This window comes from Apus apus, chromosome 2 (genome assembly GCF_020740795.1).
Source record: "Apus apus isolate bApuApu2 chromosome 2, bApuApu2.pri.cur, whole genome shotgun sequence".
NCBI lineage: Eukaryota > Metazoa > Chordata > Aves > Apodiformes > Apodidae > Apus > Apus apus.
This window is the reverse complement of record NC_067283.1, coordinates 25,595,951-26,172,666: the sequence shown is the minus strand read 5'-3', so window position 1 is coordinate 26,172,666 and position 576,716 is coordinate 25,595,951. Positions and strand designations below refer to the sequence as shown.

At 41.2% G+C, this 576,716-nt stretch overlaps 4 protein-coding genes across 12 annotated transcripts; 3 read left to right on the top strand and 1 right to left on the bottom strand.

Annotated features, from left to right (window-relative positions):
* Nucleotides 1–112,543: 112,543 nt before the first annotated feature.
* SEM1 (SEM1 26S proteasome subunit) lies at nucleotides 112,544–118,736 on the top strand. The gene is made up of 3 exons (XM_051611567.1): nucleotides 112,544–112,684; nucleotides 116,496–116,589; nucleotides 118,543–118,736. Exons 1-3 carry the CDS (start codon nucleotides 112,609–112,611, stop codon nucleotides 118,583–118,585), a joined length of 213 nt encoding a protein of 70 aa, XP_051467527.1. The 5' UTR covers nucleotides 112,544–112,608; the 3' UTR covers nucleotides 118,586–118,736.
* Nucleotides 118,737–226,279: 107,543 nt separating this feature from the next.
* SLC25A13 (solute carrier family 25 member 13) lies at nucleotides 226,280–326,997 on the top strand. Of its 3 annotated transcripts, XM_051609499.1 has the most exons (19): nucleotides 226,316–226,363; nucleotides 228,622–228,636; nucleotides 247,754–247,807; nucleotides 251,755–251,897; nucleotides 258,430–258,545; nucleotides 275,715–275,854; nucleotides 282,710–282,856; nucleotides 284,440–284,578; nucleotides 285,408–285,501; nucleotides 285,671–285,755; nucleotides 288,217–288,301; nucleotides 288,749–288,907; nucleotides 295,721–295,773; nucleotides 296,793–296,873; nucleotides 308,970–309,110; nucleotides 320,730–320,868; nucleotides 324,575–324,733; nucleotides 324,814–324,904; nucleotides 325,786–326,997. In XM_051609499.1, the coding sequence occupies exons 1-19, from the start codon at nucleotides 226,352–226,354 to the stop codon at nucleotides 325,973–325,975; spliced, it is 2,043 nt and encodes a 680-aa protein (XP_051465459.1). In that variant the 5' UTR covers nucleotides 226,316–226,351; the 3' UTR covers nucleotides 325,976–326,997. The 3 variants fall into 3 exon arrangements, with proteins under 3 accessions (XP_051465460.1, XP_051465459.1, XP_051465462.1); XM_051609500.1 differs by lacking the exon at nucleotides 228,622–228,636 and having other exon boundaries at nucleotides 226,280–226,363; XM_051609502.1 differs by lacking the exons at nucleotides 226,316–226,363; nucleotides 228,622–228,636 and adding an exon at nucleotides 230,349–230,365.
* Nucleotides 326,998–333,157: 6,160 nt separating this feature from the next.
* Nucleotides 333,158–522,372, bottom strand: DYNC1I1 (dynein cytoplasmic 1 intermediate chain 1). 7 transcript variants are annotated; one of them, XM_051610895.1, is made up of 17 exons: nucleotides 522,296–522,372; nucleotides 506,482–506,599; nucleotides 504,090–504,204; nucleotides 502,096–502,237; nucleotides 484,170–484,229; nucleotides 480,272–480,387; nucleotides 422,783–422,872; nucleotides 414,203–414,365; nucleotides 413,118–413,217; nucleotides 408,088–408,213; nucleotides 386,303–386,449; nucleotides 380,375–380,488; nucleotides 377,435–377,568; nucleotides 374,669–374,813; nucleotides 360,035–360,175; nucleotides 353,887–354,012; nucleotides 333,158–334,140 (listed from the first exon to the last, which is right to left on the bottom strand). In XM_051610895.1, exons 2-17 carry the CDS (start codon nucleotides 506,587–506,589, stop codon nucleotides 334,030–334,032), a joined length of 1,938 nt encoding a protein of 645 aa, XP_051466855.1. In that variant the 5' UTR covers nucleotides 506,590–506,599; nucleotides 522,296–522,372; the 3' UTR covers nucleotides 333,158–334,029. The 7 variants fall into 7 exon arrangements, with proteins under 7 accessions (XP_051466855.1, XP_051466856.1, XP_051466857.1 ...); XM_051610896.1 differs by having other exon boundaries at nucleotides 506,482–506,596; XM_051610897.1 differs by having other exon boundaries at nucleotides 502,096–502,186; nucleotides 522,296–522,371.
* A 29,827-nt stretch (nucleotides 522,373–552,199) lies between these two features.
* PDK4 (pyruvate dehydrogenase kinase 4) lies at nucleotides 552,200–563,230 on the top strand. The gene is made up of 11 exons (XM_051610419.1): nucleotides 552,200–552,473; nucleotides 553,275–553,416; nucleotides 554,448–554,519; nucleotides 555,620–555,804; nucleotides 556,170–556,259; nucleotides 556,782–556,859; nucleotides 557,496–557,572; nucleotides 558,300–558,398; nucleotides 558,748–558,858; nucleotides 559,560–559,673; nucleotides 560,681–563,230. Exons 1-11 carry the CDS (start codon nucleotides 552,317–552,319, stop codon nucleotides 560,822–560,824), a joined length of 1,269 nt encoding a protein of 422 aa, XP_051466379.1. The 5' UTR covers nucleotides 552,200–552,316; the 3' UTR covers nucleotides 560,825–563,230.
* Nucleotides 563,231–576,716: the final 13,486 nt, after the last annotated feature.

Below are 576,716 nucleotides of genomic sequence, written 5' to 3'. Positions count from 1 at the left end.
TGCTCCGTCCATCCAGCCTTTCCTCCGCCGTCCCGGCACCGCCGGTTTTCGGGGAGCCGGGGAACTCGTGCCCTCCGGGGTCCTGTCAGCCAGCGCTTCTGTTTTCTTCTCGAAACGGATGGCAAAATAACTTCCGAAGGCGCGGGGAAAAGTGAGGCGAAATAAACCGAAACCAAAGTTTTCCCCCAAAACAAAGAATCCCCTCGTCCATCCCGAGGCAAAATAAACCCGCAGCAAAACCACCTCCCTACCCCCGAGCCGGTCGCCCTGCCTCGCGTCGGGGCTGCTTCGCTTCAGAGGGGGCAAAATTTAGCGGCCAAATTAAATTAGAAAGGTTCTGGTTAGTTTCCTTGTAGCGGTAATTAAAACTATTAATTGGTTGTGTCGACAGCTTGAAAAGACAGGTGTTGCTAAAAAAGCCTCATTAATCTTCCAGTCATTACTTAGCGGCGGTGGGAACCGAGCTGGGAGAAGGAGCGGATTGTTTACAAGGGTCTTTCGAGGTTTAAGAATGGAGATTATAATAATACCACTACTAATCGGGCGACTTTCTCCCTTCCTTTGAAAAATGAAAATAAATCAAATGGTCTGCCTGCAGCTCTCGGCTAGAATAGGGCAACAAGTCTTTCATGGACTTTGCCGCCTTTAAAATAAACTTTAAAGGGTTTGCTTAATTTTATATGCATATATATGCATGAAAAATTAGAAAAAATATTCATGCTTTGTGTCCTTGGACTTTTTTTTTTTTTTTTCCCGTCGGGTGGCCTGTGGCCCGTGGATAAAAAAAGTTTTATACAAGTTGTCAGGACACTGATCTAAATTTCAAAGGTTCCCACTAAACCGGGTCGGGCGGGGTTGTGCTGCCTCGTCCGCAGTGTCAAGTCAGTGCTATGGCAGCCCATGTGTGTGAGGAACGGGAAAGGAGGGAAATCAGGCCCCTCAGCATGAGCCCCGATCCCGGGTTTTTAAACGGGTGCTTTGGGGATGTTTTGGTTTGTTTCGGAACGGTTGCTTGGCCGTGCCCCGTGAGCAGACCACCGGGAGCGTCCGGGAAGCCTCCCCGAGGGCAGCAGAGCTGCAGCGGCCCGAGCGAGCTGCCCGAATCACCGTACGTACGTCGGGGGCACGGGCAGTCGCACGGGAGGCCCCGGCAGCCCCGAGAGCCCACCGCCGCCCTCCGAAGGCGATGCCCCCCGGGAGGGGAAACCCAGCCCCCGCTACCACCGGGCTCCTTCGGGCCGGCTCCCCTCCCTCCGCTACAGACGGGCGCGGCCGGGCTGCAGGCCGGGACTTCCCGGGCGGCCCTGCCTCCTCCCGCTCCCGGTTCCCGCTGCTCTCCCCGCCGCTCCCGCCGTTCCCGCCGCCCGAGCGGCACGTGACAGCGGCGCGGGGCATGCGCGCGGGGAGCGGCGCCTCGGCCTTCCCCTCCGCCTACCGAAGAGCCCCGACGTGGCGAAGCACCCTGTGAAGTCATCCTGCCCGACGGGTTCTTTTTAGCCCTCCCAGTCGAGCGGTTCCCCACCGGCGCAGGTGCCGGGGTGCGGGCTCCTTGTGGCCACCATCCCTCCTCCCCTCCGCTCCCAGCCTGCCGGGTGAGCGGGGGGTGCGGGGCTGCCGCCCCGCCGCTCGGGCGGTGTCGGGCTCTGCCGTCCCCTGCCTCTTCCCGGCTTGTGTCACCTCACGGCGATCCGTCCCTACCGCCTTCTTGTCCTAGGTCCTTGGGCACGGCAGAGGAGGATTCTCGCTACAACTCCGTACACTGCAATACCCTCCTCCTGAAAAAAAAAAAAAAAATCTCTGAGCGTTGAAGATGCAGCCTCATTTATTTTGGAGGGTCCTTTCGTAGCCAGACGGCGGGGGCACCCAGCGAGAGTGCACCAGCGCTGGCAGGGCGTTTGCGGGGGTGCTGCGGGGCGAGGAGCGGGAGCTTTGACACGGGGTGCCCCGAGAGAGACCCGCCACCCCGGCGAGACGCCCCATGGCCACAGTAACACCCCCGACAGGCTTCTTGTGCGTCCTGGGGCTTAACCCCCTGCGGAACCGCAGAGACTCTTCCTACTGCATACCAGTAATGGCTTCAAACCCCCCCGCCCTTGCTCTAAAACAACAAAACACTGACTTACCTGAAGTGGTTTTTATTTTCACAATAAGGGATATTCCCTGTGTTACACACATATACACACAACGCATGTACACGCACACAAACACTCATATTAACCAATAGAACAGCAAGATACCAGGGTTTGCTGCTCTGCTGTGACATGAATAATTGTTGCATCGTGTAACTTCCTACATCTTGGTTTTAATTTGCACTGAACCAAACAAAGATATTTGCAGTTTTTAAATAAGCACTCTATCTAATAAATGGGAACATTGTGCATGAATGCTGTTTCTTCCCCTTTTCTTTAGAAGACATTATTAGCTCTGACAGCATGCAGCTCAGGTTTGGAGGAGAGGATTTTGTAAAGGGATGACAGACAGGAAGGGCAGCAATCATGGGCTTCTTGGGCTAAAGCTTTTTTTTCTTTTTTATCAGAATGTTCTGTTCGATGCCATTTATCCCTGATGATAGAAAATTGCTCTGTTGCCAGGACGCTGCTGCTGAAATAGAGGGCAGGAGCCACATTTCCATTTTGCAGCTTGAAAGCTATTCAAATGAATTTGCAGAAAGGGGAAAAAAATCTAGAGATAAACAAATGAGAATAAATCGAGTTCCCCTTTCCTCTCCTTTCTTTCTCTTTCGCTTGTTCTTCCTTTCGCTTTTGTGGGGGTGTGTATATGTGTATGCGTAAGGAAACTATTCATTTTCTACATAAGGATTTTGGTTCATCAGTGTTTGCAGTACCTGGGAAGTGCTCTAAATCAGAGAACACTTACTTTGCTGCTGTTCCAGCCACTGAACACATAAACATATTAGAGAAATGTACGTGTGCGTGCAGATATGCAGCCACCTACGATTTCCATACGTGTGTGTGTCTATTCAGACCCAGAAATGCAGTGCTGTGGGTTCCTCTCCTTGCGAGGGCAGAGGACACCAGAGACATGCGCCATCACCTTGCAGCAACTGTGATTTCTCCCAACGTTTACATGTTGATTTTCGTGAAATACCTCGTCGTCTCAGAACAATTGAAATCTGAAATACTTCAGCTCTAGCACCGTCCTTCCTTCATAACTAATTGAGTGGGAAAATCTTCATTTTCCCTCCCAGTCCATTTAGATATTTCCGAAGTCCCAAGGAGAAGTAATAACTCATCTAGCTATAATCCAGCATGTAGCCCAAGGGCTAATTTTTAATCATTATTTTTAAATTAAGCATTGAATAAAATAAAGTCAGAAACATTATTTATAAATCGGAATTAATATAATGACGAGTAATTATGCTCTTCCTTCGCTGGTGATTCCAGGCTCAGCTCAGCTCCTCAGTTCAAATCCAAATAAATGAGACGTGTGAAGCCTGTTAAACACTTCAGTTCATTTACTCGTTCTGTTTACAGGCTGCTGCTGTGTCAGGCTGGAAATATTGCACATACATCGGCTGGGGCTGTAAAAACTCTCAGAGGTCTGAGAGCCCGGTTACCACAAAATAACTTTAAATGAATTCTAACTTCACTTCTCTGCACATAAGCTGGTGCCCATGAGTCATAGTGTTTAGAAAGATTATGCAGCGTCCCCTTCAACATAGGATTTTAAGCCACCGTAATATATTTGATGACATTCTAAATTTGATCAGCTTGAGTTTCTTTCACTATGTCATTTCAACTGAGCTTTACCTCTTATTAATCTATAATTAACACGTTGGCTTCAAGCATGACGTGTCTCAAAGTGGCACCTTGTTAGATGTGGTTCCCTTCTGCAAGGAAGAAAGTTCTGGGGGCGGAAAAGAAACAAACAAGACAGAGAAAGAAAGAGGAGGATTGATTTATTGGCCTTGGCCAACAGCTTTTCCCTAAGTGCCCAAGCAGTCAGGCATGAGACTTTATTGTTGATTTTTAAATCCTCCTGCAGCCGAAAAGACCAGCGCGCAAATAATAACCAAGTCTAACCACTGCTGCTATGAGATGAGGCTAAACGCGGGGACCCGAGGCCCAGCTTCTCAGCGGCCCCGCCAGCTCCGCGCCCGCCTCGCCGCGGGGCGGCCCGAAGGCGCGGGCACCTGTCCCTGGCGGGGCGGCCGGAGCCCCGGGGGGGCGGCCGGGGGGCCCGCCCTTCAGCCCTGCGGCGGGGCCCCGATCCACGGCTGGCCGAAGCCCCGCTCTGGCGGAGGAAGCGAGCGGAGCCGCTTGGCTCCCGGGGGATCCACAGCCTCCCCTTCGCTGCTTCCCATGGCGCGGTCCGCAGGCAGCCTGGCCCCGGCGGGAGCGCGGCGGGCAGAGGCGGGCGGCGGCGCGGAGCCGGCCAGGCTGCCGGGAGCGACTGCAGGCCCTTCGGGAGCTGCGCACCTGGGGGGACTTCCCGGGCCCGGCGGGACTGGCGCCTGGCGGGCGGCGGAAACCCGCCCGGCCGGGGAAAGTGCCGCCTCCCCCGCCCGCGGCGGCGGCCGGGCTGCCCTGCTCCGCGCCTCCTGCGGACCGGCGGGCCCCGCACGGCCGGGCGCGGCTCTCCCGCCTGCCTTTGTGTGGAGTCTTCTCAGGTCTGGGCAGCCCGCCTGCTTGCCGCTGGCCCCCCGAGTTTTGTTGTGCCTGGGAAAGCGGCGGGGAATGACGCGTGTCCCGCTTTGATGCCTGATGGGCGATCCCAGCAGAAATCGGGTCGCCCGGCCGGGCTGGCCCAGCCTGAACGAGGAAGGTTTTGCCGGGGAGCCCGGACTTCGCTTGCCAGGTGCCTTGCTGGCAACCGTGAGGGATAAATTATGATTCGAGAGGCGAGATTAAAGCTTCTCCAGCCCAGTCTTCTGCTATTATCTGGGAGATGAGAGCCTCTGTCTCGGGTTCCCTCCCCCCACCATTCATGATGCGGTGACTCGGTTTGGGCTCAAGGAAGCCAGTGCCTGCACATTGAAGTGATTGTAGCAGTCACCCCAAATATCTGTAATACCCGCTGCAGTTCAGAGGGTGCTAGCATATTTTCAGGCAGATAATTAGAGTCATAACAATTATTTGCGGGTCTTTTGTTTAAGAATACTGAAGGCCTATATGAGTAGTCCAGGCTTTCTTAGAAGATAGTGACTGCTTTCTTTGGAGGGCTAGAAAAGCAAAGTTAACTAGAGCTGGGTATAAGGTTTCAAAGGCACAAGGCTGAACAAAGAAATATTTAGAGAAAAGGTGACAAAAGCCACAGAACTGCCAGCAAATGCCAGAACAACCGAAAAAAAACCCCCACCTCAACTTTGTCAGTACTGTACTTGTAATGGGAACCAGATTCCCACTGAAAACAAAACGGGTCATAGGCTAGGGAGCAACCTTGTTTGCAGTCTGCCCCCTTTTTGTCAGCAATTCTCTTGATGGTGTTTAGCATGCCACACTGCTGCAGTCCTAGCCTGCTACCTCCCTTTCTGCCTTTCTCCTCTCATGCCTGTGCAGGAGGTTACTGGCATGGTGAAAGGAAGGAACCTGTTGACACAGTAGCAGGGCACTTTGCAGCCTCCCACCTCCACCACCCAGGGCAGAGCTGGGTTGTTCAACCTGTGTCTTGCCATGCAGACCTGGTAATTCTGTCTTTCATCAGGACCATCCAGCACAGCAGATGATACTACGCTTTGCTCTTCTAATAGGTCAAGCTCACATTGTCTTTGTCCTGTGGAAATGTGAATGTGGCTGTGTAATTAAAGCATGTCTAATCATGAGCTCACATAAGGAACTGAATTTGGATTGCATATATAATCTCACGTCTGGCACTTTCTACCTTTTGAGTGACTAACTTCACAGTCTTACTGTTCTTTTAGCTTCGGGATATGTGTGTGTGAGAAAGATCTTTATGTAAACCAAAGCAAAACAAGCAAGCATGACTTTTTTATAAAGTTTTTTTTTTTAAAACAAGATTGTGTGTAGTGTGGGTCTATGCCATGAGAGCAGAAGTGTGTCTGCTGTTTGAATTCTGGCAAACACAGTACCTAAAAAATCTCTTCAATTTGAGTTCAAACACAGCCAAAGTCTCATGAGAATGGCTTGAGAGACAGCCTGGTTATCACTCGATCTCTGGCGCCTTCTTTTCCCTGCAAGAGAATTAGAATGCCTCTTTTCTGATTACGCTCATTTAAGAGATTAGGTGTTGGAAAATTAAAAAGATAAACATTTGAATATGCATCTGTCTCCTTATTACCACTTTCAAATGGCTCGGGTTTAATGGTACATTCCATCATGAAACCATCAACTTCAGTTTAAAACCATACGGTTTTTGCTTTATAACAATCTTTTTAACAGACTTATATTGCTCCTGTAAGATGTAAGAAATCCGTGAAACCTCCTTCCTATAGATGCCACAAATTATGAGAGGTGTCTGTCACTGAGAAAACTACAGACATATCTGGTTCTCCAAAGTAACGCTGGCTGGAACAAGCTAGATTTTAATATCTGAGCAGGTTCTTCTCCCTTTTCAAGTCCCAAGTGATTCTAGACTCAGTCTGGTCAGATCTAATACTAGTACAGTCCTTTGTTGCATCTCATCCTGCACTTGTTTGCTCTGGACATCTTCCCCAAGCAGCAGGAATGCTTGGGACAGCAGCTCTTAGCCTGGTATGGCATCAGGGTAAGGGCAGGGCATGTGCATTCAGCCTTGTGAGCTTGAAGGACGTTATGGATCCATCAAATGTACAGTTTTGATTTCTCCTTGAACCAGATTCATAAGGTTACTTTTGCAAGAGGCCTGTTGTATGAATTTGCCACTGTTACACCAATTATAAACTTTTGGTCTGTAAACGTATTTGTTTTATACTGGGTGACTTTCTAAAGTGCATTTATAGCCACCCATCACCTAACTTTCCAAAGAGCTCTGTGGTAATCAGCTGTATGTAAAGACAAATTTTTGAACAATCAAGTCATGTATGGCTCAGGTGGACCTTAAACAAGGTCCAGACAACAGAAGAAAATTCATAATAGTTTTATTTGAAAGCATTAATGGAAGAAAGTACTCAGATGGGCTGCCTCCAGACAGTTCAAGATCATACCTGTGTTTCCTGAGTATTTAAAAACTGTGGAGAAAATTAACCTAGAGTTTGTAATTAAAACTTTTTTTTTCTCTGTGACTTACTCAGTAACTCAGTAAACTAAGTAATCTTTCCTACTTTGTTAATGAAGAACTCCCCCCAGTCACCACACAAAAATGACTTGACCAATTAAATAATATTTTTTAGAAAAAAGCATGTGGTACCTTTTGCAAAGGTCAGTTGCAACATGGAACAGTTACTGTGCCAGCTACACAAAAATGAGAACTCCTCATACTTGAGGTTAAAAACCTGAAGATTTTTATCAGTTGACTTAAAGGGAAGATTCCTCTGCTGAAGACAGTAGGAAAACCTAAAGTTGCCTGTACAGGTATTTTCACATGCTTCCAGAAGACTGAGCAGTTCCTGCCCCACAGCTGAATGTTCCTACCCCTTGGCAAAGACACATTTCACTCACCATCCATGGTGTCCTTTTCTGTTGTAAATGTGAAGGGAAGTTTAAGGTGGCTTTGCTTAAGCCAGACACTGTTGACTATTGGAGGATAAATTACATCTTTCATTCTACAGATATTATAAATTAGATACAAATTGTAATAATTACGCTTAATTGCTACTTAATTACTGATTAAAAGAAACTTTTTTATTTTTCTTTACTACGCATGGTTTTTTAAGGATGTTTAATCAGGCAGATGTTCTGAAGAGCAGCCACAAATCATATTTTAGTGGAAGGATTATAAAGATAATATTCCAGGCACTATTTTGAATAAAAGGGTTTGCATATGGCCTAAGATTCAATACAGTTGGATCATTTTTGTCCAAGGGTTGTCCAAAAAGTATGCAGCTTTTCAGAACAAAGATGTTTTACATGTCCAGATCGTGCTAGTACGCTAAATTAGTGACAGATTTCTGCCCCCAGCCCACCCCTCCCAGTATCATAGCCTTTTGTTAAGCAGTCAAACTGGCAGGAAGTGATGAGGGAAAAGAAATAACTTCTTAAATACACCTGGGATTTTTACTCTACACAGTGAAGTCCTTACATCAATGCATCAAGAAGAGGTGGAGGAATCTTTTTGTTTTCTCTTGTAGTGGAGGAAAGATAGATGGAGATGTTATAGACACAGGATGATATTCTGCTTGAATTCAAAGAGCTAGGTGAGCCATTAATCAAGATCATGCCTAGATAATTGGCTGAAGGGCAACAGCAGGGTTGACCCTGCATTTGTGGCTTTGAGAGAACTGCTCATGGATATAAAAATAATGTTGGCTGTGCAGCAAGTGCTGGTTTAGGCCAGTTCTTTTATATGTGCAAATTGACTATCCTTTTTTAAGTCAGTGTGGATATGCTGGTACCAACTGCTGAGATCTGACCCTAGGTATTTACAATCTAAAAAAATCCTGTTTTGTAGATATGAAGTCTATATAAAATAATTTGCCAAGCATTAGAGAGACCAACTGCTGTTAGCTGTTCAGAGGGTTGGAGTAATTATGCCCATGCACTGCACAATATAAAGCACTTATGACTACTGTATGGATTGTTTTACTGAGGGGGGGCTTGTCATTTGGAAAGGAAAAATAATCACCTATTCTCTCTTTGCTTGTTATAAAGCCCATTGAAGTCAATGGGAGTGTTACTATTGATTTGTGTGGGCTTTCGTCAGGCCTTGTATAGGCTGCTGCAAACTGGAGGGAGAAAAGGAGGACGGTCAAAGGGAAGAGATGCAAGGGGGGAACGAGGGGGGGGAAGTTAAATGCAGGCGAAGAATAGAGCCCTTTGTCTATTAATTAGAGTTTACATGGCTTGTGGAAAGCAGTGTTTCTCCAGCAATGGATCCCTGTGCCCTCCTATTTCATTTTTACATCTCCCATGTTAGTTGCTTTTTGGATACTAACCGGAGCACTCTGCTGCTCAGATGCACGGGAAAGGAAAGCATGGAATTGAACAAGTTTCTCTAGGGTAAAAATGCTTTTTATTTCTGCAGCTGATGCCCACTGTCCCTGAAATGTGTTGTCTGGCAGCAAAACCTACATGTATCACAAACATTTTTCTCTGAGTGACTCAAGAATAGCTAATTGTTTTGTTGCCTTTGGAGAGACACGACCTAGTGGAACCATGGAGTTTTCCTGATGAAGACTTTCCAGCATGCCACAGCTGAAGCTGGAAGGGCCCACTGGACAATCCCAGTTCATCCCCATGTCCATTTTCTCCTGGTTACACCCACCAGAGGACAGTGACAATTGGTTGCAATTAGAGAGGAAAAGTGCCATTGTATTTGACACTAGGCTGGGCTCCGGAGATGTTCAGTCACTGGGTGTGTCTCAGACTGCTGGGTGACCTCGGGTAAGCCATTTGGGACTCAGACATGCTCAGTTTATGACAATTTAACAAGCTATTGTGTCTCATTTGAACAGCAGTGACTGTCCTTGTGTGCACTCTTACCCAGGGCAAACAAGCTGATGTGATTCAAAGTGTAGCTATATGAGCAATTTAGGCCAGTGTAGCCAACCCTGCTGCCATGAGATTGTGTCCCTGAGAAGGCAGCTCATCTGGTTTAAAATATGGGAGGGTTTTTTTTTGTTTGTTTGTTTTTTTGTTTTGTGTTTTTTTTTCCTGGGTTGTTTTTAATCTTCACCAGTTCCCCAGTGCAGGTCACCCTGCAGGAATAGGTTTTTATTAGCAATGGTGGGCATACAAGGGCAGTGCTGATTTAACCTGTAGTGAAACAGGTCTAGTTACTTCATCCTTACTGTGCAGGAAGAAGATGTGGATGGAGACAGCAGATAGGCTGGTACTTGAAGATATTTTAATGTGGTTATGAGTCTGACCTATTAGATCCAAACCAGCACTTAAATATCTCTGTGGATCAGAACATCTGTTGCATATATGAAAAGGGAGGAACCTTTACTTCCGTCTTCTCCCTTCTCTGTCCAGATTGTAAGCTGTATAGTGGAGAAACTCTCACTCCACATTGATACAAAGTCCAAGATAATGATGGACTCTTATCTGAGCTCTGCGTACAAGTAAAAATAAATCACAAGAGTAACAGAGGAAGATGTGAACTCATTTGTCAGTGGACAAAGCAGAAGGCAGTCATCAACTTCTAGGTTCATGAGCTTTGTTTGCCAATTAACTCTAAAGTCAGAATAGGAATAAAGTTATATCCTGAGCCCTCTTTTTCTAGTTAATATCTCTTGGTAGGATTTTTTAAAATTATTATTATCTGAAGTGCTATTTTTATGAAGACTTTAGTAGAGAAACAGTATCTTAACAGTACAGTAGCATGTGAGTTATTATTTCACACTACACACCCACACTTGCAGTTAAGGTGGTGTTTTAGTCCAGTTTTCTATCTCTGTTAGTTGACAGACAACATGTTTGTGTTTGTGTGAGCTAAGGATGACATAAGACCAACTTGAGAGCACTGGAGAAGGATTTAAAAAAGAGCTCATGGAGCAGAAGGCAGGTATCTGCTACCACAAAGAGGAGCCTGCCCCTCAGGGGCAGAGAATGAACGAGATAAGTCCCAGCCACCATTAGGTTGTGAGAATAAAGTGCTTCTTGTAGAATGGCCTGTACATCACTTTTACTACATAGATTTAGTTTAATGTTGGTAAGCCTGCTGAATTGATGTGCATTGGCTCCAGAGAAACTACTCTTTGCTCAGCTGCTTTGCACTCAAAAGCAGAGTATTTACAGTTGGTTCTTAGGTTCTTAGGTAATGACAATGATGTGTTGTTTCTTATGATCATATTTTACTGTGACCATAAATATTTGAGTTAAAAAGAATGTGCAAAGAGAGGGATCTGGACAGTCAGGCTGCCAACCAACTCTTCTAACAAGGGCTTCACACCAGCATGTTCCAGGTCTCTGAAATTATTTCTCTTCTAATGTAGTAGCTACTAGGTAGCAATTACTTTTGTGTCTATAGAAAATGAGTCCAGCTGGCTCTGCTTCCTCTCCCTTGAGAAACTCTTCAAGGTTCTAGGTTCCCACAGCCAGGCTTCCATGGCTTCAAAGGCATAATTTGGCACATGCCCACTAGGCATGCATTTGTCGAAGTACAAATGCAAAATTTCACTGTTGAAGATTTGCACCCCAGGGAAACTTCCACTCCTTGGTGAAATTACTTCTTTCCAAATGCCATACTTGAACTGTGTAAGCATACATCCTTTAACATAATAATGCAAAGACACTGCTTCTGATTTACAGCAAGCATACCCACCACAGATTACCTCTTAAGATATTTGAAGGCAAAGTATTATAGCAAGAGCTATTTACCCTAGATTCTGCCTCATAACAAATCTTCCTTGTATGTTAAGCTGGAGGAACAATAAAAGAACCTCCTATTACCCCTTACAGAGTGGCAGACAGATCAAAATGCTCTTATTTCTTACTGGTCCTCATTCAGACAACCCTAGTGCTGAAGTTTAACCTCCTAAACAAGCCACACCTTTTTGAGACAACGCAAAAAAAAATACTCTCTTTTTTTTTTTTCCCACCACACACAGCTTTTTAAGAGGGAGGAATACTGAATGACAAGTAGTGATCTTCCATGGAGAGGAGCCATGTGAGGTTTGTTCAGACACCTAAGCAGCCTGTCCAATGGCTGAGATCTCAGAGCTCTTCTCAGATCTAGTCTCATAAGCTCCTGCTCTATGACAGTGTCATTTTTGACACAAACAGGAAAGGTTACATGAGTAACCACAGATGCCCTTGAGAAAGACTTGACAAACAGGAACTAGTGTTTGTGTCACTTGATGTCTACTGTTCCAAAGTAGCATGTTTAAACTGACTAGTTATCTGGACTCCCACTTCAGTCAATGGAGAAAGACAAGCTATACTATTTTTCAGCGATATCTAACCTAGATTTCTTCCTTAGGGTACAGTGTCATGTTTCTGGAAGTGAACATCTACCTCCATAACTCTATAAGAGGCATGGATAACTGAGTTATCCTAAATACCCAACTCTCAAACAACTAAATATAAGGAGATAGATCTCATCTAAGTGGATGGAAGAAGGTGCCGACAGAACAGCTACATAGGGAAAGTAAAGATGTGTAAAAAAACCTAACTGTGATTGAATGCTGGACACCCTACAGATTTTCTTCTGTGCCTGGTTTATGAATGGTCAGAATAGATTCCAATCAGAACAATTTTACTTTTCAGTCACAGCTGTGGAAGTGCAATACAGTTTTAGCACTAGAGATCCAAAGTAACTGCTAAGCAGGAGGGTGGCATGTACTGCTTGATGCCATGGGAAGTGTAGAATGTGTACACTTCTGGTTACTGCACAGGTCATGTTAATGGCTTCAGCAGAAAGGCTTGTGCAGATAGAGTTGAAATCTGTAAAACAGGTGGACCCATCTACTGTTTTATGTACCATTTGGTACATAAAATCTGGTCTCATTGATTGTTTCAGGGGAATGAGGGGATGGGACCTAATTAGACTAGCTGTCTGAGCCAGCTTTGAGGATGAAGTCTATGTATACATATATGTATCTATGTATTGTGCCCGGGGATACTTTTTTCTCAGAGAAGGCTATTGCTGTAGAACTCACCTCCCACTTTGGTTTCACTGAACCTGGACTTCTTGTCTTGCAGAACACTTGTGTCTTCTCAGGCTCATTCCTGAAGGTTAGTTTAAACTTCGGGAGAGTTTCTTTCAGTGGAAAATGGCCAGTGTCAGTGTTGCTAATTGTTAAAGCATTTTGCATTTGCAGTAATTTCTATACATATAGCTTTTGATTCATTGCAGTGTAATTAGTTTAATTACTTACAGCAAGATTTAATGTATTACAAAATCCTTCGCTTTCTCAGGACAGTGTGGGTTTGTTTGTAGTCTTCCCTTTAGTCCATATCATACTCCTTCCTTTGACACAGATGGCCACAAATCAGGGCTAAACCATTCGTACTGCCTTTCTTGGGTGCACTTCTACCTATTTTCAAAGAACATACCACATCCCCTTTCTCTGACTGCAGATGCAATCAAACCACCGAAGACAGTATCTTTGCTTATAGCATCACAGCCCCTGATAAGCTCTCCCTTTAGGCAGTTATGCCTCGCTAGCTTCCTTTTAGCTGCTGTGTTTAGAACTTATTTCTCTCTCTTTTTCAGCTAGCTTGTTTTCTTGTACATGCACACACACAAATACACCCTTACCCAAAGCAATAACAAGTGGTACCATCTGCCCACATTATTCAAAATTTAAGGTGCACTTTTGCCTTGTCTTGGAAGCCTGTATTACCTCATCAAAGAGCTCTCTTGGCTCTGTTATCTCAAGTGAACAGTGGTGGTTACCTCCATCAGCTTCAATGACTCTTCTCCCAATCTTCAACAATAACACATCATGTTCACCCTGCTTTTGCCCTTACAGGGTTTTGTACTTGCTTATCTTTAATATATCTCTGCATTGCTTTATTTGGCATCAAAATATAGAATGAAGGTGCTGGGGCTAGATTCCCCTCTCACTGACGTTGTTCCTCTGTCTTCTATCTCCACAGATCTTAGATAGTGTAGATGCTCTTGATGCACTTCTAAAAATGAGAGATAGATCCTTGGTTTTTAAATACTTTTGTCAACTCCTGCTATTATTTTTGTTTGCTTGTTTTGGTTTTATTTTTTATTTCTATGATACCTCAACTTTTTTTTAAAAGGTTGACTTTTAAAGAGAGCTGGTAACTTTATGCAGCAGTAAGGGAGAAGACAGCCATCTGAGGACTGCAAGGAAATTACATCTAAATTAAGATAATACAAGATAAAGCCAGGTTTTTGTCTATCAAACAGTCATCTCTGGAATTAGGCAAATAATTCTCTCACAGTAAAGAAGATATCAACTGCTAAAGCTTTTAGCTGATTCTCCTGTCAAACAACATCCGATGTCCAACAGCCACACTGACAGGGATTCACTATGTCATAGGCTTTATTTGGGGAGAAATACAAAGAAACATATGGGTCAGCATGACCCACCCCTGCATTACAACTGTGGAAATGCAGGTTTTTTACAACAGTGTAACATCTCTGTGATACCTCGGTTGTCAAAAACCACAATTATAGTTGTTGTTTATGCATTAGGGAAACCTCATCCTAAATCTGGCACCATATGGGAGTGAAAAGAGCAGCTGCTGACATTTCAGGATAATCATTATGATCTAGCTGCAGATATGACTCAGCATGATGGGCCTGACAACAAGAAGGGGAAAAAAAAGTGAAGTGGCATGGGCAGGTTTCGAATGTCACTTCAAGGCACCAGCCCAAATGCCTTTCCAAGGAGAGAGACTTTCAATACACAAAGAGTGGGATGACTCCTTACGAGCTCCACACAAAAAACCTGGACTGGACACCAGACCAACATAACCAAAAGGGTTGTTGATGTTTGTGTATGTTGTAATCCAAGGGAGAAAAATAATTAAAGCTGCTCGGGAAGAGTTTTGGAATATTGTATTTTCATTTTTGCAAAAAAAAATGAAACCATGCCAAGCAAAACTATGTTAGCAGCCCCAGCTCCCAGTTTTCAGCCCCTTAATGAAGCACTAGCTCATCACTTTTCAGTGAGTTTGGAGTTCAACAGATTAATTTTGACCAGAAAATTACAGAGATTACAGGCTTCTTCCATGCAGCTCCACTGGTATTATTCAGCCTCCCTGGATTCTTTCACTAGGCCACTGCTTTCTCCAGTTTCAATCTTCCCATTGCCTTCCTATGATGTCTGCAGAAAATCTCACTGTTGATGACCTTCTGAATCTTTTACTCTCTTTGGCTTTCTTTCTCCCTCGATCCTTAGTGTGTTGATTTCCCAAGGCAGGGATGCTCTTTTGCTGCATATATCTGAAATACAGATATGCTTTCACTGTCACAGATGAATCACTGTGATAGAAAGACACTACTCAGAACTTCAGGAAAATTATAAACTGTTGCTTTGTGTCCAAAGCCAGGTTCTCTTGCATTAGAACTGGCAACAATAGTTGTGTTTCCTCCATAAATACATACTCCACTGTTAGGTTTAGGTGGCCCTGGCAGGGCGTTGGGCACCTAGAGGAACTAGAGAGAGGTTCTTTAGTACCCTGAAGGACCCAGGAAGGTTGAAACAGAGAGGGGTATTCCCTCCCACTTCCTGCCATACTCTATAGATAAAGCCAGAAGAACTGGAAGCTCAGCCCCTTTCTCCTCCTGTGCCTTCTTCCTTGCTGCTCCTGCTGCTCTTCGGAGCTTCTTCAATTCACCACATGCTCTTCAGAATCCAACTCCGTTGGGTGCTGTGAGGAGCTGTGAACCCCTCTCCTGAAGCCGCCTTGTGGCAAGAGACTTTCATCCACCTACTCCTGCTATCATCGAGATCAGTTTGTATATAAGTTTATATATGTGTTCTTTGCCCCACCTATTATTCCCTTTTCTGTGTTACAGTAAATTTGTTACAGTTTCAATTTCCTATCCTTGTCTCTCTTTCTTATTCCCCTTTTATCTTCACTTGTGAGGGTGGAAGGGGGTGTGTATGATAGGGAGCAATTCTGCCGTCCTGTTTGTGATTCACCCTGGCTGTTAAACCAGGACATCCAGGTATTGTGGGATGTACTCCACTCTGTGCATCTATCTCAGCCTTTTGATCTGGAAGATTGTGTCACTTCAAAGGAAGAATTCATATTCTCTAATCTCTGACTTGACAAGAGGCATATCCATTAGAAACCAAAATGCAAGTTTTCCCTTCACAAAATGCTCATTTGGATTAGGAGGCTCAAGCAGTGCCTGTCTCAAGGCCGAGATTCACTCATACTTTCATCACAGAACTGCTCACATCACCTATTCAGTATGAGATGGGGACATGCCTGAATTAGCATGAATGCAGTTCATAGTTTGCAGTTGTGTAGGGACTACAGGGTCTTGGGCAAAAATGATGCCAAGACCAAGCTTCTGGTCACTTTTTTGCTGATTTAGCAGCTTGGAATTCATTGCCTCCCCAGTGACCGAGGGCCTCAGTGAAGGGTGTGACAGCAAAGTGTGGCTATTTTTTGCCTAAGTTATTCTGACCTGCAGGCCATAGGTTGTGCATTTCTCCTTTATTCTTAAAAAAAGGTTAATATATAGAATCAGTAGAATAATAAACTGAGGCCCCCAGTTGGTTTGTAGGTAGATCCTAATTTTTTCAAAACACTGCAGGGAATTTAGATGCGTGTTACAACCTCTCCTGTCCCATTTTGAAAGAAAGACTCTGCTGTTTTAGCTATTTTTGTAGATTTGTCAACAGCTCCAACATTCTATTTGCTTCTAATATTATCTAAATTATCAGGTACACATTAGAAGCCTGACTTCCCAAGTTCCTGTCATGCTAATTTGAAAATACACTCTTTATCAGCTAATAAATATATTTCAATAATTTTCCTGCCTACTTTTGGCTGTGTAGGAGGGAAATGAAGCTAAAGAGTGTGTGACCTGTGCTCTTGTAGTAGACAATTGAATATTTATGTGTTTATAATGGATACATGTTCAAGGTTCAGCATTGCTATCTGTACCTATTATTACTGTTGTGTTATCATCATTATCATTGTGTGCTGTGGTAGAGATTCCCCTAAAGACCAAAGTCCCTTTGTATTGGAGTCTGCATGAAGAAAATGAGAGGCCCTGCTCCCATGCTAATTATCTCTGCTCATGCTTCAGCCACACAAGCATTTTACTTGCACAGTAGCCTCTGAATGTGCAGTGTTGAACATCAGGGATGGAAAATAGACATCAGATGAACTAGCCCTGTAACAATATTCACCCACTTCTTCTGAGAGTGGCTACATCTTTATGGATGTGTGGCTACAACTGTTTTTGTATAATTTGAATTGTTTCTATACTCTATTGATTGCTCTACTACTGACTCCTAAATAACTTGGTCCTTTTGTTTTATGTACTCTTGCACAACATTGAGATCTTGTCTCTGTAAAGCCTAAGTACCACCAGACTTAATTTTTTTGGAGAGACTTTGCTGCAGTTTAAGACAAGGGATGTGATGGTCTGATCAGTGCTGAAAGTTTAGAGCTGTATGGACAGAGAGACTTTTCATCCTGTGTGGTATGTTGCAATGGGCTGGTGCTTCACTCTTCTTTTGGAGAACCTGCTCTTCTGTGATGCTAACAGTCTTTGTGCATAACTACAACAAATATAGTATTTCTTGCAGAGAAGCAATATGTGATTCTAATTTAACATGGACCCTTTAGATGATTCCTCTCTTATTATTTGAAAGCCAATGTATTTCCTTCACAGTAAGATGACATCCATCATGCAGTCAAATGACCACTGCTTACTGGAAAGGTCATTTAGATAAAGCTGTGACATACATTGTGGCACTGTTAACTCAGGACAGCAAAACATTTATGACTGAGGTGTCAGGAATAACTGCTAAGTGCCGCATTGTCTGTTCATGAGTTTTATTGCTTCATATTTTTCTTGATCTTTAGTGTGATCTATTGAGTAAGAAAAATTACAGTGCACTGGTTAGAGCCCCCATATATTTGTAACACAGTCAAGATCTTGCCTTGTGGTTGGATAACAGACTCTGTCAGACCAGTGAAACTGATGTGAATAACACATAAGGTTTTTGCTCACCTTCAACAACACTGACAAAACTGTTGCAGTATCTTAAATGAACCTTCATTCTCAATGTGCTCTTGACCCAGCTCTTCACAGCCCACAGTGGAAGAACTGTGTTCATGGCAGCCATGGTTAGAAGAGACAGCTGCTTTTCCAGCTGAGATGTTGCAATCATCGTTTAGATGCCAAAGCAGAAAAAAGTTGTTTTTTTAAAACAACAATGGTAGCAAAAACTGTCCTCCTAACAAATGTATGGTAATATTCTTAAATTCGTTTTTAAGACATTTTGTTTCTCTTCCTACTTAACAGTATACAGAAGGAAACAATAAAACTTGCATCACAGATCTGAAGAGTAGTTTTTGGGCTGTGTCCTCACGATGGTCTAGAGGAAAATAAGGAGCAGGAGGCTAAGCCAAGAACATGTGTGGAAACTGGCACAATGAAAATGCTCCAAATTCCTGGTCCGATCCCCTTTGCTTTTTGTATGCCCATTCTAGGCAATGTGACAATGTGTTTGCTTACTGGTTATATCACCACTGGAGACAGAATGTCCTCTTGGGCTCCTCCAATATGAGGATGATTTGTTGGTTTAGCAATCATTAACTCATCCCTATTTTTTTTTTCAACACAAATTAATGTTGGCAGTAGAGTAGGCTCATGCTGCTCAGTGGCAGCTCCTTGGCAGCTCCTTGTGCTCTCTGGTTAGGTCCCCTATGCCAACCAACACATGGTCTTCAGCAATTGTTTGGAGTGCTTCAGCTGGCATGTAGTCAGACATATCTTCCCAGAGCTGTGCTGGCAGGTAACTGGAAGGCCTCTCAGAAAACATCTAGGGTTTTCACTCAAACCACGAATGTGTATGTGAGCAAAGCTATTTACAACTTAAAGTAAGAAGCTGGACACCATGTACGCATGTATCTAATCATCTAGGAAAACAAGAATTTTAGGTTGCCAAGCAGTTAGAACCAGAGGCAGTATCCCTACATCAGGATTTAACAGCAAATAGTGTCAGTTTAGGATGAGTTCAGTAGTCTCCACTGATTTCTGAGGCGTTGATGGGAAGGTATCTGTAACATTCAAAGGGTTGCTGACAACACCAATCAAAACCTAGTATGTGACATGTTATTTCCTTAGAGATCTGCTGTATTAAGATGCCATGTGGTTGGAATCAGATAATTTTAATTGTTATCATATGTAATTTTCGGCCACATAATCGTGTCTGACCAATCTTTAACAGTATTTGTTTTTCAGACCTCTTTCCTGAGGCCTGAGCTCTTTGTCGATTACTTCAGTGGCCTTTTTAATATCAAAAGAAAAACTGAAGTTTTCAGAGACCGGACATTGCAGTGATCTTACATCTAAACAATAGAGTGTCTGATGTTAAACCAACATTGTAATCTGACTTTCCCAAAAATTTCAGACCTCATTATAAAATGCTCTTTAGCTGTAAAAACAGCAATGGAACCTTTTGTTCTGACCATGTAAAAGCAAACAGACAGATTCTGCTTTTAGTCACATTGTTTTGAATGGATTTGCTCTCTGGTTTTGCTAATGTAACTTGCTCAGCAAGATCTCAGTAAATATAATATGGTACAAAATGGAAGAAAGGGGAGGATGCTAACAGTTATTAATTATTATTATTCAATAGAATCAGAAAGTACCTGAAGATATATTGTTGTTCTAATGATTTAAAAAATAACACTGAGGCACACTTTAATGCCACCATGTAGTTCAAAGTGTATGTGGTGGCAGTATTTTCCCAATGATTCTATTCATATTTGTTCAACTGAGTTCCATTTCTTCACTATATTTTGTATCTCAGAAGTAAGGGCTGTTTTCTGCAGCAACTTGTAGTACTGCAAGACAGGCTGTATTGTAGACTTTACGACACTTTCTAAATGTCTAATAAACTTTTTCTTTCATAATATCCCTTAAGGTAAGATTAAACAGTGATAATCTACCTCCTTAGAATACAGTTCTTAATAAGCAATTGCCTTAATGAGACATACCACAGGCAGATGAGGAAATGTTTGCACTGGTAAATTTACATACATTCATATTCATAGAATATGATCAATTTGTCTGCTTATATGTTTTCACACTATCTTCGGTTATTCCTATGTTAAACAAAAAGCTCTGGCTTTGGCTAAAACACGTCTTCCTCTTGGCCTTAAGAGATCAGAAAATGTATCTGGTATATCCCTGGAAAGCTTTTTTCCAAAAGATAAGCATCTTTATTGTTAAAAAGGCACCTTACTTTCAGTTTATCTGATAAGTTTCCAGCCCATGGTTCTCCTGCTAGGTGGAAGTAATTTCTTACTTGGTATTTCCCCCTCTCTGAATTACTTATGTGTGCAACTGTGTCCAACTCAACTCTTCCCTTCTTCTTTTGGATAAACAAAATTAACTCTTTCCCCCCCCCCCCACCCTTGCAAGGAATTCTCCTCTCAATAATTTTGTTCTTTCCTGTACCATTCCCAATTTCTATTTGATTGCCCAGTTTTCATCATTGTATACCATCCTGCCAAACTCATGTCATTTGCAGATCATATTTAGGGCTATGTTTACACGACTATTGGTGAAATTGCTAAAGAATATTAGGCATTTTACAGAATCCAAGGGAACACTGGGAGCATTCATTCAATCTGAAATCCCAGATAATGTGTAGTTTTTGAGATCTGTCAGCCAGTTTTTAATCCATTTAATATGTTTTTTTCTTTCTATTGCACAACTGTTTCTACTGCACAATCGTAATAGTATGTCACTTCCTGTGGACATTAATTTAACTTTTTCCTTTCTTGTTCCTTCAGTACTACTGCAGTGGCTGAGTGTCTTCCACATAGAACCAATACCATTAAAGAAGTCCCACTGAAGAGACTTCAGAGTCTATCTGGCACTTTCCCTACATCAGGATTTAACAGCAAATCATTTATTTGACTATTGTGCACATTTTGTCACTGGATAAATACCTACTTGACTAAGCTGACACCAGTAGACGATCCGGTGGTGTAAGTGCTTAACTGCATATATTAGCTGTGAGTTACCTTCCAGTCTTCACTTTGATTTGAACAAACTATTGTAGTATGCATCCAGAAAGTATAAAAAGAAAAGCCTTTAATGACACACACAAACAAATAGAATATTTCATTTGAAATTGTGGCTCTGACTTTCGAAATATGATGAGTTTAGTGTCTCATGCTAAAAGCTGATCCATTGTAAGTGCTAAAACCAGCATATGTACTACTGAAATCAGGAACCTATGTTGTTGGTATTCTTGAAGTTGCATAATTGGACGAAACGTGCGTAACCAATTTAACTTTAATGCAATGACAGGGAAATTAGATTCTACAAGCTTTGGCTATTCAGTATGTTTAATGTACCTAGAGCCCCAAAATACATGTATTTGTTACCAAACCTTGTGGATAAACAGAAGTAAATTAGCCCCAAGAAAACCTGCTGATAAGGATTCTGTAGTTGACATTCAAATCAGTTGTTTTCAATGCAACTAGATATTGTACCTAGAGTCTGAAAGACATTAAACAGATGACTAAGTTAGCAATGCTGAAAACTCACTTCTGTAGCTAATATATATTAATATAACCGCATGTATAACATAAATATGCCTAAATGCAGCATAACTAATATGCAATGAATATGACAGCATTAGGTAAGTGCAAAGGGAGCTGAGAGGAGTTAAATATTCACAAGATAAAGGTCCATGTATCTTAATGACCTTCCTGAAGCTATTGCAGATTTTCTAACATGCAGATTCTGTACAGAAAGTAAGGAATCATTATTATATCTCTGAGTGCAGGACTTCTTCATTTGCATCAGATTTTATTTGCTGGGCAAGGAGAGGGGCATTGTTTTGTTTCTGGGTTTTTTTAATGTGTATCTCTGGCAGCTCCTCTCTAGTTACTCACCTGAAGTACTCGCTTAGATATGTGGTTGCATAAAAATATAATGAGGTGAATTAGAACAAAGTCTAGGAAAAATGGTGGCTTAGCGTAGATGGAATTTTAGTTGTGGAAAAAACTTTAATTCTGTCCACTGACAAATCCTTTTTTTGATTGCAACCACCTGAAAGGTGGATATCAGGCAGATCAAATGACTCCTGAACTCTGGAGAGCATTGATGCTCTTCTGCTTTGAAAATAAGTAGGGATATTGTTGCAATAACTTGGGATATTGACTACAAATCAGATGACGGCTCTTGATAGTTTTTGTTCAGATCACTAATGTGAAAGGGGATTAATAAAATGGAAATGTCTCCATCTCCCTCAAATAATATTTAAAAAAAATCCAGGAGAACAAACAAGCAGTGGCTAAATTCAGCATTCACATACATGTGCCATTACCCATTTGTAATCAATGAGGAACTTCTGTATACACCCCAGGGGAAAATCTGGCTCATCATATGTAACACTTTAACATTAATTTAGGATGATTAATGATCAAGTCGGTAGCTATGTAATATTTGTGAATTCTGTTCTACCACTGCTTAACTTTATATTATTTTTAAATTTACAGCTGCCATGGAAAATGACCAGAACTCTACAGTCTGAGAAAACCCATCCATCATCTTCAGGCAATCTTCCAATCTGTTAACTTTAGCTGCTACTAATAAGTGTCTCAGTCCAGGAAAAGCAATTACCACGATGTTTCACAGAATAGCTTCCAGATAGCATATGATGTAAACTGCTCTTGGGCAACATTTCTTCTAAGGAAGCAGCCTTTTTCTTTTTTCTTCAGTAAGCAATGTTACCAATGCAAGAGTGATAAAAACCCAGGTAGAGAGGCCGAGCTGCTGGAAATGGGGATTGACGATAGCAACTATGCCCATTGACACCTTCTGAAGACTTGGATCACTATACTTTGTAAAGCCCTTGTGGGTTTTATCCGTGTGTGCACTGAGTAAGGATGAGAGTTTTACCACGTGGTCAAGATGTCACCAATGTGCTACGTCCCCCAGGGCCAAATCAGTCGTGTTTTGACTGCAGATGCACTTCCAGAAAGTAGTATTTCACCTACTAGCTAACATATGCACTGCAAAACAAGCCCAAACTCAGTTTATGAGCATCTCTGTTTAATTTCTTGCTATTCTGAGGCCCTTAATAAAAATGCAGCATCATTGCAGGCTGCTGCCTGAAGTCAGTGCCCCGACCAGTATGCTTGTATGTGGTAGTCAGTTGCATTCTTTTCAGCTTCAAGTCTCCACAGCACATGGAGGTGCTGCAGTGGCAAAGGGAGCTGCCACTGGTGAGTGTCACTGGGAAGGTGTTAACTGGCCTGGAGAGGTGGAAGCCTCCCCAGGGTAATAACAAAGTGTTGTTAGGTGACTCAGGTGGATATCCTAAGGATATCCTGCAGATGTAGACAGGCCAGTGGAGGAACTCAACTGAGCTGCAAATAAGAGACCTTCCTCTTAGAGAAGGTGAAAACAAAGGAGGAGGGGGTCAAAGGAGTATGGTATGGTTTATCTAGGACTACCTTCACTGTAGTCTGATTTCTATAACAAGGGACCCCAGGTGAGGGACTGAGAAGGAAAGCTTTACAGGTCTATTATGAAAACAAAATATACATTGGCAAAGCTCTACCATAGGACTTTAGAGCCAACACACTTAGGATCAGTCAGATAATCATACAGTGGCATCTCACTGAGCGTCTCTGATTAGTTCTGGGGACTGGTTAATACCACATCTCTTTATTGAAAGTTCCTCACTACTGGTTCCTGGCTGTTCTTCACATGTCCTTCTAAGCAGATGTTAGCTCACGAGTAACTTCAGAATCAATTCAGTCTGCCCCTGCTAGACTCCTTGATCTTGATGGCTGTTGTTAGCAGATGACATTCAGCATGCTTCCAGACACCCATCTGTCTCATCAGACTGAATGACTTGTCTTTTCAATCCACTTTTGTGGCATATTATAGATCATCTTGGCGTGTTTGGATTTCTGATTGCAGACTTGCTTTCTGAACCTTGAAGAATTTGACACTAAGAGGAACGCAAGGTCTGGATTTCTTCTGAAAACTTCAGGTTAATGTGCCAGATCTTTCTGTATAATACATAATCCAAACCTAGATACCCATATAATTTGCAAGCAATATTTTAGTCTTGAATACCATTATTAAGTTGTTTGCTAGGAGAAATGAGATCAATGAGGCCATGGTACGCTTATAGTCTTTGTTTGGCAATTGGTTCTTTTCATGATTAAATTAAGGAGATACATATACTGGAAGGTTAGAGACCATAATTTGTCTGGCTTAAAAGAAGCTGGTTAGTATATCAAGATACTTGCTTTAGATCATAATAGCTGTTTTGACCAGCAGATGTGCATACACACACACACTTAGATTCTTAAGATATGTGTAGACATTCATGCTAATATACATGCATTCCTCCTATATATTATTTAGGTATAATTTGTACATCATTCTTCCTTATAAATATGTAAATTCCTTCCTATATACACATCCACATACATATACATGTTCCTCCTCAATATATCCTCTTACCTTTAATTGTTGAAGACTGATGGATGCCAGCAAACAATCTGGATTTGACATATAATAAGAGGGTGAGATATATTGCTGAAAGGTAAACAGTTGTTGTCTGGGAGTTTTTGGCTCCCTGGCCACCCTGAAAATAGGTGCCTGGAAAGTCTGATCTTGCCATAAGACTTGTGAGCTGATCAAAGTTTGGATATGGAAAGTTCTATACTCTTAATGCAAGTCATAGGCAATTAAAAATATTCATCAACTTAGTTAGATGTTCTTAGTTCTCCTGGGCAGTCATTCTACTGTAGTGAGGTGGAAAGTGTTAAAATTAGTTATTTTCCCTGGGGAAGGGGGAATGAGAGCTTCTGTCTTACCAATTTTTTTTTTTTTTTCTTTATGTGAAGTGTTTCTGGGTATTAGTGATACAATGTATTAAAATGTGATAATGAAATTGTGAGCAGAAAGCATTACATGGTACCTCCTTGATTCCTGACAACCTTATGCTACCTGTGATGATGAAACAGATGAAAATTAAAATAACATTTCTGATTTGGCAGATGCTCTGTAGCAATAACAGAAAGTCTAACATTCAGACAATTTCAATGCTAGAAATTATTATAGGACTAGTGAACTGAAAAAGGGCTACTTCTTACTGTCTATTATAGCAGAACATTCTTTTAATTAAATATGTAAATTAAGATGTGTATGAGCAACAAATATTAAGTTTCAAGTTGTGCTTTGCCACTGGTTTGAAACCAGAAATCATCACAGCTTTTCTAGTGACATCCATTTGCAGTGAGAGTGACTGTGGCCTCTCTGGCATTACTGGGTTATGTTATTTTACAGCTATGTGCTCAGCCTGTGAAGCACATACCATTAATGTATGTTTTTTTCTCATCCAGATGTTAATTTTCTTGTATAAGACAATCTTGTTCCCTACATCTTTTCTGATCTATCACTCAATTTATGTGCACAAAAGGTCTTTGACAGTTGTGTATCTTTTCCTAAACCAAAAGGTCAGAGGGAAAAAAAAAAAAGGGAGTTCTTATGTCTAAGGATTTGAACATTTCTCTGGTCTTGATGCCACTAAAGCACAAATGTAACAGTACGTATTTAAAAAAAAAAATCACTTGATGTATAATACAACATTCCAGACACACCAGATTGTATTCAAATTCATATGAGCCTTTTGTCTGAGTCATTTACCCACCTGAGAGGGATGGGAAAATGGGTGGCATTTTTTCAGTTTTGTATTTTGCAACTTATGGAGGTCCTCAAGTTCATGTTTCTTTATATTGTTCCTTTGTATTCACTGGATTTTTCAGAAGAAATGTGTGAATGAAAATAGGTCTGAATTCTGTGTTGCTTTCAGGGATTTGTTCAAAGAGGATTGGCACCCATAGAAGGATCTCACCAAAGGCTTCCCTGGCTTCTAGTCTTGTCATTAATGAAGACCTTTTGACCATTTTGGTCTTTTACTTTCCAGATGAAGAGAAATAATGATCCTGCCTTTGAAAAAGGTTTTGAAATTGCCAGGGATGTAGATATTAATCACTGTTATACCTCCTCGCAAGCAGTAAGAAATGAATCAACATTTAACAGAAAGACAGTGTTTTATTATATTTACAACAATAGCACTGGAATAAAACATTTTTATTTAAAAATCAAGCTGCAGATTAAGTTTTGATTGCAGTATTTTTTACTGAAAATAAGAATAATGGGAGCAATTAAGTATTCATAGTCCTGCTCTCACACAAACACCTTCCATGGTGCGCCTGTTTATGCAACTGAGTGTGCCGCACAATTGTTTTTATTACCTTCTTATAAAACAGCCTGTATAAAACACTTCTTTTTATTTATTTATTTATTTATTGTTTCTTTGTGTATTGTTGAGTGTGTTTGCATTCTAAAGGGCTTTGCCTCATTAAAGCAATTACTGTAAACTTGCTGTAATTTGTTGCTTTTTTTTCCCCCTTCTCCTTCTGAGCACTAGAAATATCCATAAAGAGCTCTTGCCCAGCCAGGATGTTCTGTGTCTCCCAAGGCTAGCAGTGGGAAGCTTCATTCTGAGGACAAAAAAAAATCTGAGGAAATTTTCTTTAGCTGGAGCATCAAAATAGGAGTGAGCCTGAAGGGAGTGGAGGGCAGGGAATGTGGTTGAGCTCTGCCTGCTCTAGCATCCCCTGCCCTCCCTTTTCTTAGTGCAAGCACGAGAAGAGTGAAGACTTCCAAGTGCAAACTTTGCTATGTGAGGGGAGGAAATAAAATCAAAGGTGGATGGGTTTGTTATGGGGCACGATATTGATTGATTGTCAAATGGAGTTTGTGGTTTTCATGAGGGTAGGACCATTCTTCACTTCTGCCCATGATAGTCCTCACTCTCTGCCCACATCGAGGATTCACTTAATCAGATGAAAGTGACCTCCAGTTTCTCCACATAATACCTCAGGTATCAATGCTCAGCTGGTGAGATGTAGCACAGGCATGATGCCTGCCAAGGATTTCAAGGATTTCCTACCTGTGGTGTGGGATGAAGAGAGAGAACTTCTCTCTAGGGTTGCACTTGGGTGAGCATAGCTACAAGTTGACTGAAAGTATGGCCAAAAAAAAAAAAGGCAGAAGCCTACACTGTGGAAAGACTGATGAAGTAATCAACTTAGTGGAAACTTCTAGAAAAATGAAGACTCACAGGTGGAGGAAACTACTGAACATCTACAGGTAAAGGTTACAGGGAACAGAGATGGCTGGGAACTTCTGAAATAATGTCCTTAAAACAGCACATGCTCATTTGTCAAACTTGGAAGTTTAAATGATAAGATGTTCACTGGTTCAATGATTTTATGGTTGAAAGACGAGACCTTTGTGTACTGCCTCAGGGCAGCCAGAAGTGTCTGGGTAAGATATTCAGATCCAAAACAGGAGACCACATGTAGGGCTATAGTCTCTTTAAGTTGATCCAGAGACATGAAATTCAGCACCCCACAGCCCGGGTGTGCTCTGGGCTGCTGACTGCTTCAAAATAGGAATTCCTTCTGTTGGAGTTGCTCCAGTTTGCATAGATGATGAGACAGTCACTAGGCAAGAGAGAGAAAGAACCTGAGCTGATACTCCAGGAATTAGTTCACTGTGCTGGGAAGAGCAGATGGAACTCCAGGTCTCTTCCCAGATTGACATGTCATTACTTGTACAAAGCTAAACAGCTTCAGCCAGGGAAATGAGCAAAAGCACCCCATCCTCCTCCAGCATACTGGGCTGGAGCAGATTTTATTCTTATTTCTAAACAGTAATTATTTTTACTCAGTTCTCCAACAGCTCCAGGAAGAGTCTTAATCCCTGGCTGTTGAATGCTCTGAGCACACCCTATTTGAAAGGCCTTGGTAGCATCCTGGAGTAAAAACAGCAGCAAGGACCTTGAAACTGTATGACCTTTCACTCTACAGGGAAACTATGTTTCCTACCTAGGTCTAATAATGAACAAGTTGTTGAAAAAAAAAAAAATTAAGGTCAGGGAAGTATACAGCACTATAGCATTCAATAAAGGGGCTTTACTTTCAGTATTACACTGAACTAACTAATATGAGTTTCTTGATATCTATAGAAATCCTAAACAGAACTGCAGGGAGAAGAACGAGTCAGGGAGAAAGTTCTGCAGTGTTCTCAAGGGCAGTCTTGGGTGAGGAAAGCCATGATTATCACTGCTGTCATGCAGTACCCATAGAGGTTTCTCCTTTCAGATTGCAAACTCAGAGAGCTGGAGGTGCTTGGGTTTGTCCCTCACCATCCCATAGCCTTTCGGTCCTTCACTTCTGCACAGAGGAGCTTTAAAGGTGTTGTGAGCAGCTGCCTGACCCTGTTAGCTCTGCGACAAAACATGTGAGGGACAGTGTCACATAGAAACCTTGTGGGCTTCATTAAGAAACCAGTAGAGAACCTTCTGTGCCTGAATGTAGGAAACTGAACTTCATCTTGCTTTCTTCTTTCATGCAAACTCTTATTTAACTGGAATTCTACTGTATTACGTTGTCTAGTATCACCACAAACAGTAGGCTAACTCTGCTAGCAAGCCAGACAGGTATTCCAGTGGTGACTGCAAAGTTACTCCAGAAATTTTAAATCTCTCTCCTTTCCTGGTGAGTTGTTGCTCATGCTGTTGGCTCTAATCCCTGAGAGGTGTTGAACACCTATGTTTCAGCATCCAACTCGAAGTCTCTATTCTTTAAATAAATCCAAACCATAAATCCACAAACAATTCTTTTATTTATTATCATATACCCTCCAAATGCCCACACCAGCTCTTGAGTTTATCTTAATATTGTTTTTCTTGCACTTACATTACTTCAGTACAAGATTGTTCAAGACATCTGCATTGTTTTCAGTGCTGCTATGATTTACATGTCAGCAATTGCAAGCCTGTCCCACAGCTTTAAAAGTGCTCATGTCAGCATCACCTCTCCTTATCTTGACACCATCACACTGCTCCGCTGTATCTAACTCTGAAGAAGTGGTTTGTATTTATTTGTTGGTTGTCTCAATGATTTTGGACACTGCCAGTGATGTTCCTAATTCAATAATGCTGCTACTACAGCATTAATCATTCATCATATCCTGAAAGCAAAAGTGGAGTGATTTAAGAACAAAAGGATTTAAAGAAAAATAAACACATGACCCACTGCGGCTGCTTTGGGGAAGCAGCAATATATGCATGGCAAAGGCAGTAATGAATAGCATCTGCTTTATCTGTGGAAGAGCAAACAGTTGTAGACATTGATCATTTCTCAAAAAGAGCAGTGTTGACCAAAAACATGGAGGAAAGCCATCCAGAAGCTATTTTGTGCAAATGAAGTGCAGATTTGTGTATATGAGTCGATACCCCATTTGCTGTTTCCTTTCATTAAAACCACAACATTAGCACTGGAAAATTATTATAATGGTTACAGCCCAAGCCACTGTAATGCTCAATTCACAGAGAACTCAGTGAGGGCAGGGGAAGGAAAAAAAATAAGCTTCAGATCTCAAAAAAGTGTGCTTTCATGTAATGAAGCTCTAATGCAGTAAGCTCAGGTATCTTACCTTTTCATACTCTCACTAGCCTATTGTGCAAGTCATTCATTGCAGACTCAGGGCCATGCACTGGCACAATGTGATTTCTCAAAGTACCTTATTACTGCCTCTGTTTCCTTGTTTTATTTGGTCCAAATCTTGCTTCTCCCAAGAGGAGCGCCAGTGGGCCAAATTAATTGATGGTGTCTCTTGTCTGGCTTTATCTTGAGAGTTATTTCAGCCGCCTGCCTCCCAGAGCTCTGCAGATCTCTGCAAGCCCCCAGCAGCCACACATGCCTGGACTCTGCCTGGTGCTTCACAGTGGCCTTGTCCCATGCCCCGATCCATGTGCAAGCAGATGAGTGTCCAGGAGTTGCACCAACTAATACTAGGAGGAATGGCTTTGCTTTACATCCTGACATCTCCATATGTGAGGAAGGGTTTCTGTTTAGGTATTAATATCTGAAATTGCCATTCATTATTCCGTGCTTGTGAGGGCACCTCTACAGTAAGATGCTCACACGAGAAGGGTTGCAGATTTATGCCCTGTGACAGCAACGTTCAACCTTGGAGCAGATGACTGAGGAGCTCTTCTTTTTTCCTTATTTATTGATGTCTTGTTCCTCACTTTCCCTGTTACCAGGCAACTCTGCCCAAGGCTAGGCAAGCTTTCTGTGTTGGGCCTGAGCTTTTCTCTCAATCAAACCAGAAGCAAAACCTCCACTGCTCTTAGTGACAAGGGACAGGAGATCAGGCTCCACCACACATACAGCTCTCCAGTGAAACCCTCCTTCCAAATCACCCCTTTCCTCAGAGGTAGTAAGGACCAGATCCCACTTGGCTCTTAAAACCAAGCAAACCTTCTACCCAAGCCAAAAAAGTCTGTGTTGTTCTGAACAGCAACTGCAGCAAAGTATCTGTTCAGTAGTGAGGGACCCTGCAGACCCACAGACCATGAGGATGCTTTCAAAGCAGCAATGTAAAAGCTGTGCTAATCCATTTGTTACTCAAGTTGTCCACCTCTTCTGTCATAAGATAGGAAAAGGGCAAGTGAGATTCCTTGGCATCCCTTTTAGATGTGAGTTAAGTTCAGGGAATGGCTGGTCCAGAGAACAGACGCCCCTCTTGCCTCCTGTAAAGCTGCAGCCCCATGCTTGAGCATAGCTGGGGTTTGGCACAGTAATGCTCTACCTCTGCATTGCTGGGAGAGGCCACTGAAAATATACAATCCCCAGACGGGAGCGATTTAGTGAAATTAAAAACAGACGGGGGGCATTGAAACAAGGAGGTGTCAGATGTTCCCCCTGCCCCACCAAGATTTTGATGTGGCTGCTATGTATACCTGTCTGTCTCCTCTTCACTGCTGTCAACGTTTGAAAGTTAAAATGCACAGAAGGAGCAGAATTAGAGCAAAGGCACATACACCGGCACAGACACTCACATGCACTTTTAATTGTGTGTTATTACCAGTTACTTTCAGCTTGTCCAAAGGCAGGAAGAAAACAGCCTATAGTGGGGCTTGGGCCTCCAGAGGTATTGTAAAACATAACATCCAAAGACCTTCCTTTACTCCATCGCTTCCTCTAGCCCACAAAGAATGTATTAGTTCACATTGTTTGATTTTTCCAGATGCTGTTGCTTTCCCACTGTAGTCCTTCTGGGTTTTTTTGGTTAGAAAATAGACTCTAATGCACAAGTGAATGATAAAAGTGCTGCCTTTTAGCAGAGAACAGGCAAAAGGAAAATTAGGAAGTCAAGATAGCTTTTTACAGGCCCGAGAAGCTGAATGTCTCAAATAGAGTAAGAATATTTTATTTGAGTATATCAGAAGCTTGAAGGCTTCAAGGAAAGCACAGCATTATTAGGACTCACAGGAATTAAAAGGGGAGCTAAGAAAGATTCTTATCACATAAGGTTAGGGAAAGTTGTCTCTTCTATGCCTGCTCTTTTCTAGGAGTAGTAATGGTACAAAATGTGAAACAAAGGTGTCACTGAAGCAAACTGGTAAATTACCATATAGTATAAATCTATCACTGCCAAGTGATAGAATAATATTTGCATTTCCTCATTAATTATGGGACTACGAAAAGTTCTAGGAGATAGAAGATGTAATACGCAAATCATTAGGATTCTGCTTAGACTACCAGTGTTTAAACACACAGGGATAATGTGAGATATATGGACCAGTGGGAATCTTATCTGCACCCATTAACTTCATGAAATGGCAAGTAAAAATAAAATAATAACGGGAATACATGAGCAGATAAGGTTTGTAATGTATTTTGCAAATCTTACCTTCCCATTCTCTCTGCAGGCCCGTGCCTGCAGAGGGGTTGACAGAGGTGAACCAGCCAATCATCCTTCCAGGCTTCCAGTAAGCCTCTAACAAAATACACATATGAAGGTAAGCAAAAAACCCCAGTCATCATGCAAGTTAAACTGAGTATTTTCATCAATCAAAACCAGCTAGAACACAGGAAGCTAAGTACTCTGTACCTGGTGAATAAACAATTGCTCACATGAGGATTAAATGGCTTGCTTTTGTCAAGGTGAAAGGTTTACCATTGAGATGCTCCATTTTCTAGGATGAGTGTCAGTAACTCATTACTTACTATATTGCTATTACTATATTACTATTGCTGCTGTGCTTACTGTACAAGTGGGCGGTGTGTTGAAAAATAAATAGAGGACATAGCATTAGTATTTGCACTGTGTAAAAAGAACATTTTGAGGAGGTTCACATGATCACAAACAGACCAATAAGTAATAAAATAACAGCTGAAATTCAGTGTTGATAAAATATAGATACATATTGAGAGGAACTTCCCTTCGCCTCCCTTTTTTATTTTTTTTATTTTTTTTTCCTTTCCCCAAAGACTCCTACATTTAAATACTGATTTAGAGAGGAATCCTAGTTGTCAGTTCATAGAGGATACTCTATTAATGTAAGGCTATGGATTCAAACCCTGGGTAGGGTTTAATGGGATGGATAAGGAACATGGCAGCAGAATGCTGTTACGTAAATCATTACTACCACTTCACGTGGCACTGCAGAGGTGGGACTGGTTGTTCTTCCTGAAGAAGTAGAGAAGGTTTGGAAATGAGCTCAGAAATGTCTCTGACTCGTTGCTGGGAAAAATGGAAAGCTGGCATTTGTTTCTCTTTCAAATTGAGAGAAAAAGAAAGGAGCATGGTAAAAGCAGAGAAAATAATCGGTGTGCCCTCTCATACACAGCAAGAAGTGGACACTTGATGAAAATGAAAGGCAGTTAATTCCACAGCACTAGCAGACAAGTTTCCTGCTCCCTGGGGGCTCACACTGACTCTGGACAGCTTTGCCAGAGGATACCATGCAGAAATTCAATGAAGTCCAAAGAAGCACTGAGCTTTCTTTTGAACATTAAGTCTACCTGCAATTACAATAATTAATGCCAAGAAAAATAGAGACAAATAGGGATTCTTCTGCAATCTTCATTAGACCATGTTCGGGACAAGTAATAAATAAGGTTATTGGGAACTCTTATCAGAGACAGGACAGTGAGCAGATGGATCAGGGGGCAGGTCCTGAAAAGCAATTCTTCAATTACTATCCTACCTAAGTTATAAATATGCAGTTTTTTAAGGCCACCTGATAGCAAATGAGTGTCAGTTTTAACAGCCATGGCTTTCCTTCTGTATTTTGTAATTAATTTTTATTAAGAAGCAAATAACTAGGATTTTCCAGACTGACGTTTGAGCATGATTTCTATCTGGAGAGAATCTATGTGCTGGTAAATACACATATTTTTAAATCCCTATCCTCATTTTAAAATCAGATTGGTTCATTAAATGTTGAAAAATGGCTCAAGAAAGACAGGAGCTGCTTTAAGGCCTCTGCTTCTGGTCCCTAAGTTTTTACAACATACAGGATCCAGACAGATAGGACGCATGGTATCTTTTATTTTCTTCAGATACTCTGTATTTAAAATACTACTCCAGTGGTTTCTGACAACTGCTTAGGGCAATTTTGCTTAGCCTAGCGGAATGTCCTGGAAACTACTGGCAATGATTTAGCTCCCAAAATTGGAACACATTTAGCAGAGACAGAAAGCCTATGAACAAATAATGGACAAATGCCAGAGTAAATAAATGCGGTTCATGAGCTGTGGTCAGAAATGTCTCCCTTTCAGTATGCAGTGCAAATCTTTTGCCAACATTTACCATAAAGTTATTACACAAAGCAGTTTTTCCTCTCAGTAAGACAAACTCAATGAAAGACTGCTTCTCGTCTAGCAGCCTACCATTAAGGCTGCAACAGTCTGTCATGCCAGGAGAAAACCTGTGTGCAGTGAGCTCGTTTCAAGCTGCACTTTTCATTTTGTTAGTCCGGCTTCTGTGCAGAAAAAACAAAACAAAACAGAAGATCAGGCAAGAGAGAGACTCCTCACAGTTCGACACCCCCTCAGTTGATCATGAGGAACCACAGAGCTAATTCTGGGCCTCTGTCTTCCAAAACCCACTCTTGGCCTGGCTGCACAAGTCCTAGTAAAGGACTTCATGAGGCTCTTATTACAGAGAGAGGCATCGCTGGCTTTGCCACCTGGGACTCAGCAGCATCACCTTCCTCTTCAAGCGCCTTGTCAGCGGCTCGAAGAGACAGAAGAGCAGACGCAAATCAGTAGCAGGCTATCCTTGCTCTTTCTTTCCAAAACCAGCTCCTTCACCATGTTTTGCAGGATGATTTAATATATTTGCATTGTGAAGTCCCCATGTAGTTTTTTGGTTCTTCATTCAGCTTTTTGATTGTGTGTCTGAGTGGATGGCACTTCTGCTCTACCGTCCCGTAGTCTTTGCCATCTTTGGAGGAGGTGATTGCTTCACAGTTTTGCAGAAAAAACCCAAAACCAAATAATTTGCAGAGTCTCTCTGTACCATTAGGAATTCTGACTCCAAGGATAAACAGACAGAGGTGGCTGGTTTTGGCTGTTCTCCCACCAAAAAAAACCTTTCCAGCTACCAGCCTCCCAGGCAAGAATAGAAGGAAAAGAAGGTTGGAGGAAGGGCTCATTCAGTCTCAGGCAGTTTGGGGTTGAACAAACACCAGGGTAAGTTAGATGAGGGAACCAAAATGACATTGTTCTACTTTGCATAGTTTTCTTTGTATTAAAAACTGGAAATGCAGAAGCAGAGACTGAACTAACCTCTGTGTGTTGCCTGCCAGTGTTAAGCCTCAGAGTGTATCAGCCCAGGCATGGTGCCACAAGGAGTGGTTATCAGCCTCATCCCTTGGCACATGAATGAGAGAGTGTCTGGTTGAAGAAGTGAAATCTGAATTTTTGTTTCAAACCTACCTCTCCTCCCACACCTGCAGATATAAAACTACATGCTGTCCCCCAACAGTTGGAGAAGCATGTGAGTTAAAGCAGAAGACAAATCCTAACATAAATAGTTCATGGGAATCTTGTCATTTACAGCTTTCTGAAATCCTTAATAAAGGTTGTTCTGGCAGTTTTCTGGATTTTCATCACTGACAGGATCTATGTGAAATGGGTTCTGTAAATCATCAGCCGTCCAGAAGCTGAACCCAAGTTACAGGGTTAGCAACCTTCTTACTTTTAACATTTGGAATATTTCTGCATATGAAAAACTCTAAGCCCAGTCAAGTGTTCTCTAACAGGAATGGAACGAATTTGCTTCCCTCTAACCCCATTTCTTTAATGAACATGCATCATTCTTTGCTGTGCCCAGCAGATGTAATAATAGCAATGTCTGCTGAGCTTCTGCAAGGAGCCCTGCAATAAAAGCACCTTCCCCTCCCGCCAAGTTAAAAGAGAACAGGCTGACACATATTGGAAATGCACAGGCAATATAATGATAGCAAATTGCTTTGAAAAGAAAAAGGTTCTGCAGTGCACATGTCATTTCAATCCCTGGCTACGAGGCAGTGCTTCAGCTCCATCCTTTGTGTCTCCCTCCAGATCAACCCCCTCCCTCATCCCTGCCTTTGGGGAGAGCTCTTCCTTCGCTATATCTCAAAAGCAGCATCTTCCCTACAAAGGAGAAAAAAGCCCACGAATCTATGCTGTGTCCCCCCAGCCTCAAAAAGGGGCAGCCTTCTGCTCTCCTTCATCACTCTTTTAAAAGCATATTGGAAAAATTCATTCCTTTTGGTCCCTCCTGATGAATTCCTCTGACTGGGACATTCCTGCTGGTGCCTGTTTCCCTGCTCAGCCCCATCCGGGCTGTGCCATGAGGCTTTTGTCACAACAATGGCTCTTCTGAGATGGTGACAGAACATCTTCTAACACTCAGGAAAATGGGGCTTAGCCATTATTTCTAGAATATACTTAGGCCCTTTGGGAGGTTGCTATTGAAAAGGCCAGAGATGCTGATTATAATTTTTTTTTTTATTATTCTGATGTCTAACAAATATAACGATTGGCTGCTGTGCTGAGGAGGAGCTTAGTTTTCAATACACCAAAAGGGCTGCCACCGTGGGTCCAGAGCTATCAGGCACAGAGGGGGAGATCACGTTATCCCCTCATTTATCCCTCTGGACTCTTTCCTCATCCACCCTCTACTTCCTTGACCCCTGGGCTGTGTTTGTGCAATTCTGAATGCATTTTACAAAGCACTGCTTTTATTTTTGCTCAAAACTCTTTGGCTTTTTCAGCTGCAGAAAAAACCCTCAGTTGCGAAACGGTGTAAATCACACTCATCCACCTTTCTGATGTGTGGTGTGGTCAGAGTATCTGGACATTGTCAGGGCATTGTAGTGCATATCCCAGAGTGACTTTGTTATAAGAAAGGAGTTTAATTTTTTCCTCTTTTGTAACCTTGTGAAATTTCCACATTAAAAAGCAATCACATCTTTCAAACCAGCAATGATTGTGTTTGGCATAATGGCTGCAAACCCCCAGCGTGCAGGGCTGAGCTTGTTTTCACTAAAACGAAATCAGCTTTCAAAATAAATGATCTGCAACAACATTATATTCCCCAAATCTTATAATCCTATTAACAGATTTGATTTAAAAAAAAATTTCTCTCTCTCTCTTTTTTTTTTTCTCATTGCCACCAGATTGACAAGATTGGCCCTGTTTCAAGGGGGGAGAAACAGAAAGTCAGTTGAGGATGTAGCCAAGACATGCTCTGCAAGCTGAGGACCAGCCCTGCCAGGGCCTGTGGTTAGAAGCTCTTAACAACTATTGTAAGCCCTTAAATATAATCATCTGTATTTCACCTCCACCTAATGTACTTCATGTGTAGTATGTTTATCTGTTCGCACAGTCTTTCAAGAGACTCAACAAACAGCCCTGTTTGCAGGAGCGGGAGCCGAGCGGGTTGTCCCGACTCCCCCGATGAATGAGACTTCTATCAGAAGTGACACGGCGGTGCCGCTGTGGGGAAGGGAAATGTCTCCAAATTAGCCTGGGCAAAACTCTCTTTGCCAGAAGTGGAAATTACGTGGTAATATCAAAAGGCAACTTTACTTATATATAATTCCAGGTTTCTCTGCAAGTATTTTTTTTGGAAGAAAGTCAGGAAGGCTCAATCTGGCGCTGCTTTTGCTGGTCCTGCCCCCTGTGCCCTTCCTGTGGTGGGGACTGAGGCCTCCTCCTCTCATGGGCACTGCTTACCCTTGAGTCACTTTGCTGTCCTAAAACTTGACTAAAAAGGTGCAATAATTGGCCCAGGAGGGAGAAATTCTCATTATCACGGCAGAAGTTTTCTTTTCCTTTTGAGAACACCCAGAGAGCACTGAGCCCCAGCAGAAGGAGCGTGTGAAGGTGACAGTCCCCCTGCATTGGCCTCTGCTATCTTTCTGGGGGTTGCACCAGCTGTGAAATCATCCCCCCCAACAGAAACCCCAGGTTTCTGATGGGGTGAAAGCTCCCAGGGGCATGGCTGTTCAGCAGCTGAGGATTGAGGTGCAGCCCTTGCAATGAAAAGGTGTCCAGCTCCTCCAGTCACACTCAGGTTGCCCAGCTAAGCCTGGGGAGAAACCCCTGCTGCACGACCAAGCCTGCACAGGACCGCCCAGGCTCAGCCCCCCCGGCCCTCCCAGACACCTTCAGCGGCAACGAAATGCTGACTAGGGAATGTAAACATGGCCTTTATTTTTCAACATTTTCCTTTTATTAGTTCAGCAGGGCCATAGAGGTTTCCTCAGGCTGCAGCTCAGAAGCTGACAGGTCCCCGTGGCCGCAGCAGGGCAGGGCGCTGTGCTGGAGCCTGGTCAGGAGCTGCCCTGGCCACAGCAGCTGCCACCTGCCCGAGCACTGACCCTCCCTCCCTTACTTCCCGAATGGCTTTGTGAGAACTTTATGTGAGAATTAAAACGATAAAGTAAAAACATTTGATTATAAAGTAAACAGGCATATTCCTCTCTCTTAAAATGTAACACCTGCTTCTCATCTCCCTGCTTAACTCTGGAAGCTGAAATGTATTTTTTATTAACTCTGTGAGGAAGAAATCACTGACATCAGGCCAGACCTGCTACAACTGGAAGCCATGAGAGATGTGTTACTGATGGTGCAGGGAACCCCTCAGTTGGTATCGCAGTTCCAGTTATTTAAAAAGCAATGCTGAGATCCCTGGAATAATGAACTTGGCTTAAAAATCAGGACATTTTTAGATCTAGGAAATAAAGAGTTGATTTTTGTCTGATTTCTGATTTTTAAGCCTTGAGACGATTATATGCTCAAGTTTGCTCTTTAACCAGGAAGATTTGAGGTTTTAAAAAATAAACAAAGGAAAGCTGATGTTCTGCCAGACCACTTCTGCCAGGAGTTGGGATTTCAATGGGGCAAACTAACCCAAGACTTGTGACAAAATCTTCAGGGCCACAGCATAAGCAGAATCATAGAATGCCAGGTTGGAAGGGACCTCAAGGAAAATATGGTCCAACCTTTCTAGGTACCCACAGACTGGTCAAAATGTTCACACCCATCTGCAGTTTTGCAAATATATGAGCTTCTCAGAAATTGTGTGCAAGTTCCTGGCCTCGTGGATGTAAATGGGATATGGCATGTAAAATTGCTCTTTGGGTAGGTACTTTTGGGACCAGACTCAAAAATTATTACAGTCTCTTCCACTATTATGATTTTAATAGCTGCAGCTAGAGTTAAGAATTTTCCAGGTGAATCACTGTTGGGATATTATTAGCCTTCCAATAACAAATTAATGTACCTGTCGAGAGTAGAGTCAAACTGCATCTGTACCCTGTATACGTTAAATGCCCCTCAGGTGTAAGTCCAGATACTAACATTAACTACATGAATAAGACACAAATTTGCTTATGGATCCTCCAGCGCACTCTGCTTAGTTATGGGTTCTTTTCTGATCAAATCTTTTAGTATAATACATAGGCAAATTTGACAGACATCCATAGGGATCTCAAGAAATCTACTCTGGACTTGTCTGTATTCTGCTTACAGGCCTCCTGGTGAAATCACAGTGTGGATTTGTTTGGAAATTTCATCTAGATAGTGCCTGTTGCATAGTTTATTTTCTTTTTACAAAACAAATTATTTAAAAAGCTGTCTAGTTTTAAGTATTGGAAGAGTTATTAGTTCCAGTAATATAATTACAAACACCTGATGCTGTGTATAAAATAAAGCAGATCCCTCTTTTGGCTTCAGCCCTCCTTTTTAGGGGGTTCAGACCACTGGATATCCAGTTGTGTTAAACATTGCCCATTTACCCAACTGCCAGAGCAAACCCCCCTCATCGTAATGCTGGAGGGGGCAGAGTGAGTGCAGACTGCTGTGTGCAGAATTAAGCATTTGGATAAACACCTTGCTGAACTGGAATCTTTCTGGGAAGGGCTGGATGTGGGCACTGAAGTGCGATGCCGACAGTGGGGTTGTATAATCTTTTTTCTTTTCAGAGCTCTTCACCATCCAAGGGAAATGTTGTAATGACAACTGAAGGTAGGCAGGTGATAACTGGGGAAGAAATCTAGGTGAGATTTGCAGAGGAGAAATGGAGACTGAGGTGCACAAGTCTCACTTTTTATTTGGGATTGGGTAAGCTCAGATTCTTAGGCAGGTATGATAATGTCAGTTTATATGGAAGTTCCTAACTATTGAGATTTTACCATAAACAATGGTAGAAAAAGTACAGGAATAATTATGAAAAATATACTGACATTTTCCTTTTAAGAAATTTCAGCTTATTTTCTTGAAGAAACAGTTTTCTAAGGCAATTTACTCAGACAATAATAGAAGTGTATTTATGTAGCTGAAAAGATTAGTAACTCTCTTGAGAGAAAACAACAGATTCCATCTACCCATTGGGGAACTACCGCGGCTCGCAGCTGCAGAGCAAAAGAATAAGATCCGCAAAAGCTCGTGCCAAGAAGAGCTGCCTTGCACCCCAGCTCACTGGACCATCTTTTACTGGCAGCCTTTCTGCAAACCTGGACTGCCTTGCCTATAAGCAAGAAGTCTACTGGCTGGTGTTTGCTCTGCAGAAGTGTTCAGTCAGCATAGCATAAACTTATAAAGTGCTCTCCAAACAGGCGGAGGGCTCGATGAAGTTTCCTCTCCAGTTGTTCCAAAGCCCTGGCCAAAAATCTCAGTGGGATTTCCCAGAGGAATTGCAGATCAAGCGCAGCAGAGCTGCAGCCAGATGCCAAGGCTGAAGGTTTGTGTATTTGCTGCTCTCTTCCCGGGGCTCCTGGGACGGACCCTGCTCGCTGTGGGTCAGGTGAGGCTGTCACGAGTCCTGCCAGGCACTCTCACCTTAGCCTTCACACCCATCTCCTTGCCACACTTCCCTCTGCTGGCTCTCTCACTGCAGTGTTACCATCTTTCATCGTTTGAAAGGGATCCTCTCAAGGGTATTTTTTTTTAAGGCTCAGTGCCTAAAGCCACTTAATTACATGATAATCTCAGCTTTTGTTTGAAAAGAAATGTGCTAGGACCTCATGATGGCCGGGAGAAGATTGTACATTTGAACCTTTGGGGCTTGTAGAAGGCAAATAAAAATACCCAGTGCATATATATTTAATTTCATGGTTTGGAGGTGGAGGACTAGCATTTTACAGTATCAGAAGATTGGCAATAGTGTACTTGGTTTCAAACCAAGCTAAGGAGGCTTTTTAAACATAATTCCAACAGAACTGACTTTTCTTCTCTTGGCCCTTGTTTATTTCTGGAGCATGATGTGCTTGTGGCTTGGCAAATGAGTCTCTCTGGACCATTGTAATACTTTATTGGTGCACATACAAGTATTGGGACAACAGCTGTAAACCAGAAGTGAATTCTCATTTTCTTTTTTGTTTCACACTCTGGCATGGTAGACATTATAACCTTGGAATTTTCTGAAAAGGCAACAAGAAGTCTTACATTTCCTGGTATGAAAAATATGGGTAGAGGAAACAAAAACCTCCAATCAGCAGCCCTTTTTGCTAAATGGCCCTTTCCAGGGTTGATGCCTTAATACCTCTCTGTGCTTGCAAGGCCACATATTTCTTTCTGAATCTCACTCTAAATGTAGGGGTCATATTAGGCCAAACATGATTGTCCTCAGCTAGATTTTATCTGCTTTCTGCGGCAGGAGAATAGGCTTCCAAGAGCTCCGTCTGGAGGGCTCACTACCTTTCTGCAGCTTCCTCACCTTACAAGGTCATGCTTTTATTTTCTCCCTCTGTTTCCAACATATGATAGTGCTTTTAGCTGATGACAAAAGTCAATGTTTCATTACCAAGACAAGCAAAATACCAAAGAGCATGCAGAGGTGTGGAGGTGGGAAAAGCTAAGGTTGTTTACCTCACATGGGCTCCACACTCAGGAATGACACTGAGAATCCTTCAGAGGGTTTTACATGCCACTTTCCACACTACATCCTTAACGAGATGGTTACCCATAACTCTTTCCCCATTTGTCATTGTTTCTGTTTTTATAGACGTCAAGGTATTAGTACAGAGCAGCTTGTTGCCTGCAGTGTGTAAGTTCTCCGTGGTAGAGCTGTACCTGCCTGAGGTGGATCAGGAATTCCTTAGGGGAGGAATACAAGGTCTTTCTTACACTTCTGTCCCATACGTAAGTTGTTGCACTTCAGAGAAACCCTTAGCTACCCAGGCATGCTAGGATGGGATCATGAAGGGTTAAAATGATCTAAAGGTCATTGCTCCACAGTAGCCAAGACAGGTGAATGTTGTAATTTCCCATAGATACTTGAGGTGTGGCCAGCAGTGACCAAGCTTCATCAGCTACAGGCACATAAACATGAAAAAAATCCAAAACAATGAAAAGTTACTGTGTCCAAGCATCAACACTTCGTAAGACAGCAGTTAACTTCTGATGAAAAGGTGTACACCAATGCAACACACACAGCTGGAAAGAAGACAGCTTAACTGGAGATGATTGGGATTCCTTAGTAGTCCTTATGCTCGCATTATGTGCTGTCCACCAACTGTGGTCCTTTTCACAAAGGAGGTATGGTTTTCTGGTTTCACTCCCTCGCTAGCTTAGCAGTGTCTTGCCTCCCTGCATTTCTACTGCTTTTGACTTTCCTGAGTGCAAAGTATGGTAGAAGCACAGCTCTGGTGGTGCAGCAGCAGTCATGGAGGGAGCAGGATATCTGTGTGGGTGACACCAGCCTATAAGGGAAATGTGATTTATGGAGACACCCTTCTTTTCTATTGGACTGGCGGGAGAGCAGACCCCAGCACTGCTCAAAAACGTTCTGAGAAATCTCAGTAAGTGGTTTCTTGGCCTCAGAGTGGGCTTTTTCCACTTAAAGGTACAATTTAACACTTAAATTATGAATTGCTTGGTTCAGGAATTTCTGCCTTATGCTTAAACATTGATGGCACTTAATAAAGTGCTGCCGCTCTTCTCCTCTCTCCACTTTTTTTCTGTTCTTGTTGATTGTTTTTTCCCTCAGTACAGCTATAGAACTCATATACCCTCCTTCCAGGTAACCTGTGACCACCTCTCTGTCTTCCCCCATGATAACTTCTCCCTTTGAGTTCTTCGTTTTCAGTGCAAAACCCTGCTGTGCATGAATGTGACATAATGAATGCAGGACAACTGGAAGGAAGGTAAAGCTGAAAAGGGAGGGGATCAGCTGCCTTGGCTTTGTTTTTTATGCTTACCTTTTAAGACCTCCAAATTGAAAAAGCAGAAGAAGCTGCTGTGGAATGCATCATCTGCATCTAAGGCTGCTGAAACTGTAGCTGATAAAGCTGGTTTCAACTTTGTGCAGAGCATGCTCAATTTGGAGTATGTTCACCAATTTCAGATGGAACTTTATTTTGTTTAATGTTTAACTGCTTGGCATTTGTTGCTACCTCATTAAGAAATCAACTGAGATTAGGCTCTTTGTATCTGACACTGAGTATATCAGGAGTTCTCTGTCCCAAAGAGCTTAACCTCTAGATACGCAAGACAGCATGAGATGGGAAAGGAAGCAGAGGAATAAATAGATGCAGGAATTTGTCCTAGGACAAATGTCAGGACAGTAGCAGTGATGTGATGAGAAACTAAGTCTCTTGGCACCTCAGTCAACGCCCTTTCCACTGGGCTACCGTAATAACAGCAATGAGTCCTGCTAACAAGGAGGTAATTTTGGTATTCATAACAAGATAAACTAATACACCGTGTCCAGTAGAGATGACTCAGAATTCATATAGACAAAGGGCACATTTGTTACAAATTCACTGAATCCTTTTAACCTTTTTCCATTTATGTCTGAATATTAACACTTGGAAATACATATAACTAGGGCTTAACAAGCTAGAAGAGTTAGATTATGGATGTTGCTGTGCTCCTTCAATTTCTTTAAATGACATGCAAGGTAATTATCAGTCATTGAGTTTCCCCTCCTCAGAGACAAAAAAAGGGGCTCAATTATTGTTGCAAAATCCAAGAGGAAAAAGAAAAGAGAGACAGATTAAAAAAATCAAACCTGTTACTCCTCATCCTGTCACTGCAAACCCTTGTAAAAAGTCCCTCCCCATCTTTCCAGTAGGCCCCCTTTGCGTAGTGGAAGGCAGCTATAAGGTCTCCCAGTAACCTTCTATTGTCCAGGCTGAACAACCCCAACTTTCTGTCATGGTTTGAGACAACACAACAACAAAAGGAACAGCCACCTGGCTGCTCACTCAACTCCCCCCTGCTCCACACACTCTGGGATGAGGAGGACAAAGCTCATGGGTCAAGACAAAGGACAAGGAGGGTTCTTCACCGATTAAGGTCCCGGGCAAAACAGACTCAACTTGGGGAAAAAATAATAATTTAATTTCACACTAATCAAACACACACGGGACACAGACAACACACAGAGCAGGGCTTGCATATGTTACCCCACCCCTCCCTTCTTCCGGGGCCCAAATCACTTTGTTCCCTGTTTCTCTCCCTCCTTCCCCCCAGCAGCACAGGGGGATGCGGGATGGGGTTTAGAGTCAGTTCACAGCCTGGTGGTTCCTGCTGCTCGTTCCTTCTCAGGAAGAAAGATTCCTTACAGTCCTTCCCTGCTTCCCTATGGGGTCCCTCCCATGGGAGAGAGTCCTCCATGAACCTCTCCTTCATGAGTCCTTCCCACCACGCCTGGAGCTGCTCCAGCACAGGCTTCCCACAGAGTCACGGGCTGCTTTGGGAACAAACTCCCCTGGCACTGGGGTCTTCCAAAGCTGCGCAATCAGAGTCCACAGGCAGCAAATCCTCTGGCCACAAAATCCAAGTCCAGTGGCCAAGTTCACCCCTCCTGGTGCCTTCAGGGAATGTTCCACCATGTTCCTCCACGAGTGCAGGGGGACAGCTGCCATCTTGCCATGGGTTGCAGGGAAACTTCTGCTTGGGCACCTTCTTCCCCTTCTTCCTCACCAACCACCAGCACCACTCTCTTTCACCAGCACTGCTCTCCTCCTCCAGCACAGTTCTTCTCCACCTAGTCCTTCTCTGCTCAGGTGTCATAGCTGTTCTTTTGTATGTTAATTGCTGAGGTGCATCTATTGTCTCTCTGATGGCTCCTTGGCTGGGTTTGGAGCTGGGGGAGCTTCTCAGCTTCTTACCAGAGCCACTCCTGTGGCCCATCTCCTGCTACCAAAAAAACCACCAAACCAAACCAGAACACTTTCTCAGCCTGTCTTCTAAGAAGAGCTGCTCCAGCCCTCTGATCATCCTTGTGGCCCTCCTCTGGACTCACTTCAGGAGCTCCATGTCCTTCTTCTGTTGGTGACTCCGGATCTGGACACAGTACTCCAGGCTGGGTCTCACGAGAGTGCAGTAGATGGGGAAAATCACCTCCTTCAATCAGAGTGAGCAGAACTTAACTCTCAGATGAAGCAAAGGACAAAAAACTATTTCCTCACCTTCCTCACTCTTGCATGTGAGGAAGAGAAGGACTGCAGATTGGTTGGGCACAGAAGAGCTGGGATACATTTTAAGCTTGGAAAAGTCCCTTTGTGTCTCATTGTTTAGTACTGTAAAAGGGACTAACAGCTGTATCCTCTGTAAGGACTTAGTAGGCTTTACATGGGAGAGCTGTGTCATGTGTATAGACTCCTGTTTGTGTGATCTGGCCTCGTCCAGGAAAAACTCAGAGCAGAACTTTGCTTTTGAACAGCTACGATCTAACTAAATTGGTTTTCTTCTAGTGGTACTGGTTGCCTTCTTGATCAAAAGATGCATTTTAAAATAAAGCCTGGGTTATTTTTTTGGGCACGAGTAAAGCTTTAGACCATTTCCAGATGACCACTGTATAAACAACACTGTAAGGAAAAGAGCAGATTTTGAATGTGAAGTTTCAAAGAGCTTCTTCACACAGGAGAGCCATTGCAGTTTGCCTGTGAGGAAATGGGAGGGGCAGGGCATGGCCACCTCCCCCCGAATGAAGCTCCATTTTAGATGTCTTTTTCCTTTTCTTCTGGCAGGTCATTACTCATGATGACAAAAGTATTTACTAGATAACTTGAAACAGGCAATATTCACAGCAACAAGGAGGAATCTGGCAAGATTTCCGAATCAGTCATCTTTCATCTGACCCCCTTCATTCGCCCAGAATGCCTGATCAGAGCTGCCTACACTACAGGAATGATGTATTGGGGAAAACTTCTGTGTTGGCAGAGGGTGACCTAGATGACCTGTCAGCTCATCTTCCATGATGTGTGTGTTTGTTTGAAGCACACACCTGAGCACACTGTAGCAGTGCTAAAAGCTCATGTTTTCATGCTTAGGTGGAGCAGTGTGGAGATGTGGGATGAAGATGCATCCGAGGTATGGCGCCTTCTCCAGAAGGAGTTAAGCCTCTTGTGAGCCTTCTATGGCAAACTAAAGCATTTTGGCAGAACATCAGAGCATAAAATATCTCCCGACAAGGAGATGGACAGAAAGTTCCTATAGTCATCTGAGTAGTGAAACCAAACACAGGTAGGAGTGGAGTCTCCTTCTCTGGAGACATTCAAAACCCGCCTGGACGCCTTCCTGTGTGATGTACTCTAGGTGACCCTGCTCTGGTGGGGGGGTTAGACTAGATGATCTTTCAAGGTCCCTTCCAACCCCCATGATTCTATGATTCTATGATTCTATAGAAAATTATCCTTTTTTCATATCTGTCTTCATATCCATCTTTCATATCTCTTTCATATCCTCTGTGTTTCTTACAGATGCTTTCTCTGCCACCATTTGTTCAGCTGCCTGTATGAATTTCATCCTGGAGGAACCTGACTGCACCATTTGTACCACTTGAAACACATGCTCATGCTGCCCTTGTAGTTAGCATTAAAGCCCGCTTCCAAAAATGTGTCCCGCTGAAGTTAGGCATTGCACTTCTCAATATCTCAAAAAAAAAAGGTGTTTTTCATGTGGAATTGGCTGAACCCACTCTACCAGTGACCACTATATCTAACATATTTACCACAGAAAGATTACTAGACCACTAAGTAGAAGGGATGCAGTTCAAATGCTCAGCTGATACGTGTTTAGATTTTGTTGTGTAAGTATAAATAGCCCTGAAATAAATGCTTGAATCCAAATGGTGAAGCTAAGTGAGGGCAGCTTCAGGATCCAAACCTAGATCTGGCTGGTCACTCTTGTGGGTTGCCTTGCCCTTGTCCTTCCCACAGACAAAAATCCAGAGAGAAGGGCAAATTTCCAGCTTTGTTGCCTACAACAGCCCTTGACAGGAAGAGCAGGTATGTGGCTGTCAGCACACTGGAAATCCGAAGATCTCGGTTCCTTTCCTAACATTTGGACTTTGGAGAGCTTCTCTGTCCTTGACTCAAACTCTGTTTTTTCTCTGAAAATGGGAGATAATCCTTCCCTAAACAATAAGAGTAAAATCTGTGTGATACTCTGTTACTTTGATAACAACTGCTATTCTAATGCCAAATAGAGAAACAAAATCTCCAGTACAAACCAGTACAGTCTTCTCAGTTTAGACATAACTTTCTGTATGTATACTACTTGCTTGAAGCTAGAACTCTACAGAGGAGTCAGCCAGGGTGGTCCTAATGTGATAATTTTGGGTTTCTGGTGGCAAAAAGTTCCTTTTCTATTCCAAAAAAATAGTATTTTTCTTAATGCATTGAAAACCACATAAAGACCAACATTCCCTTGTGTTTGCATTAAAACAGGAGATGTACTCATAAAACACAGACGACGGGCAGCTTTCCTATAGTCACAAGTCAGCGTATTCAAAGCACTAAATTATATTATTTGCTAAAAGCAAATTCATCTCCGTTCTGGCTCAAGTAGTCATTGAAAACATGACACCTTGTTCATCACCTCTCAAATCTAATTTAAAATAGATTAAAAAATAATCAGAATGCTGTAAGATCTCTCAGTTTCTTTTGAGTTGATTTTTCTCCTGCATTCAGACTCTTCTCTAATTAAGATTCACTCTTATTATATACTCTATTTATGCCCATGTTCTGTGACTGTCAGTGACCAAGATGATTGTTGTTGTTTTTTTCTACCAAATCCTCAGTCCCATCATAATGATTTGGTTTATGTCAACAGTATTTGTGATCCCTCAAGGATCTTCCACCCCAGCACTGTTCAGGCACACAGTATATGAAAGCCTAACATCAGGCAAGGACGGAGCCATTATAGCCACTAATGCTAAGGCACAAATAGGATTAAGGTAATAAATATCAAATATCAAAGCAGCTCCAACACAGCATATATCAGAGTCAAGGAAAGAAAGAATATTTCTGATTCATCAGCAGCTTCAAATAATAAAAAGCCTTTCTGACCACTTAAAATATTCTGTTTGATCCCCAAATGAACTGTTTTGGGTTTTTTTAAATTGAGATTTTAAAAAATGCTTTCAATTTGGTTTCAAAGAAAGTTGAAAGGCATCTCAAAACAAAAAGTTGTTTTGTAAAGAAACACTGAATCCTGATTTTGGAAATGTTACAACAAAAGATTTTAATTTTCAGGGAATTTCTCCTTAGTTTTACTTGTGAAAATAAGTTGGTGAAATGGGACATTCCTGGAAAGTTTCAGTGTTGACAAATCTGCATTTTTCATCCAGCAGAGTTCTGATGAAAAAATTAGTCTAATTAGCTGATAATATCTTAAATCAGATGCCATTCCTTCACTTTCCCACTAACATTTATATTTTGAAGGTGAATGAACAGCTTTCCTTAGAAGACAGAGAGCCCTCAGCAGGGCAAGCTTCTAAATGTCAGTACTCTCAAAGCCAGGTTGGGACAGTCGTGCACCTTGAGCTTTCGACATTACTTTGACTCCATGAGAATTGTGCAACTCAAAGCAGAGTTTAAAATAACACAACAGTTTTTTATCAATGCTAGCTCATTTAAAATGTTTAATATTCTAAAATTAATCAGGTAAACCATTAGATGACATCACCAAGGTTCAGCTAAAGTCAGTCTGGTTTCCTGTTGCCCTTGAAGATCTCCTCATGTCACCAAACCTTGGCAGGACAGCAGTGCAGCCTTAGGCTTGTAACTCTTGTCCTCCTCATGCCTCAGCTCTGGGGAGCTTACAGGAGGATACAAACCTCAGTTTAATCAAGAAAAGTAAGAAGATGCAGCATACCTGCCTCATTGTAGGTAATTATGACAATCTCTTAACTAGGTCTAGTGTAAGTAATTAAAAAATAAATAAATTGTGGATTCATTTATTTGGCATTGCACTGATTACTTTCTTTGAAATGGACCTAATTTTGAGACAGGGTCAGTTGTGTATTTTTCATGGGTTTGGCAGCTGGAGGAACACTGTTTTCTTCCCGTGTCTTGAAGAAGATAAAGGCACTTCCTAAGGATGGTGTGCTAGATATTTCTTAACTTCGAAAGCCACGCTGAGGAAAATACTGAAATTTTTAAAAAGGGTATGTAAGTAGTAAAAATCACAGCTCTGTGTTTGGTATATAGTATTTTTCTTCTGAGACTCTCAAAGAATCACATCTACCCCTGCTTCTCCACAAAGGCAAGGTTTTTGCAGGGGTGCTTCATGCTATGCATATGTGGAGATGTGGATGTCCTACTGGAAGGTTTAGAGAAGAAATTCTGTACAGACAAATGCTTTTATCATCTTTCTGAGTGAAAGAAATGCACCCTATGGCATTGTATCCTTTGCCCCATTACAATTCTGTCTCTCATCTTCCCTCTTGAAGAGATTTGTTTTGGTGCTGGGCAGTTTGAGAACCACAGCTTTGATCTGTAATTTCTGAGCAGAAAGCATGCCCAAGCACTTGCAGGTTACAAACTTGAGGTTAAGGATAATATCTAAGTTAACACACTAGGCAGTCTTTTATGGAGCTTAATTAGTGTTCAGGTCATACTCCGCTGAGATGACTTAGATGGCCCAAAGAGTTTACATTGGGTCAGAGCTGTGAATCTGAATCTTCTCAGGTTGAGCAAGTTCTGGTGCCTAAGACTTTCTTTTCCTCAATGAACACTCAGCTGGTGCTGTCAGCATTTCCTCCTTTCTTGTCATCAAAAGGAGATGTGTGTACACTGGCCAAGTCTCTCTGCCTCATTCCTAAATCAGGCAGTGATACAGGAGGGTGAGCTGCCACCTGAGAGATGCACCTTCTGGCTTCCTGGGAGAAGGACACTGCTTTTCATGTGCCTCTGTCCTTGGCAGATGAGCTATGAATCTAATCATCAGAGTCTAACCAGGCACAGTGAATGTCATACCTGGAGCCAGCTGCTTGAATTTTCAGTAGAGCAAGACCAGGTTTCATGATGCCTTTGTTGCTCTTTGGATTAAGCCTCAAGAGACTATTTCCAGGACTGAAGTTGCAATCTGTCAGTCATGTCCAGCTTATAGGTGCATAAAAAGAGAGAAGGAAGAACACATTGAGCCTTCCCAAATCCTCGTGTCAACGTGAGCTTTTTCATCACGGAATATCAAAGTATTCAAAGTTAATCCTGCAACTCTTCCTGCAGGACAAACGAGTCTCTGAGTCAGTTGTGCACACAGAAAATAATCTCTTACCCTCCAAAATAGGGAGGTGTTTTATAGCAGGAACTCTGCTAGACGCACGCACACACATCCAGCAACCTACTGAAATCAGAGAATAAGGACAGGGGCTGTATAAGGGTTTTTTTTTCCCTCTTGCCTCTTTGGCAAAAGGAGAGTGGGTGGAGACAGACACTTCGGCTCCACATTCACCTAAAAGCTGTTTCAAACACCCGGCATGTTGAGCAACACGGAGGCAGCAGTTTCTGTCTTTGTTTCTGTGTGTTGACGAGGAGAGAGGAGAATTTTAACTGGATCAGCTCGTTTCCTGTGGCAAGGCACAGTTTGCATGGGTGTAGCAGAAGTGAGGTGAATGCTCAGCCACGAATGACAGCTGCCATGACATAGAGAAGCAGCAGCAAACTTGGCTGTGTCTTCGTGTGGATGAACTCCTAACTAATGCTCCAGATGCCAAAATGAATCCAAACCCAAGGCTGCCACATTAAAGTAGTAGGAGGCTCCAGGTCTGGCTCACACCAAGCTGTGATGAACAAGAGATTGCCTGCATGACTGCAAAGCCATCAGAGCTCCAAGCCACAAGAAAAGGGACTGTGTGGTGAGATTCTGGCCAAAACCACTTCCATACTGTCAACAAGGTCTGTATCACAATGTCCTGCCCATCTCTGATTTTTGTACCAGTTCTCTGCTAAAGGAAGATTTGTGTTATTTTTCTTGCTTGGACTGCTCCAGGTTGACCTCGTCAAGTGTCCTTCCTGTCTGAAGAAAATGGCCAAGTCCAGGAAGCTGATGTGGTCTAGGGGAAACAGAAGAAAAACCGGCCTCTGAGTGGAAAGCTGCAGCATGCTGCTTTCTTCTAAGGCAAAATTGCCAAGATGGAAATGTTCTGGAGGCAAAGAGATTACACCAGACATGAACCTGTCTTGCTGTGTTTTGTAAAATATTGGGTGTGTAGAGTACAGCTGCCTTCAGGCACGTTCAGCCTGCAAAACCTGTTCATCTCGGTAGAAAATAGGATTTACTGCCCTCAACTGCATCTTGAGAGCTCTGCTCTCATACAGGGTAGCATTTGTACTAAAAATTATTTCTAGCCTTACTTTAAAATGAATGCAAAAGGGAAAAACGGCTTTTCCTGCCTCAGAAAGCATTGAGGAAAATTCTGACCACAGAGCTCCGAAGCCAGAGTACAGTGAGACTTACTGTGCATTTTCAGTGGTGTAAGATGGATCTAGTTCCTTACATAAACTTCACACAAAATTCACTTATGTGGGAGGCCCAGTATGACTATTCCTTGAAAATGAAGCATCTGCTACTGCCAATTTGAATACATCTGCATACATGTCCATACATGGACAATGAAATATTGTTGGTATTTATGACTATTTATTTTCCCCTTAGTGACTGAATGTCCCTGTCCCTTTTAATGGTACACAAACAGCACCAACAGCACGAGCTCATGCTCCTGCTCTGTGATCATACTACACTTCTCTATTCCAGTCAATACCAGATACATGTGTAGATTAAAATAAACTTTTAACTGTAAATAACCTCTCCATCTGTCTTATGACAATGCAGTTATTTGCATTTTGTTTACTCAGATACATCACAGATGTAAATTTTTAGGTACCACTTAAAAATCTGAATGTCTGTCAGTGTCACACAGCAAGGAATTACTATAGCTTGGAAAACACTGTGAAAATTGGTAAAACCCTAGATGTGAGTGTCTGACCAGTTAGGCCTTAGCTGGCTTGCTCCCCAGCTCTCACCAGAGGCTGCTCTGTGATGCTTCGTGTTTGGTGCTGTGGCTCTGAGATCGTCAGGTGTGCTTCCCGTAGCCACTCACGGTTGCATTTGGACCTGAAGGGAGGAGGTGAAAGGGGAGAATGGATGAGCTGTGTATATGTGGGTACATACACAACGTAATCTGAGGCAGGCAGTGCAGGTGATGAGGCAAGGCAGGCAGGCTCTCCTGCACAGTCACTGGGGAAGGCAAGCTCCCTTAGAGGATGGCTGGCGCCAGTAGCCAACCATAGGTGCACTGGGGAGCCATTGCATATAACTGGTACTCTTAACATGGGCACTATGTTTTGCTTAGGGTTATGTGCTGCAAACACTGCCCCCCCCCGCCCCGAGCCCTTAAAAGTGAAATAACAGCAAAGCCAGGCACAGGCACAAGCAATTTCAGGTGGTTAGTTTGGGTTCTGTGCTTCTGGGGGCATTGGAGGCCTGTGTCTCCTGAGCCTCACAGCTTTCCTAGCAAACTGCCTCTCATTAACTGCTTTGCAAAAGTTGCTGCCTCTCAGCACTCTGAGGGGAACAGATGCATTTGATATGCAGGGTTGGAGGGTTACCACAGACCAACCTGAAGAACACAACTTGCTCCACCCTGGGTCATTGCACGGACTCTGTTCTGAGTGGGAGTAGTCCCTTCAAGGACAAGGAGCTGGAATCCTCATTGGGAGAGCTGGGCTGCTCAACAGAGCAGTGAGTGGTGCCAAAGATGAGGGCTTTTAGAAGAATTTAAAATTCCGCTTCTAAATCTGTTAATTCATAAAGAAATCCAGCTGTATCCTTGGCTTCAACCCCATCAGTAGTTTCAACCAAATGAGATTTCCTATAGCTGCAGCTAAATCTTGCTTCTGTACAGTTTAAAGTGAGGTTGTGCTTTTGGAATTATTTGAATAGACACACAAAAAAAATCAGTTCAGCTCATTCTAATATGCCAGTTGGCACACAGAACAGCAGGATTGGAAAGGTGCTTCCAGAGCCACAGAACCCACCAACTCTGCTTGGTTGTGGGCACTATCTCCAGCTCCTTCAACAAAGGGCAACATCGAAGTGGTACGCAGCATTTGAGATAAATTCTCACTGGGGACTTGTAACATTTCATCGATATGTCCTTATCTCCTTTAGCCACTAGTTCATATGGCTTCTGCAAACACAGGTAGAAAAAGAATCAGATCATTGATTTGGAATAAACTTTTAGCTGTGAAATTAAGTGTAAACTGTACACAGATACTTCGGGTAAATTTGTGGCATTTGAGAATAATTAGCTTTCTGTCAATATCTCTGCTTCAAAAATGTTCAGAAGATGGGTAGGTGAAATGTTGTTACTTAAATTACAATGCACTGAACAGTAACGTATCTCTGTCATCATAATGACATTAAAACTTGACCACATCTAGAGTTTAAAAGTATTAAATCACAATTATTCAGGTGCCACTGCATATAAAGCTTCTTGAATAATCTATAGTCAGCAAGTTGGTAACACCAGTAACAGCCTGAGAACCTAAGATAAAACTTGTGTGTCCATAAACTACCCATGATGAAACTTTGACTTTGCAAGCATTATAGTTGCATGGTAGCAGGACAGTTGATGGTGGGAAAAGATGGTAAGCTACTGTCGTACTGGCAGCCAGTGATGTGTTGAGGCATGGGCCCATGGGGAGAGATTCAGGTACCCACACATCAGAGATCCTCCCAGCAGCTCCTGTGTCCCACTGCCAAAAAGACTGGGCTACACTCTCCGTCCATGGGCTTGTGTGCAGATGACTCCACACCACATGTGCAGCGCATCCAGCCACCCAGCACACAGAGAGTCACTGGCTCATGCTCTGCAGCCCTGCCTGGGGGTTGTGAACACTACGCAAGGCTCTGCAAACAAGTGGCCAGAAGTGTTACCCCAACATAGCCTGGCAGTGCTGGTCATATTGGGAAACAAATTACTTGATTGTCTGCTCAACTGGATTGGTGGTAAGTGGATGGTAAGTGGTAAGTAAACATGGAGATCTTCAACACCTGTGTCTCAGGATACGAATCCACATCCCACATCATGCTTCAGAAATGAAGGTACACATAGCTGAGCAGTGGGAAGGAGGTGTGGTGACTATTGCAGCACAGCCTGTAGGCTGGGGCTTGCGTGCCTGTGATGCTATGAATGGCTCTCGCACATGACCAGGCACCCTCCTGAGCCAGTGTACATGGGTTCTGTGGCTGTGCATGAGAAGAAGGATCAGTATTTTTTGAGGTGAAAAGATTTCTGCAGATAGAGATAAACTCTGCCTGCATCTCCAGGTGGTACCAAACAGCTGTAGGTGCTGCAAAACATTTCCTGTGCTCTAGTGGCATTGTCTCCACTTACTTTCTCTTATACACACACACATACATTAGCATGCAGGAACAGAGAGTCCTTGGCTCATCCCGTCCAGCCCTTTGTGCTTTTAGCTGAAAACCTTTGTCTCAAGCACAGTGGCTGTATCAAAAGATTATTCCTTCCTGAAGCAGGTGACTGAGTGGAAAGGTGCTGTGGGACACTATTTGCATTGGGAAGTCGGAACGTTGGAGAGGGCAGGGGTAAAAGGAGGGGGACACAGCACAACTAATTTATTTTTTCTAACCTGCCTTCCCCTTTCAGTGCTGGAGGTCAGAGGTGTTTATCAGAGGGAAAACCAAGTGTTTTTCTTCCTAGACAGGTCCATTTTGCCATCAGTGATGTTTCCAAGCAAAACTACAGCTGAGTAGAAACCCCAAGAACCACTGCACTGACCCATCATCATTGCAGTTGAGAATCGTGGATTAAACTGATTGTGTTTCAAAGCTCAGAACTGATCATGTTTCACAATTCTGGCTTGTTTTTTGAGTGATTCCATCCATTTACTCTTCTGCTACAGAAAAATTATAGGCAGCCAGGCTGTTACAGGCCAAATGATGCAAAAGTATTTCAGCACCATTCCCAACATGCTCTGGAGAGCTGGAGAATCCCTTGAATAGCCCATGGGCAACACACAGGCCCATCCTCCCACAGGATCTGCCAGGCTCAGTGTGTCCCCTGCTACCCAGAAAGGAGATAATGGAGAGGTTTGACTCTGAAAGACTACATCAGTCTCTCTGAACTTGGGACTTTCTCCAGTCAGCAGGACATGGCTGCTCTGTCATGATTTCTCTGGCATTCTTGATGCGAGGACACAGTGTGGTGTGGAAACATGGGAGGTGTGGAAAAATAGCTTGGTCAGAGATTCACTCAGCTGGTCAGTGACTCACTCTCTCTTCCTCTGAGAGATGAGTGAACCTGCACCACCAGCTGGGCACTGCCAAAGTGCATGGGAACATGAAGCTGCACACTCTCACCACAACCCATCTCGCTGTCATGGGCTCCCCATGGTCAGATAGGACAGTGAGTTTTATAACTCCCTGTCACCTTACCTGTGACCATATTAATAAATAGCCATCTGTCTTGAAAGTGTCTGTGCCTTTCCTGTTGGGATCCTCAAAGAAGTGGCACCTCCTGGCACAAAACAATGTGAAGGGGATGAAAATAGTGGACTGAGAAGTAGCTGGGGAAAGTATGAGGCATCCTTTCCCTGGTGGGCTCCAGCCTACTCTTTGGAGAAGAGGCAGGGATAGGAACAGTAAAAAAAAGATGTTCAAAATTTCTGTGATGTTTGTCCTTCTTTGTGATAAAACTTAACAGGGTTTACACCAATTGTTCTTAGAAAGATTGACAGTTTCCACACATTTCTCTTCCATTTTGTGACTTCTGGTGGGTGTTGTCAGCGTCAAAAATTGTGCTAATAAATATTACATTCATAGGTCTCTGACAGTATCATAGTTCCATGTGTTTCCATTCCCTTGCATCTCCTGGCAGCATGTGACACTGCCTGGGTGTGCCAGCAGGGACTGCCTACAGCTCCTCTGACCTCAGTATCGGGGCAGATGAGAAACAGACCATCGAATATTGTGAAACCACTGTCTCATTCTGGGAAGGCATCTGTGGAAAGCGTCTGTAGAAACTACCTCAGGAGACTGCCCTCCAGGCTTCCCCCTTGAATTTTTCCATCATTACTAATGCCAGAATGATTACAGTGATAGTAGCAGGGGCTACTGCTGGCGGTAGGAGCCTGCACTGCTAAAGCATGTCCTGGTTCATACTAGGTGACACAAGGACAGGAAGGCTGAAGACCTGTTTACACAAGCCTCCTCCCACCACTGCAGAGGCACCTGCAGCCATGACCATGCCACATCACAGGGAAGGAAAAAATGTTGGGTGGAGGTTCCTGGAGGCTCTGCATATGCTGGGCTGGCCGGCTGTAGGAAGGTACGTCCATGTGTTGCAGGCATGACCTGAGGTGCATGCCCTGAAGCCCATGAGGCAAGGCTGTCCCTGAAGCACTTGGAAGAGGAGACCAAATGTCTGAGCATGGCCCCAAACTCCTGCCCGTGCAGTCCACACATGTGGGGTATAAAAATCTTCTTTAGCAGCAGGTGATCTGAGCTTGGCTGTCCTGAACTCCTGGGTCAGGAATTGTGAGGGCTGGAGCAGACACTCACCCTGTCGGGACCTCCATGGCAGCAACCTGCTTCCAGACCATAAACCTCTGAAAACTGTGGCCCCCCTTCTCCACCACTACCTAAACTCTCCTGTTGGTTTTACTGTCTCAGGCACTTCCTTGTGCATGGGGGTTGATCCTGCTTTTCTGTTTTGCTTCACTTTTTAGACAGGTATCTGTGTTCTCCCACAGCTCTTCCCAGTGACTGAACTGAATAGCGAGGCTTCTGTGTCTTCTCAGTGTATAGTGATCACATTTTGAGAATGATGTGTATCATGGCCCTGATTATTTACATTCATTGCCTAGTTACTTTTATTTGCATCTGAATTTGTGGGCTAATTACACAGGCAGACAGAAACCACTTTGGCCCATTCCCAGAGATAGAGTAATCTAAAAGCATGCATTACCAGCATGCTCAAAGGCTTGCCCTACCATTTGTCTGGCAGATCTTTAAAATAAAATAGTTTAATATGCCTTCAAATAAAAATACTGAACCACTATAACAAGGATTTCCATGCCAAAGGCAACCAAATCACAACACATCAAAGTCTTTCCTAGTGTAAGTCACAACACCTTTGGTGCCCATCTGAAGCTTCAGAAACCCCAGCCCTCTTCTGCATGGACAATGACACACCATGTGGCATTTCTCACCCCAAAACAGGTGTCAATCCTCCCACCTTGCCATGGTCCTGCCACTGTTGTCCACTGCTTGCATTTAAATGCTGATGCTTTTTTGATTGTATCCTTCACAGAGCACCAGGGCAGTCCCAGGAGGATGGTCCATCCATATAAGACACCCACTGGGAACGTCTGGGCCAGCTTGGATGTCCTTTTCCACCTTGTCCATCCTATACAGCTAAATTTCTTTTGAACCTTATGGAAGCCTGACCAGGGAATCTAAAAGGCTTCTCTAAAAATATTCTGGATCACACCCTTGGAGGAGATGCTGTGGTGTGGCTCTGGGCAAGCAGCGGTGCATCCAGCCAGAGGGGGGCTATTGCCTGGAAGCCAGTGGGGAGACACAGGTGAATAGGGTGTGTAGTTAACCTTGCTTTTCAAAGCAAATGCTTTTAGAACATTCAGCTGTCCACCTAGAAGTGCCGGGGCAGAGGCACTGTCATTGCTCCAGTATAACCGAAATGTTCCTGACGTGGTGGTCACTGCTGCAAGGAGAGCACAGCAGGAGGTAGAGGTTAGTGGGAGAACATAACCCAGGCTGCAATGGGTCCAGCAGTCAGTAATTGCTTGAGAAAAGTTTACAGGATCTAGTGATAAAACCACCTCTGTGATGTCTATGCTGTAACCCCAAAACTGCAAAGCCATAGTTGTCATGAATACAATTGCAGCGTCACCCTTGGAGGATTTGGGTGTAGAAATGCTGAGAACAACAAAGGAAAAAATCCTCCCAAAATTGAATTTTGTAGGACAAAATTTTAACCCATAAAACCTGAGTAAGTTCAATAATTCACATCAGGGCAAAAGGAATTTGCCTTATCCCAAATATTAGGAAATGTCAGGACAGCTCAATCTCCAGACAGCGCTGTCACCCTTTGAAAGCATTTTTGCGGTCAGGGTTTGCTTCTACGTCTAAAATTAACTTCAAAGCAATTTTCCCCCTTTTCTAAAGAACCGAGGCTTTGGGTTCATAACTAAAAAAGGCAAAGTAAAGAAGACCAGATCTTAGCACTTCCCAAAGCAAAGGAGAATAAGAAGTTTTTAAAAACTGCTTTATGAGCCCTGGACTCATGGTCTTCCCTTGATCTGTGTGTGCACAAGGATGAAAAATGGCATATCTAGCTGGAAAGATCCTTTTTAGATTTAGAGATTCTTTTAAGATTGTAAGCCCTCTTGAGAAGGCAAACCCCACCTTCCGCCTCCTGGACAGAATTAATGCACAGTGCCAGGGACTATGGAGCTATATTTTCATCTTTTATTGATGGCTCATTGCCATTTATCTGTATAAATTCTATACCTCCCAGTCATGAAACCTGAGATTTGTGTAAATAATAATGGAGACACTACAAATTATGCCCCCCGCTTTCCCTGGCATGCACTGAAATAAACAGGCACAACTGCTAGTACACAGTTTTGAGTCATGCTAAACATTTTCATCTGAAGATGGCATTGATATGTGCAATGTGATTTGGTCCTGTGGACTGTGGTACCAAGATGGATGAATTACAGTGTTCAGAAAAAAAAAAAAAAAAAAAAAAAAAAGGGAATGCAAAGGGTATTTATTCTCATTTGTGATACCTTTGAAGAATGAACCAAACCAGGAGCCTATCCAAAAGGCAAGACTCTTGCCCCTCAAAGGTGTTTTTTGTCCTTGTCAGACATATTTGGAATAATCCTGCTGCCTATTTGTTGGAGCTGCTTTCCCAAGAGAGCCTGAAAAACTGTCCTGCAAAGACTCTACATCGAATAAGACTCCATGGATGTGATACACATCCAAGCTAATAAAAGAGAAAGGCTGGAAGGGACTTGGAAGGCCAACTCACCATATCCATGCTGTCTTTGAGAGGTGTTTGTCCAATTGCTTCATAACATTCATAAGGATGGGTGCTTCACTGCTCTGCCAGCCAGGGAAACTCAACACTTCACTGTCCGTAGTGTTAATATGGTCTTTTCCTACAGTGCTTAGCCCAAGTCTCTCCAGGTACAATTGATGTTGCTGCTTCTTGACAATGTAGAAACAGAGGTCAGATGTTTCTCTTCTTGGCGGTGGTCTCTTCAATACTTGAAGGTGATACTCCTTCAGAGTCCCTAGCCTAATTCTTTTGATAGTTCCTCAGTCCCTCCTCAAAGAACATATTGGATTATTTCCTTCTGGGATGTCTCTGAGAGGTCCTTACTTTCTTTGATACTCAGTAATCAAACCTAAGTGCATCCTTGCGGCTGAGGCTGGACTAGCACTTTGTGGAGCAGAAGGACACTAGCAGATCCCCAGCAAGCTGTGTAGGAAAATACTCCAAACACCCAACACATCTCTGCAATGGCATGACATAGTTGACTCATTCAGCCTGTGATCTATTATAGTGCTTGTCTGCTTTTCTAAAGAACTGCTCCTTAACCAGTTTTTCTCAATCTTGTGCTTTTGCTTGACTCTTACTACCTAAATTTGGCACTTTGCACATATTTATTAAATTTCTCTCTTTCCCCCCCCAGCCTATGCTGCTTGTCCAGATCAGTTTGAATTTAAGCTTGTCCTCCAATCTGCTAGCAATCTCTGCAGTATTATATTATCTGTAGCTGTAGTGAGCAGACTTTCTCTTTAATCACCCAGCTCACTAAAGAGGATTAAAAAAATGCAGTGTGTTTAAGACAGAACCTGGCAGGAGAAGGTTTTGTATTTGAGTTACATTTTTATTTTAGTGTTGAAACACTAAACTCTTCCTTGGGCATAGTACCCAGTCATTTATGTGCCTGTCCTCTGGTACTTTATCCATAGGTTGCTTATGAGAAGATCATGCATGAAGGTGACAAAAGTCTTACTGAAGTCAAGCTAGACAACCCTGCAAGGACATGTGAACATACCAGGCTGCTGGCAGCTCCTTGTCCTTTTCTATACCTGTGTGGCTATGCTGGGGAACGCATTGCCCAGGCTGTCACAGAGGTCTGAGGTATTAATGATTCAGAAAAGGTTTAGAAAAACTCATGGAGGTTGTCAGTAGCTGTTAATTACAATGGCATGAAGCCATCTCCTGCAGAAAGACCTTAATTAAAGTCTGGTTTCATGAATCCATGCACTATGTTTACCTAAACCAGGTACTAAAACCCAAACAACCAGTGAATTCTAAAGGATCCTGAATTAATGCACTGGCATTTTGCTTTCCTCTCTTTAAAGGCTCCACACCACTGACATAATGCATTATGTTACATGAATGCTGGTAGGTCTCAGTATGCAAAAGTGAAATCTTGATTTCTATTATTTTGAAGTGGATTTTTTTTTTCTGCAAAACTGTAAGTCAGAAGCATGTGATTGAAAAGCCAGAGTAAGGTAACAAATGTTAATTTCATTGTATGGTATGTTATATGTTAGAAATGAAAGCCAGAAATCACAAGCTTTTCAATGTGACACATAATATGATTGCTCTTAGATACTGGCCTGCTTTATTTCCAAGATTTTAAAAATGACATTGTGAATACTTGTACTGATCATAATAAAACGATTGCTGAGAAGTGTGAATTCCATTTAGCCTTTTCAATGAAGCACTTAGTGGGCTTTGTACTGGGTGGGCATGGTCTTAGAAAAGGCCTATCATTTGACTATGAAAACATGGCTTAGTTCCAGTGCTAACAACATAGCTCTGCTAAAATAACTTTGGTGGGTGCAATGACCTGTAATTTTTGTAACATCATTGAAAAAAGTGTTTTTCTTACATCGGTGTTACTTGTGTATTGGATAATTTTTTGTAAACATTAATAATATTAATTTGATTAGATATTTTTAACAAAAAGAGTGAACAAGCATCTCTGGATGGTTGTTCTGTAAAGGATGAAAGCACTTGGGTACTACACTAATAGTGCTGGATACTCTGTTCTACTATCTCTTTATTTTGCTTTTTTCCTTTGAATCTCAATACAGCAATTCCAGTCACATCAGCTATATACTATCAGATGGTATAAAAATGTGATGCAGAGGAATACAGGACACTGTGTACTCTAAATTATAACCTGAAAGGAGCACTGGCAGAATACAAATTTCTTCTCTAACCCTGCTCTCACTTGGCCTGGTTATGAAACAGTATACCTCTGACTACTTTGGTACTAATTCCTGCTTGCTACCAGAGTGAAACCAGCCCAGGGAATAACATATATGCCATCAGTTCACATTGTATATTACCTTTTCTTCATTCCAGCTCACATGGATGGTGAGACTATCTTTTTAGGCTGCATCTCTAACTTCCATCATCACTGATGTCAATTAAAAGAAGAATGTAAAATGCAGCCATTTAAGCTGAATTGTGAGCTACTGCACAAGATGGAAATCTCATGACAAGTATGCATGCCTGCTGTGAAGGTACCAGGAGAGGTATTTTTGTATCAACTCCAAAAGCTTTGGATGAGGGCAAGGGCCCTTTTCACTTTTTGGTTCTGTTTGCCTCAATATAATCCTGCTATCCAAAGCCCAGGGGGAAATATTTCAACCCAGAGACAGTCTTTAGTGATTAAACTGTCATGAAACACAGACAAAGTTGGTAGGGTTGATTGGCTCTCACTGTGCCTTGACGCAGCTGTGGCTTGGATGAAGCAGAACTGGTTATAAGTCAATCAGACAAGGATGGGATCATGCCAGAGGTCAGGGGCACCAGGTAGTTAGAGTGGCACAGATGGCTATTTTCTCCTTTAGGTTTTGGTTGTTGGTTTTTTTTAATTTTTAAAATTTTTTTAGGTGTTGTTTGTTTGGTTTTGGTTGTTGTTTTTTTTAATGCTGGGGATTTGTGACACTTATTGAATGAGGAATGCATCCCCCCCCACAGTCCCCATCATCACAGGCCAGCGTTACTCAGTCTGGTACTGCCGAGGCCCAACACCTCCGGCCCTCACCCTCAGCAGGGCTAATGCAGGGCCCTGAAGGACCTTTTTGCAAGAAACTGTCAGGCCTCAGAGAAACCTGGGGAGCCACCCTGGTTTCTTGGTTACTTCTGCACACAGGAGCTCATTTTAAGGCATTCATAGAATCATAGAATAGTTTTAGTTGGAAGGAACCTTAAAGATCATCTAATTCCAGCCCCCCTGCATGGGTAGGGACGCCTCCCACTAGACCAGGTTGCTCAGAGCCCCATCCAACCTGCACTTGAACACTTCCAGGGATGGATCTTCCTTGGGCAACCTGTTCCAGTGCCTTACCACCCTCACAATGGTTCCTACTTGGCTTCATCATTGGAGCATCTACAAATCAGGGAAAATATTGGTAAAGGTGATGCCTGCCACTATACCTCTTGGCTCTGCCCCATTTTCTAATTTGCACTTTATTTTACTCATCCTAAGGAACTGCATCTCAAGTCACATCCGATAGTGTTCTTCCTTGTCTAAGAGCAAGGAGGATTCAACTGCTGACTTTGAGACAAGACAAGCTGTTGAAAAGTGATGGAACTGTACTGTGGAGCTAAATCTGTGTCTCAGTTCACCAAAACTCTTCATTTGTTGACCAGCAAATGATGTTGTGAAGTTTATTTATTGTCCACATGGGGCACAATGTGCAAGGAGGTACTGGTGACTTCTTCTTTTACAAGGGTTTAAAAGGATCTGGAAAGACTGTTGTGTTGGATACTGCTATGGAAAGACTACTTTAAACACAAACTTATGTATTGCACCAAAAGTTAAAGAAACTTAAAAATTCTGAACTACTAAAGTAAAACTGGAATAATGTGCATATCAATAAAGGCAAAGAAAGTATGCCCATGTGGCTTCACGTAGTGGTCCTTCTGTGCTGTGGGAGGATCCCTAAAGAGGGATTAATTCACTCTCTTGTTGGGTTTTGTTACGAGTGTAGAAGGAAACTGAACTAGCTGAGGTACAGCTGATACAGATTGATGCTGCTCATACTGAGTCTAAACTGTAACTTCCATAAATCCCCTTAGCAGATTAAACAATCACAATTCAAAGGTCTTGATCTGTAGTCACTAGGCTGTAAATTAGCTACTAAAGTAGAAGGCTGTAAGTTTAAGAACCTGTCTGGGAACACCCAACCCATAGTACAGGTATTTGCCAATAAGCCTCTATAAAGAGCTTAAAGGACGACATCACAGCTGTGACTGATCAAGTGGGAAAGAAGTAATACAAAACACCCAGTTTGGCTGCTTCTAGAATATTCTGGAGGGATTAAAATGCAAAAATTAGGCAAGGGAGTCTGAATCTTGGCCTTTCAGTAAACGGTCACCTGTCTGTTAGTGCATTTCTAAGGTTTTGCAGTGTTCCTGCAAAGGTGTTCTCACCTTGGGCTGTGTCAGGCTCATACACATCTTTTCCAGCATGTAGGCCAGCTCCCCTGTCTACTTTAGGGACCCTGTTTTTAAAGGTTAACTGTGGATGCCAGGTTGTAATCATCTGCACCTCTACCAATTAGCTTTCATGGTTGCCCATGCTTAAGACAAGGAGTTCATCTTTGCATTTAAGACACTCCTAAACTATCTGTAATTCCTCTTTAATCTTCCTCTCTTCCCTCCAGTTAGACCAGCGCCTTCATTATTTCTTGACCAGAATATTCCTTCTGTGCTCATTGTTTTTTATCACACAGTCCAATAGGCTTATTTGGTACACAGTCTGTTTTAGTAAAGCCTGTCTGTTTCTTGTGCTCAGAAAAGCTACAAATAGACAGCATATTCCTCATGCTGGAAGGAATGAACGCAGAATATCACATTAAACTCTAAATATAGAGCTTCTTAAGCTTTCTTATTCTCACTGGAAAGATATGTAGCATAAAAACTTGAGAGGCTGAAGATTTGGGATGGTTATCTAAGAGCACATAAATAACTAGGAGCAAATTATGTCATGACAACCTATCATGATGCACTTTGTGCAGAAGCGTCTGGCTATTAAGTGGCCACAATGCTGACTAAAGTTGTGGGGGACTTTATTCTGGAAAAAGAAGTTTCTAATAAAAATCTCCAAGGACTTTGAATAATTGCTAACAATAACCTGGACTATAGTGCTTCAGTTGTACAATTCAGGAACATTAAACCTCTTAACCTTTGAGTTGCCTCCTTGATTTTAAATGAATATGATAATCGAGATGATAACAACTGTGCTGCTTCGTTCTTTACTAAGGGACACACCTGATTTCTCCCTCACACATTAACACTCTCATTACAATAATAAAGAATGGCAAAAATACAGGTATCAAAAGATTATTAGTATCTTGTAGACACAGTCTTTTCACAGTTCCTGTTTCTAGAACTACACCAATCTAATTAGTGTAACAACTATTGCTACATTTCAGAGTATCAACAATAACATTTGATGACACAGAAACCTAGAAGAGACTAATTTCATCCATTGTTCTGTTTGGAGTTTGTTTGAAAAAATCTATTTCATGTCTGCTTTTCCCCTGTGTTTCTTCTACAGTGTGTAGAGAAAAGCAAAAACAACAGCACCCATTTTTGGGGTTACAGTGAGTCAATCTGTACATCATAGGGAAAATCTGCCTTCTTCCAGAACACCACTGTGCAAACATACTGCATCTAACAGGAGCCATTCTGTGGAGGTTAGATGCATTTGCATTCTAAAAGATCTTCTCCACATCAAAACGTGGATGCCACACAAAAGAAAAGACAGGTCAAGAAGACAAACATGTTTGCTAACAACAACAACAAAGGCAGCTCAGTTTTTAGTAATGGATAAGATAAAGAGTATTTTGCTCAGATTCAGCTAACTCTAAGTATAAAGTGTAACATTCCTACCACAGCACTTAAAACAGATGCTGGCTGCCTGAATCAAAACTCAAAGGACCTTTGAGAAGGGTGTCCAGCTTGACTGTCCTAAGCCTCCTCCACAAGGGGGATGGAGGGAAGGCAGGTGGCAGCCACACAACCTGGTCCAATGGCAGCCAGGCTGTAGCAGCCCATAAAGTATTAGCAGAGCAGCATCTACGATGCCATGGCAGATGAGATGGACAGGGCTGAGATCCCATGAAGTGTCATGACTGTGTATGTCCATCTGCACACCCTGTGCCACTGAGTGCAGGAGGCACTGCTTCTAGCCCTCAAATGGGCAGCCTGCTGCAGCAGCATGCCTTTTTCCTATCCAAAATTCTGTCAGATAACTCCAAACCTGAAACACAGGGTGATTTTCTCCCAAAGAAAATAATTTTCACTTAAAATGAATCAAAATGCTCTTACCACAAGAAAGATTTGATGAGCATGCATGGACCAGATTAATTAGCCAGCTTGCAGCTCAAAGCAACTCTATGCATCAAGGTTGGAGGGAGGCAAAGAAGCACTTTTGTTTTTACATAAACACAGTGTAAGATTTCAGCCCACCCTCAGGACGTGATCGATTCCACCAGTCACGTTCTCGCCACCCTTCTCTGTAACTCCAGGTAAGCTACAAGTGCAGAGGGTCTGATTTTTAACAGAGGATTAAATATTCCTACACAACCCGCACCGGATGAGCTCATTAAATGGAATTTTTCTCTTCCATTAGATCTCTCCTGGTTTTATTAGCCTTCTCCTTTTCAAGTCCGTGCTTCCTTCAGATCATCGTTCCAACATTTCAGATATTATCTGTATTTACATGCAGCGGGTTTGGATTAGATTCACAAAAGGGTTTACTCACCTAACACCACTTACCTGCCACTGTACTTCTCAGCACCACCATTTGCATTCTCATTGAGCTGTTGCATACGCCTGGAGGTGTCTATTTCCCTGCCAGAGAAATTCCTAAATATTGGCCCAGAACTTGCCAAGGTCTTAACAGTGTGCACCTCCAAGCACCTAAATCACATTTAGGCTCTACTGGGATTTGCAAAGCATTACCCCCCACTTGCCAGACCTGACCTGACATGTATTTTCAGAGCACACCTTCCCAAGCAGGCACCATGCAAAGCTCAGTAAGAAAAATGGTGCTGAATCTCCATGGTTCAGTGGTCAAAGCACCCACACAGCATGGATGAGATTGGGTTCATCCCCTTCAAGCAAAGGGAGCCTGTCTGTCTTCCGGGCTCTGGTCTCAAGTAATTTCTGTGGTGGAAGATACTCCTGCTCTTGAAGGTGCCCCTGTGTATGGGCCGGTCAGGAAGTAATCATTGGGCCAATTGGGGAGAAAAGTAGGAGAGAAGTCAACTACAATCAGCATGGATGAAAAGGCTAGCTGTGGATTTGCTGGAACAAAGCAAGGGTCATGCTCTTTCTCTGGCTGTGTCCTCTCTGAAAGGGTCAGCATAAGCACTAACTGAAAGACAGAGGACTTGCTGCGGTAGAGACATGAGATATGCTGTCTACCAACCTGGACAGGGCAGCAAACTCTCTTTGAAGGTCAAGGCTGAAGCTTTCCTGTGTCCTTATCTTTTCCTTCTGCCTGGTAAGCATGCTGGTTTTTGTTGGCCCTAAGCCTTAGTAAAAGGTTATATAAAGAGCTCCAGTTCCAGCAGGCAGCACCATCAGAGACCTTCTGACATGTCTCTGGAAATCACTCCCTGCCCTTAGCTAATGCATTAGCCAGGCTTGCACTGTCAAAGGATGGGATTGTATGTCCCCCTGACACTTCCTTTTTGGGACAGCATATGTAAGGCTTGTCAGGTCTCTGCAACCTGGCTGTTGAGCATCAGTGGACCTTCTGTAACATTATTCATAGGAACCCAGGGTATCCACTGTTACCAAATCCTTATCATTATTTTGCAGGTACCATCCTTCATCTTTCATTCAAACTCTGTCTTAAAAGCACTTAGGATTCTAACTACCCCTTCCCTATCATCATATCCTATGATTGTACTAAAAACCAAAAGAGACATTTTAGGTCTGCCAGTGGTGAGTGAAGCTGTACCAGCAATGGCTGTTTTGCTTGGAGGATAAAAGCAAGAGAGACAATGCTTAACAACTGCAGAAGTCTGGCAAAGGACAGAAGGAGACGGTTGGCCTCCAGTCTCTTGGGAGTGCTGAAAGGGGGAAAAAATGTTGCCTCTGTCACTGCAGGACAGCTGTGTAGGTTGCTGGGTACTGCCTGAAAGCATCCCCAGTGTCTGAAGGCTAACCCAAATTGTATTCTAAGTGGAATGCAGCAAGTTTCCAGGAGCTTAAAAAAAGTCTCAGGGCAGATGAAAGCACCCTGCATGCCTGTTTTGACTTCCCCACTACTTTGACTGGATAGCTGTCCCACAGCTTCTCTTGCTTTATTGGTTAGCTTTATTGTGCTTTGAAAGATGCAAAGATCAAGCTGTTCAAGAGTAGATCTCTGAAATTGAAGTATTAATTATTTTAATATTTCTTAAAAACCATTCCAGGTCATTTGAGATCAGTTATGGAGCAAGTCTTAGTGTAAAACAAATTTTCACAATCACTACGGGTTTCATAATACCTTATGGACACAATCAACAGGGAACAGAAATGTTTGGACAGTATTTCCAACCACATTAAAGACAGTGGCATTTGCAAAATCCTGATGGCTGTCTGATATGCTTGGGGAAGATGTCCACTGCTGTATCTCATTACAGGATATGGGGCCTGATCCACAGTGAGTGCTCCACAAGCCCTGATGGTGAAGAGCAAGAGAGCAGACTACAGCTGCACAAACTGTGAGGGCTGCTCACCCTGAGCACTGTAACAAACAGCTTTCTCAAACCCATCCTCTACTACCATCAGTAGCACCTCTACTGGTGTAAAGACCTACTCTGCTTCTGATTCTGCTTACACTGAAGTGAATAGAAACCCCCTTACTTCTCCTTAGAATGGCTAAAAATTATGTCTGGTAGGATCTCTAGAGATACCCCAACTCAAGGCAAGACAGGTTGTTACTGTCATCCAGTCTGACTGACCTCTTCTTAAAGACCTCCATAGCTTTCTCAGGCAATCTATCCTGCTGCTTTGCTACCTTTAGTCTTCAGGAATTCTTCCCACTGAAGCTCTAGCTTTGTTTTATCCTCCACAAATATGCAGGAGAAATCTTTGCCTTCGTCTTTGCAGCAGCCTTCAACATAGACTAATTTTGTGATCCCTCAGCATGTTTTTTTAAGAAACTCCAATGCTTTTGCCCTTCCTTCTGATGTCCTGTTTCCTCCAGCCCTTCTTATAGTTGCTCCATGCTCCTTCCTTGTTGTCCCATTCTATTCTGGGAATGCAGCACACAGGTCTGGAGACAGCATTTGCAGCACCATGAAGTCTAGCAGCCTAAAGGATGAGACCTTGACATATGCCAAGACAGCCAGTGGTGCCATTTCCTTAATTGTAGATTAGAGATAACTAAAAATGAAATTAAAAGAAGCTTCACATGTGGGTATGCCACTGTTCCAGAAACTGCTTTAGTAATCTCAAAGCCATGTCTCTGACCATGCAAGGCATGCTTTGCTGGATGTAAGGTAGAAGGGTTCAGATACTGTTGGCATACCATATCTCACCTGGTGAAACCTGATGTGGGTGAGGAGGGGGCAGGAGCTGGGTCCTGACCAGTGCAAGAAGCCAGGCACTTGCATGTTTGGCTGTTATGTGCTTGTCTCTGAGACAGCAAGTGGTGTGTCAGCAGCAGCCGGAGGCAGCTGGGAGGAGGCATTTTGGGTTGCTCCTAGGATGTCAGGTCCACAGACATCCTCTTAGTGCCCTTCTGTATTAAAATTTGAAATAAAGGAAGATAAGCAAAGGACCCAAATTCATCACCCAGCAGCTGGGATGAATCCTGAGCAGATTGAGTCAATCCACAGCAAGAAATCACCACTAACAAAATCTCACCAACTTCAACAAAGCTAAAATCTCCCTCTTTAATTTACTGCGGATACACCCCTGCAATGGGTGCTGTGAGAATTTATAATCATAGGTGCTGTGACTGAAATGACCTGCCAGGTAATTCAGTCTTTTCTCCCACATAATAAATAATTTGTTCCTTAGTGATACCAGAAGGGAATTACAGCTCATACTGAATTCAATTATCTGTCTAAAAAGGCAACAAGAATCTAAGGACTTGGAAGCAACCTTTATAATCATATTTATTTCCAGGTGATTTCCTGAAAGTAGTCATACCTTGATGCTTCTGTGAGCTCCCGTAACTCCCTTCTCAAAGAAGATGTATTTAAAGTAATCATCCATTTATGCCATTTATACCTGGCAGAAAAAGGAACACTAAGCACCATTGTAAATTTGTCTGATAAAAAAAAAAAAAAAAGAGAGAGAGATTTCTGTGAAAATTGGATTTCAATGATATTTTTGGGAAAACACTCTGCTTATACTTTTCCCTAATTTAGATGCTAAATTTCTACTACTAATGAACCATGGAAGAGAGTCACGTGTGAGGCTTTGGTGTGCCATGGGCTCCTTTACACACAGAAGAGGGGGTGTCAGTTCAAAAGAAATGCTTCTCTCCTTTTGCACTGAGGTTCCTGCAATGCCATGGAAATTAACGGAATTACAGTGGCACAACCGGTAGAGATGTAGTGGTGAATCAGACCCTGAGCTAACAGCCTATTTTAAATCATGTTCAAACTGTGTTAATTGGCAAAAGATAAAACATCCACACTGTTTGTTTTGCTGCTGTAAGGAGTTTGTGTTGAAAACCGTGACTAAATAATAATTAACAGGCTTCAAGTAATCAATCAATGGTATTTCATGAAAATAAGTTGTAAACTAGAATCTTGGACTCAGCTTTAAAGTTTGATGGTGGTGTTGGGATTTTCTGTTTGTTTGGGTGGTGTTGGGTTTTTTTTTGTTTTTTTAGGACAGCAATGATGCAAAGCTGAAACTAAATCCAGGCTTGCACTTGATTAGCAATTCCTTATTGTGGTTTTACAATGTTAAATTTGTACAAACAGATTAAGTGTGTTTTTAAGCTGTTCCTAAATAGCCTGGGAACTAAGAATTAAGTGCAGATTCTGCCCAGCCCCTTAAAAACTAACACACCCTTCTCCAAGCCCAACACCTGCTGTTAAAAACACATCACACAATGGCTCTGATCTTATATACCAGCAGATGTGAAGATGCCCAGAGGTCTCTCAGATGTTTGTGTTCCTGGGTCACGTGAGGGCACCAGGAAGGGGAGGAAAAATTATTCTGGAATTCCAGAGGTCACTGCTGACAAAAATAGTGAAAATTGCACACATGTTGAGAAAAACAAAAGGTTCAGAAATCTGGAAATTTGTCCAAGAAGCTTTACTGAGGGCAATGTTTCATTTCTGAATTCAAAAGAAAGGAGAATACAGAAAAGAAATTAAAAAAAAAAAAGTCACTGTGAGAAAGAAAGGCCTCTTAGGATGGTCTCTAGCCTCAAGCTGAAAATAATTAACAAGTTCTAGCCAAGAAAAGGGAAGGCGATCTCTTACAAGGCTTCCCTGGGTGAGCTCTTAAATATTCCTGCCTGCAGATGGCTGACAGATTTTCAGGTTACAATTAATAATTACCAATAATGATCTGCTGCACTTTTTTACATGCAGAAGAATCTTATTTCTAGCGCATCTGGCTGGTCTGCATTTGCTTTGCAGTTTTACCCAGGGAAAGAGCCTAGAATTTGGCCTTACAGTTTTACATGTGTACCCACATGATAAATCTGATTTTATGGTGATTATTCACACCAGCAAGTCATTATTTAAATCAGAAAAAGCTTTGCAGCTCACCCATGGTATTTGTCATTTCATTGGTATTAGCCATTTGTGGGTCTGCATCCTTTTCCTTGTTCTGGGAAGGGTCTCACGCAGTCCCTGCCTTAGGAAATGGTGTTTGAAAGGCTCTTGTACACATGTGGACGGGGATGAAAGCCCAGGCCATGCATGCACAACACATGGCAGCACTAAAAGTGCCCAGAGCTTCTCAAAATAATCAACTGAGCTGCAGTGACACAGCAAAATACATCATAATCACATCAATTATGCAATCACTATTTTGTGAAAACAAGCCTCTGGGATTTCTTTTTAAGTAATCAAAGAAATATCAGATAGGAAAACAATGAACCTTCCTATTACAAACAAGGAAGTCTCCACTGGGGAAGGGAAAAAAAAACCCAACCAAAAAACCCGAGAGAAACTATCCCCCAACAGGCCATAAAATTGTCTAATTCTGCCTGCAAGGACACTACCCTTGTCTTCAGCCCTGGGAGAGGGCAGAGCTGCTCAGCACTGGCTTGCCTGTGCCCCCTCCCCACCCATGGAGGTGCACAGCCCCTTCCCAAGGGATGCCACTAAGGTGATGCTTGCATTTGGCTTGGCATGGAGGAGGGAGCAGAGCTGGGCATGTACTGGTGCCCATCACTGTGCATTTCACACCCAGCTCTCCTTTGCCTGTCCCTTGACACTGCACAAGCATCAGTGGCTCATGGTTTCCATTGACTGGCTGGTAATTCCCATCCCGGGAAGCAAGGAGCCTGCAGCTGGGGAAGCCTGCAGTGCACTGAACATGGGGCACAGCCTGGTCCCCCCTGTCCCCAAAGCAGCCAGGCCACAGGGGCTCGGTGGCCTGATTTGGCCACCACCACACGTGTATTGGCAAAATACTTTTGTGAAAGCTGGCAAAAGCCTTTGAAAAAGCTCACAGAGCTGCATGCAGAGAGGCTTTAGAGGATACCGGAATCTCCCCACCAGACTGATGGAAGTGCTCCCAGCCCCTGCTGCTGAGCTGCTCCCAGAGCAAGGGTGTGCAGGCCTTGGGGGATGGGTTACAGCTGCTGCAGCAGCAGCCTGGATTTGGCAGCAGCACTTTGGAAGGAACTATAAAGAAACACTTTGCCCTGCAGCTAAAAAGCAGCCTGATAAAAATCTGTAGGCATATGAATGGTAAGGGGAAAAAAGGGTCAGTTCAGTCCTCTCCCTTCCCTCTTGCCTTTTGAATTTTCTGATCATCCTTCTTGTCCCTTGGTGGGGCCGTCGGGTGCCCCTCCATTTCCCCTGGTCCCAGGAGATTCCAGTAGGAGCAGCATGGCTGGCATCACTGATGAACTCATGGCTCCCAGGGCTCCCTCCCAGCTGACGGCTGTCACCCCGGGGAGCTTGCATCTCGTGGCAGAGCAAGGGACAGCCACCTCTCAAGAGCCACCGCTGTCCCTCAGAGGCTGGTGGAGAAATGTCTCCCTGGGACGTGGGATGGATGAAACAGGTGCCTGTGGGGCTGAGGGTACTGGCTCTGAGCCCCTGCCTGCCCAGGCGCCCCATGAACCGCACCCCGTATGGGCTGGTGCACGCCGGGGTAATCTGGCCCCTCAGGAAAGGGATCTGGGAGCAGCGGGAAGCAGGGCCCTGCCTTGCTGACATCAAGCGTGAATAATTGGGCTTTAATGTGGCTGAAAGGTGGGAGGGGTGAAGGCGGCAAATGCACCACCTTTCTGCCCCAGGCCAGGGCATGGACGGCTGCTGGTTCCCACCCCTTCCCTCCAGCCCTGCTTTCAAGCTGCGGCCGGGGAGTCACCCCTTTCTCCACCCCTTCCAAAATGCTTTGAGCTCAAAGGGGACTCGCTAACTCTCTCCCCTGGCACTCCTCGGGTTTCCCCACCTCGAAGTGGCCTCTGCCCCTTTGGCTCTGCAAGGCATCCAGGCTCCCACAGCCATGGCCAGCGCATCCCATGCCAGGGGGTTGCTCTCCTTGGGCTCCACCAAGGTGTCACCCCAAAGGCTTTGAAGAATACAGACCTTTCCTACCCATTACATTTCACTGGGGGTTGGTGCTTCAACCTCTTAGATGCTTTTGGATAGCCAGCCCCAAGAGTTGTCCCCTCTCTCTCCCTCCACTGAACAGAGGAAAATCTCAATGAAGCTGCTGAGGGTACTTAGAGCATGTGGTTGCTCTGGTGACATGGGGACATTTTCCTCTGGATGTCCCATATCACTGCCACCTGCAGCATCCTCAGCTGGCTATTCCTGCTGGGGTGCTTCAGTTCATGCTCAGCAGGACAAGTCCTTCATGGCAATGTTAAAAAACAGGCAAGTGAGATTATCCAAGATTTAAAAATATTAGGGGTTGAAAAAAACAGTTGTTCTCTTCTGTAACTCAAATAATTTGATTGAGGTGGTGGAAATGTGCTAACTCAGCTTTGCCACTGGAGGAAACCACTCCGTGCATCAACTCCTTTTGGTAAAACGCAAGGTTAGTAACACAAACAGACAAGCTAGCACTTTGCTTGGCTTCATATTAAATGTCCCACCTGAAGAGTCTTCCCAGTTCAAGCATGAAAAAAGATTTCATGCTGCATTCCCATAACTGCTTCCTCTCCCTCTGCTTCCAGTATCACTGTTTCTACTCCTTACTTACATTGCCATTTACTCACCTCATTTTCTTCCACCTGTGTGTTGACAAAGTGGCTTCTCTCTCTTTTCCAAAACAAGACTATACAGTTCTGACTCCATAGATTTGAGTGCATCAGCAAACTAGCCAAGGGCAGGCAAAACGATACACAGAAACCCACTCATCTCTAAGGAAGATCTTTTCTGTATACTTCTCTACAAATCTAATGAGAAGATTGTTCTGCTGTGAAGTCTTTTAAATCTACCTGCATTTCCCCAGCTCTGGCAGATGATGTTGAGTGGCACATGAAGAGATGGGTTACCACGTTGAGTTTTCTTGTGTTTGAGTTTCAGGACTTTTCAGCCTTGCTGTGGAGTGAGGGTACAAGAAATCTCCCAGTAATTTGCTCTTTGGATAGTGTTTGATTGGATAATGTTCTTTAGCTTGGAGAAGAGGAGACTGAGGGGCGACCTCATTAGTGTTTATAAATATGTTAAGGGCGAGTGTCTGGACGACGGAGCCAGGCTCTTCTCACTGATGTCCAATGATAGGACAAGGGTCAACGGGTGCAAGCTGGAGCATAGGAGGTTCCACGTAAACATGAGGAAAACCTTTTTCACTGTGATGGTGACAGAGCATTGGAACAGTCTGCCCAGAGAGGTTGTGGAGTCTCCTCTGGAGACATTCAAAACCCTCCTGGATGCGTTCCTGTGTAACCTACTCTAGGGGATCCTGCTCAGGCAGGGCAGTTGGACTAGATGATCTTTTGAGGTCCCTTCCAACCCCTAGGATTCTGTGATTCTGTGAAATATGTCCTGAGAACATATAGCTTGATTCTGCGTGGGAAGGGCACTTAGCTGGGTGCTGAGCATGGGCCCCTGCTACTGACCCCAGTGGAAAGCTTTGAACACTCAGCCCTGCACAGGACTGACCCATAGGAGGAACAAATGACAAATACAAACACTTCCTAATCATACAGAAAGTAAAAATTAAGATATGTAAAGTCCCTTCCTAAACATTTCCTGTAAAAAAATTTAAAATAGCAAATCAAATGCACCTTTGACTAATACGCAATAGCAATTCCAAGCTTTTTAGTTACTGTTTTGAGACAGAAAAAAGAAAGCTAATTTGACAGAGCAAAGGAGATCTGAGACATTGAATTGTACAAAGCACACTGAATGAAGGCCAGCTAATGAATTCAGATAGCTTGAAAGGAAAGGAAAATGAGTGCCTTATGTACAGATGCTTCTCATTGTCATTGAATTTACTGTAATTCTGTGTATATACAGTCATATTTCTTCAGCTTAAATTTATAGTAACTCTAAGGAAACCAACAATATGTTAAGATGCAGTTATTAAAAAGGACTGGATTTGCAGTCAGTATTTAGTGCTCTGAAATACCTAGATGTGCAATGGAGCAGGGTAGAAACTATATTGAGCTTTAGGGAATCAGTCCTTTATTGATCTGGCAGCTTTCTCTTAACTGAAAATTCTGGTTTTGTCTTCCACGATAATAGAAGAGAAACAAATATGGAAAAGTTTTAGACTCAGAAGACCTGGGGGAATTTCAACTCCATACCAAATTTCTTTGATGACAGTGAGGAAACCCTTCAACCCCTCTTCTCACTTCGAGATCAGTAACAGCCTGGACTGCAAAATTTCTACGTTGACCTCTTTTTTTGTAATCAAACCTCTTCATATCAAGTATGCATCAATCAATATCAACCAGAGCAGTGGGGCACTAGTGCAAGGATAACCCAGGTTATACACATGCTCATATTTTGCATAAATAAAATGCAAGAGCAGATGTAGAGCATGGGAGATGTAGGCACTGGGGCTTAGCTTCTATTGCACTCCCAGTATGGTATGTGCATGGTCACATTATAGGATACACTGCAGTCACCCCTTCCCTCTGATTCAGCCTGAAGAAGCAAGTTTTATGCTCACTGTTAAAACAGTGCTAATGCTCTCCTTTTAAATGTTTAAAGGCCCAGGTTAGAGTCTTAGCTGACACCTTGCCAACACAAAAGAAAAGAAAGAGAGGAAGGAGTGCACCAGATTCTTCTGGTTTTTTCTCTGGTCTTTTTAGAGAATAAAAGGGCATGGAAGGGAGGAAGGGAGAAAGGTCTGAGTTGAATAAATGTAAATGTATGAATGAGACACTTTTAAGCATACCCAGGTGTCTTGCCAGCTCAGTGCAGAAGGGTCACAGAGAAATAGAATGTCTAATCATTGGAATAAACACAGCTGTGCATACTTACATTTTCCATACCTATTTTCCTAGTACAGAAAAAAAATAACCACTCCTCAGACGATCTTTTCCAGCCAGTTCTAGTTGCTTTATTTCTTATCCCAATTTTTTGCTTACGAAGTGTGTGAGAGTTATTTTTTTAAATTTTTTTTTTTTTTTAATACTTAAGCTTCATACTCTGATTGGTTGTTCCCTTTCAGATGATTTCTAGCATTTGGAATGTTACTTTACCTTCCAAACATTTTTGGTTTCAAATTGTGTGGAAGTGTGTGAAGACAAATTTTTCAGTTTGGAGTTCAATACTTGTGAAATTTCAAGGTAGAGAAGAAGGAGACTAAAAGGATTTTTGGACAGGAAACAAAACTGGAAGATTTTGTTTGGATGAAGCCAACGGGGAAAAAGAACAAAACTAATTCTGCTCAACGTGAGGCACACAAAATTCAGCAGGAACCACCAAGAGTATAACTTTTAAGAATTCCTACAAGCTTGCAAAGAATATTTGAAAAAGAATTTTGAATTAATAATTAATCTTTAGAATAGATATATTGCTTTGAGATGTTATACAAATAAAATTGAAACCAACAAATCTGGCTGGAAAAAAGCAAACATACTTTTGGATAAATCCACGGATGAAATAATAGATATTAACTTTCCTTGGAAATCTTAACCCACTTGTACTTGCTTTTAAGGAATTAATTATCACAGTATTTTGCAAAAGTAATTTATGAGAGGGTAGGTAGGCTCCTTGCAAAATTCAAGTTAATAACTGAAACGAGTCTTGCCTTGTGGCCAGAAAGCTGCTTTCAGTAAGTCATTTGAAAACAAAGGGCTCAGCCATCAAGTACTGCTACAGTACATGTGAAGTATGTATAGGTAAAATTTGTAGATGCTGGTCTGCTACTGAGAATTACAGCAACTGCTATCTGTGTTTCCCTAAGAAAGCCACATTTTGTCTTTGTTTACTTTTATAACTTGACCAAAAATATTGCTCCAAGATGAAAATTTCTTTTAATGTATAGGATAGGGGCAAATAGGTCTGTTGTTTTATTTTAATAATGTTGAATCTCATACACTTAAAAAATAATTTTGTAAAATGAGATTTGACAGTTGTTTTAAAAATGCAATACGTTTGCTGCTTTGGAGATTGAGCAACAAGCAAATATATGTACAGGGCCTGATGGTTGTCTGAAGTCCATAATTTCCCCATAATTCCCTGCACAACTGTTTTGTCTGCAGCAGGCAAATGTCCTTTAGGAGACTGCTCCCACCCAGCTGAGAAATCATCATCCCTTTTCCCAATCCACGAGATCTCCATGCAAGCTGCTTTGCTGTAACAGAGAAGCCACCGAGTAACAGGGCAAACTGGCACCCTCAGATCCCCTTGAAGCTGGACCCGGCTGACAGAGTTCACCTCTTTTGAGGTAGCAGGCATTAATCAAGATGGTGGGGTTAGATGGGAATGATTTTGTTGACGCAGCTTTCCATCATTGCAAGTGCGCTTTTCCAGGGCGATCACAGATGCAGCACAGAGATGAGGTGCACATGGGAGATCTAAACAGAAACCTCAGCTGAACTTTGCTGATAAACCAGATTATTATATTATTTTTTTTTTTCTGGGAAAAAGTAGAAACAAAAGTAAAAGCAACAGAGCAAGATCATTATGGATAATTCTCTTTTAAATATCCAGGCCAATTCAGATAATGCTATAGCAAGTACCATATTGAAGCAATTTTAAAATAACCTTTCCTGTCTGCTTCTGCACAACCATATCACTGTTTTTCCTACACAGGGAAGCAAAACTCCCACCCAGCCTTCGAGCAGTGCACAGGGCTTGCCATGTGCTCCAACAGCAGCTCCCTTGAGCACACTCAGCAAGTGAGGGGCTCTGCTTCACCTTTTAAGGTACAGTTTCATAGTTGTGCACTACACAGTTTTTAAAAAGCATTTTTAAAAACCACACTGCTGGCAAAAAAAAAACACATGAAGTGAAATAATATCTTTAAAATGTATTTTTTAACAGTTTCCTCACACAGTGGAGTCCATTGAGTATACAAATAGCTAGTTGTAAATAACTGGGAGACTGTGGAGCAGATCAAACAGTGACAGGCAGGGGATATCCAAAGCCAAACTTTCATTAGGTGCATTTTAAAACCTTGTAAGTTTCCAGAACCAGAACAAGCTTTGTAATCTCAATGATCCAAAGCAGCTCTTGACTTTTGGAAGTCTAGTTCAAATCTGCTCTGTAGTGAGAACACTTACCCATTATAGCAAAGGGAGGATGACATGGGTGCTGAACTTCCTGAAGGACTGAGACAGCAGGGGAGCTCAGGAGAGCAGCAAGAATGAGACATCAAGCCTAAGGGATTGAGGAAGTTCAGTCTGACAAAGAACTGAGAGCAAGAAGAAGAGATCTCTAAATACAGAAAGGAAGGCAGGGATCAATTAATCTTATTAATCTACAAGGCCAGAAGTACAAGTAAAAGGGTTTGAACTACGCAAGTGATACCATAATAAAAATGCTGTGAAACACACTCTGTCACAAGGAATAAGAAAAGTGTTGTCAGGGCACTGGACAAAAAATGCAAAGGGCTGAATTTATTTTCTAGATCTGCTGTAGATTTCCAGCTTGTTTTCAGCTTTTCTATTGCTGAAGGATGGTCCAGGAGGATCAATGAGTTAATATTAATGTAGGGGCCTAGAATGCAACTTATAGTGGAAAGAGATTGAATTTATGTCACATCAATTTTACACTCAGATAACTACAACTGCATCTGTGTACATGAAAAGAAGATAATAAACAAAAAGCCTTTCTTTACAGTAAAAGCCATATAAGAAAATAAGTAATCAGATGAACCACTGCTTATGTACAGCCTATTCAGAAGTCATTCCTAGAAAGACAGCATCATCCAGGCTCTTAGTTAATTTTTTTGTTCTCTGATTTAGCATCCAAAAGAGCAACTGTCTAAGGAAGAGTTTAAATGACATTTTAAATTTTGTCAGTTCTTCTGTATGAATGAAAAAATATTTTGCTTTGCTCAGTATGAAGGTTTAATTTTGGTCACTTTTGAGTAAAGTGTATTAGACCAAAGTTGCAGGGAGGGAGAAGGAGCCAGTATTTCTCATCTGATGGCTCCTACTGCAGAGGAGAAGGAGATTCAATAACCATCTTTCCAGGAGCCATAGCTGGGGTGCTCTGTATCTGCCGGGCTCCAGCATCAAAGCTGCCATTTTTCTTCTTGTCACAGTTCCACTTTCTGTACTTAAATTGAAATGTTTCAGTTGAGTTGGATAGGATCATGGTAGAGCCTCCCTGACTCACAGCCTCCAAGGCATGTTTGCCTGTCTTTCTGAAATGCAGGCTATAATTCAAGCAGAAGTTAAGGGTCTGATGCCCAAATTATTAGTTAAGGTTTGACGACTTGGGCTGTGGAGGTCACACCATGTACCCATGGAGTTCTGCTAGGGCTTTAACATCCCCATCAGCAGATGACATGAAAGTCAAGAATAGGACTGTAACCATGACCTGCTTTACTCTTAGCTTTGCATTTGATGTGTCATGCTGAGGGCTACCTATGAAGAGGAACCCAATGGAAACGCAATTTCTGGTTGCATGTATATATTGAATTAATTTTAGCCAAATTTGTGATTATTAATTTTCCCTTCTTTCTCTGTGTTCTCACTTTTGATTTAACTTAAGTGACTTTGAAGGAGATTGAGCTCCATAGGTAAAGGAACATGCAGAGATAAGAACATCCACGCATTGGCTCACACTTAAATTGCAATGTGAATTAAAGCCTGGCTTGTTGTCCTGCTCCCAGGGTGGATGCAAAAAAAATTACTTGAGGAACCACAGAGCCCTGACCGGTGCACGATTTAATTGCTAATCACCACTGGCTGCCATTTGGCTCGGTAGGCAGGCGACACAATGTGTGAAATGCCAACAAGAAGTGAGTTGGCAATAAATAAAGATACACATTCTGGGACTTCAGCTGATTCCAGCCAGCCCATGGGGATGACAGAAAAGGGAATTTTGAAACCTCTGATCGCCTAAGAAGCCGGTTACAGCCAGGCCCAGTAGAAATGAAACATAGGCCAATTGCTCCATGTTGTGGCCCCAAACTGAGCTGGTTATTATGAAATGTCATTCTCTGCTGCTCAGCTGGTGTTTCAGAATATTTCTGATCTGGAGTTTACTGGTACTGTCTGGCTAAATTTGATTGTCCTGCAGTCACTTGATCCTATTTCATGGCCTATTTGCATTACGGGTCTGGTGAACAGCAAGGGCTGTCTTGGCTGCATCTCATGATAGCATCCAGTAGAGAATCTGGTTGCTGGCCTCAAATTAGAGTGACTCAGTACAGAAGCTGGCTTTGCACGTGTGAGCCTGATTCATCTTCCAATTACAGAAGAAATGGTTTTATCCAGGAAATAGCCTACACCATCAAGGCCTTTTCACAAACAATACTTTCCTTGGTGTCTTTCCTAGAAAACCATTAAAACACATGCTTAAAACCAAGATGAGTTAATCTCTTAGAAAGCGAGATTATGACATTGCTTGGAGAGCGTGAGGGGCCAGGAACACACATTTCTCATTGGAGATACCAGGGCTTAGTGGCAGATGAAGAACTGAATTGCCAAGTGGGGAGCTGCACCAGAGAACCTCCCTTAGTGAGGGCTCTGAAGCCCTGCTAGATGTCAGGGAAGGGTTAACCTAACACAGGCTAACCATCATCTCCAAATGACCAAGCAGAGAAAAACCTTATCACCCTTGACTGTCCTGTAGCCACAGTGGAGGGCAGCTTGCCCTCCAGTATCCCAGCATCTCTCAGTCTGTGCTTCTGCTCCCCACCCAGCAGGCACACAGCCCTGCTCGGTCCAGGGAACTGCATTTACTGCAAAGCAGAGGGAAAATGAAAGCATAAAAAAAGTTTCTCTGGGGGAAAGGATTGATCAATGAAACCATTGCTTCTATGGTGCAGCTGCTTGATCCTGTGGGATATTGATGAACAGCCCTTTGTGGATTAGTGGAAAGAATCAGCACCATCGTGTTACTAAGATAAGACTATTCAGGTGTGAATTTCCCATTCCTTTAAGACTTCAAAACCCCTGACAGCAACTTCTGAGCACATCCTATTCTTCTTTCCTCCTCAGAACTGTGGTAGAAAAACAGTTTATTGATCTCTGCTAAGAAATCAAATGTTGTTGTAACTCCAAAGGGTGTCCAGTTACAGAGAAAATTGGTGGTAATCGGAAGCTTCACGCAGACCTCGCATGACCCTGCTCATTCCGGCACAGAAAACTGTTTTTGTCTAACTTAGAAAGAAACCAGACAAGCCCTGTGAGGTTACTTATAATCCTGACACCACTCTCAAAAGTGCCATATGCTGGGAACATGCCTTCTCGCCTATTTACAGTATATATCTGAAGGACTTTGTTACAGCCCCAATATTTGGCATATCTTCAGCCAATTTAGAACACCAACACCATCAATCACTTGGTACAGGGCCGAGCAGCTGGATGAACCTTGGCTATCATGCAAAGGCTATTTGTCATCTGGGCAAGTCTGCTTGGTGTATAACACTCCAGTCCCAGAACAATTTTCCCTCTCCAAAAATATTCTCTTTGATTCAGGAAGCACGTGATTAATAACGAACAAGGGCTTAAAGATGGAGGTCAAGGCTGAAGTCTTAACCAAACAAGTGCACTGCTTACTAATGTTTGCCTCAGCCATCGGATAGTCCCTTGAAGAGCACCCTTGGTGGAGAAACACAAAAGTGTTCCTAAATAAGATGAGATTCAAGAGACCCATGTGGCTGTGGCCACAACAGAGGTTTTCCTCAAGTGCAACAATGCTGTTTTTACAATTGGTAGCCAGACAACAAATCTCTAATAGCAACCCACATTTAGGATGGACTGTGCTCACGTTATTCTCCCATTCTCTACAAGACAAGTGATATTGGGCACTTCTGACATTCAAGCAATTAGCCCTCTCTTTAAAATAAGATATATTAGCTGAAGGATCTGAACCATCTGTGTGAGCCAAAAATAAGAGCAAGGGAGTTTACATAAACAGTCTTACCATGCTTAACAAGCATGTAGCTAATGATTTATTTTTTTAAGCCTCAACAATAGAGACTACTGGATATAAGCAAGTACTTCATCATTTGTGTCTCTGGGCTGTTAATGAAAGACTAGTAATTAGTGGGTGACTAAACTTCAAAAGTACATGTTGCTTCAATACATGGTGTTGTAAAAGACAGATTCTCCCCAGCCATCTGCAGAGCCAGAAGGAAAAAGGGAGGAGAAAATGTTTTGAAAGTTTGCCTTATCGATTGAAGTATTTTGTTTGTATCTTCAGCCCCACTTCTTAACCTCTCTACCACTTCTGTCTTCCCACCTTCTCCGTATTTGTTAGTTGCCTAATCTTCTTTACAATGTAAATAAGCAGGGAAGCTGTTCGTTTATAAACAGATCCCAGCATAACACAGTGTAACCTAACATCTGCCTCGGTGTGAGGTTTCCTGGGTACAAGGCATAGGCAACGCTTGTGGTTACAGGGACGACCCTGTTAAGCAATGACAATGCATGCAACCCCAAATTTGTTAGCACTCATTGTTACTAAAGCAGGGTGAGTGACCTTCTCATATTCAACAGCTCTGAGCAGACACAGCAGTGGAGATCCTGAGGGCAAAAACAGAATTTCCACTAGTGATGTAATAATATACCAGGATAATTAACCCTTTTCCACTCCCAATGGCTTGAATAACTGCCTAGTCTAACTGGCAAGCTCCCGATGTTTGGGAGCTGTGCAGCCAGGATTTGTACAAACAAAAACCAAAACAAAAGCTGTAAGTGCTCTGTCTCATCTCTGAACAAGTGCAGCATTCAGAGGGGAGCGTGGCTCCAGCCCGGCAGTGGTCACGCTAGCATGGACGCCACTGCCTCCATCTCCCAGTGCTGCTGGAGCAGCAGCAGACACAACAGGCACAAGCAGTGGCAAGAGGTAATCCAAGGGTATGGTAAAAGATGCACATTTTAAAGTGCTTTTCAAATAGCTAAAAACCTTAGGGACTGAGAAATGAAATGTCTTGTTTGCAGTTAAATTCCTGATCCATGTAACTAAGCAACACAGCACTATGGCTCCATAAAATGGAAGCAAAGTTAATTTTTTAACAATGCCACATTACCTTTGTACATCTTGTTCCTACTCTCCCTCAGGGTCTTACATGAATGAATCAGAAAATTGCTCCCTTATGTTAGGCTTGTGTCTGCACCTGCATTAAATTCATGTCAGAGAGGGGTGGAGGAGGCAAACGTTGGGAGCACCAATAGGATGGTACCTCTGGATTTCAACTCCCAGTCTGTCCAACCTGACAGTTGCCTTTAATAGCTTTTTGAGGCACTACAAAAAATGAGCCTCACACCAGTGGTGGTCCCTTCAGATTTAAAAAAAGTGAAAAACAAAACAAACAATCAAACAAAAAATAACCAAGGAAAAAAAGAAAACGAATAAAACCAGTCTGGGTTCTTGTTTAATTTAATGCCTGTCTCCCATACGGGTGATCATCTCCCTGCAAAGACTCAGGGAAACAGAGCCCATGCAAATGGGATTTGATTATGCTTACAATATTTTTTGTAAATAAAAGCACTTTCTTTGCACCAGACTAATATTTTTGAAGGTAGAAAACTGGAGTTTCAAGCCACTGAATCTGGGGCCTGTGGGTGTCTCAGTGCTGGATTCCTGGACTGATGCCTGCAGCCCTGGTCTGGCTTTGGGCCAAATCCAGAGCTGAAAGGGCCTGCTCTCTGGTTCTGGTTTTGGATGTCGCTTCTGTGATTTCGGCACAGGCAGACAGGAACGCAAGCTCAGCCTTGAACTCCAGCATTAGACTAAACCTAATCCGAAATTTCAGCCTGCTTCCCATTATTCCTGCTGGTTAATTCCAGCTGTTAAACTTCTTCCCCCACTACCAAGCCAGAGAGTGTTTTGTTGACAAATTTGCCATGCATTTCAAGGAAAGCAGGATCTGGCCAAAGCTTTGGGGTTATATATTTTTTTCCACTGCAGGAAATGGAAGTGTTGGCAAAAATATTTGCCGTTGTTTAGGATAAGAGAGTGTTTGGACATATCCAGTTTTAAGCGGTCTGCTTAGTCTGATACTCTTGATATATGAGACAGCAAAGAAATATGTCTAGGAGTCTTGGAATGAGGCATCTTTTTTATAAGATGAGTGAAATACACACGAGGATGAAATATTACTTGCATATTACCACCAAAGCTGGTTAAAATTCACTCAATTGACTCCAGATGTGGGTTTCTTCAGCAATTTTAAAGTTAGCACTACTGTAACTAGGTGTGAGGCCAAGGCAAACTACTCTAGTGCTTTATAGCACTTGGAAGCTACAGTAGTCAAATCAAAATATGTTACAAGAGAATCAGTTACTTTAAGCTTAGCAGCAGGAAGGATTTAATATACTGAATACAGCCAACCCATCTTCATTTGAAAGAACATAAAATAAATCCTTACCACATTTGTGACTTATTATTTGTATAAGGGACCTGGTTCAAGAAGCAGATCCCTGGCATTACTCATGCAAGCAGGGCCATGCAACTCCACACTACTTTTAATTTATTTTATTTTATGTCCATGAGATGACAACTAGGCTTGAGGTGAGCATGTAACTTCAGGCTCTGCAGATGCAGGTCAGTCATCTGAATATTCAAAGCAACTTTTCAGCATTTATTAAGAGCTTAATAGAATATATGAATTAATTTTTACTCTTTTCCTCTGCCTGCTCATTCTCCTTGCAATTATGAACTCTGTGTAAAAAGTTTCACAGAGGAACCCACTGTGGTACTTCACCAGCAAGGAGTTTAACTCATCCTACACTGAAGTCACTGTGCATTTTAACAATGTCTTTTAGCATTTTATCTATGCACTAACCACTTCTATTTACACTGGCACAGAACATTTCAGTTACTGCCTTCACTCATTATTTCATTATTAACCTGTGAGAATGATCCTATAATGAAAGGTAAGCAGCCTACTTAGTGCTTCTTTAAGTTGATACCTTCCTGGGCTCCAGCCCAGCTCACCTTTGTGGGGCTTCCAACGTGCAATGCCCATCCTGTCATGCTCAAGGGAGAGAGGGTTTCTATGGTAATAGATATCCAGACTCATCCTTGACCCACTGACACCACTATGGAGATAAAATTACTTCATTTCCCCTGAAGCTCCAACCAGTTCTTCTTTTTCCTCTGCAGAGCTGGTAAGATCTTGCTCTTAAAGCCCCAAGTGCTGGAGCAATAATGATGCTGCCTCTCCCAGAGTTGATTTTCTCTGCTTTTTTATTCATGTTAAGGTACAGAAAGGCCCTTAGAAATATGACCCTGGGGCACCCTAAAAATAAGAAAATGGAAAATTATTTATTTTAAAATAAGAACCACGCTCTGTGTAAACCAGTTTCCTGACTTTTGAACATTTACTGCTGGCAATATTGCAGCCATGCTATTCTGGAATGACAGACATGCTTCACTTCCACCACGAAAAACTTTCCCTGGCTGCAAAAGAAGAAGTCAGATTTGCCACAAAATTGCACAGGAACCTCAGTGTTTAAGACTTTCTCAAAACCACTCAAAACCAGCTCCTTTCTGCCTGATATTTCCAGTGTGGGCATATTTCAAGAGGATAATTTTAACATATAACTTAAGGAGGTCAGGTAAATCTAATACATTTCATTCAGCAAAGGTTTAGAAATAAAACCTGAAATTATTTAGGGGTTTTGAAATAGTTTTGTCAGAAAACTGCCTTAGTATGTGCTGGTGATGTGAGTTCATATCCTTGGTTGGTAAAAATCAGTTTGTAGACCCATGCATGGCAGGGGAGCTTTGCCAAGTTACAATAATCTCATACAATTTTCCCCTGAATATTTTAGAACTCTTTAGTAAAGCATCGCTTTGCTAAAAGTTTACAAGAGATATGAGTAGGAGAGAAAAGAAAAAAGTGACAATAAAAAAGGAGAAAATATCTTACACTTAAGAACCCTTGGCATGCTACACAGCACCATTTGATTAAGTGAAGTTGTAATACAAAGACAAGGATTAATCACACAAAAGAGCAACATAATTAATTGCAAAAGCTAAGGGAGAATTTCAAGAAAGAATGCATCCTTTCATTTAGCTTAAAAAAATACAATTAGTAATTATTACTGATTTCCTGGAGAAAGTCCAGAGCAGAATTAAAAATATCTTGAGTCACAGGGAAGTTCATTGGTCCACAGGGACAGACATGCTGGGCTGCAGGAAGCTTATATTTGTTCAGTAAACTTCTCGTTTTTAAAATGATCTGTGCTGAGTTACACATCAGGACACCCATGACTGGGTCTGTGCCAGGATGGGGGAACTCTTATTTTTAAATGCCTGTTATTTATCTTAATAAAAAGTAAATTGGATTTCTGCCTAAAAATTTTGTAACAGCTGCTGTTACAAATAATATTTAAAGACCATTGTAATTCAGAAAAATCATTTATGAACAATCAGAAAAAACAGGAGCAGATCAATTTTATCTTAATTATTTTAGCTCATGTGAGGCAAGCTGATGCATTTTGGAGGAACAATATTCTTTAAAAATGTATCCGCCTGGGACCATCTCATCAGCCATTGCATTTGTTCCAGGCTGCACACACGTGAAGGCTGTTCAGCCACAAGCATCTGAGCAAAACTTGTAGCTGATGTTACCCATGCAGGGGGTTTGTTTCATTCATCCTTCCCCAGGACAGCAGCATTCCTCCTGCACAGGACCACTGCCTCCTCTGCAGGGATGTGGGAAGATGCCACAAACACAGAATCACCACACACCCAAAACACCCCTTTCTTCTGAAAAATTCACACAAAAGCATTTGTCTGTATATCTCTGCACTCACCCACAGCCTTTACTTCCACAGGGTCTGCTCAGCAGCCCCTGAATTTATTGGAAAAGTTCCAGTCGAAGTGGGTAGGAACTGAATCATCCCATAATAACGTGCATCCTGAGGGTGATCAGCAAAATGCCCAGCCTCGCATCTCAGATTCATGCAAAACACTTGGGATGAGAAATTACTGTCTATGGAAATTAGCAGGGGAAAATCAATTGATGTCAGCTGAGAATCTTGTCAGGCAGTTTTTGAGTGCATAGAATATGCCTACAGCATCACACTGGTGCAAAGAGCTACACATTCAGATAAATAAGTAGTTAGCCTTGAGATGCCTAGATTGCAGTGAAATGAACCTACTTGCCCCAATTTTCAAGGCAAGCTGCATATGCGAGTTCACTTCCAAGCTTGCTTCATACACTGTCTACCTTCAAAGGCATTCCCAGCCAATTCTGTTTCTAGTGGTACACCTCTATTATTAAAAGAAGGATAAGTGCCAAACTTGATCCTAAGTTCCCATTGAAGTTTGGTCCATTGGCTACAAAGAGCCAGGCTATGGTTTACATCCCTGATGTTTCTGATGATAACTGAGAGTTGCCTCCTGCCTTAGAGAGCCTTGGTGGGAGCAAAGTCAGTACAGGAACAAATTATTTTGGGGTTCATTCTAAGATGGGAGGAACCTGAGCAACCCAATGGTTGTTCTAGCTACCTTTGGGGCAAAGATGGCACAGAACAAGTCTCCAGACCATCTATATGCACCTTCCCCACTTAGCTGAGTCCAATTCGGTGTCACCCAAAATGCTTCTGGTACATTATTTGATTTCACTGTAACCAAGCATATCCCTTCGCTTGCTTTCTGTGCTGCCATTGAATACAGGAACAGTTTGTACATCTGTGGTGCATGAAAGCAAAGACAATCCATTGTATTTCAAGCTGTAAAGCAACAACATATATTTTAAGCTCCAGGTACTTACTTGCAAGACCAGAAGTCTCTCCAGAAGGACTTTGATCTGGAAGAGCAGAATTGATGTCATTCTATTTTCAGGTGAAGAATAGCTGTGGTAGTTGTTGCAGAGACTTGTTAGCAAGTGCCCATGTGAAGTGGCACTGATGAAAACACGAACTCTTGAGCAGTGAACTGTTTCATATAAAAATCATCAGGGAGATTCCTGTATTTACAGGGAGGTGGACTAGATGTTCTAACAGGTCTTTCCCATCTCAGATTCTTATCACTACGATTCATGCTAATTGTTAGTGGGAAATCACTTAGCATCAGTAATAGCAGTGGCACATTCATTTATTTTTAATCATTGCACATATATTGTATTTGAGGTGAAAGAAAAGGTTTATTTCTCCTCTCCTTTCCCGAGAAGCATCTTTGGATTTCATGCATAAATAGCATTTCTTCCCTTAATCTGATTCACATGACAGTACACATTTGCATAAAGCTTCTCTGTGGGAAAACCATTCAAACCTTTATCTAGAGACAGTAGACATGTTGTAGAATTATGTCCTGCTTTACAAGACAGCTTTTTTTTTTTTTCCTGATGCATTATTTGTATCATATGCTAATTCATTATAATAGTTATTAAGAGCACCAGACCTTGCCTTTCAGCTTCCCACATTTCTCCAGGCGTACCCTAGCATTCCTTTCTTTTCAGCTGTGCTCATCTTCTCCTGTCAGGAAGTAAAGAACAATTAATACGTACTGCAGATAAAAATGTTCGCACCAACCCACTCATTATTTGATGTGGCTACAGCTCCAACGTGCTTTGTGCTTTCTAGACATCCAAGCTGGATCTGCCCCAGCAAGAATGTTCATGGTAACATACCATGAAGCTGCTCATTTTTATCACACCACCTGTCGTTGGCCAGAGGGACAGTATCATAATTCAGACTGAAAAGCAAGTTCTGGTCAAATATAGCTCAGATTCAGACCTGTGACTTTAAATTCTTCCAGCTTCTGCCTCAGAGGTACTGACCAGTCAAAAGAGGATGAAGAGCATTTGCCCCCACTGGCTTTCTGCCACCTTTAGCTAAAATCTTACCCTTAGTAGCTCCACTCAGGAGAACCTGAGCCCTCTAGATCAGGAGTGAAGAACAGCCTCCCTTTTCACTTCAATCACATCTAGTTCCCTAACCAAGAAGGAAGGTTTCAAAATTCCATCGCATCTCCTTCATAAATTCCATGTGGAAAAGGTCTCACCTAAAATGGAGTTAATACCTAAAGCTTTGAGGTGTTATTCTTAAGTCAACAGAGTCACACTGGGATAAAGCTAAGCTCTGAGTCTCTCCCTGGCTCCCCCTTTGGCCCCTTGTTAGTTCTTGGATTCATGGGACTGTCATTTTGAACTCTGACAAAAGGTAGCATAAAGGATAACTCTTTTTTTTTTTGGCTGTGTAGCTGAAGAAAGAGAGATCCAGTCTATGTAATCCTAGTTTTAAAAAAGCCTGTGATTTATAATGTAACAGCAAATCTAGATACAATTTACCAATTTTAATAAACAATTAAATTGCTCTGGACACTTATGAAACTAAGTTTCTTTTGAACCAATCCTGAAATAACAGTTTGAACAGAGCCAGTATAAATATTTTTCCTCTTGATAAAATACTGTATGTTTTAGAAAGACAAAATCTATATCAACTTCACTAAAACATTACCTTTCCATGGAGTCATGATGTCTCAAGTTGATGCAATATTTACTATCATAATTTAATTATAAAGTGTCTTCTCAGGAAAGAGAAGGATAGGTAGATGTTATATCAACATTAAGTCAATAGTTAGAATAGAATAATAATAGATTAGCATCCATTCAACAGAGAGCTAGAATTGTGTCAGGGGGTTTGGTGACACCATAAACCACAAAAGCACAAGTCAATTAGCCTCTCCTATGGGAAGATTTTGGATTTGCAGCTCAGCTGAAGTGGCTCTCGGCAAACTAAAACAGTGATAAACATAGCAATGCATCACTATGTTACATGTCCAGGTGCCCACATAAAACAATTTCAAAGCAGTCAGAGTGATGCAGCTAAGTACCTTCCAATGAAATGAATGAAGGCAAAATTCCAAATCAAATCATCAATGTATTAAAATCCCAGCTATTTTTACATTAATTATTCCACTAAGATAAGGCGTAAGAGTAATGGTTTCCAGAATGGGGCCCCAAATTTTCAAAATGCAGCAACAGTCCTAATTATCAGGCTTCCTTAAACCAAAGAAGGTGAAGGTTAAATATTATGTTTAAAATAACTCAGTAATCAGAAAATTAATCCCTTAAAGAGATGAAAAATTATTCAGTGGGAGGCAAGCACTGTCTTTCTGCTGCTCAGTGCAATTTTTGGATTCCTAATTATTTCATGTTGAGTAATATATTACCAAAAGGAGAAAGTATTATGTATGTGCAGAACCAATTAATTTCTTAAGGAAAGGTGAAGTAAGGTAAATCAGATAATTAATTCATTATGAACAAAGAGCCAGTGGAGCTTTAGAATTCAGAATCGCTCGGTACCAAACATACTGAAGTCCTGAGATGTATCTTCTTACCTGATGGAGATAACCATCCACAGGAAGACTTAGTTTTGTTCTTTGGCTGTCATTACCACAAAAAACCACAATGCTATGATACTTCACAGATCTAACCCCCTCTCTGTAATTGGGTTATTCTGCTCCACAGAGAGAAACTCAAACGCACCTTCATGTTTGGAAGGAACAAGCACTCATAGCACTTGTGACACTGCCAGCTGCCTTATACCCCATGGGTCTCCCACTCTCTGGAGAAACTGAGGGTTCATTTGAAGCCCGCAGGGTATTCTGTCATGTACTAGCATAGACAGTGTCCACAGACTTGAGGGATTCTTCCTCAGTAAGAAGTTCTCTTTTTCCTCACAATCCTGTTTTAATCCACCTCAAGTCCCAAAGAGAAATTAAATGAAAGGAAGAAGAGGAGAGAAATTCACTGAAAAGGGGACAAGTCCCAGTAAGCACACCTCACTTATATTCCTCTGTATCCCCTGTAGTGAATCATGTACACAGCCCTTAGGTATAAAGAGCTCTCTTATAATGAGCAAGCAGCTTTCCTGGGAGACCAGGGGCTGCTCAAAGGCTCAGATTGCATTACACCCCACCCGCTCAAGTTTCTGTCTTGTCATCAGTACAGCCTGCCCAGCTGAAGAAGATGTGCAGGAGAAAGAGTGACAATGAAAGAAAGAGCTACTGCAGCTCATCCCTGTTTCTTTCAACAAGCTGGATGTGCAAAAGGTCTGCACAACACCTATTTGAAGGGCGTGTGTGTCTACATGTGGTTCCCAGTCTGTCTACAATGCATATTCCCCAGAGAGATGCTGGAGAATTTCCTGCGACTGGGGGACAGCTAGGACTTGGCAACAACACCAAGCTATCCCTAAGCTTGTGTTTTACCACTGTATATTCCTCTCAGTCCTTTGTCAATAATTTCTTGCCAAATACTGGGAAAAAAAAACAAACAACACAGCAAAAGACAAGATTCTCAGTTTAGGAGTTCAAACCAGCCCCTGAATGGGACTGCAAATATACTACATCCTACAAGGCATAGAGTGGGGTGCATGAAGGCAAAGGCATGGAGGAACCAGCTTTGCTCTCCACACTGGTCTGACTTCACCTCTCCAGCTTTCCATGCAAAATCCTTCCTGTAGAAACGCTCTTCTGCTTTTTAATGTGGTGTGGCTAACAGGAGAAAACTGCAACAATGACAGAGATGTGCATCTCCCACTGCCCAAGCTGCTTCCCCTTTCTGCCTTCAAATCAATAAAAATTACTTAAATTGTTTTTTTCTCCTGTCCAGCACGTGAAGTCAGTTTGAGACTCCTTTGCAGGATGGCTTGAGTAACCACTAGTCTACAGCATGGAGGGACCAAATGAACAGTGCTAGCTGTTGAGAGACTGGCCTCTTCCTTGCTAAAGAAATGCTGAGGAAGAGTGTCTTGAATAAGACAGCTGAAATGAGCAATGTGACAGGGAGCCCAAAAAGCCTGCTTCTGGATAACCCCAGGTAGTCATAGCTCTTGAATCATGGCAACGACCTAGCAAGTCCCTGTCCTGGTTTGAGCCAGGATTAAGCCAATTTTCTTTTTGCTGAACTTTCTTTTTTTCTTCAGTGAACTCTTTTTTAAGCAGCACACAAGTTTTCCAGCCACGGGACTGATATTGCTTAGTGTGTACAGATATTGCCGAGAGACCAAGGACACTTTGCTCTACTTGTTGAATCTACTGCTTCGGACACTAAGGGAGCAGAAGACTCACATCTACAACCCTCTCGTAGGGAGGAGCAGACTGGACAGATGGCAGAATTGGCAAACCAAAGTATTCCATTCCATATATCTATGTAAGACTTGGTATAAATCCAGGGATCACAGAAGTCAACTCCTCTTCCTTCTCTTCCACCCATGGCCAGTGTCCGGGGAGAACCCTGTCGATCCATCACCATTGATCCCTAGGCTTGTGCATTCCTGGCCCTCATAACTCTACACTCAGCTCCTGTCTCCAGGACATTACGGGACTGCTCACAGCTCAGGAGATGCTGTGGGAGTTGCTGCGGGTGGGGGGAGATAATAAGGGTTTTGCATGTTCCTGCACATACCTGTATATATTTGTACGTATTTTCTTTTATCATTAGTGTTTAATTAAAGCTGTCTAGTTCAGTTTTCAATCTGGAAGCCTCTCTCCTTATTCTCTCTCTCCTTTCCCTACCTGGGTGGGAGGGGGAGGGGATCGAGAGCATTGTTGCTGCTGGTTTAATTGCTGATCTGTGACAGCCCCAAAGATGGCTCTTCCCACAAACACAGATCTGCCAGGCCAGGAGAGTGTGACCTGTCAAGAGCGCTTGTTCTCTAAGAGGGCACTGAGGACACTCAACTTAGGTGTACCTGTCCACAGAGATCTCCGATATCTGTAGCTAACAAAAATTGTACAGACTTGTGTTAGTGGCCAAAGTTAGGTTTCTGAGGTGAGGAATAGCTGCTTTTTCTTACTACGATCAGCAACAGCTGAGGAAATCCAACAACCTTTTTTATGAGCCCCTTAGAGCTTGTAAAAGGGTATTAGCTGTTATCATAGTTAATATTGCTTGATGTGGAAATATAAACTTGGGAAAACAAGTACTAAAACATTTATGTAAATGTAACTCCTGACATTTATATTTATTAATTTGCTTTTGAGCAGTTTTCCATATTAAAAAAAGAGATTGATTACTCTGAATGTGGAAAATGCCACGTTGTCACTAATATATTTTATTTGATTACAAAAGCAATAGAAAAAGGTTTTTAATATAATTCTTATGCACAATTCAGTATGCAAGATTTTTTTCAAATTTAACACACACTTGACAAGAAACAGATATGTTGAAAGACATCAATAAATGTACTGATTAAGAGTTTGAGACACTTACTTTAAAAATCTGGAGCAACGGATGACTATTCTAATTACCTGAGACATGTGAAGTCAATTGTCCTTAATACTTTAAGAATGACAGATTACAAATGAATAGATATTAGGGCTTTCTGCTCTGTTGCTTGCTGAAGCATCTGTTGAAGGACAAGTACTTGGATATGTCACCTTGTGTCTGGGGAGGGGGAGAGTGAAGAAGAATGAAAGGATGATGATGGGAAAAGTGAGATTATCTCAGTGTTACATCTTTCCTAAATCCAAAGTGGGAACTGATTCTCCAAGGGAAAACAATGCTTTGTGGTTTTCAATTAGAAATACTTAAAGGTATATGCAGATAAGCTCCAAGTGGCTCTTTTCACTGTTTTGAGTAGCACTAAGAAACAGCACAGATTGTATTTTCCATATATAAAAAAAGGAATCAATTCTCTTCAGTACTGCTAAACTTCTAACATTGTTAATACAAACCTTCAGCTAAATAAAGATTTGATCTTTCTTCTAAGCAAGTCTGTGAGCAGATTTGCCTTCAAACAGAAAAGGCACACCTGGAACCCAGCCCTGCTCCTCTACAGGTCAGGAAGAGTATGGATTGAGGTTAGCAAGTGTGGCATTTCCTTTAAGTACTGATTTTTACATGGAAACAGACTGTGAGAACTACAGTAGGAAGCCAGAGTGAGCACAGTCATCCAGTTCACATCTCCTGCATAAAACAAGACATAATTTGCTGCTTCAAGCACATAAGCCCATTAGACCTTTTGCCATCATATTCCTACATAGCCACACGAGGCAAAGAAAACCTGGCAGAAGCCACAAAGCAAACACAGCAAGTGCTATGGGCCATGAGGTCCTCCTAGTTCAGCTACCACAAACTGCAGCAGCCAATGCCAGGGTACATTGGCAATGGCCCCTCCTGGCAGCGGGTCCCTTGGAGATGGGGCTGGTGTGGACTCAGGCGACAGCCTGTTCATCACCCCTTTGTGACAGACAGAAGCAGCATTCATTCTCCTGGTCACTGCTGCTCACACATCAATGTCTTCCTGCCACTCTTTACACACATCTCATTTAAACTGGTGACCTCGCCATGGAGGTATTTATGACACCTTCATTACCCACCATCTGAACACCTGGAAGAGAAAAGGCTCTGGATTCTATTACTAATCCTCTGAGTTGTGCTGTTTCACTAATTACTTTTAATTCTTATTTATTATACATAACTTGGCTGTCTCTCTGCCCATTTTTCTCTTTCTACAGAAAGCACAGTGTAGAAAAATTATTTATTCTTACCTAAGCCACCAAGTGAGAAAATGAAACTGTATTTATCTTCAAATCCAAAAGAAAGAAAAGAGCTTTAACAAAAAATACTCTATGTATAAAATAATTTTTATTTTTTGTAAATAAATATTGGCATCTGTTGTCCCCAACACAATTAACACTCCCATTTCCAGGGAATGATCCACAGGTAGTGAATTAACCCAAAATGCAGCTCTTGAGAAGGAGGATTTCAAGAAACATGTATAGAAATGCACCTAAGTACATCATAAAGGGTCAGGGACACAACAAAATCAGAAAATCACTGATAGCCATCATAAATTCAGCAGCAGAACTGCTAATATTTTGGTCCTCTAAACCCTGCCTGGGTTTTAGCAACACAACCTCCCTTGTAGATACAAAATGCCAGTTAATAGAGGGCTTGTTCTCCTGTGGTTTTCCCAGAATTTAACCCAAGATGAACTCTAGCTAATATATCTCTGCTGCTATCTGGTACAAATAACCCCACTGCACACAAGACTGTCAATAAAAGTTTTTATGGGGTTCCTTTCACAGAAAGACTGTTTCCTTTAGTGTGGACAAAGTAAAAATGCAGCAAGCAAAAGGCCGACATTTAAAAGTTGTATGACATGAACTCCTTATTTTTTACCCTGTGACAGAAAAAAATTGTGGGTAGCAGCAGAGCCCAAAAGTCATATTTTAAATAACAATATTTGCTCAGAAATACTTTTCTAAATACTTAAGAAAACAGGGCCCAGTTTAGTGATGTTCTCCTCAAAGCATTTGAGATAAAGAGGAAAGGGTGAAATTTAAAGGCAACAGAGCAGCACCCATCTACCAGGACCTGAGAATAAATTGAGAGCAGTCCTGTAGGACTACAGTGGTTTATGAACCACTTATTTTTAACACGAAATGAGTGAAGAGGTAGAAATTGAACTGGAGAATTGTCTTCTCATCCTCCCACTTTACTCCCCACTTGAGAACAATCATAAAAATTCAAAGTAATTTGGCACTAAAGCCCATTCTCCGGTTAGATTCCTTAATGCATTTCATTTCTTCTAGTTATTTTTAAGAGCTTCATTAAGCAAACAATTATATGATTCATGCACATCTTGGACAGAAAATATTTTAGTGAACTATTACAGTTCTTGACTCTACATTCTTATGGTCAAAACCAGAGGGAGACAAGACAAATTTACCAATATACCCACACAAATATTTTCATTTTCCCCAAGGTATAACAACCAGGTTTAATGATAATTAAACTTTTACTGAAATGAAAGCATTTCCATATTACTTATGTTCAGGTGTAACAAACTCATCTGTATTTCAAGGACTTCATGAAAAAAAGAGTCCTGACATAAATGAAAGACTTTAAGAGACTGAGCACACACAAAACAAGGTAATTTCCTCCAACAAAAAGTGTCAGAACATGGATTTTCAGAAAGAAGAATCTCAGTTTGAAGATGTTCCAAAGCACCTTTGCTCCCAAGAATGCTTGCTAAAAGAAGGAAAATACAAAAGGAAGAATATTGCAAGAGAGAAGAAAATCCACCTAACTCAAACCATAGCCCTTTTCTTGTCTGATAAGTCCAGAGCCAGGTGGCTAGAATAAAAGATTGGTGTTTATCTGTTGGAAGATCAGTGCTGATTCATTCTCATTATGCTGCAGCAAGCTCACCTGTGAGGCTTTAGAGATGCCTTGGGGGAAAGAGCTCAGCAGGGGTTAACTTCTTGTTGAGGGGGAAGAAAGGAGAGGTGAGATTTGGGTTTTAATTGGTGCAAGGGGAAATCCCCTCTCTTTTATATATGTGGTTCAGAGAAAAACACAGGTAATAACAATAATAATAAAAAGACTTAGGACAGGAGTTTTGTTAAGCACAATTCTCTAAGCCTTTCCAGGTCAGCTTGGAGGTGGGGGAAGGGAGTTATCATTATAAAAGCTTCCCCTGAGGTTTTCTAGGGAACTCGGCTGTGAGATTTATAGGAAGCTTTAGCTTGTGTGAAATCTGTGAGTTTATTGCTTGAATTAACTCTGAGCTGAGGAATAAAGTATCCTTAATGCACTTTTAAAGCACCGTGTCTTACTTCCCCATTTGTTTCTATAAAAAGGATGGTTCTCTAGCTGATCTGTGTGGTATATTTGTCCCTCTTGATTTTATCTTAATTTGCATGGTTGATCCAGAAATAAGATGTTTGAATATCTGGTCCCAGAAGTCATTCTTTCACTGTGAACCACTGTCATTTCTCTCTTGCTTTCTATTTAAAAGGCTTCAGCTTGCAAGATGGGAGTTTTCAGGTGCTGTAGCCTAAAATGCCAGTGCTTCTCTCTAGTGTAGTAACTACAAAGATAAAAGAAATCAGTTAAAAACCCCAAAATAGTTGCTTTAGCCCATCTTGCAGGTGATGTGGAATAAAACACTTGGCCGTTTAAAAGCATGAACAAAAAAACCCAACACCCCAACTTTTGCATATGGCTGCAAGGCAGTTTATTTTGAACAAAAACCCTCTAAAGCTATTCCAAAAGTACTTGCTTGTAGAGGCAAGGCCTTCCCGTAGCAGCAAGTGTGTTTATGTGTGTTGCCCTCAGCGGGTTTAGCAGATCTGCTCCAACCAGCCTCCTCAGCCATCGGCTGCCAAAGGTCACCTCAAATAGTGGAGCAGCAGGGGACAGTGCCAGCCTTCACTTTTCTATGTCCAGAAGACTTTTCCATGTCCACCCCTCCCATGGATTTCATAATTCTCTGATAAAATGCAAGAAGACTCATATCCAGCCAATGAGAATAGGAAACACTGCTGGCAAGTAATAATGTTTTACATTTGGGAATTTTCTTTCTTTTTTGCTGCATCTAGCTCCTTATTAGGGTAGGCAGCTGCCTGTTTTGCCTACCCTTAAAGCTGTCCCTGGCAAATACTGTGTTGTCTTCCCACTGAGACTATGAAGTTTACAGAACAACAGGGCTGCTTTAATGTGGCAAACGGAAAGGCCAGAGATAGCTCAAAATTACTTTGACATTTTAAAAAATCCAGCATCTTTTGCTTTACACTTTCACTCAGTGCTGGAGTTGAGAAACATTAAAAAAAAAAAAAAAAGCATTACAGTTTCCTGTTAAAACTCACTATTTCATACTGTGTAATTAATTGTGCCCTTGCTCTTTCAATCCTCTCCAACTGAAATTAATAACATTGTGGGAAGCTGTGATTTTTGCAAAGGTGTGTAGTTTAAAACCTGTGAAGAAATACTGATTCAAAGAACAAAGTGAGAAGAACAAAATAAACATTCTGTCTGGGGGAGAAATTAGACCATTCCTTTGCTTTTTGTCAGCTGGAGTTTCTGAACCCCCCCATGTTGTTGTATCTTGTAAAGTGAGTAATTTGAAGTAGATGACTATGGATGTACAGTATGGTAGCACAGAAATCTTCTGGCTCCACAGCACTCATGTACTTTCATCTGTGTTACAGTCTGTTAGCTGCACGTGACTGAAAAAAATGCCCAGTTTACCTTTCCATCCCATTTAGCAACCAGGATTGCTTGAGGATGAAAAGTTGAGGACCAGAGTTATTTGTCCTTAGTCCACCTATTTGTTTCTCAGAGCAGGACAAGTCGCTTCATGCTGTTGATTTTACTGTAACTCAAAAAGGAAACAATACTGTGTTTTTCATAGTATTTTTCTGGCCTGCCCCAAGCCACATGACTGGTGGGGAAAGCATGAGGGCAAGCAGCAGGACAAATTGTGTCTGGCAAATGTTCTTGCTTCCCACACAGGTCCTACTGGTGGCCTCTGCATCTCTCATCTGGGGGGTCTTTCCATCCCTGGAGGCATGTACCATCCTGCTGATAAAGGAAATTTTAAAAATGCATTACTGCAATGCCAGATCAAACCTACTGTGAACCCTGGTGGTCAGAAGGGCAATGACTCCCCAGAGCTCGCAGGAATTCCTTCATCACACCACAGGAATATTGAACAGTATCATCCCAATTTAAATGGCTGGCTTTCTTGTCCCCTAGTGAAGCAAACAAGAAAATAAAAATAAAGTAGCCTGAAGTTTCTGGGGAATGTTATTGACAAGTTAATAAAATACTCAAAAAAACAAACACAAATCTTCCTTGAAGAAGAAGTTTGGGAAAAAGTCAGGACTTTTTCTACTGACTCCAGTGGAAGCAGGCTGTGCCTGCATCAGGGCAGGACGAGATGTGGTTGTTTCTACCCTGGGACCAACAAAGCAATGATGTAAATCCTGCCAACTTCCTCTGAGAGGTCCTGAGGAACTGCACCTACTGCTTCCCACCAAGATGGCTGGGCCATGGCCACTGAGTTCCAGGAGGTGAGCACGGGGCCTTTCATCTCAGCAGGCTCCTGTGCCAGTGCCAGTGGATTACCAGGCTGACTGGAGATGAGATCTCTTGTCACTACCTTGAGCTCTGCAGCCAGTAAATGTGATTTTTCCTGGTGTCTACCTGTGCATCAAGTCAGACCTCACTGTTTAAAGTAGGAAAACATAGCTAATAATCAAACAAATCCTTTTTTAAGAGATTGGGGGGCAGAAGGAAGGAATAATTGGAATAAGAATAACAGAAAAGGGAAGAAAGGTTTGTCTGGGATCCCTATAAGAGACTTGGAAGGTGAGCATTTGCCATCCTTGGTGGTTAAGCATCCTGCTGCCTGCATGAGCTTATTACCCTGAGTTAGGTGCTGAGGGTCCATACAGAGGGTAAGGGCTTTGTTTCTCAGAAAAATTAAAGCAATTAAAATTAGCTCCTTGGCATCCAGGAATGAGAATCCTAAAAAACAGCACTTGGAGGAGGCTGCCTAACCTAACCTAACCTAACCTAACCTAACCTAACCTAACCTAACCTAACCTAACCTAACCTAACCTGAACTAGTAAGAAAGGCCAGTATTTCTAACTTGCAAAGAAAATATGTTATATCAGAGCAATTTTGCCTCCTTTCTTCATCTACAAATATACTGGACAACCACATATCGATTTGTACCTGCCTGTGGAGAAGGGTAACTGGGATTTAATGGAAGCTGTGCTCCAAGTGTAGGTAAAACAAAATGCAGAAAGAAATGTTGATCTGCCTCCTTCATTTGTTGTTCTTTAAATGAGGCAGTAAGCCTGCTCCTAATGAGTACCGGCAGAGACAAAAGAACCAGGAGGCAGGAAAACAGAAGGCACTTAGCTTAGGTGGGAATTTCCCAGGAATTCAGGAGCAAAATCCTGCTTTTCACTGAGGTGAAACCATTTTCTGAATTTTTACCCCAAGACAATGCAAGTCAGAAATTAAAAGTCCGTAGAGCTTAGGGAATCAAACTGCTTGCTAGAGCTCCTCCAGTCATTTATTCCTGAAACAAAAGATATTTTAGTCTTCTCACTTCTATTAAAAAAAAAAAAAGCAAGCTAAGATAGTCAACACGTGCTATGCTAAGGGAATTCTTGTTTCTAACAACGGTAAGAATATAGTGAGATCCAAAATACTCCAGGTGGTAACACAGAGGAACACTAAACGTCTGTCCCTCAGGTATTTCAATCTTTTGGACAAAAAAAGTAGCTGACACAAATCACTGCCCTTTAGCACTGATTAGCTTCACAGACACCTCCAACTGCTCCATGCACCAAGAGCCAATTTATACACTACACTCTTCTTTTTCCCTGCCTTTCAGAGTGATCCCTATTTACCTTCATTCCCACCCTTCTTTTCTAAAAGTCATTGTGTAGGAATATTCTGTGGCAGGATGTACTTCCTGCTTTGAACCAGGAATTGAACAGACAATGCCCCATTGCTGTTGTCTTGGCAATATTTCACTATCACTACAGAAAAAAATAGATATATTGGATGTCTCATAATTATTGCTGCGATTAATAATCCTACTGACATATTTTTGTCATCTATTTTTATCTATTTACCTGACCCCATTCAAATCTTAATATATGTAAATTAAGAAAATAAATATAAATTCATTAAATAAAAATGCATGCTGTGACACAGCACTCCTTTCCAGCTTTATTTCTCTTAGTTGCTCTTCACCTACTGGTGGGACACAGTCAAAGGACATAGCAGGGGCAAAAAAATATTTTACAGGTGGAAACTTCATCCCACTGGGAGAATTCTTTGCCACAGCTAGGATATTCATGGCATTCTTTCCAGCTTTTTCAGTGGTGTTATGGCTGCGTTAGTTTCTGACCTGGAGGACACTTGCTGGATCAAACCTGCACACTCCAGTTGTTTCAATCTCTGGAATATCATGTTAAGCAAGTGCAGAAACATTTCCACAGAGGAGTCACTTTATACACTGCCTTGCAACTGCCTTAATTTTCTGAACATGACTCAGTTGAGGGTAAACAACTTCCCATCTTGCTTTTCATGGAAAAAATATTCTAAGGCAGTAGTTCTCAAACTATTCTTTCTTCTTTTCTTTTCTTTTCTTTTCTTTTCTTTTCTTTTCTTTTCTTTTCTTTTCTTTTCTTTTCTTTTCTTTTCTTTTCTTTTCTTTTCTTTTCTTTTCTTTTCTTTTCTTTTCTTTTCTTTTCTTTTCTTTTCTTTTCTTTTCTTTTCTTCTTGTCTTGTCTTTTTTAATGTGAATACCTGAAAACCCTTCCCGGGGGAGAAGTGGATCAGGCTGAAACCTACTAACAATAAGATTGCTTTTCACAGGACTTTTTGGAGACTTCCCTGCAGTGGTTCCTCTCCCTTCTGCTTCCAGACTCAGACCAGGGGTTGAAAAACATTGCTCTGAAGTTATTTTCCAAATGACAATATAAGGCAATGAAATAGAAATCTCTCTGGTACTTGTATATTATATTAGAATATCTTAGAACTGCAGGGAAAAATGATGTTTCACCAAAGAAGAAAATGGTGAAGTTGTTTCATAGGGACATAATCTAATACTGACTTCAGAAAAATGTAATTGAGTTGTAATCAATTAGACAATTTAGAAGCCTTTAACAAGTTAAAGATGTGATTTCTTCGTGGTTGCATTATGGTTGGGCAATCGATTTGTTAGAGACAAGACATCAAACACTTAACCAGGGTTACTGTGCTATGGCCTCAAACAATCCTTAGATGAGACTGAGTTTTTGGAGCAATTTTACTTTTTGCTGTGTTGTTGTTTAGGTGTGAGCATCAAAGCTGTGCAGTCCTGAAGTTACAGGTGTGAGAATTAACTTTTGTCCTTCCTTACCCCAATAAGCATACCAGACTGAGATGGGTTGGTGACCAGTTCTTTACTATAGCTCTTTTATTGTGGTACTTTTGTCAACTGTCTCACAAGAAAAATGTTGGAGTTCATAAGTGCATTTTGAGGATTTAGACAGTTTCTTCCTTCTATGGCATTATACAAGTAGTTCTGTGGCGTCTCAGAGCATAAAAAGAATCATCTGTGGATTTGTAACAAACTGGCTATCTTTGTAAATCAAATTAAAGAAACAAACTAGGATATGTCCTTTTTGAAGGATGGGTGAGGTTTTTTCAGGGATAGCAAACAGGCAAAGTAGATAAAAGCTGGTATTAGCATTCCTACATTTAGTTCCTGTGACTATAGACATTACAGACATTAACCTGTTTAATATGAATACCATTTCTATAGCCCTCACAAAATGCCCATAGTAGGCTTTATGGTGGTAATAAGAGCTAAACTCTGCTGTATTTCATTTCATTCCTGCTGATAGCATTTATCAGCAAAATCTGGATTTAAAAACCTCCAAAATATGCAATTTAAGCCTCATCATAACTGGACTGGTGAGGAGGAAAGTGAAGGGATTATCTGGAGCCTGGAAGCACAAATATAAGAGTGTATTGTCAGCACGGGCTATAGGCTTTTTGGCAAACAGTAGTGTAAGCTTCAGCTGACAGGCCTTTTCATAACTGACAGACGAAAATATGAGCTTAAATTCTTCATGACAGATAGGTGTGCTGAATGAAGAGGCCAGTGGGACAGTGCTGGGCTGGGGGCGAGAACGACATATACAGGCCCTGTGTGTGCAGCGCCGGGCGGCTCTTTGTAACTTGCACACAATGAATTTCTCCTTAAGACTCTCCCACTTTGCCAAGTAAACTGTCATAGCAGGCTGGTGGGTTTTGTTGCTTTTCTTTCTTTCTTTTTTTTTTTTTTTTTTTTTTTTTTTTTCTTTCAGATCAACATCTTTTTTTCAGCAGATGAATGCTGAGTCTTAAAAGACAGGGGTGGTAGATTAAATTTAATATGCAGGCATGAAAGATGTTTCCTGGATGCTTTTCCATCGGAGTTTTCCACCCAATCTAACACACTGCTATTGCAGGAAGCTTATTCAATGGTTTATGAACTGTGCTTAATCCTCACTGATGGCAAGCTTTGTAAAAAAATTTTAAAACTGTATTTAGAAATGATTGCTCCTTTCTGTCAGCACTCCACTCCTCCAGCCCTGCCTGCTCACAAGGTCGCACCCCAACCAGGATGTCCCTCAGTGCAGGATGGGGCTCCTGGTGCAAGATGGAGCCCAGAGCCCAGCCCAGCCTCTTGCCTCCAGATGTTGTTTTGGGATAGCAGGGAATGCATAGCTTCCACATCTGTTGTTCTCTTCAGTCAGAGGCTGACGAGAGCTGTGGCCACTTTTGCTGCCTGAGTCACCTCCATTCCTGCCACGTAGCTCTCTCATCACTCCACCACCAGTGCTTGCAGCAGCTACTCACCTTGAGATCAGTCTTCTGCAGCTCCCAGGAGCCTCCTGAGGGTGCAGCTATCCCACATGGCCACACAGCTCCCACCTACCAGCACCAGTTTCTGACCAAGCCTCCCTCAAGCTGTGCTCTGGGTTGAAAGCTCCTGGTGTCCTGTTGGGCATCACACCACTTAATGGCAAAGGTCTCCTGGCCTTCGAGTCTATGAAAAACACACGGGGGTTTTGTTTGCTCGTTTGCTTCCCCTTTGCAGAGTGAAGGGCTCTGCTATGGAGTCTTTATGGTCAACCCTGTGCTTTCAGCCTCGTTACTGTGCTACAAAAAGGGGAGATGGGAGCCAGGAAAAACAGCACACAGTAGAGCCTCTGGCCCATCCGGGAGTCATTACCTCTGGACCCAACCCTTAATATTTGTCTTCTTTTATACAATTTATAATTATCAATAAAAAACAAAAAAAACAACCCCAAGGTAGTACGTTAATTCTTACCAGATGTACTCGACGTATCCTTACATGCTAGAAGCCTGGCAGGACTGCAATGTCACAACAGACATTTACTGAAGTACCTGGGGAAATGTAACAAAAAGTGTTAGTAGAAAATGGTCTTTCAGCTAAATTACCTAATATATTTGCTAATGGTATCTGATTTAAAAGCCATAAAAATACTAAGTTAAAAGCACATTAGAAGATGTGGTATATTTATGTGTTTGTCACCTTGGCAACAAAAGCGAAATTCCAAATCTAACACTAGCTTTGATGGGCCAAGACCTTTGAAAATTGATAAATACCTGCTCTTTATAGCAATGATCAGCTTTCAGTGAAGAAATACTGCACTGTAAAAGGAAGTTCTTCATTGCATAACAGGATTTCTGTTAGCTTTCAGCTAGGTTTTGCCCTGTACTGCGCACGGTAGTATCATTTTTTTAAGTATTAACAACGAAAATAGTACATTTTCCAATATGGTAAAGCACCGGTCTTTTGTTGTGCCCTTTTTTTGTAACTTCAAACCTTGATTTCCTGTATACAAACTTGGTTTATCAGCATTGCATGGAGTTTAAGCTGGCCCTGGTCAGTTTGCAGACCTATAGCTCAGATCTGATGGCTGCGATGGGGGCTCTTTTATTCCTGCCCATGAACAATTGTGCCACAAGCACTAAACTATGCACCCCCTGATTGATATACCAGCTTCAACTTTGCTTTCCTAAGCAATATATAGTCGCATAAAACTGTGCTTTAAGACTAAAAGGAAAGCTATTTACTCACTTGTAATGCAAATTCTTCCAGTGTATTATTTCTGCATACAACTGGGTATAGATCCTTACTATGTTAGTTCTTGTAGCTCCAGTGTTTGCCCACTGGTCATGGGTGGAGAACATAGGGCCTGATCTGCACAAAGAACCTACTGTAACCAAGAAGCTATTAATGTTGTCTAGTGAACCCCCTTCAACACTGCAAAGCTCTGTTCTGTGGGATGACAGCAAGCTACTCCCAAGGAACTAGAAGTCAAACTAACCATAAGAAAGAAAGTCTCCAAAACCGAGCAGAAGGGTGGGGAGTCATGTTTTCAGAGGTATGCAGACAATGCACCAATAACACCCTTTCTCTGTCAAGAATTGTTTCCACTAATTCCCCTTCTTGGGAGAACAACTACTAGCAACCCACCTTTGCCAGATAATGATTAAGATAATGTAAGATACTGATGCTGCTCTAGCGTAAGCCTCTCATTTGGCCCCTTCTGAGATGGAGAAGCATTACCCAGTATAATTGCCCTTCACCTTGTATCTTCACATATGATGGGATCGATTAAACAACCTGGCCCCAGGAATCTATTGCCTGTGGGTAATCTCTGAGGAGAGGCAAAACCCTATGGGTTCAAGGGTCCAAAATACCTTTAAGGATTAGAGAACCCTTTAGAGAGTTTTAGGCAGTACTAGATGAGACACTGTGGACCATCTCATATTCCTCTTCCTCTTCCTGTTTTGCAGACACTTTCATTTTCCTTCTGTTGTTGATTCATGAGTTTGACAGTTGGCCAAGAAAGGCAAAGTAGGCATTAAAATAAAGTCAAGAGAAAGGGTGTGTGAAGGGAAAGGAAAGAATTAGTAAGTAGAAAGACTGGAGAGTGGAAGGTGTTTCCGTCAGTAAAATTAAGTTACGACATGCTCAGAAACATGTTTTGAATGTTGGGCTTTTGAGATGGAAGTATTTGGGTTTTATTTAAGGCACAGTAAAGCACACTTGAATTGTCCATGATCTCAGGAGGCACTGAGCCAAGCTTCTCAGAAAATCTGTTTTTATTTTTCTTTCAAGTCAGGCACCTAGAGGGAAATGTGTCAATATCAATACTTTGGAGAAGTTGCTTTGGAAGAAAGAACTTTTCATTTAGAGTTGTTTAGGACATCTCCATACTGGTGCATAATTGTGCTATCCTGGCTCTAAACTAGATTTTAAAAAATGTATTATGGGAAATCGAAAACTACAGATTTCTATTATTTTTTAGATTTCCTAATGGAAAATGGTGGTATTTATCTAATTTTCATTGTGCTCATACTTTCTTTTGTTAAAATTGATGCAGACTCAGAGTGTCAATCAGATTGGACCTCCAACCTTGTACAGTGTTTCAGCAGATTGAAGACCAGGCCCAGAGCTCTATCCATCTCCAGTGATTCTTCCAGTCATGCCCCAACACCTCCTGAGTGAACATCTCCAGTGAACCATAGAACTGACCCTTATATTAGTGAAATTGCTTTCTAGCGAAATACGTGCAATTTATATGGAGCTGATAAAGCCTCTATTAAGACACTGGTTAATAGATGTGGTTGGAGCTATTTTTCAAGTATTGAAATAGGGTGGAAAAAAGGGTTTCAATTAACTGAGGTAGCAAGAATCATATGGATAGACATGCGCTTTTACACTCAAGTGCACAATTTTCACTGATTGATAAACCTAACACACCACTTCAGACTATATTCTAGCTACATCACTTCACCATTAAACTCTTCATTTACCCCCAAATGAATAGATTAACATTAAGCAAACTCTACTGAAAAATTGTCCAATTCAGTGATGCTTTAATATAAATTTGTAACAGCCATAAAAGAAAATTACAATTTATAATTTGAAAAACATTATTTATAATGTATGATTCAAGATTTCTTTGCAAGAATTGTTTCAAATGTGCTTGTTAAATAAGTTTACTCAAAACTCCAAAGGACCATCTGCAGCATGTATATAGCATAGAACATATGTATGTATCATACATAAATACCCATATGAATAAAAAAGAAAAATAATAAAGCCACATTGCTTTAACAAATTTGTACTCATAGTTTTTGTTTGTTCTTACTTCTGGCTCAAGTATATTGGATTTTCCTTTTGTGTAAAATAAATAAGGTAGGTTGTATCAATCTGTCAATCAAATCAGCATTTCATATGCTGAAGAAGAATATCTAGATTATAGGGGCATTTCTGAAAGTCACTGAAAATGCAGAGAAGGTGGAATCACCTTAAGAAAAGCTGTAAAACCAGTACTGTTAAAGGATTGTGAGTACTCCGGGCCAAATTTTGAGGAACCTGGATTTGTTCTGTAACATCAGCTAGCTGAAACCCACCTTGACGTATGTCAAAGAACTTGGTCTTCAGTACATAAGGTTTGGTTGCATGCAGAAACAAAGGCCCACTGCTACTTGCTTTGTGCTTTTATGAGAAAACAGTTTTCCATGATACCCAACAGGCAGCTGCCACCAGTCCTTGGTGAATATCTGGAGATCCTTAAGGTCATTAGCAGTCTAACAAAATCAGATGTTTCTAAATAGTCTTGTATATGTCATAAATTCTGAATATCTGACAGCATAGGTGAGATGTGCTGATCTCTCTTTCAGCATTAAAAAGTATATCCATTTTTTCCCTTTTTTTTTTTTTTTTTTTTTTTTTTTGTAGCTTTGGGCTTAAACTTATACAAATCAAGAGCTGGGCATCTGGATGTATTCAGTTACACTGTGCCAATAAACCAGACGTGTGATAACCAGCTGGGAAATAAAATTCTAAATTTAGTCATATTTATGGGAATTGAGGAGCCATTGCTTCAGTTGCATCTCTCAGATCTGCATGTGATTGTTTAAATTTATTTTTCCTTGTGGCTTACATACAGCCTGCATAAACACTGAACATACAATTTCAAACCTTTTTGTTTTGTTTTGGTTGTTCTTCAGACTGCAGTCACCTCAAACCCTTCTGAGGGAAGACACAATGGCAAATAAGGACTTTTCCCTGTAGATGACAAGGCAATGAAAGACAAAGAACAGAAATATTTTTTGGTTTTTTTGTTGTTGGTTTTTTGGGGTTTTCTTGAGGCGCTGACTTTTTATATGGTCTATAAATCATTTGCCATTAATGTGCAAGAACTTCTGTGAATATGGTGCCTTAGCCAGGCAGAATGATGCAATGGAGGGGATCTAAAAGTCCCAAAATTGCAGAGACTATGTTTTTAAAAAATAATTAATGTTGTCTTAACTTTAAATATATTATCAGTTTCCTGAAAGAAGGGAAATTGTTCTACTGACTAAAGTTATGTATCTTACCAGTCAGCACAAAAGTATTGCCTTAAAACACAGATATTTGTTCTGAATGGTTTTAATAAAATCTGTGCTACTACATGGGGAAAAAATGACTTTGTAGGTTTGCAAGAGCATGAAAACAAGATTATAAAACAATCTTTCAGACCTCAAAGATCTGATCTGCAGAAGTGCTTAGCAATGGCATCTCTGGGTGTTCGGGATCTTTCAAAATCAGGCCCAGAGCCTGAATGAGAATGTCACCACAAGACATTTTCATGCTATTTGCAGATTTTCTTTACAATACCTCCAGCTTCTGATTGCGCTAAAGCCTTAAAATCAAATCACAGAAAAAACTCCCCTATTGTGTATTACAAAAGATACAGCCAGAAACAGTAAAACTGAGAGAGCTGTTTCCTAATGCACTCCTTCACATGACAATCAGTTTAGATCTTTTTATTTTCTCTCAGTCAACCTCAGTAATGATGTACTCAAATCTAACTTTTTGCTGTAATATACTGCTGCAGGTAATTCTACCTACTTTTAATTTACTTTGCATGTTGGAATAATAATTAGCACTGCAGTAGTATAATATGTGCCTGCTTGATTGTATAGTTTACCTGTTGTAGTTTAATACGTACTATATACATAAATATATTAGTTTATTCATACATATACAACATAAACAAATTGATTTTATATATACACTCTGTAAAACCTTGGTTTTGTAGATTAGTCTGACTTATGCTCACCGTTTACTCTGATGCTATTTTTATAAGCATTCCAGCTGTCGCTGCTGCTATCGTATTAGCTATGGGGCTAAGAATTAAAGCTACAAAAGATTTATGTGTTTTGGAAAGCAAGTCAGGAACAGAGAGAGTCTGTTTTCTAGGGTTTTCCTTAAAATACCATTCAGAATAAAGTACTACCTAACAGATACAAAAAGGACTACCAGTTCTGCATGGCTGTATGTACCATGGCCCAGGGTCTGCCCTGGGCTGCTGCGCTTGTGTGGAAGGAGCTGGAGTAAGATCAGGACTCGAACCAATAGCTCCTCATGGTTCTGATTTGACATACAGCATCAACTTCACTTGGTAATCTAAGCTAAAGAGCTGACTTTGATTAAGCTCTCAAGAGTGGCCTCATTTAAAAAGAAATGAATTGATGCCTCTGCAAGTGGCATAGCATTTCTTCATTTGTTTCTGTGGAAAACCACTAGATGGTTCATCAAAATCTCTGTGCTTGCTGAAGGAGACATGACAGGTTAACAGGAGCTCTGAGGAAGAAGGTATCATCTGCTTTGTGGGACAGATAAGGAAGAGCTTTGGGGCTCTGTGGGTTTCTGAACAAAAAAAGTAATGCTTTGGGAGGTGCCAGAGGTGCCATGATCTGCTTCTCCAGCCCGGGTGGCCCTGCAGCCCCTCTGCCTGTGTGGCAGCTGGCAGTGCGGGAGCTGGGGTGGCCAGCGCAGTGGTCCAGCTCACGTGCCATGCTGGCCTTGAGGTATCCACAAATCCTTCAACTTGTCAGGACTGCTAATAAGGAGTAGGCCTGCTTACCTATCAAAACATCAGAAATAACGCTTGATAATTCTTCCTAAGCTGTAATATTTGATTTTATTTGGGCTGCATTTCATCTTGGCCACACCTTAGCCACTATCTAGATATGCGAAAGTAGAAGGATGATTGACATAGAAAAAAAGACCTACTCTGCTCACTTGATTCCTGATGATTCACGCTAATCTATCTAGTGAATATCTGATGTTGAGGTTACCACAGTGTAGTATTCTCAGGATAGACTTGGCAGGAATAAGTGAAGGCCGTTGTGCAATATCACGAAAAAGACACTTAGTCCCTATAGCAGTTATTCCAGCATATGGCAGGAGTGCACTTTAGTTGCTTAAACAAATGCAGCTGGTACCATTTTAGAAGGCCTGGGGTATTTTTCCTCATCTTCAACTGCCACTGGGAAGGGCCAGGGTCTCCCAGATGACATCAGGCAGTCCTGTGGTTTTAGGGCATCTCAACCGATGTTAGAAACATTTGTTTAGGCAACTGAATTGTACGCTGCCAGTCTCAGTATTTGCATGGAAATGCAAGTCATGGTGAACAGTGCCTAGTAATTAATCCTATTGTCATTACCCCTCATATGTTCAAAATATCAATACAATTTGCATTAAGGCTTGGTAATGAGCATTCTGCAGATATAGCCACATGGAATATATGAGCATCCCAGAATTACCCGACTTTTCAAAATCTGGTTCTGGATGCATCTGCTACTTTTCCAGGACATAGAGCTGGGAAGCCAGAGATTAAATGGCCAGAAAATGAAAGGGGAACAATATATAGGGAGCTTCCTGCACCCTGTATGGAAGAAGATGCAAAGGAAAATACTGGTGAAAATTTTCTGAGGAAAGAAAGATGATACCAAGAATGGTAAACAAAGACAGGAAATAGCCTGCTGGTGGTGTTAGTTCTTGATTAGGAGCCCGTTAAGTTTTGGCTAGAGGGCTAAACGCAAGGAGACGTTTTGTCAGCCCAAATGCGGAGAGAAAACAGAAAGACAATAGAACAATTAGGCAGAGGAAGAGAGCAGAAGTGAACAAACATATTGCCCCTATTACAATGACACACAGCTAGAGCTTTGTAGCAATACTGCCCAGCTGCCTTTAGACTAACTGAAAATGAGAAAATAAATCAAACTTTCTTTTGACTGTCAAGGGTAAAGAGAGAACTGTTTCTTTTTCAGCCACTGGTAACCCGATATCTTGCCACAGCGTATTTCACATAAGGAACTCTGTAAAGCAACATCTAAGTGTTCCTTGTGATTAATATTCCTTATGATCTCCAGCCACCTAATCGCATCCTGACCTCAGTGAGGGTCAACTGTGAGAAGTGATGGGCTGCGGGAGCAGGGTGGGCTTCCAGGACGTGCTGGCGGATGATGGAGCGGCTGGAGAGAAGAGGTCCTCTGCAGACATGAATAAATAAATAGTGGCAAACCAAAGGCACTGACCTCAGGAATAATGCCACAGGTCCAGAGCCACATAGAGCTATTGAAAGAAGTGGGCTGACCCATTCCTTACTTCCAGATGCACGGAACACAGGACATGCTTTTTTCCCTCCAATTTAACCAAAAACCTACAGCATGAGATGCAGTGCTATCCTGAGACACAGACCACAAACTCTGAAGGGATTCCCATGATGTCGACGAGCCCAGCTGAATCAAACACAGAGTCAATTTTCTTTGCAGCAAAGGGTTTCTCTGAATAGGCACTGTTTGGTGGGCTGGGACCACGCTGACCTCCAAATCAAACCAACAGTTTATCCAGGGTGTCTAAAATCCTTAACATGGCTCTGATATATTTTTTTTTTCCAGCACGACACCTTTAACTGCTCATAAGCAAATTAATTTCCAATCTGTTCCATTTTCTCTTCTTAATCTTTTCCTCAGAAGATGCTTTCAGCCATTAAAAAATCCAAGTTGAATAAAAGGGGCCTAGGCATCGAAATTACCAATAATTCCCCTAAAAAAGTCCATAAATCAGAACTAGTGTACTACACACATATTTGTTTCACTTTGAAGGAAAAAAAAGGGCTCTAATTCGGAAAAACTGCTCTATTTCCATTTTTCATTTATGCAAATCACACTCGGAATAAATAAATCTACATAATATCACCTCCCTGCCAGACAACTTGCAGTAACATTTGCCAGGAGAAAGACAGGCTTTTCTGATACTAATGCATAAAACATGCTGAATGAAAAAAAAAATTAAAACAAATCAAATTGAGTAAATAGCTGCTGTGCAGCTCTGGAAAGAATAATAGAGGGACTGATGAGTTACCCAGGATTGTCTTGTTCAATTATTTCAAACATGCTACCATTTAAGGGCATATTTAAGTTAAGGTTTGAATAGAGATGTTCATATCCCTAATCACTGAAATCTATAGGAATGTCTTCCTTTAATTTCCATGGAACAGGTGTATGGACCTCTCTGCTGAAGCACCCAATAGTATCAGGCTCTTGGTCCAGGAAGACCAATCTATTCAGGGAGTGTAAAGGACTGCTGTATCTTTTCTCCACAGCAAATCTGTAAGTAAAGTCACCAAGGCAAGTTCAAGCTGCTTCCTGCTCCAGGGCTACTTGAAGCTACTTGTCTGTAGGAGTTGCCCAGTCACATTTTTTTCTTAGATAATCTAGGTGCAGCTGAGCCTCTTGATACTCCCCAGTGTGCTGCAACCCCCTAGTTTGGTTCTAGGTAAGGCAAAAACTAGAAGGTTTGAATATGAGCCTTATTAACGGAATGATCATGGATCTTTGCAAGCTTCTGGTATGATAGACCCCTCTCCACTGTATGATTTTATCCTGTACTGTCTGGATAGAGCAGGGTATCTATAATTCCACAATGCATGGCTTGCTAAAAATCCCAGTCAAGTTATAACTAGATTTAATCACTGATTTATTAAACCCTAGTTTTCGTGATTTTTACAATCATCAGTTTCAGTCAGTCCTTCGAAAAGTAAAATGTCCACAAAAAGAAAATCTAACCACTTGATTAAATCTTTCATCTGGCAGAAGGGCTCATTTCCCACCTTCCTTTAACTGTGGCTGCATGCCAGAACATGCTTCTGCTGGGTTGAAACTGAGCTATATCAGAATCCCAACACCAGGTTTTTGTTCATTGTTTCCCTGACTTTAGAATCATAGAATCCTAGGGGTTGGAAGGGACCTCAAAAGATCATCTAGTCCAACAAATCTAGAACATGGTATAACCCAGCAGTCTCAGTAACTGCCTCGTGAATCAGCTTCTCACAGAGGAAGGGAAAAAACCAAGCCCTCCAACAAACTGGCAGGACTGCTGTAAGGTGATGGCCTAGAGAGAAGCCACTGGAGCTGCCACACGCACTGACTTGTTCACACCAGTGAGCCTTGAGCTTTGCCTTTGTTTAAATCTACGGAATCTAGAATTAAGTGAAATGAATGCCCTCTGAAATATTAAAAAATCCCAAGGGATTTCTGTTTTTCCTGTAACATCCTAACTCTTACTGAATAGTCACAATCTCTCCTTCAAGCTGCTCCATCTTTATCTGATGTGACGGACAAGGAATTAAACAGCGAATTAGGTGTAGGTTTTGAAACAGTATGTTCAAATGCCAGGAGGAAAAACACCCAACAAACCCAACCTATCCAAAACAACACAGCTTGTAGATGAGGAGGAGAGAAAGCTGACACTTAATAGTTTTTGCCTGAATGTAAATCAGCAACAGAAGAACACAAAGCGAGCAGACGCGTCCAGCAGCGGCAGCGCTTGCATGACTCGGCCGGACAGTGCCGTGGACAGACGGCTTCTGCCCGCAGCACTGCGAACGCATCCGACACTCCGCCCGCAGGACGCCCTTCCAGCAGGCAGCGGGGCGGCCGGGAGGCCGCGCTCCTCCGCAGCCACGGATCTCGCTGCCGCCAGACCAGGCCGCTGAGCCTCCGGCCGGGGCGGCAGCACGTCCCGGGGAGCGGCCTCCTCCCTGCGCAGCGCCCCGGCACCTGCTCCGTGCCGCGGCCCGGCGGCGCCGCAGGCTCCGGGGGCCGGCGGGGAGCCGAGGCCGGCGGGCGGGCGGGCGGCGCCAGCGAGGCCGCCCTGAGGGGAGCCCGGCGAGCGGCGGGCAGGCAGCGCGGGGCGCGGCAGCGGGCAGCCCCGGGGGGCGGGGCGGGGCGGGCGGGGAGCGGGGCGGGGCGCAGGCGCGGTGGCGGCCGGTCTCCCGTCAGTCTCCGCGGGCGGCGGAACGCGGCGCTGGGTTGGCAGGCCGGACATGTCGGAGAAGAAGCAGCCGGTGGATTTGGGGCTCCTGGAGGAGGACGACGAGTTTGAGGAGTTCCCGGCCGAAGGTGCCGGGCGGGGCGGGGACGGGGAGGGAGGCGGCTGGGGCGGCGGCGGCAGCGGTGGATCCGCGTGTAGGCCGCGGCCTGGGCCGGGCCGGGCCGGGCGGCCTCCGGCGGGGCTGGGTGCGGGTTGTCCGCGGCCCCGTGGCCGCAGGGCAGCCCTGGGGGTCTCCCCGGCGCTGCGTTGCTGCTCCGCGTGCGGCGCCTCAGCCCTGCGGCAGCCGCGCTCCGCGGCCCCGCGGGGTCCCGGCCCCCCGGCCTGGCCGGGTGCGGGGCGGCAGCCCCCTGCGTGTCGGGGCCCGGCGCTGGCCGCGCCCGGCTGTGCGGGGTGCGGGGCGCCGCGCTGAAGTGCTGCGTCACTGTGCGGGGGAGCCGGGACCGAGCGCCGGAGGAACCTGCTGCGTCTCGGCTCTGGAGATGGGACTGGCTGGGGAGAGGAGGGCGAGGGGTGGGAAAGGTGTGGAAAGGAGGTAATGTGCTCTGTGGTTAGTCGGCCTCTCCTTATCTTTTGGAGCACGAATATTTAGGTGTTGGTTTGCTTTTCGTAGGTACAGAGATGCTGACTGAGGAAATGAAATTTGGGTTTAAATAAAACAAGTGTCCTTTTACAGATACAATATTGGGAATAACCCCATTAGTGCATAGCTGTTTTATCCGTGTCCTTAACGTTGGCAGTTGTCTCAAGCTGTGGATAAAATTGTATAAAACAGCATGGTGTAATGTCATAATTATATGTGGGGTTTTTTTGTGGCCCTGCAAGCCTTAGGTGTTCTGAATCCTTCCGTACAGTAGAAATAGTATTTTTGCACTTACTGACGGAAAATGTTGGTTTGCACTTACTGACAGAAAAAGTTATTAACATGCTTGAGTTGATAGCTAAACTAAGCTGAGAAGACTAGCCCATCTTTCCTACGTGTGTTTCCTAAACAGGCAGAAATGTTTTTTAATGCAAATGAAGCGTTGGCGGTAGGGACGAGGGAAGGCTTTGGAGCTTCTGATTGGTCAGAGCACTGAACTGCTGTTGCAGAAGGTGAAATTAATTCCACTTAAATCTAGCTGTGTTGCTAAAAAAAATGCTGTGCAACTTTCTGGGTAGAGCAGAGGTTTCTTAAAAGAGTGGCCACAATCAGGCTCCTTGCTGATCTATCTTTCAAAAAATTACCAACCTCTAAAAAGACACATTGAAATCTTCAAGTGAGATTGTAGCGTTTAGAGATTATAAAGAATGTTCAGGCCTCGCTGTGTGTTATCTAGGAAAGAATCACAGTAAATATGTTCTCAAACCCATGCCAAATTTTCTCTTTCAAATTAAAACATCACTTTCTATGTGGCAGAAAAACTTTTATCGCCAGTTTTTATCCAAAGGAAATTAGATAATGTGAACTCACATTAAAGGGGTAGAAATACTGGCTCTCTGGGAATTTCTTTTATTCTGACTTAGAATTTTTCTTCAAACAATTTATCAAATCAAGTTTATGTTTTGAAAGCAGAGGTGTCCTATTTTCATAGGACCCTTCATCTGAAGTACAGTATGGTAAAGTCAAGTGTAGGTCAGCAGGTCACTTGCAAAGTTTTTGTACGGTGTTTTTCAGAATGTAAAATGTAACAGGTAAAATGATACGATTATAGGGTTTTTTTTATCCTCTACTCTGAAAACTGTTTCTTGTTTTCCTGTCCCCAGTGCAAAACACAGCAGTGATCAGTATATTAAAATATTTTTTAAGGAGTCCAGCTTTATCAACATTGATTTTGTAATTTTGGTATGTATTAGTAATACTTAATGGTAGCAGGCTATCAAATGCTCTTAATACTATGAATCCCAGGTAATTTTTAACTTTCGTTTGATCACAGGCATGTAACATAGCTGGGAATAATAACTTTAGTGTGCAATTCTGGGCTATAATGTCAACATACACATAATGTAGAATCTTGTAGTTACAGCCATGAGAATATAATTTAGGTTTGACTTTCACACACCACCTTCCCCCCCCAGCCCCTTGTGGAAGATGACATGGGCCTTTTTGACTCTTCTTAGTTCAGTGTGGAGCATTTTTTCACAGTCTGCTCAGCTGCCCTTTTATGATTGAGGCTGCTGTTGTTTACTGGGTACTAGTTACTGAGTTTTTAATTTATTATTTTTTTTCCATATGTGTAGATCTGTCTGAATTACTTGTATGGTAGTAGATAGAAAAGTTTGGCTTTGTGTTCTCTTTAAACTATTTTGAGCTTTGTTTTTTGTGTCTTTGAAATCCAGATAAATTATGAGTGATAAAGATACTTTTTATTATTACAAAAAAATACATTGCATATAAAAAGGCAAAGCTTATTGCAGATAGTTCTCCCTTTGAGCAGCTAGCAGTACAACTAAATTAAAATAATACTTTCTTTTTATGCTGCATGTTTTCTTCACCTTTTCATCCCATTTTATTCTGGGACCAGACGAGTAGGATCTCTGTGCTGCTTCAGCTTTTCCTGTTACATAATTTACTTGAGTAGGGAAGTCTAATTCTAACGTCTTCTACATGTGTGTGTCTCTAATCAGTTACAAATTGGTTTTCTTGTCCTGATGAATCTCAAATATTAATATTGTTGCCTGCCAGTATTACCAAGGGAGGAAAAAATGCAAGGACCCACCTTCATTCTTATGAAGTTAGTTGTTCACAGTGAATTTTTTTTTAGTCTTTTATCCTACTAGATTTTGTTTTTTTTTTCCCCTTATATCTCCATCAGTGTTTAGTGTAACTTTGGGCCTTAGTCTGGATGGGCAGCAGATGGCTACTGAGTTGTAAGGGGAAAGAACAGTGTTACCTCTTCAAATATCCTAGCAGGCTTTGAGAAACATGGCATCACAAGTGTCAGAATTTAGGTGCTTCTTATTTTGGTAAAGATAGAAAAAACTTGTTGTGTGTCAGGAAAAGAAAACTGAGAAACTGTTCCCCAGAGAAATAAACTTGACTTTTATTTACACAGCTACACTGACCCTTCCCTTTTCTTTCTTTTTTAAAAATTATTTTTCTGAGCTAACTAGTTTGGTCATAATTTTAGTTTTATTTATTTATTTCATAACAAAGCATTAAGTGGATGATCAGTAATTTGTCAAGGGTTCTGTTGCAGATTATAAGAAAAGTAGAAATTAAGTTAGCAAATGAACATTCAGTGTCTTGCCTCTGTAAGGAAACAGCTTCTGCTGTTTTGGGAACCCAGAAGTAGCTGGTTATGGATAGTAACTGCTGTTTGCAGATGTCTCTTTCAATTTGCCTTTGCTCCTGCATCCCAGATACATTTTTGGCCTTTATCCATAGACTGTCAGCATCGGATCTGGGTGAACTGAGGATCTGTGTGTATGTGTTTTGGCAAGAGCTTTTGATACATATTTACTTTTTTAATCAGGAAAAAAAGTATTAAAATCCAAACCTGGAAGTGTACACTTTTTTTTTTGAGCTTTAGGAGTTAAGTACTCAATATTGCTTTCTCTTTACAGTGGTGCTGCAGCTTGCCTGTTTGCATGCAAATGTCCTTCATGAATGTGTAATCCTGCAAGCCATCATCTGAAGTGTGTAATTTTTTTTACCAGATTGCATTTTTATTACAATTCAATAAGTTGTGGAGTTGTGTTTTTGGTTTTGTTTTTTTTTTTAGACCGTTCTGTGCTTTTCGGTCTCATAAACACTTACATATGCTACAGACTTTTCTGCTAAACAGAGAAATTTGTTAGCAGCTGAAGTCTGCCTTACCCTGAGGCTGAGCTAATCTGTCAGCAAGACATGCTACCAAAGCAGTGTGGCATAGGATATTTAGACCTCTTTTCCTGTCTTAGATTGGACTGGTTTAGATGAAGATGAAGATGCACACGTTTGGGAAGACAATTGGGATGATGACAATGTTGAAGATGATTTTTCCAATCAGTTAAGGTAATTTTTTTTTTTTAATCTTCTTATTCTAGAAGGTGGGTAAAGTGTTTACAAGGGTGTTAGTATCTGAAAGCTTGAAATCTGCTTACTTTAAACAATAGAGATCTGAAACTGAAATTAATGAAATTTCTGCTTTCTGCTTTTCTATCTAAAACTGTTCAGAACTGGATTTAAGGGGTTACAGCACAGTTTGAAGTACTGATCAGCATTTCATCTTCTGATAATTGCACTGAGAGCCCTGAAATATGCCTCATGTCACTGACATGTTCAGGCTTTTGTGATGTTATGCAATATAGTACAAAGACATCTGCAGATTGTGATACAGTTGGCACTATTTCAATTTAACAGGAATGTATAATTTTCTAATGACTTTTCTGTATGTGTGTGAAAATTGTGAGTTGTACTACAAAGATTAATGGCAAGGGATTCAAAACTCTGTCTCCTGTGCTATCTGGTATTCAAAATGTGTTGTTACCAGTGTTTTTTCTATACCTTCAAATAGCTTTGGTGTTCTTTGTACAAATGGACTAATTTTCCAGAGATGGTTATCTATATTAATGTTCAGGTTCGTTTCTTGAGTGTGATTGTGAGGAGCATGCTGGTTATGAGCAACAATAGCAAAGTAATTGTTCCTCACATGCTGTAAGAAAGTTACTGCAATTTGGATACCCCTAATCCAGTTGCTTAATCCTCTTGCTTTGTCACTTGTAGTTTTAGTTAATCCTTTACTGACGGATAATCATAATTTAAATTATTTCAAGCATCAATACAAAGTCACATTTTATAATCAATCCCTCAGTATGTTGCATGAGGAGCAAACTAGGTGTAATACAGCCTGATTAAACAGTTCCTGGGTTCATCTCCTTTGTGCTCTGGTGCTTATGTAGAAGATACAGAAATAGTCTTTGGTATAGTTGTTTTTTATAAAGTTGAAAGGATGCAGGACTGTAATATTGAGAAAACAAGTTGAAACATAGTAAAACAGACTTTTCAAGGGATAAAATAATCTTGATAAACACAGTTGGTCTCGACAAATGTTGAATAACTGTGCCTTAATTGTAGCCTGTAGTATTGGTAACTGTTTACTAGTGTTTAAATGATTGTTTGCAAAGTTGTTTGGTTGCAGCATGTTTTTATTTCATCTTTTTAAAGAAATTGGTGCAGTCCTCCACTTCTAAAATTCCACTACTAAATATCTAAACTAAACTGAAATATTTATAGAGATTTGGACTACTCTATCTGGGTACATGTATTCTAAGATTAGGAGATAAAACAGGATGCAGTTCTGGCTGGTGTGTTTGGAGGCAGGTGAGAAGCAAAGTGGGGACAGGGCAAGAGCAGTAACCTTTGTGGTTGCTGGCCACAACTGAGGCAAACAAAGCAATCCTTCTCCCTCAGAATTGTTCAGTGGAAGGTGTATTGCACCAAGATTTAGAAATAGTGCACTCTGTTTTTTTTAATTAAAAGAAAAAAAAAAAAAAGAAAAAGCTAAAATTAATTTGGAAGTGCATCCATTTAAATTGTGCAGATTAGTGAGTTCATTTGGATTAAGGAAATCTTGAGAATAACTGTATAAGGTAGTATTTTTTTTTCCCTAATGTGTTTGAAGTTGTTGCAGGCTCACAGGTGCTGCTTTGCACCACATAGTTGTAGTCCATCCATGGTGGGTCAGAGGGCAGTAGGTATGATTAAAGCAAGCATTTGGATTTTTCACTTTGAAGCCACCTCTAGTGATCTGAGATACTAAGCTGAAGTTGAAGAGCTGTGTAGTTCCCGGTTATTTGTTATGGTATGAACCAAAACCTTGATTAAGGAAGGTTATTGGTATGAACCAAAATCAGTATGACATGTTCGTATTCTAAAATGATTGTATATTGTGCAATGTATTTAATTAAAAAAAAATCAATACCTATTTTATTTGTGTTTTAATATACCTGTCTTTTTTCTGTACAGAGCTGAATTAGAAAAACATGGCTACAAGATGGAAACCTCATAGTTTTTGCTGAATATGGAGTGGTTTAAGATTGAACTGTGGATAGACTATATTGAGAAAAGAAGAAAAGGTGGAAAATGAGAAGATACACTTAGTTCATTATCTTCTTGGATTTATTATTGTTTTGTATAAAAAAATAAAGTTTTTAATCTTAGTCTAGTTTTATGTTCAGGCTCTGCTAACCTGGTAACTTGTATTTTTGTTCTAAAATGCCATATGTGACAGAATTCATGGACTTACCTAGAATGCTACTAATGCTGCATCAGTGGCTGATGGCATTGCACCAGCTCCCATTGTGGGGAACCAAAAAAAGCATTACCAGAATGAAGACTGGTGAATTTCTCTTTCATGGGGGATGTGGAGTTGTCAAAAAGAAGTAAAATACTCAAGTATTCCATTTAAATTCCAGCAGAGGTAGAAAGGAGTTTTGAGGAGCGATACAGCTTATTTTGTCTCAAATTTTATTTCATAATGACTTATTTTTATTAGTGATTTCATATGGGTGCCAGTTTGGTATCAAAAAATAAAATGTACTTTAAAGTGCATCTTACAACAGCAGAAACCCAAACTCTCCGATCTTGTGCTGTCATTTCTCAAGCTTGTTAAAGAAGAGATCTCTGGAGATGAGAGAAGTTCTGTTCTCATGCTTGTTTAAGCCTAAGAATCTCTGCTGAAATTGACTCCAATTTGCTGGTTGCAGCAGTTCATCTGTATCACACAAACAAGCCTGCTGAGAACGGAAATCAGACTTCCAGCTTGTTTCATGGAGGCCAACAAATAGTTGCCAGATAGATACACCAGTAGTGACTGGATTCGATTACTCTCTGAACTAGAAAACAGAAGGTGGAAATTACAAAAGCTGTTACCAATTCCATGAAACCTCCCCAAAGGAGCTGTTAAAGCTAGTGTACACAAAGATACAGGGGGGCATATGACCATCCTGGAATTGTTGCCCAAAACTGCAAATTAAAAAAAATAATGAAGGGGCAAATACAGCTATGTACTTAACGAATTTGAGTTAGCTGCTTCCTTTTTCAGCAGTTCGCTGTAGAGAAGCAGAAACAATTGTTTCTTAAAGTAAGCTTTCAGAATAAAGGTATTAGTTGATGGATGTGCAGTAATGGTATTAAATGCTTTAACCTTATTAACAGCATAACTGAGTATCTAATAATTGCCTTTATTAATGCAGAATGCTAGGAAGCTTCCCCCTCCACAAATTATTTAGATGGTGCTATGTTTATTGTGGAGGAAAGATTTGCTGTGACCCTTGCTGGTTTCTGAAGATGGCTCTGCAAAGACTGAGACCTTCCATTGCCAGCTGACTGTTTCTGCAAAACTAAATGTGTCAGCTGGTGCTGGATGCTTTCATTTTGTCCAGTTTTGTGCTGCTTGGGAAAAGAAAGGGAGGCCCTTTCACGTAGGCTTTGCTCAAGTAAGTGACGTATTCAGGTTGAAATGTGTGGTTCATGCAGCCTAATACAGTAGAATGCAAAGTCCTGGGGTTTGTATTTTGACAGGTAACAAGTAAAAAGTCTGTGTACTGAGCAGCAAAGAGCAATGCAAACATCTTCAAGTTAACAATGGGAGTTTAGTACATTCAGTGCAACTCTGGATTTGCTGGTGGTGTTAACACATCAATATTGGGAAGTTGAGTAATGAGACTGACCAAAAGAAGATGACAGAAAAATTATGGAACTCTCTGGTGCAATCTTTGGGTGTAGGGACAGCTGTTTTCCATTACAGGATTCTGGAAACCTTACTAGAGCAGCCCTGTTGCATTCAATTGCTAGCAGCAGGAGGAAGCCACTGAGGCGGAAAAGCATCTTTGCCTCAAGACATCTTCCTTGGTTTTTGCTGAGCCACAGTTGTCTCGTGTTAGTATCTTTTTTTGCTTTCTTCACAAAAGCAGAATTGGAAGAGAAGCCTGGGCTCAGGTAGTCTAATGGTCCTGCACTCTTCAGTAATAACCTTCAGCTGGTAGAAAGTGACCTGAAACACCTGGCTGAAAAATAAAGTAAGGAGGTATCAGAATGTAGCTTATTGCAAAATCAAGCACTTCATGGAGGCTGATGGCCTGTATAATTACCACTCTTATTAATTTTTTGCTCTCTATTGTGTGGTCATATAGTTCCTCTTATTTTAAGCTTTCTAGGATAAATAATACTTTAGAAGCTTTCTATTTAAGATTGGCTGTTTAATTTTGTAATAAAAATTGTAAAACCCAGCTGGTTTTGAGACTGAAGCTAAAGATTTTTTTTCTCCATTTTGTCTCATCTTTGACAAGTTTAGTGTTCTAGAGGGAAGTTGAGGTAGTTGTCCAGCATGCCACTGTAAATTCATGCTTAATTCATCTGCTATGCAACTTGAACTAATCTTTCTGTGTGTTTGGAGGCTTGAGTTTTTTACATTGACCATGCTTGTCTTCATTGAAGATGTTTCAGTGATCCCTCTTAGCAGAGGAACACGTGAAGCGTGGGATATAAGAATGTTTTGGGGGTGTGAGGGAGGACATGCTGAGGGAAGACAATGGGATATGTGAAGGAGATACGCAGCCTGTTGATGGTGGGAATGTGGTGGAGGGAGGAGGTTTGGCAAGGTTCTGAGTGCAGGAGAGATTGGGCTTCCTAGTTAAGAAAGTAGGACAATGTGGGGGTGTGCATGTGACAAATGCCTGAGTGTGGGCTGCAGGGAAGTCTTGGTTCTGTGTTGTGAGAGATTGAGGTCACAAAGAGGGTGGTGGTTACCCTGTGTTTGGGGACCAAATCTCCTCACCAGCCTGTCCCTCAGCTGAGCCTGGAGACTCTTGGACATGGTATCATTAGTGTGAGCCATTCTGGGGCGTGTGGCACCTGTCTGCAGCTCTCCAATGCTTGAAGACTGAGGTGGTGTTTTGCAGCCTGGGGAAGGCTGACTTTCTCCAGCCTAGATGCCAAGGGTGTCCCAGAGCAAAACACTGTTCAGCCAACTCAAGTGGAAAGCTCTAAAGAGTCCCTGATTGCTAATGAGTTTGTCCACTGAATTTACCTTGATCCTTAAGAAACTATATACAGGTAAGAAAAAATGCCAAGTCATAGATAAGCACACAAAATGGTGAGCAGGCAGAATGAAGGCTGTCTGGAAAGCCTTCAGTTCAGCTCTTTTGTCTCAGGAAAGCCCTTGCTGTTTTCCAGTCGGGTCCCTGCCTCCTCTGCTAGTTTGCACAAGAGCACGAACAGTTTCCCTAGACACTTTCCGCTCCTGGGTCACCTTGTGTCCAGTTCCCTGCTTATTGCACCATGTCCACACCATGCTGTACAGAATGAGTAAGTTTGGGTCTCCGTATCACAGCAGTTTGTGTGCTTTGCAAATGCTCTAACACATTTTCTACCACCCCTGAGAGACAGAGCAGTGTTTTCCCCTCTGAAGTGTAGGCTAATTTTAAGTGCTTGATATGAGACCCCAGGACCCATATTTCACTGGATTCAGTAGTTTGTAAAATGCTCTGCACGTCCGAATGTTTCTTTAGCTTCAGTTACTGCTGTGCATATTCAGCATTTCTGCCAATCAGGATTTATGGGGTATCAAGTCAGCCACCCAGAATAGGAGGAACACACATAACAACCTTTGCAGCTTTTGTAGGGAATGAGGCAAGGACTCCACAAGTCGCTAGCTTCCCCTGCTAGCTTTTTCTTGAACCTTATTTTTTCTTACCCATTTTTTTCTTGAACACTAACAAGGACTAACAAGTCCCCTAGGGGAGGGGGGTGCGTATAGGAAAATATACGATCATAAAATTAAAGACTGTGAGAATGCATATGTATGGAAAAAGGAATTTATATTGCACAGAGTTACAGTTCCAGCATTTCCTATCTTTTAAGTGTCTGACTTTACAGCCCCAATAATAATCTTTTAATGCAGGTATGATTTTGTGTTTGCATAATAATACAGCTAAATTTGATTTAATTCCAAGGCATGCAGGGAAGTAAGAAGATTGATGCCCAGAAAGTTTTTGTGACAGAATTTTACTAAAGAACGAATGTTATGTAACATTTCAAACACAGGGAGATCCTTCAAGATGAAGTGTGTGATATAAATGTAAAATATTTGCAAACTATAATTTAGCAACCGTTTAAAAATCACAGTAAGTATTCCAACCTCTTACATGCGGTGGGTGAGATCCTTTGTTAACTGAGAGCTAAGGGCAGTGAATGTGAGATTCATTAAGTAATTATATAGGAACATTAATTTCGAATTAATTTCAACAGTTGTCTTAGACATTAGCAACCAAATTAGGAGACCAAAGGCAAACAGTAATGCAGCATAATACTTTTAATAAATGAAGGCGTTTGAAGTGATTTACATAAATCGGATGATAAACCCTCATTTAATGGGCTTCCAAATGCCCCCCCCCCCCCCCCACCTCCCCTTCTAGTTCACCTTTGCACGTTTCCAGGGTGTAGCTGGGCTCTGCATCTTCCCAGCTCTCTCATCACATTGTGCTTTTCTCAAGTCCTTCCTATACTGGCTTCATAATACACGGTCAGAGTTTCTGGAATTTGTTAGCATGAACTGGAACCTTTTAATGCCTCTGAATCTGCAGCGCTGGGAGGCATGGGGAAGGAATGGAGCCACCATTGACAAGGCCCCCAGGAAAATAAATGGTGGAGAATAAAAAAAGCTGATTAGGGTATTGGGGGATGCTTGCCTACAGGCAGGGCAGGGAGATGAAAACCAGCCCATCAGCAAGTGAATGGGTCACATGTAATGGATAATGACCAGCCCTTTTCATCTTTTCTGCAGCCAGCTCAAGGCTTTTAATGAAAAGGAACAGGCACTGGTCTGGATTTACATTGCACCTGATGGAAGCAGGGCAGCTGGGTGACTCACCGAAAATGTGAAACCAGCCCTGCCAAAGCTTCAGCCACTGGCCTTCGGTTCCTCCTGCCTTGGGCAAAATTAAATGCCCTTCCTTCCCCAGAGAGCTGGTAGTCTGTGAGATGTAAAAGGCAAGATAGGGCAGCTGGAGAGGGTGGGTGATGGGCTGGTTTTTTTACCCTTTCTTGGTTTGCTGTTTCTGAATAGAATTTAATGGAACTATACAACACAAGCCTCCAGCATCCATAAAGATTTAAAAAAAGAGTAGTCCCTGTCACAAAGCTGTTCAGTGGTACTGCTAGGCTGGCAGTAATGTTTGGACCATGTTTTCAAGACTTGGGTAACAAACCGGTGCTGTACATCTGCTCCTCCCTCAGGAAAGCATTGGGGTAGCTGGGTGGTACAAGGAAATCCAGAAAACTTGGATGTAATGACTCTGTTTGAGCTCAGCACAGTACTGCTTTTTGACATCAAAGAGAACTGGTTCAGGTCAGAAATGCATGAAGAGGCATAAGCTCTAGCAGAAGAGTTTGATCAATATGACTCTGAGGTATTTAAGATGTCAGCTTTACTCCTCCCTTCCCAGGCTGCCTGTTGTGCACCCTGTGCAGGTGAGTGTGAGCTGGAGCTTAAACTGGCAGAGCTGAGACCCAAGCACATTCTCTTCTTGGCCAGCAGTTTGCTGTGGAGGAGGATCCCAGCAGGACATCAGGGCAAACAGGAAACTGTGACAGCAAGAGGCCGAATTAAAAAAACCACACCACCAAACCTTTCCACCTGAAGGTTAAAATGGGAAAGGATGAATCACTCTGAAGCAGAAAGCAGCATTGCAGAGGACACGTGAGCACATCCCACGGCACTACTGTTGAATCACTGTAAAGAGGGATTTGCTTCAAATGATACACGTGAAATTGCAAGACCTCCGATGTAACCACTAGTGTAGATGGATCTATTACAAGACTATTCCTTCAGTGGCTTTTTAGAGCACACTAATATTGTTTTTTCTGGTGCATATTAAAAGCACAGAGGGTGCAGTACAAAGCAGACCTGATGCCACAGCTATGAGCTCAGTTCTCGACCTGAAGCAACAGGGCCCATCTCCTGAGCACTCAGTGCTGCAAAAAGGTGTGTCTGTTCAGAGCCAGGTTCTGGCTGCAGCTGATCCTTGGTACTGCAGAAGAGAAACAGGCTATACAGATGTGGCAGCAAGATGGGTGCTACTGTGTGTTGCCTGCTGGGAGCCTCAGCTTCAGTCTAGGAACATAACTTTTTTCCAGCCTCTGACTTGACGTTTCACAGATGAAGCATTAAGTGCTAAGAAATGTCAGGAATTTAATAAAAATTTGCATTGGATTCTGTTCCTTGCTCAGCTACTGTATGATCAATGTCCATTAGAAGGGAGAGCAAAATACTCTCTCATTGCCTGTGAGCATGGGTAAGATGACATTGGTACTGTCTGTCTTTCCCAGAATGTCATTTCTAGGCATTACTAGGCTGAAGTTTGCCTCATTACAGACTGTCTGGTCCTCTTTGTAGGTGCTTGCTCTTTGTACCATCAAGAGGGTCTGGCATGGGGTAAGCCTTAGAGGTATTATGGCAGCTAAAAGAGTAAGTATAAAACCAATGGATAGAGATTTGATTGCAAATGATGGAGCTGCAGAAACTGTGTGACTCATCTTAAATCGAATATATTAGTTAAAAATAGGGTCCAATTTTTGCAGTTGCAATGACATATTTAGAAATTGGTGTTCTTTTAAAAAATAACTTTAATGTCACATAGATACTTGGAGCTTGCAGGTTACATTGTTTATTGAGAAAACACACACTTCAGCAGTAGATTTCTGTCACACCAGCCATGCATGTTACTTTTACAAGCAGAGCATCAGACATGGTCCCCCTGCCCTGAGACTCTCAGTGAGACAGAAACAACAGGATACATTGCCAGACAGGATGAGTGGGTTGTGATGGTCATTGGTAAAACAGCACAAATAATGGATGTTTGAGGGCAAGCAGAAGAAAGGGAAAAGGAGTCTCCTGAGTGAAGAGGTTAGGATGAAGCAAGTGACACCCTGTTTCAGCTTCAGGGGATAAAATGGACGGGGTGCAGGTTGCTTTTGGATTGAAAAGGCTGACGTGAAATGCATTATCTTCCTAGCTTGAAGAGCAGCATACCAGAACTGCACAGGGAACTTGGTCAGTTTGTTTCATCTAGGAGACAGCTGAGTGGTGATCTGATCGTAGTTCTCAAGTTCCTTTATGGAGAAGAAAATTGTCCCATAAGGAGATGGCTTTTTAACCTCACAATAAAGGCAGAGCAAGACTGAGAGATTGGAAGCTCAAGTCAGACAAATTTAGGCTGTACATTTTCACAGCAGATTTTGAATTGAGCCACTGGAAGATTTTTCTCCCTCAGAGGTAGTGATCTGTCCACCATGGAGCTGGTAATCAAGATTAGGCTTCTCCTTGATGTTTTGTGATGGCTGAGCAAGAGGGTGTAGGTGTGATGCATGAACGGTGGTATGGAACTATGAATAAGTGCAGACAAGCATTTCAGTCCTTTCTTGACATAGCTTTCCTGTTTGCCTTCTGCTCACCACTGCAGTGATTTTTGCTGTGCGTTAATGGTATGCAGCCTGAGTTCATATTGCACCATTTCTGCTTCCATGAAAGAAGGCACTAATCCAAGCAGTCTGCCTCCCAGGTTCTTCTTTCCTCCTGCTTTTGGCTTCATTGAGGTCAAAGGATGTTTAACAATTTCCCACTGGTGTGGGATCAGAACCTGGAGCCTGACAACATGAAGAAAAAAATGGTGTGCAGCCATGGAAGCACCACGGGGTTTTTTGTGGTGTGTATGGAGCTGCACCACTGGTCTGCTGGGTCCTTCTGTGTGTAAGGTCTCCTTTCTCCCCTCATTCAGAAAACTGGAGAGAAGGGGATTTAAATATGGTATCTTAACTACATTCAAACTCTTTACAAACTTTAAATATATTGAGTAAGGTGTCCAGGTTCCCAAATACTTCATGTTTTTTAAGGGGCACTGGTTGGTGTCCAGTGTCTGGAGTCCATCCTGCTGAAAACTGTGTTGTTATCTGCAGTTCTGTAAATTTGGAGCATAGAAGTGATTTTTTTCCCCTAGGAAGTCATATTAGCAAGAGCATGCAGGGAGCTTCCTTCTTGGTTTTCCTGAAGCCAGTCCAGTAGATGGAAGAGAGTCTCTTGCTGTGCCACTTCCACAAAGATTTTGAAAATGGGAGAAAGGGGCAGGGAAGAACCACATAACTGATTTAAGAGAATATTCCCTATAGCATGAAATGTCAATATTCTCTTGTTATGCACATTGACAAGGTAACTCATAGGTGTCACAGCACAAAACACCTCAATACAGTGAAAGTCCCACATGCTTGAAGAGCGGCTGTAAGAGTTCAGACCAGAGGCTCCGTGCCCAGAGAGGTCAACTGCTGGGAGAGCCTGGGTGGGTGGAGCATCCCTACAACCAAAGCTTCTGTTCAGGGATGTGTCACCAGCCCTGCTGGCAGGTACATACATGTGTATGGTTTTGAGCAGGGAAATGGTCACAGAGAAGCATTTTTGACTTCACAGGAGGATGTCTCCATGGTGCAAACTGGTAACTTTTACCACTACGGTGAGCAACAGTGATCATCTGAGGCACCTCAGCATCAGCTTGGGAGTGAGCGCAGCTAATCGTCATCACTGATTGCTCTTACTGAGGCTTCAAGTGATTGGAGAAACTGCCCGACATTCACAAAGTGAGTGGAACCTCTTCAACCTACTGCTGGAAAATCTTGAAAACAAATATATGGTAAGTTTGGGAAGGGATGGGTTAAGTCAAATATTGCATTAGTGTGTTTGGAAAAACACACAAGGAGAGAAAAAATGTGATTGTAGAGACAGGAAAAGAAATGTGGAAACGTAAAAGAGGTAAAAGCCACAACAGCCACTGAGCTGAAAAGGGTAAGAAATGTTGAATTCAGTCTGGGACCACCTCAATTGCAAAGGATCCGGCATTCCTCAGGGAGGTACGTGTTGCATCAGGAGGAATGCTTGTGCCTGATACCCATGCCTGAGAGCTGTGTTTCTGGTATGCAGAGTGGCACCAGGGCCTGGGCTGTGCCTCTGTCTATATGTCAACATATCTGTTTTACTAAGTGATGGCAAGATCCCAGGTGGATGTTCTTTAGGGAAAAACCTTCCTCTTTGTAGTTACTTGTTCTGCAGGAGGATGTTCTGGTTTTGCTTATTTTGACATGTTGGAAATAGTTGCTGGTTTTCCAAGGACACCTTGTTGTGCAAGCCATTGCATGTCCCCACCTGGGCACACCCTGTGGCATTAGCCAGATATTCTCTGGACAGAAATTTTTAATTTTCAGAAAATATTTAGCTCCTGAAACCAAGATTCTCTGTGGGAATGTACCATGTTGAGCTACACGTTTCAGATCCGAGATAAGGGTAAACACTAAAGGGAGTGTGAGACTGTACAAACGTTCTAGCAACTCCTTATGCCAGGGCAGGAAGTGGCTGGGTGGGCAGAGGTCCTCTTCTGCACCTCCCCCTGCTACCCACCAGCAGACGACCTGTGCCCTGGGTGTAGGGGTGGCAGCCAGGCTCATTGGTCATTTGCCATGCAGGGTCTTTCACTCACTCACTTGTTGCCCAGAGTTTCAGCAGCCCCTGGGTTCATGCTGAGGAAATGGTAATAAATTAAAATTCCACTTTTTTTGGAAACTCACACCACTTATTCAGGAATATTTCTACTACTATTTTGAGGAATCCACAGTCTGAGCTGTTGGTAATATTTAGGTGGTGAAGTTTGCTGCATTTATAGCAGTCTAGGTCTCATTATTTTCAATCACCCAACACTTAATGTATCTGAAATTTTTATCTTCTCATAAAATATATATATTTTTTTACTTTCCCCTACCGAAACAGTCTTGCTCAGGTTGCAAGAGCTGCCCTTCAACAGACTAAGAGACCACAGGAGAGCTTTGACCTCAGTACAACCCCTACTCTCCCTGGGACTTGACCCAGATGGTTCTGTATTTTGTTACACCTCCCATGGACTCTGGATCCTCCAGTCTGTCATCTGTCTGTCCACCTTCGTCAGGGGATTTAGTAGATGTAGTTGCCCACACATTTTTCATTTCTAGTGTGCAGGTTTAAAAATTATCCCCTGCTCAGAAATGGGACAAATTATGAGAAGGGGTGTTGGGCCAGAGGAAGGGGCACAGAGCTCTGAGACACCAAACAGCAGAGGGGAACCACGGGCTCCCCTCAGCTGCCACCTCAGCACAAGCACGGGTGATTGGGGGGGAGGAAGACACAGTCTGCTGTTTTCAGTATTCTACATAAATAGTACCTCTGGCAATTCTATAATTAGCAAATAAGTGAATTACATGCTATTAATGATCACTAGAAATTCCTGCAAGACTTTCTTATTAAAGTGGTCTTTCATGTTATCAGAGGCAAATGCTCTCTTTGATAGTCAACCAATGCTTCAATGGTTTTGAAGTTGCATTTCTGTTTCATTTGAAATAAAACTGAGTAAAGGCAACATTACAATGACAGATCTGTGTTTATTTTAATCAGGAATGCATTAGCATTTCAAGGAAAAAAAATCTGCCTAAAAATTATTGGATGATCACCAGAGTGATGTTCAAAATAGGTTGTGAAGTGACAAGGTGGAAATCCACGCTCCTGGTAATGAGATGGAAGTTGAGTAACAGCAAAGGAAACGTACATAAAACAGGAGGTGTGCAGAGCAGCATTACTATAAGGGCCATTGAATCACACACATGGTGTTGGGGAGTTGGCACTGCTGATTTTGCTGGAGATTCAGCAATTTAAGTAACCTAATCAAGTGTCATAATTGATTGGAGGTTCATTTCCTCTCTTGGAAATCATTAAGGGTGGTCATTGCTTGCTAAAAGCATTTAATACTCCCCGCAATGGAGCGAGGGTGTTTCTCCCCCTTGCTGACAGAAAGCCATTGCCAGCATGTGGCTGGGGAGCATGATGGCCAGCAGCTCTGTGCCACCCACCATTCAGCCCCTAAAAAGGGATGCAGTGTCTCCACAGGCAGAGGAAACCCTGTCAGGAGGATGATGGGTCTTCCACAGCAGCTTTGCCAGCCATTAACAAGCTGTAGTTGATGCCATGAGGAGCAGCGCTGTGTGGCATTGCTTCCGTTTTTGTGCCAAGAGCAGAGATGCTGGGACTTTGTTATTCAACTTGCTGAAATGCAGGATTTCTGATTAAATCCTCCCTGCTGAGGCCAACAAGCAGCACCGTCCAACCCCCACCCCTGCACAGGGGGGTACAAGGAAGACCTGACTTCTGTCCTCAGCCGCTGCTGGGACCCTTCAGCCCCCATGCCCACTGGGGACCCACTGCCCTGCTTGCAGGGGGAGGTGGAGCCTGCAAAGCCAGTCCAGCCCCACGCTGGGGGGACATTCAGCTGCATACAGGTGTTGCATTGATGTGTAAAATAAAAGATGTCCAAGGGCAGAGGTGCTCTTCACATGGATGGCAGGTGCTGTGGATGTGAGCTCAGTTGTTGTTCCTTCCTTGCAGTGAACCTTGCCTGAGTGCACACCTACAGCTGGGCACCAAAACCTCTCTCTGCAAAAGCACAGGTCTGGCAAAGGGGATCACCATTGCAATGTTCTATCCAGATCACAGCCAAATCCAGTGGTGTTAAATGCTTCCCATTTTACACATAGAGAGAAAAGTGTTGCTTCTTTAATGTGTTTTGAAATCACATTTCTTGGATTTAGCCCATAAGTGGGATAACACAGTCTCTTAAAATTTGGCAAGAGGACTATTTCAGTCCATATGAAAGGGATTTTAAATTTATCTTAAGGTGCACTTGGCAAATAATCAGCTTTATTTTGAAATTAAATGTAACCAATGTCAGAAAGCTGCCATCCTTGTAAATAAAAATGTCCAGCCTTCAAGCACACAATATGGTCTCCAGTGAGCAGATTTCTCCAGGCTCCACAGAAGTACTTTTACCAGGTAGCTATACTATTGTGCCAGCTTAGTCTAATTATTGTAATCAGACAAAGCAATTAAGAGTAACAACCTACTATACACGTAATAGTCTGGGTATATACCAAGGATGTTCTGTTTAAATTGGTAAAAGTCCTCTATTTCAGCAGCAGTAAGAAAAGCCTTCACACTATTTTTTTTTCATTTTTCCTTTTAGTGAAGACTTAAATATAGTTGCACTTATATTTTGCTCCTTGGAAAATATTTGTATTTTAAAATAACACATTAAAGCTTTGAGTCTGAAAACACAAATGCACAGGAGTAACCTTATTTACACATTAGGAATATATTAGTCAAATGGTCTAATGTTTGCAGAATCAGATTCTGAAAAATAAAGCACTATTTCATGTTGTACCACTATTGGTGCAAAAATTAATGGATGCATTATTTAAATCAGGCATTTAGAGAGGAGCTTTGCAGCTTGCCTGGTATTTGCTATCATATTGTTGGAAGAAACAAGTAAATAAAATGGGAATGGGAGGGAATGGGAATTGAAAATAGAGGGAATGAAGTGGAAACACGTGAAATGTTCAAGATGTGAGGCACACCTGCTGCAGTCTGAAGTGTCCCAGATTCAGGGCAAAGGCAATTTTCAACCTTCCCTCCAACCCAGGATTTAGTAAAACTCCTGATCGGTCTTTTCACATCTAAAAATCCTTTAATCATTTTGGTTTCTATCAATCCCAGAAGTTAAAGCTTCCCTTTCAGCTCTGATTATCACAGATGTGGCTTTGCACAAGTGGAGACCCTGGGTTTACCCAGGACTGGCCTTTGCATTCGAACTCAGGTGCCTTTCTTTCAAAGATCACACATACCAATTTGTTTAATGCTCTGCATAGCCCGTATAGTCTTCAGATAGAAAACAACTTTGCACCTTGCTGAAGAGAGATCACTTCTTAAGCAGAAAAGTGAATGATCTGTGGCTTCAGCCAGGACAGTGAGCTGTGCTTGCTCAGCTGCTGGAAGGAAGAATGTCTACAAGCAATGCTGCTAGAGGAAGTGCAGCAAACATTTCCTGTGGGGAAATGAAATTTTAATCCACACTGGCCAACAGAAAATTTGGGTTAATTAAGCAAGTGAATCTTGCCTATGCCTGATGATGTTCTACACACAGCTAATCATGTTTGCTTCTAGGACCAATCCTTACTAGACCTTTTTTTTTTAAAGACCTAAGTAGCTGGTAGTGGGAAAATATACCACTTGCCTCCATCTTGACTCCTTTAAGATCAGATTTTGACCCTAAAGTTGTGGTACTCTTCTCGTTGCTATTTCTGTCACCTCTGAGTATCTGCTGTGGTCTTGGTGCCATCATCGTCTCTATAGGAGGGGTCCTCACATGGAGGCTGGGTTTGTAGCACACTCCACTGTGTGCTGAGGTGTGTGAGCTATAGCTTGGAGTCAATGTGGAGATGCATTGCTCTTGGGTGGTTAAGAGGTTCCTGCCATCACTACTACCATTTAATTAAAAAAAAAATATCCTCCATTAAAAGTTTTATGCTGTCCTGTCACTTTACAGTCACAATCCACTTTTTGTTTTGTGCCTGAGCCACCAAGGTCTGGAGACCAGCACTTCTTGAACACTTCTTTGGCAATACTTGGACATTTTGCTCAGACGTGTACCAGGGAGTTCCCAAAAGCAGCAGAGCTTGTTGTGTGGGGAAGCTAGGGATAGAAATACCAGTGAGAATGAAATACTGGCAGTCACAATCCTCTGCCTAAAAGAGTGTCTCAGTTGCATGAATTGTAGTATCACTGCAACTCTAGCTCCTTCCCAGGCCTGAGATCTTTGCAGAGGTGGGGAAGGGACAGAAAGGGGACCCCTGGATGGACTAGCTTGTGCTCACTGAACTGGATTATTACCCTCCTGAGTAAATGCAACGTGGACTTGTTGAGAAACAGAGCTGAGCTACTTTGCTTTCTACAAGGTGGATGGTTTTCTACTACACATGAGCTAGGCATCCCCTTTGAAGACCTGACCATCTCTATTGTTTCTGTTTCGGCTCTCTGACCTGTCCAGCCCCTCTTCCTGCTAGAAATATTTCTGGGTAAAGCTTTATTATGCACTCCATGGTACATATATACTCTTTGACTAACGACTTTCAGAAATGGTATCTGCTTTTTTTCCTAAATATACCCCTTTTACACAGTAACTACCATGCATTTCTGACAGTGAATATGGAAATAGGTGAAACTGAAAATGCATATACTATCACACAGAATAACATTGCAGCCTTAAACTTCAGATCCATTCAGGATGATTTGCTAACATTTGGTACTCCAAGCTGAAGTGCTAAAATTGCCTGTCTTGTGCAATTTTCAAACATTCCACCCGCACAGAACGAAGAAAAAATAACTATCTCTAAGAGAGAGCAAACTTCATTTAACATGTTTTACAAAGTATTAAACAGCTTTCCTAGTTCAGATGAAGAGCAGAGAATATGTATGCCCTTTGTGCTGTACTTTCAATATCATATATTCTAGGTGGTTTCAAAGATACCATAACATACTGCATTGCTGTGATTATTTCTCAAAACCACAGTCATGTAACATGGGGCGATCCATGAGATCAGTGGCAAAAAAAATCAAATTTCTAGTGCTTTTTATTTCTTGAAGAACTGAAATAATTTCCATTGAAATAATTTTGAAAGACTAAAGCTTTCTTGTTTGCTTGCTAAGTACAATTGCAACTATAGGGTGGTTTGGGTATCATTCAACAAAAAAACGATTATCTCACTGTAGTCAGATATCCTTAATCCTGGGACCAGTAGACCATGCCTTCTGTCCTCCAGGTCTTCTGTCACATTAGAGATCTTTATAGACACAGGCAAATATTTTTCATCTGTAAGGACATTTACAGAGTGTACTTCATAAAAGAGAACTGCTGTTTAATCTGATGGATGAAAGGTGACTCCCTGTAAAGTCTATTTGTCTGTACAACAGCCATGTTTTCACAAAGAAAACCTGATTTACACAAATGTAAACCTGAATTACAGAGGAGGGTAAAGGAAAGGTCCAGGAAACCTCCTGCAATGGAGTCCAGGCTCAGGGATGGGGGTGGGGGTGGAATTGAAGCTCCACAGCAACAAAAGTGATATTATTCATCACTAATGATTGTTTTATCTGAATCAAAGACTGTCCTTCCAGTGTGTAGAAACCGAGTCAATGGACATGGACAATGGTAGAACACGGATGACATTTGATGTACTCTACTTTTCTTCAAGAATATTGTTGTTTTATCACTGATTTTTGTTAGTAATTGTACTTAGAAACTTTTGTGAGAAGGAACCATGATTTCTCAGCATGACTGACAATTCAGAAACCTTTGAGATAAATCTGTATTAGGTAATCTCCACGTTTCCTAAAAAAAATTCCCATGCCCTTCAAACTGCTTAAATCAAGCAAATTTTTCCTATAAAATAATTAAAGGTCCTGTGCCAAATTGTTTCTAATTTGCAATTGATTTGTATGTGATACAGAGCATCTTGGAACTGCATATAAAGAATTGTGCTTTTTTTTCCATAGACTTGATGTGTTAGATTCAGGTCAAAACTTGTAGTCAGGAAAACTAAGCCTGGAAAATACGGACTCTTCTATGGCAAAGGGAAAGTGGCCTTTTGAAAATGAGATGTTTAATTTGTGAAAATGACATAGTGCAGACTTTCTTGCCTTATTTCCAGCATTTTGTCATGCCCTCTGGGCTTAAACTACCAGGAGAACAATTTGTCTTGTGATGTTTGGCATTTCTGCTGCTAATACCGGAGTAAGCTAAGGAGAGAAAAAGCAGGTGGAAATTAAAAACATGTCCATGCAACTCAAAAATTAAGGTTAAATTTTGGATTTTTTTTTTTCATTTTAGTTCTCTAATATCAGCTGAAAAATATGCCAGCAAGTTCCAAGGGTAGGTCTCCATGGTATTTGCCAAAGCAGCTAAAAATCACTCAAACCCCCTGGAGTGAAGGCTCATCAGAGACAAAGTGAATCACCTTGCCCCCTGAGCTGGTGTGGTCGCAGACACAGTGTTTGTCACCAAGTCTGCACATCTGACTGCTCCACTGAGCTGTCCATGTCCTCACCTGCATGTCCCACCATCTCCCGTGAAGGTCGTGGTTTGCTGCTAAGCCAACCCTTTCTCTGAGGAGCTGCTGCGATGGGTTCTGCCCTTAGTGTGAGCCCAGGGTGACACTGCCAGTGTCCCCATGCAGGACAGGTATCACTCCCTAGGGGACACGGCTGTCACACCAGTAAGAAACGGGCCTGATGGAAAGCTGCCTCCTGCAGGTGAGGCAGCAGCAGTTTTCCCTGATGGGAAGGGAAATCAGGGAGGAATTTTGAGTCATCTGCTCAGCACTTGCCTGTGAGTCAGGAGAGGTGGCTGATGGCCTTGGCAGCTGCTTCAGCCCCAGCCTCTCTGGTTTTCCCGGCAGCAGCACCAGGTGTTGCTGCACAGTCACACAGTGGAAGAAAAAAATCTTCCATCCAGAGGAGATAGGTAGATTTGATAGTAGAGAACCGAATAAGGAAGATTACAGTGACCTTAAAAGACACCTGGAATGTTAAAAAAATGTACTGATCTACCAATACTAAGTGATGGCCAACAAATAAAGTGCCAGTGAGAAACTGAGACAATGTACCTTCCATAAACATGAAGCGTTCTTGTGGTGGTGCAGGAATCTCCAGCACAGTGGTTGGAAAGCCAATAGGACTTTTGCTTCCAGCATACTGGGCAGACACCTATGCAGGGTTTGTGCTGTACAGAAAACTTCTCCCTATCAGTTCCCAGCAGCTTAGGGAGGGTTCACGACTAACTGCTCAGAAATAGCAAATGTTTGGCTGCACTTATGGTAATTTCTCACTCTGCTCTCTCCACATCAAAACGATTATGTATATTCTTCAGAGTCGATAAAGTTACTCAGCTCTGAAGACAAAAGCATGTGTTGAAAAGCTGAGGAACATTAAAGGCTCTTTTTTGATTCTAGCCATTTCACACACATTTTCCCTAAGTTGTGGCAGGCTTCCAGCGTAGCTGAATCCAAATGTGGTTCCTCTTGCAGGCACACAGTGAGTTTGCATAGTAATCATGCATGATGCATCTCATCCAAGGCTCAGGTTATTTCTTCTCCTTGCCATCCAGTCCACCATGTAGACTGAACCTGGTGACACCAGCTTGGCTGTTGCATGTGAAAAAAAAATAATAATAAAAAATAAAGCCAGTCCCTCACTTTTAGGAGTTTTGACATTTTTTATTTGCATTTATTTGCACAGCTCTGAGCGTTATTGAATTGTCAAACCATCATTTGTTGGTGGTAAGGAAGGTAAGATATAAAAATGAATTGGCAAGATTCTTATTTGTAGAGAGCAATTGGTCTGCACTGTAACGCATATGTATTGTGTATATATATATATATATATATATATATATATATATATATATAGTTGGTTGGTAGAAAGGAGCCTCCTGGAGAAATGAGAATCAGATTTATCAGCTCAGTTTCAGAGTCGTGTTCACTTGTTTTATTTGCATAGCACAGCAAAGAAAATCCAGCTCTCCTGCTGTTTTCCATTTCCCAAGAGCTCCCTTCTCCCCTCTCGCCAGCCCTCCCTTTGCTAGTCCAGCATAAATACAAAATAGCACAGGCATATTTTTCTAGGCAGAAAAGGCAGAGAGTTTGTAACCTGTCCCCCTTGTCAGTCACCAGGTGCAGTCATGTAGTCCTGCTTCTGCTCAGAGCTGGGGTGTCTGTATAGCTCTCTCATTCTGAGAACTTAATTCTTTCTAAAGGGCATGTGATTGCTGTCTCCAGCTCTTGTCTTAGCCATAAACAACAGGGAAAAGGGTGCTTCTCTTCAGCTTTGCCTTCTCAAGGCCATGACTTTGGCAAGAGCTGCTGGCCAGGGTCTAGTGGCACATGGGATGAGTTTGCATGGACTCCTCTTGGGGCCCACCAGTCACAGGGTATTTGGCTTATGTAGGGGTCAGCGTGTGTCTGGGATATTCAATGGTTGTAACAAACTTATATTCCCAGACCATCTGCTTACTGCTGTGTTATTTTTCCTGATGCACCTGGAGGTTGCTTCTTGTTCTTTCTCAGATCATAACTCATAACAGGACTCCACAGCCATAGTATGGCTCTGCTAACTCTACTACTCAGCTGTAGTATGACTTTACCAAATAAGGCTTGTAAAACCAGACTTAGTTGGAAAGCTATCCCTCACTTTGTGACAGCAATGGGCTCACCACAGTATCTTAATTGTTGCAGAATCTTTCACATTAAAAATGAATCTGAAGTGATGAGGCTAGCAGTAGCCACATTGTGTGAGGTACAATGAAGTAGAGCAGAGAGCTGATCATGGCAAGAGAAAGTCTGGAGATGCTACTCCACAGCTCTTCACATCTCTTCAGGTATTTTTAGAATAATTTTTCTGGCTTTTATTTCTGGATTCCTGAAAAAAAAGCCAAGGGACATTGCCTTTTCCTTGTCTGGAACTTTTGCTTCTCAGCCCCTGGTGACTGCACTGCTCCTCCTGTTCCACGACATGTCAAGCAACAAGTGATATGTCACGATTACCCCACAGGTGGCAGTCCCTGGGGAGAGCTGACAACACAGTTCGGATCAGCAGAGACTCTGAGTTATTTTCAGGTAGCTTCAAAGATCATTTGGCAATTCCCTTATATATTCTACAGATTCTGATGAGGATTTTTCCTTTTGTAGTTTTCTAAGTGAAGAGCAAAAATCACTATGCTCAGGTGTGGTCTACCTGAAGTTGCAAAAAGTTGAAGAAGGTTCTTTACTGAGACTTAAGGAGGGAACTCTAAGAAGAAGAAAAATCCATGCCAGCTCCCCACAACAGGTAAGTGGTAAGTCTGTTGGCACAGAGTTTCTTCCTCTCCATGCTGGATCAGTCAGCTAATCCATAGCCTGCCGGTATGGTTTGAGCATATAGCACTGGCACATAGCTGAGGAAGACCCTCCTCTGGCTGTAAATGATCTCTCACCATACAGCACCACAGAAGAGCCAGAGCCCTTCTGGGGTTAATCACCACTGCTCTTGTTGGCTGGCATCTTTGTTCTAGCACATTCTTGCACAGCCACATTTTAGGCACCCCAGGCACCTGTGTGACATGATAGCAAGGAGTGACCACTTCAGGGCTCTGCATCTGATAGGTCAGGGTAAGCCCCTGTGTGCGTGTCCTAGTAGTGGCCAGAGGAACAATGCCCCAGGAGCTGTTTGTTGCCATACTGCATCACTAAATGTCCTGCAATGGTGCTGCCAAAGAATGGGCTTGAGCACACTTTAAGGGTCTCTCTGGCAATGCCAGCCAGCTTAGATAAAGGGTTGAAGATTCTGATCTAACCTTAATCAGTCAGCTTTGCAGGTCCAACTCAGGGCAATGCAGAAAAGTCCCTTCTACCTGCACTTAGCAGGGCTGGCACAGGGGACTTGAAAGGGTTCCTCAGAGTGGGATCATTTGGCTCACCTTTTAGGCTGAAGGGAAGTCCCTGGTAAAGCTCTCCCTCCAAGGGAGGCCTTGTCCTCCCTTCACAACAGGGGGCTAATATCTGTATTTTCCCTTCCCAGTTGCTGTAGCAACTTATTCTGGAGTGTTTCCTCTCTTGTGCCCAGCAGACCTTCTCAGCACCCTTGCTTATCAGTCTGCTGTAATTTTTCTGAGGAAGGAGGTGGCAATTTCTGCATCAGGGATGTTGGGCACAAAGCATGACACAGTTGCCAGGTCCAATAGAATGAAGGCATCAGAAGAACATCTTTGCAAAGCTTTAAAAATCAGTGGATATTCTCCTTCCACAAAATAAGGAGGTTTCTCAGTCCATACATATTGATCATTTGTGGTCACTGATCCCTCTCTGGGCAACGAGCCACGTGGATTGTGTGGGTACACAGCAGTGACAGCACTTAACACATGTTCCATGTGGGTAACCGGAGGCAGTTAAAGTGTGTGTCTGGGGGGGGGTGGCTGGACCAGATGACCTTTGAAGGCCCCTTCCAGCCCCATACGTTCTATGATTCTATGATGAAAGTGCCTGGTTAGCATCTCTTCCACTCACCCTCTGCCATGAAGAACCACTGCAAAGAAAGGAGAGGAGGGGAGAGGGAAGGGGGAAGGGGAGCTCTTGCAGGAGTTTTCACCTGGATACAGTTGCTATAGGAACCACTTATGGAGCATCTTGGCACCTCCGCTATACAAGGAAATTTGCTCGCCCTTAATAGCGGGTGAAGTTAAGTGGTTTACCCACAAGTGTAGACATGGCCCCTGCTCTCCTCTGGTGGGATGGGAGCTCCTTGGCCAGTGCAGTGGGGACTGCTGGCTCCTGCAGAGGAGCAAGGGGATCCCTCGCCCAGCAGGGCAGGATGTGGGGAGGGCAATGCCCTCTCTGCATCTGCAAACAGCAGCAGCAGTGGCCAGAGGGCTGCTGAAGTAAATGGCCAGTGGTGAAGGGCCTCTGGTGGAGACGGAGGAGAAGTCAAGAGATAGTGACAGAAATCAGGACTTCAGTTGTGAAGGAAGCAGGAATAAAGAAGTGTATGTAAGCTCTGGAAGAAATGGAGTAGTGGAGAAGGTGAGAAAATAAATTAAAGCTGTAGGAGTGGTGGGTGGCATTAAAGGTAGAGACCTTGGAGAGGGAAGCAGCATTAGTGGAAAGTGCCTGGCTCGGTGTTTTTAATGTGCACTGGGATCCTTGGATGAAAGGCCTAAGTAGAGAGAGCAATACTGCATTTTAAAATATACTTTTGATAGCTTTTGCTATAGCTATTAGTTTCAGTCCTTGAAACCTCATACGGATGGAAGCTCTGGTAGTGTCTCCATGTCATTATCCTGCTACTGGGTGTACATTTACACTTGATGGTGTGGGACAAGTGCAGAGATTGCAGCTCCTGGAGCAGGGGCTTATTAGCTGTACATTAGGCCTACTCTTGACCCTTGGTTTGTGCGGAACAGTTCATTGGCAACCAGGAACTGATGGTGGGCAACAAGTTAATGACCTCCTACCAATTCAACAAGAAAAGTAACTGCAAAATTGACATTGCTGAAAGAGCCTGTATCAGAGGAGAATGGTGCTAATCATTGTAAGGCAGTGAGGGCAGACTGCATGGCAGGGAAAAGATTAAACCAAATTACATGAAGAACACCCAAGTTCAGCAAAGCACTTCAGTAGCTACCTAATTTTAAACCAGAACTAGCTCAAAGCATGAGCCAATTTGAAATGATCAAAGAAGGAACAATTTGAGGATGGCTCAACAAAGCAGTGTCACTTATCAGGAGCTCAAACAAGGCGATAAAAGCAGAGGGAAACTTTAAAATGGCTCTGAGCAGACAACAAGTAGGTGAGCAGAGGTCAGGTGAAGAAGTCTAAGATGGCAGAGGAGGAAGGTGGCAGCAATAGGTGCAAATTATAAGCTATTATGATAAATGACAAATGGATTGCTGTAAATCTTCTTGATGGCCTATTTGTAAGCTGCAAATCAACAAGGGTTGGAACTCATTTTCTATGTGATGTGCTTTAACTTCACAAATTCATGGTATAACCTTAAACAACTTCTGCTAAATGCACCACTTCACAAAATTACACAATTTATGTAAGGAAATCCAGATTTCACATGTCAACTGACATAAATACAATATTGATATAATTGTATTTTTTTCAAATATATGCATTAAAATTAAAAAAAAAAAAACAACAGCAAAAACCCACAACACATAAACAGTAAAAGAAGAGCAGATAGACTATCATGTTGTGTTTGTGCACTGCCAACAGAATTTGGACTGAAAGTGTTTTTCCTACACTTAGTTCTGCAAAGGTTTGCCACTGCAGAGCTCCAGCCAAAGCACACACCTTCTCCTGAATCTCACTGGCATGGAAGGTGCTCTTTCAGTGAGACATGGGAGGTGGAGGTAGGAAGAGATGAAGGCAGCACAATTATTTCAGCATGGAAATGCTCCTGAGGGCCAGGAGGAAGGGGGTAGGATTTGGGAGCTGGAGGAGATGTTAGCAGCAAGAGAGGTGCTGCTGTCCCTTGGGCATGGACCCTGGGCACCATTCAGCCCACAGGCAGGAGCACAGCTCCTCTGCCAGTTTGGATTACCTTCCACTGGCTTCTGGAAAGAACTCTTTTGCCTTAAGCCTCCTCCTCTGCTCTGCTAGTTAATTGTTGACATGGATTCTCCTCCAAGAGATCTGTTCTCTATTTTTATCATCCTTTCTTCTGTTTATTCTGGATGTGTTTTATATCCCTACATATTGAAGTATCTTAACATCCCTGGGACCCGGCTATGGCGGGGAGCTGTGCAGACTGGCTGCACGTTGTGTAGAAGAAGCATTTCAGCATTCTCTAGTTCAATAGTCTTCCTTACTAACAAAATTGAAAGTTTTGTTTTTCTGGGTTATTATGAGATGAGGAAAACAGATCTAGCCACCATAATTTCTCTCATGCAGTCACTCTCCTATTACCTTCTTTTGTCATGGCTGCTCTTTCAATCTCTTATTGAAAACTCACCCCATTTTTCCATTGTCCTTTCAGAGGAGAGTTTGGCCAGCCCAGCTCAGCAGGTGTCTCTTGGCCAGCAGGATCCTCTTCTCCCCTGAGGTGGAAGGAAGCTGAGCTCTGCCCATCCTTGCAGATTGTACTGCTTTTTACACAGGCTCTGCAGCATCTCCACACAACTGAGTGTGCTGTTCCTTCCACAGCAAAGCTGTTCATTTGCTCCGGGGCTGCAGCTACACGTGAGGCTGAAGTCTTCCCCAGGCTGTCAGCTTTTGTGCCTGTCTCCCTTTCTCCAGTTGCTAGATTCAGTGCAAACACTGAAGGATGCAAGAGCCACTATTTCTGCCTTCCTCGCATTCCAGTGTGTGTTATTTTCCTTCTCTGTTATAAAACAATACTATTTATTAATAACATTTGCAATCCCACTAGCTGCCCCATGCATAACAATTGATATTATTACCAGGGTTGAGCAGCATAATAGTATCCAACATGTTGCTTCACAGGATTTTTATCCTCAAATGTGAATTCCTGGCTCCACTGAAATCCTAATAGATTTCAACATTTTTTTCAAGATTTCATGTTGACTAATCTTCCTAACAACACTTCAAAACTCAGAGCAGCTTAGAGAAAAAGATTCAGTGAGGGTCCCCTCAGTCAAATCGGTTTGTACTGGTATGAAATCAGTGCAAAATAGTAAGAGACTGGGTCAAAAATATTTAGCATTTCCAGTTGGTTTGCACTAGCTTCCATCACAGCTAGAACATTATCAGATGTTTTGCAGTGTTAGTAGGGTGGGTCATGATTTTCAGTTGTGGGTTTTTTCCTGAGAATAAAGCCACATAAATAACAATAGATTCAAGCCATTTATTCCCATAAAACAAAAACAAACCTGAAATCTTTTCTTCCCACGAAATCTAACAGAGAAAAATATGCTGATTGGCAAATGATTTTCAGTCCTTTCATCACACAAAACCTGGCTCTCATGGCTAAGATTTGAGACACTGACTCATTTTTTATTTTATTTTTTTTGAAGGAGCCTGTCCAATGAGAGATCTTTGACAGGCTTGAAACACTGCAGCAACCTTTAATTTAGAGAAATTATTTCCAGTAGGGAAAGCGGCTGGTCATGTGCAGGACTCAAATTAGGACCAACAACAACAAAAAACCCTAGAAATCAGGATGCATCATTCTATCCAGGCTTGGCTCAGCTCTGAAGCTGATTTGTGCATCCCCAGCAGCTGTTCAAATAAGGAGCTGCCCCGAGGAAAGACATGTACAAATGACTGGGCATGTTTGGGTTGTTTTCTGCTTTTTTTCCCAGTTATTTGCTTCTCACCTAAACCCCTGAAACAACTACTTGCCCTTGCACTGTATGATTATAATAATTATTGGAAAACAATTGAAGTGTGATCAGGCAGGGAGGGCAGTAATTGAAATATTGACAGGTGGCTCCTTTGTGCCAAACAGGAGTTTTTAAGATCAGCTGTGCTTTGAAAGACTCCCAGCTAGGATGCTTCTGATAAACTCTTTAATTAACTGTGTTACAGATTTCACTTCAGGATCTACAGAAAGACCACAGCAAGGCTTTCTAGATGAAGCTGTGAATCTCATACAAGTAATTTTCTGTTAAGGAATGCTTTAGTACATGTTTTTATATCAGTTTTGCCTGATTGTTCCACCTTTTTTGTTCCCATAGATGATGTGTATAAAACCAGAATGTTTGTCTGTCTTCCTTCATGAAGAAATATTATTGGCACACAGTATTATTGCAATATATCATTGACACATGATATCACAATATATCACTGACACATGATATTATCACAATTGGGTGATACTAAGGTAACCACATCATGAAGTCCCAAGTAAGAAGGGTAGAATTTAATACCCAGGCAATTATGCTAATGATAAGAGGGTGAATAATTTTTAAGGGTTCTGTGAGTTTATTGGTGAGTAGAATGAAGCTTATGGCCTGAACAGCAGCTATTGTGAATTACTGAGAAAGTATGAATATTTAAAAGTATATATTTCTCACAATAGAATAAAAAAATAAAAGAGTTTTCAGGAGACTAACCAATATATATTTCTCATAACCTCCTGATAGGCAAAAATACTTCCTGTATGGATGTTGAATTAGAACTGCTTCCTGAGGTTTTCACTTTTCATAAAAGGTAATTTAATCAATTATTGTCCAAGAATGTTAAAGAAGATTAAAAAACCCAGTCTTGCAGAAGTTTCCATAAATGTAACCTTTTTCCTTAAGCATGACATCTGACATAGACACTGCATCACTTTGAGCCTCACAAAAATCGTATGTGCTTTTCCATAAGCTGGTGAAATGGTATCCTTCCCTCTGCCAGCAGAGAACACATCCCTAGAAAATAGACAACCACCAGGCTTTCTAAATAAGCAAAATATAAAGGCTGAGGCGGGGAACTGTGGCTCAGTTTGCATAGGTATCTGGCTTTTGCATACACTCTGGATGCATCAACTCAGATTCTGCATCAACTGAACCACCTTTGTTGTTGCAATTGATATTTCTGAGTGACCTGATTATTTATATTTTAAGGCTACTGATCTTCAGTAAACTTTGCAAGTAACTGAGCTGTCTTTTTTAACTGTCTGTGTAACTTCTTCCAGCCCCACAATTCACTAGAAACATCTGCATGGTAGCATTTATTGGTTCATTTCTAACTTTTTCATATTAACTCTGTTAACAAATTGCAGTATCTTTGCTAAAACCTTGGTAACAGTACAAGAAGCTGGTTTTGCCATGGTTTCCCTGGAGAGAACATTACTTTCTCTGGCAAGCTAGAGGGGCATGGACAACAGGTCTTGCTCCAATTTCCTCCCATTTTTGCTTCACTTGTGCCCAAGTGAAGCTGTCTCCCTGGATTCATCAAACACTGTGTTTACCAGGGTGTACTCATGGTTGCTGGAACCTGGGACCTCAAGGCATATTTTGAGGGAAGGGCATTAGCTGTGGGTCTGAACCATGAATATAACAACAGAATCACAGAACTGCTGGAATTGGAAGGGACCTCTAGAGATCATCTAGTCCAACTCTCCCACTGAAGCAGGATCACCTAGAACATGTTACACAGGGTTGTATCCAGGCGGGTTTTTAATATTTCCAGAGATGGAGACTCCACGACCTCCCTGAGCAGCCTGTTCCAATGCTCTGCCACCCTCACTGTGAAGAAGTTTTTCCTCATATTTAAATGGAACTTCCTATGTTCAAATTCATACCCACTGTCCCTCGTTCTGACACTGGGAACTACTGGGAAGAGCCTGTCTACATCTTCCTTGCACCCACCCCTTAGATACTTAGGTTTGCTGGAGTTCAAACAGACCCTTGCCTTTGGTTTGTTCTTACCTGTTTTGGTGCCAGACTCTGTGAAGTACATCCTCAGGAAAATCAGCAATGTAGAGCATTAAAACAGGACAATGTTTTGAAGCTGGGCTGTGTTGAGAGGCACTTTTGGTCACATTTTTTCAACTTATATTTAGTTTTCAGCATTTCTGATTTAACAAGAGTTGCAGAAACATACAATATTTATTTGGGGTGCTATCTTCAGCCAAAACACAGCCAAAAATGTTTGCCTCAGTGCTTTGCTGACTGTCTTTTAGGTAGAGAAAATATGTTTTACACTACAGGGTAAGTGCTCAATATCTTCTCTAAACAGCTGTTGGGCCTTTGCTCCAATTTGAGGACACTCAGTGATTCATACCACTGCAGTGTCTTTGGCTCAAGTGTATAGTGCTAAGGAAGAAGACCAAATGAGATGAAGATTATAGTAGATGTGGACTTTTGAAGTCAAATTGTACAAATTGTATCACAGTGGAATTGAACCATCAGAGACAAAACAGCATTTTAGCTGTACTTACAAAAAATATGGTGAGCTCTAGCTTCCCATTTAATGTGCACAGGTAAGAATTGAGAATTATGGAAGGAAAATAAAAATTTCCAAATAATATAGAATGAGTAAGACAATAATTCTGAGATTCAGAAACATGATCTTGGATCTTATTACTGATGAGATTCTCTGAAGAAAGTGAAATGTATTAGAAAATGAATATAATACAGGCATCCAGAAAAAAAAAAAAAAAAATGCATTACTAAACTGAGCTCCCTGTGCACTCCCACTGAGCTGCAGTGTAAATTTAGAGGTGGGTGCAACCTGAAGTTTGGACATAGGTGTAAAGTTAGTCCTACTTTGTACTGATATAAGAGTAGGGAACTCATAACCACTTTGTAAACATTGACTCTTTAGGACCATGTAGATTTTCCTCTCCTCTCCCCTCCTCTCTTCTCCTCACCTTTCTCTCTACCTATCTATCTACATACCTACCTACCTACACACTTCATAAAAGATATGACAATGATGGAAATAATTTTTGTTAGTGGTTCTTTGAACAACACTAACAATGACGTTCCTTTTAAACGAATGGCTCACAGCCTGGCCAGAGAGGTACATGATCGTTGTAGCCCTGATCTAAACAGTTATAGGGAGGACAAATTTCCCCCCCAGGCTACAGCATGTGACCTGGGGTGCACCACACCAGCCTTGCTGCAGAGAAGAGGATGCACGGTGGTGAGGACAGAGGAAGGGAAGGCTCTTTTTATCATCTCCCCCCATGCCCAAATCCTGGAAACCAGCATCTGAATGTTTTTTGTTGTGGCTTGGTTTTAATCTTCCTATTCTTAAAAACTGAGCTAAAGCACATTGCCTGCTGCCACCTACCATTGCTTTCTGCAGTACCTCATTAATATAGCACAGATCAGAGCATCATGATCAGCACTTTAAAAAATGACCACAGAAAACCATTAGGCAAATGACCCTGGTGGTGTTTTGCACCTTCGAGCTCTGCTAGCCCAGACCTGGTGGCCAGTAGCCGGCTGGTTTTGTTCCTCTGGTTGTGAAACTGACTTTCTGGTCTTTGCCTAATCGCCCGATTCACCGGCGTCACGGGAGCTGCTGAAAAATGCATTCTCTGTACCTAGGAAGAACCTGTATAAATATTCTCAATAAATAAATAACAGTTGTCATTTTCAAAATATGACAATCTCCAGTTGCCTGTGCTTAAATTGAATGACATGTCATTTATCCTAATAGATGTGAATGCATGTATAGTACATATGAGTGAGTCACCTAATTCTTATTCACCTCAGCTTTGGCCTCGGTTGGGGGCAAGTGCCTCTAACAGGGTTTGGATGGATCAAATCACAAGCAGAAAAATCTTGGTCAATTATAGACGTCGAAGGCTAAAAGGGAGGTGTCTTTTTCTCTTTTTTTTTCCCCTTAATCTCACCAAACACAGAATGCCCCTCCTATCCAGAGGCTTACTGAAGGAGCAAGTCAATCTCCAATCTGTGGAATTTCTGGGAATATCTCTTCCCCCTGTAATTTAACATGCCTCAATTCTCCATCGTGATAATACAAGCAGTGAGAAAAGCTCCTAATCCTATTGGCATACCCTCTTGTCAGCACCTCTTTATTTCACTGCTTTAAAGGCTCAACATGTTTTGATTTACAATAAGCACTAAGATAACTGCAGGTGCCCTCTCTAAAAGCAAGGTTAACTCACCTGAGATGAATTCTTTTATTGCAAACAAAAGCAACACATGAGCAGGAAATACAATTAATACAGGTGCTTCCCTGAAACTTAGCAAGTGCCATTTGTCTTGAAACGACATAAATCCCCATTATATAAACAGGCCCCAGAGGCTTGATTTGTATTATTTCTGGAGAGGAAGGATTTAAGTAAAAGATAAATGGAGTGGTGATGGTGGGGGAAGAGAAATCTTTGTACTTACAAGGTATTGACTTGACAGTAAGACTACCAGTGTGCTATTCTGTGATTGTATTTAAAAATATGCAAATGCCTTAATAGACCAAAAAAAGTCCATCCTAGATAGGGTTTCCAAGTTAACTGATTTTTGCTGATTATGTGTATTTGCAATATAACACTCAAACATTCAGTCTGACACATGAATCTGTTAATGATTTGCTGTTTAGTGATACTAAGGTCAGATCCTTCTGGGCATGAAGCATTGCTGGGCCCTGAGTTCTTTGGGTCTCCATGGCAGCAGAAAGATGTCCTTCCCAGTGCTCTCTCAGAGAACCCTGTAGGGTGAAGCCTGAGCTCCTGCTCCCAGAGGGGCACTTTGCATCACCAGCAGTGCAGCTCCAGCCCTCCCAGAGGCAGGGAGTACAGGAAGTGTCCCTAGAACTGCCGCTGCATCCACTTCCTGCAAAGATACTGCTAGCTGGAATGTGCAGTGAACCCATGCTGCCACCACTGAGCTGTAGACCAGGACATCTCCTGGACAAAAGATAATACAAATGTTTGCTTCGTGGCTAGCACCAGGGTGCCATGTTCATAAGCATTCTAGAAGTATGTCAACAAGGAAGCAGGCAGGGTGAGGTACTACTGTCAAAATACTCTGGTTCTCTTTCCAGCTCTGCTACTGACTTATAACTAGCAAACTTAGAAAACCACCTCACCTCTCCAAGGCTCTTTGTGCCACTTTTCCTTGCTGATTTTGTCTAGCTAGTTGATCTCTGCAAGTAGACCACGGAGTCCCAGGTTTTAGCAACAGCTGAATAGCAATAGCAACAGCTATTTTGCTATGGACAACAGTCTCAATGACATGATTTTCTGAGAAATGCATGTTGTTTTCTTAAGATGTCTCTTCCTTTTGTCATTAACAGTATGAAACTTTGGTGTTTATAAACAAGTAGGAGGAATCATAACTGCTTACAGTCTAAAAAGCCAGTTCAAAATACTGTTTAGATTGTAATTTTTCTTACCTATTTCCTTCATAATGTACATATATCTGCTTAAAAACATGCTCCAAAATTACCCAAAACATTAAAAAAATGGGGAAAAAGAAATTGTAACACTTAATAGGCTCATCAGACAAACAACTGCAATTATGTTGACAAGAGCATTACACTGTTTTAGATATTCAGCTGTATCATCAGCAAATCATCTATCCTCTCTTTCTTCAGCAAAAGTTGTGCTTTGATGAGTGTTCCTGATTTTGCAGCCAGTCCTGCTTGGCTGGATTTCTGCAGCCCTGTGGAAGCTATTGCCTTCAGGTTAGCTATGACCCCTCTGACAGTCAACTGACAGAGAGCCAAGTGCATCATCTGTGTTGAAGCTCAAATACTGAGCTGGGCCGGTCTCCTTTCTCTTCCCTCTATTCTAATAAACCGATAACTTCCAGTACCAAGAAATCAAAGGAATAAAGCTTTACTATTCCCCTACTCACACTTCCCCAGGCTGGAATCCATTGCATGTACCGAATGTCCTCCATTGGATATTTAGGAGTCAGAAAAATGCTGGATTAGTCCCTTTCCCCTGAAAATTCAGGATTTATTCAGACAGCTACAGCAACATTTATCAAGCCCAGTCTGCAGACTCCTGCTCCAGGAGTGACAAGTTGACATGGTTGTATGCTCAATTAAACCTGTTCTTCCTTTTTAAACAAGTGCATTAATCTACTAAATTATGTGCAAGTTTTCTCGTACACTTTGACTACATTAAACTTAAGATGCCAAACTTTGGCTGCAAACTTGGTTATTTGGAGAAGAAAGGCTTAACACTCCTTTTTTTGACAGATAGTGAAGTAAAATAAACATTACTTTAGAGCTTATTCCATTTTAAAGAAAACACGCCGTTTCCCCGGGAATCCATTCTTATATGTGTGATGTGGGGGAAAAAAAAAAAAAAAAAAAAAAAGAGACAAAAGCCCTAAATTCCAGAAATCTCAAGAACAAGCAATTCCAGCTGACATTAAAGATGGAGAACCATTACCTGGAAATCTAGTCCTGATGTTCCACAAAACTTGCTTTGAAAACTTCACTAACTGTTCAACTCTACACCCAGGGGGCAGGTTCGGTATTTTAGCTTTAGGGCTCTTTTCAAACAATTAGCCTCCCATGAATGGGCCCTTTTCCTTCATGTAGAACCCTAGTGAGGTCAGCAAAGGATTTGCATCTAAAAATAGAGATAAATGTAATAATTTGCTGAAATTATATTCCAGGCTGGCTGAGTGGCCTGTTGATGTAAATGTTCTTTTGGGAAAATGGGACATTTTTATAAGAAAAGCTATTTCTACTGAAATAATTTAGAGGGAGGGGTGGATTTTTTGTTTGCTTGTTTGGTTTTTGTCAAATAAATGAATGAAAAACAGCAGAAGCAGCAAGCTTCTCCTGGTTCTACTGTCCCTTTCCGAGGTATTCATAAATCTTTCTTTAATTAAAAGAAGAGTCAAGCAAGCATCTCTGTCTCCAAAAATAATCTCTAATTTTCTCTTAGATGAGTGGGTGTAGCAGTTGTTTCCAAGGAATAAAAGGTGCCTGAGGATCTTTCAGAAGCTGAAGGTCATCATCAATTCCTTATTATACAGATTCACACTGAGCCTCCCAAAGAGAGCGAGAGATAAATAGCCTGTGTCCCTTTCTCACTGCCATGAGCAGCCTCAGAGGGACATGTCATGTCTATCACCCCCACCGTGGGTTGGGAGTGTAACCTTGCCACAGTTCAGCCTCCAAAGCTGGAGGCTTCAAACTCTTCTCTGCTTCATGCAGCTCTTTTATTTTCAAAAGGTCGGAGTTTGCTGTAATTCAGGAGGTCACTGAGAGGCCTTTGTGCCCAAGATACCAAATGCTGAATGGAGAGGCTGATGTAGAAGAAGCACCACTGAGCTCAAGTATTTCAGGTGCGTTGGTCTTTACTGTAGGAATCACTTACCTTCTCTGGTCTTCCCACCCCACTTGAGAAGGGAGGACGAGCCTTCTCTAAACTGAGAAGCAGCTGACAGTGCAACAAATGGCAGTGAGAGGAACTGAACTATTAAGTGTTTAAAATATTAAATCACAGGCTCTGACAGCAGATGAGTGGGAACCAATTCCTGTATTTGGACATAAAGACACTTCAGGAGCAGAGGAGAAACTAGACCTGTTTTGCTGCAAACTGCTCAGGGCAGTTTGCTTTAGCTGGGGGGCTGAGCTGCAGCTCCTTTGTGCTGGCTTGTGGACTAGAGCCTGGTGCTGCTGTGGCACAGCCTAGGGCTGGGCTGGCAGTGGCCACCACATGAAAAGTCTCATGCCATGAGACGAGTAAATGGCACAGGCAACGGGCAGCAGCAGCATTCATTACAAATGCAACAGGGATTCATGTCAGACCATGGTATCTGACACATCCTACTCACCTTTTTCTGGGGAGGTGGAAGTTGTCCTACCAGTGGCCTTGACGCCCTTGGCAACCTGAGCCAGCCCAAAGTGGGGAGCAGGGACTCATTGCTGGCATTAGGGGAAGGTATAATGTTCAATTATGTGTGACATATCCACCAACTTTGTGACAACTCAAGAAAAAACTCTTGCAGAGAGAGCAGTGGGGAGCCATCCCAGTCCATCCTAACCATTCTTCAGTAGTTGTTAGCATGGTTTTCAGCCACTGGCTTCAAACAGTGTAAACAGAATCAGAGATGAGGCTATGGCTGTCACATATTACATGTCAGTCTCTGAGTATTTCCTCCTAGGAAATACATTCAAAGCCTTTGTATTCATAAGGTATAGCAGCAGAGGAAGGTTTCCCTCCAGGAAGTGTAGCAACAGAAGAGGTCTCATGCTTTTCAGTACAGCAAGAGGGATGACCTTCAAGCCCGTGCAGCAGAAACACAAAACTTTTACCAACATTTACAAAAATCGATGGTGAGCCAGAAACAGAGCAACACTGTCTTCCTACCACAAATGATTAAAAGGAATCTGTCACCTAAAAGGAGGAGCACAGGAGAGCTAAGGGTTGGCTCCAAAGGAACCTCTTGACCCAAAGAATTATTCAAGGTAAGCCTGTGGAATCATAGAATCATCAAGGTTGGAAAAAACCTTCTAGATCATCAAGTCCAACCATCTGCCCTACAACCCCTAACCACTAAAACATTTCCTGAAACAACATGTCTACACATTTTTTTAACATCTCCAGGGACGGTGCCTCCACCACTTCCCTAGGCAGCCTGTTCCAATGCCTCACCACTCTTTCTGTGAAGAATTTTTTCCTATTATCCAATCTGAACCTCACCTTGTGCAACTTGACCCCATTTCCTGTTCTAATACTGGTCACTAGGGAGAAGAGGCCAACACCGACCTCACCACAACCTCCTCTCAGGTAGTTGTAGAGAGCAATGAGGTCTCTCCTTCTCCTCCTCTTCTCCAGGCTGAACAGCTCGAGCTCCCTCAGCCTCTCTTCATAAGACCTGTTCTTCAGGCCACTAATCAGCCCAGTTGCCCTTCTCTGCACCCTCTCCAGCACCTCAATGTCCTTCCTATACTGAGGTGCCTAAAACTGCAGTCAGTGCTCAAGGTGCAGCCTCACCAAGGCCATGTCTGTATGCAACTGATAACTTCTAGCTGCTAAAGATCAACCAAATATTAAATATAATCTTGCCCCCAACTTCAAAATTTCACGAGAAAAATGGAAAAATGAATCCTCTGTAAAAAATGTTCTTATAATAGACATGAAAATGTTTTTTATTTCCTCCAAAATGTAAAACACTCAAAGATATCTGGGCAAGGAATGGAAAAGACACAAGTCTTTGAGTCTTCCAGGCTTTCAGGAAGAAGTAGATGCCTTTGAACACAAGACCAAAATGATGTCAGTATTTTGTATATCAATGTTTTGATTTGAAATGTTTGCAACTGAGATAAGAAATGCAATTAATACCCTTTTGCCAAAATTTGCATGAGCTTTTGCTGATTTTAAGTTGGAGATTTACCTCCAGACACACAAACATTTAACAATGCTGTGTTCAGAGAACACTGCATTCATTGAAATAGACCTGGAGAATGAGAGCAACATTTCTATTTGGATCCTGCAAACTCTGCCGTTGGTAGGGAAACGAGCTGCGTGGTCTTAATGAAACCCTGGAAGAGCAACATGGCTGAAAAGATGGAGAACCAGAGGAAAACAGGGCTGTGAACAAGGCTTTCAGCAGATGGGTCTGGTGGTATCAAGACAAATTAAATTATCATTAAGGAGGGAGCAGAAGCTACAGATATTTGATGCAGGAGAGGTCATTGGCCAAAAGACGGGAACTGGTCAGATGGAATAAAGGCAAAGGAAAATGAGGAAAACAAAAACAAAGGAAAGCACATCTGGTTTTATCTGGATTACCATTCTGCAGTTTGAATATGCTAAATATGTACCTCTTAGGCAGGGTCTGAAATTTACCTACCAGATATTTATGAAGAACTTATAAAGAGAAGCACTATTATGCCAATAGAAAACAACTTTGTGTCTTCAAAAAGTTGCTGTTATTTCTGGATATGTTTTTCAGATGTGCTTAATGTCCAGCTACAATTGCTCTGAGTCAAGTCAACAGGAGTTTTACTATAAACATTCGATGTTTTTTTGAAAATCACATCTAATAATCTCTCAGAAGTTATAAGGGAAGTTACTTTAAATATAGGGGAATGCAGTATCTGCAGCACAAATTGACAGGATTAGATATAAGTGCTGTTCATGCAGAGGCACAAATGCTCATTTGCAAACAGGCCAAGAGAGCCATCACCAGGCACTGGTGTTGTTGAGCTGCTGTGGTAGATTTGACATTCTTATCTCATTCTTGCTGCTTCCAAGTCCAATTGTGCTTGCAATTATTGCTCTGATTATTTAGCAGGGCACAAAAGTAATATTGTTCTGCATGTTTCTATACTAAGCCATGTTTCTTATGCAGGAGATAAATATATTTTCTTCTTTTTAAACACTGTCTTCTCTCCTTCTTTTTGTCTCTGTCTATAAGCCAAAGCAGTATTAAAAAGGTGTTTGTCCCCTAATTCCTCTAGTTTAAAAAAACACATATGATGATAGACCTTCTACCCTGCTTTAATTCCTATGCCAATACCACATCATGCACCGTGTGAGCTGAAAATACACAGCAGTCTCCTGCAGGGGATTTTTCCAGCATGGTAGATTTCTTCAGCATGCAGAAGAAGCCTGGTGGGTGCCCATCTTGCTGCCCCTGCTGCCTCTAGAGCTGGAGCAGGATGTGGCTGGGGGCCCAGGACGTCCCAGCCACTGCTCCAGTGAGCTGCAACATGATGGAGCTAGGGGAAGCAGGAGGCCCGGTTTCTTCCCAGACATTCTGGTCTCACTGGATCTTTGAAACAAAGCCTCCTGACTGCCCTTAACTATATTGGGAATTTTGAAGCTGAATGCAATTTTCATTCCTGTAAGTTCTATTTAACGTGTGGGATGCACACAGGCCAGAGCCACTGCCTAATTCCCAGTGTCTTCTGTGAATGACACTGAGGGGACAGACGTCATATGAAAGAACAGAAAACTACAATGTGTCCTGAATTCAGAGTATGCAGAGAAAGAGTAGAGGGAGTTAGTAGCTAGCTGGCAGTATTTTCATAATTATAAGTAAATAGGCTTTTAGCATCAGCAAAGCCCCCATAATCTAATACTAGTAATCTAATCAAAGAGCTTGTGAAAAACAGATTCTATATCCATATGATGATGTGATGACCTATAAAATGATGATAGATGTTCTGAGCTGGAATCTGTAACTAGGAGAGAAAAACAGGTTTATTGTGTGCATTATCTGAAAATGTAAATAACATAGTTATGTGCTGATCTGTCTGCAGAAATCTGGAGTTCCAGTTGTTAAGTCTGCAGATGGGTTGGATGGAGATATATAAACTAGGGAATAAAAAGGCATTATAAAGCAGAGGATAGAATGGAATGGAGTGTAGTGAATGGAGTGGGACAGAATGGACCACACCAGACCAGAAAATTTCAGTTGGAAAGGACCTACAGTGATCTTCTAGTCCAACTAGCTGACTGAAAGTTAAAGCCTGTTATTAAGGACATTGTCCAAATGCCTCTAAAACATGGACAATTTCTTGGGGCATTAATCACCTAGGACCTAGGAAGCCTGTTCCAGTGTTTGATCCTCTTTTCAAACCTTTAAAAATATCATTGTTGAAAGCCTATGCTAACAGAAACAGCTCCTCTCCCATCTATTTTCTCAGCAACAGACAAAAAATTTACACCATAGCCAGCAGAAATCAACTCTACCTAGTACATGAGAAGCAAGCCAAAACTGGCCAAAATAAAGGACCTGCATCTCAGACTTTATCAGCTTCCACTGCAAATACAGGACACCTTCTGACCAAGTCTTCTGCAAAATAAGAATATTTTAATGTGAAACATTAAATCTAGACTTGGTATTACCAAGACAAGATAAACTTTGTATACACTTCTGTCTCATATAGGAAGTGCTTTTTATGCTACTACATGCATTATTCTAAGATGCCAGATACTGTGGTGATATGTAACTAGGAAACTATTAACGAATTACTTCCATAGAGATTTCAACCAATGAAATAACATATTGAAACAATAATGAAAAATAAATTACAGGATTAGCAGACTTACCTCAAAATCAGCTGGGGTTTGGATTAAGGAAGGATGGATTTCATCTATGTGAAATGTATAGGAAGAAACTACAGTTTTGCTTCTTTTAATTACAGAGTACATATTTAGAAGTACCAAACATTTCAGTGTTTGTGCTAAATCCTATTCACTTCTATATTTCATAGCCAGATTCTTTCTATTTTCCATTAGTTTAAAAAAAAAAAAAAAAAAAAAAAAAAAAGAACTTTAAGTTTTGGAAGAAGTTCCTGCTATCCAGCACCATGCAATTAGCATATATGAATAGGAAATGAGTTCCTGCTGCTCTAGACCATTGTTAATCCATATTGATGGGGTAGAAAACATGACATCAACTGTAAAAATCCAAGAACATTCCTTAAAATATTCAAATGATGTCCCTGGCCCTGTATTCACTCTGCATCTCAAATTCTCATTGACTTTGAGGGTGCCTGGAATGCAGGAAGAAGGCAGGATTAGGTAAATGGCTACATGTGGTGTGCTTACCTTGACAGCGAACACAGTTTTCGATTCTGTCTGAAATTCGCCAAGACAAATATTCCAGTCAAAGGAACTGTACCAAAAATACACAGAAATTTTGCACAGCTGCTATTTGTTCTGAGCCAGAGGCCACCAAGGGCTGGAGGAGGCTCTGTTTAGCTCCTGCTGAAGTGGTAGGAGCACACAGCACCATGCAGTGCTAGAAGATCATGGAGTCAACCACCTTTTGAACTCACTCACTAGACCCACACCTGCTTGTTCTTTTAATGTTTCTTATTTTGAACAGCTTTATGCAAGGAGGTAGCATTACAAACTTGTCATTATTTGCTGGCTTGGAAGGGTGGGAGAAAAATGTCATCAACTGGTGATGGTTGAGATGCAGAACAATTGTGTATTTTCTGAAAAGTTCTCAAGAATTAGTGCTAAGGAATTGCCCTGGGAATTGCTGAGTAAAACAGACTCAGGAGCCATCTCACATGGTGTATATTAGAGCAGTCCCAAAGCTGATCTTAAATGCAGCCAAAGCCAAAATTAGCCCCTATAGCACTAGGGACAGAAATAGTGTAAGAGGTTACAAACACTTTCACCATCTCTCATCTTTATTCATCCTCTTCTGTGCAGAGAGAATCATGCTCTTTCAAGAGAACAAATTGTATCTGTGTATCTTTGTCTCCATTAAAAAATGCACATAGAAGTACCATAATCCATAAAAAGATTTTGAGTTAAAATCTGTGAGAGCATATCTGAGAACCCCTGGAATCTCCCCAGAATGTATCTGTCTACCTAATGTCATCCTGCCATGGCACGGGCTGGCTCAAAAGTTTTCTCTCAAAGACCATTTACTTAAATCGTGGTTCACAAATTGTTGGCCTTCCCAACTTTAATGACATCTTCTGAACCATCATTACCAATAGGGGAAGTAGGTGAGCCATTTCTCACCCAACAAATAAAGGTTCTAAAGTTTCAAGCACAAGCTAGCCCTTTACTTTTCAGACCAATCTTTCTACCCCAAAAAGTCAAAGCCATTAGTCCATTTTAGGATTTGCAGGTTGTGAAATGTCATTCTAAAAAGAACATCCATTTTTGAGTTATTGGAGTACAAAAGCTGCCTTATAAAGGTATCGCAGTACCACTGATAATAGCTTTGGCAAAGACCTTTCAGGTCATCTAGTCCAAACCCCAGGAAGGTACAGTTATACTAACCTTTTGTATTAGCCTTGTTTTGAACACCTCAAAACCGATGCAACTCCACCACTGAAGGTTTTGTTCCAGCAGCGATTTCCTTCTCCTGTAATCTCCTAAACCTGACTTTTCCTTTCTTTAGAGTCAGGCTTCCAGTCTCTTTTTATTAACTTCAGCAGGGCAAAATGTTTCTTTTCTGAATTCTTGGCAATTTTTACCTTAGATGAGCCGAGGATCTAGTTTGGATGTGCTGGTGATGAACCAATAGGTTCCTCAACATTTATAGGGCTCTTTTCACTCTGTTATAATTTTGCCAGGCTTAAACTATTTGAGCTGACACTTTTATGCTTCTGGGTGATTTCTTTGAGGGTACAGAACTTAAGCTGAGGGATTCTGCATTTTGCCAAATCAACAATGGGAAAAACATGATATTGAGGTATTTGAGTGGCATTGTTTGGCAGAGGGATCCTAAAATATGGGAGGAAATGCCTTCTGTGGAAGCATATGCTTTTTAAAGTGAGACCAGAAACCTGTTCATCATAGTATTTGATTCTGGAAAACCTGCAAAGAGACAGGAGCAGGCTGGTGTGTGTAATCTGTCAAATCAATATGGACCACCTGAAAAAACTGGCAGTCTTTTGTCTATAAGACCTGATTGGGAAATGCAGGAGGGTGTTAAGTCACTTGGCTCCAGAAAAATACTGAGCTTTGAAGTTATCACTGACTTTCTTGGGATACCAGACTAAGTCTTAAATAACTCTGTTGCAGAACAGCAAAAAGAAAATGTCAAAGCATTGCAAAGACAAAAGTAAAATTTTTAATTAGGAATTTTCATTTCTAGTTGTTTTTTAGTGTAACCTGGTGAATAAAGCATAGTAATTGCAAATCCTCATTGGATTATACTTTTACAACAGTTATTCAGGTTGCTGCAATCATCACATTTACTGATAACATAATTAATACTGAATTCTAGCTGAAATATGAGAAGATTTTGTTTTCTCATGATATTTCAGTGTTTTTCCTTCTTATGCATCAGCCATGATCTGGAGAACACCAAGCTTAAGCCTACTGAAGAACAGAAAGCAGAAGTTGGAAAGCCTCTGAGCAATGGCATTCTGAGCTGTCCGCACACAGAGGACACACAGGTCTCCAGTGGTGGAGTCACCTTCCAGTCCTGGCCTGCCAGACCTTGTGCTCTGCTCCCCCTGCATCCCGCCCTGGGTGCTCTCTCCTGCAGCCCCCACAGGGGCAGGCTGGCTGAGGCAGGCATGTGCCCTTCATTTCCATCTCCCTAAATCCTTGTTGCTATGACAACCCACCAGAAAGTACATCAATACCTGTATCATCAAGCCTCACGGTGACAGGAGGTGTCTGCCACGCCAGCCTTCAGCTGGGGCCGTAGGTGCTAGCAGGGCTGCCCAGCTCCTGTGGCCCAGGGCAACGAGGTGCAGGCAGATCACCCTGCTCTGAGCCACAGCCTGGTAGCACCTGGCAGATGCAATGGCTGGCTCCTCTTGCTCCAACCTGCTAGCATTAAAATGCCTTCATGAGGTTTTCCTTTCTGCCCTTCATAACCAAACCTATGTCTATGTAAATTGAGTCATTATTTAATTTAATTCCTTGCTTCTTCTCTAGGCTAGCGTATCCTTTCATCCTCAATGTTACCATCAGTGTTTTCCTTTTTTCAAAACACATAAGAAACCAAATCATATTTTCAAACCTCTACCAAGTTTCTGTCTAAATGAGGTATCTTTATTAGATACTGCATTTCCTGCTTTGTGTGACTGGCTGTGTTTAGGAAGAGAAAGCAGCATAATAAAAGATCAAAGCACCACAGAAGCTGTGTCACATAGCATGTTTTCCTCTAGTATGTGTTATTAATTTTGTTCTTCTCAGCAAAGCTGTGTCATTTTGACTCATGAGAGGAAGGGATAGCTTCTCCCTCCATGCAAGTAGGTGGCAATGCTGCCATTGGTATATTAGATAAGGGGGAAATTTGTCCCACCCAGTCTTCAGCAAAAACTAGGGAAATTAAAACCTCTTTAGTCACTGCCAGGTATCACTTCCTAATTTTAGCTAGCAGTGTTTCTGAGGGTAGATGATTGCTTTGAAAGGCTCTTGTGATGTTTTCCCAGCCATTCAAAAGCAATGTATTATTTTTAACTTGGGGCATTTTACCACCTTCTTGCTCACCAACCTGCCTGGATTTCTCCCTTTTTACAACTCCTACACTGGAAAATTTTTCTTCTCTTAGTATTTGAGAAGTAGAAGTTACCAAAGCTATATAAATAATTCATGAGCTAGCATGCCTGCTGTGTGTGGGAATAAATTGTGTGTCAGAGGAAGAGTTCAGGGGGTACAAAAATTGGAACAAATGAGTGCGAAAGACACTAAAACTTGGCTGGATTTGTGGCTAATTTCTACCAGGCCAATAAAACACAAGGAAGAGAAAGCAGGGAAAATGTGCTCGAAGCGACGACCTAACCTGGAAGCAATTTGGGGCCAGGACAGCATGTTACATGTGTGTACACCATGTGAGAACTTGCTCTGTGTAGAGAGGGAGTGCAAACTGCTGTCTATACACGTACTGTAACACTGCTAACCACAGTCATATTCCCTGCTAATGTAAATCAGTAAGTAGCGTATTTTACCTCCCTCACAGTGAAGGGGATTAAGCAAGAGGGGAAGAAAGAAATTGATGATGGAAGATGTCATCTTTCAATGAAAATTATGAAAAAACAGAATTAGCTACTTTGATTTGGATCCCAGTTTTAAATTATCTATTGTGTGTTTGGGAAACTTTGCAGAGATGGTGGCCTTCGTGGGCAGCTTTGTCTCTTTCATTGTTCATCAATCTCTCTAGAAGAAGAAGAGTTGGGATCCTGACTGCCCAGCCACTTAAACAGTGAGGAGAAGGCTCAGTGCTTTGCAGATTTTGGTCCAGGATTTGAACTCAAGTTCAGGTGGTGCAGTTCTTTCCCACATAAATCATTTATGCATTCTTTTAAAGTATAATCTGGGTTCCATTTTATCTCCCACAATGTGGAAGTTGAGAGATGGATTGTACATATGTCTGCAGGGACTTTTTACAGTGAAGTACTGAAATCAGGTTGGGAGCTGCCAAGCGCTGCCTCTGAGTGACCACCCAGCAGCCAGGCTATACTGATGATGGCCTTGAGGTGTATTTGGGAGACGTGTGGGTAATCTCACCTTCCTCTCCTCCACCCGTCACTTCCACCCTTGGCTCAGGGAGAGCCTCTTTGAGTCCTTCAGATGGATCTGACCCCTATTTGGCTCCCTCATTTGAAGAACAAGCATTGAATCTATGATAACTCTGAATGGCATGGAGAGCCATCTCTGCATCTTCTGGACTGCCCTTGGCATGGGGCTTGTCCCACAACCATGTTGTGGCCAATTTCTGAGAGCATCAGCTGAATTAGACCTTCATGGCACTTGGTGGTGGGAAAATTGAATTATGGCTTCAGCAAGAGAGATGAGTCATGGGGCCCAAGCTGAGAAGGAAAGGCAAGATTAATGGGTTTAACTTCAGCCTGCCAGAGACAGGGGTTTTGGTTAGTATCTCTCCGAGATCCCACTATGGCAAGTGGAGATAAATAGGATAAAGCACCCCAGACAGACACCCATGTCTTTCCACTGGTTATTGGCATTGCCTAGACAACTTTCTTCAACTATATGTGACTTGGTTACTTCCAGACAGCTGAAATTAAACAAGCTGGATCCTGTTCTGGGTGCCTGAAAGCAGCAGTCAAGCAGAGAGGCACTGAGGGATCCCTCACCTGTTTTTGGAGTTAAGCAGCCCCTGGAAATGGGCTTTTCGGCTCACAGGCTTTTGCTTTAGGTAAGTCTGTTCTGGCTAACTCTTGTTTCAAGCAAGGCTGCTGGTGCATTCACTTCCTGATGAGAGGTCAGGAAGAACAATTAAGGCAAAGCAAATGCTCAAGTTTTGGCCCCTTGGATTTAAAATACAGATAGGTGTTAAACAGTATGTGACCTCCAGTGCAGAGGCACGTGCAATGCAGCACCGAGATAAGCTCAGCATTTTCCTGTTATCAGTACGTACATCACCTTTGACATAGCTTGGCAAAGCCATGTTTTATAAAACAGGCACATTCCTTCTCCACGACTCACAGAGATACAGAAACTGAAATCTTATTTTATGAATGGAAAATGAAATTAGCCTGAAATTACAGTGATAAATGTAGCTTTAGAAAATCTTAATTCACTTCAGTCAAGTGATTAACTTCTGCCACTCCACAGTGCTCAGTTATTGCAAAGTCATTTGGTGACATTAAACAATTAAAATTTAGACCTGGGAATAATTTTGCAAATCTTTCTAGAACCATAAAGTTCATTATTATTTTACATGCTTGTGATGAAATATGGTGCGTAACTCCAGCTGTTTACTCTAGCATAAAGCCAGCCTCTGGAAAGAAAATGAAAAGCTCTGGGCAAACTCCCAACTCTCCCAAATGGCTATTCTCTGCAGGGCAAAGAGTTTCTTTGTTTCTTATAGCAAAAAGTTCCTGGAAAATTGTTTCAACTCTAAGTCTGACCAGAATGATAACTGCGGGCAACGGTGGCCAGAAACAATCCCAGGGGTGAAGGGGCTCTGCTGGGGCCAGCTCAGTGCTGGTGAGCACCAGTGAGCCAGGCAGGGTTTCAGAGGCTGCAATTCACCTCACCTGGCACTCAAACCACTGGAAACGTAGGCGTTTCAACTTTGCTTTGCAATGTTCAGCCTGGTGCCTTTTTTCATGTCATTGTTCCACCACAACAGGAACATTTTCATTGTAAATAGCCCTATTTCTGAAGAAGAAAACTGGGGCCCTTTAGGAGGAAAATTGCTGGTTTACTGAAAACACATGTGAAATGTCATGATTTCTCATTTTTTCACCATCAAATTACCATTTTGTGTGACGTGCAACAAACCCAGAACATATGTATGGGTGTGAAAACGGGTAATAACACAGCAGAAAAAATGTAGTGAATGTTCTCAGTGATTTTTCAAGACCCTGCTTCCTTTAAAAGAGCAGCTCTAATGCAAAATAAACTAATAAGAAATATGTATTTGATTTCCACAACGTCCTTGTTGATAGCAAAGGCAGCTACATTAATGTAATTAATATTTGTATTTACTTCTTGGTTGTTTTCTTGTGCTGTTTTGGAGAGAGGCTGTTCGTGCTTGCTATCCAAGAGAAGGGTATAGCACAGTGGCACAAGGGTTTTTAGGGATGGGCATAGACCCTGGGAGGTTTCAGAGAGGCCTTGAAGCCCCACGGTAGTGACAGACAGAGGCTTGCCAAAACCTCCCAGGGTCCACCATCCCCACGTGGCCCTTCATCATTCCCAAGGCCACCGTACAGGGTTTACAGCTTGGAAACTAATTTTTGAAGCCTGGAAAAGCTATTTCCAAAGCCAAAGATTTAAAATTTTTTTTCCTTCATTTTTTTTTTCACATTCTGGCTACCAAGTTTTATTTATAACAGGCTGCAAGACTCCAGAGGTGATACCAGTGCAGCAACAAATCACTGCATGACAATGCTACTTACTGTAGTAAGAAACAGCTTTTCTCTGTGACCACATTTCTAATTGGGCTGTAAGAAACAGCATTAGAGCAGTGGTGTATAAGCAAGAATCGTATTTGTATGAGGCTCATGGCTCGCTGTGGCTCATCCAGATACCACTTTACAACTTCAGTCATCAAATCAGCAGAACCACAACAGGCTCTGGTACAAGCCAAAGGGGAAAGTGCCATTGTAAAACTGAATACAGCTGCTTCCATAATAGAACTAATTGCATATTGCATCGCAGAACTAAATTAGTAGTGAAAACAGTTATAAAACCAACAGACAGTGAAACATGACTCACCAAGGAATTGCTGCCAGTTCGGCGAATTCTCATTGGCCCCAGTTCAACAGCCCACACCTGCATTTTCTGAATAGTAAATATATAATAAGACATAATTACTAGAAAAATACGCAGCACTCCAAATGTGACAACACGTTACTTGTTTATTGGGATAGTGAATAGTATATAATAAGTTTGACCTGAAGTACTTCTGAGCCACCTGGGGTCACCATGCAGAGGGAAGACAGACAGCACAAACCCAAACCATGTAATCTGTGAGAGGTTATCTGTAACATAGGTGATGGCTGCTTCTTATTGACATGCTTAAGTGATACAAACCTCCCCATCCTACTAAATCAAAGGAGCGTAAATAAAATGAAAGAATAAACAAGAATCACTGATTTTAAAAAAAATAAATAAATCAGATATTTATAACCTGGCTTAAATATTCAAGCTGCAATGACTTGGGATGTCTCAGCTGACTTTACTCACAGTAATAGTTCCCTCAACAAAAAACAGATGTGGAAAGCAAGCTTCATCTGTTCCTTCTGCTTATAGTCCTTTTCTCCCCTCCCTTTTCAGAGGAGTTTTGTGATTGTGCTGCCCAGAGTTCCCCAGGAGAGGAGGAAATTGGACCCAAGATTCAAGGAGTGCAGGCATAGGGTTTGCTCTCTCTGCTACAAACTTCAGAGCTGGTGGTGACTGCTAGAGATAAACTGCTGCTGGGCCTGTGAGAGGCAGTACTTGGGCAATGCTCCAGGCCCAGCGACTATTCCCAGTTTGAACAGTGATTTTGAAGGACACTGATGTGCTTGGGTCCTGTCTTCACTTTCTTCCATAAGATTCCTTCCTTACTTATTTCTGCAGAGGTGATAAATCTTTGCTTTTCCTGGACCTTTATCAGCTCAAAATTGCTGCAATACTCAAACTGCTGCTTTCAAAATCTACTTTTATGCCTGTCTCTGGACGTTATTTGGGAACAGCTCTAGAACAGGCACATTAACATTTCTTGACTTATCTCTAGGGTAGCAACTTTATTTGACAAAGAAATTCAGACACAGACATGTACATTCACTTCACATTTCCACTAGTGCTTCTTCATGTAGTTCATGGTAATAATTTCTCTCCTACAGCTCAGCTCTCAGAGCTGCTGGGGTCTCCGTCCTGGGCCACTTTAAACTCATGAGTGGTCTGAATGAGCTCAGGTGTTTTGACAGCTCAGGTCAGAAAGCTGAGCAGCTGGCAGGGCGGAATTTGCAAGAGAGAAAAATTAAATTGGGTGCCTTCAAGAAACAGGTCTCCCTGCTTTCAGCAGTCTAATCTGGCAACACTGCCTCAAACAAACCTTCTCTTTTTCACTCCCATAAGCACAGTTTTCTGAAACTGTTCCTTGAGCAGTAAGAAAATCCTCATCATTTCAAGGTTACTCCCTTAAGAAGAAAGGAAGAGGAGTTTCACCTGTGCTTCTGGAGCAGCATGTGCAGCAGCTGAAACAGGTGACTGCTACTAGGGTCAGTAGGCAACACCATGCCACCATGTTTCCTTTCTCACTACTCTCAGTACAAGTTATTCTCTGCACAGCTTCTTCCTTTACATGTTCTGGTCTAGATTTTGAACCCTTGTAATGCCTCTTACTGCATTGCTTTTGGGGAGCAATAACCGAGGTGTAGAATACCCAGACGGGGTATCCCTCAAATCAGGCATGGCTGGCACTGCTTCATTTCACACTTCCACAGTCTTGAGGACCAACTGGGATCATGGAGGGTTCATTTACTTGAACGGACACATATGGACATTTTTCAGCACATCATATTTCTGCCTTGACTTAAAAAAGAGTAAGCTGTTAAATTGTGTACCAATCAGAAGCAAGCACAAGGTGAAAGGCTCTCCACATTCCGTAAGACAATGTGAAGCTATATAAAGGCACATCATTAAACATCAGGACTTTCCAAGCATCTCTTCCTTTTCTGTCCAGAAACTTAGTCTTGGCACGTTTTTAGAACTGCCTGTCTTTATCTGGGATTTCTAGACATCTGGGAGAGCTATCAAACTGGCAGCCACTCTACATCAGATTTACTGTACTGTATGCAGTCTGGAAATGCCATAGAGGGATAAGGTAGATGTTTACTTGCACAGAGCAAAGCAGCCAGTTGAAACAACAGGAGCTTTACTACCAGCACTACAGGACCAGGATTTCACTCCACATTTCAGTAAAATATTTTGAGAAGTAAGATTTTGCCCCTGAGAATACAGTTTTTTTTGGATTAGTGAGCACAGTAGCTTTTTATGTCCATAAGTCTGTTCAAACTCCTCTGACAGGACTACATATCTGGTTTTGGTCTCAACTCCATACATTACTTTTAATTTCCACAGACACAATTCTGAGGACCTTACTGCCTGCCCTGATGAGCTCAGACTAAACCAAGAGTAGATGCTCTAGGTCAAGACTGAAAGGCATCAGGAGCACTATGTAGAGAATTTCCTGCATTAAAATTTATGTTGGCAAGTAGCAGAAGCCTTACACAGAGTTACAAACAAAATAATGTCATAGATCTGAATTAAAACTATGCTACCAGGAAGGAAGGAAGGGAGGGAAGGAAAAGAGCATCATGCTCCGAGTTTTCTCTTAGTTTAAGACAGTGAGAAATAGCTAAAACATAAGCATACAGCAACCATGAGCCAGCTAAAGTGTTAAGACCATTTGTGTGCTACAGAGGAGAATTTAGAGGGCAAAACAGAAATATTTTTCCTATTGTTTGCACTCAGTCTGTACATGTTAAACATTAGTATTTTTTGTGTTCAATGTCAATTTTCCTCCTGCTATGCATGCAGATGTGTGTGAGGTTTTTGCACATAATTAAAGCCACTTCTCCCTGGTAAACTTTTAAGAGCTTAAGTGTAAAATATTAAGCAAGCAAGAATTTCTGTGAAGCTTTGAAAGATATTCAGAAAGTGTTGTTATCAGCTTCTCGCTGGCAGGCTCATGGAATTGCTTAAAACCCAGTGCCAGGCAGTGCTAACAACCAACCATTTATTCATCCACCACACCAGTTCCTCAGTGCTGAATATTCCTACTCATATGGCAATATTTTAGCAAGCTGTTGAGTTTGACTTCAGTGTAACTTCAGGGACCAAAGAGCTGCTCCTTTTCAAAGTTCCAGAGGAACGGAATGAATTTAGGTTAAGTAATTATGATTATTCTAGGCAAATATTTCCTTCATTTAATCTTCCCATAACCAAAAAATGCAAGAAACATTACCACTCATTTAAAACAACTAATGAATTTCCAAGGGAAATTAGAGAATCAGTCCTAAAGTATTTGGATTAGAGATTCTAATTCTGCAGACTTTTTGCATAAGAAGCAAAAAGCAGAGTGGATGAGAGCCACATGCTCTGCAGTTTCTCGGCCTGGCAGAACTATTTTTCATTCCCCCTCACTCTGGCCAGAATCTGTTTCGTTCTCAGCACCTTTTTTGCCCCAATATTTTTTTTCTTTAATTTCCCTAGAGCAACTGTAAATTCAGACCTGTATTTAAATTTTTACAAAGGTCTGACCTCCATTCTTATGTTTGACCTCCAGTTCCAGGACTTGGTCTCACCTTCAGAAATTATCTGAGTGTTGGGTCACCAGCAGGTGAGTCCTGGGTGCACCTGGAGTGAGAAGTGGTGGATGCTTTGTTGCCTAAACAGACGTTCACATCCCTAAAAAACACAAGGACTAGCATGGTGGACTCCATCTTCCAAAAATTACCCCATCTTCTTTTGATTTTGAAGCATTCCCAAGGTAAGTCAACAAACCAAGATAAGCTGTATATCCTCCAGCACTGCTGGGGGACAAGGGGGGAGTGCCCAAGTTCTAAATTTGCCATAGTTTTTAATTGCCTTACAATGGGGCAGCACCCAGGAATGTGGGGAGCACTGGCGGGCTCCAGACCCTCCTGGCAGGAACAGCAGTGCAGTGACTCGTTGGGAAGCTGTCTCAGGAGCTGTGGCACTAGAGGGTCCACCTTTGTTGCATGTTTATATCTTGGTTTTTAGTTTAAAATGTAAATCTTTTTTCTGTCTCTGATTTTCAGTTCTACAGACTTCAGCGTGCAGTAGGAAACAGGTGTACGATGTTTTGGCACATCTGTGTATCTACAGAACCATACAACTGCCTCCAGGTACCTCTTTGTTTTCATACAGCCCCTCTGCACCAAGTTGTCCCTGTTCTACTTGTACAGCCTCCAAGCAGAGCAGTTGTCTTCAGACAGGTAATATTTCAGTCCTGCTGCTGGGGCAGCCAGTGTTTCCTTAGCTAACTCAGTTTGTCTCTGGAAAGGTTTCAGGCAGTGAGGAACAGAAAAATAGGGGAGGGATTTCTCCCGTGCTGAGGAACCAACTATCCTTCCTCTCTCATAAAAATAAGCTCAGGATCAGATAACAACACACCCTGCAAAGAAAAAGGGCAAGGGAACGAGGAGGTTCTCATGGTCATTTTGCTGAACTAAGTCTCAGAGATCTGGGATTAATCTGTTGCTGGACCTTGGGATGCCTGGGTCTTGTTTAGGGTTTTATCCAGATCATAGTGACTAACCCTTTCCACCAATGTGGACGTACTGTGGCTCCCAAATTGCCAAGCAGTGCTACTCCCTCACTCCTGAGCCCCTGTGTCACCTTGTTGATTCAAATAATAGAATCACAGAACTATAGAATGGTGAGGGTTGGAAGGGAACTCAAAGATCACTAGGTTCCAACCTCCCTGCTATGAGCAGGGACACCTCACACTAGACCAGGCTGCACAAAGCTTCATCCAACCTGGCCTTAAACATCTCCAGGGAGGGGGCATCAGCAACCTCCCTGGGCAACCTATTCCAGCACCTTATTAACCCTCATGGAGAAGAGTTTTTTCCTGATGTCTAACCTAAATCTACCCTCTTTCAGATTAAAAACTTTACTCCTTGTCCTATCACTACCCTTTCTGGTGAAAAGTCCCACCCCAGCTACTACCACCCCCGAGTCCTTTTCCTCAGGGCTACTCTCTATCCATTGTCCCCCCAGCCTGTAATTGTGCCTGGGATTGTGCCGATCCAGGAGCAGGACCCTGTACTTGGCCTTGTTGAGCTTCATGAGGTTGGCACTGGCCCTCCTCTCCAGCCTCTCAAGGTCCCTCTGGATGGCATCCCTTCCCTGCAGGGTGTGAACCACACCACACAGCTTGGTATCATCAGCAAACTTGCTGAGGATACACTTAGTCCCACTGTCCATGTCTCCAATGAAGATGTTAAACAGCACTGGTTCCAGTTCTGACGCCTGGGGAACACCACTCATCAGTTGCCTCCACTGGGACACTGAACCATTGACCACAGCTCTCTGGGTGCAGCCATCCAGCCAACTTCTTATCCACCAAGTGGTCTATCTGTCAAATCCATGTCTTGTCAGTTCGAAGACCAGGATGTTGTGTGGGACAGTGTCAAATGCTTTGTTTGAGAGAAAATGCATTTCTGGCAGGAACAGTGTGGCAGATTTTGTGAAATGGGACCCATGGGTCTTTCTTCAATAGGTATTACGTGAATCTTTCTCCTGCACTTATGTTGGAGTCCAGGAGAGTGATGATGAAAGCGAAGATGGGGAGGCAGGGACCTCGGGGAGCTCTGTACCCACCTGCAAGGAAACTATACCCAGAAAATATTCAAAACGTCATTTCAAAGTGATGATCAGTTTCCCACATATTTGTGTCTCTTCATAGACGTTTGCCAGACAGGAGAACATGGCAGCATCCTTCTGATAAATTGCTGCTGTGAATGAGTTGCCTGGCTCCTGTGTGCGTGCGTGCACATTGGGCACTGCTACGAAGGTCTCTTTTAGGGACATCTCAGGCTACTCTCAAAGCCCTAAAATACGATGATGAAAGAAACTCTGGAAACCAGGGTAAAACCAGAAATGGACGCAAATACAATTAGAATGTATGGTGTGCCGTCTGCATCTTTAATAAATGTTTGTCTGCAATGAAATACAATTAACATGTAAGATAATGCAGTTTACCTCATTTAGCTCTTCACTGGGTTTCTAAACAAATTCTGCCAGTTAACTGTCCTTGTTAAGCAGATGCACTCGCCATGCACGAGCTAAAACACACCGCAGACCGCAAACTGGAACAGGTGCAGGGATTATAATGGGATGATGAATTTGTCAATTTACCAGCTCTACATGTTGACAACAATGAATGCATTTTATTTACAACACTCTACATTAAAAAGCACTTTTTTTTTTTTCTCAGTCTAGGGAGATCAAGTTGAAGGGAAATAAAATAGAACTTCATAATGTATTCTAACTTCTGGTTTTAAATGCTGGGACAGAAAAAGCCCCCAAAATATTTCAGATAAATTCTATGTAGCAATAAAGAAGGCCAGATATGCCATCCATTTTGAAATTGAGGGATTACTGGAGAAAAACATAAGAACTTTTGATTACTCTAAGGAGGTCCTGTGAGCAAGGAAGCTATGGGAGAAATGAAGCTGTGTAGGGAGAGGTGCTGAGGGGGAAGACTGTGCATAGCATGAGATTAACTCCACAGAGAACTGACTGCTTATGTTAATATTTTTTCACATCATAGATCATCCCAGTGCTGGTTTTGTGCTTATCAGAATCACAGCAGAGTCTGATTTCCATAGGCACCTTGTGGCTAAATAATACTCACAGGCACCTCTCCAATTCAGAGACACCAAGAAAGACAAGAGCTCTAAGCCAAGTACCAATCTGTGTCTTTGGGAATGTAAACACTTTGAAATCTGGGCTGTGGTGCCCAGGATCCCAACAAAGATCAATGCTTCATGATCAGCTTTGCTCAGAAGCATGCTGAGAAAGTAATCTCTTTCCAAGGATGTCTTCTTGAACTTACACTGAAGCATATTAATTGCTATTCATTGTTTCATCAGTTTCTATTATTTCACTTAGTTCTCCAAGAACAATTAAGTTTAGATGAAGTTTCTTTGTCTTTGCTTTTCAGCTGGGGCTGAGTCCTCATCCCGCATAAATCAAGGTACTTCCATTGTAGTCAAAGGAGCTAAGCCAACGTACATTACTAGGGAACATTGTACCTATAGTGTGAATAACAGTTGAAATGTTACTATTCTTAGCCACTTTTTCAAATAAATTATGCTTGGTTTAAGTGTAGATAATGAAAGCCTGGAATCAGTCTTGGTTTAAATGGGTATAACTCCTTTGACAGCAGGAACATTGCTCCTGGATACCCCACAGCTGAATTTAGCCCAGTCAGATCAGCTTGGCATTATCAGTGGGAAGATGTGGCTGTGAGTTCATGAAATGTCACAGTCTTTTAGCTATAAAGGTGACACTTTAAATTGTCTTGAAGAGTAAGTGTGCATTTAATTTACATTTAACAGGGTGGTTACTGTATATCATTTAAATACTAAATCAGTTTAAGGTTTAGTATGCGCACTAAGCTTTAAGAGTTGGCAATGGCAGAGAATGGAGCAAATTCACCCCTAATAAAAGGGTGTTGGCTCAGTGGAGGCCCAAAGAGAACATTTTGGCCCTTTTTTTGTTTTGTTTTTTTTCATCTGTTTTCAAGTCTTTCAGCAGAGAATACAGAAGGAGCTTGAGACAAACTAAATGCTTTCTTGCACGTGTTTTAATTCATCTAGTAAACCTAAATAAAAATTAGTGTTCCCAAAGGCTGACTTTTCTCCTGCTGACACAGTTGGTTGCCCAAAAAATTTGTCACTGTGTTCTTCAGCCACATTTAAACAGCTGATCCTAAGGCATAGGATAAGTAGCCAGAGGTACAGAGGGTTTTTTTTTGGGGAAAAAAAAAGCCAGATTTTTCATTTTTAGGAGAAATTGCAACATGTAGAAAACATGACCATTCCAAAACAGAACAAAACACAAAGCATTTCTCAGAAACAGAAATTTCAGACTACAAACTGATAGATGTGTTTGTTCCAGTATTTGGTTTTTTTTTTTATATCATGAAACATATTCTGTGAGAATATACATTGAAAACTTTGTAAGATAAAGTCTTCATTCTGGGAAATTGAAGTTACATGTTCTAAGAAGGTAGGAAGATTTCGTTTTCTCTCTTCTATTTCAAAGCAGATTCTCATCAAATGCTGGAAATTTCTGCAAAATATTTTTGCCTGACAGAAGAGCAGTTTTAGGCAGGGAAGCAACCTGTGTATGAGATTGCTGCCAGCTGTAACCAGCAGAACAGGATCAGGAGTGTACACAGCAATTGCCTGTGTACACACGGAGGATGAATGTTTGAATGTGATTGTGTCTGCAGGTACTTTAACTGAGTGCTGGAATTTCTATCCTTCTCAGAAATGCCCTTCAGTTTTCCTTTGTCTTCCTCTCTGCAAGTTTTCCAGTATTTCTGTATAATAAGGGAAAAAAAGAAAAAAAGAAAAAATAAGAGAGAGGGAGAGGAAAACATTCTTGCTTTCTGTGAAAGGCAAGCATCATCACTTTGTATCCAAATCTTGTTTTCTTCTAGGAATATAAGGCTGGGAAATACTGTTCCTGGCCAGACCAGCAGTCATTGCAACCCAACTATGTGATTGTAGCAACAAATGAGAAATGGATCTTTAAATTTTTAAAAGCATATGCCAAAATCTCCATCAGAAGAATGTGACAGCTGGTTTTTCCATCTACAGGAGGCAAATGTAAACTTCTCATTGCCTAAAGATGGGTGAAACAACCTAACTTTAGACTACCATATTTTTCTTTATTTTTGCATCTTGGCCATACTATTTTTTATTATTAAGCTTAGATTTCTGCACCATGAGCCCAACCAGCTGAATGTTATGCAGGCAATATTTGTTTGTAGTTTACTCTTGTAGGTATGGGTAATCCTCACTCCCTAAACTGCCCCAGGCTCCATGGAAGTTCCTTGGCCACAGAATGTCCAAAGTGTTCTATAAATCTGAAGTTTGCTTTTGTAACAGCATTAACAGCTTCATGTGAGAAAGAGTGTGTATCAGAGAACAAGCTCAAACTTTTGGCATTGAAGTGAAAACTGCCGTTAATTTGAAGTTTGTCAGAGGCAGTTTTTACTGATGAAGCATTACAGCTAGAACATGTTTGATTTAGGCTTCCTTTTTATACCTTTGGATTAACAGGAGGTAGTAATATCCCTATGAGCCACTGATATGAAGCTTATGTTTCAAGGCTCTGGGTTGAGGAAGACGTTGGAGGAGCAGGCACCACTAAAGCCACCGAGTAAACACACACGTGCTCACTTCACTGGGACCAAAGTTTCATCTGAGATTTGGTTCAGGCTGATCTCTAACATGACATCATCTACTGCAGCTTGACAAACAAGGCTGGGATTTTCCTATTTATAGGGTAAAGCCTAAAGTAAAAGCACTTAATGTACATAGCATTGGGAGGTCGTATGTTAAATTATTAGAATTTTGGTTTTAGCTCCTTTGGCCTTGAATTGTGATAGAAAGGTTTGGCAAGCAGTGCCTTCACATCCAAGATGACTTTTTTTGTACCCTCTGAGGATTTAAGATCCAAGGGTCATATTTGACTTGCCAACTGTTGTCAGAGAATGTAGGGAGGCAATTAGGAAAGCTAAGGCCTCCTTGGAACTTAACCTTGCAAGCCAGGTTAAGGATAATAGAAAGAGCTTTTTCAAATACATAGCTAACAAAACTAACACTAGAGGCAATATTGGCCCACTGTTGAATGAGGTGGGAGCCCTGGTGACAGAGGATATAAAGAAGGCAGAGGTGCTGAATGCCTTCTTTGCCTCTGTCTTTACTCCTGCAGGATTTCCCCATGAGTCCCAGATTCATATAGCCCCAGAAGAAGTCAAGATAGAGGAGGAGTTTGACATGGTAGATGAGGATTGGGTTAGGGATCAGTTGAGTAGTCTGGACATCCATAAATCGATGGGTCCGATGAAATGCATCCAAGGGTGCTGAGGGAGCTGGCGGAGGTCATTGCTAGTCCACTCTCCATCATCTTCGGTAAGTCATGGGTAACAGGAGAGGTGCCTGAGGACTGGAGGATAGCAAATGTCACTCCAGTCTACAAGAAGGGCAAGAAGGAGGACCCGGGTAACTATAGACCGGTCAGCCTCACCTCCATCCCTGGAAAGGTGATGGAACAACTTGTCCTTGGCACTATCTCTAGGCATATCAAGGACATGGGGGTCATCAGGAGCAGTCAGCATGGTTTTATCAAGGGTAAATCATGTTTGACTAACCTCATAGCCTTCTATGAGGAAATTACTAGGTGGATGGATGATGGTAGAGCGGTAGATGTGGTATATCTTGATTTCAGTAAAGCATTTGACACCGTCTCCCACAGCATCCTTGTAGATAAGTTGATCAAGAATGGGTTTGGTGATCAGGTAGTGAGGTGGATCAAGAACTGGTTGAAAGGAAGGAGGCAGAGAGTTGTAGTCAATGGGGCGGAATCTGGTTGCAGGTGTGTGACTAGTGGAGTCCCTCAGGGGTCGGTACTGGGACCAGTGTTGTTCAGCATCTTCATCAACAACCTGGATGAGGGTATAGAATGTACTCTCAGCAAGTTTTCTGATGACACAAAGCTGGGAGGAGTAGCTGACACACTGGAGGGCTGTGCTGCCATTCAGAGGGACTTGGACAGGCTGGAGAGTTGGGCGGGGAGAAATCTGATGAAGTTCAACAAGGGCAAGTGTAGAGTTTTGCATTTGGGGAAGAGAAACCCCATGTACCAGTACAGCTTGGGGGCTGACCTGCTGGAGAGCAGTGTAGGAGAAAGGGACCTGGGGGTCCTGGTAGACAGGAGGATGACCATGAGCCAGCAATGTACCCTTGTGGCTAAGAAGGCCAATGGCGTCCTGGGGTGCATTAGAAAGGGTGTGGTTAGTAGGTCAAGAGAGGTTCTCCTCCCCCTCTATTCTGCATTGGTGAGGCCGCATCTGGAGTGTTGTGTTCAGTTCTGGGCCCCTCAGTTCAAGAAGGACAGGGAACTGCTTGAAAGAGTCCAGCACAGAGCCACAAAGATGATTAAGGGAGTGGAACATCTCCCTTATGAGGAAAGGCTGAGGGAGCTGGGTCTCTTTAGCTTGGAGAAAAGGAGACTGAGGGGTGACCTCATCCATGTTTACAAATATGTAAGGGGTGAGTGTCAGGGAGAAAGAGTTAGGCTTTTCTCAGTGTTGACCAGTGATAGGACAAGGGGTAATGGGACCAAATTGGAGCATAGGAGGTTCAAGGTGAATATTCAAAAAAACTTCTTTACTGTGAGAGTGACAGAGCCCTGGAACAGGCTGCCCAGAGAGGTTATGGAGTCTCCTTCTCTGGAGACATTCAAAACCCACCTGGATGAGTTCCTGTGTGATGTGCTCTAGATGACCCTGCTCTGGCAGGGGGTTGGACTAGATGATCTTTTGAGGTCCCTTCCAACCCCTAGGATTCTATGATTCTATGATTCTAAGGGAAAAGAGCTGTCATTATTGCGAGTCACTTTAAGTCACCCTTGCTCTGCAGTGCATGCCATACTCATACTTTTACTTGACAGCATGTGTAAAAGATTTTAAAGTGGTTTGCCTCATCTAGATTGATTGGTTTTATGTGTGTACATATGAACACACATACATAAATATGAATATACATAAATAAATAAGATTTAAACTCTTTTCTGTTAACCAGCCCTGAGAAAGTGTGGTGTTGCCTGAGATAGAATCACCCAGGATTTTGTTGCATGTGGTAAACAGTCTTTCCTCAGCACACTCTGGAGATCATTGACCTTCAATGAACCTGTACATCGTTTGGCAACGTACTCCATGCCGGCTCTGTGAATCTCACAGTACTTCCCAAGCAGTAACCGCTCATTAGGCAGCACCTTACCACGCAAGGCAGATAGCTGCTACAGAAAGGACCTGGCAGGGGGTTTAGGGCCTTGTTCACAGTGGCAGATAGAGGCAATGTCTGGGTTGAAGCCCAGGGCTCTCCCATCTTATCCCTACCTTCAATCCTTAGAGTTCACAGTGCCAGGAAAGAGGGTAGATAATGTTGTAATCTTCTTCCTTAGTGGCTTATTTTGAATTTTTGAGCTTGTACATGTCAGTAAGTAGCTGTCAAATTAAACAAAATAGGAGTGGAGGAGGAAGCATTAGATGTCAGAGCCCAACTTAGTCCGCTTCCATTTAGTCTAGTTCATGCACTGACATTTTCAAACAATGCCTTCAATTTTTTTATACTAGAAATGAAAAAGCATATTTTCCCCTTTCAGCCTGTGACCTCATCTTTTACTGATGACTTCAGTCATTGTTTGTAATAGTCAAACCCCTGGGACAAAGAACAGAGTTACTCATTTGTACTTGGGGCACTTGGATTTATAGACCACTAAAAAGACTGAAATTATTCTTAGTTGAAGTTTGCATGAAGACAGTCTTCAAAACTAGAAACGGTGCCAAACCAAAGCCCTAGACCCAGACTCAGATTTGAGTGGGCAGTGCAACCTGTTTCCATAGCAGGCTGAGCATGTATACCAAACTTGTGGAAAGATCTCTGTTTTGATTATTCAAATTTATGAGCATTCACTTCATCAAGGAACCCACCGGTAAGTAAACACTAGTCAGTTTACTGACAATTAAGGTGAAGCATGGTGTGAATCTCTGCCAACATATCTGTGCTAGACTGAGCATAAATTATTATGTAAAACATGTTACTGGCTAAGATGCTGCAGTGTTCTCTGCCAGCAGCTGCTGACCTCTGTAAGTTTCCATGTTCCCTGGTGGCAGCTTGTCTGGGCACTTCCTCACCCGTTTCATAAACCATCAACCAATTCTGCTCATCTGGCTCCTGTAGCTGTATGCTGGGCACTAGAGAAGGCTGAAATGAAGGACAAAATTTGGTGACAGTGTGACTTCCCAGCAGCAGGGCAGGCTAAACAGGTCCATAACACCACATGGGTGCCAGGAGCATCACTTGGTCTTTGAAGTGCCATCTTCTGTGTGATACCAACTAATTTGTTAATGAGAGAAAGCTAAAGCCAGGATTATATACTCAGCTTCATCCAAATCTGAGCCAGCACTGGTTTTCATTTCACAAACCAGGACCTGACAGGTGAGGATTTGCAAAGCCAAATCCCCTTTGATTTTTGTCTGTAACAGAGACAGGTCAAATGCAAAACTCATTGCTAACTCTGAGGAATATTTTGAATTAAATTGGAATTGGCCTGACCTCCCGTCTGGATTTGACTTTGCAAAACCAAGCTCTGACAGACAAGCTCTTGCTAAACCCAAACAGTTCCCAGTTTGGTCATCTCTGTTTTGCATATTTCAATAGCTCCTTGCCAGCTACAATGCTTATGATAATACGAACATCAGAAACCAAAGTAAAACCACAAGTTAAGCTGCTTATTATATAATTTAATTAGACTCTACTGCACTTTCTCTTCCAATTCCCAACTTACAAGGATTGAATTGTTAGGTACATTTTTCACATTGGGATTCTGAAGAGTTTATTTTGACCTGGCAAATGATTTTAAGTCTGAGGAAAAGCAGGTCGAGCAGTGGTGAAATAAAATAGGAAGTATGCAGTTTCTTCTCACCAAGCCTGGTATCTGCGTGACTCCAGCACACAAAGAGCTGGTGTGAATTTCAAGTCCTGTGCCTGCCTTAAATCAAGGCATTTGCAGAAATTAATTGTGACATGGTTTACCCAGTGGTCTTTGCTAAAGGAGCATTTTTTCGGGGAACTTTTACATCAGATACTCATAACTTATTGGCTTCATGAGGTCACATGTGCCATTGAGTTAGGAAGGAAGGAAAAAGCATGTTGTTATTAGCAAGCCCCTCACCTCCCTCCCCCCTCCTCCCCGCCTTCCTCCCTCCCTTTTTTCCTCTCGCATGTGCTGTTTCCTCCGCAATATCTGCTAAACCTGCACAGGCACAATAAAATGGTCCCTCTTTCTTTTGCAATGCAAGACCCAGTGTTTCCTTTTTGCATGCACCTATGTTGATTTATACCCCTTCGAGCTGATTGACTGATTGTTCCATAACACACCATTTAACGTCTGTGTCGCCAGGACATTTGTTGTCTCCCCATCATTCTTCTTTCCCCCTCCTTGGCTTTAAAGGCCACATTTTCCAAGAGGGACACAATCATGAGAAATAATGTTTTTTTGAAAAGGGAGTGATTGTCACTGAAACCGATACGTCTGTGCGATAACAAAAACTGTCATTGCCTTGCATGGAACATGTGCCCCAGGGACTGGGAAGAACAAAGAGATCCTTAGAGAGGAGCAGTGAGCCATGTGCGTCCGCTCATCTCTGTGGCACCAGGCAGAGCCCACAAACCATTTTTCTCATACGCCACTGGGACAGATAAATGAAGGAAGCATTTGAACGGTTTCCATTTAAGGAAGGAGTTAAATAGTTGAGTCATTCTTTTCAGCTGTATTATTCCTTCTGCAGTTTTAGAGGCACCCAGTAGCTAGGGAAAGGACCAGGGAGAAGCTGCCTCTTCCAACTGTTGGGGCTCATTCTGCAGGTTCTTCATTTATCAACAGAAATATCAGCCAGGGAATCTAGCCTTTTCTCCTGTCCTCCTCCTACGCATCAGCTCCTCGGTTCTCTAGAGGGAAACTGGTCACCTTCTTATGTTTGCTTTTCTAGCAGACTGGAGCAATAAAAGCACTTTGATTTCCTAAAGCATTTCCTGGAGGCCAGAAGAGAGCAATATACCAAGTTTCTGGATGGCGATTGCAAATGCTGTGCTTTCTATCATCTGCTAAATCAACTGATCTGCTGTTATCTGCCAGCTATTAGCTGTTGCTAATTCACGTTATTGCATCAACTGCACATTGTCACCACTCATGTCCTTTGTGTCGCTTTATTATTACAAGATGCAAAATGAATATGTTGCAAAACAGTAACTGCAATCACATCTGAAAATAAGCTCTAAATCAAATTAAATAATGTTATCTGTGTTGATCGATGATGTCTATTAAGACTGTACAATAAAAGAAAACGCAGCTCAGCTCTACTTGGAGAGAATAGGACTCTGTGGGCCACTCAGAGGTCTGTAACTGAGGGATTTTGTAGGCCTACATTCAAACAGCCATATTTTCCCCTGGTTTACATGATAGTAACAAACAGTGCTTTTATTAATAGTATATGGTTGAGATCATGGACCAAGATGTGTAAGCTCTGTTTGCAGTGGCTTTGCATACCAACATGGGGATGCTGAGGGGACAGGGACACATGACTGGCTGGCTTGCCTGGGAAGAATCAAGGTGGAGCTCTGGTAGGTCACATGTTCCCATACCTTGGTACACATACCGTGGTACTGAGGTACAGATACCATCAGAGGCTTGCCAGCTGCTTTAAACAGAGAGTACTTGTTGTCACTGCTGCTGTTGGTTGCTGCAACTGATATTTTTGCTCCTTCTGAGGGTGCACCTGGCCCAATAAAAAACTGGAAACTACTGGAGACAATTTTTTAAAAATTTCCTCTTTTTTTTGGTGCTTTTTACAAGTGAGTCTTCTGAAATATAGAATACAAAACTAACTATTTTTCTTGACAATGGTCAGATTCTCAAAGTTTTAAAAGTATTTAAATATTCTTCATGAAATTCAATTACTTCAATTGGCTTCTACGTTTCTGACAACCATCTGGAAGCCAAATACCTTTGAGAATGGTAACTAAATAAGTATAATCAGGTGCAAAGCAGTTAGTCAATATGGACACATAAGGAAGGAGAATTCTTCACGCAAACTTGTTGTTTGTCTTATTTTCTCATTTTGCAAAATCTCCAAGAGGATATTATGGTCCTTTATATGACTGTATATAAAATGAAACGTAATCCTGCACTACTTCTTATTTCTTCATTCCAAACCTCAAAGCTAAATTATGGTAATATTCAGCAGCAGCAGTTGCTTGCTGCTGTCAAAAGGCATAAAGCAGTAAGGAATATGTTTTGCTGAGGACAATATAAGAAATTGTATCTAAGTAGGGGGTTAAACCAAGGGAGCTTAAACATATGCACCAGTAGAAAAGGACAGCATGAAAGGGCTTTGTGTCTTCTCTTGTGCAGAGAACTGGAAGGTGTTTATCTGGGACAATCTTCCAGGCTCACAGAAAATGTTCCCAAAGGGAAAACCACAATAAAAACCAATTAATGAAATCAAATAAATCTTGCTCATCTAGCTCTGTCCTGCTTCTCTGAGCTGCTGCTCTGGAGGTTGTAGGGATTCTGTAACTTCCAGTCATCCCACAGCACTCACACAGCCATACTGGGGCTGTACTAGGGCCACGCAGCACTGCTAGATGGGATCTCCTGACTCCTTCTGCAGAGACGAACAAAAGACCATTATTCTGAGAATTTCCATGTAACAAACAGAAAAACAACAACAACCACGCAAGCCGAATGGGCATCGAGAGCAATTACAACCGCAGCGCACATGATGGACTATTGATTTAATCTGTTTCTTTTTTAAAATTGCCTCAGACTGGGTTTGTTTACAAGCTGTTTTATCAGATTCAGGCAATACTAATTACAAAGCAGAGGCAGCAGAAGCGTGCTCTCCATGAGGGCTCTCAGGGCTTGGGAAAGCTCCCACCCTCTTCACCGAAGCCCCAGGGCCCCAGCAAGGTGCCTGAGCCAGGGTCGGTGTCAGGACATGGAGAGTGCTGAGGATATTATGTGGGTGGGAATCAGACATGTTTGATCTCTTTAAATCATGGACAAATCAGATACTACATTAATAGTCTCTGGTGAGTAATTTTGCAATACCATAAAATACACATCTGTTGCAAGGGTGAGGATTTAAGAGTAATCCAGCTTGCTGCACACAGGTAAACAAGGCAAACCACTTTGTTCTGTCTGCATACTTACAGAAAAGAGGGAGTTAATTCTGCTGTTAAGCACGGCTGTAGTACCCTCATCTTTCTCATGGCAGGGCTCACTGGTTAAGGAGTGCACAGTCTCAGGCAGGGAGCAGGCTGTGTGGCTGTAGCATCACCCAGCTCCCACCACCAAGCCTCTAGAAGATGCCACCAGCACCCCACCACAGTGCGCCAGTCACAGGCATGCGCTGGACAAAACAACGGTCCTCGCCCCAGTGGGCATATTGCATCAGATTCTGAAAGCAGACACAAGCCACACACACACACAAAAAAACCACATGAAAAAGAGCCCAAAGCCTCAGACTGCTGGAGGTGATCTCCTCTGTGAGGGCATGGTCCCCTTACCGCCCATCCCACTGAGCTGTTTCCCTGAGGAGTCCAAGGTGAGCCAGAGGAAGTCCAAGTGTACCAAAATCAGACTCTACCCTCCTACACAGACTTATTGATAATTTTTTTTTTTAATTGATAATTTTTTTTAAAAAAATGATAAATTAAAAAAGCCAACAAAACCCCACAGCAAAAATCACAAAGCCTCTGCCTGGCAGTTGCTGATCCCAAGTCGACTGATTTTCCTCATAGACACACTTCTGCTCACGTACCTCTCCTTTAAAATTCAGCACTAGATCTGACATTACACTTTATCCCATACACTTCATCTTTAGTGTTATCTTCAGATACTGGCTATCATGGCCTGTCAAAATGCTTCATGCTGAATTACTCACAGGAGAAAATGCCTGTATCAGCCTTCCTATGTTATGATTTCTGAATGACTCTGTGCACATACAAGAAACATCCCTCTGAACCACGCAGCTTGTGTATCTCATAAAAAATACTTCTAAATCTTGTATTTCCCTTGCAGTTCATCTATTATTTGCAGGGAAAGTAGAAAGTTTTTTATATTCCTGTCTGTCTTCCATTAAACTGAAGAACTCTATAAATCAATAATAACCTTTTAGAGATGAACCTCTTTGTAATTATGTCTCCAAAGCCAGGTAATTGTTTGCATATTTTTATAGAGAAATAAAGAAAGGAAACATGTGCTCGGTGTGACTGAAATGGGGGAAAAAATAAAAAAGAAAAAGAAAAAGAAAAAAAAGTTATCAGCATTCATAACATTCACACTTTTCATCAACATTCTATATTACTCATAGCCAATTAATTTCTTTTGCATCAGACTCAAATCACTCAATCAGACAACAGTACATGCACCAGAGAGGTGAAAGTACAGTCTCTCAATTGGGTTCTGATTTGTATTTTATTACAATATGGTCTTTATTAAGGATAATAATCTGCAACCTCTGAGTTAAGGGAATGGTTGATTTCAGTCAAATCAATCTTTGTGTATCTCTCTGATGCCTCAGTGACACTTCCCTACAGGAAGGGGCTAAGAGCCCAAACGGGAGTGATCTCAGATTAAGAAACAACACAGACATCTTGAAGGCACTTGGTTTGTAGAATAAAATGACAGCATCCAGAGCACCCCGGGGCACTTTTCCAGGATGCCTCCTCCCTCTGTGCCAGCCATCTGGGTTCATTTAAAGCCTCTGCATGTGTGTGTGTGTGTGTGTGCACACGCGTGTGCTAGTGAAAGGTGGGGAGCAGTGGTCTCAGGTTGCAGACTTCAGTGTGGGCTGTGCTGGGGGCTAAACCCTCCCGCCTGGACCTTCTCAAATCCAGCAACATCATCTGCTGGTCCCTCCAGAGGAGCAATTTCAGCAGAACCAGCTGCAGGGGGGATGTTTAGTGTATTCTTTATTCAAAGTGAAAGATGTTAAGCAGGAAATTTCAGGAGCCCTCCTGTTCAGAGAAAGAGAAAGGAGGATCAGGGGAAAAAAACAGAAACTGGAAAACATCCATGAAATTAGTCCCAAATCATTGCCTATCCCAAGCATTTCCTGACAAGCTGTCTGTCACATATTTCCAGCAGGTTATGCAAAAGTCTCCTTTGCTGGTAGCATATCCACATGACTAACACAGAAAATAGTCTACCAGTCTTTCAGAAACTACTTTTGCTGAAGTGTTTTATTTGGAATTAATTTTAAAAAGGAATGTAATATTTTTGGAGGGAGAACTCACATAGGCTATGGCCAGCAGACAGCTCCAAGACATACATCCCTCTCTTTACTATCCCCAGAGCTAAGATATTTTAAAAGACAAGTGTATCAGTCTGAACAGTCGTGCTGCCCCTGTCACCCCCTTAAAGGCAGTTAAGCCAGGGCAAATAAGGTTTGACATGGCTGGGGGAGTCCCTTGTGAGCTGCACAACTGGGAGAGAGGGAAGGACTTGAACTCTGCCGTCCCACAGGGATGGAAAACAGGAAAAAAAAGCAGTAACCCAATGTCAGTTCTGAAGATACAAAACCTGAAAAATTCCTCATGGAAAAAATAAAGTGGATTCATACCCTGCTGGACTGAATGGTGTGACATCAGAGATAAAGAAGGACCATGTGGATCCCATATACTGGACTTGCAGGACTGAATATAAACAGACAAACTGAGATTTTAATTTTCCTTTGTGCTTTTATGCATTAAACTGTAATGGAAATTGAGTAAATTATACAATTTTTATGAGAGATTTTTTAATTGTAAAGACCCCAAGTGATTTCTAAAACTGCTAGACTAGTTTCATCAAATTTAGGGGGTTTGTTCAGTGGTCTTCACCAATCACAGTCTGAGGTCCTAATTTGAGAAAAAATGATGCTGTGCAGACAGGAGGTAGAGCTGTGACAGTGACACCAGCCACAGGGCGTGGGGCACAAATGAACCACCCACCTTCACGCAAGAGTAGCTCACAGACAAAGATAGGAGGAAGCACCTACAGAGCAAGGATGGTGCTGTAGCTCTTCCTAGAATGGGTCAGTGTTTCTTGGTTAAAATTTTATTATGTCTCTGGTTGCACTGATTATGTCACCAGCTACCAGATTTTCCAGTTTGGGGTGAGATTTGCAGAAGATAGCAATTATTTCACTGGCAGTTCTGTGATTGTGGCTGGGTTGCTGGCATAACTCTTCGACATGTTCTGCAGGACAGGTGAACAAGAAAACCCATCCAATTCCTGCCACCCTTTACTGGTTTGACTGAAGAGGAGATCCACAGATCTCATTACATCTGCAGAGGTGCAGGGAGGCCTTTCCTCCCACAGCCTGAGTCTCAGTATCGATCTCCTAACAGATCCTCAGCACACCAAATTGCTCCTTGCTCATAAGCAGCTGTATTATCTACTGACTCCCAGCAGAGTATGATCAAAGAAAGTGGTGTCACATAAGTAAATGCTTTCCTGGGGCTTTACAGTAAGGTTATATTTGTGTATTCAGGTTTATATCTGTACATTTTCTATCTGAGCCAAAAGAAAAAATGAGGGAGGGAGGATTTAGCCAGATGGTTCTTTGTCGTGCCTGCTGAGATGTCTCCACATTTTTTAAGCAAGAAAGCAAAACTAGAATAAAATTGTGGAATTACCTATCAGCTTCATCTGTATCCTCAATGCCATGTGATGATAGATATGGAGAAGGACCAGCTACCTCAACCTCAGCAAAATCCAGTACAGGTTTGCAGATTGGACTAATTCTGCTGACCATTCCTCCTGTTATCTTGTCATGCCTTTGATGAACAGGCATTGTTAATGCCTTGCAAATTTTTGTATGACTAGTATTAAAATCTTCAATGAAGAAAAAACCTGTTTTCTTCTGAGGTATAAAACACACAACAGACTGTTCCTGCTCCCTAAAAGGTGTGTGGAGCAGAGAAATAGTAATTGCAAGAGACACAAAGGAAGGACCAGAAACAATATACAGGTCTTTGCAGTCCCATTTCTGTGCTGTATCAGCTGGACCACATTGAATAGTCCAAGAAAAAATAATTATGTTTGGAATGAAGTGACATTAAGAGACAAAATGCAGATTAATTCCCTGAGTAGCTCCTCTGAAGCTAGTGGAGTTGCCCAGCTGGTAGGGTGTATGTCAGCTAGCCATAAGACATAATTTGAACTTCTACTTTTGCCAAACGAGCAAATATACACACACCATTTATTGCTGGTTCTGTTGGTTTAAGAGGTGCTCTGTATTTCAAAGCTAACATTTGTACCACTTGTTGCTGTGGTTGTCTGTTGTTAACACAGCAAATAGCTAATGAAAATCTATGACCTTGGAAAAACCCAGCTCATGAGTTAGGACTTTAAATTAGTCTGCCTGTCATATATATGCAGCATGGTACCCCTCTACATTTTGTCTTATTCAGCCAGCCCATTTATAAGGACACAAAATCACCAGGTACAAAGGTTGCAAAGAAAATTTTTTCCAAGAGGAAGCAAGCCTGGCTCAACTGCAGACAGCTCATGTTCTATTTAAAATCAGGCAGCATTCATTTCTCATGCCAGAGAACCCAATTCATCGAGGACATAACTTCACAAACACCAGAAAAGTTCTATCAGTGGCTAATTTAGTCCAAAGTGCTTTAAAATTTTGCTTATTTTATACGTGTTTCAGTTTGGCTTTACAGCCATCAGGGCCTGCACTTCTGCCCCAGGACAGGGTGCTGCTGTGCTGATCCCCTCAGCCCGGGGCAGGGGTCAAGTCCTCACTGTCCCATGGCGGAGTGCAGAGGGAGATGCTTGAAAGCTATCTCCTTCCTCATCTGTTCTCCTTCCTCAAGTGTCCTCTTCTGCAGAAAATATGACACGACCCTGGCTATGATAGCAACATGACCTGTCTGGCAGGCGAGTCTATCTCCAGTTTTGGGCAGGAATTTTCTGGCATTACACTTCCTTCAAGGAAGCCAAGTTGTCTTTTTTATTGACAAGGTGATAGCTCTTACATATGTTCATTTAGCTCAGTTTTTCATTGCCACACTTGCAAGTTTGCATTTGTGTAAAGGAATAATAAACTGTGTCAAGTTCATCTTACCAGTAACTCCCTGGTCTGCACCAGAGACTACTTTAACCCGTAGCATTTAAACACCTTCAGAAACTTGGATTGTCTGAAGTCACCTTTAGTTTCCTTTAATCTTGACGACAACATGTCAATTTCTTAACAGGACATTTGACTTGTGAATATCCACCCTAAAGATACCACTAATACATGGCATGAAAGCATGGCCTGCTGATGAAGAGATTGAATCCAAGCAGTAATCATCAGACTTTCCCTAATGGAAACTATGTGCAGGTGGTGGATTTGCAGAAGCTCCTCCCAGAGTAATTAAAGCACTGAGCTGTTAGGATTTTTTAAACAAGGTTTCTGGCCCTTTGCAAAACATGTGTGCTATATATCCTTAAACATGACATGTTTTCCTCAAGGAATTCCTTGTCAAGAATCTTTGTATTTAATAGTGGGTGATGATGAGAATATGCCCTAAATGAAACGTAATTGAAAATGAGATTAGGTAACTTTACTTCCTCCATAAGTAGACTTTCCCTTGACAGATTGTAGTCAGGTTTTGCATTGAAGTCTTTAGTGTTAAGCAAACTGACAAATACAAGATTTCTTTGAGAAATGAAAAAAAACCCCACAGAGATCTGATTTACATCTGCTGGTCTTCTGCAGCAGAAGGAAGCAGAGCTGTGTTCCAGAGGAATATACTTGAAAGAATAAAATCCAGTGGGTGATGAATTATAAAAAAAGTTAGTGTGAAAAACCTGATGCCATTCAAAGAAATCAGACATCAAAACAAACAAGCTTTAATTTACTAATTACCCTATTGGTTGTCAAATAAAATTTTATTCACTCTTAGTACAGCTGCATATGCTCCTTTGCAACAGCTTTTGAAGAAAACAGCCTGAGTTTTTGTTTGATTATAGAGGGTTAAATTGAATTTTTTTTTTTCCACATCCAGGCTGGAGAACATGAGACAGTATTTCACCTGAAAGTTTTCACACTCTTTCAGCAGGCAAAACTCAGAATCTGATTAACTGAATCACAGTGAGACCTCAACCAGAGTTTGGCTGGCAATTCCCATTCAAACAAAAAAATAAGCATTACTTTACAATTTTTAATAACACAAGAGTGCTTACACTTTAAATGTCCATACTCTGTCAAAATGGAGTTAATTGCTTACAAAATACCAAGTTCCCAAAACCCTATAAAGAAAAAGAATGGTGTGCTACTCTTTTGCAAGGGACCTGATTTTTTATAAACTTGGTCTGTGATTCTGCAACTGATATTATTTTTGGAAAAAAACTATGTGGGGAGGTCATTTTTTAATTTATTATTATTTTTTTTAATCCTTAAGACTGGAAGTTTGCACTGCTGAGTGCCTATGGCAGCAAAAATTATTCTTTTCTCTTTGCAAAATGGATAGAAGTTATTAACGGGGTTCTATTCACCATGTTTATCATAAACATGCAGCAGGAAAATATGGCAAAATTCTGTAAGGGTTACTGTCTTGCTGGGTTTAGTTGAAACAGTCTAGATTTTCCTTGTACAGCTTGTTTCTGGAAATGATGCTGATACCTGCTGCACCTTTCCCATTTTTGGCAGGAGAACCGTGCTTCTGTCCTTGAGTGCTGACCACATGTGAATGAAATGATCAGTAAAAGTAATTACAGCATCAACAGGAGCCAAGCCTCTGCCAATACTGCTGTTCCCATCTCAATTTTCAGTTAAGCCAAAACACTTCATAAAGTGTCTGGGGATGAGGTTTAGGCATCTGATACTCAGATTAAAAGTATTTTTTTGCTGGGGGTGATCCCCCCTGACCATGTATTTAACGTATATCCAAGTGGAACGAGACGCAACTTTGAGTAGAATAATTGGTCTTGCTGTGCAACTTACGATAATGCACTTGTGGGAATTGCAGCCGTAGCAGCTCAGCAGTGCTTGAATGGCCAAGGAGAGGAAAGAAATAAAACGGCCGTTGATCTTTGAGCCAAACAAATAAGCAGCACTAAAATTATGCTGCTACAACTTGCTGACTCAAGTCCTCTGCCTGAGAAGTTGTGATACACCGGTCAAGCCTGTGCAAGAGGGAAGTGGGTCCTGAACTGAACACAGCTGCGCTGTGTTACATGCAAGGAGGGCACAACCCTGGCAGAGAGGGTCACCTTCTCACTGCCCTGTCTAGGGGACAGCAGACAAAAACTATTTCTGATAAGGTAGATTTGCATATCTGCATCTCTGAACACTGCATAAGCTGAGCAGAATGACTTTTATGTTCCGAGATGGTTTCTTATTTTTTCACCTGCTTAGGTAGTTTTGTTAGCCAGAGTTTTATTGTGATTTAGGACAGTCAACAAACCAGAATTTTACTTGTATGAGACCTAAAGAAGGTCTCTACCAAATATTCCTTCGCAAGCAGGTAATTCCACCAGTCTATGCCCTTTCCAACCTCTTACATGAGAAATTCTTCATTTTCTTTGTTTACTGCAGGTTCATTTCAGTTCCCTAAAACCTGTTGCCTGAGGCTTAGAGGTGGAGCAGAGCACAAGGAGCAGCAGCTGAAGGCAGCAGAGCAGAGCCAGGACAGCCACAGCTCCTTGCTCCTGGTTGGGTGAATGCCAAGAGCATCCCACTGAGACTCTCCACGAGCAAAACACGTGTTTCATGATTGTATGGTGGAAAATATGTGTGTGTTTGAATGGGACCACGAATACTCTCACATGTGAATAGAATGGGGAGCTGGTACCTATTACTGAGAAGCTAGTGACTCCCTGGGACCTCCTGGCACCAGTTTGGCCTCTTAATATCCCAATTGGGGTAAATAGGACACCATCGTGACAGTTCAAATAACTCCAAACACAGCAGGAGCTGAGCCTCAGAGGCACAGTTCAGCAGGAAGGGCTGAGACAACCCCTCTCCTTAGGTTCCACACCAGGACTATTACTATTTTGGCCTCAGCCTGTCCATGGGGCCAAGGGGCAATGGCTGGGGACCTCCAGTCAATGTGCCCAGGGCTGTTCTGGCCCTGAGTCTGACTGGCATGGGATGGCCTGTGTCCCTGCTATTAAACTGTCCATCTCCCCCCTCACAATTTAAAAGGATGAATGATTGATTTCTGGGGCCTGGAAACATTCTTCAGTACTATTTAATTTATTAGTATGGACAGAGTGAATGTGAACTGCCTAATAACCAAGTCCAGACAAGGAGCTGCAGCCCAGCTGCGGAGGAGGAGCATTGTCAGCCACCCACAGCCAGGAGGCAAGGACAGGGAGATCAGAAGTATTGCTCCAATTCACTACCATATTGCTGTGTTTCTCTGTTTGCTGTCCCCTATCCCAGGAAAATTTTGCTTTCTTCTCCTTGTGGACTCACTGGTTGTGAGTGGAGAAATATTGCCATCTGTGAACACTCAACCATGTCATCAGGTTTCTGGATTCCTTTCATGGAATACAGATTGAACCTATAATATTTAAGTAGATTATTACAGCCACCCACTCACACCTCCAAGCACTAGATCATTGTTGTATAGATTTTGGAATAAATCCATGTGATATCAGAGAGAGAGATTTTTCCATTTCAGTTGTGAAGTCAGTTGAACAATGTGGAAAACCCACTTATCTTGCACCATATATTAATTTTACAGTTTGCACTTCTGAGTGATAAGTGTTTTAACCAACAGAAGGAAGAATTTATGATGATGGAGTGCAGTTTACAAACTTTATGACAGTGCTGTAAAACCCTAGTATAAAGCTCTTTCCATAGGAAATACTTTTTCAGTAGCCCCAGTGGAGTCCTCCAATGTTCCCAGTGAAGCCAACAACCTAATTTTTCTTTTATTTGCACTGGTCTGTTTCTTGGACTCTTCTTATCATGCACATATGTCATTTTCCAGCCTGATTCTGCCTTGTAGTACTCAGCTGGAAGCTCTTCCATTCAGGTCATCACCTACAGGCATGGTGAAAGTGGGCCACAAAGCAGCCAGGGTCAGACAAAGCATAGGGAGCATTTGCAGAGAAAACACAAAGAGGAAGGAATAATTCTGGCTGAGTCTGGAGGGAAAGTTTTGCAGTTTCTTCCTTCTAGGATTTTCTTGCCTGGTGCTTGCTCTCTTTTTTATCTTATCCCTGACACTGCTTTGTCCTTGCATCCCCAGGATCCCTTTTTTTCTGTCAATACCTGAAAGTCCTGTTCCTCATGCACAGTATATTCTTTGCCTTTCTATTTCCTCTGTGCTTATCTATCCTCATGTAGCCCTATAACTCAGAGAAATGGATGTAAAACTCTTTTTCCACTACACATGGCTCATTTTCTTTCTGTGCTGCATTTTCTCCTCTTTATCTGTATTTGTATGTAAATATCATTTCAAATTCCCTTTATATAAAAGAGGGGCAGCTAGCACAAATGGCCAGCAGAGCTATTGAAAAGCCACCACAGGACATACATCTATATGAAAGAATACACTACTTTTCGATACCGGGAGTTGCAAGGTCATTAATGGCAGGAATAGGAGGCAAACAGTGTTAATAATAGGCTAGTGGGGAACTGAAGGGGCTTCATGCTTCCCATAAAAGCTTTTAGGATTTTATTCAAATCCTTCCCTGACAGGAAAAGGATGAGAGGACTGGGAGATTTCTTCCACCCTAGTAATTTCTTTGGTCCACCACAGCCAAAGCAGGATGCTGCAAAAAGCAGTGTCTCCTAAGCTGGCCAATATGTTATACATTGACCACAGAGGTGGTGGAGCCACCTTTATCCTCCCTCTTCCACCTGCATCCCCCTCTGATTTCATAGAGGATTTATTTATCTTTCAGGGTAATTGCAGAGATTCTCACTCGATGGGGAAAACAGATTAAGAGAGGTGGAAGAAGGCAACAGAGAAAGTTACAGTGTGTTTCCTTTGACACTTTGCATATTAAGTGTTCATACTTCCAAGACTCACACACCTAGATGGAGTTTCCAGGTGACTGTGAACCAGAATTTGGATCAATGACATAATTTCTTTTACAACTTGGGAATAGAGTTTTCTTCAACAATAGTTCAATTAAGAACATCAACTAGTTGGGACCTGGCTTTCATTTCTGCTGTTTACAAGTTTAATTTAGGTTGGGTTAGACCTCTACAAACTTCAAAATAAGGAATTGTGATCAGCTGGTCACTGACCAGCTGATCAAGAAAGGCTTGGTTAATTAGGGAAGAAGAGTAATTAGCTTGTCAACATTTAAGCCCTAGAAGTCTGTAGCAAAAGACCACATCGAAGGATTCCTATCACCGTATTTATTGACCTTTAAACCCTTCAGCTCCTCTGTCATTGATGTTTAATCGAGTCACTTAGGCTGTCAGGCTAATAACTAAGATAATTAAGTAGTCTAGGACCTTGGTTTACTACTTTGTTATTCCAACACTAATTTTAGAATCCTAAAAATAGGTTCACTAAAAATAAGACATTGTGGGTGGGTTTTTCTCCTAAAACAATTGAGCTTCTGTTGCTTCCCTTTCAAAACTATTAGGACATTTTTAGATTTCAAAGTGGTTCTTTTGTAGTAAAAATGAATTATAATATTTGTAGTGAAAGGCTTCAAAAACCTCCTTCAGATTGTGGTTATATTTGAGGAATAAAGAAAGAAGGGATTAATTACTTGTTTACAAATTTATATTTCTAAACATGAAGAGAAAATAACACTTATGGCAGAGTAAGGACATGAGGAAGGACAATACCTCTAAAAATCAAAGTCGTTGAAGTAATAATGATCACTCACTAAAATATTCGAATAATATGCTGGTTATTTGGGGTGTCTGTAAGAACAATTCAGGTTCTGTAGGTGTATACCTCAAGGGTTTTTTAACCTCGAGCTGCTCAAATTTATTTTCAAGTGTGATTTTATCTAATATATTCCTCTGTGCACAATACTTGGGCTTCAGGCAATGGTGATACAGCTGCAATTTCTTGATTTGCCATTAGGTTACTGGTATGTGTTCTTAACCTTACAGCTATACCGTTATATGTGTATATTTTGGGACAGTAGGTATAGATGAAACTAGTGTCTGCCTTCACAGGAAAAAACACGCTAGTAGAATCCAGTTTTGGCAAGAAACAGAAAGCATCCAAGTATGTTTTTTAAAATACTTGCTTGACACATATTTTCGCAAATCACTTTCTTAGAAAACCTTCCTCTGTTTTCATTTTATTTGCAGATTTTTTTCCACACAAAAGCCCCATCTCTTCTGATACTCTCTCATGCCCAGAATGTCTAATCCATTTATGACTATTGCTTTTCATTTAAAATAAAATGTATTTTCTTCTCCAACATGGACAATAACATACTTGTAATACCTGTAAAGATTTCTAGGAGATTTTAGGCAGTAGAGAACATTAAAGGATGAAGGGGTTTTGGAAAAAATATTGGAGGCTGTTTTGTGTATTCGGAAATTGTTTCAATGAGATTTTATTTAGTGGGAATAAAATAAAAATGTCCCTATATTTTGGATCTTTTTCTCCAGAGTGTTAGCTTCTTTTCTTCATTTTAGAATTCTCCATTCATGACACTATGGCAATGTGACCTGTCAGGTTTGTAGCCCTAAAGATTCATGGCTATTTAATTGGCTGGCAGGTCAGCAATTGCTAATTTTACGTTTTCCTCCTGTTGAGAAAAATAATTTCCAAGTTCCCATCTCTTCAGAAGGCATTCTCTGAAACAGAAATTATGAGGATAGCCTTAGATGGCCTATAGCCTGACAAATTTCTCAGATTATTATTTTGGAGCGCATGGCTGATTGTACTAAATAGGGGAAATAAAGCTACTGCTGCTCACAGAGTCTGCTGAAACCCGTATCTATCCCAGCCTCCCACTGGCTTGTGAGTTAATGCCTTGTGCTATGTCTAATAAAAAAAACTCTTTCAGGCTGAAACCATATCAGTTTTATTTATCTGGTAACCACTGTGCACACATCAAGACACAACACAAACAAGAGTCATGTCTTTGAGACCTCATCTATTATTTACTGAGCTTCCATACAGTGCTTAAACCTCGTGGCAGCTTCAGTGTTAAATAATTCAGAACACTGCTATGATCTTGCATGGTGGCAGCTTATACCATCTTCTGGGTCACATCTTTCTTCTTGTGGGTTCCTGGCTTTGAGTGAGAGGAGATTTTACTTTTAGTGAAAAAACTTTTCTGGAATTTCTTCACTATTACTCCAGCAAGACTCTAACCTGACCAAGCTAATGCACACTGACCTCCCCCCAAAGGACATTGTCCAAAGGTACAGTTCACTGCCACACTGACAGCTTCCAATACATTGATTCCCGTATTTCCCTTCAGCATCACTAGCTTTGGAAGCTGGTAGGCAGCATGGACCACCAACCCCGTGGGATACTTCTCTATTTTTAGTCCACAGGAATCATTTTGTTAACCATCCGTGAGCTTCTTGAATTGCAGCTTTAGGGAATGAAGGAGTTCTGGGTTAGAGATGAGGAGGTATCCGAGATACCTGCATTTCACAGGCATGCTGCCTGACTCTGCACTGGTCAGGAATCCTTTCTGAACTTCATGCTGTATAATGTGAGGGCATTTTGGTGCCCTGTTTTACAGCTGCTGATAGGAAGCACAAGGGAGGACACATGCCTGTGGAAGCAGTGTCTGCATATCAGTATGCCTTCCACCAATGGATATCTCAGTCAGGCATGGCTCTGGTGGAATATATAAACATAATATTATTGGCAGAATTCCCAAACAGATCTTATGTGCCATCAAGTGCACCACACATAGATCACAGCATTCTTGTAGACAGTGGACCTGGGGACTGCTACTTCAAAATAAGATATACTCCTATAGAAATACATAAGCATTGCTATGCCAAGAGAAAAAGTATTATTGCTATAATTTGAAAGAGTGTTCTGGTATTCCACAAATTATAAATTTTGCTTTTTAAAAAAAATCTTGCTTATGCAGAAATGTCTCATTAAGACCATATTTCATCTGCATCTCCAAGTTATTTCTCTGATGAGCATTCTCTCTGCTTACTAATTATATTTCTGAATTTGTCCTTGACAGATACCTGATAGCATCTCTGTTCTCATTGCTTTGGGAATAGCTTCTGCACTTAGCTTTTTTGGTTTTTTTTCTGGTCTTAGACGTTATTATCAGGGAATTCAGCAGTTCCATCCAAACTTGCAGGGTTTCCCAGCTTGCATGGGCTAATCAGAACCTCATTAGACTAAGCTTACACAGGAGCCTAGTCTCTGACCTCCATGCAGCTGAGAGCTGGTTGCACCACTGATTACAAGGGAAGGAGGCTTTTGTCCACAGCCCTGCTGTTCTGATCCCCAGAGCACAGTTAAGGACATACTCCTCAGCTACATATCACCTCAGCCTTAGCAGAGATGATAAAAGCAGCCCCACACTGACAGGTGGAAGAGATTATCCACACTGAGTAATGCTCCTTTGCATCCTTGCATGCACACCAAGCCTGCGGTGCCTCCAGATGCTCCCTGATCCTGGGGCTGCAGGGCTCCCTGCATGGAACCACCTCCACCCACCTGCACACACCTCCTGTGATAGCCCCTCTGAGCCTGCACCTCCATGCCCTTACACTAAGTCTTTGCTCCCAGACACAGCATATTTCTTCAGTTTCTGTGGTCCAGGCAGGGACACCAGCCCTCCTGTCTGCTGATTGATTACGCAGATGTCCCACCATCCCTGTCTCCAACAGGGAGATGGCTCTTTGCCACCACAGGGCATCAATCCCACACTGGATTCCTGATGTGCTAATAGTTTTTGTGTCTGAAAAAAAGTAAATATATATATTTTTGGCTCTCACTGATAGTTACCTGCTGTAAGATGACATACACTTGATATGAAGAAAGGCTCAGAAATGTCCTCCTTCCTCTTCCCAAATAGCTGATGACATGTGCTTGGGCAAGACTGGACTCCACTTGTTGCTGGCCAGTCCCCTTGGCTCCACCAGAAGAAGTGATGAAGGGCTTGGACTATGGGCCACAGAGGGGATGAGGAGCACTGAAGGACATGCCAGCATGTACTGTCTGCAGAGTCCTGCAGAGCAGAAGGGAATCAGATAGTGGCACTGCAACATATAGCAGCAAATGATCTGGAAGCTCTCTCCAAAATTAGACTTCTGCCCAAAGTTCAGCCTTCCCCTGTTGCAAAGAGCCACTCTGGCCCAGTAGAAACAAACATTACCAGCAGGAACCCACTGTAAATTTGCTACACGATTTTCCTAGTCCTAGGCAGATGTTTTGATTACCTAAGGCATCTCCGTGGCTCTGGGTTTGGCAACTGAATCCTGCCCTAGATGGCAGTAGTAGGACAATGAGAGATGTGGAGCATTTGTCCTCAGAGGGTGCCCTATCTTGGAAATGACACTGCAGCATTGCTTGAGCCTGTCTCTAACAATGCACAGGAAAAGGAAAACTCATTTAGGTTGCACTGCCAGCTGGAGCTTGCAGGCATGCCAAGACGAAAAAAACTCCGTATTTCTACTCATAGTCAGCCGGAGTCCATCTCTCAATGTCTATAAAGATTCTCTTGCTTGTTATCTTCTATAGAACGTAATGATAGGAGCTCCTCACTAATGGATAGACTTCAGCGTCTCATGCTGCTCCACTCTGGGCTTACTACAGCAGGCTTAAGATGCCTGCTCCCTCTGCTGCAAATAGCATCTGGGTTAGTGCTGGTTCAGCACTGCCCTGAGGAACACTGCAGCCACTCATCCACCCTCCTGTATTTACATTCCAGGATATTTCAGGAACGCATTTGAGTTGCATTCTTCACGCAGCCACATTGACTCTGAAAGAGAAATGGTGGCCTTAAAAAAACTCAACCTTTCTAACTCAGTGGAGGGATTTCCAGATTGTGAACTGAGCTTCTTTAATGTCAGAGACATTACAATTCTCTTCAGCTATTCAAAGTAATTGCATGAGTTGCCTGTTTGCTGTGGCTTTATGGGCTTCACAAAGCTATTTCCTTTGTTTAGAAAACACCTTTATTAAACCTTAGCTACCTGAAAAATATTTTGCCATGATAAAAAATTCAAGTGACTAGGAAATCTGAAGGAAGCCAGAGTCTGCCACAGATGCTCTTAATCTGAGAAACAGCTATGCTTTTATTTATACATTTACATAATATATGTAGAAGTATGTCTGTGTATACATACATGAAAGTATTTATTTTAGAAGGGTTTAAAATGTATTTATCAGTTTTCTTTCAATACAGATTCCTTTCTTGCAGTTGAACTCTTTGTACTTCAAAAGTTTATAAATAAAATGGTACCAAAAATTACAATGCAGAGTTTTTCATCTCACACATTTTAAAAATAGTTGCTTTTCCCTTTGTGGGAATGCAGTGACTTTCTGCCATCGCCCATGTGCACAAACTGTCTGACTGTGGGATTCGTTAAGCAGGCATAGCTGACACACACTTGAAATGACTACTATTTCATGGATTTGACTCAAATATATGATAATACAAAGACTGGGTATATGCTGCAGTTGTGTCATAGGAGAAGGTTTTGCAAGCTACCACAGTAGCATCGCTGCATTTTCCTGACAACAGTGTGATGACTACATTTTTGGATGTTTGAGTAAAGAAAGAGTTTATATGTGCAAGGGGAGATTGTTTTTCCCTGGAATAGCTCGAAGTCCTGTAGGTGCTGAACTAAGCTTACATAAGATTTTTCTCAGAAGGCAAGCTGGGAGTTGTCTTTATGTCCACAAGTCAGTATTTGTTCTCTTCTCTGTGCCAAATCCTTCCTGCTCCTGTGTACCAAATTGATCTCTGGTTTATTATTTTGAAAACAATAATTTGAGTCCGTATTTCAGCCTGCAGTTTCTTTTTTTCTTCTTATTTTTTTTTTTCCTCCTGCTCGTAGCTTGCCACTCTTTGCCTCTGTGCAGTGACTTACTGCATACACACAGCCCTCAACATGTCTCAAACTGGCTAATGATAGCCTTCCTACCTCAAATGATTCACCTTTTACTTCCAAAATGGGAAGTCATTTCTCTTTTCCTCTCCTAAGGACTCCCATATACCACTCTTAGAGAAAAACTCTTTGCTATATTTAAATGGTATGTGTGGCTGTACTTCGCTGACGTTTGAACAAGCCCCTCCGGGATTGTTCCAGATGAAAGCACGCAGTGTTAATTCCTATTGTTATTGCCAGAAAAGCAACAGAAAAACTTCATTTCAAAGTGGATACAGATGTTGCTTCCTAAGCTAGCTGCTGGAAGTGACATCCAAAGGATCTTGGTGCCACTTGTCTTCTTCAGCCTGCTACTGGAATATGAAGCTCAGCTGCAGTATCTTAGAACAGATTAACTTCCAGAGCAGCCTTGATTCTCCAACAGACACCTTTCAGCCCAGGGCCAGAACACTACCTTGTAGGGACTTAGAAAGTATTTTTGAGAAAGGAATTTTTGAAGTCCTATTGCCACATCGTAGTTCTCACCAACTGGACATATAAACAGAAGATAATGAGATTTTCTGACTTAAGCAGGATACTTTTAAAGTGATGTCTGCGGGTCATGAGATTTTTCAGAGGAAAATTTCTGGTAAGTAGATATTGTGGCAGCAAAGTTTTTAAAAATCTGCTAATCTTAACAATAGGCTCTCATGAATAAGAATAGGCAGTTTATAAAGCAGAACCATGGTGCCATGAATCCCAGCTGTGATTCAGCTAGAAATGTTTCAAAAGTGTTGGTCACTGTAATATCTAAACGCTGTGCAGGGGTTATAAAAATGCATAGAGAAGGGCAGTAGATTGATTCAGTGATGAGAAGTCATATCATATTTCATCAAACATAATTCTATTCAGTTGTGCTCCACTGCCAGCCATTCTAGGAAACAACAAATGTGGTATCCAAAAGTCTCCAGGCTTCTTCTAGAATAACTGAATAGCACCAGCTCGAACCCTACTCAAAACTTCTGGGCCTCCCCAAGGGGGCCTTAGAAGATGATGGTCCCACGTGTGCAAGTGCAGAGGTTACACACAGAAGGGGGGACCTTCATGGAGAAAATGGTGTTTGGCTTGGGAATGAATACCATGTCATGTCTGGGGCCACATGCCTGTATCCGTTAGAAGGATCATTCCTACAGGCAAGCGCCCCAGCATCGCACTCCTTCCCACAGGCTGAGCAGTTTACAAGCTTAGGGTGATTGCATTTGACCTGCTTTCAAGTTCTTGAAAAGTGCAACCTCCACCCGTCCTGCCCATTCCCTGCCTGAACCAGCCATGTTAACCTTTGGTGTATACAAAGAAGTCACTGAGCTCTGCCACTGTCCTCTTACCTCTTCCCTTCATGAGTCCTGACAGTGTTAGGAGCTTCTCAGTTGAGGATTCCTCATAGGAGCTCCCTATGTCCCTGAGCTGGGTTCTTGCTGGAGGCCTGTGTTATCCACGCCAACGTGTGATCTTTTCTGCTCTCTTTCATCTGTTCTTCTCAATCTCTCTTCCAGTTCTACATTGTGCAGTATGATTGTTTTGTCTCTATTCTGATGCTTCTCATTCTGGCTCTCCCCAAGAAGCTGGCCACTGCAGTGCTAGCAGGCTCCTACTCCTGAGTACTTCCAGCACAGGAACTCAGGATTCCTGTCTGACCTAGCTCATCTAATGATTGCCTGCGGGTTTTGAAAGAAAGCAAAGAGAATTCAGTCTCTGGGCAAGATCTTTTTGTGCTGTTACCATTGATTGAAAATCTTATTCATCAATAAGCTACAAACTCAAACAAGTGTTGAACCAAACCCATGTGGTCTGAAGTTCAGGAGCACTCAGAGGTGGAGGTGGAAGAGCAACAGGAGAACCACAGGCTAGGATGTCTCCCTGGAAAAGTGCAATCTCACCTTCTAAGTGGATACAGGATACCATAGGACAATAAAGAAAAAACACTCAGAAAGGTCTCACCCACTGCACTGAAGTGCTAGATCAAAGGAAGCATCTCATCAGATCTCATTGCAAGTCCTGAGAATGGCATGGCAGGTGAAGCAAGTACATGGGTTTGCTAAATGTCTCTTTTTTCAAATACCTGCAAGGTATCCTAGCACATATCCAAAATGCATTTACAGACCAAAAGTAATTTAACTCAAGCTTGGTGTAATCTATAACAAAAAGACAGGCTGTAAAATGTAGTAAATTTAAGCTCAAACTTAAAAATGTTCAGAAATGCAAAACTGGACAGTAGGAGAACTAAAAGCATAGATTCTACATAGTAGCTTAAGTTTTCAATATTTTTGCACAGAAATCTTCACATTAAAATCTACACTTTAATTTGACCCACCTTATAGCCTTCTATGAGGAAGTAACTAGGTGTATAGATAATGGTAGTGTGGTAGATGTGGTTTATCTTGATTTCAGGAGAGCATTTGACACTGTCTCCCACAGCATCCTTGTAGATAAACTGAGAAAGTGTGGTCTTGATGGTCAGGCAGTGAGATGGATCATGAACTGGTTGAAAGGAAGAAATCAGAGAGTTGTGGTCAATGGGACAGAGTCTAGTTGGAGGTCTGTGACTAGGGGAGTCCCTCAGGGGTTGGTACTGGGACCGGTGCTGGTCAATATTTTCATCAACGACCTGGATGAGGGAACAGAGTGTGCCCTCAGCAAGTTTGCTGATGACACTAATCTGAAAGGAGTGGCTGACACACCAGAAGGCTGTGCTGCCATTCAGAGAGACCTAGACAGGCTGGAGAGTTGGGAGGGGAGAAACTTGATGAAATTCAACAAGGGCAAGTGTAGAGTCTTGCACCTGGGGAAGAACAACCCCATGTACCAGCACAGGTTGGGGGCTGACCTGCTGGAGAGCAGTGTAGAAGAAAGGGACCTGGGGGTCCTGGTGGACAGGAGGACGACCATGAGCCAGCAATGTGCCCTTGTGGCCAAGAAGGCCAATGGCATCCTAGGGTGTATTAGAAAGGAGGTGGTTAGTAGGTCGAGGGAGGTTCTCCTCCTCCTTTATTCTGCCTTGGTGAGGCCGCATTTGGAATATTGTGTCCAGTTCTGGGCCTCTCAGTTCAGGAAGGACAGGGAACTGCTTGAAAGAGTCCAGCACAGAGCCACAGAGATGATTAAGGGAGTGGAACATCTCCCTTATGAGGAAAGGCTGAGGGATCTGAGTCTCTTTAGCTTGGAAAAGAGGAGACTGAGGGGTGACCTCATCAATGTTTACAAATATGTTAAGGGGGAGTGTCAGGAGGACAGAGCCGGGCTTTTTTCAGTGACATCCAGTGATAGGACAAGGGGCAATGGGTGTAAATTGAAACACAGGAGGTTCCACATAAACATCAGAAAAAACTTCTTTACTGTGAGAGAGGCAGAGCCCTGGAACAGGCTGGCCAGAGAGGTTGTGGAGTCTCCTTCACTGGAGACATTCAAAACCCGCCTGGACACGTTCCTGTGTGATATGCTCTAGGTGACCCTGCTCTGGCAGGGGGGCTGGACTAGGTGATCTTTCAAGGTCCCCTCCAACCCTTGAGATTCTTGTGTGATTCTGTGATTCTGTGAAAAGAGGGCTAATAATGTTGCTAGTCTTTTTAATTGTGTAACGAATTTTTAACTGCTTTTAAAAGCATCAGCTTCTGGAGGCAAATGACAACACAGGTCTTCCAGCTTCTTTTTTTGAAGATGATTCTAAACCTCAAAGCAAATAAAAGTCTCATTTTGTTTGAGGATCTAACTCAGTGACTCTTTCACTCTTGGCAATAGTGGGTTAAAACAGGACATAGCAGGCCTATACCTATCTGAGGTAGAGAAGTGCAGAAGTGGCTGCTTTTATTATGAAAGATGTTGGGTGTAAACTTGGACGTTAAAAATCACCCTCCATTCTGGAGATGAATCATCATGTAAGGAGTCTTAGATGTTGTTTATCACACTGATTTTTTTCTTATTTAATGAAACATTTAATGCACTCTAGGTGTTGCCTCTTGGCTTGAATGCAAAGAACACAGAAGGCTCCTTCACCCACCAACACTAATTAGGGTTGTCTTCCCACAAAAATCAGCCAGATGAGCAGGGGAAAATGATTAGGCAGTTCCATTAGAGGTATTTATGTCTCTTCACTACTATATAAACAACAGGGCATGGAGAATCAGCAGCTGGGATTTGCCAATGTTCTCACTCCTGGTTTAACAGTTCTCTCACGGAAGTAGAGTTCTTCTTGTTACAATGACAAATCTCACTGGCATCAGGGAGAACAGCATTAGCAAAAATTGAGTGTTTTTGAAAATCCAATCAACAGTATTTTCAAACTATACCCAGATTATTGGCAAGTTGGGTACTAGAATATAACATAATAGGCACAAATCTCTTTTGCTCAGACTAGAGGACAATAAACCAAAAGGGGGAGAGGATTTACTTTTTGGGATGCTGCAGGACATTTGCCATACAAGGTCCCTCTGCTAAAGTAACTTTACTATCTTGTCCTGCTTTTTTTTTTCCTGTTTCAGATTCACATCATTACCAAAGCAAAGTTTGGTTTTTGTCACCATAATATCTTTATCTGGGACAGAAATGTGCCTAAATAGCCTCCACAAGCCCACTGCTAAGGCCTCTCTGCAGATGAGCTGGCAGGGGACACTGCTGGAGGTGTGTGGCCAGGACCCACTCCTGGGGATGCTGCACCTTGTCCTCACACTCTGCCTATGTGCCCTTTGTCACCTCGGGCACGGCCTCCCACCTGCATGGTGGCTTTTGGCTTCCAGCAGAGCAGGACAGTGGTTAAGAAGCCCATTGCTTGCTTGACTCCATCCGCAGGCTGGATCCATCCAGACATCATCACCCACCAGAGACTGTTTATTTTTTTTCATGTCTTTTACTGGCTCCAAGGCAAAAGCTGTAAATACTACCTTTTATCCTTCTTAAAATTCAGAAGAAATGTGAATGTTGTCTTAGTACATTCGAGACTGACCTCTGAGAGAAAAACAAAACACGTTTTGCATCCAGTTATTGAGAGTTTTCTTCAGTATATGTGAAGGGGCTCTTTATTTTGCAGAAATATGAAGTGAAAAAGGTCCATGGCCCATAGTCCTACAGATGTGGGGTGCTCATACTCTCTGGTTGGCTCAGAGCAGCAGGAGGGATGTTTGTTAACCTCCTCAAGAACAGAAATTTCTTCATCTACAGTATATTTAAAGAACTTTTAAGGGGATGGCCAAAAAGTCAGGTAAAGGGTTTGGGTTTAGCTAATTACAGCACAAGAGACTGGGTAGGGATGCTGCTGAGAGCCTGGACCAGTGTGACAGCCCCATGCACAGCACACACACCTCCACTGCCCCTTCCTCTTCCACACCTCCCCTGCCGGAGCCACAGCTGCTCCTCTGCATTTTGGAGATGTTCCTTTTCTCCCAGCACTGATGTCCTACCATATAACATGAGGTAAATAAAATGTTGGCTTTGTGTTGACTTAGCCCCAGCTGCTCACCTTTCAGGGCCAGATGGTGGCTGAAAGTCCCCTTGAGTAAGCACTGGGCTAAAGAAAACATGTTTGGATAATGAAATTGTAAAATCTCACATGTAAATGTGAGTGATTGTACATGCTTACAATTACTAATCTGTGCTGGTAGGTAAACAGAAATGTCAGTGGTCAAGGAATAAACAGATTTATACACCCTGTGTGGAAACCCAGCCCTGTGCACTTCTTCCATTGTTTGCTATTTACATTATGAACATCAAATTGACAGTTAAGATGCCAGAGGTTAAAAATATTCTGCAAACTTAGCTGAAAAAAAACTGACTGTCAAGAGTTCATGTAGCTTCTGTTTTATTTTATGTGCTGTCAGTAATACATTCACACTTCAAGAGACTCCCATATAAATATTTGCTTGCAAATGCCAGGAGAACGGAAAACTACATAGTGACTCCCGATGCTTTGAATCAGGATCCAAGGCTAAACTGACCAACTGTTTTAAATGGACTGCCTTGGTGAATCTGCTGCTTCATTTCCAAACAATCTAATTTGCTTTTTAACGTCCAAATATTTTTGGAAAATGTGTTTACTTCTAATTTTGAATAAGCCCCTATATTTTCAAGTATCTTCTGCAATGTTGTATAGCTAGCTAGCTGCATCCTCAAATGCTATAAATCAAAATAACTACTGTGAATTTAAGGGAGAGACCTGAAAGAGCTGAAGATCTGGCCAGCCTAGCCTAAAAATTAACTGTTTCATTTATAAACTGTTGGCAAATTAAGTTAAACTGTGATGTAATAGTAGTAATACAATTGGTAATTGACTTCTAAGCTTTACCAGATTCTTATCATAATAGCTATTAGGAGGCAAATAAATGGCCTTCACTGATGACTTACAAATACACTCTGTAATATCCTCTTCCCTTTGCCATGCATGTTCTGAGTTTCAGGGTCTGAAAAATTAACTTTGTCTTCCCTGTGGACTCTTGTCTGAAACCTCAGCTGTCTCGAGATCAAAGAAGATCCCTTGTCTGTGTTGTCATTTTGAGTGACAGATCAGCAATGTGTAATTCAGTAGATCAACCCCTACTATGAAAATAATAATACCTCTTCCTTGGTTAGACCGGTAAAATCAAAGTGATGGTCTAACACAACTTAATTTCATCCTTCAGAAAGAACTCATTCTTGAGCTCTCTCTAACTTCAGAGATCTTTTTGGTAACTGTTTCCTAATTAACCATTTCACTGCTCAAGCCAGTGCTTCATTTACTTTTATCACTGTACTGCATTTTCTTTTTTCCCCTCTTTTTCCCCCTTCTTTTGATAGTTGGGATTTTTTTATTTTATTTTATTTTTTATTTCAGAGGGAAATATACATATAGAGGCCACCAAGAAGCAGCAAATATTTGTGGCAGCAGGACCAGGAACCTAACTTTTCTGTAAAATTTGTCAGCAATGTCAGTGAAATTCTCCTCCAACATCTGTGTGTATCACAAAGTTCTTCCTGCAGTAATAAAAATACATTTCTACATGCTGCAAGAGAAATCTTCTTTGTTAAATCTCAAGACTGGAGAAGATGAGAAACAACTGAGCTTTTGGGCTGTAAGTGGGAGTTGAGTTATCAAGGCATTTTTGCAGAGACCACATATCCACTTACAGGGAGAAAAAGGAGATACACAACCTCCCTTTTGACAGCGTGATCACCACTTTTTGGGGGGTTTTTTGCCATATTTGCAGTTAAATTTCTCCTAGGCACTCACTTTAAGACATACTTAATTCTGAGTGCACTGGAGATGTGAACATCTGAATACACACTTGGAAAATTTCCAGCATCTGGACACATGCTGCATAGCACTGGCAATCCCAACATCTATGGCAGCTGGGTTTGGTAGCTGGAAAATCCAGAATGGCCATAAGGGATTAACTAGTTTTCTCTGCAGTAGTGATGAGTATCAGCCACTTAAAAGGAAGATGCATCAACCTTTGCAGCAGCATTTACAGGATAGTTTGTCCCTTAAGGTCCTTTACCTCTTACTGTTGCTTGTTAAAGATGGCTTATGTGATGGTGCTAAAGGAGTCACAAATTCTGAAGTTTTCTCTACTTAAAAATATTGTTTTATAGTGGAAAAAAAAATTTAAAAATTATATATATAAAAGACCCCAGTTTGGCATCTGGCTAAGTTCAGTAACAGGCTCCTAGTTTCCCCTGCACTTTCAGCCTTTTTGCCTGTCTGGAGATGCAAATTCTTTTTCCAATGCTTGCCTTTGCAGGAAGGTCTGAGAATTACTTAAGTTGAACCCAGTGATTCAGAAGAGATGGCTGCTTCTAACCACACCAGTTCCATCACTCAGTTCATTGCTTTAAAAGCACTCTTGTAAACTCATGCAGGACAAGAAAGAAGCAGCCAGGATCAGAAGAAAGGAGGATTGAATTTTACAGAGTATCCTTTGTATCACCTTTCAGGAAGAAGAGAGAAACCCAGAGAAATGTTTACTGAACATCAGTCAATGGGTGACTCATTCCTTCCCTGTTTTTTGTTGTTGTGTTTTTTAATTTTAACTTTTTATTTACTTCCTTACTTCAGCCAGTTTTTCAATTTGTCTTGCCAAAGGCCTGTACAGTCCTTGACCCAAAATGGGAAAGGCTCATTTCTGTCACAGCTGAATGGTAGATTCCCTCTCTCTGATTGCTTCTGTAGTTACTCAAATCCAGAAGGACCCAATACATTGAGTGTGACATCCATTTTGTTACTACTACATATTTTTGTTATTGTGGTCTTAAATACCTGGCTTGTTGGGTGCTAAGTCCAGTACTTGGACAGTTCTATTTTATAGAATCTTAGAATCATAGAATGGTTAAGGTTGGAAAGGACCTTAAAGACCAGCAGGTTCCAACTCCCCTGCTATAAGCAGGGACATCTCACACTAGACCAGGCTGCACAAAGTCTCATCTTACCTGGCCTTGAACATCTCCAGGGAGGGGGCATCAACAACCTCCCTGGGCAACCTATTCCAGCACCTTAATACCCTCATGCTGAAGAATTTCTTCCTTATATCTAACCTAAATCTACACTCTTTCAGTTTAAAACCATTACCCCTTGTCCTATCCCTACCCACTCTGGTGAAAAGCCCCTCCCCAGCTTTCCTGTAGCTCCTTCAGGTGTTGGAAGGCTGCTATAAGGTCTCCCTGGAGCTTTCTCTTCTCCAGGCTGAACAGCCCCAACTCTCTCAGCCTGTCTTCATAGCAGAGGTGCTCCAGGCTTTTGATCATCTTTGTGACCCTTCTCTGGACCTTCTCCAACAGCTGCATGTCTTTCCTGTGATGAGGGCTCCAGAGCTCTACACAGTATTCCAGGTGGGGTCTCACCAGGGCAGAGTGGAGGTGGAGAAATCACTTCCCTGGCCCTGCTGGCCACACTTCTTTTGATGCAGCCCAGGATGTGGTTGGCCCTCATGTTGAGCTTCTCATCTACAATGAACCCCAAGTCCTTCTCCTCAGGGCTGCTCTCTATCCATTCTCCCCCCCAGTCTGTATTTGTGCCTGGGGTTGTGCCGAACCAGGTGCAGGACCTTCCATTCAGCTGTGTTGAGCTTCATGAAGTTGGCACTGACCCACCCCTCCAGCCTCTCAAGTTCCCTCTGGATGGCATCCTTTCCCTCCAGGGTGTCAACCACACCACACAGCTTGGTACTGTCAGCAAACTTCCTGAGGATACACTTAATCCCACTGTCCATGTCTCCAATGAAGATGTTAAACAGCACTGGTCCCAGTACTGACCCCTGGGGAACACCATTCATCACTTTTTGCACTAATGCACTGTATAGCAATAATACATTATTTTAAGTATGGGAAGATAAGGCTCACAGTATCTGGGAACTTTGGCATGAGCATTTGTTAACTTTTCCCCCTCAAACTAAAAGGCTAGCTAAGGCTAATGCAGAGGCACTTCTGCTGTCCTACTGCTAGTTCTAACAGTTTCACACTGTCCCTTTTCCACTGCAAGCTGTGCACACAAACCCATCAGCCTTCAAGCTTTCAGCTACCCACACCTGTAGTCACAGGGAAGAGGAGTGGAGAAGTGGAGGAAGATCCCTTCCTTGGTCTTTTGGGGAAGACTCTGCACATTTGCTCAGTCAGGTCATGTACATGTTGTGTCATAATGACATGTTGTGTCAGCTGGATAATAAAGCGCCAACACTGAACCCGAGGCAGTGAAATAAGATACTTCCCACCGTTTCTAGATGCCCTGTCTGACTTTGCAGGTAGAAGTGTGCATGGCCTGGGATACCAGCCTGCACAGCACACAAAATGCTGCATATCTGAAACCAAGGGATACGATAAACCCAAGTGTGTTAAGAATCTGATCATTTTGTCATCAGTTTATTGATATTTCCTCCTGATACATCTCCAGGGGCATAAACTGCTCTGACATTTTCAGACTCCTGCACCTAAAATACCATGATATTAATTTCCATCTGATGAGAACAAGAGATAGTTTCATGTCACAACATCAGATTTGCTCAATTTGCCCAACCGAATTAATGTCAGGATTTTGTTTATGTTAAAAGTTCAGAATACTCATTAACTTTGTGGAGAAAACACAAAAGCTCTATTATATACCTTTATTGTATAAAAAAAAAAAAAAAGAAAAGTATCTTTGATGTGTTCAGCATGTGTTTTTTTTAAGTTTCAAATAGTATACACCAGGTGAAGCGTGGAGTGCAGAGCCTTTACTTTAGTCCATGACTCTATTGACCCGTGATATCATGCAATAAGCAACTAATAAAGACAAAATTTAGATACTGGAACAGATTTACTTATAAAATTAGAAATTTTTTCCCCAGTAGTATCAGAAATCAGGGTATGTTTAGAATTGTTTTAGCTGTCTCAGAGTCTCAGCAGCCGCTACATGTTTATAGAAATTAAACTACTTTCAAAGGGAATTGGAAGCTGTACAGTTAGAGAGTCTTAAACCCTGCACATTCATTAAAATGTATACGAAGTCTGATAAAACTTCCCTGCATATCAGACAGTCATCTTTTCTGCTTTATTTGAAAGCTTCTTTTCAGAGAACTGAGAGCAAATAAGCATGAATAGACTTCTTTAACTTCATTTTTTACTTCCCCCCGCCTCTTCTAACAGGAGTGTTTACAGCTTCATACACAGGACTGGAAAGAAAAGGATATAAGAAAGACTAAGGGTATAAAATCCACAGGCTATATTTAAGAGTAACCTTAAGAAGCTTTATTGTATAAAGAATACAAAAATAAATTAATTCCCCTTTCTTTTTTAACCCAACTATTTCAACATCCTTTTTTTTTTTTAATTAATATAATGTTATTACTTGGCATCAGCTTTTATTTAAACCTATTGGAGGTTTGGCAAAACAGTAATGACATTTTCTGCATTCACTGAACATACAGCATCAAATAAGAAGTTTTAGAAACAGTTTCTTATTTAGCTAGAAAACTAGCCTACTTCATGCAGGTAAAGCATTGCAATGAGCTTATTCTAGTTGCTTGGTGTCAAGTGGGATTGCTAACTGTTCCTACTGGCAGATTTATGGTGCTCTCTGTTTTCATAACACAGATTTAGAAAGAGAAGAAAAATCTTTAAGCATTGAAAATGTCACCATTCATTGACTTCACTAAGGCAGTAACAATTTACATCAGTAGAGCGTCAGGGTTTTTGAGCTTGCTTACCCATAAAACTATAAAGTGCCGTTTCTATATTGTCTGCAGTGAAGGACTACATCATTTATGTATTCTTACCATATAGTATTAAGAATGGTACACTAATTTAGTTGAAAGGAGTCATAAACCACATTTAATATATTTTGTAATTATGGCAAGTGACTTTGTTCATTCTCTGTGTGCAGCCATGCCTCCTACTCAGGGCAACAGGAACAATGTTGCTCTATGCTCCCTTTGCGATGTGCACCATGGAAGCCATCATCCTTTTTAATATTGCTCTCCAGCTCCAGTTAGTCCTCTCACCTTCCCTTTCATTGCCAGTTGCCCCTGAGCTCTGTGACAGCCACAGGGAATATCCCATGCTCAGATATCCTAAATCCACTCCTGATGCCATCTGACTTTTTAACTATGGTTTTCATGCAAAGCAGATATAGAATAATTTTGGCTGGAAAAGACTTTTAAGATCACCAAGTTCAACCATTAACCTAGAGCACTGCCAAGTCCACCACTAAACCATGTCCCTAGGTGATTTGGAATTGTGCATTTTCCTGCCTTCCCTATGTATATATAAAGTCTTTGGATGTAAATATTTACCTCTTTTTGAAAGCTTGCATCTGCTGAAATCTGAAAACAATTAGCTTCCTAATGGTTTACCTATATATTTTAGGGCATCAAAAATCACCATTAGCATATTACAATACAAAACAGCTTTTTTTGGAGGATATTCAGAGAGAGGAAGCATTATCTGAGGACTTTACCTAATTTCAATTCCTTCTTTCATAGCTTTTCTCTGTGACCTCAGTACGTTCTCTTAGGATAAAATTTCCAAGAGGGATTTGTACATTAAGCCCAGATCTAGAAAAGGGCTTATGTGATTAAAATGGAACTTAGGGAGGTTTTAAGTACCCGTGACCAAAACTGCAATCCTGCCAATTCCTGCTTAACCCCAGAGGCACCTAAGGAACATATAGGCCTGAATTTCATTCTATCTTGTGGGAAACTGTTCTTTTCTTCCCCACATAAGCCTAAAATACTTTAGAGGCCTAAGGTACGGCAAAAGACATGAAGACACTAATTTCAAAGCACACAAATGTCCTTCAGCAGCACATATGGAAAATAAATGATGAATGAAAGGCCCAGTGGTTTGACTATATGAACTGGGGACTTGCTTTCTTGTCATTCTGGGGTTGTAAGTGACAGTCTTAGTGACTTTCAATTAAAAAGGTGATGATATTCAGGTATTAACAGGCCAAATTCCCAGTTATTTTAGTAAGAGCTGACAGCCCATACAATTCTGAGATTTGTTTTTTGGATGCCTAACCTACTTTGGAAGAGATGACTTACATATTTTTGGCAATGTTACTTGTGGTACCCCTGGATCACAGTTATTCAGCTGTGAAAGGGACTTGTTAGGAATGGAAGCTACACAGTGATAAGTCCTGGGTTTGCCAGGAAACAGCCACCTTAATACTCTGGTTCTTCTCTGAAATTCTAAAGGAATTTGGACACAGGTATTGCCTTTTGTCTTAAGCTATTAAATCAAATTTGTTTAAAAAGTAGAGCAAACAAGTACCACATATCAAAAAAGATAGGCTCCTCAAGAGTCTTTCAACATCTGACAGAGTAGTATATTTGTTGTGCTACTATGACAGTCATTGGTGCAAAGTTATGTGCTGGTCACAAGAAATTCTGTACACTGTTTTAGACATTGTAGAAATTTACTGTATTTTGCAAAATGTCTGATGCACTGGTATGGAGAATCTGCACAAAGAATGGAAATCTAAATGTTACTGATGTAAAGAGATACTGACCTCTGGCACAAACAAGATCTTAAAACTAAATGATTTTTAAATTCTGATGTAGTTTTTTATTTTGTTTTGTTTTCTAGGCAGTTGTTTTACTAGGTAAGAAGCTATTTCCCTATTTATTTATTCATTTATTTTATTATTTCTTCCCTGTTTATATGCGTCTTGTCCAAACTAGATTAAAGTAACTTTTAACAAGAGATCTTTGGGAACCATTTTGCTTTGGAAATTCCCAGTCTCATAGACTAATTAATCTAGGAACTTACCTTGTTTTTCTACTCAAAAACATCTTTTGTTAAAATAATCACATTAATTTTTAATCCTTGCAACAATTCCCTTCCAAGGCTTTTCAAGGTAACAAGCAGCACTTAATCCAGCTCTCTGCCCTCCTCCATTGCCCTCCTCTGCAGGCACTCACACACACTAGCCACCTCAGTCTTCATTTGCTCCCCAGGCTTTCTAGCCCCTGATGACCACCAGCATCAGAACACTCTGAGATGATCCTGGAGCTCAGCTTCAGGCCAAGTGCTTGAGGAAGATGGTAAACTTCACTACTGCTGTGAGTTGCTGGTGCTACAACCAAGAGAAGCAGGGCTCCTCCTGACCATGCTGGTGTATGACTGTGAGGACATCTCCACCTGAAACTTCTTGCTGTCCTCACACCAACCTCTCTGCACTCTGCAGAATTCCTGCTCCAAGACCACTGAGGGCAAAAGAAGAAGCATCTTAATAATGAGCAATATTTTGCAAAACAAGCTATTCAGACTGCATCACTGCTGTGCTAAGCCCTATTTTATCTGGAAGAGTTTTGTCTTCTTTTTGCTAGCTTAAGTAACTCCTGCTTCCATGCTCTCCTGTTTAGCAATAGCCACTGTCAGCTGGCTGTCCTGGCTCTGTATATGGGAGACTTTTCATCTTGCTGTGTATACTGAGTTGGTTGTTTGGTTTGCAGGGTTTTGCATATCTGAGCTTAGCTGTGTGGTTTGTTTAGCTCTTGGAGACATGGTTGGCCACTTGAATTCCTAGGTCTTGTGTGTTTGTAGTCAACCAGTTTGGTTTTGCAAAAATATTCTATGGTATGACAGGCTCTTGAATAGCAATCCATGTTCAGCACCAATGACAGGCAGCAGTATCCACAGGAACTGGATAAACAATGGAGACTCAACTGACACGCTAATGGTAAAAAAAATTAACTCATTCTGTGAGAATGAATGTCGTGGTCTCATGAATGGTACGTTTTTGAAAATGGTTGTGATGTCAGTATCAGTAATTGGTCCTTAGAATATTAGTATAATGGAAATATTAACTATGACCCTGACCCTCTGAGAGGAAAACACCCTGTCACAAGGAAACATAATGGTAAATTAGTTACTATATAACAAACCAGCATATACTTACAGCCTAAAGGCTTATTTGTATGTTACAATTACTACAAAACCTCTTTATGCATACTTCTGACGACTTAATCAAGTGTTTTAATTTCAAGCCCTCTCCATGACAATAAATTAAGGCCTCTTGAAACTGGAAGTTCTTTGGGGCAAACATCTATTTTTGAGAAGGGGCACGTGTACTGCCTTGTACTATCTCATCCAAACCTCTATACTCAGGTTATCTCAGTAACATGAAGAGTCATAAGACTAGACTTCTTACGCACTGAAGACGAAGCAGAAGGTCTTGTGTTCTGAGGAGCCATACAGCATGTAACAGCTTAATGTAACGTATATTGTAAGATATGACATTTATACCATCTCATTTTTCACTGGTCACAGCATTATTTTGCTTTTATGAAGTTATTAATCACGATACACATACAATTTTTAGGTGCCTGAAATGACCTAATTCTGAAACAACATAATCTTCCACACCTTGCCAGCAGGAAGATGTCAACAAAAACAAGCAGTTAGATTTAGTTTCATCTTGTTTTCTATGAGCTACCCCTGAAAAAAAGGCCTCTGCTAACTCCTATTTCTAGTTTTCCACAGGAGAGGGGATGCTGGTTTCTTCAGGAGCTCTGCTTCCTTTACTGTAAGAGTCCTCTGTTACACAAAAATTAGTTTGTGTAAATACGAACTGCACTTGAGAAAGTGACTCCAAAAATGCTGGTTTGCTGGTGTCTGACAGTCAAGCAGCCAGTGGGAGCAAAGATGTATAGTGCTGCCGTTTTGCACAGGGGGAACAAAGGGACATGCTAAGTTAGTATGTCTCTTCTTTGTTGATATTGGACACTTACTCCGGACAAAGTGATCCAGAGGAAGATAAATAAAAAGGCTTTGATTTTTCAAAATAGTGACTTTGAATTGGCCGGAAAAGAAAAATAAAGAAAGCCAGTACCATGTTACCACATGCCAGGAGACAGTGGTAAGTTTTTATTTTTATAGCACATTCTGGAAAACATCAGGGAAGGAAAAAAAACACCATAGAATCATGTAATTATAATCCTCTATATTAGGAATTAAAATACATTTTTATATCACTTTTCTTATGTCACATTTTAGAAGCTTTTGTGAATTACAGATAATTAACAATATTAACAACTGAAGAGATGAATGAGAAAAAGAAATATAAAATATGTCTGCATTTTGATGGAAGGAAAATATCAAAGTAAAATTGTCTCAGTTTCTGAGCTTATACCTTCAAAAGTGATCTTTGATGTTTCTGTTGGCTGTAGTGGGCCTCTGGACACATAGGAAGCTCTCCCTGTGTGTCTGATCGCAGGACTGGGACTTCATGTGGTAGGTCTTTGAATGTTCACCACTTTACACAGAAAAGGCTCTGGTTTACTGGTTACCACACTGTAACCAATGTGAGGCTAGAAAAAGGGAAAATGGAAGAACTGCATCATTTTCATCCTCGTGTCCAAAATAGCAAGCCCATTAAAATGTCAGCTATATAATATACTTTTTGTTAGTTTACAGTGAAAGTGGCTTCTGGGCTTTTGTGGAAACCTTAATTCTTTCTTCTGAAGTTTATAAAAAGCCCTGCCACTCCTATATAGAGATCCGATCCTGAATGACCTCCACAGACCCGAGTGGACTGCAAATGTGGGTTCTTCTGGCCATACTGGAGACCGTTTTGTCATTGCTTTCAAGAACTTATGAGTGAAAGGCTAGCTGGACTGTGCTGTAAAACCAGGCTGACATTTCATGGAGCTGAGCACCTTTGAAAAGCGAGTGTGTCCTGCAAGCAGAGAAAAGCAGAAGCTGAGGCTTCTTGAGGCCAGGGAGGCATCGAGCCAAACTGGGCAGCACACCCCATGGCTACAAGCATCTCATGTGATCTGATGATAGAAGGGCCAATGTCTGCCTACACTAGGCAAATCACAACAGCTCCTCATTACTGAACATGGCTAATAATTACCTGTTGATAATTCCATGGAATGAAATCCCTTTTATATTGGTATGAAGGTTAGTCTCACACAGTGTAATGTACTGTCAGGCAGAGAGATCCCTGCTTGGTCCAAGCAAGCCAACTCAGGCCTCAGAAGCAATGCAATCATATTTTTCCAATGCTGATGCTAGCAAAACAACACCCCTGTCTTATCAGCATGGCTCAAAACAACCTGGATGGAACAACAAGTGTGACCAAAGGACCAAACACACTCCACAGAAATTATTTCAGAGTGATTTTCAAAGACAAAGAAAACAACAAGATGTTTAATAGCTTTTAAAGAAGGCAAAATTTATAAGTCATAAAGTAAATTTAGAATTTTGTCTTATAAATGAATAAAAAAAAGAATCTAAAAAGTCATATTGATTGATTACATCTACCACACTGAAAACCTGATCTCTGCTAGAGTCTCTGCTGCTAATATAAAATGCATGAACGATAACTTCAATAACAAAAAACAGATGAAGACCTAGACTGGAGTATTGAAATGCTAGAAAGCTGTGGCCTTTTGGAAAAAGTGGAACTGAAGAGATCATAAAGTTAAAAGCTCTTTTGAAGTAATGCAAATGTTTGTAATGAAACCCAAATCTGAAGAGGTAAGTATCTGATGAACAAAGCATCCAAGAGGAGAGAAAGTGATGAAGTAATATAAAAAAAGAAAACCTTATTTCAGGATGTATGCAAAGCAATAGAGTCTTTCCATCTCAGGTAATACTGCACTCTTACCACTCAAAAGTAGTAATTCTTTCGAATCATGATAAAAATTACCCACAGAACACAGTTTAAAGAAAAAAAAAAAGGCTCAGAAAGAAAAAAATCACTGGAGAGAAGTTATCTTCAGTTGGCTTCCAACAGCACTGCCTAAGATTCAAACACAAATTGTGGGCTCAACACAGTTGTATTCTAGTAAATGTAACAGGATGGGATCCTTAGTATTCATAACAAAAAGTAATAATCTTTTTTGACTTTTACTCAGTGCCTTAATGCATTTGGTAGTAGTGTGTTCTAAAATGTAATTATATGCAGTGGAAAAGGGCATATCTTTTTGCAGTTTTAGATTTACTGCCTTTCAATTTATTTGAAGTCAGTCTGCTCTCGCATTTTTGAGATAATAGAGACTACCAAACTCATTTTCTTTTTCTGGGACAATTCTTTCCTTACAACATAACTACCATCTCTATCATGAAGCAAACACCTTAAGTTGTTTTCAGTGTTCCCTCAAACTCTTTTTTGTGCTCTAACACCTTCACTTTTGCTTGCTTTTGTTTGATCAGTGTTTCAATATTAACATGATGGAAATTAAATATGATATCCACAATTAGATACCCACAAATGCATCTGTATCAGAAATGTCACAGTTTCTGCTACCATTCCACTTATATTATAGGACTATTATCTGCTCTCATTGTTGTTTACTCCTGCTTTCTGTTTTCTCTCTGGTGGACTTTGATGTTTATAGTAGGATGCTGAAAGCAGTCTAAGAAATCCAGGTGAAATGGAATGGGCTAAAAGGAACAGCCCCCCTTTTGCAGCAATTTTCTGCTTTTCATCTCAGAAAGTGTTGTACACCAGCCTGTATGGAGAGAGGAAGCAGACAGACCAGCATTTCAAATACATCCCTCCTGATCACCATCACTCCTTTTTCCCGTAGACCCAAATGAGTCAAGTTCATAAACTTTGGAAGGGATTTCCTCACCATTCCCTCCATGCCCATGTCCTCTCCTCCCTTGTTCTACCTCAAAAAGGAATCCCTGTAGATGCTAAGCTTCAGCTAGCCAGAGCTGGAAACAGGTAAAAGAAATGTGGACATGATTAAAAAAAAAAAAAACAACAAAAACAAAAAGTAGGTGTAATATAATGAAAGTTCAGTTTCCAAGGAAAATGTTGAAATCTATATCACCTGTATGCATTTCAGCTGAATTAGACAAACCACTAAGAAATGGAACAGGATGGTCCTACTCTTGAGATGAAAATGGCTTAAATATTCTTCTTATCTCCAATCTCAAGGATTTACAAGAGTTTTTAGACAAGCAGACATGTTCCTATATATTAATGTGGATCTGTCTCCACAAAGCTCAGAGCAAATCTCATGATCATTCAGTTGAAGAGATACCACACTTCTGTACATTGGTCCATGAATCAGTTGTGACTATGGTATGACATGAATAAAGAAGGAAAGACATGAGTGAAGAAGAGGATAGTCCTGTGACTGCATTCCCATAGCCAGTGGGCAACTACCATAAAGAACAGAACATACATTGTGGGCAAACACCACCTTTACCTAAAGCTGTAGACTGTGTATAGGGTTTGGATCAATGGTCCATTTTTCAGTAGAGTCTTCTCAACTCCAGCAAACAATTCTGCTGACTTCAGAAGAATTTTAACTCCTGTGAATCAGGGCCACTAGACCTGCTTCTGGAGAATGTGATTAAATTCCTTAACAAAATCTTACTGTGGGTATCCTTAATTGTAATCTGAACTCCTGGCCATTGCTTATGCTGTCATAAACTCCTTGGCAGAAATTGCCTGCCTGGGACCTTAAGGAAAATACACATCACTAAACTGTCCCAGCAAGTAAACATGTTTGTGACCTGAATCTACTTTTGCTTTCTAAAGGCTAGTTTGAGAGAGTTGCAAAACGTCAGACTCCCCCAGTTCATTCACTGCAATTGTTGTTCATACTTGTGGTTGTTTTTCTTCCGATGCTCATTCTCCTTTTCCTGTTCTGTGGCCTGTTTTGCACAGTTCACTCACTTAGGCCATGGAAATAGCTTCCCTTGGAAAACAACATTGGAGATCTGGAGCTTAAAAATGTCACAGTGGTACAGAAAGGCTTGCAGAAAAAAACATTTAGAAGAAAAAGACAAGTTTTCAGGAATTTCCTCCAGTTCAAAAAGTGGTCTTTTACAAAATGGGACACACTGAAGATAAACTGAATTTCTCAGAACTACCAATAAATCTCTGTAATGGAAGAATTCTGTCTGATATGCTTCGCATTGATGACAACCAGGGTTTATAGTCAATGACAAAGACTTCAGGTTAAAATTAGAGCACCGTTTTATGTTGTTTCTTGAGGAGTTCTGAACATTACACAACTTATAATTAATTAATCTATAATCAAGCAATTAAATATTTCAGTTCAGTCTTTGGTTTATTCTTGGCTAAATGTGTTCTTTAACAGCAGTAGCCTTCAATCAGGTTTTGTCTGTGCATCTATCAAAAATCTTCTCCTTCAACTTTGAGCTAATCCAGCATGACTATTGCAGCCTGAACTCAGAATTTCCCCTGAGCACCAGATGAAAACAGTCACATATATGTTATTTTCACTCCAGAGAGTGTAAGAATAAACTGCAGCATGTACAGACTTCAGTTCCCACTGAAAATGAGTAGTGAATATTGGCAATGCAATCTCTTCTCCTCGACTTATTCAGCAAAAGGACTGTGCAAACCTAAAGGTGGGATCTGTGATCCTTATTAACCCCAACTTCAAAATTCAGGAGTGGCACCACTGTCTTGCATGAAAATAATTATGGTTTAAAGTACTGCTCATCATGAGGAATAAATTTCCTGAGAAAACCCTTAAGAAACAGTGCACCTCTGCAGAACACTGATAAACAATGAATGCTGAAACAATACTGGTAATCCATAAGATTTTGGTTTTATATGTGGGATCAATACTTTTACATCAAAAGTTGTATTCAAATAAATATTTTTATTTTCCCCAGTAGTGTAGAACTGATATTTCATTTGCACTTACTTACAAATTTATAATCCGTTTGCACCCTACAGCTACAATTAGTTCTAATTAAAGAATAGTTACAGCAATAAAATTGGATACCAACTGAAGTAAAAAGCAACAAAGAAATTAGTGATTTATACAAATCCCATTTCTAATCGGAATAATTTCTACATTCTACAACTGTGTCAAAAAACATTTTCCTTCAGAAACTTTGGTTCTGTCTTGCCGAAGTAAATATTCTTAATCTGTTCTAATTTTCTGTCATTTTCTAAGGACCAACACATCTCTGTTTGAGCCTTTGCAGTGTCTGATCAATGATTGTTTTGAGAGATACCAAGACTGTCTTGATGGCCCATTCTGTGCAGTCATTTACTTTCTAGAAGACTGAACATGCAAAGAATTTTGAGTCTAACAAAAAAATGCCTTTTTTTTCTCTGAGCTATTTTTTGTAACCTGTCCTTTTCTTCAAAGCAAGTAGAATCTCTCATCTAGCTTTTTGATACAACAAGCAATCACACTTATTTTTCTGCTGTTATACTGTTTCTAATTGTACCTACTTACACAGTATGTTTCAAAAAAGAAAAGAATGCAATAAAGAAAAAAATGGGAATACACAAATAATTTATTAATCACACAATTGGACATAAAAGAAAAAGGTTTTCAGTGTTTTCCATTATAAGATCTTAATTTAAATTGCTTACATATTAACTCATCACTCTGGGCCAGAATATTCCATGGTAGCTGGCTGTCTCACAGTGATATTTGTTTGAAAGTTTTAGCAAAACTGGTGCAGTAATTTTGAAGAACAAGATCAAAAGAATGTGTTTTTCAATGCTAGAAAAGTTTTCAGAAAGTTTGCTGTGGCATCCACTATATTTTGGAACAGTGGGATGAAAACTAATAGACAGTTAATACTTGGGATGTGCTTTTATATTACCTCATGTCAGTAATATTATTTCATTTGGACAAGAGGAAAACTCTGGAAAATGTGAAATCTGAAGATTCACAGTAATGGTTTGCTCAGGTTGGTACCTAAATTCTTCAAATATTAGTTCCACATTGAACTGAAGGATGTAGGCTCTCTGCATTTTCATGGAATGACTGACTCTGCTGTTGTTGGTTAATGGAGCACTTTGGATCCAAACTAAAATTAGGGAATTTCTTTTCTGTTTCCAATGTACAAAAGAGGACAAAATTACTTACTTAGGACACAAGAGAAAAAAGTTAGAACTCATGCAATAGGGAAAAGCAGTTGAGTTTGAGGTAAGAAAACTGGGACTGAGGAAGAGGAGCCATTGAAGAAACGGAAAGGGAATGGCAAAAGTCTTCAAGCATGGGGCTAAGGAGGAAACAAGATCAGCTGAAGAGGGATGAGGTTGAAAATACCAGGATTAGAAATTAGTCTGAGTAGGGAAGGCTGCTCAGTGGCAGAAAAAAATGAAATAAGGACCAAGGAGAGAAAGGGAACTGGTCAGATAACGAGTTTCATGAGGAGCAGCCAAGGACACTGAACAGCTCTTGGGGAAAGACAAAGATATTTTCTTCAGCAGAGCAAAATGTGACAGGAATCACTAAAATCAGCAGCCTCCAAGTAAATGAGGGGCATGGTCATTTCCTTCTGAATCTGTCACTGGCTGTCCTGTACTCACTGCAAGCCACACCATGTGAAAATCTGCTCAGTAGCTGAAGTCCCTGCTGGATCAGGCCCTCTAAGGCATTGCCAATTCCTGGCCTTTAAAACCTTGGCTGTGCTATGAACTGAGGTGCTCAGCCCTAACAGGAATGGGCCTGGTGAGGACCTGAGTGAAGACACCACCTGGGAGCCTGAAGAGCTGTACATGGAGGCTTCTGTGAGGCTCTGGTGCTGCCAGACTCTATTCAAGAAAAAGCACCACTTTGGGATCACATTTCCAACTATTTCACTATCCTTTCATGTATCTCACCCGGAGACTGTAGGTTATCTCTTTAGACAGCACTAGATGGGTTATGCAAGAGACCTGACTAGGCATTTCAGACCCTCTAACAGAAGTTGGATGTAGGTTAGTTATGCAAAAAACAGAGTTGCTGACCTCTGGAAAGCTGGCAGGAGTGCTTGGAATCACCTCCTGATATGCAGCAAGTAGCTGATGAGTAATGATTAACAGATTCCAAATATCAACTTTAGACCATGTAGCTGTGGTCAGAACAACTGGTTCATGTTAATGATTTACATAAGCATTTAAAACTCTGTGGCACTGCAGTGAGTATCTGCCATTTTAGCAGCAAGATATAGAAGATCTGCCTGATGGGAAACTGAAAGTTCAGCTGTTGTGATTCTTGATCTAAGCATATAAAGTTCCTCTCTGAAATAAAGAGTGGTATCTTAGATCCTCAGCTCAGCTTGTTGCAACATAACCACTCCTGGAATATTATATTTTATTTCCTCCAGAGATAATGCTCTGACTTCGACTAATAAGACTCTCAAGATCTGATTCATTAAGTTTCACTTAAAATGTGTCAATGCAAAGGGAGACAGACAATCCCACATAAGCTGATTAGAACTCATCTCCTAGGTTCTTGTCCAAAAAGCACTAACAGGCTCTGCAACAGGCACTGCAGGGCGGTGAACTCAGGCCTTTCAGAATAAAAAGCAAAGCATTTGCTGAAGTTAAAGGTTGCTTCTGCTCATGGCCAATCTTTGCAGGATACAGGTCTCCTACTTGATATCAAGTACAACAAGAGAAGAGACGGAAGGCTGTTAGTTTGGTTAGTTTTTAAGGGCAAATAAACCAAGACCAAAATCTCCACTATATACCTAGGAAGTCTTTGGGAACCAATACAAGCCTGACAAAGCGAGAGCTAGGTGTTGTGTTTTGCAGCCAGCCATCGTCAAGGAGTCTGACAGGCGTGTCTCATTCATTGTAAGAGATCAGGCTGCTAAGTGCTGTTCTATATGAGCTTGTGAACAATGTGACAATACTAGCAGGCTCCTTCAGGAGTCTCTTAGAGATAAAATTCCCCCAACAAGCCATACTATTATTTAGACAGCAATACTCGTCTGAAGTTCCAAATGTTATTCCGGTTTGGCTTCTATGTAGATCTCCTCAAGCTCAGCCTCAAAGAGGCAAAATGAAAGTGAGAGGATCCACACTCAAAGCAAATGCCAGCCGTTTATGGAAGAACAACCAACTTGCAGCTCTCCAGTGCTGGTTATCATCTTGGCATCTGAGTTGTGGCTGAGGATTCAAGGAAGGCATTGCTTTCAAAACTCAGTAGCAAAAGTTGGATGTACTGTCTCAATCAGTATATCCCACCTATTTGCATTATTTGGCTGAATCCAGTAATAAGCTTCATGGTGTCTGTACATGCTCTGCACTGATAGGGAAACACCAGAAGAGGAGTAAAGTACACAGGACTCAAGTGTATGTTATGACTACTTCTCTGATGCTCCTACAGAAGGCTAAGTTAATGGATTCCCTCACCAGGAAATGAACATTTCAACAATGTGCACTCTAAGTCACCCTATAGTATTATAAACAAGCAAAGCAGTACATGACAAAGTGGTTCTCTTCATCATGGAAGAGATTAGCATTTTTTTCTCTTTTGCAAGTTTTCCTCCCTGTCCCTGGAAAAGGACACTTTGCTGACTCACATCTGATTAGTAGCCCTGTTACCATAGTAGAAGCAGTGGAAAAGGAGAAAAGAGCTGGATGCTTTCCTGCCTCATACATCACTATCCACACACAAACTCTAACAGAAAATAAGTCAGATTCAGATGGGAATTTTCCTGTTGATTTCAGTGAGCATAGCAGGAGATTTTCTGTACTTACTGTTTAAGTCTTGTTACCAGCAGAAATAGTGGACTAAACAATCAAAACATCTGCAGCAGTTCAGCTTTCAGGAACTTAGCCGAAAGCCTCTAAAATCTCCTTTTGATATGTAGAGTGTGGACATCTGGCTGGAAAAGCTCTGAGACACTGAACAAAAGAGCTGCACAACACATTTTTACTGAGCCACTGCTGATCATACAACTCATTCTGAAATACCATGCCTGCTTCTGAAGCACGAAACCATAGATTCAGATGGTTTCTTCCTGCCTCTCCAAGGCTGGTTCCAACTGAAAGTGAAAACAACAACAAACAAAATGAAAAAAGAAAAGAGGAGAGAAACAACCTACCAAACAAGCAGCTCTTTGAGCAGAGCAACCTAGAAAGTCTGATTTCCTGTGGATTCTGTCAGAGTTTAAAGAGCAGTGCTGAAGTCTTCCCCTATGGTTAAGCTTTCCTAGTCCCTTTGGATATGGATTCTTTGGAGTCTATTAAGAAATGAACTTACAGTGTATTCTGTTTTTCTGTGGAAGCAATATGAAATACTTGCTCTTTATGAGACTGCTGTTTTTTACAAATTCTGGAGGAATGTAATACCTCTTGAGTCTGCTACTTTCCTCTCAGGCCTGGTCGAAATGGACTAACAGCTGACTTCTGACCAGATACATACAAAAGCAATGTGATCTGCTTTTCTTGATAATGAAATTAACAAGTGCTCCAAATAATTAGAAGTTATCATCTTCCCTAGGTAAACACACTAGAAATGCTTCCAGTCTTCTAAGTCTTTAAAAACCTTTTGAACTTTTGTCTTTATCCAGCTCCTTTTAACAAAACAAATACCAAAAGCTGGCATGCTGATAAGAGAGAGCTGTAAATACCTAGGTGGGTGATATTCTGAGAGTCTACGCAAAGCGCTGAAACTAATGGAGAAGCTCCAGCTGGCTTTAATGGACTTTGAGCTAGACCATCTTTCTTCAGCAATGGAAAAAAGACTAGCTCATAGTGGGTCCTCTGGAAATGTGTAGTAATAATTAATACATGTTGTACCTCCATGGAAAATAAAAAATGATGGGTTTTGGCTGGAATATGAAAGAAAGTATTGAGTTTCAAGATTACCAAATGTTTATAACTTCAAACATGTAAGTTTGCTGAAGCCCAGAGAAACTCAGTGCTCTGTACAAAACATTGCAGAGGTTCTACTACTTTCTGCAAAGTCTTGGCTAATTAAAATCCAGCTGTCCTCTTGCACAAAACTTATGTTCATAGAATCATAGAATCATAGAATCAGAATCCTAGGGGTTGGAAGGGACCTCGAAAGATCATCTAGTCCAACCCCCCTGCCAGAGCAGGGTCACCTAGAGTACATCACACAGGAAGGCATCCAGGCGGGTTTTGAATGTCTCCAGCGAAGGAGACTCCACAACCTCTCTGGGCAGCCTGTTCCAGTGCTCTGTCACTCTTACAGTAAAAAAATTTTTCCTGATATTCCTCTTAAACCTCCTATGCTCCAACTTGTATCCATTACTCCTTGTCCTATCACTGGTCTTCACTGAAAAAAGCTTAACTCCATCGTCTTGACACTCACCCTTTACATATTTGTAAACATTGATGAGGTCCCCCCTCAGTCTCCTTTTCTCCAAACTAAAGAGACCCAGCTCCCTCAGCCTTTCCTCATACACACACTTCCTAGATTACACATTCTATTAAATGATGCCTGGTTTCTTCTGGTTAAAGTATGGTGTCTATTCAAATATCAACAACATTTTGGCAAATGGTTTTATTAACAGATTTCAGTCTATCTTGTTATGGATAATGCTTTACATTCTGCGTATTTTGGTGACTAGGTTAGCTTTATAAATAGTAAATATACTGTGTTGAAAATCGGATCCACTTTTGCTCTTTATTTTGCAGTGATTGACAGATTTCTTGTAATTTTTTTCCTCATCATAAATGCTTCAGAATTGAGATCTAATCTGTCTCTTGGCATTTTAACTTGCTGTTGTATTTTTTCTTTTCTTAATAAAATTTCAAGAAAAAGAAGGTAATTTACCCCTTGATAAACCTCCATCTTTTAAGTTCCATCGGTGAGTAATGGTCAGTGAGTGTGCAATGTGACTGGTACAAATTGGATTTGGTGAAGGCAGAAACAATTCTGAAGGTATTGCTAAGAGCTGGCATTTGCACTTATGCAAATTTTTTTCCTGCTTCAGAATAACAGTTATTTAATCCAGCAGCACAGTTCATTACCTGACATGCAAACACAACTGCAACTGTGTTTTATTTTTTTTTTATCTGCCTTATTAAAAAACCCAAGAAAAATATAGCTACCTCCTACATCTGTGACATAATTTACATTCACTACTTAGCCTCAAAAATGTGACACTATTAGTACACAGTATGATAAATATTCTAAGCATACACAACTTGTGCTAGGTGATAAAATATTCTGAGCATGTCCTAAAATGATTCTCTCATCAGAGGTGGCTTGTTACCTCCACCATCAGCAGATACTGATAATTAATCAACTGAAAAGAATCTTTACAGAATAAACAAATCTGTTATACATGAAGGATGATTATGTTCTTTTGGCTGTGCGGATTTTTCATAACTTATTCATGCCAACGCTGTGCCTGAGTTATGAAGTATTTTTTACTTATGAAATAAATACAGCATCCTTTGTTTGTCATACATCCCCTCTCTTTTCTGGGCTTTACCAACTTAAATCAGCACACATCTACCACCTATGCTGATTTACACCAACATAAGAATTAACCCTCTATTCACAGTTAGCATCCATGTTTCCTCAGTTATTTCAGAGACATTTCCAAAACATAGCCCTGGTAAAGCACTTTAAATGGTTCCATTTTAACAGTAATGTCTGTGCAAATGCCATCATCAGCCATAAGACAGGATCACAGCTGTCTCCTTCCTATTTTGTGAATTCCACTATCTCCTGTAGATGCAATACACACAGTGAGGGATAGCGACATATTTTGAGATGGGAAACCCATGAAGATACACTACCATTTGTATGGATTTTTAAATCAATTCATACTTGTACATGCTCTTATGTTCACTTTTCCTTGAAGTATTTAAATGACTATTTTGAGTTTTCACTGGCAGAATCATTGATAGAAGATGAATTTTAAACATGTATGTGAAAGTATTTGAAAATCTCTTGTTCTAAGGAACAGAAAACAAGCTCATGTTTGGCTGACCTCAGCAATCACAGTTAAACAAGAGGGTTTATATTACAAATATGTATGCCATGCTAAAAAAAACCAAAACAACAAAAAACCCCCAACAATAACAGAAAAAAAAAAAAGGAAACATTGAAAATTGTCAGACAACATTATAAAATAACCAGAAAAGCAGCAAATATATTTGAGGAAATAATGATCTGCTGTGAATATTCTTCAAACAGAGAAAGAAGAACTGTGAACAATTCATTCAGCCTGAGTCATACTTTATTTTATTAGAGAAATTCTCAGGGTTAGGCCTACTGTGAGCACAAATTCTTGGCTAAGATTCAGTAAAACTGATGTGCTAACTCACATCAGCCAGACATCCTTTATTTAAAAAACCCAAAACACAAAAACACAGAAACAACAAAAAACCCAACCAAACCCTTGACCTAAGGAAGAGGATACTGCTTCATGCCTTTCCTTGAGGCTTCACTGAGGGAGAGGAGTCAAAAAAGAGCTTTAAGAACTATACTTCTAAAATACTCTTGAGGAAAACTTTGTGCTCATTTCTTTTGAACATTCAGTTCTTTCCCACTAGCAAGGACACCATTTGTTTATTTCTACTATAAGCTATACTTATATGATGATATACTTGGTGCAAGTTTTGTGGTAAGTTAACATACAGCATGCTATCCATGCTGCTGTATGTATAATTTAACACAAAAGGAGCCTCCTGGAAGACAATGACTATGTCATGGGGAAGACACGAGGTATACTGAGGAAAACAGCTCAATAACTTGGATAGGTCTTGCATGGGTCTTGAGGGTCTCTGCTTTACCTCAGTCTTTCACCAAGCTACTCAGTGCGCCCAGATCTCTCCAGATCTCACCTTTCCAGATCCAGTCCTTTCCAGATCTCTCCAGATGCACTCAGATCTTTCCAGATCCAAGAAGAGATTTTTTTTTTCCTTTAAGCCACATATTGCAATGCTTACATCTTATAAGAGACATCATAGAAACAGTAATGAAAGTCAGAATAAGATCCCAAATCAGCAGCATAATGAGCTTACACTAGTCACTAGGAAAATGTTGATCATTCATCAGTCCTTTCTTGAGACTAAAAAATCCTGTGAGCCCCAGGCTGTCTGTCTGGCCCAGGTAACCTTTCATAAGCTCAGCAAAGATAATTTGTGCCTATTGAGATATGGTTGCTCTGCTATACAATACCCTAATAATTAAAACGCCAAGTAGTGAATCAACTCTTATTCTCTCCTTTACATGAAAACAATCAAAGCCTCATTTTTCTCCTCAAGGACAGTGTCTGGATACTAGGTTGTGGCTTATGTTGGAAAAAAGCTACAGCTCTTCCTGCAAAACCTGTCCCCATATGTACAAAGTCAAGATGTCCTGTGTCAGAAGAGGGCACAAGAAGGAAATAACTCTAGGTCCTTTCTCATTGCAGAGGGGAGCCCCAGAATGATTGTGTGCTCTGTTTTGTGAGTGTTACATGTAAGACACAGAAAAAGTCACTGGTTGAAGAGACATAAGCTCCTAAGTTCTCCAATAAATGCTCATAGGTTTTTAAATGAAAACTGACTCACAATTTTACCCTCATCGCATCGCATTTTACCACACAGAAGACTCACACTTCTCTCCAGTCCAGCTAATCTTGGACTCTCCTCTGCACAATGACATAGCTTCACTAGAAAGAATGAAAAATGTTCCTCCTCTATTCCTCAGAGCAGTTTATGGCTCTGTGGTTAAAACATACTGAAAGGAGTATGACACATGGGCCTGAAGTAACCTCAGTCAAGAGCGGACTTTGAAAACTAGTTGCTAATGAAGCCAAGAAGAGTGCTGTAATCTACTAGTCATATTGCATGCCACTTTAAATCACAGAATCACAGAATGTTAGGGGTTGGAAGGGACCTCGAAAAATCATCCAGTCCAACCTCCCTGCCAAAGCAGGATCATCTAGAGCACATCACACAGGAACGCATCCAGGCAGGTTTTGAATGTCTCCAGAGAAGAAGACTCCACGGCTTCTCTGGGCAGCCTGTTCCAGTGCTTTGTCACTCTCACAGTCAAAAAGGTTTTCCTTACGTTTACATTGAAAATCCTATCGTCCAGCTTGCACCCATTGCCCCTGGTCCTATCACTGGACATCACTGAGAAGAGCCTGGCTCTGTCCTCCTGGCACTTGCCTTTTATAAATATCAATGAGGTTGCCCCTCAGTCTCCTCTTCTCCAAGCTAAAGAGACTCAGCTCCCTCAGCCCTCCCTCATAAGGGAGATGTTCCTTCACTGCCTTTTCAATGAAGATAAGGAACTTGGGCCTGTACATTCATACTGGACAGGGTCAGAGATGTGCCAAGCCAAACTGTTTATGCTGGATTACACTCAGGTTTTCACGCGAGCTTTGCAATGACCTTCCAGCCTTGTTGGGACCAGCACTGCTGAGGCACACTCAGGACTTGAGGCACCTGGGGCTCTTGATGGCTGGGACATGAAGTGCTAGAAGAGCTCAAGTGCTGTCGCACATACAGACCAGTTGAATGAGGCTTTTCAGAGTAATCTTTTTTTTATTTACCTCTCTGAATTTCCCTGCCAGTCTACTTGAAACATAGGCAGGTTTTTTGCTTGTGTTTTTCCTTAGCAATTGGCTCAAGACATGTGCCAGTGTAATGTGAGAACTGTAATAATTTCCTCAGGAGTCTTAATATGGGAAAAAAAATCCCATTGTAGCCTGTCTTCACAAAAATAAAGCTCAACAGGACAGACTTTCAGCCTCTTATCTAAATATCCTGTCTTCTGTATTTCCACAGAACGTTGTATTTGTATTACAAGACAATTATTATGCCACTTTCTGACTGCAATTTTTCTCTTCTTTGTGGTATTAAAATAATTTGAGATTATTTTTGTTGTTTATAAATGTACTACTACTATCTATTAATTTATGACAAGGTGACAGAATTTACTTATCTAGTTGCTTGCAGATAGGCACTACATAATGTGGTTTTTGTGTTCATTTGAAAAGGTGTGACTAGAGAAAGGCTGCTTTGCTCTAACTGCTGTTTTCTAGGTCAGGGAGATGCAGCAAGAATAGAAAGGCTGTGCTGCCTCACAGAAGAGCTGAGCACATGCAGCAGGCACACGGGTGCAGGACAGGTAGAAAAGGCAGAGAATGGATCAGGTGGGAGGATTTTAAAAGGGGCAGAGGCTGGAAGACTGATGAGAAGCAAAGGAGGTAGATACGCTGCCAGGCCTCGCAGGTGATGGAAGAAACTTCCAAGGGACACGGGGGAGACTCTGTAGAATTTGTTGAAAACCAGAAAGTCATTAACTCATTGGACTGAAAACAAACATAACAAGAGCTGTCCTGCAAAGATGTGTACTGGGAAAGGGCAGAGGCATTTATGAATCCTTTTAATTTCCCTACTGTCTCTGTCTAGGACAATGAAAGACAATCAATTAGTTAATTGTTCTGGTTTATATTGTAATAAATCTGGCTTTGAAAGTCTCTGCCCTTTTAGTATCTTTAGGAAACTCACTTTAGGGAAAGTGCTGGAAGATTGACCTCAAAGCTATGACTAACGATGCCCAATTATAAACAGAAAACCTCACCCCTGAGCTACTCAAATAAGCAACCTTTGGCTACATGGATGTGGCAAGTTCCCTGTCTGCTCTTCCAACCGCAAGCCAGCCGAAACCCCCCCGGGAGCCAGAAGCCCCGAGGCCAGGCAGAGAGGCATCAGCAGGGCTGCCCATCGCCGCGGCTGCCGCCGGGGCCGGCCCGCCAGAGGCTGCGCTGCCCGACAAGCCCGGCCGGGCTGGCTGCAGACACGCTGCCCGTCAGGCCACGCGTGCCCTACCTGCGGTCGCCCTGGGTACAGCCCGGGCGGTAGTGGGGCTGCTTCCTCGTCACGTTCCCGCACAGAACTAACGTGGCATGAAAAAAAAAAAAAAAATCTGGTTGCAAGCACGGCTCGTTCTCGAGACACCCAGGAGCGAAGCCTGGGGATCCGGCAACCGGGTGAACCCCCCTGCAGCAGCAGCAGCCTGGAAGCGGCGCTGGGCAGGAGGGCAGCGTGTGCCCAGAGGCGCAACATCAGCGCGGCCGCAGGGGAGGTGTTGGGCTTCCTCCCGCCGCCTGCCCCGTGTCCCCCGGACACGCTGGAGCCATTTCCTCGGGTGGTAACAGCACGACAGCTAAGCGGTGGCCAGGTCACTCGGGACAGTCTCCAGCGCCCAGAGGGGCTGCGGGGCCCCTCGCAGCCCGCAATGCCTCTCAGGAGACAAACGGCGGCACAGCGGGTCCCTGGCAGGGCTGACGCGGTGCCCGTCCCGCAGCGCCCGCAGCCCGTCGGTGCCCGAGGCCGCATCTCCCGCCGCCTCGCCCCGCTCGGCGCAGCGCGGGCCGGGCCGGGCCGGGCCGGGTGCAGCCAATGGGCTGGCGGCGCCGAGCGCCCCGTCCGCGCCTCGGCGAGCGGTGACGGCCGGCGCTGGCGGGCTGGTGCGCAGGCGGGGAAGCTGCCTGCCTGCCGCGGTCGGAAGGGAGGGGAGGGGAGGGGAGGAAGGGAAGGGACGGGAAGGGGTGGCCGCGCCGGGCACAGCATGGCTGCCAAGGTAAGTCACCGCCGGCGGGGCGGGAGGCGCGGGCGGCGGGCGCCAGGCGCGGCCGTTGGCGGCGGGAAGCGGCCGCGGGGGGGGAGCGGCCGCCGGTTTGACCTCGGGCCTGTCCTTGGCGACACGCGGCGCCTCCGCCGCCGCCCGGCCGGGGGGAGCAGGGGGTGGGCTGCGGGGCCGCCGGGAGCCGGGCTGCCCTCCCCGGCCGGCGGGGTTGGGTGTCGGCGGGGATCCCCACCTGCCGGCCCGGGGAGCCGGCCTGCTCGCTGCTTGAAATGCACCATCTGCCTGACACGGCGCGGCCGCCTCCCGCTGCCGGGGAGGCGGGAAGAAGCGGCTGGTCCCGGGGCGGCCCTCGGCGGGGCGGCCGGCCTGCCTGCCTGCCGGCCTGCCTGCCGGCCTGCCTGCCGGCCTGCCTGCCGGCCTGCCTGCCGGCCTGCCTGCCGGCCTGCCGGCCTGCCTGCCTGCCGGCCTGCCTGCCGGCCTGCCGGCCTCCGCGGCCCGCGCGTCGTCCCTCGGGCGCCCGCGCCCCGGCCCGGCCCGGCCGCGCCGCCGTGAGGCCCCGCAGCGGCTCGGTGAGCAGCACGCCGCACACACACGTTAGAGAGGTGCATACAGACGCAGGTACGTGTGTGCTGCACATACACGTATTTCTGGACGAGAGAAAGCGGCGGGTGGCTCCTTGGGCAGCAGCTGGGCAGGCCAGGACCGTGTCAGGCCGGCTGTGCCCAGAGCAGGCGCTGATGTTGGCCCAGCCCCGCTTGCAGGCCTTAGTGTGATTGCCCCTTTTCACTTTTCCTCCCATTTTTCCCCATATGTTTATTTCCAACCGATTTCACGTTTCTTTGCTCTCCTGTCAGATGCCCGTTAGTTAGGCTTTTCTTCTGTTTCAGAAGGATAAATGAATTGAAATAATGTTACCATTGATAGCACACTTCCATTTAAAAAATAAACTAACCGTTAGCTGGATCGAGGCCGTGTAAAAAGATGTATTCCCCACCTAATGCCAGATACATTTAGATGTAGTCTTGGTGTTTCAAGACTTACTACTAAGCTTTTGTTAAGTTTCTTTTTTAAATACTGAGAGTTTAAAAGAAAATTGGGCCACATCCTCCTTTTTTTGAAGTCAGTGATGAAAGCTGTGTCAAGAAAACATCAGCAAACAGAGCTTTCCCAAACAACACAAAGCAGCACATGTGCTCTGTCTGGCTGGAGGTGTACACGCCTTTATTTCCGTGAGTCCGTGACAGAGTTGCTCCTGTCAACACCTTATTCATTAAGAACTTGGGTTATCTGTTTTAATGGATTGAGCCATGTATGATTCTGCTGCTGGGATGTATGAAACTGTCATCCCCAAATCTTACATTTATTATTTATAAATCTTAGCTGTCCTCTCTAGCTTTTCTTTTTTGACAGCCAGGTGGTCTGTACACACAGCATATGAGTTACATCTTATCAAACTCTTGGTGTTAAAAATCTTAAAAGTTCATGAACCACCTACTTACCTTTCCTCTCCAAGTAGCAGTTCTTAATCCACACAGTGCATTTGAATCTGTACTACTCACATAGACTTAAAAAATGTTGCAGATGCAGTTAGTGTTTGTCTAATCCGGTATACATGTGTGCTCTGTGCTACTTGTTTGCATGGAGTCCTTTTTCTTTTGACTTGACTTATTACACGGTTCAGATCACCAAAATCTTTACAAGCATCTGTTGAGAATACTCAACACTTCAGGAGAAACTGAGTTGAGTATAGTATGTTTGTGATTACATGAAGCTTGGCAGAGAGATGCCTCATAAAAAGAGTAATGGCTTGTTACTAGTGTCTGAAGCATCCTTGGTGCATTGCAAGACAGAGATACAGCACTTTATACTGCAGGGTTTATAGCCCTCATGTAGCTTCTGCAGGCTTGAATGTGTTTTGAGACTTTCTTCTTTTAAGTAGAGCTAGGAACAGCTAGAATGCATTAATAATTAAGTTACCTTGTGAAACTTGAAGGTTTTTTATCTTCTTGAAGTGAAATAGTTGCAGTTAAACACAAATTAATTTCTGCTGAAGTTGGTGGCAAAGTGTAAGCATTTCATGCTCTTAATGGTAATGTCTGAGCTCTGGTTCTGCAAGCACACATATGAATAACTGCCAGCTAAAGAGCTTCTCGGCCTAAAGTTATTCACATGTGCTTGCAGGCATGGGCCTTGATTTGTGTTCTAACTTCCTCACTGATGCATCTCAATAATGTTTGCCTTTTTCACCTCAGCCAAACAATGGACTGGTGAGTCAAATGATTTTTCTAAAATCCCTGCATGACCGCTTCCTTTAATTTTTTAATTACACCCTTTAAGGCATCTGAGTCTTTGGGATTGAATGTAATTGTTCTTTGCTTCCAAGATTGCAAATATTGACATTTTAAGCAGACTGTAGGAATTCAGTCTGTTGAAAGGAAAAGCCAAATGGGATGCTGTTAAGGCTGCATAGTTAAGCACTCAGGTATCAAGAAATGAGCAGAGCTTTTATTCATGGAATCTTTAATGTCCATTACAGTGCCATTTAATTTTCTTTGTTGTATGTTACTCAGTGTTCTACAATCTATACAATGTTTTAAACAATGTATATTGCACATCAGTGCCTTTTCTGAATCTTTGCAAATGTTTTGTGAAACATTTTGTGAAAAGTGTTTTGTGAAAACTGTAATGTAAATTATATTTGAACAAATTTGTAGTAAAAGCTGCAGATGAGATGTTCCAGTAGATTTTTATCCCATCATAGGTGCTGGCTTCGTTTTCTGAATTGCACAGTAAACATACTATCTGGAAAGTCTTTATGGTAATGCATGTACCGAGCAATAATGATGTTTCATATAGTGTGCCATGCTTTATTTCTTAATGTTGAGTGTTTAACAATGCAATCACAATGTTTTTTCTGCCCTTTAGCCCAAATACTTCTAAAGAAAAATTACGTAGTCTAGCTAATGCCCCTTGCTGTTCATCCATTGTGTATTTTACAACAAAATTAACTGTGCCTGTTGAGTGAATGTGAACCCTTGGTCCAGAAACTGCTCCACAGTTCTGGGCATAGCTGTTGTGTATCGTGCATGTGCAAAGTGTGATTTGCTGGCATTGTAAAGTCCTACTGCTTGATAAAATATAAATTTATTTCCAGTGGGAAGTTCTAAGGTACTTTTCAATGAGACCTCTTTTCGTAGCCCATTCTGACTTTGCCACTGTGTTACTTTGTTCAACATAAAGTCAGAAACTGATGTTTATAATGGGAACTAGTACGTGTAATATTTTTAAACTTTGTATTTCATAACCACAAAGCTACACTCAAAACAGTTAAAAATTACACTAAAGAAAATTTCAAACTTGCATAAATTCAGTAGATAAATTAAAGCTTAGAAACTGTGTAAAAACCATGGACTTAGCATAGAAACTTTTGTACCCTATGAAACTTCACCTCTGCTATGCACAGCATGTAGATAAATTGTGATACTTTTATTGAACTGCACAGTACTGATATAGGAGATTATTTTTAAATACTATGGTATCTCTCTCTTTTTGTAATATAATTGTTCCATGGTGCATGTGTGAACTTGTATCCATTGGGCACATACTGGTTGCCTCCATTACCTAGAGTATGTACGTTATTTAAAAATTATTTTCTTATGAATAAAGTGAACACAAATATCACATACTAAAAACTGTTGAAGGGATGAACCATATGTCAGTACCTGGTGGGACTACTTGCATGCTTAATTTTAAGTGCATGCCTAAGTCTTTTGAAGAACAAGAGCCTGGCTGTCAGAAACATATCAGTAAGGTTGCACAAATACAGTTGTTGCTGGCTTTACTTCCAATGCAATATTTGGGATGTTTCTAATGCATGGTAAAAAAATTGTTATGCAGTTTTGGTTTACTTAACAATTTTTAATTCTCTTTCTGCTTATGTTTTTCTGGAACTGTTTACTATGGAAGCTGTATTGGTGGAGTTACATGTTCTTTCCAGTTACTGCCATATTTACCTTTAAAACCCTAGACCTTGTAATATCAAAAATAGTCCCCATCACAGGCTCCTTGTGTATCTTGATGCTAATAGTGAGAAATTTTCCAGTGAACACCCCAGATGCAAGATGCAGCACCTGGACCAAATGAATTGTAGTTCTACCACTGGCCCTGGCTCTGTGGGCTTTCTATGTGCAGAAATGATCCAGTGCCTGCACGGGGTGATGTGAATTAATGAGGTCTGGGTAAGCAGTGGCTGAAATATCAACACCACGGCAGTGGAATTCTAAATGAACTTGATTCCAAAGAATGTCAAAAATATTAGATGCTGGTGCAACCAGGCCACGTTGGTTATTTTGGTGTTGTGCCTACCCAGCATGTTTCTTTATGCATCATCGAGCTCCATCGTGCCTCTTCGTTCAGCTCCTTCTCGCGTGCTCCTCTCCCTTGTGCTAGCAGTAGGTTGGGGTGTGGGAACAACTCTACTAGTTTCTTTAGTGCTTGTTGATGCTACTGTTCCCTTCCTCCAGCAAAATGGTAGAGCAGAATTGCATTGCATTTCATGTGGATTCAGTGGGCCCTCAGAAAGGAACGGGTAAGGGATCCTAGCATTGTGATGGCTACTGTGCCCATGAAGGGAGTGGAGTCCCTACGGACAGTCTCCAGCCACTCACTGAGATCAAAATTTTTGGGGAAAGTGGTTGGTAAGTAAGGAGAGAGGAATCTGTTTCTCTGAAACATCACTGCGTTTATGTGCTGCAGACTTAGTCATGACACTCACTGGCACCGTGATAGTTTTTTTGGATGTGAGAGTGCCATGTAAGATCCATGTAGAAGAAGGTCCTGTTGCTAGTCTGTGCAGGTCCAGTGGTGCTTCCTGATGTGTAGTTACATTTTGGAGCTGCATAAGTATGTAATTCTTTAAATACCTTATGTATTGTGGGACTCTTCTTTCCACTTTCCCCCTCAGAAAAACCTGCTTATGATTTATTACTTCATCTTGACTTCTTAAGAGACCAGAATTTGCCTGATAATGGGACACTGCTTTTGTATGAATGCTGATAACTTCAAACATTTTCTAAGTACAAAGTGGCATGCATGACAACTGCAACTGAAGCAGAGGAAAAAGCACGTTATTTACTCCCCTTCGTTTTCCTCCCTGCCATTTACCATATATTTAGTTTCATTTGGTTTCTTTTACTGCTCATGACATTTACCTTTAAGGGACTGCTTGAGTCCTAATCCCACAAGGTGCAAAGTGAATTACGGGGCCCACTGGCGATAATAATCCCAGGGTTGAGAATCACGGAATGCCTCTGTTGTGGAAAAAGTCCACACAGCTCTCTTCTGTGCTGAATGCCAAGTTACCCTGAAAAGGAGCTTTATTACACAGGGGTTTTTGTCTTGCTTGAGTCTGTCTGTTTCTTTGTACTACTGTTTTGCTTCCCTTTCTTTATCAGAGCAAGCTGGAGGTGAGAAGAGGTGGTGAAAGAGATTGATCCATGTCTTTAATATGTCAGAGAGTTACTGATAAGCTTGCATGTTGTAACTGCCAGTGGTTTTAAAAAGTTTCTGAAACCTACCCGTTTCCATTATGGTGTCCCTATAAGGAATTGCAGGGTGACCTTGCATCTCTTTTTAAGGCAGGGATGCAGGGAGGACAGTGGAGTGGGCCAGAACCCACTGCAGTTCTAGTGATTAGGGTACCCAGCTGGGAGCAGGGAGATTGGGATTCTCTGTTGCCAGCATAGTTCGTGCATTTTTTGTGAATGATACCTCCATCTGCCATAGTTCTGGAGGGTTGCTGTGCTTGATGCTGTGTACAGTTCTGCCAGTGCACATTAGACATTGCATGCATGGTTGCTAGGCTGGAGCAGGGAGGCCTGGTCAATGTGTCTGAGATGTCTGTACGTGCTCAGCCAGGGCTGTGGCAGTTCTGGATGTACATGTTGGTGGAACTTGTGGAATTCTAAAAACCTTAAGTTGCCTCTTTGCTTGTACATGGATTGTTTTTTGCATCATGCTGTGACTGAGGTAGTGAAGCGTGCTAATGGATCTGATCGTCAGAGGCCAAGCACAGTAGAGTTTACAGGCACATAAACACACATTTTATTTGTAGGGAGAGCACTGACATTGGCAGACTTATGCCCAGCCAAACCTTTTACAAATAATTTTAAATCTTCTTAATATCATCACTGCTTCCATAGTTTTAGGATGCTTATAGTTCTTTTTTGAGTTCTCGACTAGGCTGGATCATGCCTCTGGGACTGGGTCATTGCTTTTTTTGCCTCCCTGATACTGGACTGCTTGTCTCTCTGCTCTGATGCCAGGGCTGAATGCACATAGCTGTCTTGTTGGTCAGGATGGCATGAAGAGGTACCTAGTTGTTTCCTGACCCACCAGGTCACTGGGTTTTTAATTCAGTGGTAACCCTGAAGCTGTGATTCAACTTGAACATCACTAAGCATTCAACTGCAGTTCTAGGATCATAGAATCATAGAATCATAGAATCCTAGGGGTTGGAAGAGACCTCGAAAGATCATCTAGTCCAACCCCCCCGCCAGAGCAGGGTCACCTAGAGTACATCACACAGGAAGGCGTCCAGGCGGGTTTTGAATGTCTCCAGCGAAGGAGACTCCACAACCTCTCTGGGCAGCCTGTTCCAGTGCTCTGTCACTCTTACAGTAAAAAAATTTTTCCTGATATTCCTCTTAAACCTCCTATGCTCCAACTTGTATCCATTACTCCTTGTCCTATCACTGGTCTTCACTGAAAAAAGCTTAACTCCATCGTCTTGACACTCACCCTTTACATATTTGTAAACATTGATGAGGTCCCCCCTCAGTCTCCTTTTCTCCAAACTAAAGAGACCCAGCTCCCTCAGCCTTTCCTCATAAGGGAGATGTTCAACTCCCTTAATCATCCTTGTGGCTCTGCGCTGGACTCTTTCAAGCAGTTCCCTGTCCTTCTTGAACTGAGGAGCCCAGAACTGGACACAATATTCCAGATGTGGCCTCACCAATGCAGAATAGAGGGGGAGGAGAACCTCTCTTGACCTACTAACCACACCCTTTCTAATACACCCCAGGATGCCATTGGCCTTCTTAGCCACAAGGGCACACTGCTGACTCATGGTCATCCTCCTGTCTACCATGACCCCCAGGTCCCTTTCACCTACACTGCTCTCCAGCAGGTCAGCCCCCAACCTGTACTGGTGCATGGTGTTTTTCTTCCCCAAATGCAAAACTCTACACTTGCTCTTGTTAAACTTCATCAGGTTTTTCCCCGCCCAAGTCTCCAGCCTGTCTAAGTCTCTCTGAATGGCAGCACAGCCTTCTGGTGTGTCAGCCACTCCTCCCAGCTTGGTGTCATCAGCAAACTTGCTGAGGGTACATTCTGTGCCCTCATCCAGGTCGTTGATGAAGATATTGAACAACACCGGTCCAAGTACCGACCCCTGAGGGACTCCACTAGTCACAGGCCTCCAACTAGATTCTGCCCCATTGACTACAACTCTCTGACTTCTTCCTTTCAACCAGTTCCTGATCCACCTCACTGCCTGATCATCAAACCCATACTTGATCAACTTATCTACAAGGATGCTGTGGGAGACGGTGTCAAATGCTTTACTGAAATCAAGATAGACCACATCTACCGCTCTACCATCATCTATCCACCTAGTAATTTCCTCATAGAAGGCTATGAGGTTAGTCAAACATGACTTACCCTTGGTAAAACCATGTTGACTGCTCTTGATGACCCCCATCTCCTTGATATGTCTAGAGATAGTGCCAAGGACAAGTTGTTCCATCACCTTTCCAGGGATGGAGGTGAGGCTGACCGGTCTATAGTTACCCGGGTCCTCCTTCTTGCCCTTCTTGTAGACTGGAGTGACGTTTGCTATCCTCCAGTCCTCAGGCACCTCTCCAGTTACCCATGACTTACCGAAGATGATGGAGAGTGGACTAGCAATGACCTCCGCCAGCTCCCTCAGCACCCTTGGATGCATTTCATCCGGACCCATCGATTTATGGATGTCCAGATTATGCAACTGATCCCTAACCCAATCCTCATCTACTATGTCCTCACCTATCTTAACTACTTCTGGGGTTATATGAATCTGGGGCTCATGAGAAAAGCCTGCAGGAGTAAAGACAGAGGCAAAGAAGGCATTCAGCACCTCTGCCTTCTTCATATCCTCTGTCACCAGGGCACCCACCTCATTCAGCAGTGGGCCTATATTGCCTCTGGTATTAGCTTTGTTGGCTATGTATCTGAAAAAGCCCTTTCTACTGTCCTTAACCCGACTTGCAAGGTTAAGTTCCAAGGAGGCCTTAGCTTTCCTAGTTGCCTCCCTACATTCCCTGACAACATTCCTATATTCCTCCCAAGTGACCAGTCCCTCCTTCCATGATCTATAGATTTTCCTCTTCCACTTGAGTTTCCCCAGCAGTTCCTTTTTTAACCACGCTGGTCTCCTAGCTCCCTTACTAGATTTTCTACCCATTGGGACACACTGATGCTGTGCTTGCAAGAAGTGGTCCTTGAATATTGTCCAGCTATCTTGAGCCCCTTTACCTTCTAGCACTCTGTCCCATGGGACTTCCCTTAACAATTGGTTGAGGAGGCCGAAGTTTGCTCTGTAGAAGTCCAGGGTTCTGGTCCTGCTGGAAATTCTGTTCCTCCCACACAGGATCCTGAACTCCACCATCTCATGGTCACTGCAGCCAAGGTTGCCATTGACCACCACTGCTTCAATAAGGCCCTCCTTGTTGGTGAGCACAAGATCCAGCAGCGCTCCTCTTCTAGTCGGCTCATGGTGCCAGAGTGAAATGGAGTAACTGACTCGGCAATACTAGCCCCACTTTTTTTTTTTTTTTCTTTTTTCTTTTTTTTTAATGTGTTTGTTAGCCTTTAAGTGAGAGCAGTTCCCTAGTACGTTTCACAGCAAAGCAGCCTAACGAGTTATCTGGATGGTATGCTTTTATGTAACACTAGGTATAGAAATACCTTACACTGTAACCCTGTGAAGGGTTGTCTTGTATTACAGCCATAGGACTATTTACTGCCTTGAGTTTTTTCCACTGCTCAGCAGAAAAAAAAGAGAAGGAATTTTTTTTTACTGAAACTAGGTCTGCGGTGTTTTCTGTGGATGAGGCGGTTCATTCGTTGACAGTTCTTCAGTCTTGACTCATGATGGCATAACCATAGAGGTGCTAGGGCTTTTTCCCTAAATGTCAGAGGCATAATGCAAGATCACAGCCATGGGGATGTAACTGTAAGTTTTGCATAGACAAAACTGTGAGGTTGTCATAGAACTAATTATTCAACTAATGTACCTGCTAGTTATTTAAATGCCAGTGGGCAACAATCAGTTTAAATGTTCAGAAGAGGGAAAGTAAAATATGGAACTGAAGTGCCAAGAAAACTTTGTCACTGTTTTTCTCTTAGATTAAATATTTATACTAAACTTTTTGAAAGTAATTTCATTTTCCTTATATAAAGCCCAGTAACTGGACTGATAGGAGGATTTTTAAAAGGAAAACCTTGATGTGCATTTTCTGTGGAAGCAGAAATAAAAAGTCAAGACTGCCCTTAGAAATGGTTTAATGTTGCGTTGTTTTCGTTTTTTAAAAGATGTATCTCTGATTGGCTTATTTATGTATTCAAATTTGAATTGACTTTGCTGTAGATGGGATAACTGCCTCTTGTTTTATGCAAGTTTATGGTTGTATTTGTCTTGATTAGCCTTGCTGGTCCCTACATATTTTTCTAAAAGTGCTGATGTGATGTCTGTAGGATAGAGCTGCCTTTCTTATGCCTGATGGTTTGTGTTCCTTCTCAAGCACCACTGCTTGAGTTCACTGAATTTAGGATGTAGGCTTTTCTGAGGATCTGGGGCTTACCGTGAGTCAGAGCTTCACTTAGTTTTATATAGGGCATAGTTACACCACAGTGTTTGCTGTGGAAACTGAGAAAGTCAGACAGTTTTCAGTCGATGTTGCAGATCTTCATGTAAGCCTGTCTTGTATCCTTAGGTCTTTCCACATTTTTGGCATTTTTACTGTTAATACTTTAGGCAGCTGTGGTTGCAGTCAATAGGACAGATAACAGCTCTTGAAACTGTTAGTTCTTGCTCCACAAACTGACAGGTGGAGACTTCCCAGTCATATTAGTGCTGTTTTAATTATTATTACTTTTCTTTGATTAAAAATAAGTCCAAATAGTGAAAATAAAAGATGTTAACGCCACATCTTATCATATGCTGCTAGCTTGATTAAATTTTATGTAATATGGACAGAAATGCACAGGCATGTGTCTTTCAAACATGTAGGATCACCTGTTTTGTGAAGTGCAGTGCTACACAGAAAGCAGGTAAAGAATGTACTGCTCCAGCACCTCTCTTGGGTATCAGGGGCAGGAATGTCTGACAGCAAAACTGTCAGACTGATCATGGAGGCAAGTGGTTAATGATGTGTTGTAAATTGAAGAATAGTCTTTCAGAAACCGTCCTTTTAAAATAACATTAAACGCTTTTTAACCAGCGTATCTTATTTCCTGAAAGCTGCCAGAATACAGAATTAAATTGACCTGCTAAGGTCTAAGTTTTGGTAAGCCAGGAATGATAATCGTAGAGTTGTAGTTACCTGTAGATTATCATTAGGTTATACTGAGGATTAGACACAAATTATATAGCTGGAATTTGATTATGTCTTCTGTTCAAAACAGAAACATTAAGAAAATAGTTTTACTTGAAGGTTATTAGAATGTAGTCTTTAATTTTTTTCCAATCTTCAGCTCCCACCATAAATCAATCCTATGTAAAGATAATATACCCTCAAACTCTTAAAGTCTAGTTTTTTAAGAAAATTCTCATCAGTGTAAAGTTTTTGAGGCTTTTAAAGGCTATTTTAGCAATTATGGGGTCCTATCAGTAATACATGTGCTTTTTACAATTATGATTTTCATGTCCTTGATGATTAGGGCAATTGAAGACTTGCAAAGAGCAGCCTTAATTCCAAAGCTAGAATATGGAAGAAGGTGTTGTATAGCTAGGTGACCATAGTTATTAGCCCACCTTATAAATAGGTAGAAGCTGACTTCTTTTTTTTTTTTTCCCCTACTCCTTCACATGCCTTTATGTAATTAGTGTTCTGGAGTATTAAAACCTTGGTTGTAGAGCTAAACAGCTGTTGAACAAATTTAAAACATAAAACATTTCTGAGCTCTTGTGTAACTACACAGAGAGGTAAGCGTAGGGGATCAAAGTCTGACTTTTTCTGATGTAGTTGAAGAAATTTTTCTTAAACTGAGAACTTTAGGAAAAGGACAAGAACAGTGATTTGATGTATTTGAATTCCATTTGTGATTTCCCCAATAGAGAATATTCTTTCTCTCTCCATTTGTGACACTGTAATCTTGTTGGTACTTCCTTCATAATTGAAGTTGATATATGGGTATTCAAGTTATTGTGTAAAATGCCATTGACCACAGATTTTTTCAGCTTCATGCACAATTTTGTATTTACTTTTTGACATTTCAGTTTCTGAAAACTTAAAAATATTCTGTCTTGGAGCAAATCTTTATTTCTATCAGGGTAAGTTTAAACTTATCAGGAAATGGAGGGTTCAAAAAAGGTTTCTTGGCAGATTGGAGTCTTTTTTTAGTGGTGGCTTTGCAAGGAGATGAGAAGAGAACAGAAACTGGCACTCTCTGTTCTTTATTTTTCTTTCTGATGTTAGGTACTGGAAAAAATGTGTGTAGATTTTAGAATATGGAGTTATAGGAGGGCACACATTTTTCAACCTTCTTCCTGATAGTATTTGCATACTGCCTAAAAGCGCACTTAGTTAACAGGGTGGATGCTTTCACAAGGATGATCCTGAGCCAAATGCCAATCATCCATCCCGTAGGAGGAAGAAATTCTAATTGTCTTTGGACTGAAGTTGTTGTTTCTTATCCCAACTTCTCTGAAATCTCTCAGCCAATAGAGCTATCATCTTCTCTGGATTTTGGGTTTTTGTCTCAGTCAATGGATATTTAATTCTGGCAAGTATGCCCAGCTCATATAAGTAAAGCAGTAAATTAGAATAGTATTTTAAGGATTAAATTAGAACAAATTACTCAGTGTTGGAGTAGCTTGAGCTGCATCTGACCACATATTTCAGCAAAGACTTATAAATGTTAATCAAAATGCAAGTATCACCTCCAAAACATAAAAGACCATCAGTGAAATTATAACACCCAGCTCTGTTTTGGAGGTCTGTGTTCAAACCTGTGCACACATCATTTCCCACACTGAGAAATGAGCTCTCCTGCCTTAATGCTTCTTCAAATTATTGCATGTCTGTGGTGTTGCTTTGCGTTTTTTCTGCAGTTCTTCTACACCAGGTGCACACTACATTTATGGCTTCTTAGTTGAATCTCTTGTCTGGTGTGGGATGTTACTGTGCAGCAGAGACTGGACTGTTACCCTGTATCTGTATCACGGAGGGAGGCTCCCTTCTTAAAGGATTTAATTGAAAGGTACTTTCTGTAGTAGCAGTTGAGCTTAAACGTCTGTCCTTTGTTACATGACTTTCCTGTCACATCTATCCATCACGTGACCTGATACAGAGGTCTGATTTTAGGATAGAAGAGATCTGAAAATTAGTATTACTGAACAAACAGCAGGCTGTTCGTTATTACTGTTGTATTTCTGTGCCTTGGAAATATGACCTGTTTCCAGTCTTCCCTGGATCCTTGGCTACTAAAACTTCTTGGTCACGTATTTTATTATTGTAGGTCTTTATCATGTTTGACAACTAGTGTTTGATGGAACATCACTGATTTAACAAATCTTTGGCAGAAGAAATCTTTAAGTGAGGCACTGAGTATGAAAAGCCATTAGAAAAAACATGGTATGTAAAAATACTGTGTCTGGCTGATTCCTTCTCTCAGCCCATTGTGCAGTCTGAATCTGACTAGAAGAAATCTTAACGTGTTTAGGGAAAGAAATTTTTGAATAATTTCACATTTCCATTAAAATAGTTTTGTCACTGACATCAAGTCAGCCTTCCTCCTTCCTGTCACTTCACCTGTCTAACGCTGCTTGCCATTGTGTGTCAGTCTAACTGGAAACTACTTTGTAAAGATCATGAATTAGTCCCATGTTGATGCTGTTCAGAGGGAAGAAAAACATGGCAACAACAAACTTTCTACAGTTGCTTTTACTCTTTTCAAATGCCCAAATCACTTACTTGGTCTGCATCTTTTCTTTCAAGATGAGCTGATGTGAAGCAGTGAATAGTGAACATTGTCTTAAGAATTTTAGGCCTCTTCTCACAGTGAAGAAAATTACAGTGGCTGTAGCACGTAACCTACAGATTCAGTATCTCAATTATGAGAATAGCCCTAACCAGAATACTTAATTCTCAGGTATTTAAGTGTTCAACCCAAATACTGTATAATCAAAATAGCACTTTATAGTTCCTTATTCTGTGTGCCAATGACAAGTTAAGGCTAGTAAGCTAGCTTTTCACCTTTTTCTTGTGGATGGCTGAGGGTGAAGAGGGAGGGCACTAAACTTCTGAAAATGATGGAAGAGGCTTACTTAGCAAGCTATGTACAAAAAGACTGTCAGATACACAATTTTCTTTCAGTGTTTTTAGAAAGTTTTATATGAGTATGTGTCTACAATTCCTTTTGAGACTTTGAAAGCCTAGGGGACACTTTGTATTGTGCATGACCCACAGTTTGATTAAATATAGGGATGTGTAATGAAAATTAGTGTGAGGTCTCCTGGCTTTTCTGTTCACTGAAGACTTCTGGGCTGGCACAGGTTGTGAAAGGTGTGAGGAATAACCACTGATTGATCACCCAGCATTTTCATGAGGCAAAGTGTTACTTTTTTGCATTTCAAAGGGCTTGGATCTACTGGTCAGAAATAAGTTTTTTGAATTTTACTACGTTATTAACAGTTGATGACAAAAAGTGAAGTACACTGTCAGCGATTCTGGTAGCATACTGGGGGATCACATACGTACTGCTCTGAACTAGTTCTGTGATGTCAGGGTGCTGACATCAACCCAAATGTTCAAGGGATGAAATGGAATAACTCCTGGTTAATGAGACATTGAAAGACTAGTGCTGGAATTTCTCTAGTATCTTAAACTCTGCTCTGTGTTTGGTTAATCTGGTGGTTTTAGATTTTAGTTTAACTGCAATACCCCCCCAAAAAAATGGAAATCTATTTATTGGCAAAATAAATTACTTAGTTTTGTTTTCCCTTCTACTAAAGATGCCTGCCTGAAAGTAATTTTAGGATTTATTTTTTTTTTAAATATTCCTATATTTAAATCAAAATGCTCAGTTTGACATCATCATAATTTCCACTGCAACCAAGTGATATAGCAAAAATATTCTGAGGGCAATGCAGCAGAAGTAAATTTAATGTTTTCATGAAACAGTCATTGCTTTATGCAGATATATATAATAAAATAGACTCACAGATGAGAAATCAAAATAATTTAAACTAAAATCAGGATAATTTCTAATTAAAATGTATTCAAATGCTGAAAATGTTTCTACAGTTTCTTAAGGAGATGAGTTTTAAATTATTGTTGTCAGGTATCTTACAACTTTTACAAATTATGGGAAGTTATTGTGGACTCTTTAACAGTTTTGACTGAGTTGTAGCAAGTCACTGGCAGATAAACCTTTAGTATTACATTCACTGCCTTACACAAATGATCTAAGTGTTGATTGGATCATTTTATATTCCCACATGAAACTGCAAATTATTTCCCAAGTACCCTGTTTGATAGCTTCAACTCTCTGTTCAGGTCCTTAGCTACAATGAAGGTCACATGTCCACAGTGGTCTTTGACAACAGAGTAATCTGCTCATATTTCAGAGCCAAGCATTTGTTTATTTTTAATACTGAATATAAGAATTGTAAAAGAAAATGTTAAACTGCCTTTACTTTGTAATTGCCCTGTCTTCAGGGAGGTGTTCCAGTAATTTTAAACTGGTAACTCTGTGAGAGGTTTGTTAGTTTGTATGTTGCATTCAGCAACTGATACTTTGTATAACTGTGAGATGATGCTTCTTAAAGGTGCCGCCTTGTGAGAACCATGGTGTTAAATGGCCTTCTGTCTTAGTTGTGTCTTATCCATTGCTTAAGCCTGGTCCAAATATATATTTTTATGCAGATAACATTGGGTACCAGATAAAATTCATGCTGTCCTAGTAGTTTGCCACTTCTCTCTGACAATTTTTGAGTGATAACAGGTATCTAGTCTTCTGCTTTCTCCAGGAACTGCTTTTGATCTTCATGTTACACTGGAGGATTTTCCTCTCTTTCATTTTTTTTGAGTGAGATTACTCTTTTGCTGCTAGATGGAGCCTGAAGTTTAGCTCTCAGACATGAAGTGCTAGCACTGAGATGACTGCTTTTGGAAGATGAATGTGAGGCAGAGGATGTCTTGAGCTTATGATCAGTGCAATGGTTGTACAATGTGCTCTATTGTAATGGAACAGGCCCTGGGCAAATCAAAAGGAAATGTCTATAAACCGGGCTGAAGTAGCCACCAAATATGTTTTAGCAGGTTGATGTTCATAATGCTTAGACATGCCTCCATTTCTGGAAGGTGTAAGGAAGCAAAAGGGAGAGCAAAGTAAAAGTGTTAGCATCTTTCATCCCATCATGGTCAGCAGAAGGGTGATCTTTTTGAAAAATACCCATGAGTTAATGGAGATATCATTTGACAGTTCTCATTAGTAGGTCATTTGGAAATAAAAACTTTTTTTTTTATTGAAGAACTCCTAATATATCTTATATATAGTTGCTGTATTTCTTCAAGTGAGTGGTGAGCCGAGATTTGTTTGCTGAGATTTGTTGGGGTATGTTAATATTACATAATGGCCCTTGCAAAGTAGCTTGTTTGTGTATCTTCAGATCTCAGTCCTGAAGATGATCTGGGTAAAAATGTGTTGTAGAGAAGCTATGAGACAATAGGGAATATTACTTTGAGGAAGATGAACTGATGCAGTCAGAGAACTGTAGCACCGTATGATAAATGAAAGCTGAGCTTTTACTGATAGCAACATGAAAAGTAATAGAAATTTCTGGTTTTAGCCAAGACTTAGTTTTCAGGTTCAGCTTCTCATAGTGTAGTGCATTTTGTTTTGTTGTAGAAATGACAGCGATTGCATCCTTTTCCTAGTCCAGAGGCTCACTAAAAACTAATAGTCCAGTTTGTTCCTAATTGCATCTTCTGGTATGTGCATAAAGTTTGGAATGAATAGTATTGATCACAGTATGATGCTTGTTCATTTTGTATAAAGATTTTGCTGAGCAATGGCAATGCCTCACTATTTTTACCTTATTATCAGGCTAGTTTTATGGTCCTGTTTTTCAGGTCTTTTAGTAGGGAGACTAGAAGTACACAGTCTAAATGTCTTTTTACACAGCATTTCTTAGCTATTCTTGTAAATTCTTTTAGCTGTTTGCAGTTTTCCTTAAGACATATACTACTCCTGCCCTGGTGTTTGTACCTGCTTTTGAAGCGTTGGACTAACTGGACAAGCATTTTCCTGCATGTATGTAATGACTGTGTGCTGGTCCCCAATCAATTTGTTTGCAAAAATACTGTGGTTTATTGGAAATCTCCTTATGTGTGAACCATCTTATGAACAAGCCAGCTGCAGTTGCTTTGGGACTTTGAAAGTAGGATCAAAGCTAGCAAGTAATTGACCAATAAACTAGGTCTGTTAGCTTTGATGCGCCTGGGGGAGGTGAGGCTTCCACTTATCATGGTGCAGAAGCTGGACTGGGAATTGCCCAGATTTATAATTGTGACAGAGTAAGATGGATGCAAATAGTTTTGCTTGAGATTTGCTGTCTCTGCCAGCTAGCAAATTTTGTTCTGCTTCACCGGGGTGGGGAGTAGGCTCAGTCTGTCTGTTTTCAGTAGTGTTTATTATGTAGCTCTGCATTGTCAACCAGCTTGTAGGATCCAAGAAGACTTTGTTGGTTAGTGTTAATAACATTTCTTTTTCTTAACTTAGCAAAGTGTTACTAGACAAAGGAATACAGTTACTGCTACTTAGTGTAGTGTTACACTTTTGCAAAATGTAATTGTAGTGTTCTACTCTGAAGATGAGGACTGGTTTTAGAAAATAAGTGTTTTTATCTCAAGGCCGACTGTGCTCAGAGTGATCAAACTAAATGTAATATGAGTACCTGCTTAGTAATTATTAGTTTTGCTTACAGTGATTCTTACCCTTAGTCCTTGGGTAGGTCTGCCAAATGCCATCTGATTGTATTTTCCTAGGATAAATTATCGGTTTACCGTGAGAAAGGTCTTGTGAGAAGGTCTTTTTGATCTGCAATTTGTGCCAGGTGTCATGGTTCCCTGCTTAGTGAGCTGCTCTACATCTTGCTTGCCAAGTTCACCATGATGCTGAATTCTACATAGTTTGCTTTACGTTGCGGATCAGTCAAGTTCTTTTACTTGGATTCTGTTGTGCAGAAGGAACAGCAGTTCATTTGCTGAGGTGAGAATATTCTGAAGCATGTTAGGCTGCTTATTGGGGCAGCTGAAACAGGAGATAATGTCATGGACAGATGATGCAGAATGCTGTTGTAACTTATGATGCTGTGTGTGATAATGGAGAGTGACCAAGGGGAGTTGCTAGGTTAGAAGAATGTGTATGTTTGTGGTAGTATAAGTGTAAATATGGAAGAAACAAGTAAGCAAGTTAGTTGCATTAAAACACAAACTAAAGTGTTATTTTAGCATAATACTTAACATTAATAGATATTTGGTTGAATTCAAACTAGGTGGGTAACTGCACCTTAACTACTTGCCAGTATTCCAGTCACTCATTTAAACAAGAATGTAAAGTTAATCCCTGGTTTGACATCCTCTAGAGTCACACATTTCGAGTGCATATGTATACTTTTAGCCAGAAGGAAACATTACGGTGATCTAATCTGACCTCTTATATAAATTGGACCACATGTGTTTGAATCTTACAGGTGGACTCAATAACTTGTAATGAAACTTAAAAAATAACTCTAGAAGACATGAGGTTTCAATCTTGTTTTGAGGTGTTTTAGTGGTACCAAATACATTGCATTCTTTAGTTGTGTTTAAGAATGGAAGAACTTTAAAACAATAATTTTAATTTAATCATGAAGATATTAGAGCTTCTGATCGCTTGTTGAGCCATTCCTCAAACATCATCTCTCTGCATGTGCCTGTAGACGGTGTCTTCCAGAATTAAATAGACTGAACTCACCAGAGCCTGTCAGCGAGGCAGCCCTGCCACAGCTCTGGTTTGCTGCTTGGAGAAGGGCTGCTCTCCAGCATCTTACCTGCTTGGTGTCAGGGGTTTTTAAGATAATGAAGAAGAAGGTGACATCTTTTCCTCCACCAACTTTCTCCTTTGCACCTGAGCTGTATTCAGGTTAATCTGTGTTGAAGAAACAGTATTAGAGAGGTTTATATTTGGCTAGGCATCATTGACATTATTGCATTAGGCATCATTAGCAATAGACATCATTCCTAATGGGAGGGGTTAGGTGTTTTAAAATGCAATTCTTATATTGCTTTTGCCTGTATAATTTACATATATACATAGCATGTTGCCTAGAGCTTTCAAGTATGTACTAATGAATAAAAAACCTTGATGACATTTTCTGTGTGTTATCCCAGTCTTTTCTGTAGCACGTCCTGACTTTCTTACAAGCCTGCACTTTAGTTTCTGTACTCCCTATTGTCTCATGTCTTTAAAAATAAATGTTTGTTGCAGAGCTTTCTTCTCTGAATATTACTTAATGAAAATTACTGGGGTTTTTTGTGTGTTAGTGTCTGTTGCAAAGCATCTCTGTAATGAGCAGTAACAAATATTTCCCTGAGATCTGCTTTATTAAATGCCTCCTCACACAGAAGAAAGATGTCATGCCTATCACCTCATAGCTGGTTTTATCTTGTGCTGGTTTTTGTCTTTATGGAGAGAAGATAAAGTGAAATGGAAGAGTCTTTACAGTAACAAAACGCATCACCTAAGCCTAATTATATGAAAATCAGTAAATTTAATCTGACTTGACTGAAGAGGAAGCAACTTGTGTCTGTGGGTCACTTTTCATCCTGCATGGTACCTGTTGGCTTGCAGTCCTGCTGGCATCAGGTTACTTAGCCCACCTTCAACTGCTGATATAACCAGGAACCATTTTCAGAATGGTATTGAAAGTGTTTTTTTACCTTTTCCAGAGGGGAATCTGCTAGTAATGCCTGTCATTGGGTTCAGTTCTTGTGTCTGTGTGTGCAGCTTCAGCTTTGCCCACAGCTAGGGGTGGATGAAAGGCTGAATGACATACTTCTGTTAGTACTGGTATGGCTGCATTAGCATTGATCCTTCTGAAGCTGTAACACAACGTAGTAGATGCTCTTTTCCTTGCTTTGCATCACATAGACCTTTCAAAATGGATATTGGTGGGTGACACGTGGACAAACCCATTTCACAGTGCTAACCAACCCTTTCCTCTCATGTTTGCCAGGAAACAGAAGAATGTGGAAGTAGATTGCAGGATATGGAGAGCAACTTAATCACTGGTTTCTTTAGGCTGAGTTTTCTGGGACTGTAAATTTTAAATTTCAAGGCAGACAAAGTGTAATACTGATTCATTTTTCATAATATGTTTGAAATGTCTTTTCTTTGCCTGGGTAGTGGCAAGATTCTGCATTGCAGCAGCAGAGAAATGTGGGGTTTTTCTTTCCACGAAGTTCCCAATTGCTCTATAGAGTACCAGATTTTTACTAATGACGTTAGAGTAAATCTCTGCTTACTATGCAGGGATTACATTTAGGACAGCTTGTACTTTAGACAATACCCATTTTTACATTCCTAGCTTCACAATTACACTTTTGATTTTTTGCAACTGCCTCCTTACGGATTTCTGTGCAAACACACAATTGGAACTCCAGCTGTGGACTCTTGTCAGTTGAGTTCTAGCATAACTTCAGGTGTAGTCTTTCCCTTTAAAAAAAGATAAGTGTAAAATTTTATTAGAAATATTACTAATGTACTTTTGTTAAAATACTCTGGGGTTGTTTTATGTGGGGTATTTTTTAAAATCTTTTTTAATGGCCTGTTTAAGGTGAGGAAAAACTTAATACAGATTGTTTATTAAATCTACATGTGAGGAAATAATGGTGTTGCACAGACTTACACAGGCTGCTGCCATTTTCTGCAGTAGTCCAGTGTTCTACTGGAAATGCACTTCCAGTTATATTTGCTGTTACAGTCTGCCATTGCTCTGGAGAGTCAATGAAGTGGGTAGTCATGTTTTATTGATAAGGTTTCTGGTATTTAATTCTTAAGCAAGTGTAAGGTGTTACATATTTCCCCTTGGCTCTTAGTTCCTCATTGCAAAGTTGTTTTCACAAGTTTTTTGGTTTTTTTTTTTAAATCCAGGTTTGCTTGCAAAGTAATTTTTTTTTTTAAATTAGAAATAGACTGATATGCTGAATTGACAGTTGTGATATTGGCAAAAAAGACTTTATCAAAATGTCCTGAAGAAAGAATGGGAAACTTTATAACAGGTGCAGACTGAGGAGATAAAACGACTTTCTGCCAGAAGCAGCAAATGTATGGCATGGGTATGTCAGCAAGGAAAATGCTGATGTGCTTACTCCATAGTGGATATAGAATATTTTTAGGTCAGTGTTTTAAAATAAAGATATTTCTAATTATTTTGGGTTTGTGGTGATAAACTTAACTTAAATTTTATTTGTAGTTGGCTGGTTGTTTGATCTGCAGAAAAATCTAGTTCCTGTGCTTTTTGAGTTTACCTCATCAAAAAGATGTACACTATAGGTTTAAATAGTTTAAAATGTTCTAAGTAGGAGCTGGAAGTACCAATACAGCAATAAATTACACTAGAATTCAGTCTCTTAGGGAGTTGCTTTCTTGGACATGTTTGTAAGTCTTAGTATTTTATTCTTGACATCTGTCAGTTGGAGGCTGCATCTGGTCCTGTGAAATCCTTAGATGAAAGATGCTGGAAGTGTAAAAAGCTGTATGGTAAAGATGGTATAATGGCAAATCCCAGCAGAGAGGTATGTTGAAAAGATTGGATACTTGAATATCGTTATGTAATGTGTGCTTGTTTAAGAATTGCAGGGTTGCATAAGGGAAGCATTTACAACAAAAATGATGAATAAATTAGTGTAAATGTTAAATGAGTAAAACAAGCATGGTCAGCTAAAGCAGCACATAATTTATCTAAGGTGAACATGTATTTTCATCACTTGTTCTATTGTTTGTATTCTTCCTTTTAAATGACACTTTGACATCTTTTGTATAAATTATGCATATTAATATAATTGTGTTTACTTGTAGGTCGCTCTAACCAAGAGAGCTGATCCAGCTGAGTTGAAAACAATATTTTTAAAGGTATGTGTTAAGTAAATATTTTACTCTTTCTGCTTAAATTTTTCCTATCTTTTGCTCCTTTATTGCAGCATACAACTCTTGATAGTTTTTCCAACCATTAATCATCTACTGTATTATTACCATGTTAGACTTAAATACCATTATCAGAATTGAACAATGCTCACCAAGAAGTCAGATACATTTCTGAGTGATTATTGTATTGACTCAGAAGAAGTGCTACTGTCTTAGGAGAAAAAATGCTTTGTTCAGAGAATGGGGTGGGAGTTTCAGTATTGTTCCTACACATGGTAAAATGTTACTGTAGAGACCTTGCTGTTAGACCATTGGTAAACTTCCTTTTCCCATCCTTGCTTCCTTCCTTCTTTCAGGGTTATCTGTTTCCTTAATTTGTAGAAGTGTTGGGAAGATCACCTTGTGAATTTGTCATATAATTGAAATTCTTTCTGTGTTGGCCTGCTATGGAAGTGTGCAAGTAATGAAATGACTGGTGTACTTGCTTGTATTCTTGAGAGAAGTGTGCTTTAGTGTTTTTCTGGGTAAGGGTTTCTTTGTCCCATTTCCTACATTTAAATAAATATTCCTAAGATTCCTAAGATTCATTAGTAAAATATCTATATTAGTTTGGTAGGCTAGTATTAAAAAGAGTACAGGAAATGGTTGGTCTGGAGAGTAGATGTGAGGTAGGTGCCACAGGGCTTCAGGGAGCTGTTGTAACTGAATTATTTTTATGAAGGAATTGAGTGCCTAAGAGAGCTCATACCTTTCCAAGTTCTTTCCTCCACCTTCCCTCTCTCCAGCATCATGCCCCACTCTCCGTGCACTTCTTGGCATGTTTTTCATTATCTCTGAGCTATTATTAACAATATGTGTAGGTGTCACTATGTATATTGCCAGTATTTATAGTTTTATCATATACTGACAGTATTTATAGCTATGAAATCAGATTTTCAGTTAAGAAATCCAAGATTTAACTTAGCAAGTCCTGGAACTTTATCTGCCAGGAAGGAAAAAAACTTGAAAAAGAATTGGATAATGGGATTTTCAGAGGCTAATGCTTGAAGAGAAGGAGCGAGGCAGCAGAAAAGACAGACAGGGAGTAGACTGCTGACCTAAGAAGGCAGTAGCATTGAGGAAGGGTGTAAACATGGTAGAGAGAAGCCTGGTCCCTTCTGCAGAATGAGGCAGTGCTGTGGTGGTGAGGAAGGTTTGGTTGGTTTGCTCAGAATAGTAGAAGTTGTTTCCGACCTGCCTGTGGGTATTCACCTCACTTGTGTTTCTGAAGAATGCAGCTCCCTCAGCTTGCCATTTTGATGGATTGAATGTGGCATGATTGACCACACTAAATACTACCTCCATCTCCTTTTTCATCCTTTTCTGTTTCCTCTTCCACTTAAAGAAGAGGTCTCAGTAAGCAGAGTAATGAAGTATGAGTTGAACAATTTGTGGAGTGTGATACAGAAATTGTCATGCCGCTTACTACTGAGAACAAAAAAGGACAAATGAATGTGGTATGTTGTTTTGTGCTTTACAAATAAGTGATGACCAGAGTGTTAATTAAGCTGCTTCAGACAATTTTAAGTGGTGAGGCCAGTACAGTTTCTTCTGCAGACTGTGGGATCTTAGCTTATAAAGTATCTTGACAGCCATTCTTTCTGCTTCAGTGAAGAATTAAAAAATATTATTCCCAGGCAGTGATGGTAGCCACTGTATAGAAATAAGTATGAAGTCATCAGCTTAAGTAGAGTTGATTACAGTCAACTTTCAGCGTTTTTAATACATTGACCCCTCAGTAAAATGTTTTCAAATCTTATTTAAAATGGGGTTTAACTGGTTAATACTTTACTATCAAAAATGTATGGAAATAAGTTACCGAAAAGCCATTAAGTACTATTGTATAATATCAAAATCTCTGTGGGTATAATTGCCAAAGTGAGAAAAAATACAATTGTAAAAACCATTTTTTTAATGTCTCTCCTCCAAAACCAGTAGAATTGATGTTTTTCTCTTTTTGTTATGATAATTTCCAAGAGTAGCTCTACTTTGTTTAAGTCTTCTACCATAACCCCTAAGAGATTAGATTTTAGTCAAAGTGATCAAACTGACATTTTCCAAGGTCATTTTCTATATGTAGTATAGAGTATGTGATTGGATTTCAAATACACTTGAATAAATCACAGTGACAAGAAACAGAGGGACACTGAAACCTTATGCTGTTTGCTCTTATTGAGTGCCCTAGTAGGGGGTTAGCCTGGAGGAAAAAAAATGAAATCTAGAAGCATAGGCTATCTGATTTATTAGATTTGTTTCTCGATAGCAGCTGTGTTAAAAGTTTTTGAGGCTGGGATGCTGAATGATTCTGTCTCCCTGCAAATGATTACATTGAAATCAATTGATCTGCTAGTTCTTATAAAAGTATACAATTGAAAATTCCTTGCAATGCATCAACCCGAAGCTTGTGTTATGAACAGTGTCTATTGAAACACCAATCCTTAAATGCTAACTGATAGAGATGCCAAGGCAAGTTACGTGTTGTATGGGCTTGCTTTTCTGAAGCCTTGTTTCATGAAGATATTGCTGTACCTGAAGACTGCATTTATATAGCACTAGAATAAAATAATCTGGTTACTGTTACACTTTGGCATCCCTCTGAGAGTTGGATGCCTACAGCAGGTATAACGCTACTCTGCAGATACCAGCGTGGCCCTGTGGAATGAAAACTGGCAGTTTCCTTCCCTGAACAGAAGCATAGCAATGTGAAACAAAACATGTGGCTTTGAAGTGTGCTACAAAATAGCAACAGGCATCTAATTTGTTTATTACTTTGTGTTTCTAATGCACTATGGAGAGCTGCAACAATGTTTATCTTTATACCTTAAAAAAAGAATATGATTAACAGTTGCTTTTCTCTTCTCAGTGCACCTTTCTTATCCGAGACTAACCTATTTCCCGTAAAGCTAACATGTTTCTGAACATATTGCCTAGTATTTCTTTTCCTCCTAATTATTGTCCTAATCCTTTTTCTTTCCTTGAAAAATGTTTTTAGGGTTGATTTAAAGTTTATCCTTCTACAGATAAGGGGAATTTAAACTTTGAGGGATGACTGAAGAATCAGAGTAAAGGTGGTAACAAAGGCAATTCTATCTATCTATTTATTTATGTAATATCTTCAGAATATATTAACATGTTAATAGAGGCTTCCCATGGGAGCAAATATGCTTGAGTCTGTCAGTTGCTGTTTCTGGAGTAATATGCCAGTAAGTGCTATAAAGCAGGAGTACTGTATGTCAGTGGTGTTTAGTAAGGTCTTGGATTCCTTTTCTTGTTTCTGCAGTATGTGGAAGTGTCCAAGTTCTTGCTTTCTCTTACATTTTTTTTTACAAATGCTTGTTTTCTGGCCTTCTTTCAGCAGTTCAACAAAGGAGGGTTATCTGTAGGTTTTCCTTTACTTATAGACCAGCTGTAGCTGAAAGTGATGTGGTGGAGTTCCTCCAGAACAGCACCCCCAGGTGGACACTCCTGTGGGATCATCTGCTCTACTAGCACTGTAAAGTCATTTCACAGATGTAAACTTACCTGCTCATCCCGAAGGAGTAATTTCAGATTAATAAAATACGCTGGAGTATCCTGTTGCTGTTCTGGTTTCAGTGGGTTGGAGGTGCCACATTCATGGTTGCACGTGTGCTTCTTGTTCAACTTAAAAAAAAAAAACAAAACAAAAAACACAAAAAAACCCACATTCTGTACTGGAATATTAACTCTTTCCACACTACCATGGAGAAATTGTTCACATGCTAAACAAATAATTTTGTATCTGCCATTCTTCTGGCTGGGGAGCCAGCCTTCAGCTGGTTGAGTAGCTCTTTACTTACTCTGCTATGTTTCAGTTTAGGAGCAAATACCTGGAGAAGGATGTATTTGGAGCACTAAACATTGTATTCATTTAACAGTATGCAAGTGTGGAGAAGAATGGCGAATTCTTCATGTCTCCAAATGACTTTGTCACACGGTACCTGAAGATAATTGGAGACGGTTTGCCGAATACAAACACTGTGCAGCTCCTTGCAGGTGTGGTGGATCAGACAAAAGATGGGTAAGTGGTTTTTGGTATTTGTTTTGTCTTTTTCTTTTTATGTTGTTCATTTAAAAAATATGGAACCATCCTTTCAAAGCACTCTGATCCCTGAAGGGTAGTGGAGTTTGGTTTTGGTTTTTGCTTTTTCTTCTGCAGATGCATATGGGAATACACCATCTTTTAAGTGGATAATGTAGAAACAGTGCCTTGGGCTGCATATACCCTTTATCTCAGCAAACCATTTTCTGTCTACTATGTATTTTTAATTCATTGAAAGTTTCATGTTAGTTGTCTGGCTCCCCTAACTTCCTCTTCCCTTTCGTTCCATGAGTCTTTCTGTCTGTTTACTCTATGTATTTGTCACAAACACATGCAAGTAGCAATCCAAAATAACTTTAGATCATGTAGGAAGAGATGGTAGAAAACAGTGCCCCTGGTTTGTTTTACCGTGGCACTGTTAAACGATTTTGCCACTGTTTTTTTCCCTTAAGTGGCAGTAGTAGCAGCTAGTGGTATTTAGGGAGCCACTCTGCAATCTTGGGAAGACAGCAGTGAAGTTCGTTGCACATGGTTTGTGTTTGAAAGGCTGTCTTTGCCAATAGGCAAGATTAGCTACCCCTCCATCTTCCTCCCCCATTCTTTAATGAAATCCTAGCATTTGCTTTTGGTACTTGCCCAGGCAAGCTGTTTTTTTATCCATATGCATGCATTTTTTGAACCCTGCCTTTAAAGTATCTTTGGAGAAACTTTAGAATAATTAGCTATGGACTTAAAGTCTGTAGTTGTGTCATTTTTAGAAACCAGAAAACTTCAGGCATGACTCATATCAGTGGTTGCAGAGCCTAGAATATGAGATAAATAAAGCTTGACTAGAGAATGCAGGCTTCCTAGGGAACAAATGCATGCAAAACTGAGAACTCCTGCAGTAGTTTCTGTGCTCTCTTTTCTGCTCAGCCAGCCTTGTCTGTCTGACAGCTGGACACCTTACATCTTGCAGCCAAGTTAATGTGATGACTATTATCCCTGCTAAAAGAATTCTATAAAAGGTTATATTGGTAATGTTGGCATGATGGCAGCAAGAAAATGGTGGCTTCAGATAGCATTTGACTTGAAACATTTAACGTTTCTCAGATTTCTTCCCTTGGTTTGCTGTCTGCAAAAGCGGCATTTTCCAGATTGCGTGGCTTCAAATCCATTTTGTAGTAAGAAGACTGAGAGTATAATCCATACCTTTGATTTGGATCTCCCTCACAAGCAGAATCTGGTGTTAGGGACAGCAAAATATAAAACTGTAGCCTATGTGAACCTGTTGACAAGTAGGGATTTAATAACTTGGCATGATCTTGCAGTTTTGCGGTGTAGTATTGAGGCCTCTAATTGCCACTTTCTGCTGTGGGTAGGGACTGTTTCTGCAGTTCAGACTGGGCAGTGACAGAGGACTGCGTGTTCCTAACATGTCTTTGGAGAGTCCCTTCTGGTATTCAGGCTATCTTCTTGTTTAGCTGTTATACTAATATGTGAAAGAATTAAGAAAATGAGTAGCATTCATCTCTCTCTAACCTGCCTTGTACCATTTCTGCCATGTGGCTGGGCATTAGTACCTTGTTCTACTGGTGTATAAACTAATTCACAGAGTGATCATCTGAAGCAAAGGTCACATGGTTTTTGGTTCCTGGAATGAAATCCCTTAGGGAGGGCAGTGAGACCTGTTGGTCTTCTATTTAATTCTTCCCAGCTTGGTAGTACACAGCTCTGAGTTTTAAAGTGAAGTACAAAATTTCTGTTGTTAGTGTTATTTTTTAATAGGCTGGCTGTCCGATAATTCATCGTTATTATAGTATAAGATAGAAGGTAGCTTGCAAGAGCAATGACACGTTGATTTTGTTACAGTATTAGGCTTTAAGTAGTGAGATTCTTAAAATACTGCTGTGTTGTTCCCAGAAACTTTTTATTGACTGTTTTGCATCCTGGTTTTGATCTGAAGAAGCATCTGTTCTACATGATTGCAGCGAAAGGGTCTGAGCTCAAAATCACCAAGCTTGTTCCTAGCTCTTTAAAAAATGTTTTTTAACTTTTTCTGATTTTAGTAAGAAGTTAGGTATAGGTAGTGAGTATAAACAATGGTAAAGTCTAAGATGGGTAAGTCACACGGGAAAGGCAGAAAGTAGAAGAGCTTCTGACTCGCAGGCTGAGTAAATAGACGGGCAAAGAGCTTATTACACCAGAACTGAAGAAGTCTTGCATGTGAAGTGTAAAGAACAGTAGCTCTTATGTAGAATCTCACTGGTTGCTGTGGACAAAATTTCTCATGTAGCTGTAGCACAATTCCTGAATTGCTAAAGATTAAGGATTTGAGGGTATCTACAGGAGTTCCTGGTGATGTGACAAAGGTATGAGGCTGCTTAAGGTAGTCTCTGGTGTTCAGTGAATATCTGTTGCCATGGGAGCAAGTTTTGCCTCCATCTTAACTCTGGGCGTAGGGTTATTTGGAGGCAGGTTTTCCTTCTGTTCTCTTATGAAGGCCTCTTTTTGAGGTTTCTTATAAGAAAAGGAAATACTTCTCTTGCCACTGCCCAGAGAAGCCTTTCAAAGTAGTTGATCAGTAATAACAAAGAATTTTTTTAAAAGTCTTATGTTGTGTGGCTGTAGTTTTATGAAATGGATTAAGAGACTCAGCCTAAGGTTCCTAGCCTTAAGGTACTCATTCCTAATTTTAGTTGAAAAAAAAAAGTTAATTTGGCTTCAGCTGGATAAGAAACTCGCCCAAAACACAGTGGCTTTCTCAAGGACTATCAGCAACAGGGTGGCATTTTCCATCCTGCCTGCTGTAACAAATTGTTTTTCAGTCTTTTGTTGTACTTTTAAATGCTTGTCTAGCAAAATAAGTATTTACTGCACATCTCTGTTTAGACTGCAGTAACTAACACTTTACTGAGAAATACTGTGTGCTTTATTTTTAGAAAGGACAAACTATTCAAAAATAATACTTGGAAATGCCAGCATTTTCTGTTATTATTGGATATAAATTTATCCTCTAATGCACCAATTTACACTATACTTAGTTTACCTAGGTTGCAGCATAAAATAATAGATGTAGCTTCAATTTGTGTCCCATTATGTTATCATGTTTAAATTGCTGATACAGTAAAAATATGTGCATTGATTTCTGAAGAAACCTCTTCATCCTTGCATTTGTATGTATTATTACAATGGGTAATGGCTTTTTTTTCTTTGCATGGCTATGTGTGGACTTGATCTGGTGTGAATGCATCATGTCAGTGCAGTATACCATGGGTGTTAGCACCAAAAAAATCAGCAAGAAATAGGTGAGAGAGTAGTAAATAGTGGTCTTGATGTCCCACACCCAGTTGTTGTGTTTGGACTGTAGTTCTTGTGTGTGGATTTTTTTTAAATGCCAGGTTTTTAATCTTCCTGGATAAATTGTGAAGTGTTGGCACTGTTAATGAGGACATGAAGGTGAAGGAAGACTTTGACCAGCTGGGTAGGATATCTCTAAGACCAAAGTAAAATTTTGTAGATGTTTCAGTTTCCTCTCTTGGCACTGTTAAAATCATTGGGTTTTTTCTGCTTTTGTAACATAAATGAGCACTGGTTTAGTGAGATGAAACAACTCTTAAGTGGTATATTGAAGTCCATGTTAATACGTGCTGTTTAATGACACCTAATGATGTTCAGTGAAGGGTTATTCTAAACCGAAAAGAGTGATGCTAAACCGGAGAGAAAATGTGTTACCCAGGCAACTACCCTTGTGCAGTATAGAGAAGTGAGCATATGGCTATGTAGTACAGATTATTTCAGCATCTTTAAGCATTAAGAATCACACGTGTAATTGACTGAAAAATTACAGCTCAGTTACTGTATTGTATGGTCATAATAGAAGTAAATGAATACGTCATTGTTGTTAGAATAGATCTGTTGGGAATCACTAGCAGGCTAGTCTACTTAGGGAGCAAAAATACAATAAGAAGAAAATAGCTGGTTTAATTAACATGTAAAAACTGGGTTAATTTGAATTCAGCTGGCACAGCAGATATTAATGTCTCTTCTTTAATAGTCTGGCTAGAACCACACAATTTGTACACTTTTAATCTTCCTAGTAGTGTGGGTAATTATTTTTAAAATTGATATGGGGTTACTTTAAGCATCTATCTCTGACTTATTAGGGGGGTTTTATTATTTGCAAGTACTGACAAAGAATGCTTCTACCAGTATAAAATCTTATAACAGTGTTAATACGTGAAGTTTTAATCAGATCCAGGCCTAATAACACAGAATATGTTCTTAGCATGCTGCTGGGGTTCTGCTGAGATAGGTGCTGTATTTCTTTCACTGTTTGTGCTGGGATCTGTTGGTAAGGACATATGCTGGCTGTTGTTTCACACAAGAAGTGGCTTTATCAAAAAGGTGTTGGCATATATATTACATTTTTCATTCTAAACAATCCTATTCTAGAGTCTGTTTGCCTGCTGTCTATCTTGTTCTGTGTGTGGGCTTTATAAGGTTTGAGACAGAAGAATTCAGTGCTTTTTATCTGTTTGCTGTTGTGGAAGTTGTCAGGTATGTAACCATAATAGTGGATAATAATGAGCTTTTATAAATAGTCACATAGTAACAATACATACGCATTAATGCAAAACTAAATAGCTTGTGATACATTAGCTTAAAATTTAAGAAATGTTGCTTTTAATTTATTTTTTTTTTCTTAAGTAGAACAGATGGAAGTTTTCTTCTGTTTAAAGACTGAGTGTCTGTGTTCTCTGCCCAGCAGTGGGGTGTACCGAGGGCTCCTGATAAGTTTAACATGAATGTCTCAATGGCCTGCCCATGTGCTAACGTGCATATGTGTAGCAAGTCACTGGCTTCTTTGCCAGTAAAGCTAAAGGCATGCTTAAATGTTGGCTGGCATCCTCAGTTGTGAGTTTAATATTAAGAATACCTGAGGAGTTTCTTTTTATTTATTTCTCACGCTACATAATAACCTGTCGTGGCAAGTTCCCAGAGCTAATTACTTGTTAGACTATTTCTGACTCTACATATGCTTTCTTTTACTTTTATTTAGTGCATATATATCAAGGAAGGTAAAGCAGAGCAGTTTTTTGGCATTCTCTGTGCCATGTTTTTTTTTTATATATCCTCTTTTGATCCTCTTTTCATGTTTTCATGTTCTTCGTGGAAATCAGCTTCCGTTACCCTGTGGAAGTTTGGCTGCTGAAGTGCAGCAAGCACACTTTGTGTGACTTGAAATTAACTCCCTTAAGATAGAGTGACTGGTAATTGCAGTAAAGTCTTAGATTGTCATAACTTGATGGAATGACTGTCTTTTCCAACCTATTTAAACACTTTGTTCTTCACTGTTACTGCATGCTGAATGGAAGTTTTTGTTGTACTGGCTGCAGTGTCATTTTGAGTCAAAGTCCTAAGGATACAGTTAGTTTCTAATAAAAAATTAAAATTAATAGTTTGGTTTTGCGTGTGTTTCTAGACATTTGTTGCACTGAATTTTGAGCTTCTTCTATAAAATAAATCTTGGTTTTCCAGCCACTACCATGTAAATCCATTAAAGCTACACACTCACTACACTGACACAAAGCAGCCTCCAGAGAGTGCAATCTTAAACTTCCCAGATTGCCAGGAGGCCCTGCAGCTACACATTTGAAGATGGTTTTAAACTGTACATCCTAGACATTAAAGAAGTAGCAAAACAAAATAATGGTTGGCCTTTGCCTCTTTGAGAATAGGAGTTTGATCTCCATTTGAACTCCTGGGTGTGACTCAGAGAAATTGGAACTGCTCAAGGTCCTTTCTGTATCAAGTCTACAGCAGGAAACAATGCCAAGTTGTCTAATTATGTATTTCTGCTTATTAACTAACTTAAGGAAGGGCACCTCTGCTTTTATCTGTGCTCTGTTACTATTGCTCACGAATTGGGAACCTGGCTGTAATGATGAATTTGAATAAACTGCTCTTGGGCTGAGGAAGAACGTGCAGACTACTGCTTGAAATTTGTGACTCAACACGCAGGACTGGAGGGCTGCAATGGATGACTAATAAGTTGCTAGCAAACAGATAATACATTCTGATCGGTTCCTTCTGAAGTGAGTGGCAGCATGTAGGTCTTGGATTTGCTTTCCAAAAGCCTTAAGTACTGAGTCTTGAGGGAAGTTACTCATGTATTTATGGGCTCTGTCTTGCCAGAGGGGGGAGGGGAGGCTCCCCCAGAGGACAGTTCAGCTATACATTAAATCTGAGGTGAGCAGCCATGGTGAGTGCTTTGCTTATTTTATGTTCTGTTGTGACTTGATGAGAGGAATAGCTTGTTGTTCAACAAAGTAATTTCCATCTAGTGATACGAAGGGCTCCTGACAGCATTTGTGATAGTGTGTGTTAGGATAAATTTGAATCCGTATTGATAACATTTTGTACATGTTTTGATTGTGATCTTATTTCTTGTATAATTTATGTTATATTGTGTTTCAGTTTTCTGCAAGCAGGTGGTTTAATAGCTCTTGCTTTTTCCTTCATCCCTTAGGTTGATATCCTTTCAAGAGTTTGTGGCATTTGAATCAGTCCTGTGTGCTCCCGATGCATTGTTCATAGTAGCCTTTCAGCTGTTTGACAAGACTGGCAAAGGAGAAGTTACTTTTGGTAAGACTGTTCTTGAACATACACTCTGAATTAAAAAATCCCTGCTTACGCTAAACTCAGTTACACCTTCTGTTATGATAGGATACACAGTGATCGCTAGTGGAATTACACTAGTGCCAAGCAACTTTAAGGCTGAGGTTTTTTCATCCATTACATGGGCACAATAGGTAATCAATGTTATGGTCTTCTTCCTGATTTTCTCTAGAGAACTGGTCACTTCTCTTTTTCTCTTCCCCAGCGTGCTTGTGCAGGTCTTCAGAACAGCAGGGAGAGGTGACTCTAGGAAATGATTGTAAAACCGCAAGAAAGTTGCCAGAAGACTTGGGTGAATGTTGAGTCTGAAATTACCCTGAATTATTTTTTGTTTATATTGGCTATATTTCAAGCTGGCTTCCTTTAAGGCTTAAAACTTTCTTATGTGAGATTTTATGGTAATAAAACCATTATTACCCACCCCTCAAACCCCCGAAAATTCAGCTGTGCATTGGAGGTGTGGTGTCTGCACTGACAACATGAGAAATACTCAGTTTAAAACTTGGTTATGGGGATGATCTATTTCTAGATACCATAGAGACAGCTTCTGGTATCTGCAGGACTATCTGCTACCTGCCTAATGATAAGGGCCATTGTGTCTGTAAGTAGGATTCAGAAATTAGTGGTTTTGAATAACTTAAGACATTGAGCTAGCACTTCAAAAATTGTGGGATATTTGTTGCTCTAAGTACCTGCACTAGATAAATGTGCTTTATCTAATCTGCTGTATTTGAACATGGTTAACCATATGTCTCTATTTTTATTAATTGGTTGTTAAACAGTTTTAAGTAAAAGTGAAGTTGGATGTCATTGAATCTTTGTCTTTCTGAAATGTATGGTTCTTGTCCTTTGTCTTCTGCTAGCATTCCCCACACATGTTTTATGCTCAGTTTAAAAAGCCCTTCCCTTTCCATTTGAACTGACAAGATCCTATTACCATTGCATGAAGCATCATTGTGTTCTTTCTACCATCTCCAAAAATCTGTATTTGAAGTTGCAGCTGGTGGGAAGACTTGTTGTCTCTTCTTCTGTCTATTTTGTTTTTTCATTATTTTGATTGTCTGTTGAGATTGTGAAAGATGTGCTTTTTGTGTGCAATATTACATGTTAGAAAAGCTTTTTAAAAATTATTGTGGATTTGAAAGAATTTCAGGAAAACGTTCTGCTGATCATAACCTTGATGAAGGAAGTATTTTGTGCCTAACAGTCTTGTGTGTGTATGGACAGAGAGGCAACGAGAGGCAGCATGCTTTTGAATCAGGAGGGCACGCATATTTTGCAGAGGTTTTGTTCCAGTGCTGAAAAAACAGGGTTCCTGGAATGCCTGTGATGTGCAGGTCTTGTCTTCATCAGAGCCCCTGGTTGCTTGGAGCGCTTGTTAATAATCTAGGAAGAACTGTAGTCGTTTGATCTGAATGCTGAATCAGTCCAACTTAACTTTTGAACTCTTGGCATTCTTGTCCGTATTTTTCCTGCTGGCAAAGACTTCCCTTAGGATTTGACACAGTGAGTCAAGGGATTTGTTTGGCATTTGAAGTCCACTCAAGTCCTTCTGGTGATGAGAGAAACTTCTATGCCAGGCTGTGTTTAAGGTATTTGAAAGAGAAGACATGCCAACATTGGCAGAACCTCAGATAGATTTTTTTTAAATTCCTTTTTCTCCCCCTTTGAAAGCGTAAGTGCATTTGTAACTTCTGTATAGTAAGTACCTTGTGGCTACCACCCCAGAAAACGCCTGTAGTGGGGAGGATATGAGAGCTGTCTCAGTACTGTGCATTCTCAGCAGAAGCAGTTGACCTTTAGACAAACCTAGTTTCTCTTTTCTCTCATAAAAATTAAAAGCTTTCCCCCCATTATGAAAAAAAAAAACAAAACCCTAATATTTTCCACAAATCAATTATTACAATACTATCCTGTAACTTTGCCATTCAATGCCTCAGTCATCCGTCTTTGAGGTTAATTATAAGATCTTTTTCCACTGGCTTGAATGAGAGTGGGATCAAGTCCTTATCAAGGTTAGGAGACTTAAATAGGGGTTTTGTATACAGTGGAATTACAGTGTGAAAGGAATGGGAGAAAAGGGAAAGGATCATTTTTCACTATGCTGCTGCTAAGTGTGGTATCTCAAGGATCCCATTATAAGTCTGTACCTCTTTTTATTGTTGTAAAGAAGCAGCGTGGCTTATCTGTGCTGTCATTGTTTTTCTGTATAGTGAGGTAGTGGTATAAATATTTTAGCATATATCAGGACTAATACAGAGCTTCCCAGTTGTGAACTTCACATTTTCTACTAAGCAAATAATCCAAATCTTATTCTTTTACAGATGCATTTAGCTTGGCATCTTTGCAAAACGAATGATGGGCTTTGTGTCAATGAGCTTTTACACTGAATGCCACATCCAGGCCATAGATATTTAGAGAAATTTTCTGGGTAAAGAAGTTCCAATATTTAATACTTCATGCTTACTTTTCTTGAAAAATGCTGCACTCTTTAGTTTCTGGCTTGGAAGTGCCTTTGCATTTAAGCCGTATGTTGGCATCTCCACAATTTAAAATGTTTCATTTCTTTCAAGTTAGAGGTTAACTGTACCTGGTTCTTTGACAGAGATAGCATCTATTTAAAAGACCTGATCCACAAGCAGTGTGTGTATGGGGTGGGGGTGTGGGAAGTATTTCTAGGTTATTGCTTTTTGGGGAGAATGAAATGACTGCTAATAAATTAGTGGGCAGTGGCTGCCTGAGACCAAACCTGGCTGTTGCATCATGGTGTAGATTTATCTGCTGCTGAAGTGTCAAAGCTTTGACAGTTTGCAAGGAGTTAAACCTCTCAGCAGGAAAGTGGGAGGAAGTTTAGCTGGCTTTTAAATTTGAGGCAAAGAGCAAACCATTGCTTCTTACTGTTGAGTGTTGACAGGCACATAAAAGCTGATAATGTAAGTCCAGGGGTTTAAGAGACTTAGTAGAGTTGCTTTTTTGTTGTATGACTGTATTTTAATACCTCATTAAAGAAGCAGAGCCCTTTGAAATTCTTTACTAGATGGCATTAAAGCAAAGGCGAGATGGTTGGGTAAAAATGTCAGTGTTTAAAAACTAAGTCATCTTAACCTCAATCTCTAATTTCAGGTGAATAAATGAAGTTATGGGACTTAAAAGTTCTGTGCTGTGAAGTACACAGTGGTGATATCAAAGGGCTGGAACTTTCCTTTTCTTATACCACCCTAGAGAAGGGCAAAATAAATGTCCATCTTGGTTTTTCTCTCAGAGAAAGGAAAGGCAGAAAAAAAGATGAGATTGCCCAAGTCTCTGCTGCCAACCGACATTGAACCTGGCTTTGAAGATTTTAGTTCTGATTTGTTTTAAAGTAGAAGTTCCCACCAGAGAGAAATTTTTGCTCTTATGCTTAATTAAATGTAGCTGTGGCATAGTGTGTGTTTTTCTGGTTTTGGCATTGTTTGGTTTTGGTTTTTTTTAGAGGTCCTCTGATTCAACCTGAAGCTGTTTCAAAATGGATGCTGTGCTGATCTGTTTTGAGAAATATGAGCGTGCAGTAAAACAAATCATTCCTTTAATTAAAAAAAGATGGAGAAGGAAAACAAGAATGTCCCAAACCCAGCAAAAATGCCAAGGGAATGGGGTACTCAAACCCCAAGTTTTTGCTTGTTTAGCATAACAGCTGCAGAATCAAGCAATGTATTTCGCTTTTGTCTCAAAACAAAACTTTATTTACATGTGGACATCATCTATTGTGGGTCTCTGATTCTGTTATTAATTACAGAATCATAGACTCGTTTTGGTTGGAAAAGGCCTTTAGATCATGAAGACCAAAATGACAGTACAGTTCTTATTTAGATAAACACATTAAGACTACATTTTACTAAGCACTCCTATTTTCTTAAATGATACATTTGTTGCCTGAATGCTGTTAGTAAACTTCCTAAAAGCACACAGCTCTTAATAAAGGTTTAAATAGCTATACAGCTATTGTGAGGAGCTTCAGAGTTTTTCCTCTTGTGATAATGCTCTGATACTTTTTCAGTAGCAAAGACTTATCACAGGAGTCTGACTATTGTTTTCCTGACCAAAGGATTAGATTCAGACTGTGTGATCTAGTTCTTGCTTTTGCTACAGATTATTTATTTGATGACTTGCCCTGTGTGAGTGGGTGATGCTTATGGGATCTGTAATTCTTTCTTTTCTCGCACAACAGCTTGCTCAGTGATGCCCAGCCTAGTACACTCAGTACCATGTAAGGCAGTGAAAACCTAAATCTGAACTACAAAATAAATTGTTGAAGTTATAAGCTTTGATCATGTTGCAGTTTGGGCCTAACAGGACAACAAAGAACCAGCCACGTGGCTGCTCACTCAACTGCCCCCCTCACACACATGCTAGGATGTGGAGGACAAAAACCAACTAGAAGTTTGGGGGTCAAGACAAGGACAAGGAGGGTCCTTCACCAGTTAGTCTTGGGCAAAACAGACTCAACTTGGGGAAAAATAATAATTTAATTTACCACTAATCTAATGCACACAGGACACAAACAACACAAAGAATGGGGCTTACATATGTTGCCCCCACCCTTCCCTTCTTCCTGGACTCGAATTACTTTGTTCCCGGTTTCTCTCCTTACTTCCCCCAAGTGGCACAAGAGGACAGGGGATGGGGTTTAGAGTCAGTTCACAGGCTGGTTGTTCTTGCCACTCCTTCCTCCTCAGGGAGAAAGATTCCTCCCAGTCTTCCCTTGTTCCCCATGAGGTCTCTCCCATGGGAGAGAGTCCTTCCTTGAGTTGCAATCAGAGGATGCTCCACCGTGTTTCTTTTCCATGAATGCAGTGGGACAGCCTGCTATCTCACCGTGAGGCTGTAGAGGAACTTCTGCTCAGGCACCTCATTCCCCCTTCTTCCTCGCCAACCTCGGGATCTCCACTGTGGCACTGCTGTCACCTCTCTAGTTGCTCTTTCTGCTCAGGTCTTATATCAGTTCTTTCATATATTAATTGTGGAGGTGCATCTGTTGTCTCTCTTAGGGCTTAGCCTTGGCCACCTTAGCTGGGGGGAGCTTTTAGTAGCTTCTTACACGAGCCACCCCTAGGGCCCCTCCCCTGCTACCAAAAAGCCCACCAAACCAAACCAGCACAGATCACTTGATAAATTCCAATATTCAGTATTTCTCAGTGAAATTTCCATTAGTAGTTCAAATTGGTTAGAACCGAGTGTAGCTAGTGATGTGTTATCTTACACCTACTCACTGAAACATTTGCTGGTTTATAAATGGCAGCTGCCTAGAAATGGTGATCGCAATGGCAACATTTCAAATGCAAATTTGCTTCGATTCTGACATTTTTTGTTGTTTGTACTGGATTTTGCACAAATAATGGCTGGATTTAATGGAGAGAGGATGTAAAGTAGACTTGGTAGTATATTTATTTTCTTCAAGGCAATTTTTGAAATCTTATTAAATTTTTTTAATACTATTTTCAGCGAATTTCTTTTCTAGACATATGTCAACTTGGCAAGTGTGGGGTTTTTTTTGTTTGTTTTGTTTTTTTCTTTTAACTCAAACGTTATGTAACCAAGCAGATTTTCATCAAGGCATCTTAAATAAAACAAAGACTGCTTAGGCACTAAGTAAACCAGTAGTTCTAAATACTAGAAGAAGCTCCATCCTTTTTCACATTTGAGTTTTCTGAATAATCCAGAAGTGAATTTTGGTGTTTTGGTTTGTCTTTGTTGCTGGTTTTGTTTTGTCTTTTTTTTTTCTTTTTAAATCAAAGTTGCCTACTGGCAAACATCAGGGTGAACACTGAGCATATCTCTTGTTAATTACCAAAACCCAAGGAATTATCATAGAATTTTCAAACAGTTCAGGTTGAAAGGAACTGTCTTTGAACTAGCCATCTGGTAAAGTTTTTAAATATTTCTGGGGATGGAGACTCTGAAGGCTCCCTGAGCAATGAGCTTCAAGTGTTCAACCACTGTTACAGTGAAAAATAATTTCCTCATGCCAGTTGGGATTGTCTATGTCCCACCTTGCATCCATTGCCTCTTTTCCTTGCATTGTGCATTTCTGTCTTCCTTCCACCCTCTGCTGGGTAGCTGTAGACAGCAATGAGATCCTCCTGTATCCCACCCTTCTCCAGGCTGAGAAAACTCCATACCATCAGCCTCTCCATGCATGCCATGTGCATCAACCCCTGACTACCTTTATATGGAGAAAATAGAAGTATTATTTTATTTTAGTTAGCCAGGTTATGCTGTTTACCTTGGTGGAAGTGATCGGGTATCTGGTTTTTTTTATATATTTTTCTTCTTCAGGGCAAAAGTGGTAAATTTAGTTTAATGCCCTCAAGGAGGCTTAGTGCTTTCCAAACCTGTGGTCTTTGGGCCCTGGCAGTTTGTTGCTTACTTCTAAAGGAGGCCAGGAAAGGTAATAAAGATATGTAAGACTCTTGCCAGTAAATTGAAATTATGGATATCCACAGCTCAAGTAAAAATACTTTTAAAGGGTTGCATATTGGAAAAATGTTGAAAACCTTTTCTGTAAGCCAATTATGTAATATTTCATGTATAAATACATATTATTTCCCCTAACATCCAAGGAGGACAGAAGAAGCAGACAAACGTCCAGAGTCGTAGCGGCTGAGAGTGATGGTGCTTTTGGAAAGAGCCAGTTTAGCAGAGGTAGCAGAAGCAATCACCTATCAAAAACTAGTGCGAAACTGAACTGGACAGTGTATGGATAAATCACGAGGAAGTGATCATAGTTTTAAGACTAGTTTTTAGCCTGTGACTGCCTCTGAGGGCGCTAGTGCTCAACTGGGGCTGTGGCAATACAATCTCTTTTCTGTCTGGAGATCTGCTATTCACTTTATGAGGGCAGCCCAACAGCCATTGAAAGCTTTTGCTTTCCATTGATGGGCTCCAGATATTAATATGTTAACTGGAGATGAAAAGCCATTGTGAAGGCACCCGTTTTTTTATGTATGTGGAGCTTTATGGCACTTCTTTAAATGATCAGTATGTATTGCAAAAAGATGCACCCTGATTTTTGGAATTTTTTTAATGTCTTATGAGTGGTATTTTCTAAGGAACTGAATGAGGAACCAATGTCAGATTGGCATGTGTGTATGGTATGGTATCCTGTCAGAGATCAGAAGAACTACTCAGAAGCTGTTCCAGTTCAGTGGGTCAAAATTCCACTTTTTATGAAAGGCTAACTGTAGATTTGCACAATTTACTATAATGGCTCCAATTTTAAAAGATAGAGGTAACAGAGAGCACTTCTAGTTGGTGGGATAATTCAAGAATGCTACATGCTCAGATGGCTAAAATATTTTGCGTTCTGCTACTTCATGCTACTTTAAAAAAATAGGTGTGAAATAGGTGGGAAAAAGCCAATTTGAGAGTAAATTTCAATTGTATGAGGTCACTCTTTGGTTAAATTTAAGCTGAAGATTTCCCATCTTTCATACAGCTGTATATTCTGTTGGGAAAAAAAAAAAGCTCAACAGGATTACTTGGCAGCATATGAGTAGAAACCAGAAGCTACCACACCAAAAAGATATTTAAACTATGGCAGCAGCAGGTTAAGCAATTTAAGCTTGATTTTTATTTTTTTTCCCCCCATCTCTTTTTGCCTTGGAATTACAGATTAGAAGGTAAAAACTTCGGCAGGCCCTGAGAGCTAGGGAAGTGGTTTGTTATTACAAATTTTAATATGGAATTTCAAGTAGCAAAATACACATACTTTTGCAGTCTCTGTAATTTAGTTTTCTAAATTGAAAAATCTGCTGTTACCTAGTAGTTAGTGACTATTTTTTCCAACATTTGAAATGCAGGACCTGATTTGATAAGCTGATAAAAGAAAACAAAACTGATAATATCTTGGAAGTGCTCAAAGTGAAAATTACAGTTTAGGTTTGGGGATAGATAGTTAGACATTTTAATTGAACTAAAATAGTTTTATACTAATACAGTACTGTTGTGGGAGTACATTTTGTGATGCATTCAAAATTGAAGTATTTAAGTGGAGGAAAATGTATGTTAATGCTTTGCAAGAAAGTGATTTTTTTTTGTATACCATCTATCTAAGCAAAATAGCTGTTAAAGAAATAGATCTTTCAAGTCTGTATTGGAGAGTAAAATTTAAAGTTTTGCATAATTTCTTTGAGCCAGGCATTTGCTTTTTATTGTTTTGGTTGGTATATTAAACTACTGTAAGAAACAATCATGTGAATTCTGAAGTAAGTAGTGTATTCCTGGACAACTACAGTGAAGTCAGCCCCTGCCAGTGTAAAGGAAGGTGTTGAGTCAATCTCAGTTCTGAAAGTGCTGTATTTTTAACATCTCCATGATAGGGGATAACTGAAATGAGTCCAGATGATTATTTTGGTTACTCACATGGAAGCGGGGGCATTGAATTTGATATGACAGCTTTGGTTACACAAAGCAACACTGGCTTATGTTAAGCAGCAGGACCCCCTAGTTGTCCATTGCAATTCAGCACTAGTCCACAGCTGGACTAGTTCAACATTGCTAAATTGAATAAAATTACCATTTTTATTATTTGAATTTAATGTTGTCTTTGGGGCTTTTCTCTGATTTTGGAGTAACTAGTCCTATTAAAAAATAAGCTGCCACTTACGCATGAGCACACACAATTATCAAAAGAAGTGACTTGAGGTGGTTTTAGGTGTTTATGTGCAGGTGTATATGTGCAGCCACATTTTTCAGGTGCATGTGAAACTGATCTTAGTTTAAATGTATCGGGTGCACTAATGGAGGGTTTTGCACTCTTTTGAGTGAACCTGTTTTAAAATACTGGCACTACCACATGATGGAGTGCAGATAAATTGCACTGACCTGAGCTGCTATCTTTTTTCAAATCAGACCCTCCCCTGGCTTCTTGAGTCATGTAATACAATCCTGTTATCTTCAAATTATGTGCTCTGTGTAATCTTCAGTTTGAGTGTTCTACCAGATACCTTCCTAGTAATACTTTAAGAAGGAATGAACCTTTCTTATTTTTGTATTTAGAACTGCAGAATAGGTTGCGGTCCATGTTTTGCAAGGAATTAAGAGGCAGTGAACATACAGCATTAGTGCATTACTTCAGGGCTTCTAACCTAGAGAAGGTGCTGTGACAGCCCTTTCTGCTCTACTGCTTTGTTGAGGGAAGTTCAAGGTATGAATACCTTTCCATTGCAATCCTTAGTAATCAAGTAATTAATGTGTTAGTTTACAGCATGGTCGCTATAATCTCCTTTGCTCCTCATATTTGAGAGGTCATGGGGGTCTGGTGAGGTTCCTGCTCATTGGAAAAAAGGTAACATAGCCCCTATTTTTAAAAAGGGGAGAAAGGAAGACCCAGGGAACTACAGGCCAGTCAATCTCACCTCTGTGCCTGGCAAGATCATGAAACAGATCCTCCTGGAAAATCTGCTAAGACACGTGGAAAATAAGGAGGTGACTGATGGCAGCGAACATGGCTTCGCTCAGAGCAAATCATGCCTGTCCAATTTGGTGGCCTTCTATGACAAGGCTACAGAGATGGTGGATAATGGAAGAGCAATTGATGTCATCTGCATGGATTTGTGCAAGGCATTTGACATGTGATATCCTGGTCTCCAAACTGACAAGACATGGATTTGGCAGATGGACCACTCAGTGGATAAGTAATTGGCTGGATGACCATGCCCAGAGAGTTGTGGTCAATGCTTCAGTGTCCAAATGGAGGCAGGTGATGAGTGGTGTTCCTCAGGGGTCAATATTGGGACCAGTGCTGTTCAACATCGTTGTTGGAGACATGGACAGTGAGACTGAGTGTATCCTCAGTAAGTTTGCTGATGATACCAAGCTCTGTGGCATGGTTGACACCCTAGAGGGAAGGGGTGCCATCCAGAGGGACCTTGAGAGGCTGGAGAGGTGGGCCAGTGCCAACCTCATGAAGTTCAACAAGGCCAAGTACAGGGTCGTGCACCTGAGTCGGCACAATCCCAGGCACAAATACGGGCTGGGGGAAGAATGGCTGGAGAGCAGTCCTGAGGAGAAGGACTTGGGGGTAGTAGTTGATGAGAAGCTCGACGTGAGCCACCAGTGTGTGCTGGAGCCCAGAGAGCAACTGCATCCTGGGCTGCATCAAAAGTAGTGTGGCCAGCAGGACCGGGGAGGTGATTCTGCCCTTCTGCTCTACTCTGCTCTGGTGAGACCCCAGCTGGAATACTGTGTAGAGCTCTGGAGCCATCATCACAGGAAAGACATGCAGCTGTTGGAGAGGGTCCAGAGAAGGGGCACAAAGATGATCAAAGGGCTGGAGCACCTCTGCTGTGAATACAGGCTGAAAGAGTTGGGGCTGTTCAGCCTGGAGAAGAGAAGGCTCCGGGGAGACCTTATAGCAGCCTTCCAGTACCTGAAGGGGCTACAGGAAAGCTGGGGAGGGACTTTTCACCAGAGTGGGCAGTGATAGGACAAGGGGTAACAGTTTTGAACTGAAAGAGTGTAGATTTAGGTTAGATATAAGGAAGAAATTCTTCAGCATGAGGGTAATAAGGCACTAGAATAGGTTGCCTAGGAAGGTTGTGGAAGGCTCCTCCCAGGAGGTGTTTAAGGCCAGGTTAGATGATGCTTTGTGCATTGTGGTCTAGTGTTGAGGTGTCCCTGCTTATAGCAGGGAGATTGGAACTTGATGGTCTCTAAGGTCTCTTCCAACTCAAACCATTCTATGATTGTATGATTGTAACCCTTTTCCTTGACAAAGCAGCAGAGACATCAAGAGGTGATTGTAGCACTTTTTTCTTCCAGAGTGCAGCACCTCATCTAGGTGCATAGGGATAAATGGACAACCAAGCCAAGTACTTGGACTACTCATCATTCCACACCTTACCTGATGAGATGTGATGTGAATGTATGTTTCCCAAATAAAAAGTTATCATTATAATCCTAGTGCCAGGCTGTAGAGGGATGGAAATAAACTCTTCAAGTTGCTGTGTATTTGAAATTCACAACAGCAAATAAATAAAACCAAACAAAAAAAACCCCAAAATCCAGACCAAATAAGCCAACCCAAACCTTGGATAAGCCTGAAGAATGCCAGTAGAACAAGATAATGCAAAATATTATTACTTGAACATTCTGAACATTAATACATGCATGTCTCTGTACACATGGGCTTTTGCATAAGTTTATTATACTTTTTCTGTGGTCAGAAGCAGCAAGGGGTGCAGTCCCACACTGCATGGGCAAGGACAGCAGAGCAGATCTGGTGGTGATGACTGGGATCAGCTGACAGTCAAATGAACACCAGACATGTCTGCAAGGGTGAGACAGGTCACCAAAGTGCACAGGCAGGTGCAGGCGTCCCTGCAGAATGGCTCAAAACAGTAAGGGCCAAGGACGTGAGATAATGCTTTTCCTACCTTTTTCTCCCACAGCTCTTTACATCTACCCTAATACACATGGTCATAGGTGGGACATTGTGAAGAGGTTATAGAACCTGTTGGTGCACTTAGGGTCATGAAGATATGGAAAAATGTAGAGTTGTGTCAAATCATCAATGAGTATCCATTGTAAAGCTTGTGGAAATCATTCTGGTCTCATCTCCACTGGGCTTTAGGTCAGGCCTTGCTTGGCAAGGTGGTAGGGGTTACTAGTCACTATAGTGAAACAGCTACTCTTACCAGTATTTGACCAGCTGGGCTTCTTTCTTTGCCTTTTCTTCTTTCTAGGATTTATTTTAAATGACTTTTAAAAAACCACATTTTTAATTACAGTAATTTAAAAGAGACTGTTTCCAAATGCACAGACGGAAGTGTTTAACCATTAACAAAACATAATTTTATTAAGGTATCACCTTTTGTCTGAACAGAATGACAAGGACTTGCTTACTCAGGCTTAAAAGTCCTTATCTCTCTATATTAAAATATCTATTCCACACTTTTTGAATTAATTTTGCTTTATTTAATACATGTTGTAGCTATAATGCTCATATGTTCCTCTTTGGGGCCTTAAATATGATGGATTTATTTTAATGTCTTTTCAAATTTGTCTTTTTCCTCTTTGCAGAAGGTAGCCTGTGTTCTCTACAGAAGTTGCTATTACCATTGTTATCAGGGTAAATCTTATTTTTTAAGATTAAGGCCCAAGGTTTTGGTACAGATTTTCTATGCCATGCACAAATTGCTTAAATGCGTAAAGATGTAATGTACATCGTGTATAAAATGCAGATAGCATATAACTTAGATAAAATGAAGCCAATTGTGGCACCTTTTCTACAGAAATGTTGCAGCTATTTTGTAAGGGGAGTGGGATTTTTGTAGATGATCACAGATTTTTTTCTAGCAGTGTGTTGAGATAGTATTAACTTCGTTGAACTGAACAAAGACTCTGCATGAAGCATTTAGGTACTTGTGCAAATAAACAGTTTGAAACAACTTTTAAATTTAATACATCAGCTATTTATGTGCTGTAGCCTGTAAAGATTTTAGTAGATTGTGCTGTCAAGTGATTAGATGTGCAATTTGTTCTCCCAATAAACTTGATTAATGCATAGAAGGAGCTGAGGATTTCTGAGTTCTTTTTTAAAATGTGAGATACAGTGGGAGAGTGACTTTCAGTTTGCTCCTTTTCACATTTCAAAATGGATAATTTTCAGTTGGGGAATTTGGCAGTCTCTCGTGTGTCATGAGGCTCTGTGTTTATTCCAAAGCACAATTAATTTATTTCTAGTTACAATTCTTTCCACAGTATGGAAATGTGAATGCAGTATACTTGTTTGTACAGTTAGCATTTCAGCATAGATAACAGTACACTGGAGAGAAGAAAGTCCCCAGGACCCAAAGGACCCTCCCATTATAAACCAGCAGGCAGTTCACCTGGAGGGAAAACAGAATGTCTTTTTTGTACAGTGATCAGAAACCAATGCCAAGGCATCTATTCTTTAATTAGAGGCAACATGGAGAAAAACAACTATTTATTATAGATCTTTGTAACTTATTTTGAAATTGAGTTTCAGAGTGTAGGTTTTTTTTAAGATTGACATAAATGACAGCATGGATGGTTAAACAGGAATACTTAAAATCTTTTCTTTCAAACCGTTACTTGTTTTGCTTTCCAACAGCTCTGGTTCAAACAGTGCAAATACAGAAATGGTTATATCTTGCTAGCTTTTGATCTTGTCCTTTTTTACAGTTCCAGATGGTGTAGCACTGACATCTTGTTTTTTTAAAAACTAAAACATAGTGTTTTAATATGGAATTAGAAGCTTCAGTTTATCAGTTATTTTGATTAAATACCAGTTTAAAATCAAGTCACAGTTACCCAGAGAGGTCATGAAACCTCCATCGTTAGAGATACTCGAACTTCAGGTGATCATGGACCTGAGCAACCTGATCTGGTTGGGCTTGCTTTGACAGGAGGTTGAACTAGATGACATCCAGATATCCTTTTAATCATAAATTGTTTTGTGACTTTCTGTGAAACAGGTTCCTTTAAAAAAAGTTCTAAAAAGCAAAACAACCTCTGGCTACTGAAGGACATTGCTGCTCTTCACTGTGTTTAGTTCAGCAACTTGTGTGTAGCCATGGAACTTCAGCTGCAGGTTTAAGGTGAAATTACATTTTAAAATTGTCCAATTTTTATTTTGATACGGGACCTAGATGATTAGGAGAAGATATTGTTAGAGCTGAACAAAACCTTGGAGTGGTTTCTGGTATGTAATTGGATACATTTTGATGATTAAATCATAGGCTACAAGATTTGTCCACGGAACACAAATGGTCTTCCATATCTGCATCAGGCAGTCTGACTACAGATAAGACTTGAGTCAGTGACAGCGTCATGGGTAAATGGGTGATGAGACTAGTAAGGAAAGAGGAAAAATGCTGCCCACTGAGCATATGTAGGAGGTTAAGAACCATAAATAGTTGTGAAAAAGAAGTACAGGGTATGTGTAAGCAGGCAGTGGTAAACAGGATACCATGTCTCATGCCATCGAGGAATCAGCAGAAGCAGAGTAGGTAATCTTCCGGTCATCTACCTGCACTGTTTAAACCAACGTGCACCCTGTCAGAAAAGTACCTGGTATTCTTTGCTAAGACATACTGACTTAAATATACAGTATGATTTTGAAAAGATCAACTAGGGTAGGGAGTTCTCTTGCTGTTGTGCTAAATACCTACACTAACGTGGTAGTCTTTGTGTTCCAAGTTATAGCAGAAATTAAGTGTACATCGTTTTGGACTGTTTGGAAGGATATTTGTACTTCTCTGAAATTCCAAGGTATGCATGTAGGCTTTAATCTCTATAATAGACAAGGGAATGCAAATACCCTGCATATATACTGTATTCTTAGCTGGCTTGCTGAGGTTCTAAATTCCATTGCTGTGAGTTCTTTTGCCATTTACAATGCCAATAATTAAACGTTATATTTAGTCTGAAATTACCATTGTTTTCACTTCTTGATTTTCTTGGGCTGGAATTTTTCTTTTGGGCCACAACTAAGGAAGGTTTACAAGGCACAGAGCTGGGGGAACAAAATTCATTGTTTCTTCAAGATACCTAATGTATGGTAACTAATTAAAATAAATCTACAGTAGCATAATCAGAGGACATTCTGTAACTTTCATATGTTAACAAGTTGAAGTTAAGACTGTAAGGAACCTGGCCCATCAAAAGGAATTTAAGACTGCTTTTATAGTAGCTAAGATTTTCCCATCTCTTACCTTGCATCAAATAAGAAAGTTCCTAATCAAGTTCCTAATTTCATCCAAATAATATCCATGTCTTGCTCTGGGGAAATTCAGAAGATGAGATGGGAGAGAAAGAGGAAGCAGATGAGCATCTGGTTTCTGTGCAAGAAATGGGTACTGTAGCTGTTGTGGGAGTATTTTCCTCTGGAAGAGCAGAGTGTTTGCTACCATGAAGAGACAGCCTTCATTTCCTCTTTTTTGCAGACAGTACAGTCTGTCTTCATGCTGGTTCCTTTCATAAGAGTGGTAGGGAAGGAGATCTTGCAGAAAGCAGGAACTTACATAGAGGTGATCTCCAATTGCATCTGGCAAGGTGCCTTAAGCTATGTCAGTAGGAAGCATCCTAAATAAAAGACATTCAGTAGAGGGGACAGGACCTCACCCCGAACCGATTGGCTTTCCTTCCTGTTGCCCTGAGAGCAGAATTTTGCTCCTTGAGAATGCTGGCAGGCAAGATCCAAGCTGGCTGTGGTGGAGCTTAAAGACAAGAATGAACAATACTGTCCTGGGGGCACTGTCTGACATTGCTTGGAGAAAATTCTCATAAGACATTAGGACTTGAAGTTCTGAATTTTAAGAATTCGAGGTTAACTGGGGCCAGTCTTTCTCTTCCTAAGATAAATTGAACTTGCTCTTTCACCGCTGATTCCCTGGGATTGGTGAGTGGGTGGTGTGTTTTTAAAGATGAAACTACTGACTGTTGAGGGATGGGAATATGAACAGCCCACATGCTTTAGAACAAGCTGTCCTTCTTTGTACCACCAGCTGCAGTGCTTTTGGTCTGTGCAGCAGGACACCTGTCCCTTTCACCTCCTTGGGACCATTTTTCCTGTGTCTTAATCCTACATTCACTGAACACTTTCTGACATCATCATGGCTTTCAGCCATCCCATGCCACTCTCACGTTTTTTCTGCTTCCTTACCTGAAAGTGGGAATTTCACCCTGGCTGGTTTTCCCCAGGTCAGCAGCACCACTGTGCCTGGCTGGCATGGGCTGAAGCAGAAGCCAGAACTCAACCTGCGCAGGAGACCTCACGGCTCCAAGGAGTCGGCTCCCACATTTGCTTGTGGCACTGGGGTGAGCTGGAAGGCAGCTCCCAGGCCTGCCTGATAGGTAGAGGCTGGCTCCAGTGAGGTGGCTCCCAGCTTGTTCTGCACACAAAGCTGTGCTGATTTCCTTTCCCTCAGGCACTAGCCACGCTTGGGAACTGGCTTCCAGCCCTGCTGCTTGCAGAGACAGACAGGAGCTCTGAGTTTGGGCTCCTGGTCTTTCTTCCACAAAGCGTGAACTGAGCAGGAGCCCAGCTTCTGGTCCTGCCTGTGGGTAGGGAGTGTCTCCTGGGAACCAGCTCTCCGTGCCTGCAGGAACTAGCAGGAGACAAGAACTGGCTCTTGGCTGACGTTGCTGGAAGAGTTGTACAGCAATTAGGAAGGTATATAGCAGTTGGGAACCTCTGGCCATGAGCTTATCTTTTGAAGATAGCTTTGCCCTGTTATTTTTTGGCTGAGACAGACTACCACACTGACCTGGGTGCTATCGTATCATACGAGTACTTCTTCAGATCTTGTTGCTGTTTCCATTAGTTAAAAAAGGCACAGTCCAGTTCCAGCAATGAATGGTCCTTATTACAGGTTATACAACTGGATGTGTTTCAAATAGTTGTTTCTTCATGAAAAATGCCATGTATTACCAAAAAGTCTGCCAAACACGTACAAAACCATTGCCCAGTTATGACTACTAAACTGCACTAAACTATGAAGCTTGCATTTCTTTGTGATCAAACAAACTTGTCATGCTGCCCCCCTCATTGTAGCAGAGATGCAGGGTTAAAGTCTGCTGGGTGCTGGAGGTGGTGTTGTGTTCCTGCCTGCCATATCCCCCCCATCCCATGCCCTGCATGTCACTGCTCTTGTAACTGCACAAAAGTGGATCTTGAAATGCTGGTATTTTTGTAGTTGATTTGTTTGAATATGGAGAACTCTGGGAACAATACAAAAGCCTGAATTATAGTGACACAAAACTTTCATTGTTAGCAGCTTGAAAAGATTATGCTGAAAATTGGTTAGCTTTAGTCATCTTCTTAAAAATTGTCTTTTAATCTTTTCTTGCTTCACTTTGCAACTTGAAATATCTAGTTGAGACTTTTCTAATCAAATGCTGTGAGTTTAAAACTTGACAAATAAAGAGATTATTCAGAGATTGTATTTGTGAATTTCTGATTTGTTATGATTTTGGTAAACAAAAATATCAGGTTTGCTTTGCAATATGTTACTAATTTGTATGAACAGTGTTGCTTTCCTATTAGAAAATACCATATTTGTTTTACTTGTATAAGTACATGCTTGTGTCTATTGTTATTTTATTATTAACATTTTTCTTTTCTTTTCTTAGAGGATGCTAAGCAAGTTTTTGGCCAGACCACAATTCATCAGCACATTCCTTTTAACTGGAACTCAGAATTTGTACAGCTGCATTTTGGAAAGGATAGAAAAAGACACCTAACATATGCGGAGTTCACCCAGTTTTTACTGGTGGGTATAATATAATAGAATTCGTCAATTTTAATATGAAAAATTCAAGAATCACAGAATTTGCAGACTTGCCAAATACCATGCTGGTAGGGAAGCTGCAAAATAGACTGAGTGTAAGCTTTTATAATCAGGGTGCTGGACTTTAATAGTGTGTTGTTAAATAGGATATGCTTGTGGTTAAATTACTGATTCAGGCTGGCTGGTTTATTTGCCTTTCATTTTGGGCACCTGTGCACAAAAGGTGATCTTTTCTACACCATTGTGTAGAGACACATGAAATCAAAAACCTAGACCTCAAAGTCTAAAAATCTCCTGTGTATTTAAATCACATGAGTCTAGGAATGTTAAGTAACAGTACTGAACATTTTGGATCCAGTTGCCAGGTTAGTATTAAGAAGTACTGTCTTTAAACAGCACTTTTACCAAATTTGTGTTTAACTCAGTGCTAATATCCAGTAAAGATATTGTTTTGCTGCAAGCCCCTTTGACCTTTTTTTAATTTAGAGTGTCTCAGGAAAATGTGGTATATGGAGAATAAAATGCAATCTTTCTTTTGCAAGGAGTTTTTGGTTTTTCACACTTTAGTATACTATATTACAGTAAACAAAATACTGTGCTAATAAAAAAATAAACAGATTATCTGTATTTCTGCACTGGTAAAAAATCTTAAACAGGAAAAGTGATCCTTGAAGTGGTAAAACACGTGAGTTTCTTATTTGTATTCCTTCTGAATACTTAATGCCTGTATTAGTATTTACACTAGAGAGTTTTAAAATGGGAACCTGCTTCAAGACTGCAAAGCTTCTTTTTTTCTTGTTTACACAAGTATGTTAGTTCACAGTAGGAGGTGGTATCATTTTGATGAGGAATAATTAAGATAATGCTATTGAGACAAATGTTTCAAATTGGCTTTGTAGGACAGAGCCTAATTAACTTTGTATGAAGAGGACATCAGATATCACATGATTAAATCATATTCCCTTAGGTTTTGTGTTGACTATTGTAACTCCTAAGTAACTGAGACACAGACCAGTTTTGTGACAGAATACTGAACTAGAACTTCTTTTGGAAAAAAAAAAAAAGTGTTACTTGATTAGGAAAGAAATCTCTCTGGCCACATGTTCTGGTGTTCACGTGTCCGGATTTTGGTAGATTAAAATCACAGTCTTAACAGACTACCAGTCCTGTTTGCTTCATGCATCTGTTTGTTTAGAGATCTGAGGAAAACCTGAAGAAAAATCCAGGCTGAAAAAAGGACACTTTTTTTTGCAAAAAAATAAAAAAGTGGGGGAGGGGAACGGGACACAGGAAGAGCAGTGTGGGAGGTGAGAGCCACAGGCCTAAAAGAGCCCATAACCTCCTAGCTTGGTATTTGGAAGACTGAAATTCTTTCTTTGTGTGTTTGGATTATTTTGTGGTTTTGAATTAAGAAAGCAAGAGCTGAGGCAGGAGTTTCCTAACTTTTGAGTCCTAACTACTAGGCTTTCTCATCCTGCTGAAGGATATTCCTCTTTCCTTGTCTAAAATGACTTGTCTTGGATGTGATTGTGTTCTGGGGAGATTTGTATTTGGTTTTGGTGTGTCTTGCCCCTGCCTCGTTTGTGTTTTTTTAGCCAGCTCTACTGCAGAAGTGAAGATTAACTAGTTGCAGTGCAGAGTAAAAGATGATATTGGAACACATCAGTGATCTTCATGAGCTAGACAGCCCTTTTCGTGATGAACCATATAGAACAGAAAGAGGGAGGAGGAGCATAAACATGAATTATAAGAATGATGATTTTGGATGTCCTCTAGAGAGGAGAGATGCATTCAGGAAAAGTTGAAAAGGCTTCTAATAAAGATGCTCTCAGCATCGATGCAGGCATCAAGCACTTTCAGATGAGTTGTGCTAAGACTGCTCAATTGTCTGCTTGGTTACGATGCTCCGTCAGTTGCAGTAATTGGGTTCATCTCTTTACCCAATTTCTAGAACTGTAAATCTTGGAAACACGTTTCTTTGCTGATACTTACCTTGTGCATTGTAGTATAGGTATGTAAGTCTGGGCACAGAAATACCTCTCGGCACAAATTGGAGAGTTAATGTTCACAGGCATAGAAATCTTCCTTTAAGCTCTGTTGCTCAGCCTTTTCTTCTGACATTCTGCCCATGCATGAGTCAATTTCCTTGATCTGATGTCTAGACCTTGGACCTTAGACAGCAGGAGACAACGACAGTGAATACCAAATTACCTTTCTGCATTCCTGAATGTGTGAATGCTCTTTACATTGCTCTTAACATGGACCGGATGGGTCTGTAAGGTGCTTCAGGTACTGCTTTGTAAGTACAATGCAAATTGTAACTTTTAATGAAATAATCCAACTAGATTCATGTTGGGTCCTATTATGCCCCATAAAGTTGTTACATTTTTATTATCTGTCACAGCATTTAGGCTAATCATTACTTCTGGCAAAGCTGAAGGGACGTGGAAAATAACATTAGTGTATTTTATCCATGCACAAGAGGGGGCCTGCAGGAAAGCTGGGGAGAGGGTTTTCATCAGAGAGGGTAGGGATGGGACAAAGGGTAATGGTTTTAAATGGAAAGAGGGTAGATTTAGGTTAGGCATCGGGGAGAAATTCTTTAGCATGAGGGTAATAAGGCACCGGAATAGGTTGCCTAGGAAGGCTGTGGAAGGCTTCTCCCAGGAGGTGTTTAAGGCCAGGTTGGATGAGGCTTTGTGCATCCTGGTCTAGTGTGAGGTGTCCCTGCTTATAGCAGGGAGATTGGAACCTGCTGGTCTTTAAGGTCCCTTCCAACCTTAACCATTCTGTGATTCTTCTGGCTTTAAATAAGAAGAGTTTATATGTGTTTCTGAATATTCATATCCTGCTAGCACTTTTTTTGTCTCCAGTAACAGAGATGCCCAAAAGTATAGCCTCCAAACGGCTTGGCTCTAATACAGTTAACAATATTTGCATCAACCCAGAACTCAAGGTGTGTTGTTTTACCTTGCTTCTCATTTTGCTAGCTTAAAATTATTAGCTCGTATGTCTTCTATTATGTATCTATCACATCTATGTCTATTTGCATATGGTCGTGTTCTATCATCACTGAAGTAGCAAGTCTGCCTCATGAAGACCAACACTGGCCCCATTCTCAGTATATAAAATCTATTCCACGGGATGAATTTTAGCATGTGCTTATATGTGGGCCTTGTAAATTCATTTCCACATTGTCTGGGAATTTTTTTGTACCCAACATATCAGTTGATGAATTAGTACTCTTTATAATTCTACTCCAGTGGAAAGGATTGTGCTGCATCTGATGACTTGTAGACACTGGGTCATTGGCATAGAACCCAAACACACATTTCCAAGTGGAAAGTAAAGAAGCTTCTTAATGAGCTGTAAGTGAAAGCTCAGGCAAAATCTCTATAGATTGGAAATAATTCCATTAAAATGCTGGTGCCAACATGCCTGCCATGATGTTCAAATTAATTCTTCTTAAAGTCATGCTGCCTGGGAGAATTCTGGACTTCCAGCATCAAGGAGGATTGTTTTCTAAGTATATCTAAGTTTACAGAAAGTCTAGTCAGAGAAGGTTCTTTAGGATGTACAATTTGTATTGCAAAGCAATGAAGATTGTATTTCTTTAAACCTTAATCTGTCTGGGTAAACAATATTGGACTGAAATAGGGGAAACAATAAATAATACTGCAAGTCAGTATCTCTATAAACACTCCAACTTTGCTTTATTGTTTTTAGTCTATTTTTAAGGTTTTTTTTTTTAATACTAGCTGCATATACACAGCACAAGTGATGTTACAAACATCTCAAAGATTTCCCTGATAAACTGCTAGTAGTTACTGAGCTGCTTTTTGAATCTTACTTAGTCATGCTGTGCGATGTCTCAACTTTCAGGCTTGAAGGCTGAGGGAATAGGTAGCCTGGCTTTTAGGTTAAACACTTCAAGGAGTTTATTACATTGTTATGCAATGTATAATGATTAGAGATGTGACATCTGTCTGGTTTTTTTGTGAGAAACTTTATAGGTGAAATTTAATTTTGAGACTCAGTGTCTTACTGTGTAATGGTTTGCATATTCTTGTCTGCCATGTTGCTCTCGTGGTTGTGGTTTGGGAATGTCACACGGCTGAAGGTCCCTGTGCTTTTTTTCTGCTTGGTGCAACTGGAGAATATGAAGCACAGCTCAAAATAACTGTGAGCCTAAAACCACCCTACCTATCTGAGAAGGTGGGCTGAGTCTTCTGTATCTATTTTCAGCATGCCTAAACCATTTCATTTCTGAACTAAGGAGGAAGTGCACACAGGGAGCTCCAGAAGACTGACATCATCCTACTCAGTGTTGTCTTGCTGTCTTATCTACAGCTAAATGGCTCTTCCCTAGCTGACAAGAATATGGGCAGAGCACTGAGTCCTTGACCATGTGTTTAATCAAGTGGGATGATTCTTCTCTCGAGTGGATTCCATACATACCAAGAAGATTGAAAGGAATCCTGTTAGCAAGGAGAGGATGGGGTGTTTTGGCCTGTTCTCAACTGTGTAGTATTAACATCCTTTTTGCTTTAGCTGGGTGATGACAAGAAACATGCACTTAACATATATCTCTGGAACATGGGCTCCACTTCTGTTCTGTGGCTAAGGCATCACTGTCAGCCACGGTCCCACCCATCATATTATATACCTCCAAACTCACTGATGAGTGTACCTAGATGGTAACAGATTTGACTTTCTGCAAGTGGTGTCCAGGTTTTTTACTGCCTTTCAGTGCTGAATTCTGCCAGCACAACACTGCCAGCAGTTTTAGTGGTTATTTGAATGCATGAAGGAGAAGCAAGCAACATTCACAGTTTCCCATGTAATTCTGCTAAATTCAGTTTCTTTTTTTCTTTGGTGATGCTGCCACTTAATGACAAACATTTCTGTTTATGTTTCCACCTGCCAGGTGGTGAGTATTTAGAGATACAGGAGTTATTATACCTAACTCCTCTCCAGAGCTCTCTACCTCCCAAGTAGCTGCCTGCCTCAAGCTGATAAAGTTTTTTGTGTTCTTGTGCCCCTCCTGCCATAAACCTCCCCAAATTGCTTGCTTCCAGATTTCTGTTGAAATTATAGTCACAATTGAAGTGAAGCAAGAGCTTACATGGCTGCATCCAGCCAGAGTGAATGGTATTACTGAATTGTAACACCTTCACATAGGGGGTTGTAGTGTAAAGGAAATGTGACAGAATTGAAATTGTAACACTTCAAATTACAACCCCCACAAGCATTTCCCATAAAAAGCAGAAATTTCTGAATAATTCTGTGGGTGAAGCAGAGTGCTGAAACATTTACCAGTCCTTTTCCCCCCACCTCTTTCCCCTTTCAGTTTAATGTATTTGGAGGTTTTCGTCGTAACTTTCAGGTCAGGGTACAGTATTTTAATTAGAAATTAGGACTGAAATTGGAGAGATCAGGAGGCTGAAGTGAAAAGATTTGAGTGGCAGCATCCATTGGTGGCCATGGCAAGCACAGAGGGAGGGATGGCCACTGCAGGCCTCTGGCAGGTCTGATCCTATGCTGCCTGAATTTGCCTTTCACCCTTCAATCGATATTCCCTTGAGTGGTGCTCTGAGATAAATACCAACTTACATGATCACTGTGAATACTTTGTGTCAGTGATTCTGACTAGCCTGAGTCTTGGCTTAATATGACCTTAAGGCATACATTTACAAAGATAATGGAAATAACAGGATAGTATCATGATCCACTGCAAGACTTGCTTAGTATAGTTGACATATTTTGCTCTGATTCTATTTTCTGAATAACTGATTATGCATATATATTCAGTCTAAGAACTGTATTTCCAGTGACAAAGTTTTTATAAGCCTTGAAATTATAAGGGAGGACATGGCAATGGTTTGTTTTCCTCCATTCAGCAAAGAAATGCAGATCGGGAAGTCTAACTTACATCACCAAAGGGTATTTCTGTTTTTGGTAAACCTGTAGAACTGAACCTAAAGTTTGTATGTATTATCTAAGTTACTATCTGTGCAGGATTGTTCCTTTTAAATGAAAAATTAAAAAAAAAAAAAAAAAAAAAAAGTAGTCTAATGGTAATTTATGAAGAAAGGGTGAAGGCCACAGTAGGAAAAGGTACAGTTCTGAGAGATCAAATGCCTTTTTTTCCCCTCTTCGCTCAGGGTTACATTTGAATCACAAAATGAGATTATCAGGTGGTTGCACCAGATAATGCTTGTGGCTGATCTCTGCCTGTTACTACTGCTGAAATACGGAGAACTGGTGTTTAATCAGTCATGATACAAGGAGTTCTAAATTAAACTGCTGCTGTCTTTTGTAGAAAAATAATTTATTTTTAAAATTGAGATGCTTTTTGAGGGAATGCTTTCAAGATTAGTGGATGTGTATGTGGAAATCTGATGATTGCGTTGTCCTTGTTCAAGGAATAGCAAATGCTTTTACAGAAAGTATTTTGACCTGCTAAGACGCATGCAACAAATGGGATAGATACACATAATGGAACACTTTTATGTATGATGAATGGGAGATTACCTGCACTGTTCTATTGATACGCACTGTCCAGTTCTCAGTTAAATGAATTGTGTGACTCTGATGTCCAGCCAGCAGAGGAATCATAGTGATTGTCCTAGATATTGAGCTCAATGATAGAGACCATGTATGCCACCAATAGAACAGGCTGAAAGTTATACATACCATATCCAATTAAAATTAGATTAGATGTAATTATGTTTTGTTAAGGATGAGATATCTTGTGGAATTGAATTACATAAAATACAGCTGTTGAGGTAATGATTATGAGCCTAACTACTGTTTTTTTTTCCCGTATGTTCTCAGGAGATACAGTTAGAACATGCAAAACAAGCTTTTGTCCAGAGAGACAATGCTCAGTCTGGAAGAGTCACAGCTATGGATTTCAGGGACATTATGGTCACTATCCGGCCACACATGCTGACGCCGTTTGTAGAAGAATGTCTAGTAGCTGTGAGTAGTTCTGGTGTCCCAACTGGGAAAGTCTGGGGAACAGGTGTGGGATCCCTTTTTGTGTACCTCGATGATTATATGTGGCACATAGTCCAACTTACGGATGTATGTTTTTAAGTTCAGCAGTTATGTACACAAATGAAAGTTAACTCTTATTGCAGAATATTGATCCTCAGTGTTTCTGATCTGCTGAGACAAAAGACAAAGCAGGTACATGGACCTTTGTAATGGCCTACAAATGTAGTGTTTGCATGACTGTTTCCAGTCATTCCATCATAATAGACTATGTCAAATACACCAGAATGCCATTGCATCCTACTTAGGAAGTCATCCTCAAAGGACTTGCTTTGTGAGTTCTAAGCTCCTGAGTGTAGTTTGCCAAACACCTGGGACAGTCTGTGAACTGGAACATCACCCAAGGACACTCACTCTCTGTTAATTCATAGTTGTTACGCTTGAGCGTATATTTTTTTTTCTATTTGAAGGGCATAAACCAAATTAAATATTACAATTTTGCAAATTCACTGTAGGAAAAAAAAAAAAGAAATAAGGTACATTTGGTTTTGACCACAGTTCCTAATCTTGGAAACTTGTAGCAGCACTTCCCAAGTAATCTGAAGTGTGGCCATATCCAGGTTTAAAGAAATCTGTTCTGCTTCGACTTGCAAGGGAGAATTCCAGGGAGGTATGTGATGAGAATAGTAAACTCTGTACAGAATATTGGAAGAAGCATATAGCAAAAAGGATAGCCAGTAGGCTTAGGGACTGACAACGAGTTCTGATACTTTCTTCCTTGATTCCCTTCACAGTCTTGTTATCAGCTTTCCTGGAGCACATACTCTCTTGTAAAACGTCAGATAAGATTTTTTTATTTTTCTTCAAGGGCAATTAAATTTTGGCAAGCTTATGCATTGTTTTCAGAAATTTGCCTCATCAGTGATTTTCTACTTCCAAGTAGAGAATTGATCCAATATTTTTTTCTGTGCACAGACCCACTACCACTTTAAAATAAAGGTTTAGGCTCAGTTCTCATTTGAGGATGAATAACTGAACCTCACTGTTCCCATTTTGACTGCCTGACATAAGCCTGAGAACTTATTGCTGATTTTCTATGACTTGAAATGCCTGTGAATTTAAATGTTTCAGTTGACCTTTTTCAGAATGTTTTTATTTTGTTGAAATTTTCTTTATAGTAATATACTTTACATGTAGAAGCAGATTTCCTCATTACTAGAAATAAGCCAACTTATGAAACATTTCCAACTGAAGCAGTACTGAAACATGAACTTTGTAAATTACTACTGGTTATGTTGTTATAATCCTGCATATGTATTTGTTTAGGTTTGGAGGGTGGGGAGGGTTTTACATTCTGGTCATGATTAGTTTCAGTAACATAAGAGTCTTTCATAGTTTGTTGTGGTTTTTTTTTATTTTGCAGTGTTGTTTGTTTTTTTTTCTAAAAGCAACCCTGTGCTACTGTTGCTCTTGTAAAACAATGTTGTTTGAAAACTTTAATTTCAATTTTTTTCTTAGTGTCGTAACAGTCTCCTTTCTCTTTTCTTCTTTAACTGTCTCTACTCTAGGCTGCTGGAGGTACCACTTCCCATCAGGTCAGCTTTTCCTATTTTAATGGATTTAATTCTCTCCTTAACAACATGGAGCTCATTAGGAAGATCTACAGTACTTTGGCTGGAAATAGAAAAGATGTGGAAGTCACTAAGGGTTGGTAGAAATTTTTGCGGTCTGGAAGTTTTCTTGGGCATTTGGTTGGGATGGGTGGAGAGAGAGACCTCATCTGTATGCTTTTAAATCAGTGCAAGGGGGAGAAAGCCTCCCTCGTTAGCATTCCTTGCTACCCCACGCAGTTTTGTGTACTCCTGTTGGAGTCCACCCTCCAGGTTTTCCGTTTTGTTTCAATCAGAAAAAGGTCCTAGTAAACTGGTGGCGGGGGCAGGGTGAGGAAAGTATGTAAAGATATTTAAAAGTTTAAAAAACTTCCTAGGACTCCTGCCAAATTGGCAGCCTATTAAAGTGACCTTCAAGGGTAGTTGAAGAATTCCATAAACTTGTATTGGCAGCACAGTAAGCTGATCTACAAGCTTGAAACAAGATGTTATCTGCTGTATCTAACCACTTTTATAGAGAATTCCCTGTGCAATGCCAGAGTTTCATTAATGTGGCCTACTGGGACTATGCATAAAAAGTTCCACATCTCTTGACTCCTGGGTTTTCTTTGTTTGCTTTTTATTTTATTTTTTTTCTCTCTGACCCACAACTGATTGATACCGTATGTCAAATATCCTAAATCCTGCTGATAGCACTAAGGTTTAAGACCAGAGAGTTGAACTTAGTTATATGGAGGGTAGACTGTTTAAAACATACATTTAGGTAGTGGCAGGAACACTTTTGTAGTGGGTCACTTTTATTTCCCTTCTCCCTCCCCCACCAGCATCTTCTACTTACACTAGAATATAAAGCAACTCTGGGGTGTTCTGGATTGTTTCTTCAGGTTTGATTCATTTTTCTTTTCTGTATTTTTATTCTGTTACAGAGGAATTTGTTCTGGCAGCTCAGAAATTTGGTCAGGTTACACCCATGGAAGTTGACATCTTGTTTCAGTTAGCAGATCTGTATGAGCCACGGGGGTAAGTGGAGAACTGTCTATCCTCCTCCCTTTCCTTTTCTCCTCTCTCCTTGGAAGGAGTGGGAGATGGTGTTGGGGAACAGGGGTGTGTGGTGTAGTTGTCATGTGCAGGTAACTTGTTATCTGAAAGCAGTCCTGAAGCAGTTGCTAAGCTGAATTCATTTCCTCAGGCGCATGACATTAGCTGATATTGAAAGAATTGCACCTCTGGAGGAAGGGACGTTGCCCTACAACCTGGCTGAGGCTCAGAGGCAGGTAAGAACAGAAGCCACTGTGGTGCTATTAACTGTTTCCAGTGCTAGGTTAATAAATAGCCAACATCATTCTGTGTTGTCAGCTAAGCTGCTTTTATTTTGCATCCTATAGTATCTGTGAGGAATACCTTCTTGTTAGAAAATGTTAACCTGTGCCATGTCCACACCATCTCTTCTCTGTGCCCCTTTCTCTTGGGCTGCATTTGGGCAGGTTAAATGTAGTTTAATTTGGAAATATAAATTATGTATGTGTATAATCCAGCCATTCAGTAAATGTTAGGTGTATACCTGATTAAGGTGGTTTTATTTCGTGATTCTTTTGCTTTCTGTTTTTTTTCAATGAGAAAAGAAGTCTTGCTACTTCAAACATGGATGATAAATTCAGCATCTACCCTGTTAAATGGCAGCCCTTGTTCTGAGCACATGTGCATGTTCCTGGCTTCAGAGTGTTCTCTGCCTTACACTCTGCTCTCTCTCAAAACAGGAGAGATTGTTTAATCTATCATCACAGTTTCAGTAAAGGCATTAATATTATCTTCATTTCTTAAAAAGAAAGGATATTGACTTTTAATGGTATAACAGAAAATTAACTTCAGTTGTGTTTGAGGCAAGAGGAAATAGGAGTGTTCTTTAAATGTCAAATCTGTTGATTTTTTAGCTTTCATATTATTTTAGCATATCTTATATTTTTATTGATAAAAGTTTCTATGCAGGTAGATTTAAAACTAACCCTTCTGTTGCTGTCTGTCTCTATTTTAAGTCAGTCTTAACTTTGTGTCTTGTGAGACTAAGGGGTTTTTTATTGTGTTTTTTTTTTCCTGCTCTGGGTCTGTGCAGAGACGCCAGTTTGACCACAATGAGTTGATGCAGGCTACATTTTTAGGACTACCAGGCCATAAGCCAGGCCCCTGTGTGTGTGTGTACACATGTGTCTCCTTTGCTTCTCTTTCTTCTTCTCCTTCCCCTACAAGTGAACACGCCCACCACCGCTCAAAGACAGAATCTAGAGTGGTGGTTTTCTGTTTGTTTGAGCAGTGACTAAATGCTGACTATGCTGAGGTGAACTCAAATGAGTTGGCTCCCAAAAGCTCACCATCTATTCCTAGAAGACTCCTAAAGGAGTTAAAAGCGTTTTCATTGGACTGAATATCAAGTAACATAAGTTACAATAGGTGGCAGTAAAATGTAGCCAAAAATGTGGTGCTGAAAGTAGCAGCTTCTTCAGTTTTTCTTTGGGGCCACTGTCTGTGCTTAAATTATTTATGCCATTTTAAGAGGCTAAGACATATGAACCTGTTTAAATCTTACCGTTTCTTCAGCACGTCTCCTACCTTTTTGTTTTTCCATCCAATTCCCTTTTAATGCCAGCTGCTTGATGCTGAGACTGAGATGATTTTCAGCAATATCAATACCTTCAATTTGTTTTTTGGCCAATTTCATCTACATTGGAATATTAGCTAAAATACATTTTCTGGAAAAGATCTATCCATATTTTTAATTTGTTCTTTTACTTGTAGTATCCTAAAAAAAAAAAGTATTACAAAAAGCATTAGTAAGTATGGAAGACTTAACTACCCTTTAACATCTTTATCAATGACCTTGATGATGAGACAGAGTGTCTTCTCAACAAGTTTGCTGAGAGGATTGGCTGATTCACCTGAAGGCTGTGGAGCCATTCAGCAAGATTTGGACAGGCTGGAGAGCTGGGCAAAGAGGAACCTAATGAGGTTTAAAACGAGCAAATGCAGGGTCCTGCACCTGGGAAGGAATAACAAAATGCACCAGGACAGGCTAGGAGGTGATCTGCTAGAGAGCAGCTAAATGGAGAAGGACCTTGGGAGTACTGGTAGACAACAAGTTATCCATGGGATAACAGTGTGCCCTTATGACCAAGAAGGCCAGTCGTGTCTTGAGGTCCATTAAGAGGAGTGTCTCCAGCAGATTGAGGGAGGTTCTTGCCCCATCTACTCAGCCCTGGTGAGACCTCGATGGTCTTTGGAGGTCCTTTCCAACCCCTAATATTCTGTGATTCCATGAACACCCATTCAGAGCTTCTGATTTGATAGACTCAGTTTTGATAGACTGCGAAGTTATAGGTATACCTGGTTTTGGCAACAGTAGAAAGAAATTTTGAACTGGAGTTGCTTTTAGGTGTAGAAAGTTAATTACTAAAGATGCAATACATGTGCCCTCGTGCACATTTGGACCATTGGTTTTGGAGTTGTATGATTTTGTTGTAGTTTCAGTCTTTCTTTTCTTTGCTATTCCAATCCGAAGAGGCTACATTATATGGCATTTAGAAATGAGTGGAAAGAAATAATAATTAAAAACAAAATCATCAGTGTATTGTGGGATTGTCTCCTGGTGTCTATACTTAATGTCTGTGAGATGTTCTCTCGTGAAATACAATGTTATGATTATTTTTCTTGTTTTTCCTTTTGTTTTAAATCCTGCCCTGACAGAAAGCTCCAGGCGATGTGTCTCGACCAGTTCTTATCCAGATTGCAGAATCAGCGTACAGGTTTGCCCTTGGTTCAGTTGCTGGAGGTTAGTCATGGCTGAGCAAAAGAATACTCATCTTCAGTGTTTGGGGTTTTTCTTCCCTTCTTTCCCTTCTGCCTTTCATTTAAGTGTGGAAGACTTCTCAGTCTCTCCCTTGAAGCTGTGTCTTAGGGATGAGATGACTATAAGGTGGAAGAGGAGAGGTCATCTGGTCTGTGAGAGTTTTGGAATTTACGAGTCATTGGAGTTTGCAGGTGATGTTGCTATCTGATTTATCACCAAACCAGTTTCAGAAGAACCACATTAATAATGAGCTAGGGCCAGGAATGGTTTTGGTTAAAGCTGTGGCAGATAGGTTAATATATCCAGAATATATTAGGGAGAAAAAAAGATACAGCTGGTATTTGAGACATAAATATGGAAGATGACAGTTGCACTCAAACATGGCAAATAGAAAATGCTGTTTTCTTATAGCTTGACTTGTATTTGCAGCTGTTGGAGCCACTGCAGTCTACCCAATTGATTTGGTAAAAACTCGAATGCAAAACCAGCGCTCTACAGGCTCTTTTGTGGGAGAACTTATGTATAAAAACAGCTTTGATTGCTTCAAGAAAGTGCTACGTTATGAAGGTTTCTTTGGGCTTTATAGAGGTAAGTTTAAGAGGTCGTATATATACTGATAAAGGTTCTTTTTGGTAAGACTTCAGTTTTGCCTGGTTTGTTATTTTGGTTCTTTTTTGCTATAGGTGAAAGATTTGCAAACTTACTGATAATTAAAGCCTCATTGTAATGAGAAGATTTCTGTAGGACCTTTCTGTCCATCTGTATCTGCAATGGGGCAACAATAGTAATTTCCTACAGCAAAAATACACTGTTAGTCAATTTTTCATTTCCTTAGCAGCCTTAGTACCAAGAATATTCTGTTTGCTAGAAGTTAGATGATCTGGTTTTGAGTTTTATATTGTGTTATTTCTTACCTGTTTTATTTCTATTTAAAAGCATAAAAACACAGAAAATATGGTACCATGTTAATAACCAGATCTCCTTTTGTGATACCTTTTGTGACAAAAATGTTTGTCTGAACCAGTTGAATGTGCTTCACTAATCGTTTGGAATAGTAATTTTTATCAAGTGTCATGTATACCTCTTCTCAGCTCGTCACTGTTGAGTCAGCCAGAGAGATTAGCTGAATTTCAACCCACTTAGATATGCATAACCAATGCACCCAAGTTCTGAAGTTAGCTGTTCCAAGCTCCCTTTGTAGTTAACAGAGAATGCTCCAAAAGCTTATTTACTCTGTTCAGGATGTAAATCATGCTCACTTTGGGTATCTTAGGTAAGTGCCTTTAGTGAGATGATGACTTGTTTTTTATTTTGTTCTTGTCCCAGTTATGGCATCGATGTTGTAAGCTGAGGTAATGCAGAGGTAGTCATAAAGAGTCATGAACTGCATGAGACTACAGTTCTCTGTCACAGAGATAAAGCAAATAATATTTCTGGTATCCCAGTTACTGATACCTCTTTTCCCCCTCTACCATATTCATTAGGGAGGACTTGAAACTTGAGTTACTTGCTTTGGTTTTAGCTAGCTTGCTTAGAAACTCTAACTTTTCAAAATAAGAATATTGTAATGACAGAAATTAATTGCTAGAAACAGTTGAGTCAGGAATGAAGAACAGAGGATTTCAGCAAAATATTTTTATGATCTGGCAAAACTATATGCACCTGAAAAAAAGCAACTTAACATTAAAAGCAAGTGTGTGATACCTGTGCACTGTTTAACGTATGACCTGAGTTACTGGAGATTGGCTTAGTAGCTCCTCTACAAAATCACACAGAATCACACAGAATCTTAGGGGTTGGAAGGGACCTCGAAAAATCATCCAGTCCAACCCCCTGCCAGAGCAGGATCACCTAAAGCACATCACACAGGAACGTGTCCAGGCGGGTTTTGAACGTCTCCAGTGAAGGAGACTCCACAACCTCTCTGGGCAGCCTGTTCCAGGGCTCTGCCACTCTCACAGTAAAGAATTTTTTTCTGATGTTTACGTGGAACCTCCTGTGTTCTAGTTTGCACCCATTGCCTCTTGTGCTATCACTGGACACCACCGAAAAAAGCCTGTCTCTGTCCTCCACACACTCGCCCTTTACATATTTGTGAGATTGATGATCTCCCCTCAGTCTCCTCCAAGCTAAAGAGACCCAGCTCCCTCAGCCTTTCCTCATAAGGGAGATGTTCCACTCCCTTAATCATCTTTGTGGCTCTGCGCTGGACTCTTTCAAGCAGTTCCCTGTCCTTCTTGAACTGAGGGGCCCAGAACTGGACACAATATTCCAGATGCGGCCTCACCAAGGCAGAATAAAGGAGGAGGAGAACCTCCCTTGACCTACTAACCACCCCCTTTCTAATACACCCCAGGATGCCATTGGCCTTCTTGGCTACAAGGGCACATTGCTGGCTCATGGTCGTCCTCCTGTCCACCAGGACCCCCAGGTCCCTTTCTCCTACACTGCCCTCCAGCAGGTCAGCCCTCAACCTGTGCTGGTACATGGGGTTGTTCTTCCCCAGATGCAAGACTCTACACTTGCCCTTGTTGAATTTCATCAAGTTTCTCCCCTCCCAACTCTCCAGCCTGTCTAGGTCTCCCTGAATGGCAGCACAGCCTTCTGGTGTGACAGCCTCTCCTTCCAGATTAGTGTCATCAGCAAACTTGCTGAGGGCACACTCTGTTCCCTCATCCAGGTCGTTGATGAAAATATTGAACAGCACTGGTCCCAGTGCCGACCCCTGAGGGACTCCACTATATAGACTTTGTAATTATTTCAGCACAATTGGAGATGGGATGGCTGTTATTATTGATTGAGTTTGAGGCAATTTTTTGAGTAGGTCTAGTAATTTAATAAAGAGTTTTTACATGCTTTCTATTTTATAAGGGTTTATAGCAGTCAGAATCATAAAAAATCCCAGTTATTGTCTAAAAAATAGAATATATTCCCTGCAATGTTTGTCTGCTTTCAGGTTCCCGAAAGAATAAATATGCAGAATTCCACTATTACCTGCTTCTGTCTTGTTGAAACTCTGAACCATGATGATTTTTCATCTGCAAGAACAAACCTCAGAAATTCTCCTAAATGCATATTCTTAACTCCATTTGCTTGTTGTGTTTTTAGAGTGATTTTTTGATTGCCAAATTTGGGGAACTTTAGGAACCTTCATCAGTATAGCTTGTCTTTCCATTCCCCATCCCCATTACTACTTTGCAGTCTTCCATGGAGTACTGAATAGCGAAATCTTAAGAACAGCTTGGTGGAGCTGAACTTCTAAACCCAGAGCAATAATCTCATTTCTGGATGAAAAAGTAAAAATTGTATTATGGCAAAGGACACCATCATTTCAGAGGCAAATTGAGACCTTCATTTCTACAGATCCTCTACTTTAAGGGCACCCTGACTTAACTTATCTTCTGAAACAGTCAAATGAAGAAAACTTAAAAATGTGGACCTTGCTCTGTGCACTTCTGTAAATTTGGACTGTTGCTGGATTTCTGAGGAAATAAGAGGAAGTTGAGCAACTGAGTGCAGAATGAAGGTTTCCAGTTCAGCTTGAGAGGACAAGTAAATTTTATAAATGAGTATATTCACTCAGTTTAATGCAGTAAAGTTATAGGAAGAATCACCTTGTTCTAGTCTTAATAGTACTCTAGGTAAGACAGCCTACCAAATACATTACTTTTTCCTGCTCATTGGTAACTGGTATTCTTTCTTACACTGTGGTAGGTTTAGATTTAGGTGAATGTGGGATTTTTTCCCCACTGGAGGAGGGAGTAGTCATTGATAGAGTGACTGACTGACTCCTTGGCTGAATATTGATGCAAAACCTTTTTTAAAAAAAGTATAGAAACACTTGGAGCAGTGGTCTCTTTGTTATTCTGCACTGCAAGAAATGCAAGCAAGAATATAAACCATATTCTGAATTCAGCCATTTCAGATGATATTTTTAATGCAAGGCACATATTTCCATCCAGTGAAGTGAACTGATTTTTCTTTTTTGTATCATTATTTTATTCCAAACTTGAAAAGGGCAAAAACCACCATGTTCTAAACCACCATCTCAGATAAGGATAAATTACACCATCTTGTGGATATAAAGAGCGCATTAAATTTTATTTAATGTGAATTTGGTTCTAAGGATAATTACTGTTTCCACTGAGAAGATACTTTGATTTTTAAAATCCCTGATCATGGTATAAACCTCTGTAGAATGTTTATAATATGCTTTATTTGAATGCTGTGTTGCTAGATTAATTTTTTCCAAGACCATACATCTGAGATAAATTTTTCATCAGTCTCTTTCTCAGCATGGCTGAAAAGAATACTCATGTCATATACCTATAATTTACTGTTGTGTCTACGTTTATAACTGAAATATATATTTAAAAACTTGAAGGTATTTATATCTATGCAAATACAAGAACATTTGGAAGCTGTGATTTGTTAACGTCTCTTCCAACTAATGAGGTCACCTACATATCTTAACATCATTTTAATCAGGAGTCCACCTTAGGAGTCACAGAATGCTTCATGGTCTTAAGGAATACATGTGATAGTGATTACTTTGCTTATACTTGATATAAATTCTATGGGAAATTTGGGTACCGCAGATAAAATGTAGGTCACGAAAATGTGCAGTAGCTGTGCTGTTAATGCCACTTTTTCTGGAGGATGAAAAAGACAGGAAATGCTGCTGAAGACTGTTATCTGTGATCATTAACTGTTAAGGAGCTACTTAGTTGTATGTCTTCCAGTGGTGTTTCTAGCACTGCAGTGACTACACATGCCTTCTAATCTTAGATTTTTATCATCCAAATTCCTTAGTATTAGTGGACTTCCATGCTAATAGTATAACACCATGAGAGAAGCTTTTCTCCAGAAGTATTCAATAAAGTACCATTTTGTACAATGGAAGTACAAGCCTACTTGTACCTCAGATTTCTGTCAAAGCACTAAATCTTTAGGACATACCCCATTTCCAGTCTGGGGGAGCTGTGCTTGAATGGTACTGGTCATTAATTGTCCAATTTATTGTGTGAAGTAATACCATGTAGTAGAAAAATTTAGCGGCACTCTGTTATGACTTTTGTTCAGATGTCCAGATGTTTTCGAATATTTTCCTTAGACTGAGCAACAACTCCTCCAGTCAGTTCATTTTTCTAACATGAAGGGGCAAGTATGTCAGTTACACAATGTGAAACTCAAGTTTCACTGTTAGATGTCTGAAAAATACTCGGGCCAAGTAAGATTTTTTTGCTTGTTGCCATCGCCATAGCTGGGCACGGTGAGCTACTGCATGTCTGTTCATAATAAATTTAGGCTGCTTTCAGAAGGTAACTTGTGTGATGGCGCAAACTCTGTATGCAGCTCTTGATGCTCTTTCTTGCATATACCTTCCCTTTCCCACAGAATCCTACTATGTCATGTGTGAAATTTGAAGTGGTACATGGTAATTGCTACTAAAGAGGCTTGAATGTGTAAAAACTGGGTTGAATAACGTTTGCTGCTGTGTACTATACTAGCACATCATGCAAAATGTTATTCTCTGATGTTATAAGAGGTGTACACTTTTAAAATGGTCGGAAATTTCTAAACCTGTTCTCCATCTGTGCGTGTGTCGTATTGTTGATCTGCTAATGCATGGTAACACTGAAAAATTCCTGGCATGTCAGGATAACCCCAACAGAGAAATGACATTTTCATATGTGTCCCTTGATGTGCTTTCTTTTTTCCAAAACTTATCATGTTTATCATGTTCAGAAATCTTTCAACAATCTTTCAGGGCTCCCATCAAAATGATAAGGAAAAGATAATGTAGTTTTGATAGTCATAATATAGAGAATGCACAGGTACGACTTAGACATAGCTTTATTACATAGGTGTGAGGGCAAACAAAGAGTCCTACCTTCCTAATCTGCTGGAGACAGGAGGCCTAGCTAGTATCTGGCAAGGCTATAGAATGTAATATTAAAATTCATTCTGCCTTTTTAAGAATATTGTATGCTGTCCTGTAGTAGACATACACAGCATTATCTATAACTGAACTTCCAACGCACTTTTATACTTAAAATAAGGTGTGCAGTACAGAGAGGTAAAGAGAAAAATTCTCTGGGCTTTTGATTGTTCAGCTGTTTTTTTTGTGGATTTTTGGTGGTGGGGTGTTTGTTCTCTTTTGTAACTTCTACCCATTCTATTTAGTCTTCTTCTTCTACACTGAAGTTTTATGGAAAGTTTTGAGTCATAGCAGTCCCATTCAGATTTGAGTACAAAAGGAGTGAACCAGATGGGAAAAAAAAACTTTTGTGCCAAGATAAACGTGTTTTTCGTGTGATTTTACAAGTGCCTTTACAAATGCAAAAAGAGCACCGGTAGTTACCAGTAAGTAGCAGGATGGAAGAAATCACTAACCTGGTGCACACACTTTTATCTTTGTTATGCTGACATTCAGCTCTTTGGGACAATGCTTCTTGGCAAGTTGTTAGCTCTTAGAGATGGAACCTTAATTATTGTATTTCTTCCCCAGAAATAAAACCTCGGGGAGGTGAAAGTGTCGGGCTTTGTAGAAAGTACCCGAAGGTGCTGCCTGAGCTACTAAAACAAAGGGGGTCTGCCCCAGGAACTCTAGCTGGGATGATTTTCTCACATTCTGAATGGTGTCCTAATTTCATTATGCTGATGAGTGCTTGCAACACCATTCTAGCCCCAGGCTTAGTTGGTAAGCTTTGGGTATTTTTAGGTTTTGTCATCCAAAAGTTAAGAAAATACTGACGGCTCACTTCAAGCAAGTGAAGCCACAGCCAGAGATTCCCACTTCTGTAGTGCATCATTTCTAACAAAATAAAATAGGAAATTCCATGCCTGGGAAGAAAGCAGCATAACTTCCTTTGTTTTAAGAATTGCTGAGTTAGCTGGGCGAAGAGCTCAAGAATGCAGTCATACATGTTTGGATGTTTTGCATTATTTTGATTTCTGTCCTATTGCCATCTAATGCCATTTTTCTTTTGCCAGATAAAGGCATTGCACTTGTGATTTTTTAAGTGGATCTGTTGTATGTCTCACAAAGTTAATTAGAAAATCTTAATTTTTATGTGAAGATGCAGAAAATAAATACTAGTTTAGGACAGAGTCCTGAAACGTATTTGACAAATCTGTAGTAGTGTTTAAGTGTGAAGTGAGCTAATATAATTAATTTTTTAAAGCTAAAGAAACTAATACTTACAGGCAGCAATAGAACTTGCAGTGGTACCACAAAGGTCGTTCTCAAAATGGAATGTATAAATACTCTCATTAGATATAATAACACAAAATTGCTGTAAAAATTGCCCGTTTCTAGGTGGTGATCTCCACGTGTAGTTGTTGATTTGTTAATACCAAGGTACTCGATGCATTCGATTCTCTGTTTTCCTGTTACAGGACTGTTACCACAACTATTAGGAGTAGCACCAGAGAAGGCCATAAAACTTACTGTAAGTTTGTAAATGGATTGTTTTCACATTTCTCCACATTGTAAAGTCCACCTAACTACAATTAATTTGTTAAGGATTTTTATCTTCCAATGTGTCAGCAACATGCTAGAGTGTATTCCATCATTTTAGCTTGATAGAAACTTAAAAGCAAAAGGCACAAAGCAACTGTTTGTATCTGACTTGTGAACATTACAGATATTTATGTCTGTTTTAAGAATCTTACTGAAAACTTATTTTTGGACTTGCTGCAAAATATAACAAGCTTATTTGACCTGTTCAGCTCATCTGCTTGTGAGTAAGTAGTGCAGGCCTTTGGTTTCACTTAGCAAAAATGAATAATTATTTGTTAGACTTTGAAGGCTTTTGGTTTTGTCTCTTCACGTAGTCCCTGTGTGTTTAATTCTAGTGCAACAGGAGATACTACGAGCATGTAGTGAAGTGTTAGCAAGAAAGGAACTTGTTTGCATGCATTTTTTTCCTGAATGTTTTACTTCTGTACTTTTGTTATTTCTTGAATGATTTTCAGGCACAGAAGAATTTCTTGCTATAACACAATCTTAAATGTATTGGTTAGTCACCAATAAGCTAGTATTCAGCAAAGCTAGTAACATGCATTTTAACAAAAGAGAGGTATTTAATGCTGTTAATTTAATTATTGTTGTGTTAAAACTTACTGTGAAACATTCCAATATTAATTTGAAAATATATTAAATTTTTTTAATGTAGCAAGCATTTATAAAGTCTGAATTACTTTATCATTGCTTTTCAGATTATGATTTTAATTAGTGATTGCCAGCCTTTTTCAATAATAAATAATTTAATTATGCTGCAGATCTCTGTTAGAAAGGAAAACATAGCCAGCTTTACAATATTTTATGTAAAATCTAAGATGTGTTTGATATCTGTTAGCTTGCAGCTTCATGGATGTATTTGCATTTTCAGTTGCACAGAATTTGCAGCTGATGAATGATTTCTCCAACCTTCTAATTTATCAGCTTTCATAACTGTTTGCTTTTAAGGTTAATGATTTTGTGAGAGACAAGTTTATGGCTAAAGATGGCTCTGTCCCACTGGCTGCAGAAATTCTTGCTGGTGGCTGTGTAAGTATCTTTAATTTCCTTCATGGGAGATTCATAAAAGTGCCATGTGTAAGAGTAACTATGTGGTCTAAGGCTTCTGTTTAACCACAGATCCGGTTCAAGAGCAGACTCGACTAGAGCATCTCAGTTCTTTCCTAGATAGGCCAGCCACTCTTGATGAAAGGGTAAATGTGTCTGTGCATCGTGCCTTTTAACTGTGCTGTATAATTCTCACAGCTTAGAGTTTGTTTCCTTAATAAAGAATGTGTCTTTATTCATGTTGGCTGTAGCTTGTGGCCTAAAGAGGATTCATGTTAACCTTTCCAGAAGTTAATCATTAGTTACTACTTTGTGGCACCCACTCTGCCACGTCACTTCTTTCCTGATGTGTTATTGCGCCCACTAATTTTTGCTTTCTGCAGTGATACTGGCTTTTTGAAATGGCAAAAACTACTCATGCTGCTTTGAGTTCGTAGCAGACGTAGGCTGTGTAATGTTAACTCAGTACATAATGCATTCCTGAATGTAGGCTGTATTTAAAACCCACTAAGTTTTTTAGAGTGTTTTGCTAGCACAAAGTTGTATCTTAATGAGCAACTGGCATATTACCGGGTAAATGATAATACCTCACGGTTTGGTCTAGCTCTGTCTGTTCATATTACAGCTTACTTTATCTGGTGTATTGATTTTGTTCAAGCAAAAGTAAATACTTCAGGTAAAATGAATAGTTGTTCAAAGACCAGTGCACTTTACAGATAAAGAACACTGTTTATTTAAACTGGCTTTGATCACTGGGGCGGAGCAATGTTGGTATATTTTCCATCTATCTTTGTTTCTGCTGTCATAAGACAGATGAGGTCACATTTTCAAGCAGCTTCTACCTGTGTCGAAAACTACAGTGAGCAGCAACTTAAAAACAAATGCTTGTGTCTTAACCTCAGTAGGTGCAGAGATTTGTGCTGTATGTGCTTGCAGAGAGCATACTGTGATTATCTGAGCCTCAGGGTGCAGTGGCTGGGTTGCCGTGCCGGCTGAGAAGCCCTGGCTTTTGGTAATTCTCAGGAGATGGGGCAGGATTTGGCTGCTGTCTCACTGCTCCTTCTGTTTGATCACTGACCTGTTGTAGACTGCCAGGTAGGATCCCCTTGTTCTGTAACTTTAGAAGCATTCAGAGGAGAAAAAAAGAAGGGGAGGGAAAGAAGAATGTGGGTCTCTAAAGTCCTAAATAAAAAGCATGCTGTAAATGAAGGAAAAATGCAATAAAGTGCCTGCAGAGTAAAAAGTATTTGCCCCTTACACTAATAAAACGTCTTATGAACATAGCAGCCATAGAGAATTCAGCAAAATTTTCATTTAAAATGTCATTTGATCTAGAGTTTTTATTTTTACAGACTGCTGTGAATTTTTTAATGCAGTACAAAAAGCACTCTTTAGAGAGATCTGTCATTCATGAGAATGCAGTAGCAAGCTTTTTGCCAATAGTTCATTGTAAACTAAGGATCTGCTTGAAGAGATAGGTGTTCGGGATGTATTTTAAATGTGCTGTAAATGTTGGCTTTTTCTATTTGGTATTTCAAATATATGTTAACAGTTAGATACTGCATAAAATTGTAGCAGTAGACGTGCAGTGGCAGAATGCCCTGAGTTTTCTTTTAACTGGAGTGCTCCACTTAAGGGCATAGTCTAGTGCCAGGTAGATAGGCTGCGACTTGTCTTTTCTGCAGGTGGTCTTTGGGTTTTTTTAATATTTTTAAACCCAATTCTGGCTAGCAACAACTTATTACAACTGGTGCCTAGTTTTTGGGTGCTAATTTTTCTCTCATTATGTAAATGTAGGCATAAAATACGAGATGCCAAAGACAAGCTTTTTCCTTTAGCTTTGAGTGTTGTATTGGCCTAACTTTTTGTTTCCGTTTAAGCCAATGTGAAAGCTGCGATTTCACTGTGGAAGCAGTTAGGACACTGTTGAATACTGCTGAAAATTTTCAGTCTTGAGTTTTTACCTCATTTCATGATGTGGTAATTGCTTATGTGGGAGGCAGAAAGGCAGAAAAGCATGATGAGTTAGAGTCTAAAGAGGGGCAGCCAACTAAGATTAATTTTATAAAAGACACCTGCCCTATCACCTTTCTACTCTCCACATCTAATTCTCAGCTGTGATGGTGTTACAAAGACAGGTGTTAAATTTTCCTTCTGTGCTGCAAGGGCTGTGTGCTGGGGTGCATGCTAGATTTTAATGTTTTAAATACCAGTCCCGTGAGTACAGTTGTAGCATTAGTACCTCAGAAAGGGAGAACGTAGCAGATATTTGGATGACTTGAGTTGTTCAGTAACACAGGGGGCTTTGAAGGGGTCAGTATCACCTGAGTAGTTCCACTCTGCTGTTTGCCCAACCATTGCCACACGTTGACTTTTAAGTCCCCAAGGAGTTCACTTTGCATCATAATTACTGAGAATTAGTACACATGGCTGACTTTTGCACTTGTAACTAAAGCTGATTGTTTCATTGAACAAGTCTTTTTTTGTTTTGTAAACTGTTTTCTCTCCTGAAAAAAAAAAAAAAAAGCTCAAGAAGAAAAGAAGAAAATAGATCTTTTACTTGGTGACCTCGTGGCACTTAGTTCTGTGAACAGCCTGTTCTGTAGCTTTTTATTATGTGAAGATGAAAGTGATAGGTTGGGTGAGATTTATTTTTTGTGACCTTCAAGAATATAATTAAATGTGTAACATTTGTATAGAAAATCTCAAGAAGTAAATTACAAACTCAAAATTTCCATGTGCTTTGTTAATAAGAAATTTTCCTGGTGACTATGGTATTTGTTACCCATAAAAGTGTATGTAACTTTCAGATTTGCACAGTGCCTGACACTCACCATGAACTCTGGTCTCTGCTGTGCATTTAGGACTCTCATCAGTCATGCGAATCCTATACAGCCCTTATCATTATTAGACTAGTGAAAAGCTTCAGTTTCAAGATATAGTGTAATGATACTGTAGAGCTAGGATCTGCTGAGCATCTAAACCACAAATCTGACTTAACCTTCTTGAATGAAAAAGTGTACAAATACACTAGATTTTCTTTCTGCTAATGCTGCAAGTTGCCTCCAGGGATTCTTTAATAAAAAGATGATCTTGGCTAAGCTTCAGTACAACTTGAAATGTTTTTGGGGTTTGTTTTTTTTACAGTGGCAGTAATTTTTCAGTTTCTTTAAGCTTTTTTATGGACTTCAATTTATTTTATGTTTTAAATAAAAAGTAATCACTAGTCACACCAAGTTTAGCTGCTTGCTTCTCTTCACATTAATTCGCTTAAAAGCTTCTGTTAAAAGTAACCTGATTTTTTTCATAACAGCACTGGTCATTATTCTTCTTTTTTGAGTTATATTAGCCAATTGAATACTCTGCAGAAGCGGCCTAAGTACTATTATTTAGGTTTTGTGGTGTGGCCGTTAACACTAAGCTTTTAGGTGAGACAGTCGTTTTGCTTAGTTCCTTAAATAAAGCATTTCCACATTTTATTAAAAAAATTACATCGTGTGTCTGGACGTAACTGGGAAGGAGATGCAAAGATGCAAAATAAAGAGTGATCATAAAACACGTACTAAATATTAAGAAAAACAGAGGAAGTATTATAGCATGAATTTAAAAACGATGCTGTGTAATATGTTACCTTGTCTGCTTATAGTAATGCAGTTATGTAGATAAATCGGAGGCTTAATTTTAATCCAAAAAAGATAAGAATGTTGTGCTTTATTAACCTTTTCTTCTGCTCTCCCTCCTCTTTCCAAGCACACACAGTCTTTTCCTTCCCAGCTGCTCAGTGCGTGCTCACTATTAGCCAGTTTAAATCATGTAGCACAGCACAATTACAGACCCCATACAGATCTGCTTTTATTTAACCTGTCAAGACAATTTTAGGCATATTTCTAGAGACTTAGTAGTAATCATAATAAAGTTAAAACATATTGGACCTGCTGGGACAACCTCAACTCTCCTATGGAACATAAAAATTACATACAGTTAAGATGGAGTTCATCTAGAAAGTGCAAAATCCTGTCCAGAATTATTTTTTATAAAGGAGTATCATGTGAAATTCCAGATGAATTGTGCCAAATAACCAATCCAGTGCAAATAGTTTTATTAAGCTACTTACAACATTTATTTTATGTTTCAGAGACTAATAAAGAAAAGTCCACATCTGAGCTGCATTTTCTCTGTGGCATTGCATTGGAGGTGGAGGGTGTACCGACTGCAATTCCCACACTTCTCAGATCTCTTACTTACAAAAATGCAGACAGTTCTAAGTCATAGGCTAAAGGAGACTGAAGGTGTCATTCTTGCTTTCATTATTCAGAAACCTAAATCTGATAAAATTATATTCTATTTGAGAAGGAAGGCTGAGCTGTGGGTAAAATGAAATTGAGCATTATATTTGTGAGGGGAAAAAAAATATATATCTCTGCATGTATATCTGAAGAAAAAAAAACTACTATGGCACAGAAAAGTTTTGTTATAGTTTATTGAGATAGTTCAGTAATGATGGTCTTCTTCATGATTGCTTATATGATCTTTGAAAGCAAAAAGTATACATTTCTTGAATTCTTCACAGATTTAGTCTCAGATCTATTCTTCCTGTTGTCAGGGAATCTAACCTCCATTACTTTCAAGGGGAGTTCTACCTGCATGTGTAAAAGCCCAACATTCACATTTCTTGTCTAAGGAAAAGTTCAGAAGCTCGTAATAATTTTTTTTCTTTATTAAATTTAAAGCTGTTTTCTTTTTATATAAAATTTATGTTGTTAAAGAAATTAATTCTATTTAATGTATATTTAATGTAATTAATACAATGCAACAATAGTAAATATTTTTGAAGTGTAATTTTCTCCTCTGATCCACTGTAATTGTAATTATTTTCAGCATACTGAAAATAATTTAAACTAATTGTAAACTTTTGGTACAAAAACCCCGAGCTAGATATGGACTTAAATTTAACTTCACAGTTACAAACCCATTGTATTTCAACACTGCTGTGTTTTAATTGTCTCTGATTAATTTTCAGCTAATCTTAGATTTAAGACTTAGAATGAATTTTGGGAAGGCAACATGCCGTAATAGGATAGCCCTTCTGAGAGGTACCAAAGGGTGGGGAAGTTCCTGGTGTAGAGTTCCTGTTTTTCTTTGGCCTCACCCCACATTTCCTTGCAGCTTTTCATGTTTTAAAAAATAGTTTGCTGAAATTTTCACCCAGTCATACCTATTTAAGCTGGCCTTTCCTAAAAGCAGTAAGGAGTTATGCAGAACATGATTTCACTCTGTTTCGAATCTTACTTTTGGATTAGTTATTTTATTTTTTTTCCAAAGGTACTTTCCCATAAGAAGTTAGAAGTGATTTCCCCTTTTGATTCCCGTTTCCTCATAATTTCTTTTTTTTTCCTTAAAAAAAGAGGATTTTTTTAAACTGTAAAACAAGGAGTGATGCATAGGTTTAGTTTGATATGTTTCTAATAGCAAAACTGAACAATTCTCGACTCTTAAAAAGCCCAACAAACTTAATTAATATTCTTTCTATTTGAAACATATCTCTTTCCCCCTATTATATTAGAAATAATAACTGCAAAATTTTATATGAGCATATATTGCAGTTTAAAACCTGTATTTGTTTTGACAATTATATTTTAATATACATCCCTTTCTCCTATTACTCCTTCTTTCACTGGCAGTAAAATATTTTAGTGTGTACCAGTGCAGGTTCAAAAAAACCAAAACCAAAAACAAACAAACAAACAAACAAAAAGCCTCAAACTCAAATCAGGAATTAAAATCTAGCTTTCTGTGAGAAAAAGGAAGATATGTGTGATGTCACAGTAATTTATGATGTGACCAAGAAATAATGGGTCACCGTTTTAATACAGCTACCATGCCTTAAAGCTTGAGAGGTCTGTAAATCATTAAATGATTCTACAACTAGTCAAAATAGACAAGTAGAGCAGACAGAGCCAAATGTTAACATATTTGACAGGTCTGTAACTTAATTGCTTTTATAATGCCAATCAAGGAGGCTCCACTTAGATTTTTTGGCTAGGCTTCTGAGAACAGAATTACCTATAACACGGAAAATAGAAAATCCACGATTTCAGTTTTTTTCCCACTGCAGACTTGGTCAGTGCTTATAAACAAACCATACTCCTGTTTGTTTCTGTTTAGCCAGGTCGTTAATACACTTTTGTAGGACAATTGCTGCAACTTGTATCCCAGTCTTGGAAATCTGTCTGAAGCAGAAGTAGGAATGTACTTCTGTTTAGACTAATTGCAATCCTATTTATGAGCACTTCAACATGAGCATTTGAAGGAGCTTGCTTTACATTTTATATACACATGGATGTTAGTAAGACTGCAATTCTAGCAGTGTTCTCTGTTTGAGCTGCCCAAAGTAAAACCTTAGCCAGACCAAGAGAAGGCTGTCCTCAGAAGACAAGAAGGATTAGCTGAAGAAACACAGTTCCGCCTGAGCAGCATGAAAGCTGTTTCTGTGCTAGCCTGGTCAGGGTAGTGAAAAGCAGATGATTGAAGGCTCAGGAAATCTCCTCATGATCTGAAGAAAAGGTATTTTCTCTATGAACTCCCATTGCTAAAGAGCCTTATCAGAATTCTGTATAGATAGGACCACAGATGAGAGGACACAAAATAGCATGAGATGGCTTGTCTGAATTTTTGCAGCTTGGCTTTATCAGGAAAAAAGGTATCATAGAACCAAGCTTTTAAGAACCCAGTATGCTTTGCCCTTGACATAGAGTGCCACATAATTCAGGTTGTCACCTTTGAAATCTGTAAGAAAAACAGTCACTTTGGACAGATGCCTGTTACTCAGTAGCTCTTCCGGTAACAGGCAAGTCCTTAGTGAAATCGGCTCTGCAGCAGCTCAGCATAATTCATCTGATGCTCTTGGGATCTTTTGCCATGCAAACGCCAAGACTTTTAGAAGTAGTTTAAAGCACTGCAGTGGCACTCTGTAAATCTGGCTTCTGAGCCTTGTTCTGTTAGTATGTGATTTTGTGGTAAATCGTTGAATAGTTCTGTTGTAGTTGCCATTTATTATACAATGAGGATGGTAATTCTTCCATTCTTGCATCCCTTGAGTGCGTTTTTAATTTAGGGTTTTTTTTTATGACAGGGAACAATTTTTGTTTTGTGTCTATACAATGCTCAGCACTTTAGGAACCTTGACTTTAATTAGGATTAATGGATGCTAGCAAATGCACACAAAAACAAGCTGCATCTGACATCTGGCAAGGAGTAAGGGCCTGGGACAGTGTATGGTATTCAGTGTGACTGAATGTGTTAAACCGTTGACTAAAAATTTTGGAACTTGCACCTGCTTGTCTTTTTGTAAATGGAAGGAATAACTGAGACGTTGTAGATTATTTCTTTTGCAGAGGTTGATTTTGGGTAATGATATAATTTGCTTATGTATTTTAATGGTTGCCATTAATTGCTATAATTGCTATCCCTGGGTGTTATTGTTTGGAAATTGTTGGGAAATATTAACACTCTAATAGTAGTAGTAGTACTACTTTCTTAATCCATGGAACTGCAAAAGGTGATATGTGACAAGTTGGATGGGATGCAGAAGAAGGATCTAGGCTGACCCTAAATGCTTTTGGCTGAGAACAGGAAAAAGGCTATGATTTTAAGTAGATAATAAGGTTAATTAAAGGCACAAGTACAGTTGATGGCCAGTAGTGATTAAAGGAATAAAAGGTAGTACTTTCTTCTGGCATAGAAAACACAGAATTTTCTTCCAAAATTGCAAGCTCTATTCACTTCTGAATGTACACCAAAGCTTTCAAATGGAGATGTGAAAACCCGCGAAGAATTTGGTCTGGTGTGCTTATTTCTTATCTAATCTCGTAAGGACACAAAATGCAGACACATTAAAAAGAACAGTAATTTCTTGTCTTAGCGCAATGAGGGGGGTGAAAATCTGTTTATTTTCTAGTAAAGTTTCATTTGAACACATGAAGAAGTAGAAAACATTCTGACTTCTTAAACTGAAGTGTTGTTAAGCAGTTGTTACACTAGTTTTTTTCACTACAGAGTAGATTTTATTTCCTCGTGGACAAAAAAATTACCTGTACTATTTCTGCTTCTCCCTTCTATTGAGTAAAGCAGGAAAGTAGAAGGAAGCATGTGATAGACAGTAGTGTATGACTGTACAAGGCTATACTGCCATCGAGAGGTGTTAGGTGATATCATACCAAATGCAGAGCTGAAGAACTGCAAAAATGAAAAAAAAAAAACCAACAAAACCCAAACCAGATTGTTTTTAAAAAGTCCTGTGTGGATACATAGCTAGCTGTCCATGTGTTAAAGCACATGGAACATTTTAGAGGGGTGCAGGTTTCTAGCCATATGTATGAGTTGTTCTTGGATGACAGAGGTATTTCCCCTTTATTTTCTTGCTTTACATCAAACAAGACCGTAAGTGCTTGTGATTAGGCCAAGTGTTAAATTCTTTCAGGATAATATGTGCCCTTTACGGGCTCTTACAAATAATTTTCTATGCAGTACCTCTAGGTATCTACTCCAAGAAATAACTCAAAATTGCAGGTTTTATTTTGATCACATGATAATAACTGAAAAATAGCATATTTTCTTTAACAGATATTTTTTTTCTTTAAAAAATGAATAGAAGGATGCTAAGGACTTCAGAGTTTAGGGTATTCAAGTTTGTAACTTCAGTATAGAAAACTGCATGTAACCCATCTATATTAAACATTTGCTGGAGTTGTTTTTTGTGACACTTAGTGGAGAAATCATTACGCTTGAGCAACCTGTGCTTAAACTGTGTTTATTCTGGCCAAAAATGTAGTTTTCAAATTCTGACCTTTGGGAGCATACTTTGAAATTTTGAAATGAGATACACTTTCAGTTGCAAAAGAAGGTGATGTTCTTCATCTTCAGCTTTTGGCCAAAGAGAATGGATGAGCAGGATGATATGATGTGCTAATGTCTGTTTCTTCTCTAACCTTGAATATGGGAAAAAAATAGATTGATGTGATTCTTTCATTTCATTCACTATGCAAAAACTCAGAAAAAGAAGACGGAAGCTCTGCTGTTGTGAAGCAAGCTACTGATTTCACAGAATCCCAGAATGTTAGGGGTTGGAGACCAGGTTATCCGGAGACCCTCACAAGTTGTGTGTGTTACAGCTGGCAGGGGGATGCTTACATGCTGGGCATACAATTAACATCCTTACCTCAAATCCCCTACTTGTAAAACTAGAATCCTTGTACTTTCCTCACAGGAGCACTGGGAGGAAATAGCATTAATATTTATGAGACACTTGCATACTACGATGATGAATAACACAATAGGAGTTACCAGTACTAGACAAGCAAGAAATCATTTCATTAGGGAGTATAGTAGCCATCTCTGGTTTGCTTCCCCCCCCCCGATTTTGAGAGTAAGAAGCTGCAGTTACCAGCATCGATGGTTAAATAACAGAGTGATAAAAGCTCCCCACCAGGCGACTGTACTTGTTACTGCTAGAACTGCCTCTGCATGGGCTGATAAACCAGCCTTCCCCTCCATCGCAAAGCAGGCAGGTGGTAGAAACCCTCCTACTGAGACTCTCTGTCAGGTATTGTCTGGCTCATTGCTTTCAGTTATTCACCATTTGATTATATCTTTGATCAAATACAGAGAATGACAAGGGTTATTCAGGGAGTTCTGGGCTAGTTGTGGAAGGTCTTCATTGGAAATTTCCAATGTCTTTTGTTAGACATACTTTGTGGGCAGCAAAACCAGTAGTCCTTTCAGGAGTGTCTGGTGCATGCAGGTCTCAGTGTTTTAAAGATTTGGATGCAGCAAGTGTGATTGTATGAGGTGGGCAAGTAACAACATTCTCAATTTTCAAGTAGCAAGTTGAAGCAGAGGAAGTCTTGTGTGATTTAACCAGAGCCACAGACATCCAGTGCTGTACTGTTGATGCAGGCAGTTTGGATGTGCAAACAAACTTTTATATGTGCTAGCACCTGAAGTACTTCCCATTTGTTTGAATGCATAAATTATTTGCCTTTATTCTCCTTTAAAATCAGATAAATGTTTGTGTTTCCTTTCTTTATATATGGCATTCACTTATAAACACTTTTATAGATTTTTAAATTGCTTAGTGTTTTTGTGCATTAATAATAATAATAATAATTAAAAAAAAATAATTGTGGTTTTCCCATAGTGAAAAATAAAGGAACACTTCTCATGGAGCTATAGCACAATGAAGTGCAAGAATATCATACTGATGGAAAGCAGTTTCTTTGTGCTAATATAGGTTAGTTGATATGAGTTTTAAGTACTGTGTATCAGAGAAGAGCTGTGGTATAGCAAACTTGCAAATGAACATTATCACCTGCAATTGGGATTTTATCCTTTTTAGAGGAAAATGTGTGATGGCATGTGGGAATGCTTAATATTGGTAATACATACACCAAAATGTTTATTATATAGGAACTTGTAATTCATCATAAGGACCTTTCCAGGATTTTTCTTTTTTTGAGACTTTGCAAGATGAGTAGACAAGTAAAAGAAACAATTTTTTGTTTTGAATGCTTACTTACTTAATATCTTTCAGTTGAAGTGCAAAACTGAAGTCAGCCTATGTGCAAAATAGTTTATCAGTCTAATTTCTGATGGCAGCAAGAATAGCAGTTTTATATGTACCAGGATTCTGGTTTGGTAAAAGCAGTTAAATTACATTATGCCAATTTGAAAGTCAAAACCAGTTGAGTTACACAAGAGCATGCTTTTTCTGGTCAAAATAGGAAACATTTGGGATATTTTGGGGGTTATGTAAAGACTTTAATTTGTAACCACACTGTGTAGACAAGAGTAGTTGTTTGTGTGATTTGCCATTTCTTCAGCACATTATTTAAACTGTATTACTGTGCATATTTTTTATTTTGAATGATAGTTCATCTGAGCTATGATTAATTTTTTTAACATTTGGATAATTCAAAAAAGATGTTCAAATAGCGTTTATATACTAGACATGGCTACATGCAAGTACTTTTAAATGCAGCTTATTATGTTTTAGTCATTACCTTCTAGGAAAAAAAGTGTTTTTTGTTGTGGGTAGGGTGAGGGTTGCCCTTTGCATAATTTGTGTGATTCAGAACCTAGAGAAGAGCATAGCTATTGGGCCACATAATTAAGAAATTAACAGAAGTTAGAATGACACACTGAATTTGGGCCAGGTGGAGTTTGAATTAGTACTTTTCTGAGTACACTTAGGTAACCTTCATGTTACGTGTTCTTTCTTGTTTCCAATCTAGCAGAAATGTTATGCCCTACATTGCATGTTGTGAATGAGATTAACTTTGCAGAGAACTAGCAGGGAGGCTGAAATACTTGCCACTGTTGTGTTTAACCAACAAATGGAGACTGACACTTCAAAAAACATTTAGTGGTTCTTGATTAATAGAGTCCCTCAGTCTGGAGACCTTCTTTTCTTTATGCACAAATAATGATGTGGATCTCAGACTCTTGAATCAAACAGCACTTAATGGCACTGAAACTGGTAGTTCAGCAGCGTTTTTAAAAAATCACAGTCTATCTGCAGCTCTGGTCTTTGGAGTCCATGTGTTCTTTGTTTTATGAACTCATGCCAAAATTGAAAAAGCTTCTGCCAGACTTTTAACTTTTCAATAATATGTTTTCACTTTCTATATAATGGCATGCACATCTCAGTTTCTTTATTTAGTTACTAATTCTTCCTTTGATTTTATTAGTTGCTTTACAATGTTCTTGGCTTGACAGTATTGCATACATTTGTGTTGGTGAATGTCTTCCTGCAGCAGTAATTGAGCTGGTGTCTGCTGGATGTACTGCAGTGTCCTGCAGTGGTTGTCCTACTTCCTCTCTGTTTTTCCTGACCACTCATCATGTGGTGGAGTAGGTTTCTTACCTTGTGAGCTGCAGTTTATTCACAAATACTAAAACCCTTGTCCACTAATACCTTAACCGACTGCAGCAGGATTGAAAGTGTCTTCTCTTGTATGTCACAGGACATACACTGCCAAAAATGTAGGGGTTTAACATATTGATTCCACTTCTAATTTTCAGGCTGGAGGTTCTCAAGTCATCTTTACCAATCCACTGGAAATTGTCAAGATTCGATTACAGGTTGCTGGAGAAATTACTACTGGTCCACGGGTTAGTGCCCTCACTGTATTACGGGACTTAGGCTTCTTTGGCCTCTATAAGGTACGTGGGGTTTATATATGCATGAATTAAAAGCCAATTATTAATATTTCACATCAAAATATATTTTCATTATTCTTATAGACTTTCATAGATGGACGTAATTGTATTTTAAAAAATAAAACCTTACTGTGTGATATCTTGATTTTATATTTTTAACTGAGGGAAGAAACCATCTCATGTTTTTGAGCATGTTGTTCTTGTGGATATTACTAAGATTTCTTTTCTCACTTCAGCAGGTGTAAGTATTGTTCACTGAGGATTAGTTTGATTCCTGGTGTTCTGTCTGGTGTAAAAATAAACTCATTTTAATCTGTTTTATGATATAGAGCTTTCGGTTTTGGAGCTGAGCTTTTGCTCTTATGTGTTTGATTCAGCAACTTCCCAGATACTGTTGATTTGGTGATGGGAATTGTAGCACAGTACTAGTGAAGAAATACAGACAGTAGTGATGCTGGGACAACAGTGGGAGCCCAGCATAAAAATATATTTCTAAGGCAAGCTTCTCCTAGCTTCTTTAGAAGAATATTGCCACAAATAATATCCAAAAAGCTGCTTTTGTGAGTGCACACCACAAACTCTATAATTACACTTTGTACATTACTGTCCTCAGATACGTAAATTTGTAGGTTAGATTTAATGTTAGACTGCAGCACAATTAGAAACATCTTCTGTTTAATAGGATGTATGCTGCAAATAATTTAAAGGATTAACATCCTACCTTCTACTTTTAGATGAGGACAACTAGATATAGAGGAATATGAAAGGTCTTGGAGTACTTCGAGATAGCAAACATACGCAGTATTGAAATAAAAACTGCAGTGAATGCCATATACTACAGGGCACCGTGTCTTCAGATTCTGCAGCCTATTCCTCTGGAGAAAGCTTCCACACTACCCATTTGTCCCAGTATTTCCAGTGCAGCAGGCAGTATTTCTCAGTTTCTTATTTACAGCAGTTCAGTTGTAAATTGAAATGCTTCAAAACATACCAAATGAGCCCCATTCCCCTCCTTCACAATATTTAAATTTCATCTCCATTTTTAAGCATGCAGTCCTTTTAAATTGTTCTGTTAACATTACAAAGAGGGAGTCTGCCAGCGAGTAGATGTATGTATGCTTTGGCCTGGAGAGAAGTTGCCAGTCTGAATAGGATTTCATGGGGAGTTGTTTTCCCTTTAAATTGACTTGCTAATTTTTAGGTGTTTTACTGAAGCTCATGCTATTGTGTAACCTCCTAGTAAATAGCATTATGGTATTGATCAGGTCAACATTTACAACTGAAAACACGGATATGGTAAACAGTCTTGCATCCCTGAGGCTGTGCATGAATGGAGAGCAATCTTTTACTTGGACTAGAGTGATGAGCTAGTTTACTAAAGTTAGCATTGTTTAGATGGTTTGTTTTCCTGAATACCTGCTTTTTGTAGCTAGGCAGAATTTGCTATAGTTTTCCATTATTAAATGATATTAATGTCTTGGGTCATATTATGAATTATTTCTGTTTTCTGGAACCGGTGAAAATTTGTAAGGAATACACCTGAACAGGAGCTGGTTACAGCATTGAAACTGGCAGTTATTTCATCACAAGCTACACAGTTTCATTGGTTCATTCATTAAGTCCATTTACCTCCACAAAAAAAAAGCCACAGAAGGGTTTCGTTTTGGAATTACTGTTGTTGTCTCTGTCTCTCTCCGTCCCACTCCTTGTGTTCATGTTCTTTTTGTGTCCAGTTTGGCTTCATTGCCTACGAAAACTTGACTTATGTGACAGAACTAGAGAATTTAACCTGGCAGTCACAGTCATCTGTCCAGATGAGCACAGGCCAGATCAGAAGGCTTGTGTCCAAGTGCACCCTTATTAGTCATGGCTGGTTCTGTCATTGGGCAGGTTTCTGCTGTTGTCCACCAGACACTTTGGCACTGTAGCAAAAAAAAAGCAGTTCTATCTGCCCCCTCTCCCATAAGCTCACAAGAGTGTTAGTGCAGCCACATAACTACCTGGAATAGGAGACTCATTAAAACTAAGGCCCCCTCCTCCTTACATATCAGTTTATTCTGAACCCAGAGCAGCTCACTCTGTAGCTCCCCAGGATGGTTGTAGACAGGTGAAGGGAGGAATGGCTTCATGGCACAGGGAACCCATCAGTTTGTATTAGAGGAGTTTTGTGCTGCCTCACGGTGTTTGTGGAGCAGTGGTGTTAGAGGCAAAAGCAGTCCTCTCCTGAATGCTGGTGCGGAAGCTGGGAGTGCTGGTGAGGCCATGGAGGGATTAATAACCATTGCATCAAAGCCACCAGCCCCATTAATTGCTACCCAGAAGCATCAATGCTGTAAAATTAATTTCTAGATGAGGCTAGATTTGGTAGATGCTGCCTTCTCTGGTGGTGCTTCTAGTAAATTAATTTAGGGAATACAATGACCAAGTGAACAAAAAATAAGAATAATAAATATTCTACTAATGAGAACCGGGGTATCTTGATACATTTGGAATGTCTGTACTCTAAGACTATAAAACAGGAATGAGGATTTTGAGTCTGCCTCAGTACTTTTCATCCTATTCACTCTAACAGGAACAACTCTCTCATTTGTATCTTGAGTCTTTGTTTTAGCTTCTTTATCTTTTGTGTCTCAAGACACAAGGCTTTTATTTCAAGCCCTGGCTGTACTTATTTTAGTACATCTAAGTAAGACTTCATACATACTGCTGCAGGAGAACAAGAATAGATACCTGTTTTAGAAAACGAGTTTTATTTGTGAATCTTGGAGTTTGTTTATAGGCCTGTTGGGCCTTCATGTAGGTATTCCTGTTTAAACACTGGTCTAGCTTAGCCATGATTTAGGACCAGCTGGTAAACTTTCTTTTGCAAGTATTGAAAGCAAAATTGTAGACTTTTCATTTGAAGAGTATTTATTGGAAAAAAATGAATTTTTTTCTTTAAGTTTTCTTTTAAAAAAAAGTGTTTTCACAATCCAAAATTGAAATGTGATTTGATTTTACAGTTTATAACAAGTGCTTTTGTTTTCATTTTTTTTCTGTTTGGTATGGCCTGAATTTATTTTCTGTTGTTATTTTTTCTTTTGTGGCCAAAAAAAAAAAAAAGGTAACTACTGCATCAGTTTTCGTTCAAGACCATAATGTTCCTCCTTTTCCAGTTTACTTGTTAGAAATTCTTTTAAAACTTTTCTAAGAAGGGTTGACTTCAGCTTTCTACAGCAGTTTCCACCACTGACCACCCAGATAATTAACTTCTGATATCTGAGTTATCAAGATATCAAGAGGCTGTAGTGCTGTGTCCCTGGAAAAGGTGAAGATGGCCACTGTCTAGATGAGGCCAAGTAGGGCAGGGTAGTATGAGAAGAAGAACAGAGGGTCAGGATCCTCTGTTGCTTACAGAACTTCCTTAAGGTCCTCCTTTAGATGGGGAGAAAAGGGATTCCCTCATCTAACAGTGGGCTGGTGAAATGCACAGAGAGCAAAGATCAGCTCTTTGTCGTACTGCCAGCACTGAAGAAAATGTGCTTTCTATAAAGATAGAATACATGGAGGGATATCACGTATTTAACAGGAAGATTGATCCCAAAAGACATGATGTTAACTTGAAACCAATATTACCATAATTACTATTTTTCAAAATAGGAGCACAGATATTTTTAAGCGGTTGTTCTTTTGTGATGAATGAGAACCTTACCAGTCAGCCTGCAAGCTCATAGTAGAGCTGAAGTGTTTCCATTGCTCGTTATTGTGAGTTTACTTCTGTGTCAATAAGTTACAAACCTCCTAAATCAAGAGTGGTCATTCAGTCTGCTGCACACTGGCTTTTATGTTTCTCTCGCTCCGCTTTGGTGCTGTTTTGCTTACCACATTGCAAGGCCTGCAGTGAAAATTCTCTTTTCCCAGTTCAAAAATAAATCATCTTGAAAGCTGTTCTTACCACCATAGATCAATCCAGCATGCTCTGCCTAGTTCCGGTGAATCTTTTGTGCTGAAATATGGGTGAAAATCTGTAAGAGTCCCATACAGTAGTCAGCAGGGAAGAATGTACTTTCATTAATTATAACTGCAGCCAGAAGATGCGAAGAATTACGTATGTTGGTCTTAGCTTCATGAGGCAAATTCCTGCATGTCTTAACAAGATCTGCTGCTTCTTGTTTGAATTCTTGTATTTTGTATTAATTTCTACCTATGAAGTGCTTTCTGTGGATTTTAAAACAAAATACCCACACACCCCTGATGTAGGTAATGCCAGTGTTCCTGTCTTGCATTAATGGAGAAAACGAAAGCACGGACAAATAAATCTTACGTCTCATTGTCAACAAATTAACAAAGGAAACACTATGTAAACCCTTTTTGCATCCAGCTGAGTGAATCTTGTATTGATTATGATTGTAATTATCCCAGCATTCTAGTCCAAATGAATAGCCGGTTGAGGATCATAGAGAAGCTGGGTTGATTAGTTTTGATGCCCCTCTATATTAGTGAGATTAATATTATTTTGGGTCATTCATGGGCATGTTAACGTGGTGCTCTGCTGTGCTTCTGACACCAAATAATTCATAGTAGTACTCTGCTGAGATCTGTGCTCTGTTCCACTCGCACACTTGATGTTAGACTCAGAATAATTTGTTCTGAAAGCCAGTCTGGAGGTTATCTTGGCAACCCAACCCAGTATTTGACCAGCTTCATGGTTTAAATCAAACAAACAAAACAAAAAAACCACTTTTTCTCCTGCCTAACTGGAATTGGCTGTGCTCCAGCTTCTCCATTGCCTCTAAACCTTCCACTGTGCACCTCCCAGAAGAGCTGTCTTCCCTGCACCCTTCCTTTAAGTAGCTGAAGAGAGCAGTAAGGCCTTTCCCTAGCCTTCTCTTCCTCAGAGTTGAGCACACTAAGTTCCCTCTTTATATGCCATGGGCTGCTTTCAAGGCCCTGCACTGGACTAACTCCAATGTGGCAATGTCTTTCTTGTACTGGAGAGACCAGAACTAGACACGAGACTCCAGATGTGGTCTCACCAGTGCTGAATGGAGGGGAATAATCACTTCCTTTGCACCCTTGCAACTGCAGCCCAAGGTGTGGCTAGCTGTCTTCACTGCAAAGAAGCATTGCTGACCCACATTCAGCTTGGCCACCAGTACCTTCCAGGCCTTTTCTCCAAAGCTGCTTTCTGGTCACTCATCCTCAGTGTATACCGTTGCACAGGGCTATTTCAGGCCAGATGCAAAATCCTTTGTGTTTGCTGATTCAGACTTCATTATGTTCCTGCCAGCATATTTCTCCATCCTTTGAGGTCTCTCTGAGTAGCAACCTTGTGCCATCAGACACTAGCTATTCTCCTGATTCAGTTCCATTCACTAATCTGCTGAGATTGCAGTTCATGCTCCACTGATCTAGCTATGAAGATACTATGCAGACCATCTCAAAAGCTAAGGTGCACAACATCCATTTCTGTGTCCTTATCCACAGGTCTGGCAAACAGGTTGGTCAGCAGTGATTTGGTAATCCATATGGGTTATTCCCAATCTCCCTCATGTCCTTTGTATGCTTGGAAGAGGCTTCCAGGAGCATTTGCTCCGTAAAACTCCCAGGGACAACAGCTTGTAGTTTCCCAGACTTTCCAGCTTGAAGTTTTTCTCCTTCTTGCTCTTCTTCAAGATGAGTGTGATGTTTGTCTTCTTCCAGTCATCAGAACTCCCTTGACTGACTTGACCTTTTGAGGGTAATAACAGCCTCACAGTGACATCAGCCAGCTGTCTTGACACCATTGGAGGTATCTCTTCTGGTCTCATGGATTGTGCGTGTGCAGATGGCTTAAGTGTTCTGTCTGTAGGAAATGCTGTGCTTCTGCAGACTTCTCTGGTGAGCTCGTGGAGCTGAGAGTCCTTAGGGCAGATTTTACTAGTAAAACACAAAGACAGAAGTAATTTCTCTGCATTTTCCATGTTCTTTTTCACTATGTTTCCTGCCCTCATTGAGCAACAGCCTCACTGTTTATTTAGTTGTCCTTTTGCTGCTGATGTGTTTACAGAAGCCCATTTTACTCCCCCTTCACATCTCCTACTAGATCCAACTCCAGCTGACCCTCGACTTTCCTGACTCAATTGCTCCATTCCCAAGCAGAGGTTCTGTATTTCTCTTGGGTAGCCCAGGTATGGGCCTCCTTCCGCCTCCTTTTTTCTTTCTGCATTTGAGCTCAATCATGAGTTCCCTTTGCATTCATTCTGGCCTTCTGACATGGTTGCTCAGCCTTCTGCACAGTGGAATGGACCATCCTAGTGCTTTGAGGAGAATGTCCTTGAAGATCAGTATTATCTTGGCTTGTACCTTTGTAACTCAAAAAGTTTTTATTTTGAGGAAAGTTGCTATCACAGTGCATAGAGGTCCAGGTCAGATAATTTAGATCTCCTCTCCTTCTCTTCTTTCCTCACTGAAGAACTAAAGACCAGTAGGTCTGGAAAAACAGATGGGATTTTTCATTTCAACTAAATGCCCATCATAGTAAGTGCATCAATTTAAAGTCAAAGCTTCCTCCCAGCCTCACTGCACCTTCATGGGGTGTTCAGATACTAGCAATTCTGTAATGATATGCAGCTCAGAAATAAAATGCCTGTTAATTGCAGCAATAAAAAGATTTGACACACACAGCTCGTTAGACTAACCACTGAGTTGAGCCCCTGTAGGCAAAAAAATTTTCTGCCTTTGCCTAGAATTCTGAACTCCTTGTGTAAATAAGTATTTTAAAACTTCTCAAAACCCAGATGCTCCTTTGGGGAGACAGATAACAGCACTTTTGCAGAAGGAATTTGTTTCCTCTGTCTGTTTCTGACAGTAGTTGTTGCTGTGAAAGCACCAGGGCATGGAAGCTTACAACCAGTAAATTCTTCTTTGGCTACAGATGTTTTGTAGATGACAGAAATATAGAGACAACATATCCCAGTCAGGGAAAATATAATCTAACCTAATACAAAATGCCATTTGTGTTGACAGGAACTGGAAAGGATATAGTTTGGGTTTCCAATATTTTTAATAATTTTTATTTAATTTTGGTCACAGTTGAATATTGAAGTGATTGTACAGGATTAGCTAATATAGTTTCTGTCTTCTGCCCATCTTGCACCATAATATACATCAAGTCCAGTTAAGAGTCAGTTGAATTTGTATTGGTTTCAAAAAACATCTTTAAAGTGCTAACATAAACACACATTTTAAGTACACCTACTTACTTTGTACATCATAGATATTCATATCCATATATCTACTGTAAAATGTCTAGTAAAATATTACTATTTTTATAAATAAACACTCTGAATAGTGCTTTACAGCATAACAGATAGTGCCACTCTATAATTTTGCACAACAAAGTTATTCTGTAATCCCAAGAAGACGGTAAATAATATGGAAGTAAAAGATCTTTGAGAAAGAATACCTTGGCCATGGTCATGTTCATGATACAATTACTAGAAGATATTTAGCTTAGATTTGTGCTTTGGCTGATATTGCTAACACAGTTTGCATTTCCAAAACTAGTCAGAAAAGCTTCCAAAAATCTCTTCATTTTTTTTTAACAACTTCATTAACGGGTTCCTGGTGTGTTGACCTGGAAAGTGTAATCTCAGGTGACAGGATGTGTGTACCAAGCTCCTGCCTGGTCGCTTTGGTAACAGCTGAGGTATTTCACCTCTTGCAGTTATGGGTTTACAGCAGCATGATAAACATAAGAAACAGAGTACCAGAAGTTTAGAGTTACACTGATTTCATCCACTATGACTTTTTGTGACTGTGTTCTCATATGTGCTCTTCAGAAATGTCTTTGAAAATCACAAAAAAAAGCCCTTCCAACTAAGAAGCACTACGATTTTTGTCTGCAAACTGAATCTTGAGTTGCTGGCATAGCATTTGAAATCAGCACTTTATTCCTCTAACTGAAAGTGTTTAATGAGTTTCATATTTTGGTTGATATAAATATACGTGAATAAAAACCTATACCAGCTTTTAAGGCAATGTCATTTTACAGTAGCAAAAACTACAGCCCTTGAAAGCAAATGCCAGTAATATTTGACTGACTGTTAAAAAACCTGTTAGGTACTGTTAGGGTTCCGATTCCAAAGGGTTAAATCTGTAAGTAAAACCCAAGAAGAATGCAAAATGATCAAGAAATGACATGCTGCCTATTGTTTGTAGCTATAGGATCAAAATAACAATTATACATGCCAAATAAATTCTAAACCTGTAAAGGAGAAAAAGAGGGGGTGGCTGTAAGTACAGGTGCCAGAAGCATTAAATAACCCTCTCAGACAAGGTGCACCACTGTTGTCTTGAATGCTGCTAGGTCCCCCCAGTCTGGCATTTTTCCCCCTGCACTAGACAATGTGCATTCACTGCAGGAGACTAGGTTAAGCCTGCGTCTCCCAGACCTGCCGGCTCCTTCTGCCCAACCCGACACAGAGGTGCCTTTGTCAGTATAATTACCCTCCCCTTGTAGTAGAAATAGTTTGTTTAGAGCCTTATTTGCAGGTAGAGCTGGTATAAGCAGGAATTAGCATGCTAAAGAACCTGCCCCAGCACTGACTTGGGTTTATTTATCCCAATCTTTGACAATCAGGGTTTTTTTTGCCTCCGTTGATTTATTCAGTGAGATACTACCCGAGATTAAGAGCTTTAAGGTTATTAAAGAGACTGAAGGTGGGAGCCAACTGACTGTTGTGTGAGGGAGGCGCATGTCATGGTGTGTAGGATCTCCCAACAATTTCATGCCTGGCAGGTCTGCGCCTTGGCTGTCAGAATAAACTAGGGCGGATGATCCTTACAGCTTTCTGGGGATTGATTAAAACTCCTTTTGGCTTTCAGCACGTTGTCCACATCAAAAAGGTGCGAGAAGTAAAATAAATGTTTCTTTTGCTTTTCAAGATACTGTGGCCAATCTCCCTAAGCCTTCCTAATTGGCCTGGGCTGGTTGCGGATGATTAACTTGAAGTTAAATGAGGCCTGCTTTTAAACATGCTTTCCCAGACTTTAAACAGAGCAATGGGGGAAAACTTTAGGCTGTTGCGATGTTGGACCAAAGCCAAGCTGGGTTATTATTAAAGTGGATCCAAGTTTTGATCCAGGTTTTGTTTACACTGAGCCAACTAAGTTGATGGACATCCCTCCCTCTCTGCCTACCCGAACATACATTATTAGGGATATTAACTATATGCCATTTCTGGCCCATGAAAAAGAGCCTTTTAATGAAGGGAGGAATATTAGCAGCTAAGAGTTAAGAGTTGCTCACATATTCAGAGTTTATTGATTTCCTTAAGTTATTTTAACTATGTCAAGATATTTCAAAGTATGAAAAAAATGCAGAGGAAAAAATGTGTGCAGTGTTTAATGACAACATGGCAAAGAAAATAAAACTAATGTGCCCTGAGGGCAAAGGCAGTGAGGAGATTTGCTCTGAGGAAAAGCATGCTCTAAAAATACATCTTTGAAGAAACCATGTTGGTCTGTGAATGTTTCGTTAGTGAGTTTCATCATTTTTCTGTGACTAAATACAGTGCAGATGTTTGATAATTAAAAAGTTGCTTTTTCATACAGAACGTGGTAAAATCTTAGTATTTTCTTTTATGTGAAGATTAAAGGTAAACTGAAAAAAGGGATTCTGTTGCACACGAGAAGCCAGAATTCTCATGTCTCTGGTGAATACAAAAGATTCCCCATCTCTGTGCCCTCAACATAAAGTGTATGGGCTTTGCAGGCAGTTTTGAGAGGAGAATCCAGCCCAGCATCACTTTATTCCATAGCTGATAGCCCCATTCAGTGTGGGTGAACAGTGGAGCGGCTTCCAGTGCTGCTTTGAGTTCCTTTATGGCATTCCTCAGTGTATCCAGAAAGCCATAATGAGAACCAGCAACTGGCAGCATAAATCAGACAAATGAAGCTGAGCAACAAGGCAAAGGGTCTTAACAGCAGGAGTCATTAACCTCCAAACTGACTGTCAGGGAAAGCGGTTGGTTCTCTGTCCGAAAACATCAAGAAATAAGCTGAGAAAATGTGGTGGCGGCAAGCAGCTGTGGTTGGAGCAGAGCATATTGTGCTCACCGTGCTTGGTAACTGAGCCTGTGACACATAAAGTCTAACTAGAGATCAAATGGCTGTTTTCAGAGAAATCTTTCTTTTCTCAGAGGCATTCTTTGCCTGCAAACTGCACTTGTTAGCCTGTCCTGCAAGCTGGCTGGCAGGACCTGGTTTTCCTGTCATGTGTCCTGCCTGCCCACCCATGCCTTGCCTCTCTGAAGGGTGACTTTCCAGTTTTTCTGACACCTTGTGGCTCTTGCATCTTTGCTCAAGAAACAGCATCTACCTTAGATAAGCACTATATTTTAACTGCTATCATGGTACAAGCTAAACTTGCAGATATGTCCAGTCATATAATTAGATTTAAATTCTGTGGATACTGTCATGTCCCCTCTGAAATGTCTAGCACTGAGCCATGCCCCGGTAGACCTGCACGCAAGAGAAGTACAGCAACAAGGGCACCCCAGAAGGGATTATGGATGAGCCTCAAGCAGTTTCAGCACAGCTCCACCCTCTTTTCAAAGAGAAGAGGCTTAGGCTTATCTGCAAACCATTTCTTTCTCAAGCTCTGAAGATTTTACGCATTTTCCAGAGCAACTTCCTGTCTGTGCCTTTCTGCCAGTCTCAGGACTGATGTGTTCAGGCTTTGGTGTCCTCTGATCTACATAATGAGGAAGGGCAGATTGCAAGTCCGTTTTGCTGTTGGAACATTGATATAATTTCATATTTTATTTTATTTTGGTTGCCTCCCCTAGTGGCTTTTTTGCTTTCCTCTTTGCTTGAAAAACAATTAATTATTTACTGCTATCCCAAAACTTTCCTGGCCTGTTTGCCACCCCATTAGGTTTGAAGCCAGCTATGTTGCTGGTAACTTTGTTGTCTGTTTGTACCCTTTACAAAACTGATAGCAAGGCAAATTTAAGAGTAAGAGCTGAAACTTACTTGAAACAACTTGTATCCCTGATCACCTGTACTTCAAAAATCACAAGTCATCATGTTACTGTTCTGCGAAAGAGTTGGTGTTAAGGCCCTAGTCTCTTTCTTTGCTTCTTTCTCTCAATTTATTTTGCATTATCAATTGCAATATCTGCATAGATGCTTGGACTGGGCACTCTTTTCCCTGAAGTATTTATTGTAAGAGGGAATGAGAGGGGACAGACCTTTCCTGTGGCTCAGCCTTCTTCACCACATCCTAAACTCCCACTACAGGTGCATGGCTACAATGTGAACTATTTAAAATTCTGCAAAGGTGCTAGCAAGGTTTACTCTAACACATGACGTTTTCTCTGTTACCAGCAAGTAGCTACAGTACTAGGGAGTGAGGAAGAACAAGTAGACAAGATAAATACTATGACAGAAATCACTGAATGTAGAAACAACACACAGACCCTCCTCGGCAGGGTAAAATACATAAATCTCTCAAAATTTGGAGAGAAGAAACTGCTTTTTCTATAAGCCCTTTGCAACAAAACAAAAAAAATTACAATGTTGCTCTCTTCTCTGGTGCTCATAGTTCAACATGTTAAATTTGCTTATTCTCCAAACTTCTTCTCTCTTTCAACACAGGGTGCTAAGGCGTGTTTTTTGCGTGACATCCCTTTCTCTGCCATTTACTTCCCCTGTTATGCTCATTTGAAAGCTTCATTTGCAAATGAAGATGGGAGGGTTAGCCCTGGAAATCTGCTCTTGGCTGGATCAATAGCTGGTAAGTGCCCAGATTTCATTTTTGCATGCCACTATATTGCATCTGCAGCACAGTACTGGCAGCAAGAACTTTGGAAAGCTCATAAAAACTGTATGTGTTTTGCAAGCTTGTGCCCAAGTAACAGAAAGCTACCATGCTGTGGAGTGAGTTGATGTTAAAAATAAAGATACTGTTAAATTCCTGGTAAAATCACAGTGGTCAGGAGGAAAAGCAAAGGGAAAGATTTAAATGATGATGTTTTGTCACCATAGATTATCTTTCTTTGTGAAGTTACTGTGCTGTTTTTGTTTTGGTTGGCTAACTGGTAAAGTTTTGTTGAAATGGTTTCTAAATAAAATCACAGCATTTGTTAAATTCTTTATGATCAAAGGCATCTTGAATTTTGGTATGTGGAGTCCAAAAGCCATATTAGCCATACAGCTCTCCAAACACAATGACATCACCTGTGACAAAATGATGACAATTACTTGCTACCCACAGTATCCCATGCATTTTTGTGGCTTTGTGATGAATATTACCATTATTTTTAATATAAATATAATAAACAAAACAGAAAAGCTTGAAAACATTTCTGCTAGTATATCCAGATATAACAGAGATGCTGAGTCTGATCTTGAGCACTTGCTCATTTCAGTCTGCTACATAATGGATAGGAGAGCCAAATCATGCTTAACTTGTCACAGATGTATTTATCTTAAGCGTCAGAGCCTAAGGGAAAAGACAGAGACACTCTTTGTAGCCTCAGCTTGCCTTTGTGTCTGCTGCATAGCTGGTCCCTGGTAGGGCACCCAACTTCTACACCCAAAGGGTCCCACCATTTGGTAACTGCCTGCTACGTTTAAGGTTTTCCCTTCAGGAAACAAATGAGATTGAACATTTTTGCAACAAGACCTCTAGGGGAGTGTGTAGCAAGCAGGAGGGCTCCCATCAGCTGGGATTTCCATCGTGTTCATTGGGGGCTGCTTGGTCTCTCTGAGCTGCAGCCAAGTTCTTCCTCCAGCACGGCCCCTGACAGGCTGCTGCAACTTGCCAGGTGATGGAGTGGCATGAATCCAGTACAGATAGGTGGTTGGTGGTTTAGCTGTGTTTTCTCATTTGATTTTAAGCTTTCTTCTCCCTGGGGAAAGTGTTCTTGGTCAGGACACAGGAGCTGTCTCTTGAAGAGCCAGGAATCTTGTATGGTCACTGTCTGGGCTTAGGACATAGCTAAAGCCTGATGGTGCAGATCAGTTAGTCTGTCTTGTTGAATCCTATAGCTCCAGCTCTGGGTTTGCTCAGTATTCAGTAGCTTGTAGTCCAGAGGCATTGACTTTGGACTCAGGAAACCAGCTGTGTTCAAATGATTGGTGCTTAAAAACCCTTTATCCTCTCCCCTCCTCCTCCCCAAATCAGAGCCAGCCTCCAAGCTCCCAGCAGGAGCTTACAGCCAGCTTATTTCTCACCCATTTTAATGGAACAAAACAATTTTTGAACTTTAGATCATATTTACAGACTTGAAATATAAGCTGGCATTTTTAAGCCAAGTAATTTCTTAGATTTTCCTATTTTTCTCTTTCTAGCCATTGTCAGGTGATTGCAGACTGAGATAACCATCCCTTTGAAGCTCAGGCACAGAAGCAGTCTTTATTGTTGCTGATATGGCTTACCAAAATAGCTGTAAAGTTAATTTTATCCAGTGCTTCCTGTGAATCCCATCCTAGGTTAACTCTCATGAGCAAATTAGAGTGTTAAAGAGACAACACTCAACATACTGTTTACAAAAACAAGGAATTTATTTTATTGGGTACAAGTAAATCTGGTGGGATGTGTCTGCTGTTTTGCCACCAGAAAGTCATAGGGAAGACAAAACAAAACCCAACCCCACCATCTCTGAAATGCTGGCTTGGTCTCTGGACTGAGGTCTCTGCTCTGGCCGGGGATCTCACCTGGTCACCTGACCTCAGGTGTCTGCATGAGCTCCATCTAGGTTTGAGAAATTCTGCCTTTCCACAGTCCCAGCGTGCTGGGATGTTCCAGCTGGCCATGCTCAGATGCACACCTGCATCCTTTGCTAGTGGGTGTTGCCTTCTGCTGGGTGTATGTCCTTCCATTTTGTTCTTGCTAGGGACACATGCAATGTGCCTGTCATCTCGCTTGATCTGCTTCTGGCTTTCACTGTTCACCAGATGTCCCAACCAGTTGTGTCACAGCATTTTCTGAGATGATTCTAATATCAGCTACAGGATCTCTCCTTAATTTGCTCCATCTGCTTATTGCCTCCATGAACTTCCTTCTCCTCCCCTCACTCTTTTTTATGGTCAGCTCCTGCTGTGCCATTTGTCTCATTCCGATTGTGAGCTCCTTACAGCAGCAACCTGTAAATTTTTATTTGTCTGTAGAAGTCTTTTGTCCTGTACACATAGCTCCTAAAAACAGGACTTAAAACATCTTTAACTGCAAAATATCCTCAATAATAAGGAATGAGGAATATGGAGATGGAAGTCAACATGTAGCAAGCAGAATTGTTTCTAAGTACATCCTTTGGTTTTCCTTGAAACACTGGTTGGCTTTTGAAGGACAAAAGTCCAGCTTTAAATTGAAGACTCGGCCAATATCCTGGTATGGGTAAGGCTAAGCAAAGAGGAATTTCAACATTTATGGAGTTCAGAAGCCCTTACCAGGTTTTAGCACTTGCCTGCCAGACTGACCACTGTGCAAGATCAGCTTGTGCTTTATTTTGAAGGGTCTGGGAGGGGAGGAGGACTTCTTATTTTGGTGATAATGCACATGCTTACATCTCTCAGAGCAGTCTGCAAGAAGGCTGCTCTGGTGCTTGAAGCCAGACCATGTTGGTTTGGACAAAAGTTGTTACAGAGTTATTAAGCCTACAAAAAAAAAAAAAAAAAAAAAGCAGAGGAGATTTATGCATCTACATCTGACCGAGTTGGTTTGGAACAGATGCAGAATGGAAAAGTAATAAAACCATAAGAGACAGTGTCTTCTGGGTACAGTCTCAGTGCTTTTTTTTTTTGGCTTTTTTCTTTTTTTTTCCCAATTCTAAACATGGGCAGTTTGGATAGGAATGATTTTAGAAATACCACCCACTGGTAATTTAGTATTTTTTGCTTTCAGCTGATTATCCGCCAGGGTAAATGTAAGTCTTCCTCCAAATGTTCTGCTGAGGATGTCAGCTGTGGCTTTGCAGCTGAGCAGTCTGCCATTCCTCATGAGAAGAATGACCTTTTTTTCAGACTTCAGCTCTCGTGCCTTGCTGAAGTTGCAGGGTGTAATCTGGTTCTTGGTGACATTGCTGCATCGGGGTGTGTGTGTGTGTGATTGTGTGTGCAGGCTGTTCCAGCACAGTGTGCAACCAGAATGCCAGGAACCACAGAGAGGCGTGAAAAGGAAAGGGGAAGATAAGACTTCACCTTCAAAAACTTCGTGCTTATTAACTGTGCAAGTTTTTGGTTAGCACTGAAAAATCCATCCCGTGCCTCCCAGCTTGGCAGGAAGTATGGGATACGGTTGTTGCTCTAGGAGAAGCTCTCTCTGAGTGAAGCCATGTCCACAATGGCTGCCTCTTGTTGCTTGGTCTCCTTCTCGCTTCTGCTTAAAGCCAGTGTGACTGGGTTCTTCTGACAAAGGCATGGTTATCCCTGGGTAAACGAGGTGTGTAGCATATGTCACAAGTTGGTGGCAGCCACCTGATGGGATTTGTGTTGTGTAGGTATGCCTGCAGCTTCTCTGGTGACCCCTGCGGATGTCATCAAAACAAGGCTACAGGTGGCAGCCCGGGCAGGACAGACCACCTACAGTGGTGTTGTAGACTGCTTTGCGAAGATCCTTCGAGAGGAAGGTCCCAAGGCTCTGTGGAAAGGAGCAGGAGGTGTGTAAAAGACCTTTAATTACAAAGTGGTTTCTAGTTGTCTTTTTTGTCACTTACTAATTCTTTTATTTTCTTTTCAGCTCGTGTATTTCGATCTTCTCCTCAGTTTGGTGTAACTCTGGTGACTTATGAGCTACTGCAGAGATGGTTTTATGTGGACTTTGGGGGAGTGTAAGTATATGGTGTTGCCTGGGACCCTGAAGCTGCACTGGGTTCATTGTGGATCTTGGTACTCCTTGCTGTGTCAGAGTCAGGATCTGGCTATCGCAGAGGGCACTTTGCAAAGGCTTTGTAAATATTATTTAAGCCACGCTGCACTGGTGGAGGTCAGGATGATATTCCAGTAGCTGTTTTGCAGCAAGACATTACCATGTGTTACATCACTGTTACAAGCTGGGGACCTGTGTTAGTATAAACAGAGACAGTGAGAGGTTAAATAATGGGCTGGGGATATAACTGCAGGGGAAATGTGACGCCTGCTGGGTCAGGATATGCTGCGCTGGGTTAGCACCCTCGTTAGTTTGGTGGAGGAGCTGTGCCCCTGATTAGGCAGGTCATTTGACATCCAAGAAAGAGTGTAGGTGTCACCAAGTCCAAAACCGATTTGTTGGAGCTTCATCTCTGCCTCCTGTCTTCATTGATGATACAGATGGATGTTTAACATGATCCCAGGAGCAGCTGCAGATCATTTCCAAAGCCTTGGGGACAGAAGTTTGAAAGCCACCACAGAAATTACTTAAACTGTCCTAGGTTCCTGGATTGGTTGTGCACTGTAGCAAAGACTTAGGAACCTTTGCTCCCCCACACTGCAGTTTGGATTAATGCACTACAAATGTTACCGGGATTTGGCCATCCTCACTGAACATGAAGGCTCCTAACTGTTCTGGGAGGTTTTAAACCAGGGTATTTCTCATTACATTGTAGCATTCAATTTAGTTACTTCCTGGGAAGTACACTCAGATGTCTCATTCAGCTGACTTGAGGGAGAAGATTTTTACAAATCCTGGTTTTACTTTATGGAAATTCATTTATTATTTTTATTTTTTTTGCAGAAAACCAGCTGGATCAGAGCCAGTTCCTAAATCTAGGATCACGCTCCCTGCTCCTAACCCTGACCATGTGGGTGGTTATAAATTGGCAGTTGCCACTTTTGCAGGGATTGAAAACAAGTTTGGACTTTACCTACCTCGGTTTAAGCCATCGCCACCTACCTCAAAAGCTGCTGCAGCAGTAGGACCCTAAGTTTATTGCTGTAGATTTTTCGTTATTAGTTGGGAAAGAGCCACTTTTCTAATTGGTTAATACTTGGTTCCTTTAGCTTCTCATCACATAAAAGTTTAGCTTCATTTGAGTTTTAAGGCCATTTTCATCTTCAGTTGTAATCATTTGTCTTTGTGCTTCCTTAACCAGATCACTGTGAAATTCTTACCAGTTGTTTTAAGTTTGGGACCATGAATGTATTTGTCCACATCTGACATGTGCTTGTGTTGGGAAGACACTAATTTTAGGTTCTGTTTCTTGGGGAGGGCTGGGTGAGAGCTGTGAACCCGACCATCTTACAGGCAGTGCTCAGCTGCAGATCAGCAGGGCGGACGTCACACATCGTCACTCAAACGGAAAGTCTCAGTGGATATCACGGTGCTCAGAGCGGAAAGATTCTGACTGTAAATTGGTTATAAACTTAGTGCTTGTCTGTAGAGGTCAGCAAATATGTACCCGGTACCTAAGTATGCTAGTCCAGCTTCAACTTTTTAAATATGTACACGCACAAGTTCTGTTTCTGGATTGTATTATGAAGCTTTTATGCGGAACATGTTTTTGTAATGGAAACCACATTTATAAATGTTTAGCGGTTGTATTATGTTACTGGTATCAAAATGCTCAAAAGAAAGTGTTATTGTCCATAGTCTTTGCACTTTATGGCAGAACTTTTGGCATTCTACTACATATACAAGGAAATTTCATAACTAGGTGCCTATCTTGGGTTGCTGGTGTTTGGAATTCAGTTTGTATATGCACTTCTATAGTGAAACGCTGCTTGTTTAAATAATTGCAATAGAAAATTCATGCACTGTATCAATGGTACCTGCCTTAACTGCTGGCTTGTAACTGGCAAATAGGTGGTTTCAGATTCTTATTTACTTCATCGACTCAAAAAAGATTAAAATACTCTAAACTAAAAGATTTTACTTAATTTTTTGGTGCCTTGCACAGTGTTTAGAAATTATGTATTTATGAAGATAGAAATAAACTTTTCAAACAGATGCACACATGGTATTCTGTTACAGAAACAGCACAGTACATAAAATGTCTTCTTCAGCCTCAGTTACAAAGTTGGGTTAAGATAAAGTTAATATTTGGACATGCAGGCTATAAAAAATATCTGCAGCTTGAGAACAAATTACCTGAATTTCCCTGGGTAGAAAGACATCTGTTGGTGTAGATGTCACACACACAAAAAAAACCCCAAAAAAACCCAACAGCAACAACAACAAAGTATTTTTTTTCTCAGTAAAAAAACAGGATTTGGTATTTTAACCTTTACTTTTGGGGGGAGATTAATGTGTCATGAACAGTCTTACTACCTAGTAGTCAGTTCAAGGTACTCTTGGGTGTCTTCTGTGCTACTTCTTAAGACAAGCAAGAATTTGGTCTTGCTTGTCTTCCTGGGGGGTCTTCCAGGTGCCTTCAACATTGACTGTAAACTGAGGGAGTGCAGAGGTGTTATCAGTGTTTTTGCAGAAGAATGAGCTAGGTATGCAGAATCATGTTGTACTGTAACTTGTGGGAATACTGAGGTGGAAGTCACTCTATTATTGTGTTTGTGTTTGAATCATCATGAGAATTATTCTCTTGGACTAATTTGCATTTTGAAATCACCGTGACATGGAGAGGTGGCAGGAGTAGCATCTGCAGCACTCATGCATATGAAGGTGAGGAGAGAAGATGACGTCTGTCTGCTGCTGCATCGTGGAGTCTGGCTGACACAGAGTCTCTGTGCTGGGCTCTGACAGCCACCGGCTGCTACCTCTGCACTCTGTATATTTGAGTCTCCCCAGATGACAGCTCCTTCGTTTCAAAATTGGGAAAAAAAGCAGCCCTTGTATTACTCCAGAATTAGCTGTCAGGATTTTTGGTTAAGGCTTGTCGTAAAAGTTAAATGTTCTCACTGGGAATTGCTTGTGCTTGACACTTGGGATTTTAGGCTGCTTAGGAGCTGGTTTTACTCTTTATCCCTCACTTTTTGCCTGATGTACCTTGTCAAGGGTGTGTGTGGAAAGTGAGCAGCTCAGGAAGATGCCTGAGTCCCCAGCTGCAGGTTTCCCCTGATCTGGGAGATGAAGCTCCTGGCCACCAGTGTGTGTTTAGCCGGCAGCTGCTCTCCTCCGCAGCCTGGAGAGGGACACCCAGGCTGCACCAGCCACACCACATCTCTGCCACCAACATTGAACCCCAACACAGCCAAGGCCTTGCAGCCAGGAATGGAAGAGGAGTTTGAGCTGGGTTATTTTAAGACTTGCACAACTTCTTGGCTTGTGATTAAACCTGTTGCTTGTATTTTATGAAGCAAATCATAAGTCTGACCCGTTCCCCTGCCCACTGCTGCCATTTCTTTCTCAGGCTTGGCAGTATATTTATGACTTACCCTTTATTGCAGGTACAAAGGGACAAAGCTCCCAGCCATGAGAAAAGATTGGACACAGCTCTCCTGTGGCAGGTCCACCTTAGAAGGCCACAGCCTTCATCTCCCTGGTAGGCAGATGAGTAAGGCTGGACTGACACCCACCCCACCACCCATGGTGGCCCTTCCTTTGCCCATTAGCTGGGGGGGGTGGGGTGGTGGTGGTGGAGGTTGTTCAGTCCTTCTGTCCTTTTCAGGGCCTTTTCAGGATGGAGGCAGGGGCAGAAGTGTTGAAGAGCCAGTGACTGCTTCATTAACATGCAACCCAGTTCAAAACCCAATTTCATAGCTACAGCTCTGCCAGGAGATCTTGGGGAAGATCTGTGCCCACAGTCAGCTTCCTCCAGACACAAAAGGATGCATTCCTGCTCTGAAAAGCTTACAGGCCAAGGAACTGTCAGATTGCCTTACAAACAAAGGGCCCTGAGGACAGTGTTTGTCCTCCTCGGGTGTCTGGGTGAGTTATGCAAAGTGTGGGAGGAACAGGATAAAATGTAACCTCGCTTGCTTCCTGCAGTCCAGCTAGGTGCCTGTGACAGCACTCTTCCAGAAAAAATGCATGATCAAATATTGGTGATGTTACCTATCAGGGTGAGAGTGGAGAGGGAGTGTCCCTGCAGCAGTTACCCCGTATTTGTGCTTCTCGGTCCAGCAGAAGCTGAGGGATGCTTTTCTGCCTGGTCCCCAGGGAATGGGTCGGGTTTAAGCTGACTTAATATTGACAGTTTGCGGGGACACTTTTGTGAACAAACATACCACAGGCTTCAAAAATAACTTGGGCAGGTCTTTCTAAGCCTGCTAAAAATATGAAACCCAACAAACCACTCTGCATCTTCCTTAGGAGGGGACAGCTTGCTCAGGAATGTCCCTGCCATGCACTCCACGATGTACATGCAGGGCACACTGCTCAGCTCCTCAGCTCTCCAGCACACATGTTGGCACAGGGATGAACAGGAACTGTCCAAGCTTGCTGGTCAAATACTGCTGTGAAATTCAGGCTGTTATCTGTTGAAATATTTGCCATGATTTCCAGAGACGGTGATAATTTGTAAGTTATTTAATGGTTGAGAATGTAGAAATCTCAAGACATTTGTATTTTAAATGTCTCCAGGAAGTTTTAAACACAGCAAAAACCACAGAAGCAGCCTGGGATGAACTGGTTTCTTTAACACCACATGCTGTACAGTGGTTCTGTTTTCTGCCCATTGGGCAGTGGAGAGTCTGGGCTGTGAGCATGGGCAGCCTCTCTCTGTGCTGAACCTGAGGATGTCACCAAGGTGCTTTTTGCCCTTCAGACAGAAACAGCATTTTAAGATGTGTATTCATCATTTTAACTGATTTTAACCTTGCACTATTCCTTGTCGCCCTGGGAAGCAGTACCACTGCTTGCTAGGTTTATTCCAGTTGCTCAGTGACGTTGCAAAGCCTCCCTCTGTGCTCGCTGACCCCCCAGGCTGTGCAGCCAGAGTGTCCCAGAAGTAGCTCTGCTTGCGACTTTGTAGCAGAACCAGTGCTACAAGCTTCCTGAGGACAGGCTGCTACTCCTGGAAGAGATGCCATTAGGCACAGAGTCCTTCATTAGGACTGATGCTGTCCTGGTGGTAACAGTCTCCTTTGTCTGTCACTGGTCAGTGGGGACCATCGCACTCTATGTAGGAGTTGTCTCACTCTGTGAGGGGTTTCCAGTCTTAGGCTGTGTTTGTTTGTGTCTAATGTTGCTAAAACTCTTGATAGTTTTTCCCATGTCATATGTGAAGGAACCTATTCCCAATTGTTTCCATAGCACTAGAGATGCAGGCTGTCATTTGCAGGAAGAGGTCATGATCTTCCAAGGACATGGTAGAGGTGCCTATGTTTTTGGAAGTAGCAAATTCTTGGGACATTGGTTTCGAGACCCAGGAGGAAGTACCTTTCATCTTGGAAGATTCACTGTGGAGCACTATTGAGTACCCTGTGGAAAATGCTGCACCTCCTCAGTCATTGTGACCCAGCACCATTTGTCCTTCATGCCTTTGTTCTTTGAAGTCACAAGCTTGAGGCAGCTCTGCTGAGCTTCATCTCAAGCAGCAAATACTTGCTCTTGACAGTCTTTCCGTGGAGGTGTCTGTGGTGCTCTCCTACTTGGGAGGTAGCCCATTTCATTTTCACCTTTCAGACAACCTCTTGGTTCAAGTTCTGCTATTTACATGATTGGCCTGGCAAGCCCCACACAGTTTTTGTGTGTCCTTGGCTGAATTCCACGTTGGCCAGTGCTGAGCATGTGTTCTTTCAGTGTGCCCTGGCCATCATCTTCCTTTGTTCCATGGGGTCTTTTGAACAGAGTATATGTCGCAAAGATGAAGTAACCAACCCTGCTTCTCCTTTCAGCTAATGCCTTCAGCTCCCACCTCCAGAGCCACCTGCCACGTCCCTTCACAGCTCCTTTCAGTACAAATCCCGAGTCCCTGGCGATGCCATTCCTCTGCTTCTCACTTGTGTTGGTGTGGCTTTGATCCTTAGCACAGAAATCAAGGGAGACTCAGGTCTTCCCTTCATCAAGCACAGGACGGTTGTCTCTTCCACCTCACAGTCATGGCTTCCATCCTAAACCTCAGTTCAGCCTTTCCCTCCTTAGACCACATTGCATATCTTCACAGCCACTTGCCTGCTTCTTCCCTGGTTGGGTTTGCTCTTTCTTACCCTTCTGCTTATGACGTGCCCTCCAGCTCACTCACTTGAGCACACAGCTTTTGTCCTTCACAGAAAGCTCACTTGCAGTGGCCCCAGAGTAGAGCCAGGCTGTTTTCTAACTCATTCCATGCCTGGAGCAGGCATGACAGAGCATCAAGTGTACTCTCCACACTCTTCCTTCTTTTCTCTGTATGTTTGTAGGCAAAAGATCCTGGAGAAGATGGCCTCTACTTTGCTGAAGATGAAGGGTAATTTTGTATTTATTTCCCTACTGGGCAGGTTCTGAGGAATGTCTTGTCATGCTGACTCTTTTGGAAAGCCAGTAAGGTGGAGCTGCTTGTTTAGCAGCAGGAAAATCGTCAAACAAAAACTGTTGGAGATTCCTGGAAGGGCAGCAACAAGGGTTGATCAGAAACCACCACATGGCAGGCAGGACCAGCAGAAGGGGAGTAAATGCCTTTTGTTCTCCTTGGGTGCTCATCCATCCACTTCAGCTGCATGTAACAGCCCTTTCATGTTGTTGATCTCGATACACAAACCTGGTCATTTCTGTGGAAATGTGGATGTTTGCCTTGTTTCTTCTGTGTACTGCTGACCTCCACTCAAAAAAGGAGGGAAATATTAAAAAAAAATTAAAAAATATTAATAATAATATTTTTTTAAAAGGAGCATTGGTTGTATTAATTTGCACACAGCAGCAAATGCTGAAGGTCTTATGAGGCTGTTCTTAAACCCATTTTACAAGCCATGAAGCAGGGAGAGCTTGGGAGGTGAACATGCAGGCCCCCCCCCCCCCCCCCCCCCGTCCTCCCCCCCTTAGGTTCCAAAAAATGAATGGTACTATGTAAAAAGCGGCAGCAGATTTGCCAGCCGGTTGCTCGGCAGTGGTTACAGGGATCAGGAGCCGCGCGGGCTGCAGCCCCTTCCCGCAGCGCAGGCCGCTCCAGCGCCGCGTTCCCGCTTCCAGGGGCGGTTTCCCAGCAGGGTCGCAGGGCAGGGAACTGCCTGCCTGGCTCCCACCGCTCGTTTCTGCCTGTGCGTGCCATCCTCATCTGGTGACCCCGTAATGGCCAACCCCTGCCTCCCCCCTCCCACTTTGCACCGCATCTGCTGTGCCCACATGCATAGGCAACACTTACAAATGCCTTTTGAAAGTAAAACAGGGAGAAACTAGGGGAAAAAAAAAACAACCCACAGACATTATGTCCATGCACTCTCACTGGGCGTTATTTCTAACTACCAAGAGGGGAAATCCAGCTTCTCCAAAGGATTCCCTTTCTTAGCCTACTCTGGGTTTTAGCAGTGCAGACTTCCCAGTTGTTCTGTGTTTGACCACAGCTCCAAAGAGCATTAAATGATACACTCCTCAACATGACTGCCCAAAGACAAGATGCAATTCCCTCCAAACATATGTACAAAATATTTTTTTCTATCTGACTTTAAATGTTTCCTTCTCTACTTTTTCAACTGCCTGCCCCAGTGACAGTGAACCACTGTAAAACCCAGGTGTCAGAGCTGTGCTCTGGGTCCATGTGCTGTTGTGATGCAAATGTAACCAGCATCACCCCCAAGGTCAGCATTCACCAACATCCCTCTGGACCACAGCACACATGACATCAGTCTGTGCCCTGCTTCTTCGCTCAAGCCTCAAGTTTGTTGTAAAGGAGACTATTCCTATGTCCCCTCTCCCAGCCTGTCTCTCATGATGGTTTGAGGAGGTCTTATCTTCCCTGTTGCTTTTCATGCATATGCCACCATGGTGCCACTCTGCGTGTGTGTGTGCAAATAAGTGTGCATTGCCAGGGATGGAGAGAAAAAAATAAAAATAAAACTAGCCTAGATACTGACATGGGTTATTGTTTGCTCATGTAAAATTCATAGCAGGATCTGATGCATGCAAGTGCATTTACTGGGCAGTCCCTGCAGCTGAAGACATCTACTGCCACAGCAGCTGCATGAGAGTTCTGCCAGCCAGGGCAGACACATATTTCCTGGGCCTCGCCAGCCACTGGCGATGAACAGGCCGAGCAGGCCTGGCAAGGGCAGATTAACCACACTGCGACACAGCGGGCTTGAGATACATTTTATTGGCAATACCAGTGTCATGCTCAGGAACCACAACCCTTTGTCAGACTATTAGCGTTAACTTGCATGACAAGTATCAGTGACCAACTGTATTTGAAATATAGTTACAGTGCCTAGAAATAATAGGCATCTTTAAAAAAAAAAAGGGAAAGGAAACTCACTCCGTCCACTCAAGCCAACCTTTATAGATCTTACATCTTAAGCACGACTGATGTACTGTAATTGTTATGTGGACTTGAAGGTAACCTCTACAGCAGCACACAGACAATGCAGTTCTCTCATTATGCACATGCTTTAGGATCATTTATTTTAATGCTTTCAAATAAATATGTTCCATGCAGCACACCGCAATAAATAAGGAGCAGCAACTTTCGTATAGTACATCCATTCATAATGTAAGTCACCATGTGAAACACCACATCTAAAGTCCTTGGCCCAGTCCCATACAGTGAAGCACACCACAGCTGCACATAATCATATCTGGCTTCATATGGATTTAATAGGAATATGCCAGAAGGGCAATGTGAGCACAAGTTTAACCAGGGGTTCCTAGCTATTAAATACAGCTACTAAGTAGTTAAAAGGCAACAACTAAACCCATAAAGGGTTGATTTGTCTTTTCTTTCTTACTTTTCAGACAGAAATACGAAGTATGAAAATGCTCTGGATATTTTCAGCCTTGTGTAAAGCAGCATGATTAACATGGAATGCTCTGAGCAATACTGGCAGGTACATGGGCATCAAAAGCCACAGCGCGACCGACTCTGACACTGAACACTGGCGTGCTCGGCGGGGGAAAGCTGCTGTTTGGGCGGCAGGCACTGCTCCTTGTCCTCCTCTTCCTCTTCCTCCTCCTCCTCTAGGCCGAGAGCTCCACCGCCCCTTCCTCTTCACTGTCGGCTCGGTTGGCGCGGATCTCCACCAGGGTCCGAGCGAAGCGGGTCCATTCATCGCTGTGTGGAACAGCCAGCTGGAGGAGAAACCAACAGGGAATTGGGAGACGGGTCATGTTTCTGGCCCAAAACAGAGGCACCTCCTTTGCGGGGGGCTCCTGTCACCACCAGTGCGGCTGCGCCTGGTGAAGGACCCATGGGCTCACCCCAGGAACCCGATGGGTTGGTTACTTCTAGAGCTGTAAAGTGCTGCCAAGTTGCCAGGACAACTCTGGCAGCCTCCTGTTCAGTACCAGCTGGCAGGAACTTTCACCACCAGTAGCAGAGAAAAAAAAAAAAAGCTTCATCTGCTGGATTTTAAGACAAAGCTTTTTACCAGAGTGCCGTGGCAAAATCTACCTCTTGGTTGAAATATTGCAGATTTTCCAAACTAAAGTGAGGCCTTGATCTCTACAAATACATACACGTATGTTTAACTTTACACATGTGAGCTGGCCATTTGAAGTCAGCCAGGCTGTGCCCAAGTGTAATTGTTTGCAGAACTGAGGTCAATGCACACACAGTAACAGAGCTTTTACAACACGGCGTTAGAACTATTTTCCTGAAGTTCATTAAAGCACTTAATAGTAAAACAAATATATTGTGTTATTTTAGCTACCCTCCTCTACGTTAAGGAGTTCACAATTACATTATAATGGAAATGTTATACCAACTGGATACTGAATTACTGGTCTGATTTTTTTATATCAACATACAAGATCCATTTCCATTAAATACCACTGATGTTTCTAATGAAGAGCTCTTGAACATAAGGCTTCAAGAGGGACGAATAATCTGAATAGCTAAGCTTCCAGAGAAAATGCTATAGTGCTATGGCAAAATAATACTGCAGTCATTTCCAGCTGGATCCAACACTGCACATTCTGCAAGCTAGGATTGAGATGTATTTTAATTTAATTTTTTTTTTTTAATTAAAAAAAACATTAAGCAGTTTGAGAAAACTTTGTTTTCATTAACACAAATTCCAGAAAACAGCAACAAGAATCCAGGTGAACCATGCATATTTTTACTGCCCTTTTGAAGTCCTGTGATCATGTCCTGAATATAGTATGAAAAAAAACCCCAAACCTGTTTCAGAATGTTATGCAGTGCTTGGTACTGAAGAAGGCAGTGCCTTCAGTGCCCTGAAGAATGGGTGCCTTCAGACTAAAGAATGAGCATGGTCTTAGCTAAGCCAGTTTGTGGTACCCAATATTCAATCTGTACTGACTTATTTCTTTTAAAACACCACCAAAAATGTTATGCAGGTGGTTGGCTAACTAAGTCCAATTGGCACTAGCAGATGATAGGTGCACACGAGGCTGCATGGTACACAGCACTGAAATACAGTCAAATTATTCCCCTCTTCTTACATCCCAACAGTGATACATGTAACTGGAGATCTGTGACATGAATTAGAAAGGACAGCTGAGGAAAGAGCTTGTGTATATGCCCAACATGAACCATGTGTGAAAGCCCCACATACACTGCTGCAAGTTCAGTGTTAATCGTATGGACAGGAATTTGCAGTACTGGATCTGAATACCTCCTCTCACCAAGGAGTTTTTCAAATACTTTGTATCTAGCTTTGCCTCTACAATATTTTTGGGAAAAACATATTGTGTGTTTTAAAGCTTGCCAAGCACAGTGCATGTATCAGTGACTTGGTTACACTAAGAAGGGCTGGTGTACAAGTTTGCCTCTTGCGACACTGAACATAGTACAGTTCAGCACTTACTGAAGCTGCAGACCAAGACATGCAGTCCCTGCTAAAGCCATCTCCACCCCCAAGAACAGGTGCTGCTGCACTCTCTCGGGTTTCCCTTCATTGTCTTCCACTTTCTGCATTTTTCTCCTTTTCCCAGGAACAGAGACCAGAGTTACAAGAGTAAATAATTTCAGACGGCTGTCTCTCACACTCAGAACGCACAGGTGTGGATCTGTTATGGTCTTTATTTGAAAGACAGCTCTGCTCTTTCAAAAACCTTCAGCAGAAGGAAATGTAACACCAGAATGGAGGTCAGTGCACCAACACTAAAGTACCCGTAGCATGGGTTTGGTCACAAGCACACACCTCTACAAGCTGCTGTGTACTAAGCTAAGGGACAATGCAGAAATCCTTCAGTCATAGAGGCAACCAAAACCAGCAGTTACCAGTTACTACTGCTTGTGTCCTAAAAGAGTTTATTTCTTGTGATGTGGATGGCACTATCATTTATCAAACTCTTGAATGAAAACATGAGATGAGCTGCACTTATTTCAAGCAGTAAAATAATTAAAGTGGAACAATTTCCTAGGCAAAAGACTGATTGAACTTAATAAAGCCTTCTTTCTCCTTGTTTTTTAAAGTCTTAAAAGCATTACACTGTATTAAACAGCTGAAGAAGACAATTTGTCATTCTAAAGAAAAAAATTTAAACGTATTTATGACATTGGATAATTTGATTTCCTTTACTCCACAGCATGGTCACAGACAAATAAAATCAAAGTCCAGCCTATTAAAACAACTTGGTATCTCAGACTTGAAGAGCCTCACCAGAAACGTATGCATGACATGCAGTACTGTCAGCTGGCACTGCTAGAAAGACCTGGGCCATTTTTAATGACTAAGTTCACAAAACAGTTAATGACTGAAGTGAATACCTTTAGCACAGAGATTAATACATTCTGTGTCCACACACAATCTAGTTACTTAAAACTTTGTCTTATTTTACCTTATTTAATCTCACACACTCCATCATGCTTTCAACAAGGGGCCAATCTTGCTAATAGACTGTTAGTAGGATAAACCTCTCTAATATAAACTCCTCAGGGATGTGAGGGAAAGCTTGGTAATAATAAAGTCAAAGGAAAAACTGACTTCTATTCCCCCCCCCTTCTTTCTGTGAAGGCCCAAATATCAAATCACAATAGTTATACAGCAAAAGACCACAAATAAAACCAAAAGTATTCACAAACTCCTGTTTGGAGTCAGGATACTCCTAATTGTCTGAATCAATGTTCCCCTTCCAGTCATTTTCCATTCAAGTTCCTTCAGCTGGGCACACTGACACCTGCAAGTGCTGGAGGCCTGGGTCTTTCTGTAAAATCTCCCTCTCAGCTTCTCTGCACAAGATTTTTTTACAAATACCAGAGGGGGAAGAAATGAGGAGACAGTTTGCAGAAGAGCTGAGGTTTAGAGCTATTTGCGTGTTCCTCACTCACCAAAACTTGGCATTTTTGCATTTTAATGTCCAGTTCCAGTTAACTACAAAGCAGCAGGTGTTGAATCCCAACAGTCGTGATGTCGACACAGGATAGAAACGTTCACCAAAGCATAATAACTTAATACAATAACTTATATTAACATTTGGGTCAGAAGTTTATTTGAGTGACACTATGGTATGGAGGACAACAAGAAAATAAATGCTATTAAGTGCTCTCCTTTGATACCTTCACAACAGAAGGTAAGTACTACCCGCACCTAATTAATTGACTGAATTACTCACACTGCTTTAACTTAATACCATGGTACATGTAGGTTCTGTCAGATAGTCATTCTAATGAGGAAAACCCGTATTATCAAAGCAAGGTGGTGACTTTAGCCAAACTTTGTCTGTTAAGCTGTTGGAAGAGGGGCATTTTTCACAGAATTATAGAATGGTTTGAGTTGGAAAGGACCTTAAATACCATCTAGTTTCAAACCCCCTGCATGGGCAGTGACATCTCCCACTAGACCCGGTTGCCCAGAGCTACATGCAACCTGCCCTTGAACACTTTCAGGGAGGTGGCATCAAAAACCTTCCTGGGCAACCTGTTCCAGTGTCTCACCACCCTCACACTAAAGAACTTCCTCCTAATGTCTAACCTAAATCTCCCCTCTCCTGGTTTTAATCCATTACCCCTTGTCCTCTCACTACATGACCTTGTAAAAAGTCCCTCCCCAGCTTTCCTGTAGGCCCCTTCATCCTACAGCCCATAGGCCACTGTAAGGTCTCCCTGGAGCCTTCTCTTCTCCAGCCTGAACAGCCCCAACTCTCTAAGCCTGTCTTCATAAGAGAGGTGCTCCAGCCCTCAGATCCCCTTCTTGGCCCTCCTCTGGACTTTCTCCAGGAGCTCCATGTCCTTCTTACACTGGGGGCTCCAGAACTGGACACAGTACTACAGGTGCAGTCTCACGAGAGCCAAGTAAAGGGGAAGAATCACCTCCCTTGACCTGCTGACCATGCTTACCTTCATGCAGGCCAAGTTGGCTTTCTGGGCTGCAAGTGCACTTTGATGGCTCATGTTGAGCTTCTTGTCCACCATCACCCCCAAGTCCTTCTCCTCCAGACTGTTTTCAACCCATTCTCCACCCAGCCTGTATTTGTGCTTGGGATTGCCCAGGCCCAGGACCTTTCACTTGGCCTGGTTGAATTTCATGCAGTTTGCACAAGCACACTTCTCAAGCCTGTCAAGGTCCCTCTGGATGGCACCCCTTCCATCCAGCATGTCAATCTCATCACACACCTTGGTATCATAAGCAAACCTGCTGAGGGTGCACTCGATCCTGCTCTCCATGTCACTGACAAAGATGCTAAATAGCAATGGTCCAAGTACCAACCCTTGGGGAACATCCCTCATCACAGGTCTCCATCTGAACATCAAGCTGTTGATCACCACTCTTTGAGCCACTCCTTTACCCAACGAGTGGTCCACCCATCAAATCCATTATTGTTCCAGTTTTGATATCAGGGAGTGTCAACTTTTGTCATCTGTCTGGCTTTTAAACTACCAAAAAGTTCAGCCTGCAAGGCTACTGACCTGCAAGTGTGACTGCAAGTTTATGCATTCCAATAAACCTGCTTCTGCTTGAGAAGTTGCATGTGCTCAGCTGGTTACAGGAGTGAAAATTTAGTACAGGAAAACATCTTCTCAAGACATTAGTATGGTGACCCATTTTTACTTGGATGAAGATATTTAACTCAGGACAAGCGGGGTCTCTCATTTAAAAAAAATAAATTAAAATATCAAAGTTTTCTTTATATGACTAGCAACTTTTTAGATCTCCTTCCCCAATTCACTTCCATAAAATATTCTTCCAAAAACACTCAGTATCTATGAGTATCTGTAACTTCTTACTGGATCAATAACACATGAAAAGTAACAGATATGTAACAAACTACATACCAGACACATTTAAGATTTTATCATTTAAACTAGTTCACAAACTAATTTTCTTGCTAATATTAAAAAACTGATTTACGGGATGAAAATGCTCAGAGTTCTTCCAGCAGCTCCCTTACTACGATTTTAGAGAAGTACATTTTAGATAATGAAAGAAAACCCTTCCGCATGCTCCTCCTGCCTGAACAGTGCAGCACAAGTAACGTGGCTGGAGAAGGAAAGCAGGTCCCTGGGCAGCAGCCCCCAGCCAGCAGCCTTCAGAGCCCCCCATGCACAGTGAGTTCAGCTGAGCCCTCCAGCTGGGACTGGCTGTGTGCTGCACCTGAGGGCCTCTATGCAGCAGTCACGATTAATATTAAGCACAAGGGAGGTGGATTGGTAATTTCAGCAAACCCAGGGATGGCCTCCAGATAGTAACACTAAATAGATTTCTGCCTATTCCTGTGAGGTGTTACAGTTACCAGATTATCTTTATATCCGTAAGTAACATTATCCCTATGTGAATCTTTCCTAGCCTGTGTTCCCCCAGTCCACCATACAGATATATACCAAAGGAAGTCAACTCTTGGTAGGACAAAATGAAAAACAGAAGGGAAAGTGAGATGATGGGATGCAATAGCAAAAGGATTATAAATAAGGAGCTGAGATCTCCCTGTCCTCTTGCTCTTCTCCTTTCCATCTATTACAGGTAGCTGGATCCTGGCCAACTAGAAGCCCCTTGTCTCTATTACCATTCTCACTCTCTTCTTTTTTGGGTGATAATGTCTTGAGCTGTGCTTTCAAGACCAGAGAGAATCTACAGAACACCTAGATTTGGACAGAAGGGATCTGACTACCTGTGCCAGACAGGTTAACCACAGTACATCCCTCCGTTCATTGTTCAGACTCATGGGGTTACAGCAGACTTTGACCTTAAAAGGCCTGTAAAGGTTCAAGGTAAGATTTTTCTAATTTGTCCCTACTGTCCACTGGAGGTAAAAGAAAAAATGAGCAGACTCAAAGGAAAGAACAGCCAGGCTCTTCCTACTGAGCACCTGGCTTTGCCTTCCCAGTGTGTCACAGCTGTATGTGGTTTATCCCACGCACAACAAAACCGTATCTCCCAGTGACACCACAGAGCCCTTGGATTTTTGAACTTTCTGAAGCTTCTGTTTCCTGGGTGATCACTCTAGCCAAGCCTTTCCCTTATCTGCTGGCTTTCCAGCCCTGAAGAACAAACACATGGTCCCCTCCATGCCAGTGATGATCAAAGGAGATGGTTTATGAGCATCTGCTAAGAAAGAAGCAGAGCCCTCTCCTGCCAAGGCTCACCAGGCCAGCTCACTACAGGGAGCTCCATGAATGTGCTTCCCCAGTAACAGCTTCCTCCATCTTCTCGTCAAGGCAGAGATTTCCTCTGTGTGCAGAGCATCCAATCCACACACCAGAGATCACACAAACTGTATTTGCCATGTTTTCCCAGAAACTAGGATATCAGCTACTTCACTGAACACTACTACTCTTAAAACTGCAGGAAAAGGAGCTGCTCTGGCCAGACAACTTCCAATGCTGCCATTTGTGACAGCTAATGGTGGGCTCCCCAAGCAAGCAGAAAAGCAACAAAAAAACCAAACAGTGCCTGAAGACATAAATCAAAATACATTTATTCTCATTTTCGGATAATTTAACACCTGCTAGTAACATTTGCTTATTTAAGTTAGGACTATTTAAAAAAAAAAAAAAAAGAAGAAAAAGGAATAATCTTGATTTTTAAAAAAACCTTTGAATTAGCCTTTTACAGGAACCTATCCAGAAGGTGGAAATAAGATATTACAATATACTTCAAGATTTTTCTATATTCCCCTCCTATCCATCTTTTTTATGGCTGAGAGTGTTTCAGCTCAATTTGTCCAAATCTCTGTATAGCTTCAGTTTCCCCAAAAAAACACTTTCCAACAACTGAATTATTCACTGAGGATATTTCACTTTATTCCTGGCTCCTTGCCTTCCCTGAAGCCTGTAAATCTTTGGGATGGGAGCAGACAAACTCTTCCTGCCTTTATCCCTCCACACTCTTGTCCAGCACAACTCTCCTCTGAAAGCTGGGGACTCTGCCGAGAAGGACAAAAAATGCAATTTCCGCAGCAGCCTCCACTTGGGAGGAACCAGTGTCCCACAGGCTGAAAGGGAGCACAGTTGTCCATGTTCAACCCACTCTGTTTCAACTTAATGACTATATCTCATGTGTCAATCCACCCATTGCTGAGATGGGGATTCAAAACCTTCAGCACTGATCACTGGTGAAAACGTCGATCAATTCCAATCACCAGGTTGATAATAATTTCTTTTTTCTTTTTTTTTTTTTCATCTTCACCAAGAGTTCATATGCCTCAAAGCAAAAATAGCCATGGAAAGAACTTCCTCAGCTTTGTCTCTAACTGAAGGGTTGTTCTGAAGGGGCGAATTTTTCCAACCAGAACGGTCTATAATCGGTTCTAACTCACACGTCTCGTGGAGGCAGGTGGAAAAGGAGAATCTGAAAATGAACCGTCACACCACAGCTTGGAACGATCTGCCAAAGTATGTGGTCTGCAGCTGGCCCATGCAACCATCCTGCCACACACTGTTTTCAATTACACGTTCACAGACCAGCCTGCACGGTGGTCCAAGATACACTCCAAGGGTGATAGTGGTTCCCCAGTCAAAAATCTGTGACCCATTCAAACACCTTTTGTAGAAGTACAATGCTTTCTTACTTTTGTATACAGAAAACCTTGATGGGTTTCTATAGCTGGTCACCATGCTCCTAGAAATCAGAAACTTTCTGATCTACATGCATCTTTTATTAGTTGCATTTCGGTTTTTTTGCTGTTTGGAGCGAAAGTCTGATCTTATTTTAGACAATCCTGTTTATTTACCTCCACTTCGACACAGCCATCTTTGCAGAAAAAAATCTCATGTGCAGCAGGGAAAATAAAAAAACATATGAAAATTAATGTTTCTCTCACCTCTAAAATACCCTGTTGCTATTATAACTTTTGAGAAGGGCAAGTTAAACGCTCCTTGAAGAGACACCTAATTAAAGATTAGAAAATATTCAGATTCATTTGACTTTGTGGAAAACAGCAAGTCTGGTAAAGTAACTTTAATGACTAAAATCTCACACTAAGTTATTTGAGTGTGTGGTTTATTACCATGATTATATTATTTCAATTTTAATAGCATCATCAAATAAACGTAGCTTCAGGCAAATATCATTTTAGTTATTTTCTTTAAGCAGAGTTTTTGTCAACTTATATTGTCCATATCACACTCTAAAATCAAGTGCTGCATTGAAAAGAAATCCGCTGCAAACACTTTGTGCAATGGATTAACATCTGAATGCAGTTATGACATGGTTGGTAAAAATATTTTTAAAGATTATAAAATGCAACTACTTCAGCTTGATGTTTTCTAAAAAGTAGAAGAGATGATGCCTCTAATTTTCCGGGGAAGAGAAGGCACTTGCAGAATGAGGATCGTAATACTTACAAATGAAAAACAAGAATCATAGTTCTGTTTTAAGCAACTGATCCTACCTTCCAGAGTTCAACAGCTGTTTTATCATTATCACTGAAGTAAAAACAGATATGTAAATGTAAATATTAAACATCTTGATACACACAAATGGAGAAGGCAGGCATGCACCTATTCTGGCCCTGTTCTTGCCCCCCAGAATCAATTACAGACTGCCTTTGATATTTTGCTCAACCTATATGGATTTTTTTTTTTCCTGAAAAACCCTATATTTTTCCAGGCAACACCCTGTGCCACACACATGGATGGAAACAAAGTGGGAGGTAATATGCAGCAAAATGGCCACCAAAGTAACCAAGAGCACCCTTTTTACATAACTGCAGTACCACTGTATTTAACTCTTGGGAGAGCCGAGCATCACTGTTAACAATGGATGAAACCACTGGCAGGAACTCAAACCCCACATACTGCATGCAGATGATTTTAATAAGATACAGTGTTTAGACCACAAAGGATACACTCCAGAGTAGCTCTATATATATTTGTTTACTTAATTGAAGGGGTGAAATACCATGGGCAGCCTAAATACTGCATTTACTCTATGCACAGCAGTCAGTCTAGTGTCACAGACACAGTATACACCACCCTTCTATGAAGTTAATTACTTAGCCCTCATCTAGATTAATGTCTGTTGTGATTTATTTCTTTGCAATTCACCAGCAGGGTCTGATTTAACTAGTGCTGCCATAGTAAAAAGAAGACAAAATATTAGCTTATATGACCAAAAAAAAACCAACTTAATCTCAAACAGAAACTGAATCTGTTTTCAGCAAACTTTGACTTTTTCTCCTAGGGAGAACAGTGGCTACTGAATTGTTGCATAGCTGATGGTAAATTATGTTTTGAATACCAAGCAAACAATGGTGTTATTTTAATAATTTATATGTAATGTGCAAAGGCACACAGTATAAAAGGGCCTACATAGGAACTCAAGGATTTGAATACCCATTAATCCTTTTCTAAACTTAGCCCTCTTTGTCTGCAGCAGTCATCTCAATGCCAGTCCAACAGGAGAACAGACTAAAATGTAGCCCATAAATTATACATGCATGACACACAAATGCATGTTAACAGAACATTAAGACTGCAGACTGTAACACTTCAAAGATAGGAAATGTCAGAGTTAAGGCTAACTCCCTCAATTTGAGCATGTTATTAATTTTGCGTTGTGATGCTGTCTTTAATCTTAAAAAAAAAAAGAAAACAGTAAGAAACAACAAAACCTGTGCTGGAAGCAAACACCAATTATGGAAAACTTCAGCCTGAAGGATTAAAACTTGACAGGGCATACGGAAAAGCAAACAAGGAAGTGGAAAGGATCCCAAATTGTAGACATTTGTACAGTTCCACCTACAATATCAGAGTTGGCTCAGGCTCTCCTGAATTAACCAGAAAGAAGGATGTCCAAGCTATCACATTATGCTTCCCTCAATTAATGTACCAAAATGCTGCACTTGACATTGATTACAAAAGATAAAATATTGAGTAATCACCAGTCATACTGAAAAGGATTACTGCAAGTTCAAATTTAGATTACTTTTGTTTCCTTAGATCTCCCATTCTTTTTCAAATACAAACCTTAAGCTATAAGCTTATAGCCTGTTCTAGAGCACATCAGAGAGCTTTCACCAATCACATTGTGGGGATCCTCTCCTATGGATCTCCTCAAGTGATAATTTCAATGGCAGAGACTATTGGCCTGTTTAAGTCCTTGGAAATAAAAGAGATTTAATATAATTAATCAGCTATGGGAGCAGAAAGAGCATCTGCCATGCTTCAGAAAAATTAACAATTTTCCTTCAAAAGCAGTGGTGCCCTGAAGAAGCAAAGTTCTTGCAGTTTGTACCTTTCCACCACTTTTGCGATGCCCTCAACTTACAGGTTGATTTAAAAAAAAAACAGAGAGGCATGCTGCCTGCCATTTCTCTCCCATGGGAATCTCAGTCCTGCTTTGTCTGCCACTTCTCAAAGTCATTGAAAATTCCTGTAATTTTTTGCATGGGTTTCAGGAAATGTAACGCTTGGAGCTAAGGGATCAGGAGAACTCCTCCGCTACTAAATTATGTTATCAGTTCTCATCATTGTATTAAAAAGCCTAAAAAGTACCAAATGGACCAAAACTAGAAGTTAAGGAGCTTTACTGATCTTTCCAAAATCTTATTTGTTTATTTATTTATTTATTGTCTACTGACAGCTACACTGATTGGAAGAACTGTCTCGTCATTTTAACTTGAAATACTACAGCTTCAGCCTGTGGGGTAGCTGCACTGGCAAAGGTGCTCCCCTGGAACTTCAGCTGAGTGAAGGACTATTGCCTCAGGGAAGACATAAATCATGGTGTCTTCAGCTCAGCTTGCTGCCTTTCCAAACCAAGTTGGCCACGTCCGTGCCATGATTCATGCCAGGAAATCTGGCAGAACAGGAACTGTAAAGGACTTCTGCCACAGCATTCTGCCTCTCAGCTGGCAAATGAACTCTCACCAAAAGCAGCTTATGAACTGCTCAAAGATTTTGGTTTGCAGGAGAGTTGCGGCCTTCCCTGAGATTTTGCATACATTCCATTATCTGCAGAAGCTCATCCATGAAAAATAGCAAGGGAGTTTGTTGTTTTTTGTTTTTTGTTTTTTTTTTCATTTCATACATAAACTTTTCCATCACTCTAGACACTGGAGGATACATTTTTGCATTTAAATTAAATGTGGAATATGCCATTTTAGCCACTGAAATGGATGTCTTAAGGCCCAGACTTTTCCTCAGTTGGTATTTTAGGTTTAACCATTACTTTCCAAGTCCCAAATTAAATATTTTTTCATGTTTAAAGTACTGACCATTTTGCAAACCATAACAAAGATTGAAAATGTAGTTAAGGATTCTCAAAACGAAAAGTGCTAGTGGATGTGACAGGCTGGAGCCACAGAAGCATAATGAGGATTAATTATACAAAGCAGCTCTTGTTTAAGAAGTGTTTTCACACCACAATGGTAACACATGAATTTCAATGAAATTTGCATATAGTTGCACAAAAACTGAACTTAAACTAAGTTTTGTGTTTGGTACTTTCCCTTTCCATACCCTCTATTACTCAAAGCCATTAACATTTTTCAGTAACCCTTCTTCTTACATCAGAAAAGAGGTCAACTTTCAGTGGAAATCTCACCCAACGAGCTAACTAGATATTTTAAATACATACCCTGTGACACTACTAACATATGCATTGACTTCCGCTGTGTCCCCAACCAGGGTTCCAGAAAACAGGGTCAGTGTGGGGCAGACCAGCCAAGGCACTGTCACATCTACAACTATCATGGAAAGCCAAGACTCAGATTATCTTTTTCATCAAGCTTCTTGAAAGGTTTTCAGGAGAAGCAGTTCCTGAGGAGCTAGCGGTGAAGCCACAGGTAGTGCTAACGTGCTAAACATACAGAGAACAGACTGGTATGTCCAGTCTGGAGCCTGCCTTTCTCCTTGCCCTTTAGAGTGTTACCCAGCTCACCAGGTAAATGCCAGCAGGAAGACTGTCACATGCAACTCTCCCTTCTCCCCCTCCTGCAGGCTATACTGTGCAGAAAGAGTGCAAAAATCTCTTACAGTTTCTCTTCTGCTGCTCTCATCACTTCATTATCTGAGTGCCTTCTAATGGTGCATTAAGCTACATGATTAACTCATGTCACATGTGGCTTGTTCTCTCTGATCCTCTCTGCAGGGGGAGGATCTGGGCTTTTCCAAGGGAAAAGGAAACGTACGTCAGCTTTAAAAGTAGTGTGCAAATTAAGAAAAGGGACTGGAGACAGATTTTTGTTGTTTGGTTGACTAGTTTTCTTAAGCTTTTTATTTCATATGACAAGGAGTTGAGGACTTCATATAGAAGATATTTGTATCACATTGGAAACTCACATAGCTCTCCAGGGAGCGAGCAAGCTTTCTCTGGAGAAATACTGAAATATTTCATCATAGGCAACTGGAAGGTAAGGGCAAAGAATCAAATGAGATTTTTGGATGACTATTTGCCCCTCCCACTCCCCCTTTTCTGACTGTTTCACTAATGCCCATTTAATTCCACTGTCTAATCCACAAATGAGAGAATGTGTATCTTCATTAAGAATCTGGTACTTCCTCCTCTAGTTTTAACAAGTAATATTATGGTAGTAAAACAGAAATGGAATTTCACGTTCATTTACATACAGAGTGAAACAGGAGAAACCCTGTCATTACCAAGAACAAGCCTACATATCACAGGCAGTAAAAAGGCCCTGTACACCAGGTGCAACTCACTGCTGTATCACACACAAGCTTGTCACAAAATCCTGTTGACAGGCTCCACTCAACAGGCTGTTTGCACCACTGTCCTTACCTGCTCTGGAACTTCATCCTTCTGGTAATTAAAAATATTCTTCTAATTTCTGACTTGAATACATGGCCAACTTGTAGCCACATGCTCTGGTAGCAGCACATCCTCAGCTTCACTAGTTCTCCCTTTCTGGCCCCAATCACTCCTATCTCTGTAAGTACATGAATCATCTATACTGCCACCTGGCTAAGACTTCCTTGACTAGTGACACCAAGTTCTTCAGTCTCTTTCCACAGACTACTAGCCTCTCCAAGTAGCCCAGACCTACATATCTCCCTGACACATTTCAAGTGTTTTTAAAAAATACACATTTTTAAAGAAGACAAGACAAGACATGATTTGATTTTCAAGTCATCTTTTAAATAGCATCAGTTTTATAAAGCTGCTTTCTAAGTCAGAAGGTTGTGATGAAGCTGACTGAGAAGGGCAGAGAGGCAGTGATGGTGCATGATGTGCAAGAGGCAGCAGGGAAAGGGAAGCACATGGCCCTAGACTGGCACTGGAGATAAACAGCTCCAACCCTCAGCAACCAGCCTTGGGTAAGCCAGATTAGTTTGATCATGGCTCAGTTTTCCCTCTTGAAAAGTACTTCCTAATAAAGACTGTTATTAGGAACACAAGGCTCCATTCCAGCTTATTTAAGTACCAAAACAGATTGAAAGAACAAGGTAACTCATATCCTTTTCCACTTCTTATCAGTCTAGTATGACTGCACCGAGAAGCACACAGCCATGAATAGGAGTGTATAGAGCTACTCAAAGGCAGAAACGTATGCATTCCTGTGTCTGGATGTAGCCAAGCCTCCCTTGAAACTGTAGAAGTATATAAATGCTTGGTTTGAACTGATCAACATAACAACATTGTTTTTCTACAGAAGAGTAAACCAGTGCTTACATAAAGACCTCAAAGCATTCACAGTAACCTAAAGTAATGAATATTGTAATGAGAAACACAAGTATTTAGGGTGATAATGACTGGACTTTGCTCTACTTAGATCGGCTCACCCCCTATGGAGGCTACCAAAGCTTAAAGATTTTATCACCCTAGTAATCAGCAATGGGTAATGGCCTTCATAAAACACAGTAATTAAAGTGACTGATTTCAAACTAGTGCCTTTTTTTCATTAGGGACCTCTTATTTAACCTACTTCAAAAATCCCTTTGTGAATACTGGCTGTATCAGTCAAAATTCAAACTACAAGGGACGAAGAGCTTGTTCTGTTCAATATTTCAGATATTTTTCAAGTAAAAAGCTTGTGTTCCTCGTGGTCTCATTCTATTTTTTGTTTTTTTGTCACCTGTAAGAACTTCCAGTTTAAAAAGTCTCCCAAGACTCAACATTATAAAACTGGGGGCGGAGGGAAAAGAAATCAAAACCACAGCTCCTTACATTTTCCAGCAACTTGTAAGAGATTTGCTTTGTTAAAACATGCTTTTAAAATTCTCCAAGGCCAGCGTTCCAACCTCCCTAGCAAAAATATCAATGGTGAGATTCAGGCACTGCCTCACAATCCATTTAATTATCCTTTACGCCCTGATTGTGTGCATTGTTGTAACTACTGTATCTTACTTGATCTTTGAACAATTTTGAAAAAAACTTGGTTGTAAGCACAACCCACTATTACTGCTCTAATTGGCCTTCGCAGTATGTGTGTGAGCCATTTATCTGTGTTCCAATACTTGTAACTCAACACAGATTTTAAAAGAAAATCTTTTATGGTGAGTCTCAACTCTGCTTTTGCAGCAAAAACATTTCCTAACTCCATATATGCTCTACAGGAGCTTTATGATGGCAAAAGTAAACCTACCGGAAAATCTACCTGGATAACTACATGAAACAAAACCTAGTTTCATATTTCTCTCTCTGGGCTACAGCAGTTTTTAACTGCATGAATGAGATGCTGGATATATTTTCTGTATGAAAACTACAGCGATTCACAGGGATCTCAAGACAGAAGAACAAAGTAGCAACCCCTCCCCATTCTACCCAGAAAAATGTGACTTAATAACCATGCTGAAATGTGAGAGTTGGTCACAATTATGCATTTCTGTCTGTCTAGAACCCTAAGAATCTCAGAGCTGCTGTTAAAGACTGCAGAAATCAAAGAAAATTATTTTATAGGCACCAGTGGGATACTCCTTACTGTATCACTTCAACAGTTGCCAGCTCCTCCCTCACTGGTCATGTACTTCAAAATTAGATAAGGGACTAACACCCCTCATGGAGCAAATGGGGAAGTACACAAACAACCTCACACAGCAGCCCTAAAAGAGCTTAGGGTGATATGAATGCTGAAACCTAAGTAAATTAATAAACATCAATATGATTCTGATTTCACTGCAAAGACATGAGGACAGAAGTAATAACTGACTGATGAATCCCAGGCAACTGCTTTCTTTGGCAGTGCCAGCTTTCTTTCACAGTCTAGGGAAAGACTTTTTCTTACTTTTCTCCAGTTCCATCTGTCATACTAGTCATCTTTTGAAAGTATTTCTAGAATCAACTGTCTGAAGGACCACCAAAAAGAAATGATAGTTTGTCCTGTAACTAGTTTAGCAAAATAGTGTAGATTGATTACAGTTTCAAATTCTTCAATCCCGTGCTTGAAACTTACTTTATATTTTATTAAAATCAAATAATAAGTAATTGATTTAGAGTTTCTATCTATTTATTCAAAATACAAGTAGAATATGACCTGGAAGAGATTAATGGTAAAACCAGAAAGAAATAATGGAAGGTGGATAAGAAGCTACTTCTTTCACAACTAAAGGTCCAAAGAACATTCTCAGTAAGCCAGGGAAGTAACTAACATGGTTGTTACAGAATATTTAGGACAGCAGCGGCCATGTCACATCACTGAAGCATGCACAATGGGACCAAGCTTTCTAGAAAATGTATCTGCAAAAGAGACATGCAGTTAGGTCTAACTATCAATCATCTGGACATGTGAATAAATCTATAGCCAGTGGTCCATGTTCTGTTAAAATAAACTTCTACCATACAGAAATCTTGTTGACCAGTAAATATACCATAAGACCACAGATGATAAAACACATTATACATACAATCGCAATAATAACTCAACTACTAGACCAGCAAAGTTTTGAATATTCACATATTACAGAGAGTAAAGTGTATTTACAATGACAGGTTATACTATCTGGTTAAGTTATATAGGTTTAAGATCCAATCACAGTGAAATAATCAAGATTTTTGCCTGTCTGGGTTTTTATTTCATTTTATAATTCACATTCTTTTAATCAGTGGTTACTGATCCACAAGAGAACATCTATATAGACTATTTAAGTCTCCTCTCCCCTGGAAGTGTGTGTGTAACTCCCATTAATGCTAATGGGCATAAAGCACATGCGTGGAGTAGAAAATAGACCCCACACTGTGAAAATAAATTTGTTCGGTTATTTTCAGACATGATGCTGAAATCAAACAACTAAAAGTACATACTCTAAGGAGATAACATTATATAGACTAACTGAAAATGCCACCATTATTTTAAACTCCCTGGTCATGGATCATGCCACATTCTTCATGTTTCTGCCACTTCCTGCATGATAAAGACTATGACTGGATAACATCAAAAAGGGCCAAATCCTAAAGTCTTACACAAGCAAAGCAGCCCTGATCTCATACCCCTTGCCTTCACAAAGGATGTAAGGTTAGGTCTTACATTTTCCCTTAGGCCATATAATGTTTTCTCTTTATACCGTATGGGTTAACAGCAACAGTAAAATTTACTGCTCTCTAGAATAGTACTTTAAAACTGTGATGAACCTACCAAAGTAAAAGTTCCTATCACTTAATTATTTTCCTTAATTATTTGATATCCTGATATTTTCTGCTCTGATCAAAATTAATGGATGTCCTGGCTTGAGCCAGGATGAAGCCAATGTTGTCTCTTCAAACAGGTAAGAAAAATTGCTTATACAATATTCAAAGACACTGTGCTTTACTATAATACAAATACAGTAACTTTTGCTGATGGAACCAATGTTTTATGTACTTACAGCTGATCTAAAGAGGTATTTGGAACAGTCATGAGAAAACAAAGGTTTTTAAATGGTGCATTATAAGTGGAGCATTAATGTTTTTTAGCGAGTGTATTTAGGGTCTCTGTAAAGTGGCCTGCTGACTTTCTAACGTGAGTAATCACCCCCATCTTCCCAAATCAGAGAGATGCACTTTCCAATAAGTGCATGCTACTGAGTTATCAGTCAGGCAGGGATGAGTTCTTGTAGTGATGAGGCCTTTTCAGAAGCTGATGCTGTAGCAGATGGGTAGAGTGCTATTGCTGAAAGGTCAACAGTTGCACCTTAGTGTTGGGCTTTGCAATATTGCTGGGTCAAATACCAAAGCAAGGTGCTGCCAGGTGCTGTACAGTCCAGCTCCCAGCTCCTTGACCCCAGCCTTGTGCTCATTCATCTGCTTTCATACCAAGTCAGTTCATGGAGTAAAAATACCCCCAGAAAAACAAAACCAACAAACAAGAATATGTCAATGCTCCTCTGCTTATCTATCCCTCTCCCCACAGTGCGGGTGGTGACAAGCACTGCTACTGGCACAGACAAGGGGCAGCGAGGGACATGGCTAGGGACAGCTGGCTGGCAGTGGGAGGGCTGACCCTTTTAAACTGTCAGACCAGCCCTGTCATATCCCAGAATCACACCCGTACAAAAATGACAAAGGAGGACTCCAGCTGAGCCAAGGAACTGGCTGGTGCCTGCACGCTGAAGTACAGAGCCTTGAAGGCTGCCATATTTTTTGAGACACCTTCCAAAAGCACGTGCAGGCTGTGAATCCCCTGTGTGTCATGCCTGAGGACAGCTAAGCACAAGGTAACTCATCAGAGAGCTCTTATGAACTGGCACAGAGGGTTAATGACCGAAGAGGCTGTTATTCACTGTACAAGCCCTCAGTTCCAGGCTCTTATGAGCACCCTTCTTTTTTAAAACAGAAAATTCCACTAACAACACAGAAGCTCTGGTAGCATCTGAAGCTGTTGCAGCCCAGACCACCTCTCCTAAATTTGGTACAGGAATTACTGCAGAGACTGATAACTGCCAAAATGAACCAGGCAATGAATCAATGAGCTTCTTCATTCATTATGGAAGAGGAGGAAGGGTGGCAATGGCCCATGACCTGTCAGCAGCCACGTGGATGGGCATCCATCTGTTTGTGCAACTGTATATGGATCTGTGCTGCAGACACTGGGGGTCTGCATGGGCAGGGCATGCAGCATCCTTGAAGGAGAACACTTGTATGTATCACTGATCTGGACTCACACAAATAAATACTGTAGAAAAACTCTCTTTTCTTTTTCCTTTTCCATTAACAGAAGCTTGTCTTTTGGCTCTGAGTGTTTCATGGTGACTCATTTTGCAAGTTGAAGTCTGATTACAGAGAGGAAAGGACAAAATCTTAAATAATACTTTTTCTGCATAGAACACTAAATCTGTTTTCTCCTGGGTGAGTTTGCAGGGATAAACAATCCTATGAAAGATTTGGTGTGTGATACGCAAAAAGAGACACTTCTACCACCTGTCTAGACTCCCACACAAGGTAAGACTGCACTGTCACCAAAGACATTTTCATAGTCTGTTATATCACTTGAAAGACAGAAAAACCACCTTTTCGGAACAGTCATGCAAAACTGAAAAATAAATAAACAGTCTGGCCTGCCAGTGTCACAGGGGAAATCTGAATGCAGTAACCTTAGACACTTTAGAAATTATGCTAACAATACAGCAAGAAGTTTCAGCAAATATTTGTGAGGAAAGGCAGCTCCTCCACAAGTGAATGCAATCCAAAAATGAGTCATGCACAAGCAATTTTGCTATGGGCCATAAAATCACTTTACGAGAGTTACAGATAATTCTGTATGTATTCTATAATGTTTTCCTACTGTGTAGAGATGGATATCTCAGTATCCTATCACAGATAATGACGGAAAACAAATTCTCTACATAAAAGCTGATTGCTCAGAGATTCACCCTCAGCTGTTCCAAAGGATTGTAATGCCGACAGAACACTTTATAGCATATTCATCAACAGAGATAAATTCCATCAGTGCCAAACACACTGCAGTTTAGATGTTTTTTCTAAGATGTAGCAGGATGGATTGAGAGTAGCCTGAAGACACAGAATACGCATCTTGCTATTTCTCAACACCTACATACTCTTTATCACACATGCACCTACCATCCTCCACAATAACACCTCTAATTTCCTCCTGATAGTTCTTTTGCACATACTCAGCATCATTCAGTACTAACTGTACACATCGTGCTGCAAAAAATCTACAGCATTAAGCCAGTCATGAAGTAAGACATACTGGAGTACAAAAGGTGAACCCTTCAGAACCAGCTTTAGAACAGGGCAGCTTCTTGTTGCACCCCTGTTTTCCTCCTTACATTCCTTTGTAACTTTTTTCAACTGTACCCGCAGAATCATTAAAAAAAAAGTTTTAAAAACACCAAAAACTTTCAAAAAAGACTTCTTTCATGAGACTTTAACTAGTTAACTCTTCTGGAAGGTAGCTTTAAGACTAAAACACTGCTGGCAACCCAAAGTCAACAGGGACTCTAATGAAAGAAATCTGGCTAATTCTGTGGAGGTGCCCTAACTCACATGTTATGATACATGACCTTTTCTCAGAGTTGAATGTGGCATTCTCCAGGACCCAAACTTTTTAAAAAAACACAACACAAACCAATAATAATACCTCTCCAACATCATAGATCCATATGCGGCCTTCTGAATCACCGACTGCTACCTCCTTCCCAGCCTGGGCCCAGCGGACACGGTTGAGGGCAGAAGCTCCTTCAATGGTGACGCTGGCTGTGGGAACCTGTAGAAACAATAGGAACAGGAAGGACAATAAAATCACACAGCCTGCGAACCAGGGGGTCAGTTCTGAATGTCCTGCTTAGTTGTGTGAGTCACAAGTTCCTCTGCATTGCCGGAAGTAACATACAATCCTTGTTGGGGGCAGAAAAAAAAGGGTTCATTGTTTCTTTGATCACGTGGGCTAGAAAGAGGAAAGAGTAGGAATGAGCAAGGAAGACTTTTCCACAGTAAAGGGCAGTAAATGAAACAGTTTTTTCCCCTAAACCTTGGAGACATGCAAACCCACATCTGCTTCTTTCTCAAAAGTCATCAGCTTATGACTAAGAACCAGCTGAGGGTAGGATTTGGCTTCAGTCCTGTCCTGGCTTCTTGCCTCTGATTTGGGCCCAGATAACCTGATGGTTGACAAACACATCCCTGTATTCATGTTGACACATCCTTTAATCCAGATGCACCTCTGCGACTAGATGCAGAGGTCAAAACTTAAGTATTTTATATCAGAAAAGTCCTGAGCTAATCACTTCAGAGCAAGGACACAGCAGATGTAAGAACAGCTGACCTGCCATTTAGGAACACCTACAATGTATTCCCAAAACTCTCTTCTACATCCCCAGGAGACTTCTACTTTAAATACATCTGGATGTTGTCTAATTTCCAACCCCTCTTCCTGCCCCAAGTCAACCAACTTAAGAGGTGATCCACAATAATACATAAAGATAATGGTTAATGCGTGACAGGAATTGAGCAATGAACACCATCTTGGGAGAAGTATTTGTAATCTACACTGGAATGAGGGCACCAAAAGATGCTGCAGGAGGAAGGAACTGTGTGGGTGTTTGTCCCAGATAGGTAGATCACTAAGTTGATTTAGGTCACTTCAGAAGACAAATGATGGTAACCTGCAGGTCTGCTAATGCTCCACCCAGCTGCCATTAATAGGAGAACCGGCCCGAGCAAGGAGCCTGTAGCATGGTGTGACAGTCTTCCAAACAAGGCTTGTCAGTTTTAATGCTCTTTAGCATTAATGCTTTTTAGGTCAGGGCAAATGGGACAGGGTAGCTCAAAAGAAGCTCCTGTGCCAGATACATCTGTGGGAACAAGCCTCGGTCACCCAGTGAGACTGGGACAAGGGAGCGTCCCTGGGATCTATAAATGGACATGGAATTGGAGAGCAGTCCAGGCAAGAAGATGTGGCTGGACAGGAACCAGAGTCTGGGCTACTTCTGGAGGAGTGACAGGCACTCCTGTCTTCATGGTCAGCACAATGCAGCTGAAGCAGGAAGAAAGCAGCTTGAAGGCTAGTCTGAACATTGATAAAGATAAACAAAACCACGATTTTGCTGACTTCATCTCAGTTCTCTGGCTGTAATTGTGATTACTCCCTTGTAATTGTCAGACAGGTCCAAAGACCAGGAGAAAAATAATTTTAAAACACTCTATAGCTTCCATGTCAACCTCCTACTCCTCAGCTCTAGGGCCTTCATTGTGTCACATGAGTGCTGGGAGGAAGCTGAACCTTTGCAGACTTCCCGAGACTCGTTACAGCTTCAGCGCATGCACAGTCACACCAGCAGTAGGACGAGGACTGGGAAGCAGGGCTGCTTGCCTTGCCCCTCTCCCTGCAAAGAATTCCCCACTTCTCACTGCCCCTGACACAAGGCTGCAAAACCAAGCTGGCACCTCAAGCACAATGAGCCTGCCAAGCTGAAGAGTCACCTCTGCAAAGGGCTTCACTGTAGCACTCCTGAGCCCCACATGTGACATGCATGAGGATTTTGTTTGCAGAATGAATGTAGAAATAATGGTGGATAGCAATCAGAAAGCAGATACCACCTCCCCACCCCCTTTAAGGACTCATTCAAATGCAAATAAGCTATTGGACTCATCTCCCCACTGTGCAAGGCCTAGGTCCTGTCCGAGGCAGCACTGTCCAAAAAAGCTGGCACGCTCAAACTCCTTGTCCCAAGTCTGTTATTGCTTCGTGGGTGAGAGTCAATGGCTGAAATCAATGACATGGAGTCACTGATCCACGATAAAGTCACAGTAGAAAACGAGCAAATTTTACTGCTGTGATCACCAATTTCTAAAAAATCCTGCTATTTTAATTCCAGCCAAAATTAATTTCCTAACATTTGGAAAATGGGTTTCTTCAAACAACAAGTAAATGCCACATTTTAGAGGACTAATCTACTAACCAGCTCTGTTCCTCAGAAAGCTTTAGATCAAAGATATTTGTTTCACACACAAATATATACACAGCATATATTTAAGGTACTGAATTTTTCACCAAATCTTTCTGAAGGCTGAAACACATAACTCTAGAGCTGGGTTTTTTGTTAATACAGCATTCTTCCAGTGTTCCACATAAAAAAAGGGAAAGCATGCATGCCACAGACACAAGACCCAACCCATGCTTTTTTCTTTTTTTTTTTTTTTAAACCGGATGGTTTTGTAAAATCCTGTAACTATTCCACAAAGCTATCTAACAAAATGAAAAGCAACAATGAAACTATCTTAAAAAATCTAAATAAAAAACCTTTTCTCCATTAATATGGGGAGAAATACAGTCAAACCAAAGTATCTTAAAATAGATTTGTCTGCTCTCAATAGCGATAGGTTAAATTACACATGCCTATTTTAGATTTCAAAGATTAGAGTTTATTTTATTATGATAGCATTATGTTTTTAAAATCACATTTGAAATACTTTACAAATTCTCTGAAGTTGGTGCTTGTCAGGTTTTTAACAATTTTGAAATGAGATTTTAATAGGTAACAGATTAAGAAAGATGTAGTCAGAAAAGCCTGCATGGTAAGAGTATACCTTTTTTTTTTTTTTTACTTTTAATGCTTATGTAGTGTCAAAACCTGCTTGCAAATATTATCTGTTCTCTGATTCTAGAAATAGATACCATCTTCACCATATCAAACCCACCCCAACAAATATTTTAATAAGATATAACCCAGCAGAGATAAGTGAATTTTTAAGTCAATTTAGTATCACTTCATAGATAAATAAAACTCATCAATAACCTAGAGACTTTCTCCAATCTTGATCAAAAAAGGAATGTAATGGACACTCACAGGTAAGAAATTGGCACTTGGTAACCTGAAAACTATCTGCAAACCTCACTAGACTAATCCATAAAAATAGCACTTGATTTGGAAAAGAATGAAGTAGTGGGTAAGGATTTTTTTGCTTTTTAAGGTTTTATAGTAATTTGTCAAACATAAAATAAGATGTGATGACCTTCATTGCTATTACAGAAACAATTTCTGGTATCCACAGATCAGCATGAACCACACAAATACCCTTGGTACTTTACACTGAGATTTTGAGAAGAACTGATTAAATCTGTGGTGCAGTTAAATGACTGTAGTTATTTTGATCGGAAAGCACATAGCTCTCGAGAGAAATGTTTTTAATATACAATAATGGAAAGTGTGTTCCAGTTAAAAAACATGAAGGTAGTATATTGTGACTAAAACTAGGTATTTTCTGAATTGGTTTACAAAATAATACCCAAATAACAATGTGGCTTATTTCCCAGATTAAACAAAACCAGTTCTCATAAATAACAATAATATCTAGTTCTTACACAGAGATTTTTATCAGTAGCTGGCAGTTAAACACATTAATACACCTGTCATTTTCTACTGTCTTCACAAATACTTTAACATCACATATCTGACAACTAGAAGTAACAGTAATCTATAAAATAGGTATTGCAAGATTTTTTATTACCAAGTGCTGATGTGGCCTTTTTCTTAGCAAACAGCAGTGGAGACTTAAATGGTGTAAACAATTACAGAAATCTTGAAAATTATAAACTAATTATGACCTACCAGAGAGAGGGCAACAACCACTTTCAGTTACGATGTTCTACAGAACTGCTTACAGTTCTCTCTTCCAGTGGTACTTTTGCTGCTTCTCCGGCATAACAAAACCTCACATCTATTCAGAGTTTACCAGATTACCATTTATAGCGATCTTAAAATTTATTTCATCAGTGCTCCTAAGCACTGGTATTTTTGCTTTCAGAGACTCAAGTTCAAAACTTATAAAAATACAAAGCTCGGACACCACGGAAATAATTCCAGTCTGATCCTTACATGAGGGTTGATTTTTACCTCTCAGAATGGAAATAATTTGTGAAATCAGGGGTGGCCTTGCATGCAGAAAAAAAGCAGGATTGAGCTTGAATATTTTTTTTTTATGTTCCTATGTACTTATATGTAAACACACTGAAAACATATCAGCACTTTTCTACATACAACTGTATTATCGATGGGAAGGGGATCAAGTGGTCCACATTAATCTTTTGGAAAGAAATTATGGTCCCATTGAGTTAAATGGCAAAACATCAGTTGATTTCAAGCAGAGCAGGATTGCAGCCCTGGTATTTGAGGGGAAAGGGTTATTTTTTTTTTTTTCCTTCTTCTTCTTCTTAAAATGCTGGGGTTTATGCTCTGTGTTTAGGCCTGCATTAATGAGAACACCTGAAGGATATGTCCCTCCCTTCCCAAAATAAATTCTGAGGAGACTCCTCTTGTATATCCTCCAGCTGTATATGCTCTAATTAAAAAGGCTGTGCTGCTTCCTGCTCAGAGCACTTCAAAAGGCCCCACTGCTCCCCTTGACAATGCAGCGGCCAGTGCTGGTTCCTCTTACCTGTCCATGCTTATTTATGGCAAGCACCACTCATTGGAAGCCATAAACTGTGCCTGTATTTTACCCTGTCTGAAATGTATAGCATGTTTTGGTGAAAGGTGTATTAACTACCAAACTGATCTTAAAAAAATTGTAAAAAATAGGGTGTATGGGGGAAATTCTGACGCTTGCTCTTTGGTCTTCTCAGTTTTGGAAACAAAAAACTCCCCACTTAATAAGTTACTTTTTTACCATCTGTTTGTTCTTAATTTTACATGGCATTAAGTAAAAATACAGAAGACTTCAGTGGAGGAAAAAAAATGCCGATTCTGGTGCTGAATACTGATTGCTGGGCATCAGAGTCCGACCTCCAGCGACACGACAGGTTTTCTCAAAACCAGTTTTGGGGAAAACTCAAATCCAGAAAAAAACAGCACCGACATAAGCCGGCAGCATTTTTAAAACCTGAAATATTAGGAAGAAAAATGGGTGTTTGGCACATTTGGAAAACGGCTTTTAAAAAATAAAAATTCAGTATCTACCATTCTCAATCTTTGCAAAAAACATCTGATTAACCCTGTCTCATCAGTGAAATTCAAAGGTGCAATGTTCCCTCCCCCGTGGTCCCTATTATGAGAAATTTGTTCTATTTCAGTCGCACTCGTGCCTTTACATTTCACAGCAAATTTTAAAGAGGAAAATAAGGTGAGGGTATAAGATGACTGAGATGGCCTGTGCTTGAGAAACTCAACTAAAGCTGCTGGCGACTCGGAAAGGCGAGGGGAAAAATGAAGGGGCACGCTGGCGGTACTGGTGTGGAGCTTGTGAGTTACAGCGTTCAAGGGACTAGAAGATAAACAGGAAGGGAAATTACAGCTTCCACGGGAAGCCGGGGCAGCCCGGCCCCAGCCAGGCCTGCGGGGGTTGCGGCCGCGCTGCGTGACCAGCCGGGCGCGGGGCCTGGGCCCGCCCGCCCGCAGCGCAGGGAGCCAGAAACCGGGGCGGGGAATAAAAACAAACTACAAAACGGGCGCGGTTTAAAAAGTGCACCTTAAGATAAGGCGGAGAAGAAGGAGGCTCCTTCCCCCGTTGACAGCGCGGCTGTTTCTTTGCGCTGCCCTTCTTCCCACCCCCGGCAGCTCCCCGGGAGCAGCGGCCGCGCCGCGGGGGAGGGGCAGGGGGCCGGCCGGGCAGCCCCGGCAGCGCGCCCTGCCCTGCCCTGCCCTGCCCTGCCCTGCCCGCCCGCCCGCCGCGCCCCGGGGCCCGGGCGGCGCCTGACGCCGGCTGCCCGCGCCCCCAGGAGCCCGGCGGAGCCCGCGCAGGGCGCAGGTCTCGGCCGGCGCCCGCTCCCGGCCGGCCCCGGGCCACCTCACCTCGGTGTCGTTGTTCAGGTTCCACAGATCCAGGCGCCCCATCCCGTCCACGCAGGCGAAGAGCGCGGGATGCACTGGCGACCACATGACATCGTAGACATAGTCGGCGTTGTCTTCAAAGGAGTAGAGCGGCTTGTTGTGCTGTAAAGCAGAGAGAAGCATGAAGACTTCGTGGCGCTAGTGCCGCCCGGGGCTGTCTGGCGAGTCTAATTAAAAACTTTGCACATTTACAAACTGTCATAAAACTTCCCCAGATGAAAGGTCCTCGCGAAGGGTGGGACTGCGCTTTAATGGGGCAACCGCTGTCCGGCGGGATGAATGAGATGCCCGGCGTGAGGGGTGCGGGACGGGCGGGCGGCGGGGCGGGGGGACCCTCTCCCGCTCCCGGCCGGCGCCCCGGGGGGTGGGGAGGCGCGCCGGGCGGGCACCGCGCAGGCACCGCGCAGGCACCGGGCGGGCACCGCGCAGGCAGCGCCGCTCCCGGCCGCGCCGGCCGCGCTCGCGCTGGCCCCGGTAGGGACCGTGAGCGCAGCAGGAGCCGCGCGGCGCCCTCCGCGCCCTCCCGCGCAGCGCGGCTGCCACCTCGCGGCGGGCGGGAGCAGCGCCCGCACCCCCGGCTGCGGGGCTCCTGCCGCCGCCCCCCGCCGCGCCCCGCGAGCGAAGGGTGCCGGCTCCAGCAGGCGGGAAGTCGGAGGGAAGTTAGGAAGTAGACCGGGAATAGACTGTAATTGCCCGTCATGAATTATTCATCGCATCGGGTTTGTCTTAATTTTTTTTTTTGCATAATGGCTTCGCTAATCCCCGATCAATTAATGGGAAATGAAATTTGAATGATAATAAAAACTCCAGAGATGAAAGGAATTAAGTATTCTCGTGGCTCGTGACAGAAGTCTAAACAATGGGACTTCTCCGAGGGTCCCCTCCCCTGCCAGCTGCCCGGCCGCCTCCCTGGCGAGCCGGGCACGGGGGCCCGCAGCCCCGCTCCCCGGGACTGCTGCGGGAAAGCGGGTGCCGCTCTGCATCCGCGGGGCGTGTTCCACGGGATATCCCGGCCAGGTCCCGCTAAAATGCACCTTCGGTCATTTCAGAGGAGACAATGTAGGTAACACTTCACTGCATCGCATAGCCCTGCATTCTTCTTCTGAAAAGGGGAGCGACCCACTGCAGTGACTGTGTTGCCTTTCTTTAGCGTATTACTAATTGAAAGCAATAAAGCAGTCGGTTTAATCTCTACAGCTGGGGCCTTGCCAGTTTTGGTTTTGGTCCTCCCACGCTACGTGAGGCTCCGCTGGATGCTGGGGCCGCACGCGCAGCAGCTGGGCACAGGGACAAGTGTGGGTGTGCAGATGTGTGCGTGTGCACATGTGTGTGTGTGCAGATGTCTGTGTGTGCACACGTGTGTGTGCAGATGTGTGTGTGTGCACGTGTGCCTCTGCACTGCCGTGCGCCTGAGAGCATTCACACGGCCTACTGAGCGACTTACAAGTCATCTGGAAATGTTCCTGTATTCAGAGATTTAACTAAAATACTGAAAACAGAGACAGCTTGATTCTATAGGCCAGTTTTTCCTCTACTTGAATGAATGAAAAGGCACTTGGAATGATTTCAGGATCTGGTACCAAATTTTCATAACTGGCCAAATGTTTTTTTGTACATTTCCCAAGAAGAGCAAACATTTTGATTTGTGTGACAGTAAAATGGAATTAGAGGTTGAGCTTACTACCTCAAATGTATGCAACATTTTTATTTCTCTTCCAAAGCTGGAGTTTTGTAAAAGAAAAGGTGAAAAATTTCAAGAGTATTTTCTTACCTAAACAAGGTCTTGTTCTTCAACCACATAATGTATCTGCTTAGTATATTATCAGTACCAGTGCAATTACTTACACGTGTTAATGGAATTGCCTACATGCGTGTGCTAAAGCATTTGCAGGGTTCAGGGCCACATGAAGACTAAGTTTTTTCATTGGTGATTTCAAAGTGAATCTTTACAGCTGTGAGCTGGGATATAGTAGAACGGGCCACGGATCCACAGTGTCTATCTGATGTAGTGTGTATTTTCACTGAAAACATCTAATTTAGGTTCAAATACATCGACTGTCTAAATGCTGGAAAAAACGGGCATTGAACACAACAGCATACTGAAGGGAAAGGAAATCTGGTCAACTGCTACATGGCTGGTGTATTTCTTATTAATGGGAAATGTGCTGCACCTATCACACTTCAATGTCATGGGAGAAGTAACAAAATTCCACAGAAGCAAGAGGACTATTAAGAGGGCAATCAGTCCAGGGCAGATTTCAATCAGCATTTCCTTTTGGTCCACATATCAAAACTTGTTCAGATCTTACTTAGAGTGTGACACTTCTTTTCAATTCTGCCAGTTTATTTTCCTATTTATGCCTAAAGACCAAAGCATTAGAAGAAAAGGTCAGGAGATGGGGTTCTAGTCTGTATCTTGCTGCTTAATGCTGTGCAATCTCTGGCAAATAGCTTGAGCTTGATGTGTCTCAGTTTCCCTGATAGCAAAATAAAAACACTTTTGGGTTGCTGGTATCTGAGGTGAAAAGCACAACAGATATGCACTGTGTATTGCCTTTATCCTAACAGTGGAAATAGTCAGATAGGAAATCAGATGGAAAATCTGGGCAACAGGAATCTTAAGAAAGATCTCAGACATGCAAGGCATGACACACAAATGAATGGAGATGAAAAGGGAGTGAGCACTGTAAGGAAATAAGAAATTGCAGCCATGTGAGCAGCCCAAGCAAAGGGCAGGATCAACTGCAGTGTTGTTGGGAAAACGGAGAAATCGTATGGCACCACCAGGCAGTGGTAGAGGAGCTGAGTTACAGTCTTCATAGTGCCCCCAGTATTTCTGCCATCCCAGCTTGAATAGTCTCCAGTAGAAAAAAGAAAAATAAAAAAATGTATTTCCCATACTGTGTCTTGCTGACTTGGATCATTTAACTAGAGAAGAACATAACAACTGCATGAGGTCAGGCTGGAGGTCCTCTTGCTTAGCATCCTGTCTTCAATAGCAACAGTGAGTGACCTTTCATAAAAGCTGACTCTTCATCCTGGTCTGATTTTGCCCATTGTGAGTAGTTATGTTGATGTCATTGTGAAGACTTGCTTTGTAAGGTTAAGTGTATATATAAACGTTTGCAGGACTTTCTTACTGTAAGCCTGTTAACTAAGGGCCCACACCTGCAGATTCTTTTAATGTAAGGATTTATAAGTAAGGACCAGTACCGACCACTTTTAATAAATGTTGAAATGTGGAACCATGTAAAGGTCACTTTAAAGCAGTTTTAAATTACCAAAACTTCAGACTTACAATCTATAACTAACATATGGCTATTATTATAAAACAGCTGAAATTTAAACTTGATGAGCTTTCATTCTTAAATTTATCAACCCACTCTGTTATTCAACAGAACAGAAGAAACAGTTTAAAGCAGTATCTTCAGACAAGCTTGGGCCAAATCTCCTTATTACTACAAAAGAGAGTTTGGGATGAAAATGTGGCCCTACTGAATCAATGGGCTTTTGCCATTGATTTCAACAGGACAGGATTTGAGCATTTAGTGGAAAAAGCCAATTCCAAGACATGTGGTTTTGTCTCATTTTTTTAAACACGTTGTCAAAATCTGTTATTCATCCTCAGTGTTTGTATACAGGCATTGTTTAAAAGAATAATGCAGAGTGAACATTTTAAATGCATGGGAGCTGTCTAGGAATTAGCACTTGTCTATGAAATAAGAAACTTGCCTAAATAAATACTACATATTTATATAAAAGAGGGTTTTTTTTTTTCCACATATAAATTTGACCGGTCTATTCCACTTCTTATTTGCATAGAAGAATTTTCTTTAATCCAGGAGGCGCCACACATAAAATAGCTAATTATTCATATAAAAGAATGTATACATATCCACAGGTTTTAACTAGCATTTGACTTCTGAAAAGCCATGGAAAAAGCTCTTGACTTTGCTTGTTTCATGAAAGGAAGTTTTACACATTGGCACAATTTCTGTGGGTGTCAGCTCCACCTAAAGGTACTTCCCTAGGCTGTACCTTCTGCAGTACAGAGGTATGGTGACACTACATACTCTGTTGTCTCCTCGTCTTTCTTTCCCACTCCATTGTCTCCTGTTTGAAAGACAATAACCCAAGCCTGTACTTCTGGTTCACACTGTATTAGCAATAGCCATGAGTGTTATGTGGTATTGTAAGCTGATCCAAACTAATTTGATTTTTCTAGGTGTGCAGCAAATAGGACAGATTCATTAGTCCTTGGCATAGGAACTTTCTAAACGAGCTGGGAATTAGTAGAAGCTAAAAGCTGCTGGGAATTTTGAGGCAAATACTTCTCAAATCATCTTTACCCTAGTTTTGACCTTTCTTCTTTCAACAGGCTCCTTCCTGAGTCACCAAATGTTAGCTGTTTGGGGTTACTTGTGCATACCTGTTGTGGGGAGTCCTCCACTGTGTACTACTCTTGTAAGCCTTCATGTTCTCCATTTGGATGGAGTAAAAAAGACTCTGTTTTTTATTCAGACTGATTGATCTCAATGGGAATTTTGCCACTTCTGGACTCCCAGATTTTTCCCAAACCTAATAGTTTTCTGACAGACAATTTTGGCTAATACAACAGCTCCTGCTTTAATATTATACTTGTGGGACTTGACTTTAGTTCAGATTGTGGTAGCTTTTAAAAGCTACAGCAATCCCAAGAACTGTTACACGATGCCATAAATCAGACGTGCTCGTTACAGGTACATCCCTGATGGCTCAGCAAAGCCTGTCTGCATTCTCCCTGAAGGGTATAATCACAGGGGATAATCACAGAGCCTGATACTGTACAACTCACAACTTGCAGTCTGCTCCACCTTTTCCAGAAGTAGCCAGATCTTCAAGGATGGCAATGGGAAAGCAAAAGGGAGATGTTTATGCCCTTCAACTTTAGCCACCAAATGTCACTGGCTAACTGAGGTGCCCTAAATTGAGTGACATGAGCTCCTTTACCTGTCTTTAAATTCCTTTTGGCAGTCAGATTTGGTGCTGACTCACAAATGAGCCTCTGGTGCTCCATGGACATTTCACTGGGCTATGACTTATGTCCATGTTGTGTCATCTCACTGTCAGATGATTATTAGGTCACTGAATCAAATCTAAACTGCATTTTTGGGCATGGGAACAGGCTTCATTTTTAGATTAAGCAGCAACCGCCGGGAAGAAATGAGTGTGGAAATGGTCCCTACATAATTCACAGCCCTGTTTTATTTAAGTACTGCAGTATTACTACACTAATTGTTTTTTGGCATCCTAAAAGTTGCAGACAGTCAAGGCAGAACACTGTTTGCTTTTCTAAATGAATGGTCTTGCAGAGATGCTGAAACTAGTGCCTCTCTTTATTGCCAATAATAAAAAAAAAGTCCAATATTTTGCATAACCTCTCTTAATTGGCAATAATAAAAGAAAGTCCAGTATTTTGCATAAACATGTGGGAGTTATTATAGATGGAGGAGGGGACGAGAGTGAGACTGAAAGGAAAGGAGATATGAGAGCAGACCAAGTCTGGAGATAACATTTTTGTGGTTTTCTTCAAAGTCAGAGTGTCACGGGTGAGCATACAAGAAGGAAGCAAAGGGAAAAAGGTCTGATGATTGGCACAAGCAGTTTAATGAGAACTGATCTTAATGTCTAATACCGTGTCATGGAGAAAAAAATAAAAGAACTTGGGAAGTCAGACATCACCTTGCTTCCAGGAGCATTGGGAAGTCAGACAGTAGAGCTTTCAGAGTCTGTGGAAATAGTCTGGAAGCTATACTGACAGGTAAACTGCTTATTTTGCTAATCCTCCTTAACTGTTTTAAGTCCCTGTTGTAAGTCCTCTGCAGAGATGCGACACCTTCAGGCTGTGTGGCTAGACTATAGCTGTTCACTTTGGTCTTCTCACTCTTTTCTACTCAGCCTCTCCACTTGCTCAATAGAAAAAGGCCTTTTTATTTTCTGAAGAAAAAAACCCCAGAAAGTATGGCAATCCTTTTCACCACTGCATATTAGCTGAATAACTATTTTCAGTGAGTTTTATGTGTATTGCTTCACATCTAATGTAAATTTAAATGAATGAATAATGAGATACCTGCTTGCCTCAGATGAATTTACAAACATCAGAAGTTCTGTAAGGCCTTAAGACTCCAAAAACCAGGTTTAAGAAAGACATTTTGAAGAAGCTAATATGCAGACTGACTTATAATGAGGCACCAGGGAGGACCGTGTTCCGCAGCTCACTTTTCTTCCTAGATCCTACTGCCATGGCTGGTGTATGCTTGTTTCTGTGCTTTAGATCATCCAGTTTCATTCCCAGTCTGGAGCCTGTCTTACTCCACACTTTTGAGAGTTGTGCCAACAGGTTTTCACTGCTTGAGGTTTACTACCTACTGCTCCACTCGCCCACGTCAAGCTGGATGCAGTGTGGCTGGAAACAGTGGAGAAGCCTCAACAGGTATTTGCCATTTGTTGTGTATTTCCTCAGACTGCTGACCTCATTGCTAAATGTTCAAGTTTTCCACCTTCTAAGCAAGCCAGCACTTCCTATCCTAACTATGCATTTCAGTAATGAGCTTTCTTTAGAAATACTATAATTTTCTTTTGGAATTTCTATCTATTTCTAAAGATGGCTCAGTTTCTTCTTTTTAGAAGCTCAAAACATTATAGAAGGTCTTATTGTCCCTGCCTAGCAAACTGATACACAGTTTCTGTAGCTTATACTCCTGCCTTTATGTTACTATATTTCTGGATTTTTTTCAGAAAATCACTTGGGGGACTTGCTGAGAAATACCAGCCAGGTATTGCTAGATTGATGGAAGAATCACCAAATCCTGGCCAGAGGAAACACTGAACAGACCGAAACACTGAAGAAGGGCCAACCTGGTCTTCTACCTCCAGTTGTCACTCTCTGTTTATATCCCACACAGGTGGGATCAGAAAGCAGAGTTGGAGGCTAAGCGAGATGCTTTGAAAGAAGCTGGTACACTGTGCTAGTGCTCTCTCATCATACAGGAGAGGAAGAGGATCACACTTATATCCTGAGCCTATGCCTGTTGGAGTCACTAGGACTCAGCTCCCTGCTTTGGGCCTCAAGTTGTTAAAGAGAGGTAGTTTAGCTCAAATTGTGAGGCTAGGAGGGGAGCAGGATAATGTAGCTGTGGTTTCAGGGGGTTGTCTTCTACTCCTGTGACACTGATGGGAACATTCCATATGAGGCCCCTGAAAATTCAACTTTTCTTCTAATGGAAAGTGCTGCTTCATCACAGGGTACCTGGCCCAGCATTGCATGTGGACTTGGCCAATTACCAGGCTTTGAAATGACTTTGCTGCTACAGTTCCAGCTACCAGGAAGTGCAAACAGGAGCATGGGTAATAGTGCAGGGTGGCCTGATGCTAGAGTACTGTCTGCCGAAGAATCAAGATTAGTATTTGTAGCTGCTGCCACCAGGATGCCTGCAAAGCTTTCATGGGTCAGCAAGCAATGATTTTGAGACTAATTATTATTGAAGAGAACTCCAGCTTACAGGATTTTTAAAACAGTTCATTTTTTTCTTTTAATGATAACAAAAGTCTCTCACATAGTAGAGAAAGGAGGACTGCATGAAGCAGGTGAGAGAAAATCTCCATTTGGGAGGAAGTCCTGGGCTTTGTATATTTATGATTTTCCTGAAATGTTTCCCAATTACATGCAAGCCTGATCCTCCTAGATCTGCAACAGAACAGTCAGTGGGAGGTTTGCATTTTTATTTCAGGGGAAAAAGGAATCATTACTTTGTTTTGTACAGATTACATGAGCTCCTGAAATTCAATTCTGCTTTCCATGTGCAAATAAAGCTTTCACTGGCTGCAGCTGGATTTATGTTAGGGTTTTCTGAAATAGGGTTCAGCCTCAGTATTTTAGATTACTGTTTTATTTTTATGGGTTTGTGTGCCATTCTTCATGAAGCATTTCACAAAGAAGAACCATGGTTCCCATGAGTAAATGAAGGATGTCGGCCAACTGAAGAATATTTTCCTATCACTTTTCAAATATGGCTACACTGAAAACCAAAATCATGAGAAATATTTCATGTGAAGAACTTGGGGCTGATTTCAAGCCACCTGACTTCACTTTGGTTTTGCTCTTTAAAATTACCTAGAAAATACCATAATCTTCTTTTTTGTACAGCTGGATGAGAGCCAGACCTCTGGCTCCAGAGGTAAAGGGCAAAAACTAAAAAAATCCTGTCTGAACAGGCAACTCCACCCTCTTCCCCAAGTCAGCTTGGCCTTATGACAGAAAAGTGAGCTCTGAAGCAAATTCATTCATTGCCTTGTTTTTGGACAAAACTCAAAATTCTGAACTCACACCACAGAGAGACCATTTCCATGAAATCCAGCACATTATTTTATCACCCTTTGTCTTCTCCTATAATCAGATTAAATTGGCCTTGGACAGTGATTAATTAGATTAATAATTTTAATTGCTTTTATCAAAGAGAAAAGCCTGCACTGAAAATGCAGTGTTGTCAAAGAAAGGTGATTGCCCTATGAGCAGAGTGAAGAAGGAGCTCTGTGTTGTGATGCAGCAGCGGGGGAGACCATTCTAGCCAGGTGTCCAGAATAAGAAGGTTTAAATCATCCTCTGAGCTAGACATTTGAGCCCCACCAAAATCCGTAGAAGGGAGGGATTAGTAAAGGATTCCACAAAGAGAAGAAAATGGGGAGAACTGTCTGCATTCAGTTCACCTACTCCCCACATAAAGTGTTGGTCTCCCTCACAGTACATTGTTTCTTTTCCTCTTTTTCTTATTGATGTAATTTCTTATGGTTCCCTAAACACTCCAGGCCCATTTGAGATTACCCACCATGGTGCTACAGACAGACACAGACTCCATCCGGATCCAGTGGGCTGGGAGATGCAAAAGCCAGGGGTCCCAAACCCCTATAGTTTGATTTACTGTCTGCTCAGAGCACATCCTGGTTTTCTTCTGCTTGGACCTTAGCTTTTATAGCTGTAGAAAGAAGGTGCAGCTCTGTGTGTGGTGTGGGATAAAGAGGCTGATTCCTTCCTGGTAGTGGTTTGGGAGAAGCCAGAATAAAAAGACAGACCCAGGAGCTCAGAAGTGCTGCCACTGCTGCCAATTTAGATACAACCTGAGGCTGTTCAGATGCAAGAAAGCCATCAAAAGCTACAACAACTGATTACCTGCCAGACATGGGCTCCTGTGTAGTCACTGGTGGAAAGTTATAGTGATACCTTCAAAAGTTGTCTAATGTACATATTGCAATTATTTCTTTCCAGTGGCTGCATAAGAAACCAAAGTATGGAAACCCTAAATTATAAAGCATCCAGCAGGATTCACCTTCATATGCAGCAAGAGTAATCTAAAACACATCAGGCACCAATGTTAAAAGACTGAACATGGCCCAAAGGTTTTAGGAAAGCTTAGAAAATAACATAAAAAATGAACATGTTCAAGACTGAAAGTAGTGAGACTTTCTTAATTTCACAAAGTCCAGCTCTCATCTATACTTAAGTGTATGCATGATAAGGTATGAGTAAACTCTGCATTTCAGCAGTCTGTTTCACTGTCAGAGACCAGTTACAAACTGGAGAAGTAGGGCTGGCCCCAAGTGGAGAAAACTGGTTTTCATCAGGAAGTATCAGCACATAAAGATCAAAGTTCTACTCTGAGAAGATCCTACTCTCAGCGAAACCAGAGTTGTTCATAGGCTGAAGGCACAGCTCAGAGCAAAATGGCAAGATCACCATAGCACTTCCTCCCCTTAGGCAAGACACGTTCCAGTCCTACTCAGGCAGACCTTTGCAGCATGGCTCAGTGCCCAAACCACTGGCTTACAGGATACTCTCCTGGAGCACCTACACTCTTAATAACTAACTGCATATTCACTGGAATAGGAAGGGAAGGCAGGGAAATGCAATATACCATTAACAACTAACATCAGTCTCTAATCTGTGATCCACTCTCATCACCTGCCATGGGACTTCACTAAATCGTGTAATTGACTCCAGCCTTTCCAATTACAGTTAAAACAATTTTCATGAGGGAGAATTCACCAGGCTGTTAAAATAGTTCACTAAATTTACTCTCCTATTATCTTGACATGTTTGACTACATTTCTATTTGGATCTTTAACTTCAGGCACCATCATCTATAACACAAGACGCTCTCACCTAATGTGATTGAAATTATACTAGAAAAACATCTGAGCGAGTAACCAGGTATCTTGATACATGGTATTTGTAATGTAAAAAATAGTAAGTTCTTAATCTTAAAAAAGTGATGTTATCTTAGTAAACTTAAAAAATTGCCCATTTGTGAGTTTTCTTAGTGACTAATCCAGACAATGATGTAATGCTCTGATTCATTCTCCTACGTCATTTTCCATCACAGTAAGTTTGGTCTACCACATTGATCCTTTCAGATCCTATCAGTCAGGCTTTTGGGTAAGGGGACTGGCAGGTGGAGGTACCTATCTTTAGCAACACCACCACATTCTTCTTTGCATTGTTGTTGCATCTTCTAATGACAGGCTTCAGCTTGACCTTTGAGAAGACAGTATTCAACCTCTAGATCAAATTTAAACCAGTGTAGTTTGAAGTTACATGCTCATAGGGAGGTATGAAAGTGCAAGAATTTATTCCAAGAGTCAGGGGGACTGAGTCATACCAAGACAATCAGCAAACAGATGGGCAGAAGATATTGAAGGTTCAGAAATGTACATGAAGGCACATAGCAAAGAAATGTGGATTTTTGCTGTTTAAAATGTGGTTTCTCAAAAAGCACAGCCGACTGCAGACAGGACACCATAAGAGAAGTGCAGTACGTGAAGAGCATAGGAGAAGATAAAGGAGAGGGACTAGGAGGGAGCTGCTATTGATGCACATGGTAGGAAGGCAGAACTGAGCATAGACACAAGAGTAGTCTACCATCAAAAGCATACATGTCCTCTGGCTTAATTAGTCCTTGCTAATGGTGATGTAGTGTTCCTACTATCAGTCTGCTCACCTCTGTCCCTCCTTCTGATTATGGCACTTACCAGCATTACTTAAACATTTGGCAAAGAGGGACATAAGCATGGATGGGAATGCAGCAATGCTGTTAGTTACTCCAGCCTCTTCTAGTCAACTGCCCACCTGAGCATGACTTAGGCACAGATGCAAGAGGAGGAAAACAATTACTAGCACCTCCCCTCAATGGAAGGATAAGAAATAAAGAAAATGTGAAAGATGAAAGAACTAACAAAATCCACGTCTCTATCCAGACCTTTATTAACTCGTTTGGCAGCAAACAAGCCATCTTCTTGGCTTTAGCTGAAACTACCTTATGTTTTGCTACACTTTAACAATCCCAAGCTAGCTCCTGTCCCTTGACACAATTTATAAAATTTGCACTCCAAACAGCAATTGCTGTAATAATAACACTACTTAAATTTCATTATGTAACCTCATGCTATTTGTTCATGAGGATTAGTGCTTAATTAATTAACAACACTTAGTATTTCCACTTAACACTTTACCTCTTATCATCATACAGTCAATACCTAATTAAGGGCAGAGCTCCACAGACAGTTCACATCAGGACTTCCCTTTCACAGCTCTGTATCCAAGACTTCCTCACATGGTGTTACATGAATTCAAGTTGAAAGCCCTATTGACTTCATCAGGAAGCAGGTAATGCCCTGGCTCTCAAGTTACTATCTTTGCAAGTTCCTTTTCTTTTCCTGTTGCTTTGGTTGCTTACTGTTCACCCAGGGATCTAATTATTGGCTAATGTGATGGGTGATAACGTGAACCATGTTATTAGTGTTAGCTACAAAACCTTCATTCTTCCGTTGTGAGAACCTGATGCTCAGTCACCTAGTTAACTGCCTTTAGATAGAAAATGTGTTAACCACAAGAAACACATTATAAAATATCAAGCCAGAGTTTTTAAGGGAGATGGTGCTTTCAATCCATCAGTCAAATGCCTGCTATGAAAGTGCCTTTCTTGTAAGCACCCCAGGGTGCTACACAACATCAATAGACAATATAAACACAGAGCTTTCATGGTTCACTTTACAATTGGACATTGACTCTGAACCTGTGAAACAGAAAGGAATTGAATTTCATGACCAAAGAGGATAATGTGCACGGGATTAAGCAGGCAACACTGGTAGAAGCAGGAAAGCAATACGGTGTTGGATGCTAACAGAGAGATTAAATTTACAAATAAGAAACCAAAGGAATAAAACAAGTCTGAGTAAACTCTCATAAACCAGGAGTAGCATTCGATGCTTCATATCAGTCCACTGTTTTTTTCAGAGAATCAAACACGCTCATGGGTTTATTCAAATCCCATTGATTGACTGAGCCCTGACTATGGAAACCGAGCAGAGAGAGCCCTAAATAGCTCCAGCCTAGAGGATTATCCAGACAGTATGGAAAGAAACTTCTGCCAGAGTCAAATTGGAAGAAAATAAAAACATTTGTCACAGTTTAAGAACTTGTCTAGTGTTTCAGAGGATGTCTTCACATGGAAGTGGCTGGCAGTGCAGGAGCCTGGGGCTGCTGCTGCTCAAACCTGCTCCAGAAGAAAGCAAGTGATCCTATACAGCAATGTGGCTTGCAGCTCTGAGTGGTGCTGTGGTGTCCCATGCACATCACAGTTTGTATCAATTAGGGCAAACAGACTTCTCAGGAAGACCCTCTTGCCACATGAGCCACAGCTTGATAGATACTAGAAATGTCAATTAATTGGTTCTTTGAGAACTGACTATATTGAATGTAATCTGGCCTAAACATTTTGACACTGAATTATTCCACAAAGATAACTCTGTACTGCTAACTGCAGCATCTTTGTGCCCAGAATATTCTGTGTTAGTGTTACTACTAACTTCTAAAATCCCAGGAGTTTAAAGTAAAAAACAGGCCTTATAATACATAACTATAATTTATTGCCATATTCAACCTCAATCTGAGGTATCAACCTCAGATACTCATCCTAGACTTTTCTGGACATATATGTTTGGAATTCAGTACTTGCCATTCATCTTCCCCCCAGTCCCCACATTTTTTTTTCCCCTTATTCAGCTTCAAGTTCAACCCTCCAATGTTCCCTTGCAACCAGTTACCACAGTCCAGGACTCCCTTATCTCAGACACAAAACAGCCTAGCCAGCCCCAACCCGCTAACAGCTAAGCTCTCCATCACTTGGTTATCCTGCAGCCCTCTCTAACGTTTACCACCTAGGACCCATCCCAGATGCATTCCAGCCTGTCCGTGACCCCTTCCCTGGACCACATCTGCACTGGTTAAGGCTGGGTCCACTGATCTATATGGTTACATGCAAATTAGGCAAATCATGCACTTTTCTTATAATGAGTTTCCTAAAAGGTAATGCTCAAGACAGAACTGTCAGCTGTGGTCACTCTTGATCAGGAAATGTGACCTGTTAACTAGCATGCACATTGGATCTGGCCATTAACACATTGTGAAACTACTGTGGAAGCTGATTCAAGTTATCTAGGTAACTGTGCTTCTGTTTCCAGCACGAGGCTGTCACATGAGACCTTCTGATAACTTCTGTATTTACATTTGCTGTGCATCTGTCCTTGCATTTCCAATCTCTGATGTCTTGGAGGAACTCATGCTGAGATAGTTCCTGACTGAGGTCAACTTCCAGTACTGGAACTCTGCCGGGTGCAGCCCAAGATGTGAACCAAACGCAGCCATAAAAACAGAGTTAAGACAAAAGCCTTGCATTTGGAAGGCAGTTCTCTACTTTGGCGTATGATAAAAATAACTATTTAAGTTACTTGTATAATTAGGATTTCACCTCTCATTCTTCTGTTTTACTCAGCCTGTGAAATGAAACAGGTTGATCTGTCTAGTCTGTCCTACAGTTTTCACTCATGCTGCCATTACCCTGTGTAGTGTTGGGGTTTCAAAGCTTCACAGAACTGTGTACTCATTTCTGCTGTTCATAAGGCTCTCCCTGTGAGAGGTCATGGGGACCCATCCCTAGAGGAGTCAGCAACAGATCCATGGTGGTCATGAATGTAAGTTTCAGCATGTATTTCCTCCCTGCTTCCAGCCATCAGTGCCTAATGTCATTGGAACAATTTATACTTCTTGGCTAGCACAACCTTCTCCAGCAATCAATTTCATGAGTGATATTGATTGCATTAAGTGGTACATGTGCTGCCCCTGTTGCTTCATCAGAAGAAAGTGTTCCTGCTGCTGCACCACCATGGTGCCTTGCAATTTAGCCTGCACAGGGAGTGCTGGATGAGTCGTTTGATGACTGGCGGTACAAGATATCCTTGCCTAGTGAAATTGTCCAGCACTAGAGTTAACACTGAAGTGCAGGCCAGCTGAAGCTACATTTAAAGGGCAGGGTATGCTTCAGGGCAAATGTGGTTGACACAGTTACACTCGGGATATATCTTACCATTTTATCACTATGCCTATTTGAAGCACAGCCTTTCCATCCATTGATTCTTAGCACTCAATATAGACAATATTGAAATATTTCTGAGAATGGCATTTTCACAGGTAGTATTACCCAGCCCAACCCAGTTCAGATTTCCTACCTTGGTGGTCCACAACTTGACTGTCCAGTCAAATGATGATGTGACAAAGAGATGGGAAAAATCAATTGGACCCACTGCCATGTGACAATTGATTCCTGTGACAGGTCCTTGGTGGCCTTCAAAAATTTCACCAATGCCAGCTTTACTGCAGGAAGAAGACATTTGGATTCAGAGAGTGATTTTACATCTGATGATTTAAAATATCTTTTCTTCACTCTTAGCATTCTGTTTCCTTTTAAAGTTCCATTTAATCTGTAAATCTCTCCTTTCAGTAAGGCCTTTGCCTGCAGAGGTTTACTGCTGTTGGCACAATGAATGCTTAGCATCCAGAACAGAGACACTTTCTCTTACTTTTGAGGACTTGCCTTAGTCACTTTTTCATACACTGTCTGCTATTGTAGCTTGAAATAACATTTATATATAATTATAAAATAATTATAAATTATAATTATACTGTAGCTTATGCCTCTGAGTAAGCCATTATCACATGGAATAACCATTATAATAAAAATGCAAATATGTTAATGACTTATCATGAGCAATTCTTTTTCTCTTAAATATCTAAAATAAGTTTCCACAGCAGTCAATCAAGTCACTAGGAAGCAAATCCTTTTTCACAAAAAGTAAAGGATCTGTTCCTGTGATCAGGTATCATACATTCATTACTTTGAACAAGGGGAGATGTGCATTTAATTGGCCTGAGGCTAGAACAGCTATTAGGAAGGGGAAATACAATGCTGTGTAAGAGACTGTGCAGTTTCCTTCTTCCTGGAAGCCAATGATGCCACATCAGTTGTCAGTGCTGTCTCACGGTATATGCAGAAAGGGGATTAATGAAATTATCCTTTTAGTTGCACTATAGAAAAATCACCAATGGAAGAAAATACACTAAAAATAGCCACAGCTCTGACAAGGCTGCCGGCCCTGTGCCAGTGTGAATACAGCGTACCCAAAGAGAGGAGGAGCTGCATTGGAGGAAACCGGTCCCTCGTAATGCCAGTGTGGTGTCCCTTCACCTCTCCTCTTGACTGTGACAGTGTGGCCTCCCCTGACAGACCTTGCAGCATGTTTTGCAGCAGAGGCTAAGTTCTGCAGTGCTGGGTACAAAGCACATCTCTTATTTTATCCCCATCTGTCTGCCACCTAGTCAGCAGGACAAGGGGAGTTCCGGAGCACTGAGAACACACTGTTTATCGACTGTGCTTTGACACACCTATTTCCAGAATAACATATGGCTCTCCATTGTGCTGAGCTGAAGGACACAGGAGCCTCTGGAAGTAAAATGGAGATGACAGCACAAAGCTCTAGGAAGGACAGGCGGGAGCAGAAAAGGAGAGTGTTTGTTGATGGTCAGCAGAAGGTTTGCTAAAAAGGTGGGCTAACAAGAGTATCTGGCACCTTTCTCCTCTTGAGAGGAACAAACCAGACATGTCTGAAAGATCAGAAGTGAGAAATGCCCTTGGGCATGCTTCATTTATACTAGCAGCCTAAGACTAATTCAAACCACCAGCCACCACACAGCCTGAGTAGAATGCCTATTTCACAATACTGTCAGCAGTCAGGCTAAAATAAAAATATTTCAAAAGAAAGATTATTTTGAACAAAACATGTAAAATAATATCTATACAACATTAGGAATATGCAATAGAAGCCTTACAATCTTAAACCAGTGTATCGATGTCTATTTGGTCGACAGAAAAACAGAATATGATGAAATATGAATTCAGATAATACTGCAAACTACTGAAGTGTGGGGATGAGCTTTAAATGGATCAGTGAAAAAGGTTTGTTCTTTCCAAAAGCCTTTTGAGCATCTCAGAGGATGAAACTACTACTCAGAAACTAATGGAGCACACTAGCATCCTGCAGATTTACAGGGTGGAAAATAAGGAACTTGGAGTATTAAACTACAGCCTGGGTTATGCAAGGAAGGGATATGACCACTGTGTGTGAGAGAGCAAAAGGTACCAGTTGTGGGAGCTTGCATACCCATGTGGCACACTGCACCTACATCTCTGTTAGCAAATAAACCAGGCAGCGGTCCAGATTAAAAGCAAATGGTGTGGCTCAGCTCCTGGCTGTACAACAAAGCCTCTTACTCTCTTGGAGAGGATGGGCATGTCCAAACTGCCCACCAGGAGCAGGGGCCAGCAGGGCTCGGTCTCTAGCCTGTGGTGCTGCAGGGGAACACCCAGCACTGGGTGGTCACACTCTGGGACATGCGTGTTGCATGCGTGTGTTCCTACAGTGGCTTTTCTCTGATGTACACCTGTGGAAACTGAAGATGGAGCTGAGGATGGTAAAAAATAAAGCAGATTACCATCTCTTATGAGTGGTTTAGGTCTGATTGCTCTGCAACAAAACTGTCTCCTAGGGCCTGATTTGACTTGCCTAGACATAGATAACTACATCTCAGCTAGCTGTCTAGACCTCTGTCTCACCTCATAGGTGAGAAAGAGTCATTTCTGAGGTCACAGTCATCTCTTCTTCCAGCAGATGTCTGAAAAAGGCAAAGGAAATAAAACCCTAAGAGCAGTCGTTGCTCCCCACTAACTACACTGGAACCCAAGGGGAGCTACCCCCATGTAAGAGGCTGTAGCACAGATGCTTAAAGTCAGGCAACTCCTGTCCTAGTTGTGCAAAGTAGAACAGTACAGACACCATTGATCCAAGAGAGAAAACATGAAACACTCTCCATACACACTTGGCTACCTCACACCAACACAGGTACAAAATGCTACTGAAGTACGAAATGCTGAACATCACCTTCCATGACGACAGGCTGTGTAGACTGTTCCCTCTTCACTGCCAACGACAAAGTTATTGACATCTCCAGTTGGGAAAGCCATTCCTGTAACCGCCACTGGTTTGGACTTATTGTACACCAGCTCCATGCTCTCCTACCAAAACAGGTCTTGGTTATTATTCTGTGATCCTCCTTCTGTTTGTCAGTTTAGTTTGTTTGTTTCCTAATTAATTTCCAGATGTTACACAGGGTGGAAGCAGGAGAAGAAGAAATCATTTCACCCAGCCACAGGACTTTGTTTTGTACACATGATGCTGCAAGAAGATGCAATGTCACAAACTAAGGCGCACCACTCCTGCCATTCCCACTGCTGTCTGTCACACATTTGGGAGCGGCTGGAAGGCACTGGGCTTTGCTACAGCATCTTAAATCAGGCAGACATGACCTGTGAGAATTTAAAATTTAATGGTGCAGAAACTAAAGATCATACTTTAACAGTTACATTTGCCAGCCCCAGGCTCGAATAAAACATGCAATAACCCTTGAATTTACAAACATTTTTAAAATAAACGGTTTGTCAGGAAATGTGCAATATTATGTGCAGCTGAGGCATTTATCAGACTGTGCCATTTGTCCCTTTGGAAAACACAATTAAAAAGTTGGGGTCCTGTCACTACCACCATTCTAAGTGTTACTTTTCAGGGATTTTCTGAAGTAACCTTAAACACTCACTCTAGACTCTACCATCAAGCTACAAACTAGCAAATATGGGTTGTTGGGTTTTTTTGGTTTTTTTTTTGTTGTTGTTGTTGTTTTTTCATTTGGTAGCTATATTTCAAAGTAAATCAGCATGCCCACTTTTGCAATCAGCATGCCCATTTTTGCTGTTGCAAGTCCAACCATCATGAACAGTTTGTGGCCGCTGGAAGATGCGTACGCTTTGAGAAGATTTTGCACAACATTTTGGTCTTTCAGCCTAAATGGTGCAACGCAAGAATCCACAAAGGGACTGGATGATTTAGCAATTTTCATTTTTAGCTATTTAAGTGGGTATGTTTTCTGCGTTGAAAATGTCTAAGTTGCTATTCTTATAGGGCCAAAACCTGTGGCGTTCTTCTCAGAAGGGCTTTTTGCTATAGCTAAAGAAAGTGGGCATCCCTGTGAGAGGAGATGGCTGCAAATCCATAGAGGAAAACTTTTGCTTGGTTTATACTTTTCTTTGCGATACATTTGGTTCTACTAAAAAGGCAAAGCAAGACCTGGAAAATGCATTGGCAGAGCACCTGTGGACCATGTATGTCTGAAAATCTTCTGGGGTGAGAGAATAATTTAGTGTCTCTGTGGAGACATGGCAAGATACTATGGTGGACTTTCTCATCCCAGCAACTACACCATGGATGTAAGCAAGTGCTCTGGATCTGTCTTCAGAAAGTTTCAGACTGACACACATCAGCAACACTCTGCTCCTCCCAGTTTAAAGCTATAGCATGTAGCTTGACATCAAGTCCTGTAGCTTTCTTTTCTAGATCACCATGATCCATGCGCCGAACTTCAGCGTAATGTGGGGTGTGTTCCCATCCTCGTTGAAAGTCCCTTTAGGAGCAGGGAAATTCCAGCTGAGTGATGAAATACTGGAACTGAGATGTTCACAATTCTCTGCTTCAGAATTCAGTATTCCAGTAAGTGAATACATAAGGCTGGGATTTGTGTTCTTGATGTTCAAGTGAGAAACTGGGGAAGGGATTCAGGTCCCTAAACATAAGTGTCTGGGTCATTTTAGATGTCTGAAGACACAACTACCAGACCCATACTGTTGCCTTAGATGAGCATCAGCAGTGTGATCTAACTTTGAAGTTGGCCTCACTTTGAGTATGGGAGTAGACGGGATGACTTCCAGAAGCCCCTTCCATGTTAAGATTTGACAGTTCTGTATCTCAGGGTGGGTGTTTGAAATGGTATTTCACACTGAGATGGGATGACTCATCCTCTAGAGCCCAGTCTCCCTCTACATTGACTGTAAAAGGAAATCAAATTACTAGCTTAGACTTGGCATAGACCTAACTTTTACATAGCTCAGGTTAGGACAGAGGAGTCCCACCTCTTCTATCAACTCTGGAAAGCAGATAATTCTATAGTAATTGCACATTAATGCATGATTAATGAAAGATTTATGCAATCATTCCCAGGAGTTTATATGCAGCATTTTGAAATGAGATCAGATCCCATGATGCTTAGTAAAAATATTTTTTTTTCCTAATAAATAATGCATAAAAAATGAGTGATGCGTTGAAATAGAGAATCTTCTACTCCAGAAGATACCACTTAAAAAATGCTGCCTGTAGATATTTTTCAGCATCAGATTCTTTGTTTAGTTTCCACAACTGTAATCACTAGTGGTTTGGACACTTCCTGAGTTTCCCTTCATTTCTGATACAAAGAAAGGGGGGCTGAAAGGAAGACAATAGTAGCAAACATTCCAGAGAGGGGGAAATTAGCTCTAAAACTTTTGATTTGCATTGTTTGTTCCTTTGCCTACTGAAGGCAGGCAGCAAAGTAAGCTTTCTGACTGTCTGCCGTGGAAACCCAGAGTGCCCAGGGTGTGTTCAGCAGCAGTGCAGTCCAGTCTGTATTTGTTCAACGATGCTGTAGAGTAAGTACAATTTATACCACAGGCGACTTTTGTAATTACCGTGCTTTAAAATGGATTATTTCATTTTCACTTGAAACTGACCTATGTATTAACGTATTACAATAATTACATGATTTGTGGTAAAGGAAATGGGTTTTGGCTCTTAGCAGAGACTGCTGGAAGCAAGCTATATTCTTTCAAGTGCATCCATTGGTTTTAGTTTATATAAGACGGGAGGTTTTAGCTTTTAGGAGCTATGTTCCATTAAGCAGGTATCCTGCTCTACCAACAGTGCTTTTTTTCCCCCCTGTATAGGTGAAAACAAACCCACCTGTGGAGTTGAGAGCATGTCCAGGCTCCAGGAGCACATTTTACCATCCGTAGAGACAGTAATGAGGTTGTGGGCATTCTGTGTTCCAACTACATTCACACAATACACAGGATGCTGAAAACACATTAATACTGGAAATCAGAGAGCCATTTTCACATCTTCACAAACATTTTGCTAATATCTCATATGTTATTTTAAATAATGATTAAGTAGTCACATAATGCCTGGAGAATACAGGATTCAGCTTATGCCAGATAGGAATTGTTTTGGGGTTTGTTTGTTTTTTTAATTTAAATTGTAAGAGGTATGTTATGGAGGTGGAAATGTTTTCTAAGTTTCATTGTCCTCATAATAAAACAACCCAGCTAAGTAATGCTTTGAAAATACTGAATTATGTGGATGAGATTTCACCCACAGGGACGTGTACCATTCTACTGATGGCTTTTGACACTGAAAATGTCTGGCAAAAAGAAGCAAACTGTCCAGATGGAATAAAAATGAAAACTTTATTCAAGAAAAGAGCTGCATAAAACTTGAACTTTTCTAGAATTTGGCTTGCAAGCTAAATGTTTGCAAATGTACTCCAGTTGAAAAACATGCACAAGTCCATCAGCATTCTCCAGCACTGGCCAATATACCTTTTAAAATCTGTCACTATAAATATAGAATGATTAAATTTAGGGTGTTACACTTGGTTCATGATAGCATAGTCATTCCATGGAGGCTGAATTCCATTTGGAATATGCAATAATGAAACTTGGCCTATTCCTTTTCCAAGGAACCTGGTAACATTTTGAGCCTAAAGCATCATCTGATATCAGATGATGACATATGAGGGATGGTTCAAGTTCAGCAATCTCCAGAGTAAAAAATCAGTAAGTCTGAACAATAAGATTTAAATTCCTTTGACCAGTACAAGTGACACTGCTGAATGGAGGGTAAGACATATACACAAGTCTAACAAAGAAAAACTGTGTTTCTCTGCCTCTATTGCTGATGAATAGAAGACCTGTGTCTCCAGGAAGAAAAAAAAATATGCTTTTCACTAATACTTCCCTTATTTAAAGAAAATTGGGACCAACTTACAAGAGATCCCTATAGAGCTTCTAAGCCAGCTTCAGGTAGGGTTAGAAACTTAGCATTTGCTCCTGCTGGAAGGAATGGCAGAACTACCCCTTACTTTAGACTACTTTAAGATCCAGCTGCAGGTCACCTGCCCAGGCAGTAGGGAAAGGCAGAAATACACCCACGAGTGCTGAGGGAACTGGTGGAGGTCATTGCTAGGCCACTCTCCATCATCTTTGGGAAGTCGCAGGATAGGTGCCTGAGGACTGGAGGACAGCAAATGTCACTCCAATCTACAAGAAGGGCAAGAAGGAGGACCCAGGTCAGCCTCACCTCCATCCCTGGAAAAGTGATGAAACAACTTATTCTTGGCACTATCTCTAGGCATATCAAGGATGAGGGGGTCATTAAGAGCAGTCAACATGGTTTTACCAAGGGGAAGTCATGTTTGACCAACCTTATAGCCTTCTATGAGGAAATAACTAGGTGTATAGATAATGGTAGTGTGGTAGATGTGGTTTATCTTGATTTCAGGAGAGCATTTGACACTGTTTCCCACAGCATCCTCGTAGATAAACTGAGGAAGTGTGGTCTGGATGATCAGGTAGTGAGGTGGATCATGAACTGGTTGAAAGGAAGAAGTCAGAGAGTTGTAGTCAATGGGACATTGGAGTTGGAGGTCTGTGACTAGGGGAGTCCCTCAGGGGTCGGTACTGGGACCGGTGCTGGTCAATATTTTCATCAAGTTTCTCCCCAGCCAACTCTTCAGCCTGTCTAGGTCTCACTGAATGGCAGCACAGCCTTCTGGTGTGTCAGCCTCTCCTCCCAGATTAGTGTCATCAGCAAACTTGCTGAGGGCACACTCTGTTCCCTCAATCCTGGGGTGTATTAGAAAAGGGGTGGTTAGTAGGTCAAGGGAGGTTCTCCTCCCCCTCTATTCTGCCTTGGTGAGGCCGCATCTGGAGTATTGTGTCCAGTTCTGGGCCCCTCAGTTCAAGAAGGACAGAGAACTGCTTGAAAGAGTCCAATGCAGAGCCACAAAGATGATTAAGGGAGTGGAACATCTCCCTTATGAGGAAAGGCTGAGGGAGCTGGGTCTCTTTAGCTTGGAGAAGAGGAGACTGAGGGGAGACAATATTTACATCATCAATATTTACAAATAAGTTAAGGGTGAGTGTCAGGAGGATGGAGCCAGGCTTTTTTCAGTGATGTCCAGTGATAGGACAAGGGGCAATGGGTGCAAACTGGAACATGGGAGGTTCCACGTAAACATCAGAAAAAACTTCTTTACTGTGAGAGTGACAGAGCACTGGAACAGGCTGCCCAGAGAGGTTGTGGAGTCTCCTTCACTGGAGACATTCAAAACCCGCCTGGACACGTTCCTGCTCCTGTAGGTGACCCTGCTCTGGCAGGGGGTTGGACTGGAAGATCTTTCAAGGTCCCCTCCAACCCCTAGGATTACGTGATTCTGTGAAATCTTCAGAGCACTGGCTAGCTCTCACGTTTGTAACCTCAGCGGGCCCAATAAATGCCCCCTCCCTAAGTGCAAAAAGGGCGGCATCTGAATGCACAGTGTGTGTGCATGTAGGGGACATGGCCTGAAGTTACACCAGGGGAAATTTGGACTAGATTAAGAAGAATGTCTTTACTGAAAGAGTCATCAGATGCTGGAACAGGCTGCCCAGGGAGATGGTGGAGTTACCATCCCTGGAGGTACTTAAAAAGTGTGTAGATGAGGCACTTCAGGACATGCTCTAGTGGGCATTTTTTTTTTTTTGGGGGGGGGTGGAATGGGTGTTGATGGTTGGACACACTGATCTTAGATGTCTCTTCCAACTGTGACAATTCTGTGATTCTGTGTGTGCACACACCGAAGGTGGACTCAGCAGTTACTGCCGACATGGTACCATGTGCTCAGACACCACCTGTACACACCAGGAAGTTGCAAGGCCCATTCTGATGCTGGTTTGTCTCTTTCTCTCAAGATTATGAGGCACCTGGTTTCCCCCAGATCATGAAATGAGCCCAAATCTGTCCCTCACGTGTCTCATGCTATTATCCTCGTACAATGGACCTTCTTGCTGCTTAGTGGTGAGCTAGTGACCCCAGTGCTAAACATGGTTAGCACACGCTGACCTGTGATATAGGCATACACCTATTTTTTTCATGAGTGTTTGACCTCCAGTAGTCCAAATGGCCAGGGACAGAGTGGGTGGGAGGAAGCTAAAGCAAGCAGCAGAGTATGTAGAATATTTAGAGGGGGAGGGAAAAAGCAAGCCACATCTTTCCAGCAGCACCTCCGTGTGCCAGGTCTGGCTTTAATCAGGGCTACCAGCCATCAATTTCATGCACAATAAAACTCATGGCAGAAATGAAAAGGCGTAAGGAAAATGGATGAAAAAGACAACCGACTGTATGTAACACAATGTCTAAACAGGGTCCTTCCTTTCAAAGGATTGCTGCCAGCTTGCTTTTATTTATTTTGGAAATTAAATCATCATGCAAAAGGGTTTTGTCTTAATTAAAATTTCCTGTTGTCCCAAGTGCAGATGTGTGGTGGGTGTGAAAGGAAATTAGTGAGTAAGCTGTGGGTAGAATTCTCTTTCCTGGTGAATCCAAGCAGCAATCAGTGATACTAAACTTCAGGAAGGTTCAAGTCAGTGACAATTCCTATCTGTGTCAAATAAGCAGAGTGAGAAAAAGAAAAAAGAAAAGTCCCTTTTTCACATACGGCATAAGTTCAAATTAAAAAATGACAATTCAATCATGTATCTAGCAGTACATGAAGTAATATTGCTCCAGTAGAGTTGTCTTCATTTAATCCTTTTTTTTTTCTTGGCATCCAGGATTCAAGTCAGCCTTTTGCAACCAATAATTCATTTACAGTTTATGTAAATTATTCCTATGTATGAATATAAACTAAGCACTCTTTTATTGTGAAATCTGATCACGCCTTAAAAACACCACTCTTCCTTATGTTAGATTGTGTAAACACTTATTTATACCAGTCCATGACAGCACATAAAGTGCCCATCCACAACTGGAAGTCACTTATTTGTATTTGTCAAAAGCAAAACATTACGTATTGTTCAATTGCAATAATATATAATTCCACAAAGCACAATTTTGTCTTAAATGTTTTTTGAGTGTAAACAAATTACTTCCCATTAATATTTTATTTTCCACTAGATTTCAATTCCCAGTTGTTCAATTTTCAGTGATAGTCAGCTTCTTACCACTAGTTTTCTGGCTTGCTACATCTCTAAATTGCACTTCCAGGAGAGATTGTTTCTTTTCATGCAGATTGAACAACATTACTGGTGACAAAATGAGCAAAAACATTAGGGAAATTAAAAGCAATGTTGAAGTTGCAACCCATGGCACTGATCATTATATTATCACATCAACATTCATGATAGTGGAAATTTAGGGAACAGTATTTGTACTGCCCGGCCCACTAAGTGTGTTTGTGCACACCTCTCATTTTTTAATACAAGATTTGCCATCCTAAGACTGCCCTCATGCTGAATCTTCTGCATTAATTCACATGGCATGGCTTCTAGACCTGTCTTTCAACTCCAGGGATTATGTTATCACAGTCAACTAAAAGCTGAACTGCAGATTCCAAAGATAAGAACTGGAGAATCTTAAAAGCTGGAGGTGCAAAAGATCTATCACTTTGTCTGATGCTTCACTCTGCTAGAACAAGATGATTATCTTATCTCTCAGAGTGTTTTGTGTAGTTTAGTTTCTTAAGCTTCAGGAAATCGGCCCTTTTTTTTGGTATTCTTATATCATACTATTACATTTTTCTCTTCCTTTCAGCCTGTATTTTCTTTTCTGCTTCCCACTCAGGAATGCTCCCAAGGTCACTCCCAAGATGAGATATGTTTGCCATCCGTAGAGTACACCTTCCAGCTCTTATGAAGAGGCTGCCTCAGTCCAGCTGCCTGAGTCCAAACACTGGAAGAGGAGAGCTCCAGAATGCACAATGTGTTAGTGCAGGATGGCCTGACTGGTCAGCCCCATAGCAGAACAATGACACTTTGGCAGGCAGTCCAGGCTTGTCTCCTCCTCCAGCACGATACGAGTGCTTTGCAATGTAAAAGTCTTCTACCACAGGCATCATATTTGTATTAAGGAGAAACTCTCTGCCATCTCAGGCATTTTGTGCTAATGTTCTGCCTGTGTATCTCCCAGATATCACTGGATCTGTATGCCACCATCTGCAGGTATCTCTGTGTGTCAGCAAAATGCTCTTCCATGTTATTCTATTGAAACAAACTCCCCCTCACTATGCAAGTTCTGCCCTATGGCCCTGTCTGGAGTGGGAGACCATGACAGGCATTAATGTATTGCTCTGTTGAAAAACAGAAGCAACCTGCCCCACTCTCTTCAAGGGCACCAGTGTCTACTTACAGGACTCCACTGATACCACCATAGGTGCCTCATCTGGTTCAAAAGAGAAACTCATATACAACAAGGCAGCAATAAATTATTCAAATCCATGCCAGACTGACAGACACGCTGTCCCTATAGTGACCTGATTCTATCTGCAGACAATGGAGAGCAAGGGTCACAAATCCACTGTGCTGGCACAAAGGTGCCTCACTCAAGTGTTGTAATTGATTCTGCCCTCTTCCTTGGAAAGGAGGATAATCTCCTGACTTGACCATACAACGTGTGATGGTTAAGTACTTACAGGAGGTGGCTGTACAGCTCTCTCATCTATTTCTTTCCCTTCAAGGGCCACACTTAGGTTTTCATCTGTGTGGCAACCAGCACTACAGACCCAACTATACAGCTCCACTTCCCTGCTGACCATTTTCTCTAAGGAAAGAAGAAGGTGATTTTTATCCTTACCGTGTGAGCAGCAGCAGATAAGGGAGTTCTCTGAACAGGAGTGCGCCTGTGACTGCGATTATCCCACAAGACAATTTGACCAGAGTATGTTCCACCAACAACCAGGTTTGGGTGAAAGCGGGCAAAACAGACAGACATCACGGAGGACTGGAGTAAAACAGGTAGAGAAGAGAGGGGTTATATGGTCAGTCATCTTCAATTCCCTCCTTAAGGAAATGTTGTAGTTAGTATTTTGTATTATAGAAATCAGTGTATGGTTCCATTCATATTCCTTGCACACTAGTAATTCTGCTAGAGCCAATAGGACATATGCAAAGAGCTAATTTTGACCTTGAAATGCATAGTTTAGTTGGTTCTGTGGAAATAATACACCACAGGATGATTCTTAGCATGATGCTAAAAATCTGAGATAACGTCTCCATAACAGTTATGGGAAAGTCCTTTATTTTATTTCCATAAGTGAGAGCTTCGAGTAACCAGATGCGAACCTTACAGAGGCTGACACCCTGGCCCATGGTTTGCCAACAAGGAGAGCTGTCCTGCTATTGCTCCTCTAACTTTTAACTCTCAATTTGAGGTGAGTTTGTCAGAGACCCTTCAAAGTTCACCTCAAGATGTGCTGCTCTGAGAGCATCAGCTGGCAAGCAGCATCTTGTTGGATCAATGACTGATTTCTCTGCTACAGAGAGGTCATTTTCTAATAGCAGAGGGAATCACACTGTCCATTACACTGCTTGAGCAGAAATTAGTTTTTCCTTATTTTAGTGACAGATGAGTTGCCTTTGTATATTTTCTTTAGCTGGGGATGCTGAAGAGCCAGACTGGTGTAATGGTTACTTGGCTGTCTGGTAGGAGTGGCCCACAAGCCAGTATGGAGACAAGTATCCATCCCAACTGCTGCCTTCCAGTCTCTTTAAAATAACATACAATTTGAAGTCCTCCAGGGAACAATCCCCAGAACATTTATGTGCCAACAAACTACAGTCAGGTGCAACAAGTTGCAACTCCTTCAAGTCCTTCATCCTCTTTCTAAGGAATTATTTCCCATTTTTAATATAAATTACCCTGGATGTTATGTCTTTGTTTTATGCAAATTGGAAAAGTTACAGCATTTTCCTGAGAATTCACATACTAATAAAGATTTTTCAAACAAAATGTCATTTTTTCATGGGCAGTTTTAGTGATGCTTACGAGCCACAGAGCAAGACTGGAACTGCTGTGGCAATTACAGTCAGAAAGTTAAATTCAGTGTCAGAGGTTGCATTCTTAAAATACAATTTTCTGGCTGTTTGCAATGAGTTTTGGTAACACAACTTTGTTATAGCTTAATGACTGGATATTTTGAAGTGGTGATGTTCCCATGTGTGAACCCATTTTACCCTACGACAAAAGGTTAACTAAATTACCATCTTTCCATTGCATAAAAAGCATTGGAGGCAGGTAGGTCAAGTTGGTGAACTGGAAACATAGGATCTGCCAAGCTGAACTAGACCCAGTGTCTACCTGGCTGACAACCCAGTCTCTAGCAGGAGTGGATGGAGTTGTATAAACTTTCACATGGGCAGATGTGTTGTCTTTCTTTACTGCTTCTCACCCTGATTTCTAGTGGCTAGAGACTGGTTTGAACTCTTACACAATAGATTTTAAACCCCTTTGGCTAGATTAAATTATGCTAACTCTTGATGTCTATAACTAGGTAAATACAAATAAAGCAAAATGTGAAGTTTAAATAGTCTTGGGTTTTTTTGTTTGTTTGTTTTGTTGTTTTTTTTTTTTTTTTTTTTAATTCAGGTGGTTGCTTGATATCTGTTGTTTAAAACCAGGTTAGATGCTAAATTAACTTAGTAGACATAGTGTACAGCAGTATATTCAATACTGGGGGTTTTTTACCTAATAAGATCACCAAGACAATGAAATAAATTGCCACTACCTTCTTTCTTCCACATGCTCTCTGGATTCTTGTGGCTGTTCACTTGACATCTTTGATCCCTTCCCTTCTTGAATAAAGCTTTTGCATAAGTTTCTCTGATGTTACCAAGTCTAATATCTAATTACTAGATGATTAGTATACATAATTGTCTGTTTCAGTCCTTATCTATCTAAATGCCTGAGCATAGTAATTACACTATGGTCAGTCCCAGCAACAAAAGGTAGCTTTCAAACATAATTTCCAAAAGATGTATTAGCTTTACAGATAAGAAAACCCACCTCTGAGTAACAGAACTTCGGTACTACTAAGAGGGGCTTAAAACTCAGCTACTCTGCAGCTGCCATCCAGTTTCCGCATTATACATTATAATTAAAACGACCCTACAGCACATGTTCTACATTTTATCTCTTTGTTTAATGGCTTCATGAGTTGTTTTAATCAACCCCTCTCATTCCTTATAACTTAGCTGACAGATATTCTTCCATGAAGTGAAATAGCCACATGATTTTAAAATAGTACAGCTTCACCACTGTGTACACCCCACAGCAGCTACAAGGCTCCACATGTATTTTAAGAAACCCCAATTCAAACAGCCATTCCACAACAAAGTTCTCGGTTTGTCCGAAACAAACTTGGGAGACTCTGAAGCAGGGCAAAGAAGCCAAGTGGACAGTGTATTTTTAAATGTTGTGTTTTCATGGTTAGCATGTTTTTGAATTCAGAATCCCAGAATACAGTCGAATGGTCAGGATATAAACTGCTAAAGTGTGTTTTTCATAAAGTTCAAAAATAACCTACAGACATGACAGAGACTTAAGCCCTCCATGCTGCTTCTAGTTTTACGTATCACTCCAAAGTAACTTGCATTCTTCCGGTGATGAAATGGTCATATCCTTTTAATTATGTCAGTATTACCAAGGAAAAACTTCTGTCAAATATTAGAATTTAACAATTTAAGGACTCTGCTTGATAGCACTTAATAAAGTGAGGATTTTCTTAAAGTTAATAGCAGTACTCAGATGAGCAAGGGCTGTAAGATCCAGCCCATTCATTTAACAACTTTAAAAGCATTCATTTCTTAGCCTTAATGGGAAAGAGCAGCAGACAGGTCTCCAGTCTGTCTGAACAGCTCTGTGCTCAACGAGCAAAGCAGAAATCATTCCCTGTAAGCCTCTTCTGCCTCCAGGCTGCCTCTTGTTTGCCAGTTCAAGCAGTCTTGCTCTTCTAAACAGAGTTTTGCCACTGACTTCAAAAGGAGGAGGAACCAGAGCATGGTCAGGTTTTAAAATAACAGCATATCCCTCTTTGCACTTCTACCACACCTTTCTAGGGAAATCTCATGGCACTTTCCAATAATGATGGTGAAGTTTCCCAGTTTTTCAATTAGGCATATTTTATATGCTGTAGGTGCTTAGTTACCTGTTAGTAGCTAGTTTCATGGTGTATGGCAACAGCACACAAAGAAACGTAAGAGAGATCATGTCAGAACACAATTCCATGGGGAGTTTAGTATCCACAGTACAACAGCAGCATTTATAACAGGAGGTTCAGCAGCATTTTCTTTTTTATGGGTGCCACAGAGCATCTGTGTCTGCAAGTTGTCCAGACTCACAAGACACAGGCAAATGGCAGAGTTTGGTCACTTTCATGTCTCTGAGTTGCTCTGTGCAGTGAATAATTTCATTATTCTCTTTAGCTTAAGTTTTCTCCCTCTATGGAAACACAGTCTACTAGATTTAACTTTCTCAGCCACCTTACTAAAATATTTCTGGTACTTCTGCCTCTGTGATTTTCCACTCTGATTTTCTGCTCCTGTGTCTTGGTGATGGCTTTCTGGCAGGTGCCACCATTGGGTGCTGCTGCCTCGTCCCCTGTGCACGCTCTGCCTGTCTGCCAAGGTAAGCGGCTCTCAAAGAGCCGGAGGACTGAGCCCAAATTAGGTCCAGGTGGGAGCCCTGCCCAGGCAAAAGGGAGAGCCAGGCCCAGGCTGGTCAGTCTGGGATCTTTGCCTGTCAAACAGGCAATCCTGCTTCCCAAATGCTAAAGCTTCTGCTCCCGGCAGTTACAAGAATTGCGCTGAAAATGTAATTAAGAAACAAAGCATGAAATGTCTGTGCTCTTGTCATGGAGAAGAGAGGGCTGGCCTCAGGAACAGAAGTTCTGCCCAGCCCCTGGGGAGGCCTGCAGTGGCAGGGATGAGGGCAGCACCTCCAGGCTTTGCTCCAGCCGCTGTCAGGTCGCTCGGCCCCCGTGGAGAGAAGGGCTGCGGGGTGAGGGGGCGGCTTCGCCTGGTGGCCCCGGCCTCCCTCCCACCCATGCACTCCATTCCAACAGGCCCCGAGCCCTCTTCAAGTGGCTGGCAGAGCTGGTTTTTATTTTGGAAGCTTAATCCAACCCAGATTTGGATTAATGATGGCATATCCCTTCAACCACAGATACACATGCTCAGGACAGACAGTCATTTAGATTCTCCTTTCTGAGATGCCTGACCTCAGTACCCACATCTGATGTGTGTAGGGCCCCAGAGACTCAGCTGTCTGTGCTCATGCCCGTAGATTTGGATGGCGCTCTGCCCAGCCACCAGTTGAACAAGTTCACAAAGACCTGGGTGTTAAACAATAATGACTTTCAATAGGCAATGACTACTGCATTCAGCAAGACCTCTTCTGCAGGAAACCACCCCCGTAGGCAGTGCTGCCATACTGGTGCCATATGCCTACACTTGACACCAGATGGATCTCAAAACAATACTTCATCAGTGGGAAGAAGCGATCTGAGGAGTTCACAGGCATTTCTAGACTCCAAAATACCAGGTTATATTGCAGCAGGCACTCAGGAAACTCCTGGGTAGATTTTCTAGCCAAACAAACACATGTGAAATAACACTACAGTCTGTGGCATCCTACTATAGGTCAGTCTAACACAGACAACAGCAGGCAATCAAATTAACTGCAATTGAGATGAAGAGGCAGATCCTTTTCCATGCTTGAGGAAACTGGCATAGAGGGACTGAGAGCAGAGGGACAAAGCTGTGGTGCTCTGGCTCAGCTAGAACCACAAAAAGGTACCAAACTCATAGACCTTTATCCATAAGAACTGAATTAAGTATACGGACTGGGACTCTGATCACTTATGCTTGCCCGCCTGATGAATAAATAAGACAAAAGCCTGAAGTACACATGTAATTTCCTTATAACCTTTTGCTCTCACTCCTCCTCATCGGGAACATTTAAAGAGTCTAAGCATTCCTAGTCCCCCTGAGAGCTGCCCTACCTTCTTCTGGCCAGGCAATCAGGAGACAATCTCCTCACGCTTTTATTGCTACACACACTTACATGTTGCCCCTGAACAGATACAGGTGATATGTCTCACTGCAAAGTTGGATTAAAATAATAATCTGGAAACAAAACAGCAAATGAGTTACTGAATAAAGCCCTTTTTTCCTGCCAGGAAAGTATCAGTATCAGATCTGAACACTGGTTTGTCTGGTCTAGTACCCTATTACATCCTTTTTGCACCACAAAAGAAGGTGTGAGATACCTTGAAAGAGGCAATTCTAGGGTGACTTTGCCCTGGTTACTTGGATACCTGGATTTGCACACTGAAATAGAAATTATGTTCCTTCCAAGAGTCTTGCTTATTTTCAGTATCAGCTATTATGAATCTAGGTATTTCTGTATTTGACATAAATGTCTAAGTATAACTGATAGTAATAAGAAAATGGCAGAGATGATATAAACAGAATTACAACTGTTTTTCTCAATTATATTGAAAAAGGTACCTAAACCAGGACTTATGTGTATGGAGACCTTTCCCAAAGAGGTAAGCTCTTAATTGTAAAAGCTTTAAATGCTAAGACTTCTGTATTGCTCCCCCAGCTCTCTTCCTATTCAACTACAAAATAGCATCTGAAATATTTTGTGCTAGAGATTATGTGTGGTACCACACAAAATTAATCTTCTACTAAAAATAAAATAAAAGCTGTTGACATCTTTCACATATTTAAAAAAAAATAATAAATAAAACCAAACAAACACTTCTTCAAACCAAATGTTAGAATCTCATTTAATTAAAAAAAGGAAGTTTATACTTGGTTATAGTGTGTGTCGACATCTATCCCTTTGATTTACAGGAGTACAGACTGGGAAGAACAGATTGCTTTATTCAAGAGAAAGAAAAGAGGGAGGGGGGCCCAGTGTGACAGGAAAGAGTGTAGGCTGTATTAACTTCAGTGCTTGTTAAAACATGAAGGATTAATGGTAGAAAGGGAGGGAAGAATTGTGAATGTCTCCAGTTTAGGATCTTCAAAAATGTTTGGGGATTCTAAGAATGTCTCACTCGACCACATGAAAGCTGCACAGAGAGACTCAGCCACACGACTGCTCTAAATCCAAAGCTGGTATTGCTCCACTTATACCATCAAACCAATGGAGCTGAAATGTAGCCACAAATTAAATTTATTTTTATTGAAAAAGTACTAAGTCCTTAAAAAGAAGGAAAAGAGTATGTCAGGAAACGCAGCTCTTTCTTAGCTGAGTTTAGGGGGTAGGTAACTCTGACATCTAACCTCAGCGCCGACATCTGAGCATTGCAGCAGAATTAGAGCACTCTGGCCAAGTCTGAAGAAAGGCAATACCCAGCCTTATGCCTTCCTTTCAAGCAGTGCAGAAAGTTGAAGCTTTCAGCTTTTTTCTTGATAACTGAAGGCTCAGCCCATGTAACTACAGGAACAAAAATACCAGAAGAAAATCCACACTCTGCCTTGCCAAAAGGGAATCTGCACTTCAGCCCTTTCAGAAAGTGCGTTTGCTAGTATTATTCATTCCATGATGTTGTGATGACTCAGAAAAGCAGCAAAACTTCTTGCTGTATTGCAAAAGCAGATAAACATGATACTTCTCTAATGCTATATGGGGAGATCCTGCCTGCCTTTATCCATGATGGCAACAACAAACGAATTTGGTACCCCTGAATTACTAACTCTGAATTACTACACATATGTGCAAGCCTAAGAATACAATCTTTGATGAAGATCCTGCTTTGTTTGTTAGACTGAGGATGAGAAAATTAAAGCTTGAAGAAATAAGGAGCAATTTCGTAACAAAAGCACATGAAAATCAAGTTTTCTTTTTACCCGTCTGCTTACATGCCAAGTACCAAAATTTGTCTGTTTTCTCTGATTAGCTCTGGGCTGCTTATCAAACTGCAGGGTCAAATCCTTCATGTCCATGTGTCTGCATGTTGGAGAAGCAAGCGCTTCCTTGGTTGGTCTGTTTTATTTAGGTCATGAGACTCCAACAGTTATATAAGAGCACCTTTCATTGTTTTGATGAAATTATTCACAAGTCTGAATTGATGGGCCTACACCATGCTTGCAGACCTGGAGCCTTAGGGCATGTGACTGAGGATGGAGCACAGAGGCTTTCTGCTGTCCCCGCTCATACTGCAGGCTGGCCAGAACTTGGAGCAGGTGGGAGGTGTCAGATTGAGCATGGTGCTCTGGCACTCCGCTTGGATGCAGCACGACTCACTATTTTCAGCAGAGTATTAGCCAAAGGTTTCTGGACCAGAACTTCTATACACGCAGCTGGCTAAGGGCATGGGTAACGGTGTCACTAACTGCCACCACCCATAACTACAGCTGCAAGTTCTTTGGGACTGCTGTGTTACAAGATTACTTTCAGAGGCATCTCAGCCTGGTTAAAGCCTCTAGGATGAAAAATTTACTTGGCACACAGGTCAGAAATGCCAGAAGGTAAGTACCAGTTCTTACACTGAGGAGTGTTCACTTGCTTTCTGAAAATACAGGATGGTGGCAGAATGTTCCTATCAACTACCAGAAATCCTTTAGAAGCAAGTAATCACCTATATGGGACATGACAAAACAGAATTTGTCTGGTGTGCTTCTACTGACACTTTTGATTCTGGTAGCTAGTGGTTGCTGTTTTCATGCAGAGGGAAATTTCAAGGCATTTTATAAGTTAAAATCTTTGATGAATTGCAGCCTGAATAATTTTCTAGTGATGAAACCTCCTTAAAGTTCTGCACACATTCACATTCAGTCACTTTGACTTCTGTTTTAAAAAGGATATCAAACTCAAAAGGTGTCCATCCACAGAATGACTAGCTGGTGAGACAAAGGTATTTAGGTCCTGAAAACTGCATTGGCAAATCCAGTTGCTTGCCTTTGTCTTAATCTCTAGGCATCTAACCACACTTATAACTCTAGCTCAATGTCATTGAAACATAAATTAATGCCTTAACAGTTTTGGTCTCACAACAGCCAAAATTCAGATTCAACAACAGTCAGTTCTCAACTGTATTTCATTGCTAATTCAGGGCAAGGTGTGAGTCCTCTATTTTCAGCTTGTGCACTGTTTGCTATGGAGAATGTATACAGTTTTCTAACATTAAAGGGCTGTTACAATGAACTGTCTACAGTAATTAATGAAGGGAGAATAACTGAAGAGAAACAAAAGATTTTACATTCAGTTTTTCAGCTCCATTGAAATGCTTAATTCTCCTTTCCCTACAGACTCTAAAGAAATACGCTTAAGGACATAGTCTTTGCAGAATTTTAGGGACACTTTAACTAAGACACCAACAGTTGCAAATACCCCTAGTGCTATGCACTAAGTCTTGAAAACTATACCCTACACACAATCTGCTGTGTGTATTGAATCTCCCGCAAGTTCACGTTGACAAGATAATAAAGAATAAAAAGTGATGCTTCCCTAAACCTTTTTCTTTCTCTTTAGTACTCATTTTGATGAGCAGGGCAAAGATTGCAGCACACAGTGCCAGAACCTCTTGAAAGAGGCAGAGTATTTAGTATATGACAAGTTTTCAAAAGCCTTATCTGTCTTCATAGCCTTAAAGCACTGTTTACATCTGCATGCATTATTATCCATGGATGTGTATGTCAGAATAGAGATAACAAGATTGGAGTCCACAGAAAAGTTGAGTTTAGTCTGTTTTGGTTGATGTATTCATCATCGTATCTCTTTTCATTCCTACAGGTTTTGGTTTTAGGTTTTTTGTTGTTGAGCTTTTTTATTTTGTTTTGGTATTGTTGGGTTTTGGTGTTTTGTTTTGTTTTTTTTGGTGAGGGGTGGAATATTTTAAACACTGCAAGATTAAATACAGATCATGAGAAACACATACTCAAAATATCACACAAACCAAAGCCCCCTCTAAGCATTGCAGTTAGGCAACTCCAGACAAAGGTGAAGCCACTTCTATCTAGCAAATGCTGAGGGAACCAGGCTGGGAAGGACAAATCCAGGAGTTCCCTTCACTTTTCCTGCTGCATATTCTCCGGTATTATCTAATATAAATCACAGATATAGCCTTGGTAGCTCAGCCCAGTGCTCACAAAGTGCCCCCACCATTGGTCTAAGGACTTAAGCTTCTTGTTGCTTTACACCTCTTCTCCAGGCAGTCTGCTTTCTGCTGGAACACTGACCTGGCCTCAAGAGTAAGACTCAAGAGTGCCTATCCAGGGTGGTCCTCATCTAGCACTATGCAAAAGCAGAAGTATGGGTTATGCTTGCCTGGCATCCTGGACTCTTCTCCTCACAGAGAAAGCAAACCAGATGATCACTTGATGGCAATTTCTGGAAATATCAGATTTGAGCTTTACAGAGCACACAGAGATAGCAAATTCCAGACTTGGAGAACAGGAATGGAAACATGAATTGTTCTTGAGCTGTGGTGGTAGCTCGGTGGTTTCTATGGCAGCAGTTGCCCAAACCACACATTTGATCAATCAAACTACATGAAAACACAGATGAATTAGAAGCCAGCACAGATGCTGCAAGAACAATTATCTACAGCTCAGCCTGTGAAATTTGGCATAGCAGTCACAGCTGCTTATAAGAGAGTTGCAGATAAATCTCAAGTGTAAGTCTCAGTCCAAACCCCATGAATAAATGCACAGGCCACGAGAACTCAGACATGGTCAGAAGATTGAACATATCAGACCAAGAACAGTTTAAAGCCCCAGCTGAGTAAAGAACTTATCTATATACTTAGGTCTATCTTTTCTCAGAAGTCCACGAACTTAACTGTAGGTAATTCTTCTAAGTTCCCCACTACTTCAATGACTCAAAAGTCTGCTCACAGCCAAGCAAATGGGTAAGTGCTTTTCTAAACAGTTTCTTGATTCAGGACTTCTGAGAGCCAGTGCCCTCCTTTCAGGGAGGAAAGAAGGATGCCCAGATGTTCAGCTGGTCCTGCAAAGACCCTGTAGAATTACAGACAGTCATGGCTCAGCTGACTTCTGCATAACCTCAGAGACAGGGAAGGGAAAATGAGTATGAGGTGTCAGAGACAGACTCATTGTATTGCCAAGGTTGGAAGGCACATCTGGAGACTGTCTAGTCCAACCCCTTGCTCAGAGCAGGGTCAGCTGGAGCAGATTGCTCATTACTGTGTGTAATTGAGTATCTCCATGGATGGAGACCGCATGACCTCTGGGAAACCTGTGCCATTAGTCAGTGGCTCTTACAGTAAAAGGTGTTTTTTTTTTCTTACATCTAAATATAATTTCCTGTATTTCAGTTTGTGCCCATCACCTCTTGAGTATACACATTGAGAAGATCACCCTGAGCCTTATCCTCTCCAGGCTAAGCAGTCCCACCTCTCAGCTTCTTCTCATATGAGGGATAATCTGATCCCTACATCATCCTAGGGGCCCTTCGTTGGACTCACTCCAGTATGTCCAAGTCTCTTTTGCACCAGGGAGCCCAGAAATTAATGAATCTTTACTTACTGGACCCCTCTTTACTTACCAAAAACCTTACAAGTCTTTGAATGGAGCTCTGCCTGGTCCTGGAGATAGGTCACTTGATTTTCCAGGTCAAGGCTAGGCAGTAAGGGACAACAGTAGATCGTATTTTACTGGTTTCTAAGCATTTGGCATTTTGTACTCTGTAGTCTGTGTCACTTGGGCAAACTTCTATCAGTTCACTGTCAAAATAATTACAGTAATCTTTTCTTATCTTTTTGATTTAATTGTACCTTCTAGTGAAGACTGACAGGCTATTATATTTGCCCAGATCTATCACTTTTACTTATGTATCATTTATAAGTGCTGTCACTACATAATTGGAAATAATTGAAAATTAATTAAATATTGCACATAGATATGAGAATTTAAGAGACTGAGAGGCACAGAGCTATCTAGTGGAAACACAGAAGATACCACAATCAAGTCTGTATTTGAGAATGAGGGTGGGAACATGAATTGTTCCCACATGACTCTTCATGTCTCCTACAGTAAATTACCATACAAATTCTGGTATGAGTATCCTGGCTCTGCACCCATAGAGCACTAGGGAGCAGCTAAGGCTATGCAGCAATAGATGACTACTTCACATTACAGACCAAATTTTTAATCCCCCTTTCTCCAGAAAACCTTAGTTTCCTGAACTTTCACATCCCACTTTCCTCACCTGCAAGGTTCTGCTGTTTAATTTCAGCTATTTTTTTCCATTAATTGTCTTGGAGAGGAGGAAGGAACAAGTTAAGTGTTTTTCCAGTCTCAGGACCAAAGCCTAAGTTACAAAAACAAACGCACAGTTATGCCAGCTTACATATGCTGACTCCTGGAGTAGTGGAGGACCACATCTTCCTCAAAAACAGCTCACCTGGGTCATCCTCTCTCACCCATGATGGGACATGTTCTCCGCATGAAATGACTGGTGATTCAATGTATGTTCATGAGCAGTAAGAAACTGAAGTGAAATTGGTATTTATCTTAGCTACAGAAATACTAAAGTTGCCATAAGAGCAATTAATCATACATCCTACCGTACCCTGGCACATTTGGTTGCAGACATAATGAAAACATTCTGATCTTTCCAGTATAAGAAGTTTTTAAAAGCATACTGCTTCTTGCATGTAAGACGCTTGTCATCTTATGCTGAAATAAATGCACTTTAACTTCTCTTCTCTGGCACTTTTCTTGATAAAGACAATCCTGTTTTAATAACATTTCATGAGAAGACCTGCTTTGTGAAAGTTAAATCTATGGTACTTGTCATCATTCATGTTCTGTTATTATGGTTACATAATGGATTCTGAAAGTTTTGCAAAACACTACAGATGACTTCATGTGTGCACTTATTACCAACAAAGGTTCGCCTTTAAAAATCATCATGATTGTGACAGCAAATATGATATCATGATGCAGAGTAGTGCTCGTGCAGTAAGAATTAGTGGGCAGTCCCTAAGTGGGCTGACAGAGACTCCCCTCTGCCGCTTCCAAAAGACTCTCAGTCCACATGGGAAACATCTTCCAAGGATAATACCAGTATCTTGATCAGTCAGCACGTGCTTCTGCTTTCCCTTTGTGGGAAGCAGGGAGTGTTCATCATCATTAAATCAATGTTGCCTGTATACAAAAGTTCTTTTCAGGGAAGTACTTGTCAGTCATCCAGCCATGGGGGCAGAGGGTGGAAAACTGTTGATTTTAGACCTATGGCAGAGGACAGTTATATCCCAGGCTGTAATGATGTATTCCTTGGTTTTGGGGGCCTTTTACAGCACTCTAGTAGAGTAACTGTTTTATATTCTGTGCCAGGTAACACGGAAAGAGGCTTCACTCCTCACATAGAGCTCCCACAGAGACAAAAATCATGAGGTGAAAATAATTTTCTCAAATTTGGACCAAATGTAGTCTCTGTTGCAAGTAGCTTGCACTGTGTACTGTTACATTACCCAAACAGAAAAGTCGTGCCTATGGCTATTTATCTGTCATTTGCAGTGCAGCTAGGGAACTGCAGAGCATTTTATATTCTCTATGGAAAAAAATTCTGTGGAAGGATCCCAATGACTTATTGATTCCACACCTGATCCTGCATTTCTTTTTCACTCCAAAAACTCTTAGATCCGGGAGTTTCAGATAGACAAGAAAAACTTTAAAATGTAATGTTCATATAAACAAAAGAAAGTTAGGCTCTTTTCTCCCTTCCTTCCTCCCTTTTTCTGAAAATATTTTGCACTAGGTCATGTTGAAACGTAACCAAACCAATGACTAGTAGCCCATAAAACACCCTCAGGAACAATCGCAGGATTTGGTGCTTTTTTTTCCTCTGCAAATTTGGGATAGTGTGACAAATTTGCCCCTTTTATCAACAGAGTTTTTCAAAATTCTGAGTTGAACAAATAATGTCATGTGTTTATAAGTATCAATAATGTAAGCCATCTGCAAAGGAATGGTTTTGCAAAGGCATCTCTTTCAGGACACTGTGCATTTTGTCACTGCTTGAGGTTTTGGCAAACCATCACTATCACTGTAATTTTCTCTTATGAAATATAGTTTTTGACTGAGATTTTTTTTTCCCTTAGCTAGCAAATGTTTAAAAATACTGCATGTCTAACTCTGCAAATTCAAAGGTTAGGTTTTCTCCAAACTGCAATATTTGCATATTGCATATTAGATGCCAGTAATTCAGAAAGGTACAATGCAAGTTATCAGTGAAACAAAAAAACTTCAAAAAAACCCACACCAAAAAACAAGAGTATCTGCTGTATTGTGGTCAACACGTTCCTTTAGATTTGGTATGAAAGGAAGAATATGTGAACTTTGAGAAGAGAAACAGCACCGTTAAGTACATATTAATTAAAAATCACTATTTTAGCACCTACAAAAAGCACAATGCTATTGCCAGTAGTGACAGCATATCATTTAAGTGTATGATGATCTACCCCTTCCAAAAAAGGCAGGAATCACCTAAGATCTTCTATCCAAGGCAAGCAAATTTGTCACTTCCTAGTTTTTTGACTCCTAATTGAAATCTCAGTTTCAAATGAGGAAGATAATCAATGTTAAGCATTGCCCTAAGCAAAGCAGCATTCTGGTAGTAGCAGACTTTTTGTATAAACACGGTCCTCAAGTAATTCAGAATGTTAACCACGATCGGGGAAACTGCACCCACCTTTTGAATTGGCAATCATTTTAGAGGTTGATGGGATATGGCATAATATTTTGCTCTTATAGCGTACACATTGGCTTTGGTGGGCGTTTGCTCTTCAGGATTTTGCACAAGATTGGCAACAGATCCGATTCATCACAAAAAACATGGCTTTGTAAAGTAGGAAAGATACAGGGGAACCCAAGGGAAGGCTTACAACTCTAAGGATGCAACTGACATCCCTTCAGGCTAAATAATGATGCCTAGTTTCTCTCCAACCTTACCAAAATAAGGTTTCCTTCTATCATTCCTGTGAGGAAGAATATTCTGATTTGATTTTGTGCAGAAATAAAGTAATTTTTAAGAGATTTTAGGCCTGAAAGGCTATGTGAAAACATTACATCCTTTTTCTTGAGCTGCAGATGCTAGCAGATGCCACATTAGCAGCTGTTGCTTTTCAGCATTAACAGGACTTGGGGCTCACCTGGGACATTTCATACTGGTGATTTCAGAACTGTGTAAGACACTATAGCACCCAAGACAGAATATACATTTCTACATTTTCAGTGCCTTTTCTGTCCTCCCTGACTGACACCTCTGACTTTAGTAGTATCTGGGAGACAGAAGACTCTGCCTCTTGTGTATTTGGTCCTCTTTGCCCTCCTCTAGAAATCTGTTGCAGCTCTCTCCCCTCACCTAAGACGCTGAAAACCATTTCCCATATACTACATCCACCCTTCAGATCAAAGGGTGTAACTTCTAATGACTCACAAACAATCTCTCCACAAATACTGCAGCACTAACCTTAGGCCAAACGATAGTTAATTTTTAATCAGCAAAGGCAGAAGTGGTGTAAACTCCAACAAGAAGGGCAAAAAAGACAGACATTATCAGCTGAGAACAGAAGACATGGGCTCTTGCTTACTGAAATAGTCACAGCACAAACTATTTTCTGCACTTCTATGTTCCAACCTGGCCAAGCACAACACAACAGAGGAAAAATGTTTTAAAATGAGAACAGAATGAGCATGTCCTTCTATCACAAGCCACAGCTGCAAGTGTTCTCCTCTCCCAGTAGCATAATTGGAAATCACCCCAGATTTTAATTCAAAATGGTGCACCTATACATCTGCAAGAATTCTTGCAGTGTGCAAATGATCATGTAGTCACAAATGTAATAGCATGAACACGCCCTGGAGAACAGGCATGGAAGAGTTCTATGCAGCTCCACAAAGATGATCCTGTCAACAACGCATAACAGGAAATTAAACAGGAATTTAAAAAAACCAACTTCTGTGTCTATGGCGAATTTCTATCTGATTAATTTTTCAGTATTTTGGTATGTGTTACAAAAATTCTGAAAGAATTTTGGGCCCCTGGGTACTGCAGCATTTCCAGTATGGGAACTCCCCCAGCATCTTCAAAGGCAGACATTCAGAGGTCCACTTACCAGAGAATGGCTACAAAACCAGGCAGAATCTGATTCACAGCCAGGATCATAGGATCACAGGTTGGAAAAGACCTCAGGAGATTTCCAGTCTAACCTCCTTTTCAAAGCAGGGCCAGCTGTGAGATTAGATGAAGTTGATCAGGGCTTCAAGCAGCCTGTCTTGAAAAGACAATGATGGAAAATGCACAATCTTGACTGTCCTCATAGGGAAAAGCCATTTCCTTTCCTCTAGCCTGAAATTCTCTTCTTCCATTATCTTTTTTTCTTCCACCATGCACCAAGCTTCAGTGGTTACCCATGAAAACCTACTTATCTTCTGTCAGCCAATTCTATTTTCAGATCTGGGCACTTATTGATGAAAAAACCTTTTCCAAAGCTGGGGGTTTTGTTGTTTTGTGTTTTGTTTGGTTTTTTGTTTCTTTCTTTGTTTTGTTTTAAATACGCAGTGAGCTCAGAGCCATATTTCTTCTCTAAGATTGCAGCACTTGAAAGAATGACCACAGATGCTCACTTTGACTAGAAACTGAGGAACTAGACAAGTCAGCTCTGGGACTGGATATGCTGCTAGTTCTTTGGATTGAATTTATTTAAGAAATTCTGGAAAGGGCAGAGTTTTAGTTTAGAGGCTGTCATTGCTTTAATGGGTCTGAAGAGTTGAAACATTCTTTGAAACATCGATAGCAGCAGCAAAATGAGGTAGCTTTTGTGGAAAAACACTAATATAACTATCAGAGAAAAATTTTCTTTATTTTTAAAGTATTCCAAGCATACTTTCTTGACAATTAAGCTTGTTGCAGTATTTCCTTTCTTTTAAAGTTCTGGGACTGAGCTCCGGTCTGGCTTCCACAGTGAAGGAAATGCAAGGACATGAGGAAAAGGAGAATATTAGTCATTCATGCTGTTACCTCAGCCTGCTTCACACACAAGTCTTGTGGATTTGGGAGCTCAGCACCTTTAAAAGGCTGGCTTCTGGAGCAGAAAGCACATCTGAAGGAATTTATGTTCATTTTGAAAGACCAGACAACAACAAAGGAACCAAATCAGGAAAAAAAAAGGCAACCCCAGCCAATATCAGCCAGTAAATATAGCTTTTCACTTACCTCAGTGCATCTAATTCTAAGATACACATTTCTGACTCCATGCATTCAGTTGAAAAAGGAAAGACCACACCAGGATAAGCAATGAAGAGTGGTCAAACACATAACTTAATGACAGTGTATAGAAGCCACTACAAAAAAAGCTAGGGGAGAATGAAACATTTTGTGGTGCAGCTGAGTGGCTGATTTCTGTACCCAATCCACCAATATTTTCCAAGCATGGACAGCTTTTCTTGAAATTAAAATAGAAAACACAAGTTCCATATCCCACAGAAAACTGACAGTTTAGTAAAGAGATGGAACCAACCAAGTAAATCTGACTGCATGGCATTTTAGGAAAAGGACAGAAATAGCTGCAGCTATTAAAAGTAATATACTGCTGAAATCTTTTTGCGATTATGCTAAAAGTCAAGCTGACTTATTGAAAGAACTCTTAAATGGTTATTGCTTCCTCAAATAAAGGCTACTTCACATGTGCTCTCCTTCCTTAAAAATATGCCGAATAGAGTTACTTCTGTGTCAGATTTGTACTTCTCACTGCCCGCTTGAGACATTTGGAAAAGACATAGCAGAGAAAGAGGACATTAATAGATCAGGAAATAATCTATAATAAATCAAAATGCAGTCAACTTAGTAATTTTTTTGGTTGCTGCTATCAGACCGGGTGTAGGAAAGCAGAATTCATCAAACTTTCCAAACACCATGCAGGGTCCTCCAAATCTGAAAGTAACATTGAATTTGGTTTATTTGCATGAAACTAATATCTTTAGCTGTCTTCCCCCCACCCTTCCGCTCTTGAAATGATCGATGTTTGAAGCTGAGGTCCAGATACCTCAACCAACTTTAATAACCCCTGTTTGGTTCCAGAAGAAAGGAAATGGTTTGCAATATCCTGAAGTCCACTAGACTCACTGATTATTTATTTCCCTTGTATCTTCCATCTCTGCAGATCAGCTCCAACTCCAAAGTTATGTGATCTGGTATAAGAGCAGTGTTGTACCCATGCTAACAGTCCCTGCTGAAAGGAAAGCTGTAATAGCTCAGACTTCAACTTGCCACTTTACAGCAAAGACAGCCTAAGTTCTCATTTGCCTCACTCAAACAGATAGTTTGGTGCAAACTTTCAGATACTTCTTCAGGTCGCTTAGGCTTAGAAAGCTTAGATCAGGCCACCAGGAAACAGAAGCACCACGGGCAGAGATGACCAGTAGTACATAAACAATGGGCATTGCATTACAAATAATCTCATAATTAAAGGGTAATGTAGATTTTGATCTGTTTGTTCAGTGAAAAAAACACATTATGGGTGTTTTAAAAACACATTATTAGCACTTTCTAAAGAAGATAGTAAGACTGAGATATATCATTAATGCTACCCTATCTATCAGTAGTACAGGAATGTTCACATAGAAGACCAGCCCCATGCATTGCACAAAACAATACAGGATTGAGCTCATGCTGAGTCCTATTATCAATAACCCCACCACAATATTTTTTATTTTGTCACCCCCCACCTAAACACAGATCAACAGTAGCTGAGAGAAGCAGTGTGAATCACTGCTTGAAATTCTCCCACCAAAACAAAGGCAAGTCAATTTGATTTCCATGTCTTTGCTGGAATTCATTCCCTCTCTGGATACTGCCAAACCAACCTAACCAGGGATGACTCATCTTCAGAGCCTCATAAAGTACTTCTGAAAGGCTTGGGTTTTACCTTTGGAATGCTCTGGATTACACCAAGGGTTTGTAATGCTTTAGCGTGGGGAAGAGGACATCCCTGACTCTTCCCAGCAAGGACATTCCCAGTCTGCACACTGCAGCATTAACTACATGCTCAATTTATTCCTGACTACCTAAGGAAAGTATAGAACATTCATTCCTTTGGCAAATGATATCATCCTTCCACTTTGATTTTGCTTCTGAGACAATATTTTCTTGCTCACATAGAAAAACAAATTAACAAATTGCTTGATCCCTCACTCTCCCTTGTTTTCCCATTTCTTACCCTGTGGTAAAGAGATGTATGATGAGCTATACAGGAAAAAATCTGTGGGAGTCCCAGCTAAAATACTGTCAGCACATAACTGAGTAAAGCACAAATCTAAAAAACCAAAGAAGGGCAAAAATAAAAGAAGCAGAAGAAAATAAATATTCCACAGGAGGAGACAGTAGAAGCCAGTGGGACTGTTTTGTTTAGAAAGGCTTTGATAGATCACATGGCAGTTCACGTGAGTTAACAATAAGTCCACTTGGCTTACAGTAATTTTTCCCCTAATGCATTTTAACAAAAATTGAAACCAATATTTGTAGCATAACACATTGAAGAGCTATGAAATTTACCACCACCTGCACTGTATTAATGAGCCAACAATCTAATATGACTTTTAATTGGGCAAGAATTTCATAGCGATAAGATCACTAGGGACAACAGCCAAGATAAACATTTACAGAATATATCATCCCTCATGTGTATGGACTGAAATAATTTTTTTTTCCTGATTTGCTTTAGGAAAAAGCATCACTACTGGCAGATTTTTGCATCATTGTCTGCCATGGCTGATGGACAACTTCAGTTGAAGCCCCTTGGTTCTGGCATCTTTCTGAAAGGCACTGGGGAGGCCTGTTCTGATTATGACAATTCCAATGATCCTGTGTAAGATTAGAAAAAGTCATAGAAGGAAGTAAAAAAAAAATTAAGAAAACCCTTGGTCATCATCTCACTTAAATCTGTATAGTATAATAGGAAAGCAAAAAACATTACAGTTCCTAGCTTCAAGAATTTACCAAATGTGCACAAGAAGTACCTAAAGTTCTACCTGCTGAAGTTCAGCCAGGTCTTTAGCTGTCCAGAGGTATTTCACCTATTATTTCTATGGATATTATCAGAACTCCTGATGTGGAATTTCTTAGAAGTTCCTCAGAAATGGCTTAATAAACCTATGTATTGACTTGGCTTCTCTGAAGTGGCTTGCATGAGTTCTTCGACAATTACATGTGACATGAGTTTCTATTTGATTGTATCTCACTCTGTGAGCCCAAAAATTGAAACGCAAAAGGATGATTATTCAGCACCGTAGAGTATTTATTAAGACCAAGGTTTTATATAAAGTCTTCAGAAAAGAAAAAAAAATAGAGATATATTGGGAAAATACACGCAAAGTTCTGTGTTTGTCATATCTGGGCAACCTAGCTGTAATGAGGTGCCTGTTCATCTCTAGCTGCTGAGATGGACTGTTCCAAGGTCATGCACTGCAGAAGGAAAAAGCCTGTCTCACAGAAGACCTAGAGAAATTACTAAATCAGGACTGAGTGAGGAAGTGTTTCTCTTGCAAAATGGTAATATAAGTGTTAGGGGTTGGCTAATAATACAGTTGGTTTCCACTAACTAACAGAATAACATGGTGATCTACAGAACTTATTTTCCATCTGAGTCAGTTTAAACAAAACCTGTGTTCAAGAGACCAAGTCTCATGATTTTTGCTTCTTCATTTAATCTCACATGAGTATCTCCATCCAATCTGAGATGCAAAAGATATTCCACATGTCAGAAGCCCTATAATGGTTGCTCAAATATGGGTCCAACTCATAACGTACTTATAATGCAAACTATCTGTGGACAGTACGGCCAAAAAAAAAGTATTTCTCATGGACAGAAGAACTGATTTCATCTAACTGAAAGACGATGGATCAAGGATGCACGTGAAAGCACAGTGCCATATGTCTCTTTCAGTTCACAGGTTTTAAAGTTCCAGTTCTAAAAAGAGGGACATGCAACTTAATGGAACAATTAGACAGAAGCTCAGCCAGGGCAAACCTCTGGCCACCACTTGGTTCTGTGTGTTTTTCTAATGAAGAATATAGCCTGTGTCAATGCTTTCAATTTAGTGAGTCATACCTGCCCTGTTTAAGTGTACCTACTTTTAAAACTAGATAGACTTTTCAATTAATGGAGCACATTGTTATAGCTGTAGTCAATCTCCCCCTTGTTCACTCAGAAGGGCTACTTTGAATCTGGTTATTATCTTGCAAAATCAATCTAGTTTAGGGATTATTCTTCCTGAAAATGCAATGGGCAATCTCTTCTCTTGAATATTTTGTTTAAAACATTGAGCTGCATGTACATCCTAGAAGAATATGAACATGGGACCTGAGCTAAGATTTTAAGCAGTCTGAAGGAACACGTCAATCTGCTGAATAAGATATCCAGAAAAATATAAGTTCTCATTACAAAGGTAATGCACACATACATACACACATATACATGTATATATAAAAATCTGCATGGCATATTTGCTGTGCAGGCCTTCCTTTTTAAGTTGTTTTTCAGTATAGCAAATTAGAAAAACATGGCCAGAATTAAAGGTTACTTAATCGGGTTGAAGCAGCAACTTCAATTCCACCAACTCCCTCCCACTATGTTACATCTGATAATGTACCCAAGTCCAAACATAAACTTAGTTCAAAAAGATGTTTGGTCCTTGAATGTAAAATGACACTTAGCTTACACAATTAGCCAGGTAATACATATCCTTCTAAGAGAAGCCATTTTTACCGCAGAATAATCTGCACTTTACTAATCTCTGATTGTTAAGTTTTGCTTGCTGAAACTTTTCCATATGGTTTTTTGAATACCAACTGTCCTGTATTTAATTACCACAGAAGGATATCAGTGAAGAGTTTGGAAATTTGGCCCAAGCCCTGTTCCACAGTTTGGACAGTTTGATGTAGTTAGAGCCAATGAGCAGAACATTTCACACACAACAGCAGTAGAAAAAGAGGAGTAAATAGACCTATAGAAATAAAACACCCAACTATTTTTTAATTGTCCATAAACTTCTGAAATAGTATGGTTGTAAAGGAGTATCGAGTGAAGTGAAACACTTTGGGTTTGCTAACCTAAAGGACAATCAAACAGGAATTAGTGGAATAGTCTTTGGAGTTGAGACCTTTTCTATCAAGCTGTAAGACGCAAGACCAGAAATGCAAAGTGTACTTCCCAGTTTTAAAGGCAAAACATGGTATTGAGCAGAACCAAGGCAAGGGTAGGCAGCTTGGAGTGCAGAGGATGCAAGGAAGCTAACGTGGGTGGGGAAGCATATGTTACTGCCTGGATGAGGAAGTGGTACACCACAGTTACTTTGTAAGTGCAAGGGCTTTATAAACTAAATCTCCTAGGGACTGTTTTAAATAGACAAAGAATGACATGCAGCCCTTAGAGGCTTTCGGTATTGTTTGACAAGGCTGGCTGCCTTCTAAAAACACTGGACTGCTGCTTGTACTTTTTCCAAAAATGCCTATTTTTAACCTCTTCATACAAACAGTAGGCAGATGCACCATGTAGTAAACTCTTGTTTTGTCTAGCGTGAAATTAAGGGCTTCCTCAGTCTCACCTGACAATGGAAAACATACTCTGGTGTGGTTTTCTTGAACTTCATGTTCCATACCAAGGCTACCCCATCAGGCTCATGTGGAGCATCTTCATTATTGTTATAAGAAGCAACCATTAACTCGGGATACTGGAAAGAAAAAGGGAAAGCAAATTAAATAAGATGGATGACGAAGAACCTATGCCAAATCAGATGAAAAAGAAATAATCTCACACTAAAATTGCAATATCTGGTTTTAATTATAATACATACAAGTCCAATCATAGTATTCTGCTCCATTTTGGTTTTATATTTTACTCGTCCCTGATACCCTTAAAGCTCCTGCTCCTTGGTCTCTATCAGTTAATCTCAAATATCAGAAAAGCAATGTTATTTTCTGCAGGCAATTCTCAGAAAAGACAACTAGCAGGATATTCATAAAGGAAATGAAAAGCAAGAAAGAGGAAAAACCTGAAAGCTCAAGTAATGCTAATGTATTTGCTTAACCATTTATTCAGGGACAAACCATTGTCTTAATTTATTTTAATAATAAAAACACTACAACCATAACATTGACATGCTTTTAATCTGAAATTCAGCTTTTTCAGCATGCTTGAAAACTATTCTTTCTCATTTCATTATGCTCTCTTTCTCTTCACTTATGCATAGAATGAACTTGAAAGCTCTTCTTAATGATTCAAATAGCAAACAAAACATCTTCACAGAAGCTCAATTTTGCAAGATGCTGAGGTCATCTTGTAAAGCACAGGGTGACCTCGAATTCCAGACTCAGTAAGACTGATGCAATGAGCACTCTAAAATCAGATCCATATTTTCTTGTACACACATTACCCACTGATGTATAGAAGTATACATGCAAAACACATATATGTATTTGTTCTGTTTATGGATATATATACACACACATAATATAATGTATGAAAAAACAGATTTTCACATTCTGTTGATGACCTCATATGATTTCAAAACACCCTAAGCAACAATTTGCTCACAAAATGTCAGTTACTTTCTGCCAATACAACAGCACACAGTTCTCCCCTGTCACATGTTTGACACTAGGCACTTTTGGTAGCCTCTGTCCTTCCCTCTAAATAGTCAAAGTAAGGCATTGGACCTAGTGGCATGACCAGAGAAAAGCACATGGCTTCTCCAGACCAACAAGCCACCAGCCCAAGCTCTGCAGGACTCATGCCCTTCTTTTGTAAACTAGGAGTGCTTTCCTTCAAAATTTCTCCAGGATCTCTGCAAAACATTGTTACTTTTTGTCTTCCCCAGGTAAAACCCTGCCAGATTGTTCACTACTTTGTAGGGGAACAGTGCAGCTGGTAGATGTAAAGGAAGTGGGCCAGAGAAACTGCCAATAGTACTACTGGGAGCTGTGAATTTGGTCCACACCAGTCATTTAAAAAATAAATTAAAAAACCCACCATCCTTTATATCATTATTATTGGGGTTTGAACCCCTCTGCTCTCAAAATCCATTTAGAAGAAATGTGCACAGCTATAACTTTTGCCATCAGCAGCTGTTCTCTCCCACTTTGTGTATACTTCCATGGATAAATACATCATGGAGCTGATACTTATTCTATTCAAGCTCATCATTCCAAATGAGACTGGACCCATGTGTGGGAGAACCAGCAATGACACATGGCCACCATAGACTTCCCTAATTTGAGGCAGCTCTGACTGGCTTGTACCTATATCCTGCAGACTCTGGCTCTTGGCCCAGCTTGTAAGGTCGATTTAGCACCAATGTCACTTGTATAGCATTTAAAGCATGCAGCAGACGAACCATCCCTTCAAGAACTGAGGGAGAACTGAGTGTGGTTTAGTCCCACCACCTGAGACACCACTTCTCTGGACATAGTTGTGCCAGCCTGACCTCCACTGCTCTCACCCTCCTCTTCTCTCTCTCTCCTCCAACAGAGATTACAACCACTTCTGAACAGCAATCTTAGCTTCTCCTTTGAACCTTTTCATTCCACACTGGCACAGGTCCAAGTGAACAGTGTGCACAGTAGGCTCTTGCCAGGGCATCTCATTTTGTCTGAACAGGTTAGGTACCACTCACACCAGCAGCTGAGCCTGCAGTTGTGAAGGGGCAGACCCCTTGGCAGGCAGAAGTGACAAGTCCTTCCAGCTTCATGACTGCAGCCAGATACGGTGTGTGACCAGGTCTGAAGCACTGGTTTAGAGGCACTTTCGGGTTGGTTCATGCTCACGGAAAGTCTAGCAAGCATGTTCTTGTTGGCAGCATGTCTGGCCATAAACAAACACTGACTCAAATCTTGCTGGTCTATACATAGGTTTTGCAATCACAGTTTATGCACCTGATTGGAAATACAGTTTCAAGTTTACATAAACGCTGGGGTCATACCTAGTCGGGCAACACCATTAGGAGGCTTTTTGTCTCCTCAAAAAACAGATCTAAGTGCAGCACCCTAAATCCATGGTAGGGTTGCAGACTTGCCGCTTCATTCAATCTACTTGCATTCACAGAATTTTGGTCCTCACCAGGTACCCAGATGTCCTGCGACTGAAAACAATGTGGAAATGGTGCTGTGGGAAACAGTGTTCAAGGCTGCTGCTTGAGAGTTAAGAGAGATGCAGCAGTATCCCTGAGACTGGCTTTCTTGTTTTAGATGAGCTAAGTTACCTCCTCATGGACAGAGCAAGGTGATCCCACTCTCTATGTTGTACATTGGGCCTTTTCCTTAGATCTTTGATGAAGCATCTAAGCTGTTTTCCCTTTGCTCTGCAAAAGAATCAAGGGGCTAGTGAGTTAGTTTTAATAGTATGAATGATCCCACATGTTTGGGACCATATTTTACATCTGACTGGGAACAGAGTAACTCGTTTAATCAATGCATCAAGGTCCTTTGTTTGATTATGCTTCTCTTTGCCTCCAGGCTGTTTTGCAGCAACAGTTTTATCGCAGAAAATTGAGCAATGTGTTCTGCAGTTCCCATCATTATTCAAGTTTTCCTTTGGCATACTGGCCACTGCCATATTCACTGTGAGTGAGAAGCAGAGCTAACGATTAGGTGAAATACCTCTGGCTCCAGCTCCTTCTGCATGAGACACCTCAACTCAGGCAAGGAGGAGGCAAGTCCCTCCTTCCAGGCCAGTACGGGGCACCCCCTCTCGCCCCCCCACATGGAGAAGCCGCCACTGGGGTGCCAGGGAGCTGAGCGGGAAGAGTTAACGGAGAGGAAGGCAGGAGGGGCCACCCTGGAACAAAGAGGTGGGAAGCAGAACATGCCTGGGAGCCTCAGGGGCTGAGCAATTACATTTGGCAGTGCTCTTCTGAGGCAGCTTTTTTTCTTGCTGCCCTGGGAATACAGTAAGAGCTGCCTGTTAGGAAAATATCAGATAAGAATTCCATGTAATTTCCAGCCCCTGAACAAGTGAACAACCTAAGATAAGTGTTTCCTCAGGCTTATATTTGATTTCTGTGGAAATCCATATGTGCTTAAAGGCCACCCACGTCACACCAGTGCATACCTGTTGTTAAGCTGATATTTTCTATGAAAGCAAAGGGATAAATCCTTCATTTCACACACTGGGTGCAAGCTGGATATTACAAGAAGCCTCCCTGCAGCTTGCTGCTGAGCATCACACCTGGTTGGACAGCCAGACCCACACTGGGAAGGCTCTGTGAGAACCTCCAGCTCCTCCCTGCTGCCTGCTCCATCCTCCATCCCCACCCCAGTCAGCTGCCACCTTGCCTGAGAAGTACCCAGAGGGGTGGAAGCAACCCTGCTGCCATTTCAAGGGGAAGGAGAGGATGGATGTGAGAGTCATGGTGCTCCGCACCCACTGCCTCTCCCTAGCCTGCACATGCCATTTACTTCCTTGGCCTTAAACACATGCTGTCTCTAACATGGTGCAGAGAGAGCAGCTCTTGTGAGATTGGGCTAAGCAAGGCTTGCTCTTAGCACTGTCTGAGCTACATGTAAAGCATCTTTGCTACCCACAGAAGGCTGCATCAGGGTTCTGGACACATCAGGACATGCCTGAGGCTGGCTTTGGGGCCAACTTCTTAGGCAGACTAGCCTGCATTTCCATTTTTCAAGCCTATGTCCTTCTGAAGTAGTTTTCTTACATCTGTATCACGGACCTTGCAACAGGCTCTCCCTGGTTTCCTCTTTTCTCCCCAGGGAAACCAGCTGCTTTGCTCCAGGCTGGAACCTAGGAACAGGCTAACATGGACAAAGCAGAGAGGATGTGGGGGGCTGGAGTGAAACTGGGACCAAATTAATTTGACAGGACCTGTGGTGATATGTGTGTGCTAATCCCAGCTCTCTAATGGAGTAGCTAATTAACCTGGTTTCTGTGCTTTGCTGATGTGGCTGTATTGGTTTTGGGAAGCTTAAGCAGCAATATCGTCAGTTTTATTTTGTAATATGACAATACTTTGCTGTGCACAGAAACTGGACAAGTTCCCAGCACGCTGCTTTAGCATGCCCCCTGGCCAGCTGCAGCCTCCTCTTCTGTGGCTTAGAGAGAAGACCCAGCATTTTTCAAAAGACTTCTTCTCAGTCTTTTCAACTTGTTCAGATACTTTCACACCTTAGGTTCTAGTATATTATAAAAATCAATTTCACTCCTCACTATTATTTTTTTAAATGTTATATTTTATTATGCATAACTGTTTATTGAAGAAATTGCTACATATTTAGTCAATTATTTTAAATTGGTTTAATATTAAACCACTTGTCCCAAAAAAATTTCTGTGTGCTGAAGGAGTGGAGCAGGGGGCAAAAGTAAAGATTCATCTTAGGTTTGTTAAACTGCAGCCTTACTGCAACATCCTGGTTTTGAAGACCAAGTAACATAGAAAAAAAAAAGACAGGTTCATTATTGCCCACTACTCTTGTTTATGGAGAAACATACATTCACTCATTCTGCTGTTAGCTAAGAAATGACATCATGCTCTGCAGAACAAAATCCAAAATTGCTGTAATTTGGCTGTAATTTTTAGGGAGAAGTTGGAAGGTATATAGAAAGGTATCTCCCAGCTTTACATCTTACCTGAAGAGACCAATCCATACAGGTGACAACACGATGCTTTGACCAGTGCTCATCATAAAATTGACGGTTAAAGGAAAGGTTGGCTCCTGCTTGAACATCTCTGTGTGAATTCAAACAAAGTGACACTTTTGAAGTACCAGGGTTCAAATGCTGTGAAAAGCAATGCAGAAGTTTCTGACTGCCTCTCAAATCTTTGCCCAAGACAGGGAAGTCTGCCACCTTGTTTTAATTGCTCTCATTGTCCTGCCGAGAGTAACAAATCTGCACCAAGGAACAAATTTTACACTTTTCACAAAACCACATTTCTTAATTTCCCACTGCCTTCCTGACTCTTTTCTAGCTCACTCTTCTGGGTCACATTCTAACACCTTTGTCTCTCAGGACTGAACCTGGGCCTGGCATTCCGCTCCCCCTTTTCTGAGTCTTCACCTCCAAGCTATAAGCAAATCTCTCTTATTTTTGACTCCTGAAATCTTAAAGATAGAACACTTCTTCTCAGCAATGGAGATGGTGGATGCCTTCTGGCACCATCAGGATGGGCTGAAGCTCAGTCCTCGTCCAACACTACCACACTGATGCATTTTGCCAGTCCACAGGGGCGATGCTCCAAAGTAACCTCCAGCAAGTAACTTCAGTGTGACACAGCTACTGATTTGCCATGAGGCTTCAACAGATACTCAGCTGCTGAAACTTAAATTTCCTCTCCTGCTCTCAGGTTTTGTTGCTTCTACTCCTCTATCAATTGCTGAATACAAAACCTGTCATGCACATCTGCATATACATGTGTGTACACACATGTATCTATTTCAATTGGCTCTTCAGAATTTGAAATTTCATCCCAAAATTGAAAAAAAAATTAAATCACCTGAATCATACATCAAAGAAAAAAAGCCAGTGCAATAAAGCATGAAGCTGTTTTACAAAATAATTTTGGCTAACGAAGTGACCCAGGCCTTCACAGAGAGATTTTAACCTTTTCTTAACTATAAATATGTTTAATCTAGTTTAAAAATTTAGGCTTTCTGGCTTTGAAATTCTTTTTATAAAGTTTTTTTGACAACAGCAAAAAAACCTCCCAGACTGACCCATCTTTTTCTTCTACATCTCTGCCACTGTAGTCAAAGAAGATGTCTGAATCTTCAGCCAAAGCTCGCTCAATTACACGTATTGTCCGGTCAAAAAATATCAGGAATTCTTCTGAATGGAGAACTTGCTGTTTTTCTTCTTCTGTCAGTTCCCTAGGAGGAGCTTGGAAAATGAAAAGATGTACTTAAGAGTATGACATTTCACCCCTTTCCCAATGAATCAACATCTTCAGCAGGTTTCTTTTGACATGAAAGCTTGCTGTAGCAATGTCAGGACAAAAATCAAAGCTTTACTCTTAAAATAATGACTAAGAATTTTTTAGTATAACTAAACATACTCCTGTATATTCCCAGAATGTAGCATTTACACAGAAGAGATCCTATATCTCATATATTTATTATTCTGAAATGGAAAATACTTAAACCTCCCAAATTAAATAAACGCTGTGTTCCTATTTCAGGAAATGGCTCTGACTGACGTTTAGGCAATACCCAGCTTGAAAAAGCAGAACACTTATGTAACAGGGGACCTGTCAGAGGAGCCAAAGATAAAATAATCTTCTTACCATATACTACAGTTCTTTGTGTTGAAAGGGCTCACATAATCTCTCCCTTCTCTTCTTCCCATTTCTCCTTGGTGTCACTGATAAATTCTGTCTCTGCTTTAGAGCTTTTGCAAAGCAATGAAGTAAATAACCAAAGATATTCTCTGAGGCAGCAAAATCAAAAGCAGCCGACCAAACACCAGTTTCTTTAAGACAGTTTTATTCCTTGCAGAGGAGACCTCTGGTTCTCAGTGCCACTGCGCCATGGCCAAAGCTGCCCTGGCAGGGGGCAGGAGCTGCCTCGGGCTCTGGGCTGGGAAGCTCGTAACTCCTGGCACCGACCAGGAGTGCCTGGCCCCTGCAAGCTGAAGTGGCTTCTTTACTTGCACGCAGAGATGCTAAACCTTTGCCTCCAAACCAGTGTTTCAAGTATGGCCCTTCATTTGAAAAATACTATCTTTGCAGGATGCACCAATGCTACATCTCCATCAGTTTAATGACTTGTTGGTAAATTCCAACTCACGTGAGCATCCAAGGGAAAGAAAATTGGGATACTGCTGCTAGTATAGTGCAAAATTCTGTTCTCAGTTACATTAGCAAGGTCATTGATATTGTGGCAATGTTGTATATCAATTATGCCTCTGCCCACAAATCCTTTTAAATAATCATTTTAGTTATATTTCAGAACTACTTGTGTTTCAAAAAATGTTGTTAGTATCTTCAGTTACACCAAATTAACCTTGCAACTAGCTTAAATTCCTGGCATGAAATGCTCCATTGACATCACAGGCATTATGCTAACTGAAAATTTTGTTCCAAACTTACAGTTAGATACACACACAACATACCATAAAAAGGTTTATTGCAAAATTACAGAGCCTTGGTCTCAGAGTTTAACTGTCAATCAAAGGTCTCCTGCATTTGGCTTTACACTACGGATTTGAGGTGTTTACTTGTGAGAATGACTTTGCAGTCTCCTTAGGCCATATTAGGTTCAAACACCAGCGGCTAAAAAAGATAGTTTCAGCAGGGTGCCTCAGAGAACACCCAGTATACATCAACATTTAACTCCAAGCCCTGTCATACCTATCTTAGTATTTAATTAAACAAGTGACACAGTTTGAAGTTGCAGTTCTAAATTATCTGCTAGTTGCTGTGCCACGCCACGGAGCTACTAAAAAGTTAGAAACTTTAGCCTTTGATGATCTCCTATGGCCTTGGCCTTATGCCTCCTACCACTAGGCTAGCTGTCCCTGTGGAGCTCCATGCATCCAGAGAATATCTACATCCCCCCGCACCATTCCCCTGAGTAGCAGAGCGACAGTTACCAAGACAGGAGCATAATTTGCCTCTAAGTGCTTTAGACAGAAGCAATGCATGTGAAAAAAAGAGAATGACTAGCAAAAAGTACAGGTTGACCTATTGCAGCATCCACTACTGAATAGTAATTGGCACTAAGGGAACTGATCTGGCAAGGAAGCCTGTAATGAGGCAATATCCCACTGTCACCACTAAAGCATCGCTTTCCGAGAATCAAAGACAACAAGCATGACAAAGCAGCAAAAAAAACATAAAAGGGGAGAAAATAACTGCAAAGGCAACTAGAAAACTCATTTCAAACTCCTCCAAATGGTAAGAACTATTTGCTAAATCAAATCCTCTCTACAGCTTGGAAATATAAATTTATTACTTGGCCATTTGCCAACTATAGCTGGCAAAGAAAATACAACCAAAAATCAATAGAAAGGGAAAAGGCAAAAAAAATAAACAGCTTGGGAGCTGTGGAGTGTTCACAAGCAATGGAGACACACATGATTGCAGTTCTACTTCAGCAAAATCTCCCTTGCAGTTAGCAATGATCTGTGGGAGGCCAGCAGTCTATTAAACCCTCTTCGGCATCAGAAACACCTTGGCTAAAGTTTTTAGGGCATAAATCAGCTTACCTCATTCATCTGACTGACACACCAGATGCCCCCTGGTGATATTGAGCTTCATATTTTAACCTTATTTTCTTCTTTCATTCGGCTGCCTCTGAAGTTTTATTTGAGGCAATATCTTCTTACAAGAATGTTAACATCATTATTTTTTCCAGTGTAAAACATTGCTGTAACTACTGCAAATACATGAAGTATAAGCAAAAAAAACCCAAAACAGACAGGCTTGTGCTTTCAAACATGAAGATTTTCAAACCATTTATCTTTCAGAGCCACTTCCATTTTCCCCTTGTTCCTTCTCCCTGTCTGTCCATTACCTTGAATAAAATAAAAAGAATCGATGTAATTTTCTGCAATTTTTCTTCCTGCCTGGGAGCTTACAGTTACTTTGATCTCAGCTTTCAAGAGACACAGACTCTCTTCAAGGAAAGCTATGAGAAATGCAAGTAGCTGATCAAAGTATTTTTTGTTTTGTTTTGTCACAGAGACCTATGAGATGTGACAATATCTTCAGAAATTCCCTGTAAGTATAAAGCATTTGCCTTCAAGGATCTGCTCTCCCTGGTGTAAAAATCAAACAAACCACATCTATCCTTCTCTCTCTAACAAAGCCTAGTGCAATGCTTAGCTCACCAGTGCTAGAAGTTATGTGCTTATTGCCTGGGGTGCAATGAAAGCTCCTGCAAAGGAAAACCCATACCTTGCTGTTTCTATACCACAGCTTCATAACGAACTATCGTGCCTGTGCTCTGCTTCCCATCCATGGCTCAGCACAGCTGACGGCAGGAGGACCCATGGTGCAGCAACCACACCCTGCCTAACACGGCCATTGGGCATCCCATCTCTCACAGACCCACTGAAATGTCAATGGGATCCCACACCCACAAGCACAGGGCTGTGCGGGTGCCTCTGAGGTTACAAGGTCACAACACGTATCAAAGAAGCCCTGTACTCCTGTTAATGTATAATACTGCATAAAATAAATTGGAATGTACATTTAAAGTAAAACATGGTGAAGTTATACATGCACAGAGGACACCGCCATGGAAGAAAATGTGAGGTATATCCATAATAAAAGACACTGTACTCTTGTGCATGAGCAAAAAGGTTTAGAATAGGTAACAAAAATTGAATGGGACATGAAAACAACAGAATTATCCAATACTTATGTCTGAAAAATAATAACTTTTCTCTTTATTTCACATGTGATTTAACATGACTCTCAGAAATACCATTATTTCACATGAGGTCTTCAGTAGCTAAAATAAAAAATGCTGCAGACTTGTTCTTATCTGGCAGAAACAAGTTTGTAGTAAATATGAGTTGTGATAGCAGTGCAGGATCAAATTCACAAATATTTAAATATCGGGATTTGACTCAAGGGAGCCCCAAAAGATATTTTGAGAAACCCCAACAAAGAACAAGAAAAAAAAAAAAAAGAAAACAGAAAAGAAACTCAAATGTAAATAAGTACCATAGAATATTTAAAAAAATTCTCCTGGAGCCTAAGCAATTGTAAAAATCTAACAAAAGAAATTAAATCAATTAAAGTAAAAAAAAACACACAACAAACAAACAAAAAAACCAACCCTGAAAGTAAGTGAAAGAAAGAATGGGTGAACTTATAAAAACAGTAAAGCAGGAAGCAGCCTTGTTATGAGCCCAGAGATATAACAAGAGACAGAAGGAGATTAGTAAAACCCTTTTAAGAGCTGTATTATTTCTTTTAGCGTGTATTTAAATCCACATAAACTTTAGATGTGCTGACGACCGAGGATGGTAGAAAGGTACAGTGTGAGAACTGCAAAGTGTTAAGGGGCTCTCAACAGCTTTTAGTCCTTGCCTGCCGATAGCCTGTGATCCTCTTGTTTTCCTTGTGCTTCTCACTTCCATGTCAGGCTTGATATGTGCCATATTCTGGTTTCATATGGGCCAAATCCTGGTTCTGCTGGGTTTAAAACCCAAATCCCTGCATGACGCCATGGCTGAATGTGTGAAGGGAGATTTCAAGGTGCATGTAGGGATATCTCATTTCTGGAGTAGCAGGGTCCAGAGACTTAAAATTTGAAACTGTGCCAGGCAGGGCTGTTCCCATCAATCGTGCTTCTCCAGGGGACATGCCGAGCACCATCCCTGAGCACCCCTGGGCTGGGGTGTCCCAGATGGGTGGGCACAGCCAAACTGACTGTGGTGTTGGCAGCAATGAAATCCTGGCGTTACAGGCTATTGAAAACCCCAGTGAGTTCACATGGGCAAAGCTGGCACCCTGTCCTGCTTCTCTGATATTCAAGCCTGAGCTGGCGAGAGCTAAACAGTCTCCCCCACCACAGCCTGCTATGTGGACACCAAGCCCCATGCAGAGGGGCCAGGGGCAGAGGGGGGCAGAGAAGGTCTTTGAAGCTGCAGATCTCAGCCTCCCCCACCACAGCCCTTCATGCAGGTTTCTGTGGATATATCCATGGCTTCAGATAAATGCAGATTGAGGCCCACTTTCAAGACTCAGCCCGTCCCACTGTTCATGTGGTTTCTACTGACACAAAAAGGTTCCTTAAGTGGAGCTCCAGAGCTCTCTGGCGGTGGAAAGCCCCAGCCTCCTTGACGCTGCATTTTGGGACCAGTCTCTTGTTTATGTGGTCAGGAGAGGCTGGGAACCGGCAGAGCCCAGCACACTTCAACAGCAGGTACCCCACACTCAGCTCTTCCAAGGATGGTGGGGAGACTATGCACCTGAGACGTGGGTGGCAACAGACAGCCCAGTGGAAGAAACACAAGCGGGTCCCAAGGCTTCATTTGCTTCAAAATGTCAACAAGCCAGGTTTTTCCTTCCAACTCCAGAAAGACTTGGGAGGACTTGAGATGCTCCACTGCCCTTAGCACCTTCATGACACTGAGGTGCTCCAAGAAGTGCTGTGCCAGGCAGGCTGCCTTACTGCAGGTGCAGTGTGTGCCTGCTGGATAATCCCACCAAACCCCACAGAGCAGCTCTGGAGTGTGCGGGAGAAGGCAAGGAAATGAAGCATGCAATAAATGTCTGTAGAATTAAATTGGACTACCTATAAACCACGGAGAAAAAAAGTATCACATTTCCACTTAAAATACCATTATAAAAATAGAACTCTCCTGTCCTGTTGGCTTGGGGAAAGGGAGTCTGAGCAACTGGATCCAATCTTTTTCATCCTGACCTATTTTTAAATTATATTAATGAAAAAATTGTCTGCCTTTCTCTCCCCACACTTTTCTAGACCATGGTATTTTTTTTCCTTATGCTCCTATAACTCAAAAAAGGCCATGCTGATTTTTTTTAATCTGTTAAAAAATGTGCTCCCTGAGCTGAAACCAAATTTCAGCCCAGAGCAAATTTTTACGGCTGGGTTATAAATCCCTGAAAAACAGGATTCATAATGGAAGTGCTGACACAGCCTTAACTACTATATAGCAGTGTGAATGGCGCCACTATAATATCTATTAGAGATTCTTTAAAAAGTTTGCAAAATATTGTCTTGCCTTGCAGAGAAAAAGAAGCCAGAGTACTTAATGCCAACATAAACATGCTTTTAACCCATTATGTGCTAATTTGCAGAAAAGCTATTAATTCTAAGTAGGCACACGGAGCGCAGCACCGACAGGAAATGTTCTTCTAAACTCCTTTTTGACTTGTAACATGGTTTTAATCACTTCCATGAAACACAAACGATGGCTTCAAACCCTGAATGCTGCTCAGAACATGAGAAGGGTGATTACAACAGCGAGGAAAATAGGATTTTCTTGGCGAATGTGCTAAAGCCAACAGGGAGAATGACACTAAACACTAAAAACAGGACTCATTCCCTGTCAGTTTAGGGACAACTGCTTCATTTGATATGCAGCACTTAATGCTGCACACCACTGTTTTATCCATCACAGCATGTACTGCAGGTCAAATTAACATTCTATCAGGCAACGAGCATGTTTTCTTCCTCCTTGAACCCAGTCAAGCGTTAGCACCTCACAAAGCCGGTTCTGCTAAAACAAGCTGTGCCTTGCTTATACAGCCTGTAGTTTGTGTGTGAGACTAGTGCTAAACTAGCCCAGTTGATCTACCACTCCTGGGGGGTCTGCTAGGCAGAGAAAGGGAGCACTGCCTTCAGACTGAAAAAAAAACAATAAAGAAATAAAAGATGGTGGTGGTGGTGGTGCTTGGTCAGCAAAGTACATAAAAGGCTAACTTGAAAGCCCACAAAAATGTGAAATAAATCAGTTCAAGGAATGTATTTAGATTTTGTTCTTCTCTTCATGCAGGAGTTTGTGCTTTCTCCCCAGATGTAAGTGCTAGTGTTACTTTTACATGGAAATAAATGTGGGTGAAATCAGCTGTAAGCTGAATACTAGAGAGCCAGTCAGCAACTCAGGACAGTGTGTAAGCACAGTGATACCTGGTTTTATGGCTTCCTGTTGTCATCAGTAGACTAGATACTGTGTTACGTCCAGTGACTGCTAGATCCCACATGTGAGCTGACCCCACAGTCTGGGGAGGAAAGACAATTTTCAGCAAAAAAAAAGTTTTCTATTCTGCCATGCTTCTTGCTTATGTCATCAGTTATGCCTTTGCAGACTCTTGCGTGACTCCTGTTGCTGCTGTCACCACTGCTCCTGCAGCTCCCCTCTGCCCACAGCAGCAGTGACTGAGGGTGGTGGAAGAAGCAGAAAGATGAGGAGTGGGAGGAGTGAGCTCCCCCCTCCGTGTTTCTGCAAGGACCTAATGAGCAACGGACACTGCAGGATTTATGGCATGGGTGATTTCTATGATGCTCTTAATTGGGAAGAAAGAACAATTTATAATCAAAACAGCAAGACTGGCACTGCAACGCACTTCAGTGTGTGGGGATAGAGAATGTAGGCAAAATACACCAGATGCAGGTTTTTGGACATTGATGGAAATTATGCCAGGCTTCCCTGGATGAGAAAGGAGCATCCACTGTTGTATTCACAGTTAACAGTTTTATGGGCTTCTCTGTAAAACGACTCCATATTTTTCCCATATTGAGATTACCTTGCAAAAAAACAAGCCAAGGTCACAGAATCATCCTGACACTGATCACTGTAGCATGAAGCAGCTTAGGCCCTACCTAAGGAAGTAAGTTACCTTTCAAGGGGGTAAAAAGAGGTGTGAGCAGTCCTGGCAACACAGAGCTAAGGAATTCTGGAGAAGAAACTCATTTCCTCTCACACTGGAGCTGCTGACATTTCAGCTCTTTTAGCCCACTCCACACACGTGTGAGCCCTGACTGCTCAAAGTGACACACCAGAATAGGCAATACTCTATTCAATTCCCAGATCTGGAAGACCAAATTTCACATCCCTCTTCTAATTACAAAAGCGAGAGTGGGCCCAAGAGAAGCTAACAGGAGACACCCAGCATATCTACTGTCTTGAGTGCTGACATGTGCCACTTCAACACGTGTCTTTTGTTTCCACCAGAAAGAAGTACTAAACTGAATTTTTGTCTCTTGTAACCCTGGAGAGTGTCTCAATCCAGAGAAACTAATAGAAGGGCTGGACCTGCCTGGCTGCAGCTTTGACCCTGAGTTCCTTGGTGGCAGCTTCTACACAAAAATTTTGATTTTGACAGTCAACATTTCCTGTGAAATGGTTTTATGCTGGCAGATTCCTGACCACCACTAGGTTTAATTTTGCCTCTCTCAGGCAGGCAGAGAGTTATGGGCTCCAAGTACCTCAAGACCAACCAACTTTATGAAGCCGCTGGAATGCCTGGCATTTGCACTTTAAATCTTTCATGTAAGCAGGCTATTTGAGCCAGAGGACAAGTAAGCACCAGTCCTGGAATCCAAGAATCTCTACTTTGTTCCCAAATTATGAGGACATGTTGCTTCTTCTAAACAGCAGAATTATTGTGCCTTTCACAAGCGTCTCAGACCTACCAGCTGGGTGGCTGGGATACAATTTTCTGCTTTTATGCCACTTATGTGGTTCTGAATCAATAAAACTGGTGACTGTTTCGATTTCACAGTGTTCTCAATAATGGGAACTACCTATGAGAGTAACTACTTGCAGGATTCAGTCCTTTAAAGCTGAAACAAGATCCTTTTCATTTTTTAAAGTACCTTCTTTCACTTCCTGCTTCTGGTCTTGATTTTCCTTCTCCAAGTCATCCTGTGCTTTTGGTTCCACCATCTCTTCATCATCTTCATCCTCTAAAAATAAAAGTAAGAAAAAGATTTGTGAGATTCACCTCTTTAAGGGAGAGGGAAATAGTGCTTCTTTACTGTTATAAACTCAGAGTAAACACAGGTAAAGCAAAGTGGACAATATATGGAAACATTACATTGATACACAAAGTGACACTCTCAGAATTTTTCCCCCAGACTGCAAGATAATCTGCTAACACAGGGCACCTGCCACTTGTGCTCCCTGTGGCAACTTCCCCTCTTAGATGTCAGCTGAGTATCTCCTTGACCTCAGAGATGACTTACAGGATGGCATAAGAACAGATGCAAACATGTTTCAGCCCAGCAGCAATTCCACATTTGGGACACCTGCTATCCAGACACCTCATTTCCAATTCAATTCTCAGCAGATTAATTTGTCTTTTGACCTACAGGAAAGGGTTAAATAGAAACCTGACCTTAGGTCAGATGCCACTAGCAAGCAAACAAGCATGGTACAGTTCTGAAAAGTCATCACCATCAACTAGGGGAACACAGCAACTGAAAATGGCATTTGGAGCTTAAGATCCATTCTTGCATTAATATGAATTTAATGAACACTAAAATTTGACACATGTCAGTTACTACTGCCAGATGTTTGAATGACCTTTCCTGACCTATGCAAATGTTTCTCTCCCTTCCTCTCTCTCCCCACACTCACATGTTCTCATTTTATTCAGAAGGGCAAACCATTCTTTCCTTGATATCTGTCTGAAGTTACACATGTTCCAATTGTCCAGATCAAAACATAATACCAGCAGAGCTGGAAAGACAGTGATACATCAAATTGGCTCAAAGCCTCCTTAACCCTCCTTACTTGTTCCCAGCTACAGCAACATGATTCATTCTCCAGTGCCCAGGGCCAGCACCCAACCCACTCATAAGAGGGCAGGGATGCTCAGCCTTGTGGATTCAGTGAACTACAAAGACTGAAAATAGACCTAGTCCTAAAAGAGTGAGTTACAGTAATTTGGATGAGCAAATCTGTGGGCTATGGAGGAATTATTCTGGAGTGATTCTGGAGCCTGATGCACCATCAAGGCATAGCAAGCACCACTGGTGCCCTGGGTCAGTTCACTGGATGAAAGAACACGTTGTCTCAGACCCGGGGCATTCAGCCACCAGTAAAACCCCTGCAGTTCCTTGGGGGCTTTCTGAGCAATCTGCCTGTCACCACATGGTTCCTTGCAACATGGTGCTTCTCCAGGTACACTCCCTGCTCTAACACTGTTTCATTAACATGGCCTGGAAGTGTGCAGGGGGCAACATGTCACACTTCTCCAAACTGCTCGGCTACTGGCACCTTCTCCTGCAAAGGCAGGCTGCAATCAGGCCTGGCTTCTTGGGGAGATATTGGTGCTGACAGGTTGCATCCAGCCAACAGTAACATGCAGCTGTATTTTGTTTTCAATAACATAACAGGCACCATAATATTCCCACCATGTTGCCTCCCCTAGGACTTCTTCCCCCAGAAGCCCACAGAGCACAAGTTGCTAGCTGACATCTTGGCTAGAGAGCTTGACTTAGCCACATACTGTAAGGAAGTGTCTCAGCATGGATAGTCAGTCTTCTCCCTCTTGGGAAAAAGAGGAAATCTTGGCATAAGATCTGCCATCACTCCCCCTACTTCTAGCAACTGCAGTGAGGAGAAGGAAAGCTTGGCTCCACAGCTGACAGGGAGGAGGGATAACCATACCCTCCCCAGGCTGGGAAGTAAGGAGGAATCCAGCATGGATGGGGAGGCATTTCCAGAATGAAAAACACTACTAACTAATGCCACCCCTTTATCAGGGATTTTATAGTCCATGAGAGGAAACAGCCACTCGAAGTGGGGTAAAGGTAGGATATTCATGATGCCTTCCTTTAATGCCTCACTTGGCAGTTAAAATTCCCTAGGTACCCTTTGCAGAAGGGCTACAGAGAAGAGTTTTTAGAGAGCAAGCCAGGGCATTTCAGTTAGGCAGGGTAAACACATTGCTCTGTCCACTGGTTCAAAGGTAGATAACATCACACACAGTCAGCAGAGAGTCAATGAGAAAAGTTCACCTGCTGTACACACATACGAGGGGTATAAAAAGGTCCTTCTGCCATCGGTGTGCGGCGCTAGCAGAGATGGGATGTGTGAAAGAGAGAGGCACTCCCAGTTTCAAAGAACAGATGAGAAGTGTGAGAAAAGAGAGGAGTGCCTGGTGCAGCAGGGAGTGAATACCCTGCTAACCTCAGGTACATATGCACACAGAGATAGCATCAGAATGGTGTACAGATATATGCACACAGACACACTTATGGTAGATACCTAAACGAAGCCAACTCCCACAAGAGTTCTGTGAGTCTTGCATTACAAGTTTTCATTCCCTAGAGCACCAGGTCTTGGAGCCAGCTGTTTACATATGGATTTCAGCTTCCATTTTTAACCTGTTTCCAACCTGTCTGCTTGTGCAGGAAAGTTTCAGAAGGGGAAGGACTGGAGAAAACTTGCAGGAAGGAAACAAAAAAACCCCAAATATTCAACTGAAAATCTTGGGACTTTTAAGGCAGCATGCTGTGCTCATAACTGGGTAATGGATAGGGACAATGTAGCAAATGTAGAACTTGAGATTTAGTAGTTTTCAGACAGAATTGAAGCAAATGTCCTGTCCCCTAGAAGTCCTTGATCCCCCTGATTTTGGGTGCCTATTGTCTGTCCCTGTTTCTAAAGCAGAGAAGGAATGAATAGCTGAGGCACAGCTGGAGCAGGGAGGTGTATTGATTCTTCAGCACCTATTAAGACAGAACTTCTTTACTATCCTTCCTTCCTCTCCCGGAGCAGTCAAAATAATTTTCCTGATTTCTCTAGATTTAATTGCAGCAAGAAAAATAAGTAAAAGTTATTACAACACATGCCTTTTTTTTTTTTCCCAAGGGCACACAGATCAATAAATTAGTTTTACTGGGAAGGCAGTGCAAGAGCTTCTAGCAGGTTAGATACAGTTCAGATGTTCTTATTCATTTACAGAGAAATGTATACACATGCACAGAGAAACTCAGCTAAAAGAATGATATGGTTGTGAGCCAAATGCTAAAATGTTAGCAAATGCCAGAATTTGGATTGCCTGGGCACGATTAGCTCCTTCCCCCTCCTCACGTGTAGGGAAGATGACATCATTCTGGAATTTCCTCCCTCTTGAGTGGTTGGCCTCATTTTCTGGGTGCTCAACAAGAGACACCTGGGGCCTGAAATGCAGAAGTGCTGGGAGCTGAAGTCAACTGGGCCTGTGCTTTGAGTGGGGAAAGTGCCAGGGAAATACTATGCATGCAAAAATTCCCACATCTCTCACTCAGCTTTCACTGAAAGTTGTAATTCAATGTTTTTGCCTTTTGTCTCCCTGTGCTTCAGTGCTTTTGCATGATGGCAGTCATCTTGTGAAGATAACTGTAGTCTCACCCTGTGTAGATTGGTTGCAGAAATACATTCATAAGGATTATTTAGGGCATATTAAGATGCTTTCATGGGAGAACCAGAGAAACAAAAGCTTGGAAGGGAATTAAGTGTTTTCTGTGTTCAGAGAAATACTTGGACCATGTGCATTAACGTGAGATCTGAAGCCAGAGCACCAAATGGAAGAATCTAAAAAACAGAGGGTTAAAAAACTGCCACACTACTGACTGGGTGAAACAAGGATCTGTTAAGGGGAAAAAAACCCTACACATTATCATGCAATTAAAGCTATATCATCATAAATATTCAAAAGGGCTAATTAAGGATGCCCAGGAAACCTGCATTCTGGAATATCCAGTGTTGCTTGGCTTTGCAACCTGAATGTTTACTTGCCATAGTTATTGTTTGGTTTTGTTTGTTTGTTTGTTTAATATATATATAATATTATAAATAGCCTTTATTTTAGAGCATATCTGACATTGGAAACTTTAGAGAAATAACTTTTTAACTGCTTACATAGCAGTAGAAGGAGTCTTAAAGTCACATTTGGAAAACACAGAGTTGCTACCAGCACCAGTAGCGTTACACCCTGTTCGGAAGATCTAAATCAGAACCCAAATGTCTATTAAAAGAACCACATTAAAAAGAGCCAGTAATGAAGAACGGTATAGCTGCTGTATAACACTTCTCCTTTGTAGATCTCAAAGGACTTTGTGAGGAGGTCAGTTTTATTATGCCCATTTACAATGCAGAAGCTGACAGATAGACCTACTCACTGTAGATCACTCAGTAGACCAGCAGCTGAGAGAAGAATAGAGGGTTGACTTCAGAGTTTCAGCCTAGAGTCCTGCCCACTAAGGCCACCATGCCTTTTACTGTAAATAAAAAATTCCTCAGTAGAAATTATGATTAAATGCTTTGGTTAAATATGTTTGTCTGATGAAGCTGGTGGAGCCATCTGTGGGATTAATATGGACCAATGTAGCTGGACCAAATACCATTTCTTCTTAACTCAGAGCTTGATGACTCTCCAGGCTCTAGGAGGTGGCTGATCAGTCCTAACAGTGCTCTGCTTAACATGGTGAAGTAAAAGCAAAGCAATTGTTCTCAGCTTGTACTTAGCTTTGAACACTCCTGGTTTTGTTCCTGTTTTTGTTTTTTTGGTCTTGTCTGTCTAAAAGCTCGCCCATTTTTTCCAGCTATAGAAGTTGCTCTCATAAAAAAGTATGACCCCTTCCTACAAACCTGGTTTTGTTTAATACGTGTGTCAAGTACTGATTTTCGAATGCTTCCCAACTACCATCTCCAGTGAGCCTTCTCTATGCCTGGCCATTGCATTGGTCTCCACAAGGATGGATCACCCCCTGGCAGTCACAGAAAATGGAGAGGGACGCCCTGTAAACATGTGGCCAACCCCCTGGCACCTGCAGAAAAAATGCCCAGATGTGCTGAACTGGACAAAATGTGCATGGAGAGCACAGATGATCTCAGCAAGTCAGACCTCACATTTCCACAGAGCTGGACTATTTACCACTGACTTTGACTTTCCAGGGTTTCAAATCACTGTATTTATTTTTACAGCATGGAAAAACATATTGGGCATATTCAGGACAAACTAGAATACAATAATTACATCTGAGAGGACCGCACATGACACTGGCTTAGGGTTTTAATTCTTGAGATGAATACTGTTTTGTTTGGCTCAACATTTTCTTTGTTGGGTGAGTTTTGGATTCCTACTTTTAAGCAGTTCACTCGAGTACAGCTCAAATAGTTTACTAAACAGCTAATTTATTTATTTATTATTTATGCAAATATAGGTCTCTGCTCTGCTAACATATGTGCCACCAGTTAAACAGCAGGCAGCACATTGTGCATATATCTTGGGTGGAGGATTTACACCTTCTTAGACCTGCACCTCTGGGACTAGCTAAGAAGCTGCAGCTTCTGTGTACTGTTTTAAGTGTCAACAGCTACAATGAATTAGACTGACAGTTCTGTTTCTAATTCTGCGTAGGTATAATCCCTTTATGAAATACATATATTTAAAATAGCAATTTAATTAGCATCACAATACATATTTTATTGCCTGAGTCGCTGATACATGAGAAGCCAGTGGGTTATTATATGGGGTTTTATATCAGCGTCAACACTCCTTCAGTGCATGAGCAGGATCAGCTGTGCACATGACACATTCTATAAAATCAAGTGTCTTCACAAGAAGCTGACTTGATTTTTGCAACTGTTAATTACCAGAAACTGCTACATCACTTTTATATTTACAACTCTTCAAATTAATTTTGTTGTTTCTGTTATGAAAGAATTAGAAACTGACCAGAGAAAATGCATCAAATTTCTATTGACATAGGCCTGGATCAAATAAGTTGAGTATTGTTAGCACTATCCTGAAAAAGGAGTTAAAACACTGTTTCTTTTGAATATTTTCTCTCCATTTCTAACAAAACATGCAACAAGCAACGAAACACATACTTTTTCAAATAGGACTGCTTGACATTTCACATTTTTGAAACTCTATGATTTGCAATCTGGCTGAATGAACTATTTTTCATATACTGTAATTTTTTGAAATATGTCCAGTTTTTCACTTTCATCTTTTGACTGCCCTTTGAAGCAAGAAGAGAATTAATTCATCAGTGGATTTTGTTTGCAGAGTGGGATGTGAGACTGGACGTACATCGGGCACATGTTAGTCATCCCAGATGGAAATATTCTTGCATGCAGGCTCTTCTTGGCAATAGGCAGCTGCCTCCTAAAATGTATTTCAGTTAGCCAAAGCAGGGAAGACTCCTCACTGCTGAATACTGAAAAAACAGAGGTGAACAAGTCTTGGCCTAAGCTCTGTGCAACAGGCAACAAATTTCAGATGAGAATTTCATGTGAGTCTGAGCTTGCAAGAATATTTGCATGCAAGAATCATATGCAGGTATCTCTGCCCTCTTCCCAAAAAGATACTTAAATGTGCATTCCAAACATTAAAAAGGTCCAGATCATCCTTCTAGAGTTTCCCATCCCTGATACAGCACATTCCCCAACATTTCATCTTGTCCTTATGTACAAGTACAGAGAAGCTGTGTTTTTTGATGGCTGTCACATGAAAAGAGAATATTAGGAAAAGAAAGGGTAAAACTGGATTAGTTAATCTGGAACTACCACACAGCCATAGAACCTAAAAGACTTGCATAGCAGCATGTGACAGTTTTCCTTCACTTTTCATCTATACATTTTTTAATTGTCTGAAAAAAATAATCTATCTGCATATTCTTTGCAGTTCTGCAAGGGCAAGAATAAATCACAGCACCACAAGAACAGAAGACATAACTGTCTAACATCATGAAACTCCTTTGATTTTTTTGTTATCTTGAAGTGCTATGGTAGTCTTTCGTTAAAGAGTGGCTTCACTTATTGATAAAATATAGACTGTATGAGTCATACTGCTTCTTCTAGACTGAAGTATATTGACTTAGTTTTTGTGAAGAAAATATTACTTTAAAATTTAATAATTAAATCATGTAATGTTTGACACATACATTACTTTAATCTAGAAGATTGCAAAACACTTTTCCCTGGAATTCACATACTTAGCCTAACATCTTCCACAGCGCATAGACTAGTAATAATACACTAGTTTAAGAAGTGCGGGACGAAGAGAAAAAACCCCAATATTTCTTCTTTCTTGCAAAATGAATTACTATTTGCATACCTCTGCCACATCCAAGAAAGGTTTTCTGATTCCATCCCTTGTTCTGCAATGCAAAACTCTGCAAAGCCCACCCCTCATCCCCTAAGGAGCAGGTGGTATGACTAGGCATCATGGCCAGGTCCCTAGAGTCCTCCTTGCAGGCTTCAGCCACCCTTGTACCAGCGCAATGAAGGAAATACGTATTTCACCCCAAAAACAAACACTGTGGCCTGACTGACTGAGAGGAGTCATTTAGTTCAGAAAATTTATTTTGCCAACAGCATAGGCCGTGCCTTTATTATTGCCACTTAAAAATTTGTCCTGAAATTTACAACACTTCCCTCTTAAAACAAGCACCCTGTAAGTAATTTTTACTCTACGTTTCTTGTTAAAACTCTCCTTAACAATTACTGCATTCAATTACTTCTGGTTGGGGGATTCTCAGGCCCCCTGCTATATGATTTCTCATAACCATCTCCTGATCTAGGGTTTCACCACTCTGCTCCAGTGCCTCTTCCTGAATTGTGTTTGAAGTTAGACTTCTTTTTGGTACATTACGAAGACAGATCTTGTTTTTCCATTTTGTGACAAATGCTAGACTATCACAGCCAAATGGCAAGAGAATGTCATAGGAAAAATCTGTTTTACTGTAGCACTTCACTAAGCTCCATATGAAACTGACCAAACCTCTTCACAGCCCTAATTGCAAACCTTCGCACTGGTTCAAGTGTTAGAATCAATGCTTCAGAATACAATCTCTTCCTTACCAATTACAATGGAAAGCTGCCTCTGATTCTTCAGGGAAGCATTTCTCTAACCCAAGAAACTGATTTTCCAGTTACTTGGCCTGAGCACAGTTTTCAGTTGTGGTGAGAGTCTCAGAATTCAAAGTGTCCCTTGTTTTTAGTTTCTGGTCGGTCTAGACCAGACATGGATTTTTCTCTCCTCTTTTGGACTGTTGCAACATCACACTGCTTGAAAGCATTTTTCAGTCCCCAGAGAACTAAACTGCAGAGTACCCCACTGTAGCCATAACCTCTTCTAGCTGATTCCTTTTCTCTTCTTCCTTCCTCCCCAAAGCCCATGTTCAGTTCTTTTGTGCTTGAAAATATTCCAATTGGGAGATCTAGCACAAAAAGAGAAGTACAGAAGTTTCCTTTTCTTGGCTATGATTTGGGCTTCAAATAAAAATGCCAACATGATTTAATGGTTGAACAGCAGAAGCGTTACAGCAGCATTTATGGACTTCTAGCTCTGAAACCTAAGAGCATTAATTTAAAATATCCTGCTACAGTACAACTGCAGTGGTGTTATCCTCGAGGAAGAAGGTGATGCAGACCCTTAATTTCTGTGGATGAAGAAGGGGTTGCTAAACCATGCAGGTTTTTAGAACTTCTGAAACTTGTAAAGATTTCTTCCTGATGTGCTGCTGGAAGAAATCACATTGTGCCAAGAGTGTGAAAAGACTCCTGCCCTGGGAAAGGGCACCGAGACACGTGGCAGACTTTGTGGATTGGGCCTGCTCAAGTCCTTTTCAAACACTCAGATCACGGCATAGTGTTAAATCACAAAGGCCTAAGTATGTTAATAAAAAACAGTCCCCACAACCTATGGCACTAGCAGCAATTGTAAAACAAAAGCTGCTTTCATATTAAACACACGCGCGCACACACACACAGATAGTGTATCTGGAATTTACACAGTGCCTGATTTGAAGTTTGGTCACAGAAGACCATTGCCTCAGCTGGGCACTACGTACCTAACATCTTAAGTACAATGTAGACCAAGTTAAGTCTGTGGGATTTTTACTGCTGGCATATAGAGCCTAGGACTTCACTCGCAGACTCAATTATTCTGAGTGCAGATGACTATACTCCACAGGGCACCTCTCCTATTTTCCACCATGCATTTACTTGAGCAAGATTAAAAATCTTGCTATTGTGGAAGAAATTAATTCTCTACTTCCATGTTGTGTCTCTGTCTATGAAGCCACACTAACAGGCTTTAAGTAAAATTCTCCAGTCCTGACTCTGGGCTTAACTTCTGCAGGCATTAGCATGAGTTCTCGCCTTTCAGACTTCCTCCTTTGCTTTTTGGATATGAAATAATATTTCAGTCCAAGGCCCTGAAAATAGCCATGTGGCCACACGGTTGCTTGAATGACCATGGTTTAACTTCAAAATCTATCTTTTCCTCAAATGTCTTTTCCTCTGTTCTATGGCATTTAATGAATAAAAATCAATGCTTAAGATGCAGTGTGTAATTTTCTAACTGAAAGGTCTGAAAGCATACATTTCTACACTAACACACAAACCTCAACAGACAGAAATGGAGACAAGACTGCTGATGTATTACAATGGGAAAGGATAATTGGAAAAAACAACTATATTCATAAACAATTACCCCAGCAAATACACAAAGACTCCCTCTCTTTGTCTCCCTGACACACACATGCATGCACTTCACTCAGAGCTTTAAAAATAATCATTAGTCATATGGCAAATGCATTTTACATGAGCAAAGGTTCATTTCAACATTTGTCTTTAAAAAGGCAGGCAAAAAATTGTTTTATTAAAAAATTAAACTACAGAAGAATAGCTGGGTCAGGGCTTGATGAGTGTGGGCTTATTACTTATATAGGCACTGAACAGACCCCACTTAATTCTGTTTCCCACTGACGCCAGTTAACCTTAGTCACTGGTGTTAGGCCTGATTTGCATCAGCCTATGTGAAAAAGGAATTCCCTCTGACAGTTTTGAACTTGCCATATTTTAATTTCAGTGTTTTTGTCCTACCACTGTGGGAGAGGAGAGGCTTCTGCTTCTAGCATCTCAGTTTCGGGGGCACCCAGGTGAGCAACACTTTTTGGTGGTGGGGAAACCGAGGCACAAGCACATCAGCTGCTTGCCCAACGTGACTCCTAGAATAGCTGCAGAAGACAGAATAAAATCCTGACCTCCCGATTCCTAGGCTGATATCTCAGCCACTGCTTCCCCTGGGGCATGTGATCAGGGCTGCTTTGGAGGCTGTTCAGCCTTCATTATGTCGAACCAGCTGTTAAGAACACTGCCGGTTTCCCCCAGCTGCTTGTTGCAACCTGCCCGCTGAGTGCCCAGCTCCCCACGCTGCTGCCCCCGCTGTGGGGAGCCTCCCTGCCCACACACCCTCCCCCGGGACCCCTGCCTTCCCCTCTGCCTCAGCAACCCCTTGCTGCCTCTCCCACCCTTCCCACCCTGGTTCTGCTCGGGGTCACACTTCAAAGCCTCCCGCCCCCCCTCCCTGGAAGGCCTCTTCCTTCCGCCTGGCCCCTCTCCAGCCTCCCCGGCATCAGGCTTCCTGAGGCAGATATCGAAAATCCCCGATGTACACTTGGGGGTTTGTGCACGCCGAGAGCCAGACCCACCTGCAGATACCTGCTTGACACAGAAATGCCCTCTGATTTGGATTCCCAGATGAACACTTCAAGGTTTTTCTGAGAACTTGGGTTGTAAGACGCTAATTAGAAAAACCTCAGAACCAGTCCCTGCCCCCCCAGGTTCCCAATTGCTATGGTTAAACCCCAGTTTATTCACTGCAGCTTGGCAGATCAGGTATGTTTTTCTGTGCTTCAGCTCAGCAGACTCCAGTAGCTTTGGATGATCTGTGTCTGCAGTTCAGGTACATGGGAAGATGAAACTGCACCACAACCACGCACTGAAATATGCTTCCCTTTTCCCACTTCACAGTTCAGACTCATCAGGAAAATAATTTCTATGGCTACATTATATTTGTCATACTTTGGAAAATGGATGCTTTGAAGTGCCATACAACAGGTTGCCTGCAAATCAAAATCCCCCCTTTTCTGCTAAAACACTGTAAAGACCCTCTCTTCAGCCAGCTTTCAGGAGCTCTCAGCTACAGACAGGGGCGTTAAGTCAGGAGAACCACATGAAAACAGAGAAAAAATGAACTGGGTTATGCTACCTCACAGTCCTTCACCTGAAAAGGCATCTCTGCCATGGGCTTGGTTTTGGAAAGAAGTTTGGGCTTGGAAGGAAAGAAGTTACCAGCTTCAGCCACTACGTCCTTTTGGTTGTAACACGGCTCACAGCTGTGAAGTTTACATGTGTTACATCAGGATGCCACAAGCCAGCCAGCAATGAGGCTGTCACCCTGATCTGAGGAAACACAATGTGCATACATGCCAATGTATATACCGCAAGTGAAGCTTTTTGCTGAGATAATTCAAAGCACATTATATTTCATCAGTTGACTGTTCCATCTATAGCTGATCACAAAAGCCAGCAACACTGGAGCCATAATCTTTCAAAAAGGTGCAGCTCCCTAAAATCTTAAGTCTTTTGCAAAATGCCATTTTCTTTGTGGAAGAGGGAGAGACTTAAAAAAGCAAGATGAAGAGACAGTTCTGGCAATATCAAAATGGCTTGTTTTCACATTTGATTTTTGGGGCTTTCCATTAACAAGTACTTCTCACATTTTTTACTTTCGACTATTATGAGATGAAGCAAATAAAAATGAAAACATTTTGATTTTGATAAAACATATATGTTTTGAGTGACTAAGCTGGAAAATAAGGCAAATTTTTACTTAAGGTGGAGTTTCAGTACATCAGAGTCTTCTTTCAACCTGGAATAAAATTATGCTTTGAAATTTGAAATTTCACAGCACTGCATGAAGAAGGGATTCTTTCTGGGCCTGACTAATGCTGTCACTGCTCAAGGGATGCAGTCTTAGTGGAGAGAAAATTTTAAAATGATAGTAAAGCAACACAGAGACACATGCTGCACTGGGGGTAAGGATGTCTTTCATCACAGGAATGACAAGATCTCTTTTCCTATGATCTGAGATTCCCCCTCCTCCAACTTCAGGTTAATAATTTCTTTTAGACAGGACAAACTTAAAGTCATACTTCCAGTACTGAGTGCCTGAAGGCAAATTTCACATCCATGTCCTGAGAACAAGATAACAGACACCAGTGACAAATTTACTCTGTGCACAACTGAAACACAACCCAGTACACCAGACAGTGCCAAACTTAAGAGGCAATATGCAAGTAGGCATTTATCAGTCTTGAGGCCTGATCCTGTCTTTTTATTTTTGCATGCAGAACTCCAAATGAACAGGAAAAAGACATTATGAAGCCAGCAAAGTACTACCAGTCTTGATGATAGTAGAGAAAGAACAAAGAGAAAGAACTGCTCAAGCAAATCTGATGAGCTTCTCAGAAACCATTGACTTAGTTGCCTGTACTGTTATATAGTTGGATAAAAAACAACAGAGGTGTTTGCTCTGGGGGCGAGCACTGGAGGTAGTGCTGAATTCAGCAGCCACAGCAGAACAATTAGAAACTGTGAGTTTTCCACCACATTAATGAAATTTCATTCAAAAGGTGGACTGTAATGTTCTTCAAGATGGATAATTCACATAAGCTGTGTGATTCAAACACTGTGTCTCCACACCGGCTCCACACCACCTTGGGATTTATGTTTTATTTCAGTTGTCATCAGACTGCTCATGAATGACCAACAACAAAAGAGCATGTGTGCGTTTTTCTTTTTCACAGGTCCCCGTTAATGAGGACTCTGTTGCATTAAGACAGTCAAGACTGTCTCTGGCAAAACGTGTTGAACCAAGGTGTTTGTGCCTGCATAAAATTAAGCCACAAGTAAAGCACTTATTTTTGACAGCAGATTTATAATAGGAAAATCCCAGCAGGAATGAAGAGTTTGAAACCCCTGTTGTAGCCTTTTTCATAAAATTCACCCTGATTTAGCATCTCAAACAAGTAGCAGGAAAGACTAACAGCAGAGGTAGTCCTACCATCTTTTCTCTGACAGCACCATTCCATCTTTCTGACTTCCCCATGATGCTAACACGAATTCAAATCATCTGTGTTTAAAGTCAAATGCAGTGATTGACAGATCTTTGTGGTCTCAGTCCATACTGAAGATTATTCTAGATACCTATCAGTTATTACTACGAGCCCTGTCTGACATTCAATACCTGCAGGGAAAATTGTTTTTAACAGTGTAATGTCTGATCTATTTTGAAAGCTATTTTAAAATAAGAAACTAACTATAACCAGGTGGCTAAAATCCAGATGGGTTGATTTTTTGGGGGAGAAGGTGGAAGATAATAGCAGAACTCTTGTTATACTGCATTAACAACCGTGATTCAGAGCAAAACAGTCAAAAGAAGCAACATTTTGTTTTGATTCCATGACATCAATTTTTCTAAAAACACCTATTCCAGTAACATAGGATACAGGAATGTTTAGAGGTTTGCTCCTGGCTCTTAGTACAGACTCATGACAGAATATGCTGCTATGAAGTAATTTCTTGCTTTCTTGAACACAAGTTACTTCAAAGCTCAGTTGCTATGCTAGAAAACTGGGATGCTGGAAGAGACCTCTGGTTATACTACATCTTTCCCTGTGGACATAAATGCCAAATTAAATAGTGAATGCAGTGGTCAGACCATCCACTGTGCTCAAGGGCCAGTAGTGCAGAAAGGCAGAAGGATGTCTTCTTTCACACCCCCGAGCTGAGCTCTGCTAACCCCACTGCTTTCATGCAGCTAAGGCCTGGCTAATCCTGATTACAGCATTACAGCATAGGCTGGCTTCAGGCACAAGAAGATCAGCCAGTTGGGTAGGAAAGCACTCCAGTCAATGTCCCTGCACTCAGGGGAAGGAAACTGAAAGCACTGCTTTCTCACGTATGTGGGCAGCCCAGCAAAGGTGGAAGATGGAGGAGTGATGGTCGGGCAATGCCAGATGGTGCCCATCTTTGATTCCCTGAGCTGATCACTCCACCCTGAGCCAGGCTCTTTCTGAGCCTGTCCCATTCTTCTCTACCACTTGCTTCTGATACAGAAAGGTTTTCAATCAGTTCTGGCTGATGGCTTCATGCTCTCAGTGCTTTGCCCTACAGCACTGAAATATAGTAGCAGGGAAAGAAGCTCAGCACAAACAGCAGGCAGGACATTGCCCACCAACTCTTCCACTTTTTAGAGCTCTTACTAACATGACTGAGCTCATATCCAGATCTTTGTGAAACTTGATCAATTTTGTGCTCATAGTTAAATGAATCTGAAATTGTCAGACGGGCTTAACAGGGCTGCTCAGCTCAAGAAAGTCTTTCCTGGTTTTGTGATTGGGATATGAGCAGCGAGTAAAACTAGTGTGTTTTGGCTGTAAATCATGGTAGGAAAAGAATAAACAAAACTGGGGAATGGAGCTTGTGTGTCTTTGGTTAGATGGGATGGTTCGGTCTGCTGAATTCCTGGTGGCTTTTTCAAGATTTCATTTTGTTGCTCTGTGTGCTTAGCAATGAAAAAAAGTACAAAAGAGATGAAAATACAGACTTTATAAAGCCAAACTCAGCCTCCTAAAAACAAAGGCAGTAAATGCATCAGTAAATGCATCAGTGGTTTGGCCAAATCGGAAAGTCATGGAGATGGGCAAATTCCACTAGCAGAATGACAGCTAAAAATATCCTTGCATGGAAATGTGCACGGAAGTTCATTTTTCACACACTAGGCAAATAAAATCCGATCGGTTTTTGCATTCTCAGTATTACTCCATTACATTACATAGGAGCCTGAAAGAAGACGGCAATTTAAACAGAAGGATCCTCCCCTGTTTGTCAAGTTGTCATTTTTCCATCTGCAAACAATGAAACATAAACTACTCTGAAAGGGAGAGAGATGGAAGGGAATGCTTTCCATGGATCTGTGGAGAACCACATAGAAACATATACAGAAAAAGAAGCTGCAGCACGGAGCACTTCCTGACCTCCTCTTGGCTACAAGTCTAAAAGAAGTCTCCAAGGCAAGAAGCATGAAAGAGCTTAAACAAGAAACCCTTCAGAAGTACAGCTCTTTGCTGCATGAATACCACAACACAGGCGAAATCTGCTGTGTAGGAGTACAGTCCTCCCACTTAAAAAGAGCTGGTAATGCCATCATGTCACGGAAAGATTTTCTTCATGGCTTTTGTGCATTGAAGGCATTAGCAAAGTGGGAAAAGTGCGAGCTGACAATTGTGCGAAAAGAAGGGTTCCTTAATTACATTGTAAAGCACGTCTCATTCAAACATGCAGCAGAATTAATGTTCAAAACACATGTCTTCCCATATAAATGGATGCACAATCAGAGCAGGTTAATCTAGCAGATAGACTGCTCCAGAGCTCTTTAAAATATTAAGTAGATACGCTTCATCAATGGCACATAAATATTACTAGCACCCCAGCTTCCTCTTGTAGTGTTTGCAGCAGCAGTACTCACAGGCCCCCTGTGCTGCCTTCTGCCTGGACCCTGATACATGTCAGCCCATGCCTCAGAATTCAACCTAATGCTTTGTCTGTCCTTTGTTAATTATTTCCCACTTCAGGATATGTTGACTCTTTCCTATTTAGTCACATCTGGATGTTTGCTCATGTTTCTGGCTTCATGTGGCTTCAACCAGTTACATCTATAATGCCTGGGGAGGAGAGATTTCAGCTTAAATCAGTGTATTGCTGTGTTTCCACCCAACTGAGTTTCTCCACCTGGAGATCACAGCTGGCTCACAGTTGTTCCAGACTGCAAGTCAACAGTCAGGTGATAGGGAGCATCAAGACATTCAGCCTTCAGCAGAAGCTCAAACCGTGAATCCTCATGACAATAGAAATATATAGCTAAATGTCAGAGATAAGAATTGAAACCAGGGCTCTTTATTTTGATCTGATGCCTTACACAAAAGGCTAAGTGACCAATCTCTCTTGGGTCTTTAGCACCAGGAATGGGAGCAAGATCTGCTGGGTTTTAAACCAGTACCACTGCCTGAAGACTACACCAGGATGATGGCAGCTTTGCTGTTAATGCCAGACTGGCCATGATGAATATAAGCATGCTTATTCACACTGTTTCCTTTTGCTACATGTTGGTGAATAGCAGCCTTCATCTATATGCATGTCATTTTTGTCATTTCAGCTGGTGTATCAGTCACCCTGCTGAGCCTGTCTCACACTGTAAGGACCAAGGACTATGCTACACAAATTAACAACACAGACCACTTGTACAGTACAAAACCTTTACATGAAAAAAATACCAGAGATACAGTTCACTCCCTGCTCTGGTCATGGAACTCAGAATTAAAGGCCAGACGTGCTTTTTTCCCCTGCCTTTGGAAAACTCTAAATAGCATTATTCTCGTTCTGCCCACTGATCATTCAAACAGCATTTTCTTCCACTAGCATGCTTTTTAATTCAGGAAACATTTTTTTTCTTTTCCTTTCTTTGCCTTGGAAGTCCACTGTGTCGTGCATAAAGCCTGGGCTCTGGCTCCTGTGATATGTTTGTACAATGCCTAATGAGGATGTGCAAGCACACACATGCACATTCAAGCAGACAGTGCTAACATGCACTGGTGCAGCTCAGCACTTCACCTTCCTCTGGGCTACTCTTTAATAGAACAGGCATCAGGGCCTTGGAGCATTGCAGTAACGAGCTGTTCCAAATATGCTTTGTGTTTTCTTTTCAGAGGAGGTGTGGTGGGAGTGGAAGGGATCCTTAATCATAAAAATGCTGAATATTTAAGCCCTTTCCCCCTTCCACCACCCCATTTAAATCAGCAATGCAGTTGGAATGAAATACAACTCAACTTTCAAACATTCTCATCTTTAATTCAATTTACTTCTAGATTGATAGCTAAACTCGAAACAGATTTTGCCCCATTTCTCCTGGATGGGGAAATAAAGATGACCAAGTTCCCTTTGAACTTGGTTTAGAATGTTTCTGTTTTTTCTTATTAACCAAAAGCAAACAAACAAAAGAAAGAAATTATGCAAGTGGTCTGAAACCTATTTCCAGTAAGAGGATTGCAATGAAATGGGGTGAAGAGCCCAGTTTCTCTCTCCAAGCCTAAGAGACAGGTGCTTCCAGTAGCTAACACACGGGTTGGCTGTCTCAGAAAACAGACCAGACCTTCAATTAGCCTTTTATTTTCAGAAACAAGCTTTCTGCAAAAATTACAGTGTATCTATGACTGTCTTGGGTGATTTTTGGGGTAGGTGGCTCTGAGAGCCACCTGTATATGTGAGAAGAAACCATGGGCATAGATAACAAGAGGTCAGACTAAGAGGTGAAACTACCCAGCCACCATGTGTATTGTACCAGTTGACTTCTGGGAGGAATGACACCAAAGTAATAGTTGGATCACATATTTTGGGAAAGACATGAGTAAGGGTGAATGGACATTGATAATAAAATCACAGTTTCCTTTGATATAAACTATAAAATTCACCAGCTAGACATTTCTAACACCCTAAAGAGTGACTTTTTTGGAGTGATCCTTCGGCAGAATGGAAGCATTACAAGTTGTGGACATGGGGCACACAGTTCACTTGAGGAAAAGCAGTACTTCAGCACAGCCCTGACTGAACCCATGCTGTCAACAGCTCTATTTTAAGCAGAAATGTTTGATCTCCACAGATGTCAATCTTGCCTCTTTCATAAACACTCATTGCATTTTAATACTAGTTTTTATTTTTTTAAGTCTGGTTTTGGTGACTATCCCAGAGTTCAGATGTTCCTCCAAAGTTTAGAGGACTTCATTCCAACATCTATTTATTTACTTTTTTTAAATTTTCTGAAAGTGCACTGGAAATGTCACAAGAAAATCTTTTTGCTCTGAAATTTCCACACCATTCAGGTTTCATCCAGGTCAGAGACACCATTTTGTGGCTTGCTCACATTTTTGTTTCACAGGTTCACTCAAGCCCAGAAAGTAAGAGAGGAAAAAGATGAGGAGATGTCCTCCAGAGGCCCCTTCCAGCCTTGACCATTCTGTGATTATATGAAAACTGACTAAAACCAAAGTTAACTAGGTCTTCAAAAATACGAGTTGCTTGAATTTTGGACAGAAGATAAATCTGTGGGATTTTTTTATTTGAACACTCCTATTGCAAGCACTTACTAATAAAATGGTAAATGCATTTCCAAACAAACAACTACCCTCACAGTGTCTGTAGTTGAGGTCTCTGTCTTGTCCATTTTGATAGCCTGAGACCAACTTTCTCTCACTAAAATTGCACTTATCTGCATCTAGTAGGAGGAGAGTGGAAAGGGCTTCTACCCTTTCCACTTCTTCTTCTAAAAGAACTTCTGTAGTTCTTTTAGAGCCTACAATGATGACACACATCTAGAACATCCTTCTACATTTCATTTCCACTCAGAGGCCTATTTTACACAGCACAAGCACAGCCTTATTTCACATCTCTCTCATAATTTCAGTGAGTGCAAGTTCAGGCACAAAACCAGCCCTACTTCTGAAGGACTTAGCCCTGCAAAGTCTGTTCACGCTCAGTTCTCTGATGTTTAAAAGGGCCCAGCCTCACTGTAGAAGTACTTCACAAGTCAAAAGTGAAGGTGAACTCTGCTTGGTTTGGAAAACTTTGCTCCAGCCCTGGTAGCAGACCCAGACTTTGCATGTGCACAGGAATGCAACGAACACATAGCGAGAAAAAGACCTGTGAGGAAAATAATTTAGAAATCAAAGGATTATAATGTACCACTTAAAAGTATTTTGTGGATCAAGTTACTGAATAATAATGAAAGATGAGAGATTAATGGCAACCTGGTCCAAAGTCCTCTATTTCTACACAGGCCAAATAAAATGGTAGGCAGGTGCACTGTATCCCTGCCTCTATAGAGGACTCCTGTCTGCCCCTCAGTTTTCAATCCCATTAAAGTTATTATACAGGCTTTTGTTAAAAGACAAAAAATATTTCTCAGAGTTAATGACAAATAAATTTTATCTTTTGTATTTACCTCCATGAATTACACTTCTTTGGCAGTACTACAAAACAATGCAGGGCAAAAAAATCTCAATCCATTCTAAGGAGAGTTCCCTCCAAAATTACTTTCATCTTTCTTCAGAGGAAATCCAGACAGACTTTGAAAATATCTTCTTTTGTTTTTTTTTTTTTTCTTCCTGGTGCAAAGAATCATCTGAGTTTTTTTAACTCTTTTAAGAATTTCAGGATTTTTTATTTTGTTCTCTGTTTTGCCACTGTATGCCATCACAAAACTGCCAGAACAGAAACCTCTAACACAACAGCAAATCACCTCTAGAGAAAATAAAACATTTATTTCCCACCTTCAAATAGTATTTTAAAAGTTAATCCATAAACAAGGCCATGTTAGTGCCTTCTGTTGCTCCTGTTCCAAAAGCTCTTCCGCAACTTTTTGTTGCACATTTGATATGCTACTTGTTCTGTGACAAATAGAAAAGCCTGAACAAACCAATTTTCTGGCATTGCTCATTTTTGAAGTCTTTTAAAAATGGGGAAAAAGGATGCTCTGTTAGAAAGTTATGGCATCAGATACTTATTTTATTTTCCCCTGGTTAAGGTTGTTTGTGATAAAGAATCACAACAAACAGCATCAACAAAGATCAGAAGATTGAACATAATGGTCTGTCTAAGCTAAATATTAAACAACAGAGGACGTATTGCAGTGTTCAGGTTCTAAGGAAGAGTAAGGACTAAGGAGATGAATGATACAAAGAAATGGTCTCAAGGAACTTTCACTTTTGTGGATCAAATTCTGTCTGATGGCAAGAAGGAATTGCTAACCGAAAGCTGTTCACCAGAGTATACAAAGCAAGAAGGTGACCTTAGTCTAATTCTCAAAAGAGAAATACCAAAAGCACACACCAACTACAAGCTATACATTGAAGCACAACAAGACCAGGATAAGCACAAAGAGTATTAGGGGTTTAGCTAAAAGTGGGGTTGTAAAATAATTTTGCTGAAATGAAGCTTTTGGTACAAAAAGGGCATCATGTTCTGGCAATTCCAGGATACCTGCAATTTCAAAGTTTACATGCAACATATTTTAGCAATTCCTTTCTCAAGTGATGTACAGGAAATGCAGGAGACATGACTGCAAAGTGAAGCTCTACAGAGAGGAACACAGTTTAAACCACTAAAAAGTGTGGGAGGAAAGGAAAGAATGGGAGTTCAGCTCTATAGGCTTTTTTTTCAGGCCAAACCCAAGAAAATCAACCGGAAAGGCTGAGTGCTCAGCACTTTGGGTAACCAGGATATTTGTTTAAATGCCTGTATACAGATTTATGAGCCAAAGTTCCAGCTCTTTATAAATCCTTAAGCACCAAGTCCAAGGTTAATATTTCAGAAGTGCTCTGTTCTTAATTAGATCAAAAAATATTAGGTGCAAACCTATGTTGTAGAGAAGATTTTCAGAAGTGCACAATTCCAAACAACTCCTAGTGTGGTCACTTGGATGCTTGCAGAGAGTCCACTTATCTTAGACCTAAATAAGGCCTAAATGCATTTACAGACATGACCCTAGGAGTCTATGCATAAATACACTAAAACAGTTAATTTCTGTGCCTGCTACAATTAGATGCACTGTGTAAGACTTGCCCCATCTCTGAGGCCTCACCTCTGCCCCTTCATCTCCTGTGCATTTCACTGAGACACAATGCTTCTACAATTCTTATTTAATTGCAAAACTGCCATCACCATGTGAATGCAGGAAAGGCTGCAGAAGACATGGGTGCATCAGAGGTGCCCTGGATGGGTTGCTGCTCCCCGAACCTGCTGCTTGTCCACCAGACCACCCTTTCTGTGTGAATCATTGATCTTCAGCACATTCCCACATCAGGGCCAAGTTCAAAATGTGTGGTGCTGCTTGCATAGCACAGCTGCAAGGAGACCATATCACCCTTTTTCTAAGGACCACTGCTTTCTAAACAAATATGTCGCTGAAAGAAATCCTGAGGAGAGGGGTGGAGAAATGAACTCGGGGGGGGAAAAAAGATGAAGGGGATAGACTAAAACCAACCTAAGGAATATTTTTCTTATTCCGGCATGAAATGTTGACAGAATTAAATGTGGGATTAAAAAAAACAACCATCTAACGCACAGTTTCATGTTACCTCCGCAAGAGTTTTGATTCCACTTATGAGACTTCCCGAATGAAAACGCTGGCTGTGTGCCTGCCTCAAAAATACATTTTTTTCTCAGCAGAGTGGGTTTGCCAGTTGTCAATGCCATTTCTCTGCTAGCCAGCAAAATATGTTCGTACTCACAGCAGGCAATTACCATTCTTTTCTCTGCTGGTAAGGGGCATGACTTCACTCCTAGGCCTGAGATCCCTGGATCCTTTCTGTATTGCATAGTCTAGTTAGCCAGCGTAATTAACCCTTAAAGTAAATGGAACAATTTTTTTTTTTTTTTTTTTTTTAGAGTGAGTTAAAATGGTTTCATCTGAGAATGGTTTTCTAAAAGGCAAATCTGTTTTACACATTTGCAGCCTGTTCCAAGGGGCATCAGTTGCTAGGAATGCCACTGGAGCTAAGCTGCCTCGCGCCACAGCTCGAAAGCCACGGTTACAGTCAGTGCTCTGAAAACAAAAAAACTGGGGATCGGATCCAAAGCTTCTTGAAGTTAATAGGAGACTTTTAATTAGTTTCAGTGTCTTTGGGGAAGGCCCTCAGGGCAAATATTCCTTTTTGAAACTTGTTCTCCAACTCGTGGGGCCGGGAGGTGGTATTTTTCATGAATACACAACAGTGCTGCAAATGCTCCCAAACATTCTTATTACAAACCATAATGGGGAAAAAATGGAAAAAAACCCATCAGGTCTCTGGAATATGAAGCTGATCTGCTTTGAATGAAAATATTCCAGCAAACACCAAATGCAATATGCCTAATGCCTCTGGACACCTCACTCAGAGCAAGCAGACAGGAGCAAAGTTACCAGCTGCTTAAAAATGCTGGGCACTGAGGTTTGCTGTGATCAGTTACATCTTCCATAACACAGTGGGGAAGTCTGGGGCTGAAATACTAGACATGTCTGTTTGTTACTTAAGTCCAAGGATTACATCTTTCCTTGTTGGACAGAAGGAGGATCTCTTCTTTCTGCCACTGCACAGCACTCATACTAAAGCCAGTATTGTGCTAGCAGCAGAAAGACAGACCTTGGTCACAATCCAATATTCATGTAACCCAGCACCCAGCTCAAAGGAGCCAAGTTAACAGCTTTACCCCACATTTACACTAGAAAAAACAGCATCAGAATCTGCACCACAGTACGTGAGGTGCAACTTTCCAGCCCAAATATGGTCCTGAACTGGAGTTATGTAGAACAACCTGTCCGTACCAGAAAATGCAGACAGCTTCTTAAGAGTTACATTTCCTTTTTACATACTTCTACATCAAAACCATATTGCAGCATAGCCCAGGATTCAAACACATCCTACAAAAACAGGCAGCATAACTCTGATACTGAACTCCAGCCCAGTTTTAATTGACTGCCAGCTCTCAGCCACTTCCTAAAGCTCCAGATAGCCAATACCAATGTTGTAATTTCTAAATGTGTGCTTCTCTCAGCTGGAGACCAAATCTAAGGGCTTTGCCTTCCCTTTTGAAATATAAACATGATATCATAACTCCCACAATGGATGCCCACCTTCTGAAGGAGGCAAAAAAAATGAAGGCAGGTGACGGGCAGACAGCCTCTTACTAAGATGGTATCCCTGAATTACAAACAACCCAATGATTTAATAATTAATTGACAAATAACTTACAGTGTTGCCAGTGAAATCCCTTAGAAACCTCTTCAGGCACTGGCAACAGAGTAACCTGATAAGTATTTTTAATTAATACCTCTGCAATAATGTGTTCCACATACTTAGGATGGTATTTTCATGCCAATAAATAATAGCAAAATGGCTTTTGGTGCATGCTACAGTTCCGAAAAGCATAAGTCTAAAATACTCAGAGCCAGCAGTCTTGGGCAAGAGAAATGATTAATCCCAGGAATTTCGGTGAACACTACACTCCAGTGGACTCTACATCACTATGGTCAGGACTGGCTGACACTGCATAGACATTTTGTCCTAGCAAGGTGTCTCAGAGCACCCTAAGACTGGCAAGCTTATCACCAGAGTGGTGGAATAAGTCAGCTGCTGAAATAAACTGGAGTCTTTCCCTTCTTCAGATGGTCACTCCCTGTTTTGAAAGTCTGTATTTTCCCACTTCTGCTGTACTCACTATTGCCTCCAAACATCTTAGAAAACACTTCCTCTGCAGAACCTTCTCAGAGGAACCGTCAGTGACATCCTGTCTCTTCCTTTCAAGTCAGAATAAATTTTAGGCAGATGCTCGGGATTAAACAGCTGAGCTGAGGTCTGGAGGGCCCTCAGCTTGATAGCAGCAGCCCATAGCTAGAAGAAACAGCACTTTTGTTTATTTATAGCAGCAGTTGAAAGGTTTCAAAAGTGTAGTGAAAAACATAATGTCACTTCCTGAAGCAGGCATAAAGATGTATGGAAACATGTTCTCCAGCCAGCCAGAGAATATGGCTTTGGTAGCAGCAAGGAAGCTGCCTCTGTCACTCAAGGAAACACTTAAAACAAAAGCTGAGTTCCAGTTGTGGCTTCCAATGTAAGGGGAGGGGTGATTTAGTAATAATTTCTCTTGTTCATGATAGCATCTCGTGCCTGCAAAGCTTGCAGAATATTGGCACTACCCCAAAATATCTACAGTGCTGATACAACATCACAAAGCAATGGAGTGCAATGAGGCATCACAACCTCCCCACACAGCAACATGACACAAACATCACTAAAGAACAAGACAGTGACTTTATCACTGAGTAATTTAATTGATGACTTGAGCTCTAAATAGCCACTTCCCTTCACCTCCTCAGCTGCATCCCTCCTTCTAAAGATGTCATCCACACTAAACTAGCACTTACTGTTGTGATACTGATTGATGTTTCATGGCAGCAAGTAACAGGAAAGAGCTCTAGTGGAAGCTCATTAATGTTAAGCTAATGTATTTCATGAGAAAAAAACAAACTTAATCACTAGGGGAGGGAGAACAGCTTTGATATTAACAGGAGATGATCTGTAAAACATCAGGAATGCCCAAAACCCAGATGCAGAAAAAAAAAGAAAAGGAAAGAAAAAGAAAAAGAAAAAGAAAAAGAAAAAGAAAAAGAAAAAGAAAAAGAAAAAGAAAAAGAAAAAGAAAAAGAAAAAGAAAAAGAAAAAGAAAAAGAAAAAGAAAAAGAAAAAGAAAAAGAAAAAGAAAAAGAAAAAGAAAAGAAAAAGATGCTGAACAGAGGAAGATTGATGAAGCTAGAAGAAGAATGGAAGAGAATAACTGTCTCTGAGCACAGCACCAGCAAGATAAAAGAACAAGATGCAGGTTCCCTAAGTGTCTATTAAACAAAATAGATTCTACATCCCAACAGATGCCTAGGATGTTAATTTATTTTATTCTTTTTCAGAAAAAAAAACAAACAAGCAAAATGTGTGGAGCTGAGGGTAGAACTGGATATGAAACTGTATCAGCTTATGACTATTCTACATACCATTATGCAATTGGTCTTTGTCAGTTTCAAGGTAACTAAAGCTACCAGGTTTCTACTCAAATTGCAGAAAAGCTGTGAACCCACCTCACAGTTACACCAAACTCCATGTCTCTACTGGAAGCAGGTCAGAGGTTGCTCTATGAGTGCATATACCCTGATACACACACACATCTCTGCCCAGCTCCTTCTCCTTTCTACTCCATAACTTGACTCTCTACTCATGCCTTAGGCCCACTTCCTCCCTTTGCAAGTATATTCTCTACATCCTGCACTCAAACACTTGATCAGAAGACTCAAGGGAGGTCAGGACAGAAACCAAACTCATGACCCTCTATATTTCTAGGTATAATTGCATAACAAGACTGAGGGCTCTTAAATCTGGAGTAGGAGGATGCAGGCAAACTCCCTCACTGGGCAACTCAGAAGTGCACAGGTTTCTGAAATCCATCCAAGTTTCTTCATTCAGTCTCTAAACAGAGTAGGGATGTGGAACATGTCAGTACTTGAAGCTTAGAATTACCCTTGGTTAATTATATAGCTGATTATGTAGGACTCCGTTGGCTGACTTACACACAAAAGCTTGGGCATTTCAGTAAAAAGAAAAAAGTAAAATAAATAGAAAGACCTACTGCCACAACGTGGCAGGAGCCAGGAATGATGAGAAACAAGGTCCTCTGGCTTCATGTGTGGCATTTACAATATGGAAAATTCAATGCCACACATGAAGTACAGTAAAAGTAACAGAAACAACAAAGTAGCTCTTGGTTTCCTTATTTAAACACTTCAACTACAGCTGGAAGCTCCCCTTCTGCAAAAGCAACTCAGTCAGCACAAGCCTTCTGAACTTTCTCACCCAAGTTGCCTTGTAGAAAAAAATAGTTTCTTGCTTATCAGTAACTGAATTTTTAAAGGCATGTGTGTACATTCAGCGAGGTTGTTGAATTACAGAAACCAGAGCTACACCCAGCAGATACTCCTTAAAAAAATAAAAGTCTTTTGTGCATTGATTGGGATGACTGCTAAAAATACTCCAATGCAGCTGTTTAATTTGCTGTAGCTCAAACGCTAGTTTTATCCTTTTAATTGCTACTATACAAAATTCTTTGATTGCATTTGTAATCATTAAACCTGGGGAAAAAAACCCAACATGTAACCACATGCTAGTTAAAATGTAAATTGTCTGTTCTGGGAAACCGAGGTAAATCTTTTAAGATAGTTGTCACATACTTACATCTAGCCTAATAAACTTCTCAAAACCTGCTCATTCTATAGTCTCCTAAGGGTCAAAAAAGGTGTTGTCTTATTAGAAATCCTAGATTCCAATGCAGTCACATAAGTTTTGGAGTTATTTCTGAGAATAAATTACGTTTCTGTAACAGCAAATGTCACATTTTCAAAGACCTAAGATAGTCTGGTTTACATACACATCATTTTGTGGGTGCAGTGCCCCTCAGGCCTGCAAACACTGGGATTCACATGGACAAACCTACACACTGGGAGTGTGCAAATACACGTGTATAAATATGAGAGATGTTTACAGGAGCACTCAGAGCTTAGTGGTTGAGGTGTTTTCCATGCATGTAGAGACACAGGTTCTGAGTTCTTCTGGACTGATGCCGAAAGCCACCCGCAATGAACCACATGCTCTTTTTGTGTTGTACCTTAACCATGTTGATGCAATGGTCTGCTGGTCTGCTGGGGAGTGAGCAGAGCCTCCACCTTAGAACATCAGAGCTCTCAACACATGAAGACTGTTCTACTGCTTTTTCTTTGTAAAATACGCATGCCACAGCCCTTCTCTCTCTAAATTTTGGAGTGTTCCAGATTGTTTAGTCTTACTGTAAAGCTGCTGTAAGGGCTGTGCCCTTTATCTGACACATTTCCTCTATCTGAGATAGGTGACAATTGTGTCAACATCTGGGATAATATGAGGCTCATGTTCAGATTATCTTCTGCAAACTCAAGCCTATCACCCCAGACAGTGTTACTCAAACATAGCTCTGGCAACAAACTAAATATGTATTTTTCTTTTAAGCAGAAGCAAGCCATATGAGAGGAAAAGCTGAAATGCTAAGGAGAAAAATCAGTGGGTGTTATTAGGAGCATGTACTGCAGGAGCATTTGTTTTCACAAACCCAAGATACAGCAACAACTACAGCATGGTGGTTCCTATTGCAGAATCTGAGTCTTTATATAACTGCATCGCAAGTACTGGACTTTGCTGCTAAAAAAATAATTGTGCACCTACTTCACAAACTGCACAGGGACACCAGGAATTTAACAGAAGCCTCTCCTATGCATGTATGCAGTAGGCTGTACTTAATTCAGATACACCATGTTTTTTTCTTAAAGGGTTACATTTTTACCTAGTAATTATATTACAAAGGCATGCAGACAAAGGACAAGCACACAAAGCACACTCTTTCAGTTTCCTTCCTCCTTGAAGAAAATGCCAGGATTTGAGATGATCTCTCTGACTGATTCTCACAGTACTAAATTCTACCTTCATTTAGCAATCTAGCATATTTTGCACATCATATTTGTTAATTAACTTAAATATTTTAAGTTAGGCACAGTTGATTATGGCTCTCAAACACTGTACATTTTGTTCCAGTTTAATGAACTTTTGTCATATGTACAGACAGTAATACTGCAGAAGCTTTATCTAGTCAATTCTAGTAGAGTACCCCAAATGAAAGCAGTTTGAAACTCCATCTTCATGTCAGTTGTGCACAGTAAAAGTGGCATGTTCATGTATGCCTCTGAATTTTTTTGTGTTCGGTGTTTTATCGGGGTTGGTTTTTTTAGGGGTTGTTTTGTTTGTGTTTTGGTTTGTTTTTTAGAATGGACAACAAAGGAGTATATGTTTAATTGATGATGTGAAGAAAAAAATAGGACTAGTTTCCTAGCCCAGAATTCTAAATGAGGTGCTGTTACAATGATTCAGAGCAAGATCGAGATCAAAACAGAAACATGGAACCTCCATCTCTGGCAAGGAGTTGACCGTGGCATGCCTATATGACATACTACTAAGGGTCGGCAGGGGATAAGCGTGGGAGAAGAGTTCCTGTGTCTGCTGCCGTTTTCTGTGCAGCCACATGACCACGCACGATCTGTGCTGCAACGTGTGCTTGTGTACAACCCAGAACATGGAAGAGGTGAAGCCTGAGCTCCTGAAACTCTGTAACATACCTGCCCTACAAACATCCCAGGGTGTACAATATGGCCAGTGGATGCACATGTGAGGGGCAGCGCTGTGCTAAAGAGCTCAGCCCTTGCCCCATGTGCTCACAAACAGAACAGTTGTAGCCAGCGCAGTTTCAAAGCAGTCTCAAGCTCTCTTTACATTGCTTTCCCTGCCATAGACAATATAGGAAAATCTTGACACGCCTAATTCCTGAGTGTGAAGCCACAGCTAGAGTATTTTTAGGAAATCACACCAGAAGTATTTCCCCTCTATGTTCACAGAATTAGCACCTGCATTAGGGAGTATGGACCCTCACATTGATTTTGCTACATCGTCTGGCACTGATGCATTTAGGATCTTTAAAAAAAAGCTCATCATGACTTAAGTTGGTCCACTCCTCTCATGCTAAATATATGGTTGCAAAAGTTAAACAAATGTCATTAAGAGATCTGTGATCTTCCCTCAGTCATCTTAGGCATTTGCTAAATCTGCCTTTTTCCATGGTGCTTTCTGTGATCATTATGATGCCTGCAGCTCCAAGAGAAGTAGTAACAACAGGAGCACTTGTTTATACAAGCCACAAAGAGCTGTCTACATTTGAGTACTGTTACCTTTTGATCTGACACACACTTACACTTTTACCTAGTGAGTCCATCTTTTTAACTATGGCTGCTTTTCCCATCGTTTCCAGAAATCTCAACTCACTAGCACTAAAATCACTTTTCTTCTGAGAAGACTGTTTTTTTGTGTGTGCGCCAGTGAATATAGAACATGCTTGTGTTTCTAGCTAAAAAATTATGATCGCATTAATGTCAAAGGCTCATTTTAATGACAGCATTTTTTGATACAAAGCCAAAATAATGATCTGGAGAGATCTTCTCTCGTGGTACAAATGTCTGAAAACAAGCTTACGTGTAAAATGGATACTGTGGAACCTAGGAAGACACGGGCCCTCTTTTTGTTTATTGATTTTTGCCAGAAATAAAGATTAAGAACTATTCCAATCTTTTCTCTTAGCCTTTGCATTAAAGATAGAAGCTTATTCAAATTATAGTGTACAGCAAAACCCATCCACTCTGAGGAATGACTCATGTTTGTTTCTTTTGAACTCTCAGCCCAAAAGCAGCATGCATGGTAGAAGGCATGGGTTCATTTGCCAACACATGACATTTTTCATGCTGTCACAATACACCTCGTGCCAGCTAATTAGCCAGCCAGGAGTGGCACCCACCAGCTGCAAAGGACGCTCATCACCTCCATTCGCAGTCGGTGGGAAAGTGCCATGTAGAGAAAAGTTTAGAAACATGGAGAAATGCTGTTTCTAATAAGTTGTTTGTAAAAAAGCAAAAAAAACCCCCAAAACCCTTATGACAACACCATAAAAGATAATATAACAGTGTCACGCTGTCTTTCAGAAACAATTCATTAAATTACTTTCAATATTCTTATGCAAGCTCTGGCACAAAAATACAGCAATGTCTGTATAACCAGAGCAAAAGGCGATGAAAGATGCTGCACAACCTTAACTCTCCCTGCTCACCCCTCCCCCCAATCCCGAAGTTGCCAGGGTTTTAGAGATGTTTTGAGATCGTAACACAGGGTCAGAGGATAACTGGTAAGGTCAGCTGGAAAAGTGGCAATGTAAACACTTTGTTTGGACCTTTATGAATGGGACTCTCAGAATAGGAACTTCAAGCTGTAAGAAAAATGAGATTATTTGACTGCATTGCTCTTCTATACTGTACTTCTGGCTTAGGGTTCACACTGTCTTTTACATGACTCAAAGTTGTTTCATCTGCTGATTTTGTGAGTGCCACTCCAGAAAGTGCAATAATAAAGGGATATAAATTCTAAGCTGGCAAGAATAATTTTACATTAAGGAATAATAAAATCTATTCAGGAGGTTTTAAGCAAGCCAACAACTAATGATTTTTTTTTTTTTTTTTTTTTGCTCCATCACAAGAGAGCAGCACACTCTACTGGCTGTTTCCTTGCAGTTTTCTACATGAACCCCCGTGCATTACTGTAAATCAGTAGCTTCTACTGTTCCACTGATGATATAGTCAGAGTCTAGTTGGGAAAAAAAAACAACTGAAGGCAAGTCCTGCTTCTGCCACCCGCTCTTATCACTGTAAACTACTTGACTTGCATCACTGCAGTTTCCATGTTAAAAGAATAAGGAGAATGACCATTGCAAAGCACACTGCCACTCACAGTTTAAAGGCACGGACGGAGAGTACTAGTACTGTTCTTCCTATATTAACAATGAAAATGCAGTGGTAGAGGTTTAAATTTCATCTTTCATACCAGCTCAGTCATTCAAGATTCTTCCACATTTTAGCACAGCACAGTTGCAGGAGAATGTATGTCTGTATACTTATCAAGATGTTTGTGGTTAAACTTGTTCTGTTCTGTAGTTTTGTGTCTCTGTGCAAATACACGATTTTGCCTGGAAAGTATATAGCTGATGAAACTGAAGACTGCTATTTTGCTGATTTTGCATGGGGTACATTACAAAGAGATGTCATTCACCCTGATGAAAAGTCCATCTCAAAGGCATATGCCTTACATGCCAAGTTGTGTGTTAGACCACAAGAAACAGTCAAACTGGTGCTCCAGTGTTGTGTGAGGTTTCTGCTGTTAGCACCCGGTACATGGAATCCAGTTTCATGTAACTGATTGGTTTAGCGTGTTTTTACTTTCAAAATATACTGATTCAGTGCATTTCAAAAATGTTACTGTTAAAAAAACCAACTTGCATACTTAAATATTTATCATACGTGTCTGAATGTTATATACAGGGATCTCTTCTTCTAGGTTAAAATAAGTTAATCTATTACAAAACAAACAAACAAAAACCCAGCTCCTAAAGCAAAAACATTGTTTTCATAAGCCTCTATGAGTAGGCATTACTGTACTGCAATAGTTAGAAACAAGTCTGTAACTTTCATTTTATGCAACTATTTGTAGCACTTTACTGCCAGATGTCTTTGTTTCCTTGTGACAGCTCTACACTAACTTCTCTAGAATTCAAAAAGAACATACCTTGATTCCCCAACTACAGTTTTGTATAGTTACACACTACGTATAACACTATTAAAAGAAACTTCCTTACTAGAGACATAGAATTGAGAAGACAAAAAAGTAACAAAAAAACAGATACTAAAAATACTTTTGTTCATAATTACACAGAAACATTTTTATTAATAACTTATTTCTTCAGGATAAACTCACTTAACATGATTTTGCCTTTTTTTTTTGCTTGCAGGTAGAGAAATAGAACCAAACTCTTACAGAGTCTACAAAGAGAAAACATGATTACAAGGCTTCCACGCTTTTATTCTGCAGAGAAAGTGACAATTCCCTGGGGTCACTGAAAGTCAAACTGGCTCTTACATGCAGCTGTAATTTTTAGTTTACATGAAAACAAATCCATACTGTCTCCACAAAACTCCAGCTCTTCATAATGGCACTAAACCGAACTCCTCTTTATCAAGTTCTCAACAGAATTTCAAGTTTATTTTTCTGTGTTTACACAAGATTACATTAAATCAATCACACCTATGAATCGAGTACCCAGCTCTTTTATCCAGAAGACAAGACAAGAGCTTGCTTCATGAAACTACTTCACTGTGTACAAAAGCACATGTGATCCTATATAGTATCACAGGAAAACAGGTAAGGTAGTTTTCAGAGAATGGCATCTCTGGGGCAGCTGGCATATTGTCCACACTTACTTCTGTCTCACTGCTAAGGAGGGATGAAATTTACCCCTGTCAGAGAAGCTAAATCCTTTTGGTATTATAACTCAACCAGTCAAGAATTCAATTCCCTCATCCCTAGGGCTTGATTCAAAACCTTTTGAAGTCAATAGAAAGACTTCCCCTGACTGCAGTAACTTTGGCTCACATCTTAAACCATGCTCTTGTACCTTTCACTCACCCATATACTTTCCCTCCTTCCCAAACCTTGGAACCAGTGTGCATGTTTCACAGTTTAAAGAAGCTTCAGGGCTGCTCTAAATTACTTTAGTCAATATTATCTCCCAAAGAACTAACTGGGGGGAATACAGCATCCATCTATTGTACCTTCTCCTCTGGTGTATCTCCATAATGAGCTCAGAAGAATGGCTGGCTCGAGACAGCAAAGATTTTTAGTGTGTCAAAGGAATTCATATCCAGAAACTAATTCAGCTGTTTTTATTTTACTGACAGAAAATAAGGCCAGGTTCTGGCTGGAAAAAACTACAATTCATCTCAGAATACAACTTTCTCCCAGCCCTCCATTCTTTCCCAGCAAAGGGGACCTACTCAGAGCTCGGCTCTTGGCTCTCTTCACTGCAAGGAAGTGTGCATGGCATAAGACTCTCCACATTCCAGTGGCACCAATTAACAGAAGAGACACTTTTATAACAGTAAGTATCAGATACACAAGGACTCTCTTTTTATATGGCAATTACAGTCTAAATTTACAAAGGTAGAATTCACAGGGCCCATTACATGTGTTTTAAGTGTCTCTAAATCTGACCGAGTCCTAGCAGGATGCCACCCAGAACCCCAGGCTCCTCTCAGAGAGGTGCTCCCTTCCTATTTTTCCTTCCATAATCTGCATCTCCATGGTACTCTGGCATCCATGCATTATTCAGGAGAGCATTGATTAGTGTGACTGATACAGAATCATAGAATGTACTGGGTTGGAAGGCACCTCTAAAAGTCATCTAGTCCAACCCCCTTACAATAAGCAGGGACACCTCACACTAGACTAGACTAGCTAAGAGGCCCAACAAGGCTGACCTTGAATGTCTCCAGGGATGGGGTCTTCACCACCTCTCTAGGCAACCTGTTCCAGTGATCCACCATCCTCATATTAAAGAACATTTTTCCTAATGTCCAACCTAAATCTACCCTTATCTAGCTTAAAACCATAACCCCTTGTCCTATTGTTACATGCCCTTGTCAACAGGTCAGCCTGTATCGGAAGGTCACTATAAGATCCCCCCGGAGCCTTCTCTTCTTCAAACTGAACAACCCCAAATCCCTCAGCCTGTCTTCATAAGAGAGGTGCTCCAGCCCTCTGGTCATTTTCGTGGCCCTCCTTTGGACATGCTCCAACAGGTCCAATGTTCATCTTGTGCTGGGGGCACCAGAGCTGTCTGCATGCTTATACTTTTTCCATTCTAATTAATGGGTTGCCAGAACCACACAAAAATGAGATGAGCTATGTGCACTTCGCATTGTTTGTACCTTTTACTGTTTCTTTACTGGATTTATTCAAATATTTTTTTGTGTAATCATTGGGTGAAATTCTGGATTATACACAGTCACAAAATTCCCCTCTATGACTTCAAAAAACACACCAATGTAGAGAAAATATCTAATTATCACATCGGCTCATCATCAAACACAGAGAAAAATATTCTTCTGAAATAGATTCAGAACTATGTGTTAACAACTGCCTAAAATGCCCAGAGTTATTTCTGTCTTATGGCTTAATATTTTTTGAAAGCATGGGAAACATTAGCACAGCAAAAAAGAAATGTTGCTACAACTTGCAATTGTATGAAATAAGAACTAATCAGGGAGCTGTCTAGCATTACTTGCATTGTCTAAGTTTGGAAGAAACTTTGGCCACTGGATGTTGATTACTAAGCAAATAGTCAGCTGCACTGAGATCTTCATTCTTTCTCCCAAATCATCTTTCAAACACTTTGCCTGCTGTGGAGTCTGCAAGACAACGTGTGATGGATGACTATGTTGGTGGGCCAAAGACCACTGCCACCTTATCTACAGTTGCTGCCTGATGATATCAGGTGCTTCTACTGAAATTTTGTCTAGTTTAAGCAAGCTATCAGGGCTCTTCATGTGGTCAACAGGCTGACAGAGGTGTCTGCAGAAGGCAGCTCATCTCATCTTAAAATCTTACATTGCTGCTCTCTAGAGATGTCCCTGCCTATGCAGGCAACCCCAGCAAGAAACAAAACCAAGGCATTTCATAGCGAGCTGGGTAAGACAGATGCTGTGTTCAGGCTGCAGCTGGGGCCTTCAGATGGGCTTGCTCAAAGAGCAGTGAACATGGTATCTCTTGAAGCCCTGAACAGGAGCACCCAGCAAGAAGTTAGGAGGGCACCTTCTCCTCACTAACTACTGATGTGGCGAACAGTCCGTGCTGGACACCATCGTTCTTCTCTTCTTACAAGTGGTGGGTTTTGTCTCTTGCTATTTTTATCTAAAGTGGATTTGATGCACTGGTTAATTTGATATTATAATATTTGGAGGGGCAGCTGACAACACGGGCACATTTCAAGTAGACACTGGTGTGTCTGCAACACAGAGCTGCTCTGCTGCAGTTTGAAATTTCTGTTGCACTGTACAAGAGCAAGAGTCTGTGCAAATGAACAGCAGCAAACCCAAACTTGAAAGGAGGAAATACTTTTTTCAAATAAGGTGTAATTGGACCTTGGAGCTCATTATGACAGGATGTTGCTGGGGTTATGGTCTTCCGAGAGCATAGGCATGTACTGAAACAGTAGTAATATCCAGGGTTGTAATAGTTAATGCTAAAAGGAAGAGTATGGGAACAAAAATGAAACCTTATGCTTCAGGATTTAATGCAATCTCAATTTACTAAGAGAGATCTTTTCTGAGTGTGATGAAAAGAGTGAGGAATTATCCACCTCTGCCTGCTCTGAGTTGCTGAAACCTTCCCCTGAAATACTTTGTTCTGGATGTTGTTGAAAATAAAAGTACTACACTGGATGGATCTCAGACTTGATACAGACTGGCATGTATGCTACCAACTTATCTTCTGTATATTTTATTGTTCTTTATTAATTATATAAATATACTTTATTGCATACAGTAAGATAGCACTGTATACAATGTGTGTTTCTTTAAGGACATAGCATTCAGATGGGTTAATTAACTATTTGTTTATCTATTTATTTTTGTGTCAGGGATATCTTTTCAAGCCACATATATATTAATTTCAGGTAAAGCGTATTCAGACTTTGGAGCACATTATCACCTGATCTCCCAGAGGTATATGTGCTTAAGAAAAGCTTTTGCATTTTCAGCTGCCTCCAGGGACCACAGAGATCACAGTTCAGACAGTTTTGGCACGGATATTCCTCTGGGAAAATGGTAGGATATGAACAAATCCCACTGGCACTGGCAGAGACAGCACATACAAAATGAAGGTACACACAGCCCAAAAGAAACTGCTAAGGACAACAAGGGAGGGTTTTCCACAGTGAAGCTTTCAGCCATGTTAAAATAAGATTGGTTATTGATAGTATGAGGTGAGAAATTTTTCCCTCATCAATTAATAGAAGGCCTGGAACACAGAACATGCTGACTTGGATATTTTTGCTGGGGAAATAATTGGAAATATTTTCTTATTGAAAGGAGACAAGTGGATTTAAAACATATCATGTTTTTAGATGACTTAGTTTCCTCTGCATGGAAGAAGAGGTATAAATATTGCATTAGAAAAATGTCATGTTGATAAAAAAGCTACAGTTTCACCAATATAAAACATGAATGTAAACAACATGTCTGTCAGGCATGGCCGTAACATACTGCTTAACACTGCTAACTTATAATATGCACCTATTATTGTTAGTTCTCTTAATGAAAGAAAGTAAAGACACTGCATAAATTCTTGAACACATGTTTCACTTTTCCAGCTGCCTTGTGCTGTAGAACATCATGCTAACAAGAAGTGATGCTAACAAGAAGCTAAAACCAGTGTAGCAAATGGGGCATTTAAATATATATAAACATAAGACATTCATATATAAATAGAAACTAACTATTTTGGGGAAATGAATGGATCCCTAGACAGACATATTTCAGTCTAATATTACCTGTATTTTCCTACATGGTAACCATTACAGTCCTGCTTAATCAGAACAAAAAAAAAAAGGTTATGCTCGCTGCTAAAATGAAAAGTTAATATCCAGCTCTCATCTCTTTTAGGTTCAATGTGAAATTTTGTTTGTCAAGCACAGGGAGAAAAAATAATATGAATTCTGACATTTTTCCTCAGTTACTTCAAATCAAGATGTGACACCTATACCTGCTAGCAAAAGGTGTGTGTTTATGTTCAGACCATTTCCATACAGACTGCCACCATGCAATGGCAGTGATCGTGTCGGAAAACCCAAATCTCTTTGCTCTAACATTATAAAAAAACATACTTTAATGCAATCTCCAAATGTGCTGCACTTGCACTGTCTCAAGATTAATTTTGTTCTTTCCTGCTTTGAAATCCACATTTTCTGCTGTGATTTTCAATCTCCACTCAAGCACAAATAATTTACATCATTATTCACTGAGAACTGCAGCTCAGTGTTGCAGCAGAGTGGCATACCTCTATCTAACCACCACACCATAAAAATGGCATTCCATTTGCTCTTCACACTAAATACTTACTTCAAAGTCATACACAAGCAGTAAGTTATATTCTTCCTTGTGAAACAGAAACAAATCCTTCAAATCAATCCAAGGGGACTGCATAAAACAGGTTAAGATGTTAAACACTTGATGATGATGATGATTACTAAGGTTGTAGACTTGAGCATCTGATTAAACAGAAAGGGGAAAATGACCCTCTGAACTTATAACCTATTGGGGGTGGTTTCTACTGCAATAACACCCTGTTTAAACCCTATGGCTACGCGGTTCACTGACTATAATTACAGCCTTAATACTGTAACTGTAGCAAACAAGTCCCATGGTGTATTAGACTAAACACATGAGGCATTTTGTCCTCTTGACTACAGCCTGTTTAATGGCATTTCAGGCTCCAGCACATAAGTCTGCTCTTGGCCACACACTTCTAAGCAGTTAAAGTTGGCCTGAGCTAGTTCCAGAGGAACACCGATCCAGCCCAACTGGGCATTGGACAATTACTTGAGAATATCATTTAGGGTTGAAACTGATATTTATCTAGTGATTGAAATCAGTTGGGAGCTCAGTTACTGTTGTGTCAGCATTATGTCTTTCTTGGAGCCTTCAGCACTGTTGGTTTGGCTTGTTCCTACACTGGGCATTTACAGCTGGGCTGACGTGGCAGCTGAAGAAGCAGCACACTGAGTGTATTTGTTTGTTTTTTTATTATACTTCACCCTTTATCCTGGCCCTCCTCCTGAAAAACAAAACAAAACCAACACAACCCACATCAGGAGGACTGAACTCACTTTGGCTATCCTTTCCCCTCCTTTTCAGAGGTTTGCCTGCACTCCCCCCTCACCATGCATGGCAGGCAGGAGTCCAGCCCAGAGCCAGAGACTCACTTTGAACCTCTTTTGTCAAACATACTGCAATGCGCAGCCTCATTTCTGCAGCTTCTCAGATAGAAAATGCTCTCTACTTAGGGTGAGTAAGTGAGTGAGCTATTGAAACTCTTTAAACGTGATGTTTCCTTCTGCCTCGACCACACGTCCTGGCTTTACCTCCTCCACTGAGGACCGGCCAGTGGAGAGCCTGCCGTTGTGTCTCATGGTGCATGGATGTGGACCTCTGTAATCCTTCCTTCAGTGAGAGGTTTCATCTATCCAGCTCTGCCCAAAACACCAACCCTTGAATAGCTTGAGTCTTCCTTAAATCCTGCACTGAGTCATTAGCAGTCATTAGGCTTGTCCTGACTCCCAGAGTAGGAGCCAATCTTTTTTTCCAAGTAGAATTTTACTTTTGCTTTCCTTCAGTAAAACACAAATTTTCCAGTTTTCTGACTGTATCGCTTGGTCAGTGAAACTTCACTGTTTCATGCTGTTAATGCTCCTGCCTCCCACAGTTGGACATTTCTCTTACTGACTTTGTACTTTTCTTTTTGACATCTTCTTTCATACTCATTATTCAGTATTTTCTCCTACATACCAAGTTCATCTAAACACAGAGTGACTCGGAATGCAAACGAGACCTGACACTTAATTAATATAGGGCAAGTGTATTCTTAGGACAATTATTTTTGAAAAAAGAAAAAACATATATACTGTATGAAAAATTATATATTTTACAAATACCCAACAGTAGCTTACACAACCAACTTGAGAGAGTTTAGTGGGAACTGTTTCCATTAGATGCAGGCAGAGTGCAAATCACATACAGAGAGTTATGATCTTGTATCAAGCCAAAACAGTCACGGTAATTGCCTTAAAATATTGGAAGAGTACATGGCACCCAGTTTAATGAAGGAAAGGAGACTGCACATGAATATTTAGACTCCCACTACATCCTCAAAATAATGTAGGTTAAATGTTAAAAATAATATATTGACCCTAATAATAATACTAATACTTTGCTGGGCTGTAAGTGCCTTTCAACCCAGGTTATCAAAACACTTTACAAAGGCAGTTAAGTGTCATTATATCTATTTTACTCTGAGGTGACAATGACTTTGTGTCAGTTCTAACTGCAGAACAATCCAATACTTGCCTATTATTCACCTTCCCAAAATAACCTGTAATTCTCTAAGCAACTCTAACAGGAAAATGAAGTTACCAACAGGGCAACAGAATTATTCATCCATCAGTGAATTTAATGGCAGATTCTCCTAAAGGGCAGAATTACCACCACATTGCACTCATGCTGCAAATAATAGCAACTTGCATCTCTACAGCATCTTTCACCCTGAATGATCCCAAAGAACTGGACAAACTCTGGAGTAACAGCTGAGGATTGCCACATGGCAGCATAACACAGCCACCTCTGGGAAGGAATGCAGACAGCATACTGAAGTAGAAAATGAAAGAAAAAAAACCCAGACAGACATTATCTTTTTTTAAAGGAAAGCTGGAAACGGGTGTAAATTCTCCTTAGTGTAGAAATATAGCAGAGCCCTTTTTGGTAGGCAACACAAAAGTTAAATTGAGACAATCAGTTGAAAAACTCTGTGGGGTTTCCTAAATAAACACAAAAGCCAGGGCCCCAGCAGGTGGCCAAGTTTGATATTCAAATCATTAACATTTTACATGTGGAGTTTTCATTAGGACAAGGTTACCACATGATGGACAATCTGTATATATTTGCAGATGTGGCACGCAGGGAAGTCAAACCTGGGCAAGGAGCATAATTCACAGCAATCTCTCTGCCCGAGAATAGCTGAAGGCAATGTCCAATCAAAGTACTGTCAGTGCACCGCTCAGCGAATAAATGAGTTGCTTTGACAGGAAATTCCAACAGCAATTTTAATTCTGATCAGGCTTCAGGAAGTGGAAAGAATAAAAACACATCAATTATAGTGACAGGAAGTTTTAAATCACATGGCAAGCAGCTGCTGCCAAAGGACACGTCTGCCAGCTTTGTTAAGAAGTATGGTATTTTGGTACGACCAAAATTTTACACCAAAATTTTACAGGCTGACATCAGTCCCTAATTGCACATTATCCCACTACAGGGGTAAAGAAAATGACACAGTGCATACAGCACACCATCATTACAACAAATCAGAAAGACCGCTTTTTTTTTTTCAAAATCCTGACCCAAAATGAGCATATTTATAAAAACTCCTGAACACACCACTGACTAATGATATGAAGCCCATGCATGTTTACCTCAATAAAGCAGCAGACCCCAGCAGCAAGGCAAAGAGACCATCGTTTTCTGAGTCAGCCTCAGGCTGCAGAATGATTGGCACTTTAATAATTTTAAATACACTGCTTTTTTCCATGAATCCATGCCATATATGGTGACCACTGAGATGAACCACTGGCACACGGGGAGGAAGCCTGAAGAGCTGGTTTGATACCAAGTTCTTACTGCATGGTGCAGATTCAGAGTGTACCAAACAGATTCCTCCAGTTACAGGGTGAGGTGCTTTTTTTCATGTGCATGAGGTGCACATGTTCTCTGTGCAGTACCACAGCTACCATGAATGAACTCTGGGCAGAACTTCATTAAGCTGGCCTAGGTGTAGGATGGTGGGGCTAGTGGGCAGCAGGAGGAGGTCTCAGGCTAAGTTGCTGATTTTCCTCCTATGGTATTATGGCTATCATTTCAGGGCAAATCATTCAAATTCAAATCAATGCAAATTGTTCTGGCCTCACTTTCAGGTACTGTGAAGCTGTTTTATACTGCACTGGGACCGAAGAAGGGCGTTAAAGCTAATGTAAATGTATAGTCTGACAACAATGCTGTGAACCAGCCCAGCTATACATGGGATTTAGAGCCCTAGGGTAAATCCTTGCTCTCACTTTTGTCAAAGGAGATCTTGTAACTGGCTTCAGCAAGTATTTGTGTCCTACAGTCCAAGGATAGAAGGGCTATCGCTGGCTACATGACACACACCTACAAAAGGTCAGGTGGTTGTGGCAAGTGCCATTCAATGAGGTGACCAAACAAATGTGTTGAACTGCCAAAACAGTGATTGACTCATATCCTACATGTATAATTGATTTATACTCTCCACAATTTAATTACATTGTTTGCCACACAGCTTCTTGGCCTGAGTAACTCCTGCTGTCCCTTCACTGAAATGACCTAGAGCATCAAAGAGCTTGGAGCTGAAAACTGTTTTTCAGGTGGATGAGTAAGTTTAGGAGAGAAAAAATTGCCCTCAGAAAATGAAGTGCTAATGAATTTTGCTAATCACATGGACACAGACACGATAGTATTTTCTAAACTGCAGAATAAAATACTCAGCTAAAAGTGACTGAAATATTTATGCAGATTTAGCAAAGGTCACCAAAAAGTGTGTCATTTTGACAATACTGGCAAGCTTTGTATAAAGTTTTGCTTTTCAAAGAGAATATTTTTCAATAAAAAGAATACTGGAGGAAAGAGTTTAACTAATTCTACATATAATTTTTCATAATGTCTTTGGAGACAGTGTGAATATTGGATTCCAAAACAAAGGAAAAAAAGCTGTCAAGATAAGACACAATACATCTTTTTATTTCATTTTAACTTCTACTTAGATAGTAAATGAAGTTAAAACATAAAAGTGCTTGTAGTTTCCTGCATAATTATCCACATTCAAATTTCTCCTCGGGAGAGAGTCTGTGGGCTTTGATCCAGGGATTTTAAAACATTTAAGGAAGATATAGGAGCCAAACCTCATATTTTTTCTGAAGAAAATATAGTATAATTTCCTTATGCTTTTAAGGACATTCCTGACATGGACAATCTCGCCTGAACCCAAAGACAAATACAGGCAGACTTCTTAAATGTCCATTATCTTTTGTGAGTCTGTTATTTCTATTATTTGTTATCTTTACAAAACCCTCTTTATATTCTGCAGACAGGTACCACCTAGTACTAAATCACTTTATGCTACAGTAAGTCCCCAAAATAGGCAAAAGAGTGGCACAGATTTCTTGTTTCTGTTTCCCAGTATTGTCCTGCCCACAGTTACTGCGAACACGTGTGCATGGATTTGCATCCAAAATCCAGCATTGGCCAAATTATCTAGAAGTTTCTCACTCAGGTCACCTAGAAGTATACCTTCAGGGACAAGTGCCTCCTACAGCACACCCCTGAATGTGTGCCTTGGCTGCACCTTGGCTACCTCCACAATGATCTTAGCAGCACCATTTATACCATGCCCTTGTTCTGCATAGGACTGCAGCAGACTGGGTTGCACTTTATCCTTCAGCTGGACTGAGAAAGCTCCCCTTTCTCAAGCTAAACTCATTCTTCAGTCCTCAGTGTTGCTGTGGCAGTTTCACGTGCCAATAAAACCTGCTATAAATCAGACTTTCATGCATCTTCCTCCCTTGTAAATTAGCCACTTGGTCCAAAGTACCTATAAACTACGGAAATAAATATTTGGTTTCAGTGGTTTTACTTCTTTCCTCCTTGATTTTTTTCTCCCTCTGCTTTTAACAGCAAGACTACTAACAACACCTGGACTCAAACACTTTCTTATGGCCCTGCCTTTCTGCTTATGCCCGCAAAGGACCCCACAGCCCACTGCCAAGACTTTCAGTGTTCATAGGCTGATGAAATTCTAGCAGCACACCATGGACATACGCAGCAGAAACTCAACCCTTGTAGTCCTAAACCTTAGTCTTTCTCAGTTTTATTTTACTTTTTTCCCTACACTGCTTGCCAAAAGTAACTCCAGGAACAAAGTGAGGGTACCACTTAAACATAATGTTGTTTTAGAGCTGGAGACCAGAGGAATACAGAGAGGAGCCTCAAAGTCTGACCACTTGACAACATTAAGCAAAGGCAAAGAGCAGCACTGATTTACCAGGAGATGAGTTACAGAGCCTTTGATGTCCAGGATACTGCTTAGTGAAGTACACATGCCCATGTTGCATAATGAAATTATGACCTTATAGATGTGTGATCTTCCCTCCACCTGGCTCTGTCCACCTCCAGAGACAAACTTCCCATGCTGGGTTGCACAGGGTGACAGCTCTGAGACTGCCACCTTCACTCCCAGCCTAAATCAGTTGAGTTCTGATTTACACCACACAATATCTGGTCTACCAGCTGACAACAGACCCCCAAGACAGAATATCACCAGACACTCAGCTCCTGGTATATTTAATCCAAGAACTCTCTGTGTGGACTGAAAGGAGCCTTACCTTCTCTGAGGGTTACTCTGCAGGTGATCCAACCAAGTTTATTTCTAATTTACTCTCAAGAGCAAAACTGCAGTGGAGACTGCAATCACAACATCTGGAATCAGAAGCATTGCAACAACATTGCTCTGCCACCTCGAGGAGCATCTTCTTAATTTCTTAGGAAAACACAAAGATACCTTTGTGGTCTTCAGGACTTTGTCCACTTCCTCTTCATTATTTCTTCATTCTTTACAATCTATTATTCATCTGCCAGCTTGTTCTGTTCGTCTTGATTTCTTCTCCATCCCTGTCACCAGGAGTTGCTATTTAACCTATGATGCTCCTGCATCTCTTCAGCTGTCTGTCATTCCAGCAAGTACCAAATGTAGTATTTTTCAGTATTTTTTCCAAACTTCTTCTCTGACTTATGATTGGTCCTCCCGTCTAATTTTGTTTCTTCATCAGTTGGGGTACAACACATATGGTGATTTATTGTTGTTATTACCATTAGATAATCCTTGGAAAATGGTATTAAAGATCACAGGTGGATTCAAAACCTGAAATTGCTACCCCTAAGAAAAACGTCTTATCTCCAGCTAACCACTGTTTATTGGCTTTCCAGCTGATACACTGAAGGTTCACTGCCTGGAAAATCTCTCCTCTTAGTCACCTTCCAGTGAGGCCATATAAAGGACTCTCCTCACCTCAATGAGTTAGTAAATTATATAAAAGGGTGATGTTGGCACATACTGTTTTTGTAAGCAGTTTCCTATCCAATTCATCTCAACCATCAGAACAAGAGGAATCATTTATGAAGATACCTTTCAACATTCATCTAAGTTTTTCCAGTCTCTGCAAAACCACTGAAAGTTTGTGGACCCCATTACTGAAGACGTCTCCAGGGATCATGCTGCTCCCTGTAAAGACTTGAGTTCTTCCCAAGTCCTGTTTCTTTGGTCCAAGACAACTTGCTTCGTTCATTCCTTCCCAGGGGAACTTGTTCAAGATTCTTACACAACTGAGGTCTCAGCATCCAAAGAACCACAAAAAGACAGCTCTGCATTTCAGCTTGGCTACACCCAGACTCAAGATTTTGAAAAGCAAGTGCTTAAAACAAATCAACAGCTTACCTCTTTTAGCAAGATCTTGTTTCTTGACAGAAGAAATATTGGCTTAGCACAGCTTGCAGAGAAGGCTGACAGGCCACTGCCCTTTTTAGAGACCCTGCATGAAAGCCTGACCAGCACGAGATATTCAGAAGACTACAGTTCCACCAGTAACTCTAACCAGCCATAGGAATGACCTGACTTGGAGCAGTGTCTCAATATGTCTCATAAAAAGCACTGAAACACTTGCTAACAGGACTTTTTGCATGTTATTGTTCATTTCTATTACAGCAGCACTGGGAGTGCCCATCAATATGAGGACCTTGTGCCTGGTATAGATGTCAGTTTTCAGTGGAGTCCAGATTATTCAACTTCCTACTTCCCATACAAGCAGTTAAATAACAAGACCCTTTCATGTCAATCTGCCATTTGTACAGACAAATGCTCAGCAGCACGAGTCATGAAAGCTAGCCCATAAGGACTGTTTCTGGGAAAAAAATAATTCTCAAACTTAATTTTAAGATCCATACCTATGCATTCAAGCATGTGCATTTAACCATGTACATAATTCTCTTAAGTCTAAGGGACTTGCTTTTAAATACTTCACCACTGTGTCATACCATGGAAACTACCTCAGGGCTACTAGGAAGGGGGTTCAAACATCCCTCATATAAAACACATCATTATGCATTAGAGGAAACTTCATTCACCAGAGAAGAATGGCACAGCAGCTGGAGGTGAACACCATAAACCACATAAAGTTTTAATTAAATTCATTAAAAATTCTTTGTCTCTCACTGTGTTTGGAGGCAGATAGAACCCTTTAACAATGGCCAGCACACAATCAGGTTTGTCAAAACTAATAATAATGCAAAAGCATTTGCTCACCCTGGGACATTTTGAAAAAGTTGGAATAAGTGTATTATTTTTAATATGGGCATTTATAAATTATTGCAAGATGTGACCGGTCTTGGAGCAGATTTGCTGTTTCTATTGTTCATTGGATTGATAAAAGGTGTTAATAATAAAAGGCACATTTTTAGCAGTTGACAAAGTGAACTGACCTGGAATATAGGAGAGAAGCATATTTTCCCCTGAAAACATATATACATATAAACATTTTTAATGATCGGTATTTCTTTACAGCATGTCTTCTGCATCCCATACTGATAAGTATGATACATAATTACATTTCCTGCCCTCCAGAGCATGCAGTCTATCAGTAAAGCAGGATACAACAACTGAATCTTAAGAGCACCAGACATCCTCCTGCAAACACATACATGCCTAATGTCAGAAAATCAAATATGCCAGGGGACTAATCATGAGCACAGAGCATGCATAAATATTTGCAGGATTAAGCCTACTAACTAGGGTAAAAGAGAATAGCTATGTGGTTGCTTAGCTCTTATGTAAATGACTTTGTTTTTGAAAGCTGGAAAGCCTTGTAAAATACTTTTATGTTTAATCAAATCCAAATAAAATGATTCTACAGTGTACTGAAGGCCTTCACATGATGAGCCAGTGACAATGACAGCTATTTAGACTCATGGCAAGCTCTTAGTTTTGGTTCCAGTCCAGGTCCCATCGAAGCTAGTGGGAGTCCTTTCCCTGATTGCAACATGACCCTTTGTTACTAAATTATCTCAAGCCGATGAACTGTGAAACAGAAAAGTTACTTTTACTAACCATTCCTAATCCGGACTTATTAAAGATAATTGTAAACTAGTACTAACTATTTCAGTAAGTAGGTCTGAAAACATACTCACTGCATAGCTGATACATAAGGGTTGGGTATTAATTTTTCATACTTTGTCAAGATGCTCTGATACAAGACGTATCAAAAGAACAGTCCCACAACCTATGTCATATTGTTGAAAGTAGGGAAAGAGCACACAAAAGAGAATACTCCCCATCCCCTACATCTCAGTGAACAGACTAGTGGGTTTGTCCATTACACAGTCACAGTGCTACAGATTTTAGATTTAGATCTGTATCGGCTTGATGGTCTCTTCTCTTTGAGGCAAGGAATTAGACAGGTTGTAGTTCTACCTTTACTGTAAGGCATCTGCCATGAGCAACATGTGACAGAAACATGCATTTGAGCAACAATACAATACAAAAATCAGCTTGGTGGATCCAAATCAATGTCAGCACACAAAGTGTAGTATTGAGTCTACACAATAAAGTATTTTGACTAGTATGAAAACACTATTAAGTTGAAGAAACAAAACAGCAAAGTCATTTTTCTACTTCTTCTCTGTCTTATTGCCTTTCAGTATCAACTGTAGAAGTGCTGTCCTCAATTACACAGGTTTCAGAGGAAAATAAGATGCCTGCTTTTTCACTTTGCTTTCACACAGGCACAACAAGAGACTTCAAAGGAGAATAGCTAAGAGATGAAGGAGCTGAAGAAAAGAAACTGCAATAATAATACTCCCAGAACTGTTTCAAGGGTTGATAGAAAAACTGCGTAACACATTTTCCCACATTCCTATCACAAAATGGTGGGAATTATCTCATCTAGCCTCAATCGTCTAAAAATGAAGCTTATAATTTAAATGTATCATCTCAGTGCTGTGGGCAATCAAGAAAGGCAGAGATAGAAGGTAACTCTTTCAGTGTCATGATACATACAATAGGTAGGGCAAATTGCCATCTAGAAGGGTCTGTCTCACTCTTTTGAATGCATACTGTGAGCCTGATGAGAAGCAGTATGGGTACAGCTGACTGCTCCAAGAGATTCCAAGGTTTTAGCACTGGAGATGAGATGAGCCAATCCATACCATTTGGCTCAGCCAGTGTCGACTGTTCTCTGGGGTCACCACCAGCAATATGCAGCCTGTGTGGTTGACATGAGCAGAAACAAGCTCCTACCTCTGGTCAAGGCAAGCATGGTCAGCATCCTCATCAACTGATCTCCAAAGCAAGGAATCTACTACAAAATTTTCTATGACCAAAAAACACCCAAAATAGCCCAGCTTTAAACTGTTGTCTCAGATCCATAAATAACAAGGTAAGACAAGATAGTTGTTCTAGATATCCAGAGACAGATTAGTCCTATGTCATGATGATAATGAACATTCACCTAGAATATCAAATGCTACACTTCTGGTGCCTGGTCCAGCAAATAACTTGTCCCAGATCACCCTACATGTTATTGTTTAAAACATACAGCTATTAGGCAAAGCAAATACTGGATCCTAGGCATATCATAGAAGAAACATCTGAATTTTGGCTACTAAGCTACCAATTTTTCTAAATACGTGTACATATTTGATGTAGGTGGCAAGGTTTTGGTAGGGGCTGTGTGCTGCAGGGGTGGCCTCTGTGAGAAGAGACATGGGGCTACCCCATGCCAAACACAGCCAGTTCCATAGCAGATCCACTGCACAACACAACTGAGCACATGAGCACATGCTGGTGCCCCCTGGTAAACATATTTAAGAAAGGCCAAAACACCATATGGTAGAGAGGAGTGACGAGAAGAAGCGTAAGAAACAGTCCTATGAGCAGCATAGGGGGAGGAGGTCCTCCAGGGGCCAGAGCAGAGATTCCTCTGTAGCCTGTGGACAGGCTATGGTAAAGCAGGCATCTCCCTGCATCCCACAGAGATGAGGATGCCAAAGCAGACATCCACACTGTAGCCCATGGAGAACTCCACTCCGAAGCATGTGGATATTTCCTGAAGGAACTGTGGCTTGTGGAGAGTCAATGCTGGGGCAGGTTTATCCCGAAGGGCTGCAGCTCATATTGAGGACCTACGGTGGAGCACGGAAAAGTGTGAGGAGGAAGGAGCAGCAGAGAGGAACTGGCCCTAACTCCCCAACTCTGCTGTCCTGCACTGCTTGGTGCAGAGGGGAAGTAGCAGAGCTGGGAATGTAGAACTGAAGTTAAGCCCAGGAAAAAGGAGAGGGGGAAAGGTGTTACTTCAATTTTGTCTTTGTTTTTCACCATCCAACTCTATTTTAACTGGCCATAAATTAATTTCCCCCAAGCTGCATCTGTTTTGCCCATGATAGTAACTGTGATTTCCCTGTCCTTATGTCAACCCATGAGCTTTATCATCTTATCTTCTCTCCCATCCTGTTCAGGAAGGGGGAGCGAGAAGGGGGCTGGCTGGGTGACCAAAGTCATCCCATCATAATGTATGTATCCTCCAGCTTTGATTTGTGAAAACAACAGGTCAAGGCAATTTTGAGACTCCACTCTGGAAGGCTGGTTTGAGCTGTGTTTTCAACCCGCACATTATCTGTGATGCACCATCAGTGCACAGAGAGTTCTTCACACAGTCACAGGCACAATCTTCAGTGTTTTCTGTGTTTCATAGCAGATGAGTGGTTGTTTTGAGCATGTCGTTGCTGAGTAACTGGTGCCTAGGAGAGGGAGAGTAAGACCTGAACATCTGGGTGGAGATGACATGAAATATGAAACAAGCATGATTAAGGGATAAAATTTCAAGAATTCTCCAGCTCCAGGGTTGGGGCCTTCAGAAAAGTTCAATTCCAAACAAAGTTGTGAGACCTGAAAAAGTCCTCAAAACCCAGCAGCTGCTGAGACCAGTAGGGCTATTTGTAAGTGCAGGGATCTGCTTGTGCCAAACATAGAGGAGTTGGACCCATTTTGAGCTCTCATGTGGCAAACTTTAGAAGGCAGTCAGGGTAAGGAGAGAGAGAAAAAAAAAAAAAAAAAAAGTATCCACAGCAACAACATGCAATTACAGACTTAAAATAAGTGTGAAGCTTCATGGCTTGAGTGTAACACATTTTGGAAAAATAATAATTATATTCTTACTTCCTGTGGGCCTAAAGTAAGGCATTAACTTGCAGGAAAAGCAAGCACTGTTGTAAAGGTTGATGGCTAGGACATACATCTAAATTAACTGTGGCTCAGACTGAATTTATACCAAGTTTATTTAAAATCAGATAGATGGGCAAGTGGCAGCCAGGATCTGCTTGAAAAGTGACATTATTTGTTGAGATAATCTATTGTATTGCAGCAAAAGTGAATTCCATCTTCTATTAATAGTGGCCAGTGGGAATTCATGCTGAGACTTTTACTTGACTGACATATTAATTCCATTAAAGGTTTCTTAATCCAGATCCTTTCTTCAGTTTTCATGGTAACTCTTGCAAATGTGTGCAAAAGGATTATCTGGAAAGGATCCAGCTACTACTGATTTGAAGGAGGGATTCTCAAGTACTTCAGATGAGATCTACAATTTGTCACCATAATAAGATACAGCATGGCTTTACACAACCTTGGGAGCTGCTCTTGGCAGGGAGAAGAGGGGCCCGAGTTGCCACTGGAGGGCTCTGCCCAGGTGCTGGGGTCAGGCTCTGAAGATACACTTGTTGAACAAAGACCCAGCTTGCAGTTCATCCCCATTCATCTTCAAGGCAGTAAATAGCGTGGCCTGTGGAAAACCCTCTCCATTCCACCCAACCCGGCCACTTGGCTCCCTCTCCAGTTAGTCTGAGGGCAAGCAGCTGACACTCTGTCCAAGGCAGGTGGCCTCTCCTATGGAAATGAGCCAATTAAAGGAGGCTGTAGAGGGGCACAATTGACCAGCTTCTTAAGCTGTGGCTCAGCTATAGAATGGCAAACAGAGAGGTGATGAACAGGAGAACTTTCAGCTGCATAATTTTTGACCCAGTGCATTAGTAGTGTGGGTTAAAACAAGAGGCGATTCTAGCATGTGAATCCTTTCCCTTTCTTTGAGTCTCAAGTGCCAAGCAACAAATGGAGAGGTGTAAAGTAACAGATAAGTGGGGGTTTTTTTCTGTACATCTTTTACCACTGCTAATGAAGGGCTTTCCACATTATGGCCTGTGTCTATTTCAGCACTGATTTTGTATCTACTTAGGGATTAGAAAGATTAAGTGCTAATTAGAGCATTGAGGATTAATAACTGCTACTTCTGTAATGCATGTTTTTCTTAACCTTGCCTTTAACTCCAATGGAGATTGGTCCATGTTACAAAGCCAGAGTTTGCCCAAGGTTACCAAACGTGCAAAAGAAGGTGCTGGGTATTAGTTTACTTGTACATACTGAATAGGCATCATCCATTAGGCTAATGAGGAATTACAGGGATGGGAGGAAAAAAGCATGCTTTGTTTCTGTAGGAAACAAACAGCTGTGTCTTGATTGTTCTGTCGGAAGCACTGTTAATCCAACTTTCCCCTTTTTTACATTTTCATATGTATAACTTCTAACTTTAGCATTGTAACATATAGAATACATTGTTAATTCAAAGTATATTAAAATACTACTGAAATCAGAACTAGGGCAACTAGCAATATGTGAAAATGGCAAATGGAGAAACATTGGCCATTGTCTTTTCACTGAGTGTTGACTGGGGAAATCATGGTGCTGTTCATTAGTGGGATAGTTTCCTTCTGTTCTCATGTTAAAGCTCAGTTGTAACGTACTGATGGTCACATATTTGCAAATAAATGCAAATTCAAAATTTGGTTGCTTGGGGGGAACACATCACAAACCAGCTCGATAAGGCAGTTGTTTGTGTGTGAAACCTGGCCAGGATCTTTTTCAGAGAGGAAAGACTTAGAGGAAGGTTTTATGTTCCAGCCAACAAAGGATTCAATTTGCATACAGGTGTTACAGGGCTTCTCTCTGAATTCATGGATCACTGCTAGTTTCAGGAGACAAAGATGGGTCAAAGCACTGTGAGAGGACTTGCATCTAGTTAAAGGAGTTTGAGGTCAAGGCTGCTAACATCAGAGCTCTTGTTTTCCACCAAGTGATGCCAGATGTACCAGGATTTCATTCAATTTTTTATTTCCTGCTGCACCTAAAGGAGCAGGTTGGTTCTGCACAAGGGAGCTGACTGCAACATTTTTTCTTTTATTCTAGAATAGTGTAGTATCCCATCTCTTGAGCGGAGGATGGGATCAACTTCCTCAAAAGCAGATCCATTACAATCAAGCAGGATTTGCAAGCAGGGAGCACAGTCCTTCTCCATGCTGCCTGCAGTAGCGTTCCTTTCATGCACTGAATGGCAGTTGCACAACAGTCCCCTCCGAGGCAGCCACAGCCTAAAATCTGGTTCATTGTTTCGCTGAGAAATGTAGTTAACCTTTCTGGTTTGTTCCTCATCTTTTGGAGCCTGAAGGGTTTACAGAAGGTGTAGGCACAGGTGCAACAAGTCTGATTTTTTTCTAGCCTTGATTATTAGATACTTTTCCTGGACTTGCATTTAATGCAGAGGTACCCTGTGCAAGAGAAACCAGGGTCTGCAGAAAGCCTGGTCCACTGTGGAGCGAGAAACTCCCATGTATGTCGTGCTTGGTTTTCAAGACCTTTCCAGGATTTTGTTAAGATTGTGGAAGAGCTGCAAAGAGTCAAATTACTCTGTGTAATAAAATCATTAGGGACAAAGTCTAAGATCCCTAAAGAGTTTTCCAGACCTCCTCCTGTGTGTGACCAGAACCAATCTGCTCACTGTTAAATCAGTTCTTAGTAGATTATTCCCAGAGAATGACTGATGCCTAATAGATTGTCAGGTCTGCCTGTTCAAAGAGTTTAGCATTAAGAGGACTCTGCTGAAAACTATCTGAAAACCATCTTGAGTATAAGAAAATCCCTTCTCCAGAAATCTTAAAGAGACGACCTGGGAGGAGAGACAGGGAATAGGAGCAGATACTGCAGCAATGACCTCTGAAAAATACACCAGTAGACTGTGGATGTTAACAGGCTACCTTTTAGAAATGGAATGGGACTGTCTTACAGAAATGCTATTTTAGCCCATGTGTGTTGCATATTTCAGGAGATGAGACATTTGTTGTGCCCTTCTGTCCTTAAACGCTAAACTGCATGACCACAGAATACAGCCTCTTCATTCTTCCTCCCAGAATAACCCTCAACAGTGTCCAATACATTATTCTGCACAACAAAACACACAGAAACACAGTTTTCCAAACTCAAGCCCTTACCCTAATTCTGTACTACATAAAATTACCAGAAGACAGTTGGTGAAGAAAGCCTTTAGAAGTATACACCTGATGTTTGCAGCTTGCTAGGGGTGGAACACAGATTCACCACACCTGGTACCTGCCTCATGTGGCTGTCCTGGAGAATATATATTTAAACAAACTGCTCTTTACTAATTGAAGTTCAAGAATGAGAGACATAATACCTGCAGCTGAATTCTTCAGGCTTCTTTTTTACACTTCTAAATAATGTATTTTTTCCCCCGACTTTTTATATAATAGGTTGGTCTTTTCTCACATTTCTTTCTTCAGCACTTATGCTCGTACCGCTTTTCAGTCACACAACTCATGCATCTTCTACTACTAAGTATAATTCTTGCCTCAGGCAAAGATGAGGCGAATGTTTTTCCGCAGGTCACACACAAGCATCCCTCCCTCACCTCCAGCATCCCTTGGGCATGACGCGTCGGTTCATCTCTTCACCACCGGAGGGAGCTGCCTGAATGCCTTTGAAAGCTTTTAATGCCCAATTTAAAATAAATAAATAAATAAATATTCAATTTTAGAAATCTTGTTGTTTGGAAAAGAGGATGCAGTTGTGACGGACACAGAGGGGCATTACTGAAAGCCTGTTTCAGAGTGCAATGCCTCAGATCTTTGCTCTGCTTTGTTCTAGTCTCATCCAATCTTGTACAGTCTGGTACAACAGTACAAAATAAGCTTTGTTGTTTTAACCAAACAAAGCAGTCTTGAATTAGGGTGTTTATGCCAGCTATTGAGATCCACAGTATGACACCGATGGACTGAGGTTTGAAAAGGCAAACTACATTTTTATAGCTAACTAAAAACACTCAGTGATACATGATACTGCCTGGGACAGACCATAATATTTCTTACAAAATCAGTGTCCATTAGCACTAATGCTAAGGCTCTATCTCTTTAAAACAGAACTTTTTAAACACTGATTAGTCTTTAGGTTGTCTCATCTTTTTAGTAGTGATCTCTACCCCAGTTCTGCTCTGCTTTCCAACACCACTTTTTTTTTTTTTTTCACAACAAAGGGTCTCTGCTTTCCCCCAATTATGTCCAACACCTTTCCATCACACATATTTTCATGTATCCTGACACATATGTCACATGCATGGCAATGCACAAATAAGCATCTGCATTTCCCATTAATGGGTTCAAAGCTATTCTTGAGTCCAGACTTGTCTTGTCCTCTTCAGACTGGAGCTGAGCTCTAAGGTTCTCTGGAAGGGAAAAGCCGAAGTAAGCTCTTTAAATTAACCCCCAGCTTCTGAACCATGAGCTCTAGACAGATTTGTTATGGGAAAGCTTAAGTGTATGATCTCAGTTAGTTCTGGGACTGGCTTTTCTTAAGCACAGCATGCATTCACCACACTAGAGCTGAGCTACACTCAGACACAGGAAGGCACAGCAGCCCTGGTGCAGAACTTGCTGTGCTAGAGGTCTGATACACATTCTCTTACAGGACAGACAGAGCCAGAGCTCCACACTGGTTAAACCTGGAAACCTCAGCCCCTAAAAATCAAAGTAAAAATCACTTAATCTATGGGTATTATTACGGAACTTCCTTTTCACAGCATCGGGGCTTGTCGATCCTAATCTGTTAACTCCTCATCCAATTACCAAAACTCAAAGTGGGCCACAGCCTTCACACAGTGTCAGTGTATCACACTTTTAGTCATAGGCAGTTTATCAAATAATGAGAGACCTACATTAACATGCCTACATGAAGCACTCTGCTACCAAGCTAGTTAGTAAAGAGTCAATGCAGTCAGTGGAGCCTAGAGAGAGTTTTGGTTCACCCTACAGTAGTCCCTTACATTTGGTATCACACACAGATACCTTAACGTGTGTGCCTTGGTCTCACCAGCAAGAATTCTTCATGAGAAGACTGTGAGCAGAATTCCCCTATCCTCCCTCTGTGCTTTAAAAAGGGAAACTTTCAGGAACATCAGTTCAGAGAACTACAGTGTCAGAGAGAAGCAGCACCTAACCCCACCCCTGAGTTTCACCTCCATTTTGCCATGTCATTCCAGTCTACTTCCAAATGGAGCAGAGAGCTTATTTTTCCTCTTTTCCTAAGAGCCAAAATAACCTCATTATTCGAATACAGCAAATAAACAGATGGAGCAGGGGCCTGCAATCCATTCTTTGCCAGAACTGGACAAACGTTTGTGAGGTAGGATGAGGTTATCCTGTTCAGGAGTGAGTATGCTAACACATTTGTTTTCCCCACATGAACAACCATCTGTTGAAGACGATAAAAAGGTGAAGTACATAGGACCTTCATTGTTCTAGAAAGTGAGATCTTCTTCCCCTGTATAGGGGATCTACTTTTTTGAAATGCATTTCAGAGCAACCTATTAGCAGTGAGTCTGGCAAGCCAGAAAAGTGTGAACATCTCATTTTACCAATTAAGAAGTAGTTTCTACTTCACACAAGAGGAGTAACAGTATTTCTGACACTGGCCAGCAAAGCCAGAGAGTTCACAGACTTCTGCCTTCCTTCTGCTCCCCTGGTTTTGAGGGCAGCCTTCAATGCAGGTACAGGGTGGTGTTTTCCTCACTGGGATTTTACCTTTAGAGAGCAGAAGGGTAAGCTGGAGCCAAAGTGGGCACCCAGCCAAGCTTGAATGTGCAAGCTGTTCTTTCTAAAAAGGCAGCTTGCAGGCAGACCTACAGACCTCTTTCCACTGCTATGTGTCAGTGAGGGACTCAAATTGGGCCAGAGGTCAGGCCATGGCTTTTCTGTTGCTGCTTTCTCCTAGGTGTGCCTTCAGCAAAGGGCAGTTCTGCAGTGCTTTGGAGGGTCCAACCATCGAAGTCTACATGGGACTGCCATTCTGGAGCAATGTGAGAGTCTCTGTACAGTGAAGGAACGTGTTCCAGAGATCTCTCAGAAAACATTTGGCATATTCTAAGTCTTAATCAACTCCAGAATGGAAAAATCAGCACAAGTGAAATGTCTCTCAATGCCTACAAATACCTACATTCAAGTCCAATTATAGAAGCAGGAGGGAAAAGTAAAGAGCATTTTTTTCCCCAGGCTCCAGAGCCAAGATCTGGGTGTTTTTGAAGTCACCCTACAAGGAAGAAAAGAAAAAGCTGAAGCTTACTGTGACCTAAATAAAGCAGAAGAATTAGCTACTTGTGATCAAAGGGTTGAGTGATGCATATACACATCTCCCTAAGTAATAGAGTGGGTGGGGGAAATGACATGTCATTATTTCTCTGAAGTAAAGTGAATTACCTGCTCCGAAAAGAGGAGTTAATCTATTCTTATACAGTGAAGAATAATGCCACATTACTTCTTCTAAAATTAGAAGCTGACAAGCTGAGACTTCAGGAGTCATAGCATCTGGCTCTCTGGCTCCACACTGTATTTACCACACTGAAGCCTTCCTTCACCGGTCTTACAAGGTTTGGTGGAGAACAGCCACTACTACAAAGGCCTAAACCCACTGAGCTCCAGAACAGCAGTAGGAAAGAGTTTCCTTCTTTCCTTCTAGAGAAGCAATATGCAGAAAACCTGATACTGACATTTTGAAAGAGGTGCAGAACTTTGAACAGACTCAAAGTCCTCTTTCAGTGGCTTTATCATAGAGGAAAGTTTTTTTCATTCAGTTGTACTCCTCATTAGTTATCTTCCAAATCAGAAGCACACCTATGACAATCTCATCCTAAAATGCCACATTTTGACATTTCCATTGTCCAACACAGGTAGCTAAAGAGTGAATTCTGAAAGCTGAAGTCAGACTCACTTAAGTAAATAAGGGGTTTCTTTTTTCCTTTTCTCAAACTCTAAGGTTTCCGATACTAAACAACAGAGCACATAACGATAGTAAAGGCTGAATAATTGCTCTTGCAAAGAAAATGTCTATATTTGAACACATGAATGCACAGGAACAGCGTAGAGACTTCTCCTCAAAACTGCTCTCCCAAGGAATTCCTCTCTGCTTGCTCTTCATGTTTAGAGTGACAGTATGAAGGGCTCAGCATTCACAAAGAGGCTTGGGAGACTGCAAACCTGAGAAGTGATTTCCACCAGACCTGGGAAACCAAAATCACAGCAGCTATTAACCCCCTAGAGAGTTTCCAATTAAATATCATTTCAATGGAAGAAGCAAACTTTCCTCACTCTCCTTTACAGATGCAGGGCCATATTCACATTCAAGTTATGTGCACAGAAATCCCTAGCAGCAGACTTGAAACAAAATATAAATTAAACTTTCTCTCCCCCATGCATCTGAGGGAAGCGATTGGGCAATATTTTCTCTGTGTTTAAATATTAAAACTTCACTTTTGTTGATATTTTTTCCTTTTCCTTATAAAGGATAAATCCAGTCACCAAAACTACTTATCAGCATTTCACCTTTCCCAACACAAGTTTGGCCTTGGCAGTTTAAAGTCCATCACTTTTCATGCTTGCACTTATCTTCTTCCATACAAGTCACTAACAAGAGCTTCCTTGTGTTGGGAGACCCAAGACAAGCCATACTGCCCTCTGTGCTTGCTCTCCTGACTGCCAGGCTTCACTGAAGCACACTCCTGGTTTGTTTGGTTTTATTCCCTTGAAGGGTAGGAGGATGTCTTCTTGTCTACCCAAGTAAAGGCTTCCATAATAGTTAAAGAGTTCCTTGGAAAAAAGCAAGAATAAATTATTGGAAGAAGTTGCTTCCTCAAGAGAGGTTGGCCTGTTCAGAAAGGCATGTCAGCTAATCAGTGCTGCAGTTGCAGGCACACCAAAGCCATGTCTTCAACTCCCACAGAGGCCCTGTGTCAGGGAGTAAGGGCATCTTCTCCATCTTATCTAACAATGGCTCCATGATCATGCCCCAGGGTTGAGCACATACTGACTTCAAGCCAGGAAAGCAAGGTCTCAGGAGCAAACTTCACCTTCTTGAGGCTTCAGCAGCCCTCACAGACATGATCAGAGATGAGCTGAATTGAACTAAGGAGGCCTCTGAGGCAGCCTCTCCCTCTAAGAAAGCAAAGCTGTCAGGACATGCTGCTCAAGAAGCAGCATCCAAGCAACAGGGTTGTCTATGCTTGAAGGTACTATTTCAGACAATAGATGACTATGGTCTGGGAAAGTAGACTCTGAGTATCTAGTCAGCAGTTTTCATTTCTGGTTTCTTAAAGGCAGACCTGGTAACCCACTTACAGAAAAAAAAACTGACTATGTTTATCACTGTATCTTCCCTAACAGTAACTTCTATTTAGACAGATTTACTCACACACCTTTAGCAACCTACTTAAATCTTCCTCTTCCCTATGGGCTCTGATGAAGTTCTATGCTATCTGCTGCACAGGAGTACCCAACTGTTGAACTTTTCTCGATCCTTTGCTGTTAAAAGCAAAAATTACAGCCTAGATGGTCTTCAATTCTTCTTCTAACTGCTTTCTAACAGTGCATAAATTACATCAGGCTAATGTACAGTTTTACATTCAGTTGAAATGGTTTCAATGACTTGCAATCAGTGTTTTGCAGTACGGCCCCAGGGCGTGTCTAAGAGCAGTTGTCTCTTACTAACTACTCCACGTATTTATTTATTTATCAGCAGGAAAGCCAAACAGCTATTAAACTGCTCCACTAATACAGATAATATATCTGTCAGCAGAGTGAAAGCAAGACTGTTTACATCGCTCCTTCTTTAGCACATGGAACTAAACTGTAACTTCACCTAAGAGTCACCTACCGGAGGGGGACACAACTACATGGAACAAATATCTAAGGGCAACTTCCTATCAATGCCTCCTCACAAATGCATAACATCTTTGAGAAAGAAAAATAAATTGAATAAAGCACTGTTTCAATTATATTAAAAAATGATTTATTTGAAAATAGGTTCTCATTATAATCTAATCACAAGCCATTGTAAGGCAGAAATAGTTTGGTTTCACCTGAATTTAAAGTCATTATAATTATTCTCACCAGAACAGCCATTAATCACATAAACAATACCTGGCTTGCAGAAAATATGTGATAAATAGCTATATTATGATTTAGTATTACTTTTGTTAGACTCTTAAACTCTTACTTGAGTACTTACTTTCTATGAAAATGTTTGTTTTGAAAAAAAAAGTTAAAATCTTACCTTCAGATTGATGCGTGGCAAGAGGTGTCTGTGTCTCCTTGGAGTATGATACCACCTCCCGAGGTAAGAAATCAACCTGGGTAATCTTTGACACCCCTAGTTTGTGCAGTCTGCGTCTATGATGGAATACATGACATCCAAAGGTTAGTCAGGTTAACTGTAAACCAGCAGAGGGAACAAGTGTTTTCTTTTATACAAAGGATTTTAAAATAACCTTCAGTGCTTGCTAAGATGAAACACAATACACTATGCATGAGAAGTACCTAATTGCAGTAAAGAAAATTGACCTGGGAACTGTTTGCCATAATACAGTTACTGAACCTCTAGATCATGCAGCTGAGAGAGTGTAAATGAAAGAGAGATGACCTGCTTGTGCCCCTGATAACATGCAACGAAACGCCCTTTCATACCATCCTTACTACACTGTTCTGCCTGCTCAAAAGAGTGAATCCTCAGCCTGACACACACAATAGTGGAAAAGGCACAGTGGGTGTAAACCAGGCTGGATTAGGGCTGTCAGATGTTCACCTGAGAGCAATAATAGAGCTTTTAATTGGCAAGGTGAGTCATTTCCTTAAAGGAGAGTCAAGGGTTGGAGTGGAGCTCTGAGACACAGCTGAACAGGACAGTTATAGCCTTCTTTTTCTACTACTTCCACTACTTTAAATAAACCACATGAAATAAATCAGTAAAGCCAACTAACTCTAAGTGGGTAAGGGAAAATGAAGAGAGACAGCTGAACATGAACACTTTTAGTCACACACAGTTCACTCAACAGTGTGTGTGTCTGGGGAAATAAATTTGTTTCCTGAGTAGTATTTCACTCTCTGTAGGGAGGGAAGAATAAACAAACAGTTACTTGTAAGTGTTTTACTGGAAAACACGCCAACTTTCAGCAGAGAAAGGAATATGCCCATAAATAAACAAATCAGCTAAATCAGTCCAGCTGCCTAGATTACAAGTGCAAGCATGCTTAGCTGATTATGTGAAATAAATTCATGGACATGATGGTTCTGAACTGCCATGTAGTCAGAGAGAGGAATTTGGAAGAGCAGAAAATTCGTACACATTATCCATACCCTCTCTGTTTTTCAGATTGTCAGAAGGACAGAGGTCAAAGGTTTTTGGTTTAGGTATTCAATTAAGATTGATCTGAAAGGAAATGGGAGTCTCAAAAGGAAATTGTCATCATTGTATGACACCTACTGAACTCTTCAGCTGGTTAATGCTACCTCAGCTATGTATTTTTCTAATCTATCTTACTGGCTGAATTATTAAGCTGAATGCAATTACATTCAGCAGGTAATCAGTATGAATCAGCCACGTCACGTAACAAACCACTAAAGCAGAAACAGTTTTTCCAGCTCTGAGTCTGTCTTCTTTTCAACAGGGAAAAATAACAGGCCTCCCTCCTTACAACCATCTGTGACTTTGTCAGTATGAACAACAGCTACGATTGTCTGAAAATCCTAAGTGGACTCAGAAAAACTTCTACAGAATATGACACACTGCAGCTAATGAAAGTTTGAGTAGTGTTACGTTTTCATAGCTGCTTTAACTGAAGCTTTGTGTGTATCCAAACTTTAATAAATATCCCATCCCAGCAAAATCTGATGTGTTTTTCTCTCCTTCAGCACCAGATATGAGATTTCTGTTGCCCTACTTGGTCAGTTAGACTTTCCTACGTAAGCAGTATTCTGCTGCTGCACTGGGGTACTGGTTCCATTTACTGAGATTCTTAAGCCTTCTGCATTGAAAGAGCTTCTTAACTGTCATCTTGGTTAATATCTAACTAATGATGTGTCAAATCTGGGCCTAATTAGAACGTCACCTAACTTCAACAACAGTTTCACGTGAGGTCACTCCATATCTCCTCAACTGCCTGAGCATGGGGAACACTGATCCTATTGAAGAGCTGGATTTAACTGCTGGCTGGGTTAGCATCTTTGTAGATTGCTAACCAAGAAGTGAGCTACATCCCAGAGCACTGTGCTGAGAGAATGAGTGGAATTTTTCACCTAAAACATTTCAAAGTCACAAATTGCTGATGCCTGTACAACTGTCTAGTGTAATCTATATCCTGGTAAGTACTGGTGAAGATAGGGTGGTCTTTCTTCATCTGAAGGAATGTGGTCTTAGTTCTTTTTTGTCCCTGTTAAGCAACCTGTAATGGTTCTTGTGTCACTAAAAGTCAATCTACCCCTTGGTCCCAAGCACTCAGGGGTAACTAGAGCACACTTTCAGCATCTAGACTCTACCAAATATGGGCTGTATGTTCCAGTCCCTAGTTTGTTTTAGGGCACCACTTAACTACCTATTGTTTTTCTATTCCCATTTTTCATCTGAGGTGCTCAGAACTATTATAATTTACAGTTTGCTGAATATTCATCATAGAGACTACGTACGTTTTGAAGGATTCCTTTCAAAACTGCCTATTGGATATCAGTAGGACATTAAAATTTATTCCACTGTAGGAGCCAGAAGAAAGATTTATCTGCACACATTATTTGCATGCTGACTGCAGGATTTCTTTTGCATTGGCATTTCTTTTTACCTAGCTTCATTACACCAGAGAAAAGTCTGGTTCTCTCTCTAAGTCTGTCTTGGTTTTGAAGACAGTTTACAGCGTTACTATTTGGTTTATTTTCTGTCTTTGCACTGACTGCTCATAAAATATTGAAGCCTTGTGGCTATACACAGGATTATCTTTACATAAGTCAAATAAACCTCCTTGCTCAGCACAGCCATTTGAGGAACCTTTCTCCTGGGAGTGCTCATTTTTAATCCAAATTTTTGTAAAAGAGCAGCTGAGATTTCCAAAAGGTTTCTGTATGTCAAACCAGCACAGGAAACTCTACCTTTCTGCTATGGTCCAGGTGAAGGTGTAGAAGCTGGAAGTGTTTTCAACCACACTCAAATGGGAATTACAAACATTCCTAATAGTTCTGGATGTGGAGAAACCCTGTAGAGAAAGCTCTCTGGATGCTTTCAACTCCTGATCATCTTTCCAGGTGAACAGCCCTAACTGCAGCTGGGAGTCCTGTCAATCAGTAGTTAAAGTGAAATTGTGTTTTTTGCTTTTAGAATGGTGAATGAATTTCATATGAACTAGTAAAAGCTTGCCAGTAGACTCTGATAGACAAGCCCAAAAGTTCATAGGTAGAGCAATTTCTTCAGCACAGAGATACAGTTTTGCCTGTGACTTGAGTTCTGAAGAACTTGAAGGACTGCTTCCTATCCTTTTCAGAGGAACAGTTAACCCTAAATATCTTTGCAGGCGGGCATTTCTGAATTATTTAACTAATTTTTTCAGATGTTTGAGGCACAGAAGTTCTATCCCAAACCAAAAAATATTAATTTTATCTCTAGTACAATTTAAAAAATGCTTGATTGGCCTGGACTCAACTAAGACGGCAATTACTCTTGGACTGCGATCATATTTAAGTGCACAATTCTAAGCACATATACAGCTTCTAAGGAAAAAAGGGTAATTGTTACTGCATGTGGAAACAGGATAACTATGGCAGACAGGAAGGAGGGGGGAAAGTAACCTTGCAAATGATTCAGAAAGAAAAGTCCAAATCAACAGGTACAAACAAGACCAATGTAACTGTACATGCCATAATAATAACATTTCATCTGTAATGAAATAGTTATTTGTATTGTGTTTCAGGCAACAGAAACAGCAGCTTATCTTTTGACAAGCTTCTTTAAGTAGTTGTGGTTTTTTGCTGAAGCTTCTTATTGATCAAACTAAAAAAAGGAAACGTAAATTATGGTCTTTTTCAGTCAACAAAGCAAATTTAAATTACACAAACCCCGATCAGCTGGGAAGCATTTTCAACATAATTCTTGCAAAGAAATGATAAACAAATAACAAAAAAGAGCTGACATATACCCAAGTTCAGAGTCAGACTGGAGCTGCAGCACTGAGGGGTCTGTGTCCCATTGCAAGGTCCTAGGGTGGTAATCAGCCGTGCAGCACAAAGGGGAGGGGAAAAAAAAGAACACACAGAATTAACTGAAAGGATGAACAAAACCCCATCTCATAAGTTACATGCATTACAGTAGTTACATTTATTGGATAAAAAGCTGGACATGAGCCACCAATATGCAGTTGCAGCCCAGAAGGCAAATGGCATCCTGGGCTGTATCAAGAGAAGTGTGGCCAGCAGATCTAGAGAGCTGATGCTGCCCCTCTACTCTGTCCTGAAGAGACCTCACCTGGAGTACTGCATCCAGCCCTGGAGCCTCCAACACAAGAAGGATGTGGACCTGTTGGAGTCTGTCCAGAGGAGGGACATGAAAATGATCTGAGGGCTGGAGCACCTCTCTTATGAAGACAGGCTGAGGAAGTTGGGTTTGTTCAGTTTGAAGAAGAGAAGGCTCTGGGGGGACCTTATAGTGACCTTCCAATACCTGAAAGGAGCCTATAAGAAGGCTGGGGAAGACCTGTTCGCAAGGGCATGTAACAATAGGACAAGGGTGATGGTTTTAAGCTAGAGAAGCGTAGATTTAGTTTGGACATTAGAAAAAAGTTCTTTAATATGAGGGTGGTGGATCACTGGAATAGGTGTGGAGGCCCATCCCTGGAGACATACAAGGTCAGGGTTGACAGGGCTCTGAGCAATCTATTCTAGTTAGAGAGTTAGAGATGTCCCTGCTTATTGTAGGGGGATTGGACTAAATGACCTTTAGAGGTCCTTTCCAACCCAAGAAATTCTACAACTCTATGATTCTGTGCTCCATGTCACGCTCAACCTCCAAGTGCAAAAGACAACCATAGTATATCAAACAAGGTCTGTATGTCAAACAAGGTTTGTATTGCCACACTGTGACAGGGCAGGCAACTTATTAAAATTAAACATTATTGGTAAACAAAGGAAAGAAGCTGGGTTTCCTTTCAGATATTGCATAATGCAACATTTTTTATTTATTTATTTTTCTGAAATATTTCTAAGTCTTTAACTATGGTTGAAGCATTCATAATAATCTGTCAAATCTGTAGGCACAACATATTGTAATTTTTTTTTTATTATAAGGTGGACTGAGCACTTGTCATGAACTCCAGTGAAGAGCAGAGCCCTTCACACACTCCTGAGTCTGACAGAAAGCCATCCCCCAACCAGTGCTCCAGGCACCATCACAGAGTGGATGCCAACAAATGGCACACTGACCCCAGCTCTGACAGATTCTGGGGGCATCTGGGACAAATAAACAAATTCTTCTTCTTTTCCTCCAGCTAAAATTCCTGAGGAACATGGGAATGACACATCTGGGAGAATGAGACCTATGATAGTCTCTTAATGGACTGCTGTCACATGGGACTGTCACCAAATGTATTAATGCTCCAGAGGTGTGGTCTAAAATACATTATTCCTTGCATTGCAGTGCAATTTGCCATGCTACTGTCTCTAAAATACTTTACAAACACTCACAGAGCCTTTCTTAAGTCCTGTGAAAGACTTATAATCCCTCAATTTAGAAATAAAGAAATCAATATACTGAGGCCAATACTCGTTCTCTGGCTTTTGAATTTACTTCAATTTTCCTCCCTTGGTAAGTCGTATCTTCTGTGCAAGAAAACTGGCCCACTCCATGATAGAAACAGGAATACAAGTTTGTCTCCCTAGCACCTTTCCTGTAGTATGAACACTCTATTATGTATTTCTCTCACTAGCAAAGGCTAAAGCAAAGCACTCCTTCAGTAAAGCGAGCAAGTCATGCAGACATGCTGGATAATGATAGTCTTCAAAACTAAAAACTCCCCTCATTTCTTCTGAATACACATTTTGAGGATACAGAGAAAATAATGTTACCAGGTTAAGCCATATAACCAGCCATGCCCAATTTACAGTATTTCTGCAGCAACAGCAGCCTCTGCCAATGAATCACTCTCATGAACTCACAAGTTACTGAATTAGGTTGGAAATAGATCTCTTAAAGTCATATAATTATACTACCTCCTGTACTTAGTAAACTCACCCAGTGTATTACTAATGTTAACTCACTCTCTGGAGAGACAGAGAAGAGCATGTGCTGCACTCTGTCATGTCAGAGTGAAAGAGAATCAATCTCAACACACTCTACACACAAAAAGAATGAAGAATCGCAATGCTAAGGTGCTTCCCCATGTAATATAAGGACTACTTATTATGATCCATAGTGATGTGTATTGGCATGGCAGACAGGAATACAGAAAGACTTCTCCAAAATGGAATTGTATTAGAAAAGGATCAGAGACAAAATTATAAAGGCTGAATGCCTAAATGAAACAAATTTTGATATCTGACACACTCAAGACAGCTCTTGAATGCCCAAAATATGAGAACAGCAACACCTATGGCTCTGGCCATTGTTTGTTACGTGCAGACCATACACATAGTGGTGACATGTTCTTCCCTTAAGTGCTTAATTATCTGGATTCTGACCTGAAGACTTCACCATTCTTGACATTGATAATGTACTTTTAATAGCAATTCTCCTTGCCTCCTGATTACACCTGTTTTCAGCAGTTTTAAGTGCATCTGCAATATGTTTCCTGGATTTGTGCTCCAAATGGTAATTGTTCTCTCTACATCACTGTGCTACCACTTGCAATAGATATCACTTGAAAAATACATAAGGAAGCAATTTGCTGTGTTCTCCTCTCAAGCTTGGCTGAGCAACGTTACCACAGAAAACAGGGCTGCAGGTAGCAAGATCTTCAGGTTTCAAGTCTCTTGCCCTAGAAGACACAGGATGCAAGTGGCCACACTCACATAGTGGAGGCTGGAGAGCACAGGGTATGACTAGGTATTTCAAGGAACAAACTGATGTGTCCTTTGCCTCTTCCTGGCACCTGAAGAATGTCTGTAGATCAAAATGAACGTGAGTGCACAGTAAAGATGTAATCTGGACCTGCAGTTTCCATGGCAATAGCACTGAAAAAGAAATAAATAGGTTCTTTGAGGATTAGCAACCGAAAGACGATGTTGAATAGCCTGTGTCCTCATCCAGACTGGGAAATTAAAGCTAGTCTGTTTGTGATGAGCAGACATAGCATATGTTATTGCTTGATCGTTTGGACAAGGATCACAATGATTGTTCTCCTGGGGACAGCTCTCAGCGGGGAGCACTGTGATATGCCACTGGATGTCGGTGAAAAAGCAGTGTCAAGCTTTGTCAAATCCAGTGCATGAGTTCTTCCTCCAGAGGTTTCTTCTTTTTCTTCTTCCTTCTTCATAAAAGAAAACTGCAATCAGCTTTTGGGCTTCCAGTCACCCAAAGACAGGGGCAGAGGCAGTAAAGTTCCAGAGCCCAAAAACAAGTGCTTGGCCCAGGAGAACTGCATTCAGGCACCAGTGCTGCCACTCTGAACTCTTACAGGTGGTGAGAGTTCCCCTAAAGGCAACCAGGGGATTTTGGCACAGGTCTAAGTTGAAGAGATATTAAATATTTTTCACCTTAACATTTTATTGGGAAAAAGAGACCTAAGCTTCAGACCTTGTAGTAGTGCTCCCTTGCACACTCCAGTCCTTCCACAAACCTTCTGCAAACCATCCAAGCTGAGCCTTCTCCTGCGAGTGCACACGGCGTGGAAAGGGTGCTGGGAAACTCACCCAGCAGGAGCAGCACAGCCAGGACTAATCCAGAGCAGGCCACTGCCACCTCCCTGACAGCACAGACGCTATTTTACCCAGAACTACCCAAAGAAGTTTCTTTCAAAGCTGGTTACTATGTAAGCCCCCCACAGAGGGACAAACAATAGCCCTGCTATCAATCTTCCTTCTACAGGTTTGGTGCTCGATGGCTGCCCTTGGCTGATCGTAGGACAAAAAGTGTAACTATTATCAAATAACAAATTGTTTTAAAGCAGCATGAAGGGAATAAGGGCTTTTAGATCTTGAACTAAGCAGACAAGGTACCAGTGTTATTACCTCTCTTTGATCTGCTTTCACTGTCTTCCTTTAGATAGGCATATTTTAGTGTCCTCTATTTGCTCTGTATTATGATCTCAAGAATCAATTTTTTTCTCTTGAATTTAGGACAGTATTAATGCTGGTGCTGCTTCAGCTCTTAGTACTGAAAAAGTACCAGACAATTTTAATACTATGGATCTTCTTTTTCCCCAGTGAGGGCAATCACCTGCAGAAAGAAACCAACACAAGGAGAAGACCTAGATATCATACATTTATTAAATGATTGGATGGTAAAGCAATTTGTTACATTTTTCTATTCTGAATCCATGTCCAAAGCATTAGGGAGATATTCAGAGCACAGTTTTAAGAGGACAGAGACCACTGTAAAATTTAAGGAGGGAGGTGATAAGGAATTTTAACAGAAGTATTCCCTTTTCCATATTATTATTATTATCATGGAAAACCAGGCACTCTGCCATCAGTTGCAATACCCTGTGGAACCTTCCTTCCAGAAGATTTTATTCTGATTGTGTAATGTCAATTATGGAGATTAAAAATGTGGAAAGGACTAAAATAAATACACCAAAAATAAAATATTTGAACTCTTTTGAAAAGTTCTCAGCCTCAGAATGCACTAATGAAGCAGTGAGTCTGTCATCCAAAACCATCTGGAATCCATGAGAACTTCTCAGCTGATTTAAGCAACTTTCTGGCCTCAGTGATAGCATATGAAAGACGTAAAGCATCAGTGCCTATACATATACTAATTAAATCACCATCATAACATTACGTTTAGTATCTGGACTCACAGTCAGATTGCAGTACAACTTGGCTCTGGTAAGTGCCCCAGTCCAACACTTTTCATTCAACCAATGTGCAACATGCTGGCAGCCTAGTTCTGACTGCTTCCCTGAAGCTAAAATCATATCCTCTTTCATCTGTTGCTGATGCTGCAGAACATGTGTTCTGCATGACTTACTATTTCTCCCTTCCCAGGTCAAGAGCAACCAGGCCTGAAAATCCACACTTTTGAAAGGCTGCTCACAGAAATAACAGCAAAGCCTGCTCTCCAAGGGCTTCTTGCAGGGCAGAAATCTCTTTGCAGCATTGCAAATCACACTCTCAAGTAGAACTGGAGGAAAGCAAACACTGTATTCTGGCATCTCCTATCACCAGGAGGTGTTATGCTTTCCAGACTAGGAGAAACCCATACTGACAGTGTACTAAGTCCTGAGGTATCTGCTGACTGAGATATCCATATATGTCCCTAATGAAACACCATTAGACCTGACAGGTCCCAAACCCAGCATCTTCCCTTGCAGCAACAGCAGCATCCTGAGATGACCCTTTGTTTGGGAAATAGCTATGTCCTCTTAACCCTAAAATAAAGAGAAGGAGTGTGCCATGACTCCTCAGATGAAGCTGCACTGAGGTTTCCAGAGATCAAAGGCCAATCCCATTAAGCAGATCATAGATTGTTACTGAAACAGAGAGACCAGAAATGAAGGATACCCACAGCGTATCAAGTCTCAAAGCACCTTTGCTTACCAGAGTAATGCTTCTAAAATGATACCAATCATACTAATCTCATTTTCACCACCTGGCTTAGTAGGAGGTCTTGACATCACAGTGGGTATTTATACTATCTTCAGGCACATAACAGAAGTGCTCCAGCAATTGAACATGACATCATGGGCTGTCTGCATTGAAACAGAAAGACAGGAGATTGCTCCATGTGGCAGTTCTGAGCACCCAACTTAGACTCCAACTGTAAGGAGGTTTTAGAGGTGGCTGTCCACAAAGCATGTGGGGGGAACAGCCCAATTAACTTGACTGGGTGACTTGGGAGTGTGAGTAAAGAAGATGGAGCAAGATTCGCCTTGGTAGTGCCCAGTGACAGGACAACAGGCAATGAACAAACTGAGAAAAGGAAATTCCACTTGAACATAAGAAAAATCTTCTTTATTGTGAGTGTAGTAAAACAATGGAACAGGTTTACCAGGGAGTTTGTGGAGTCTCCATCCTTTGGGAGACTCAAAACTCAACTGGACACAGATTGAGCAACCTGCTCTAGGTGACTCTGCTCTAAACAGGGGGGGGTGACTAGATGATCTCCAGAGATGTCTTCCAACCTCAGTCTCTCTTGGTTGTGTGATTCTGTGCTCCCCCTTTCATCTCCCTGCTAGCACTTAGTGAAGAGCCAAGGGGCTACCTGCCCTGACGGGACAGCTGAGAGCCTCAAGGTTCTGTCTGCTGCTCACTTTCTTTTATTCTAACTTCAAATGCAACCAGCAAATACGTGCATTAGAAAAAAAGAGTAAACAAAAAAAACCCCAGACTGCAAAAGAATAACAGGATTCTTGTTTTTCATTCTGATGCAAAGAGGAGCTTCGTGCTTAAAATGCAGGCCTGGATCACAGTTTCCAAAAGATTCAGAGTTGCTTATATTAAGAACTGTGCACCTGCACGTGAATGATATCCTGAAAAACAGGTTCCACCCAACTCACACAATCTTAAAAATAACAACTTACAAGATATGTGACCTATTTTAAATACAATACAGTGCTTGAGATGTGTTAAAATCACTTATTTCAATATGATACCAAATAGTCTTCAAATTGTTATCCAGTATTATCTGCAAGTTCTATATGTTATATATTGTGTATATAGATTTTTTTTGTCTGCTCTTTCAAGGTCTATATATTGCCAGAATTAATTTAAGGCTGCATAACTATTTAGCTACACAATTTTCAAGAGTTCTACCTACTCTGTTGTGTCACTTTTTCCAAAGCTCCTACTTGACTGCTGATTAATGAAAAAAATCTGAACTAGGAGACTGTTGGTGAGAAAATACTGCAGATATTTTAAAAGATATATGTGTATAGATAAGCTGTTTCACTTTATTACTTTAATCCTAGATTTTTAAAATCTTAATTTTCTCCACTATAATTTTCATTTTCTGGGTTTTTTTTGTACATAAAGTGTCCCTCCAAAACAAAACACATCAAGAAAAAGAAGATTAAAAGCTATTTGCCAGAGTTGGAAAAGTACCACTTGCCTCAATTGATACTTTGCATTGAAGCCACTATTCTGCTGCCATCTGTGCTCTGTTCTGCAGATCTGTTCCACACTGAAGGGGTTGGCAAAAGAAAAATACCTTCCTTGTGCTACTCGTTTTCTGAGGCACATTATAAGCAAGATGACTATCAGCAGTTAGGGAGGATTTGTGTCTCTCAACAAGACTCTCACTTGTGCTTGTAGAGAGCAGTGTGCTCTGACTTCACCATTGGTTTTTCTGTTTGAAGCTGGGCTGCGAATCATATAATGAAATGCCATAATATGTTCAGTGAGCAAGGAGTTTGACACCACTGATGGAGCACAGCCAGATATTGCATTTGCATTTACACTTCCAAGCAGACTGACACCTTTGACTTCCAGTCTTCCTCATTAAAAAGACCAACTATGACCTCCCTGAGAGCAGAGCACTATCTTTCAGCTGCCTGGCAACCGTAACAGCCCTTCTCAGAAGGGCAGGAGTTAAAATACTTTGGCTTTTTTTTAAAGGAATTTTTATAAAAAATCCTGGACAAATAACATTTGAAACACATGTATATTTCAAAATTCTTTTTAAGTCAAGGCTATGCTGCTGGATACATTTAATAATTTTCAAAATCCACTCGGCTTTTAAATCAGAATGAACAATTACGGCATGCCTTTAATTGTAAGGACATATCACAGGACCAGCACCTTGTTGATTCCCATTTCACAGAATTCCACTAATCAAACCAGCAGTTAAATTCACCCCATCAGCAGAACTTACTTGGTATATTACATTGTCCTTTATTTCAGGTCTACATTACAGAATATAGTCTCCTGTCAACATAATTAACCTTGTCATTCTCACAATTTATATGCTATAGCTACAGAAAACTTAGTCTGCAAATTTACACTGGTTTACCAGGAGGGTCACTGGGCGGCAGGCTGGATCTGAGAGGACAGAAGGTCAAATAGTCAGAAGCTTCTGCTGAGCCTACGAATTGACCCAGATTCACAGTAAGTGCTGGATAGCATGAACGTTCATTTTGGAAGTGGAATAATAAAAACATGTTCAGGAAGGGGAAGGCACAAGTTGTTTTCTTTTTGTAGCAAAGCCTGAAATTTTTATTTTAAAACAGTATTTTAATACTTTTTTTTTTTATGCCAAGAGTAAGTCTGCAAAACAAAGAAAGAACTTGGTGGGAGTTTTACATGTTATCTGCAGAATTTACATTAGGACTTTTTGATCCAGAGACCATGGATATGCATATAAGGGAAGTCTTCTCATAACCTTCAAGGGGTTTGGGATAGAGTCACATAAAAGGCGGTTATATTTTTTAGTTAAACCTAGGAAGGACAACCCACAGCTCTTCAAGTTGGAACATACAATTTTTAGGTCTGGTATTATTCAGCTGAAGAAGAAAGTGAAAGATTTAATAAAATTTTCTCTGTGCCTTTAGTGCTAAATCCAGTAACTACTAGCTGGAAGGAGAGTTGATGTTCTTCTTTCTTTATACTGATATTTAATATATATATAATTTTGTGCTAACACACTTATCTATGTGTATGAGTAGAAAGAGCAAAATTGTTCCAGAAGAGGATGAGTTTTTCGCTACATCTTAGTTGAAACAAGAGCTCATAGTATAAGAGTTATCAAAATGTCAAAATTTCTAACATGAGCAGACAAAATGTCAAGTTTTCATGACTCAATTATCTGACTTTTAACAGGCCAACTCAGAAATTGCATTCTGATTTTGAATTACTAAAGTAAATAATGCAACTAAGAAATTCTGAGTTAAAATCAGTTTTACATGGAAAACTAAAAGGTTTTGCTTATGAAAAATCTAATTAGGCATGTTTAGACTGTTTCAAAACTCCTCGAAAAAAATAAAACAGATAAAATGATCTGGGGATTTAGCAAGATCTTTCCAGTGGCAGCAAGTCCAACTCTACGGACTTGAAGAAAATTCCTAAAAAATCAGTTCCTGAAATAGCTATCCAGAGCCTCTTTTTATTTTTTTCAGATGAAGCATTAAATTCTGAATGGGGGTATTCTGAAGGGCTTTTCAATAAGCTAGCAAAGGACAAAACATCTACATGCGCAAACTATACCAGTTTAATAGGAAGTGATCTCAAACCATTTAATTAAATCAAGATGAAATTCTGCCCTACAGAAGTGTTTAAGCCAAGCTGGCCTTAGCAAGTTAAGTTGTTTTGTTTTAAGAGGACTAGTGTTTTAGTCCCCAGAATCATCTGACTGTCTGACTAAATATATTCATGATATGCCTGGAAATAACTACAGAGAAGTAACTACAGCTGGGCTGATAACCGAAATGGTTAAGCAGGGGCATTATACATTAATATTTTCTTCTGGATGCAGCTGAGGCTCAGGTTTCCAAGGCATTTTACAAAGCACCCTGGGAATGGCAATCTTTCTTTCTCCTTTAATTTACAGCATGGAGATGCTTGCTAATGAGAAAAATAATCAAAGATCTGGAGGACTGAACTGTATCCATCCTTCAGGAATGAAAGCATGAAAATCCTTAATGATGCCACAGGCTCACATGCTAAAAGGATTGCAGATGATTCTAATTAATACAGACCACTCTGACTTTGTAAATGGCGTGCACTGAAAAACACTCCCTACTTTCTAGGTCACACATACAGACACTTGAAAATGACTGCCAAATAGTCCCTAAGGTGTCTGCTGATGTTTACAGGGGGGGAAAAAATTGGCAGGGAGAGGCTTCAGATATCTAGGGATACATAAAATGAATATAAAGGAAAAAGATTGCGGCCCTTCTTGGGCAGGCACAGAGGAAGGAAAAGACTGCAAGAAACCTGCCTTCCTCCAGCCTCATACACTAAGGTATGCAGAGCAAGCCATGATGTGTGCAAGCAGCTCAACGCAGCCGCTCACGCTGCACAGCCCACTCCCTGTGGAAGGAGGACCTCCCAGCCCTCTTACTGTCCTGTGAAAGGGCTGGGAGTGGGAAGTAGGAGAGATCTGCAGCGTCCCTTTGAAAAGCAGGAGAGTTCCTAGAGCAAAGACAGCTGAGGGAGCCAGAGTCCCCCCAGGCAAGGGGAGGAGACCAGCAGTGACACTCCTTCACAGATGCCAGAAGGATTCAGGTCAAGAAGGCTGAAGGCACAATTTGGCCTCTAACACTGTTTGGATCTGTAAGATAAAACACGTGTGCCAAGAGATCCTGATGATGGTGTCATGGTAAATTATATGGGGTGTCTATGTCTGCCTCACCATGTAATGGCAAACATCCCAGACTAAGGCAAACCCCACCAAACCAAAGTGGCAATGCCAGCATCCCACAGGGTATCCCATCTGCCGCTAGTCACCAAGCAAACACTTATTTTTGACTGTCCACTGTGAAAGGCTCATGTCTGCACTACACAATGGCCCCTAAAGTTAAACCCCCTCTTTTTTCTGAATAAAACAACCATTCAAGGGAAGTTTGCCATGAAGTAATTATTTTCCCTTGGTCTTTCCTGTAGCTCCTTTTGAGTCTTTACATTGTTCCATGTTTCCCTTTGGCTCAACCCATTTATGAAACACATATGCCATTAAAACAGCCATTTAAAAGCCATTTTGTACATATAAACTCTTCATTAAAAAAACACCATAATTTTTTTAAAATCTGCTACTAATAACACTTATGGCTGTTGCTCCTGAGGCAATACAACACGGGCCCATTTGTGCTGGTTGCATCTGAAGAAGCGTCCCTGTCATTTGTGAACGCAGTAACACAACAAAATGCTGGCAATGCAAAGCTGGATGGCAGTGACCAAACAGCATAATGGCACAGAACCTGTGAAATGCATTCATTAATGATAAATTAGCTAGGCTCTAGGCAATACAGTTATGTTAGCAGTGGGTTTAGCAGATCTTAGAGAAACCTGGTTTTGGAAATGTCTACAAGAGATGTTTTCTGCAGCTAAAGAGAAGACAGGAAATATGCTTCATGGACTGTAAAAGAAAATCTACTATAATAATCTAACCTTCCCATATAAATTAAACAGAGACCTGGATCTACCTCCTTCCTTTTCCTTCTATATCTGCCTAATTGAACAGCAAAGCAGACATTTAAAAGGGAGAATGGCATTCTGATACCCTTTCTTCAGCTTGTCAATGTGTTTTATTACTGTACTAGGTAAGAAGCTGTTTAAAAATAAAAGTAAAAATAAAAGCTGAGCTTTTTCAGGCAAAAAGCCTGTAAGGCACAAAACCTAAAGACTAGTGACATTTAGATGCACTCATAAGAGACTGGCAAACAATATTTCTGATTTTAAATATTATGTGGTAAGTACACACTTCTTAACTAGAGATGCCTTTTTTTTTTTTTGACATGACTGTCAGCGAGCAAGATTAAATACAAAACTGTAAAAGGATAAATAAAATAATGACCTCCTCTGACCCACTTGGTGCCTAGATGCTCCAGGGCTACCTCCTTCCTTTTGATTGTATATCCGAGAAACAAGAAATATTTGTGTTTGAGGGTCAGGCAGGAAGCAATGCAGGATTAACAAAAGCCTTTGTGTTTGAGTATTGCATTATAAAGCAGAACACCTAATAACTACACAAAAATGACTAAATAATATGCTGCAGGGAAAAAGGATTGGAATTACGTCTTTCTCCCTTTACCAGCCCAATATAAACTGAGGGTGGACATCAACAAAGTGAAAAGAAACATATTCTAATGTATTTTTTTCTACTTTATATATGCTTTTATATAAATGGCTCAAAGTGGCCATTGGTAGATAGAAGCAACTCAGAATCACATCTGATGAAAGTCTACATGAATGCAGACTGATGTTGCCAGCAAGCTTCAAAAGAAAATGCTAGAGAAGAAAACATGCTCTTCACTCTCTACCACTAAGGACATCCAACCTAATGTGACAGCTGCTACTGTGTTCTCTGGAATACAACTGGGAACACAGAGTTCACAGTAACTGCAAGATGAACTGACACAGCGGACAAAAAATTATGCAGCCAAAGCCAGAGGTGGTTCTGCTTCTCAGAGAAAAGTCCTCCAGCATTGAGCACAGCTGTTCTACTTCTAGGATTGCTCATGTATTTTATTTTAAATTAAAACACTGTAGTGATTATGAGGCAATCAGGATTCCAGAGTGGTCTAACAGCACATTACTGCTACAAAACCTTTTTGAGAAATCTGATTTCCCCTTACTTTTTCTTTTATTTGTTATCTAATGCTATGTTCAAACTCATTCTCGCTGGAGCTGTCATTAAATATTTACAACTTCATCTAAATAAGGACTAACCCTGCATTACTGCAAGTAAACCTCACACACTGAAGGAAGCTAACCAATTTCAGTGCATCAAACACATCTCAAAACCAGCAATATCATGGAATGACAACATAATTCAGGCAAGAACCATTTAAGGTAAGTATTAGGTAGTGTCCTAATCCAAGTAAGAACAGTAATTACAGATGAATAGCTGTAGCCAGGCAAACCCACCAAAAACAATGGACTGTGAGAGAAACGGTATGAAACAATCCATGTTGCATTATTTTACAGCACATATAACACCGCTTTGAAGCAGTCGCCCTCTGAAAGAAGCTTCCACAAGATGAACGATGCTTCTTATCATCTTTGTGTTTAAGGGAGCCCATAAAATTATCAGGTAACTAAACATATTCAAAATAGCTAAGTTTAAAAGCAAAAGAGCACAGATGAAGCTGCTGCAGAAAGAACGGCAACCATTAACCTTTACACATCCAAGACAGCTGAGCCCGGTGCAGTTTTCCGAGCAGATGGCAGGTGGGAAACCTTATAGGCAGCCTAATGGGATTCTCATGTTCCAGTACAAAATGCACGCAAGGAAGTGCCACATGCCAACTACTGTAAGGTGAAAAAGCTGGGAACATACAGAAACACTGAAGGATACAAGCTAAAAATGGACTGCACATATAAATCATGCCTTGGTCCACAAATGCAACTCCTCCAAGCATGCAATACAGACACCCTGCGGATAATACAAGAATACATACACATGCAGGCTTTCCCTAGCACATAAAAGCTGCCCAGCCGTGGAGGAACATCCTTGCAGCACAGATACATTCCTGGTATCTTATGTTAACATGCAAACTTCAGTGCTCTGGCTCTACCTGTGACAGGAGACTGGGGCTCTTCCAGAGAGCTGGCTCAGCCCACAAGATCTGGTATTGCACTGCCTGGCTCTGGAGCCCTGCACAAGGTCTATCCTTGAGTACTCTCCCAGGTGACACCAACATGCAGTTTATGGCTGTGAGTGCTGAGAAGATGAGATTTATTAATGTCTAAGGTATGTTGAGTAGTAAAGCATGCCTCTCCATAGACATTGTTTCACAGCAGTTGTACTATAATAGCTAGCATCCTCTCTGGCACATTAAGGTAGCCAAAGTTCAGAGTATCTGCTAAGGAAGGCTGAGATGCAAACAGTTCTCACAAAGAAGCTTCATACTAATAGACCCAAAGAGGCCAGTTTGTGTTTCACACCACGCTACAGCAGAGGAGCTCTTGGCAAAAGCCTTTACCTCAGCCCCTTTTTCACAACATTTATCAAATTTGGTTAGCTGAAATCTACGCTTCAGTTGAGTCATGTCTCAATACATCATAGAATCACAGAATCATGGAATCATTAAGGTTGGAAAAGACCTTGAAGATCATCAAGTCCAACCATCAGCCCTATGCCCCTGTGAACACTAAACCATCTCACAAAACACCATGTCTAACCGTTTTTTGAACAATTTCAAGGAAAGTGCCTCCACCACCTCCCTAGGCAGCCTGTTCCAATGCCTCACCACTCTTTCAGTGAATAAATTTTTCCTTATATCCAGTCTGAACCTTCCCTGGCTCAACCTGACCCCATTTCCCATTGTCCTGTCACTAGTCACTAGGGAGAAAAGGCCAACACCTGCCTCACTACAACCTCCTTTCAGGTAGTTGTAGAGAGCAATGACACAATTTCCTAAAAGAAAAGCTCTGTGAACCCATCTATCCACAGACAAGTGTCTGTCCAGGGTGTGACGTAATTTTCCTGTCCTACCTGTGTAGCACAAGCAACACAGCCATCAGAAAAACATAGTGGGGTTTGCAAACAAAGTGGAGAAAGGCAAGTTGACCACTGTGCAACAACAGGTCTCTAATTAATTGTTCAGAGCAGCCTGATAACTAAGAGCAGCACATACCATACCTATTTCTTAACCCCACAGTTACGGTAAGATCTTTGAGAATCAAATAATAACATGTCTCTGCCCACCCAGAACTGATCCCCAAAATAACCTAAAAAAAAAGAAAAAGAAAAAGAAGTTGACTCTCCTGTCCAACTGAAAGCATTCAAATAAAACTGCCAGCAGTTTCCAGTAGTTCCAGTCATCTAACATCTGCTCATTCCTACAGTTCCTGTAATGGCTCAGGGGGAAGCTAGAACACTTCTGAAACCTAGTCCTATCCCTAGCGAAAAGGCTATGACAAATAGCAGTGTTGGTACTAAGGATCAAGCAGGCAAAAACCCCACAGAAACCCGAGCTGCAAAGGAGAGAACTAGTTCCATAATTTAGTGCTGTTACACAGTTTCCTCCACACCTTCTAATAAGCTTAATGGCATCAAGGAAAAGACAGCATTGCTTTAGCTATTGTGCTGGAGATAATGGACAATGGTCCAGAAGGGACCTTTGTGACCATGCAGCTCTTCTTCCCATGCAACAAAACAGCCACACAACTTGTCTGAATTAATTATTATTTGACCAATCATCTGCCTGTTGGGCAGGCACATTACCCTGAATGAACAATGCCCAGGGGCAGAAGGTCCAATAGATTCTTTTGGTAAATTGCTTCAATGACCAATTTGTCTCTCCATTAAAATTTTACAAAGATTTTCTGGTTTTACATTTGTCCAGCTTCAATGTCAAACAATTTGCTGCTCTTCCACATAGCCTGCTGGAGTCCTTTTGCTCCCCGTATAATTGTTGCACTTGGTGACCACGTTACCAGTTAGTTTTCATCTTGCAAAGTAAAACTGATTGAGGTCTGTGGTTCCAGGATAACAACTACTTAACGCTGTCCAAACTCTCCAGTTTACTAATTGCGCTTCCTGAAAAGCAGATGTCAGAAACCTGGATTTCTGGCTAAACTACGTTCACCATTCTGTAGGAAACCACAGGTGCCCGCCAATCAAAACATACCTCAGATACACTTGGTGATATTGCAACCAATTGATTAAGTCTGACAACTATGAGAAGTGCTAACAATTCCCAGAATTATTAACTCAATCTAGCTCTGCACCAGAAACTGTCGCCTTAATAGGAATGTATTAAGATCTCTTACCTTCTTCAAAGCTTTCAACAGGGCTTCTCTTCTCTAGTGAACCAAAATCTATGACTTCACAGCTTTTTTTTTTTTTTTTTTTTTTTTTTTAATATCCATATCTTCCTCTGGAGAAGACTTCAGCAATGATTAATCAGACTGCATGCAGGATTTCTGCCAGCCTGGGTAAGCTTGTTATCTCTGCAACAGTGTTTGCAGCAACAATGGCAGACCCTGATCCCCAAGACTGGGGCATTAGCAGCTTTGGAACTAATCTGCTCTTGTCTAATGCCTGTGCTCAGTCTACTGTGAAACACCAAATTTGCAGCAGAATGGGGAAAAGGGGAAGCTGTTATGAGAGGGGATTCAGGAAAAGTGCCCTTATCATAGTGTGAAATGGAAGGATACATTTAAATGAAGCAGAGTAAACTTGCATATGCAGATAAACAGGCATAAATATATGCAGTAGTCAAATTGAGCCAAAAATATAGTCTTCGCATCTCCCAGAGAGAAAGCAGTGGAGGTGATTTCCTGCTTTTTACCTGTTGTGACGACCGATCTACCAACATTTTGCTCTCCAGTCTTGACTGCTCTATTGAACATGCACGCTTGAGTGTACTTGTTCACACATCCACAAACTGAGCACATCTACCTGCACCCAGAGACAAACTAATTGCCTCCCAGTACAATCCACAGGTTACAGATTCCCCAGAGCCTGGACCAGACATCATCAAATTTCCACCATAAGAAACCCGTCGCTCCAGACAAACACCCTGTCCTGGTTTGAGCTAGTAAAGAGAGCTCTCTAAACAAAAAAAAATAAATCGGTACAAGGAAAATTGGCTTAATCCCAGCTTATAGCAGGACACACCTGCAAGTGGCCTCCCTAGCACACAACACAGCCCCTTCAACACCCGAGAGGATGGCAAGCAAACTGTCTTAGAACAAACATAGTCTTAGAATTCCCACTGTGTTCCTAGTATGGCCACAAAAAGCCAGAATATGGATCCAAAACAAAAGCCCACAATGCAGTGCATCAGGAGCTTTGAAGAGGAGAACAAACTGCATTCTACTCTGTTAGGACATGTGGTAACATGCTTGCTGCTGACAGATATTTGAAGTGCTAGCATAGGTCAGAGTAAATAAATTCTTCCAAGTGCATCTCACTATCTTAACATAAAAAATGTTACACTATTTAGGTTCAGATGAAAACCGAGAATTTAGATGTCTCCAGCCAACACTGTCATAGCTTCATGCAGGACTGAGGGAAATAACATTATCCTGAACAGCAGGTTATGCTTTGCTTCAAACCAATTTTTTTATTCTCAACGTACTTTGATTTGCTGAAGTCTACTGCATTTATCTGTGAATGCAGCATTACACTATATTCTGTGTTTTGAACAGGCATATCTTACAGGCTATGGCTTTCCTACCTAACAAACTCCATTTCTTCTAAAGGCTAGATGTGGGAGAAGGGCTGGGCAGATTGCAGCAGCAGCTGAGCAACCTCCATATCCTAATGGACAGGTGTCCGTATCCAGCTGAAGTGGGACACTATCATTTCAGCTAACAGAAACGTGGGTTTTCTAAGCAGAAGGCTGGTGTGGTGACCTGAAGCTCTGTAACATTTGTGTTGACATCTGTAGATGTCATCTGTATGGTGTCTACTCCTGACAGTTGTCAACTGCAGAGAAATCACTGTGTTCTTGAGCCATTAGCACAGTCCTGGCCCTGGGATTTGGATGAGTGGGAAGCTCAACTTTATGTTGAATTAATTTGATATGAAGAGACCTAGTAGGATGCATTGTTTCACATTTCTCAAAATACAGAGTATAGTTGCTGGGACCTCTTCTAACTTGAACATATGCTATTAGCATCCTCCTTCTTTCTTTTCTACTTCAGAACAGGAAGTACTTTGGGATTGCCACTTCCATTTCCTGTTTCAGCCATACTAACAAAGATAAGAAGGTTGCTCTTGTGCCCATCCCTGACACACACTCCATCACTCTCTTCCATCAAGAACAGAGCTGCTTCCCTCCCATTCTGCCCAAAACTCCGATTCCAAGGCAGAATTGCCTGTTTTTCTAGAAGTTCTTCCCTGCCACTGTCCATGGCATACACTGCAATGAGCAGCCACACAAGAACCCATGGCAGGCTGGAGTTATGCCTCGGAGGACTTCAAAGGGGACTGGTTATGTGAACAAAGGTAACTCACATGAGTGACAGGTTGTACCACTGAACACTGCCCTCTGTTTTTAGTGTATATCCACACAGAATTAACAGCTTTCTGTGGGCCATTTTAGAAGCATAAATTCAGCTCTTGCTTCCAGTATGAGGTGTGGGGCTCACAGCATAAGGTCTGCTTGCTGCATGCATTTATTTACCTCATATCTGAGACCCGTCTTACTGGATGGCAAAAGACAGTGGAAAATGCAGAAGCAAAAGTACACATTAGATACAGCACGTTCTCAGATACAGAAACAAAGGTAAAAATGGGAAAGTAAGAGCCAAGTGAAGAAAAAGAAAAAAGAACATATATTCAAAGCTATTGACTCTGTGTCTTACCTTCCTATGGGTCCCAGATCTCCCGAATCCTGGCTGCCTGCGTCACTGGGTGTGCTCACTGATTTCGAAGAGGGAGACATAGGGGTTGGGACTAAATAATGAAAATAACAGGTATCCCATGTTAACACATGCAGCGACTGCACTGATGAAGAGCAGTGTCAGATAAATCAAAACCAATGGAGCAAAATGATAGTCGATGAATGAGTAGGAGAGTTTGAAATGGTGAAAGCAAATAAGGAAGGAAAGAAAAAGAAAAGGAAGAGAGTCAAGTGAATTTTAAGTCTTTTGGAAGTGTTAAAACTGACATGAATTTAGACAGGACTGAAAGCCCAATGGGGATCTAATCAATGGAGGAGATATCTGTGGAAATAAAACAGCACTTGTTTTCTTGGGTGTAGTTTAAAGTTAACTTGCAAAAGATTTTAAAAGTTTGAAGAAGTATCACGGGCTTGTCTTGTCAAAAAACTAAGTGAACTCTTCTGGTAAAGTCATGTAGGCAATAGAACAAGCATACTTTTCAAATTTTGAATTTAAATCAAAAGCCAGTGTCCATTAGATACGGTCTAAGGCTGCAGTGTGGCTATGACATAAAAAATAAAAGCTCAGTAAGGAAATCCAGCTAAGTTAAAATCATTTCCCAAAGATGGTGAGAATACATATTAGTTTGTTCAGCGATCATATTTTCTTAAGTAATTTAAGTCATAGAAAGTTTCCATTTCAGGTGGGACATGATTTCAACACTCAAGGAAGATTTTTCCTTGGTTTAGATGATATTTGCCCCAAGTTCTAGAAATTACTTTCTCTTTGGTTTGCCAGGGCTTTTGAAGCATATTACATGCAAAGGCAGTTCTGTTTCCTGAAACAGGAAAGGAAGTTCATAGCTCAAGGTCAGCCTGAGTTAAAGCTCTTCAGCAAGGAAATAATAAAAAGTAAATAAAAAGTAAAATTATCCTGATTTCTTTTTAAATGGTTTCTCAAAAATATTTCAAATGCAGGGATGGCTCCAGTCAAGATTTAATGCAAGTTTTCTTCAAAGCAGTCACATTGAATAAACACAAAAAAGCATTTAATGCAGGAGCAAAGTTTTCCATTTGGCTTAAATCATGTGCATTTCCTTTTATAGATTTAATGGAGTAAAACTTCAAACTATTTTGTTATGCTCTATAATGTATAATGACAGACCTGTCAACAGATTTGAATTTTCCATGTGGTCAAACATTTAATGCAGATTCTCACTGGAGACTGTCACAGAATGCTGTCACTGCAGCATGAAAAGTGAATTCATTTTCATCACAGCCCTTTGGCAGGTTACAGGTATGTTGTGGCTCTTTATGCCACGCAATAAGTGAGACAGAACTTAATCAAGGTAACCAGTATTCAGATACTATAAACTTTGCCTCATGTATTTTTAAACTGAGGACTTCAGATTCTTGAACTGAAAAATCAAAAACAAAAAAGAGGTTGAGGACATGAAGCCAGATCTAAAATCTACAATAATGATCTGATGATAAGGTTTTTGCTAGTTGTGGTTTGTCTTTTTATTTCTCCTCTCCAGTTTCACTCGATTGCAAAATAAAATCAATGGGAGTTCTCACATGACTATACTCCTCCTTCCTGAGCAAATGCTTAATCTGAATTTTTGAAACAAAACTTGGGGTTAATGAAATACAGCATTTATATTATTCTGTGGGTCATCAGATAGATGTGAGAGACGACAAAACAGTCCATCAGAAAAGAAATCACTGCTGTTATGCAAAACCAACCTGCATTACATTCACAAAAATTTCTTGAAGAAATGAAACAGATGTTTTTGGCAATGACAAGTACTCAAAATGCCATGAGCTGGTATATGCAAATGGTATGGCAGGCATCCAAACAGAAGAGTTCACTTCACTAATACAGCCACAAATCAAAAAAGCCAAGCATGCTTTAATAGAAAGAATGCATTCATTGTGGCAGAGCTGAATGCTTTACAGTGTGCTTCTCTTAAATACCTAGAGGTGGTTCTGGGGAAATACCAATGCTCTGTAACAAAGCTTCTGTCTCTCTTCTTTTGCGGTCTAGGTCAGAATCTTCCTGAGTTGGCTCCTTCTTCTGCTGTAGATCAGCCTGAGTTAAAACAAAACAAAATAGAGAAGTTTCATCCACATATAATCGGCTGTAGCAATTCAGTGTTCGGAAAATATTTCTATGCACCACTGCTTAGGCAAACTTTGACATTCACTTAGATACATTTAGATAATTTATACCTGAGACCTTTTATACTCTAGTTACCAGTAAAAATATTTTTCCCTGAATGCCTGGGAAAACTGATCTTTGCAAGTATATTTGCAAGGATTTTTACAGTACACTGATGGACTTCTTGTCTCTCACTCATCAGATGCAATTATTCAACTAATGTAAAAGCTGACAACAGAATAACAGATATCATTACCCAGAATAAAAGTGGCCCTTCCTACGTATTCAAGGATCAAAAAATAAAAATTCCATTGGACTTCAGGGATGTAGCTTAAGGGCCTGCATTTGGCCCGAAGCAATTGTTGGCAATAAAAATACCTTCTCATAAACGTCAACATCAAACAGGAGCAAAGGGAAAGACTAATGTGTCTAAAATAGAATTTTGGCATCCCTAGGCACTGACACCCAAAACTAATGATCCACAAGACCCCTCCCAAGCAGACGAGGAAATTGAACCCATGTTCCACTTTATAGTCTAGTGCAATAACCAGTAATGCAAGTAGAACAAAATACACATGGTGGTGTCTATGATTTTATCACATCTTAAATACCCAGCATAGCTCTTACAGAGAATGGCACCATCTGCCTCTACACTTTGGATTGTAAGGTTGCTTCTAAATTGACTAAATTTAACCTCCACACAGGGAGGTTTTCCTTCTGCCTAAACCAGAGTGTGGGACACTGAGTGCCTCAGCCTGGGGTTTATATTAGTGCAGGCACAACAGAAAACCTTGAAGTTCAGAAGCATCCCCACATTCTCCAGTTTGGACATGGCCGGGATGCAGAAGAATATTGCTTTTACAGACAACAACAAAATACAGGCATACTCCTGTGCTCAGCTATTCCCATAAGCAAGCCTGAAGTATCTCATAGCATGCAGGGCTGTAGACAACTCTTCTGCACTGGTGTCCATGGCTAAGCACCTAAGCTAATGTTAGCCTTCACTCCTGGAGGCCACTGGGCACAACAGTATATCCTATTTATGGTACCACTGTCAGGCACCGTGGCATAATCTGTAGAGCTGGGTGTCCTGAGCTGGATCTGGCTATCAGGGCCAGTGGAAAGTTCCAACCACCACAAGATCTCCACAAGGCATAAAATCAGAGGCAGGGGACAAAGGAAAGGATTTAACAGCTTTCTCAAACAATTAGCTTGGCTCCCTTCCCTCTAAATTCATTAACAGGCTAGTAATGAACACTGAAAATGTTAACTTTTAAAGTTGTGCTTACAGACGACTTGGGGGGGAAAGGGGAGTGCTGCTAAGAGTGCACAAGACTGGCCAAAATGAAAAAAAGATGAAAAAGACAGCCAAAACAGGAATGCTGATTTCTTGGATCACATCACATTTCCACAGTAATTCCATGAAATTAATGTACAATATTAAAGTGTCAGTTTAAAAGGAAACCAGTTATTAGTAAAGGATAACAGGTGCTTTACACTACGGTAAGTGTTGACATTTGAAGGAAAGGAAACATAATCACTTAATGCTTCTCTGACTTTGCATGAAAATGAATATCCACTCCCTGTCAATTCTCACCTCTATTCCACTAAGTGACTGAATAAAAAGAAATACAAATCCCTTAATGAAAAACCTAATGCACATTGTCAAGGACAAATAAACTAATATGTCAATCAAACTTTAGCAGAAACTGAAAGATGCACCCATGCCAGAAGATGAAAATGCAATTGCAATTATGTTTTACTTTACTGGAGAATAATAATTGTAAATCTGTTACCTTAGCTAGTAATCAAACTAGTCTTCAGTGTACAAAAATACATATTTAGATTGTAATGGCTTGAAAAAAATGTAAGTCCCTTTCTGTCTTTCCCCACTCTCCACTCCCTTTCCATTGAAAGAGCCCAGGAAAAAGCATTGTGGCAAATCAATTTTTCTTTCTACACACACATACACATCATGTTGTCTAAATTGTTGTCATCTGACAGCGCATTGGTTTTAAAAGCAATTCCCTCACCTCAACTTTCTTGACTAAAAATATGCATTTTGATCTTAAGGTTAGATTTATGTGGGTTTGAGGATCCCATTCTATGTGACAGACACTTTTGGGTTTTAAAAAACTGAGATGTCAAAAGCTCAGCAAGCTCCTTCTTCAGGCATGAGCTATCTCACAGGTGCTTCTGCATATTTACCTCTTTCTTCTTCCTTTCTTCCTCCTTCCGTTTCTTTTCTTCTCTTATCTGAGCCAAACGCTGTTTTTTGCGCTCAAGTTCTGCTTTTAAATCACTTTTGTCAGACATTTTGACTCTGCTGGAAACAAAATTACGAAAACCAAGGTGAAAACAGAATTAAATGTTTTCCCTATTTAATGAAAAAAAGACTCAATTATATAAAAAATACTGTTTCTAAAATTGCTACAAATATATTTCTACAGAAACACTGGCTCTTGAACTACACCAGCATTGTAGAAAGCAGGATATTTGTTTCACCGTTTTAATTTCAGCAGCTCTGCCAGACCCTCCTGCCATTTAGTTTTAAATGTAATTCTCTGTAGAACAGTGATATGAAGCCACTTTTTGTGTTTTCAATCTCTCTCAACATACTGCTGTTGTTATGCAAGTCTTGAAAATGATGGGTAAAGAGATCTAAAGTCACATTATATAGAAACAGAGCCAGATCTCTAAAGAACACAGGATACCAATCTTTTTCTACAGTTTTTAAATCCCACCAGTGTTGCACTAATCAAAAACTTCAGTCACAGATAATACATTTATCCTCTATCATCATTATAGGCTGTCATCTCACTATATCAGTACTGATTTTCTTTACTTCAAAGACAGTCCTAACTAATATAGACATTCATGAAAAGAGTTAACTGTGCTTTTCCTATTAATTCACACATCACTGACCACACCCACCACTGCAACCCAGAATCAATCAGATCAATGGCAGTGCCATGTATACACAAAGGAAGTCTATTGTTTGCTTGATGCATGGGAAATTTAAACAGCAACTCTCCATTAACAGTAGCAAGAACTCCACCCATATTAATGCCTGGGTGGATGGATGGCTGGAGAGTAAATCTATATGCTAAAAATTATAAGGCACCTTCATCGATCACAACCTCCTCTGCTGTCATCAGCTTCCTCCTCAAAATGATAAAAGCAGAGTTAGCCCACGATATGGAAGATACTGCCAACAAAATGTTGCCTGCCCATTAAATGCAACCTTGTGCCCAAATGCTTTGTTGTCTTTGCAAGTATTTTGCATTAATGAAAGAAAATAATAAAATGTGGAATCATCAGAGGAAACCGTTTGATTAAAATGGCAGAGCAAAAGAAGGATGCCAAAGGGACCAGCACACCTGTATCTGTGCGTGTATCACACCATGGATGCACACACTTCCCAGTTAAACTCCCAGCTGGAGCCCACCAGCAAGAGTTACACCAGCCTAGCTCACACCATCACAGATTCTGCACTTACTTTAGAAGAGCTGCCCACCTCGGCGAGGTTCCCTGCAGCCCTTTCAAGGCCCAGGGACTCCCAGTTCAATCCACAACAACTGACAGTAAATGGTTTATCTAGGAAAGACATTAAACTCCTAAGAAACCAAACCACTGAGTACACTGGCTGTATGTGGAGGACCATAATTTCTTTGTTTCTCCATCACTCCAGTCCTATGCATGATAATATTGTTTTCAATTTGAGAAAGAGAAATCAAGACTGCCAGAAACACTGCATTTGATAGCAAGAAAACTAATCAGTATCACCTTAAACAAGATGAATCTGTGTGATCAGTTGATGTCAGTGAGCTACTGTTTGCATGAGAAATGCCCAGAGAACAAAATAAGCTTTTTAATGGCAGTGGAGGTAGTATTTTGCCTACCAATCTGCTCAGGATCTGTGGGTCACTGAAATCCCATTTGAAGTCATTTTCCTAATCTGTTGCACACATTTGAATTCTGATTATGAAGTCTCCCCTTAGAGCCCTTTAGACTAAATAGGTTTTGCATCCTTTTAGTTCTGCAGTTTGGCAACAGAGTGCGAGCCCCTGTTTCTATGCAAAAAATATGCAAATGTGTTTTAAGGCTCATGATAGAAACCCAGAGGGTTTGGCATCCCTTTCAAGCTGTTTGTCAGATATCAGTGAATGGCTTTCTAAAATACCTTCCTTAATTTCCTTAATACCAAGGAAGCCAACCAGCTTTCCCCCTGATTTCAGGACCAATGGTTTAGTGCCTGGCCCCTTCTTTACAATTCTCCAGTCAGGGTGATCAAATCCTATTACAACATTGCCCTACTTTTAACAAAACACACAATAAAGATGATGTGTTAAATTTCCTTCAAAGAATGTTGCTAGAGGCGAGTTACATAAATAAATTAATCTCAAGTTACTTTCATCCTGCATATGTTACAATCATGCCTTAGCCCCCCAAACACCTTACCCCAGCCTTCAAACTGGCTATTTAGAATTTTAGCACAAACTGAACACCAAGGGTATGTAACCAGCTTTCTCAGTTGTCAGCAAGTCAGCAGTAAGCAATAAGGCAAGGGTACTCGTCAATCCACTTGACATTAACTGTGGAGTTAACACTGTATTCATTACTGGGAACAAATTTGTAATACTTGCCCATCTGAGTGCCAAAAGGCATGTCACACCAAAAGAGATAATGGCAGACACTAAAAAAGATTTACTGTGAACATTCTCTGTGGTGCAGAATGACAGCCCAGAATGACAGAGTATGACCTGATCTTCTCCAGCCTCACAGCTCCCGACAACCACCTGAAAGGAGGCTGGAGAGACGTGGTGGCCGGTCTCTTCTCCCTGGTAACAAGTGGTAGGACAAGAGGAAAAAGCCTTAAATTGAGCTAGGAAAGGTTTAGATTGGATATTACAAGAAACTTCTTCACTGAAAGGGCTATCAAACACTGGAACAACCTGCCCAAGTAGGGGGTTGAATCACAATCCCTGGAGGTGTTTAAAGATGGTAGACATGCTGCTTAGGAACATGGTTTAGCACCAGACTCAAAAGAATTATGTCAATGGTCAGACTCCATGATCTTAATGATCTTTTCCAACCAAATGATTCTATGTTTCAATAAGAAAAAATAAGCATGAACTGCCCCGCATACAGTGAATAAAATATAAAGTATGACAGTGCACACTTTTTATAAGCAGGAAAATAAGATAAAACATCTCCTTTCTCTGAAAGTTTGTTCTTTCTGTCTCCTAGAATAGCATCTTGTCTACATGCCAACACCAAGCTTACTAAAAAGAAACCTAAGTTTTCAAAACTGGTAGGAGATAAGGCAGCCTACAGATTTAACTGCTTTTTGGTGTTCGAGGGATTTTTACATGCTGTTCATTCAGAAGACTGCACTAGAGTAGAATTATATTCACCACTTCATGATCCTCAAATTCCTCGTTTATGACTTACTATGTTGTCCTTTTCATTATAATCTCCATTGCAATTACCAAAGGGGTTCATTAAATACCACTACATATGGCACTAGTCATTCTATATAACTAATTATAAGTAATTGATTCATGAGTATGCTTTTCTAAAATAAATAGGCAGCATCTAGTACTTGTAGATGCTGTACATGTATTATTTATATGCCTTCATAATAAACCAGATACTCGAGTATAAAACTACAAGCTGTCTGTAGTTTGAAAGGAAAGGCAGTTGCACAACAAATTAAGTTACTCAGTGATTTTTGTTTTAAAGAATGGGTTTATAGAGTGGGAGTACTGCTACTACTGAAACCATTACATACGGAATTTTCTACTGGAAAAAAAGATCCTATTATGCACCATATTTGTCTCTATTTTGTACAAACTAACACATTTGATACAGTTAGGGATATTATATATTTTTACAACCAAAAAAATTCCCAGAGGCAATACCTATGGCTTTTACAAGTGAAAAGTGTGCATCCTAAGTGTGAAATTTTATGAAGCAGATAAACATCTTTGGTCTGCAAGAAAACAGAGGGTGCTCTTACCCTAGCACACATGGATTCTAATCTATGGTATTCACTTGAAAAGAATGTTTGAAACATAATTCAAGTGGGCAAGAGGGGCTAGACTCATCTTCTTGACAGCAATTTTCAAGTAAATGTATCAGTAGCTCTTTTCATTATGAATCAGAATTTGTACTTGACTTTGGTTGAATAAGATAAATACTCTTGCTAAGCAGGTGTATCAATGTTTACAAGATTACAAAGGACAAATATTTGCAGCTGCAGAAATTTAGCATTTGCAGTATTTTAAGGAATTTCCTGTGTGATGAATTCAAGGAAACACTAAGTAAAATTGGAGAGACTAAGTATTTTTTCTACATAACCTTGAGGCAAAACAGTCAGGCTTTTTACACTGCATCTGTGTATTTATCTATAAATAAATATGGTTGTTAAGTGTTAAGATTTCAGGCAACGTACCATTTTTATCCTTTAGCTTCTGAACATTTCTAGCAGATGGGCACGGGTCTTGTACTGTGTTCTGTAAAGGTTTACAGCACACAGAGATTTGGTTCTGTGCTTCCTCCTGGTTGCTATGCAACAGGTCAGTGCATCTCTAGCCTATTTATTCTGAGGCTGACAGGGTGTGAGATTTGTACCCACAACTGTTCAGTTATACATCCCTTACAATCTATTACCGTTTAATCTTTTCACTTTTGTTCTTCCATAATGGCCCTTCTACAAAATTAACTCAGTTACAGCAGAATTACAGAGTCCCTACAAAGCAGCATATGAGCAAAGCTCTACTGTTGCCCATTCTTCCAACACCAGGCATAGTGTCAATGGAGCATCACCTTCTTGTCATCCCATTCTCTCACACCCCCTTAGCCTCTTAAATTTACCACGACCTTTTCAATTCCAACATCACAGTTCCACGGAAGAGCCATCAAGGTTGAACAGAACAAGCTGCTAGCAACAACTCGCTGGAGGTACATAACACACAACACTCCAGCCAGGATTAGAATTAATTTAAATACTACATACTTATCAGGTCATTCTAGCACAGCTGCTGCTCATCTCCCACCAAAAAAAATCCTACCTTTATTTTGAGTTTTACAGAACTGACTGTGATCACTTCTAAGAAAAACCGAGTGAAAAATAGATCTTTTAAAGTGTCTTAGATTTTTCCTCAACAAGCATTAACAAGCACAGTTGGAACTGCACAGTGATATCAGGTGTGGTGCTGCAAGACGGTCCTAAATGATGCGAGTTATGATTTATATCTGCTCAGGATCTGACACAGCAATCATGCCCTAGTTACAAGAAGTGAAAGTTTTTACCAAAACATTATTAAACTGCATACCTGACAACATTTTGATCTTGTGGAATACAAGATCTCTAGGTATTCTTGGTCAGTTCCCTCTTTATCAGCTTCTGTTTCTGTTATCTTTTACTGGTTGGCTGCAGTAAAATGCAGGTTTCCACACGTGCCTCTGAATATGGCTGGGAATGGACTTGACATGACTTTGAATCTTTGGGACTCTGTGTTCCCCACACATCAACTGGTCTTATTAGTAGCATTATCTTCTGTGAATTTCCTGGCTTGCTTCAGAGAAAAACTTCAGGACCTCACAGGATAGTTTAAAAAAGTTTTCTGACATTCAAAGAGAACCAAATGCAAGCTAAAAATTTCTAAGATTTTAAGATAGATAATGTGAAAGAGAACTGAATGTAATCCTCAGGCTGCAGGTCACTTACCTAGACCAAAAAAACCCCACCCTGTATTTCATGTTTCTGATTTCAATTTATTTTGTATGTACTTCTTCTATAATGCTTGGATTTCAATGATATCTGATACAAATTTAATTACTTACTATGACCTAACATAGGATTTAATTTCAAGATGTCTGCTAGTCTCTCCATAAGTGGAACAACTAATTTTCTCCATCCTGCAAATATTTCGGACATTAAAACATGTACTTCCACTCCTCAAGGGGTTAAAAGTGACCCCTCTGATTTTCCTACCCTCCTCCCAAGATAACCTGAGTGGTATGTGGCCAGCAAACTGATACTTAAAGCCATTTACTCAAACATGAAAAATGCATGCTCTAGCGTCTGCTTCTTAACCCAGTTACGACAACTGCCAGGCAGACATCAAAGAACAAGCTATGCTGCTGGCACACAGGTGTGTCTAGAAGACTCATCCAGTTATCATTTCTTTCTTAAAACAAAAATATGTTTGCTTTGCAGGTGATGTTTGGAAAGAAGGATGTAATTAGGCTAAAAATATTACATACTGATTTCATCTCTAAAGTCAGTACACCTGAAGATTCAGAAAGCAGGAAAGAGACCTGGATATAAGAATTATGCAGAGTATGTCATGTGAGTTATCATATTTTTTAAGGAGGCAAAGTGGAAGAATCAACACTACAGTCCCTTACGTACTTCCCAGGGCTGCTTCGGCTGTGCTAACAAAGCAGTAAGAATGAGCTAGCCTTGGCCAGTCAGCCCTGCTGATCCACCTAAGTGGAAAAAGATATGCTAAGATAAAATGGCAAGATGATAAATGCAGATGTCTAGCAGCATAATTCAAGGGGCACAGAAAGAACTGCAAAGAATTTGAACATGGGAGAAGACTGAGAACCAAGAAGTGTGTGTCCTCCACTTATCTGTGGCTAAAAGTATTGCACTCAAATCAGAGAAACATATTTTTTGGGTTTGTTTGCATTTTGATTTGGTTTTGGATTTTTTTTGTCTTGAGGGACTGAAACCCACCTTCCTCGGGTACCTGTTGGCTAATGGGTGAGGAAGACTAGAAGAATGGAGATTGCATTCTTAACCATTGAAGGTATTTTCTGTTAATTTATTTTCTGCAAAGATTCACAGGACCAGAAGAAGCAGATGCAAGTGAGCAAATATAGTCCCTAACTGAGGCCCCTAGGTTCTAGTCTTTGTTACAGGGTTAGTTTATATTATATGCAATGACTGTTTAATTTAAAATACAATGCTGTATTTAGTATCTGGAGACGCCTCTTTCTTGCTGAATGCTTGAAGCAAGGTGCTGAAGAGTCCTTTCTCTTTTCCCACATGCTTTGTAGGGCTCAAAGCACCTTTAATGCTTTAGATTTCTGTGGAGTTGCATCAGTGGGAAAGACTGGGAGGGAGCCTACTGCAGAACAGCTTGCCGATTAGAGCACAGATGAAGGCAAAAATCCCTTTAAGCAAAGGTGAAAATTACTTTAGGTGCATCCCCATAAAACTGGGGTGTACCAGAAGAGGGAGAACATGCTGTTAGCTGTAGCTCTGCATCGAGCACAGTCTGATGGAGGGCTGGTGAAATAAACACAAACTAGATGAAGCAGCCGAAGAGAGACAGAGAGCGGCCATCCAGGCTGCCAAGTTTGGGAGTTCAAAGAGAAGCACAGATCCAGATGCAGAACTCCAAGACGAAAAAATAAATTTTCAGAGTCTTCATGAGCTTTGGGATCTAGGTGACAGCCAAGCAGAGATTTCTGAGGACCACAGTTTAGGTTTCTGTTTCTACACCCATTTTGTCAGTCTAGATTTATCTGAGCTTCCCAGGCACCATAAGAACTTCAAGTTTGGGAAATTCAAGTATGAATCCCAGGTTCAGGTTGTGGGCACACTCTGCACCTCAAGCACAGCCTTCTACTAAGGCAAGGCTGGCTGCACATGAACTCTTTCTTCCCTCACATACACATAGCTGTCAAGTTCCCTGCCTTTCACAGAGAAGAAACTTAGCAAAGGGGCTGGCTGAGAGCAGAAGCAAACAAGTCCCCAGCCTCAATGACGGGGCTACTGCATCTCTGCAATGCACTGCAGGACTCCTCCAGAAGTAAGCATTAGTGTGTGACTCACTGTGCCAGGACCTCAGCTCCAGAATTTGAGACCAGGACACCAGTTAGATGTCACCTGTTGTCTTCAAATGAGGAACCAAATACTACAGATATTTTTTGAAAATAAATCAACTTTTACTAGTTGTTCTCAAAATATGGGACCACTGGTGGTTCACAAGGCGATCAGAAATGGCTTCCAGTTACATCAAACTGTAAAATGTATGGGCTTATTGGTTCCAACAGAAAATCTTGAGAATTAAGAGGAAAACATAGTTTAAAAAGTCTACAAGTTATTGCAACATCACAAGAGAGAACTGAGGAGAACCCAGGACTAAGCGGGTAGTATAGTTAGGCCTTTATTAAAAATGGACATTGCGTGATAAGAGAAAGCACAGCAGTCTTACTGCTTTATAGATACATGCAGAATTTTAAGAAAAATAATACAAAAAATGGAAGGCCACTGATTTTAATTACACTTATGTAATCAGAACTTAGAGATCAGAAAATTTCTTGGGAAGAACTTGCAAATGAACTTTAAGAATTTGAATTAAAAGTCTACTGAATGAACACTGAGGAGGCATGATCTTCATTTAAAGACTTCAAAATCAATACTTGTATTGACTAACAGTAATATTGCATTATATTATAATTTTGTTTAAAAAGACTCATATGTCTTCATGTCAATGTGGCTGTCCATAACTTTTTTACTTCCCTGTGCTCTTATTCACAGAATCACAGAATCATTAGGGTTGGAAAAGACCTCTGAGATCACCAAGTCCAACTGTCCACCCAGGAGAAAAAAACCCACCAAACCACCAAACAAACAACAACACAACAACACCCACCACGCCCACTACAGCATGTCCTGAAGTGCCATATTTACACGTTTTTTTAATCCCTTCAGGGATGGTTTCTCCACCACTGACCTGGGCAGTGTGGAGAACTCACCTCCAAAAAAGTATGTCTCTCACTGAAATTAACAGTAATAAAAGAGACCTAACAGAAAAAAAATAAAATAAAAATAAAGGAGAAAACGTTGGCAATACTGTGGGATTGGGGCCGCGGCCGGGACTTCATCCCGAGCTGCAGGTAGGCCTGGAAGCTGCAGCCTAAGTCTGCACAGCAAGGAATGCGGGTAACGAGGATCACTGTGGGTCGTTGCCGCGCCCATTGCTGCTGCTGCTGGCACAGAAGAGAGAGAAGGAAAGAAGACAAAAGAGAGCGGAGAAGGAAAACCAAGTAAAAGGAGCAGAGCTGAAAGCAGCCCTGGCTGAGACCACCACAGGCCGTGACTTTGACACCAGACCCGGGTTCAGCGGGGAAACCAGCGTCAGACTCCTCACCTCTCCAGCGCTCCTGAGATCGCCGAAGAAAGCTCTGCAGGGCGATAGCAGTGAGTGGCCCTGCCACCCGTGCCATGCCCAGGCTTCAAAGCGAGCAGTCCCCTGTGTGCCCAGGCACACGGCAGCTCGGCTGCCAGAGGCACCAGAAGGACGAAGGCAGCAGCTGCTGCAGCCCCTGCTGTCCCTGCCGCTGGTGCCACCTGCGCTGGATCTGCCACCGCTGCCACAACTCGCCTCACCCCCGGCTCCAGGAGGACGTGAGCACAACATCACCATCCAAACCTTTCACCTCTAACACCTTCTCCCCCCGGGTGTGTCATTGGCCCCTTACATGCACCTCGTCAACCCTATACGGGAAAGGCCTCGGGCTCTCTCTACCCCGAACTATAATAGTCCTTTTTTTCTTTTTCTTTCCTTACCGACCAGGTACATTTACATATCCAGTTTTTGCCCACACACACACTTTGAAAACTTTTACAGTAAAGTGGTATTTTAAACACATAATCTGTGTGTGTGCTTATCAATCGATTCTATATCCGGCAGAAGCAAACAGGCTCCCAGCCAGGTATGCACCCACCGAAATAATTCAAAGGCTATCCTGAATATATATAACTGGTGTCAGAAAATCCTGATGAGGCCCTGAGATTGTGCCCTGAGATAAGGCAGCTTCGACCCAAAACCGGGTTCGGACCGCGACGGGCAGCCCATTCCGGTGCCTGGTAGCTAAGCAATAAAGCCCAGTAAGTGTTACATACATTAAGAAAGAGCTGATGAAAAAGGCATGGAGAACATTAATAGCAAGGCTGCAACATCTTTTTTTTTTTTTCCATCTTAGCTCCTTCCAGGGAATATAATGTATTGTCCCCTTCTAAGTTCTATATTTTAAACATAAAAGAAAAAAAACTAAAGTTCTATCATTTATCGTTATCAAAGATAGCACTGAATTCGCACAGGGTGCTTTTAATATATTTGAAGAGGCCCATACAGGCTAAGAAATTAGGCTTTCTTGTTCTTTCTGCTATAATCAACTTTTAGTGTAAAGGAAAATATTGTGGGAAATAATGGGACGGTTTTCCCACAGGCTCTTTCAGTACAGAGAATGGCATCACTGTTTTTTTTTTGTCTCCAGTACAATACCCTCCTGTCCCATCAGCACAATTTTTCTTGTATTATTATTACTAATATGGAGATAGTGAAAGGCAGGAATACAACATTCACAGGCTCTGCCAAGTGCAGCAGATTACATACATGAATAACTAACTGCACACTAGGGGATATGATTTAGGTCAAATTTCTTGTTTTGTTCCAAAAGTATATCGATTTTTATGCCATTCATTACTTAATGCACCACAGATCTTACACCCATATATATATAACACAAACTGCCTTTTCTCTGCTTTTTTCAGAAGTAATTTGTGTTCCTAGGCAATGAAGACTGGCAGAAGTTGACAGTCTGTAACAAAGTGCTGTGAGTGTGTAACAAAGCTCTATGATCAGCCAGAGCTAGAGAAGGACAAAAAAATAAGAATTCTTTTAGGGGCAAACTGAGATCTGAAATCCTTCAGGATTATAATACAAACCACCTTCTGGTTCAGCAACTGCTCAAAATGTAACCAGAAACAAACTGCTGAAAAAAAACTGATGTAATTTGACTTTGAATACTGTGAATAATGAAAACTGTGATTCTTTTATATTACTAAAGCGAAGACAAACGTGTATTATGAAGCAAGTCACGTGAGTTTATATAGTCCCTCAACCTTGTTTGTGTTGTGAGAATCAGACAAGAAATTATTTTAAATGCTCAGTCAGTGGAACAGTCCTTAAACCAGGACAGACAGGTTTAATTACAAGGCACCATATTAGTTGGAAGTCTGAGTTGTTGGGGTTTTTTCCATTGACCCTGTTTTGTTAAATATTTTAATTTCTGAAAAAATACAATAGCTATCACTTGAAATGTCTTTGCCCCAATTACCAAGTGACCTGGTAACCACTCTGATCCTAACAGTGATGGCCTACTGTGCAAAACACAAAACAACGGCATGCCTTGAAGAGCTGGGGTTTAATACTGCTGTCTATGCACTTTAAAAGCTAAGACCTGTGTTAACGGATACAGAATGGAAGGGCTGAACAGTTTAAAGCAAGAGAGATCCGTATTTTCCCTGCATGTGGTCTAGGATCTATAGTGATTAACTTTCAATATTAACACAGCATAGTTCGGGGGATAGCTTTTTCTCTGTCAAATTCAGCCTGAAACTATTAGAATCAAGCATTAGAAAAGGGTTGGAGATAATAACTCAAATAGATAAACAATATATCCTCTGTTATACCTATTTATATTTAATTATGCTAGGCAGTTTTATATCTTTGTATACCTCCCCATTCTTTGAACACAAAATACACCACATCTCAGATGGACTGAAGTGAAAAATTATTAACTGAGGAACAGAATTTGGAATTACTTGTATCACACCACAGATGGAGGGGAAAACAGAAAAAAAACCTAGAACTAGTTCTGTCTCAGGGAAAGAAGACAAAAGGAAAGAACAGTAAGGAGGGAACATGGCATTAATACTAGTATTGAGGAAGAGACAAAAGGGTTAAGTGTCAGAGAATGATAGCAAGAAGGAAGAGAAATGTGAAGAGGAGAAGGTATCACTGGAAACAAAAAGCTATGTCTGTAAAAGATTCCCTCTGTAATTGTTTTCTGCTAAGTGGCAGTAAACGAGCCCTCTTCCTCTGAAAGATTACTCATTAATTACTCTAGGGCCAAGCACGGACAGTTAGCGAGCACCTGGGAAATACACAGGGTAGAACTGCACTGGCCCAGAAGGGCTCCAGGGTGGTTTGTTCCTGAGATTGATGTAATCTGTCCCTCCAGGTCAGGCAAACTGATCCACACACATGGGAGCAGTGCTAAATATGAAAATAGGGTAACATGTACTTTTACCCTACGATTAACAGCCAAGAATCACAAGAGTCATCTGAGCAGCAATTATTCCTCAGGTAACACAAGTATCTGCACACACATCAAAGCAGAAGTAATTCATTACTTCATCAAAAGTCTATTAAGTCAATGCAAAGACTCCCATTTGCTTCAATGGAGTTTGGAGATGTCTCATGTCTTTCAAACAATGTACACGGCTGGCTCCTGACATCACTCTAGAGGGTAGATTCACAACCAGAGAAGTCAGTGAAGTTCACCTCTCAGTGAAGTTCCTATTACTGGCAGCAGTGATAGGGCTGAGTCCTCTGCCCTTAAAACTTCAGTGTGGAGTCATGGTGTGCTGCTCGCAGAGCACTTCCAGAACTGTCATTCTTGTTCCATGCTTCCTACTGCTGCAATGCACTCCTGAACGCTCATGAGAATGATTTGCCTCTAAAGGGAAAACAGAAAGTGCTGAAGAAGCACAGTAAAAAAAAAAGAAAAGAAAAAAGAAAAAAAAAAAAAAGAGGGGTTATAGTTTATAGTTTTAAGGTCAGAAGGAGTCTGGATGCCATAGCTTGCTCTGATGATCAGAAGTGTCTTGTTTCTATGAGGTCTAGCAGCTCCCACATCAGTCTGCTGCCCAGCATCCTGCAGCTCCCACCATCTGCCTGGAAGTAGCTATTTCCCAGAAAAGTTGGCAAGATGATGCCACCTAAAAGGAACAGTATTGGGGAAGCAAGCTTATGTATACTGTACACTGCCTTATTTTGAGTGCTTGCAGGTAGCCAAGTGAACAACAGCTCCCAATGTCATGCCTGACTAAAAAGAGCTAGCATGGTTTTAGATGGATAATTAGCAAGTAGCAAAAGGCATGCATTGTGTTTGAGATTTAGACTGAGCCAGGGTCTCAGGCTGCCACTGCAACTTTTCAGATACTTTTTTTCAGATTTTTCACATTTTCTGGTTTTGAGCCATATCACTCCTGCGTTACCATTTCTGCCTGCATACATCAGTCAGCTGAGTGGAAGGCCGTACCATCCCTCACCTGGAAAGTAAGCCCCCTTATGGACACATAAACACATATTCACCTGTGTAACTTGTGTTGCTCAGATGAGCTGCAATAAGCTGCACTGGCAAAAGCAAAGTTTTACTAATACAAGATGCATCTGTGCTAAGGGCAATTTGCCAGCACACTCCATCAGTATTCCTGCTGGGAAGTGTCCCTTTTACACTCGGACTGTAAACCTAGTTTGAAACTATCAGATGAGTATTACAGGGAGGTCATGATGTCTGGCTATGGCTGCAGAAAGCCTGAGACCATACCCCTGCAGATATGAACTTCCCTATGCACCTCAGTGAGGATTTCAGTGTTAGCTCCCTCTAATTTCCCTGAAAATTAAAGCCCATGGGTAGGACAGGAAGGATCTTTCTGTTAACATCCCACCATGACCTCCAAGTAGCAGCTCGTTTTGGCACTAGGCATCAGTGACTCTGAAAGAGTTGTTGATCAAACCATGCCAAAGGAGCTTAATGGGGCATCTGAGGTATAACACCAGTCAATTAAGCCTGAGCAGTCATAGAGGGAGACAATGAGCACATATTAAACTTCTGTAAAAAGTCAATTTTGAAGAGTGGAAATATACCACATGATTACCTGAATCATTAGCAGGAGTAGGTGAGGCTTTGAAAAACAGCAATCCCTTTCTATACCCTTATGTTATTCTATTTCAATCCCTTATCTTTTTCTCTTCAGGTCCCTTTCACCTCATTGTCCAGTATCCTGCAAGGGTGAGACCTCTACTGCAACCCATTGCATCCAGCTCTATTTAGTATTCCCCCTCTCTCTTCCTGCAGATTGAAAAACTGATGACAGCAAGAAATGATTCTTGAAACCTGTCTTACAAAAGAAAAAGAGACCAAGAAACTTGATCTGTAAATTTATTTGAAAATAAAGCATGTAAGTTCTTGCCACATCATTTAGAGCACCTACACGGAAGACAGCTGCTAAAGCAAGGCTTTCATCTATGAGATACATAACAGGAACCAGGAACTTGAAGCTGGAAAAACACAAACTGGAAAACAAATGCATCTCAATAATGAAAAAAATAGCCACAGAAAGGCATCACAAAGGAGGGCAGCTCACTGTCCTTCCTCCCATAGAAAGAGTTGCAAGGTCAGCTTCTTAATTAAGGTCTGCAGAGTACAAAAGAGTATTTGCCTGACTACTATTTGAGTAGCCAGGTTTTCAAATTCTCAGTAATCACTGCATGCATAGGGTGGTTTATTGCTGCTCATTTAAAGATTCCTCCCTTAAACTGTGGATAAAGCAGCACTGCACGTAATGCATTTTTTGGGTAGACTGAGGCAGAGGTGTTTAGAGCTAAGAGAAATCTGGCTAATCCAACTCTAAACAATCTCTTGGACCTCCACATACCTGGCCCTCAGAAGTCTTTCACGCATGAAGGAAAAGGATAGCAAGTGTCAGTCCTCAAGACAGTCTGTGTACAAATGAAGAAGGTACAGAAGGGGTAACACATTTTGTATTTTTGTGGGCTATAAATGGATGGTTTTGGGAAAACAAAATGAAGCAGAAGATGGTTATCAGAGTGTGCACTTCCAGGGAGAAAGACCAGGGTGCAGCCCCAAGGTTTGTGTTGGGCTGGCTAAGAAATCCTACACAGAAATCACAGAAGGAATTTTATCAACCTCCATTAAATGGGGACACTATCAGTAGAGAAGTCCTCTCAAATGGAAAGAAACTAAAAAGAGGAACTTAAAAGAATCAGAAAGGAAAATGTATAACTTCTTTCCATTAACTTAGCAAGAAAAAATTAAGCACTTCAACAAAGCATACCGGTAGTAACAGGAATCAAATTTGTCAGTGGCTATGATAATACCACCTATCAGGAGATAGCTCTAGATAGATTTGGATTTCCATTCTGAAACAGGTTTTGCAGCACTGTGCTTCACAATATTTAGAGCCGCTTCAAAGGTAATTTAATGTTCTCACTCCGAAGAACAGAGCTGACAAAAGCCCGTGTGTCAGGATAAACTACCAGGTGCAAGTGCCAAAGCCACGTGCCAACTTCATGTCAGGTCTTCCCATCGCATCCCCCCTGTAATAGCAGGTTAGATTGCTTAGTCTGCTGCAAATCCTCGTTTCATATGTATTTACAATGAATTTGTTATAGTTGAAATTTGTTCTTTCTGTCAATGCCGATATTTACAGAAAAAGATACTTTGTTCTGGTCAGTAAAAGAAGAGCTTTGATTAGGAAATACCGAGGGGCCTTATGCTCTCTGCTGACCCAGAGGGATTCCCAGAGCAATGTAACCAACATCCTTTTGAAAATGTATTTCAATGGACTATTAGTGGAAAAGGCCTCTCATTCATTCTATCCTTCTCTCACCCTTTTAGGGAATTACCTTAGGAAGGGAAAAAGATCTGTCTGCTGACGTCGCGGGCTGCAGCAAACCCGCCGTTCCTCACGCAGTGCAAAGAATTAAAGACGAGAAACTTTTTCCCACCCCGCTCTGCTTTAAGCTGCTGGTCGCCGAGACACCAGCCCGGGAGCCCGCGGCAGCCCCGGACGTGCCGCGGCCGGTGCCGGGGGAGCCCCAGGGACCGCCGCAGGTGCCGCGGCAGCCGGCGGGGCTCACCGCAGCCCTCCCGGCCCGCTCCCTCCCAGGAGAAGAGCCATCGGGGTGGAAAAGCTCACCCCTGGCGAAGGCCGACCGGCTCCTGCCGGGCCGCGGGGGGATGCCCGCTAACCCAGCCCGGCCCGGGTGCCCGGGCAGCGCCTCCGGCCGGCCCGCCGAGGCCCCGCGGCCGCTGCGCATCCCAGGAGCTGCCCCTCGCTCCGCCCGGCCCCCAGGGGAGCCCCGCTCGCCCGGCCGCTGCGGCACGGCGTCCCACTCACCTCGGCCGGCGCCCAGGAGATGCGGAGGGGCTGCGGGCGCCGCGCAGCGCTCACCGAGCCCCGCCGCTGGGGAAGCGGAGGGACGCTCCGCTGCCCGCGGCGCTGTGCCGTGCCGTGCCGTGCCGTGCCGCGCCGTGCCGTGCCGCGCTGTGCCGTGCCGTGCCGTGCCGTGCCGCGCTGTGCCGTGCCGTGCCGTGCCGCAGGACCGCCGCCGCCGGCTGAATGTGCTGTCTCACGCTGGCCAGGCTCCTCCCGAGAGCTGCCGCCGCCGCCGCCTTCCTCCTCCCGCCTCCTCCTCCTCCGCCTCCGCCCGCCCCCCCGGCAGCGCCCGGTGGGGCCAGGGAGGCGCGGGGGGAGCGGGGCAGGTGGCGGCGGCCGGGCCTCCCGGGGGGGTGGGGGTGGGGGTGACGCTTCGCCCGGGGCTCCTCAGGGCCTGGACCACCCGCCCCTGCACCCCACGGCAGCTCCGGCCTGAAGTGGGCTCCCCGGCTTCTCCCAGGTCCCCTCGCTGTCACCCCTGGATGTCACCCTCGCGTTGGCGCAGGCTTTCCCCCTGCAGCAGACTCGCTGGCAGCTGCACGGCAGCCTGGCTATCAGCCCGCCAGCGGCGTCACCATCAGCCCCGCGACAGCCGAGCTGTCACCCATCACCACCTCCACAGCATCCTTGCCACCATCCCCACGGCAGCGGTCACCAGACCCATAATGACTGAGCCATCACCCTCCAAGCTGCCTAGGTACACCCCCTATGCCAACCTCACCATCACCCCACAGCAGCCTCACCAACTGCATGGAGGACAGAGGATATAAAGAAGGCAGAGGTGCTGAATGCCTTCTTTGCCTCTGTCTTTACTCCTGCAGGCTTTCCCCATGAGCCCCAGTTTCATATAGCCCCAGAAGAAGTCAAGATAAAGGAGGAGTTTGCCAAGGTAGATGAGGATTGGGTTAGGGATCAGTTGAGTAATCTGGACATCCATAAATCGATGGGTCCGGATGAAATGCATCCAAGGGTGCTGAGGGAGCTGGCGGAGGTCATTGCTAGTCCACTCTCCATCATCTTCGGTAAGTCATGGGTAACAGGAGGGGTGCCTGAGGACTGGAGGATAGCAAATGTCACTCCAGTCTACAAGAAGGGCAAGAAGGAGGACCTGGGTAACTATAGACCGGTCAGCCTCACCTCCATCCCTGGAAAGGTGACGGAACAACTTGTTCTTGGCACTATCTCTAGGCATATCAAGGAGATGGGGGTCATCAAGAGCAGTCAACATGGTTTTACCCAGGGTAAGTCATGTTTGGCTAACCTCATAGCCTTCTATGAGGAAATTACTAGGTGGATAGATGATGGTAGAGCGGTAGATGTGGTTTATCTCGATTTCAGTAAAGCATTTGACACCGTCTCCCACAGCATCCTTGTAGATAAGTTGATCAAGTATGGGTTTGGTGATCAGGCAGTGATCAAGAGCTGGTTGAAAAGGAAGAAGTCAGAGAGTTGTAGTCAATGGGGCAGAATCTAGATGGAGGTCTGTGACTAGTGGTTGGGGGTTGGTACTGGAACTGGTGTTGTTCAACGTCTTCATCAACAACCTGGATGAGGGAACCGAATGTACCCTCAGCAAGTTTGCTGATGACACCAAGATGGGAGGAGTGGCTGACACTCCAGAAGGCTGTGCTGCCATTCAGAGAGACCTAGACAGGCTGGAGATTTGGGCGGGGAAAAACTTGATGAAGTTCAACAAGGGCAAGTGTGGAGTCTTGCACCTGGGGAAGAACAACCCCATGTATCAGTACAGGTTGGGAGCTGACCTACTGGAGAGCAGTGTAGGAGAAAGGGACCTGGGGGTCCTGGTAGGCAGGAGGATGACCATGAGCCAGCAATGTGCCCTTGTGGCCAAGAAGGCCAATGGCATCCTGGGGTGCACTAGAAAGGGTGTGGTCAGTAGGTCAAGAGAGGTTCTCCTCCCCCTCTATTCTGCATTGGTGAGGCCGCATCTGGAGTATTGTGTCCAGTTCTGGGCCCCTCAGTTCAGGAAGGACAGGGAACTGCTTGAAAGAGTCCAGCACAGAGTCACAAAGATGATTAAGGGAGTGGAACATCTCCCTTATGAGGAAAGGCTGAGGGAGCTGGGTCTCTTATTTTGGAGAAAAGGAGACTGAGTTGTGACCTCATCAGTGTTTACAAATACGTAAAGGGTGAGTGTTGAGAAGATGGAGTTAAGCTTTTTTCAGTGATGACCAGTGATAGGACAAGGGGTAATGGATGCAAATTTGAGCATAGGAGGTTTAAGGTGAATATCAGAAAAAAATTTTTTACTGTGAGAGTGACAGAGCACTGGAACAGGCTGCCCAGAGAGGTTGTGGAGTCTCCTTCACTGGAGACATTCAAAACCCGCCTGGATGCATTCCTGTGTGATGTACTCTAGGTGACCCTGCTCTGGCAGGGGGGTTGGACTAGATAATCTTTTGAGGTCCCTTCCAACCCCTAGGATTCTATGATTCTATGATTCTATGACACCAGGCTCCTGCTGAGTTCCCATCCGTTTGGAGAAGGACAGGGAGAGCTCCAGAGCAGGTGAACAATACCCAGCTTTCATGCTTAGTGGAGGGCAAGGCTGATGGAATGCAGAGGGATTTTTTGTCCCTGTTTCCTCACACAACTTCTGTGGGGACAGTTATGAAAGAGGAGGGCCAGACTTCTTTTGTCAGCACACCTGCTCCTCTCCCCACACCAATACATCCACCTCCTGAGGGAGAGCAGCAAAGCAGAGCTGTTGGAGGTAGTCCACATTCCTGCAGATGACATCCACCTCAGATACAGATAATTCAGCTCCCCCCTCTCTCTTATGGCACACAGGTATGTTGCCCCACATGAGAGGTAAACACACATCCTTTGGAACCATGGTTTGTTCTTTTAAAACCTGATGTCCTGGACAGAAGACTCACTGTTCTCTAGTCCTCTGGTCCAAAGGAGCAGAAAAGTTACCCTACTGAAAGCTGTCCCTGGAGCCATGTTTGTTTGTTTTGGTGGAAAACACTAACTAGCCACTGTCATTCCAGGTCCAGGGGCTGTCCTGGGAAGAGTAAGGTATACCCAGACCACTGAAAAGCCATCAAGGATTCACATCACCACCAGTTCCAGCCAGACTGCACCTGACCAGGAGACAAAAAACCCAGAAGGGAACAATGGCACACATTGCAGGTGAGGACACAGTGATAAAATAACAGTTTTGCAATTTAACTGAGGTTGAACCAGGAAAGAGTCATATTTTGCTCTCCATGAGAGTCTTTAAAGAGCAACATCTTATGCTTGTGCAGGCTGGAGCATGTGGAAAAGAGCCCTGTGGTTTTAAAAGCTCGATTTAGAGAGTTTTGAGTTTTGAGTACTCAGTTTTATTAAAATAAAGCCCTTTCAAAATCAGACACTCAAAATTTACTTTGGAAACTGCTGTTTGCTTTTGGAAGTGTTTGCCTTAGTCTCAGCTTTAGCATAAATCCCACAGGGTTTGTTTAGGTTTCACTGGATTGTGCATCATTTGCAAATTCCCTGTAAACTCAGCAGATTCCTTTAAATAGTTACTGACCTATGAGGGCCTTGGGGTTATTTAGTATTCCTGAATCGACAGATCAGGCTGGTTCTCCATGGTGCCTGATGAGGTTCTGATATTGGTAACACACTGTCACTCATATATAACAGTGATGTTGTGGGATCATGTACATGCAATGTGGTATTATAGACTACATCATGCCATCATGTTGTATGATGTTATCAGGCACGTGTGTCATAAATAAGTCTTCAAATCTTGTTAAGTCCTATGTTTTTTTTGTTACAAACCAATGGAATTTTATGTTCTACCAGTAACACACATAGAACATTTTTAAAGAAACACTGTAAACCCCAGTTCAGGGAGACACAATTTTGATATTTGCTATATTCACATTCACCAGAGGTGATCTGCTCTTTTTAAATATAAAAATAAAGCATGAAAATGGAAATGCCAAGGAAAAACTGTAAAAAATCCCTCATAAAACACAATGACAGCTCTGTTAAATACTATTATTGAATAATGGGGAATATTATACATAAGAGTTTAGAAAGGATTTCAGTGGCCAGTGTATTATAAAAAATACAAAATTTCTCATCAAAATCAACTATTGTAAGGAAATCTGGAGAGAAGTGAGCCTTGCTCTATATTCCTAGTAGGCAATCCTAGGATTTATGAACCTTGGAAACACCAGAGAAATACACAACCAGCCCAGCTATGGAGTTCTCTGAAGGAATAACTGATTTGCCTACAAGTGGTGCTCTGTTCTCTTTGGCATCATTCTCTGTTATCTTCTCTAATCTTCCACAGCAAAAGCTCTCACCATTTTGTGTGGATTTCTTGTTCTAGGGATGCAAATTGTGTTATCACTCATTTTACAAGATAGGGATAAAATATTTCTATTTCAAGAAGATATGGTTATATTCATTTAAAAACAAACAAACAAAACAAAAAAACCCACCACCAACAACAAAAAAAACATACCAAAACCAACCAACCAAAAACCCCACCTTTTAATTTTTCTCAATAATATTTCTTTAACAGCATTTCATTAAAAACAGCCAGTCATTTCAGTATACCCCAGGATGTGTATTAATTTTAAATTTTCCCATTAAACACAAATACATAATATTCTCCAACTCATTATATTATGCCAGTAGGCATTGTCTGATTATGCATCTGTCTTGTTTACCAGGTGAATGTGCAGTAGGGCACACTTAGATTATTTTCAAAACTTCTAAGTTTTCGCTGTGAATTCAGAAAGTATTTATTGTAGCCTCAGGAAGCTTTATTAGATCAAGAGAGGGCAAACCAGTCAGCAATTACACATATCTCACAAGCAGCCTGCTCTCCAACAGGGCTCAGTTCGACATGAGCACACAGCAACAATGCTGTCATTTAAAGAGAAATCAAAGGTTAAAGGGAAGTTGGGGGCTTATCACAGCTCGTGGATTATGCAGAAGGCTATTGATAAAATTACAAAAATTAAATGTTTGCCTGCCTCTCTCCTTCTGTCTTACAGACACACATGCAAAAGTTAGAGGTTTCTGTCGAAATTCCTAAGTGCAACATGTGGTTGATTACTGGATTTGAAAAGTTCATGGCAAAAAAAATTGACATAATTTCTTTTTGAAGTTACTTTATATAGAGTTGCTCACATGTAAGTTATTAATGAAGACTGGCATAAGTTACTCTGACAAACCAAAAACCATTTATGCTGCTTGAGACAAATAATTAGTAGTGCATTGCATTTCCCTGCCTTAGGCACCAGCAACTCCTACTTCACAAAGGACAGTAACAAATAAGCAAACTCTCTCCTAAGTGTGTACAACTTGAAGATTAAAAATTAATTTCAAAGCAGACATTTCTAAGGCTTACTGGAAATGGCAGCACTTTTTTAGACACTTCGCATGATAGGCTTCACCTGGGCTCTGCAAATAACAGAGGATGTTACAAAATGCCTTCCAGCTTTTCAAAGGCAATGATTTAAACAAAGGATCAGAAGGGAGAATGAAAAATAAAAGCAAGCTTTAGGGAAAGTGTGGAATATCTTCTAAACTCAGGTTTATTGTTATGGCAGTAAAGATACTATAGGGCACGATTCCACATGGCTTTAGAAATCTCTTCACAAATGAACTAGTTATTTATTCACTGAAGAAATACATGGGTGGTTACTTGGTTATAAAAATGTGAAGCAGAAAGTATTGGAGAGCTTCTCTTACTGGTTGCTAAAAACATTTAGCTCTCCAGGCAGATCATTGAGTTGAAACTTCTGCAAACTGAATATCCACAGTAGGTGCAAGAATATAAATGAAGAGTTGAAATGTATCTGGTACACAGTCACTACTAATTCCTTTGGCAATTGATTTGCTATTGGTAGAGCTCCAGATCCAAGATCATTGCACAAACACATAAAAAGCTAAAAAAGCACATATCTTGAAAAGGACAAACTATTTCTGAGGGGAAAAAAGCAAATATAAGAGATGCTGTACACAAGTAGGAAGTAAAGGGAGATCTGTGGTAGATGGGAGAGCTCCATGTTGTTCCGGATTTGGGTTACTCTACAAAGGTATTGCAACTCTGTGCTCTTAAAACCAATTATTTTTGCAACAGGCTCTTTTCTAAGCCTGTTCTCTTGCTTTGTTCCTCACTTTCCTACAACTTGGGACCCAAGGGATTAGTTAGAAGGCCAGGAAATAATAGTTTCAAAAAAGTTCTGTGGGACCATAGGTAGATACCTGACTTAGAAGATACAATGCACTGGTTTCAGGATTTGCTAATCAGCCCAATTGCAGTGTCCCCTACAATGCTTGGATGGTCCAGGGAGGGAGTGGCAAGGCTGCAGCAGTATGGGTTTTTTTTGTACTATTAAGGCAACAGAGAAGGAAATTAAGAGTAAGAACACAGTGGTACTTGCAAGAGGGGAAAACATGTCGATGCTCAAACAGAGCAGCATTTTACACAACCCTTTGGATCTAGTGTTTTTTTTTTTCTTTTCCAGAAAGCCTCATCTCCATCCCTGCTATTCATACAACTAGCTCTCTGTAGCCCTGAATTGTCTGACAGATTCACTTCACCTTGAAAGCTCTCTCAGCTTTTCTGGCTCGTGAAGATACAAAGCTGAAGGGAAGATAATCTATGGCCTGTCACCCTATAGAGGAACCCTATTCTGGGTCAAGAGACAGAGGAATAGCAGCATGCCCTCCTTTCCATCCTACTTTCAAAACATAAGAAAGCTTACTGCATTCACAATGTTAACAATATATTGTGATTGATGTACACTCTGTATTTGCTATTCATATGAGACTATAAATTCTTCAGTCAATCTACCTATACAGTAGTTAGTAAATTATTGTGTCAACTGTGATTGGAAAAGCTTCGTGGGTCGTAGTATAAATGTTAAGTGATAATAATGAGCACCAACTAAAATAGCAATTAGCTGGAAGTTAGAGCTACATTTCTACAAACAGATCAAACCTTAGCAGAGCAACACAAAGCAGGATGAATGTGGATTCAATTCTCAAGGAATCCTAGTCTTCCTATAAAAGAAAAATAACCCCTGTTCTCCAAGAAACTGTTTTTTTTCATGTTGTCTTAAAACTCAACAGTACTGTAGATCTGAAATAGGAATCATAAACATGACTTCACATTTGAGACTCTGCCCATTAAAGCACATAATTTCCCAGGCTTCTGGTTTTGCACTTGTAACTGAGGTATGAAAATGGCATGCAAGAAAGAAAGTCTTCAGAAGTTTTGTTACTGCCCTTGTAAATAGCAGGTGCTTGCCACCTAATGCAACAGATTCCTTTTGTTTGAAAAGGTTCATTGTACTGGTAAGGGCCTGGAAACATAGCAGCAAAGCAGCTACCTTGGGAAGGAAGTGAAATGTCCTGGGAGACACTTCTCCAAGTTTCCTGGCAATGGTTGTGTGAACTCAGCAGCCTGTAGAGGACTTGAGGCTTGAAGGATTTTACTGTGCTTTGCTACTTTGATCATGTTCTGAATTACCCAAGAAGCTGCAAAAGGAGAGCTCCACAGCTTGTATAGTAAGGCCTAGAAGAGAAATGGTCTTAGGACAGGACTGGATAAGTGGCTTAAGGAACACAGACTGAAATACTCTCTTAAAATAACCAAACTAAATAGGTGTCTACATTCAGCTCTGTTTTGAGCTCCTGATGACTCAAGAACTTTGTTGAAGGGAGCAAAAGAAATGTCTGAGTTTACAGAATTACTGGCAGCACTCAAAGATCTTTACAATTATTGAGTGTTTTTTACAAAATGCTATCTCATTTTCTCACACCACCCTTGGTTTGACATCCAGTTCTTCATGTTTGATTTAAAACAACAAAAAATTGTAATTTTAAAAACATCAAAGGATGTTACATTCCTCTGTAAGATTCCTGAGACCTCCCAAATATTGACTTGAAACTTAGCTTTACCAGTCAGAGTTAAAATCAGGAGTACATACAAGGTGATCCATTAATTTAATACATCACAAAGATGTAGAAAAATGTATTAAGCCAGCTAAGTGCTATTTTTGACAATAAATTGAATCTTATAGCAAATTATTAATTTGATTGAAAATAGAAATGCATTATGGAGAGAAGATCCTAAAATAAACTATTCTTCTAAAACATCTCTGAAAGGTCCCTTATTTTCATACTTAGTTCTGCCCAAGACAGTCATCTTTGCTGGCCTCTCCATTATGGCTTAACCATTAATTGATGGACTAATTGCTGAAAATAATTGAAAATTGTGGTGTTAATATCACATCTACAGAGACAACAATAATACATGCTAATTATAGTAATGATCTGGATCTCTTTAGAAGCAGCTATCAATGTGTTGATGCACAACAAATGTTTCCAGGCAGTGTCCTGGCACTGAGTTTATGCTGAAGTCTTAGAAAACCACTTACATAGGGCCTGAGATATCCAGCCTTGGCCATGGCTTCCAGTCTTTAATCAGGCTCTTCTCATACATACCCACTACTTATAGACAAATATTTATTGCTCTCTCCCCCTTATTTTTCCTGATTCAAAGTCTCCAGATGAGGACAAGCAGATCTGCTTGCCTGGAGGCCTGGATGATATTCACAGAGGGAAGATGTAAGCAGCAGCAGAGAAATATAACAGTTAAGTCTTCTTAAAATGGGATAGCTGATGACACATTTCTGGGCTGGGCTTGTTCCACTGTTTTGAATTGCTGTTTGGTTAAGGGAATTTAATGTTGCAGTGCATGAACATGATTATTTTGACATTGCTTCTGATCCCAAATAGCTGTCAGTGCCTAGAGTTGTAGATGGGTATTTTTTCTCATTAAATCTAAAAAAATAAACAGTGGAGGAGTTGAGGAAAATTGCTTCTGAATACGATGAGCTTTTAGACACAGCAGCCATTTTAGTAAGGAAGACTAAGTAAATAGATGTGGCAGCACTGTTCCACCAAGACAATGCAGATGAAAATTCAGCAGACCTTGGCCTTCATACCCAGGCTTGTGGCAAGTCAAATCACTTATGCATTTCAATCCAGCTAGGAGGCTGTGTTCATATAGCCAAAATAAATTGGACTGCTTAGCATGACTTGAACAGGACTATCTGTCCTCACTTCATACCTGAACAGAGAGTTGCATGTCAGTGCCATAAAGAAGATAACATGATTTGGGATCCCTCAGCTCACAGAACACTGAGATTATGGCTTGAGACTGAAAGTAGACAGGTGTCTAGTGCCATTTTATACGTTGTGGTGCATCATAACGATCCATCTTGACTCCTTCCCCACAATTTTTAACATATCTATCTCCTGCATTGAGATTTCTATACTTGGCAGGCAGCACAACCCTGACATTTTTGCTTTGAGAGATGCCTGTGTCACTGTCACGTATATATATCTGACACATCTCTTCTAATCCATCCCCTGTGGTGTAAGCATTTCATGCCACTCTCCAGATCTGCCCTCCTGCTCTCTCCAGACATGATAGAATTATGTCTGCACAAAAAAAAGCCATCTCTAGAATGAGGCGCCAGGGGCAAGAATGAATCTTGTTCACTGGTAACAAAAACTCTCTCCCCGCTCTGCTTAGCCTAGGGGTTACTGAAGACCACAGAAGAGATGGAGGCAGGTTTGCTGAGGAAATTATATGCTACATGGGTATAAAGCCAGTGTTAATTAGACTAAATAGGGATGAGAGAGAGTTAAGGCCTGGGATGATGCTAAGGTCTGGACAGGGTCAAAACAAGCAGCTCTGCAATGTACAAGGGTTCAAAAGCAATAATGCTAAGCAGTGAGAAGGGCCTGAAGTGGATTGTTGCATCTCCTTCATCTCCTAGGACTGTGCTGGAGGAACTCCAACTTTTGAGGAGGGATGATCTGGCAGAAGCTGCAGAGGCAGAGGTGGTGGTAGCTCCAGGGATAGTTCTCTGTGAATAAATTACAGCAGCCACAACATAATCTTTCCCTGAGCAGTGAAGAGAGAAGTAGTGACAGTCAAAGATGTTACTGCCGTGATGTCAAGTTTAGGTGTCCCTTTAGCACAGTCCAGAGGATGTTGAGACAGTGGCAAAAGGGGGAAAGATGCTATGTCAGTGTGTCCACCCAAGAAAAAGGATATATCTGCCTGAAATTCATGGCCCCAAGCAGTGGCAACTTGTCTTACTTCTGCATCTGTGATCATCAAGTACAGCAGGGGCTCACTTGTGTGGTGGCTTTCCTCCTGCACACCACTTGGATGGAGTTCATTATTGAGAAGGTCCTGGGATAGAAATTGACAGTGGGAAATACATCTGTGAGGGATCATAGTGTTGCAATGGTGCTCTGCAGTGTCAAAGTGCCTCAGCACATCTTCATGTGCAATAGTTGAACTCTGTTTTCTGGAGCACACTGGACAATCAGAAGACAGCCCAAAATCTGAGACACTGAGAAGATAAGACCAAGGTCATCTTTGAATAAGAGTTCTTTCTGCTGGAAAGCTGTGTACTGGGAGTGATGAGCCACCATGGAGAGCAGGGAGAAGAAGGAAGTATTAGGGAGGTTGAGGTCTGTGTATGTGAGTTTCTCTTACCTCTTTGGCTGTTAAAAGTGGCCATGGTCAAACCATGTAAGTGCCTATCCACAAACCATGTTCCCATGTAGCTTGTGAGACATCTGGCAATGGTCTGTATGGAGGAAGGAAAATAGTACATCTGCTCAAAAGAGAAGTACTGTGCACTGGCTTGGTGGTGTCTGAGTGACGAGCAGTAGTAAGGTGTCATTAGGAGACACCTTGTGTCTGCATTGGTACCTTACTGCTTGTCATGCTGGAAGCAACCAGTTGTATTAAATTATTTGTTTCTTGCCCTATGAACCTTAGTTCCTAACTGCTGCAAATAAGTAACATCCCAGACCCGTCTTTGTATGCAGGCAGAATCAGAGTAGAACATCAGTTAGGTATCACAGTAGGAAACCCATGGATCCATAATCCCTGTGGGACCATGTGAACATGGTGTAGGGGATGTCACAATCCCCAAGCTGTCTGCCTGTTCACGATGCCCAACGTAGAGAAGGAAAGGGAGTTCTTGCCAGAGTTATGTCATCTCAGAGTTCCCACACCACACTGTTGTCCTTCTGGAAAGCGCTTCCTTGTGGAGGAGGCAGAAGTCATGCTTTGGAGTGGGTAGGACAAGCCCTGATTTCATGTATGCACACAGTTAGACCTGCTTACAGCATGGCTAATTGACAGAATTTGCCAGGGCTGATGCAGAGCTGTCATGGATCTAACTGGCTGTATGGTGCCAGGAGTCTGAGGAAATCAGGGGAGGGAAGACCTCAACCCAAACTGAAGATCAGATTTTTTGCCCATGAAATCTTGCATGTCAGCTGAGAAATCTGTCAGTATTGTCTTGACTGCTGCAGTATTTGCCCAAGGTGCTGCTTTGAGCCCACCCTACCTCAGCCATTCCCAAGATAACTGTTTCTTCTTGCCACTTGTGTAATTGACAGAAGCCAGTGATGTGGCTGAGGTGCAGAAACACACGGGAGGCTGGAGATCTGCTGTCCCTGGTGCTGCTGCCCTCCTCCCTGTAGGGATGCTGGTGTTTCTGGGACCTCGTGTTATGTGGCCTCTCATCTGTCAGGGAAGAGCATGGGCTTCCAAAGCTTGCAGAGGGAGAGCCATGTATGGTACATGGGGGAGAGGGTGAAGGATCTCTCAGCCACTGCCTTGCAGTCACCTTGGCACACAGCTCAGGGATGCTGGAGCACTGCTGAGCTCCACCTGCAGCCTCCCATGCCTGAATGAACAGGGGATGAGGTACCTGCTACATGACTGAATGCAGGCCTCTGCTTCAGGAGATGCCTGTAGCCTAAATGCGGATGACAACTTTGAGTCAGATGAGCTGCACATCAGCTATAGACACTCATTGTAAAATATCATGCAAACGCACATTGTGAGAGATTGGCTTTTAGCCACCCGAGTTCTCACCCCTTCTCCTGCACAGTTGTAGCTGATGGCAAGGCAGAGGTTTTTCTGCAGCCCTGGGGCCATATATTTCATAGGGCAGCCATGATGCCATGAGCTCATCTCCCAGCAACCCTTCCCACAGTTCTATGTCAGCAGCTAGTGTTGCCTCTTCATCCTTGGGCTGCACCTGCTGTGCAGTGTTTTCTGTAATACCTTCTTTTACATAACAGCCTGTCAGCTGCCTGCAGGCCGATGGTGCTTCCTGCATCTCATGACTTCCCAGCAGCACAGCTGGCAGGTCTGGCACATATTGTCAGTGCTTCTCCAAAAGCATCCAGGAGTAGTAACTCATTAGCAGGAATTAGTTTTTGAAAAGTAACTGTCAAGATTTGCAGTACAGTGCAGATATAAAGCTCTCACTACCAGCAGCTTTTATTAATGTCCTAAAATTACAACTATACCAAGGCAAAACGATGGAAACAGAATTACATTGAAAGCATTGTAAGCAGTTTAGGAATAAAAAGTTTACAAAGTTGTGGTAATTGCCCCTCAGTCTACTACACATCCAAGAAATCCTGTTTCAGGATTACACAGGAAAAAAAGAACATGACAAATTATATAAAGAAATGCAAGAGTGCTGCTGATTTTTACAGTGTAGCTGTATTATGGTGAAGGAGTTGTGTGTTTCTAACCACTGATTACAGTAGATGGATTTATAAAGGCAGACTCCTTCCCCCCCCTCCCCTAAAAAAACCACTTGTGGTATTACTTTAAACAAGACGTAGAGTTAATAGAAAAGTAAATATCTGTGAAAAATGTCAAACTGTGCAAGAGGAACCATGACCTATGTGCCACACTTCACACTAGGAAGATGAATCTGTCGCTACCTCAGCATGGGTTCCTCACCATGACCATGATAAAAATAAAAATAGTTCTGTGAATGTGTTTAGACAATATATATATATAACTCTCTCCATTAAATATCTTTAGGAGGCACGACCACATACTCTGCTTTCCACTGGTTCATCCTATATGTGTACTTTTTGAATGACTATCCAAAAGAAAGACAGCTGATGTTCTACTTTTTAATAAAGGCTTTATTATAATATCTTCCCTGTTTACCTGAAGAATGTTTCTCTATATATAAACCAGAAACTTCATTTTAACATATTGTAATGAGAGATAGTTCTGAGATAGTTCTATTCTTTTATGCTACATATTTTGGTTTTTATGGGTTTCCTTCATATTTGAGAAGTATTCTATCCTTATCCAAAAACATCTGACATACAGGTAGGCTGTGAAACAGACTTTGCAAAAAGTTTCAGTGAGCTCCATGGGACATGTAAGTGTGCAACACTGCAGTGACAAGCCCAGGGCCTGTGTCTGTGTACAGGAGCCAGTGCTGATTACGGAAGTCAGTGCCAAAATCCTCCTTGCTCAGAGTGGATCTAATGTGCATTGTGAAAAACTTCACACCAAGGAGATACACAGCATCACCATATAGATGTCATGTTGAAGGAGAAGCTTTTGCATTACATAGCACTATCACACCTCAGCAATTTTTCAGACCACCACCCCCCTTCAAGATAAGCTGTGTTAAGTACAAAGAGATGCCCAGGCTGTGAGATCAGGCTAGCATTGGCATTCACATAGGAAGAGGGAGGGCTGTATTTGGGAACCCCATAAATGGATCATGAGGCTCATGCCAGTGATATCAGTGCTGTGTTCTGCTACCCAAAGCTGCAGCCTCTCTTATGTTTTGTGATCCCTGCCAATTGAGATGCCCCAAATGTAAGTCCTTCCACTGTAAGTGCTTTTGCTGCCTCTGTCTGAACAGTCCATTTTCATAATCATCTTCTGCAGATAAGTTAGGATCAATCAAGTTGATTGATGGGAAGCACTTGGATGTTCAGTCTCCAGGTGAAGTGGCTGGGATCTTTCAGAAGAGTGAGTGGCTCCACAATGCCAGCCACTGAAAAGCTAGCATCTCATCCAGTTGATGATCCTGCTCTTCATCATCCAAACCATGGATTCTATCCCTGTATACTTCTATTATGAATACTACTTTAGTCCATGAAGCTGTCCCTTTAATTCTTACAGGAGAAATTTTCACTACACATATCATTAACCAACACACTTTTCAGGAAGATATGATGGACGGATAAGAGGGTATGGGTATATTACATATAACAGAGTCATTTGAACAGCTGCCATTAATTTTCTTTTCTTTCTTTCTTTCTTTCTTTCTTTCTTTCTTTCTTTCTTTCTTTCTTTCTTTCTTTCTTTCTTTCTTTCTTTCTTTCTTTCTTTCTTTCTTTCTTTCTTTCTTTCTTTCTTTCTTTCTTTCTTTCTTTCTTTCTTTCTTTCTTTCTTTCTTTCTTTCTTTCTTTCTTTCTTTCCTTTTCCTTCCATTTAAATTCTTGTTTAAGCACAAAGGTTTATGTCTAATTTAGGAGATAAGAAAAACAATTCTAAGTGATTTATTACAAAAACACTACTTCTGTAACCTTACTCACCTCTGTATTTTGAGTTGGTTCACATATTAGTGTCTTTATGTGTTTGATACACTGCTTGTATTTTATTTTATTCAGTATTCTTGATCCTCCTATTTATTCAGACTTCTCATTAGATATAAGACCTTCCATTAAGACTCTTGACCCCCTCACTAAAAGGGGGTAAAAAACATAGAAAAGAAAACTTAAACACCTCATGAAAGAGTGAGATTCGTAATAAAGTTAATGCCATAAACAGACTTCAGTGCTGCTCTACAAGTGACAAGTTGCCACAAGGTGGCAGGGCAGCAACGCGCTCTGTCAGGGCACCAGAGCAGCAGGCATAATTCCTACTCCCGTCCTTCGAGGATTTAGTGCCAAGATGGTCTACTCTATTACCCTTCTCAGTTTAAAAACTTTAAAACTGCGTGGGCACTGATACTCCCTTTGACAAGGTCACTTTTTGGAAAACTGTATCCTGGTGCACTTAGCTCTGCCACTCTGGTCACCATAGCGAGGGAGCTCCAAAGAGATAGTGGAGGCAAAGTGCAAAGGAACAGAGTATCCTCTGTAACAACAGAGGAACAGCAGTCGGTACTTTCTGCCTGGACTTTGACACTGTCTCTCATAAGATCCTCATAGAGAACCTGATGAAGTCTGGCCTGGATGAGCAGACAGAGAGGTACAGTGAAAAGAACAGCAGGGCCCAGAGAGCAGAGGTCTGTGGCACAAAGTCTGGTCCAGAGACCAGGAACTATCAGAGTATCTCAGGGGTCATTGTTGATCCTAATCCTGTTCAACATCTTCATTAACAATCTGGATTATGGGGCAGAGTGAGCAGATTTGCAGATGACACAAATCTGGGAGGAGTGGCTGATACATCAGAAGGTTGTGCTGCCATCCAGAGGGATCTTGACAGAAATAGGTGGAAGGGAACTGTATGAACTTAAAAGAAGGGAAAGTGCTAAATCCTGAACATGGGAAGGAACAGCCTTGTGTATTAATGTATGCTGGGGGCCACCTAGCTGGAAAGCAGCTTTGTAAAGAGGATCTGTAGTCCTGGTGGATGCAAAATTGGAAATGAGCCAGCAATGCACCCTAATAGCAAGGAGGGCTAATGGTATCCTGGGCTGTGTTAGGAGTAAAGTTGCCAACAGGTCACGGGAGGTGCTCCTTCCCCTCTACTCAGCACCTACCAGGCCAACCTGGAGTACTGTGTCCAGTTATAGGCTCCCCAGTAGAAGAGAGACATGGACATACTGAAGAGAGTCCAGCAAAGACTTCATGTGACTTACCACCACCCTCTGGGCCTGGCCATTCAGCTATTTTTCAACCCACCTCACTGTCTACTTATCCAGGTCACATACCAGTAACTTGTCTATAAGGATCTTATGGGAAACACTTCCCAAGGCCTTACTGAAGTCCGGGTAAACAGTATTCACTGCTCTCCCCACATCTACCAGGCCAGTAGTTTAATCACAGAACTTTGTCAAGCATGATTTCCCTTAGTGAAGCCATGCTTCTACTCCACTTCTACACCCCTACCCCTGGTGATTTTTTCATTGTTCACATGCCTGGAAATGGTTTCTAGGATTAGCTGCTCCATCAGCTTCCCAGGGATCAAGGTGAGGCTGATTGACCTGTAATTGTCTGGGTCTTCCTTCTTGCACTTCTGGAAGATAGGAGTGACACTTGCTTTCCTCTAGGCTTCAGGCACTTCTCCCAGTCACCTTGCCTATCAAAGATTGAGAGTGGCCTCGCAATGGCATTTGACAGCTCCCTCGGCACTCATGGGTGTATCCCATCACAGCCCATAGATTTATAAATGTTGTTTGCTTAACTATTTCCTGATCTGATTCTCTTCCACCAAGGGTACGTATTACTTGCTCCACCCTTTCCTTTCAGTCTCTGAGACCTGGGATTCCTGAAGGCTGGTCTTGCTAGCAAAAATGGAAGCAAATCAGGCATTCAGTACTTCAGCCTTCTGTCTCCATTTCATCACCTATGTATTTACAGAAGGCCTTCTTGTCCTTGGCATCCCTGATCAGATTAAATTCCTATTGGGCTTTAACTTTCGCAACTTCATCCATAGATTCTTGTACAATGTTTCTGTACTCCTCCCAGGTTTCTTATCCTTGTTTCCACCCTCTATATGCTTCCTTTTCATATTTGAGCTTGGCCAGGAGATCCTTGTTATCCACATGGCCTTCCTGGCACTTTTGCATGACTTCTTACTCGTTGGGATGGAACTCTATTGAGCTTGCAGGAGGTAATCCTTGAACATTAACTAGCTTTCTTGCACCCCCTCAGCCAAGGCTGCTTTTGATCTTTACATCCCCAACAAGGCCCTCCTTGTTGGTGAGTATGAGGTCCAGCAGAGCACCTCTCCTTGTTGGCTCCTCTATCCCTTGCAAGAGAGCGTTACCATCAGTGCACTCCAGGAACTTCCTGGCTTGCTTATGCCCTACTGTGTTGTTATAATTTTTATTTTGCAGATATTGCTATCTAAATTTGTGCTGTACTGTCATGCAGTGTGTTTTATTCTGTTGACACCAACTGACTTTCATGGGTTTGGCAGTCCTTTGGGCAGGATCCACAGAACTACCCTCAGTTTCCTTTTCCCAAGTCACCTGAGGGTCATTTCTTTGTGCATGGGGACTGAACTTGGGACTTGGATTGGAAACTTTCTACTATATTTTTAATATTCCATGTGTCATAGTTAAGATTTCTGTTTCATTTTAAGACATCACTGCCACCATCAGAAACATGAGCTGGCCTGCAACTACTCAGGAAAACAGAGGACAAAATGTTCAGAGAAAAGATTACTTTTCTAGCATTTGCAAAAAAGTCACCTTCGGAGTAATTAAAGACTTTCCATACTCTGTAGAGCTGCCTGTCTGTTGGTCATATGCAATAATGCTATGATAGGTCGGGGTTTGTATATCTGGTCACAGTGCAGGAATGCAAAAAACCAAAAGTAACAGGCTATTAAAGCAGCCTGAAGACTTTTCTTGATTTTTTTTGTTTATTATTATTTCTGCTCAGAAACCTGCAATTATGATTCCAAGGAACCTAACAACAACAAAAAAAAGTTAATGATTCTTTAGTGAACACCAAAATACACTCAAATGGCCAACTATAAATACCGAAAACAAATACAAATAAAAACTGTAAATAGGAGTCCTAAGTATGACTGAAAGCAACCATGCAAAATAGGGGACCAGCATTACAAGAAGAAAACATTTTAGGGTCTCAGCAGGCAACAGTCTCGAGCTCAGACAGTTCTACACAGGCATATCTAACCTAGGATGGGTTAACTGTCATGACATCCTGCACTGCCACAGAAAACTGCTGAGGGGGGATGTCTGGAAGAACATAGCCAGAATTCAACCATTGTAATAATGTCTAATGTCCATTTCAAAATCTTTTGCTCTCCAGACAAAATAACACCATTTTTACAAATTTTTTCTTTTTCTTCATTTATTAGAAAACAATTAACCTAGATAGTTTTCTAAATTTCAAGTCTTCTCTCTTCAATTACATACCAAGGATGGCTATCACATACATTTCTTCTAACAGCTACATTAATCATGTTTTCACAGTGCACACCAAGTTTTTCCATGTTTCAGGAGTAAACTCCAGTTAAAAGCCCTTAGCAGTAGTTTTTTCTGGCCCTGGAAGAACAACTCTTTAGGTTTTGCAGCAGCTTCCCTGGCAGATATTTCCACTATGACAAAGACTGGGGATACAGTAGTGTCTGTTTTCTCAGTGTAAGTCTAGAAGTACACTTCCTGAAAGAAGGATTAGTTGTCCATTTAAGGCGTTTTGAGTTGCACTAGTAGAAACTTGAGCATATAAAAAGCATTTCTACAAACTTTTCCTTCAGCTTTTGCAAAAGGAGTGTACACAGAGATTTAGTGGCAATACTATCATTAATTTATTAGCTGGTACTGATTTAAACCAAGGGAGAGATTTCCAGTTAGAACAAACTGGCACAGCTTTGAAAATTTTTGATGGAAAACTTGAATGTATAGAATAATTTCAGAAGAATAATCTTGGATTCCTATGGAAGTTTTCATTTTCAACTCTGTAGCATTTCCCCTCCAAATATTACAGAATTTTTCTGTGTTAAAACAAGAGAAAACAAGTATAGAGACCAGAGGCCAGAGGCCTAGATTAGATCTGACAACTACGTGAATCCTAAATACCGACTCTATTTCTGTTCACCTATATCATGTTTTCCCTTACCATTTCTGCTCAGAGCTGAAAGACAAATCATGCTGCATGTGGATTCTTGGTCACGTGTAGGCATGCCAAGCTCTTGGACAAACACAGATGAATCAGGAACTGCCTCTTTCCAAGGCAGGAAAAGAGTTATATGTTGTGGAAATGCTGACACTTTCTGAATGAGAAAAACAATGTGCCTTCAGTGAACTCAGACACAAGCAGGGGAAGAGGTCCACGAGATAGTAAATTTTTCTCCTTTTTTTGTGTTCAATTGTGAAGGAGTATTTAAGAATTGTATTTAAGTAATGCCATGACATTTTGTTGCTGCACAGTTTTCATAAATGGGCTATTTCTAAAGAATCAACACCTACAACTGCTGCGCTTCTGACAGAAACAAATTTATCTGAGCTATGTTTATATCTCTTTCATACCTTCCTTAAACAAAAAATTCCACTTATGTCAGGTAGTAGCTTTGGGTTTATGTCATGCAGCAGATGTAATCCAGGCTCTTATTAAGTCTAGATTCATCTCAAATGCTCACAGCCTGTTTGCTTGTAAACTAGATGATAATACCTTGCTCACTGTCCTACCCACACGGTATCTTGAGTACAGAATTGCCCTGAAGTTCCTTGCAGAACTCAGGTCAGTTCTCCCCAGTATTCTGCCAAGAAAGAGAAGTTGAGTGTGTTTATACTTGCGGACAATTGATATCCTCAAAAATACTACTGTCTACAGAATGGACCATTGCACATCTTTACCTATTAGCAGAACAGAACCTGAACTGGAGAAACCTACTGTTACATCAAAGGTAGCTCAAACTCTATAGATTTGGTTTTGACATTATTTTTCTAGGTACTGCCTGTTAAGTTACGTGATACGATGTTCATATAATGGAGACTATTAATTTGTTTTGTAAAAATTATCGAAAATCTAATCTTTACCAAGGTAGTTAGATTCTGACATAATTTAAGAATGTAAGTCACTTCTAGCTAATCATCTTTCTTTCCTACCACAAAAACTTTTCATCATAGAGCTCTGCAGATCAGAAGGACAGAGTGTGTTTCCATGACCATCAGAAGAACATGATACACCAGAAAAACCAACCACAAGCAGCACATAAATGATGGAGAGCTTTTTGGGTTTATTTGCTGGTTTTAGGTTTTTGTAGAGATGAAGTATAATGAAAAATTAGTAAGTACTCAATAAAATAGATGATGTTTGTGAAAAAAGGGACTAAAATATTTACATCTGGAGAGGAACACAAACCTTTCTGTCAAAGTCTTGATCAAGCAGGCTGGTAGCCACAGGTATTAAATACTTGTCCTCCATGGGAACATCAGGTTGGTAAACCAGCCCCTCTGTTCGTGTTGCTAGCTGGACAAACAGGTTGCATACAGAGACTTTTCCTTCCAAAGCAGACCTTTTTTTCCATTTCACCAACTGTAACATTACTAGAAATTTTCTCTGAGTCAGGGGTTCAGAACAGCTCTGACACAACTGGGATGGCTTAATGAAGTTATCTTAACATATCACGCATGTCTAGCCTGGGAAGCTCACAAGATCTGTCTAACAGAATGCAGTGGCCATGGCCCCAGCAGCTGGAAGAAATAAGAAGGAGGCTCTCTTTGCTGAGATCTTGCATAAAGCCACACTCAATGTGTTACAGATTTCCATGTGGAGCTCCATTCTTCCTTTCTATTATTTTCTTACTACTTAGTACAGGACATCTGGAGAAGAGATGGAGGAGAGAGACAGGTAACACTGCTGTGTTCAGCAGTTCCAGGGTTAGGTGTCCCCTCTTATGTCAGAGCACACTTGGATGTTGGTGCTCACAGGAGGGAATCATCAGTTCTTCTTCCTATCCTGGCTCCTGGTTCCTGATCTCCTGGCACCAGATCTCCCTGCTGGTCTCTCTCAATTTAGACATCTTGTGCTTCTTTCCTCTGACAATCCATGACCAGTGATGGACATGACATCGTTACAGCATTTTTTAAACCAAAGTGTTGCTTATTTTAACCAGAAAAAACAAAGCACACACAGAAAATTATTTCAGAACAAGAATATGAATGCCTGGTTTATTTTTCCTTGCTGTAAAGCTGGTCTAGGTCACCGTCTTCCTCAAGTTAGACAGTTGTAAGAAAAAAATTCTCAACTCATTGAATTAATCTATGTGTAATGTAGGAAGGTCAACAAAGGGCAAATCAGTTTCCAAAATACTTTTTGGAAAGTTTTTAAAAAATACTGAAAAATTTAAAATGTAAAGCCTCAAAATGCCTTTCTTTCAGGGGGAATTTTGTCCCCTCCTATCTTACAGAGTTTCAATCCAGTTCCCACTGAAGACTACAGCTGAAATGACTGGAAACATTTAACTGAAGGCAGTGGACATTGGATTAGGACTTCATTCACAGTCATTCACACACTATCCAGTAACTGGAAATAACACATATACAGCTTTCCTCTTGCTGAGAAGTTAACCCACCATTTTAAGGATGTTCCAATGATCCTGTGTAATATCTCACATTGCAGTCGCTATACATAATACTATTTGCAAGGAGATTTCATACCATCCTGCTGAAAATTCTCCTCTTTTCTCATATGTGAAATCGTCAGTTGTTATCTGGACTCTGATGAGTACAGAACATTACAGCAAGCTCTTCAGCACACAGTCGTCAGCGAGCACACCAAGCCTGTCCTTTCCTGTAAACAGCCTCTCCTTAACCTATTTTCAGACACACAGCTGTCAGATCCCCAAATACTTTAAAAAGCATTTGAAAGTCTGGTTTGAACACTGCCAGTGACAGCTCAGTTTCCCAGTCCTAACACAAAATAAATCTGTTTCTCTTAGGCCAAAACAAGGCTACGTAGTTAATACATGCAGCAGCTGGGATCAGACAATCCATACTCTTCTGCTAGAACTGGGAAACACATCCTTTTGACCATGCTGTAAACAGTGTACCAGACATAAAACTTGTTTTTAAAAAACTAAAAAATGCAAAACTTTTATTAAAAAAGTTGGAAGAATAAGGCAATTGTATATTTCAAATACCAGACACTTCGCTCAGTGTACTTCTGGAAAACATGTTTATTAAAATGAAAAGACTGGGATAGGACAGAACCAGAGAGGGTCTTTTTCCAAAGGGAGCTGTGGAAAAAAAAAAATTCAGCTGATGGAGGAACAGCTAGAGGCTACTTACATTAAGGAAAGCAATGTTTTTCTGTCTCTGGCCTGGACACCCTTCAACATTTCTCAGCATCTAGCAGACACAAGCAATGTCTGTGTCATGGGACATACCCAGTGGCATGCTACTGCATTTTTGGTCCCTTATCAAGATGACGGGTGACACTTATAATGCCACCGTCAGAATGCTATGGTAATCAGCCTGCTGACTCCATACAACTGTGAGAGATGCCCCTAAGGAGAGTTAAAAGGTCACCTGCACAGCTAATATACTTGAAACATTACATGCCATGCAGTGATGCAATGTCAGGAACTATGATACTAAAGCATTAACCATAACCTGCAAGCTGATCAATACCAGTATAAATTTGATAATGCTGAAAGGAGTTTAGATTATGTTAATACAAACAGCAAACAAAGAGCAGCCAGAAGAATACTCAGAAGTAGGGAAGATACCAAGGCACACAGTCCTTACCACAGAGCTGAAGAAAGAATCAGAAGGAAAAGCTTTGGATGATCTCCATCCATGCCTTTATCTATTCCTTTGAAATGTTGGAATGTGTTTCTTTACCACAGAGGGGAAACTTGGTGGAAGAGGTAGTGAATGGATGGAAATTACTTCAAGTGATTTATGTTCAGATGAGGGTGGTGAGTCATGACTCCCTTGAGAAGGAGGGTTTAGTCTCTAAGGTATATAAATAACATACTTGGAAAACTGCAATTTGCAGGTTGAAGCCTTGTTTTATTTGGCTGGCCTGAGTTTAACTGGGGTTCAATAGATCCAATTTTTCAATTTCAGACAATTAGAGAGAAGAAGAAAAGGAGGCTGTAATTTTTTTGTCTTCACTACCTCATGATCTTTTCAGCACATAAAGGTCACCTATGTCAGATATCAATAATCACACTCTTTACACCTTCCTTAAAGTTCATCATTTTACTGAACCACTTCACAGGTTACTAAACCAAACCAAATTACTGCTCAGTGAGAGTGAATTGGTGCCTTTCCTATATAATTTTCTGTGTTCTCTCTGGGTCTTCTCCAAGGCATTCAAGCATTTGGCACAAGATTTGAAACATGAACTGACTGTAAAGGGCTAGAATTATCTGGATGTTTCAAAAGTACTATTTTAGATAGATTTCTTCAGGAATGGCTAAACAGGGTACACACATCCTTTTTATTTGAAAGAGAAAATTCTGGGAGTCAAAATGCTGTAACTGCTCTCTTTCAATGACTTTGGATGGAAGTTCATCCCACATTTTCAACAGTACAGTTAAATTCAGGATGTTGGTCAGACTTAGCACCCAATTTTTCAAGGTGATATGGGTTCACAACTCTGACTTAAGTCCCATGGAGCTGCAGGGTCTCATGGCCTTTATTAAGCAGCCAAAACTACTCACACAAAATTACAGACTGCTTTTCAAAATGCAGTCCACTACTCCTTTGAGTCTTTCTCATGGAAAGGGTAGATACCATGTCAACTTACAGGAAAAGTAAAAACGTAATGAAGGTTTTTTAAAAGTGAAATGTGATATAAATTTATTTTTAAGTTCACTTTTACAAAATCTCTGATTTTTCCCAAGGCTTTAAAGAAGGTCTTTTTCTATATCCCAACTAGAATTCTTGGCATTGATTTGATTTGACTTTTTAACTTAAATGCTTAACTTAAATGTAAAGACTCTACGTTTCAATATATGAGAGGAGATTAGCATAAACATCACTTGATGTGCATGCTGTAAGACAGCCCAAAATACCCATAAAAATAAAACCCAACATATTTGTTCAATTTAATGTGGCAACACCCATGTAGTATCAGTTTAAGTATCTTACTCAGATTATTATCTTGCTCTTGCTGGAACTACAGACACATTTCTGAATTCCAGGTTGCTTCTTTGATAACTCCCTATCACAATTTTTTAAGCTGCAGCATATAAGGAGTTGCAAATAAGTAACAGGTTTCAGGCCTCCACATAGCATGTCTGGAAAGCAGAAGGAAAACCGGTGCTCCAGCAGCTACCCTGGGGGAAAGCACTGCCCTCCCTCTCAGCACTGGCTAAAAGCTAGCAAGGCCTCTTGTGGTGGCTACCAAGTTTTCTCTTGGGTTTTTATGTCACTTTAGGTAGACTGAAATCTTGCAATTCAAGCACTGCTATAGCTCTTCTGATTTTATTTTTCAATTCTGTGACTATCAGATGAGCGCTACATTGAAAAATCAATTTGCAGATGACAATGTGAATAGAGTAATGAAGAATGTTAAAAGAATTACAGCAAAAAGAAAACATACTGATAAAAAAACATAGTAAAACTGTGTTTTTTGGTAGAGTCTAGTATATCATCAGATTAAAACAGTTCCACAATTAATGGAGAGCTTCCCTTGTTTAGGCTCTTCTTAATGTTCCAGCAACGTTGCATTAATGATTTATGCACAATTATCTACCTGTCAGTCATATGACACAGAAGTATTTTTGTACTTCTTCAGACCCAAGGGCAAACAATTTAAATTGTGCAGTACAACAATTGTGATTGTACACATTCTTTCTTGGGACTATTTTAATGCACAAGCTTCATTTTCACATTTAACTGCACCTATTATGGCTTAGCCGGTGGTTATAGATTTCTTCAAACAAGAAAACTTCCACAGGCTTGCTGCGTGGATATCTTCTGTAGAGTACAATATGGAAACCCAGGCATGATGAGATCAACTTACTGATATCTGTGAATTCACAGCACTGCAAACAGGAAATAAACTTCCATTGGGCAATGCAAAACACGACGGCGAAGCGGCATTCCAGCAATAGCACAAACTCCATATTGCTTTTGAAAGGGTGGCCAGATAACACTGTAGTGAGTTCAATTTTGGATTATGTCTCTTGTCTTGGCTTAGTATTTCCTAGGCTAAATTTCTCGTTCAAGTTCCTATAATGTCAGACACTAAAAGAAAATAAATTCTTCCAGATCTAATGAAAGAAATTCTGAAAGGGAATAAATGGGGAAACAGAGTGGTTTCTAAGATCAGCTTCAGACAAAATAACCTGGAGTAACTGTTCAAGTTTCTGAGCAGAAACTCAAGCTACCACATCCATTTTACTGAGGGTCCTGCTACAGTCAGCAGTATCAAACATAGCTGATATAAAGGACTTAGCAAAAGCATCTGATTTTCACCTAGAGCGGTCCACACTGATAATGAAAAGCAGTACATGTACCAGTTCAAATCCCATGACTCATGTAAGGGTTACAGGTAAAGCTAGAGCTCCTTCTTCTCAGTGTGAGGTGCCTCTCAAGATTCTAATTCAAAACGTTTATATTAATCCATCTTGCTCCACTAACTTGCTTTTCATATTCCTATAGAAAAACATTAGTTTTCTGATTCTGCTGAAACATACTTAGGGCTTGAAAACGGTATTCTTTTGGTAATATTAACTTTTTTCTGTCCACCTTTTCCCAGGTGCTCTTCTTCAAAGCAAGGCTGCTCACATAAAAGGCAGCCATAACTCACTGGCAGCCTTTCCTCTTTCTTTTCCTCTGCAACCGCAGCTCTCATAAAGAATGGCACCTGCCTTTCCACAAGAACTGCTGTGGTAGCCAGCTGAGGCTGGAGGACATTCTTTTGTGTAGATATGTGCTTTAGGACCATGCCAGCCCACCCTGACAGTCCATCTGTTTCCTCTGCAATGGTGGACTTGGCTGAAGATCAGTATTCTCCTACATAGCAAGCACCCTCCTGAAATCAACATGCTCTAGTGACAAGCTTTTCAAGATAAACACTTTTGAGTAATATTTCATTACAGTTTGAGTCCTATCTTTTTTCCTGAAGGGTACAAGCTATACTCCAAAACAAGTTTTCTCCCTCTGCTATTTGTATGCTGCCAGTCTGAAATACCCACAGTTAATCTCTTGTAAGCCTCTTGCTGTGTTTGGAAAAGCAATTTTGAAAACAGTAATTCGTTCTCCTTTCCCCTGATTTTAAAGCAGTTAACACACACTTCCAGACATGGACAACAAAGGCAGGGAATGAGGAAAAGGCTTGTCTCCTGTTCAGGGCTGCCGGGCTGCCATGAGATCCCGGTGTTTACAGCTCCGAGCAGGCTGCGGGCAGGTCCCAAGCTCCTGCGGTAAAATGATCCAGCTACTGTACTCTTGACTTTTGCAAACTAAGAGCAGACACGGGAGACTACGCAAGCGCCAGAGCAGCTGCAGGACCTTTCCCTCACTGAACTGGTGGCTGGGCTGGGCACGTCAGCCTGTTTGTGTGCTGCTCCGCAACCTTTCACCTACTTCGACTATTTTGGCCCCGCCAGGAGCTCTCGGCAGCTCAACAGCTCTTGCGGCTGCAGCGTCGGGTGACAGAAAGATGAGAACGGGAAGATATGACCCTTGTTTGTAATGCTATTTCTGTCTCCTTTCCTACACATAGCATCACATAAATATTTAGAAAACAAACATATCAGCAGATTAAAGTATCAATCCAATTACACAGATGAAGACCCATCTGCAGGCAGAGGGCAAGTGATTTGCCCATGATGCTGCTGGAAATTTCACAAAATGCTGCAATTACAGTTTAAGCCCTTCAGTCATCAGACCATCCCTTCTGCTTATGTTTATCCTTGCTACAGAAGCTGAATTAGAGATTATCTTTGCTCCTAGTAGAAAATGTTAGTGTGGCTTCCTAGGGGAGAAAAACTTGACTAATGTTGCCCGTTCACCTGTTTGCCAAACCATTCCTCCTAACCGTTTCAACCACATTTTAACAGATAATCAACTTCCTACAAACTTTACGCAAACTGGCAGATGGTTTAGAGAGGAGAGATTCAAATTTTGGTCCACATCAAGGAAAAGGCAAGGGAAACTCGGCCAAGACTCATTCTACTAGAGAGCAGCAACCCCACCAGTTGTTGTCTCACATATTCTGGCTTGTCAGGAGAGGGCACTGACCCCAGCACAGCGTATTGTATCTCCAGCTTCAGTTGGCAGGTGGGTTAGAAAGAAGAGCCTTAACTTTGTGTCATCACAGAGAAAAGGTAAGGCAAAATCAGCCAAAACATCTTCTATTAGACATCAGCAACACGTCCAGGTGTCAGGTATTCTGGCTAGCCAGGAACATGGCTCTGATCTAAGTACAGCATGTTGTGTCTCCGGCAGTGGGGAGGACATAAGGAACGTTGAGGAGGGAGACAGCTGATTGCAATGGACAGCAATTAGGAGACAAATGGACAGGAATCTGCGCTTCATTTGTTCCACTCTTCTGGACCCAGCTGTTGTGCAAAAAGGCAGAATGTTAACACAGCTCCATTTCCTTAGGTATAGCTAGCAAACATTACTGTGACTGAGCAACTGAAAGCCCTGTCACTGCCTTTTCAAAACTTGTCCCAGGGCAGTTCAGAAGGCAAAAGTTAAAATTTTAAAGCAGCAGAAATGAGACCCACTCTGATAAATGCTGCAGTTCAGAATCTGGCACTGTCCCTCACCATGAGAACACTGTTCTCCGACACCTGCACTTATGTCATGTGCCCTGGGCCTTCAGGAGGAGGGGGGAAATGGTGATTTGGAGGGGAAATAAATGAGAACAAACAGTACTGCAGTCAGGACAGATTGAGGTGTTCTTTGAAGTGGTTACAAGTTTTCACTGCCTGGTCTTCCCTGCAGGCAGCTTGGCTGACCATGAATCCTGATATACTGTTACCTTTGTGCCTAAATCTTCTTTGTCTTGCCCTACAGTCAGGACACCTTTAACAATTATTTTCCAGACACATCAATTATATTTACAGGAATGGAAAATTATACTGTTCAGAATCTACCATAACATATAAACCATACACAAAGGGTGAGAAACAAATTCGCATCATGGGCTTCTTCCAGAAGCTCACTGGAGTAACAAAGCTCTGTTAGTTGTTGCACTGCTGATTCATAAACTTCTTGTAGAAGTTTGTTTTGATTTGAAAAGCATCCAGGTTTTGAGTTATTGGAGCCTTGCCCTTTTAATAATTGGGGAAGGCAATGCTTCCTAGATTTCCTGCAACTACAATTGCCCTGTTTGTTCAGAGGTAAACTGACATGTAAGATTTTTGTCAGCCCTTACTGCATATAACTACCAGGAAAACTAGCTGCTGTAAAGAAAAGGAATGTAAATAACAAAAATTACTCCTAGTAAACTTTTTCCCTATTCAATAAAGAGAGTGAAATATGACTGCTCACAAAGGTTATTCAAGTTACTTGTATTAAGCAGGGTCAGCACACCAGCAGATTAAAGTATCTCAGTAGGAATAAAAATAGTGACCTTATAAACCCGAATAACTGCCTTGCATGGAGGACTTGCTTGGCTCAGACTTTGTTGTAAAGTGTTAATCTTGAGATTCTTATTTCCCATTGATTAGTGGCTTCAGGAATAACAGGAAACAAAAGCTATCCCAACACATGGTCCACAATTTAGACACATTTGTATTATATTTTTATTCCCATGAGTCATCTGCAACTTGCAAGCAAAGTTAAAAGACTCAAAAGCAAACCCTGGCATCTATTATCAAATTCTCAACTTCTGGCAAGTGCAGCAAAAATCAATATGGTTACATTTGTTATTATTAGATGTCTTAATTTGGCTTCATTTCACCGTTCATATGCCAACATTCAATAGCTGTGGTAAAACACAATCTATCCAATTGAATAATAACAGAGTAACTCTCCCTGTAAAATAATAAAACAGGGAACTATAAAATAATGAAAAAGACAGTACTCTGGAAGTAGAACAGTAAGCAGGGATAACAGACATAATGACCAGGAAGACAAAAATGAGATAAAGTTCAAGAAAATAATTATAAGATACAGTGTTGTCAGCCTATTAAACACTGAAATATAAATTTACTGTTAGGAATGTGTCTTCCTTCCCATTAAAAAAGCATACATATTTGTGTATGTGTGTAGAAACATGCATATAAAAACTGGATTGAGGAGTTATATTTAAGCATTAAGGCTATATTATTTTCTGTTATCCTTTGTTGCTATGTGGTCCTGCTGTTTTGGGACAAGATTTAAGATGCCAGAAAGTAATTTGCTGACATGAACTCCATTCTGCCATTGCTGACATGAACACCAACGCATTATGTAAACCCTGCCTTTAGAGAAGGGAACTTGGCACCCTGGGAAAACGCCAGGCAGCACTGGAGATCAAAGTTCCCTGTCCAGTGAAGACGAATGGTGTGCAGGCTTTTCCCAGCTCATCTGTGATGCTGGAAGATGAGCTGACCAACAGAGAGCTGTTCGGTCGGTCATCTCTTAGGTCAGCTCTAGAATAAATAAGGGTGACATGCCAATTTGGGAGCAGTGCGTCACCAAAGCTGCTGTCTCCAGATATTTGGCCACTATTAATCCAGGTCAGAGTGATGACCTACATGTCAAGAACACAGGTCCTGTGGCTAGGACCTACTTGTGCTCCTTTCACACCTTCATGAATTCTCCGTGCCAACCCTGGATTTGCAACGATTCCAGTGTTACCATCCCCTGCACCTTGTGCAAAGAGTTTCCCCTCTGGAAACACCACACCAGCCTCAGTGACAGACCAGCCAGGGCTGACGATACGCCTGCTGCTGCGGCTGCCAGCACCGAGCACCCGGGCCGGGCCGGGCAGCCCAGGACTGCTCCCACAGCCCAGGGGACACCGCTGGCTCCCGCCACCAGGCCAGATCCCCCCGAGCAGCCGGTGAGAAGCGGGAGGAGCGCGGCACCGTCAGTCTTGGCACGACCGCCCCGCCGCTGACATTGGCCGGTCCCTGCCCAGTAAACAAGGTCACCGGAGGCGGCGCAGCGCCCGGTCCCGAAGCTTCTCCGCGGCCTCCCCGGCCCGTTCCCGCCCCCGGCGCTTCCCCCGGCGGGGCTGGCAAGGCGCCCGCTGCCCGCGGCACCGGGGAAGGGCGGGAGCGGGGGGACTCCTGGAGCCCCGCCAAGCGCCGTCCCGAGCCGCCCGGCCGGGAACGTTCCGTGCGGGGCACGGGGCGTGGCCTGCGGGGCCCCGCCCGCCGGGGCTGTAAATAGAGGTGGCACGTGAAGCCACCGGGCAGAGGCGCGGGGACAGCGCCGGGGCTGCCGCACCCACCGGCGCACACACCACCCACCTGTACCTGCCACCCACCTGTACCTGCCACCCACCGACGCCCCGGGAGCGATGAAGGCCGCCCGGCTCGCCCTGCGCAGCGCCGCCCCCCTGGCCGGGGTCCGGGGCGGCAGCAGCAGCCGCGGCAGCTGCCAGGTGCCGCGGGAAGTGGATCAGTTTTCCCGCTTCTCGCCCTCCCCGCTCTCCATCAAACAGTTGTTGGACTTCGGTGAGAGGCGGGATGAACAGAGGAGGGAAGGGGCGGGGGCCCGGCTGGCGGGGTGGCTGAAGCCTGTCTCTCGGAGGCTGGTTTCCCCGCTGCGGGGCGAGGCGGGGGGGGGTGCGCTGCTCGGGCCGCGGGGGGCGGCGATCCCCCTCCTGGGGGGTCCCGGTCCGGCCCCGTCTGGAGCTCCCGGAGGGAGCGGCCCCGGGCTGGGCTGGGCTGGGGGGAGGTGGCCGCGGGCGACCAGCGCTGGCCTTAGGCACGCACCGGCCGGTTGCCGGGCACCGGCGGCGACCGAAGCTGAACAGACGCTACAGCTCGGTGTCGGTAGTGTTGATGGGATGGGGACGGGGAGGCGAAGAGTTGAATCAGCTGATGGGTGTTTTGGCGTTCTGCGGTACACGTTATCGGGGAGGAGTCATGAGTCTTGTCCTGATGGAGCGAGCAAGGTGTACCCAGATGCGATTGCCGCTTTGGCAGCTCTGAAGTCCGTGCTCACACGACATTTCCAGACGTCACCCTGGAGAAGCCAGTGTTTACAAAGGCTGGAGTGCTTCTTCTGGAGGATTACAAAGAAGTCCCTCGACTAAACGGGAGATGTACAAGTATTCCTCCCAGGAACATGCTGTGCCTTGGTGTCTTGTAAACAATATTCAGCACAAACATACATGCGCTCTTAGGAGAACTGGCCAATAATAGCATGATGATTGCAAAGGAATTTAGTGCAGAAGTCTGTGGCAAGACAGCAGTCTGTACTTGTATCTTGAAACTTTTAAAAGGAGATTTTTATTTTTTATTTATTCATAGGCTCAAGTAATGGATGTGAGAGAACTTCTTTTGCATTTTTGCGACAAGAACTTCCTGTGAGGTTTGCAAACATACTGAAAGAAATCGATCTTCTTCCTGATAAATTACTAAGCACTCCATCTGTACAATTAGTAAAAAGCTGGTAAGTAAAAAGCACTTGAATTCATCCTGTAAAATAACATAGGTTTGACAACTTGGTTGTCATAGACTTGTTTGAGTAGTAGGAAATAGTAACAATACAGTAGAAGTGCAGATTCTTCCTCAAAACTGAACTGCAAGCTGTTATACACTGTCCTTTTCTGGCATTCCTAAATTGAAAAACAACATAGTTACATTGTTATTTGTAAACAGTATTTTTTAAGCTAACAGTTTTTAAGTAGCCTGTAGAGCAAGTCTCACATCCTGCTCTTTAAGATGAGAGAGAAGAAAATTAGAAAGTTACTTTCATGTAGCACTACAGAGCCCCAGAGCTACACAGAAGTGGGAAGTCAGGCCATATAGTTGCTTGGGTTTCTCACTGATGGAATTACTAACAGAGCTTCCATTCCACAACATGTTGCCTCAGCCTTTGCAGCGAGTGCTTGAAATTCAGTTAACATAATCTCTGTGGCTGACACGGTGGCTGGATCTGATTTTACCCTGCTTTACTGGCACAGCTGCAGCATTTGCAAGGATGGCTGACGTAAAGGGCAAAAGTTTTAAAGTGAGATCCAGAAACTGTTCTTAATCTAGCGAACAGTTGTGCCTTTGCAACATGCGTCAGGGCTGTCACATGTTAAAAGAAGCTCAAGTACTTAGCTTGGGCCAAAGCTGATTGGATTTGGAAAAAAATTTCTTAGATGGCTTCCTGATCAGCATCATCATTTGGACGATCTTTTGAAACACCTCTCTTAAGGATTGTAAGGATGATCCTGCATACATAAAGTGAGGGTTCAGATTCCTTTCTGGGTTGCAAGTACAAGAAAACACTTAAAACTTCTAGGGTTCTGGCAGTACAGAAGTGTCCATCTGTGATTCCATGCTTGGATGGAACTTCGATATTTCAAAGATAACTTCAAACTTCTAGATGACTTGTTCAGAGTAATGATTTGGACAAGACAAAGTATCTTTCCTGTTTCTAGACTAATAAAAATATAATTAATAACATATAATTCTTGTGTTCTTTTTCATTAGGTACATCCAAAGCCTCATGGAGCTGGTTGAGTTCCATCGGAAAAGCCCAGATGACCAAAAAGTGTTATCTGAGTAAGCCTTTAATTTCTGTCATTAAACTTTTGATCTCATTCCACTTTTGCAATGTAGTCAGTTTAGAGTGGCAGCAGCCATAAGCTGAATTTTACAATCTCACATAAAGTGCTGTGCATAGAGGAAACTGGTTTACATCTCTGATGTTTAGCAATCTTGCATATCATAGAATTACAAAATCATAGAATAGTTAAGGTTAGAAGGAATCATCAGGTTTCGACCTCCCTGCTATGAGCAGGGACACCTCACACTAGACCAGGCTGCACGAGCCTCATCCAGCCTGGCCTTAAACACCTCCAGGGAGGGGGCTTCCACAGTCTCCTTTGGCAACCTATTCCAGCACCTTACTACCCTCATGCTGAAGCATTTCTTCCTGATGTCTAACCTAAATCTACCCTCTTTCAGTTTAAAACCATTACCCCTTGTCCTATCACTGCCCTCTCTGATGAAAAGCCCCTCCCCAGCTTTCCTGTAGCCCTTTCAGGTACTGGAAGGCTGCTATAAGGTCTCCCCAGAGCCTTGTCTTCTCCAGGCTGAACAGCCCCAACTCTCTCAGCCTGTCTTCACAGCAGAGGTGCTCCAGCCCTGTGATTATCTTTGTGGCCCTTCTCTGGACCCTCTCCAATAGCTCCATGTCTTTCCTGTGCTGAGGGCTCCAGAGCTGTACACAGTCAACAAGATACGTATCACCTGTTGTGTTGCAGCACAGTTTCAAGGTCATAGTATCCCTTGAACTGTCAACAGAGAGAAATAGCAATAAAAATTATCTATGATGTCACAGCCTTTCTTCTTTCTGAGATGTCAGCTATGGGTCTTTTTCCCTTCCTCACATTCTCCTCTGTTCAAACTGTGATGAGTGAGTAAACAGACAGGGAATTTGACATGGCTAATGATTACACCTGTTGTCTTAAAAATATCAACATCTTCTCATTTGGGTTAGTGAGGAATTACTTTTAAAAGAATGAAAAAATAAACTGTATTTTAATATTAAGGTTGTTATGTGCTTATCTGTGCTGCTGCTGGATTGGTTAATAACATTTTACAAAGCTTGCCTCCATGTAGTCTTAGAATAATATTTTTAAAATATCTTTTTCACCTAGTTTTATGGATACGTTAATCAGAGTCCGAAACAGACATCACGATGTAGTTCCTACAATGGCACAAGGAGTGATTGAATACAAAGACACTTTTAAAGTAGATCCTGTCACCAATCAAAACATTCAGTATTTTTTGGATCGTTTTTATATGAGCCGTATTTCTACCCGGATGCTAATGAACCAGCACAGTAAGTAGAAATTTTTACCTGAGGAAAAAGCTTCAGTCTAATGAGAAACATGTTAATGTAAACATGTCTTGAAACTGTTGGAGATCTGCCTCATGTGATTTTTTTCTGACACTGAAAAGTTAGAAATTGAAGCCTTGTGTGGAATATGTATGAGTCTCATTATTTCCATTTGAAAATCTTTAGGTGTTGAACTACAGAAAAGCCAACATGTTTGCTGGCAGTAGATAGCATTTTTAACTTGCAAAAGGCATAAACAACACTCAGTATTTTATGTGATTATATGATGTGATCACACTGTATTAGTCTAAGGCTTTTTTATAATACAGTATTTGAGATTAATATAGTACTGTTTCAATCTCAAACAGCCCTTCTTTTTGATGATAAATCCGGCTCAGGACACCCAAGGCACATTGGAAGTATTGATCCTTGCTGTGATGTTGTTGAAGTAGTGAATGGTAGGTATTCTCAGATCCTTAACGTTTCTCTTAAAAATCAGTATTTACATCTGATTGCAAACACTTTGAGTAGCCAACACGTGTTGCGTGGGATGCTAACTGTTTTTTATTGAAATAGCTGAAAGAAGTCTGTCAAAACATGAGCTTTTATAGGACAAAATTTAAAATATGAAGCAGTGATAAAAAACATGTTGGAATAAGGCCTAGGAAGTGACAGGTGATGTAGCAGTTAAAGCTATATGTGGTGTTGAGATTGGCCTTCCTGGTAGATAACAGACACATCTGCTTTATGGAATTACCAAATTGTACTGAAGATTTATGCATGCTGCTGTATTTGCCTATTTATTCTCAGTTTTTAATGCACACAGTGGAAGCAATATTACCATTCCTTTGAAACACAGGCCTACCGTCTGTAACACCTTATCAGCTAATGCAGCTAAAAATAATACTTTGCCCTGCTGTAAAAAAAGTTTCTACAGTGTTTGATGCTACATTTCACCTTTTATTAAATAAATATTTCAGATGCTTTTGAAAGTTCCAAGCTGTTGTGTGACCAGTATTATCTAACATCTCCAGAACTGAAACTTACTCAAGTGAATGGTAAGATGAGATCTTTCATGTCTGTCTTCTGATCAGTAGCCGAACTGCTTCTTTTACTGAATAAAAAGGCTCCCATTTCTATAGCCACAATGGGACATACCAGTTGATCTGTCTTGGGCTAGTTCTTCTTCATTCTGTTACAAGCACCTCATTTGATCTCTTGTATTAGAACTCAAATGTAATAGAATCTTAAACATGAGATTTCCTGAGGTAATAGTTTAAATTTGAGAGAAGTGAGACTAACCTGTACTTGAAGTAACATGATGCACAGCTCCCCTCTAACAACTTATCTGGAATGCTGAAGTGGGGCTGACTGAGAAACACTGGTTCTGCTCCAAGTTGCCTGCATGTGCTTAAAATCTTTTACAATCCTTTACTTATAAAATGGAATTAATGCTTGGTAGTTTTTGCTTTTTTGAAAATAAACTGTTATTAAGCAAGTGGCAATTACAATCTAAACACTGTTATGAGTGCATAAAGTTGTTCAATTTGGGGGGAAGGAAACAAAAGTGAGACCTGATCTATTTTCTTGTTTGCTCTGGCATACAACTTGCTTATTGTAAAATTTTGATACAATATTGAACAAAAAATCCATCACCCTTTTAAATTTTGCTTATCTTTTTTCCTTTCCTGTAGGTAAATTTCCAGGAGAGCCAATTAACATTGTATATGTTCCATCTCATCTTTATCACATGCTTTTTGAGCTCTTTAAGGTATGTCATTATAAGCTGTTTCTTCCCTTAGTAGTCCAAGCTGGAGCATCAACATTTAAAATTTCTAGCTAGATCTGAATTAAGTAAAGCTTTGCATAGGAAAGTGAGATTTCTAACATTTTCTTATTTGGGGAAATAGCTTTGGCACTTGGGGAAGGAGTGATTGCAATTTGTAGGAGAGTATTTGGACATATTCATGTGGTGATAAACGGGACAGGGCAAGGGAGAGAGAGTAAAAGTGGGGCATGGGGTTGTGACCACCACTAGCTTTCTGCTTTTAGGGATGAGATCTGTAGTTCAGGTTTGCCCTGATGCCTTTTCTATGGGGTGGGTGACACATCTTGAAGTAGTGAATAGTGCTGAACTAGTGTGCTGCCGACATGGGGTGCAGACTTCTGACAACTTTCAGCAACTGTTGAATTCTACTCTTCTCCAAAAACCTGGCAACACTGAAGGGAGTTGAGTTATTTACTTTACATTGACTGAGTTACATGTTGGGCAAGAAAAGTGTAATCTTTCAAGCATAGAAGAGTCTTGGCTATGGTTAGTTACTTTGAGGTGTGAGACTTCCTCTGCTTCTGTTACACTGAATTTCTAAGTGTGTTCCTTGGAAGCTAGGCACTGATAGGAATGGAGGGCTTCTGTGCTCAGCCCCTGCATAGCAGAGATATGATTTTAAGTGCATAGATCCAACACTTTCTGATAATGGCAACCTTTATTTCCATAGAATTCAATGAGGGCCACTGTGGAATTCCAAGAAAACAGTTCTTCCCTTTCTCCAATTGAAGTAACAGTTGTTCTAGGAAAAGAGGACCTGGCAATTAAGGTATTTTGTTGGCCTTTTGCAATATGAGCTTAATGTAAACTTTATCATAGAATCATAGAATATGCTGAGTTGGAAGGGACCCATCAGGATCATTGAGTCCAACTCCTGTCCCTGTGTAGGGCACCCCAAGAATCATACCAAAAGCCTGGGAGCATATGCTGCAGCAAGAAGAACATGCAGCATCTGACAACTGGTAGTCTCAATTTAGCACAAATATTTAACTGAAAAACAATATGCACCAAAACAAATGTTTGCATGTATTTCTGTTGCAAGTGATTGTTCAAATAACACAATTTAAAAAACATTCTTAGTACATGATTGTAGCTAACTTTATTCTCTCTTAAATCAGATCTCAGACAGAGGTGGTGGTGTTCCAGTAAGGAAAATTGAGCAGCTGTTTAGCTACATGTATTCCACAGCACCAAGGCCAAAGATGGATGATGGTCGAAATACCCCTCTTGTAAGATATTTTCAATACTCATGTTACTAATAAGGTTACTGTAGGTGTTGGCCAGATAGGTAGGTAGGTTAACCAATTACAAACTGCCATGTCCACTCTACTGTTTTGTGGGGTACACAAAGATTGAATCTCATAAATATGAATTAACACTTTCTGAAACAGATTTTTAATATTTAATTTAGTGGACAAAAATATACATGTAAAGGTCTAAATGAAGCAGAACATTCCCACCTGCATCTAACCCTGTTTTTCTCTTATGCTCCAATGACTGCAGTTTACATGATCTTCACTCCCACTCAGTCCTCAGTATAAATTATGCTATCTTTATGGAAGCAAGCACAACTGGAATAGGCTTAGACTATTGTTTATCTACCAGTAGCAAACTCTTTAACTAATCAAGCTGTATTAACAAAACAAGACAGGGAAAATGCAGAAATACCATGTGTAAAAATAAGGCATATGGAGACCCTCCCTCTTCTATGGACATTAGTTTTTTTCTTGTGGTTTTGTTTTTTTAAGAGTCAGTTTTATATTCTGTACGAAACTGATTAGAGGTATCTGGTTGGTTGTTTTTTTTTTTTAAGGGATGAATAACTTCAAAAGGCTTTCTAACAGTTTAAAATCTCTGAACACTTTTCAGCTACTTAAGTCATAAGAGCTAGTAAAAAATAATTTCATTTTGTCTTGTACTTTATTTTTAGGCTGGCTTTGGGTATGGCTTGCCAATTTCTCGTTTATATGCTAAATACTTTCAAGGAGATCTAAATCTCTACTCCATTTGTGGTTATGGAACAGATGCTATTATCTACTTGAAGGTATGTATTTTGATTTTGTTAAAGAAAAGATAGTGTTGATAACTACCAGTAAACAAATTCCCTGTTCATTAATAAAATAGCTCACATTTTTATTAAGAAATGCCAGTAAGATTTGTAACTGGTATCTAGAATTAATCAGCTTTAGCTAGTCTCTTTGAATAACTAGTAGTAAGAGCCCTATTAGTTTTGTGTTAAGATTTATTGTCTACTGGTTCATGGAATACAAAGTACTGTGAGAAACTGAAGGAGCAGAAACAGGTGTGAACAACAGATCTGGTTTCTTTACTGTTTGTTCTTAATTCTGACAACCAGAAAGTAGAGAGTCTAGTACATGCTCCTATTCAACATCTACCATGTAGCCCATATATGGGATTCATATATCAGTAATCTTGAATACCTGGCATGTAACATGCACTGCTGGTTTTATAAGTAGTCTGTAAAAAAGGACTACATATTCTTTTCCACTTTCTGCACTTACTCATGGGAAAAACTTGCTTTAAATTTCTTCTAATAAAACCATAGTTTAAATACACTGAAGCACAACCACTCAAGCAATACAAAAGGAGGAGGTGGTTCAGCTATCTACATGTTGCATTTCAATTTAACAAATTCCCAATGGAATATGATTATTTATATTTTTTAGCTTCAAAACATGGAAGTAGGAAAGAAATATGTTTTAAAGTTTCCCTGGAATTTTGTAAATGAAAGTTCTTTTCCAGGGCTTCCAGGACTATCTTGAAGACAGGTTACAAAGTGCCTCTTAAGGCCTATAAAAAGGTGTAAATGTTATTTGATGTTACTGCATTTGTCCTGTCAAATTACCCAAGGCAAACATAGCTACTGAAGCACATAAATTAGTGCATCTATTGCAGAAACATTTGTATAAATACATTTGTTTTGTAATGTCACTGGTTTAACACTTAACACACTGTATGAATTTTTGCAAAGGGGCATTATTGAGAGGTAGAAACTAGGTAACTTTTTTTCCTTCTTGATTATTTTTTTAGGCCTTATCAACAGATTCTGTAGAAAAACTCCCAGTTTTTAACAAATCAGCTTCCAAGCATTACCAAGCTACCTCAGAGGCAGATGACTGGTGTGTTCCAAGTAAAGACCCAAAGGACTTATCAAAGCAGAGTGCGGCTGTCTGAGTTTGGTATCCAAGCAAGGCACCCAAGGGAATCAAGCTGGCTTCTCAAAAAAGACTAACATTTGGATGTATTCATCTGCCTCCAAAAAAGCAAATTCTTCAGTTTCAGGACTGGCAGAAGAGAAAGAAGATAAGGATATTATGGCCTGGGCTGTATGCACTGAATGTGAAATCTTGGTAGGGACTACAGGAAGAGGAAAATAGGAACACATATGTCTTTCAAGAGATGTGTATAGAGGAAAATCAGACTTTTTTTTTTTTCTTATGATCAAAGACTTGGTGTGGCAGAGGTGTGCAATTTTTTTGGTCCTTTTTAATGCTTGAATTCTGAATACTGATAAATGTCAGTTATGCTGGTGTATATTTTTCTCCTAGAATAGTTACCAGCGGTTCATCTTTGTAAAAAACTTCTCAAGTAGATAGATAACACCTGTGCTTTAAAGCTATATTTATAACATTTGGAAAAGACCCACTTAGCATGGCAGTCTTGTAGCAGGATACAACCAGCATTCAAATACAGCCTGACTGGGAGGGAGGAAGCCCTGGGGTGTTGGGAGAAGGTATTTTCCATATATGATGAAGTCCCATTCTAAACCAAAACAAAACCAAAAACAACACAACTGAATTTCAGTAATAATTCTGATGATGCCTTTTTCTGTGAGTTACATTGCTAGATTTTTTTAATGTTGAGCTGTTTGTGGAAAAACAAGCCAAGTAAGGCTCCTATGCATAAGGCAACTAAGAAGGAATTAAGGATAAAGAAGTGGAAAACTACTTGGTTATAGCAGCTGTAAGGTTAGGCTACATCTAGCCTACATCCCTGCACTCCAGAAAAAATGTTCCAAGTAAGCATGTTAGGATTTTTCAAGGACTGAAGTCAGACATGCAAGTTGAATGGAAAGATTTTGGTGACCTGTATTATGTAAGCACGATGTAGGAAACAAGAGCATGCTTGAAACATGGTCTTGTGGTTCCTTTTTGTCATGCTGTTAGAAGATGAGTGGCTCAGTACACTAAATGTATCTTCCTATCATCTTTGAGAAATCTGTATTGGACCACAGTAGCTCAAAGAGGTACATGGGAATTCTATACCTTGAAAGCTGTGATGAGCACTGAAGGTCTATTTGAAATGTTTTCAGGAAGAGTCATGTTGAAACTAGAATTTAATTCTAATAACTGTTCATTGCAATGGAAAGGTCTTAAGAAATGAGAAGTTTTGAAGTATGAACAGAACTGGAAACTATAGAGTAACTTTTACGAACATGAATGTTATGGGGAATTGTTACAGGAACAGTGCCAGAGGGAGAGAGCTGTTGGGGAAAACATTCCATTCTGAATAAGCTGCTTCCTTTTCCATCTTATTTGTGCATTTTCCCCTTATAAGCAAGGTAAACTTAATGACAGAATAGAAATTAAACTATTGGACATTGCCAAATTGGTCCATGAGACTTCATCAATGCTCTATCTTATGACCTGAATTTTTTTTTTTTTTACTAATTAGTCTATTATCTTAAGTGTATGTGATCCTTTGCAAGAAGTTGCAAGTACAGATTTTAAAGCATGCTCAGTAGTGTGACAGTTTTCTAAAACAGATTTGTGTTTGTCGGATGGAAAGCCACTCCATACTCTACTGTGAAAATAATGAGAGAAAGCTAGAACTACCTTTGTGTTCAAGAAGTCCTGTTGGGACAGATTTCTCAATCAAAATAAAATAGTATTCTGATATACTACATTTATTTTTAAAACCAAATGTAGAACTATTGGGATACCTACTGAGCATAATGACTTCAGTACTGAATCAAGGCTGTTTTAATCCCCATGAATAAGCTGGAGTTGTGTATCTGAGCTCAGCTCAGTGAATGAAATGAAGAATGAAAATGAAAGATATTTGTCTAGAATATACAGGTAAAGCTGCATTCACTGCCATAATATACTTGAATATTTTTTTATTTTGTATTGAATACCAGGTCACAAAAACATACCTAGGTAGTCATTGTTGTCAGGTAAACACAAATTGTACCTCTGTCTGCACCTGGTAATGCCTGAACATGGGTTATGATCTCACCATACACTGTACATCTGTATCATAGCCACAGCTACTGCAGGGAGGAGCTGTAACTTGTGTCTCAAAGCAGCTGAAGCACATGGGTGCTGTGAGCATGTCTAATGTTCACAGAGAGAAACTGCAGAACACATTCATAATGCAGACAGAGGTGGGTGTAGCACCTAAAGAACCCACATGGGGTATGTGTAGCATTAAAAATGACTTAAGGGCTATCTACCTAGATAAAATGGTATGTTTTCAGAATGTACTGAATTCTTATTCCTGAAAGTAGAGCCACAGTTTTAAGCATTTTACTTGGATGTAGATGTTGAAATAATTTTATAATAAAATAATGTAAATGGTCGTCTAGTAGCTTTATTTTCTTCTAGGAAATCTAGTGCAAGCAAGGGTTGGTTTTGGTCTTCTCAAATGGAGTTGAGCAAGGCAACTTTCATACTGTGTCAATTAGATGTAGCAGGGGAGAGAGACACTGAAATAACGATCTGCTTACACTTAATGTTGCATCTGCAGAGGATTTGTACAGTGCCTTAAATCAGTGCATCACCTTACACATCACCTTATTCCTCCTAATTAGGATAGCCTTCATCTTCAGAGATGAGAATCCGTCATCAGTGCACATTCTACCCCTTAAAATATCTGGGGTTTGTTCAGCTGTTTAGAATGTGAAAATTCACTGTTGTTTTTAGTTTTATATTAAAAAGGCATCCCTCAATAAGTTTATAAAAAACAACTTTTCTACAGGCTAAAGGAAAGCCTTTCAGCTCTGAAGCAATGAGAAAACTGGCTTCTGACAGTCGGTTTTTAAGAGAACAGTAGTAACCAGACAGAACAGATTATGCAATGATAAAAGTTCTGTACAGCTGGTGCATTAGCAGACTTCTGTTTGCCTGTAAATATCCTGCCTCTCCCTTAATTTTAAGGAAGATGGAGTAACTAAAAATGTGTGTAGGTACTTCACCTGAAACATGACAGGAAAAAACCACCCAGACTTGGGTGTCTGGCAGTAAATCTAAGTGTGACCGCTTTTTGTGCTGAGTTTCACCTTCTTACCAATGTTTTTTCACTTCTAATGCCATTGAAGCAGATCAGGTGGTATAAAAATCGTAGCATTTTGCAATTACAGTTTTGCAAAATACTGACACATCAGTGTGTCAGTTGTGTTGGGAGAAATAACCCAGAACTACAAGGACACCAGGGACTTCAATAAGCTACTACAGTAAAACGAAGTGAAACCAACAAGAAAACCACTCCTGTTCCTCATCCATCTTTATTGTCTTGCAGTCCCTAGAGGCAGGACTAGCACCTTTCCCCTCCAGTTTTTCCAAGCAGAAATACATATGCGTGCATTCTACACCTCACCCACGGCAGGCTCAGGATAGATCCATGCTGGTGTGGGAGCTGGCCGTGCTGCAGATGTGGCAGGGATGAAGCTGGCTGGCTGGGCGGGCCCATGTGGCCACAGCAGGCAACATGGTCTACCCCGAGCATGCTGCTGCAGACCATCAGTTCCAGCCAAGCTCCTGCAGCCCAGAAGACACCAGAAGTTGAAATGTTTTGGTTTTTTTCCTTCCCCACACAAACCCCATGAGTGACAGAGGCCAAGCACCCAGCTCCTGATTCAGCAAAGCACCGGAGGTGGGGGACTGGCTTGCTTCTAGAGCATCAGAGGTTCACTGACATCAGCAAGTTCATTACCGGCTAAAAGGTGTTCTGGTGTCACAGGAGATAAGCAGATGTTGCACTTCCTCCCTTTGCCCCCTGATCAGGACCTTAGAAAGCCAGATTCCTGATGTCAACAGAAACCACACCACAGCACCCTGTTCTCTCTTCCAGATCATTAGCTAAAACACGTACACTGATTTTGTTACTGGTGCCTTGGGCACACATCCAGATTAATCTCCCTGGAGCCTTGATAAGCAGTTGTTCATTATTATATTTTCCTTATCACTTAGCCAAGCTTTCAAATCCACCAGACTTTGCCCTTTGCATGCAATAATGTCCTTCCCATAGCATTCTTACAAAACAAGCTTTGCTACCTTTGATAAGAAACACTACTAGACTGAAAAAATGACTGGTGTTTGTTTTTTTCCCCCTTGCAGTACTGATGATGACTTGACAGGATCAGGTTATAACCCCGGGGAACTGCCTGTCCTTAAATTCTTGAGCCATTTTGGAAAACAGAAGGAAGAACCTGGCAGTTTATGATCCCTCAGCTCAGCTAATTTGGGGGGAGGTGGGGATGGTGAAGTGGAAGGGGCCCACTTCTGAGTTAACATTCTGGGTTTGCATTCCCTAAATGCTGGTAACACAACTTTAAGTGCCTGTATCTTGATTCTGTATTACAGCACCCGAAGTGGCTTTGCATACCTGTGCTGGCATGGACATTCAGACACAATGACTGACTCAGTACCTGGCCAGATGCTGCTCCTCCTTGCAGTCAGCAAAGAGAGAGCAGGACACCCTGGTGGACAGTCTCAGTTGGCCCAGTGCCTCTTCATTCACTTCACAGGGAGGAAAGGGCAGAACCCCCTCCGGGCAGCCTGAATTCTTCCCTGACATCTAGAATACTAGGTGGCACAGCAAAAGGCTAGAACACAATCCTGTGTTCAGAATATTCTGAGGCCTCTTAATAACATCATCTTTTCTATAAGTAAAAAAATATGTCTGGGCTATCAGAAGATGCTCCTCACCAGCTCTCTTCCATATTCCTGCTGCAGCTATAAAAGAAAACCAAAAAAGTGCAAAAAAAATAGGCCACATAGAATTAGGGCATATTTTCCTCTTTCACCTTCTTGCATTGTAGTTCTCAGCAGGAAGAGGCGAAAAAATTGAAAAGATCTACCTGATTTCCTGCAGTGTGATGGGGGAGTCTTGAAGAACAAGGCTCACTCCACCTTCCTGGAGTCATGTCCTGAAAACTCAGACAGACCTGCGATGCCGGGAAACACAGCAAGAGGAAAGACCACCATTCCCCCCATTTGGGACTGCAGAGCATCCTTCTGGAAGGTGAACAGAATTTCTGGCTTAGGACAACCACACTTTAAGTGACATGAATATGATACACCCAGATATGCCCTGTCTGGAAGGCAAGTAAGAAAAGCAATTAAAAACATATAATTGTTTCCATCTTTGTTTATAGGTTGGGCTTTCTATACTAAGTCACCTTATGGGACTGGGCCTGAAAACTGAGAACCTTGGCATGGGATTCAGCACCTTGAGTAGAACACCTTATCATGAGACCACATGTGTGTGTGTATGGATGTGTCAATGTACGAGTTAGGTATCTGAGCTCCTGCTCTAGTCACCAGAGTTGGTATATCCACAGAAGCCCAGAAAGTTACCAGCTACTGCTGAAGCAGACACATCTGGCCAGCTGAATAGCTCTCCTGTCTTCAGTGGCAGAGTTCAGCTAATGGTAGTAGGGCCCCTGACACCTGGGACACATGTAAGCAGCTGCATTTAGATGGTTTCAGCCATGAGCTGACTCAGCTAATTCAGTCACCTAAAAGTAGATACTTGATCCTACATGAGAAACCCTGGAGTACTCTGCCTGTTTCTCATCTATCACTCCAGAAGAACTGAGATCTTCCACAGGTTCTTTTGTCACCTCTTGCCAGTCCTATGCAAATACCTTGCATGGACGCTCTTGGCTTTTCAATTATCAGTGAATATTTCTGTTTAGGTAAATTACTCAAGTTCTCTAATTCCGGGTAGTTGTACAAGGTTGGGAATACAGAGCTCAAAACAACTTCACTGCTGTGTCATTGCTGGCCACGGTGAATAGATAATGGAAAATCCCAGATAATATTTATCCGGCAGCAAATGCCAGTGGGAACATTGCAGAGGAACCTCGCTGGCTGCCAGCACAAGCTGTGTCAGCCTGGAGCTGCCTCTGCAGAGCTTGTCTCCACTGGCTGCATTTCCCAATGTCTCAGTTCTGTCTGGGTTTGGGGCTGGCCACAGTGCCACGGTGTCACACAACCACAGGAGACAGTGTGAGGTTCATCACTTGGGGCTCTGTACTGCACAGGGCAGCAGCACAATCAGCTCCTGGGACACCCAAATAACACTTAACTTGCTAACTGGGGAGGCCTTTTACAGAAAACTAGAAGCTAACTGTAATTGATGCTGATTGTTAATAACCATGAGGCATACAAAGAAATCAGATGCACTGAATGCTCTTTTCTGCGTGTTGATGCTTGTGGCTTTCTCTTTTCTAGTGGCTTTACTGCCCACAACACTCCTGGTTGATTTTTAACAAATTAACTGCGAAACGGAGTGGAATACCTGGCAGGGATACTTGTCCTTTCCTCCAATCACTGTGGCATGCAGCACGAGGAGTAACGTGCATTGCAAAGGGTATTGGTGAACCGGAGTCACTCCCCTACATACAAAGGGTGTTACTGGAGGAATTCAACCTTTGTGCAGGGGTGGATCAGATGGTTTATATGACTCTGGATATTAACAGGTGTTTGTCATTACAGACCGTGGGTAGGAAGTTATTTGCTCAGGCGTAAACCTTTGTTTTGTATCGAACCAAAAACACTTGTTTGTGCTTAGTTAGGGACTGTTACAAAACCCTTTGAAATCACTGGACAACTTTCCCTCGTTTCTAATAAATTTTGCCTCAGGTTTTACACAAATGCATGATTAAGAAAGCTTCTTTTTCAAACTGACAGAGATACTCTTAAGTTCTCATTCATGTTATTTGTTGTGATGCCTTCTGCTGGTCCAGATCACTTCCTGAGCTTTGCCTCTGCAGCCTTGCCCTGCTGTTCCTCTGTTCTTCATACTCCTGCTGCTGGTGCTAGGCTGTGCATGTTCTGAGCATATCTTCTGTAGCTGAAGGATAGGAACAGTTCTTTAGGGCATTAAAGTCACACTTCTCAAAGCTTTTGGTGATTTTGCAAGACCACTGGATGATCAGTTCTCTTGAGGGGAAAAATATAATGAAAAAAAATCATAGCACCTTCTGCATATTCCTGGGCTTCTGTCTCTTGAATGACAACATCCTTGTCAGAACAGCTGGAAAAATGGCAAAACTACTCACTGGAGTACCATAAATTGAAGTAGGCAGACATTGGAAATTATATTACAGAGATTAGTATTCAGGGCTGACTGAAGGAGATGTTTTCATCCTTCTTCAAAGAGTTGTCCTTGTCCTCTCCTTTGCTCTGCAGCAGAATTACATTCTCCACCTGTGAGTATTGATGTTAAGGGAGAGGATGTGTCTCGACTTCAAATATGCACTATTGCAGTCAAGCAGAGCAGAGAAGAACTCCAGATCCTCCCATTTCTTTCCAGGAATAAGCACACTCACTGCTATAAGAAACAGAATTTTGGGGGTGAAGGTCTGGCCTCAACAGCACTCTCTTTCAGAGGGGTGTGTGTTTCATTTCAGAAGAACAGAAAGGACATTTCAGCAAAGCTGTTGACAATGAAAGGCTAAAATAAATGCTCTTCACCCCTTCTTTAAAGTACATTAACACTGGAATCTTTGTTGTTTATTTTTAATGTAAACACTTCTAGCAGAATAGCAGTATTCTAGTGTGCATTATGTTAAGCTTTCATTTATAAAAGTTTTTATTTTTTTATAATAAGATTCAGAAGCACCTATTCAATTGTTCTCATTTCTATAGAATAAGAGTATGGAATTCAGAATATACCTAATAGATCAATAGGTTGTCTGTAAGCATGTTTGAGAACTTCTGCTTAACGTAATTCACTGTTCTTTTCTGGAACACGCTTCTAAGATATGCTAACCCTTTATATTTTTCTCTAAGCAATTAAAAAATGTGTAATATAACATGGGATAAATATATTAACCCATGTCAAATATAAATATTAGATTACTAATAATTTCTCTTTAGACTGCACATGACATCTGAAATCTGTGACAAGCTTCACATTGACAACTGTGAATTGTGGACAAAGCCAACATTTGTCTGAAGCACAAAACTAGCAATTTGAGCTCCTGGTCAGCAGAGGAGCCACATATGCTCCTGAAGGTCTCTAGAAGACAAGAAACAAACTAATTTTTAACTTCTTCAGAGTGCAAGACCAGAGAAGGGGCTGGCCTATGATACCTGCCAAGTGGTCTGCAAGACACCGTGTGCTGTGCTGGAGGAATTTACAATCAAGTGACACAACTAGGGGAGAAAGAGGACTATATGACACACATTTAGACATTCAAGATTCATTGAGCAGAAATGTGTATATGCATATAAGGCCAATTTAAAGGTACTGAACTGGCTGACAGCTTTTGCTTCAGCCTCAGCCCCTCATCCAGGGCAGTGCAACCATTATACTGGAAAACTTCGAGCTCTGAACAACCCAGACCAGAGGGAGGTCAGCTGTCAGCCTTTCTCTTCAAGCCAGGTGAGACCCGGTCCACACGGGGGAAGTCTGGGTGCAGAGTGCCTTTTGCACTTACACTCTGAAGTATAAGTGTGTCCTCATTCGGCAGAGTGGACATTTTGTCCTTGTGTCTCCAAACACTGATCTCAGCTAGAATAAAGGGGCTTTGCCCACACCTGGAGACAGAAAGACAGAACTCTTTAATGGCTCACAACAGTGACCAGCCACAGCTTGTGCTCATTTCACACAGCTGAAGCTTTTTTGAGAAAAGGATTAAGAGTGTCCAAACCCCAAACAATGTGAGGGCCTGCTTCAATACGGCTCGAAGATTATTCCAGCTGTTTGGGGCTGGGAGCCTAAAAAAGTGAAGCTTGCCTCCCATAGTCATTGGAGCTCCAGACACTTGGATGTGAACAGCTTGGTTTAAGCAGAGGGCAGACTGGCAGCTAATGTAGATAAAAAGACACAAAACAGCACTGTAAATAAGGACTGAACAATTACAAACCTTAAAAATACCCTTCAGAAAACATGTGGGTGCTCTTCACTTGCTAGCTGCTGGTTCTTTTTTTCTGCCTACAGCTTTCCATCCTTTTTTTATTATTTTCTTTTCTCTTTTTTTCTTCTTTTTCTTTTTTTAGCACAAATCCTTGCTAAGTATGCAGCACAGCCTCCTTTGGTCAGGGCTGGGGGCTGCAGGAGGCAACCGTACCTTGTTCTGGCACCTCCAGAGACAGATACAGGGAACCCGTGGGGACAGGGTGTTCCTCTCCAGCTGCACTGGGAGCTTAAAAACATGTTGATGTTGAGTCAGCAAGAGCTGCCCAGGCTGGTCACGCCACTGCCCTCCCTGTCTTTCACGGCTGCTGGAAGGAGCAGCGTCAAAGTTCAGGCCCATGTCTGAGTCTGTTCCAGGCACTGCCTGCAGTTTGCTCCGGCCTGTGCAGAACCGTTTAGTCTCACCTGTGCACGCAGGTCACCTGAAGATGAAGAGGCACCAGGGCTGCCTCTCTCCCCCTCTCCATGCCCCACAGCTCTCCCTGTGCTCAAGTGGGTGCCTGTGACCAGGCAGGACTTGGTGCCCTCCCACACTCCCAGCACAGGTGGGCAACAGCAGGTTAAGTGTGTCTTGGTCAGCTGAAAAATGAGTCCTTCCTCTTGATCTTCTCCAGGCAGAACCAACCAGCTGTCAAAGCTCTTGAGAGGATGGAAAAGGGACAAGGGTGTTAAGGGAACACTGGCTGTGCAGCTTGGGTATGCCTCCAAAGCACAGAGGCAGGACCCACAGCTGCCTTTGCTGGCTGCTGCACCCACCCTCCAAAACTGAGCACCTGAGCACCAGAGCACACAGGTTGGAGAAACATTAAAATAACATGCAAACATTGTAAATTACTACAGGGACTAAAGATTCCTGTGTTAAGCCCTCCAAATAATTTCTAAAGTAATCCAACAAAAAGAATAAGGCAATTTTGTCTCAGTTTTAGAATGGAATGCTGTACATGCTGCAGGTCACACCAGGCTTGATTGCATTAGAGACATTTAACACCAGAGTAATGCTGTGGTACATACTGTACTCCATGTACTCAACAGGTGCAAATTACACCATCAGTGTATTGACATATGAACAGCAAATGTTACATATAAATATGTATTGCTTCTTTTCTTTACAGCTGGTCAAAGCTCCTTTAGTTGAGAAGGGTTTGGCTCTGTTCATGTCTTGTTGCTTTGTGTGTGTGCAGGTGCCTGTGCAACTCCTTTCAGATTATTTTTAACTGGGACAAACACCTTTCACTGTATCAAAAAATTATCCCAAACAAAAGCTACCACAACCTGCTATAAGATGGGAAAAATAAATAATTGGTATTTTGTGGGTTTCTGGTGGAGGGAAGGACAGGGCTGTGAGAGAAATGGACCCAGATGACAGAGTGGGGTCCACATTTCCAGCAAAGTACAGTTCAGCGCTGCTGGCACCAAGAGGTGTGCTCACAGACACAGGCAGGCACTGCGCCCTTGAGTTCAGGGCAGCCACGTACCTTTTCTCCAGCAGTGAACTTGGAAACAGCAGGATAGCCTTACCAAAAGATTGGCTCAGCTTTGGGAGGTAGATGTAATTCAAGAGACTTTGCTGCAACTGGGTCTATAGAGTCAGCTTTAGTCCGCATGGATGTTAAAATAACTATATTACTTTTTGTCATGAAATGGCTTTGCCCTGATGGCAGTGTTGTCTCTTCACCTGTGCTCTCCGGCATGCTGTGTTTTTGTAGTCAGCCCAGGCACTGCCCTACCCTGCCCTTCAGCAATGCCTGCATTTTCATACTGCATGAACCAGTGCCCATATATTTATAGGGCACACAGTTCTGTCCCCTCCTTCATAAGTGTGTCCTTACAAAGTAGACTTTCTGTGAGTATTTTCCTCAGATTTTAGCATTTATTTATTCTTATTCCCTGATCAACTGGTGGTGGTTTTAGCGTTATCAGGAATAGGTAAAGATACCTGTTCTTGACCAAAGTTGTTTGGATTCAATGCTGTTTCCCTGCACCAATAGCCAGCAAGCTTATGGCTACATGCAGGCAGTGCAACTCCCCACTGACAGTTAATGCTGACATAATCTAAAGCAGTGCTAACTGCAGTACAAATAACCTAGTGTCCTGGTTTGAGCCAGGATGAAGCCAATTTTCCTTCTACTGATTTTTTTTCCTTCAGTAAGCTTTCTTTTAACTAGTAACAGAGTGTTCCGACTAAGACGATATTGGTGGAATGTTTTCTAATTGCTGGGTCTTCAAGGTTGCACCTTTACTCTGCCGGCTCAGACACTAGGGGAGATCTATGACTCCCCCGTAGGAGGCTGAGTTAGACAGACAGCAAAACTGGCCAGAGAACTTCCATTCCATATATCTATGTAAGCTCAGAGGAAGGTCAGAGATCACAGAAGACAACTTCCTTTCTTCTTCTTCTTCTCTTCTCTTCCATCCATGGCCGGCGTTCAGGGAGGATTCTGTCCATCATCACTGTCAACTCCCAGGCTCGAGCTCTCCTGACCCTCATCACTCTGTGCTCTCTCCAGCAGCAGTCTGGGATTTTTTGGGACTGTTCACAGCTAAGGAGAATGCTGTAGGAGTTGCTGGGGGTGGGGGAGGCAAGAGGCTTTTGCACATATCTGAACATATTTGTATATAATTGTATATATTTTCTTTTATAATTAGTGTTTAATTAAAGCTGTGTAGTTTAGTTTTCAATCCACCAAGTCCCTCTTTTTCTCTCTCTCCTTCCCTACCTGGGTGGGAGGGGGAGGGGATTGAGAGCATTGTTGTTGGACCTGAGTCAAACGGTGACACCCAGGCAGCCATATAAATTGCACTGTTACAAGGCTAAAATGTGGAGTGATTCTGGCACTGGGCAAAAGGCTGATACCAGCATCCCTAGCCAGCTTCAGCTTGAAAGAACAGAACTGAGCAGTTTATCAGTGGTGTGAGAATTATCACATGCCCTACTGTCCTCGTTACAGTGCCTTAATAGTAATTTAGCAGCACTCCATAGGGGGCCTGTGCAAGGTAAAGGGCAACACACACAGCTTCTGTGTGCTAAGAAAATGTTAACTCTGTATTAAAATCAAACAGGTCATTGGAATGCATAATACCCATAGTCACCTTTCCACATTGTGTCTTACAAAGCTTAAAAAGCATTTGGAGAAATAGTCAGAAACAAATTTCTGAGCAGCCAGCCAATTTCATCTGACAGTTGCTGTATATAGCAATCTTTTCTGACCCACTTGTCTGCTATAACAGAGGTCCCTGCCGTTCTACAAATAGAGACTGTGGTAGATCTTTCCACTACTTTAATATAATTCTTGTGGAGGTTAAGGTGTCAGACGCTAGCTAGGTTTTGGCATCTCTGCTAATAGTATGTTCTGCACTGTCATTTAGCAGAAGAGCAAACCCTAGGGAGTACAGGGAAATTTTACTGCCGTATTCTGAAAGCAAATGGAAATATTGCTGTGTCCAACCCGTCTGTATCTTGTAGCATTTAAGGAAAGCAGCAGCAGCCCTTGAAGAATCTTGCAAACCTTCCAGGGCACTTAAAAGCTGGCATACCCCTTTGGCCTCTCAGAGTTTAATAAAGGTATATAATAGCATAGGCCACCCCAGGCTGTTTCAATCTTCCTCCCAATCTTAAAGACTGAACTCTTGTGTGTTTAATTTAAAGGTACTTGTCCCATAAGCAAAATCTGTGGCCAAAAGCATCAGAGCATTTTCAAAGGACGTTCCTCAAATATGAATGAGCTGAGCCTCTGTGTTCATTTTAATTGGTCCAACAGTGCTTGCAGCTAAAAGTAAATCTGACACCTCTCATGGCAGACCAGATCTTTTTTCCCTACCCCCTAACATTTATTTTACTGACAATTTACAAAAATACTTGTCAGTCTTGCTCAGACTGGGAGATCCATATAAATTCATGATCACAGCAGTTGACTTCTGTCAAAACTGGGGTATAGGCTGTAAGATATGGCCCCATGGAAAGAATAGAAATGATCTTTCAAGATAGTAAGTGTTTTGTCAGTTTTTTGGTTTCAGCTCTGATACCCTGATTTGGATTGAAAAACTCTGATTTAAATTAAAGATTGTGACTAGGATCCTTCTGCAAGTCTCCTCCCACATGCCCATGCACACAGAGACCCAGGCAGAGCTGTCAGAATTTAAATGGACATTTCAACACCATTCTGCTGTTGTGTAGTCAGGAGTTTTAGTCCAAAACTTTTCAAGATGATACAGACAGCCTCACGATCCTCCATGCAGCCCTAGTGACAATGCCATGGAAGAGCATGAAAAGGGGTGCAGGTAACCCATCCCTTTCCTCCTGCCAGCTCTAAGCCTTGTGCAACCAATATGGTCTTAATTCCACTGCACACAGTGCAGCTGTGTGTATATCCTTCTCCTTCTGCCACCAGCAGCACTGGAGAACTAGCCTGTCTCAAAGGCAACTGGTGAAAATTTTAAGGACATGTTGGCTGTACAGGAACTGGTCAAGACTTACTGCTTCCACTTCCGATGTCCTGATTCTCTGCTTTGCAGTCTCTGGTCCTCTTGGCATTAGGCCATCAGGATGAGCAGTAGTGTTGGAGAGCTGACCCAGCCACAGTGTTTCAGGCTCGTTGTATCTAACAGCTGACCAAATATAAATAGACATTTAAAGGTTTTAAAGGAAAATACATTCCTGAACACTGTGAGGTTGACTCTAACTTCAGTTTCACCTACATGCACTCCATGGAGAAATCAGTGGAGTTTTGAGTCAAGCTAGATCCAATCAGACATCAGGGACCAGTTTTAAAATTATTGCAAGAGGACTTGACAATGAGGATGTTCATATTTCCATGAACAGCTGAATTATGGCTCTGCACTGGCCCACAAAAACATACAGAGTATTTCCATGTTCATAGGTGGGATGACTTCTTTTGTCAACAATGCCTGTGTTTTAAGAACAGCTCTTCATTTACACCTCTTGAAAAGCACAAGGACCAAAACATGTAATCGCATTGCTATCCATTGAAAAGTTATTAAAGGAGCTGCAGGAAAGGCCTGCCGATGGGAAAGGATAGTTGATTCTTTGGGCCCATCTGTGCTTTAAATATTCCAATAGGCTGTGAAATGCAGTAGAAATGTCTCAAGCGTGGCTACATCTCTGCTAAGAAGCCAAATGGCAAAAAGCAACTCATTTTACACAAACACCAAACAGCTCTGAAAATAATTTTCTGCCATTTTAGGTCATGACTAGGTTCAAACTTGCAGTGTAGGGGTGACAACTTGGTCTCTTATTATTTCCACCTACAGCTATCCAATCTGTTACAGTTTGGAAAATATAAAAGCATGACCAGGAGTTATGTGACAGTATGAAATTTCAAGGCACCTCCACTAAGTCAGACCAATAAATTCAATTAAATTCACTACCTTATGAGCTTACTATTGGATACCCACATAGCTCATCTGAGTAACTCCATCCAGTGCATGGGAATAGAGTACAGTAAGAGAAAAAAAAAAGAAGGAAATGTGAAAAGGTAACAAATAATAAAGTTTGCTTACTGTTGGTCTTTCTATCGCCAACAACAGAAGCAATTAAAGTGCATCAATCAGGTCTTTTTTCTGTGATAGGGATGCTCTCCAGTGTTTTTAAAAGCTTGCAAATTCCTATGACTATAATCAGCTTGATCCCACTGTGCTCCCTGTCAGATACCACAATGGCTATAATCTGCCACCTGCTTGGTACAAAGGTTGGAAGTAAGGCTGGGTGCCCACAGAATAAAAATTAAGTGGGTTCACTGCAGAAGGGGAGGATCAGAGGGAATTTAGGAACACTGGTGACAGCCTTTTTTCTTCTCTCTCTGCAAGAGTGTCTTGACTATGACAGGTCAAAACGGCTGCTATTGTTCTGCCTTAAACCTCCCTCTTCCAGATGAAGAATTTCAGCTCCAAAAGCACCCAGTGTGGGGATGTGTTCTGAATAAAATCAGCTACCTCCATCTGTCTCTTCTGGACTATCCAGCTTACCCCACTGTCAGACTGCACAGAAAGCAACAAACATTTTCTTGACTTGACCAGTTTGCAAATCTTCTTCCTCATGCCTGACTTATATAGGTACATTGCCCAGAAAAGCACTGGTTTTAGATAACCTAAGTTTCTCTGTCTTTCCAAATTCACTGGTTTTCCTCAGTGCAGAATTCAGTGGATCCCATTGACCTGCAACTGCCTCAAGTGCATTTTTCCATGGACAAACTGCCCCAGATCCTGATCATTCTCCCCTGTAAAAACCTGTAGTAACTTTGATAGAGATAACTCTGCAACTCTATACAAATCTTTCATCGGTTTAGTAAAGTACAGGGACCTATGCTACAACTTCATTCATATGAGAAAACATTTTGTCATGGCCTGTGTTGTCTTTGAAATTCTCCATTGAAACTGGAAACTGTTAAATAGCAATCTACTTTGCTGTGCTAAACATAAAAAGAGCCATCAATTGGATTCTCTTCTAACATAGTGTACAAGCTTTGATTCTTGAAAACTGAGATGAAAAGAAAGGTGATTTGTAACACTAAATAACATGCACATTTCTTCAAGTGCTATTATTGCCACTTTGTGACACGTGGAGAAAGTGAACAGCTTGGCCACTCCTGTCCTGCAGGGAAGAGCCTAACGTGCTGTGGGCTCTCTGGCAAAGAGATAGCAATAATGATAAGGACCAACAGCTTCACAGTCAGACAGGCAATGAGAAGTCAGGAGTTACTGGCTCCCAGTGGTGGGCATGGCTCACCTCCCTTTCAACAGAGCCCAGAATTATCGGGGGCTAGAAAAGTGGAACAGCCCCGACAGATTGCATCAAACTAAAAAAGGGAAGAGAAAAGGATTTTATCTGTAGGTCAGATCACACACTTGTCCTTGCTGTGGGATACTTGGTGTGTGAACTGCCTCTGCCCTGCATTTCATC

What these genes read in the sequence shown, in the direction of transcription:
- SEM1 (XM_051611567.1), top strand. Translation starts at nt 112,609, where the DNA reads ATGTCGGAGAAGAAGCAGCCGGTGGATTTGGGGCTCCTGGAGGAGGAC. An exon ending in TGAGGAGTTCCCGGCCGAAG is followed by an intron (nt 112,685 to 116,495) that starts GTGCCGGGCGGG and finishes TTCCTGTCTTAG; the next exon opens with ATTGGACTGGTTTAGATGAA. An exon ending in GATTTTTCCAATCAGTTAAG is followed by an intron (nt 116,590 to 118,542) that starts GTAATTTTTTTT and finishes TTTTCTGTACAG; the next exon opens with AGCTGAATTAGAAAAACATG.
- SLC25A13 (XM_051609499.1), top strand. An exon ending in GATCTGTATGAGCCACGGGG is followed by an intron (nt 285,502 to 285,670) that starts GTAAGTGGAGAA and finishes TCATTTCCTCAG; the next exon opens with GCGCATGACATTAGCTGATA. An exon ending in TCTGTGGAAAGGAGCAGGAG is followed by an intron (nt 324,734 to 324,813) that starts GTGTGTAAAAGA and finishes TTTTCTTTTCAG; the next exon opens with CTCGTGTATTTCGATCTTCT.
- DYNC1I1 (XM_051610895.1), bottom strand. Translation starts at nt 506,589, where the DNA reads ATGTCTGACAAAAGTGATTTAAAAGCAGAACTTGAGCGCAAAAAACAG. An exon ending in CAGTCTGACTCTGAACTTGG is followed by an intron (nt 480,388 to 484,169) that starts GTATATGTCAGC and finishes ATTCCATCATAG; the next exon opens with ACGCAGACTGCACAAACTAG. An exon ending in TCAAGTTGTGGACCACCAAG is followed by an intron (nt 360,176 to 374,668) that starts GTAGGAAATCTG and finishes TCTGCTTTACAG; the next exon opens with CACAACAAGCCGCTCTACTC.
- PDK4 (XM_051610419.1), top strand. Translation starts at nt 552,317, where the DNA reads ATGAAGGCCGCCCGGCTCGCCCTGCGCAGCGCCGCCCCCCTGGCCGGG. An exon ending in GACCAAAAAGTGTTATCTGA is followed by an intron (nt 554,520 to 555,619) that starts GTAAGCCTTTAA and finishes TTTTTCACCTAG; the next exon opens with TTTTATGGATACGTTAATCA. An exon ending in AAGAGGACCTGGCAATTAAG is followed by an intron (nt 558,399 to 558,747) that starts GTATTTTGTTGG and finishes CTCTTAAATCAG; the next exon opens with ATCTCAGACAGAGGTGGTGG.